General features: G+C 37.8%; 1 pseudogene; it reads right to left on the reverse strand.

Moving 5' to 3' along the window:
• Nucleotides 1–231,609: 231,609 nt before the first annotated feature.
• On the reverse strand, nt 231,610–232,781 carry LOC135227732 (dynein light chain 1, cytoplasmic-like; annotated as a pseudogene).
• Nucleotides 232,782–576,716: the final 343,935 nt, after the last annotated feature.

Genomic DNA, 576,716 nt, shown 5'->3' on the forward strand with positions numbered 1-576,716 from the left:
CCTGGAAAGAAAGGACTCAGAAGGGGTTGGTTGATCATGGCCCCAGGGACTTAAGCCTGATGTAAGATTGGCAAAAACCACTCTCACACTGGGACTCTCAGCATCCGCCTCCTGTTGCATCTTCTCAAATCCTGGGGAAATGTTGCTAGCTGAGGTGTTCAAGGGGAGAAACATTTTTCCCGCTAAGCAACTCAGCACTCATGTCACAGAATAGAACTTATCCGGAGCTTATCTAAATCCTATCAGGGTCAGAAAACTCATTGTAAGGTCTGGTCTCCAGGGATCCCAGTAATTGGAGACTTTGGCTAGATCTGAAACACAGTCAGAGAGGGCTCTTCTCCTTGAAACAGTTGCCTGTTATTAAATTCTTTATGCTACAGGCTCTCACTATCGAAATATTCTGTCCATTCAGAAAGAATTTGATTTTGGAAAGAAGTTGGAATTAGTGTAACAACGAGGGGTAGGAGACCTTGGCTTGGAAAAGGTGCTTCTATTGCTTAGATGACAAAAATCAGCATATCCTCTCTCCTCATAAGCTGTCACTTATATTGACAAATATTTTATCCAACATGTATAATAATCAGTGGTATGGGTTAGAAGGTTAGATAACCTATCTGTCCAAAGTAATAGCATTAGAGAAAGCAAAACAAACAAATGAAAAGAAAAATTGCTTTCCAATGGATTCTGAGTCACGGCAACCTCATATGTTTTAGATTATGTCTATACTCCGCAGGGTTTTCAATGGCTCTGACCCTATGGCAGTAGATTGCCAGACCTTTCTTTTGTAGCTCTGCTGGGTGTGTTTGAACAGCCAATCTTTTGGTTAATAGTCAAGCGCAAACTGTTTGCATCACCCAGGGACAGCATTAGAGAACAATACCTTTATCCAATAAAGGGATATTAATGAATGTTTTATAAGTACTTCAAATAGCTTTCTTATTAAATTCAGGCACCTTTGGGAAAAGATCAGCCTTGAATATTAACTAGGTAACAACAACTAATCATATGACTCTTCTTTGAATTCAGGATTCTCCTGGAATGGATCAAAACATCAATGGCTGGTATAGGGGCTTGGTGCTGTAGGAAGGAATGAGGTAGTGCTAAAATGAATTTTTCTTTTCTTTCATTTCTTTTTTAGTGCTTCTTTTTTCTTTGGGAGTGATCAGTTGGAAGTTTCCTCTAACAGTAAAATTCACACTAATGTATCAATTTCTTCTTAGTGGCCAAAACACTGGTTTTTATGACATCCTTTCCAAATGGCTTACTCAGGTGTTCATAGCCGTCTCTTATCCTTCTATGGAGATTATCATTGCAAGAACTCCAAGCACTCTGCAAACATTAATTAACAAAGTCTATATGTATTTTATATGTATAATTAAGGGTTACTACATCCCAATTCTCTTGTAAGGAAAAAGTAACTGTCCCCAGATTTTATTGACAATTTTCTTTTTAACTGCAGACATTGGTATTCATTGAAAATATACATATATATGTATAATTCCTTACTTTATTTGAATGTTATCTCTTTAACATAAACTTAAATTGTTCTTTTCAAGCAGTTCACTTTTAGGGTGGTGAACTCATTTAAAATTAGTTATATCTCTTCATGTAAAATTTTAACTTTTCTGCAGTAATTTGTTTAGTTAAATCACATATCCCTCCTCTTAGGCACATGTCATGGGTCATTTTAATTAAATTCCTTTTAGGTTACTTCAAGGTAGCAGCTTCTGGGCATTTTGTCCAATGTCCAGGTAGAATACATAAGGAGATAAGTATCAAAGACTTTCCCTTCAGCCAGGTCAGCTATGCTATAAAGGGTATACTGCTTTTGTCATTTGGGGGTGAGAGACAGGCTGAAAAACAGACCAAACATATGATAAATCGTCTTCAAACAGACCTTTTGTGTCAGGTGATAGAGAATTTAGCTTTATGAATTATCAGATCTTGGAAAACCTTAACTTAATAAATACGATGTGCAAGGCCCTGAGATGGCCTGGCAAGACGGTTGGTTGTGCTTAGTTACCATCAACAATGGGATGAAATCCCGAAGTTTGACTAAGAAAATAAAATCCCTAAGCTAATCTAAAGCAGGTAGAGGTGTTTGAGTAAGCATGCTGGGAAGTTAGTTTCCTTCCCTGTTTTTTAGCAACTTCTCTGAGGCAGGATAATTTACTCAAGTTCCCAGATGAGACAATCGGAGCAAGTGATTCATTTCCAAAATGCCACCGTGAGCTTGCATCCTATTGTGGAAGAGAATATTGCACGATTTTTTTTTTTTTTTTTATGGTGTTTCTAAGTAATAACGCTTCTTCTCAGACTTGTTCTATTCAGATTTGGCCTAAAGATGTCGCACAGCTGAAGATTATCACTAGGTGTGCTAATAAAAGTGCCAAATATTCAAATATGTTTTACCCTTTGTGAGATAAGGAAGATGAGGGTAGAATGCAGTGGGTCTGTGGTGATTTGGTCAAATAGTGATTTTTTGAATATTCTTAGTAAAACCTTGACAAAATATTTTGTTGCTTTCCTTTGAGTTTTTCTGGGGTCAACTTTTTAACTTTTAACAAAGTCTCTAGGTGATAGAGACTGAGTGGAAATCTTTCAGGAAAAGAAAAAAGAATTAGAAAATCAAAATTTGTCTTTAAGAATAACTCAGGGAACCACCTTAAGATAGTATTGATAAAAGCGTGGTTTCGGTCCATCTACACAAGTGGAATCTGCAGCCATTGCCAGCCTAATTCTCTCCTAGGAAGAAGACGCTGGTAAGTAAATTCTAGAAGGAGCCCTTCTATTCCTGCCCAGTGGGGTCACCTGCAGCATCAGAGAGCATTTATCAAATAAGCTACCGTGGCACACTCCTCAGAAGGGAATTCATCCAGGAGTTGCAGGAAGAACATAGTCTAAGGAGCAACACCTGAATTCATGTTCTGATTCTGCCATTTATTGGCTGTGTGGTCTTGGGAAATAACCGACCCTGTCTTAGCCTCAGTTGTTACTTTTGTAAAATGGGACTCTTTAGGGTGCTTGCTGGAGTAGGTGCTATTGATGCCTTTCCCAGATCATTTTACCTGGCTCTACACCCCCGCCCAGCTGCTGCGAGGTTTATCTGTGGCTCACAACTGTACCTTCTCCAGAGAATTGCCCTTGGCAGATGGGAGTCACCTCACCCCAAAAATGCCTGGAAGGTTACATCCCCTGCTCCCGGTGGCAGACAGGTGGCCAATAACTGGCTGATGTACGGGCACAAAAGCCTAGCCCATTGTTGAGATGTGAGACCACCCTGTGACGTTATTTTTACTCTAGAGCTCCCTGTGGGATCAGGCAGAGGCAAATGTCTTTGCTTGGTTTCTTCGCCACCCCGTCTTACTTCTCTCACTTCTTCAGAACCGCCCCTCAATAAATCACTTGTTCAAGATTCCTACCTTATCCTCTGCCTTACCTCAGGAGATGCTTGTGAGGGTCAAAGAGATGATATATGTAAAGCCACATTGGAAATTATAAACTTACATAGAATAGCATTGCTATACGAAAGTGGAGATTTATTCTATGATTTTCCTGTGTTTATAAGATTTTGCCCAATTTGGGGAATTTATAGTGTACAAGTAATCAGAATTTCTGATCTTGTAGAAACCTTATGAGGGCTTGCAAAGGAAATATCACTACATATATAAAATCAGTTTTCCAAGAGATTTTTCATAGCTATGCTAGAAACCACAGCATGCGGCTACAATGTCTATAAACTATCATTACCCCTTCTCTGTTGCCCAGGCATTTCCATAATCACTGTTATCATGAAAATAGAAGTGGCAATGAGTTGTACTAGAAAGGACACAGCCCATAACTACAGTTAAAAACCATCTTCTCTCACACTTGGCTTGTGCTTATTGCTGTATTCCAGAACAAGGTATATTCTGACTTGGACTCTTGACAAAAGTCAGGAAGATCAAATTTAACAGATGATGTTTTGTGTGGTGAATCTACCAGGTAATTAAACATGAGGAAACTAAGTCTCAAAAATTCTTATTTTTCAGAGACACTTATTGGTTGCCTAGGTTCTAGGCTAGTTCCTGGGGTTGTTTCATTCTTTGCTTCAAGGAGCTTACATGCTTATTGAGAAAGACAGGCTTGAAAATGATTAATCATAATAAAACGAAAGAAGTTAAATTATTGAAGTCAGGAAATGTATTATGAGCCCAACATGCCAATGTTAGTGTTGCTGTTTTTAGGTGCCGTCAAGTCGGTTCCAACTCAAACCCGCCCTCAGTACAACAGAATGAAATAATGCCTGGTCTTGCAGCATTCTCACCGCAGTAGATGTGCTTGAGCGTTGCTATGTTGTAGCCACTGTGTCAGTCCATCTTGTTGAGGGTCTTCCTCTCTTTCACTGACCCTCTACTTTACCAAGCATGATGTCCTTCTCCAAGGACTGAGCCTTCCTGATAACATATACAAAGTACATGGGACAAAGTCTCATCATTCTTGCTTCTAAGGAGCTTTCTGGCTGTACTTCTTCCAGGACAGATGTGTTTGTTCTCATGGCAGTCCATGGTATATACAATATTCTTTGCCAAGACCATCAATTCTTCTTTGAACTTCTTTATTCATTGTCCAGCTTTTGCATGCATGTGAGGTGACTGAAAATACCATGGCTTGGGTCACACGCACCCTAGTCCTCAAAGTGACATCTTTGCTTTTTAACACTTTAAAGATGTCTTTTACGGCAGATTTTCTCAGTGGAACAGTTTCATTTCTTTTTTTACTTTCAAGGGTGATGATTGTGGATCCATGTAAAATGAAATCCTTAACAACTTCGATCTTTTCTCCATTTATCATAGTGTTACTTGTTGGTCCAGTTGTGAGGATTTGTGTTTTCTTTATATTGAGGTGTAATCCATCCTGAAAGCTGTAGTCTTTGGTCTTCATCATTAAGTGCTTCAAGTTCACTTTGATTACTGCAAGCAAGGTTGTGTCATCTGCATATTGCAGGTTGTTAATGAATCTTCCTCCAGTCCTGATGCCCCGTTCTTCTTCATATAGTCTAATCTCTCTGATTATTTGTTCAGCATACAGATTGAATAAATGGGGTGAAATGATACAACCAATCTTGTTCAAGATTCATGATGCACCTGACAACCCTAATGCACACCTTTCTTGACTTTAAACCACTCATTATCCCCTTGTTCTGTTCAAATGACTACCTCTTGGTTTATATACAGTTTCTGCACGAGCAGTTAAGTGTTCTGGAATTCCCATTTTTCACAATGTTATCCATAATTCGTTATGATCCACACAGTCAAATGCCTTTGCATAGTCAATGAAACACAGATAAGCCTTTTTCTCGTATTCTCTGCTTTCAGCCAAGATCCATCTGACATCCCACGTTCCATATCTTCTTCTGAATATGACTTGAATTTCTAGCAGTTCCCTGTTGATGTACTGCTGTAACCACTTTTGAATGATTTTCAGCAAAATTTACTTGTATGATATTAATGATATTGTTCAATAATTTCCACATTCTATTCAATCACCTTCCTTTGGAATGGACACAGATATGGATCTTTTTTTTAGTCCGTTGGCCAGGTAGCTGTCTTTCAAATTTCTTGGCATAGATGAGTGAGCACCTCCAGTGCCAGGTCCATTTACTGAAACATCTCTCTGGTCAAGGGAATCTCAGCAGTGAAGGGCTAAAGGGAGACCACCAAGAGTGGGAGCTGAGAGATGGTTGTTGGAGAGGTTGCATTGTAGTTGAATGCCCCAGTTCAGGGGACTGTGCAGCAGGGGCATCCTGCAGGGCCTCTGAGTGACCAAGATAGCATTTGGATGCCTGCGCACAACGAGCATTAATGCCCGTCCAGTGCTGTCCAGACACAGGGACAGCCAGCAGAGAGAGGCCAAACAGCAATCAAGGCATTGCCCTTCTCCCTCCTCCCTGTCTCAGAGCAGCAGAGAAGCCAGCCATTGCAGAGGAGGGAAAGGAGATTTCTCAAGCTTGACCCTTATCAGCCTTGCTGTGGGGGAAGAGTGGAGATTTAACTCAATTTGAGATTGAAGTTGGGAGCTAAACTGGACTAGTTATAACTGAAAGAGACTAGGAAATTGTGGATTTTCCCAAGATTTAAAGATGAGAAAGAGTGATTAAACAGAGCAAGATTGAAAGTAAGAACTGGAGAAAAAGAAAACCATTTCATGCTTATACTTCACAGAATTGAGCCTTTCTAATAAATCAGTTATAGGAGAAAACAACAGCCCCAAGCCTGTGGATTATAGGCCCTTGGGGACGGGTACTGGAGACTGCAGGTTACTGCAAGTTATTGCAATGGGTCTGTAAAGCAGTACATCAAATAAACATGGCCTGTTTATACAATAAATAATGTCTCACACAGGTAGGTAAAATCCTTGTTCACAGTGTATTCATTCAGTTTTGGCTGTTAAGTACAAATTTATTTACAAATGTGTAACTGGATTGTTAGTCCATTTTTATTATAAATACTCTAAGTAACAGCCTACTCAAGTGTTCAAGCTCTCACAAGTATTTTGAATATGAGAAAGGAACCATAGTTAGCCATAATAATTCTTAACCACAAGAGAATGGGGTATGATTCAGTGGCCTCCAATATCCTAACCAACTTGGAGTTTCTATGAGACTATCCCCACGCTATGGCTGTTAGTCACCTTTTGGCAACACAGCACCCCAGCACCTTCGTATTTGTGCAGTTCACAGTCAGCCATCTTGGAAGAAGATAAGGTTTTGCCTCCATTTCCAGGAGCTGAAAGGGTTAGATATTTTTTATCCAAGCTCCCAGGAAGCAGAGCTTCCTCATGTGCCCTAGGCTTGCTGAGTTGGGTTTTTCTCCCTGGGACTTTGAATTTTGAATGACGAGCACAGGAGCAAGGACTATTAGACTGTTCGCAGTGGTGCAGTAAGGGGAAAGGAAGCAGTAGGGAAGAGGAGTTCAGAGAAAACTGCAGAGGAGCAGCAGTCTCATCAGATAGTTCCAATGGCCTGACTGGGGTTGTTCCCAGCATTCCCAGTCTCCTTTGGTTTCTGCTTATGTCTTATGCCTGGTTCTCCAGCCTTCCTTTTGATTACCATTTCTGGTTAATCTAGGTAGAAGGCTTTCTCTTGCTCATCATTAACAACTTTCATTGAAACACTGAACTCAGCCAAAGTAGCCTCCACATTAAACATATATATATATATACATAAAAAAAAATATATATATATATATAAAATGATATGATATTTCTCTAAGGCTCCAAACAGTGTATTATAGTATAACTCTTCTTGTTTTTCAAATAAAAAAGCATGGGGACATTTATATTTTCTTTCCCTAAAGAATAAAAGGATAGGATATAATGTAGCTTAGTATGCCTATTTAAATCAAGATAATAAAACCATTTAGTTTTAAAATATAAAAATTTTATTTTTGAATCATTTGTTTTGGAGAAATATTTGAGCATTATGTAAAGCAATTAAAAAGAAATGTTTTGAAACAACAAATGTTTTTATCAGAGGCAATGTGATAAAGTTTGTAGTTCTAAAGGAAATCATTGGATGAATTTTTAATATTTTTTTTGTACAAGACTCTGGAAGATATAAAAAAGGCAAAAGAGGCCATTTTAGTTATTTCCCATACAAAGAATAATGTCACAGATACTTAAGCTTGAGGAAGTAATAGAAATTCATGGAAGTGTTGTTGTTATGTGTTGCTGAATCAATTCTAACTCATAGTGACCCTGTATGAAAGAGTAGAACTGCTCTGTAGGGTTTTCTAGGCTGTATATATATATTTTTTTAATCTTTACAGAAGCAAATGAGTTAGAAGCAAATTGCTTTTTTATTTTTATTTTTTATCCCTATACAATTACTGCATGAGAGGACTTGGATGTCAGAAGCTGTCATTCAGCTTCCCTAGTGATTTTAATCAACAGTAAGTTTGACGTGACCATCCACATTGCAACATGCTGTGAGCCTTCATTGATGGAAATAGAATTACAGTCTAGAACAATGGATGCAGTCTTCTCATTCAGACCACATCGGATGGGGAGGGGGGAAAAGTGTTATCAGTGATTCTGGTTCCAAGTTAAAAAATATCACAGAAGTACTTCTTAGGTTAATAGTATTTGGCAGTCAGAGCCAACTCTTTGTAGTACTTAAATTCGGCTATCTACTCTTATTTCCTTTGTTAACTTTGTCCCACCAGAGGTAAATAATTGGACATGCTATATTGAATGGTTATATTTTAAGAAAAAGAAAATGGGATTTGTGTTTCCTGAAGGTTTTACTTCCAAACTTGCAACAGGTCCAGACAATTCAAAAATGTTTGTTCTGACTGGTGAGTACAGTGTTTCATGGGCATCAGACTGGGGCACTCCACAGGTCCCCACCCTCAGAAGTGCCCCACACTTGGTTTAATGCTCTGCTGTCCAATTATTGGTTTGGAGCTCATCCAGTTTTTACTCCTGGTGGAACAAAGGTAACAAACAAGGAAGAGTAGATAGCAGAATTGAAATACCATAAAGGATTGATTCTCAACACTAAACACTTTCTTGAAATTATATATAATTTTTGAACAAAGGGCCACACACTTCCAGTTTGCACTGGACCCTACTACTTACGTAGCCATTTGGTAGCAGTGTTAAAGAAGAACGACAATTGGACTTATCCTTATCTGAAAACAGGAGTGTGCCATGATGGGCCAATCCAGGATCAAACATCCAAAGGGGATTGCTTGGCGAGAAGGCACATTTCTCATGTCAGGAGCCACTTCCTTTTTCAGCTCAAGAAGCTTCTACTTCTTTCTCCCCAACTTTGGTGTGAACAGGACTTCTGCATTATGTTTTATATCCTGCACTGGGTTTGGGTGGGTTATTTTCCCTAGCAACACGCCATCTACATACCCATCTATTGAAAATACTTGGAGAATGGCCAGCACTTACAGACAGCCTGTATTTGCCAGCTCCTATTCTAGTCACTTTCATAGAAAATAATAACATTTAATTGATTCTGATTGAATTACAATTTGTGTGCCTTGCTTAAATACACAAATGGTGCATAAATTTAAAAAAAAAAGGAGGGGGGAAAAGGGATATAAATGAAGTGATGTAGCAGACAGAATGGAGAGGAGAAATATTGTTGTTAGTTGCTGTCAAGTCGACTCTGACTCATGGTGACCCCATATGTGCAGAGTAGAACTTCTCTATAGTGAGGAGGATATTGAATGTGCCATGGACTGCCAAAAGAATGAACAAATCTGTCTTGGGAGAAGTACAACCAGGATGCTCCTTAGAAGCAAGGATGACAAGACTACATCTCACATACTTTGGACTTGTTGTCAGGAGGGACCGGTCCCTGGAGAAGGACATCAAGCTTGGTAAAGTAGAGGGTCAGTGAAAAGGGGAAGACCTTCAATGAGATAGATTGACACAGTGGTTGCAACAATGGTCGTAGGCATAACAAGAATTGTGAGGATGGCACAAGACTGGGCAGTGTTTGGTTCTATTGTACACATAGGGTCACTATGAGTCAGAACCATTTGGATGGCACTTAACAACAACAACAACATAGTAGTTTCAAGGCTGTGACCTTTCAGAAGCAGATCACAAGTCCTGTCTTTCAAGGTGCCTCTGGGTAGGTTTGAACTGCCAACATTTCCACTCATAATCGAGTGCTTAACCATTTGTGCCACCTAGGAACTCCTAGAGGAGAAATAGGGGCAGCATTATAGCTAAGAGAAAGAAAGAGAAGCTTATTGGATGGCTGGATGGATGGCTGGATAGTTGGATGGCTGGATGGATGGCTGGATAGTTGGATGGCTGGATGGATGGCTGTATGGTTGGCTGTATGGTTGGCTGGCTGGCTGGCTGGCTGGCTGGATGGATGGACGGATGGACGGATGGACAGACGGACGGATGGATGGATGGATGAGCTGATAGATGAAATATAGCCTAGCATCTTGGCTACTCTCAAACATGAAAGATAGACTGATGCATCTGGCATAACACAATTACTGGCAGTGATTTTTTTTTTTCCATAAAAAAGAATTAAGCTGATAACGGAAAGTCACAGAAAGTGACAGACTCTGTAAATAACCTCAGCAGCCACAAACCAGACAGTGTTTAAATAAGTAAATGGAGGACAGCTGGTCATGATTTGGTTGTAATAAGGGCTCACATCAGTGAGCATGCCAGATCTTTTCAGCTGAAGTCGTGCATAGACAGGACAATTATGCTTAGCATTTAAGGGGAAAAATCAATATTTTTCTTTTGTTTTTGAGCTTAAAGAAACCTTAGATATTATCCAACCATTTTCAAATTTAAAGAACAGGGTAGGAAAAGAGATCAGATTTAGGAACGCTTGAAGTTCTAATGCCCATTTTCATTTGGCTATCCCTTTATTTAAACATCCTACTCTTCAACTGTCTGTGAACACAGATTTAATTGTATTACTATTTTCACCTGCATCTTAATCATTCTAAGTTTTCATCTTTATGAAGTCTCTTTCCTAAAAGAGTTTCTTATCCCCAAGTACTATTAGAATCCCCAAGGCATCTGAAATATGTACACAAGCCAGTCCTGTCCTCTGTCTGTGTGAAGTATAGAGTTCGTTCCTGATCCCGAGCCACCCACCTACCCAGTGGTCTCCTTGATGCTAGTTGCTAAAGGCACTTGCTACAGTTATTAAAGACTTGGTACTAGTTGTTCAGAAGACACATTGTAACCTTCAACTCAGAATTAGTGCTTCCTGAAATAAACCACTACCTCTAATGCTTTAGACCAAAGCCAAAAAAAAAAAAAAAAAACAAAAAAACAAACCTTTGCCATAGAGTCGATTCCAACTCATAGTGACCCTATAGGACTGAGTAGAACTGCCCCATAGAGTTTCCAAAGAGTGCCTGGTGGATTTGAACTGCCAACCTTTGGTTAGCAGCTATAGCACTTAATTAGTATACCACCAGGGTTTACAGTGAGTCCTAAACTTCAATTTACATATGCGCCATCTCGAACTGTAATTTGCACATGTCTTATTCAGATTCTGATTCAGCTGGTCTGGAATCGGGCATGAAAGTCTGCCTTTCTTATAAATCCCTGAGTGTTGCTGATGCTGCTGGTCCATAGAATGACAAGTTACCAGATGACAGTTCCCCAAACATGTGGTCTTTGCACTACTTGACATTCAATCACCACACAAGTTTTTTAACCTAGACTCCTGGGTCTCTGCTCTTATTGAATCAAAATTTGGGGGGCTGAGGTCCCAGAAATTTTTAGTTTTTACAAACTTCTTTAGGTGATTCCTGTGTGATCAGCAGCCTGGTATACAGCCTGAGAACATGGTATCACTGACCATCAGAGTTTATAGTCACATTGAGATTACCAAAACAAAAACAAAAAACCTGTTGCTGTTGAGTTGATTCCGACTCATAGCGATGCTACAGGACAGAGTAGAACTGCTCCGTAGGATTTCCAAGGAGCAGCTGGTGGATTTGAACTGCTGACCCTTTGGTTAGAAACTGACCTCTTAACCACTGTGCAACCAGGGCTCCTCATTGAAGTCAGCACCCTTATTTTACAAATGAGAAACATCTCAAGCACGGAAGGGGCATAGTAACTCCAATAGTGATGTACTAGGACCTACATCCAAGACTTTCAAAATCAAGAGATTTTTGAAAGATTTGTGGAATTACCAGTGGGGAGGGAAAGAATTTTCTTTAACCTTAAATACTAACATACATTTTAATTACCCTGTATACCAAGCTCCTTTGTCTTATGGTCCTGTCCCCCAAATTTACCTTCATACCTACCTGAAGTCTAGTGATATCAGTACCATTCAGTCCCCTGATAGTATCTGCCAATGGCAATTTCTTCTTGCTCTCTTATCCTTATCATTTTACTTAGCACTTCCGAACTTGACTCTGCTCATATTAGTATTATTTTAAGCATAACCACATACAGATTGTAAGTTGAGATGTAAATCCTATTTACTCAACATATAGTTATGAAGTATCTTCTGTTAGTTATTTTATTAGGCCCTGGGAATATAGCAGTGAGCAAGACAGAGATAAGTCTTTTTTTCCCATAGACTGAGCATTCTAGTGGATTTAAATTTCAACTTTTTGGCAATGCTGTGTAAGGCCAGGCTAAGTAGAATAGGAAAAGGCAGTTGGCAGTTCCCAATACCTGGACAAATATCTTCCCAATGGGACGGGACACATAGCTCTAGAGTGAGAAGGAAAGTGAGTCTAGAACACAGAGAGCTGGTAGATGTACAGGCAAGCAAGTAGCAACTGGGGTCTCAATATGAAGACATGGAGAAAACTCTACCTGGCATGTGGGGCACCAGGAGAGAAAACACAGGGGCCCTGGCTATTTAAACATACAACTGGTCAGCATGCAATTGTAATCAGGAAAGATGATGGCATGAAGCAGGGGTGCAACCGCTTGGCTGGGTTCCAGAACATGGCTCCTACATGACAGGTAGAATGTCTAGATGCAATGATGTTGGGCTGGTGTCCTGAAACAATGGTGGGATTAGGCCAGTAATGAAGTCAATAATCAGAACTTTTATAAGGTTCAAAATTATATCCCAGTTTTAAAATAAAGACAAAAGACGAGACAACAGAACTAAGACTCAATTCAGAGCAGGAATATCAGTTAGGATGTCATCTCTTATGGTATCAAAGTGTATTGGAAATAGAACTCCATTTTAAGTAGGTTTTGGCAAGTTAAGAATTAGGCTAGAAGCATGAGCTACTTGCATTAGCTAGCACTTAGGGAACAATACTTACTAATAGCATTTAAAACAGGCATCTATCTTATTTCTCACTTCAGTAATTTTTTAAAATGTTTTTACTTTTCACAAGTATGATGTCCACTGCTTTTTTGAGGTTAATGAGCCTTACCATATCACGAAAAAATCCTTTGGGTGAAAGTTTTGCTGAACACAAATTATTACTGTTTTTTTTAAACCAGGAATGAATCCCAAAACATTTTTAAATGTCCTTTAGGAGCATCTATCAAGATCCCATCAAACCATACTCTCATTTCTTAGATAAATCCTATTTGAGCATAATTTATTATTATTATAGCACAAGGCCAGGTTATATATTTCTATATTTTATTTAATATTTGGCTACTGTATTCATAAATGAGATTGGTTTGTAATTTCCTTGTTCTTTCCAGTCTCAATAGAACTCACCATTAAAATTTTCTTAGTTCAATGCAAGGTTTGTGGGGTGGGGGGAGATGTCAACTTCCCCCCCCATGCTAAATATTGTCATAATTTTCTTTTTTTTCCTATGCTTTGTTGATTCAATTTTGGTAATTTATGTATTTTTAGAAAATCAACATTAAAATGGTAAAATCGTTAGTAAAATTGTGAAGAGCCGTTTGATGGATTCCGTAATGAGCTGCTCTGATCTCATTTCAGGACGGAAGGACTTCCTCCCTCAGCTGCAGGGAGTGTTGCCAGGTGCAGCTCTTAGCTCTCAGCCCTCTTTGCCTTGGCTGAAGAGAGCTGTTTCATGCCCTATTCCTCGGGTGTCCCATGTCCAATTTCTCATCAATGTGGGATATAAAGTCTCAGCCTCCTCATCCCAAAGAGTGACAAACCTGAGTGGTCATCCTAGTTTCAGAACATGCTATAGGATCAGCTGAGGTCTTCACAGAGACTACCTCAGAGCTCTACTTCTTTCTTTGCTCAATCTTACTTTTTTCCCCCTTCCTTGATTGTTGACTCAAGAGTATTTCTAAATGATCTTTCTGTAGACCCATCTCCACAGGAGAATCAGAAGCTCAATCTTCAACAGGAATGTATTTTGATTTTTAAAAATTTTCTCCTTATTTTCTTTTAATTTCTACTTTTTTTTTCTTTTAATTTACTTTCAGAGCCTTGTTAAAGTAGTTAAAATTAACTAAGATTTACTGGGTTGATTACTTACTCTCACAAAATCTAAGCCATGACACCCTAAAATTTTTAATGTCTTGATTTCTTTCTAAAAATATTTGTTCATTCCTTTGTTACTTTGAAGTCACTAAATCTTCTCTGAGGGAAGTATCCTGAGAACATTTATGTCCATATTCTTGTGGGTTGTCTGTACTAGAACCAGACTCAATTCCCAAGGATTTCTTGGGGCACAGGGGCTCTGAGGACTAAAAAGTACTCTGAAATGAAACAGATTCTTCTAGCAAGGCCAGAACATTTTTTTAATCACATGTACGGCACATACTCAGATCAGGTTTTGTTTTGTCAGAACTGGTTCAGGGTTTATTTCTTCCTGTCCTGGAGCAACAAAAGACTGTTATGAAATTCCAGTGACATACTTTATAGAGCACTTTGTCCTCAGTAAGAGTTATGTTTGGTATAGAGAGGTCGCTTAGATGGTTTTGGTGGCTCTTCCAGAGACACACAGGCCTCATTTCTTCAGAATGTGCTAGTCACTCTTCAGGAAGCTAGATAGGAAAACATTGTGCTCACCACACTTCTCACACTTTCCACCCCAGCACAGGAAGGGGGTAAGATGAGAGAGAGATTGAGAAAGACAGGGAGAGAGAAAGACAGAGAGAGAAAGAGGAACTTCCAGTGAAAGTAGCAGAAGGCGCATGTGATAGCTAGCTTCCACACTAAGGTGATGCACCTTCTCCTTCTCTGGCTACCCAGCTAAGGTCTGTCTTGAAAGACCAGGAGAAGAAACTGATCAAATTCCAGAACCTTGGCAATGGGTCATTTTGGGGTTTCTGATGGCCAGGATTTATGTAGAAGGAGCAGGCTCAGGCCAAGTCTTTCCTAAGTCGTGAGTCTCTGGCTGGCCATGTTGGATGGCCCCACTTGAAGACATGGCAGATACAAATTTGAAGTTAATTAACAATGCAATGCAGCATAAGGTAAGTACCAAATAAACAACATGGATAGCAAGTATTAAAGGAGTTCAAGGGGGTTTAATAACTATTTGTTGATTTCAGTTGCATGTAGACAATTTCCCACGGTACTTACATCTAGCAATTACTTTTCTACTAACCTTGTCTGTGGGATAGCCAAGTACCTAATACTGTTCCCACATCACCTCATCACCTCTGATTATCTTACTATTTCTTTTCTCAGCATATGGTAATTGATGAATTTTGGAGACCAGCTTATTCAAAAGATTTTTTCTTTAATAATCAGGAAACTGCTTTTATCATTATTCCTGTAATCGTGGCCCACTGCTTAACTTAGCTCTTGTAATTATGACAAAGAAATTTCAATAACCAACACAGGAGGAGGAGGAGGAGGAGGAGGAGGACTAAGAGAGAAGTATAATAAGCTGACATAAGGCAAGCCTCATAATCTGTCTGGATTTCAGTGTTTTTTTTTTTTTCTTCACCATGAAGATATTAATAATCTTATAGTATTTTTCTGAACCTTAAACAAGATAAAGTTTATTGACTTGTCTTGTTTGTACAAATGTTCAGTAACAGATAGTTGTTTCTGATTTTAGTTAAACTAATTAGTGAAATGTTAGCTTCAAATATGCACATTGGATGAAATATTCTTTAACTTCCTGTATATAAAGCACTTGGCACAGAGTGGAAAATGGGTATTCCTTTTGCTCCCTCACCCCTCATGGAGGCAGCACGCCATTTACATTTACGCTGACCTACTATTGATATGACATATTGCTATAGGAATACAAAGTAGCAACTTTATCTACGTATTTTGCTTTACAAGGTTTGTGTGTTTAATGCTTGAAGTACCACATTATGTAATTAAAATGATCTTGAGAATATAATGCCACTCCCATTTTACAGATAAGAAAAATAAGACTTTGCAAGGTTAAGTGACTTTTCCAAGGTCACACAGACAGGAAGGTAGTAGAAGAGCTGCGATGAAGCATGGCCTGGTTATTTGGTTATAGCACCGTTACCCTGTGCTGCCTGAGGGATCAGGGAAAGGTGATATTAAACAAAAACTCAAATGAAGCCAGAATTTTATGTAGCCCTCACTCAATGAGTATTTATCAGTGTCACAGAGTTTCTAGTCCTGTACAACTCCAGGCTATTAATGTGAGAGGGGACACAGCTCTTTTTTCTCTGAATGCATCAGACTTGAGTGTTGAGGTAAATTTATCACGGTGCCTGAATAGGAAATTAGAGTGGGTATTTCTGGGAACAGTGACCATTAGCTTTGAACAGGTACTTTCCAGCCCAGAAAGGAAGTCTTAGCTTTATAAAGGTAAATGACAATACAGATACAAGGTAAGGTAAATGAGCAAAGATGTCTCAGTGTCCAAAGTGAGAAAGAGGGGCAAGTGGATGTCTGGCTTTGCACAGGTGATATTGTTGTTGTTGGGTGTCATCCAGTTGGTTCCAACTCATATCCTGTCCTGTGCCATCCTCAAAATTGTGGTTATGCTTGAGCCCATTTTGCAGCCACTGTGTCAATCCATCTCACTGAGAGTCTTCCTCTTTTTTGCTGACCCTCTACTTTACCAAGCATGATGTCCTTCTTCAGGGACTGGTCCCTCCTGATAACATGTCCCAAGTACATGAGACAAAGTCTTACCATCCTTGTTTCCAAGGAGTATTCTGGCTGTACTTCTTCCAAGACAGATTTGTCCACTCTTCTGGCAGTCCATGGTATATTCAAAATTCTTTGCCAATGCCATAATTCAAAGACATCAATTCTTCTTAGGGTTTCTTTATTCATTGTCCAATTTTCATATGCATATGAGATCAAAAAAACCATGGTTTAGATCAACTGCACCTTAGTCCTTAAAGTGACATCTTTGCTTTTTAACACTCTAAAGAGGTCTTTTGCAGCACATTTGCCCAATACAAGGCATCATTTGATTTGTTGACTACTGCTGCCATGGCTGTTGATTCTGGATCCAAGTAAAAAAGAAATCCTTGACAACTTCAGGTTTTTCTCCACTTATCATGATGTTGCTTATTGGTCCAGTTGTGAGAATTTTTCTTTTCATTATGTTGAAATGTAATCCATACCTAAGGCTGTAGTCTTTGATCTTCACCACTAAGTGCTTCAAGTCCTCTTCACTTTCAGCAAGCAAGGTTGTGTCATCTACATATTGCAGGTTGTTAATGAGTCTTTCTCCAATCCTGAAGAACCATTCTTCATATAGTCCAGCTTCTCAAATTATGAATTAGCTCAGCATACAGATTGAATAAGGATGGTGAAATGATACAACCCTGACATACACTTTTTCTGATTTTAAACCTGCAGTATTCCCTTGTTCTGTTCGAATGACTGCCTCTTGGTCTATGTACACGTTCCTTATGAGCACAATTGAGTGTTCTGGAATTCCCATTCTTCATAATGTTATCCATAATTTGTTACGATTCACAAAGTCAAATGCCTTTGCATAGTCAATAAAACACAGGTGAACATATTTCTAGTATTCTCCATTTTCAGCCAAGATCCATCTGACATTAGCAATGATATCCCTCATTCCACATCCTCTTTTTAATCTGGCCTGAATTTCTGGCAGTTCCCTGTCAGTATACTGCTGCAGCCACTTTTGAATGATCTTCGGCCAGATTTTACTTGTGTTCATAAAAAAAAAAGTTTGTTTTTTTTTTTTAATGATATTAATGACATTGTTCGATAATTTCTGCATTCTGTTGGATCACCTTTCTTTGGAATGGGCACTGGTGATGTAGTATATGATATTCTTCTGACAGAAACATATGAAAGGTTCTCTTCAAAAGATCTAGAAGTTGAATCTAATCCAACTTCTAGATCTAACCTCCAGTTTATTAAAAAACACAGAAGATAGAGAAATATGTTAAAAGATGACACGGGAATGGGAATCTGTACAGGGTGTATGAATTGTGTTTCCCCCACAAATAAATTGCAAGGGGAAGAAATGGGGGAGGGATGCTATAGATTAACAGAAACTTGAGAGACATAGTAACTAATGCAATGCATAAAATCATTTATATTTTGTATCAAACTTTTCAAATATAAACAACACATTTATGAAAGCATGAGGTTATTTTTAAATTGACTGGATATTTGATAAAAAAAAAAAACCCGATTGTTAATTTCTGAATAGAAAAAGGAGATATCAATCTTGCCTCCATGTGAATATGTGGTGAGGCAGGTGTATTGGTGTATATGCACTGAAAATGATTTCAAAAATCTCTGATGGGGCCTAACGCAAGCGTGAATGCAAGATAAGCGTCGCACCCTCTAGGAGGGTGAGCAAGCAGAAATAACCCTGTGTATGTATGAAAAGTATGATTGATTCAATAGAGACCTCCAAGCCAATGTTGTTCAACAAACAGACTTATTCAAAGCAACTGAAGAAATCAGAAAAAATTCGTTAAAGGCCTTGCATCTGCCATGAAATAAAATCAGGAAAAATTGTTGAATGATACAGCTGACTTTTAGAAAACAAAACGAAGACACTAAGCAATATATCAAATACAGTAGAAAACCGAATGAGTAGAGAAAATATGCCATGGTTGAGAGAAACAGAGTTAAAAGTTAAAAAACACAAAGGATAGATACTGACGTAGTCGTAATAAAAGAGCATAGAAAGTATATTAAAAAAAGGAAGAAAAATGAGTTTTATAGATAAAACAGAAGATCTTTTTCCTGAGCTAAAGATGGACTCTAGGTGTTAGGATGGAGAATCACGTCTGTTGGGTTACCATTGTGCGCTCAGTAGCGAGGATAGCAACGTGTACATATTCCAAGCCCAATATTTGTTAATACATGAATGAAACACCTACTTTTTTTAATTGAAAAGAACCAACTAAAATTTAGCAAAATTGATACAGGGTTATTTTCAGTCAGTTCATCATGAAATCTTTGAATTGAAAGAAAAGAAAAAGTCTAAAATCCAGGTTCCTGGGGGTGAAAGAATGAGAAAAATAAGATGAATTCTAAATGCTTCTCTGCAACGCTTAGTACCAAAACTGAAACCTAAGCCAAACCAGCAAACAGATTAGTGACTTAGTTTTGGAAAAAAAAAAAAGATTAGTATTCAAACCTTTGATACACTGACAATGTCTCATTCATGAGTGAAAGCAACAGAGACATTTTCAGCTGTTCATTTCTGAAGGTGGACAACTAACTCATGTACTAGCTCTGAAAAGAAAAAATAATCATAAAAATTGAAGTAGCACTCGGCGGGGGAGGGGGAAGTGTTGAGGAGATTTAAGAAACGAGATCTCTAAAATGTTGATTTACTAACTAAAATACCCTTGGTTAATAAAATACCCATAAATCAATACAAGTTCCAAAGATGCCTTTTGTAATTAAAAATATAAATGTAAACTGTCATCAAGATGGCCGCGATCAAAAATAGCTGCTTCATTTGGCCTTTGGAGAGCAACTTACGCAGATAGGAATGACAGATTTTAGAAACATTACCTGCAGAAGATTGATGACCGAGAAGAGTAGATGCTGTTTGAATGATTGTAGATTTGGAGTAGGTGATTCTCTTGATTTATTTGTGTCTAGTCACAGCTAAGAAAAGTGTGTATTTGGCATCAAGATCAACAGTGCATAATGAAATCTTCCAGTAAATAAGATGGCAGCTGAGCGCTAAAGCCTTACCTACTCCCCACCCCTCGCCCTGATCAAAGTCTGAGCTAGGAAACATGAAAATGGGGAAGAGTTTGCATCATTTCTGGAATCTGAGGAGACTGCTATACAAATAAAAAACCACTTGGGAATTTCTGCTTGACAGAGTACAAATGAGCCCTGTTCATCAATAAGGACAACGGCATAGTGGACTCAGGAGCCGGAGGATTCCAATCCTTCATCCATTGCTAATTAATATAGCCTGGGGTGAATGTCAGCTTCGTTAGCACTGTTGTTATTGTCATTATTATTACTAACTCATGTCCCAAGAAGAGTTTATCCTCTTGGGAAGTATGTAAAATAGATTAGACATTAGATGAATAAACAGTAGTTTGAACGAGGCCATGGCAGGCAAGTAGAAAAAAAGGTGCGTAAAGAAGTGGAGTCTCTGATGATTGCCGATGATTCTGGAGAGATCTCTGCCCTAAGACAAATATCTCTCCTAGCATAGCAGAAAGATATACCTGGAAGGGAGCCAGGGTGAATTGAATGGAACCTGTGCTGGAAGACTCAAGGCAAAGAAAGTGACACAAATCAGGGAGCAGCTGTGGCAGAACTGGAGAGTTTTCAAACATCAGCAGACATTCCTTGATACATCAACAGTAGCATTTAGGAGGTCAGGTCAGGTAGAACTAGGAAGCTCTATGTATATGTGTGCATCTGTATGGGGATAAGGGAGGGAGTTCCTGGGTGGCCTCTAGATGGTACAAACTGTTAAGCGCTTGCCTACTAACTGAAAGGTTGCAAGTTTGAACCCACCCAGAGGTCCTTCAGAAGAAAGACCTTGCAATCTGCTTCCAAAAGGGCACAGCCATGAAAACCCTATATAGCAGTTCTACTCTGCACATATGGGGTCCTCATGAGTCAGAACCTACTCAACCACAACTGTCTACTGGTTTGAAGGTAGGTGTTTGGTGTTCAAGAATTTAAGAAGCTACAACAAGCAGAGCGTTGGACTCACAACTGGCCATAGCTTGGGGGTCCGGCAGGTCCAATACTTCATGCAGAGGCTTCACTGGACAAAGACCATGTTCCCTTCCTTCTTCTGTAATATGGGTGGTGGCCATTCCTTAGTTTCATCAGTTTCAGTATTCTCTCTTTTAATCCTTTTGTTAACTTCAGCATGTTACAGAGGACTTATGCAAATTTGTATGCCCTCTGCCATCTCTCCAGAAGTTTTCACGTCTCTCTTTTGAGATCAAACCAATGATAAAATGTATCCTGAATTTTCAACATGTTCATCCATTCTGTTGTTTTCCTTCACAGTTGAACACACAGATGGTTGGCTTAAATTCAACGGTCCAATTTGCTTCCAGTTGAGAATGCAGATTTAATGATTTGCTACACCTAATGATTTGCGTATTTTTTCTTAATTGTATTAAATTCATATGTTTCCTGTTACTTAAAAAGAAAAAAAAAAAAAAACAGTTTGCAATGGAGTCAACTCTACCTCCTGGCAACTCTGTGTGTCAGAGTAAAACTGTGCTCCGTAGGGTTTTCAGTGACTGATTTTTTAGAAGTGGATCCCCAGGCCTTTCTTCTGAGATGCCTGTGATTGACTATAACTGGCAACCTTTCGGGTAACAGTGGAGAGTTTGTACCACCTAGGGACTCCTGCTATCAGCATATTTCTATTTATCTTATTAAATTAGTAAAGAAGGGCAAAATGTTATTAAACAGAATAACTAAAACAATTTTAAACATAGAATATCTTTTCAAGTGAATATTACTCTAATAAATTATTACCTCAAACTATCTTGGGAAGTAGTATGGATATCCCAGTGGTTAAGCTTACAGATCCAGGGGCCAGTTAGAATTTTTCACTAGCTGGCTGTGTGACTTTGGGTAATTTATTTAACCTTCCTGTTTTTCAGTTTCCTTATATGTGAAACAGGAATTACAATAGTGACAAATCAATTCATAGAGTTGTTTTTGGGGTTCATGGATTGATATATGCCAGGCACTGAGAACATTATTCAGCTCCTAGTAAGGACTGTATCATTGTTTATTATTAACATTGTCCACATTTTCATGTTTAACAGAAATTAAAATGAAACTGTCTCGGTTGATGTCAGGACATCAAGAAATTTTTTTTGTGTGTGTATGTCATAGGTGAAGTTGAAACTTTTTTTTTTTTAAATCATTAGCTATAATCCCAATACTATACTTTGAATAATTTATTTCTACAATCTTTTAATATTCATGTTAGTTCTAAATTATTTTATATTTAACGCTGTTATAAAAGTAATAATTTTAAACCTTGTATTACTTTATTACATTAATAATCCATGCTCATTTTAGAAGAATCAAAAAATGCATATGAGGAAAAGAGCAAATATCCCACATTCCAACTTTAAGGAATATTTGTGTGTATTTCTCGATCCTGGAGCCCTGGTGGTACAGTGGTTAAGAGCTTGACTGCTAACCAAAAGGTCAGCATTTCAAACCCACCAGCCGCTCCTTGGAAACCCTACAGGGCAGTTCTACTCTGTCCTGTAGGGTTGCTATGAGTCAGAATGAGCTAGTTTATTATATGGTTAAAAAAAATTAAATAACTCTGGGATTTAGAATCTGAAGAGTTTGTTTTATGTTTGCACTACATACCCATCTCAGGTCGACTAGGGGGTCTCTGCTTTTCTATATCGTACTCTGTTACACCAAGGGATAGGACTCAAAAGTTCTATCCACTGGCATCATCTACTTCAAAGTTTAGAATCTCTGGCTAATGTGGACTAGTCTGTACCTCACATGCAGAGGTGGTTCCTTTTGATCCAGAGACTCTACAGGTACCCAAAGTTTTTTTCTAAACATACACCTGATATGTTTGTGATACATCTTTGCATTCTCACTTGATCTTCCATCTCTTTTGTGAGCTAACTGTGGGTACCTTGAATTTACTGTGGAGTCCCCGGGTGTTATAGGTGGTTAAAACACTTGGCTGCTAATCAAAAGGTTGGATGTCTGAGTCTACCCAAAGGTGCTTCAGAAAAAAGGTCTTGCAATCCCATTAATCTCTGATTACAACTTATTATTTTTTGAAATCATCTCCTTCTCATATTATCTTTCCCAATAGACCTTGGATCAAGCAGCACATAAACTGCCAGCGTTTTGTTTTCCATCCTTCCCTCCTTGAACCACAAGTGTGTTAGGAACATGTTCTGCCTTCCAAGAAACTGCAAGAAATAGTTGATCACATGTTCTGCGGTGCATAACACGGACCACCATTTTTTAGCTTCTGACGCCAGTTTCCTCACTTCCCATGCCATGAGCCCAATGCAATGTCATAAATGTAAAGGCTTTTGGATGCACTTGTCCCACACTATTGTTACACACTTATATTAGGTAAGTACAGGCTGGCATATGCTGTAGTAACAGACGGTTTCACTGGTTTAAGCTAAAAAAGTTTTATTTCTTGCTCATACCACATGTTCACCATGGGTCAGCCAGGGGCTCTACTTTGCATTGTCCTCACTCGTGCACCCAGGTGGCTGCAGCAACCCTCATCTGGGATGTTCCTAGTTACCATGAAGGAGAAGGAAAGAGATCAGGGCATATTCCCACTTGCTCTCAAACTTTCTTCCAGATTAACACCAAGAAAAATAGCCACCCATCATTCTACTGGTCAAAGTAAGTTACGTAATCGTACTTAACTTCAAGAGAGTGAAAAGTGAAACAAATCTGTCTGAGAATGGAACGAAAATTCTTGAATTTATTTTCTTTTTCCTCCTCTCTCTGATCTGTATGCCATTTACCTATATATAACAATACGAATATTTTATTTCAGTGTTTTCCCCTTTGTAATTTGACTAACCATTGAGGTTCCTCAGAAATCAGGATGGAGTGGGGGAAAAGGGAACCCCCAGGTATGCAGGGTGTCAGGCCCCCAATTCCAGCTCAAATAGACCAGGCATGGCTTCTTTTCTTTTAAACAAAATCCTCAAAAATATGTTCCAAACATTTCAAGTGTGTTTATTCATGTCGGCCTTTTTGTCTTAATGGACTTCAGTCTCCTGGTGTAAGTCCAGTGAACTACAGACGACCAACCCACCAAAATATTACCAATGGTTACTTCTGGGCACTGGAGTGATGGGTGAATATTTTTCTTTGTTTTCAGTTTATCTGCATTTCCTGGGAAAACTGGGGCCCTAGGTTGAGGAACCAGGAATGTGCTACATAACAAACCTTGACAACCTAGTGATGAAAACATGTTAATGAACACAGTATAAAATACTTGGAAATGCAATCACTGTACGTTCTTTTCTATACCTGAAAATCAGAAAATAATAGCTTTGCGAATAGGCTTAAAGGAAGGAAAGAGGAAAAACATTTAGACCATTAGAAACAATTTCCAGAATAAGCTTGAGATATAAATACTGGGGCAGGAATGCACAAACGGGTGAGGGGTAGGGGTCTAATGTCATCGGCTACTTTCAGTGGACTAGCTATGGCAATGCTTTGTGTAAGTAGAAGTTGAATTCTTGCAGCAGGCAGGTCACTGTATTTGCTGATGCATGATGAGGGTGCTCAGACTTAGACTGTTTTCCCCCTAGAGCCTCATTAAACTAAATATACTTGCCTTAAGCCACCTGCCTTTGGGCAGTCTCAATAGAAATAAAATCAGATTCATTTCCCATCTTGATAAATTGGCATTAACGACTACTTTATTTGAAATAGACTTGATAATTAGTGTCTCTGATTACATGGAGAAAACCGTTGGATCTATTAGAATGCTATAAAAAAAAAAATCTGGATTTCTAAATTTGCCGCAGTTGAGGGAGGAGATTTGGAAGCCCGGAGCCAGTTATGACTGTGATGAGCATCATTAAAATAGCAATCTTTTTTTGGTAGCTCATCTTGTCCCGAGTAAGTGTGATTTAAGAGTATGGAAACACCTGTTTCAGGGTGGCAATTTTTAACCTCACTGCTCTAATATCCATGAAGGTTGTGAGCAGGGGAGAAAAGACATGGATATTCTGAGTGAATCATCTAATTCAAGAATTATGAGAAAGGATGCCTATGAAATAGACTGCCACACCACCGTGGTCTAGTTCAGCAAATAACTCACTTCAGCTCTATTGAGTCAACCATTATTAACCATGGCCAATGAGCTAAGCACTGGGTGGGGCTCTGGGGGTGCTTGTCTCCTTCATGCTGCATGCAGCCCTTTCCATTTGGGTCTTGCTAGCTTCTTAGGAGGCAGGCAGAGAGCAATGCCATGTTCTGCTGCCATAAGAACCAACAGAACTCCCTCTCTTGGCCTCCCCTTCAGTAGCCCAAATGGAATTTATTTTTACAATGGAGGGAATACTTCTTCCAGTTCCTTGATGCTTCTTTTTATGCCACATAACCCCCCCTGAGACCTTAGACTTATGTCTGTGAGACTGCCCAGAGAGTTCTGCTTTCTTGCCCACCATATACCTGCCTTGAGGAAATAAGCACAGAGCTAGGACCACAGGGGAGGCATTGGCAGGCTGGAAAGAAGAAATCGTGGTCAAATCCTTGAATAGGGAAGAAAGAAAAGAAAAAAATACCAGTGGGGAAAAACAAGAGCAAAACCATCATGGCTTGTTTTATCAAAACAGTGTTAATAATAATGATAATACTAATATTGGCTAATATGTCTTGAAAGTTTACTATGTTTCTGGCTACTGTGAAAAGTATTTGATTAAACCTTCATATCAATCCAATGAGATACAGACTGCCTATTCTATCTGGGCTAACAAAACCCATTGCCCAGTAGGGTTTCCGAGGTTGTAATCTCCACAGAAGCTGTCTGCCACATCTGCAGAGCGGCTGGTGGGTTCGATCTGCCTACTTCAGTTAACAGTTGAGTGCTTAACCACTGAGCCACCAGGGCTCCTTCTACCTGGACTAGGAGAGATTAAGTATCTTCCTCAAGTGAGTGGCAGAGCAGGGATAGGAATGTAAGACTCTCCGACTAGAGAGTCCCTGCCTGTGTCCCAGGGTTAGCTTTGGTCTCTGTACTTGTGGTTATACCACGATGAGGCATTCGTAGGATTTAAGTGTGTCTGCCTGGGTGGTATGAGTTGGAATCGAATCGAGGGCACTGGGTTTTGGGGCCTGGGTGGTACAAATGGTTAAGCACTTGATTATTGGAAGATTGGCCGTTCAAATCCAACCAGAGGCACCTTGGAAGAATGGACAGCTGATCTGCTTCTGAAAGGTCACAGCCTTGAAAATGCTGTGGAGCACAGCTCTGCCTTACACACATGGGGTCATCAGGAGTCAGAATCGACTTGATGGTAACTGATTTGGTTTTCTGGTGGTTCAGTAATACGGTGACAGTGTACTCTGGCGATCATATGGCCAGGGCTTTATGGGAAGAGGTGGTAACCTTAACTATGTTGAAGTGAGACATGCTAGCCTTTATCTCAATAGCCAGGGCCATGATCAGAGCCTGAACAAGGATGAAGATAAAGGTGCCTAGAGGAGTGAATTGATTTAAGATATGGTTATAATGCAAACAAACCCTGGTGGCATAGTGGTTAAGTGCTATGGCTGCTAACGAAAGGGTCGGCAGTTCGGATCCACCAGGCGTTTCTTGGAAACTCTGTGGGGCAGTTCTACTCTGTCCTATAGGGTCGCTATGAGTCGGAATCAACGTGGTGGCACTGGGTTTTTTTTTGTTTTTTTTGGTTTTATAATGCAAAAGATACCAGGTTTGGTGATTCACTGGATTTGAAAATTCAGGGGAGGGATACTGAATATTTCCCAGGCCATGGTCTTCTTGGAAAAATATAGATAGGAACTATGATTTAATTCAAAATGGCAGAGACTTGAAAGTATTCATATTTGGCCTTCTAGATTAGAGCAGTGTGCCTGAAGTTTCTTTAAACTCTTTTTTAGATGAAGGATCATGCTATCACAAGAGTAGGCCATGTGGTCTGATGGGCCGGGAGACTCTCATAGAATCCTACAGAAACAGGGCTAATTTATTTTTCTCCGATTTACTCTGTCACAATGCTTCCATTATTTGGAATCATACAGATTTGTATTAATGAGAAAGCAAAGTTTAGACCACTCTTTTCCAAGTGATCTATCTCTCTGAACTACAACAAAGGAAGAGATCAAGAAAGCGATAGTCTTTAGTCTAAATTTTGTAGTCAGTGAGGAGCATTTTTATTTGCTCTTGGCTTGCTTCTTCATAATTCTTCTGTTAGCAAAGAGTGAAAAACAATCTCTCAGGGTCCCAAACAGGAAGGGAAAAGTCATGATTGGATGTCATCCCTGTCAGTCATCTGGGTATAAAAGAGGAACAAAAGCAGTGAACCAAGTCAGGTTCATAGAACTTGACTGGACATAGAACTCTTTTTGTAGGTCTGAAGTGGGGATGGAGGACACAGTTTTCTTAGAGGATTACCTGGACCTCAACAGCAGGGCTACTACATAATATTATTTTAAGGAATACTAAATAGACATTACTTAATTTTTTTTTTTTAACTATATAACTTAGGTCTATATTTACGGTTGTGAACTTTTCACTCAATGCCTGATAAAAATAATCTACTAATTAAATTGAAAAAGACAGACTTATAGTCTATTTAGCAACATGAGACAGTACTAGAAAAGATGGACTAAAGGCAAAAAAAAAAGATGACTTAAGAACTGTCTAATAAAATGACCATTCAGAATGCAATGGAGAACATGATATCACCCAAAGAATATACTTCATTTTTTTTTTGCCATCTGAAGACTGAATAAATCCCACTTCTGCTATTTTATTAAGAGGTAACCAGGGCTGTGAGAACTATGTAAGTACCCTGTGTTATGTGTTTATGATGGAGTGTTTTATTCTATAAACTAAAGTAAGAGGTAAATAGGTTTGTATATTCTGCTTTTTCCATCATGTGAGCTAAAACAAGAGTTATGAAGTGGGTGTGATAATGAAAATGGAGTCTGAAGTGTCCTCAGGAGAAAACTGTGGAATCATCATATACAAACCAGAGCACTAGGTAGCATATCTCCCTACTTTACATATCTGTATAATGGTGAACTGAAAATGTTTATGAAAACCTCCTCCGTTTAAAAAACCAGGGTAAGAAAAGCCCATGGGAATAGAACTCTTTTACTGTATTGTTTTCACCAGTTTCCTATTTATAAAAATAATAAGACTAGTCTTAATTCTAGGAATGTAAGATTTTGTGATAAAGGAGGAAACGCCTTCACCTATTATTCTTCCATTTTGTTCAAAGAGTAGTTTTTTTTTTTTTTTTTTAATTGTACTTTAGATGAAGGTTTGCAGAACAAACTAGCTTCTCATTAAACAGTTAGGGCATGTATTGTTTTGTGATATTGGTTAACAACGCCACGACGTGTCAACACTCTCTCTTCTTGATCGTGGGTTCCCTATTACCAGCTTTCCTGTCCCATCCTGCCTTCCAGTTCTTGTCCTGGGCTGGTGTTACCCTTTAGTCTTGTTTTGTTTTATGGGCCTGTCTAATCTTTGGCTGAAGCGTAACCCTGAAGTGAATTCATTACTGAGCTAAAAGGGTGCCCAGTGTCTATCAGGCCAGTAAGTCTGCTCTTATTTTGTGAGTTAGAATTTTGTTCTATGTTTTTCTCCAGCTCTGTCCGGGACCCTCTATTGTGGTCCCTGTCAGAGCAGTCGGAAACCCTGCTGGTATAGTGGTTAAGTGCTACGACTGCTAACCAAAGGGTCGACAGTTCGAATCCACCAGGCACTCCTTGGAAACTCTATGGAGCAGTTCTACTCTGTCCTATAGGGTTGCTATGAGTCGGAATTGACTCAACAGCACTGGGTGGGTCTGGTCAGAGCAGTCAGTGGTGGTAGCTGGGCACCATCTAGTTGTACTGAACTCAGTCTGGTGGGGTCCATGGTAGTTGTGGTCCATTAGTCCTTTGGACTAATCTTTCCATTGTATCTTTAGTTTTCTTCATTCTCCCTTGCTCCTAAAGGGGTGAGGCCAGTGGAGTATCTTAGATAGCTGCTCACAGGCTTTAAAGACCCTGTATGCTACTCAACAAAGTAGAATGTAGGACATTTTCTTCATAAGCTTTATAAACTATGAGCTAGATGTTTCCCAAGACCATGGTCCCCATAGTCCTCAGCGCAGGAATTCAGTCCCTCAGGGAGTTTGGATGTGTCAATGAAGCTTCCATGACCTTGCCTTGTATCAGCTGTGCTGGCTTCTCTAGTATTGTGTACTGCCTTACCCTTCATTAAAGTTACCACTTACCTATTGTCTATTTAGTGTCTTTCCATCCCTGTCCCTCCTCTCCTTTGCAACCATCAAAGATTGTTTGTGTGTGTGTAAACATTTTCATGAGTTTTTACAGTAATGGTCTCATGCAATATTTGTCCTTTTGTGATTTACTTAATTCACTCAGCATAATGCTGTCCAGATCAATCCATGTTATGAGATTCTTTGCAGATTCATCATTGTTCTTTATCATTGAGTAATATTCCATTGTGTATATGTTCTATAGTTTGTTTATCCGTTCATCTGTTGATGGGCATCTAGGTTGTTTCCATCTTTTTGCTATTGTAAATGATGCTACAATGAACATGGATGTGCATATGTCTTTTGGTGTGATGACTCTTATTTTTCTAGCGTATATTCCTAGGAGTGGGATTGCTGGATCATATGGCATTTCTATTTCTAGATTTCTAAGGAAGCACCATATTGTTTTCCAAAATGGTTGTATCATTTTGCATTCCCACCAGTAGTGCACAAGAGTTCTGATCTCCTCGCTGCCTCTCCAACGTTTGTTATTTTTTGATTTGTGCCAGTAATGCAGGGGTGAGATGGCATCTCATTGTGGTTTTTATTTGCCTTTCTCTAATGGCTAGTGATTGTGAGCATTTCCTCACGTGTCTGTTAGCTGCTTTAATGTCTTCTTTGGTGAAGTGTCTATTCATTTCCTTTGCCCATTTTTTAATTGAATTATTTGTCTTTTGGTTGTAGAGGTGTTGGATTTACTGTAGGTCTTAGAGATTAGACTTCAGGGGATTTTTAATAGCCAAATTTTTTATCCAGTCTGTAGGTTCTATTTTTACTCTTTTGCTGAAGTCTTTTAATGCACATAAGTGTTTAATTTTTAAAAGATTCCAGTTATCTACCTTATCATCTAGAGTTTGTGTGTTGTTAGTTATGGTTTTTATCCTATTAATGCTGTGTATTAGGGCTCTAGCGTTGATCTTATGTTTTCTTCTATGATCTTTATAGTTTTTGGCTTTGTATTTAGGTCTTTGATCTGTTTTAAATTAGTTTTTGTATATGGTGTGAGGTATGAGTCCTGTTTCATTTTTTTGCAGATGGACATACAGTTTTGACAGCACCATTTGTTAAAAAGATTGTCTTTTTCCCATTCCATGGACTTTGGCCCTTGTCAAAGGAAAGGTGAACATACATGAATGGATTTACATCTAGGTTCTCAATTCTGTTCCATTGGTCAGTGTATCTGTCATTGCACCAGCACCAGGCTGTTTTGACTACCGTAGCCGTACAGCAGGTCCTGAGGTCAGGTAGTGCAAGCCCTCCTACTTTATTCTTCTTCTTCAATAGTGCTTTACTTATCCAGGGCCTCTTCCCTTTCCATGCAAAGTTAATGATAAGTTTTTCCATTTCTTTAAAGAATGTTGTGGGTATTTAGATCAGAATTACATTGTATTTGTAGATTGCTTTTGGCAGAATTGTCATTTTCACAATATCGAGTCTACCTATCCATTAGCATGGTGTATTTTTCCATTTATGTAGACGTATTTTGGTTTCTTGCAGTAGTGTTTCATAGTTTTCCTTGTATAGGTCCTTTACATCTCTATATATTCCTAAGTATTTTATTTTTTTAAGGGCTATAATAAATGTCATTGTTTTCCTGATTTCCCTTTCATCGTTCTCTACATTGGTGTATAGGAATCCCAATGTTTTTTTTTATGTTTATCTTGTATCATGCTACTCTACTGAATCTTTCTATCAGTTCCAGTAGTTTTCTCATGCAATCTTTTGGGTTTTCTATGTATCATATCATATCCTCTGCAAATAGGGAGAGTTTTACTTCTTCATTACCAATTTGGATGCCCTTTATTTCTTTTGTGTGTGTGTGTGTGTGTGTGTTATGGCTCTAGCTATGACTTCCAGCACAATGTTAAATAGGAGTAGTAATAAAAGGCATCCTTGCCTTGTTCCTGTTCTCAAGGGGAATGTTTTCAGCCTCTCTCCATTAAGAATGATTTTGGAGAGGTCTAAGAATTCCATAACTCAAAATAAAAACCAAGAAAAATATAACAACTCAGCAAACATAAATTCAAGTACTATGAAAATAAGGAACACACAATTTACAAAGAAAAACATCTCAGCACAAAAATGCAAGTGGAAAAATGAAATTGTCAACAACACACACAAAAAGGCATCAAAATGACAGCATTAAACACATACTTATCTATAACTATGCTGAATGTAATTGGACTAAATGCACCAATAAAGAGACAGAGAGTCTCAGACTGGATAAAGAAACATGATCCATCTATATGCTGCCTACAAGAGACACACCTTAGACTTACAGACACAAACAAACTAAAACTCAAAGGATGGAAAAAAATAAATCAAGCAAACACCAATTAAAAAAGAGCAGGAGTAGCAATATTAATTTCTGACAAAATAGACTTTAAAGTTAAATCCACCACAAAGGATAAAGAAGGACACTACATAATGATTAAAGAGACAATTTATCAGGAAGATACAACCATATTAAATATTTATGCACCCAATGACAGGGCTGCAAGATACATAAAACAAACTTTAACAGAATTGAAAAGTGAGATAGACACCTCCACAATTATAGTAGGAGACTTCAACACACCACTTTCGGAGAAGGATAAGACTTCCCATAAGAAGCTCAATAGAGAGACGGAAGACCTAATTGCTACAATCAATCAACTTGACCTCATAGACTTATACAGAACACTCCACCCAACAGCTGCAAAATATACTTTTTTTTCTAGTGCACATGGAACATTCTCTAGAATAGATCACATAAATAAAAAAAAAGAATAGATCACATATTACGTCATAAAACAAACCTTTGCAGAATCCGAAACATCGAAATATTACAAAGCATCTTCTCAGAGCACAAGGCCATAAAAGTGGAAATCAATAGCAGAAAAATTAAGGAAAAGAAATCAATACTTGGAAAGTGAACAATACCCTGCTTAAAAAAGACTGGGTTATAGAAGACATTAAGGAGGGAATAAAGAAATTCATAGAATGCAATGAGAATGAAAACACTTCCCATTAAAACCTCTGGGACACAGCAAAAGCAGTGCTCAGAGGTCAATTTATATCAATAAATGCACACATACATAAAGAAGAAAGAGCCAAAATCAGAGAACTGTCCCTACGACTTGAACAAATAGAAAGCGAGCAACAAAAGAATCTATCAGGCACCAGAAGAAAACAAATAATAAAAATTAGAGCTGAACTAAATGAATTAAGAACAGAAAAACAATTGAAAGATTAACAAAGCCAAAAGCTGGTTCTTTGAAAAAATTAACAAAACTGATAAACCATTGGCTAGACTGACTAAAGAAATACAGGAAAGGAAACAAATAACCCGAATAAGAAACGAGATGGGCCGTATCACAACAGACCCAACTGAAATTAAAAGAATCATATCAGATTATTAAGAAAAATTGTACTCTAACAAATTTGCAAACCTAGAAGAAATGGATGAATTCCTAGAAAAACACTACCTAACTAAACTAACACAATCAGAAGTAGAACAAATAAATAGACCCATAACAAAAAAAGAGATTGAAAAGGTAATCAAAAAACTCCCAACGAAAAAAAGCCCTGTCCTGGACAGCTTCACTGCAGAGTTCTACCAAACTTTCAGAGAATAGTTAACACCGCTACTACGAAAGCTATTCCAAAGCATAGAAAAAGACAGAATACTACCTAACTGAAGCCAGCATATCCCTGATACCAAAACCAGGTAAAGACACCACAAAAAAATAAAATTACAGACCTATATCCCTCATGAACATAGATGCGAAAATCCTCAACAAAATTCTGGCCAATAGAATTCAACAGCATATCAAAATATAATCCACCATGACCAAGTGTGATTTATACCAGGTATGCAAGGCTGGTTTAATATTAGAAAAACCATTAATGTAATCCACCATATAAATAAAACAAAAGACAAGAACCACATGATCTTATCAATTGATGCAGAAAAGGCATTTGACAAAGTCCAACACCCATTCATGATAAAAACTCTCTCCAAAATTGGAATTGAAGGAAAATTTCTCAGCATTATAAAGGGCATCTATACAAAGCCAACAGCCAACATCATTCTAAATGGAGAGAGCCTGAAAGCATTTCCCTTGAGAACGGGAACCAGACAAGGATGCCCTTTATCACCGCTCTTATTCAACATTGTGCTAGAGGTCCTAGCCAGAGCAATTAGGCTAGACAAAGAAATAAAAGGCATTCGGATTGGCAAGGAAGAAGTAAAATTATCTCTATTTGCAGATGACATGATCTTATACATAGAAAACCCTAAGGAATCCTCCAGAAAACTACTGAAACTAACAGAAGAGTTTGGCAGAGTCTCAGGTTGCAAGATAAACATACAAAAGTCACTTGGATTCCTCTACATGAACAAAAAGAACATCGAAGAGGAAATCACCAAATCAATACCATTCACAGTAGCCCCCAGGAAGATAAAATACTTAGGAATAAATCTTACCAAACATGTAAAAGACCTATACAAAGAAAACTACAAAGTACTAGTGCAAGAAACTAAAAGGGACCTACATAAGTGGAAAAACATACCTTGCTCATGGATAGGTAGACTTAACATAGTAAAAACGTCTATTCTACCAAAAGCCATCTATACATACAATGCACTTCCAATCCAAATTCCAATGACATTTTTTAATGTGGTGGAGAAACAAATCACCAACTTCATATGGAAGGGAAAGAAGCCCTGGATAAGTAAAGCATTACTGAAAAAGAAGAAGAAAGTGGGAGGCCACACTCTACCTGATTTTAGAACCTATTGTACAACCACAGTAGTCAAAACAGCCTGGTACTGGTACAACAACAGGCACATAGATCAATGGAACAGAATTGAGAACCCAGATATAAATTCATCCACGTATGAGCAGCTGATATTTGACAAAGGCCCAGTGTCACTTAATTGGGGAAAAGATAGCCTTTTTAACAAATGGTGCTGGCAAAACTGGATATCCATTTGCAAAAAAATGAAACAGGACCCATACCTCACATCATGCACAAAAACTAACTCCAAATGGATCAAAGACCTAAACATAAAGACCAAAATGATAAAGATCATGGAAGAAAAAGTAGGGACAACATTAGGAGCCCTAACACAAAGCATAAACAGAATACAAAACATTACTAAAAATGATGAAGAGAAACCAGATAACTGGGAGCTGCTAAAAATCAAACACCTATGCTCATCTAAAGACTACACCAAAAGAGTAAAAAGACAACCTACAGATTGGGGAAAAATTTTCAGCTATGACATCTCTGACCAGCACCTGATCTCTAAAAAAACTCAACCACAAAAAGACAAATAGCCCAATCAAAAAGTGGGCAAAGGATATGAACACGCACTTCACTAAAGAAGAAATTCAGGCAGCTAACAGATACATGAGAAAATGCTCTCAATCATTAGCCATCAGAGAAGTGCAAATTAAAACCACGATGAGATTCCATCTCACTCCAACGAGGCTGACATTAATCCAAAACACACAAAATAATAAATGTTGGAGAGGCTGCGGAGAGATTGGAACTCTTATACACTGCTGGTGGGAATGTCAAATGGTACAACCACTTTGGAAATCTATCTGGCGTTTTCTTAAACAGTTAGAAATAGAACTACCATACAACCCAGAAATCCCACTCCTTGGAATATACCCTAGAGAAATAAGAGCCTTCACACGAACAGATATATGCACTCCCATGTTTATTGCAGCTATGTTTACAATAGCAAAAAGCTGGAAGCAACCAAGGTGTCCATCAATGGATGAATGGTTAAATAAATTGTGGTATATTCACACAATGGAATACTACGCATCGATGAAGAACAGTGAGGAATCTGTGAGACATTTCATAACATGGAGGAACCTGGAAGGCATTATGCTGAGTGAAATTAGTCAGATGCAAAAGGACAGATATTGTATAAGACCACTATTACAAGATCTTGAGAAATAGTATAAACTGAGAAGAACACATGCTTTTGTGGTTACGAGAGGCAGGAGGGAGGGAGGATGGGAAAGGGGCATCCACTAATTAGATAGTAGATAAGAAATACTTTAGTTGAAGGGAAGGACAATACTCAATACAGGGAAGGTCAGCTCAACTGGACTGGACCAAAAGCAAAGAAGTTTTGGGATAAACTGAATGCTTCGATGGGCAGCGGAGCAAGGGCGAGGTTTTGGGGACTATGGCTTAAGGGGACTGCTAAGTCAATTGGCAAAATAAATTCCATTATGAAAACATTCTGCATCCCACTTTGAAGTGTGGCGTCTGGGGTCCTAAATGCTAACAAGTGGCCATCTAAGATGCATCAATTGGTCTCAACCCACCTGGATCAAAGGAGAATGAAGAACACCAAGGTCACACAATAACTATGAGCCCAAGAGACAGAAAGGGCCACATGACCTAGATACTTGCATCATCCTGAGACCAGAAGAATTAGATGTGCCTGGCCATAACCGATGACTGCCCTGACAGGGAGCACAACAGAGAACCCCTCAGGGAGCAGGAGAACAGTGTGATGCAGATCCCAAATTCTTATAAAAAGACCAGACTTAATGGTCTGACTGAGACTAGAAGAATCCCGGTGGTCATGGTCCCCAAACCTTCTGTTGGCATAGGACAGGAACCATTCCCGAAGACAACTCATCGGACATGGAAGGGACTGGACAATGGGTTGGAGAGAGATGCTGATGAAGAGTGAGCCACTTGTATCAGGTGGACACTTGAGACTGTGTTGGCATCTCCTGTCTGGAGGGGAGATGGGAGGGTAAAGAGGGTTAGCAACTGGCAAAATGGTCATGAAAGGAGAGACTGGAAGAAGGGAGTGGACTGACTCATTAGAGGGAGACTAAATGGGAGTATGTAGTAAGGTGTATATAAGCTTGTATGTGACAGACTGGATTTGTAAACTTTCACTTAAAGCAGAATAAAAATTATTTTAAAAAAAGAATGATTTTGGCTGTTGGTTTTGTATATAAAAAAATTTAGATGTCTTTTATTATGTTGAGAAATACCGTTTCTATACTTATTTGTTGAGAGTTATCAGGAATGGGCGTTGGACTTCACTGAATCCCTTTTCTGCACTGATTGAGATGATCATGTGATTCTTTTCTTTCCTTTTATTTATGTAGTGGATTACATTGATTGTTTTTCTAGTGTCCAACCATTTTTGCATATCTGATATGAATTCTACTTGATTGTGCTGTATTATTTCTTTGATCAGCATCATAAAAAAAAATTTTTGTGTGATGCTGGATTCTATTGTCTAGGAGTTTGTTGAGAATTTTTGCCTCTATATTCATGAGAGATATTGGTCTGTAATTTTTTTTTTTTTTTTTTTTTGGTAGTGTCTTTGCCTGGTTTTGGTATCAGGGTTATGCTGGCTTTACCGAATGAATTCAGAAGTATCACTTCCTTTTCTATGTTCTGAATTAGTTTGAGGAGTACTGGTGTAAGCTCTTCTCAGAATTTTTGGTAGAATTCTCCAGCGAAGCCCTCTGGACCAGGGCTTTTTTTTTGTTTGGAGTTTTTTTCAAACACCTCTTCAATCTCTTCTCTTGTTATGTGTCTGTTCAGATTTTCAACATCACTTTGTATTAGTTTGGGTAGGTAGTCTATTTCTAGAAATTTGTCCATTTCCTCTGGGTTTTCAAATTTGTTGGAGTGTATTTCTTCATAGTACTCTGTTATGGTCCTTTCTATTTCAGTTGAATCTGTTGTAATTTCCCCCATTTCAATTCTTTTTTAGGTTTTTTTTTTTTTCTCTTCTGTTTTTCATTTGTCAGTTTGGCCAGTAGTTTGTTGATTTTATTGATCCTTTCAAAGAACCAGCTTTTGGTTTTGTTGATTCTATTTTTTTCTGGTCTCTATTTCATTTATTTCTGCTCTGATCTTTATTATTTCTTTTCTTCTGGTGGCTGTGGGCTTCTTTTGCTCTTCTCTTTCTATTTGTTTGAGTTCTATAGCTAATGTTTTGATTTTGTCTCCTGTTTTTTTGATGTGTGCATCTATTGCTACAAATTGACCTCTGAGGACTGACTGCTGTGTCCCAAAGGTTTTGGTATGATGAGTTTTCATTCTTGTTTGATTTTAAGAATGTTTTGATTCCATCTCTGAATTCTTCTATTATTCAGTGTTTTTTTTTTTTTTTTTTAAGCAGGGTGTTACTCATTTTCCATGTAATTGATTTTTTTTTTTCCCTTGCTTTTCCTCTTGCTAATTTCTACTTCAATGGCGTTGCGGTCAGAGAAGATACTTTGTATTATCTCAGTGTTTTGGATTTTGTTGAAGGTTGCTCTGTGGCCTAAGATGTGGTCTATTCTGGAGAGTGTTCCATGTGCATTGGAAAAGAATGTGTACTTTGCAGCTGTTGGGTGGAGTGTTCTGTATATGAATATATATCTATGAGGTCAAGTGGCTAATTGTGCCCTTTAGATGTTCTGTTTCTTTGTTAAGATTCTTTCTAGATGTTCCATCCATTATGGAGAGTGGTGTGTTGACGTCTCCAATTATTGTGGGAATACCAATTTCTCTTTTCAGTGCTGTTAGAATTTATTTCATTTATTTTGGAGCCCTTCCATTGGGTGCATAGATATTTATTATGGTTATGTCTTCATGATGGATGGTTCTTTAATCATTATACAGTGCCCTTCTTTGTCTCTTATGGTGGATTTCTTTTTTTGAGTCTTTTTTATTTGAGGTTAGTATTGCCACTCCTGCTCCTTTTTGGTAGCTGTTTTCTTGATATATTTTTCCATCCTTTGATTTTTAATAAATTTAGGTCTTTTTTTCTAAGGTGTGTCTCTTGTAGACGGAATATTGATGAATCCTGTTTTTTTTTTTTTTAATCCATTCTGTCACTCTCTGTCTCTTTATGGGTACATTTAGTCCATTTATGTTCATTGTAATTATTGATAGGTGTGAGTTTATTGCTGTCATTTTGTAGTGTTTTTTTGTGGTGTAGATGTTTTCTTTGAACCTTTTACTCTTCTGTGCTGAATTCTCTTTGTGGATTTTTTTCATTTCTTTTGTTTTTGTAGATTTTGTTTTTTTCTGAGATTTTATGTTTTTCCTCTTTATTTTATGAGTAGATTTGTTAAGTTTCTTTGAGTTATCTTGAAATTTACCCATATCTTTGTAGGTTTGAACCAGTCTATTATTACATGGTATTGCCTTGTTTTCCTCTCCATTAAAAATTCTATACCTACACTGTTTATTCCCTCTTTTATTGTTCTGATGTAGCTGTCATTTATAGGTTAACCTCTCTGGTTCCCTGTTGTAAATCTGTTGGTTTTCAATAGTCCTTGGGAGTTCATTTCCTGTATTGGTATCTGGCTGGTGCAATCTTGTATCCTAGATTCAAACTGTGGTCTAATGTTGTTTGCTCTCAGCCTGAAGGATACCCTTTAAAAATTCTTGTAATTTTGGTTTGGTTTTTACATATTTCCTTAATTTCTGTTTATCTGGAAATGTCCTAATTTCACCATGATATTTGAACGAAAGTTTTGCAGGATATATTATTCTTGGTTGGCAATCTTTTTTTCTTTCAAAGTTTTATATGTACCTTCCCTTTGCCTTCTTGCCTGCATGGTTTCTGCTGAGTCGTCAGAGCTTAGTCTTACTGTCTGTTCTGTATGTTACTTTTTTTAATTTTCTCAAGCTTCTCTCAGGATTCTTTCTTTGTCTTTGGTTTTAGGAGTGTGATTATGATATGCTTTGGTAATTTTCTTTTAGTGTCTATCCTATATGAGGTTGGTTGAGCTTCTCGTATGGTCAGCTTTTCATCTCTCATTAGTGAAGTTTTCTGTCAGCAATTCTTCAATGATCTCCTCTGTGTTTTCCCTTTTCTCCCCCTGTTCTGGAGCTCCAATCACTCACAAATTTTTGCTTTCAATTGTATCCCACATAATTCTCAGAGTTTCTTTGTTATTTTTTTCTGATTTTTCCCCTCAAATACAGTTGTATCCAAGTGTTTGTCTTCAATTTCACTGATCCTGTCTTTCATTGCTTCAAACCTCCTCCTCAGCCTTCCTATAACACTGTCCATTTCTGAAATATTGTTATCTTTTGGTTTTCTAATTGTTGTTTTTGTATTATTTCTAGTCATCAGTGTATTTTAATCTGCACTATTTTCCTGAATTCTTCAATTTTTTATCTGTATTTTTGATGAGTTTTTCTGACTTTTCCATGAATTTTTTGATTTTTTCCTCTTTTTTGTTTGCTTTTTGCTTCAACTCTTGGGCAGCTCTGAATATTAGAGATTTGAATTCTCTAGTAGGTAATTCTAGTGCCTTTTCTTCTACTGGAAAATCACCTGATGTTTTATTTTGGATGCCTACTGCAACTATCCTGTCCTTTTTTTTTTTTTTTAATATGTTTTGATATTGCCAGCTGTCTTTGGAACATTCAGTAGCTATTTTCTTCATTTATTGATTGTAGATTTGTTTGTTTCATCCTGCTTTTTTGTTTTATTTGGTTATATCTGAGGAGGTGGGCTGTACCTTCAGAGTTGTTTGCTCATTTATGGGTACCATGTTTTTCACTTCCATGTTCAATGGGCAGGGCCAATTGCTCAGCTATGGTGTAGCAGGGCAGGTCCAGCTGGAAGGGAAGGGCTGGGATGGGCTGTTTGTGGCACATACTAGGGCCAATAGGATGGGCTGAGAGTCAGTGCAGAGCAGATTCTGGTAGGCTGTACCCATGCTTCTCGGAGGGGAGGGTGTGATGTTCAGCATATGGTACAGGTATTCAGGGAGGAGGGGGGAGGTTGTGATGTGTGGAGCTACAATGGTCATGGGAAAGAAGAGAGAGAGGAGAGAGAAACAGGAGCCAAAAAGACAACAACAAAAAAAATGCTGACGGAACTTGCCATTGGAGTGGAGAGAAAAGAAACCGAGAAATGGAGAAACACAAAAAGGAAAAAAGAAAAAGAGAAAAAAAAAAAAAAAACGAATAAACAAAAATCAAAAAGAAAAGAAAGAAAGAATTGCCCCTGGGATCCCACCAGTGACCAAAGAAGTGTCTCCCAGGCCTCGGGGCACAGTCCACCCAGAAGGGGTGGAGAAGGCATACATTGGCAGGTATTCAGGAGACAGTAAAGGATGAAAAACAGAGATGTGAAACTGAGAAATGAAGATAAACAAAAAGGAAAAGAGAAAAGAAAAAGAAATAATAAATAATAAAAAAAGAAAGGCCCCCGGGGAACTCACTGGCATGGCTGCACAGAACAGTAAAGTGGCTCACAAGCTGCACAGTACAGCCCAGCTAGAAGTGGCAGAAATGGCACTGGCACATAGCACCAGGTATTCAGAAGACGGGAAAAGAAAGTAATTGGAGAGAAACAAGAAACTGAGAAATGAAGAAGGACAAAAAGGAAAAAACAAAAAGAAAAAAATAAAAAAAAAGGAAAGAAAAGCCCCCAGGAATCCCACTGGTGCAGCTGTGCAGACCAGGGAAGTGGCTCCTGAGCCATACGGTACAGCCTGGCTAGAAGGGGCTCCCAAGCTGCGAAAAGAAAAAGAAAACAAACAAACAAAACAAAAAAAGGCCCTGAGGATTCCACCAGCATGGCTGAGTGGACCGGGGAAACAGTTCTCCAGCCAAGTGGCCTTTTACAGCCTGTTAAGAAGAAGCAAATATGGGACATGGAGCCAGGTGTTCAAGAGAAAGGAGGGGGAGGAAGTAATAGGCAGGGAAGAAACCAAAAGAAGTGCAGAAAAGCAACACCAGCAACAAAAAAAGGGAACCGAGGCAGCTGGCTGCTGTGGGTGGGGCCGAGAGACTGCGGCTGGTGGGAAGCGGCAGAGGCTAAGCAGTGGGAAGAAGAGTGGGGTGTGGGAAAGTGTATATCACTGGTTATCAGGTGCTCTGTCTCCTGCTGGGAGCTCTGTGAAGCTGCTTTCCCATACTCCCTGTCCACAAATCTCCGACAGGAGTCCAAGATGGTGAATCTGTACCGCATTAGGTGATAGGGTACCTCCACTTGTATCTCTCCTTGCTCTCTGTTGTCTGTCAGTTTCTTATTTCATTCAGTGCTTGTCTGAGTTCTTTATCTCTTCATTTGATACTTAGGGTTCCAGGATTAACATATATCCCTGTTTTACCTAGTTTTTTAGGTCTTTGCTGTGGAGGGATGAAGTGGTGCTTCTGTGTATAGTGCCATGTTGGCTCTGCCTCTCAAATAGTAGTTTTGTTTATTTTTTAATATCTTAATAATCTTTTTAAGTGCTCATATTTACACTCCAGTTTTCTATCATTCCAAGGATATCTGAGAAAGATATTTTTGTACTGTTTTTGGATGGAAAAACTGAGCTGTAGGAAAAAAATACAATGTCTTGCTCCAAATATATATGTATATTTAATTAGGACTAACTGAATGGTGAAAATGGTTAAATGCTCAACTACTACCTGAAAGATTGGTGGTTCATACTCACCCAGAGGTATCTCAGAAGACAGTACCAGCAATCTGCATCCAAAAGGTCATAGTCTTAAAACTCTATTGAGCAGTTCTCATGTGCACACATGGGGTCACCATGAGTCTAAATTGACTTGACAGGCAATTAACAATAACAACTTATATTTTTATTGTTGCATATGGTATAGATGTATCAAAAATCACAATTTGAACATTTAGATTGTTTTCAGTTTCTCACTAAATGCTGAAGTATAAATTTTTAAGAACAAATAATCTTAGAAGCTGGAATATATGAAGAAGAATGTGGCATGAGGAGGGGAGGAAGACTCATGAAAAACCTGTAATATGCAGATGACACAACGTTGCTTGCTGAAAGTGTAGAGGACTTGAAGCACTTACTGATGAAGGTAAAAGACTGTGGCCTTTGGTATGGATTACACCTGAATGTGAAGAAAATGAAAATCTTCACAACTGGACCTATAAACAACATCATGGTAAATGGTGAAGAAATTGATGTTGTCAAGGATTTCATTCTGCTTGGATCAACAATCAAGGACCATGGAAGCAGCAGTAAAGAAAGTGAAAGCTTTGCATTGGGCAAATCTGCAGCAAAAGACCTCTTTAAAATCTTAAGGAGCTGTGATGTTACTTTGATGAATAAGGTGCACCTGACCTAAGCCATGGTATTTTCAACTGCCTCGTAGTCATATGGCAGCTGGATACTGAAAAAGAAGAGAGAAAAAGAATTGACATATTTGAATTGCAGTGCTGATGAAGAAGATCAAATATACCATGGACTGCTGGAAGAATGAACAAATCTGTCTGAGAGGAAATACAGCCAGAATGCTCCTTAGAAGTGATAATGGCAAGACTTTGTCTCGCTTACTTTGGATGCATTATCAGGAAGGACCATTCCCTGGAGAACATCATGCTTGGTAAAGTAGAATGTGAGGGAAAACGAGGGAGACTATTAACGAGATGGATTGACACAGTGGCTGCAACAATGGACTCAAACATAGGAGCGATTGTGAGGATGGCCCAGGACTGGACAACATATTGTTGTGTTATACGTAAGGTTGCTATGAGCTGGATATGACCAGAGGGCACTTAATGACAGTAGTGAATATTTCTGAGGCTTTTTTCTTGGTCCCATTTGATGTCTTTCTAGAAGAATTTCTGAAAAAAAAAAAAAAAGCCTTTCTACAATAGTTTGAATACAGATCTATTAAAATGTTTACATTATTTGTAATATATATATCCATGTCTGGCTCTGTCCCTAGGTTGTGGTTTTACTATTTTCACCTTTGCATAGTTTTTTTTTTTGGTCTTTGTTCAGACACTGCACAGTACCAGAAATATGGTGGATGTTCAATAACTGTTCACTGAATGGTAATTAATATTTATTCCTACTTGAGAGTATCATTATGCTAGCTCTTGAAAAAAGAAATCAATCTACCTTCTTTCTACCTTTGTGGACAAGAAATGCCAAATTTTCTCAATTCTAAGTTGTTTTGTTAAATATTATAAATGCTAAATATGAAAGCAGAGATTTTTGGCTAATAGAAGTGGTAATCAAATGAGTTATGTTTATAGAAAGCATTCCACACAATATCTTACTCTCATCACTATAATTAAGATCACATCATTACTTCTATTCAAATTTTCCATTCTCTTTGCCCTCATGGCTTTTCACTTTTTGAAATAAATATTTCCTCCAGCTAGATATTTGAAAAATAATTCATTTGTTGCCAAGATTTAGCTTTGAAGTGTTTTAAAACTAATTAAACAGTTAAAGATGTAATTTTTTTTTCACTTTAGAAGCAAAAATAAAGAAAAAGAAAAAAAACAAAAACGAGACTCAGTAGCTTGACACATACAGAAGAAAAAGAATTGAATGCCTTGGATTACTTTGCTATGAGTCCAATATTTACCTATACTTCCAGAATTATCTTTGGCTACATTGAAATCCCCCCCCCAAGAGATGAATCTATTAGCATTTTTATTGTCATATTTTTCAATTGCCAGTGCTTCAAACTTAAGCACTAAGAATTATCTGAATATTTTTATCATACTAATTGTCCCCTTTAAATATTCCTGAGTGGTGCGAATGGTTTGTTCTCCATTACTAACCTAAAGGTTGATGGTTCAAACCCACCCAGTGGCACTGCAGAAGAAAGGCCTGCAATCTGCTCTCACAAAGATTACAGCCAAAAAAGAATTGTATGGAGAGAAGTTCTACTCTGTAACACATGAGGCCGTCATGAGTCAGAATTGACTCGACAGAAATGGGTCATTTTGTGTGTGTGTTTTGTTTTGCTTTTATTAAGAAAAAACTTATTCACATTGAAATGCATGAGTCTTATGTGATAAGTTTTGACAAAAACATGCACCTATGTAACTGATGTTCCAATCAAGATACAGAACATTTTAATCACTCCAAAAAGTTTCCCCCTACCTGTTTTTGGATAATCTTTTTTCCACTACCCTAAGGCAGAGGTATTTGATTTCTTTAACTATAAAATGTGTATATATATATATTTCCAATTTAGGATTTCAAATAAATGAGATCATACAGTATATATTATTTTGTGTCTGTATTCTTTTGCTTAACATAATGTTTTTGATATTTATCTTTGTTGTTACATATATTATTAATTCTTTCTTTTGATGGATATGTATAGTCAATTGTTTTCTCCTATTGCTGAGTATATACTACAATTTATTTATCCATTCTCCTCTTAATGATCATTCGGGCTGCTTCCAGTTTTTTGGCCATTATGAATAAGGTTACAATAAATATTCTTTTTTAAGTTCTGTTTGTAGACATATGTTTTTATTTGTCTTTCCTATAAACCTGGGGTAAGAATTGCTGGTCATAGAATAAATGTGTTTATAAGAAACTGCCAAAGAGTTTTCCAATGTGGTTGTACCATTTTATACTTCTTGCAGCAAAGTACAGGAGTTTCAGTTGCTCCATAATCCGGTCATCATTTGATATTATCAGCCTTAAAAAAAATCTTAGCCGTTTTACTGATTGTGAGCTGTTATTTTGTTTCAGTTTTAATTTGTATTTTCCTGATAACTGATGATGCTGAGTATCTTTTCATGTGCTTCTTGGCCATCCAAATATCTTCTTTTTTGGAAGTGTATTTTCAAGTCTTTTGTCTATCCTTTAATTGGTTTATTTTTCTTCATAAGAGTTTAATATATATTGTGGAGACAAGATAAATCAAATACATAAATACATACACACATATATATGCATGTATGTATTACAAATCTTTTCTCTCAGTCTGTGTATTAATTTTCTTAACATTATCTTTGAGGAACAGAGTATTATAATTTTTATGAAATCCAATTTACTATTCTTTTCTATAGTTAGTATGATTTACATCCTCTTTAAGAAAATTCTATCTACTTCAAGGTCAGAAAGTCATTCTCCCAATATTTTCTTCTAGAAGCATTATGGTTCTGGGTTTTTATTATGTTTGTAATTCATATTAAATTATTTCCTGTGTATGAGGAAAGGTCTGAGTTGAGACTTATTATTTCACTATATGGTTGCCCAGTTGCTACATTATTTGTTAAAAGTACTGTTTTTTCGCTGTTACATTCCCTTGGTGCCTTTGTTGAAAATCAGTTGAAGATTTATAATAAATCTTGAATTCAGATGGTATGGATTCTTCAACTATGTTTCACTTTCTAAAGATTAGCTTTCTGTATTCTTTGGATTTCCATATAAATTTTAGAATAAGCTTGTCTTTTACTAAGAAAAAAAAAACCTGCTGGAATTTTGAGAGTGATTGCATTGAGCCTATATATCAATTTAGGGATAACAGACGTTTTAACAATACTGAGTCTTCCAATCCATGAGCACGGTTTTAGGTGTTCTTCAGTTTCTCTCAACCATATTTTTTCATTTTCAGCATAGAAATTTCACATATATTTTGTTAGACTTATTTCTGGGATGTGATGTTTTTGATGCTATTATATGGAGACTTATTTTTTAAAATTCATGTTCCAATTGTTTTGTTGCTTTATATGGAAACCCCACTGATTTTATATATTGACATTGTATCCTGTGGTCTTGCTAAATCCACATATCAGTTCTAATAATTTTTTTGCAGATTTCTTAGGGTTTTCTATGCAAATGATCATGTTACTTGCAAATAATGACAGTTTTATTTCTTCTTTTTCAATCTTTATACCTTGTGGTTTTTTTTTTTTTTCTCATATTTATTGAGCTGCGTAGAGCTTTCAGAACAATGTTTACCAGAATTTGTGAGAGTGGACATAACTGGCTTTGTTCCTAATATTAATAAAAAAAAGTCTTCAGTCACTATCAAATATGATATTAGTTATAGGGTTTTTATTGATGCCTCCAAAGATGTCAAGAAAATTTCCTTAAAATTCTAGTTGACTGAGATCCTTTATCATTAACTGAAATTTTCATATGGTTTTTCTGTTTTTATTTCTTTATTTTATTCCAAAATACCCCAACACTGAACAATCTTGGGTATCACTTTTCCACTCAGCCCCTTAGCACCCGTTTCTATTACACCCTGTGCAGTCTTGCCCTCCAAATATCCAGCCCAGCCCCTAGCTAAGTAACTGCAGTGAATACCCACACATCCTTCTGTCCCTACTCCCACGGCTCTTTCTCTTCAGTGTCCTGCCTAGCAAACTTCAGCCCCTGCAGTATCTTGGAATGCTCTGGGAGACTCTGGCTCTGCCAGGGCCTGTGGCAGTAAAATGCCCTTAAGCCAAAGGCTGGAGCAATCTTGGAGTTTACTTTGTGTTTTCTTTCTCTCCGGGATCACAGTCCTGTCAAGAATATGACTCTTAGTGCAAGGGAAGATGGTATAGAAGAACAAGTGGCTCCACAGATCAAAAGACACATGTTGAAAAATTCAATGTTCAGTTGACTTTTTATAGCATGAAGCACCCAGTTAGGAGCGTGTTAAGTTTATGGAAGTTGAACTTGATCATCTCTGTGCTATCTAGTAACTTTAAAATTGGTGATTTTAATGGTACATGGTTTATGTCAGTGATGTTACTATTATGGAAACAGATCAGTGTACGAAAAATTGTTACTGGTTTTGGAACCACATAAACATGATTCTAAGGAATTGAATATATAAATTATACTTTGAATTTTAATTTCTTCGTCTGTTCAATGAAGGCATCTTTACCTTTCAAGACTGATGCAAGTATTCAATAATGTTTATAAAACACTCAGCATCATACTTTGCCTAGAAGTTAGCATGAATCATTGGATGATGATGATAATGATAATAATAATAAACACTGTTGTAGCGTTGATTCTGACTCATGGCAACCCTATAGGACAGAGTAGAGCTGTCCCATAGGGTTTTCGAGGCTATAAATCTTTACAGAAGCAGACTGCCACGTCTTTCTCCCACAGAGTGGTTGGTGGATTCAAGCCATCCACCTTTTAGTAGCCGAGAGCTTTAACCGTTACGTCACCAGGGCTCCTTCAATGATGGTGATGATGGTGAAATATAAATGTTTTACCTATAAGTTAAAAAGCAGTGAGCTTTCTGGGAGTATTTGCTCTAAGGAGGGTTCAGTAACTTATTTCCAGTTTTCCTGGCACTGCATAAACAGGCTGGTAAAAATGAGATCCATGGAAATCTGTTTAACTCTGCTCCTGGGCTAGTCAATCAATTCATCATGGAATGCACTTTATGGAAAACAGTGAACATTATCATCACCCCACATGCACAATCCTTCATTCATATTTTGATTCTCTAAATTTTGCATCTTTGATGACTTTAAATAATCTTTAGGGGAAGTTCATTGTTTAATACATAGTACTGAAGAAGTACACCCCCCCCGACCGTACATTTATGATGAAGGAAAAAGAGAATATTTTTTCTCTCTAACAATAAGACAGCAAAATCAAAGCTGAGAAATGAATATTTCTAGAGATGTGAGGCATTTAGAACAATTAGAAGCAAATGCAGAGTAATTACAGTACATTTTTCTTTTAGCTATTTATACAGTGAAAGTTCTGGGGCAGGAACTATGCTTTACATGTGCTGGTTTCAGCACTGGGTGCACTACTGGTCTTTAAAATAAAAGAGTTGCAAGTAATTTTTGTTAATATTTCTCAGGAAAACTTGCTAGGGAAAGGAGATTGCATTTATATAGCTTAATGAGGATTGCGATTTCTAGAACACTGAAATGGTGGTTTTTTAATCTTTAGATTATGCTACTGAAATCATAAATTACTTTTGTGAAGATAATTGTATCTTCTTTGCAATCCACATGTTCATCAGAATTTTGATGTGTGATATATTAAACAATAGGAAAATAAATGATGATAAAACATCTCTCTCACTCACACGCACATATATACATATAAAACCAAAAACCCTGTTACTAACAAGTCAATTCTGACTCATAGTGACCCTGTAGGACAGGGTAGAACTGCCCCACAGAGTTTCCAAGGAGCTGCTGGTGGATTCGAACTGCTGACCTTTTGGTTAGCAGCCAAGCTCTTAACCACTGTGCCACGAGGGCTCCATATATACATATATATATGTGTGTATATATATATATATATACACATATATATGTGTGTGTGTATATATGTATATATTTATTGTTTTTGTTAGATGTAGCCCTGACCTTTTTGTTAGCAGCTGGAGCTCTTAAACATTGCACCACCAGGGCTCCTCTCTCTATTTATATATAAATACATAAACTATAAATATAGTTTACATAACACTCTCTCAAAGGAATTTCGAGTAGATCAAAAAAAAAAAATCATAAGTAGACTAAATAAAACTAAGTGGCTAAATTAGGGCAAAGAGAAAATGAAGATAATGCATTTTGTTTTTGCATTGCTGAAATTATGCACATAAGGTAAACTACTTTTATTATTTTGGAAAATATGTAAACTAAACTTTTGGTTATGAAAGTGTATTTAAGAAACTCATCTGAACACAAGATAAGTGAAAACCGAAGAGTTATATTGTGCTTTGTGGGGTCACTATGAATCACAATCAACTGAAGGGCAGCTAGCTGGCTTACAGGTTTTGATGATTGCTTTTATGTTTCAACTTGGCTAGGCTATGGGGTCCAGTGTTTGGTAAAACACTCGTCTAGTTGCTGTTATGAAGTAGTTACACGTGATTAAATCAGTTGTCATTAAGCAAAGCAAGTGATCTTCCATAAGGTAGGTGGGCCTCGACCAAACACTTAAAGGCTTTAAGGGCAAAAGAGGAGTTTCCCTAGAGTGTATTCTGTCTTCAGAACATAAACAGACATTTTGCAAGAAAAATATTATTCCTGTTGTGTTTGGAAAGCAAGCCTGCAGGAGTCTCCAGCCTGTTTCACCTAATCTGAAGATTTTGGACTTGCCCGTTTCCCTGAATCTTGTGAGCCAATTCCTTGCAGTAAATCTTTCTCTCTCTCTTCATATATATGATATTACTGGCTTTGTTTCCCTAGAGAACCCTGACTAAGACAAGGCTCTACCTGAGAAATATGGAGCAATTGTCAGGAGGTACAGTGTGGGAGAAGCCTAAATGTGGGTGAAGAGGAAAGCTGGCCATGTGGTCAGGACAGAAAGGCTCAAAAGAAATGGTTCAAGCTTAAGTGAAAGGAGAAAGATAAGCTGTGAGAAATTCCCTGTGGAGGCATAGCCAAGTGACTTAAAGAACTGGGGAATATAAATTTTATTTTATGATTATTTTCTGCTTTGGGCAGTAGAGTGGCTCCTACTTTATTCCTAAACCCTAAGAAAAAGTCCATTAAATGACACAGCATTGCATGATTGTGGCTTTGCTTGAAAAATTAAGAGTCAAGGACAGTGTTCCTTCAAAGGGTGGAGCCAGGTAAGCTCAGAATAAACATGACTGGAGAAAACCCAATCAGCTGCTAAGAGAAAGGTAGAGGTTCCAACTTACCAGCCGCTCTGCAGGAGAAAGATGGGGCAGTCTGCTTCCATAAAAATTCCATAAAGATTACATCCTTGGAAACCCTATAGGGCAGTTATATTTTGTCCTGTAGACTCTCTATGAATTGGAATAGACTCAAAGACAAAGAGTTTTTTGTTTGTTTGTTTGTTTTTCAAGGCAAATGAGTAAGGAAGACAAGTTTTATTAGGTTAGTAAACCCAAAACCTACTGCTGTCCAGTTGATTCTAACTCATAGTGATCCTGTAGGAGAGAGTAGAACTGCCCCATAGGGTTTCCAAGGCTGCAATATTTAGGGAAGCAGAATGCCACACATCTTTCTCCTACGGAGCAGTTGGTGGGTTCAAATCACTGAGATTTCAGTTAGCAGCCAAGAATTTTAACCATTGTGCCACCAGGGCTCCTTTTCAGGTTTAGTAGTTGTTTATATATAAATAATATAAATAGAGATATAAGAAGTGTTTAAGGTAAGTTATTTCTATCAGGTTGTTTATAGATTCTTCCTACAATGCTATTTATACTATTAATTTTTTTTTTCTTTTGACGAAGAGAAGAAAAATAATTCTGTTGCTAGTTGTTTACACGGTTTTACACGTGTAATTGAAGGGGAAATACCATTGGATATAAATCAGTTTCATAGAAAAATAATACTGACTGATTCGCTTTGGAAAATCCAAGTCAGTGGTGATAGACCAGCTAAATAGGTTACAACACAAGCTTCCTTTATGTCCTAGCTGTCAAATTAGCCCAAAATGTTTTTCAAACAATAGTTACTATGCAGGTGCCGCAGGCATTGTCTTCCACGGGAAAAAAAAAAAAAAAAAAAAAAACTTCAATATTTCAAATATCTTGAAAATGCCAAATGGCAATTAGGCCATGTTATGAGCTAATCCCTTGCCAAATTAAAATTTTAACTTTGGCATGTCCCATGAGAGAAATAACCCAAGCCAGTAAATATCAGTTTTAATATTTATGAAAAAGAATCTGGCCAAAGCAATCATTGTGAATTACAAAACAAAACAAACACACACAAAAAAATGCCCTTTTCACATTGATACTTCACTGTATCAGCCAAATCCCATCTCAGCTTGTGTATTAGTCAAAGTTTTAATCTATGATCCAAATATTAAAAAATATACCAACTGTCTCAAATTGATTTTTTAGGTTTTTAAGTAAAACAAATAAATTCTAAGCTTCCTCTTAAAATAAGAAATGCCAAATTCATACATATATATATATATATATATACATAGGAAACCCAGGTGGCGTAGTGGTTAAGAGGTACAGCTACTAACCAAAAAGTTGGCAGTTCAAATCCACTAGCCACTTCTTGGAAGCCCCACGGGACAGTTCTACTGCTGTAATACAAATACCACACGTGGGTAGCTTTAAAGAACAGAAATTTATTTTCTCATGGTTCGGGAGAATAGAAGGCCAAATTCAGGACACCGGCTCTAGGGAAGGCTTTGTCTGCTTTCAGCATCTGTATCCCTGGTGTTCCTTGGTTCCTTGGGAATCCTCATATGGCATACACCTTCCCGCTGTTTATGTTTGAGTTGGAACTGACTCATCAGCAATGGGTTTGGTTTTCTGGTTTGTGTTTGCTTACCTATGTCTAGGCTACTTCTCAAAACTAGAAGTGATTAGGTTTAGGACACACCCTATGCTGATATAGCCTCATAAACTTTATAAAGAAAACCCTATTTCCAAATGGGTTACATCACAGATATGTTGTTGTATTCCATCAGGTCAATTCTGACTCATAGCACTCTATAGCACAGAGTACTAAACAACCAAGCCCATTGCCATTAAGTCAATTCCGACTCAAGCAACCCAATAGGCCAGAGTAGAACTGCCGCATAGAATATCCAAGGGGCATCTGGTGGATTTGAACTGCTGACCATTTGGTTAGCAGCCATAGCACTTAAAACCACTACATCACCAGGGCTTCCACAGGACAGAATAGAACTGCCCAATAAGGTTTCTTAGGCTGTAATCTTTACAGGAGCAAATCATCATATCTTTTCTCTCACAGTTAGGATTACTACACATATTTTGGGGGGACACAATTCAATCCATAACAATAGATTCAGGTAAACTTTGCTTTATTTGCTATTTTCTGTTTTTTAAAAGAAAGGAAGGAAAGAAGGGAGGGAGGGATGGAGACAAACCTGTGCATTTATGTATTACCTATGTTTTTGTTTAAGTTAGCAACACACAATCACACACATACAAACAGACTTAGTGAATTTGCCAAAAAACTAACTTGTTAATTTCGAGTGTTAAGTTGTGAATTAAAAAAAAAAAAAAAACAAACCCAAAATAAGAAGTCAAAAGTTCTATAGTGTTTAGTTTTGTCTGGATGTCTTTTATCACTATCCTTAACCTACAGTTTTAGAAGGTATCTCTGGAAGATTGGAGGTTCTTATACTTAATGGGAGTGCTATAGAATTATATTAAGATAAATCTATGTTGAAATTAAGAAATTAATTAGATTAGCAAATTTGCCTCTGAGAAAGTAAGACAAAGCAAATAATGTTTACTGAAGAGTTAGAGGCAGATACATACATATACAAAGGCATTTGACTGTGTGGATCATAACAAATTATGGATAACACAGAATGGGGATCCTAAGACACTTAATCGTGTTAATGTGGAACTTGTACATAGACTAAGAGACAGTCTTTCAAACAGAACAAGGGTACACTGCATGGTTTAAAATTAGGATAGGTGTGTGCCAGGGTTGTATCCTTTCATCATAGTTATTCAGTCTTTGTGTTGAGCAAATGATTCGAGAACCTGGATTATATGAAGAAGAATTTGGCATCAGGACTGGTGGAAAACTCATTAGCCACCTGCAATATGGATATGTAGATCAGTCTTGCTTAGGTATGCAGAACAACCTTGCTTAGCAAAAGTAAAGAGGACTTAAATCACCTACTGATGAAGATCAAAAACTACAGCCTTCAGTATGGATTACATCTCAACATAAACAGAAAAAAAAAAAAATCCCCACAACTGGGTCAATAAGCAACATCATGATAAATGGAGAAAAGATTAAAGTTGTCAAGGATTTCGTTCTACTTGGATTCACAATCGATGCCCATGGAAACAAAAGTCAAGAAACCAAATGACATATTGCATTGGGCAAATCTGCTGCAGAAGACTTCTTTAAAATATTGAAAAGCAGAGATGTCACTTAGAGAACCAAGGTGCATCTGACCCAAGCCATGATATTTTTAATTGCCTCATATGTATGCAAAAGCTGGACAATGAATAAGAAGAGCGAAGAAGAATTGATGCCTTTGAATTATGGTGTTGGTAAAGAATATTGCATATTCCATGGACTGCCAGAAGAATGAACAAGTCTGTGCTCCTTGGAATCAAGGATGGCTAAACCTTGTCTCACATATTTTGGACATGTTATCAGAAGGGAGGAGGGATCATTCCCTGGGAAAGGACATCATGCTTGATAAGGTTGAGTGTCAGTGAAAAAGAGGAAGACCTTTGACGAGATGGATTGACACAGTGGCTGCAGCAGTAGGCTCAAACATAGCAATGATTGTGAGGATGGAGCAGGACCGGGCAGTGATTTGTTCTATTGTGCATAGGGTCACTATGAGTAGAGCCGACTTGATGGCACCTAAAAACAACGACGTATATTTGGACACTGCTTTGTGAAGGAATAAGAGGGCGTACCAGACTACTGGATCACTGGGGAGAGCAGGGAACCCTGGCTATGTGTACGGTCTGGAGCAGGCAGGGTGGGAAGACTAACACAGAATTCATTCTTATCGATTTTGCAGGAGGTGCTCTGCTTGATATTCTCCTCACCCACTATCTCCAAGTGCTGGACAAGCAAGAAAAGCTTATCCAATTGAAGGTGATCTGTAGGATATAAGAAAGCAAAGGAATAAAATCTTAGATCCTCAGGAGTCTTGGTACCAACCGTAAATTCAAATGTGAGTTCTGATTTTAACTTACTGTAACACATCTGCATACAAATACAGAATTATGTAAGTACATGTGGAAAAACCAAAATATAAAAATGTGGTATCAGTTATTTAGTCCAGCACCAAAGTTTTTAATTAAGGGACGAAGGAAAAGTACTTAATTTCTACATAACCATAATAACCTAGACAAAAAAAATTGACACATGAAAGAAGTGAAAAATGGAGCTGGAATTTCTATCTAGTTAACCACAGATATTCGATACAATGTTTCGTGGAAGGTTTGTGGCTTTAATTAAGAAATCTTTTAAAATGCAGCATGAACCCTAAAAAGTTACCCATCTCTGAGAGCTTCGATAGAGATACCCAGTCAGAGATAGGTTCTGGTTATTATTTTCGGTTCCACAGTCTATCTTTTTTATTATCAAAAACTCCATGAGACTCTCTGAGAGCTTTCAAAAGCTAGCAAAGTGAAAATGTATAACACCGACATATATCTTTTTTTTTTTTTAATAATTTTTATTCTGCTTCAAGTGAAAGTTTACAAATCAAGTCAGTCTCTCACACAAAAACCCATATACACCTTGCTACACACTCCCTATTACTCTCCCCCTAATGAGACAGCCTGCTCTCTCCCTCCACTCTCTCTTTTCGTGTCCTTTTTGCCAGCTTCTAACCCCCTCCACCCTCTCATCTCCCCTCCAGGCAGGAGATGGCAACATAGTCTCAAGTGTCCACCTGATCCTAGAAACTCATTCCTCACCAGCACCCCTGCAATCCATTGCCCAGTCCAATCCATGTGTGAAGAGTTGGCTTGGGGAATGATTCCTATCCTGGGCCAACAGAAGGTCTGGGGGCCATGACCACCAGGGTCCTTCCAGTCTCAGTCAGACCATTAAGTCTGGTCTCATGAGAATTTGGGGTCTGCATCCCACTGCTCTCCTGCTCCTTCAGGGGTTCCCTGTTGTGTTCCCTGTCAGGGCAGTCATCGGTTGTGGCCGGGCACCATCTAGTTCTTCTGGCCTCAGGCTGATGTAGTCTCTGGTTCATGTGGCCATTTCTGTCTCTTGGGCTCATAATCACCTTGTGTCCTTGGTGTTCTTCATTCTCCTTTGATCCAGGTGGGTTAAGACCAATTGTTGCATCTTAGATGGCTGCTTGCTAGCATGACATATATCTTTAATGTAAGAAAAAATCAAGTTAAGCCAATTGTGTAATTGATTTCCAATTCAATTTATTTCATGGATCTATGATTATTGAGACTCTGATTTGAATATAACAAAAAAAAAAATTTGCTATGAAAGATTTGGGAAAACTCCAAGAAAGCATTGGGCAAATACTATTTTCATTTAATTGGGATGGATTTGCTTCCTTATTGTTTCAAGCTGATTACTAATCCACAGGCACATTTCAATTTAGCTCCTTTTCTCTGGATGCACTCCTTTATTATACACAAGAAATCATTGACCTTAGAGCACAAAATATTTTTAAATGTGACTTCTGCTGACATTTAACAATACTCTGCAAAGGTGTTTTTTGTTTTCTTCTCTCTTCTTTTCGAGAAATTGGACTAGCAATTTAATTTTTATTACTTTCAATCTGTAGGGAAATACAACAAGGTCATTGTATTTTTTATTTCCCTGATTGATTACCCTGAATAAAATGCAAAGATTTCACATACAGAAATTAATACATAGATAGACACAGGTTTATGCATGTTGTTTTCATGCTACTGGATATCAAAGAAGCTACACTGATTACTGTCAGCATAAATCAGTGGAAACATCCAGGAAGTAACATGTTTTCCTTAATTACCTAAGAGGTTCCTATGCATTCAACATATGCCAGCACCAACAGATGAATGGCAGGACATTCTCCTTGCCCTTATCTGCAATCTGACTGCACTCAGCCTTAATCCTTTTGAACACAACACATCTGTAAAGAAACAAAGCTGGTTCTGAATAGAAAAACTCACACATATCTGGACACCATGTTTATCCCAAGTCTGGCAGTGGAAAAAATTCAGGAGAATATTCTGGGGTCTGACATTGACTGTGCCAAATGTGGCTTTGACAGCAAAGAAAGAGAGAAGTGTAAAAATAATAAGGCAACTAGCACTTCATCCTCGACTCTTTAGTGAAGCTGCTTTCCCTGAACATAAGCCCAATATTGTGAATTGTCCAACTCACCAATCTCTACGTCGTCAGTTTACATAGCATCTTTGAATATACCCAGTTTCTTAAGACTGTGCTTTTCTGTAAATTTCTATCTCATCAATCTTCCCCTGGACTAGGAGCTTCTCCGCAAAGGAACCCTGGGTCCAAACAATGTGCTCTGCTCCCAGGGCTGCTTTCTTGGTGGTATGAGGTCCCACTGACTCTCTGCTCAATTCTGTTTTATATCTCAAAAGAGATTGGCTCAAGACACAATCCAATCTTGTAGATTGAGTCCTGCCTCATTGACATAACTTCTGATTATCCCACCTCATTTAACATCATAGACACAGGATTTACAACACATAGGAAAATCACATCAGATGACAAAATGGAGGACAATCACACAATACTGGAAATCATGGCCTAGCCAAATTGATACACATATTTTTTGGAGGACACAATTCAATCCATGGCAGCATCTAAAGAGCAAAATTTAAGTTCAGTTGAGCACAAGATGCCTGAAGAAAAGGTGAAGCATGACCATGCACTCTAACAGTTTTACAAGTACTTTCCAATGTTTCTAAAATATTCTTCTTGACCACGGAATAGAAATTGGCGATACCCACCTTTCTAGATCAACCACTTTCTATTCAGGCTTAAATCTTTCTTAGCTCTTTCCTATTTTTATAGAGGCAAATTGCGGATAGAACAACAGAAAAACAACGAAACAAATCTAAAATAAAAATAAGCACTCCATTTTGTCAACAAAAAAACAAACACGCTGAAATTATTTTTATAGAATTTACCTTTTAGACAAAACGATTTATTGAAACATCTGATTTTATTCTTTGCTATTGTAGTTGGTACCCACTGCTGTCTAGACGATTTCAACTCATAGCAACCTTGGTAGTGAAGCAGTTAAGAGCTCGGCTACTAACCAAAAGATTGGCAATTCAAATCCACCAGCCACTTCTTGGAAACCCTATGGGGCAGTCTACTCTGTCCTACAGTTGCTATGAGTTGGAATCAACTCAATGGCAATGGGTCTTTTTCTTTTTGGTTGTAGTTGATGTTTGACTTTAAATCAATTCCAACTCACAGTAACCCTATGTGTGTCAGAGTAGAATTGCTCCATAGGGTTTTCAAGGCCGTGACCTTAGGAAGCAGATCAATCAGCCTTTTCTCAAGGTTTCTCCGTGTGAGTTCCAACCGCCAACCTTTTGGTTAGTAGTCAAGTGCTTAACTGTTTTTCTCACTTGGGGAGCTCTATTCTTGCCTAGATATTAACTAATTCTCATTATGCTCTTGGATGAGAATTAAACTTTGCCCCTTCCTAAGTATATTTGTAGTCTAGTAAGTAATTATTAAACATACAATATCCTTTAAACTCGTTGCTTTCGAGTCTGTTCTGACTCATAGTGACCCTATAGGACTGAGTAGAACTGCCCCATACAGTTTCAAATGAGCACCTGGTGGATTCCAACTGCCGAATTTTTGGTTAGCAGCCAGGCACTTAACCACTGTGCCACCGGGGTTATAATGTCCTTTAAGCTCCCCGCTCCTCCACCCCCAAATAGGTAGAATGACAGCTAAGACAGTGGTTCTCACTTGGAGAGGTAGGTAGTTGGTGAGAGCCTGGTGTTCAGTTCCATAACCAGGCACACCCAGGCAGCTTTTCAAAATATACTCATCTAGCAATACCCTTCTATACATCACTCTAATCCTGTAAACAAGCACCTAAGATGCATCAAAGTCATCAGTAAGGGAGAGAAAAGTGGTTAGGAGATGAATATTTTGAAAAAAAATCTTGTAAATAAAAAAATAAAAACAAACAAACAAAAAACAAAAACCCAGTGCCGTCCAGTCAATTCCGACTCATAGTGGCCCTATGGGACAAAGTAGAACTGCCCCATAGAGTTTCCAAGGAGCGCCTGGCAGATTCGAACTACGGACACTTTGGATAACAGCCGTTTCACTTAACCACTATGCCACCGCGATAAACCTGAAAAAGCTCCCTCTGGTTTGTGATTTGGATTTATTCCACTTTCACTCTCTGATTCTGTCTTGCTTGAGGTGCACTGCTTAGATGGATCCTAGGCAGGATGGGAAGAGCCGAAGAACATGGAGACTTCAGTCCGTCCCTCATTCTTCATCCTCTTGAAATAACATTCTTAGCAATTGCTATGAGGCTTATAAGGCAACAGGCAGTGAGTTGGATGCTTTCTAAATACTGTCTCACTGAGTGTTCACACACATACTGAGATGAGTGTTTTCAGCCTCTTGTTTTACAGATAACGAATCTGAAGTTGAGACGGGTAACAAATCTAAGACCACAAAGCTCATAGGGGCACAAAAATCTACCTTCTTCACAACAATTACTCAACGACACGTCAACTGTTGTTGTTAGGTGCCATCAAGTCAGTTCTGACTCTGTATCGATCCTACTACACACAACAGAATGAAACACTGCCTGGTCCTACACCATCCTCACAATTGTTGCTATCAACAGTTGTTGCTATCATCAACTAAGCCCTACATATTCCTCAAAAAAATATTTTGTGGAGTCAAAAAAATTCTCATCAGCTCACAAACAGAAGCTGTGTAAATGCTAAAAACCAATTGCTTTCCCGTCAATTCTGACTCATGGCAACCCCCTGTGTGTCAGAGTAGAACTGTGCTCTCTAGGGTTTTCAGTAGCTGATATTTTTTGTTTGGAAATAGATTTCCTGGTTTCTCTTTCAAGGTCCCTCGGGACGGACCCAAGCTTCCCACCTTCCAATCAGCAGCCGAGCGTTTTAACTGTTTATTTTCACCACCCAGGGACTCCATGTGAATATTAATAGATATCAGTTCATACCTGAGGGCAGTGAGTTGTGGCATGTACTAGGTTAGGCACAGCAGCTCACAGCCTGAATTACCAGTAGAATATATTCCACTTAAGTTGTTAGATTTCATAGTATACTATTATTATCCCATTCCTTGCAATGATATACTGGATAGATATTGGAAATTAAGCTATCATTATTTCTCTTGAACTCTTGAATTATGCATTATTGTTTGCATATCAATTCTGTAAGATGAAATTTCTTAATGCATTTAAACAGCATGTGATATTCATCATTGCTCGTCCTTTACTTCAAACCTATTTCCTTTTTCTTGTAATCATTTTTTATTTATTCCACAAATATTGATTGTGTGACTACCATATGTAAGGCCCTGGGCTAGATACAGGGAATCCCTTTATGAAGAAAACATAGCCACTGACTTCAAATAACTTGGCATGCTCATGGGCACTGTTGGAAATGTAAAATGGCTTTTGGAGGCAGCTGAATACATGTTTTGCTTGCATTCCTCTAATAAACTGTTTTCATTTTTGGATCATAAGTTTAACTGGTACATTGAGTTCATATTGAAATAGGTTAAGTAGACAGGGGATTTTTAATTTGTCTTTAAAATATATTTCTATGTTGTAAGCTTTTGTATAGAAATGACTCAAGTTACCAGTTTCCATGATTCTCCCATTATTTATTGTATATTTAGTATCTATTTAATTTATGTCTTGTTCAGGAGATTCGTAAAGATGTTTACAGGTTAATGTGGTCAGGAGCACTTTCTTTACAGCCAGACAGAAGGATACTGTTCATTCCCTGAGATGTGCGAGATTGCATGAAAAGTATATGGGAGCAAAAATCAGCAGTTTGTTTTTGGAAATGTTAGATTCATAATTACTGTTAGACATTCAGATGGGCTAACCAAGAGAAGCTGGATAAATTAGTCTGATGTTCCTGAGGGACCACTGGGCCGAAATTTAGAAGCATATAGTATTTAGTATCATGGGAGCAAGTGTTGATAGAGCAGAGAAGGCTAGCAGTCTGAGGACTGAGTAACGGAATCAGGGTGGGGGAAGGGGAAGAGGGACCAGAAAAGAACATGTAGAAGGAGCAGCCAGTAAGGCAAGGGAAGAGCCAAGACAGTGACATACCAGAAACCAAGTGAAGAAATCACTCCAAAATGGAGACAATGAGAAACCAGGTCAAGTGCTGATGGTTGAATAATATGGGGGCTTTACCACTGGATTTATGAGCGAGATTGACAAGTGCAGTTTCTGTGCAGGGGTGAGGTGAGAGCCTGACTGGAGTGAGTTCAAGATGGGAGGCAAGAAATTGAAGCAGAGAATATTGACAACACTTTTGAGTTCCATGAGTTCACCCATTAAAAGTTCAATGAGTACAGTTAGAATTATTTTAGTGGGTTTATGCTAATGTGCAATAAAAACACAGGCATCTTAGAAATGGAAACAGACCAGATGGATGCTGTCTACCCATTTCGAGATCCGCTTTAGTTCCATTGAGCTCAATTATGACTCCCTAGTAACATCTCTCAAAATACACATTTCATGAAAGTCTTTTCAAAGTAAAAAATATGGTTTATTAACTTTAATACATATGAGGGAAAAGTTACATATCCAGTTACAGCATATTTTTATCTTTATTTTATTATTACTTATACTACAACAATACATTCTCTTGAAAGACAGCATAGTTTCATAGTGGTTAATAGCACAGATTGTAGAGCTGGACTGCCAATGTTCAAATCCATGAGCTCTGAGACATTGAGCAGGCTTGTGCCACAGATTTATCACAGGTCAATAAAGATGATTGCAGTACTTCCTTATCCAGTTGTCTCAGGGGTTACATGCTGTAATAATATTAACACATATAATACAGGGATGTAGTAAATGCTCAAAAGATGTTCAGTAGGTGGTGCAAAGAGTTAACATGTTCAATTGTTAAATGAATGTTGGCACTTTCAGTCCATCCAGAGGCACCTTGGAAGAAAGGCCTGGTAATCTGAATTCTGAGAATGCAGGCATTGAAACCTTTATGGAGCACAGTTCTATTCTGACGTGCATGGGGTCGCCGTGAGTCGGAATTAGCTCCACAGTAACTGGTATTATTAGTATCAATCAGTAAGATATTTAAAGTGATGACACTTACACAGAATAAATTAGTAAATGAAGAACGTGTAAGCTAGGCACTGAGAAGTTTGAAATAGAACCAAACTAATTTAAAATATTTTGCTTTAGAAGTTGGAAATTTCTTTTCCCCTTTTAATGTACATTTTGGGATTGTCAGACTAATTTCAGAATCAAATACATAAGAGACTTGCAGTAATACATTAGTACTCATCCCTGTGAAGTAGGGGGATGAAGAGCATTGTATGACTTACCTCATAAAACACTTATGAAAAATAAGGGATATATCATATATAAAGTGTTTAGCACAGACCTTTGATTAGAATAAGCACTCAAGTCTTGGCTATTATAATTATAATTATTATTGTCATGCTCTTCTCTGGATCAGTTTCCCCTTGGTCTTAACGATTCTATAACATTAGCTATGGTATTGTGGCAGAGCCTGCTAATGTACTCCCGGTATTGATATTTCTTTTCTTCCTTTGGTAATAGACCCTCTTGAGTTTTGGTTGGGTACACATTTACCCAGCTAGTGATTACATTTACCATTTTCTCTTCAATTAAATATGCTAAGAAAGAGCCCTAGTCGTGCAATGGTTAAGCGCTTGGCTGCTGACTGAAAGGTCAGGGTTCAAACCTACCAGCCACTCCTTGGGAGAAAGGACCTGGCAGCTTGTTCTTATAGATTTCTGCCTAGGAAACCCTATGGGGCAGTTCTGTTCTTCTACAGGGTCGCTATGAATATGAATCAACTTTAAGGCACACAACAACTACATGTAACTGAGTTCTCGAATAAGAGATATGAATATATATGTGTATATATATTCATATATTTCCAGTCATTTACCTTGAGCAGATGCATTTTTCTTTCTCTTTGTCCTTTTCCCAACACTGAGCATGATGGACCATGCTAGTGAGCACCTTGGACCAAGCAGGATAGGCCAAGGCCCTAGGACAGTGGTTCCAAAAGTGCGGTCCCCAAACCAGCAATATCAGCAACCCCTGGAAACTTGTTAGACATGCAAATTCCCAGGTTCCATCCTAGCTTGTTAAATCAGAAGCTCTGGGGGTAGGGCTCAGCAATCTGTTTTGACAAGCCCTCCAGGGGGTTCTGATAGAAGCTTAAGTTTGAGAGCTATTGCCTTAGAGGATAAAAAAGCAAAAAAAGGAGAAGGACCCTCGGTCTCTGGATGAGTTCACAGAGCAGAGATGCTTGCCCTTCATGGACTCCCCATTCTTAAAGGAGAGAAAAATGCATTTCTATTTTGTTTGAGCCACTAAATTTTTGTAAGCCTTTGTTGCAGCTGCTTAGCAGGTACTCTAATTAAACTATAAAGCACTTTTTTGGCTTTTCAGTTTATAACTGGACAACTTTAATAAGGAAATAGTAAGAAAAATTCTACTCAAATGGATATTAATAATCAAATGCTATTTGCAGAAGAGTAGGGGAAATTGATTGAATTTCAACTTGCTGTACTTACTAATCAAAAATATATATAAACACCCTCATAAACTCACTTACAGACACATATTACACATAAATTTTTTTAGCTATAGAAATATACTTCCCAGAAGTAAAATAATCCAGAAATAAATTGCATACAATCAGAATGATATTCACCTGTATTTCAATATTTTGATAATTAATCACATCTTAGAACAGGGATTCACATTCATTTTTAATTTGTTTGATTCAATGCAATTTAATAAAATGCAATAAATATTTCATAAGAGTATATTATGTTCCAGAGAGTGTTAAGAGGTAGTAGAGAAACAAAGATGATTAAGACATGAAGACTGCCCTAAAGGAGCTTACAGTCTCATGAGATAATAGCAATTTCATTCCCAGAAGCAGATTATGAGATATATGCTTCATGACACCCTCCCTAGATTGTTCTTTTTTAATCTTTGTCAAAGTAATATATAAAAAGATAAATTCTACTTAATGTTTCTATTAACTTTTCTTTGATACTAGTGAGGTTATATTTTTGCATGTTTATTTTAATATCTTATTGTTCATATTAATTCAAAAAAAATCAAAGCAAATCCATTGTCACTGAGTCAATTCTGACTCATAGCAACCCTACAGAACAGAGTAGAATTGCCCTATAAGGCTTCCAAGGAGTGGTTGATGGATTAGAATTACCAAAATTTTGATTGGCAGCCAAGGTCAACCACTGTGCCACCAGGGCTCCTTATTTTAATTTAGAAAAAATTTTATTGAGGTATAATTTACATGTGATAAAATGCCCTCATATTCAGTGTACCTTTGGAGCCAAAGTTATGTATGAGGATGGGCAGTAATGGGCTTAGGTGAATTTAGGACAGACTTTGGAGGAAGACAGGCCTATGTTTGAATCCCAGCTCTAAAATGGGCTTAGGTGAATTTAGCACAGACTTTGGAGGGAGACAGGCCTATGTTTGAATCCCAGCTCTAAAATTTACTACGTAGTTTTGAACAAATTACTTAGGCTTAGTTTTCCCATCTCTAAAATGGTAACCAAAACACTTACTTCCTTTGTTTTTTTGGGAACTAAACCCCTCAGCCAGGTTCCTTAAATCAGTTGCTAACCCTGATGTCTACATTTCCTTATCTCTCACCCAATTCAGTCACACTGGCCTCCAGGTTTTTAGACTAAATGGTTTTGTTTCAGTCTTTGTTTCTCAGAGGGCCCCCAGCAGGATGGAACAGGGTTACCTATCATAGCTACCAGCTCAGTACCACTCCCTTTCATGGACAGATTAGCCAGTAAGCAGGGTATGAACCCTTTTATGGCAAGCAAGTTACTCACAGGCTTAATTGTGCTTACTTACTAATCCATAGGGCACAATTTCGCCTAGTTGGTGTGGTGAAAACCAGGTGAAATTGTTCACTACAGGTTAGAAAGAAAGCACAGTTAAGCACTTATGTACCTTGCTTATTGGATAATCAGTCCCTGCTCCCTTTCTTGGCTTCTATTCTTTCCCTGTCGTATTCACCCCACTTACTCTGCTTCCTGAGATCAACTCCCAAATAAAACTCCAGCGTCCAAGAACAAAAGCTTTGCTTTTGGGAAATGCAAAATAAGACACTTCCTTTGTTCTCTCTTGTTTCTCTACAACTTTTCTCTCAGGTCTTCCCCTATCTTCCAGAAAAAAAGAAAGGAAGGAAGAAAGAAAGAAAGGAAGGAAGGGAAGAAGGAAGAGAGAGATAACCCAACCTTCTCCCTCTCTCAGGTAGAGGGGAACTATGAACACCTTTGCTTTCAGTGACACCAATTGGCTAATCAAGTGTCTTTTCTAAACAAAGAGAGTTCCTTTACACGTTGTTGACAAGCCAGTTTGTAATTTTGCTTTGCCTCTTAGGTTAATATAATGCCTTCTTGCAGCATTTGTTCTGCTCCTGACAGATGTATTCATTTTGTTTAGTTTCTTAAAGGCATTAGTCTGTCTCAGCTGTTGTTGCAGAAGCCTCTATACCTTCCTACCTGGCTAATTCCTACATAAATGTATTCTTCAAATCACAGTTTAAATATTACTTTCCCAGGAAGTAATCCCTTGACCTCCTTACCACATGCTTCCATATTAGATAACCTTTCATAACCCTCATCCAACTGATAATTATGTATTTTCTGATGAGGTGCAAGCTCCATGAGGACAAAACACATGTGCACTCTAGAACCATGTCTGGCACATAGCCAACATCCAGTAAACACTGTTGAATGGTAATGAACTAATCAGTTTGAATCAAAAGAGAAAGGATTAGGATTAAGATCAGGTTTGATGACTGCAAAGGAAGTCTTAATAATTTCTGGTGAAATGTTTTTGAAGTAATATTTCAAAGAAAATAATAAAAAAATTGAAATGAAGGAGTGGTTATGTTTGTAAGAGTAAACTAGCAAACTGAATACTGTTAGCAAAGTAGGGTGAAGAGTTTTGTTAGATCTCCCAATAGCAACAATTCTCTGCTTCAAGTGAGAACACTTTATTTTGATTGCATGAAAACCTGTTTCTCTTTAAGTATTAGCCTTGTTTCATATCCTTATTTATTTATTTTTTCCTTTCTACCAATTGTTATCTTGCAACTTAAAGACTATGGGGCCCCTAGAACAATTACCCCAAATTGTTAGACTCATGCGATGGCTGGCTACTTGGGCAGAAAAGAGGAAGAAAACATGGAACCTTCATACTATTCAAAGTTCTGTGAATCTAACTTTACTTCCTAAGTGATTTTTCTCTACTAGAAGTAGTCGTTCTTGCCAGAGTAGTAGTTAATGAAAACTATGCCTTGGGCAAATTATTCAGGGAATTTGGGAACTGTAGTAAATAGTCGAAATGAAAGGACAATGAGTAGAACATTTGTTTCCACTGGATTTATAATGAGTGAGCAGTCATGGTAAATAATAGCCTCTCTTAACCAAATATCTCTTTCATCTAACACATTATATTTATTGCTACTGATACTTTGGATTTTGCCAGTTGGGTTTAAGCATTAACATCACACAGTACAAAACATGGCCATTTCACTTCTTCAAGGTTATTAGCTAGCTTGAGCTTCAATTTACACACTTTGCATCCTTCAAAACAACATTTAACTTCTTGTTAATTATAGATTGGAGCATAGAAAATGACCCAAAGGAATATAAGAACAAGAAATTTTATCCTGACTAAGAAATATGCTGTTGGTGTGCCAGAAATTGTCAGTAAAACTCATGCAAGGTATATTGTAGGAAAGGCACGAGTTAACTAAGGGGCTTTTAATTAGTGCTATTCCACACAAAGAATGCCATGTAACGGTCAGAAAAAAGTCTGTAACTATTTTTAAGGATTCTACTGGAAATGGTCAGGGTTGTATTCTTTCACCATACTTATTCAGTCTGTATGCTGTGCAAATAATATGAGAAGCTGGACTATGTGGAGGAAGAATTATTAACAACTCATGTTAAGCAGATGACACAACCTTGCTTGCTGAAAGTGAAGAGGACTTGAAGCACTTACTGATGAAGATCAAAGACCACAGCCTTCAGTATGGGTTGCACCTCAACATAAAGAAAACAAAATTCCTCACAACTGGACCAATGAGCAACAACATGCTAAACAGAGGAAAGATTGAAGTTGTCAAGGATTTCATTTTACTTGGATCCACAATCAACAGCCGTGGAAGCAGCAGTCAAGAAATCAAAAGACGCATTGAATTGGGTAAATCTTCTGCAAAGGACCTCTTTAAAGTGTTGAAGAGCAAAGATGTCACCTTGAAGACTGTGTGCCTGACTCAAGCCATGGTATTTTCAATCTCATCATATGCGTGTGACAGCTGGACTGTGAATAAGGAAGGCAAAAGAAGAATTGACACCTTTGAATTGTGGTGTTGGCGAAGAATATTGAATATACCCTGGACTGCCAAAAGAATGAATAAATCTGTCTATCCATGGATAGAAGAAGTACAACCGGAATGCTCCTTAGAAGCAAGGACGGCAAGACTGTGTATTACATACTTGGGACATGTTGTCAGGAGGGATCAGTCCCTGGAGAAGGACATCATGTTTGGCAGAGTACAGGGTCAGCAGAAAAGAGGAAGACCTTCAACAAGGTGGATTGACACAGTGGCTGCAACAATGAGCTCAAGCATTACAATGATCATAAGGATGGCTCAGGACTGGGCAGAGTTTCATTCTGTTGTACATTGGGTCGCTATGAGTCAGAACCGACTCGACAGCACCTAACAACACAACAACAACTGGAAATGGTATTAGAGGAAATGGGTCGTAGTGGAAGGATAAAATGGGGTCAAAAGAGGGAATAAAGTTGCAGTAGGAGGATAAAGTACGGTCAAAAAGGGTCATTTAAGATATGAGATATGAAAGCATATTCGTATAAAGATGATACAGCGCTGAGGGGGAAAAATGACAATGCAAAAGACAAAGGAAAAAGTAATGGGACAAGTGTTATTGGTAAAGAAAAATGGGTAGAATCTAATGTTTATGTGCAGGGGCCAGTCTTTGATGGGCTTGTGGATAGTCAATTCATTGTACAAGAAAAAAGGCAGAGCATTAAAAAAAAAAAAAAAAAAATTTTTTTTTTTTATAGCTACAGATGAAGGTAGGTAGGAAACCCTGGTGGTGTAGTGGTTAAGAGCTATGGCTGCTAACCAAATGCTTGGCAGTTCAAATCCACCAGGCCGTCCTTGGAAACTGCATGGGGCCGTTCTACTCTGTCCTGTGGGGTCACTATGAGTCAGAATTGACTTAATGGCAACGGGTTTGGTTTGGTTGGTTTTGGTAGATAGGTAGGTAGTTGTGATGTTGAAAGCTTATGGAGGTGCTTGTCTCATTGTTTCAATTTTTAGTAAATAAGCCTAAGAGAAAAAGTGTTGGATGCTTGTGAAAGAAGTGATGTGAGACAACTAAGTATGAGAGTGGGAAGGGGAAAAAAAAAAAAAACTTACGAAATGTTACCCACCTACTAAACCCACTGCCATTAAGTGGATTCTGACTCATAGTGACCTTATCAGAGAGAGTAGAACTTCTCCATAGGGTTTACAAGTCTGTAATCTTAATAGAAGCAGCCTGTCACATCTTTTTCCCATGGAGCAGCTGGCGGATTTGAACCATCCACCTTTTGGTTAGCAGCCGAGCACTTTAACGACTGTGTTACCAGGGCTCCTTGGGAAATGTTACAGGTACTCAAAACAATAATGAGAATTATATATATTAAGAGATGAATATAACTCACAAATATAAGATTAGGTAAATAAATCAATGTACAGAATTATGCATAGAGTATTGTAGCATTTATGTAAATGTAGAACAGTCATCTAGGTTTACAGAAAGATACCATGTTTGCAAAAATATTTTTAAAATGGACTGGAAGCATACATACCAAAATGTTGACAGTGGTTGACTGGCTAAAGGAGAGAAGCAGGGGAAGGGACCAAGCAGGTGGTGGGAGACTGGAAGCAGAAGTGTGTGGCTAAAGGGGTTTTAGCTTTTTCTGAAATGTTTTATTTCTTTTAAAACAAACTTGCAGCAAAGATGTCAAAATGTGAGCAACTAATTACTCAGAAGGATGACAAATATATTAGTATTGCTCTCTACTCCATTTTATGTATAGTTGCCATTTTTCAAAAACAAAATGCACGTAAAATGTAGAGTTGATAGACACAAGAAAAACTGCCAAGTTTTACACTGAACCCTCAGTCTGAAAAAATCCCATAAAAAGTAAGTGAAGATTTTGTTATTCAAAATAATATAATTAATACTATGAATATGTAAAATATTCTTTTTTTCATGTTCATAGTTTACTTATAAAAAATACTATGTATTTACTTAAAAAAAACCCATTACTGTGGAGTCAATTCCCACTCATAACAAGCCGATAGGATAGATCTGCCCCATAGGGTTTCCAAGGAGTGGCTGATGGGTTTTTGAACTGCTGACCTTTTAGTGAGCAGCTGAGCTCTTAACCACTGTACCGCCAGAGCTCCACATATTTACCAACTTTCATTAATTATAATCATAAAAGCAGATCACATGCTTTTGGAAAAATGCAAATAAGATGAAATATAAAAGAATGACACTGCTATGAATGCAAACATTTAGAAAAGTTTAAATACTCTTCCCAGGATAACAAAACAAAACAAAATATTCTTGGATAAAGGAAGAAAGGAGCCTTGGTAGCACAGTGCTTATGTACTCAGGAGAAAGATGTGGCAGTCAGCTTCCATAAAGAGTACAGCCTTGGAAACCCCATGGGGCAGTTCTACTTTGTCCTGTAGGGTCACTATGAGTCAGAATCAACTCAACAGCAATGGGTTTGGTTTTTGTTAAAGGAAGAAAACAAATTGTAAATGGTGAACTGTATAGAAAACCATACTGATGGAGATTTCTGTGTGTCAAAATGTTTGTAATGCAGTCGTATTTGCACCTGAAAGCATACAAATGCCTTACCTTCTTTTCCCTGCTTTCTTTTTAAGTAAGGAATGGGAAAAAAAAAAAAAAAGAGAGAGAGAAAGAGGAAGAAAAGAAGGAAAGGAGGACAGAAGAAAGAACTGGCTGTCTATATCAGCTCAGAAGACAAGGAACAATGAAACAATACCAAGGATGCAGGGAAATATGTTAATATCAGTAATAATCCTTGGTGAATTAGAAACAAAGAAAAACCCTATTAAGTAATACACTTCCCAAGGTTTGTTAAATCAATATATTAAGAAAATTGACAAATATTTGTTAAAACCAATTCAAAATAAAATAGGTAAATCTCAAATATTTGAAATGAGACAATTTTGGTTTAAAATTTGTTCTCTGTGACTGCAAGGATTTTTCTTTGTTTCACTTGCTGACCTCAGATCTGTATTGATACATAATAATCCTCAATAAATAGCTGGATTACTGTAGGTTAGATCTAAAACACGTAAGAGAAAACTAATATCAACTCTTTACTAATAACCTAAAATCTAGATGTAAAAGGTAATGTTCTACAAGAATATAAATTACCAAAACAAGTAGAAGCATAAAAAAGACAGAAAACTATATATTAAAAAAAAAAATCACCTCCATAATAGGAAGAAGAACTGATAGCAACTGCATGTTAGAGAGTAGAATTGCCTCATAAAATTTTCTAAGATCATTCAAAAGCGTGTGTTGGGCTGCGTTCTCTAGACGAGCAAACAAGCAAAGTGTATAAATACCTACATAGAAAGATTTCTGTGAAGGAAATGGCTCACATGGCTATAGAGAATGGAACGTCCCAAATCTGTGGATCAGGCTGGAGGCTCCTTTTGATTCACATAACCACAGGAACCGGCAAACTCAAGATCAGCAGGTCAGGCACCAGGTAAGCTGCTAGCTCAAATTCCAGGAATCGGAGGTCAGGTGAACAGAAGCCATCTGCAGGATCCAGAGCAAGCAAAAGCCCGTGAGCCTTGACAGAGAGTTCCCCTATATTGGATGTAGGCCACACCCCCAAGGAGATTTCCTTTCAATTGATTGGTTACTCATAGCAGATATCATCATCGAGGTGATCACATCATGTAAGTGATCACATCAAATCTCATCATGGAAATGATCATATCATCACAGGACTGCCAAAGTACCTCATAATTGCCAAGCCACTGAGAATCATGGCCCAGCCAAGATGACAGGCAACCTTAACTATCACAAAGCAGTTTCAGCAATACATGGACTGGGAACTGCCAGAAATTAAAGCAGGATTCAGAAGGGGATGAGAAACTACGGATATCATTGCTGATGTCTGATGCACCTTGGCTGAAAGCAGAGAATATCAAAAAGTTGTTTACCTGTGTTTTATTGACTATGCAAAGGCACTTGACTGTGGATCAAAACAAATTACAGGTAACATTGTGAAGAATGGGAATTCCAGAACACTTAATTGTGTTTGTTCAGAACCTGCACATAGACCAAGAAGCAGTCATTCAAATGGAAAGGGGATACTGTGTGGTTTAAAATCAGGAAAGGTGTGTGTTACAGAGTAGAACCCTTTTACCATATCCTTTTACCATATGTATTCTATCTGTATGCTGAGCAAACAATCAAAGAATCTGGACTATGTAGGGGGGCAGTGGTTAACTTCTCAGCTGCTAACTAAAAGGTCAGCATTTTGAATCCACCAGCCACTCCTTGGAAACCGTATGGGACAGTTCTACTCAGTCCTATAGGGCCACTATGAGTCAGAATCTACTGGATGGAAATGGGTTTGGTTTTCTTGGTTTGGCTGGACTATATGAAGAATATAGCAACAGGATTGGAGGAAGGCTTATTAACAACCTGCAATATGCAGATGACACAACCATGCTTGCTGAAAGTGAAGAGGACTTGAAGCTCTATTGATGAAGATCAAAGACTACAGCCTTCAGCATGGATTACACTTAACATAAAGAAAACAATAATCCCCCCAACTGGACCAATAAGCAACATTATAGCAAATATTGACTGGACTGCCAAAAGAATGAACGAATATGTCTTGGAAGAAGGATAGCCAGAATGCTCCTTAGAAGAAAGGATGACAAAACTTCAACTCACATACTTAGGACATGTTATCAGGAGGTACCAGTCCCTGGAGAAGGACATCATGCTTAGCAAAGTAGAGGGTCAGCAAAAAAGAGAAAAACTCTGAACGAGATGAATTGACACATAGGCTGCAATAATGGGCTGAAGCATAACAATTGTGAGGATGGAAAAGATCCATACTTATGCCTATTCCCAAGAAAGGTGATCCCACCAAATGCAGAAATTATTCAGTAATATCATTAATACCACACGCAAGCAAAATTTTGCTGAAGATCATTCAAAAGTGGCTGCAGCTGTATATTGACAGGGATCTACCAGACACTCAAACCAGATTAGGAAGAGGATGCCGAACCAGGGATATAGTTGCTGATGTCAGATGGATCCTGGTTGAAAAGATGTTTACCTGTGTTTTATTGACTGTGCGAAGGCATTCAACTGTACGGATCATAACAAATTATGGATAATGTTGTGAAGAATGAGAATTCCAGAACACTTAATTGTGCTCATGAGGAACCTGAACATAGATCAAGAGGCAGTCATTTGAACAGAACAAGCAGATACTATGTGGTTGAAAGTCAGGAATGGTGTGCGGCTGGGTTGCGCCCTTTCATCATACCTATTCAATGTGTATTCTGAGAAAATAATCCAAGAAGCTGAACTATATGAAGAAGAGCGGGGCATCAGGATTGGAGGAAGACTCATTAACAACCTACGTTATGCAGATGACTCAACCTTGCTTGCTGAAAGTGAAGAGGACTTGAGGTACTTATTGATGAAGATCAAAGACCACAGCCTCTAGTATGGATTACACCTCAGCATAAAGAAAACAAAAATTCTCACAACTGGACCAATAAGCAACATCATGGTAAACAGGGAAAAGATTGAAGTTGTCAAGGATTTCGTTTTACTTGGAGCCACAATCAACACCCATGGAAGCAGTAGTCAGGAAATCAAAAGGTACATTGCATTGGGCTAATCTGCTGCAGAAGACCTCTTTCAAGTGTTGAAAAGCAAAGATGTCACCTTGAAGACCTAGATAGACATGACCTAAGCCATGGTGTTTTCAATCGCCTCCTATGCATGTGAAATCTGGATGATAAATAAGAAAGACTGAAGAAATGAGACCTTTGAATTGTGGTGTTGAAGAAGAATATTGAATATACCATGGATTGCCAAAATAGTGAACAAATATGTCTTGAAAGAAGTACAACCAGAGTGCTCCTGAGAAGCAAGGACTGCGAGGCTAAGTCTCACATACTTTGCACATGTTGTTAGCGGGGATCAGTCCCTGGAGAAGGACATCATGCTTAGTAAAGTAGAGGGTCAGTGAAAAAGAGGAAGACCCTCAATGAGATGTATTGACACAATGGCTTCAACAATGGGCCCAAGCATAACAATGATTGTGAGGATGGTGCAGGACCAGGCAATATCTCATTCTGTTGTACATAGGGTGCCTACTCGATGGCACCTAAACAACAACAACAACAATATGCAAAGTTCTCTCAATGACTTTATTTTTCCTTTAGATTCTGGCTATACATTTCTTTCTGAATGGTTACGATGTAGATATGGAAGAGGTAATTTACAAATAGTTTTTACTTTTCCTTGTATGCATGTCTCTCCTTTTTAGCCTGTATTTCTCAGTGGTGTTATTGGGTTTCTGCCAGAATATTTAAGAAATTCTACTTTCTAAGAAAATTCTTCCCACCTGTCTGAGGAGAATTTGAAGTTGCTCTTTGGTTCTTTTCTTCACCTCGGTTGAATCCACAGAAATTCCTCAAAGATTTTTGAAATATCACGTCATTTATTTAAGATGTATTTACTAATTATCTACTATATGGCAGGTACCAGGGAACTAATAAAAACATGTTTCTTTTCCCCATGGAGCTTGCACAGCAGTATTGGAGGTAAACAATCTTCCTATGATGGAGGATAGAAAGATACCAATGTACAGGGCTGGAATTTCTTAATTGGGATAACAATATCAGAGAAAGTCTCAATGATGAGGTGAAATTTCGTCTGACAACTAAAGTCAGGAGAGGTTTCCAGATTTCCAGAGCTGATCATCAGCAGGAGCACATTGTCAGAAGGGGTAAAGAGCTTGGCATGCTGCAGGATCTAACACTGGTGTGCATGGAGCACAGGAAGCAGACAGGAGGATGGCTCCACCTGAGGTTAGAGTGTTAGGTGAGTCACATCACACAAGGTACTCACCCAATGATCTTCAAAATGAATTTGACATCATTAATTTGTATTTCAGAGAGCAGCAATATTATATGGTAAATGGGTTATAGAGAGAAATTTTAAAAAAAAAATTTTTTTTTTTTTTTTTACAGTAGTAGTCCTGAGAGAGAAGAAATGGTTATTTGGGGCAATATGATGGCAATGGTAAAGAAGAAAATTGGATTTTTTGGCATGTTTGTAGAAAGAGTAAGATTTGATGTTGCTTTGAATGATGGGCAGAGGAAAAGGAAGAAATCAATGTTGCTTCTTTGGTTCCTTGCTGGGTCAGATGGATGGATGGAGACACTATTTGGTGAAATGGAGGAGAACTGGAGAAAATGATATCTTCAGGAGAGAGAGAAATAAATATTTAAGTTTTGGACACGTTAACTTTGAGATTCTGATCAGACATTTGTTCTAGACTGCACTATTATTATCAACTATTTGTTGGCCCTCCCTGTGGGAAAAATTATGTCCCCTGTCCCATTGATACTAGGCTTGACCATATGATTGGATTTGGCCAATGAAATGTGAGTAGAGGTGATATATGCCACCCTTGATAAAAAGCTTTAAGAAACATTGTGTTGTTTTCTCATTATTCTTTTGCCTCTGCCATAAAAGTAGTATATCCACATAGAGGCTGCTCCTTCAGCCTGGATTCAAGGATGAAAAACACATGAATCAGACCTCTTTGGCAGGCAGAAAGGCTACATCTAGTAAGATCTTTGCTGTAATATGTTCACATTTGGGACTTGTCACTGTAATCATAATTTAGCTTAAGTTGACTACTGCACTATCCCAGTGGATATGTTGGTTAGGTGGTTGGAGATACAAATCTGAGCCTTAATGGAGAGGTAAGATTTGGAGATATGAATTTTGAATTCATCGTCAAACAGATTTTATGTTAAACCAAAGGATGGGATGAAATCACCTTGGAGGTTTGTGCAGATGGTGAAGAGATGTGGTTAGAAACTAAGTCCAGTGACACCCCAATATTGAAGTTTTAAAGAAGAGAAATGGCTGGCGATAAAGACCAAGAAGAAACACATAGATGAAGAAGCAAGAGCAAAGAGAGAAATCTATCTGTGTCCAAAGCTACTAAGTAGTTGAGTTAGAAAAGAAAGCTGTTTTTGGTTTAGTTTCATGGAAGTCTTTTGTGACCTTGACAATGTCAATTTCATTGGAGAGGCCGAAGCAGATTTAGACTGGAGTTGACTGAGTTTGTGACGCAGATTACCTCTGTTTTTATATCCGTTTTGGCCATTTCTGTTTGGATTAAGGAAATGGATAGATATCTATGCTCAAGTCTCCATTTACAAGAAAGAAGGAATTTAAAATGCCTTAGTAGATTAGCATTATAACATTTGGAAAGCTCTGTTTGCCAATATCCTGTGTATATATTTTTCTAAATAAAAATGGCTATTAGTTTGCCATTTCATTTTTTCTTTTAAAAATGTTGTTACCTACTGGGATGCTAAAGGTTAAATGAGTCTCCATTAATTCCCTTAGGTTCACTCCTTTTGTCTGGAAATATTGCTCTGGGTATTTACAGACTTTTACTTAAAGTAAAAACCACAATTTCAGAAAAATCTCATTATGTGGAATATGTCCATCAAACAATTTTCTTGTCACTAGGTACTCCATAAATACACTTAATGGACAACATTGTAATAGCTGTAGAAAACCTAGCTCAAAACTGGTTATTTATGCACTTATCTTACAAAAATGTTTTCTATTACACGTCTCCCATCTTGAAGAAATAGCTAATAAAAACTCCCTATTGCTAGTTGCAGTGCAGTCTTTGCTGATAATATTGTCCCTAACTTCAATATCTCTCTCAATTGATAAATAAGTCCAAATGGAATTCTCACATTTCCTATGCGACATATCCTTCTAAGACATTCCTGACAAAAGCTTTGCAGGATTTTGTATTACGGATTCCTAGTTGAGAAGACAATAGAGGCACAGAAAGCAATAAAAAAAAACATACCTCCAGTAGGAGATAATGGTCTAAAAAGCGTGTTATATCCTTTTGAACAGAGATTATGTGTGTAAATACCGCAGTGCAGAAGTCAGAATCAGAAATAACCACAACTGAGGACAACAGAAGTACCATGACTGCTGCAAACAAACAAAAATGTTAACAAGAAATGATTTTTCCCATGGGAGATGGGCATCACAGCAGATAAAACTTCTCACGTAAACACTGAAGGTGCTGGCTGAAATAATTCCTTCATATCCTTTCTTCCAAATGTTTCCCAGGGAATTGCAAATTTTATAGGTCAGAAAAATTGTTGAAACCAACACCTCAATTATTAAGCAATCTCAGCTCTATAGGACAGAGTCAGGAACCCAGGAAGATGGCAGAAAACCTCCAAACAGACAAATATCATAAGCATCACATATTCTTCCTAAAGGATTGATTGCATACCTACTGGGTGAGCATAAGTGTGGTAGGTGTTGGAATAAACAACAAGTCAAAGATGATTTTTGTCAAGGATCCCACAACCTAGTAGGATAAAAAAAAAAAAAAATATATAAATATTGACTCAAGAATGGCTGGTAATCTTAAATAGACAATATCCATGTAAGCCTGTTACTCTAAGGCTATTCCCCCCCAAAAAAAATTTTATGTGGTGCTTTTAAGTGATAATTTATATTGTAGATGGGATTGCAGACTTACGCAATTTCAAAGGATAGAGTTAAACAAACAGACATCTGGAACACTTAGAGATGTCCTTCATAGGAATGATGGCATGCACCATACAAGTAAGACAGAGAAGGGGATTCTTTCACTCTTTTTTTCCCCCCACAAGGAGGTATAATTGAACTACATGAAGTTGCACATGTTTCAAGTCTCCAGTTTGGTCAGTTTTGATATATTTGTGTCACCACCTTAAAGAAAATGAGCATTTCCATCACCCCCAAATGTTTTTCTTGCAATTCGTTTTTCCTTCTGTATTCACCCACAGGCAATGACTGACTGACTCCTTTTCTGCTACTAGGGATGAGCCTACGTTTTCTACAGTTTCCTATAAATGGCCTCATACAGTATGTATTCATTTTTGCCTTGCTTCTTTTCTTTTCTTTTTTTCTTTTACCCAGCATAATGCTTTGGATAACTTACCTGTTGTCTTAGTCATCTAGTGCTACTGCAACAGAAATACCACAAGATGACTTTAACAAAGAGAAATTTATTTCTTCACAGTAAAGTAGGCTAAAAGTCCAAATTCAGGGAGTCAGCTTCAGGGGAAGTCTTTCTCTCTCTGTCGGCCTTCTCATCAATCTTCCCCTGGACTAGGAGCTTCTCTGTGCAGGGACCCCAAGTCCAAAGGACATGCTCTGCTCTCTGCCCTGCTTTCTTGGTAGTATGAGGTCCACCACTCTCTGCTTGCTTCCCTTTCCTTTTATTTCTCGTAAGATAAAAGGTGGTGCAGGCCACACCCCAGGGAAACTCCCTTTACATTGAATCAGGGATGTGACCTGAGCAAGGGTGTTACATCCCACCCTAACTCTCTTTAACCTCAGGCAGAGATTATGATTTATAACACATAGGAAAATCACAAAATGGAGGACAACCACACAATACTGGGAATCGTGGCCTAACCAAGTTGATATACACATTTTTTGGAGGACATAATTCAATATGTGACACCTGTGTTATTGCATATATCAATCCCTTGGCCCTTTTTGTCACTAAGTAGCATTCTATTGTATGGAATCCCACAGTTTGCTTATCTATTCACTCATTGGAGGACATTTAGGTTATTTTCAGGTTTTATTTAAACTGCTATAAACACTGAGTACAAATATTTCTGTAGACATATTGCTTCTTTTCTCTTGGGTAAATACCTAAGAATGGAATGGCTGGGTATTACAGAATATATTTGTTTAACTTATTATGAAACTGAGGAATTATTACCCCAAAGTGGGTGTACCATTTTTCATACTCACAAGCAATGTATAGGCATTCCAGCTACTTCATATCTTCACCAACACTTGGTCAGTTTTCTTCATTCTAATGGTTGCATAGTTGTATTTCATTGTAGTCTTAATTTGCATTTCCCTAAAGATTAACAATGTTTAGCATCTTTTCAGGGGCTTAGTGACCATTTGCCTTTGAGTCGATTCCAACTTATAATGACTCCAGAGAACAGAGTAGAACTGCCCAATAGCATTTCCAAGAAGCACCTGGTGGATTAAAACTGCTGACCTTTTCATTATATGCCAAAGCTCTTAACCACTATGCCACCAGGGTTTCAAATATATACTTGGTACCTATAAATAATGCTATAAAGTTTCTGTCTTCAATCATCTTACATTCTAGTGAAAGAAGACAGAAAATACATTAAAATATAAATAAATTATTTCAGTTAGTAGTAAGTTACTTTAAGGAATCAAATAAGATAAAGATCAAGAATCATGGGAAGGAAGACATAAATTAGCTAGAGAGTCAGGAACTTACTGTCTACATTTCTAGAATATTGTTACAAATAGTGTTGCCTCTATCCTTTTAATCTTTTCAAAAAGTATCTGGCCTTAATTTTTAAAGAAATAGTATGTCTTAAGGCAAATAAAAATAAACAGTTCAGCAAATCATTGTTTTACTTCGGATATACCTTAGTTGGTTTTTTGTTGTTGTTAAATTCAACTCAAATTATAATAAATACTGTTAAAAATATCATACAAAGAATGGTACTAATAAAATAGTTCTATCCAATTATGTATCTCTGAGTGCCTCTATCTAGCCTTCTAATTGTATGTATTCACAGAGAGATATCAGAAATATTGATTATCTATTTTAACAATTGTGTCTTATGGACTGTGCTAGAATTCTTTAAAGTAAGCAAGTTTATGAAACAAAAGATTTATTTTTGTTACCCTTTCTGTCCATAAAGACTTTTTTATAACTCTTTCCTTTCTGCTAAATGTGCTACACTGCTACTGAGAGCCTTAAGTCCAAATGACTGATTTTGTCTTGTACTTTTCTATCTCTATTCAGCACGGTTTGTTTGTGAGAGGAAAAGGATTTTTTTTAGGTATAAAATGTTTTGTTTTGTTTTGGTCAGGAAAACCGGTTTGAAGCCTGCAATTGACAAGTCTTTGAGCTCAATTGTTCTATACCTGAACCAGTTTCATAGTCATAAAAGATCGAGTTCTAACTTAAAATAAAAAGTGGCAAACAGAAGCAGAATGGTAGAGAAAATGCTCATCTTCAGATGTGCTCTAAATAGCAAAACAATCACGTTAGAGTAAAAACCTACTTCAGCCATTATGTTTTATCTTTTTCTTTGCTAAACAACTTAGAGTTGATGCCTCATGTATAGGGTCACTCAGGGAAATTGGTGTTGAATAAAAATCCCGGGTCTTTTCATATAATTTGTATTCTCCATTTGTGTCCTGGGCAAAACCAGGTAACTGTTTCTAACTAAAGAAAAAATAAATAAATAAATGGAGTATAGACTCTGAGATAAACTTGGGTTTAGGGATAAAGTCATCCCTAAGTCTTAAGCCATTAGAAGTTAACATTATCCTATTAAAAACCTTAAAATCAAAATAAAATATGACTTTACAGGTAAAAATAATTTTGTTGTTCCTGGATACCATTGCAGGAAAATTAAAAAAAAAGCACAGTATGCTAAGAATTAATTTTGGTGAAGAAGGCACTAATCAAAAAATAGTCCGAAGTAAGTGGGACAAGGAAAGCTTGAGGAAAAAATTCTGAGCAACTTAATTAGTCCCTCTGGCTTCCAGAAGTGGTGAGGAAGCCGAATATTTATAGATATCATTTCCATTCCGTCTGGACGGATTTTTTATGGACGTTATACAGGACTGGTCCTACAAACAACCAGAAATTATTTGCACCAGTTGGTAAGGAAATGAGTGGTCAAAAATAATTTGTTAACACTGTTGACAGAGAGTCAATAAATACTGCCTCTATTTTCTGTCCAAGTTTGGAACCAAGTGATAGAAAGATGGAAGTAGACTAATGGGAATCAACCAATGGGCTTGTTAATACTTTCTGCTCCAGTTCCATCCTCTTCACTCAGTCCAGAACTTGGGCCCTCACACCTGAGAGAAAGTTTGGATTTCAGAAGAGATGCATTGACCCCAGGACCTGAGTGAAAAAGAGCGGGAAGGAGACTGAATCACTAGTGCTTAAGGCCTTTTAATGGATTGGATTTAACGAATTGAGAAGGAAATGGATGTTACCTCTCAGTCAGGTAACTGGCTTATTTTCTGTGAGTAGGAGTAAGGGGTATGAAAGGCAAAGAGGCCATCTTAACCTCCACTAGGCGGGTTTAGTGGGTTAGGCAACATGCAGTTAGTAAGTGATTCCCCTCATAACAAATATCTTTCCCATATATTTTACAGTCTAATAATTTTAATTTAAAAACATTATTTGAAAACATTGGTGGTATAGTGGTTAAGAACTATGGGTGCTAACCAAAAGGTCTACAGTTTGAATCCACTAGGTGCTCCTTGGAAACCATATGGGGCAGTTCTGCTCTGTCCTATAGGATTGCTATGTGTTGGAATCAACTTGATGGCAACGGGATTTTTATTTATTTATTTTTGGTACGTATTTATATTAATATCTTGATTGGTAAAATACACACACATACACACATACATTTTCTTACTAAAATTAAAATTGTAAGAGAAATCTTTTTTTTTAATTGTGATTTAGGTGAAATTTTACAGAGCAAATTAGTTTCTCATTCAGAAATTTATATACAAATTTTTTCATGGCATTGGGTGCAATCCCATATTGTTTCACCATTCTTCCCCTTTCCCTTTCCACCCTGGGTTCACTGTGTCCATTCATCCAGTTTTCCTGTCCCCTCCCACCTTCTCGCCTTTGTTCCTAGGCAGGTGCTGTCATTTGATCTCATATACTTGATTGATCTAAGAAGCATGTTCCTCACGTGTGTTATTGTTTGTCTCATGCTCCTGTCTAATCTTTGACTGAAAGATAAGCTTAGGGAGTGGCTTCAAGTCTGAGTTAGAAGGGTGTCAGGGACCATAGTCTTGGGGGTTTCTCCAGTCTGTCAGACCAGTAATTCTAGTCTTTTTGTGAATTTTATCATTTGTTCTACATTTTTCTCCCGCTGCCTGGCACCCTGTATTGTAATCTCAGCCAGAGTGGTCAGGAGTGGTAGCTGGGCACCATCTAGTTCTTCTGGTCTCAGGGTCATTTGGGCTGTGGTTTGTGTGGTGAAAAATCTATCTTAACTGGAAACATTTAAAGAAAAATTTATATAGAAATGTGTAGATGAAAACAAGAAACCAACAAGAATAGCTACTCAATGTGGGTACATCAGATATTCCAGCAGAATCTTGGTCAAATTTTATTTTCTCTCTGGGTGTGTTTCAGTTGAGAACAATACATTTTTCTTAATGTGACAAATTTTTTCTATGGTAACCACCACTATTCTGTCTGTCTGTGGGGATTTGCATGTTTCTGTAATGCTGTTGTGCCGCTGATATTTCAAATCCCAGCAGGGTCACCAGTGGTGGACAGGCAGCCAGACAGATGAAGAAACTTAAAAGTTTTACCAACTTCTACATTTCAAATTGATCAAATATGCAATCAAGATGCAGTGACAATTACTGGTGATTGGAATTCAAAAGTTGGAAACAAAGAAGAAGGAGCGGTAGCTGGGAAATATGGCCTTGGTGATAGAAATTATGCTGGAGATAGCATGATAAAATTTTACAAGACCAATGACTTCTTCATTGCAAATACCATTTCAACAACATAAATGGTGACCCATGGGCCTCCCTAAATGAACTACACAGGAGTCAGATCAGCTACATCTGTGGAATGAGACAATGGAGAAGCTCAGCCTCATCAGTCAGAATAAGGCTAGTGGCCGATGACAGAATGAACAAATCTATCTTGGAAGAAGTACAGCCAGAATGCTCCTTAGAAGCAAGGATGGTGAGACTTCATTTCACATACTATAGACATGTTACCAGGCGGGAGCAGTCCCTGAATAAGGACATTAGGCTTGGTAAAGCAGAGGGTCGGAGAAAAAGAAGAACGTAAGGAGATGGATTGACATAGTGGCTGCAACAATGGGCTCAAACACAGTCAAGAGCCGAGCAGTGTTTCGTTCTGTTGTAGGTAGGGTCGCTAAGAGTTGGTATCAGCTTGAAGGCACCTAGCAACAGCAACAGTACATAATAATTAAATATCTTGTGAAGAGAAAATCATAAACAAGAAATGACAGTTCATTCTGATGTTATTAGTATATGAGCTGCTGAGTTAGACGACACTGCAATTTTTTTAAGACTAAGCAACGTAATTGACTGGATCTACTCAGTTTTTGGAATGTGTTAAATTGATTGTTTAAAAACTGAACTTAGTATGTCTTCCAGCCACAGCTTTTTTTTTTTTCCCCCATAGAGGCATTTGTTGAACTAGACTTTGTCAACTCCCAGAGATGGTATTGGCACTAGTTCAGCACATTGTTTTAGAGGTTGGGTTTGCTTAAGGAATCACAAGTGGCTGGAGGGTAGAGGGTACTAAAGTCATTACCTGAAGTCAGAGACAAGTGCCGGGCAACTAATATCACAAGGTAGTGGGAGACAAAATGTGGCAACAGTCACAAGGACTGTTTGACCAAAAGGTGTCTTTCTTGCCTGAGGCTGAATTTAATGGGTTCAACTGCATTTATATTTGCACTGCATTGTTTCAAGAGACATAAAAGGAATCCAAAGTGCTAACTGAACCCTTCAGAGTAGGGAACATCTGTATAAGATCAGGAATGAAATTTGATAAAAATAAATGATCAGTAATGAAAGTTGACAAAATAACATTGAGTCACGTTTTTGGTTTCCAAAAGTAATATGCTTATGTACCGAACCAAAACCCACTGCTGTCAGATTGATTCCACCTCATAGTGACCCCGTAGGACAGAGTAGAACTGCCTCATAGAGTTTTCAAGGAGCAGCTGATGGATTCAAACTGCCGGCCTTTTGATTAGCAGCTGGACTCTTAACCACTGTGCCACCAAGGCTCTATCTGTATGTAGGTACACACACGCACATACTTAAGAAAAACAATATTGCATTTGAGTTCACTCCAACTCACAGCGACTGTATATGACAAAACAGAACTGTCTCATAGACTTTCCAAGGCTGTAATCTTTTTGGAAGCAGACTGCCACACCTTTCTCCGTTGGAGTGGCTGGTGGGTTAGAACCACTAACCATTCAGTTGCCATCTGAGTGCTTATCCAGTGTACCACCAGGGCTGCTTATATCCATACATGAATGTATATATATGTTTATATATATATTTAATATTTTCATGGTTACTGGACCTGTTTTTGCTACTTAGTCCATCCTTTGCACATAGGTAATGGAAAAATATATGAACAGTAAATGAATAAATACTAAATAATGTCAGTATCCTCCCATGGTATACCATACGGGGAAGAATGAAGTAAGGATTAAAAAAAAAATGAATATACATTTTGTCTAAATGTTCAATTAATTTTTTATTTTCAGTGGATACATGAATGAACAACTCCAACCAAAAGTGGCCCCATCTGTTCTTGAAAATTCTGGACAAATGCACTCTCTCCCTGCTGGTTCATTAACTATAGTCTCTTCTCTCATAGGTCCCCAAACCATTTGGTCATGTCCAGCTAGTTAAGTCTTTTGTCACACGGTGGCTCATTTACATCTCGTTGCTAAAACATCTATTATTTACAATGCTCAGCAGTGTGCTTAGTTCAATTCCCAAGTTCCGTAGAAGTAGGACTGCTTATTTTGTCCAGGTGCTTCCCTTGCAAACAAAGTCTTTTATCATCTTTTACTGCTCTCTCTTCACTGGAGATTGTGGCACAGTTCTGAGCAATAACCTGACCAGCCATCGTCGGGTGATGAGGGACGCTTACTGACAGTACTGTGATTTCAAAGCTTGGGAATGAGTTCTGAGGATTCTGATCATTGCTTTGGAGTGCAGTCATCAAATCAAAAATGCAAGGGCACATTCAACCTCAGTTTCAATTTTATATTTTCCTGGGAACTGGGCACCTTTTGTTTTCTTTTCATTAAACTAAACCAAACCAAACTCAGTGCTGTCGAATCGATTCTGACTCATAGTGACCCTAGAGGACAGAGTAGAACTGCCCCATAGAGTTTCCAAGGAGCGCCTGGTGGATTCGAACTGCCGACCTTTTGGTTAGCAGCCGTAGCACTTAACCACTATGCCACCAGGGCTTCCCCTTCTTTTTATTACACAATTAATAACATTTATTGTAGAAATTATTATAAATACAGTTAAGCCTGAAATTTTAGAATTGGGTACAAATGGTTGCGATAATGATAATAGGACATCATGAAAGCTCATTAAAAGTCTTTTTGTATGTAGACATTTTAATTTGTTTCCTAGGGTGGTGATAACAAAGTAAAACAAACGGTGTGGCCGAAAACAACAAGAATTTATTGTCTCAGGGTTCTGGAGCATAGAAGCCTGAAATTAAGTGCCAACAGGGCTGTGCTCTTATGAAGTCTCTAGGGGAAGATACTTCTTTGCATTTACTCAGCTTCTAGTGGTTCCTGGCAACCCTTGGCACTCCTTAGCCTGTAGATGCATCACTCGAATTTTGCTTCCATCTTCACATGGCCGTCTTCTCTCTGTGTCTGTGTTTCTTCTTTTTTTCTAAGAACGCCATTCATATTGGGTTAGGGCCAGCTCTACTCCAGTATGAGTTCAAGTTAGCTGACAAAATCTTCAAAAGTCCTTTTTTTAGATAAGGTGAAGTTCATGGGAACCGTGGTATAGGACACATCTTTTGGGGGTACACAACTGAATCCATTGTATATGGACATAGACAGGCAGATACAGATTTAAAGATAAAGGTAGAAATATACAGATATCTCTATGCAGATATGCATAGATACATGGCTAAGTTATTCTCTCATCTCCTCAGTGCTGGATTTGATTTTTTTTTTTTTTTTGATTATTTGTCAAAGTAAAAGACTAGAATGTCATCTTTATTTTTAAAATGTGTATTTCTATGATTGCTAATTGAACATTTGCAGTATTTGTAACATCCATTTCTGTTTTGTGTTTGTGAATTGCCTTTCTTATCTCTAGCTTTTTTGTTTTATTAAGATATTTGTTTTTCAAATCATTTCTAAATAATTGTATATTAATCATATTAACAATTTATAGATACTACTTTTTTTGGTTTGTTTTAAGGCGATATTGATATATAAATGTTTTAAATTTTTATGTAAGAAAATCCATTACTATTTTGTTTGTGGTTTATACCTTTTTATCTGTAATTACAAAACCTTACCTGTCCCCAAAAGGAACACAACATTAAATTATGTGTTTTTTCAGTGTTTTGTCTCTGTCATTGTGGTGTGTCATCGAGTCGATTCTGACTCATAGCAACCCTATGTACAACAGAACGAAACACTACCTGGTCCTGCACCATGCCCACAATTGTTGTAATACTTGTGTTCGTTGTTGCAGCCACTATGCCAATCCATCTCATTGAGGGTCTTCCTCTTTTTCGTTGACCCTGTACTTTACCAAGCACGATGTCCTTCTGCAGGGACTGATCCCTCCTGACAACATGTCCAAAGTTTATAAGATGTAGTCTGGCCATCCATGCTTCTAAGGAACATTCTGGTTGTACTTCTTCCAAGACAGATTTGTTCATTCTTTTGGCAGTCCATGGTATATTCAATATTCTTCGCCAACAGCACAATTCAAAGGCATCAATTCTTCTTCTGACTTCCTCGTTCATTGTCCAGCTTTAGCATGCATATGATGCTATTGAAAACATCATGGTTTGGTTTGGGCGCGCCTTAGTCCACAAAGTGACATCTTTGCTTTTCAACACTTTAAAGAGGCCTTTTGCAGCAGATTTGTCCAGAGCAATGCATCTTTTGATTTCTTGACTCCTGCTCCCATGCCTGTTGGTTGTGGATCCAAGTAAAATGAAATCCTTGACAACTTCAATCTTTTCTCTGTTTATCATGATGTTGCTTATTCGTTTAGTTGTGAGGAGTTTTGTTTTCTTTATGTTGAAGTGCAGCCCATACTGAAGGCTGTGGTCTTTGATCTTCATCAATAAGTGTTTCAAATCCTCTTCACTTTCAGCAAGCAATGAGCTTTCCACCCATCCTGACGCCAAATTCTTCTTCATATAGTCCAGCTTCTTGGATTATTTGCTCAGCATACAGATTGAATAGGTCCTGTCTCTAGATTATTTTATTTATATGTTTATCCCTATGGGATTTATTTTGGGCTAATATGTGATAAAAGAATCCAAATGTGCATTTTGCCACTTCATTTGTTGAATAACACCTTTGACAAAGATTCATTTTGCCAATAAAAATGTTTGTACATATTTAGATCTGTTTATTGACTTTCTATTCTATTTAATTGATTTCTTATATATTCTGTAAAAATTATCTTCTAACATCTCTAATTTTTTGAAACATTTTAATATCTAGTAGGACAAATACTACTTCATTATTCTCCTACATAACTTTTCTATTATAAAGTCAAAATCACTGTACCAAGTTCCCAAACAATCCCTTCAATGTAGTCACTTCAATTATTATAGTTATAAACTAATTTGAAGGCTATGATCGAAAATATGTCCCTTTCATTTATGCAACTCTGATCGTAGTCATTCGACAGAATTTTTGTTTTCTTCTTTATAATTGTTATTAAATAATAGGAATTACATTTTCGAACATTTGCGTTGTCATACACAAAACAATAATTTTCTATATTTAGTTGATAATTGGCAAAAAAACAAAAATAAAAACACCAAACTCATTGCTCCTTAGTCAGTTCAGACTCATAGCAACCCTACAGAACAGAGTAAAACTGCCCTCATAGGGTTTCCAAGGAGTGGCTGGTGGATTTGAAATGCCAACCTTTTGGTTAATAGTCAAGCTCTTAACCGCTATACCACTAGGGCTCTGATAATTGGCCAACTCACTGAAGTGACTAACTCAAATTGTTTTTTAGATGATTCTCTTGAGGCTCTCATATCTTTTACAATAATGATAATTTTTCCTCTTTCTCGCCAAAATGTATTCTGATCATTCAATTGTTTCTGTCTGTTTATTTTTTTGTGTTGTTGAAGCGTTGTATTGCCACAGTTCCAGAATAGTGCTGACTATTGGCCATGGTGAGGAGCATCTTTGTCTTGAAAGTGAATATGTTACAAAGCCCCCCAATGCAGTAACAAATAAAGTAAGATAACGCTACTCTGCAACACCTGGAATCACCATGATTCAGGATCGACTGGACAGCAGCTGGTTTTTTGGTTTTAGTTTAGTTCAGGAATGCAAAAATAGTCTAGTATTAGAAAAATCTATTCATTTAAGCAACCATATTAATAGGTCAAATGAGAAAATCTCAGTAAATTGTAAAAAAGTCCTCAGAAAATTCAACATCCTTTAGCAAACTCGTAGTAAACAATAGAGCATTAGCCAAAGACAATAGCCAGCAGGAAGCTTAATGATAAACACTAGAATCGGAGTAGACTCCTGCTAGAGGAGTTTCCACATGGGTATCTCAAGTCCATGAATGACTCTGTGCACTAGTGAAAGTGTGTATATGAAATTTCAGATTCTGTAACAGATGCAAGGTCAAATGTGTTTAAAAATGAAAGAAAAAAAAGATGATGGGATATCTTCTCTTCTGTTACTACTTCTTAAATATTATTGTTGCTATGAAAGGCCTATATGGTCGTTATGAGTCAGGATTGACTTGATGGCAGTGGATTTGGTTTGGTTTATAAAAGGCCAGTGTATATAATTTGACAAGAAAATCAAGTAGCATGACCCATGCACATTGCCCATAGAGAGCTCAGCTTCATTTAAGAATAAAATGCTATCCACCTGCCTGTACCTTGTTAGTCCTCACCATATCCTGAAATGACTGCTCTGTGTTTATGGACTAAGCAAGCCTTAGGAGTGACTGTATCAGGAATGACCAGGTTATACCAGGTCACATGGCACTTCATTCTCAATGACTAGTGGTGAATTATACTTTAGTATTCTCATCTCAATCCAAAACAGGTGTACCTGTACTAATTCTCCATTCTGTCTTTACACGGGAGGAATTCCTGGGATCCAGTTCAATGTAAGACTTCCTGGGTGGTTTAAATGGTCAATGCACTTGGCTGCAAACCAAAAGTTTAGAAATTTGAATACATGCAGCAGTGCCTTGGAAAAAAGGCCCAGTGATCTGCTTCTGAAATATAGCCCACTGAAAACCCTATGAAGTACAGTCCTCCTTTGACACACATAGAGCTGCCATGAGTCAGTCAACTCCGTGGCAACCGGTTAGTTCAATTCAAGAAATACTTCGAGTGTTTCAGACTTCAGATGATTCTAGAATTGGATAAAACGCAAACTCCTTCAAGGTCTTTACAAGATCATCTCTAGTGTGTTGTTTCTCTGACAGTAAGGAAATAAGTTGGCTGGTGTTTTAGATTGGTTGATAGTCCTACATCATTTTTATTTCAGACTTTAAATTACCATCTGTATGGAGAGGTCCTCAGTGACCACGTCTGACCTCTTGGTACTCTCCTGTACTTAGGAACCTTTCTGTGTATGCCAATAATATTTGCTGCCTTAAATTTACCATAGCAAAGGAATGAAATAATTCTAGTTTTGACTTGCTTTTTAAATTTTAAGTATTATTATTTACTGCTTCTTCCATCACACAACATTGCCACAACTCTTATCATTATTGTCACCCTTTAAGTGCCACAAATCTTAACAGAATGCTACTTTTGTAGCCACTCTTTCAGGTGCAGCTGTATAATCTATATGCTGCACAGCTAACAGCCAGCACTGAAGTGCTCGTTTGGAAAGGTTTATCATCCAAACTATCATTCAAATGAGGTGAAATACCAGCAAGGCATTTGTGACAAGTTCTCTGGAAAGAAGACTCTGAGCTGGCATTTAGTGGCTAACTGTTCAGGGAGAAGAAAGGAAGAGGAAAAATTGGGCAGAGGGAGAAGCTGAGCTGTGATACAGGCCAGACAACAGCCTAGGCTTATCCTACACAGCATGCTGGCGCAAAAATGGTCCATCCATGTTATGAGACTTTGGGCCAAAATGGCCAGGCCTTTATACCCCTGCCTCAATCAATCACTGGATGTGTACTACCCTAGAATGAGTATGATCTTGGGCTAGGTGGTTCTCTATAGCTAAGACAATCCTGGAAGGGGCTGAGAGGTCTCCTGGTAGCTGAGGCAACGAGTACTTCCTACAAGTGGGATCTCGGTAGCCCATGTCTATGCCCTTCCATCACAACACTGTCCTAGGCAAATACATATTTCATGGTGTCAGTAATCTATAGGCAGGGGAGAGGTATGGGAGGACAAGAGATGGGAGGAATAAAACATATACAAGTGAAAACGTAGTTAATATTTTAAAAGAGTCCATGCCTTTGCATCCCCAGTGCGCTGCATTGCACTTCCTAATTAGCTGATGCTGAATTAATGTTTTATTTTGCCTAAGAACTGTCTTTATTTCAATCTAGTACAGTTTTCATAAAAGAGTCTGAAGAAAGATACATTAAAATTAATTTAAGAAACATGTTGTTACAAGGGTGACCAGTGGTTCAATACTCTTATTTCTGAATCAATAAAGAATTGATGACACAGATAACTATGAGAACACCATGGCCCTAAAGCCACAGCTCCAAAAAGTGCCAATAATACAGACGCTAAAGGCAGCGGAGGTCCAGAATTAAAAAAAAAAAAAAAAACAGTGAAAGATAAATTACACTAATCATAACAGCAGCACCAATAAGCTTATGTCATGAATATCTGGTCAATATAAAAATGTCTAAATATATGTAACAGGGTGCCTTTTGGAGTAAAATTTGATCGTAGAATAAGTAATGTGTACCAATCATTTTTCCTAATATTTAAGGCACTAGAATTCAGATCTGCTCCTGGGGAAATACTTTCTGCATTTATCTTGTGTATTTCACTCAGGCAAATCATAGCCTTAGCTTTTCACTCAGAACTCCCATTGGGATCAGTGTGCTTCATAGAAGAAAAAAAAAAAATCTGGGTGGATTCAGAGACGAAGAGAGATGAAAACAAGAGCTGACAGCACAGAGAGCAGAATTCCACCTTCACAGGCTTTGCAAGACCAGCAGCATCAATGGAACCCACTCAATAGCCCTTCCTCAGGCAAAGCTCCCACTGAGGACCATCTCTGAGGGAGGTTTGGGGAGTCTGCCCATTGCTCCGAGGGAGGCTAGAGCATTCAAAAAGTCTTCTTTGTTCAATCTGAATACAGCCAAGACTATCTAATTATGTAGTCAAATGTTTTGGTTAAATGCCTCATTCCTTGTTCTAATTATCACCTATCTCAAAGGGGAGTGGTTCACTTTACAAAGAGCTGGGAGAACAAGGTTAACATCCTCTCCCAAACTTCTTCGTAGATGAGAAAACACACAGCTGGAGTCCTCACCACGGATGCTGGCACTTAACTGCACTGTTTATCAATGAAATTGGTTGTTTTTTCTTAACAGAAATTCACTGAAAACTAACAAACATGCTCTGAGAATAAAAGAAAAATACCTCGTTGCAAAAACTTAGATGCCTTGTATACAAGACGTTTGAGCTAAAGGATTTGAGCTACCAAAAGAGAAATTGTTAGTATATCTCAAAATGGTCAGAGATTAACAACAACAACAACAACAACAACAACAAACCTTGAAAAACTATTTAATCCCTAATTAAAGAATTTCTTATGTGTCCTGATACAGATGAAGGCAGTAACACCTTAATGGCTGTCTCTCACATGCTAATAAACATTATAGCTTCTATGAATAGATTCAAGGGCAGCCTGTACTTTTAATTCCAACCTTCAGCTAAGTAGCAGCTTAAATGCTTTCCTGCACTGTAATGATCTTTGATTCTTAAAAGTATTCACTTGACCCCCAACACGATTTTCAAGAAGGCTCTGTCATATTCCATCTTGGCCAGGTGCAGTAGGTTTCTTGTTTGTCTGAATTCCCCTAGCTCATCCCCATTTATTTATTTATTTGCATAAAACTTCTGCAATTTTGAATTCGTTAAAAGCCTGTTTTTGTGCGATATTCCCTCCCACCCTGCTTTATGAGTCCCTCTGGCATCTCCTGTCCCGATGTACTGTCAGCTTGGTTAAATTTTTATCTTTCCTGAAAGTAGAATATTATATCAATGTGCAAGTTTGCATATGTAATTATATGCTGTTAATGTCTCTTATCTCACCCAAGAGCCTATCTATTCTCCAGGCTTCCACAAATTCAGTTCTTTTAACAGCCTTTACTCACATGCTTCCAAATGCCTGCTAAATAAAGTCATCTTCATGTCCTCTCACCGCCAACTCGACATAGAATCATTGTCAGATTTCATATCTTTAAAGGTTAGTGATCATAATCATAGATTTTTTTTTTTTATCTCTTCCTACTTCCACATCTAGCCCTATGCCAAATCATGTCTGCTTTGCTAGAATTGAATTTCAATGACAAGATAACAATTGAAAGCAGAGAGAAACAGCACATGCAAAGCAGAACGGTCCATCAGGACGGGGCAGACACTTGGACACAAAAAATTAGTGGTGAGGCAGAGGCTACGAGATGATAGTGCATGGTATCCAGAGTGTCTGGGGACAGAAAATAAGCATGGATCCATGCAGGCATCTGCAAAAACGGGATGGGGAACAATATGGAGGTGTCATAGCAAGAAGATGGTACTTGGCTATGTTGTTGTTGTTGTTAGGTGCCATCAAGTCGGTTCTGACTCACAGTGACTCTATTTACAGGAGAACAAAACACTGCCCATCCTGCGTTGTCCTCACAATCGTTGTTATGTTTGAGCCCATCGTTGTAGCTAGTGTGTCAATCCATCTGTCGAGGGTTTTCCTCTTTTTCACTGACTCTACTTTAGCAAGCACTTGGCTATAGAGAGGCTGATATAAATGTGAAGGAGAGTGCACAGTGACTTCCTTCTAAAGGTGGCAATGTGGGAAGGGCAGAGTGGGGAGAGTAATTTTGCAGTGGAGAAATCTGACAAACACTGCCTCAGCCAGGTAATGACGGCCAACTTCAACAGTAGTAAGTTATATTGATAGCACAGAAGCTTGATATGATGTGATGAAAACAGTGCTTTATCTCTGTAGCCATCCTCCTCAGAACTCATAACCCCTGTCTAAATGTGAGAAAAGCATCAGAAAAATCCACATTGAGGGCCATTCTGCAAAATTCCTGACCAATAATCTTATACATCGTCAAGGTCATCAACATATTAAAAAACAAGAGAAGTCTGAGAAGTTGTCATGGTCTAGAGCCTAAGGAGACATGCCAACTAAATGCAACATGGTATCCAGATGGGATCCTAGAACAACAACAAACATTATGTAAAAAATAAGGAAACCCAAATAAAGAGTATGGACTTTAGTTAATAATAATGTGTCCACATTGCTTCGTTAGTTCTGGCGACTGTGTCATATTACTGCCAATAATAGGAGAAACAGAGTATATGGGGGGTCTCTGTAATAGTCTTGCAACTTTTCTATAAATCTAAGACCATTCTAAAAGAAAAAAAAAATTAAATATACCAATAAGAAAAACAAGCAAAGGAGATTCATAAAAATATTCAGATAGTCACCAGAGAGATGTAAACACAGAAACCAAACTAAAACCACTGCCATCGAGTCGAGTGGTTTTGAGTCAAAATAGCGACCCTGTAGGAAAGAGTAGGACTGTCCCACAGGGCTTCCAAATCTTTACGAAAGCAGACTGCCACATTTTTCTCCCGTGGAGTGGCTGGTGAGTTCTAATTGCCTAACTTTTGGTTAGCAGCTGAATGCTTTAAACAGTGTTTGACAGATTCCTTTATAACCACAGAGTAAAGATAAAAACATTGGGCTGGATGCTGGGGGAACTGGCAAGATCTCTAACCAGGGTCTAGGTCAGGCATCAGCAAACTTTGTCTATAACAGGCAAACCAAAAAAAACAAACCTGTTTTTGTCGAGTTGATTCCAACTTACAATGACCTTGTAGTGCAGAGTAGAACTGCCCCATAGTGTTTCCAAGGAGCAAATGGTGGATTGAAACTTCTGACCTTTTGATTAGCAGTGGTAATCCTTAACTACTGTGCCACCAGGGCTCCAAAAGTAGAACTGTCCTATAGGGTTTCCAAGGAGCCACTGGTGGATTTGAACTGCCAACATTTTGGTTGGCAGCCAAGCTCTTAACCAATGTGCCACCAGATCTCCTACAACGGGTTAGATTGTAAATATTTTTGGCTTTGCAGGCCATATGGCCTCTGTCACAATGATATAACTCTTTCATTATAGCTCAGTAGTAACCACAGACAATTTATAAAAAATGGTCATGACCCCATTCAATAAAACTTTATTTACAGAAACAAGTTGTGGGCCAGATTCGGCCCCTAGGTTGTAGTTTGTGGATCCCTTGTCCAGAGTGAACCAAAGTTACTGCAAACAGAATGCAGACATTCAAAACAGAAACATGCAAAACAAGACAAGGACTAAGTCACTAGAACTGGAATTTAAAACAGGGCTCAATTAAAGGAACAAGCCATGAACCCAATTACCTGAACAGAAGTACAAATCAAACTACCTTTATTGTGAGCTGTCAGAGTTACTGAAAAGACTCTTTAAGGTCCCTTGACTGAAGACATGATCTGCTTCAGAGGCTGTGCTAAGAGAACTGAAAGGCACAGAGCTGAGACCATTTTCCCTGACCAGTACATAGAGAGCAGAGTGTTCTATACCGCTGATAGAGCTCAGTCATCCATTCAGTCTGTACAGACTGTATTCCACCACACTGATAAAACACCCTCTTCTTCTACTGGATCCTCATGGTTTATTGGTCGGAAATCACAATCAGTACATTCCTGAGAAATCCAAGGCAGACAATTATTTGTTCTGTTTTGCTTTACGATTTAAGAATCTAAGAGTAGGTCAGTGTAAGTCTATTGTCCATTTTGTCTAAAAATAGAGGGTGTTGATTATTTAGTATGCGTATGGAGTGGACAAAACCATACAGACACTTGGTTCAGTAAAGGCTACCACCCTCTTATTATATGTCAGACCCTGGTCAGGATACCCCTCATTCCCACAATGTTTTCCAGAACCATAGCAGGTGACCAGAGGAAAGAAGCAAGAACTGTGAGCCTAGTTTTGGCCTGTGGGAGACCAAAGATGAAAACACCTCAATCACTACTTGATTTGAAGCAATGAAGCTGGGAAATACCTGTTTAAGTTGACATTCCATAGGAGCTGGGTTGGTTAAGACATTTAGTCTAGAAATCAAACAATGTATTGCATTGGGAAAATCTGCTGCAAAGGACCTCTTTAAAGTGTTAAAAAGTAAAGATATCTCTTTGATGACTAAGGTGAACCTGGCCCAAACCATGGTCTTTTTTAAGCTTCTCATTTGCATGTGAAAACTGGACAATGAAAAAGGGGAATTGATGCATTCAAATTGTGGTATTGGTGAAGAATATTGAATATACTATGGGCTGCCAGAAGAACAAACAAATCGTCATGCAGGAAGTGCAGCCAGAGTGCTCCTTAGAAACGAGAATGGCAAAATTTTGTTTTGTTTACTTTGGACTCATCATCAGGAGAGACCAATCGCTAGAAAATGACATCATGTTTGGTAAAAGAGAGGGTCAGTGAAAATAAGGGAAATCTTCTATGAGATGGATTGACATAGCGGCTGCAATAATGGCTCAAACATACGAACGGTTGTGAGGATGGCACAGGAGCAGACAATGTTTTCTTCTGTTAAATATAAGGTTGCCATGAGTTAGAGCTGACTTGATGGCAATTAACAACAGTAACAAATAACACATTAGCGTGGAGATCTGGTGGCACAGTGGTTAAGATCTCAGGTTCTAATCAAAAGGTCAGCAGGTCAAATCCACCAGCTGCTCTTTAGAAACCCTATGGGGCAGTTCTACTCTGTCCTCTAGGGTCGCTATGAATCAGAACCGACTTGATGGCACTTAAAAACAAGAAGAATGGAGTTTTTTGGCAGTTTAGTTTCAACCCAACTTTTATTAGTGACCTAAAGAAATGACAATAATAAGAGGAGAGTGAGGAAAAAAATGCTGAATTTAGGATATTGTATAGTTATAGGGTCTCTATAAGTAGGAATCGACTTGACAGCAATGGATTTGGTTTTTGGTTTGGTATAGCTATAACTGTGAGTAGTGAGGTGTTTAAAGGTGAACCATAAGACACAAGGCGGAGAGGATGTATATGCTGAAAACAGAAGGGAAAGCTAACTAGAGACTAACCGGTACTGACTCACAACTGGAAGCAACATTGGCCCTATACAATCTGGATGACAGTGCTTGTCACATGGGACATCAGTCCTCCTGACTCACTCATGCCTATTACAGAAAGTTAAATACTACTTGAAATCATTAAAGTGTTTTATACATAAACTGTTTTCTCGATGATTCTTATTGCTTTTTAAGTATATTTACTATATTTTCTTTTTTTCCCCATATTCCAAATAATTACTTTTGTGGGTTGACGTGTCAAAAATAGGTCATGTTGTTATTTTTAAGACACTTTATAAGTGCTAGGTAGGAAAGGGTCTTATGGATTAAGAGCATCAACTTTTCTTTGGATTCCACAATCTAGAAAATAATAGAAATATACATTCTTACCACATTCCCTAAAATTCCATATACTTCAAGGCCAAAGTGAATAGAATTGAATGAGACCTGACAAAGAACAGAGGCTGTTATTTCAAGGAAATAAAACAAATCGATTGAAAGACAGCATGTTGTCAGAATCCAGATAAATTCAGGAATGAACCCAAAGTGTAGAGTCTTAATTTTTACTGATAATTTCTACTAAGCTTTTTATTTTATTTTTATTTCCATGGTTTGTTTTTTGTCCCCCTTTTTTGTTGCATTACAATCTCCTTTAAGGGTGTTTTCAAACTTCTCTCGTGACTATATATAAGCAAGCAACTGTACTGTAAGGGAGGGCACCCATATGGTTTATGATCAGGGACTTTTTTATTTCTCAGATGTCTTAAGGTTAAAATGGGAAAAGCTTATAGTGGTTGGAAGCTTGGCAATCTCACAATAAAATCTCTCTAGTAGAAGAAAAAGAGGTTACCGAATCCCAGAAAATGTCAGGAAAAGGGTCATAGCACTTTCAATTGGATCAGCAATCTCCCAGGGTGTCTACAAAACATTGGTAGAAACTTTCTAAAGAAGAAATATAAAATAGATCTTTAGCTCTGTTGCCAAACATTCAAAATTGCTTCTATCTCCAAAAATCATTGCCTAGAGATAGGAAGCATAGGTTCTAACTGGAGTTTAGTTTCTAAGATGCTGAGTGACCTTGTATAAATGAATTTACACTTTCTAGAAATCGTTTTCTCCATTAATAAATTTAAAAGTTTGAACTATCTCAGTGATTTCCAGTCTGCCCACGTACTTATATCAGTTAATCTATGTCAGGTTGCAAGTAAGAGGAAGCAAATAACTTTAGCAAGAAATAGGATTTACTGGGTGAGTATAAGAGTTTGTCACAACGTTGATGGGATAGCTACACAACCAAACCATAGCAAGGATGTGAATAATGGCATCTTTTTTTGAGATCTTTACACTTAGAGTTTATGGATCTTTTTCTCTAGCATACTGAAAATAAGATGACAGCCCCAGGTATCTTTAGTCTTTGGTTTACTCCATTCAGACTTCAAATTCTGGAGAGACAGTATCTGCATAGGCCTTATTGGGCCAATAATCTAAGTGTTTCAGTTTGTCCAATGGTACAAAATTGTGTAGCACAGATATGATTGTGGGGTTCTATCCCTGAGTGAACTCAAATAAACTATTTTTAACCACACTCAAAGGTATGTGATTCTAGGGTAATCTATTCATTTTCATTATGTTATGGGCTGAATTGTGTCCTCGCAAAAATATATGTTTGAGTCCTAACGCCTGTTCCAGCGTATGTGAACTTGTTTGGGGAAATAGCGTTATTTGCAGATGTTATTATTTAAGTTAATCATTCCAGAGCAGGGTGGGTTCTAATTCTAATCCCTTGTAAGTACCAAAACCAAACCAAACCCAGTGCTGCTGAGTCGATTCCGACTCATAGCGACCCTATAGGACAGAGTAGAACTGCCCCATAGAGTTTCCAAGGAATGCCTGGCAGATTCAAACTGCCAAACCTTTGGTTAGCAGCTGTACTTCTTAACCACCACACCACCAGGGCTTCCTCCCTTGTAAGTAGTGACTTATAAAAGAGAAAGACAGGCAGGAAACAGGATAACACACAGAGGGAAAAGACCATGTGAAGATCAGTATACAAGCCAAGGACCATCAAGAAATGCCCAGGGCTACCAGGAAGGCTCTTTCCTAGGGCCTGTGAAGATAGCACAGCCTTGCTAACACCTTGAATACAGACTTCTAGCCTCCAAAACTCTGAGAAACTTAATTTCTGTTCTTTAAAGCCACCTACTTTGTGGTATTTTATCATGGTGGCACTGGGAAAGAAAGAAAATATACAATCATAAATGGATTCACATCCTTTCCAATGGGAGACAAGCCATTTTACTCCCAGTTCCTCCATACATTCAAATGTTATTTTATGTGTCCTTATGTGGACTTTACTGATAGTCTACCTAGTATCTGTATCCCTTTAGCCCTTTTAAACATCACTCCAATTTTCATTCTTGAATTTTATCTCTCTACACCAACACATATTCTTCAGAAATAACCATATTTCCTCCTTCACTGGTTTGTGTTGTATTAGTGTGTCCCTTCTCGGAGATTTTTCAGGATTGGATATCAGTTCTGGCTACTGAACTATGAGAAAAATATTCTAGAAGTGTCTTAGAAAAAATTCTAACTTTTAAAAGAGATAGGGAATAAATACCACATTTAAATACCTGTTGCTGTGAAAAAAAATTAACATAGTGCACTTAGGAAAATACCTCGAGATGGGAAGGCATGGTTGGCAAACCAGTGTAGATGGCACACATTATTTGCATAAGAATACAGTAACAGTTTCTGTTCTCATGGATGTCTTTGTTCCAGAATTCTGGCTAATAAACTATGAGGAGAAAAGTTTTAGAAGTTTCTTTAAAAAAAATACTAGATTGTAAGAGAGATAGAGAGTAAATAATGGTTTTTGTTCCCTTGGATGTTTTTTGTGCCAGATGTAAGGTCCAAACTGCTGAAGGCCATTGACTTCCACTCGACTAGGAAGGTGAAGAGGTGGGAAGAGCAATATAAACAGAAATGGAGCAAAGATATTTCTACTCCTGAACTTTCATTTATGAGACTTACTAAAAATTGGTTTGAGTTTTAAGTTACTTGCAACCCAAAGGACCCTATTTATACTCTATTTTCTGACTTAAAATATCTTGGTGATGTTTATTTTTCCTGTATATCTGTAGTGATCATATTTCCATTTTCTGTATTACGGGGGAAATAGTATCTTCCCCCTTACAATTATACCCTATATACAATAGAGGGGTAAAAGAAATACAAGTATTTAAAAAACTGTGGGATTGCAGAAAGAGACCAGTGCACCAGGGTTTTGCACCTGCAGTGTTGTCGTGACTTACTATTTTCACAACCCTTCTCATAGTCTCATGAATTCACTTGCAACTTTACTTGCATAAGTGGAAAAATCTCAATCTTAAGAAAATGAAGTCTTGACAACTAAGATGGTAGAACAGAAGGCAGCCAACTGAAACCATTCTTCTGAATATAATTGTGTGATATTTATCATATTTCTTCTGAACAGTCAGATTTAATAACTCAAGAAAATACTTCTTTTTAAATGATTTTTCCATTTGCATTAGGTTTCCATAAAGCCAGGTCATATTTTTAACTTCCAGTTCAGTGAAACTATGATTTGGGGGCCCATTCCCTTGCATAATAAGACATCTAGGCTGGTACAACTCAAGGAATTAAAACTTTCAATCTGGGCTATTACCTCTAATCCTGACACACTTTCACCTCTTCTACCACCTCTATACCTTGTTTCATGACACTAAGTTTATCTCTGTGGGATAAACAGCATCCTATCTTTGAAATCTATTGCCGCCCAGCTTTCAATAGGATTTTCTATCATTTTGAGAACCAGTTGTTACGGCTGATGGAAAGAAAATAAACCAGTGAATATCACAAGCAACAGTCCCTTGTTTACTTATTTCATTTTGAATTATTTTCTTGGTTGGAAGGAGAGTATAAAGCATTAAGTAATTTCATGGATGAATGACTTTGACAGCAGCAGCAGGGCAAGTAACTTCAAATCCAGACTAGGTATCTATTTGTTGAGGGCAGATCTTTGTCCCCTTCATGATAGAAGGGGGTTACATGTAATCAACCTACTACCAGAGAGCTGGTTTTATCCTAACGCCTGGTGTCATATCCACGATTTGAGTTGGTCTCAGTAAAAGACATAGCCAGGCAAGCCTGGTGAGGGGTGATTCCACATGGTTAAACCCAGGGATCTATCCCATCCCAGCTCCTTTGACCACTTTGTTTCTTGAACTTATTGTACAAACACCGTCATGGCTGGAAAAGGGAGCTAATGACATCCACAGAGGCTTATCTGGTCCTTCTGATTATGGAGAGGCTTTTTTGCAGTGGTGACCTCTGATGAATATTCATACAGGATACACATACTTTCAGACTCTAGACCAGCACATTTCAAAAGAATCTGTAATGAAAAACCGATTTTTAAAAAAATTTCTTATTTGTCACATACCAGCAAATTTGTAGCACTGCTGTAAGTCCCTTCCTAAACCTTCAGGCATATGCTGTTTCCCCAAAATTCTTTCACCAAATCCTCTAATATTGCTATTCAAAGTCTTTTATTAAATCTGTGACTAGACCATTAGTCATTGTCTAAGAATAAGTGTATATCTTGACCTGAGGCCATCTCTCCCTTCCAGACAAAGTGAAAAACAAGGTGTAGCTTTTGAAGATCTGCCAAATGGAAAGACTTTTTTTTTCTCCATGATCTGATAATGCTTTCCCTGAAAGGGGTTTAGCACTGCTGCTGGCCAGTGCTACCACATTGTGCAATGCCGTTGCTCCTTAGAAACCCTACGGAACAGTTCTCCTCTTCCTGAAGGGTCACTATGAGTCAGGATCGGCTCGATGGCAACAGGTTTTTTGGCCTATTGCCACTATCTTATAGGTGTTTTCACCAGATGCCACATAACACCAGTCTGCTGCAGATATAGTGAACCTCAACTTTGTAATAAAGGACTTGGGGAAACAGCACCAGATATTTCCCCCATCTTAGTTGGTGAATTAGTTATAAATTTCTGTGTAAAAATATTAACTTAAGTGTTAATATATGAAAACAAGCATGTATTATCTCACTGTTTCTGTGGGTCAGGAAACTGGGAACAGCTTACCTGGCTCAACAGCTTTCACAAGGCTGAAATCGAGGGTTTGATTGGGCCTTCAGTCTCATCTGAAGGTTGCTCTAGGGGAGAGTCTGCTTCCGGTTTTACCTGTGGCTGTTGCAAGACTCATTTCCTTGAAAGCTGTTAGACTGGGGCCTCAGTTTCTTGCTGACTATTGGCCAGAGGCCTCCTTCAGTTCCTTGCCACTTGGACCTTATCATAGGGTTACTTACAACTTGGCAGCTGGCTTCATCAGAGTAAGCAAATGGTAGGACAAGACGGAAGCCAGAGTCTTTTTTGGAACCCAATCAATCATAAGAATGATACCCAATCACTTTTGCCACGTTCCAGTCATTAGATAGAGCACTGGTCATAAAGTGGTTAAGAGATTGGCTGCTAAACAAAAGGTTCACAGTTTGAATCTACCAGCTACTTCTTGGAAACCCTATGGGGCAGTTCTACTCTGTCCTGTAAGGTCACTATGAGTCAGAATCGACTTGACAGCAATGTGTTAGTCATTAAAAAAGGGAACCCTAGTGGCACAATGGTTAAGTACTTGGCTGCTAACTGAAAGGTTGGTGGTTCAAACGCATCAACCACTCTGTGGGAGAAAGATGTACAGGCTGCTTCTATAAAGATTTACAGCCTTGTAAGCCCTATGAGACAGTTCTACACTGTCCAATAGGGTTGCTATGAGTCAGAATCAACTTGTCAGTAATGGGTTTGGAGTCATTAAAAACAGGCCCCTGGATCTAGTCCATACCCAATGGGACAGAGCTAACAAGAGCTTGAGTACCATCAGGCAGAGGTCACTGGGAGACACCTTGGAAGCTGTCTACCAGAGATATGGTCTCCACTAAAAGCACAAAATATTTCTGTGCATCTGATAAATAGAAAAAGAGCATCTAAATATGATACATGTTACCTAAATACTCCAAAAACAATAGAAATAGGCTGAGTCCTCACTTTAGAGTGCATTTCTTAAGATAGTCCAGACCAATGTATTCTCAGGAATAGCACTGAGGTAGCAGCGTCCTGGATTTGTTGTGAGATTTATCTACTGTCTATCATCATCCATATATATATATTTTTTTTTTTTCAACAAACAGAAATTTATTCTCTCACAGCCTAGTAGGCTAGAAGTCCAAATTCAGACCATTAGCTCCAGGGGAAGGCTTTCTGTCTCTGTCAGGTCCGAAGGAAGGTCCTTGTCATCAATTTTCCCCTGGACTAGGAGCTTTTCAGCACAGGAACCTCAGGTCCAAAGGACATGCTCTGCTTCTGGTGCTGCTTTCTTTTTTTTTTTTTTATTAACTTTTATTAAGCTTCAAGTGAATGTTTACAAATCCAATCAGTCTGTCACATATAAGTTTACATACATCTCTCTCCCTACTCCCACTTGCTCTCCCCCTCTTGAGTCAGCCCTTTCAGTCTCTCCTTTCGTGACAATTTTGCCGGCTTCCCTCTCTCTCTATCCTCCCATCCCCCCTCCAGACAAGAGTAGCCAACACAATTTCAAGTGTCCACCTGATATAATTAGCTCACTCTTTATCAGCGTCTCTCTCCCACCCGCTGACCAGTCCCTTTCATGTCTGATGAGTTGTCTTCGAGGATGGTTCCTGTCCTGTGCCAACAGAAGGTCTGCGGAGCATGGCCGCCGGAATTCCTCTAGTCTCAGTAAGACCATTAAGTTTGGTCATTTTATGAGAATTTGGGGTCTGTATCCTACTGATCTCCTGCTCCCTCAGGGGTCCTCTGCTGTGCTCCCTGTCAGGGCAGTCATCGATTGTGGCCGGGCACCAACTAGTTCTTCTGGTCTCAGGATGATGTAGGTCTCTGGTTCATGTGGCCCTTTCCGTCTCTTGGGCTCTTAGTTGTCGTGTGGCCTTGGTGTTCTTCATTTTCCTTTGCTCCAGGTGGGTTGAGACCAATTGCTGCATCTTAGATGGCCGCTTGTTAGCATTTAAGACCCCAGACGCCACATTTCAAAGTGGGATGCAGAATGATTTCATAATAGAATTATTTTGCCAATTGACTTAGAAGTCCCCACAAACCATGTTCCCCAGACCCCCGCCCTTGCTCCGCTGACCTTTGAAGCATTCATTTTATCCCGGAAACTTCTTTGCTTTTGGTCCAGTCCAATTGAGCTGACCTTCCATGTATTGAGTGTTGTCTTTCCCTTCACCTAAAGCAGTTCTTATCTACTGATTAATCAATAAAAAACCCTCACCCACCCTCCCTCCTTCCCTCCCTCGTAACCACAAAAGTATGTGTTCTTCTCAGGTTTACTATTTCTCAAGATCTTATAATAGTGGTCTTATACAATATTTGTCCTTTTGCCTCTGACTGATTTCGCTCAGCATAATGCCTTCCAGGTTCCTCCATGTTATGAAATGTTTCACAGATTCGTCACTGTTCTTTATCGATGTGTAGTATTCCATTGTGTGAATATACCACAATTTATTTACCCATTCATCCGTTGATGGACACCTTGGTTGCTTCCAAATTTTTGCTATTGTAAACAGAGCTGCAATAAACATGGGTGTGCACATATCTGTTTGTGTGAAGGCTCTTGTATCTCTAGGGTATATTCCGGGGAGTGGGATTTCTGGGTTGTATGGTAGTTCTATTTCTAACTCTTTAAGATAACGCCAGATAGATTTCCAAAGTGGTTGTACCATTTTACATTCCCACCAGCAGTGTATAAGAGTTCCAATCTCTCCACAACCTCTCCAACATTTATTATTTTGTGTTCTTTGGATTAATGCCAGCCTTGCTGGTGTGAGATGGAATCTCATCATAGTTTTAATTTGCATTTCTCTAATGGCTAATGATCGAGAGCATTTTCTCATGTATCTGTTGGCTGCCTGAATATCTTCTTTAGTGAAATGTGTGTTCATATCCTTTGCCCCTTTTTGATTGGGTTGTTTGTCTTTTTGTGGTTGAGTTTTGACAGAATCATGTAGATTTTAGAGATCAAGCGTTGGTCGGAGATGTCATAGCTGAAAATTCTTTCCCAGTCTGTAGGTGGTCTTTTTACTCTTTTGGTGAAGTCTTTAGATGAGCATAGGTGTTTGATTTTTAGGAGCTCCCAGTTATCGGGTTTCTCTTCATCATTTTTGGTAATGTTTTGTATTCTGTTTATGCCTTGTATTAGGGGTCCTAGGGTTGTCCCTATTTTTTCTTCCATGATCTTTATCGTTTTAGTCTTTATGTTTAGGTCTTTGATCCACTTGGAGTTAGTTTTTGTGCATGGTGTAAGGTATGGGTCCTGTTTCATTTTTTTGCAAATGGATTTCCAGTTATGCCAGCACCATTTGTTAAAAAGGCTATCTTTTCCCCAGTTAATTGACACTAGTCCTTTGTCAAATATCAGCTGCTCATACGTGGATGGATCTATGTTTGGGGTCTCAATTCTGTTCCATTGGTCTATGTGCCTGTTGTTGTACCAGTACCAGGCTGTTTTGACTACTGTGGCTGTATAATAGGTTCTGAAATCAGGTAGAGTGAGGTCTCCCACTTTCTTCTTCTTTTTCAGTAGTGCTTTCCTTATCCGGGGCTTCTTTCCCTTCCATATGAAATTGGTGATTTGTTTCTCTATCCCCTTAAAATATGACATTGGAATTTGGATCGGAAGTGCGTTAAATGTATAGATGGCTTTTGGTAGAATAGACATTTTTACTATGTTAAGTCTCCCTATCCATGAGCAAGGTATGTTTTTCCACTTAAGTATGTCCTTTTTAAATTCTTGTAGTAGAGCTTTGTAGTTTTCTTTGTATAGGTCTTTTACATCCTTGGTAAGATTTATTCCTAAGTATCTTATCTTCTTGGGGGCTACTGTGAATGGTATTGATTTGGTTATTTCCTCTTCAGTGTTCTTTTTGTTGATCTAGAGGAATCCAAGTGATTTTTGTATGTTTATTTTATAACCTGAGACTCTGCCAAACTCTTCTATTAGTTTCAGTAGTTTTCTGGAGGATTCCTTAGGGTTTTCTGTGTATATAATCATGTCATCTGCAAATAGTGATAACTTTACTTCTTCCTTGCCAATCCGGATACCTTTTATTTCTTTGTCTAGCCTAATTGCCCTGGCTAGGACTTCCAGCACGATGTTGAATAAGAGCGGTGATAAAGGGCATCCTTGTCTGGTTCCCGTTCTCAAGGGAAATGCTTTCAGGTTCTCTCCATTTAGAGTGATATTGGCTGTTGGCTTTGCATAAAAAAAATGCCCTTTATTATGTTGAGGAATTTTCCTTCAATTCCTATTTTGGTAAGAGTTTTTATCATAAATGGGTGTTGAACTTTGTCAAATGCCTTTTCTGCATCAATTGATAAGATCATGTGGTTTTTGTCTTTTGTTTTATTTATGTGATGGATTACATTAATGGTTTTTCTGATATTAAACCAGCCTTGCATACCTGGTCTAAATCCCACTGGATCAGGGTGAATTATTTTTTTGATGTGTTGTTGGATTCTATTGGCTAGAATTTTGTTGAGGATTTTTGCATCTATGTTCATGAGGGATATAGGTCTATAATTTTCTTTTTTTGTAATGTCTTTACCTGGTTTTGGTATCAGGGAGATGGTGGCTTCATAGAATGAGTTGGGTAGTATTCCGTCATTTTCTATGCTTTGGAATACCTTCGGAAGTAGTGGTGTTAACTCCTCTCTGAAAGTTTGGTAGAACTCTGCAGTGAAGCCGTCCGGGCCAGGGCTCTTTTTTGTTGGGAGTTTTTTGATTACCGTTTCAATCTCTTTTTTTGTTATGGGTCTATTTAGTTGTTCTACTTCTGAATGTGTTAGTTTAGGTAGCTAGTGTTTTTCCAGGAATTCATCCATTTCTTCTAGGTTTTCAAATTTGTTAGAGTACAATTTTTCATAATAATCTGAAATGATTTTTTAATTTCATTTGGTTCTGTTGTGATGTGGTCCTTCTCGTTTCTTATTCGGGTTATTTGTTTCCTTTCCTGTATTTCTTTAGTCAGTCTAGCCAATGGTTTATCAATTTTGTTAATTTTTTCAAAGAACCAGCTTTTGGCTTTGTTAATTCTTTCAATTGTTTTTCTGTTCTCTAATTCATTTAGTTCAGCTCTAATTTTTATTATTTGTTTTCTTCTGGTGCCTGATGGATTCTTTTGTTGCTCAGTTTCTATTTGTTCAAGTTGTCGGGACAGTTCTCTGATTTTGGCTCTTTCTTCTTTTTGTATGTGTGCATTTATCGATATAAATTGGCATCTGAGCACGGCTTTTGCTGTGTCCCAGAGGTTTTGATAGGAAGTATTTTCATTCTCGTTGCTTTCCATGAATTTCCTTATTCCCTCCTTGATGTCTTCTATAACCCAGTCTTTTTTCAGGAGGGTATTGTTCATTTTCCAAGTATTTAATTTCTTTTCCCTAGTTTTTCTGTTATTGATCTCTAGTTTTATTGCCTTGTGGTCTGAGAAGATGCTTTGTAATATTTCGATGTTTTGGACTCTGCAAAGGTTTGTTTTATGACCTAATATGTGGTCTATTCTAGAGAATGTTCCATGTGCGCTAGAAAAAAAAGTATATTTTGCAGCAGTTGGGTGGAGAGTTCTGTATAAGTCAATGAGGTCAAGTTGGTTGATTGTTGTAATTAGATCTTCCGTGTCTCTATTGAGCTTCTTACTGGATGTCCTGTCCTTCTCCGAAAGTGGTGTGTTGAAGTCTCCTACTATAATTGTGGAGGTATCTATCTCACTTTTCAATTCTGTTAAAATTTGATTTATGTATCTTGCAGCCCTGTCATTGGGTGCATAAATATTTAATATGGTTATGTCTTCCTGATCAATTGTCCCTTTTATCATTATGTAGTGTCCTTCTTTATCCTTTGTGGCGGATTTAAGTCTAAAGTCTATTTTGTCAGAAATTAATATTGCTACTCCTCTTCTTTTTTGCCTATTATTCGCTTGATATATTTTTTTCCATCCTTTGAGTTTTAGTTTGTTTGTGTCTCTAAGTCTAAGGTGTGTCTCTTGTAGGCAGCATATAGATGGATCGTGTTTCTTTATCCAGTCCGTGACTCTCTGTCTCTTTATTGGTGCATTTAGTCCATTTACATTCACGGTAATTATAGATAAACAAATTTTTAGTGCTGTCATTTTGATGCCTTTTCATGTGTGTTGTTGTCAATTTCATTTTTCCACATACTTTTTTGTGCTGAGACGTTTTTCTTAGTAAATTGTGAGATCCTCATTTTCATAGTGTTTGACTTTATGTTAGTTGAGTCGTTACGTTTTTCTTGGCTTTTATCTTGAGTTATAGAGTTGTTATACCTTTTTGTGGTTACCTTATTATTTACCCCTATTTTTCTAAGTAAAAACCTAACTTGTATTGATCTATATCGCCTTGTATCACTCTCCATATGGCAGTTCAATGCCTCGTGTATTTAGTTCCTCTTTTTGATTATTGTGATCTTTTACCTATTGACTTCCATGATTCCCTGTTATGTGTATTTTTTTTTTTCAATTAATCTTAATTTGTTTGTTTTTGTGGTTTCCCTATTTGAGTTGATATCAGGACGTTCTGTTTTGTGACCTTGTGTTGTGCTGATATCTGATGTTATTGGTTCTCTGACCAAACAATATCCTTTAGTATTTCTTGTAGCTTTGGTTTGGTTTTTGCAAATTCTCTAAACTTGTGTTTATCTCTAAATATCTTAATTTCGCCTTCATATTTCAAGAGAGTTTTGCTGGATATATGATCCTTGGCTGGCAGTTTTTCTCCTCCAGTGTTCTGTATATGTCGTCCCATTCCCTTCTTGCCTGCATGGTTTCTGCTGAGTAGTCTGAACTTATTCTTATTGATTCTCCCTTGAAGGAAACCTTTCTTTTCTCCCTGGCTGCTTTTAAAATTTTCTGTTTATCTTTGGTTTTGGCGAGTTTGATGATAATATGTCTTGGTGTTTTTCTTTTTGGATCAATCTTAAATGGGGTTCGATGAGCATCTTGGATAGATATCCTTTCGTCTTTCATGATGTCAGGGAAGTTTTCTGTCAGGAGTTCTTCAACTATTTTCTCTGTGTTTTCTGTCCCCCCTCCCTGTTCTGGGACTCCAATCACCCGCAGGTTATCCTTCTTGATAGAGTCCCACATGATTCTTAGGGTTTCTTCATTTTTTTTAATTCTTTTATCTGATTTTTTTTCAGCTATGTTGGTGTTGATTCCCTGGTCCTCCAGATGTCCCAGTCTGCATTCTAATTGCTCGAGTCTGCTCCTCTGACTTCCTATTGCGTTGTCTAATTCTGTAATTTTATTGTTAATCTTTTGGATTTCTACATGCTGTCTCTCTATGGATTCTTGCAACTTATTCATTTTTCCACTATGTTCTTGAATAATCTTTTTGAGTTCTTCAACAGTTTTATCAGCGTGTTCCTTGGCTTTTTCTGCAGTTTGCCTTATTTCATTTGTGATATCTTTAAGCATTCTGTAAATTAGTTTTTTATATTCTGTATCTGATAATTCCAGGATTGTATCTTCATTTGGGAAAGATTTTGATTCTTTTGTTTGAGGGGTTGGAGAAGCTGTCATGGTCTGCTTCTTTAAGTGGTTTGATATGGATTGTTGTCTCCGAGCCATCACTGGGAAACTAGTTTTTCCAGAAAATCTGCTAAAAAAAAATGCAGTCAGATCCCTATCAGAGTTCTCCCTCTGGCTCAGGCTATTCGGATGTTAATGAAGCCACCTGGGGAGGGTGGGGGAGGGAACAGAGAGATAGGAGAGTAGCTATAGCCAGAGTTGCTTGTCTTGCTTGGAATGACTATTATATCTGAGATTCCCGCGGGGCCCGTCGCCTATGTGTGCTGGCTGTGTGGAGATTGCCCCCGGGGGATCTGGCCCGCTGGAGTCACGGTCAGATCCTCCGCTTCCAGTCCCATGCCCAGCGTCAAGGCTCCCCTGCTGGGACAGTGCACTCTCGACTCCAAAATCAGTCGCTGACTCCCGGGGACTTCTCGTCCCTACAGCCGTGTTGCCGCGCCGGCCCCGCGAGCCGTTTGGGCCCCCTCCCGGGGTTTGTTCAGGTGAGTGGAGCAGCTCCCCGTTCTTGTGCCATGACCGAGTGTCCCGGCTGGGACGCTGCTCTCACTGCTCCAATACCAGTCGCTGCCTCCCAGGGACTTCTCCTACCGGCTGTGTCCCACGCCGCCCGTGGAACCGGCTGGTCCCCCTCCCGGGGTTAGTTCAGGGGGGTGGAGCAGCTCTCCGTGTTTATGCTGTACCTGCGTCCAGTCCAAATCCCGGTGGGACGGTTCCCCGGCTGGGATGCTGCTCTCCCCGTTCCAAGACCAGTCACTGCCTCCCGGGGACTTCTCCTACCGGCTGAGTCCCACGCCGCCCGTGGAACCGGCTGGTCCCCCTCCCGGGGTTAGTTCAGGGGGGTGGAGCAGCTCTCTGTGCTTGTGCTGTACCTGACTGGTACGCTGGCTCCAGGCTCTGGAAACAATCGCTGCTTCCCCGTATTAGTTTTTTCTCCGTCTCTAAATCTGTGTTTGTTGTTCAGGTTTCGTAGATTGTTATGTATGTGATCGATTCACTTGTTTTTCCGTGTCTTTGTTGTAAGAGGGATTCGAGGTAGCGTCTGCCTAGTCCGCCATCTTGGCTCCGCCCTCCACCCATATATTTTTGAAGTTTGATAGGACACTTACTACTTGTACTTACCAGGTCCTCTCAGAATTTTATCATTAATATAATAGATAAGTCTGATGTCTTATAAAGCTCCAAGTTTCTACAGCTTAAATCATCCTTTCCAACCGCACATTTAGGAACTGGTGACATAACCACAGGGTGGGATTAGGTTCCAGCTAGGTGATATCTGAGGCAAACTTCAGTAAGAACTACATTTATCACCTGGCTGGCAGGTGGGATCCTCAGGAGTGGTGTTAGCTAGAGCCTCATTCAATAATTCTTGTTGTGGAGACTCTTTTTCTTGTGAATTGGCAACCGCAGAAGATTTTCAATTTGTATCTGCAGTATCTTGGCAAGAACTTCTCAAAATTCCCTGGCCTCTTCCCTAGAGGGCACAGGATCTATTTTGAAGTGACATGGAAGAGGCTTTCACTACCTAATGTTTTAGCTTCAATCAGACTTCTCCAGATATAGACTACAGCTTTTTCCTTATTTATTTGCTTGCTTGATTTTTGTTAAAATCAAGATTCAAGTGAATCTTTGGTGAACTTCTCAATGTTTTCATTCTATAGGACCTAATAATTACATAACTATAAAAAAAATATAGTCAGAGAAAATTTTCTAATTGCTGATTATCACCTGTCTGCTTGTATCCCCCCTTTTTTTTTTGTTAAAAGACTACACTTCACTACTATTGTTTAATTTACACCAGATGAACTTTGCTGTCCCAAGCTCTTCTGATCTTCCTTTAGATCAGACATCCCTCTAACCATAATTGCTGACAAAGAAAGGAGAAACAGTAAAACACTTTTGGAAGATTACAGCATATTCTCTTGACAAGAGAAAAAAGTCTACTGGATTGTTACCGTGTATGAGAATGAGACAGTATTAGGCAAAATATCATATTTGTGGCAAAGGATTCACAGAATTCATGGATCCTATTGTTTTTAAATTCCTTCCCCTGCATTATGTCAAAAGCATTTTGGCCTTTGCCCATTTAGCCTATCAGTGTCACCTAGCCTTGCCATGGCTCATCCATGTTATACATAGTCAACCCAGCATGTAACTATAGCTGATTGTTGAACTAGCACCTGGATTATGGTATCTCAGGTGATTTATTGCACCCATTGCAATAATTCAGCCTGATAGAGATTTCTGTTTTGTTTTTCTTTGTTAAACACTCTCTAATTGTCTGCAGAGGGGGTAGTGGAAGTTTAGTATTAAAATTCTATCCTTCCATGAGGGAGACCGGAGGTCAATTCCCAGCCAATGCATTTCATGGGCAGTCAGCCGCCAATCATTTGTCAGTGGAGGCTTGCATATTGGTGTGATGCTGAACAGATTTCAGGAGAGCTTCCAGAATAAGGCAGGCTAAGAAAAAAGACCTGATGATCTACTTTTGGAAAGCAGCCAGTGAAATCTGTATGGATCACAATGGTTCCGTTCCATCTGCAACTGGTCATGGGCATGGTGCAGGACCAGATAGCATTTCATTCTCTTGTCAATGGGGTCACCATGAATCCAGGGACCAACTAATAGGCAGCTAACAACAACAACACCTTCCCTCTTAACTTCCTTTGTTGATTTCAGTCAGCATCTATAATGATAGGAGATGCTCCAGTTTCATCTTTTACAGAGCTTTTCTGTATTTCATTTTCACTGCCTCTCTACATAGTAGCTAATTCTCACAGGAATAAAAAAAAAAAGAGAGAGAGAGAGGGAGACACAGAGTTTGTAAGGTTTGCTTGTGGCTATCATGTTAGAGCAAGGAACCAGATCTAATCTTCGTAATTTGTAGCCGACATTCCCCTTGAGGCTTACTTAGTCTTTGGAACAAGCCCACATGTTCAGAGATTTATTCTTAAATCCACAATCTTATGTCCCATTTCCCCTAACCATCTCTTTTAGGAGTAAGCAACCACACCAAAGTGCTACTATAAGAAGCATTTAGTTTTATAGAAGGCAGTTAAGTTTTAAATGACAAATGAAGTAAATCTTAAATTATTTAAAAAGTATTAAAAAAATGCAAGTATGAAAAAAATAAGAAAATCAATGTATTGTGACATGCACACGGATTTTCAACACAAATGACTTAAATGCCTAAAAAAAAAAAAAAGATGATGGCTCTATCCCAAATTGAAAGCTTGGGAATTATAGAGGGCCTATGAGGCAGTTCTACTCTGCCCTGTTGGGTCACTATGAGTCGGAATTGACTTGATGGCAACAGGTTTGGTTTTGGTTTGGTATAGAGGCCCTCTAGCTTTTTAACTTGTGTCTCTTTTCCTACTTTGGTAGGGTCTGTTTTCCTTTCTCAAGTGCTTTCCTGTTCTCTAGTTTTACTCTATAAAAACTCTGTAAAAAGTAGCTTTTGGTTTGAGGTATGAAAATTACATTGGCAAATAACTTTTTAGGAGTCTCTGTAGGATACAAACTGTGAATGCGTCCGAGTTGACTCAATGACATCTATCTATCTATCTCTACATATATCAAAGGCTTGCTTTGCCGACTAATGAGTTATTATAATTAAAATATTTAGAAAGGACATTAGGTCAGAGTATAGACTCAATATATTCTAGATTTTTTATTTATTTTTGAATAAAGGGCAGGAAATATATATGTGGCATATAAAGATATGATGGCTAATTTAGGCAAACAACTGGTAGGCTAGTGATTATTTTGTATACCTTTAAAATTCATTTTGACAAAAATAATCATTTAAAAAAGATATAAACATTGTAAGCAGAGCTATACTAAAAAGATGTTAGACAAATAGGAAGTATTTGAAGTTCACTAAAGAATGTTTTGTGATTAACTATAAATCTAAAGATTGGCAGTTTGAACTTACCCAGTGCTGCCACAGAAGAAAGACCTGGTGATCTACTTTAGTAAAGATTACAGCCAAGAAACCCTATAAAGCAGTTTTCTCTGTAACACGTAGGGTTGCCATGAGTTGGAATCAACTAGACAGCAATGGGCTTTTAAAACAGGTTCTGGTTCCAGGTAAAGATAGTGCACTTTCTTTCACTGCCTACAGGTATAAACCTAAACAGAATGCATGGAAAAGCTACTGGAGGACTCTGAAAAGTAACTAGTAGCTATCAGAAAGATTGGGAAAGACTAGACCTGAAAGTACCACCATATATGCCATATACGTGGTGATTTTACTTTGTTCTACCTCTTTAGTTTTCCCCTGCCTTGATTTAAGGTAGCCCAACACCTGGAAGTGCATTTTGGTGCAGACAGAGAGGACTCTAGGAGAAGCCATCTAGTTCTGGTGACGGGTCTCCTAACATTCAGAAACAGTGGGAGAAATCCACTGAATTTATTTTTCTTTCTCCCTCCCGTCCTTTTTCTATTCTCTCTCACACCAGCCCCCAAGGAAATCTATTTGCAGAGATGGTGGTGACTACAACAGTGGAGGCAAAGCAGCCTGCAGGCACCTAGAACTCAAAAGGAGGACAACTTTCCCATTGGGGGAGTTGTGTTCTCAAGGGGCTGTTGCTGACTGATACTGCTTGTATTTTCTATTTGTCCTTGCTCTGCTTAGTCCCAGGGTGAACCCAGAGCATACTAGTGGGAGTGTGTGGCAGAGCAGGGTAATAAGACCTCAGATTTCTGGCCAGAGAACTTTTCTAGGGAACCAAAGAGTATGGGGAGATCCTAGAAACTTGGGAAAGTGACTCCATAAAGTTGTGTATGAACTCTCGGTTTCACCCCTGAATTGCATGTACAGGGATCTAATCCTAAACACCATACTAAAATTTTTGAGAACTGAACTAAGGGATAGGCCACTGCCCAAGTTCCAAGTTGGTCAGTGGCTGGTGCACACACAGGACGTATCTGAATAGTAAAGGTAATGAAAACAGAACAGATAATGAAACCACAATCAATAGAAGACAGATTGGAACTTGTGGTCTGAACCCAACTGCGTCTATTGCTTTCTAAAACAAAAATATCAGTACTAAATAACATTTCAAAGAGTCACAAAGTCTCATAATATAATATTCAAAATGTCCAGGATACAATCCAAAATTATGTGGCATATAAAGAACCAAGAAAATCTCAAGTTGCATGAGAAAACATCATCAACTGCTAGCAATGCTGAAACAACACAGATGTTTTAATCATCTGACAAAGACTAAAACAGTCATTGTAAAATGCTCTGGCAATCAATTTTAGGAAATTGGCTGAGGTTATGAGTTGACACAAACTTAATTGATGAAAGCAAAGAGGACTTGAAGCACTTACTGATGAACATCAAACCCTATAGTCTTCAGTTTGGAGTACACCTCAACAAAAAGAAAACAAAAATCCTTACAAATGCACCAATAAGCAACATCATGATAAACAGAGAAAGTATTGAAGTTGTCAAGGATTTCATTTTATTTGGATCCACAATCAATGCCCATGGAAGCAGGAGTCAAGAAATCAAATGATGTATTGCATTTGGCAAATCTGCTGCAAACGACCTTTTTAAAGTATTAAGGAGCAAAGATGTCACCTTGAGAACTAAGATGCACCTGACCCAGGCCATGATATTTTTAACAGTCTTTTATATATGTGAAAACTGGACAAAGATAAGGAAGACTGAAGAAAAATCAACACCATCGAATTATGGTGTTGGAGAAGAATATTGAATATACTATGGACCTCCAGAAGAACGAACAAATCTATCTTGGAAGGAGGACAGCCAGAATGTTCCTTAGAAGTAAAGACGTGGAACTTTGTCTTATATACATTGGGCATGTTATCAGGAGGCACCAATTCTTGGAGAAGGACATCATGCTTGGTGTCATGGATTGAATTGTGTCCCTCAAAAATATCTGTCAGCTTGGCTAGGTCATGATTCCCTTGTATGATTGTATGACTGTGTACCATTTTATTTTCTGATGTAGTTTCTCTATATGTTGTAAATCCTATCACTATGATGTAATAAAACGGATTAGTGGCAATTATACTGATGAGATCCACAAGATTAGGTAGTGCATTAAGCCAATCTCTTTTGAGATATAAAAGAGAGAAGCGCGCAGAGAGACATGGGAACTTCATACCACAAAGAAAGCAGTGCTGAGAGCAGAGTACGTCCTTTGGACCTGAGGTCCTACACCGAGATCCTCCCAAACGAAGTGAAGACTGATGACGAGGACCTTCCTCCAGAGCTGACAGAGAGAGAAAGCCTTCCCCTAGAGCTGATGCCCTGAATTTGGACTTGTAGCCTATTAGACAGTGAGAGAGTAAATTTCTCTATGTTAAAGCCATCCACTTGTGGTATTTCTGTTATAGCAGCATTAGATGACTAGGACACATTGTTAAAACAGAGTTAGCAAAAAAGAGGAAGATACTCAATGAAATGGATTGACACAGTGGCTGCAACAATGGGCTCAAACATAGCAACAATTGTGAGTATGGCACAGGACTGGGCAGTGTTTAGTTTTGTTGTACATAAGGTCACTATAAGTCAGAACCAACTTGATGGCACCTAACGACAATAGCAGCAAAGAAGGTAATAATACATCTAAAATTATTGCACAGAGGTCTTATAAAAATCAATATGTTTTTATGAGGTTTTCTAGCTGGTAAAATAAAGGTGCTACTGGGGCTCTTGTTTGGAACTATGATCACTTGTGGGAAAGAAGATGTGATTCCAAGAAAGAAGTCTTTATCCTCCTCTTCATGAAAATGATAATGATGTGATTTTAGAGAGCATCTATTAGGGTTCTCAATGATCACATCTGGCTGGGCTGACTAAGTATGTCTAACCTCAATAGCATGTTGAAATCAAGGAATAAAGGGAACAGAGGTAAAGTTACATTGTTAACTGGTTATTTAGAATGTCAGATACCAGTTTATAATTTCAGTTAAGGGAGCAAATTCAGAGAATTCCTATTCAGGTGGGAAATAAGAATATATTCCGTGGAGGGTACAATAAATAATGTACTCTAGTAATAGATAAGATCAATCCTAACAAATTAATAGAGGAAGAAGAACTTGTAGAAACATATACTGTAATGAAATAAAAGCTGAAGAAAACTTCTTAAACATAAGAGTCAGGATGAACTATAATCTGCTTAGGAGCTGTTGGGCTTAACCAACCTCAGAGAACAGAGAAGTGTTGAGGAATTTTGAGACTGAATTATGGAGCGGCTAAAATCTTTGTCAAAAAGTCATTGGAGACCAGTGTCATTTAATGTGCAATAAATGTAAGGATACTAAGGATTATAAGTCTAATGACAACTACAAAGCAGAGATAATGTCATAATTCATCAAACCTACAGTAGGCAATAGGGGTAGTAATTGGACAAATAGAAGAGACTGCGAAATTTGAGAGTATTTTAGTTAATCTGGAAACCCTGGTGGCGTAGTGGTTAAGTGCTACGGCTGCTAACCAAAGGGTCGGCAGTTCAAATCCACCAGGCACTCCTTGGAAACTCTATGGGGCAGTTCTACTCTGTCCTATAGGGTTGCTATGAGTCAGAATTGACTCGACGGCACTGGGTTTGGTTTGGTTAGTTAATTTGTGTATATGATTTTCCAATGATCTTTCTTGCAACCCTTAATTGTATATAATTTATTTAAAACAAAAAAGCCTCTAAGACCAAAGTTTATAAGGAGTAGGAAGGAGAGGAAAAGGGGAATCACTTTTTGGGAAGCAAGAAGTTTCTGTTTATGGTGATGAAAAACTTGGCAATGATTTCTTTGTGATGGTTGTACAATATGATTAGTGTAATAGGTTTCTATAAATTCTATCAGTTAGACACATGAAAAACATTTAATGGACAAATAATGCATTACACATATTTTTACAACAATAAAAAGCCTTTAGTGGCAAAGACAACAAGCCAAACATATTCAGAATTATCGGGGATGTAGAGAAACCTAAGACACAGAAAGTGATGAGCCTTTACTAGGCTTTTTTCAGCCCTGGAAGAGGAGAAGAATGCTCCTCTGATGGAGATACAGAGAAATCAGCCAAGTTTTTGTTAATGTACTTTTGAATGTCTCACCTGGGCTGGTGTGATGCTTTAGGATCCTGGGGAATCCCCAGCTGCAGAAGTCTGCACCTATCTTCCAAACCTTTTCCATTGGCCTTCACAAAGTTCATGAAGTGCTATTCTAGTTTCCTATGACTACTGTAACAAATTACCACAAACTTGAAGGCCTAAAACAACAGAAATATATTCTCTCACAGCTCCAGAGTACAGAATTATGAAATCAACATGCCCTCAAGGCTGCACTCCACTGAGGCTTTAGGGAAGAATCCTTCCTTGCCCCTTACAACTTCTCGTGACTACAGGCTGCAAAAACTCTAATACCTGCACCTGTCTTCACATGGATTTCACCTTTTCTGTCTGTGTCTTCTGCTTTTCTGTTTCTCCTAAACACAACTGTCACTGGATTTAAGAATCATTTGGATAATCCAGGATGGTTTCATCTTGAGATTCTTAATTACATCTTTAAAGATTCCTTTTCAGATAAGGTCACATTCAAGTTTATAGAGGTTATGACATGAACAAATCTCCTGGGGGCCACTCTTCAACCTGCAAAAAAATAATATGCCAAGTTTAGGAGCAGGGCAGAAGAACTAAGTGAAATCCCTTCTAGATATGTCAGTCCTTCAGGGACTGTAAGGTAGTGACTTGAAAAGGCTGAGAGAAGTTCAGGAGAGCTGATGAAAACCAAAAGTTGGTTCTTTCAAAAAATCATTAAAATTTATAAACTCCTAGACTGAAGCTGTCAAGGATTTCATTTTACTTGGATTCACAATCAACACCTGTGGAAGCAGCAGTCAAGAAATCAGAAAACTCATTGCGTTGGGCAAATCTGCTGCAAGGGATCTCTTTAAAGTGTTAAAAAACAAAGAGGTCAACTTGAAGATTAAGGTGCACCTGATTCAAGCCATGGTGTTTTCAGTTGCTTCATATACATGTGAAAGCTGGACAATGAATAAGGAAGACCGAAGAAGAACTGACACCTTTGAATTGTGCTCTTGGCAAAGAATAATATTGAGTATACCATGGACTGCCAAAAGAATGAACATATCTGTCTGGGAAGAAGTACAACCAGAATGCTCATTAGAAGTAAGATTGGTGAGACTATGTCTCACATGCTTTGGACATGTTATCAGGTGGGATCAGTCCCTGGAGAACGACATGGTGCTTGGTAAAGTAAAGGGTCACTGGAGAAGAGAAAAACCCTCAACGAGATGGATTGACACAGTGGCTGCAACAATGGGTTCAAGCATAAAAACAATTGTGTGGCTGGTGCAGGACCGGGCAGTGTTTTGTTCTGTTGTACATAGGGTCACTATGAGTTGGAGCCAACTAGATGGCACCTAACAATAACAAACCTGTCTAATCAGAAAAAGAGAGAAGACACAAATTACCAATATTAGGAATAAGAGAGGGGACTTCACTCTAAAGCTTATAAACATTAGAGGCTAATAGGGAATGTTAGGAAAAACATTATGGCAATAAATTCAACAACTTACATGAAATGGACGGATTTTTTGGAAGTCATAGATTACCGAAAAGTTCTCAAAAAGAAATAGAAAAGCTAAATAGTCCTATATCAATTCAAAAAGATGAGTTCATAGTAAAAATTCTTCCCAAAGTTTTTGAAAACTGCATGCCAATATAGCTGCAAAAGTGAATTCTATCAATGGTCAGGACAAAAAAAAAAAAAAAAAAAAAATCAGTTATCCATGTACGCTTTTAGAAAATAAGGTAGGAGAGATTACTTCCTTATTCATTTTTATGAGGTTATAATTACCCTCATAACAAAACCAGGAAAAGACTTAACAAGAAGAGCAAAATACATACAAGTGTCTCTTATAAGTGTAGATAAAAAAAATAATAAAGTATTAAAAATAGTATACCTAAAAGGAAAATATATTATGACAAAGGTGGGGTTTACTCCAGAAATGTAAGTTTTAAACTTTTGGTAGTCAATCAATACAATTAATCACATTAATAGACAAAGGAGAAATACCAAAGAATCATTTTAATAGAAGCAGAAAATGCATTTAAAAATTAATTTTTATCCAGTTATGGTAGGAATTATCAGCAACTACAAATAGAAGGAAATCTACTCTATGAAGGACTTCTACAAAAAGTGTAGAAATAATATCATAATTAATGATAAAATATTGATTTTTTTTTTTTCCCAGAGCAAGAAGGTCTACTTTCATTACTCCTGTTTAGCATTGCTCTGTATATCCTAGCCATTGCAATAAGGGAAGGCAAAAAAAAAAAAAGGCATGAAGATTATAAGATAATAAAATAAAATGTTAAACTATAATTACTTGCAGACACCATGATCATGTGTATAGAAAACCCTATATAATCTACAGTGAATTAAGAGAATAAAATAAATCAGCAATTACACAGAATTCAACATCGATATATAATAATTTGATGTATTTCTATAAAATAGGTGTCAATTTTTCCCATACTGTTTTATATATTTAAACCAATTTCAGTAAAAATCCCAGCAGAGATTTTCATTAAAAATTGCCAAGGTGTTTCTAAATTTCTATGGAATGGAAAGAATCGAGAGTAGACAAAGCAATTTTGTAAAAGGAGAATAAAATTGGAAATCTTGCATTAACTGAATTAAATAATTGCTATGAATCTACAGTAAGCAAGATGTAATTTTTCCATAAGGATAGAAATATAGATCAGTGGAAGGCAATAAAGTCCAGAATTAGTTCTACACATAAATTTTTCAATAGATTTTTGACAAATATGCCAAGAATTCAGTGAAGAATTTCAAAAAGTGATACTCTATAACTGTATCATACTTGTAGAAAAGTAATAGTGATAAACTTCAACTCCTATTTCAATAACATCCACAAAAGGTGAACTTAAATGGATAAAAAAGTTAAATATAATACTGAAACAATACAACTTTTAAAAGACGTTGTATTAAGAATTATTTTTAAAACATGAGAAATTAACACAAAATTCATCATAGACCTAAGCATCAAAACAGTAAAATTTTTAGAAAAAAACTTAGGAGAAAATCTTTTCCACTTAACATAGTCAATGATTTCATAGATAAGATGCAAAACTCATGAATTATTTAAAAAAATGATAAATTGTAATTTATCAAAATTAAATGTTAGCTCTTTGAAAGACAACGTTAAGAAAATGAAAGTGTAAGCCACAGACGATGACAAAGTATAAGTGACACATACAAGTGTATTGTATCCAGATTTTATCTGGAAAACTTCTTCAATAATTAGAAGAAAACATGATGCAAAAAATGAGCAAAACGTGAACAGACATATAAAAAGAAGATAGGCCTATAAAAAAGTAAAAAAATTATCAACATAGTCATCAGGCAACTGCAAATTAAAATACTAAAAGATATCTCCACCAGCACACTAGGAAAAAAATAAAGACTGATTATACCAAATGTTGGTCAGGACATGGAACAACTAGAATTCTCATACATTCCTGATGGGATTGCTAAATAGTATAAATATATTATGGACAGCAACTTGAAAGTTTTTTATAAAATTCAACATACATATCCCATAAAACCCAGTGATCCCATTAATTTACTCAAGAAAAGAAAAATAAAAACATACATCCATACGAAGAGTTTTACTGAGATGTTCATAAACAAACCCATTGCCGTCAAGTCGATTCTGACTCATAGCTACCCTATAGGACAGAGTAGAACTGCCCCATAGAGTTTCCAAGGAGCACCTGGTGGATTTGAACTGCCGATCTTTAGGTTAGCAGCCGTAGCACTTAACCACTACACCACCAGGGTTTTCGAGATGTTCATAGCAGCTTTATATACAAGAGCCCTGAAATGAAAAAAAAAAAAAAAAAGCAAGTGGTCATCAAGACTGATGGTATATCTACACAGTGGAATGCTACTCAGCAATTAAAGGGAACCAGCTACTGGTACATGAAACAATGTCGTTTTTTTGGGTACATGAAATAACACAGATGCATTTCAAAATATTATGCAGAGAGAAAAAGCTGTACCCAGAAGTGTACAATACTGTTCCATTTATGTGACATTTTAGAAGAGGTATAGCTAAGCAAACTGATGGTTGCTTGGGGCCAGGGTTGAGTATTGACCACAAAGGAGCACGAAGGAACTTTGTGGGGTGATGAAAATATCCTATATAGTGATTGTGTTTTGGATTACACGGTTGCATACATTTGTCCAAACTCACTGAAACCCACACTTACATACAAGCCTCCCAAGTGATTTGAATCCACATGTTTTTTTCTGATCATAGTTTTAAAAAAGACAAGTTTATTGGAAAGAATTTAACTTGATGTGTTTTGGGGTAGAAAGTATATATGGGTGTGTGGTGGTCATGAAGGTTAGGGGATATTGTCTCACTGAACTCATATTCCAGATCTTCCGTTTTCAAGTTGCGATACACTGGCGAGTCACTTCAACTCTTCTTTTCCTTGTTCATGAGCGGAAAATGATCATATGTGTTCCTCAGGTTTATCGTACTGATGAAAGTTGTGATGTTTATTTGACATCCAGAGCTGCGGAAGCATATAAGGCACATTAAATATTACTTACCTCCCTTCTCCACATTGTTTTGAAGACAGCAATTCTATTCTTAAATGTCATTCAGGTGTTTAAGGTAGGATGGTGTATATGTTAAAGATTTCTGGGTAATAAGTCATAAATTTCAAATAGGGAAAAAGTAATAATTTGTCCTTAGCTATCTGCATTATCATTTACCTGTTTCACAGTGACATATATTTTTGTGACATAAATGGCTAAGATTCAGGGTATGGCATGGCTAAGGAAGAGTTTTTCATTTCTGTCCTCTCCCTCCCTCCCTTCCTTCCTTCCTTCCTTCCTCCCTCCCTCCCTCCCTCCCTTCCTCCCTTCCTTCCTTCCTTCCTTCCTTTTGTCCTTCTTCTCTCTCCCTCTCCCTCCTTTTCTCTCTCTCTGTCACCTTTTTTACTGACTGGTTTGAGTAAAGCTTTAAACTGCGATCTAAGTTTTCCACTTCTTAGCATAAATACAGAGGTGATTGAATGACAGTGCCACTTCTCTATTTTGCTGGCATAAGACCACCCAGCTAAGGACCACCCTCTAGATATGGGTCAAGCCCTAAATGCAATTCATATAGATTATTTTATCTATGTGGCATAGTGTAGTATATTGAAACTCACTAAAGTGATTCTTCATTGTTATGAGTTTATAGTAAAGAATTCATCCTAAATTTCTCAATTCAGACTTTCTATTGACTTGTGAACTTTTTTTTTTTTTAAATACAGAGGGGGGAATATTGTTGCCATTACTAAATTCAAATTTCATTTCAGTCACCTCAGGTGTTTGTTTATTGCCTATTTATTATTATTTGCTTTTATTTATTCATTATTTTTTCATTATCCTACAATCTGCATCTATTATAGCAGTCAAGTGTATCTCTCATCAATCTCTCTGCAAACAACTTTTCTTCCCACCTCTCTGCTTTGAGTCATGTAGTTTCTTCAACCTGGGACATTCTTTTTTGCCAGTTTAAATGCTTCCCTTTATCCAAGACCCCTTTCAGTCTCCACGTTTCTTGTAGGAAAAGTTCTTCAGTTACTCTAACCTTCTCTGAGCTCCTGCTGTATTTATAGACGGAACCACAGTGCAGCACTCACATTATATACAGAATGTCAGAGTTGGAAGGGAGCTAAGAATCATTGAGCCCAATGCCTTTATTCACTGAGAAGGAAAATGAGTCCAGGGTGCAATCTGGGAGAGAGGCAGGACATGCTCTTAGAGAGTGGGTTTGCGCAAGGTCTCAATATGGCGGTGATGTTAGCTGGGATGCTAATGGTCTACTGTAAGAGGGAAGAACCAGATGTAGTTTAGCATTGAGAAGAGTAATCAAGTTTAGGCTCATATACAGTGGGAGAGAGAGAATGGGATTGGCCACTAACAAAAGGTGAACTGGCAGATTGGAGTGGAACATTGACATTTTGATGCTGGTCTGTATACACCACCAGCCACAGCAACTCTAGAGTGCAGGTGGTAGAATCATGCAGGTGCAGAAGGGCAATGAGGTACAGGTTCACTGGACATGTTTATTCTTTTTAAAAGGCATATTGGAGCAGGATTTAAAAAAATAAATTGTTCTAATATGTCAATAGGTATTTATTGAAGGGTAATTAAAATGTAACCAAATTTTAAAAGCTGTAGAGATGGAAATTCAAGTAGAAGAAACAATATAAGGAAAATAACATGTGATACGAAGTAGGAAGGTGAGGGTGGCTTGGATTTAGAAAGAAATCTCAACCTCATGGTATTAAGGAGAAAGAAAAGGGACTTGGAATGAGTTTTTAGGTCAACAGAGGTGCATTGAGCAGAATTTTGCAGAAGAGTGATAAAGTCAAGTATCACTTTTACTCTGCACGGATTGTGTATGTATTAAAGGTGGACAAACTGAGGAAATTGTTGACCCACTACCAGTGAAGCAATGTCTGTCTCAATGTACTCAAACCACTTTCCTTCTGGTGCCCGTGACATCATTTTGGTGGGTTTATTCCCACCTCACCAGTGCCACCTTCTTCTCAATGTCTTTCCTGAGTCGGCCTCCTGTACTAATTCTCTGTCCAAAATCATTTTATATTCTCTAGTTCCACTCTTTCTCTAGATGACACCATTCATTCTATAATTTTAAATATTAGATATTCTATATGCTAAAGACTCACTATTTTATATCTTTATACTTCTATTCACCTCTCAACTGCAGATTTATATGTACAAAAATACAATGTATTTATATATACAACTGTGCCCTGAATGTATCCAGTTACAAATCTCTATGGACTTAGCAAACCTTGATGTCCCTTTCTCTAAAATCTTGCTGTACCCTAATCATTTTAGCAACAACACCAATATCCATCATAAACCAAAAACCAACAAATTATCTTTGATTCCTCCTAATTCTCGATTCCTCACATCCAGTTAACAGCAATCCTGTCTCACTCTAAAATGTACCATCAGTTGGTTCGTTTGTTTCTATCTTCTGTAATACCCACTTAATCCAAGGTCCTCTCATATTTCTTCTTCAGTGCTTCAAGAGCTTCATGCCTGTTCCTGCTGCTTCTAGTCCAGTCCATCTCCAACCCATTCTCCACATGGCCTTCATTATATCTCACAACCCTGCATAAGACTCTTCAACAGCTTCCCATTGAACAAGATCAAATCTAGACTCATTACATAGCCTGCAAGTCCTACAAGATCTGACCTATTCTGTCTCTTTCCATTCTCATTGAATTCCATGCACAACAGGCCTCCTTTTCAACCCTTGGACAATCTAGCTCTTTACTGCCTTAGAACTTTGACACATGCTGTTTCCTCCACCTAGGATGCTCATTGCCTGGTGCTCCTCATGGCTGACTTCTTCTCACACTTTGCGTCTCAGTGAAAACCTCATCTCTTTAGAGAAGACATTTGTGAGTGACCAACCTCCATGCATTCATGCATGCATAGTTTTTCACAATCACATCTCTCTGCTTTTGTCTTTCTGGGCATTTGTGAAAATTTGCTTGAATGTCTCTCCTGACTATGGTATAAAGTTCATGAAGGCAGAGGTCCTTTTATTCTGTTCACTGGGACATAAAACAGACACACAAAGGAAATGCTCAACAAATACTTATTAAATGAATCAGTAAGCACAGACTTAGAAGGAATTATGCCAAGAAAACTTCCCCAGATAAAATAACAGCTTTTAGCTAGAAACACTGAGCTAAACACAAAAACAACAAAAGTGATTTTGAACTTATGTTGTTTATTTTAATATGAATCCAATAACTTAGAGTTTAATACCACAGGCAAAACATGTACCATGTAATACTGAGGGCTTCAGCTAAATGAAAGAGCATGGAAGGAGGGAGTGCTATTATTGCAATGCCAAGGCTTAAAAAAAAAAAAATCAAGATTTTTTTTTTCAGAAGCTATTTTCCAAATGCCAAACTGGAAAGTATTTTCTAGAGAGTACCATGGTTAATCTGAAGGGATCCCAAAACCAGAAAAAAAAAACCAGTTACTGTTGACTTTGACTCATGGTGACCCCATGTGTGTTAGAGTAGAACTGTGCTCCAAGACCTCTTTTGCTCTCTCAAATGGTTAATGTGTGTGACTGCTAACCAAATACTGGAAACAAAATTTGCATGTTGTAGACATTTGTTTAAATATTTTAAATCCAGGTCTTTGAAAAGAGTCGTTGCCAAAACTATCGATTCGAATTGAATGGGGTTAGAGTGAGGGTCACAGAAGAGCATGGAAATAGAACCCATGAAAGGAAGGGCCATACAAATTCACTTGTTGCCAATAAGTCAGCAAACTGGCTAAGTCTCTGGGTTTTCAAAAAAGACAAAAATTAAAAACAAATTAAAAAGGTAAGAATTTTGAATTGTGGTAAGAAGCTAAAGTTATAAACATGACATTACAAATACTCAAGGGGAGGGGAAAAAAAAAAGTGCCCAAAGAGATCACCATTTTTTTTTTAATCTAAAAGAATGCTTATCACACAGTAAAAGTACAGTAATATTAATAGAATGATACATTGAAACTAGGATTAAAAGAACATAAAATACTTTGGGAAATCACAAGATATTGTTGCCAGAGGATGAGTCAGTAATGAACTGAGAACTGTCTGAAAAGAAGTAAGAAGATTTTACATGAGCATTTTTTTTTTACTTTATTTTGAGTGTGTGTGTATGTACAGTTCTATGTATTTGAACACACGGATAGACTTGTGTAACCAACAGAACAATCACAATACAGGATAGTTCCATCACCCTCAAAAACTCCCTATGGGCATTTCTCTATACTCATACCCTCCCCCTAGCCCTAACCCCAGGATCCACTGACGTGTTTCCCTCCACTTTAGTTTTGTATTTTTAGGCCTGTTATGTACATGGAATTGTACAGTGTACAACTTTTTGGTACTGGTTTCTTATATTTAGATTAATGTATCTAGATCCATGTTGGGTGTACTAATCATTTGTTCCTTTTCATTGCTGAGCAGTATTTAATTCTACGGATGTATCACTGTCTATCCATTAACCCACTGAGGGCAATTGAACTATCCCAATTTGAACAATTGTGAATAGAGTTACAATAAACATTCATATACAGACATTTTGTGTGAATATAAATTTTCATTTATCTGGGGTATACAACCAGAAGTGGAATTGGTCAGTCATTTGGGAAGTGCATGTTTAATGTTATAAGAAACTGCCCAACTCCTTTCCTGAATTGCCGTGACGTATTGCAATCCCATCAGCCGTGTATGAGCGTTCCAGTTGCTCCTTCTCACCAATACTTAGTAATTTTTATTTTTGGATTTTCTAATAAGTATGTGGTTGTACCTTATTATGGTTTTACTATGTATTTACTTAATAACTGCTGATGTTGAGCATCTTTTTTATGTACTTATTTGCCTTCCCTATTTTCTCTTTAGTGAAGTGACTGCTCAAGTCTTTTCCCCATTTTTGGGCAGATTTTGTTGTATCTTTCTTACTGTTGAGTTTTCAGAGCTCTTTATATATTCTGAATGCAAGTCCTTTGTCAGAGGTGTGACTTGAATATATTCTTTACCATCCTCTGTCTTACCTTTTTATTGTCTTAACTGTGTACTTTGAAGAGCAAAAGCTTGTATTTTGATAATATCCAATTAATTACTTTTTTTTGTTTGTTTTTATGGATCATGCTTTTAGTGTTATGTTTAAGATTTTTTTGCCTATACCCAGGTCAAGAAGATTTTCTCATAACTTCTCAGTTTTTATTTTAAGTGTTTTATAGTTTGACCTTTTACGTTTCTATTCAGAATCCATTTTTAATTTGTGTCTAAGATGTGAGGTTTAGTTTAAGGCTGTTATTCATTTATCGTTTTTTTTTTTTTTTTTTGCATATGGATGTCCAATTGCTCCAACAACACTTCTCAAAAATACTGTTCTTTCTCCATTTTGTCACAATAAATTGGCCATATTCACATCGGTCTACTTCTGGATCTCTGTGTTTATCTTTTCAGGAATATCACATTCTTTCAATTATTGTAGGCTTTAGGTAATTATTATAATTGGGTAATTATTATAATTGGGTAGTGTGATTACTGAAACGTCATTTTCTTTTTCAAAATTGTTTCATCAATTCTAGCTCATTTGCTTTGCCATGTAAATTTTAGCATCAGCTTATCAATATCTATAAACTCCCTTCTGGGATCTTGATTGTAATTACATTACACCTATTAATCAGTTTCAGGAAAATTGACATCTTAAGTTGTTGAATATTATAATCCATGATCAGAGCATGTCTTTTGATCTGTTTGGGTCTTCTTTGATTTCTTTCATCAGGATTTTGTAGTCTTCAGCATACAGATTTTGCATGTGTTTTAATTAGATTTGGAAGCCCTGGTGGCATAGTGGTTAAGGGCTACGGCTGCTAACCAAAGGGTCAGCAGTTCAAGTCCACCAGGTGCTCCTTCAAAACTCTATGGGGCAGTTTTACCCTATAGGGTCGCTATGAGTTGGAATTGATTCAATGGCAACGGGGTTGTTTTTAGTAGATTTTTTTAAATCTAAATACTTCTTTTTGGTATATGTTATTTTTTGGGTATGTTATTTTAAATAGTATTGTTTTGTTTTAGATTTTGTTCCCCAACCATGCACTGCAAGTTTATAGATTTTTGAGAGTTGACCTTTTATCCTATCACCTTAAAAATTCACTTATTAATTCTACATGCTTTTCTTGTAAATTACTTGGGAATTTCTATATTTACAATCATGTTGTCTATGAGCAGGGACAGTTTTTTTTTTTTTTTTTTTTCCAATCTGTTTGCTTTTTACTGTTTGAATTGCCTATTGCACTGGGTAAGATTTCCAAAATGATGTCCCATAGTAGTGGTGAGAGTGGACATCCTTGCTTAGTCTCAATTGTAGGAAGAAAGCATTCAGTCTTTCACCACTAAATATTGTATTAGCTGTAAATTTTTAAGAGACTCCCTTTATCAAGTTGAGGAAATTACTTTCTATTTCTAGTTTGCTGAGAGTTCTTTTTTTTATTATTATAAATGGAAATTGAATTTTGTCAAATGCTCTTTCTGCATCAATTGATATGATCATATACTTTTTCTTTTTTAAACTGGTAATATGATGGATTCTATTGCTTGATTTCTGTATGTATTGAACAAGCCTTGCATTTCTAAGAGAAACTACACTTAGTTATGGTGTTATTTTTTTTATATATATTGCCAGATTTGATTTTCTACTCCTTTCTTGAAGATTTGTGTGCCTGTGATCATGAAGAATAGTGGCCTGTAGTTTTGTGAGGTATAGAGATTGTATTTTTGTGTTTCTGTAGAGTTGAAACTTTCTGAATAATTTTCCTGAAAACTTGGGATCCTGGGATAAGCACAAATCTTGTGGAGTTAATTTACAACTGTATAGATAGAGAACTCCAGAGTGATTTACCCACTTAGAAAAAGTATGTATTTACTTTTCAAGGAAAAATGAGACTTGGGACTGGATAGATTTCTCTGGGTTGTAAAAGTTGGAGGTGCTAGAGTTTATCCGATCCTTGGAGAGATATATTTACATTGCAAAAGATTAGATTCTTTCTATTCCATCTCCCCTCTTTCAGAAAGTGAAAGGGAGAGACAGATTCTTCTTTTTTTCTTCTGTATTTTATCAGAAAAAAAAATCATTTTCCTCTGTTCCTCATCTATGATATATCTTTGTAAGCATAGATTTTACCTCTTTTCCCTAGTATTGCTCCAAGGGTAAGAATTGAATGTAGGAAGCCATGCAGTCATTATTTGCTTTTAAAGAGAAAATTGTTCATCTCTCTTTGATTCTAAACACTTCCTGTGCACGTTCTGTACAATGTTAATAGAGATAAATATTAAAAACCCAACACTCTGCCAAGGTAAATTCCATTATTTAAAGTGGTGGTTGCTCTGACATCTTAGGTTCCAGTTTACAGAGGTGAGGAAAAACGCCATTATTGAACATCAGGGAGATGTGTTTTAAGAATGAAAAGTAAATATTTGTTTTTATAAAAACTCTACTGAGATGTGGTTATTGTTGGTACCGCAGTATATCTTGCCTGTCTTCCTTACAAAAAGGTCTTCGAAAAAAGGAAGGGAAAATAAGAAAGGAAGTAAAGAAGAGAAGGAGGAGAAAATGGAAAGAAAGGAGAGGGAGAAACAAATAAAAAGAAATAAAGCAAAGGATGGAAGGACAGGGGGAAAAATTCGTATATATAAATACATCTCTCTCCTAAGTGTTCTATAATTGGACTACACTTTCTATATTAGGAAACCCTGGTGGTGCTTACAGCTGCTAACCAAAAGGTCAGCAGTTCAAATCCACCAGGCACTCCTTAGAAACCCTATGGGGCAGTTCTACGCTATCCTATGGGTCTCTATGAGTAAGAATTGACTCAACAGCAATGGGTTGGGTCTTGGCTTTTTCTTTATCAAGCCCCTTTTCCTTTAAGTCAGATAATTGAGATAGAATTTATATACAATAAAATTCGCCCTTTTAAAATGCATAGCTCAATGAATTTGGGCAAATATATATACCATATTTTTACGCAAATAACACATGCCTTCTATGTTTGTTTGCCAACCTCACCTTCCCCCCTCAAGGTATTTTTATAAGCATATTATGCTAATTTTTTACAACAAGGTATAAAAAATGGCATAGTGGTGCTTATGAAAATACTTTGCAGGGGGTTTTCCATGTAGTATGCTAATGTTTCTTAGCATAAGCATACTATGCTAATTTTTTTTACAGCAACATGTAAAAAATTTGGCATAGTGGCGCTTATAAAAATACCTCTCAGGGGGAGCACACTGTCGGCAAACAAACGTAGAAGGTGCACATTTGCTTAAAAATATGATAACCGCTAAAATAATGAAGATATAAAACATTTTGATCACCCTAAAACATTTCTCCATGCCTTTTGTCAAATAATCTTTTCTCCCTACCTCAGTTCCTAGCAACTACTGATATATTTCTCTCCATATAGTTTTGCCTATTCTAAAGCATCATATAAATGGAATCATATAATATGTCCTATAGGGTCGCTGTGAGTCGGAATAGACTCGACAGCACTGGGTTTGGTTTTTTGTATAGTTTTGCCTATTCTAAAGCATCATATAAATGGAATCATATAATACGTAGCATTTTTTCTGGTTCCTCTCACTTAACATAATGCTTCAGTGATTCATCCATGTTGTACGTATCCACTGTTCATTCCTATTTATTTCTGAGTAGAATTCCAGCTTGTGGATGTACCAAAATATGTTTATCCTTTCACCAGTAGATGGGTATTTGAGTTACCTTCTGTCTGGGATTGTTATGAATAACTCTTTCTTCTTTATAGTTAATTACTTAACCTGACTCCTTTTGAAATGCGGCTCATGTCATTCATCCATAGGAGTGGTTGCCTTATAACGTTCGCTGAGAGGACACATCACATTGGATCTAGAGTAATTTCATCTACCCTCCTGACCTTGAATAAGAAATAACCACCTTCCTCATTCCATTTCCAGCTCAAGTTTCGTGTTACATTTTTTGCTGTGGTGTTCACTTTTTTCAGTCTTGAGACCATGAAAGTCACAAGACATCTCTCTAATTTGCTTGAAACATGTGCCTATTCGGGACATGCTGGGGTAGGTGGGATGTTCTTAGATCATTCTGCTGAGACACCTTATCCAGCAGGGCTTGGACTCTCAGGTACCTTGCTAGATACCCTGTGGGCTACACACCAGAAAGCATGAAACTGATCTGGGAGCTCCCAAGCCTTCTCTGGATAACATTGCCTCTTGCCTCCCCAAATCATTAAGTAGGTATGGGGTAGGGTGGGTAATGTTTAGATACTTTCTGCAATCCACATTAATACTTAAACTCAATTGGCCTTCATACACTACCCTTGAACCTATATCAGAAGAGCTACACACACATGTTTATCTAGAATGTGATTAAGTTATGGGAAATAAATCAAGATTTCTATTTTGTATTTTGGCCTATAGTTTTGGACTTTGGAAGCTAAGAATTTAATTGGTGACTGCTCACCATGTAGCAAAGCCAGATTCCCATCTCTGATGTTAAATGAGAGAAGGCCACAAAAGCAAATATGCGAAAACATATAATATTCTAATGATCATGCTGCCAAAGATAAATAAAGAACTGATGATCATATATATAACCAAACATCTCATGAGATTTGTTTTCTTGGTTTTGCAGGCTTATGGTCATTGTTTCATGGGTCATCCCAGTCAATTAACCTAATATTGTTTTTATTGTGTCTGCTTCACTTTCTATTTTGTTGTGTAGTGCCTGAACTCTTAAAAACTTGTAAGTGGCCATTCAAAGTATAATAACTGGTGTCTATTCTGGAGCAGCAGAATAGGAGGAGGTAAAGTAATGTATGTCTAAGTGCCACAATGAGAAACTGCCTCTTTTACTATGAGGCCAGAAGAACTAGATGGTGCCCAGCTGCCATTTCTGAACATTTTGATCAAAGATTCTATAGACAGATGCTGATCAAAAGGGGAAAAATGTCAAACAGAATTTCAAAGTCTCATGGAATCCAGAATTTCTGGATTCATTGAGGCTGGATGACCCTCTGAAATATTCCCCTGAGATAATCTTTAAACCTTAAACCTAAACTATTTTATAAATTCATCAAATAATAGTTTAGCTTAATTAGTAAGGAATGTCTGCCTTGAGCATCATGCTCTTTTAAAGAATTACCTATATGTGATCAAATTGGCAACAGCAACTTGAAAGGTTAGATTATAAGCTTAGAGGTCAGTGAGTTTATATTACTGGTGGTAGAATAATTTGGAAAAGAATAGTAAGAATTCTTGCAGAACTTAAAGAATATAATCAATATCACTGGATTGCACATGTAGAAATGTTCAATTGGTATATGTTTTACTGTATGTATTTTCAACAAAAAACAATTTTTAAAAAATGGTGATAATATAGCTAAGATGTGTTGCTTACAAAGTCCAAGAGTTTCAACATCTACAAATTCATTTGATCTATGCTGTGATACTAAGGATTGGGTAATGTTTTTATTGCCATTTTACACAGCAAGGTGATTGTTTGTTAATGATGCAGCTGGATTCAAACTTTGGCAATGTGGTTCCAAAGTCTGAGCTCTTAACCCTTAACCATTAAGCTCTATTGCATATATAGATGAAGCCATGCATGTATATACATATTTCATTATTGTTTTTAATATACATTATCAACATTCAGAAATCTCAATGAAGATATGGATTTCAGGCAACGTTTAGCTTCTTTTCTTTACTCTTCAGCCTCAGAAAGTGACAGACAGAATATTTTTTATTCTGAAGAAATAGAATGATTCTTCTATCTGATAATGTGTTATGCATAACAGAAAGAATTTGGAGGTAAAAAAGAAGACGAGTCATTGGAATTGGAATATTTAGTCATGTAAAAAAGAGAAGGAAAGAGATGTCATCTTAGGACCAATAAAATAAATGTCAGACTTGAAGTGGCTCAGGTTTTCTATGTCCGGGATTACTTGTTTACTGAGAAAACATTAGGCAGGCTTGCAAATAGATTAACTGTGTGTTCTTGCTTGTGAAAACACAGAAATATCATGATAACTTAGAGAGGGGGAGAGAGAGGGAGAAGATATATACTCTAGAGTCTTGCATTTGGGCCTGAGATTTTAGAATTTTTAGGCTAAGAAAATTGAGAGAAGATTGATATTTGAGTAGATTTTTTGCATGCATGCCTGCTTGATTTCTTCAGTGCGAATGCTTTTTTCCTAAAATCATCCACTTATCTAGAACTCAATTTGCACAGTGTTAAGATGCTTATCCCCCATGTATCTGTCAGTTTGTCATACTGTGGGGGTTTGTGTGTTGCTGTGATGCTGGAAGCTATGCCACCGGTATTCAGAAACCAGCAGGGTTACCCACGGAGGACAAGTTTCAGCTGAGCTTCCAGACTAAGAGAGACTAAGAAGGAAGGACTTGGCAGTCTACTTCTGAAAACCATTAGCTGGTGAAAACCTAATGAATAGCAGCAGAACATCATCTGATATAGTGCCGGAAGATGAGCCTCCCAGGTTGGAAGGCACACAAGATATGACTGGGGAAGAGCTGCCTCCTCAAAGTAGAGTCGACCTTAATGATGTGGATGGAGTCAAGCTTTTGAGACCTTCATGCGCTGATGTGGCGCAACTCAAAATGAGAAGAAACAGCTGCAAACATCCATTAATAATCGGAACCTGGAATGTACGAAGTGTGAATCTAGGAAAACTGGAAATCGTCAAAAATGAAATAGAGCACATAAACATCCATATCCTAGGCATTAGTGAGCTGAAATGGACTGCTATTGGCCATTTTGAATCAGACAATCATGTAGTCTACTATGCTGCCAATGACAACTTGAAGAGGAATGGTGTTGCATTCATCGTCAAAAGAACATTTCAAGATCTGTCCTGAAATACAATGCTGTCAGTGATAGGATATTATCCATACTCCTACAAGGAAGACCAGTTAATATGACTATTATTCAAATTTATGCACCAGCCACTAGGGCCAAAGATGAAGAAATAGAAGATTTCTATCAGCTGCTACAGTCTGAAATTGATCGAACATGCAATCAAGATGCATTGATAATTACTGGTGATTGGAATGCAAAAGTTGGAAACAAAGAAGGATCAGTAGTTGGAAAATATGCCCTTGGTGATAGAAACAATGCCAGAGATCGAATGATAGACTTTTGCAAGACCGATGAATTCTTCATTGCAAATACCTTCTTTCACCAACATAAACGGTGACTATACACATGGACCTTGCCAGATGGAACATACAGAAATCAAATTGACTACATCTGTGGAAAGAGATGATGGAAAAGCTCAATATCTTCAGTCAAAACAAGGACAGGGGCTGACTGTGGAACAGTCCATCAGTTGCTCATAGGCAAGTTCAAGCTGAAACTGAAGAAAAACAGAGCAAGTCCACGAGAGCCAAAATATGACCGTAAGTATATCCCAGCTGAATTTAGAGACCACCTGAAGAATAGATTTGATGCATTGAACACTAGTGACCGAGGACCAGGTGAGTTGTGGAATGACATCAAGGGCATTATACATGAAGAAAGCAAGAGGTCATTGAAAAGACAGGAAAGAAAGAAAAGAACAAGATGGATGTCAGAGGAGACTCTGCAACTTGCTTTCAAACGTCGAGCAGCTAAAGCAAAAGGAAGAATTGATGAAGTAAAAGAACTGAACAGAAGATTTCAAAGGGTGGCTCTAGAAGACAAAGTAAAGTATTATAATGACATTTGCAAAGAGCTGGAGATGGAAAACCAAAAGGGAAGAACACACTCAGCGTTTCTCAAGCTGAAAGAATTGAAGAAAAAATTCAAGCTTCGAGTTGCAACAGTGAAGGATTCCATGGGGAAAATATTAAATGACGGAGGAAGCATCAAAAGAAGACGGAAGGAATACACCGTGTCATTATACCAAAAAGAATTAGTCAATGTTCAAACATTTTAAGAGGTGGCATATGATTGGGAAACAATGGTACTGAAAGAAGAAGTCCAAGCTGCTCTGAAGGCATTGGTGAAAAACAAGCCTCCAGGAATTGATGGAGTATCAGTTCAGATGTATCAACAAACAGATGCAGTGCTGGAGGTGCCCACTTGTCTATGCCAAGAAATATGGAAGACAGCTTCCTGGCCAACTGACTGGAAGAGACTCATATTTATGCCCATTCCCAAGAAAGGTGATCCAACAGAATGTGGAAATTGTAAGACAATATTATTAATATCACACTCAAGCAAAATTTTGCTGAAGATCATTCAAAAACAGCTGCAGTCATACGTCAACAGGGAACTACCAGAAATTCAGACCGGTTTCAGAAGAGGACGTGGAGCCACGGATATCATTGCTGATGTCAGATGGTTCCTGGCTGAGAGCAGAGAATACCAGAAGGATGTTTACCTGTGTTTTATTGACTATGCAAAGGCATTCGACCGTGTGGATCATAACAAATTATGGATAACATTGCAAAGAATGGGAGTTCCAGAACACTTAATTGTGCTCAAGAGGAACCTTTACATAGATCAAGAGGCAGTTGTTCAGACAGAACAAGGGGATACTGATTGGTTTAAAGTCAGGAAAGGTGTGCATCAGGGTTGTATCCTTTCACCACACCTCTTCAATCTGTATGCTGAGCAAACAATACAAGAAGCTGGACTATATGAAGAGGAATGGGGCATCAAGATTGGAGGAAGACTCATTAACTACCTGCATTATGCAGATGACACAACCTTGCTTGCTGAAAGTGAAGAGAACCTGAAGCACTTACTAATGAAGATCAAAGACCACAGCCTTCAGTATGGATTACACCTCAACATAAAGGAAACAAAAATCCTCACAACTGGACCAATGAGCAACAACATGATAAACGGAGAAAAGATTAAAGTTGTCAAGGATTTCATTTTATTTGGATCCACAATCAACAGCCATGGAAGCAGCAGTCAAGAAATCAAAAGACACATTGCATCAGGTAAATCTGCTGCAAAGGACCTCTTTAAAGTGTTGAAGAGCAAAGATGTCACCCTGAAGACTAAGGTGCCATGGTATTTCCAATTGCATCATATGTGTGTGAAAGCTGGACAATGAATAAAGAAGAATTGATGCCTTTGAATTGTGGTGTTGGTGAAGAACATTGAATATACCATGGACTGCCAAAAGAATGAACAAATCTGTCTTAGAAGTACAACCAGAACGCTCCTTAGGGGCAAGGATGGTGAGACTGTGTCTTACATACTTTGGACATGTTGTCAGGAGGGATCAGTCCCTGGAGAAGGATATCATGCTTGGCAGAGTACAGGGTCAGCGGAAAAGAGGAAGACCCTCAACGAGGTGGATTGACACAGTGGCTGCAACAATGAGCTCAAGCATTACAATGATTGTGAGGATGGCTCAGAACCGGTCAGTGTTTAGTTCTGTTGTGCATAGGGTCGCTATGAGTCGGAATCAACTTGATGGCACCCAACAACAATAATAACAAGATGCTTGTACCAGAAAAACAATTGACAATGCATGATCTTATTTACATTCACAGCATGTTTCAAGGCATAAAGGAAGAAGGAGAAAGTGTGAAATGACCATCACATTTAAAAAGGTCTATGCCAGTGTGTCATGGATTGAATTGTGTCCCCCAAAATTATCTGTCAACTTAGCTGGGCCATGAGTCCTAGTATTGTGTGATGGTCCACCATTTTATGTGATTTCCCTATGTGTTGTAATTCCTATCACTATGATGAAATGAGATGGAGTAGTGGCAGTTATAGTGATGAGATGTACAAGATTAGATAGCATCTTAAGCCAATCTCTTTGAGATATAGAAGAGAGAAGTGAGCGGAGAGACAGGGAGACCTCATACCATCAAGAAAGTGGCCTCAGGAGCAGAGAGTGTCCTTTGGATCTGAGGTACCTGTGCTGAGATGCTCCCAGACCAAGGGAAGACTGATGACAAGGACTTTCCTTCAGAGTCGACAGAGAAAGTCTTCCCCTGGAGCCAGTGCTCTGAATTCGGACTTCTAGCCTATTGGACTGTGAGAGAATGAATTTCTCTTTGTTAAAGCCATCCACTTGTGGTATTTCTGTTATAGCACCACTAGATGACTAAGACACAGTGTGATAACAGGAAAAAGTGTAAGAGTTTGTAAAGGGAGCCAAAAAACTGTTCTTAAACTTTCAGAGATTGAATCTCACCGACGGTGTAAATATATACATGCATGCCAGGTCACCAGTCAACCACAGTGTCAACTCTGTGAAAACATTGTGCCAGGATTTGTAAAATGATACCAAACTTCATTTATATGCCTTGTAGGTAATTTTACAAAAAGTTTTTTTTTTTTTTTAATAAGAGCAAAAATACAACAGATCTCAACTTCTTTTTAATTAAAAATACTTTTCCAGACAGTGTTCGATTACCTTCCTTATTTTGTATCTCCGTCTTATTCCCCATTTTTCCTTCATGTAGTTCAATGCAGTTATTGTCCCCTAAACTGAAGTGCGGAAAGCACTTGACCAGGCTGGAGCTGATCAGAAGATGTGTTGTTCCTGGTCTCTCATTGGACAAGTGCTCTTGCCAGGAGCAAGGAGGTCAATGGGACTGGCAGTGATAACTCTTGTTAAAACTATCTGAAACTATCTGCTAAAACTCTTGAATAAAAGACACCATTTATAAACAATGGCAATGAATAATTACACATCAATTCTTATGGGCTGTCATCAAACTTACAGTCTGAATTAAGAGCTCTATGAAAAGTAATCTATGGTGCTGAGATAGAAATGGTTGGGATGGCGACGCTTTAGCTAAGGTAGTGAGGGAAGGAGGCTCTGAAGAGGTGATATTGGAGTTGAGATCTAGTGGGCAGAAGAAGGTAGTCACGTGAATGTCTGAGGGTGGAATGTCCCAAGCAGGAGTGGCAACAAGGGCAGAGGTGCCGAAATGGAATCAAATACTCTGTGCTGAATGGACAGCAGGGCTTTCAGTGTGGCTGGAGTGTGGAGACTGAGGGGGAGAGTGAGGTAGATGAAATTATAGCTCCCTTGACACTGAGTTCTCACTGCTAAGCCGTTGTGTTCTCCTGTAGGGTCAGGTTGAAAAATATGTAAAGATATCTTTCATTTCAGAAAGATTAGTGGAATAGTTAATATTCCAATTCAGAAAAGTGGGCCTAGGATATAAATATAAACAATCACAAAGGGAACAAATGACATCATTCATTTATTCAACAAGTCTTATTAAATGTTCACCACAGCTTGATGCTATGTTAGATATTGGAGTGGATAGCTGTGTAAGACTCAAGTTCTGTTACCTCATGATGTTTACTAATAGTCATTAACACATGGATCAAAGTTGAACCATACTTAAATTCAATGATATCCAAATTATAGCATTAATTATATGTCTTTTAATTCCAAATGAAATTTTTTAAAAAAGGAAAAAGAAAAAAATAGATCATATGTACAAAATTGACTTCTCAGTGGTAGTATATTTTGGGAAAATCTTTCTGGAATGAAATTTGATAGTATTACTTAAAAATAGTTTAGAGGCTTTTTATTTTTAGAAGTGTATCCTAAGGAAATAATTTAAACATAAAATGAATTATATTACAACTCTACAATATAGTAATTAAATATATATATGTTTTTAATTATATTATTGTGTTTACCCAAATAAAGAGGAAAAGCAGTTTATGAAGCTAGGTTCAGTATGGCCTTAGTACCCTCTCAGCCACCCACTCACCCACACACCCACACCCACACCCACATCCACACCCACACCCACACCCACACCCACACCCACATCCACACCCACACCCACACCCATACCCACACCCACACACACAGAGTCAGAGACCCAGAACCAGGAGATAATCTGGAAGAATATATACTAAAGGACAATATGTGGTTGCCTACCACTAGTAGGTTTATCATTTTTTTTCTTAACTGTGTATTTTTTTTCTTACAGTATTGTACAATAAATGAGCAAAATCAAAAAACATATTTCCTTCATTTTTTCTTAATTTACTGTTTATGTTTGGAAAAGATCATCACATATATTCAGGTAAGCAAGGTCAGTATTCATTAATAGTCTATCATTATCTAGGCAGTGATTTTATTTTATACAAAAACCTTGATTTTTTTTCCTCTGATATGCCAATTTTATGGAAGAGTGATGATGACAGTGCTAAAACTAGTTTGTCATTCAATAGTGTAGTTATGAATTATTAAACTAATGTAATTAGTTACAATGATTCTAAGTAAAGTAAGTCTTCCAATGTCAAAAGAAAAAAAAAAAGACATATTGTACTCTGGTGGTATAATATGCAGAAATCTCTCAAACTATTTAATGATTTGTCTGACCTTGAATTCCACAAGGATAAACGAATTCCACATAAGTCTACGTTTTTGGAGTCTTTCGGTATAATACCAAAAGTTAAAGGGTGGTATGGCGCCTTGTTGACACGGTGGTTAAGAGCTCAGTGGCTAACCAAAAGGTCAGCAGTTCAAATCCACCAGCTTCTCCTTGAAAACCCTACGGGGCAGTTCTACTGTGTCCTATAAGTTCTCTGTAAGTTTGAATCAACTGTACAGCAACGAGTTTGATTTGGTTTATGTGTTCAGTATAGACAGGGTAAGAGTGAATTGGTATGTTGTTTTTAAAACCAGATAGAATAATTTGATTCTGTCATAATAAGTAAACCTTGTGGTTATAAACTGTGAGATGATTTAAAATTATAACTATTACCTAATACTCAGTGGCTCAATTTGTCTGTGTCAAATGAGAAATGGTATAGGTGCCAGAGCAAAAAGGAATTATCAAGTTTGATGAAAGCCCAGCACACATTATGTGGTATATTTGCTATTTACTGTTTCATTTATTTTCTTTTTATTTTCATGGAAACTTGTTATCCCATCTGTATGGTTCACCATTTCCACATATTCATGTTACTGGATATAAAAGGGGTTGGAATAGTTTCCAGGATGATTTGTCTTTTAGCAAAGTTAGCAGGTTTGATACTGTTGTGAGTGTAAGTTAATGTTGTGTGCTGTTGAGTTCATTCTCATGAAACCACCAATAAGCACTTACTAAACTTACAATAAGTCCACATTAATGTATAGAAATCTATGTTTTGGGCTTTGTAGAGACAAGGTTTAGTGGTTAACCTGAAAGCCATTCCCAATTCTTATGTCCCTTGTCCACCTCCCACTATTTAGTATGAAAGTGTGACATACTGATTTTCTCATACCGTTTTACACTTAGGGTAGTAATGTGACCCTGTTCTGGGCAATGATATTTTATGGAATTTTTGGAAACATTTTTCTTCCTGGTTCTATGCACCCTTTGTCAAGCCTAAGAAGTGGTATGATGTTTTGAACTGTGGCAGCCATTTTGAAACCATGAAGGAACACAGATGATGAATAAAATCTATCAGGCTGAGGATGGCAGAGAAGAAAGACAGTGAAAGCCAGGACCCTTGATAACCTCGCAGAGCCACTGGCTGAGTGCCTGCACTGCCTAGCTCCAAATATTTTTATGCAAGAATAGTAAACTATTAGTTTAAACCACTATTTGTCAGTTTTCGTTACTTTTATAAAACACTCTCCTAATTGATAGCTTTCCTTAACATTAATTTATTCAATGAGTATTTGAGCATCTACAAGTAGCAAGGTATTTGCCATACCTAATGTTTGTGATGATCATCTAAGGATTTGATCTCTCATTTCAGGAATAACACAATCTTTGGAGAGTACATGTTAGTATGAAAATTATGCTAAGAAAATCAGGACGCAAAGAGAACATATCACAGAGAGATACAACACATAAAGTTGACAAATACAAGTTGACAAATGCCCGCTAGGCAAAGAGGAGGGTGGAACGTTCCAGGCAGAGGGCAGCTCTGCTTAGGCAAGAAGGCCCCAGGCAGGAAAGAGCTTGACATATTTTCAGAAGTGAAAAAGAAAGACAGAGTTGTTAACCTGGAAACACTTATAATCTAGTTTACACTGTAAAACCATATTCATTAAGTAATAGGAAACAATTCAAACAAATGAATATATTCTCAATATAAGTAACTTAGAGAATTAGAGAATTTTGATTCTAAGTTGTGCCCTAGATTGAGGTAAACACATATATTGACCTTCCTTTCTTAACAAGAATCCCATAAAATCAGAGCAAAGAAGGTAAAAAAGAAACACATTCTTAAAAGCCCTGCCAATAGTAGTGGTACCATGTACAGACAATAGAATATAGATGTTACAGTCTTATCCACATAACTCTGCTGTATATTAAAATGGTAGTTTATTTGTTTTTGTATTACTTCAAAAATTTTATACATCTCTTCATAGGCTTTTATTCCGGTAGACTGGAGATGGGATTAACCTGCCAGCTAATACTCTCTTGACTGTAACGTAAACACAGAAAAGTGCACTAATCATAAGTATACAGCTCAGAAAATTATCACAAAGTGTACATACTCATTTTTATCACAAAATAAACCACAACCTTGGTGGTGCGGTGGTTAAGCATTTGGCTGCTAACTGAAAGGTTGGCAGTTCAAGCCTACCAGCCCCTCTGGGGGAGAAAGATGTGGCAACCTCCTTCCATTCCATAAATGTTACAGCCCTGGAAATCCTATGGGGCAGCTGTGCTCTGTCCTATATATAGGGTCGCTATGAGTCGGAATCGACTTGACGACAGTGGGTTTGATTTGTTTGGTTAACCATGACCCAGGTAGAAAAAAACAGAGTGATAGAAACACCCTTGTACTGCTTTCCAGTTACTACTTCTACTCCTGCCTTGCAAACCTCTCAACCTCTTAATTGTCCTTGCTTTTGAACTTGAAGAAAATCATACAGCACATATGTGTGTATATATATATGTATATTTTGCATCTGGGTTTTTTCCCTCATCACGTTGTAGGTAGTAGTAACTTACTGATTTCCATTGCTTTATGTAGGGTTGCTATGAGTCAGAATTGACTCGAAGGCACTGGGTTTGGTTTTTGGTTTTGGTACATTATTCTAGAATATGAATAAGTAGCATTTATTTATCCTACCATTGATAGGCATTTCAATTGTTTCCAGTAATCAACTATTACAAACATGACTACTATTACTATTACTGTAAATAGCTTTCGTGCATGGATGTATGCATATTTGTCGGGTCATTGTACCAGGATTGCTGGGTTATAGTGACTGAATGAATACCTTCGACTTAGTACTATAAGCTATCAGTTTTCTGAAGTGCTTTTATAAATTTACCTCCAACTAGGAGGATCTGAGAATACTGATTAATCTATATCTTTGTCAATATTAGTATTGTCACTCATTTTAATTTTAGGTACTCAGATGACTGCTTAGTAGTATCTCAATGTGGTTTTAATTTGCATTTCCGTGATGACTGAAAATGTTGAGCAGCTTTCTGTTTGGCTATTGCGATAGGGGTATATTCTTGTGTGAGGTTCCTGTTCAAATAATTGGCCTATCTTCCTGCAGCGTGGTTTGTCATTTACTTATAAATTTAGAATTTTTATTTTTATTATGATAACAACTTATTTTTGGCTACATATATATTATAAACATTTTCTTATCTTTTTATTCTTAATCGTGCATTTTGAAGAACATTTGTATTCATTTTTAGGGTGGTCTAATTTACAGCCTTTTTAAGGTTAGTGTTTATTGGGTATTGTTTAATAAAGTTTCCTTATGCTAACAATAGAAAGGTATTCTTTGATATCTTCTATGAGCTTTATTTTTATGGTAATCTAAATCATTCCGTCATTATTGAAAATACAGTCCCTTTCCCGATGCTTCTATCCTGACGCCTTTGTCATAATTTTTGTCCTCCCTAAGTAAGTCTGTTTTCAAAGTAGCTATGTTGTTTTATTGGTCTATATGCCCATCCTTGTGCCAGTGCCACAATGTCTTAATTGCTCTACCTTTTAAAGTCCTGGTACTCATTATTGTAAATCCTTTAACTTTGCTTTTCTCCAAAAGAAGTCTTGACTATTCTTGGGATTTTACATTCCATTTAAATATTGTTATTGTTGTTAGCTGTTGGCAAGTCAGCCCCTGACTCATGGTAACCTCACATGTTAAATAGTAGAACTGCTCCATAAGGTTTTCTTTACAGAAGCAGATTGCCAAGCCTTTCTTTTGTGAAGCCACTGGGTGGGTTCTAATGACTATCTTTGGGGCACAAACAGCTTGCTCCACCCAAGTGCTTTCATTTAAATATTAGAATTACTCTATTATTTCTACAACAGTAAAGAACAAACAATCAAACCGCAGTAACAAAATTTTGCTGAGATTTTGATTAGGATTACATTGAGTATAAACCAATTTGGAAATAGGTTGGTATGAGTCGGAATCGACTTGACAGCACTGGGTTTTTGGGTATACAATATTGAGTTATCCATTTTATGGACATACTATATCCTTCCATTTATTTAAGTACTGTTTAATTTACCTCACTCATGTTTTATGTTTTTATTGGGGGGGTAGAAATTTTATGTGTTAAATTTAGCTATTTGAATTGTTGATACTACCATAAATGATATCTAGGTTTAAATTTCATAATCTAATTCGTTGATTATGAAAGTCTTGTTAAATGTATTTATTAAGTCTACTACTTTTATCTAGATTCTTCTTAATTTTGTATGAATGTAATCATCTTATCTGAACATAATGACAGTTTTATTATTTCCTTTCCAACCTTATACCATTTATTTCTTTTCCTGCATTTTTGCATTAGTTAAAATTTTCAATATAATATTGAATGGAAGTAGCAACAGCCAACACCCTTGTCTCTTTCCTGATCTCAGTTGAAATCTTTTAATATTGTTTGTTGTTTTATTTGTAGATAGTCTTCCTCATATTAAGGATCTTCCCTTCTATCCTTAGTTTATTAGGGATTTTATATTGAATGGATTAGTTTCTAAGAATTTTGTTTAAATTTATATAAATTTTGACAGATGCTTTTTTATGCATCTTTGTAGGTAATCATATGAATTTTCTCTTTCATGCTGTGAATGTGATAAAGTACATTATTATTCAAATGTTGAACACATCTTGAATCAAAGGTACTTTTTTATATATCCTAAAATTTGACACATACCAGTTTTTTGCATCTATGGTTTATACAGAAATTAACCCCTTTAATTTTAATTTTTGTTTATACCAATGTCATATTCCAGCATCAATGTTACGCCGAATTTATAAAAACATTTGTGGAGTATTTTCTCCTTTGTTTTTTTCACTGGGAGAACTGATATTAATTTGATATTGTATCTTTCCTAATGTTTGGAATTCATTGGCCACATAGACCTTGAATTTTCTGTTTGGGAATTTTTCTAGCTATAGATTCCTTTTTTCTGGTGGCTTTTTTTTTTTTTTTAGTGGTTAAGTGCTACGGCTGCTAACCAAAAGGTCAACAGTTTGAATCCACCAGGCACTGCTTGGAAACTCTATGGGGAAGCTCTATTCTGTTCTATAGAGTTGCTATGAGTCAGAATTGACTCGAAGGCAACAGGTTTTTGTTTTGTTTTGTTTTCTCAAGTGAGTTAGACTTAGTAGGATTTTTTTTTCCCTTGTGTCAATGTTGGTATGTAATGTCCATTTATTTAAATTTTTAGATTTACTGATATAATTTATAATATCCCCTTGCTAGCTTTTTAATATTGTGGAATTTGTAGTGATGTCACCTTTATTTGGATCTGATACTGGGTATTTGTGCTATCTCTCTTTTTTTCTTGATTGCTTTTACCAGGGGTTTATCAATTATATTTGTCTTTTCAAAGACTATTACTTTACTTTGCTGATATTTTCTTATATACATTTATTTTCACTCCCATTAATTTTTGCTCGGGTCTTTATTATTTGCTTTCCTCTATTTACTTTGTATTTGTTTTTCTTCTAAAGTATTGAAATGATGCCTATTTATTTTCCAGTCTGTCTTCTTTTGAAATATGACCATTTAAGACTTCAAATTTTCTTCTGAGCATTACTTTAACTATGTGCCACCCATTTTAGTATGTAGTATTTTCATTAGGCAGTAATTCAAAATATTTTCTAATTCATCTGAGGATATTCACAGTTTTATATGATTCAACCCTAAAAGTGTATTGTTCAAATTCCAGAAGTGAAAATTTTCTTCTTATCTTTATGCTACTGATTTCTAGGTTAATCCTACCATGGTCAGAGATCATGCTCTAAAAAATCTGAATTTTTTGAAATTTATTGAGACTTGCTATATGGGCCAGCACTCAGTCAATTTTGGTAAATGTACTATGTACATTGGAAAAGAGTGATATTCCTCAGTTTTGGGAGACTCTCTCTTTCTCTTTATATATGTATAATCTCTCAATCAATCAGGGTACATTTCTTAAACAAGTGGTTCAAATCTTCTATCTTTCCTGATTTTGTTTTCTTGTTCTATTACTGAGTCAAGTTTGTATAACATATTTCACTGAGATTGTGACTTCTTCTGATTTTCCTTTTAATTATATTGGTTTTGTATTCCTCGGGCAGTGCTTGCTTTGCATGATAGCGCATGATTGTAAAATTATCCACGCAAGCTGAAACCATGCAAATCAATCTTAACAATCAAAGATAAAAATGATGTTTGTTTTACAGCATTTAAAACTTTTTGTCAAAATATTAAAACTGTCTTACTCTCAATTATAAATGTATAGGGGAATGAAGAAAACGGTAACACTACCATTATTTTACGCACTATAATTTGAAACAATAGAGAAGTTACAAACTTAAGTGTTTTATTTCTTTGTAAGAAACTTAACGAGTAGTTTGAACAGTACTTGCTTTCTTCTGACCGCATACAATATATGGTGAGCATCTTTTCTTTGCCTTGGTGAATTGTCATACTTCTTTTTAAGTTTAGATCAGTTCCCAAAAACTATCCTTTGAACTTCTAATGTATTAGAACATTTCCAAGGGTTCCATTAATGTAAAGTTTTTTTTTTTTCCAGCACCATCTCTTCTGGGACACCGTCATCCTTCTTGACCTCTTTCCTCATTTATGTTAAGAAGTTGGCCTTCACTAAGTTCCTTTGGCCGAATACCTAGACTCAAACAGCAGCAGTGCCAACATTTCCACAGTCAGCTATTTCTTTTTTTTTTCTTGAAACTCTACTTAGGCTTCATTCAAATTTCTCTTTCAGTGGGATCACTTTTTTTTGTTTTGTTTTGTTTTGTACGTTCATCCTTGATGGCCAATTTCCTCCATCAGTGATTTTTGTAAAGTGTCCCAGTGGTTTACCACTGGGGGACAAGGAGGTAACACAAACACACACTTTACTGTCTGTGAATACATTGAAAAACAGATGCCCACTGACCAATCGTCAACAGACTTTGAAAGAAGTATTGTGATGTCACTGATCATGACATACTTGTTATTTAAGGAATGATTTGGACTGAAAAGCTACCTAGACAAGGTCTGTACTTCACATAATTACTCACAGCTATCATTCTGTGGTAATGAAAATTTGAACCATTATGTTCAGATCAGAGTTGTTATGTGCCATCAAGTCCGTTCCAACTCATAGTGATCTTATAGGACAGAGTAGAACTGCCCCATAGGATTTCCAAGAAGTGGCTGTGGATTGGAACTGCTGGCCTTTTGGTTAGCAGCCCAACGCTTAACTACTGCACTACCAGGGCTCCCTATGCTGATGGAACTGGTGTTAATTAACTAAACTATGGTAACTGAAACTTATGCATATGAAAACCAGCAAAATCAGGACTGTTTGAATATTTTCAGGCCATGTTATTAGATAAATCCATTTTGATATTGTCATTATGAAATAGTCCTTTTTATTCTGTAATGTCTAGTTTAGGTGAGATTAGTTAAACCACTGTTCTTATATTATTCTTTGCAGGGTTTATCATTTGTCATCTTTTTATTTTCAACCTTTCTAAGTTCTTATATTTAAAATGTTGGAAGCAGCATGTAGTAGATTTCTTTTTACACATAGCATAACAATATTTATTTTAATTGGAATATTTAGTTCATTTATATGTAATACAATTAATGATCTATTTGAATTTAATTTTTTTCCATTTTATGCCTATTTTTCTGTCCCTATTTTTCTTTCTTTTTTGTTTAATTAAAATTTTTGAATATTCTAATTGCTCCCTTTATTGGGTTATCATATTCTTTTATCATTTATTCTAGAGGTTACATAATACGTTCTTGTCTTATCAAAGTGCAATATAGAATTGAGTTCTTATCATTTTACAATCAATAAAAGGACTTTTAACTTCTTTGACACTATTTACTCAAATCTTGACTTTTGTGCTATTTTTTGTTGTATATTTTTAGCCTCTATATTTTAAATCTCACAGAGCATTACTGTGAGTATCTTATGTAATTAATATTCTTTTAGATTTACCCACACATTTGCCTTTTTTATTACTCTTTTTTATTCCATCACCATAGATTTGTCAGAGGTGATTTTCCTTTGGCCTGAAAAACTTTTTAGTATATCATTTGATAATATCTTCTGATTTCTTTCAGCTTTTGTTTAGCTGAAAATGCCTTTATTTCATTTTAATTTTCAAAGGCTATTTTCACTGGGCAATAGAATTCTAGGGTAGTGGTTATTTTCTTTAAGCTATTTGATGATTTCATTCTATTATTTTTTGGTTAAAATTGGTTTATCACAAAATCAGCTCTCAATCTTAATGTTTTCTCTCCCTGAGAGAATGACTATTTCTGTAGTTGAGTTAAAATGTTCTCTTTGTTTTTAGAAGTTTTTTTACAAGGTAAGTAGTTAAGGTTCCTTTCTTTCTTTTTATTTTCCTCCTTACAGTTTGTAGTGCTTATTTAAAATGTGACAATGTCCTTTATCAGTTTTGGAAATTCCAGGTCACTATCTTTTCAAACATTGATTCTGACCCATTTTATCTGTCCTTTCTCTATGAAATTTTAATTGCATATTTGTAAGGCCTTTTCTCCATATACGAAACTCCTTTGTTTTTTTGTTTGCTTCTTTATTTTCTTTTCCTTTTTGTCTGTCCTTTGTTCTAAATGTATTTTATTTCTTTCTTTTTCTGGCCTATATTCCAATTCACTAATGTTATCTTCAACTGTGATTAATCATCTGTTAAAGACATCCGTTGCATTAATAACTTTACCTACTGTGTTTTTAAGAAACATAATTTTCATTTGTGCTTCTTATAGTTTCTAGTATTTGTCAAAATTCCCCATATGGTTGATTAATTTTTTTGAACATATTTTCTTAGTTATTTTAATGCTCACGTTTGTAATTTGAGTAACTCGATTTCCTGTAGTTCTCTTCCTATGTGATCATGTTATCTTTCTCAAAAGAGGACTTATTTTTGCTCTTTATATGCAGTTGGGTGAGGGGCAGGTTATCTTAATTCAGTCATTTGAAGGTGGATTCCAAATTTGTAGTGGTTGATGTCTTTCTGGTTGTCTTAAACCTAGGTTTATCTCCTTAGAGTACTAGGAGTCTGCAGCATTGGTCAGGGCCTCTCTTCCTTGTAAAGAACTCTGATTTTTGTCCCTAAAGTCACAGAAATCAGCATAGAGAGACAAAGAATGTAAAGTACAAAAATAAATGAAGAAATATGAGACATAATGAGAAGGTATAACACATCTCTTGAAAAATAAATTACAAAGAAGGAAAGGAAATTATTTTAATGGATAATGCTTGATAATTTCTAGATTTGATAAGAAACATACCAGCACTACATAATCTCATTTTTATACAAAATCTAATAGATGAGGAAAATTGAATGAACCCTACGTATTGCAATGTATGAGGAGACCAGAAGCAGAAAGTGACATTCAAATAAAATTACAGGTTTATATCACACATGAACATTAAACATACAAATCATAAATAAAATATTAGGAGAGCTATTTCAGCAGTGACATGTTTATTTTACCCTTAACCCATTGCCATCAAGTTGATTCCAGCTCATGGTGACCCTATAGGACAGGGTAGAGCTGCCCCATGGGGTTTTCATGGAACGGCTTCTGGATTTGAACTGCTGACCTTTTGGTTAGCAGCCAAGTTCTTAACCACTGCAGTACCAGGAATACAAAAATTCGTTTAGCACTGGTTAGTCAGTTAGTATAATTCACCACATTTACAAGTTAAAGGAGAAAAATCATTGCAGAAAAAAGAACTGATAGAATTTGAAGAAGATCCAAAGTAGAGCTTTAATGGTTTTGGCATTTGGTGAGGAACCCATGCACTCCAAGTTACGCACCTTTACATTAAATTTGCCAATCAACGTGGGTGCCTTCACCTACATACACACACAAACTTATTCACAAATCAATTGTATTAAGACCATTTTGGAATTTGTTGGGACAGGCATGTCCCTTGATGATGGCTCTTGAAACTGAAAGTGAAGGCTATTTGGTGACTTAACTTTTGTCCCTGCATTTGTTGTATAGCTGTAAGTTGCCATTGAGTCAGGCCTGACTCTTAACAACCTTATGTGTAACAGAGCGAATCATCGCCCGGCCCTATGGCAACTGTAGGATTGTTGGTACATTTGAGTCCATTGTCTTGGCTATTGTGTCACTCTATCTCGTTGAGAATTTTGCTTATTTTTGTGGGCCCTCTACCAGCATGGTATCCTATTATAAACCAAAAAAGCCAAACCCCCTGTTGTTGAGTCGATTCTGACTCATAGCAACCCTATAGGACAGAGTAGAACTACCCCATAGGGTTTTCAAGGAGCGCCTGGTAGATTTGAACTGCTGACATTTATGGTTAGCAGCCAAACTCTTAACTACTGCTTCACATTCTTTTCTAGCCTGTCATATTTCCTAGTTACGTGTACAAGGTAAACAAGTTAAAGTCTCACCATATTCACTTCTAAGGAGGATTCCGTTGTATTTCTAATAAGTCTGATATTTTCATTCTCCTGGCAGTCCACCATGTAGTCAATATTCCTTGCCAACACCACAATTCAAATGTGCCAATTCTCTGTTGATCTTTCTTTTTCATTGCCTAACTTTCACATGCATATGAGGCAATTGAAAAGAGCATGGCTTGGGGTGAGGCACACCTTAGTTATCCCTGCCACTAGGATACCCCATATACATCTAAGATACTCTGAGTTTATGATCACCCTTCTCATTCAGAAGAGACAAAGAAGCCAGAGGAAAGTCCTGCTCACTATGTAAATTAAGTAGTCCAGTATCCTCATCCACAAATACAAAAAAAAATGATAATCATCATGGATTACGAGGAAAATCAGCAACACAAAAGCAAAGGAAGATAAGAAAAAGTAAGTTATGGGATTCTGAAGGAAATTTATGATTCGGAACGTAGAAGTATATTGAAAAACTCTAAAAGCAAACACACTGAGAGAAATTTGAAAAGATTTTCATTCGTAGAAGGATAGATATCTGTAATAATCAGATCATTTTTAAGTTATAAAAATTAAAGATATGATTGCTGAAATAAAAATTTTCAGTAGAAGGCTAAAATAAGATGTTGATAAGCTCTTTTAGAATGTAAAGTTAAAAACTGTCATAGAGAATGTTAGAAAAAGTTGCAATACACAGAATTACTCAGAGAATGTCAACGTTTTTCAAAAAAAAATTCTAGAAAAAGATTATATGACTTGGGAAAAATAACTGAAGAAATGAGAAAATAAAATATCAGAGAACTGAGGAAAGACGCTGAGGGTCTATCGTGATGAATTAGAAGACACAAACCTAGACATGTTATAAATATTTCAGAAAAGAATATCAAGTGTAAAGAAAAGATCATAAAACCTTCTGAAGATTAAAAGCCAATTATCTACAAAGAAACAAGGATCAGACTGCCTTTAGACAGGAATGCTGGAATTTGGAATTAAATGAAGCAAACAAAGCCTTTCAAGTTTGAGAGTACTGCACCTAGAATTAGGTAACAATTCAAATTACAAAGGCAAAATAAACACTTTTTCAGACATTCAGAATTAGAGGTTTTAGTTCTCTATATTCTTACTATTGGAGCCTTGGTGGCCCAGTGGTTAAGAGCTCAGCTGCTAACCAAAAGTCTGCAGTTTGAATCCACCAGCTGCTCCTTGGAAACCCTATGGGGCAGTTCTGCTCTGTCATATAGGGTTGCTATGAGTCGGAATCGACTCCACGGAAAAGGGTTTTAACAGGTCAGCCGTCTTATTGGGAAGACAAAAATAAAAGGACTATATGAAGCTGGATCACAGCAAAAGTAAAAAGTAATTTCACTGAAGAGGAAATCAGGAAATCTAAGTACAAATGGAGCTAATCCAGAAGGATAAAGGAAAGGAATCCAAGGATAAAGGAGTCCTTGGGTAGTGAAAATGGTTAAATGCTCAACTACTAGCCAAAAGATTGGAGGTTCAAACCCACCCAGAGGGGCCTTAGAAGACAGGCCTGGTGATCTGCTTTCAAAAAGGTCACAGCCTTGAAAACCATTTGGAGCATTTTTACCCTATACACTTGGGGTCTCTGAGTCAGAATCAGCTCAATGGTAACCAACAACAACAAGAGCAACAGTTGTGTAAATAGCTTATGAAGAAGTTTCCACATATTAAAATGTTCAACAAATAATATAATTAAACATCTGACTGGAAAAGGACGTGTATATTTCTTTGGTGAATACATGACAGAAAGATCACAGTCCAAATACTTAGCAAGCAAAATGTGATTTGATTCTGAGTATTTGATGGATTGTATTTGATCTTGAAGCTTGGCATATTCTCCATTTAGTGGCGTAAGTTTGGTGATTTAATATAATAACATCTTGTCTATAAATTCACTCATGCTTCCTGGTTTTAAAGAAATATTTTATTATCATAAGATTGTAAATTTTAGAATCAAGGAGAGCACAGAAGAGGAAAAAAAAAAAAAAATTACAGTTACACAATAAAAGCCCTGGTGGTGCACTAGTTAAGAGCTATGACTGCTAACCAAAAGGTCAGCAGTTCGAATCTGCCATCTGCTCCTTGGAAACCCTATGCGACAGTTTTACTGTTTTTTTTTTTTTTTTTTTTTTATAGGGTCAGTATGACTTGGAATCGACTTGATGTCAAAGGGTTTGATTTTGGGTTTTGCAATAAATGCTAGTCTAAAGCTAGACAATAGAAAAACAAGCCTATTTGAGAGATAGAGGGATCTCGAGCAATTCTGAGAGAGAGAGGACTTGGAGGAAAGTATAGTACTGCTACTTTCCTTTTTGTACATAGTAAAATAAATGATATCTAAAATTGTTGGATCACGAAATAGAGGTTTAAGTAAATGCTTAAGCAATAAGGTAACTAAAAACAAAAATTAAGAAATAGATAAAATTTGAGATGAGGAAAGGAAAGGGAAGGGAGTAGTGTATAAGACAGACAGCTCATCTGGTTAAGCAATTGACTACTAGCCAAAAGGTCGGCAGTTTGAACCCACAGAGAGGCACCTTGGAAGACAGGCCTGGTGATCTGTTTCCAAAAGATCACAGCCTTGAAAATCCTATGGAACAGTTCTACTCTGTCACATGGGGTGGACATGAGTCTCAACCAACTTAACAGTAATCAGCAACAACATAGCATCAGTTGAGGTGGGGTCATTTCTTTGTAAGGAACCAAGCTCTATGGCTAAGCATATTGTAGAAACAAAAGTAAGCCTTAGGATATCAGAAAGAAAGGAGTCCAAAGTGTTAATCTCTAAAAAGTGTGAATGGGTGGACTTGATTGGGGATAATTTTATCATCTGATGTACCAATGTGATATAAAATTATCTTGACACTCGAATACAGTTTACTCTTTAAAAAGTAAAAGGAAACAATTATGAAGAAAAAAAAGTCGAGAAGTAAGTGAAAAAGAAAGAAATTAGGTCCAAAGTTCTATTATCGTTTGCAGTAATTGCTTGTGATAACAGAAAACAACACTTATGCTTAAGGTGATATTTTCAGTGAAGGAGGAACTATTTGAAATACATTTATTCTCTTCTCATTAATTCTGCCTCCCAATTAACTTATAATTTTGTTTTCAAAAAAGGTAGTGAAGTCAAGTCTTTTTAAAACATATCGGTAGCTTGCAAAACCACAAAAGACAGAAACTATGTGTGAGTTCTCTTCATTTCACTTTCTTCTCTTGGCGCGGAAAGTAAACTAGCCAAAAAAAGAAAAAAAAATCCTTCATACGGAATAAACCAAAAAAAAGGAAAGAAAACCAAACCTGTTGCAGTCGAGTCAATTCTGACTCATAGTGACCCTATAGGACAGAGTAGAACTGCCTCACGGGGTTTCCAAGGAGCAGCTGGTGGTTCGAACTGCTGATCTTTTGGTTGGCAGTCAAGGTTTTAACCACTAAGCTACCAGGGCTTCTCATATGGAATAGAAGGCAAAATTGAGTTTCATAGTTAAAAGTGAAAAAGCATTTTTCATTTAGATCCATAAAAGTGAATTCTGTTTCTGTCAAAATCACTTCTTTTCTGAAATTTTCAAATTTTCCAAAGTAATATACCTAAAAAATGTTGAAAAGCCAAGATGTCACTTTGAGGACTAAGGTGCGCCTGACCCAAGCCATGATATTTTCAATTACCTAATATGCATGTGAAAGCTGGACAATGAACAAGGAAGACTGAAGAAGAATCAATGCTTTTGAATGATGGTGTTGGCGAAGAACATTGAATGCCAGAAGAATGAACAAATCTCTCTTAGAAGAAGTGCAGCCAGAGTGCTTCTTGGCAATGAGGATGGTGAGACTTCTCTCACTTACTTTGGACATGCTATCAGGAGGTACAGTCCCTGGAGAAGGGCGTCATGCTTGGTAAAGTTGAGGGTCAACAAAAAAGAGGCAGACACTCAACAGATAAACTGACACAGTGGCTGTAACAATGGGCTCAACCATAGCAACAACTGTGATGATGGCTCAGGACCTGGCAGTGTTTCATTCTGTTGTACACAGGGGCACTATGAGCTGGAACATACTTGATGGCACCTAAAAATACCAACATACCTAAGGTGTTTGGAGAAGCACTCTCCTTATGACATAAACTGATATTTAATAATAAAAATCTTTAACTTACAAAGAATTCTTTGGGTAGGAGTTGGGGAGTAAAAATTATTTTTTAAATAAAATTGTTGTTGTTAGGTGCCATTGAGTCAGTTTCGACTCATAGCAACCCTATGTACAACAGAACGAAACACTGCCTGGTCCTGTGCCATCCTCACAATGATTGTTTTTCTTGAGCCTGTTGTTGCAGCCACTGTGTCAATTCATCTTGCTGAGGGTCTTCCTCTTTTTTTGCTGACCCTCTGCTTTACCAAGTATGATGTCTTTCTTCAGGGACTGATTCCTCTTGATAACATGTCCAAAGTATGCGAGACGAAGTCTCTGCATCCTTGCTTCTAAGGATCGTTCTGGTTGTACTTCTTCCAAGACAGATTTGTTCGTTCTCTTGGCAGTCCATGGTATAGGCAATATTTTTCGTCAACACCACAATTCAAAGGAATCAATTCTTCGGTCTTCCGTATTCATTGTCCAGCTTTTGCATGCATATGATGCATTGAAGATACCATGGCTTGGGTCAGGTGCACCTTAGTCTTCAAAGTGACACCTTTGCTTTTCAACACTTTAAAGAGGTCTTTTGCAGCAGATTTGCCCAATGCAACTTGTCTTTTGATTTCTTGACTGCTGCTTCCATGGGTGTTGATTGTGGATCCAAGTAAAATGAAATCCTTGACAATGTCAATCTTATGTGTTATCATGCTATTGCTTATTGGTCCAGTTGTGAGAATTTTTGTTTTCTTTACGTTGAGGTGTAATCCATACTGAAGGCTGTGGTCTCTGATCTTCGTCAGTAAGTGCTTCAAGTCCTCTTTACTTTCAGCAAGCAAGGTTGTGTCATCTGCATAATACAGGTTATTAATGAGTCTTCCTCCAATCTTGATGTCCAGTTCTTCTTCATATAGTTCAGCTTCTATTTATAAATATCAACCTATATTGTTTTCTGGCACATAAAATACGTTACTATGGAATTATGTATTTAAGGAAGAATATTGCACATTTCTTTATAATATTGTCTTAAACAAAATCATTGAAAAATACCATGTGCTGCAAAATGGGATTGACTTCGTTTTCTATGATCATGCAGAATTTTGTTTTAGTCTTCTCTGGAACCTTTTAATTCAACTTTCTCATACAGTAAGACCTTCGAAAGTTGAAACTGTTAAGGCAGAAACCTATTAGAGAAGGAAAACACAAATATTTTCCATCAAAATGAATGATAGAAAAGTGATAAAACTGCACCACCCTGCAAAAGGTGAAAAACTCAAAACCCAGTAAGACGAGGCAGTTCTGCTGAATTCTAGCTCCCACGGCTTTCACTGTATTGTCCATTCACCTCAAAAAAAAAAAAAAGCTTAAAAATTTTGATCCCTCAATTTTATATCAATTTTTAAAATACCATTTTTTATAAAACTTTCTGCATTTGCAGTAAACAAATTATTACTAGTACCAGTTGCCAAGTGGATAATTACAAAGGTTTAAAAAAAAAAAGAAAACTATCCTCTGTAACCGCCATTGAGGCCGTTAATATTTCCATCCGATAAGATAGCCATCTTACTGAAGTAAAAAACTGAGCATTTACTGTGGGAGTCCCTGGGTGGACAAATGGTTAAGGGATCAACTAATAACAGAAGGTAACTGTAGGGTTAAGAGTTCAAATCTGCCCGGATGTGTCTTGGAAGAAAAGCCTACCTATTTCTGAAAAGTCACAGCTTTGAAAACCTTATGAAGCACAGTTTTACTCCACAACACATAGGGTCGCCATGAGTTAGGGTTGGCTTGATGGTATATATATATATATTTTTTTTTAATTTACTATAGTATGTTTTTGGTGCCGTTGTTTTTTATTTTCAGTTTTGACTCATGGTGACCCCATGTGCGCAAATTAGAACTGATCCATAGGGTTTTCAAGGCTGTGGCCTTCCAAAAGCAGATCACTAGGCCTGTGTTTTGAAGTGCCTCTGGATAGGTTCAAACTGTCAACCTTCCATCTAGTAAACCAAAAAGCAAACAAACCTGTTGTTGTCTAGTCGAATCCAACTTATAGTGACTGTATAGAACAGAGGAGAACTGCCCCATAGGGCTTCCAATGAGCAGCTGGAGGATTTGAACTGCCAACCTTTTGGTTAGCAGCCCATAACTTGCCATAGCTGTTAACCCCTGCAGCACCAGGGTTCCTTCGCTAGTAATGGAGGGCTTAACTGTTTGAGCCACAAGAATCTACGTACTCTGCCTCCCCTGTTCCTGTCATTGTCTGAGCTCATATCCTGCTTCTCTCTCTCTTTTGCTTCCTCTACTCTACTTACCATGGCCTCCTTGAAGTTTTTTGAACAAACCAAAAAAAAAAAAAAAACCAATCATGTTACCATCAAGTTAATTTTGACTCATGGCGATCCCGTAGGACAGGGTAGAACAGCCTGTTTTTGAACAGATCAAGCAAAATTCTTTGTATTTCCATTGCCTATGCTTTGACATTCTGCCCCATATAACCATTTGACTCACTCCCAACTCCCTTCCTTTTGTTTTCTTACTACAGAGGCTTTTAGGATTACCTTCCTCACACTACTGCTACCCCACCACAGACTCAGCCTTGCTATTCCCTGTCTTCCTCAGCCTTCTTTAATGTTCTTCACAACACTTAATCCCCTCACATTATATATTTATTTGTTTAATTTATCATCCGTTTCCTCTTATCACCATGTTTATTTCATGAGGGCCAATGTTATATTTGGCTCACTGCTCTGTGAAGTGACTAAAACAGACGTACTAGAACATTTCTAGTTTCCCCCTTGTCCCTTATGATATTGGTTGCTCTCTCTCTCTCTTCCTCCCTCCATCCCTCCATCCTATATCCCTCCCTTCTTCTTTCTTTCCTTTCTTCTTCTTCCAGTCTTTTCTTTCTGTAACGTCTCAGGATTGCATCAATGATCACAGGAAGAGGCTTGAAAACAGGAACAATCACAGTTTAGTTTAAGGGCAAGAATTACTTCCTGATGCAAAGCTGCAGACACGTAATCGACCTTCCCCTAGTTTATAAAAACATCCAAACAAACAAACAAACAAAAAAACTAAACCAGCTGCTGTCGAGTTGATTCTGACTCATGATGACCCTATGTGCTACAAAGTAGAATTGTGCCCCATAGAATTTCAAGGCTGTGATCTTTGGAAAGCAAATTGACAGGTTTTTCTCTAGAAATACATTGGGGTGGGTTCAAGTTGCCAACCTTTTAGATAGCAGCCGAGGAATTAACCGTTTGCACCACCCAGGGATGCTATCAGGAAGTCACCTGGTTGTCAGATGCCCTCTGATGTGTATTAGCCAAATAAAGTTTTTAAACCTGCATTTGAGTCACATCCTTTTGTTTTCATAACATTATCTCCTGTGCCTTCAACAGTGCCAGACACAGAATAAAGGCTCAGTAAATATTTACTGAAGAAATATTTGTTCATATCCTTAGTGATGTGATCATAGTGTCCATACAATTGGAAGCAACATTTTTATGGCTTATATCATATTATTTTATAAACATCCTTGTGCATCTGTAAGTTTTCTCTCTCCTACCAGCCAACCAGTTGCCTTTGAGTCAGTTCCAACTCATGGCAACCCCACGTGTATCAGACTAGAACTGTGCTCCATAGGGTTTTCAATGGTTGATTTTTCAGAAGTAGATCTTCAGGCCTTTCTTCTGAAGTGCCTCTGGGTGAACTCAACCTCCAATATTTCTGTTAGCATCTGAGTGTGTTAACCATTTGCGCCACCCCAGGACTCCTTTCTCTCCTATAAAACCAAAAAAAAAAAAAACAAACCTGTTGCCGTTGAGTTGATTCCAATTCATAGAGACCCTAAAGGACAGGGTAGAACTGCCCCCATAGAGTTTCCAAGGAGTGCCTGGTGGGTAAATAGTTATATATCCTTCCATTTATGAACATATCAAAATTTCTTTAACCAGTTCCTTATATATTTTGGCTATTATCAACAATGCTATATTAAACATGCATATAGCTGACTTCTTCGTACACTCACTGGGTAATCCCTGTTTTGAGGCCTAAACCCCCATATTATGTCATTCTGTGTGTGTGTGTGAAAGTGTGAGTGTGTCTGTGTCCGTACTATCTCCTACAGCATTTGAGGCTAGTTGTTTTCTTTGTTGTTGTTAGGTGCTGTTGAATTGATTCCAACTCATAGCCACCCAAGGTAAATTAGAACGAAACACTGCCCGGTCCTGTTCCATCCTCACAATCGTTGCTAAGTTTGGCCCATTGCCTTAGTGATAAAGCTGTATAACACAACTTGTTTTAAATAGCAATTTGAATTTAACTGGTGTAGAATGTTACTACCTATTTTAAACACAATTACTGGGTTAATTGTTTATGAGTAGTGCAGTGAATCTCTGAGAACATTCAAATTTTATGAAAGTCAAAATTAAACCCAGCTAGCCCCATAAAGACAAGTCCAGTGGCTGTCTCTTTGGGAGAGCTAGAGGCAACAGTACACATACTAGATCCATCCTGTGATGTTATGATTGTGCTTGCTGAGACTTACTGGCCAAAAGGCTTTTTCTCTCCCCACTCCCACCCCACTCCAGGCTGGACAAGGAGGGATGTAGCTTTCTTGGTGAATTTGGAGCTGGTGAACATTTTCACAAACTCTTCTCTGCCTTTAGACTGCTCCAAGGCTTGACTCGTATTGTAAAAACCTCTAACATATAAACTTATGACTTCCATCCTTGGCTTTTGATCTTACCCTTTCCTTTACATACTTTTTTTCCCATAACTTATAAATCTGTTTCTTTCATAGTTAAAAAAAAACTGCTTTTAGTTCACTTCTTGAGTTAAAATGTTAACTCTTAAAAAATTTAAAAAAATGCTTATTTAAAAGGATGAATTTCTAGGAGTATAGGCTGGATTAAAGAGTATAATTCAGATAAATGTGGACAAACTGACTTCTCAACTGATTGTCTGAATTTATTTCCTCACGCGTATGTTATAAAAAAAAATAGAACCCCCATTATCACTTACTTTCAAAGAACAATTTATTATCATTGTTTTAAACATTTTCTAAAGGCATTTCAAGAGCCCTCATGGAAAAGTTGTTAAGAACTTAGGCTACTAACCAAAAGATCAGCAGTTTGAATCTACCAGCTACTCCTTGGAAACCCTATGGGACGGTTCTACTCTGTTCCATAGGGTCAGTATGAGTCGGAATCAACTGGATGTCACCCTACAAAGAATTTCTCTCTTAATTTTATTCATCTGATTACTTTTGAGGTGGTATGCTTTTATACATGCCAGTTGGAGTTTAGTCAATTTTTCAAAAATTATTCAGCCTGTATTTGCATAGTTAATCTTTTTTTTTAATTAGAAAATATTACTTACAGAAGGTGTTGCAAATATTTTGTACTGTGATGGTTACCTTTTAATACAGCATCTTTGTTTTTCTTTTCCCTTTTGTTTATAGTTGTAATAATAGAGATAACACTATGTTTGCGAATTTAATGTTTTTCACATACACAATCCAGTGAGATCAAATACCTCAGTCATGTACAGCCATCACCAATATCCTTTGTCCAATCTTCTGTTCCCATGAACAAAAATTCAGTTCTTCCCAAAAAGTAATTCCCCACTCTCCTCCCACCCCTAGTAAGCCTACTCAGTAGTTAACTTTTCATGAAATCATATCTATTTTTATTTTGTGATTTCTCCCCCATTTCACATATGCTTGTGCTAGGCAAGTTTCTTCCAGCTTTTGCTTGAACATGTATCCATCTATATTTTCTAATGCCATTTTTGCCTTCAATGGCTTGCATTTCAATATTATTCTATTTGGGAAGTTTTTTTTTTTTTTTTGTAATGCCTTACTTCGGGAGGTAATTTTCTTTTGTCCTAGTGTTTATAAAATAACTCAGAATTTTTCATGGTTATAAAATCCATCTACATCACTAACTGAATTCTCTCTTTTGCATACACACACACTCACACTCACACACACACTGGTATTTCTTTTATTTAATTTATCTTCTGTTTTCTGCAAAACTACTAATTTGTTTTAATTATAATTGCTGTATAACTCTTAAGAGTCCTTCTCATTATTTTTCAAAAATTTGACTTGTCTCACTCCTTTTTTGTTCCAGATGAATACTTGAATTTAATTAGGTTTCTGTAATCCAATTAAAATTAAAAATAACTTTTGTTTTATAAAAGCAGTACATTTTTATTATAGAAATATAGGTAAGCAAAATAAATATATAAATAATAAAAGAAAATATACACTCAATTCTGCTATTCAGAAGTCATTATTGATAACTTTGTGTATATCTATTAAAACTTTAAAATATATATACACATATAAGTTTTATATATATAAATATATACAACTTATGAAGATATAAATTCTTCCTATAAATATCTCTTTTATATCTTTTTATATATTTAATGAGATAATTTTATTGAAATTACAACCTGGTTTTCATTTACAACAACTTATCATAAACAATTTCAGATGTTAATAAATATTTGCACACAATATTCTCACTTATAACACTTTATGTCTACACACATCTCATGTACTTTGGGCATGTTATTAGAAGCAATCAGTCCCTGGAGAAGAACATCATGCTTGGTAAAGTAGAGGATCAGTGAAAAAGAGGAAGATTCTCAATGAGATGGCTTGACACAGGGGCTGCAACAACGGGCTTTAGCATAATAACTATCATAAGGATGGTACAGGACTAAGCAGTGTTTCATTCTGTTGTACATAGATCACTATGAGTTGGAACCAACTAGATGGCACCTAACAACAACAACAACACATCTACATACTATTCCATCTTATTGATATAGTTTATCTTTAAAGTTCTTCTGTCAGGCAACTAGATCATTTCCATTTTTTCATACTAAAAACAATACTGTCATAAATAATATTGCACATATATCTTTTTTGCACCTGTCCAGTTATTTTATAAAACAAATTTTAAAGAATGAATACAAAATACTAAAAGGAGTTTAAACCTTTTTAAAGATTTTCTGTATGTAGTGACAGGTGCCTTTTTAAGCACCCACCCACCCACTGCCGTCCAACCGATTCTGACTCATTTTTAAGCACAGTATTTATGAAATGGAGCCCTGGTGGTGCAGTGGTTAAGCATTCGGCTGCTAACGAAAAGGTCAGCTGTTTGAATCCATCAGCCACGCCTTGGAAGCCCTATGGGGTAGTTCTACTTTGTCCTATACGGTTGCTATGAGTCAGAATTGACTCAATGACATTTTTTTGTAATGAAATGTCAAATGTATGTATAAGAGTCAGCTTTGCTACATTTTGCCGACAATGGTTAAAAAAATGTTTAAAAATTTAATTACTATGTCTTCAAACACTAATGAGGTTCAAAGTACACGTTTTTGACATTTCTTTTTTTCTTTTATTTTTGTATGAAAGATCAATTCTGGACCTGTACCAATTTTTTTTTATAACCTTCACTTCTTAAATTTTATACCCAGTGATGTGGAAAATTTTTATTGCTTTAAATATTTAATTTAGTTACTGGGAAAATGCTATCTTTCTCTCTTTTTCCCATTACATTTGGCAACTTAATTTGGTAAAAAAAAGTTTTTGTTTTTGTATATATATTTTGTAATCAGACAAATTAGTACATCTGTTAGTTTCATTTTCAAGTTAATTCTACTGAATTTACTCCAATAAAAATAAAAAAATAAAAGTAATACCTGTGAATAATTAGACCTCTAGCTTTTCCTTCTCACATTGATATTCCATACTGATTTTTACTTAAAAAAAAATTCTGTTGGCTATAATTTTCTAGTGTGGCCAAGATGGAGTTCAGGCCACTAAATTTTTAACTCTTCCGTTGATGGTATTAAACAATTTCTGGAGAGTACAACAGCAACTACTTGAGTCTATGGGAATTAAACACAGACAGATGGATTGGAGAGGAGAGTCAAAAAAGTGTAACTAACAAACTATAAGACGGTGAGTGTTCCATATTTTATTTTATTTTGTTTTTCACATTTGACCAAAGGGTGGGTCCTAGTAGAGATTCTCCAGTGGTGACTTAGCTAAAATTTTTGAAAGAAAGTCCATATTTGTAGACGCACAAAAGACCCCTGAGAACTGGAGAATGTACAGGAAGTAACTTTTTTTTTCTTTCTCTCCTTTCTCTCACAACTGACCAAGAGTGATCCTACACTGAGCTTTGGCAGCAGGTGGTACAAACAACTAAAACTACAATAGTAACCCTATCTTTATGGCCAGAGGAAATAGGAAAAGGAACCTCTTAGTCTAAAGAGTCCAGGGAGAATCTGGTTTTTTCAGTTCCCCTTTTTCATTCCCTGATTTGCCTCGAGGTGGGCGCTAATTACTGGAAGTGCACAGCAGCAGTGCAGGCAGTAAAACTCAGAGAGAGAGAAATCTCACCTTCCTGCATCCAGGATAAGGAAAAAGATAGGTGATAGTTAGAAAGTATTAGGGGAATTCACAAAGACGAGAGAGCTGGAGAAAGGGATCTCCTAATTCTGTCCACTAGCTACACATGTCTAGGACAAACCCAAATCAGCACAGCAAATGCTTTGAGAGATAAACTACCATATAATCCAGCACCCAGTTTTCAGTATAAGCCATGGGTGGTGCATGCTAAGAAAAGACTCAAAGCAGCAGAGAAAGGCTTAAAAGTTTAACTGACTTTGGAAGTGCCACTTAAGAAAAAAAGAGGCAGAATTATGAATTGAATCAAACTAGACTTATTTTCTGCCAAAATGAGACAGTCAATAGTCTTCAAAGCCTTTTTTTTTTTAATTAATTTTTATTAAGCTTCAAGTGAACATTTACCATTCCAATCAGTCTGTCACATGTAGGTTTACATACATCTTACTCCCTTCTCCCACTTGCTCTCCCCCTATTGAGTCAGCCCTTTCAGTCTCTCGCTTGGTGCCAATTTTGCCATCTTCCCTCTCTCTCTATCTTCCCATCCCCCCTCCAGTCAAGAGTTGCCTACACACTCTCCAGTGTCCACCTGATTTAAGTAGCTCACTCTTCATCAGCATCTCTCTCCCCCACCGCTGACCAGTCCTTTTCATGCCTGATGAGTTGTCTTCGGAGATGGTTCCTGTCCTGTGCCATCAGAAGTTCTGGGGAGCATTGTCTCTGGGATTCCTCTAGTCGCAGTAATACCATTAGGTATGGTCTTTTTTTATGAGAATTTGGGGTCTGTATCCCACTGGTCTCCTGCTCCCTCAGGAGTTCTCTGTTGTGCTCCCTGACAGCGCAGACATCGATTGTGGCCGGGTACCAACTAGTTCTTCTGGTCTCAGGATAATGTAGGTCTCTGGTTCATGTGGCCCTTTCTGTCTCTTGAGTTCTTAGTTGTCGTGTGACCTTGGTGTTCTTCCTTTGCCTTTGCTCCAGGTGGGTTGAGACCAATTGATGCATCTTAGATGGCCACTTGTTGGCATTTAGGACCCCAGGCGCCACAATTCAAAGTGGGATGCAGAATGTTTTCATAATAGAATTATTTTGCCCATTGACTTAGAAGTCCCCTCAAACCAAGTTCCCCAGACCCCAGCCCCTGCTCCGCTGACCTTTGAAGCTTTCATTTTATCCCGGAAACCTCTTTGCTTTTAGTCCAGTCCAATTAGGCTGACCTTCCTTATATTGAGTGTTGTCTTTCCCTTCACCCAAAGCAGTTCTTATCTACTGATTGATCAATAAAAAGCCCTCTCCCTCCCTCCCTCCCTCCCCCCTTTGTAACCACAAAAGTATGTGTTCTTCTCCGTTTTTTCTATTTCTCAAGATCTTATAATAGTGGTCTTATACAATATTTATCCTTTTGCCACTGACTCATTTCGCTCAGTATAATGCCTTCCAGATTCCTCCATGTTATGAAATGTTTCAGAGATTCATCACTGTTCTTTATCGATGCGTAGTATTCCATTGTGTGAATATACCACAATTTATTTACCCATTCATCCGTTGACGGACATCTTGGTTGCTTCCAGCTTTTTGCTATTGTAAACAGAGCTGCAATAAACATGGGTGTGCATATATCTGTTTGTGTGAAGGCTCTTGTATCTCTAGGGTATATTCCGAGGAGTGGGATTTCTGGGTTGTATGGTAGTTCTATTTCTAATTGTTTAAGATAACGCCAGATAGATTTCCAAAGTGGTTGTACCATTTTACAATCCCACCAGCAGTGTATGAGAGTTCCAATCTCTCCGCAGCCTCTCCAACATTTATTATTTTGTGTTTTTTGGATTAATGCCAGTCTAGTTGGTGTGTGAGATGGAATCTCATCGTTGTTTTAATTTGCATTTTTCTAATGGCTAATGATCGAGAGCATTTTCTCATGTATCTGTTGGCTGCCTGAATATCTTCTTTAGTGAAATGTGTGTTCATATCCTTTGCCCACTTCTTGATTGGGTTGTTTGTCTTTTTGTGGTTGAGTTTTGACAGAATCATGTAGATTTTAGAGATCAGGCGCTGGTCGGAGATGTCATAGCTGAATATTCTTTCCCAGTCTGTAGGTGGTCTTTTTACTCTTTTGGTGAAGTCTTTAGATGAGCATAGGTGTTTGATTTTTAGGAGCTCCCAGTTATCTGGTTTCTCTTCATCATTTTTGGTAATGTTTTGTATTCTGTTTATGCCCTGTATTAGGTCTCCTAGGGTTGTCCCTATTTTTTCTTCCATGATCTTTATCGTTTTAGTCTTTATGTTTAGGTCTTTGATCCACTTGGAGTTAGTTTTTGTGCATGGTGTGAGGTATGGGTCCTGTTTCATTCTTTTGCAAATGGATATCCAGTTATGCCAGCACCATTTGTTAAAAAGACTATCATTTCCCCAATTAACTGACACTGGTCCTTTGTCAAATATCAGCTGCTCATACGTGGATGGATTTATATCTGGGTTCTCCATTCTGTTCCATTGGTTTATGTGCCTATTGTTGTACCAGTACCAGGCTGTTTTGACTACTGTCGCTGTATAATAGCTTCTGAAATCAGGTAGAGTGAGGCCTCCCACTTTCTTCTTCTTTTTCAGTAATGCTTTGCTTATCTGGGGGTTCTTTCCCTTCCATATGAAATTAGTGATTTGTTTCTCTATCCCCTTAAAATATGACATTGGTATTTGGATCGGAAGTGCGTTAAATGTATAGATGGCTTTTGGCAGAATAGACATTTTTACTATGTTAAGTCTTCCTATCCATGAGCAGGGTATGTTCTTCCGCTTAAGTATGTCCTTTTGAATTTCTTGTAGCAGAGTTTTATAGTTTTCTTTGTATAGGTCTTTTACATCCTTGGTAAGATTTATTCCTAAGTATTTTATCTTCTTGGGGGCTACTGTGAATGGTATTGATTTGGTTATTTCCTCTTCGGTGTTCTTTTTGTTGATGTAGAGGAATCCAAGTGATTTTTCTATGTTTATTTTATAACCTGAGACTCTGCCAAACTCTTCTATTAGTTTCAGTAGTTTTCTGGAGGATTCCTTAGGGTTTTCCATGTATACGATCATGTCATCTGCAAATAGTGATAGCTTTACTTCCTCCTTGCCAATCTGGATACCCTTTATTTCTTTGTCTAGCCTAATTGCCCTGGCTAGGACTTCAAGTACGATGTCGAATAAGAGCGGTGATAAAGGGCATCCTTGTCTGGTTCCCGTTCTCAAGGGAAATGCTTTCAGGTTCTCTCCATTTAGAGTGGTATTGGCTGTTGGCTTTGCATAAAAATGCCGTTTATTATGTTGAGGAATTTTCCTTCCATTCCTATTTTGGTAAGAGTTTTTATCATAAATGGGTGTTGAACTTTGTCAAATGCCTTTTCTGCATCTATTGATAAGATCATGTGGTTTTTATCTTTTGTTTTATTTATGTGATGGATTACATTAATGGTTTTTCTGATATTAAACCAGCCTTGCATACCTAGTATAAATCCCACTTGATCAGGGTGAATTATTTTTTTGATGTGTTGTTGGATTCTATTGGCTAGAATTTTGTTGAGGATTTTTGTATCTATGTTCATGAGGGATATAGGTCTAAAATTTTCTTTTTTTGTAATGTCTTTACCTGGTTTTGGTATCAGGGAGATGGTAGCTTCATAGAATGAGTTGGGTAGTATTCCGTCTTTTTCTATACTTTGAAATACCTACGATAGTAATGGTGTTAAGTCTTCTCTGAAGGTTTGGTAGAACTCTGCAGTGAAGCCGTCTGGGCCAGGACTTTTTTTTGTTGGAAGTTTTTTGATTATCGTTTCAGTCTCTTTTTTTGTTATGGGTCTATTTAGTTGTTCTACTTCTAAATGTGTTAGTTTAGGTAGGTAGTATTGTTCCAAGAATTTATCCATTTGTTCTAGGTTTTCAAATTTGTTAGAGTACAATTTTACGTAGTAATCTGAAATGATTCTTTTAATTTCATTTGGCTCAGTTGTGATGTGGTCCTTCTCGTTTCTTCTTCGGGTTATTTGTTTCCTTTCCTGTTTTTCTTTAGTCAGTCTAGCCAATGGTTTATCAATTTTGTTAATTTTTTCAAAGAACCAGCTTTTGGCTTTGTTAATTCTTTCAATTGTTTTTCTGTTCTCTATTTCATTTAGTTCAGCTCTAATTTTTATTATTTGTTTTCTTCTGGTGCCTGATGGATTCTTTTGTTGCTCAGTTTCTATTTGTTCAAGTTGTAGGGACAGTTCTCTGATTTTGGCTCTTTCTTCTTTTTGTATGTGTGCATTTATCGATATAAATTGGCCTCTGAGCACTGCTTTTGCTGTGTCCCAGAGGTTTTGATAGGAAGTATTTTCATTCTCGTTGCTTTCTAAGAATTTCCTTATTCCCTCCTTGATGTCTTCTATAACCCAGTCTTTTTTCAGGAGGGTATTGTTCATTTTCCAAGTATTTGATTTCTTTTCCCTAGTTTTTCTGTTATTGATCTCTAGCTTCATTGCCTTGTGGTCTGAGAAGATGCTTTGTAATATTTCGATGTTTTGGATTCTACCAAGATTTGTTTTATGACCTAATATGTGGTCTATTCTAGAGAATGTTCCATGTGCACTAGAAAAAAAAAGTATATTTTGTAGCAGTTGGGTGGAGAGTTCTGTATAAGTCAATGAGGTCAAGTTGGTTGATTGTTGTAAGTAGGTCTTCCGTGTCTCTATTGAGCTTCTTACTGGATGTCCTGTCCTTCTCCGAAAGTGGTGTGTTGAAGTCTCCTACTATAAATGTGGAGGTGTCTATCTCACTTTTCAATTCTGTTAAAATTTGATTTATGTATCTTGCAGCCCTGTCATTGGGTGCATAAATATTTAATATGGTTATGTCTTCCCGATCAATTGTCCCTTTTATCATTATATAGTGTCCTTCTTTATCCTTTGTGGCGGATTTAAGTCTAAAGTCTATTTTGTCAGAAAGTAATATTGCTACTCCTCTTCTTTTTTGCTTATTATTCGCTTGATATATTTTTTTCCATCCTTTGAGTTTTAGTTTGTTTGTGTCTCTAAGTCTAAGGTGTGTCTCTTGTAGGCAGCATACAGATGGATCGTGTTTCTTTATCCAGTCCGTGACTCTCTGTCTCTTTATTGGTGCATTTAGTCCATTTACATTCAGCGTAATTATAGATAAATAAGTTTTTAGTGCTGTCATTTTGATGCCTTTTCATGTGAGTTGTTGGCCATTTCATTTTTCCACATGCTTTTTTGTGCTGAGACGTTTTTCTTAGTAGCTTGTGAGATCCTCATTTTCATAATGTTTAACTTTATGTTTGTTGAGTCTTTACGTTTTTCTTGGCTTTTTTCTTGAGTTATGAAATTGATACTCCTTTTTGTGGTTACCTTATTATTTACCCTTATTTCTCTAGGTAAAAACCTAACTTGTATCATTCTATATCGCCTTGTATCACTCTCCATCTGGCAGTTGAATGCCTCCTATATTTAGTCCCTCTTTTTGATTATTGTGATCGTTTATCTATTGATTTCCATGATTTCCTGTTATGTGAATTATTTTGTTTATTTATTTATTTTTTAGAATTAATCTTAATTTGTTTGTTTTTGTGGTTTCCCTATTTGAGTTGCGTTGATATCAGGACGTTCTGTTTTGTGACCTTGTATTGTGCTGGTACTTGATATTATTGGTCATCAGGCCAAACAATCTCCTTTAGCATTTCTTGCAGTCTTGGATTAGTTTTTGCAAATTCTCTAAACTTGTGTTTATCTGTAAATATCTTAATTTCGCCTTCATATTTCAGAGAGAGTTTTGCTGGATATATGATCCTTGGCTGGCAGTTTTTCTCCTTCAGTGCTCTGTATACGTCATCCCATTCCCTTCTTGCCTGCATGGTTTCTGCTGAGTAGTCTGAACTTATTCTTACTGATTCTCCCTTGAAGGAAACCTTTCTTTTCTCCCTGGCTGCTTTTAAAATTTTCTGTTTGTCTTTGGTTTGGGCAAGTTTGATGATAATATGTCTTGGTGTTTTTCTTTTTGGATCAGTCTTAAATGGGGTTCGATGAGCATCTTGGATAGATATCCTTTCATCTTTCATGATGTCAGGGAAGTTTTGTGTCAGGAGTTCCTCAACTATTTTCTCTGTGTTTTCTGTCCCCCCTCCCTGTTCTGGGACTCCAATCACTCGCAAGTTATCCATCTTGATAGAGTCCCACATGATTCTTAGGGTTTCTTCATTTTTTTTAATTCTTTTATCTGATTTTTTTTCAGCTATGTTGGTGTTGATTCCCTGGTCCACCAGAAGTCCCAGTCTACATTCTAATTGCTCTAGTCTGCTCCTCTGACTTTCTCTTGCGTTGTCTAATTCTGTAATTTTATTGTTAATCTTTTGGATTTCTACATGCTGTCTCTCTATGGATTCTTGCAACTTATTCATTTTTCCACTATGTTCTTGAATAATCTTTTTGAGTTCTTCAACAGTTTTATCAGTGTGTTCCTTGGCTTTTTCTGCATTTATCCTAATTTCATTTGTGATATCTTTAAGCATTCTGTAAATTAGTTTTTTATATTCTGTATCTGATAATTCCAGGATTGTATCTTCATTTGGGAAAGATTTTGATTCTTTTGTTTGGGGGGTTGGAGAAGCTATCATGGTCTGTTTCTTTATGTGGTTTGATATGGACTGCTGTCTCCGAGCCATCACTGGAAAACTAGATTTTCCAGGTAATCAGCTAAAAAAAAAATGCAGTCAGATCCCTATCTGAATTCTCCCTCTGGCTCAAGGTATTCGGATGTTAATGGAGCCGCCTGGCGAGGGTGGGGGAGGGATCAGAGAGCTAGGATTGTAGCTCCACAGAATATAGAGCTGATCCCCGCATTCACGCTCCGCCCCCGCCCGCCAAAATCCGGGCGGGACGGCTCCCTGGCTGGGACGCTACTCTCCCCACTCCGAGACCCGTCACTTCCTCCCGGGGACTTCTCCCTTCGGTGCACCGCACCGCTCCCGCGAACTGGGTGGGCGTCTCCCGCACGAACCGGTGGGCCCGCCCCCAGGGTCTATTCAGGGGAATATAATTGGACCCCGCGCTCACGCCCCACCCGCGTGCGCCCAAATCCCAGCAGGACGGCTCCGGCTGGGATACTGCTTTCCCCGCTCCAAGACCAGTCACTTCCTCCCGGGGACTTCTCCCTCCGGTGCGCCGTGCCGCACGTGCGAACTGGGTGTGCGTCCCCCGCACGAACATGTGGGCCCCATCCTGGGGTCGCTTTAGGGAAATATAGCTGATCCCCTCCGCTCACGCCACGCCCGATTCCCGCCAAATGCTAGACTTCCTCCCGGGATGGGTTGGGGGGGTAGGGCTGGGCCCCTTGTCTGTGCCGTCTGTCCCCCTCGGCTCTGCCCCAGATTGGGCTCCGAAGGTCACCTGCCTGGTACGCTGGCTCCTAGTTTTGAAAACAGTTGCTGTCTGCCCGTATTTGTTCGTTTTCCATCTCTAAGTCTGTATTTGTTGTTCAGAGTTCATAGATTATTATGTATGTGATTGATTCACTTGTTTTTCCGAGTCTTTGTTGCAAGAGGGATCCGTGGTAGTGTCCACCTAGTCCACCATCTTGGCCCCGCCCCCCAAAGCCTTTTTTATTTAGAGACTAAGCAACATAAAATTCAAAATGCGTGGATATAATCCAAAATTACTTGGCATACAAAAAGCCAGAAAAATCTGACCAATAACAAATGTCAACCATGCAATGATGTAGATTTAGAATTATCTGACAAACTTTAAAGCAGCTATTACACTATATTTTATGAGGTAAATTTAAACACTCTTGGAGTGAATGGAAAAGATAGGCATTCTCAGCATAGAAACAGAAACAATAGAAAAGAAATGAAAATTATTTCAAAATTGAAATTTTTATAAACTAAGAATATAATATCTGAGATTGAAAATAGGTGCAATAAAGAATGAAGATGGCAGAAAAAAGACAGTATAGTTGAAGATAAATCAATAAAAAATCAATAGAAAGTATTAAATCTGAGCAACACAAAGAAAAAAGATAGAAATAAAATTAGCCAGTTTCTCAGCATTTAACATCCATGTCATTGAGTTCCAGAAAGAGAGGAAAATGAGATTGGTAGAGTAAAAATATTTGAAAAACTAATGGCCAAAAAATTCCTAAATTTAGTAAGAACCAATATTTGAATATTCAGTAAGATCAGTGAACCCCCCGCCAAAAAAAAACTCCAGAAAAACCTCACTGAACACATCATATTCAAACTCCAGGAAGTTGAAGATAAACAATATAGTTTAAAAACACCTAGAGAAAAATAGTACATTACATTCATAGTAACATAGTTTCAAATAACCACAATTTTTTCTAACCAAAATCTATGAAGTTCAGAAGACATTGAAACAACATCTTTAAAATTATGAAATAAAATAATTGTTGACATACAAGTCTATCTCCAGCAAAAAAATGTCCTTCCAGGATTAAAAGCATTTTCAAGTGAAGGAAAATCTTTGCTCTATCTCCTCAGCAGATATACTCTAAAAAAATGCTAACGAAATTTCTTCAGGCTGAAGAAAAATGACACCAAAGGAAACTTGGAACTTCAGGAAAAAAGCAATAACAAACACAATGGTAAATATCTGGGTAAATGAAAAAGATTACTTTTATTTCCTTATGTTAAAAATAAAGGTAAGAGTGTTGAAAGCAATAAAAATAAAAAGCAATAATGGGGGGGATCTTCAAGGTATATAGAGGTAAGACGTATGGACACTATAACATTAAGTGAGAATGGTAAGATTCTTTATGGACCTTTTATGTGAGGGAGTAAAATAATAGTCGTAATTGTGACAGGTTAAGTTTGTATTTTGTACTCCCTAGAGCGAACACTAAAAATCTAATGCAAAGAGATACAGTAGAAAAAACCAATAGCTAAATTAAAATAAAATTAAAAAAAAAAAATCCAAAGGAAACAGAAAGGAAGTGAAGAAGATATGGCAAAAAAACAAATTACAACATCGGAGACCTAAATCCAGAGCACTGGTGGCACAGTGGTTAAGAGTTCACCTGATGACCAAAGGTCAGCAGTTCAAGTCCTCCAGCTACTCCTTGGAAACCCTACGGGGCAGTTCTACTCTGTCCTAGAGGATCATTATGAGTTACTGTAAGCAAACTGACATAGTGCACTTACAAATATACCTTGTAGGGGGAAGTCACAATAGGCAAACAATTGTAGAAGGAGCTCATTTAATGTGTAAAAATACAGTAAGTGTTGAGAAGGCAGAGGGGGACAAAAGCTGGCTGAATGGACATGAAAATAGAGGATGGAGAGAAGGAGTGTGCTGTCTCACTAGGGGGAGAGCAACTAGGAGTATATAGCAAGATGTATATAAATTTTTGTATGAGAGACTCACGTGTTGTAAACTTTCACTTAAAGCAAAATAAAAATTAAAAAAAATATGGTAAGTGTTTATAGTAGAAAATTTGAAAGGTTCAAAAAGAATCTAAGCTTCCACATTAAGGAACTAGAAGATAAAGAGAAAAATAAACTCAAAACAAGCAGAAAGATAAAAATAATAAAGATAAAAGCAGAAATGAATGAAATGAAAACAGAAAAATAATTTTAAAAAATGAAACCAAAGATGGTTCTTTGAGATTAATAACCTTGATAAACCTTTAGCTAGACTGACCAAGAAAAAAGAGAGAAGACACAGATTACTAATGTCAAGATAAAGAGGGGAAATCACAACAGACAACATTAAATGAGGGAAAGAGTATATTATAAACATGTTTATACCCATAAATTTGACAAATGCAATAAAAACGAACAATTCCTTGAAAGGAGCAAACTATCAAAGCACATACAGAAAGAAAGAGAATATTCCTCTATTTATTAGAGAAAATGAATTTTTATCAAAAAACAAAAACCCTCCAGGTCTAGATGGCTTTACTGGTAAAATGTACAAATATTTAATGAAGAAGTAATACCAATTTAACACAAACTTTTCCAGACATTATAAATATTTTGAAAGAAATGTAGGAAAAACAAAAGTAGTTTCCCACAAGAGACGAGAATCAGACAAGGATTATTTATTTATTTATTTATTTATACCAGATGCACAATATGTGCTAGGAAAACTAGAGCCAAGTCTTCAAGACTTGTGAGAAAGCTACATCCAAAAAGAATCCCACCCTTGGCCAATAAATTTCTTAATCAATTGTAAAAACATTCAGGACAGCAAGAATTGTGGAAAACATATTTTCCGTGTGCTTCATAAGAAGTTTTTTAAGCCTGCGTTCTAGTAAAACAAAGGAGAATACTAAGAAAGAAATAAAAGTGAACTAAAGAAATATGGAGGCAGTTTTGGAGAGTAATGAAGGATAATAGCTGTGCAGTAGACCTGAAGAGCACTGAGACCAGGTGAGGGCAGCTCTTTTGTTTATACTGTGTTAGCTAGAATTTAAGCAGGGAGGATATGAGTTTGATATTGCAAAACCATATTTGCAACACCAGACACAATGGAGGGAAAATGCTCATGCTTTTTTAGGTTGTTTTATTGGTTCAGAACACTAAACTGTGCTGATGAGAAACCAGTACATAGATCAAGAGGCGGTTGTTCAAACAGAACAAGAGGATGTTGCCTGGTTTAATGTCGGGAAAGGTGTGCATCAGAGTTGTATCCTTTCACCATAACTATTCAATCTGTATGCTGAGCAAATAATACTAGAAGCTGGACTATATGAAGAAGAATGGGGCATCAGGATTGGAGGAAGACTCAGTAATAACCTGTGTTATGCAGATGACACAACCTTGCTTACTGAAAGTGAAGAATGCTTGAAGCACTTACTAGTGAAAATCAAAGACCACAGCCTTCAGTATGGATTTCACCTCAACATAAAACAAAAATTCTCACAGCTGAACCAATAAACAACATCACGATAAATGGAAAAAAGATTGAAGTTGTCAAGGATTTCATTTTACTTGGGTCCACAATCAACAGCCATGGAAGCAGCAGTCAAGAAATCAAAAGACGCATTGCATTGGGCAAATCTGCTGCAAACGACCTCTTTAAAGTGTGAAAAAGCAAAGACGTCACCTTGAAGATTAAGGTGTGCCTGACCAAGTCATGGTGTTTTCAACTGCCTCGTATGTATGTGAAAACTGAATGATGGATAAGGAAGACCGAAGAATTCATGCCTTTGAACTGTGGTGTTGGTGAAGAATATTGAATATACCATGGACTGCCAAAAGAATGAACAAATCTCTCTTGGAAGAAGTACAGCCAGAATGCTCCTTAGAAGCAAGGAGGGCAAGACTATGTCTCATGTACCTTGGACATGTTGTCAGGAAGGATCAGTTCCTGGAGAAGGACATCATGCTTGGTAGAGGGTCAGCAAATAAAAGGAAAACCCTCAACAAGATGGATTGACACAGTGGCTGCAGTGATGGGCTCAAGCATAACAAAGATTGAGAGGATGGCGAAGGACCAGGCAGTGATCCCTTCTGTTGTTCATAGGGTTGCTATGAGATGGAACCAACTCAATGGCAACTGACAACAACAACATTGGTCCAAGTTGTGTGTGGAATTGGGATTCCTGACCTTCACATGCGCATTCCCTTTACTGCCTCATGGTTACCCTTTCCCATAAGTCTGAGAAGTAGTTGTGTCACATGGAGGAATCTGCCCGTTAATCTCCCGGAAAGTTTTTTTTTTTTTTTTTTTACAGTAGTTCCCTCAATGTGGTCTCATAAACATTGTATGTAGCAGAAAATCCTCAACTTCTTGATGACAGCCTTTTCTTATTTCCAAGGTTGCGAGAGACATTCCCCACTCCCACTTCATTAGTGAATTTAATAGAATATTTACAGGAAGTGTAGTTAAACAAATGGACTCAAATCATCACCTTAAAAAAAGGAACTTAGTGATAGGGAGACATTAAAAGTGCTCAAAGCTAATTGATAAACCTATGCTTTAATTCGTTCAATGCCCATGAGAGCAGCAGTCAATAAATCAAACAACCTATTACATTAGACTAATCTGCTGCAAAAGACCTCTGTAAAGTGTTAAATAGCCAAGATTTCACTTTGACGACCAAAGTGCACCTGACCGAAGCCATGGTATTTTCAATTGCCTCATAAGCATACAGAAGTTTGACAACGAATAAGAAAGACAGAAGAAGAATTGATGCCTTTGAATTACGGGGTTGGCAAAGAATATTGACTATGCCAGAAGAACAAATTTGTCTTGGAAGAATTACAGCCAGAAAGCTCCTTAGGAGGAGGATGGTAAGACTTTATCTTACTTTGGGCATGTTATCAGGATGCAGCAGTCCCTAGAGAAGGACGTCATGTTTGGTAGAGTCAGCGAAAAAGAGGAAGACCCTCAAGGAGATGGATTAACATAGTGGTTGCAAAAAGGACGCAAATACAGCAAGGATTGTGAGGATTGCACAGGACCATGAGGCATTAAACGGACTGTGCCTTTTTTTCCCTTTGTTTCACATGGGGTCACTAAGTTGGAACGGACTCTACAGCGCTTAACAACTACAACAACAATGCTTTAATTATTGGTTACTTTTCTTGAGCTCTCTTACTCGCGGGATAGTTGTCCTCTCATAACAAGGTATGGATTAAAGAAAAAATGTTCAGCTGCCTTTATGGTGACCTCAGTACTTTTGGCAAAATATATCAGCTGGATAGCTTTCCACAGTGATGCTGAAAATACCCTCCGCCCATTCTCATTCAGTGGAGTCACTGGTATATTTTGTATGTCATTTTTGTTTTCAATTTTTTTTTCTCTTAGTTAGGACAAAGTGATTTATTTCTGCTGGCTAACTTTTTTTTTTTTTTTCTTGTGCTGCAAGTTAGACATGTAAAATACTGTTCTTAGTTTTTAAAGAAAAGACTCATAAAACCAGATGGTAAGAACCAAAATCTAAGGGAAAAAAAAAAAAAGTGATTTTTAAATTAAGCACACATTTTGTATAATGAACCATGTAATTAATCTAGGAACAAAATGATGAAGTCCCTAATCTTACATATATTCAACTGGTTCTTTGTCGATTTGGTTACTAACTCAAGTGTTTCATTTAATACTCAGAGTTAATGAGGGGTCTCATAGTCTAACAAGATGAACATTACAGGATTTCTGCCCTAAGTCCAAGGTTCTCATAGCCTCGAGAGCAAATACAAGTAGTGGTTAGAGGAGAAGAGAAGAGTATGTGTGTGTGTGTGTGTGTATACATATCTATATATGGAAACCCTGGTGGCATAATGTTTAAAAGCTATGTCTGCTAACCAAAAGGTCGGCATTTTGAATCCACCAGGTGCTTCCTGGAAACTCTACTCTGTAGATTTGTACTGTCTCCTATAGGATCACTATGAGTTCCAATCAACTCGAAGGCAGTGGGCTTTATATATATATAACAGAGATGAGCAATGATACGGTCATTTGTACATTTATATGAATATCTACTAAATAATAGTTACAAAAATACTATGTAAAGGGCAAAGAATTACATTCTTAATTCTAAGAGGAAGAAAACACAATTTATGTAATTGCAGCCAAGATAAGCAGACAAGTTAAGTGCAGTACAGCTATTACAGAAATATTAAAAGTTTGCTTAAGTTAGCGGTCTTAGATGGTTTCCCAGGTAGAGGCTAAGAGTAGGATATTCTTGGCATAAGGTATGGAAGAAATAATGGTGTAATGATATTTCCAGAGAATAGTGAATATAACAGCTTGCAAGGTTTATGGAACAGTTATATAGAAGACTAGAAACCTAACCATAAACCAGGGTCACAGTTGATTCACCTTAAATGTGAAATGGTGAGAGGGTCATTAGGAGAATCAAAGTACTTGAAGATCCAGGGTGCCAGGGAGAATGGGCAAGAGACTGGTAGTGAGGAAGCCTTTGGCAATATCACAATAGTCTAGATAGCCAAAAATGAGAGTTTAATTTTTAGATATGCTAGCGTACTCTGGGGGCTTGTGTGTTGCTGTGATGCTGGAAGCTATGCCACTGGTATTCAGATACCAGCAGGGTCACCCATGGAGGACAGGTTTCAACTGAGCTTCCAGGCTAAGACAGACTAGGAAGAAGGATCTGGCAGTCTACTTCTGAAAAGCATTAGCAGGTGAAAACCTTATAAATAGCAGTGGGACATTGTCTGATATAGTGCTGGAAGATGAGCCCCCCAGGTTGGAGGAAGGCACTCAAAAGATGACTGAGGAAGAGCTGCCTCCTCAAAGTAGAGTCGACCTTAATGAAGTAGATGGAATAAAGCTTTCGGGACCTTCATTTGCTGATGTTGCACAACTCAAAATGAGAACAAACAGCTGCAAACATCCATTAATAATTGGAACCTGGAATATACGAAGTATGAATCTAGGAAAATTGGAAAATGTCAAAAATGAAATGGAACGCATAAACATCTATATCCTTGGCATTAGTGAGCTGAAATGGACTGGTATTGGCCATTTTGAATCAGACAGTCATATAGTTGTCATGCTGGGAATGACAACTTGAAGAGGAATGGTGTTGCATTCATCGTCAAAAAGAACATTTCAAGATCTATTCCAAAGTACAACGCTGTCAGTGATGGGGTAATATCCATACGCCTACAAGGAAGACCAGTTAATGCCACTATTATTCAAATTTACGCACCAACCACTAGGGCCAAAGATGAAGAAATAGATTTTTATCTGCTGCTGCAGTCTGAAATTGATCGAACATGCAATCAAGATGCATTGATAATTACTGGTGATTGGAATATGAAAGTTGGAAACAAAGAAGAAGAATCAGTAGTTGGAAAATATGGCCTTCGTGATAGAAACAATGCCAGAGATCGAATGATAGAATTTTGCAAGACCAACAACTTCTTCATTGCAAATACCTTCTTTTGCCAACATAAACAGCAACTATACAGATGGACCTCGCCAGATGTAATCGAAGTGATTACATCTGTGGAAAGAAATGATGGAAAAGCTGAATATCATCAGTCAGAACAAGGCCAGGGGCCAAGTGTGGAACAGATCGTCAATTGCTCATATGCAAGTTCAAGCTGAAACTGAAGAAAAACAGAGCGAGTCCACAAGAGCCAAAATATGACCCCGAGTATATCCCACCTGAATTTAGAGACCATCTCAATAACAGATTTGACGCATTGAACACTAGTGACCGAAGACTAGATGAGTTGTGGAATGACATCAAGGACATCATCTATGAAGAAAGCAAGAGGTCAATGAAAAGGCAGAAAAGAAAGACCAAGATGGATGTCAGAGGAGACTCTGAAACTTGCTCTCAAACGTTAAGCAGCTAAAGCAAAAGGAAGAATTGATGAAGTAAAAGAACTGAACAGAAGATTTCAAAGGGCCTCTCAAGAAGACAAAGTAAAGTATTATAATGACATGTGCAAAGAGCTGGAGATGGAAAACCAAAAGGGAAGAACACTCTCGGCATTTCTCAACCTGAAAGAACTGAAGAAAAATTCAAGCCTTGAGTTGCAATAGTAAAAGGTTCCATAAGGAAAATATTAAATGAGGCAGAAAGCATCAAAAGAAGATGGAAGGAATACACAGAGTCATTATACTAAAAAGAATTAGTCAATATTCAACCATTTCAAGAGGTGGCATATGATCAGGAACTGATGGTACTGAAGTGAAGGAAGAATTTCAAGCTTCTCTGAAGGCACTGGCGAAAAACAAGGCTCCAGGAATTGATGGAATATCAATTGAGATGTTTTAACAAACGGATGCAGCACTGGAGGTGCTCACTTGTCTATGTCAAGAAATGTGGAAGACAGCTTCCTGGACAACTGACTGGAAGAGATCCATATTTATGCCTATTCCCAAGAAAGGTGATCCAACTGAATGTGGAAATTATAGAACAATATCATTAATATCACATGCAAGCAAAATTTTGCTGAAGATCATTCAAAACTGGCTGCAGCAGTATATAGACAGGGAACTGCCAGGAATTCAGGCTGGTTTCAGAAGAGGACGTGGAACCAGGGATATCAGCGCTGATGTCAGATGGATCCTGGCTGAAAGCAGAGAATACCAGAAGGATGTTTACCTGTGTTTTATTGACTATGCAAAGGCATTCGACTGTGTGGATCATAACGAACTATGGATAACGCTGCAAAGAATGGGAATTCCAGAACACATGAGGAAACTTTAGGTAGATCAAGAGGCAGTTGTTCAGACAGAACAAGGGGATACTGATTGGTTTAAAGTCAGGAAAGGTGTGTGTCAGGGTTGTATTCTTTCACCATACCGATTTAAGCTGTACGCTGAACAAGTAACCTGAGAAGGTGGAGTATATGAAGAAGAACGGGGCATGAGGATAGGTGGAAGACTCATTAACAACCTGCATTATGCAGATGACACAACCTTGCTTGCTCAAAGTGAAGAGGACTTGAAGCACTTACTAATGAAGATCAAAGACCACACCCTTCAGTATGGATCACACCTCAACATAAAGAAAACAAAAATCCTCACAACTGGACCAATGAGCAACATCATAATAAATGGAGAAAAGATTGAAGTTGTCAAGGATTTCATTTTACTTGGATCCACAATCAACAGCCATGGAAGCAGCAGTCAAGAAATCAAAAGACACATTGCATCGGGTAAATCTGCTGCAAAGGACCTCTTTAAAGTGTTGAAGAGCAAAGATGTCGCCCTGAAGACTAAGGTGCTCCTGACCCAAGCCGTGGTATTTTCAATCACATCATATGCATGTGAAAGCTGGACAATGAATAAGGAAGACCGAAGAATTGACGCCTTTGAATTGTGGTGTTGGCGAAGAATATTGAATATACCATGGACTGCCAAAAGAATGAACAAATCTGTCTGGAGGAAGTGCGGCCAGAATGCTCCTTAGAGGCAAGGGTGGTGAAACTGCATCTTACATACTTTGGACATGTTGTCAGGAGGGATCAGTCCCTGGAGAAGGACATCATGCTTGGCAGAGTACAGAGTCAGCGGAAAAGAGGAAGACCCTCAGCGAGGTGGGTTGACACAGTGGCTGCAACAATGAGCTCAAGCATAACAATGATTGTAAGGATGGCTCAGGGCAGGGCAGTGTTTCATTCTATAGTGCATAGGGTCGCTACAAGTCAGAACCAACTCAACGGCACCTAACAACAACAACAACAGCAACTAGAAATAGTGGGAAAGGATGTTTGTAGGAGATTTAAAAAAAGAAAAAACTGACAAAAATTGTTGACATGTTTATAGTGGGATATGAAGAAGAGAGAGGAAGGAACAGAAGATATCATCAGCCTTTGAGGCCAGGTAGAGGGAAGAGTGGTGTATCATTAAGAAAATGTAGAAATCAGGAATAGGAACCGGTTTTGTTCAGGATGGAAGAGAGAAATGATGAGTTATCAAACTAAATCATTGTATGCCATATTTTCAAAGAGACTTTACACAAATTATCATTTGGTTTTCTACCCTTATTTCCTGATTCCGGAAGTTGTGCCAAATTACCCTGCCATTGTTTCCAATCACCTAAATATCAATGAGAATGTTTATATGTGAGAAATGAATCAGAGTGGAATGCTATTGACAGCTGTCTCTGTAGCTTATTATTTGACAATGTTCTACAACTTTATTAGTTCAACTGAATAGATATTTTGAAATGAAGCCATTTAATGGTTCAGCTGAATACATAGCAATTTGCATAAATTACACAAAATCCATTCATGTAACAGCATACTGGAAAGAGTACAATAGTGTCATTGTTAATTAATCTATTAGTGCCAACAAAATGTATTTCTGTGTTATGAGTCATGAAGGATTCAGTTTGGCTTGAAATATTTTGTATCATTCTTATTTTTTCTTTGGGACACACTCTCTCCTAAATACCTTCGCTCATATCCAGCTGACAGTAGGGGGGATTCTGAGTTGGCTTCAAAGGAAAAATTTGGTCTATAACATTGTATAAGTAGATTGTTTTGTCACTTTGTAAAAGGGAGAGTTATGGTCAGGGACAGATGAACCAGTAAGCACCAGCAAGGAACTCACGGGCTTAATTGTATTTACTTACTAATCTGTCGTGAACTATTTTACATGGGTGAAAGCAGGTGGTATACATACTCAGAATTTATTTTTAATTTCTGCAACTGAATTGAAATTAATTTGTATTGTTTTAGAAATGCCAGATAAAGTATTAGAAGGAAAAGGGGGATTAAGCTTTTTGAGCACATGTAATGAAATGTGTTAAATATTTTAAATGTGCTCATTTATCTAATCCTTCCAAAACTTGCAAGGCAGGATTTTTTTTTTTTTTTCATTATCATCTAATAAATAACCCAGTGCCATCGAGTTGATTCCGACTCATAGTGACCCTATAGGACAGAGTAGAACTGCCCCATAGAGTTTCCAAGGAGTGCATGGTGGATTCAAACTGCCAACCCTTTGGTTAGCAGCCGTAGCACTTAACCTCTATACCACCATGGTATCCTATCATCTAATAGATGAGAAAAATGTAAGTAACTTTTAACAGAGCTGAGATTCTCCTGTGGGTCGAACTACATTCTAATCAAAGAAGGTTTTATTAAATATACTCTGCTGCCCCTGTATGTAAAGTTCCTCCTATCTTCTCCCACTCTCAATTGTGAGCATGATATGTGGAACATGGATAACTCTCTGGGACATGTTCACAAAGACACCACAATTCTTACACCACTTACTTTGTGTTCCCATCAAAAAGTATATCTTAACCAGGCTGTTACTTCTCAAACACTACTTTCTCCAGAGAATAGTTGTTGGGACACTGGATTCAGTTTTCATCACTCATCTGGTCACATTGTCTCCACACTGCAGTGGAGTAATTAGGCTCAGTACCCACCAAACTGGCCAAGCACACAATCCATAGGACCTTAACCCTCTTACAAAATACGATTCCTTAGGATCTCATAGGCCAGGAACATGCATACATCTTTTCTGTTGCTTGATTTTTGCAATGAAAGGTGCTCATTGTCATCAGACATTAGATAAAACACTATCACTGAAGAAAATAATCCTGTTAATTTTATTATACAAAACATCACATATGTGATATTATTTGCTTGTTTATTTATTTATTTTTAGATGATTTATTCAGAAAGGTAAATACAAGTAGAGGACCAACTCCACATTTCTAAGCAGGTCAAGAGGATACATTTAAGAGAAATGTAGTTTCTTTTTAAAAAAAACAAATAAAACCCATTGTCGTGGAGTCAATTCCGACACACAGCCGTCTCTTCTAACACTTCCAAAATGCCTTCTGGCTGTTTGGAGAGAGATGCGAGAATCCAGGATGCAGTAACCAGTGGCTGTGCAGATGATTCCTGTTGTCTTTAATATGAGTCTGCAATAGCACGTGGGGTGGGGGGGGAATAATATGGGCAGTATTATTAGTATTGAATCTGTAGTTTAGTCAGCACATCAACATGGAAATATCCAACAATCATGGAATTTGGAAGAGAGGCCCTGATTATACATTAAAATACATAGTTATCCTCATATACTTCATAATTGAAAGAATTAAAGAATATACAGTGAGAAGTGAAAACCCTGAGTAAAATTTCTAATCTGATCATTTTTCCTCCAGTTACACAAAAGTCATATTAAGCCTATAATAGAAATTGATAGATGTTTATTTAATACACAATTTGCAAATTGAGGTAACGTCCAATAGCTACCCTATAGGACAAAGTAGAACTGGCCCACAGGTTTTTCAAGGAGCCCCTGGTGGGTTTGAACTGCTGACCTTTTGGTTAGCAGCCAAACTCTTAGCCACTATACCACCACGGTTTCTACATTTTGACTAACCCAGTGCCGTCAAGTTGATTCCGACTCATAATGTTCCAAAGATGAGAGAACTTTCAAAAATTCTTGTACCCAGTCTTATAGACATTGCCATGGAAAAGGGCAGAAGAATAGTATTTACATAATAACAATTTACCCGTAAACCACAACTTTCAGTTCCACCCTGGAATTTAATTTCTGGAAACTGACTGCACATATACAATTCTTCAAAAGAACCCAATGCCTAAGGAAAAATGGTCTTACTAAGCTAATTACTAGGCTGTTGTTTGACTTGAAGGTGACTTTAGGTAACCAGTTTGCTCAGGGCTCAAGGTTCAAAAGATCACCTTTGGGGCAATGGCCTGGGTGGGTCACTCCAATTCCAGTGGCCCCAGAAATCTGGATTCCAGGAGAATTAAAAACTGTTTGTCACTCCCCATTGCATACAAGATAACCACAAATGTCAAAATTCCTTTGCATGATACATAAGGACTCTGCTTAACTGCTTATCTTCATCCATATATCTTGTTGCTCTCCTCCCTACAATTAAATTCCCGTTAAAGAATTGCTGCTTAAACCAAAAAAACAAACCTTTTGCCATCGAGTCGATTCCGACTCATGGTGACCCTATAGGGTAGAGTAGAACTGCCCCATAGAGTTTCCAAGGAGCGCCTGGTGGATTCAACTTCGTTCCCTAAAAAAGCCATGGATTTCCATATGATATTTCTTTTACTTTTAGTGGCTTTTTCATTTATTTACAGTTGGAATAAGTCACTCCTCTTTCAAGATGCAGATCAAGCACCATCTTTTCTAAACTTTCTTCCTAGACCCATCAATTACTCACAAAGCAAGTGAACTGTGGTGCTATTGTGACCACATCCTGGAGATTTATCAAAGAGTTTTTCATTTCTTATACTTCTGTAGGAACATATTTCATATCGTAAGTACTTATTTACACATAATACCTTATACTATTAAAGCACGAACCTCCCCAGATCAAACTTCGTAACCTACACTTCTTTGTTGTTCAAGGATCTTATACATAACTAAAATAAGAGCTGGTAATTGATGAAGCAAGAGTCAATCAAGTAGAAGAGAATGATTCCCTTAGCTCGCGTCACCTTGTAACACAACCTGCCTTCCCAGATCTGATCAAGTCACTTCAACTCTTGGAATTGCAATTAATTCAATTTTGAAATAAAAGGATTGATATAACTGCTCTTGATGGTCTCTTTAATATTTAAAATTCTGGACTTCTACTGAGTTTTTCTTCTTAGAATTATTAACTCCCAGTAAACAGGAGTTATTTCTTATGTAGAAGCATGAGATAAGGCAAATAAACTCTCAGAATTCTTCCTTCTTCAGGAAAGAACCTTGAAAAAATTGACCCATGTTGTTGAAAGTACAGTTTTGTAATAAAAGCATCAAAAGGAGATAAATATGTCTAGTGCATCAATAAAACTCTAAGTAGGAACTGCCATCATATGAAATAAAATAGGGTTGATATCTGTATAAGAGGAATTAGATGAAATAATAGTTTCATAATTTTGCCCTAAACAAAAAGGAATATTTGCTAAAAATTCATGGAACCCCTTTGCATTGAATCTTATGATTCCAGAGAAATGTCTTAAAAAATTCACATTTGTATTTCACCTCTCCCTTCAACTGTGGGCTAATTTTATTTTTATATGATGCTAGGTCTGAATAGAGACTTTAAAAAAGGCAAGGAAAGGGTTAGAATAGTGGGAATAGCCCTGATTGGACTAGAAAGGAGAATAATCTCTGAAGATTGTTGAAAAAGTAGTTTTCAGTTGGGTTCTCTGGCTAAAGATGCTTGTAAATAAGATTTAAAAAAATGAAAAGCTTAATGATTTATTGTTTTCGAAATACATACTTCATTTACCTGCTTGTTTTCCCTTTCACAGTAGCAGGTTTTACTTAGATACTAATTATTATTTATTTTCAGAGATGGTTTGGAGGTTTGAGACTAATCTGTCATCATAAAAATTTCAGCACATCCCAAAGACAGTTGCTTTCCCTATATTCCAAAGAGAAGTACAAGTTTTGAACCAGTCACTAAAAGAAACCTTCAAAACTTAGACCCTTAAATAAATAAATAAATAAAACCCATAGGAATATTGAAAACTATTCCAAGAGCTTTAAAACAAGTAGATTCTCATTAGGTATTTGACAGTGTATATAAAATTATTACTTCTCGGCAACCAAATTAAGGAATTTAGAAAGTGAGTTATAAACTGTTGTATTACCCGAGGGGACAGAAAGTAAAAAATTTAACTTAATGATCCCCCAAAGGGAACTCTGTATTTTATGCTACTTCAAAAGGCATCGCTCCTTAAATATCTGGAAACAGTAAGAGACAATTTTATAAAGGTTTAACAAAAGATTCTTGCAATTTTTCAACCATGAATACAAAAACCCAGTGGGAATGGAAGTGGGGTAGAGGAGGAAGTCAGTTTTGAAAACCCGAATAAAAGTTCACAGTGTGAGGAGTTACAGGCAGGTTCACATACATTTTGCCTTGGCTTATTTCAAGCTGGTGGGTTCAAGCTTCATATTAACACAGCTGCAACACTAACGGTGTGTCTATTAATACTGTCTGCTGACCTCAAAGACTGCGGTTGCCAGCTTGAGCTGATACCTATAATGCAGGAAAATTGAAACCATAGAATTCGCGCATTAAATTTCTGGGAAGGTAGCTTTCTAAGCAAAGTATTAGAGGTCAGAATCCTCTCAACTCTCTCCATATGCTGATAATGCCTCAGTGTTGTAGGCCAGGAGATATTTTCTAACTCATGGTCCAAACAATTTAATGAAAAATTTATCTCTTTCCGAAAAAATTTTGAGGGAGAGTGACATGGACAAATTCCAATCTATTGGCTTATATCTGAAACTCAGAAAAAAAAAAAAAAAAGCAGAATATACCTTATTTATATAGAGCAATGAAGTACAGGTTAGTATATTATCCCAGGGTAGATTGATGCTTAGAAAAATGGTTGTCAATCATTAGCTTATCCTGGTAAGTATTGCTACCATATCCATTTAGTTCATAAAGAAATAAAAATGAATATTTCATGCATATAATTGCTTTGTCATATGTGGCTTATGTGGCTGTCATGGTGATTTTTAGTTGTATTGTTTTTGGTCCACTAAAGAAATTTATTGAAATTCCATACTAGCAAATGGCATAGTCTAAACCAGTAGTTCTCAAGCTTGAGTATACATCAGAATCACTTGGGAGGCTTATTTAATCATAGATTGCTAGGCCCCACCTCCGAAATTTCTGATTTAGCTGTTTGGTATAGGGCATGAAAATTTGCATTTCTAGCACATTCTCAGGAGATGCTGTTGCTATTGGTCCATGGCCACAGTTTGAGGAGCATGCTATAAATGAAGGAGTATTTGAAGGAAAGCTAATAATAATAGCCCCCAAAACCCATTGCTGTCCAGTCGATTCCAACTCACTGTGACCCTATAGGACAGGGTAGAACCGCTAGATTCAAACTGCTAACCTTTTGGTTAGCAGCCATAGCACTTAACCACTATGCCACCAAGGCTTCCATAATAATAACAAAAACCAAACCAAACTCATTGCCATCGAGTCGATTCCGACCCATAGTGACCCTACAGGACAGAGTAGAACTGCCCCACAGAGTTTTCAAGGAGCACCTGGTGGATTTGAAATGCTGACCTTTTGGTTAGCAGGCTTAGCACTTAACCACTACGCCACCAGGGTTTCCGTATTAATAACTGTAATTCCCAATTGTTGGGCACATATTCTATGTCTCGTTTACCTTCACAAATGGCTGGCTGAAACTCAGAAGAACTAAGACTTTCCCAAAGTCAGATCAACAGCAAGGGGTCAAGCCAGGATTCCAACACAGCTTCATGCCATTCCAAAATTTCGAAATTGAACAAAAGACCCATAATAATCATTCTATGTTCTATATCAGTTTGTCAACACAGATGCCTTTTTCTTCTCTAAAGACAGATTTGATAAACATTGAAAATACATAACACTGAATGTCTGTAAACATAGCAAACACTATTCCATTATATATCTGCTGTTACTCAACCCTCAACAAGTGAATCCAGAAATTATAGAATACTGAATCAAAATTATAAAGAGTAAGGAGACATTAATGTAATTTTACTCAAATTCTTAGTATAACATTAAAAGTGATTGTGGGGAAGGATAGAAAGTGAAGAAAACCGGCATTAAAATTAAGTCTAATTGACTATTCCAAATCTACACCACGGCAACTGATTTTTTAGTTGATTTTTAAATAATGAGAGCCCTGGTGGAGCAGTAGTGAAGAGGTACAGCTGCTGACCAAAACATCGGCAGTTCGATTCTACCAGGCAGTCCTTGGAAATCCTATGGGACAGTCCTTCTCTGTCCTACAGGGTTGCTATGAGTCAGAATTGACTTGACAGCAGTGGGTATTCACTAATGGTATCTGGGAGGAAGATATATGAACAAGAAGGCAGACCTAGAGTGTTTCAGACCACTCTGCCCAAACTGACAACAGGAAATAGGAGAGTGGCAAAAAGAACGCAGCGTTTTCCTTTATGATTCCTTAGCATTCTTTCCATTGATTCACTGACACTGAGGAAAAAGAACTTGAAAACTGGCAATCATCATTCTTCAGCCCCTTGATACTATGCAGTCATCATTCTTCACCCAGTGGATACTATCTAGTGAAAGAAACACAGTTATTTTTATCTTTTTTTTTAGCAACTCCGGGGAGAATGTTGAAAACGGTACCTTCCAGGTATTTTGGTTTTCATAAAATCTATGTATTCAGATGTCAGCAAATCAAGAAGTTAGACATAAGTGAAGCCTTTTAGAGCCGGACATTGTGTGGATGTCACCCACATTGACCTGTTAGATATCTGAGAAAGCATATACAGTCACCACATTAGGGGGACAGTAACCCGCACCAAGGACCTCCCCCCATTTTCCACAGCTATTAAAAAACACTGAACATGGTCCAATGTCGCCTTATTCAAGGACGAAGAACCCCCTCCCCCCTACACACATCAAAGGCACAAGCAAAATTAAAGAGAATAACTGCCATCCCCTCTATATGATTCATAATATGGTTGGCAGTTCAAGTAAGTGCATACAACCTACATTATTCCATCAACAGTTTGGGGACTGACTAAATATTAAACCAAAATATTTAGATACTTGTTCATATTCCACCAATATAGATGGTAGGGGAATTAAATATTTAAATTTTACCAAAGAAAAGATACTATAAGAAAATAAAGGTGACAGTTACATAGTTTGAGATGGACAATGTAAGCATGATTCTAATAGAAATAAAACAAAGGAATAATTTAATAGTTTTTTTTTCTGTAACTTTTAGATCAATGTCCACAATCAACAGAAATATTAAGGGGGAAATAACAAATTTGGAAAACTATTAAAATATAAAAAATAAGCGTTACTGATATCTTTTTTTTTTTTTTTTTTAGTACAGAGACCTGTATATGAAATCAATTAGAAACAAGAGAACGAGCCAATAGAAATATGGACAAAGAATGTAGACAGACAATTCAAGTTCACCAGCAAAAGTGACAAATGCTTAATAAACATAAAACAACTCCAATCTGTGCAGTCATCAAAGAAATGCAAATTCAAATGATATGCTCTATTTAATGACGGTATTTGGCTCAGCTCAAAAAGAATAAAACCCAGAAAATGGGTACTCTTCCATTTGTTGTGGAAATATAAATTGACACAGCTTTTTCTATGGCAATTTGGCAACACATCAATATTTTAGTACGCATATCTATTCACTCAGGAATTTAACTTCTAGGGATTTAGTCTAAGAGTTCAATTATGGCCAGGGACAAAGATATAGCTCTAAGGAAATGTACTGATAATTTTTAAAATGGTAAAATATAATTTATTCCAAATACATACACTAATTTTAGTGTGATTTTATTTTATTTTGTTCTTTTTTGTTTGTTTGTTTTGGTAAATATATATGTAACTAAACATTTGTCATTTCAACATTCTTCAGTGATATTAATTATGTTTATCATGTTGGTGCAATGTTTCAGTCATTAAAATATTGTTATAGAAAAGATTTAATAAATAGAAACATGTTTTTGATATCCATTTAACTGAAAAGAAAAATTTCAAGCAATATGTGCAATATTGCTCCATATGTATACAAATATGCAGCTGATTCAAGATGACAGTCTTAATATATAAATTCATCATCTCAACCTCTTAAACTTCCTTAAAATGCTAATAAAGAGGCAAAACGCCTGCATGAACAACCAACAATCAACATTAGTGGAAGAAAGAAAGGGAGGAGATCAGTCTAGCACCGTATAGAAACATGAGTGAGCGTATCATGTGCCAGGATTGGGATGTCATAGAGGAGAGGTTGAACAGCTTAGAATAAGAACCTTAGAACTCGGAGGGGCTTATAGGAAAGAGATTCAGAATAAGAAATAGGACTCAGCATGGGGGTAATAAAGAGTCTACATGGTATAAGTAATCCTCCACTTTCTCCTGCCTCCACACACTAAGCGGCCCATAGCCAGGCTTTTTTTCCTAAGTAAAAGCTAGAACTATCTTCTGTAAACCTCGAATACATGGTTTAGAGTTTGTGTTGGCACACACAAGTAGAACTGCTACTCCTGTTGGCCTTTACCCAGAAACCCAGTGCTGCCAGTTGGCCTTTAGGCAATGCCAAATGGAATGTCCAGTTTTCCAGGGCTCACCCTAAGCCAATACCTGCAGGCACCAAATCCCCCCAAAGTGTCCCCCTGGCCATTTGTCTATCCTCTCATTCTTAGATTGTTGTTGTTGTTAGGTGCCATCAAGTTGGTTCTGACTCATAGCAGCCTTATGCACAAAAGAAAGAAACACTGCCTGGTCCTGAGCCATCCTTACAATCGTTGTTACGCTTGGCCTCATTGTTGCACCCACTGTGTCAATCCACCTCATTGATGGTCTTCCTCTTTCCCACGGACCCTGTACTCTGCCAACCTTGATGTCCTTCTCCAGGGACTGATGCCTCCTGACAACATGTCCAAAGTAGGTAAGATGCAGTCTCGCCATTCTTGCCTCTAAGGAGCATTCTTTTGGCAGTCCACGGCATATTCAATATTCTTCGCCAACACCACAATTCAAAGGCATCAACTCTTCTTCTTCGGTCTTCCTTAATCACTGTCCAGCTTTCACATGCATGTGATGTGATTGAAAATACCATGGCTTGGGTCAGGTGCACCTTAGTCTTCAGTGTGACATCTTTGCTCTTCAACACTTTAAAGAGGTCCCTTGAGCAGATTTACCCAATGCAATGCGTCTTTTGACTTCTTGACTGCTGCTTCCATGGCTGTTGATTGTGGATACAAGTAAAATGAAATCCTTGACAACTTCAACCTTTTCTCCATTTATCATGATGTTGCTTATTGGTCCAGTTGTGAGGATTTTTGTTTTCTTTATGTTGAGGTGCAATCCATACTGAAGGCTGTGGTCTTTGATCTTCATTAGTAAGTGCTTCAAGTCCTCTCCACTTTCAGCAAGCAAAGTTGTGTCATCTGCATAACGCAGGTAGTTAATGAGTCTTCCTCCAGTCCTGGTGCCCCATTCTTCTTCATATAGTCCAGCTTCTGGGATTATTTGCTCAGCATACAGATTGAATAGGTATGGTGAAAGAATACAACCCTGACGCACACCTTTCCTGGCTTTAAACCAATCAGTATCCCCTTGTTCTGTCCGAACAACTGCCTCTTGATCTATGTAAAGTTTCCTCATGAGCACAATTAAGTGTTCTGGAATTCCCATTCTTCGCAATGTTAGCCATAGTTTGTTACGATCCACACAGTCGAATGCCTTTGCATAGTCAATAAAACACAAATAAACACCCTTTCAGCCAGGATCCATCTGACATCAGCAATGATATCCCTAATTCCACATCCTCTTCTGAAACTGGCTTGAATTTCTGTCAGTTCCCTGTTGATATATTGCTGCAGCCATTTTTGAATGATCTTCAGCAAAATTTTGCTTGTGTGTGATATTAATGATATTGTTCTATAATTTCTGCATTCGGTTGGATCACCTTTCTTGGGAATAGGCATAAATATGGATCTCTTCCAGTCAGTTGACCAGAAGGCTGTCTTCCATATTTCTTGGCATAGACAAGTGACACCTCCAGTGCTGCGTCCGTTTGTTCAAACATCTCAATTGATATTACATCAATTCCTGGAGCCTTGTTTTCCGCCAATGCCTTCAGAGCAGCTTGGACTTCTTATTCAGTACCGTTGGTTCCTGATCATATGCCACCTCTTGAAATGGTTGAACATTGACTAATTCTTTTTGGTATAATGACACTGTATATTCCTTCCATCTTCTTTTGATGTTTTCTGCGTTGCTTAATATTTTCCCCATGAATTCCTTCACTGCTGCAACTCGAGCCTTGAGTTTTTTCTTCAGTTCCTTCAGCTTGAGAAATGCCAAGCGTGTTCTTCCCTTTTGGTTTCCCATCTCCAGCTCTTTACACATGTCATTATAATACTTTGTCTTCTCGAGCCTCCCTTTGAAATCTTCTGTTTTGTTCTTTTACTTCATCAATTCTTCCTTTTGCTTTAGCTGCTCAACATTTGAGAGCAAGTTTCAGAGTATCCTCCAACATCCATCTTGGTCTTTTCTTTCATTCATGTCTTTTCAGTGATCTCTTGCTTTCTTCACGTATAATGTCCTTGATGTCATTCCACAACTTGTCTGGTCTTCGGTCCATAGTGTTCAATGCGTCAAATCTATTTTTCAGATGGCCTCTAAATTCAGGAGGGATATACTCAAGGTCACATTTTGGCTTTCATGGACTTACTCTGATTTTCTTCAGTTTCGGCTTGAACTTGCTTATGAGCAATTGATGGTCTGTTCCATGGTCAGCCCCTGACCTTGCTCTGACTGATGATATTGAGCTTTTCCATCATCTCTTTCCACAGATGTAGTCAATTTGATTTCTGTGTGTTCCATCTGGCGAGGTCCATGTGCATAGTCACCGTTTATGTTGGTGAAAGAAGGTATTTGCAATGAAGAAGTCATTGGTCTTGTAAAATTCGTCATTTGATCTCCAGCATTGTTTCTATCACCAAGACCATATTTTCCATCTACTGATCCTTTTTCTTTGTTTCCAACTTTTGCATTTCAATCACCAGTAATTATCAATTCATCTTGATTTCATGTTCGAGCAGTTTCAGACTGTAGGAGCTGATAAAAATTCTCTGTTTTCTCATCTTTGGCTTAGTGGTTGTTACATAAATTTGAATAATATTCTTATTAACTATTCTTCCTTGTACGCGTATGGGTATTATCCTATCACTGACAGCATTGCACTTCAGGATAGATCTTGAAACGTTCTTTTTGACGATGAATGCAACACCATTCCTCTTTGAGTTGTCATTCCCAGCATAGTAGACTATATGATTGTCCTATTCAAAATGGCCAATACCAGTCCATTTCAGGTCACCAATGCCTAGGATATCGATGTTTATGTGTTCCATTTCATTTTTGATGATTTCCAACTTTCCTAGATTCATACTTCATGTGTTCTAGGTTCTGATTATTAATGGATGATTGCAGCTGTTTCTTCTAATTTTGAGTCACGCCACATCAGCAAATGAAGGTCCCAAAACCTTTACTCCATCCACGTCATTAAGGTCGACTCTACTTTGGAGACGCAGCTCTTCCCCAGTCATCTTTTGAGTGCCTTCCAACTTGGGGGGCTCATCTTCCAGCAGTATATCAGACAGTGTTCCACTGCTATTCATAAGGTTTTCACTGGCTAATCCTTTTCAGAAGTAGACTGCCAGGTCCTCCTTCATAGTCTGTCTTAGTCTGGAAGGTCAGCTGAAACCTGCCCTCCATGGGTGACCCTGCTGGTATCTGAATACCGGTGGTATAGCTTCCAGCATCACAGCATCACGTATACCCTCACAGTACGACAAACTGACAGACAAGTGGGGGCATTCTTAGATAGAAATGGAAAATCAATAACAAGATAACAGGGATAATCAAACTTTCAAGGAAAGGAAAAGCTTACAGCATTAAAAAGGTGGTGGGTGGGGAGAAAAAAGAAACCAAGATGAGGAAATAAAAATAAAGATTCTTGTATGTATAAAATAATAAAGGAAACAGAAGGAAACTTTTAAGCCTCTAAACAGTATCTTCAGATACATCGAAGAAGCTATTTCACCCATCTAACATTGTCAGAATGCATTAAAGAGGAACAATTGGGAAAAAAGAAAAATCTCTAGGATATCAAAAAAAAAAAAAAAGACCTGTTGCCGTGAAGTTGATTCCAGCACATGGCAGTTCTAACTCATGGTGGTTCCATGAATCGATTGCAATTCAGAATAGAACTGCTCCCTAGGATCTTAAATGCCGTGATCTTTCAAAAGTAGATTGCCAGGCCTTTTTTCTGTTGGATGAGTTTGAACCACCAACCTTGAAGTTAACAGTCGATCATAAATTGTTTACAACAGTAAAACACTGACTTTTGTAGGCACTTGGTCTCCTAAAGAGTTGCCTTTTACAGACATTCGATTTGATGTAGAGAAAGAGTGGATTTAAATTACAGGAAACAAACTGTAGTCATTAAAATGACTTTCTTCAGTGAACAATAATTATATAGGGTGGCAGTGCTGTTGATTGATCGCTAAAATCCATGCTCCTTTCTTCCATAGTAATAGAGTTGTGGCTAAACATAGGACTGCATAAAGAAGCTACAAAATACATTGCCCGGTTGTACTTCCACCTACTCAGATCCATGAGTCTAAGTTCTCACTAATGGACTGGAAGTGCAAGTACTGCTTGTTACCTTCAGATCTGGGCCTTATTCGCTGGTGAGCACTGCTCTGTATTCCCTGTTGAAAGCCTATCATTGGTGGCTGAACGTCTTCTCCTGTCCTTGTTTTGTTTTTTTAGACTTTCCTTATGTTTTCTGGAATATACATGCCAGCCATCACCAGATTCCAGTGATAAAAAATGTTCTTCTCCAGTATAACCTTTCTTTGTTCATTTCAGTGGGGAAATATAAAAGGAAAGTATTGAAAAGCACGGACATAAATATTTTTCAACCATAGTAAACTTTTAGGAACATACCAAACAGAGATGTGCCCCCATACGGACTGTAAGTATTCTAAGAGCTTAATTAAAAAAAAAAAAAAAAAACCTGTTGCCATCGAGTCGATTCCAACTCATGGAGACCGTATGGGACACAATAGAATTGCCACATAGGGTTTCTAAGGAGTGTCTGGTGGATTTGAACTGCCAACCTTTTGGTTAGCAATAGTAGCTCTTAACCACTATGCCATCAGGGTTTCCACGAGTTTAATTACAAGACTTATTTATGCACGAGTATCATATGATACATTAAATTTACTTAAAATCTTATGTTGAAAATAATACAAACTATTGTATATGTGGCCTATTTCAGAGTTCCTGGATGTAGCCCTGGTGGTACAGTGGTTAAGAGTCTGGCTGCTAAACAAAAGGTCAGCAGTTTGAATCTACCAGCCACTCCTTGGAAACCCTATGGGAAGTTCTACTCTGTCCTATAATGTCTCTATGAGTCAGGATCGGCTCATCAGCAATGGGTGTGTTGTATGCGTTTGATGGCAAAAATGGTTTGTGCTTGACTAAAATACTAACCTAAAAGTTGGTGGTTTAAACCCAACCTGGGCAGCACAAAAGAAAACCCCAATGATCTGCTTCATTACAGATTCTAAAACTAACCAAACGCACTGCCATTTAGTCAATTTTGACTCATAGTGACTTTATAGGACAGAGTGGAACAGCCCCATAGGACTTCCGAGGAGTGGCTGGTGGACTCAAACTGCTGACTTTTGTTAGTGGCTGACCTCTTAACCACTGCACCACGAGGGTTCCCCTTACAGATTATAGCCAAGAAAACCCTATGGATCAGTTCAATCCTGTAAAACATGGAGTTGTTGTGAATCAGAATTGACTGGATGACAATGAGTTTGGTTTGCATTTGCTTGGGGTGGTACAAATAGTTAACAAGCTCAGCTGCTAACCTAAATGTTGGAGGTTCACAACAGACGCCTCCAAAGAAAGGCCTGGCAATCTACTTATGAAAAATCAGCCACTGAAAGCATTAAGGAGCGCAGCCCTACTGTGACATACATGGTTCGCCATGAGTCAGAATCTACTCGATTACTCAGCGGTAACTGGTGATGGTAACGGATATATGTATGCTTACGTATTTGCGTATATGTTTGTGGGGTGTGTGTGTGTGTGTACAGACACACAAACTCTGAAAGAAACTACATAAAATTAATATTATATAAAAATAATTATACTCACTAACATTGAGTAGGTTCCGCCTCATAGCGACCCTATAGAGCAGAGCAGAAGTGCCCCATAGAGTTTCCAAAGAGCCGGTGGTGGATTTGAACTGCTGACCTTTTGGTTAGCAGCAGTAGCTCTCAAGCACTACGCAACCAGGGTTTCCAAAAATAATTATAGGCAATGTTTATACTTAGCTTTATTTTCCAAAATGTTTTCAATTCTTATTTATGAAAACTTGAAAAAAAGAAAAAAATGTAACTTAGATGTTATTAGCCTGTCTCTGTGGTTATTAAGAAAATTATTTGTGAAGCATCAATAACCATACATTTGCTTCTCTTTCAAAGAACTTTGTTTTAGCAAAGATAAAAACCAATTAAATTAAATCAATTTAGACTAACAGGTTGACTAACCTTTTGAAAATTAAAACTCTTCTTAAATGAAGGTATATCACAGGTAACGCAAAACAAAGCAAAACAAAGGAACCTGAAGGGAGGGGCGAATAGTTTTCAAGGTCACAGTTAAAACAATGTCAATATTATTGAACTTAAACTCAGAAATTACTTGAATTATGCTTGATTTTTATTTGTTCAGTAATCTTCAGAGTCTTACAAACAGACACTATCAATTTGTTTTTCTTGATACACAGTTCATATACAGGAAGCGTGGTCTTGTCTGTTTTAGGCAAATTTAACCAACCAAGCAAAGGCACTAAACCCTGAAGAGCAAATTATAATGAATGACCTACTAATCAGGAATAATGATTGAGTCACACACCTTGCCTTATGAGAGGAGTCAATTAAAACATCTAAATATAGCAACCAGCACATAAAATCCAGATGCAAGTAGCCCATGTAATGAAGGACACAATGGCTGAAAAAGAGATGAAAATGCTCAGGTAGCTAACATGGAACAAATTTGAAAAGACATTTTATTCAACAAGTATCTCCCCCACCCCATACATACTGTTCTATCTGCTTTGAAAAGGGAAACTTATTTGTTTCTCCTAACAACTCCATGTGATAACATGCAAAGTTTCTAGCAAAGTTCCTGACATATACAGGCAGTCAAGGAATGTGCTCATTAGTGCTATGTGCCCTGTCACTTCTCAAAGTCTTTATCAGCTCCATTCAGTCCCAGCTGTCTCTCCTGACCTCAGATGACCTGGCTTGTCTTCACTGCCCCATCCTGGATCCACATAAAAAGCTAGCTTGCAACATTAGCAGCTTTTATTCTCACAACACTTGGTCTGAAACTGTCATTCACAATTGTCTATGTCTGATGTTTCACAACAAAATGGGTGGAATATGCCTTGGATTTGGTGATAGCGTTATTTGTCTCCCTCTGACCCAAACTCTCCACAGGTTGTCAGTATGTTTAGCTAGCCCTGCTGACCAGATGCCCAAGACCATGTTTCTACTCTTGTCTCTTCCCTGGCGTGGTTAGAGAGGAGACCTCCACACCACACTCCTATCAGATTCTATTTCCATGGGGAGCCCTGGCGGCTCAGGGGTTAAGTGTTTGGCTGCTAACCAAATGGTGGGCGGTTCAAACCCATCAGTCACTCCACAAGAGAAAGATGTTTACAGCCTTGGAAGCCCTATGGGGCAGTTCTACCCTGTCCCTATAGGGTCCTTACGGGTCAGAACTAACTAGACGATAATGGTTTGGGCATCTGCTTTATAAGTGGATCCATCCTGACAGTACGCACAAAACATTGAAAAGCCCATTCTAAGGTATGTGCTTACTCAAATTCCCTTCAGTTACCACCTATTTTTTTTTTATTCTTTCCGGATTTTCTGACCCCCTGACCTTACATGTCAGCTCCGGATATATAGCTCAGGCCTTCAATTAATTGACAATTCATTTAGACTTGAGTCTGCTTCTCACCCCTAACCTTGTCTGTCTGTCTGTCTCTCTCTAGGACATATCTTGTTCTAACAGGCTGCTCCATGCATTCTCAGCTGCAAGTAAAAGATGCTTCATCAGTTAGACCAGCCCTCTTAGCTTCCCTTTCAGGGAAGAGAATAAGATGATCTCCTAATCTCAGGTTTTCCTTCTTTATTAATAAATTGGTCATTATCCAATACCAGAAATGATTACTGCCAGCTTCTTGACACAGAAATACATACAGTTCTCTTCCAGAAATCTTCTCTGAGATACAGGCAATGGCCCAGAATATAGTTAATTTTGATACGACCATGTGGTCTTTTTTTGTGACTCCCCAACCTCCCTATGAATACTGGTTTATTCTCACTTGGCCTCTCATTTCTTTTTTGGAAATTGCTGTAAAGTCAGCTTCATGGCTTTTAGTTTAAGCTTCAAGTCACACGATTGATCTGTTTTTTACACTGCCACCAAGTAGTTGTAGTAATCCAAATTCCAAAATTTTTGGCTCTCCTGAGATCTTTGTCTTCAATGGTCTTATCCCATCCCTCTTCAATATCCTGCACAATCTCACAGAACAGCTGCATGTGTTTCTTAGGATGTAGCAACAAAGCGCCACACACTATGGGGCTTAAAACAACAGACTTGTTTCTCTCATAGTTCTGGAAGCTAGATGTCCAAAATCAAGGTGTCTGCAGGGCCATCCTCTCTTCAGACTCTAGTGGAAGATCGTTTCTTGTCTTTTCCAGTTTCTGGTAGCCCCAGACATTTCTTGGCTTGTGGCAGCATCACTCCAATCTCTGTCTTCTTTGTCACATGGCTGTCTTCCTTCTGTCTCTCTCTCTCTCTCTGTTTTCCTCTTTTATAGTACATCATTCAGATTGCATTAGGCTCTAGCCTACTTCAATATAATATCATGTTAACTGATAACATCTTCAAAGACACTATTTCCAAACAAGGTCACATTCACAGGTACTAGGAGCTAGGACTTCAGCGTATCTTTTTGGGAGCATATTTCAATTCAGAATAGCAGGCCCTCCCCTTTTTTGGCTATTCCATGTAAAAAGTGGAGTCTCTGGATGTTGCAAATGTTTAATGCGCTCGGCTGCTAACAAAATGTTTGGTGCTTTGAGTACACACAGAGGCACCCAGAAAGAAAGGCCATTGAAAGCACTGAATCAGCCATTGAAAATCTTATGGAGTACAGTTCTACCCTGACACACAAGAGGTCTCCATGAGTCGGAATTAACTCAACAGCAATTGGTTTTTATATATATAAGGTAAGCTCTTCTTTGCTTTGAACCAAAATTTGTCTCACTTTTACTTAGACATGAGAGAGAAAGTAACAGTGTTTAGAGGCAGAAAGGACATGGCTGCAAATTATTTAACACTCCTTCCCTCAAGAGGTGAGATAGTCCCTTCCCTTGAATCAGAGCGGGCTCACCGACAGCTTCAAACAATAGAGTATGCAGAAGTGACATCATGTGTCTTCCAAGGTTGGTCATAAAAGGCCATGATGCTTCTGCCTTCTTTGCTGGAGCACTCACTCTATTATTATTATTTATTGTGCTTTAAGTAAGAGTTTATAAATCAAGTCAGTCTCTCATACAAAACTTTATACACACCTTGCTATGTACTCCTAGCTGCTCTCCCCTTAATGAGACAGCATACTCCTCCTTTCCACCCTGTATTCCTCATGTGCATTTAACCAGCTCCTGTCCCCTTCTGACTTCTCATCTCACCTCCAGACAGCAGCTGCCCATACAGTCTCATGTCTCTACTCGAGCCAATAAGCTCACTGCTCATCACTATCATTTTCTGCCTTATTGTCCAGTCCAATCCTTGTCTGAAGAGTTGGCTTTGGGAATGGGTCCAGTTTTGGGCTAACAGAGGGTCCAGGGACCATGACCTCCGGGGTCCCTCTAGTCTCATTCAGACCATTAAGTCTGGTCTTTTTATGAGAATTTGAGGTCTGCATCCCACTGTTCTCCTGCTCTATTAGAGCTTCTCTGTTATGTTCCCTGTCAAGGAAGTTATCAGTGGTAGCTGGGTACCATCTAGTTCTTCCAGTCTCAGGCTGATGTACGTTTATGTGGCCTTTTCTCTCTCTTGGGCTTATATTTCCCTGTATCTTTGGTGTTCTTCATTCTCCTTTGCTCCAGGTGGGTTGAGAGCAATTAATTGAACACTCACTCTTGAAGCTCAGAGTTGTTGTGTTAGAAGTTTGGCTACCCTGAGGCCACCATCCTGAAGTGGGCGCATGTAAGTGCTGTGGTCAACAGTACAGCTGAGCCAGTCCTGCCATCTCAGCTCAGGATCAGACCTTTAGCAAAGAAGCTTTCTCTGAAGTGGCTCCTCCAGTGCTAGCTGTTCTATGTCCACCCAGTTTGAGTCACCCTGAGTCATACAATGGAGCCCTGGTGGCTCAGTGGTTGACAGCGTGGCTGCTAACCAAAAGGTCAGCAATTCAAATCCACCATCTGCTCCTTGGAAGCCCTGTGGGGTAGTTCTACTCTGTCCTGTTGCATTATTATGAGTCAGGATCGACAAGACAGCAATTTTTTTTTTTTTTGAGCCATTCATGTCATCACAGATGAAATTGTAGAGAAAGGAAAAGCCATGCCTGCTATGCTTTTTGTGAATTCCTGACCCATAGAATGCATCAGCAAAATAAAATATTGTTTTGTACCACTAAGTTTGGAGGTGACTTCTTATGCTGCAATAGAAAATGTTCCCCCATCTAATTTAGCAAAAGGTGAAATAGACATTTTCCCAAAGCCTCCACGATTCATTTTCTATCCCTCATATGTCTGTAGAGGTGTAACTAAAGCATGGTAGGTAGGGTGCATGCCCTGGGAACCACTTGAAGGTGGGTACTAATGAGCAGTCTCTAATGGCCATTGCCATTTCCATTGCCAGCTGTGAGAGATCATTCAGCAATTTAAAACTAATTGCCATAGGCACTATTTCTGTAGATAGGCCCCTGTATGTTTGGTTATGAAACCCTTCTTTGTGCTAATCCTCTCTTTCTATCTGCATTATTCTAGATGATGTCTGATGAATGACAAGTACAATGTCACCTACTTAGTCCTGTACCCTGCACCTCTACTGATGCAGTCTAGGACTCATTTTCTTTTTGTTGTTGTTGTGTTGTATGCCGTTGAGTTGATTCCGATTCTCTACAGGACAGAGTAGAACTACCCCATAGGATTTCTCAGGCCGTTCTCTCCTGAGGAGCCACTGGATGGGATTGAACCTCTGACCTTTCAATTAGCAGCTGAGGGCTTCGGTTAACAGCCATTACCAAGGCTCCTTAATAATAATAAAATAATTTTTCCTTTTTAGACAGTCATACTGCTGTTCAGCTGGGAAATCAACTCACAGTCCCTAGACCTCTTACAACCCCTGGCAACACCACTTTTTACCCTGGTAATATTTTATTAGTTTCAATTCACTCTTTCATCCTGTTGAAATAATTTTGAATTCTGCATCTTTTATAAAATGCATTTGACATTTCACAAGCTTAGTGCTACCTGCACACGAAAAAATAATTTCCCAGTGTTTTCCATCTTTTCATTTTAGTGGCTTCCTGTTTAGTCTTCATAGTCAGTCATGAATTCTACCTCTTATTTATATAGGAAAAAAAAAAAAAGCCTTTGAACACAAACCTAAGTAACAACTGAATCGGCGTGAAAGCAGATAATTGGAAATATGTGACTGAAACTTCCTCTTAGATTATTCCATTTCTTCCTCGCAACATGATGAGAAGGTACTGTTGCAGATAAAGAAACTGAGGCTCGGGGAGATTAAGTCAATGCTGGGAGGTTGGGCTTTAAACACAGATGTGTCTCGCTTCCGTAGCTCTGCCATTTTCTTTGTACCACAGCCCTAGAAACCAGAAACTTAGGGGAGAGCTGTGTTGACTCCCCCAGCTCTGAAAACACCAAGTCATCAAGCTCACCAAAGGTGACTGACTGACACACTCTCTGCAATTCGGCTCTACAATTTTCTTTGGAAAACTGCTAAGAGGGCTGTGAACAAGAGTTATTTTCAGCCATGGCAACAAAGCTAAATGCATTGTACATAAATAACCCAGAAGGACTTGCTCCAGGAAAATATATTTGGCAAGGAAAAGAACTCATCCTAAAGAATAAAATACTACTTAGTTAATTATGAAAGCCAGGCTTTGAAAAGAGGTAAGGCTATGAAGTTCATGCAAAAACTCCTTGAGTCCTGTTGGTGATGTGCTGCAGTGTGTGGTGAGGCAGAAATGCTACCCAGGCCGGGAATGCTTATCTGCTCCTGGAAGGAACACGTGAAACCATTAAGTGTTGAAAGTCAGTATCCCTATTTTCCAAATATGCTTCTTCCTTTGCATCCCTGATGTTGACTAATTGTACCCCCTACTCTCACAGTCACTTAGAAAGAAACTCAGGCATAAGCTTCACTTTTTCCCTCTTCCCACTTTAATACCTAGTCACTTTGCAATTTTTATTCTATTTTCTAAAAAAACTCAAAACCACTGCCTATTTCTACTTTCACTGCCATGGCCTTATCCCAGACCAGCAGAGTCTCCCCCTTCCTCAACAGTAATAACTCCAAACGTTCTTCTTGTTTCCAAATTCACTCCACTTCAATCCAGGTTTCAAGCTGCCATCACAATTTTCTGAAACAAAAACTCAGTCACTCATTCAACTGACATTTATGGAGACTTCACAAAGTGGTACACGCCATACCACGCCCTGTGCTGGTACAAATGTGAACAAGACTCAGTCCACATTCTCAGAAAGCTAACAGTCTAGTGGCTGTGTTGTTGTTGTTATTAAAAAAATAAATAAGTAACCTGTTGCCATCGAGTCAATTCCAACTCATAGTGACCGTATAGGACAGAGTAGAACTGTCTCATAGGGTTTCCAAGGACCGGCTGGTGGATTCAAACTGCCAAACTTTTGATTAGCAGATGAACTCTTAACCACTGTGCCACCTGCCATCAAATCTATTCTGACTCATAGTGACCCCATGTGTGAAGAGTAGAATTGCCCCATAGTGTTTCAGTTACCGTGATCTTTCGGATGCAGGTGGCCAGGCCTTACTTTCGAGGCAACTCTGGGTGGGTTTGAACCAGCAGCCTTTTGGTTAATAGTCCAGCACTTAACCAGGTGCACCACTCAGGGAGTCCTAGAGGCTATATAGAGAAGTCAGTTTCTACAATACAATGTAGATATGAATTTAAATGGAGACAAGGACAGGATGATATGGAAGGACATAGAGTGGAATAGGAGGTGTTCTTAGGAGATTTGCCCTCTGTTTAACTTATGAGTGACTCACTCACCCCAGCTTTAACCTACAGGAGGGAGTCCAGACTCTTTATTTGTATTCGCATTTTCATGAACAAGGTATAGACTGTCAAAACTATATTTGAGATCTATTTCAAGCCAATAAAAAACAGTGCTGAGTTTTCTCTGTATATCCTTCCAGTAGCAGTGATTTTAAACTAAAGGCATCGATTCTACTAAAAACAACATGCAGCTATTCCATTTAATTTTATAACTTCTGAATTTTGATTGCTAGAGGTGAAGTCTTAGGTTGGTCTCACAATTTTTGAAAATGGCAACTTAAAGTTCCCATGTTGCTTGACTCACTTTCCCAAGGCGAATGATCTGAGTGTGGTACAATTTATTGTGCATAGCATTTACAGACAAGACCTTTAATGTTCCCAAGACAGGGAAATGCTTCCATTTTTAAGGTTCTATGGCATTTCTCTTCATTCTGAATTTTCCCTTAGGTCTTCATTAATCCATTTCCACACTGGAATTGTCTTTCTGCTCCTATCTGACAATTTTGTCATCAAGTAAATCTCCTAATTTTTTTTTTTTTAAAGGGTGTCACACAAGAGGCCCTTGGAAGGACAGATTGTTTCTAACCCATCTCCAACTCAGCTAAAGATCCTAGCAGCACAGCAGAAAGGGCATGGATTGTGGAGGCAGATTTCTTGCCTTTACTTGCTAGCCATGTTGTCAAAATGTTCCCCAATTGTCCTGTCTATGCTTCTGTTTCCTCATCTGGAAAATTAGAGTAAAAATGCAGGAAGGCTTTGATAATCATGGATAGTCTTTCTTTTTTCTTTCTTTTTACTGTCATAAAACTATATACAACACATTTGCCAATTCAGTGTTTTTCATATGTACAGTTGTTGTTGTTAGGTTGTTAGGTGCCGTTGAGTCGATTCCGACTCATAGTGACCCCACGCACAACAGAACGAAACACTGCCTGGTCCTGTGCCATCCTTACAATCGTTGTTATGCTTGAGCTCATCGTTGCAGCCACTGTGTCAACCCACCTTGTTGAGGGTCTTCCTCTTTTCCTCTGACCCCGTACTTTTCCAAGCATGATGTCCTTCTCCAGGGACTGATCCCTCCTGACAACATGTCCAAAGTATGTAAGACGCAGTCTCACCATCCTTGCCTCTAAGGAACATTCTGGCTGTATTTCTTCTAAGACAGATTTGTTTGTTCTTTTGGCAGTGCATGGTATATTCGATATTCTTTGCCAATGCCACAATTCAAAGGCATCAATTCTTCTTCTGTCTCCTTATCCATTGTCCAGCTTTCACCTTCATATGATGCGATTGAAAATACCATGGCTTGGGTCAGGCACATCTTAGTCGTCAAGGTGACATCTTTGCTCTTCAACACTTTAAAGACGTCCTTTGCAGCAGATTTACCCAGCTGCAATGAATCTTTTGATTTCTTGACTGCTGCTTCCATGGGCATTGAGTGTTGATCCAAGTAAAATGAAATCCTTGGCAACTTCAATCTTTTCTCCATTTATCATGATGTTGCTCTTTGGTCCAGTTGTGAGGATTTTTGTTTTCTTTACGTTGAGGTGCAATCCATACTGAAGGTTGTGGTCTTTGATCTTCATTAGTAAGCGCTTCAAGTCCTCTTCACTTTCAGCAAGCAAGGTTGTGTCCTCTGCATAACACAGGTTGTTAATGAGTTTTCCTCCAACCCTGATGCCCTGTTCTCCTTCATATAGTCCAGCTTCTCGTATTATTTGCTCAGCATACAGATTGAATAGGTATGGTGAAAGAATACAACCCTGACGCACACCTTTCCTGACTTTAAACCAATCAGTTAAGTGACACCAATTGCATTAATTCATGTTTTACAGCCATCACGAAAATCCATTGCCAAACTTTTCATCTCTGTGGGTAGTCTTTCTTTAATTCTAAAATTTTCTTACACCACTATGGTATATACTGTCCAACACAAAATGGCATCAAACTTCAAAAAGCATATATAAGTACCACTTTCTAATTTTAATATTTCTGTACATAAATGACCAATGGCCTATTAGATATTTTTCAAAGCCAAATTTTAAACAGAAATAATGTTTCTGTTGTGTTTCCTTTTGTCTTAGGCTGGGTTCTCCATTTCCTTGATATAAACAGAGATTTATATCAAGGAAATGGCTCACACAGCCCGTGGAGGCTGTGCATCCCAAGTCTGTAAAACAGGAAAGGGAATTCTCCTGATCCATGCAGCTGTAGGGGCTGGCAAATCCAAGATTGGAAGGTCAGAGAGCAGTGCCACTGCAGGCAGTGAAGGTCAGTGAGTTTCAGGATTGGCAGGCAAGACCGCTGGCAAGCCACCAATCTAAATCCCAAGAACCAGAGGCCAGATGAACAGGAGCAAGCTTCAAGATCTGCAACAAGTCAAAGCCCTGGCAAGCTGAGCAGAAGGGAAGCAGGCGGAAGAGGGTGGAGAGATGAAGGCTGAGGGGACAGTGAGCTGCCCGAGGTCCTACCTCTGCCAGTACCACTTAGCAGATTCCATCATGGGGGAGATCACATATCAAATTTCAACAAGGAAGTAATCAGAACATTATACAACTGCCAAAACACTGAGAATCATGGCCCAGACAACTTGACACACAGTCTTAGCCATCACACCTTTGATTTTAGTTGTTATCACTTCCTGTGAGCTCTTATGAAAAGGAGAGGTAAGCAGTGAAACAGGGTGGGATGCTGATGCTAGGCCGTTAACCAGCCAAGCTCTCTTACTGAAGAAACCATTATATTAAGAATACTGACCCCAAAGAACACTCGAATCAGAATACGCCACAGTAAAATTAAGCATTATTATAACTTGTGGGTATTTCCCACAGATGGTTAAATTCTCTAGTGGTTAATCAGTTAATGATAAGGGAATGAATTGCTATCTCATATGATTGTTGTGAAAATTAAAGGAGACACCATATTGGAACCATCTAACATAGTATCTTGCCCACGATAGACACTCAGTGAATGATGTTCTTGGCCCTTTGTTGGCCAGAAGAATCTCATTTGTCTCTTTAACACCAATGTTGTCCCAGGCTAATAGGGATTGTTTTAGACACCGTTAGAATCTATTTGTATTTCAAGAAGATATTCACATATAATAGCCACAGAACTAGTTTCAGGTTTATGAAAACAAGCTTCTCAAATCTCCCTCAGACTTTTTTTTTTTTTCTTTCCATTTTTGTTGTGATTGTTTTGCCTCAGGCTGGCCCTGGGTGGAGGCCCATCATAGATTTAAATCTCAAATGGGCATTATGTGCATAACTTCAGCATTTTGCCAGTATGTTTGGCTGTTGTGTCACAAATATATATATATATATAGTTTGCCACAGTGTTCTATTAATGGAATTGTACAGATAGCATAGTCTTGGCTTAAACAAAATAGTTCCACAGATCTTGATTGAATAAATATAAGAATGAATAAATGAAATAATGCATGTTGAAACCTTCATATATGCTTAAATAAATGGGAATACAGAAAGGAGAATAATACTGCATATAGTGATACAATTCTGAAGATTAAACTTTTAATAGGACACTGAGAGTAAGACACGGAGGTACATAGTTTGCTGATCTCACCTGTCATGTTCAATATGTCTCAGGTTGCTATACTCTCTGGTGGCCCTAGGCCACACCTGGATGTACATTGGGAAATAGATGCACCTTGTATTCTCTACTATAAGAGGCCCTTAGACCTAACTCATACTCCTGTATATTCTTCCTCTGGTTTTCCTTTTGAAATGGATTTGAAACCCAATCATTAGATCAGAGACTGATCTCTTAGTCTAGTTGTTCCCAGCCTTTTTTTCTTGCTTTATAGAATTTCTCTTCTCCCTCAGCTGTCTCTAGTCAATGACCAAAGAATCCCTTAACATCTTCACGCCTGTTCATTTTGATACCCTACTCTCATATCACACCTGATCCTTTCTCTTGCCACAAACCATGAGTCTGGAACAAATGTAGGTTTATCATTCTTCCTTGTGTCTGGTCTTAACATCATTGTTATAATTGTTTTTTCTTGGGTTCCACTGCTGTCTCATATCTGCTCCTGTCTCACTAGTGGGAACTGCCAGTGTGATGCAAAGCAACAGCTGCCCCATTTCTGGCAGTTGTGGATTATTCCCATATCTAGAGGTTTTGTAAAAATAAGGCTAACACAGAATGGTGAAGCATTCCAAGGATATTGGCAAATTGTGCATGTGGCAATCTAGCTGATAAATTATGTTCAGTTATGCTTGTTTTAAATACAACTATGAATGCTCATGTTATCCATGAGCTCATGTTGGCCATTTACTTGTCAATTATATACCATCACTGCAGGGAAATGTTATGTTGTTGTCCTTTATTATTATTTAAATGTTTATTGGCTTGTGCTTATTTCCCTCAATTAATATGTCCAAATTCAACATTCAAACATTCACTGAGTATTTACAATATGAAAAGAAAGCACTGTACTCTGTACTATTCTTTTAGCACATGGTCCAAAGGAGGAAGACCCTCAATGAGATGAGTTGACACAGTGGCTGCAACAATTGACTCGTACATAGCAAAGATTGTGAAGATGCAGGATCAGGCAACATTTCATTCTGTCATGCATAGGGTTGCTATGAATCAGGGACTACTCAAAGGCACCTAGTAACAACAACATAGAGCTGGCTTCAGGTTTATAAAAACAAACTTGCTCAAATCTCCCTTTAGAGTCTATTTGTATTCTAATTTCTATTATTAAATTTATCATCATCTGTATTGCTAACTGAATGGTTGGTGGTCCAAACCCACTAGCTGCTCCTAGGGAGAAAGATACTGGCAGTCTGCTTCCCTAAAGATTATAGCCTTGGAAACCCTACAGGGCAGTTTTACTCTGACCCCTAGGATCTCTGAGTCAGAATGGACTCAGTGGCACCAGGTTTGGTTTTTGACAGTTTTGCTTGACTTCCTTAACTAACTACTTAAATAAAAGGGCAGTGATCTTGATTATGTTGTTTACTTAAGCATCCTCAGGTGCTAGAACAGTGTTAGGAATGTGGTAGGCATTCAGAAAATTGTTCCACAAATGAATATGATATAGAGACAAGGGTACTGAGTTCAGAGAGTGGGCAAACTACCAGGTATAAATTAATTAATTCCCATGTCTGAAAGTTCTGAAACCTCAGAACCACTTAGGGCTTGCAAAGGAGGTTTTCCAGATAGGCCTCCAGGCATCACCATCATGTTGAGGGCAGCTTGCTGGTGCAGGAGAGATACTGGAGGTTTTACAGATTTCAGAGAGCAGAAAATCATGAAAACTGAGTCTATTATCACGGAGATGGGCAAGTAGAATAAGGTCCCAGTTAAAAAAGACTTAGTCTAGTGAAGAAGAGACAGTTTTTTTTTTTAAATAGACTTCCAAATAACATATGAAGATACCACCACCAGGAGTTGAAGCTTAACTCTCTCCCCCTCTACTTTGTGTCAATTCCATTTAGTGACTTACTGCCAAAGAACAGAGTACATAATGAGAACAAATAATAATTTACCATGTAGAAAACTGGATACCATTACTTTAAACAAGTAACAAGGTTGAAATGACCAGTGATAAGTCATGTTATTATGCACCATCTGATACGATGTCATGAGAAGACCACTTCTTATCTGTATTCATCTCAAAAGCTTACAACCCCAGTCTCATCATGAAAAAAAAAAAAAAATCAGAAAAACCCAAATTGAGGGATATTCTGAAGAATACTTGGCCAATACTCCTCAAAATTGTCCAGGTAATCGAAAACAAGGAAGTCTGAGAAGTTGTCACGGTTTTTTTATTTCATGACTTGTGTGCTGTCGAGTTCATTCCAACTCATAGCGACCCTATAGGACAGAGTAGAACTGCTCCATATGGTTTCCTAGGCTGTAATTTTTATGGGAGCAGATCGATCGCTGGGTCTTTTCTCTCTCAGACACAGTGGGTGAGTTTGAATTGATGACCTTTTGGTTAGCAGCTGAGCGCTTAACTACTGCACCACCAGGGCTCCCTATTTCATAACTAGAGAGTACTAATTTAATTTTTTTCAACATTGAATATTCACAATAGGCCAAACAAACAGAAAAAAAAAAAAAGTTGCCATCAGGTCGATTCCAACTCAAAGTGACCCTATAGAACAGAGTCAAACTGCCCCGTAGGGTTTCCAAGAAGCACCTGGTGAATCTGAACTGCTGCCTTTTTAGTTAAGGGTTGGGTGGGACGTAGCTGTTAACCACTACACTACCAGGGTTTCCATAGGTCAAAGAGGAGCTTCTAATACATGGATTGTTTCTCTGAAAGTCTGATGGAGATACTGATGATATTGTTCCAATGGGCATATTTTCTTCTGGGGAGACATAAAAGTTGCCAACTAACTGTCACATTTGGTACAATTATATAAACTTGGGAGGATTTCTCTTTACTTCTGTTCCATCATGATATACACCAATAAAAACTGTTTCTAGGAGTAGTATAGAGAGTAAGAGCTATTCCGGGGATCAAAATAAATTTTTATTTTTGCTTGAGATTGTTTCAAAATGTTTCATATAACATTTTCCCTCAAACTCATACACTTCCCCATCCCTCATGCTCAAAAGCAGTTAAGGCAGACTTGAGAATAAAAAGCTATTTTCTGTCTACTCTAAGTAAATAAGCCTGCTGAGGGGGTAAAAATAAAACAGCTGCATGGTGAGCTGTTAAGCAGAGTTTCTTCCACCTTGTTAAGACTGGTGGAATGTTACTGTGGCTATGGCTTCATTAGACAGCAAACTCATCTTGTTGGCTGTATATTACCTTTTGATTTCTCCTGTGGATTTTTTTAAACTTTATTTTCTTCCAGATGACATCTGACATTGAGGCTAAGAAAGAACCAAAAAAAAGATGAGATTTTGACATGCAATTAACTTATACTCCTAAAAGTCAAAAACCCAGAGAGAAATATTCTTCCATATTGCAACAAAAGCCATGCTAGTAAAATCTGACTTAAAAATTAGCCTCTACAGAATTCTCTTGCCACTTAGAGAAAATAGTCTCTGCAAGTCCTTATAAGTAGGGAAGTCTTCAAATATTTCTTGTTTTTATCCCCCAAATGATTAAGACAATATTAGTTCTCATCAAATATTTTTTAATTAATAGTCTTTCAATTATTTGATTACTTGGGAGAGGTTATCTGAATTAAGTACTACCTAAAAAAAAAAAAAAGTATGTAAAAAAGTAATGAAAAATTCAGTGTTGTAAAAAAGAAACGAAAAATTCTTAAAACACTTAAATGATGGGAAATTATTCCATGAGAAAATAAATTATTCCATAGCTTACCAAAATTATCAACCATAAAATCACTTTAATTAAATGATACTGTTGACTATCTTGATTTCTACCAAATTGCTTTTAGCTAAATGATATAACATCAAACAATAAGCAGTGGATAATTAAAAAAAAAAAACAAAGAACGAACAATATAAGGACTTCATTTTATGAAAATTTATAAAATTTGATTTTTAATAGAAGCCATATCTCACAAGTTGGATATTTAAAAACACACCAAAGTGATCAATTTGAAATCAAAATACTTTATCCCAAATGTCAGAGTAAAAATAAAGTTTATTAAAGAAAAGACTTTGGAAATAGATCTATGCAATTATTATGTCCTGGTTTATTGTAACAGCCTTCACGCTGGTCCTCCTGGTGCTACCTTGATCCCCTATTATCCACCCTCTAATCTATTCTCAGTCCAGTATCCAGAATGGTCCTTTTAAAACTTAAGTTCATGTCACACTCTGTTCAAATTCTCCAATGGGTTTCCACCTCTCTCAGTGCAAAAGATGAAGTCCCCTGGCCCCTTGATACCTCTGAGGCCTCCTCTCCTTTTACTCTCCCTGTCTCTCATGCCATTCCAACTGGTCGGATCTCCGTGTGCTTCCTCGGATTCTTCAAGAAAACTTGTAACTCAGGGACTTTGCCTTTACTGTTCCTCTTCTTGGAGCATATTGCCCCTAGATACAAATGATTTGCTGCTTTACCTCACTTAAGACTCTGCTCAAATGTCACCTCACTGAAGACTTCTTTGACCACATGCTTAAAACCACCCCCTTTGAAACTCACTGACTTTCTTCTGCTTTATTTGTATGGCCAGTCAAGAGGATATAAGGCAGGACATAAAAGATGGTTAGCAAAATCTTCTATCCCCATCAGCTACTCCTCTCTTTCTTACTAATGTGTAACAGCAGTGACCCCTCTTATCCTTCAGATATTTCAAGCTTATCTGTGTCTCAGGGTTTCTGTGCTTGCAGGTTTATTCTTCTTCATTGGTCAGGAATCTGCTCAAAAGTGCCTCCTCAGAGATGTCTTTTCACCTAAATAAACCAAAAAAAAAAAAAAAAAAAAACCCTAACCCATTGCCATCGAGTCAATTCCAACTCATAGCGACGCTATAGGACAGAGAAGAACTGCCCCTGGTGGATTCATATTGCAGACCTTTTGGTTAATAGCTGTAGCACTTAACCACTACGCCACCAGAGTTTCATCTAAATAAGAATGCCTTACCACTATCTTCACCATCATTCTTGGTCACCTTATGGATTGAATTGTGTCCCCTCAAAATATCTATCAACTTGGCTAGGCCATGATTCCCAGTTTTGTAAGATTGTCTACCATTTTGCCATCTGATGTGATTTCCCTATGTGTTGTAAACCCTATCACTATGATGTGATGAGGTGGATTAGTGGTAGTTATATTGATGGGATCTACAAGATTAGATAGTGTCTTAAGCCAATCTCTTTTGAGATATAAAATAGAAAAGCCTTCAGAGAGACTTAGGGACCTCATACCACCAGGAAGTAAGAGTCAGGAGAATAGCACATCCTTTGGACCCAGGGTTCCTGTGCTAAGAAGCTCCTAGTCTGGGGGAAGGTTGATGATAAGGACTTTCCTCCAGAGCTGACAGAGAGAAGGCTTTGCCTAGAACCAATGCCCTGAATTTGGCCTTTTTGCCTAGTAGACTTTGAGAGAATAAATTTTTCTTTCTTAAAGCCATCCAGTTGTGGTATTTCTGTTATAGCAGCTCTAGATGACTAAGGCAGTCGCTTTGCTCAGATGTATTATCTTCACAGTCCTCAACACCATTTGATCAGTATTATGGAATTTTTTCACTCATTTATGATCTGCCTCCCCATGAGAAAGTAAGCTCTGTGAAAATAGGACACTTATTTTCTCATAATTGTCACAGGATAATACCTGACTGTGACTGAATGAACATTTACAGAAGGAAAGAGAAGATATCTTGAGAATAATTATTAGAATATGATTTCCCTGGAATTAAAAAAGACTTACATCATCAGTTTCTTATAATATAAATCTGACTGTAGTAGCTTAATGCAGTAAGAGGTTTATTTATTTATTTATTTATGGTGACATGAATTTCAGAAGTAGGCAACCACAGTTTGCTGTAGCTGCTAAAGTAAAGCATTAGGGCTCTGTCCATTTCCTGCTCTGTCATCTTTAGCATGAGGCTTTTGTGTTCACGGTCCCTAGATGGCTGCTGTACCCCCAGGCATCAAGTCTGTATTCCAGGTAGAAAGAATGAGAAAACCCAAGGTGAAGAAGGTTAAGAGCACACACAAGATGCTTCTTCTCTGTTTATAAGGAAGATGTTAGCATTCCTGAAGGTTCTACTCTGAATACTTCTATTGAGAAGATTTGGAAACTGAATTTTTGAGTTTAAACCCTGCCTCAAATAAAATTTGGGTTGTATTCATAATAAAGACTGAGAGGTAAGATACTGGGTAGAAAAAAGCAATGTTGTCCATAAGAGTCTAGGCTTTATTTTAAAATAACCTCAAAAATCAGCAAATATAGAATAAGTTAATGAGGCATAGATAAGCATATTCTGAAAGCCTAAGGTTAAAGTGATGTGGCTTCTGAGCTAACTTCTAGTAATTATTTATTCTGGTACCTTCAGCAAGTCACCTAACATTTCTGAATCACGATGGTTTCATCTGTCAAATGGTGACAATAAGTATTTTTATGCCTTTCAAGAAAAACAAACCCACTGATGTTGAGTCAAATCTGACTCATAGCAACCCTATATGACACTATAGGACAGAGTAGAACTGCCCTGTAAGGTTTCCAAGGCTGTAAATCTTTACGAAAGCAGACTGCCACATCTTTCTGATGGTGGGTTTGAACCGCTGACTTTTCAGTTAGCAGCTGAATGCTTAACCACTGTACCACTGAGCTTAAAAGACTTGCTGTAAGAATCAACTGGGTTAAGTATGAAGGCACTTGGAAATGCATTAGGAGGGTTATAAGTATATTTATTTTCTCTTCTGATATGGAATAAACACATCTTTTTTTTTTTTTTTTTTTTAGCTCTTACATTGTCCAGGGACAAGTGTCAGTATATAGGTGAAATCTGCTTATATTTTTTTGGTGTTGTTGTTCTTTAATAACTACCTCTTTGGAATCCAGAAATACTCTAATTTTATATTAAATGTCATTCAATATAGCATAGCATTTCAATTGAGGTTACATAGTTACATATCAAGTAGGCTAGCATCTTAAAACTCTTAAGCTCATGCTCTAATGGTCCTCAGTTTTATATATGTCAAAGCAAAATTCTTGATTACATAGCAAAATGAGACAAAATGTCTTCACCAACTTCTATGCAATGATCGATGATATACTGGTACTGTCAGCGGCAGGATTAATATATTTTGCCTAATTAAGATAAGATGTTGGTTCTTTGCAGATGTTACTGATAGGGGATTTATTGATGCTGTACCAGAAATCCATGCCAAAGGCCGCCTGTGCAAAAATTTGGAAGGTTCACTAATAAAAATAGATCTACAAGCTCTGACTTTATGTCCAAACAGGAGTTCTTTGCCCCAAGAGAACATTATCTCCTCCAAGTTATGATTCTTAGCAATAAAATAATCACTCCCTGATTATAGCTGGACTTACCCCTCAATGGCGTTTTTTTCCAAAAATCATTCTATGTGCGTTGTTCTCTTTGTCTCATTTAGTACTCTGGCTACATCAGTTGCAATGGCCCACTTCAACCAGTATGCCTTCTTATAGTGAAGGACACCACCCTCCATAGCATATTAGGTAGCATTTGTGACTGTACAATTTTACTTCTTCTCATTTTTTTCTTGAGTTCGTCATATCTCTACAGCCATTTTGTAAGCATCTGAAGAGGCTGCCTGCCTGTAATTGATGCTTATTCGTGGTAAAAGTTTTCATATTACTTTATGTATCTCTTCTCACCATAAACCATGCATGCATGACCTTTGCATGTGTAAGCATCATAAAGTACCTCGCTATTCATGAGATTGTAAAAATTGCCTCGTGAAGACTACCTTCCTACCCTGCGTAAAGTTCAGTTGTTTTCCAGGGAGATCCTGGCTGAACAATACATCAGTTTTTCTGTTTTCACTGAGATAAAAATAATAGTGCTTCAACAAATAAAAAGATTTATTTGGGGTTTACATGTGTGTAATTAGAAGACCAAACTGACTTTTCAGGCTTATCTTCTCAATTAGGACATGTAGAATCCCAGATCCCTTCTCTCTATTGCTCTGCCATTTCTGAGGCTGTTTCCCTCACTCACATGGTTGGATCTGGTCCGTGGGTGTACCATCAGCATACCACCCCACGGGCAGAAAGAGAGTGAATAATGAATGAAGGGCAAGCTGCTTCCTTTTAAGGGTGTGACCCATAAATTGCCCACATTATTTCAGTTCTTTCATCCCAACTTGGTAACAATGTCATACTTACCTACAAGGGAGGCTAAGAAGTGATGTCTATAGCTCGGAAGCCATGTGTCCAGTTAAAATTGGGGGTTCTATGACCAAAAGAAAGCAGGGAGAGTAGTTATTCAGTTAGCAGCCTTTGTCAAAGAGGGGTTGCTCACAACTCATAATTAGTACTTTGACTGTAAATGGCAGTCTTCCTGTTTCAGCTACCCATGTTTAACAATATTTAAAAAGGGGCTTTTATTTGAAGACTTTATAAAGGTCAGAAAATGATGAATTGAAAGAGAAGTAATGTAGAATAATTAAGTATATACAGTTTATAAAGTAATTAACCCTAGCAAAAGTTTGCAACAATATACTCAAACAACATATGGGTCTAATTATAGTATATTCCAGATGTTAACTATCAATTTCTCCTCAGAAGCTTATCATCTGAACAGAAAAGGATAAGAGGCATCTATCTGCCCTTGTCTCTCCATCATCCTCCAAGTTGTGTTAGCTTAATGCATCTCAGAGTTGCAGTGATGCAGCCACTTCTTTGTCCTGCGTGATACTAACTCAAGCCAGACTTTCCATTTTCTGAAATCAAGGTTGATGTATCACTGAAAAGAATTTTACTCATTCTGACTTTATTAATGAAAGAACTTATTTTGAAATATGGAATCAATATCAAGCATGTATCCATATTTATTTTACTTGCTTCAAATAGCTACCAAAGATATGAATACAAATCCAAGGAGTACTAGAAGTATGGCTGGCTCCTGTTGCTTGTTACAACGGTGGCTACAGAAAGCTCTCTTCTCTGTGTTGTTTCTGGGACATACCAATACTCCCACCAGTAGTCATCACGTTACTCCAATTCATGGGAACCCATGTGTGTCAGAGTAGAACTGTGCTCATAAGGTTTGCAGTGCCTGATTTTTCAGAAGTAGGTCACCTCTGGTGGACTTGAACCTCCAACTTTTGGGTTAGGAACCAAGTGCATTAACCATTTGTACCATCCAAGGACCCTCAGGCAAACACAGTTCTGATAAATTTAGAATCATCGAGAAAAACTTCAGGCTTGAGAGCTATTTGGAAATACTTCTCTGCTACTTCGGTGGTGTTCCAGCTGTTTCCTGTGACTCAGCAGCAGTGTGTGGAAAATTTAATTTGCTATTAACGCGTTTATGGTGACTAACACGTATTACATTCTGGAAGAACTCATTGAAGAGGTATAATGATTCTAGCAGAAAATGAATCATCGTTAACATACAGAGATAGTCGCACATACACTATGCAATATAACTTTGTCGTGGTGTAAATGAAAGATGAGGGAATGATGAACATCAAATATTTTTAAAAATTTGATGTGAGGCAAAATATATTCTCTGTACTCTGAATTTCTGGGAAAGTTTCAGAAATAGAATAAGAAGAAAGCAGGAAAGCAAAGTCAAAGTGTTTTGAGTGTTCCTTCATTATAGAGAACTACTTACTGGTAATAAGATATACACACAGGGACTGAACCTTGGAAAGTTTTGGGTAATTGTCTTCCAGCCTGGATGATATTGCATTAGCTTCCCCTGGGACTTTTGATCACCCCCTGAGGGAATACGCAATACCCTACCTAAAGAAAATAGCACATCGAGAAAGCAGTCTAAGAACCAGGTAGCACAGTTGGTGCATTCTCAAAAGTCAGAAGGAGGCTTAACTATTTAAAGTAGAAGGAACCATGGCAAGAACATGGGTAGAATTTGTACCAGACCTATCAGGTGTCTGTAGAAATACTGAGAAGTGAGCAAATCTAGGGTCACATTCTTCCTGAGTGATCAGTGAGTATCAGGTCAGAAGCACACTTGTCAGAAACGTTATTTGGATCACATCTCATTATGTCATCGTGTGTTCTACCCCCTCAAAAGTCAAGGCATTCTGGCATCACAGGTTATGTATCTCAGAGAACAACACTCTCATATTTAATCCATTTTTCTACGTATTTACTACAGCTACTGATTATCTTCTCCAGATTTAGAAAAAAAAAACAGCTGTGATACTTTTTTTTGACAAAACAAGATCAAAATCCCTGGAGGTCTTTATCATTACCACTGACTTCTGTGCCCTTAAACTGGCTTATTTGTCACATCAACTAAAATTCCCTGCCGTTTGTTGAACCTTTGAGTACTATTTCATTGTTTCGATTATTTTTAAATGAGAATGTTTTCACTGCTTACAGATTATACACTTCCATGTTTCATATTCAATGCTGCACATTTCTTTATAAAGTTGATAAACAATTTTGAACTCCAAATTATGCCCTGCTTGTCACAAAGCTGCAGCTGTAAGCTGCAGCATTAAAATACAAGCTGAGAGCCTACAGCAGAACAAACAAGGTCATCATCAAATAACTGCTAAGATTAGGTTCGTTTTTATCACTTGGTAATTGCTGTATCTGTTGTGTTGAAGGGAAAATCCAATATGCCATTTTTAGAGAGCTTCACAGCCTATGCGTTATTGCAGCTAGTGTTAGCATTTTGGTCTCTGCAGCTTTCTATACGAAATGAGTGTAGATGAATCTATTCATTCTTTCAACAAGCGTGTATTGAGAGCTTATTATTCACTTGCTTCGCGTTGTTCTATGTATTAGTGACATAGACATTAATAAACCACAACCCCTGCTTGCAAAGATGTTACAGTTAAATTAGGGACAGACAAGTCATGCATAAGTAGTTGAATGAATGAGAACACATTTATGAATATCAACCTAGAAAAGGAAAGGAAAATGTAATGATTTTGATTGTCATTAGTTATCTATAAGCTGAAAAATCTGCCACTGGCATCACGTTAGACATTTCCATTGTCTGTCATTTGTAACGCTCAGTATGGAGTTAGGGAATAGAAAGAATGAAATGTTTTATGCAACAACAACAATAAAAGTAACCAAAAACGTATATTTAAGACTACTGGACACTCGACGTTCACCCGTTGATGAACTGCCTTCCGCTTTCCATTACAGTTAATTTTTACAGGTTTCTGAATTGTAAACAGTCACTGAGGAGCTAGGAAGAGAGAAAGAGGAAAGTGTTTTGAGCAGGCCGTGACCATGTAAAGCCTGAGAGGATCATACTTTCACTTTCACTCTGAGTTTCTTTTCCCTTTTGCATTATAGCCCACTTTTACAGTAGCTTGAATGTATATAATAAAATATTGGAAATCAGATCATATTAAAATTGACACATGTGTAATGAACTTAAAAAACAAAAAAACAAAAAACCCGTTGCTGTCGAGTCGATTCCAACTCCTAGTGACCCTACAGGACAGAGTAGAACTGCCCCATAGAGTTTCCAAAAAGCGCCTGGCGCATTCGGGACATTTAAATCAAACGATATTTGATTTAATACATTTTCCATTGGATAGTCTTCCTGGTGTTTGTTACACAGGATTTTTGAATTATAAATGAGAAATAGCATTTAATTACTCTTTCACACCTGAATTTCCTTTAAGCTGTTTCTTAACATGGACAATATACTACTTTGTTCCCTGTGCTCATCTAGGAGCAAAAACTTACCTTTTGTTAGAGTGTGAGGAGGTAGTGTGATTCCCTTCATTAAACCAGAAAGCTTGGTGTTAATCAGCATAGCTGGGGAATAGAGCTCTGTCACTAAGCACAATGCCATCTTCTGTAAGGAAAACTAAAAAAAACCAAACCCATTGAGTTGATTCTGACTCATAGTGACCCTATAAGACAGAGTAGAACTGCTCCATAGGGTTTCCAAGGAGTGGCTGGTAGATTCAAACTACTTATCTTTTGGTTAGCAGCCATAGCTCTGAACCACTGTGCCACCAGGGCTCCTTTGTAAGGAAGGCACCACAAAGAAGAATGGGCAATCCCAATGAAATCAGGTCCCTACTGAGAGAGTAGCCCTTTACTGCCACTGCTCCAAACATAACTCATTCTTAAATGCATACAATTATGTTTAATCTACAGGGTTAATCTACAGGATTTTACTTAAATGGGACAAAGCATCTACTCATCATTATCATCATTATCCAATTGATTGATCTTAAAAAATGCATAAATACTTAGGATATAAGACAAAAATGTAGATATTACAAATATGTAGCATAGTATTCTGCTCATTGCCAAATATTTTGTATTTTAAAGTTATGACATTTGAACCTCACATATTACTTAACACATTCATTTTATCACATCTCTGGGTGTGTTTTACTTGTTCATCCATAATCTTAACTGCCACAATATATTAGGATAATTTGCTTTCGAGTAACAATGCCATTCTGATATGAATTCCATCCATTTTTTCCCGTTACTTCTACAGGTGATGAAGCTGTCAGACAAGAATAAGCCAGATGGAGGAGACTATGGTTTCATGTAGTCTTTCCTTGATCATATATTATTATCATAATAATTATCAAAGAAGCCTATTTCAGATTTGGCCTATAGTAGAAGGGAATGATAAAAACTTCATTGCCATGGGCCTCAACACTACCAGTTACCTGGTCCTGTGGACTTCATTCCCCCTTTATTTATTGCCTCTATCCCTGTTTTCCATTCTCACCTTCTCTCAGGCTGCAATCATTAGATTCTTCTTCATAATAATTAGGCCTATAAGATCATCTTTTTCTTCTCTCCATTTAACTCTCTTCCACATATTCTTGTTTTTTCTTTTCTCTTTCAACCTTTTTTTTTTTTTTTTTTTTGCTTGATTCTCATTGGTTATCAATCTTAGTAAAATCTCTTCACAATGGTGTTAAGGTCCTTCACAAAATGTCCAGCCAAACCTCATCATTCATAGGCTGCCAAAAGAGGAATACAGTTTGGTTCCCAGGTACTAAACTATTTTCTCCTCATTTTGACTAATTTATTTTCTCTCTGCTCTCTGAAATGTCTGCATAAAATGCCAATTTCACCTATTAAAAATATCAATTGGCAACTCATTTTGTATTTGTGGACTGCCATTGACCAACTGGATGTTATCTTTCATTTATCTATATCTTTCTGTCATGCCTGTGGCTTTAATAACTATAAGTTTTTTTCTATTCTACCACTATGTGGCATAGTAGTTAAGTGCTACAGCTGTTAACCAAAAGGTCGGCAGGTTGAATCCACCAGACTCTCCTTGGAAATTCTATGGGGTAGTTCTACTCTGTCCTATAGGGTTACTATGAGTCAGGATTGGCTCAAAGACAACAGGTTTGGTTTTTTACTATATTATATACTTCTTGAGGTTGGCTTAAGTATCTTACTTTTGTTTTAACCTTGCAAATATCTAGTATTTGCTCAATAAGTTCTTACATCTTGAACTGTTCTATTGTGGAGATAGTCTTGTTATTGGCATATGTAGGCCATTTTTTTGTTACTTTCCTTTTTTTTAAGGATAAAATCATCTATTTCCTGACTGTAGGTTAAGGAAGAATATAAAGATGTAATAAGCCTACTATATGTAAGCATGACGTTGCAAGTGAAGGAACTAGGGGAAGATATGAATACACATGCTATAGCTGCTACTTTCTAGAAGAAAGCAATTTTATTATTCAATATGGTCCTTCTTTATTAGGCTGTATTCACCAAGAGGGCAGGAAATCCTGCTCACAGCTTTCTCCCTAGCACCTAGCACAGTGCTGTGCACACTGGCTTTTTTTGAGCATTACTGTTGGAATAATCAATAGGCCATTCCTAACATACAGTAACTGTGACACTCTCCTTACCTATTAAAAAACGAGCATGTATAAATGTAAGAGTTAAAATTAATTCAGTTTGAAAGGACTTGTTAAGATAATCTAGGAATCAAATATTCAATCAAATTGTAATCAAATCATTGTTTTATTTTTCTCCTAATATCAAAACTTTTGAAGTTATTACTATGGAAACTAGCAAAACAAGAAACATGCCTCTGAGCAAAAGCAAATATTCAGTGAGTTTTAATAATCACAACATTTATAATTGCAACAGGTATCTGCTTTCAATTCATTGAGTCACTAAGGCTATGGTGACAAACTTCATTTATTTAGAAAATGGTTTTGTAGAAACTGGTCAAGAGGTGTTAGAGCTGGGAGTCTGGCTAGACTATTGTAAAATATCAGACAGATAAAATTAGATAGAAGTAGGAGAGTCTTGTGTGTCTATGCCAGTAGGAAAACCAGTTGTCCTTGAGTCAGGGTAGAACTGTACTTTGTAGAGATTTCAGTGCCTGATTTTTTAGAAATAGATCACCAGGTCTTTCTCACAGGGTGTCTCCAGGTGGATTCAAATCACTAACCTTTAAGTTGGAAGTCAAGTACATTAATCTTTTGTACCACTAAGCAGCTTCTATGGGTTCAAATCAAAGGTGTTTAGGGCCCAGTGTTCAGTGATGGACATTCAGGAACGTAGAGGTAGGTAAGGATTGCACGAGCAGAACTTGTTGGAATTCAGGCTTGGACTCTGAGGGTAGGTGATAGGAGGATGAGGAAACAGGTCTCAGCAACAAGCAGAATCAACCAAGGCATCTGAGTGACAAGGATAAAGTTGCAAGAAGAGTTGTAGAATTCAAGAGTAGAGTCTCTCTTTCAGCCTTCTCTGTACTGCCTTAGAGTCACCATTGCCTTGAAGTCTAGATGCCCCAGAGCCTCTGACTGCAGCATGGTAAGGGGGCTGGAGAGCAACCAGGCCTCCCACACAAGAGCAGCACTTCAAAGGAAACTGTGACTTCTGATGTTCAAGATTAGAAAGAAAACAACTGAGTCAACAGTTTTTCCCCCTATATAAAGATGTGGAAAAATATGTTGATAATCTTGACAGGCATTATTTTCTTGTATCCTCATCATTGTATTTCAATTGCATGGCTTTTTTGATGATATATTGCTTTTAATTTTACATTAAAGTTAAAGCTAACTCTTTGCCCTTAGGCATGAAAGACTGAAAAAAAAATCCAATTAGCATTTTAGTGTCAGGTGCCTCTGAGCAGGGGTCTAGTCTGATGCTCATCTGGTAGCCCAGCAAGCACTTGGCTGAGGTGATGGAGAGAGATTACAATTGGTTGCACCTTCACTCCAGGTAGGGTAGCAGGTGTCTATCCAAAGGGCAGGCTGATTGCAAAGACCCTAAACACAATCCATGTATGCAGAACTAACAAAACAACATCTCTCAGAAAAACACCTGTGTCCTCTCTTCTTTGGTTTCTGCTAAGATGACTATATCTTTTTTTTTGACAGACAAAATAGCCAAAGAAAGGAAAAAGAAAGAGAGAGGTCTAGTCTTGTTCTTTTTGGAAATGGCATGTATTTTAAATTTAGTCTAATAGATCATTGTGTTAATGATATCAAGATGGCTCAAAACAGGTGAATCATCAAGGACAATGGTCATAGGCATAGCAGGCAAAATTAAAGATGGATAAGTAAATATCTATGCACCCCCATTAGGCCACCCTCAGAATTCATAGACCAATAATTATTGACTTGTAAAACCACCCACTGCCATTGAGTCGATTCCGACTCATAGCGACCCTATAGGGCAGAGTAAAATGACCCCGCAGAGTTTCCAAGGAACACCTGGTAGATTCGAACTGCCGACCTTTTGGTTAGCAGCCATAGCATTTAACCACTATGCCACCACGGTTTCCTTATTGACTTGTAGATTTATATTTTTCTGTGGAAGAAAGTACATATAGCATAGTTACACAAGACCATGCATTATTGGCAAGATCAACATTTTACCATATCATCATTTGTGTCTATAGTCTATTTGTACGGACAATGAGCTATTTTGCCCATGAAAGATTCACCAGATAAAAGATACTTCTAATCTTATAATTAAAGCAGCATTAGGCAAGTAGAAGAAATAATGCATACACCAATACCTACATATTATATCCATCATATTGGTGATTTTTTGAGAAACTTACAACATGGTTTGCAAAAGCTCCTTTCAAGAAAAGAAGAGATTAATATTTGTTTGGAACAGCATGATTACAAGGATTTCTGTTTAAAGACCATGCACATCTCTGTTGTAGTGAATGGTTCAATTAATTGAAGCCTTGCTTTTTGTGTGAAAGTTTAAAAAAATTATTCCCTCCATGTGCATATTTCTTGCCATCACCTCACCCACGTATCAAACAGTAGACGTTGCTTGGGCAACTTCACAGGATAAACCTGCTGTGTATGAAATATATTCATAGGGAATTTTCATTTATTTGTGTATAATCCATAGGCCACCAGTTTTCATTTGTTCAAGCATCTGTATTACAAATGACTCTTCTTTTATTAGCATAATTTCTAATGAGTAAGCCCTTTTGTCCCTTATCACATAATTAAATTTTGCAAGAGTTGTTGAATGTATACTATATTTACTCATCAGTGGGAGAGGGAAGGACGAGCTATAGAGGTAATTACGTGTAATCTCATTTCTCTGAGTTGTCTGGGAATAGAGTTGTTGAGCACATAATGTGCTTTAACTTTCTGGAGTTAAGTCAGATACCACGTCTGAATGCATCAGCCCAACAGATGCTAAACTACTGGGTTACAAAACAAGGAAACCTGTACATCCATATGTGAAAACTAAAACAGTTTATTTCTAATGCAAATTTAAGCATTCAATATTTTTAAATTAATGGTTTTTATGGGATATATTAGAAAAATAAGGCAATCTACTAAGGATTTTTGATACTTAGTCAAGAACAATGAAGAGTCTGAGATTTTACCCTATTTACAAGCCAAAAAGTTAACTTGCCACAGTTTCATGGATGGTAGAGGAAGTCACAAGACTCGTGGGTCAGAGACAAAGGACTTCATTACTTATGGTATAGGAAGCAGCAGGAGCCATATGTTTGCATTGCTTTCCCTTGTCCTCAAGTATACAGTGGTAGTAGAGATGAAGAGTAGCCCAAGGGAAAGCTGCTTATGCAGTGGGTTTGCATCACTACTGGGGAACCCCAAATGCAGGAAACGCTAATCTTTTATAATAAGCTGCAAGGAAGCCTACCCAAACTTTGCTGTGAAGGGAGACATTATTTTTGATACCCTGGTGGCATAGTGGTTAAGAGCTACGGTTGCTAACAAAAAGGTCAGCAGTTCCAATCCACCAGGCACTCCTTGGAAACTCTATGGAGCAGTTCTACTCTGTCCTCTAGGGTTGCTATGAGTCAGAGTCAACTCGATGGCAATGGATCTGGTTTTTTAGTTTTCTGGCCAAGAAATAACTCTGTTCTCTTCCTGGAGGGAGACACCATTTCTATCTTCTTTAGTTATTAGCTATACAAACATCCTGGAAAAGATATTCTGGAACAAAAGTGTTACAAGTCATTGCAGAAATGTGAAAGACTCATGGAGAATTGTCTCTCAACAGTCTTTTCTGTGTTAAAGTCTTTGCTCTAGGAACTCTGCAAGATACATATATGACTTTCCAATGTAAAAGTGAGTTTACACTGTAATAGTTAGAGAAACAAAAGGTATAAATATCAAAGTATAACTTTTAAGGAAAAGTAAAGTAACCAGGCATTTTTCTTGAATGAGCTGAAATTGAGAAGCTGCTCATGAATATGACACTCTGTGTCCCTCCCACATACAGACTCTCACCATATGTATATCCACGTCAATATTTGCTTCCAATAATTTATAAATATGCATGAGAAGGTTAGTTTTATGAGCTCTTAACCACTGCATCACCAGGGCTCCAATAATTTAGGAAGGAGATAGAAATGTTATGGAGGAAGTAAGGAAAGGGGTAAGAAGAACAAGAGAGGGCTGATAAGAGTAATAAGTTAAATCCTATGTCCTCCTGGACTCTGGTGGAGGTGTAGCCACAATGAGAGATGTTTCAGGACTGAGGAGGCAGAGGTGGAACTGGGCAGTACAGAAGACGCTCTCCCCATCTACACAGAACCCAGCTCTGTGCCGGCAGCCCACCAAGTGGAACCAATGGGGGCATCTGGAGGTAGCATCCTTCAGATGGATATCACTCTTCCAATAATAAACATTCAAGTTGTAGGGGTTCTTTATGCTACTTCATTCACAGTGGGAGCCAGAGCAGAAAAGGAAAGAAAAGAAAGGGTGCTTCATGCGTTGTTTCTCATGTGTGTATGTTTATTTGTGTGTTTCAATAACTAAAATTGAGGGGCTGCTTACTATGGACTAGCTCCTGTTCTGATCACTTCACGTGTATTATTTTATTCATTACGTGTGATGTCAGTATTATAACCGTCTTTTTTTTTTTTTTTTTACAGAGAAGGAACATTGAGTGGATAAAGGTTAAGCAAGTAGTCCCAGACTCGTGTTTGGGAAATTAAAATACTTGTGTTACAATGGACAGAAGGGGTTATTAGGTTAGCAGACTATTGAGTTATAATCATATAAATGAGTGAGATAAGTCACAGGAATAATAGTTAAGAGAATGGTTAGATGATCAGAGAGACACAGCAGTGACTGAAGATTGGTCAAAAAGGTAGAATGTAACACAAGCCTTGTAAAATGAATGACCTGAACAAAGGCACAGAGGTGGGAAGGTTCATGGCAGGTAGGGAATAAACAGTGACCAGATGAATATGATTGCGATGAAAGGAGCGTTAATTTATTCAACATTTTTTGTTGTTGTTCGAAACCTATTATGTGTCAGCCACTAAGGAGCACTAGAGATAATGCTGGAGGTCAGCTAAAGGAAACCTGCTAGATGCAAAACATGACTTGTTTAGTATTACATTTGTTAATATTCCTGTTACATTTGTTAGCGATCTTATTATGTTAATTTCTTTCTAGATTATACATTTTGAGCTTTTCAGGCCTGCTTTTTTCTCTTATTTCTAGCTTTTGGGATTCCAGGACTCCGTCTTAAAAACTGAAGTTTCTTCAAACTGCTCGACTGAAAAATAATAAGCTCAGGGAGGATATTTTGTCTCTCATCCAAGCTACAGATCCAGTTTTATGTCATAATGCCTTCATTGCAACTGTTATCCCTATAAAAGGTATTTTCAAGGTTCTGGGACATCAGAAAAAGTGTCTATAGCTTTTGATCCTAGAAATTAAAGCTTCTAAAAGATTTGCAATATTGATTTGATATCATTAAATACCTGTGTTGTACTCATAATAAAATTTAAAGTCTCTGTTTTCCAGTTTCTTGGACTTGTAGACTCTGGTGCAACTAGGGAAAGACCAGGTCCTTTGGGGGATGGCTGCTGAAGGCTTTTGCTGATGACCCTCCTGAGACAGGGGCAAGATAACTCCACCTTCCAACTCGTCCACCTTGAGGCTCACAGATGGAGTAGGAGTAGTAGCAGGAGAAATTAGTACTCTAAACCGTTCTCACTCTGGACCTTTCCCTCTTTGAGTGCTGCTAGCACCTCTTATCCATGTTCTCAGCCTCAGCCTTGGACCAGAATCTGCTGGTGGAAAGTGCCTGCGGTGACTAGTGGCTTTGATTCTCATCTGTCCAGAAACCTGAGATGCCTCCTCCTCAAAAACACTTTTTTGAGTTTTCTTTCTGAAGCCAATTGAACATCAATATTAATTACTTCTTCTACATTCATGGAGAAAGAATATATATTAAATCTATCACTCTTAGATTTCTTATTTCAGTAAAGAATCTCTGCCACATTTAAGTTGATAACATTAGACGCCTGCAAGAGGAGTTTAAATGCTACCTAAAAGCAAAATACTGAGGGTTTTGCATATGTGTGTGTGTTTGGGTGTATTTGTTTTCAATATGTACTGAAAGTTTTCTTTCAGGAGATTTAATAAAAGTTGAGTTGAGAAGGAGAGAGCTGGTAATCACTTGGAAAGCTTTCCAAGTGGACCAACAATGTTGGTGGTGGCAATGAAGATGAAGGGGTAGACTTAGGAAATAATATTACGTGATTATCACTCGGACTTGAAAACCTATTTCTTCAGTGGTAGGAGGCAGAGGAAGCAAGAGGAACATCAGAAGACTTGCCTTTAAAATGTTTATATCAAAAACAGAGTAAAGGTGAGTGCAGTAGAACTTTGGTGAACAGTCTGAAAAGAACTTTGAACACACCAACACCTTGTCTTCCACTTAACAGCTTACAATTTCTAGATGCAAGCATCTAAATGTGTTACTACTCTTGGTTCTTCTACAGAAATGCTCTAGAGAATATGTATTCTAATGTCCTTTCTCTTCTAACATTAGACTTAGGTAAAGGGTACTTTAAGGAACAAAAGGCTCAAAATATATAGATTTGGATTAAAACAATTCCAATCAAGCATCTTGACTTTGTGCCAACATCAGTAACTTTTTCTGCTTCTTGCAAAACCCTATCAGAGATGTAGAAAATTGCAGAACCGTGCACATATTTACAAATATTTTAGTAATTAAATAATCTGTCAATGCATTTCATTGTGTAATACTGAAAATATTTCAATATATTTCAGGTTTTAGCGATTCGATGTGCTTCCAAAAAGATAATGTCTGTTTTTTCTTTCACTACTTTGGTAAAGCAATCACATACTCTAGATCTATTGGACAGAAATGCACTTTTAGTTAAATAGTTGTAGCTATAAAATGCTAATTGTGTTCATATGCATGGGTTACTCCAAAAAGACATACACGGCTTTACATTTGTGAGAAGCAGAGTCTAAAATTGGATGGTAGTTAAAAGTTTCGCTATAAAAACCGGATTAGTTATTCACACATAAGGGCATGAAGCAACTTCTAAAAGCGTGATGCTAGTTTGTTAAAATTATACAGTTATATTTTTTGTGCGTAATAGAATAAAAGCTCCATGACAACAGGGCTTATGTGTGAGTTTTATTTTATTTTTATTATTTTTTTTAATCTCTATCCTCAGTGCTTAGGGCAAAGCCTGACATAAAATAATATGTCAAATAAATCAGTCCTGCTTTGGAGCTGACAGCATCCTTCGCCTCTCCTTCCTGCCAGGCCAGCAGACCAGCTGGCTCTGCCCTTCTTCTATTCCTCTTCCAGCCTTCCTTGCAGAGCTGCTTCTTAACAGTGTTGTTGTGGTCCTTTAGAAAGCCCTGCTCAGGCCTTTGTTTGGAGTGTTCTAGGCCAAACTATGGGGTAAGCGTGATGAAGGAGGGAAAGGGTGGATTGAGAGTTGTGTGTCTTTAGGGGCTGATGAAGAGTCTAAAGTAAAGAAAGGATTTTAAAGCAACAAGACAGAAGACCAGAGAAATTATTGACAATTGTATAGCATCTCCCAGGTTAAAACGACAACAACAAAAATAAAATGAAATAAAATAGCTTTTATTTTAAATGTTAAAAAAAAGAAACTTCATATGTCTACATCAGGAATCTCTGGGTAGCGCAAATGGTTAAATGTTCTACTACTAGTCAAAGGGGTAGCGGTTTGAACCCATCCAGAGACAGGTCCAGCAGTCTGTTTCCAATAGGCCACTGTCATGGATTGAATTGTGTCCCCCAAAAATATGTGTATCAATTTGGCTAGGCCATGATTCCAGTATTTGTATGATTGTTGACCATTTCGTCATCTGATATGATTTTCCTATGTGTTATAAATCTTCCCACTATGATGTTAATGAGATGGATTAGTGGCAGTTATATTGAAGAGATCTACAAGATTAGATAGTGTCTTAAGCCAATCACTTTAGAGATATAAAAGAGAAGCAAGCAGAGAAACGGGGAACTCATACCACCAAGAAAGCAGCACTGGGAGCAGAGCACATCCTTTGGACCTGGGGTCCCTGTGCCTGAAAAACTCTTCGACCGGGGAAAGATTGATGACAAGGACCTTTCTCCAGAACCAACAGAGGAAGAAAGTCTTCCTATGGAACTGACACCCTGAATTTGGACTTCTAACCTACTAGACTGTAAGAGAATAAATTTCTCTTTGTTAAAGCTAAAAAATAAATAAGTAAATAAATCAGCAGGTCTGTACATATATGTGTATATGTATATATCAACAAGTGTATTGCTGTTGTTGTTAGGTGCCGTCAAGTCGGTTCTGACTCATAGCGACCCTATGCACAACAGAACGAAACACTGCCTGGTCCTGTGCCATCCTTACAATCGTTATTATGCTTGAGCTCACTGTTCCAGCCACTGTGTCAATCCACCTCGTTGAGGGTCTTCCTCTTTTCCACTGACCCTGTACTCTGCCAAGCATGATGTCCTTCTCCAGGGACTGATCCCTCCTGACAATATGTCCAAAGTATGTAAGACAGTTTCGCCATCCTTATCTCTGAGGAGCAGTCTGGCCGCACTTCTTCCAAGACAGATTTGTTCGTTCTTCTGGCAGTCCATGATATATTCAATATTCTTCGCCAACACCACAATTCAAAAGCATCAACTCTTCTTCAGTCTTCCTTTTTCATTGTCCAACTTTCACATGCATATGATGTGATTGAAAATATCATGGCTTGGTTCAGGCACACCTTAGTCTTCAGGGTGACATCTTTGTTCTTCAACACTTTGAAGAGGTCCTTTGTGGCAATTTACCCAATGCAATGCGTCTTTTGATTTCTTGACTGCTGCTTCCATGGCTGTTGATTGTGGATCCAAGTAAAATGAAATCCTTGACAACTTCAATTTTTTTCTCCATTTGTTATGATGTTGCTCATTGGTCCAGTTGGGAGGATTTTTGCTTTCTTTATGTTGAGGTGTAATCCATACTGAAGGGTGTGGTCTTTGATCTTCATTAGTAAGTGCTTCAAGTCCTCTCCACTTTCAGCAAGCAAGGTTGTGTCATCTGCATAATGCAGGTTGTTAATGAGTTTTCCCCCGATCCTGATGCCCCGTTCTTCTTCATATAGTCCAGCTTCTCGTATTATTTGTTCAGCATACAGATTAAACATGTATGGTGAAAGAATACAACCCTGACACACACCTTTCCTGACTTTAAACCAATCAGTATCCCCTTGTTCTGTCCGAACAACTGCCTCTTGATCTATGTAAAGGTTCCTCATGAGCACAATTAAGTGTTCTGGAATTCCCATTCTTCACAATGTTAGCCATAATTTGTTATGATCCACACAGTTGAATGCCTTGGCATAGTCAATAAAACACAGATAAACATCCTTCTGGTATTCTCTGCTTTCAGCCAGGATCCATCTGACATCAGCAATGATATCCCTGGTTCCACGTCCTCTTCTGAAACCAGCCTGAATTTCTGGGAGTTCCCTGTAGATATACTGCTGCAGCCACTTTTGAATGATCTTCAGCAAAATTTTGCTTGCGTGTGATATTAATGATATTGTTCTATAATTTCCACATTTGGTTGGATCACCTTTCTTGGGAATAGGCATAAATACGGATCTCTTCCAGTCAGTTGGCCAGGAAGCTGTCTTTCATATTTCTTGGCATAGACAAGTGAGCACCCCCAGTGCTGCATCTGTGTGTACACATATATAAACACAGATACACACTCGTTGATCTGTAAGTATACACAGGCTCTGTTGTCATGAAGCTTTTATTCTAGTACATACAAAGTGTAGAAACCCTGGTGGCATAGTGATTAAGAGCCATGGCTGCTAACCAAAATGTTGGCAGTTCGAATCCACCTACTGCCTCTTGGAAACCGTATGGGGCAGTTCTACTCCATCCTATAGGGTCATTAAGAGTCAGGATTGGCTTGATGGCAACAGGTTTGTTTTTTATTTTCTAAATTTTATTTATTTGTTGCTTGTTGTTAAGAATATACGCAGCAAAACATATACCAACTCTGCTTTTTTTCTACATTTTTGTTTTTAATATATTGCATCTACATACTGAAATAAAAATACCTTAAACTATTTTTCTTTGGATTTAAGATTGTAGCTACATAATAAAAAGGTTTGATTTTTCTTCTTTATACTTTTCTGAAGTTTCCAAATTTTCTACAATAAGAGATGATTGATTTTAAAATTAGGTAAAAATTCTAAGTACTATGAAAAAGAATATGGACATTAAGAAAATCATATGTATAATAGAAAAAAAAAGTTATGTCTTCTTTGATATATGTAAAATACTTTTAGTCTTTTGGAAAATATCTACAATTAAAATTCATTGGAATTCTTTTCTATGTAATATGAAAACTGCATGGACCATTATGCAGTTTAATAGTCATTTTATAATTTCTCCAAGATCTTCTGGGGGGATTAATTTATGAAAAACTGTTTAAAGGATATTTTGTGGGCCATTTTCCTGTGCCTGGTATCATTTGAGAGCCAGTGAGCTTTAAATTGGCAATAAGGTCTTAATTTTTGATGGAGACAATCAGTGATCTTGAGACCTCTAAATGTTATTATGATCTATACAAGGAATGACCTAGAAAAGTTGAATTTCAAAAGAATCCCCATTACATTTTTAGAGGCAAATTTAAAAGGAATGAGAAGCCTGAGGACAACAGCCTTGCAGAGACTCTGCAGCCAGCTCCCACATTTGCATAAGGTCAAATCCCTCTGACAAATTCCTTACAAACCTCTACGTCTATATATTTATTATTTATCTATCTATCATCTATCTTTGCTGAAGCATGGATCAAACGGTGGCCTACACTAAATCAAGCTGAAGTACCAGACTTGCATTGGTATACTGTATACTGTAGAAGAAGAAGGCATAGGGAAATTGGCATGCTAGAGTGGATTTATCAGGTTAGACTCACGGACCCACACATGGAGAGTCCAGAGGACACATCTTTTACTACAATGGTGAGGAATGAATTTGTGAAGGAAACCCCAGCATCCTTGATGGCTGCTGTGATTGCTATTTTATGCAAGTCAGATTGACAATGGGAACTACTGCCAATTAAGAAACCTGACTGCAGTGGACCCCATAGTGGTAGGGGCCAAGTGGTGGCCACTCAATCAACAAAGACAAGGTGGGCATGGTTACAGTGATAGACAGTGGAGTCAAAGAAGTAAGCCAAATAGTCTGACTCTTACGGACTTATGGCCTTGATTACTTAGTCATCACATTCCTAGGAGTGAAATAGGAAATCTGCTAAATATTTACTTGATCTGTACAAGCAGGAGAATTCTAGGTCAAATGTACAGCAGTCTAACTCTAATCACCAGAATAGAGAGTCAGGGCCCCTCAATCAATTCCAGACTTGATCCACCTACCTACCTATCTCTCTCTTCCTACCTATCTATCTAACTATATGTCAATCGGTCAGTCTGTCTATCTATCTATTATCTATCTGTCTATTCATCTGTCTGTCTCTCGGTCTATTGCAGTGGTTCTTCTTCTTGTATTGAGCCCTGGTTGATACACTGTTTAACTGTAACACTTATGACAATCAATGGAAAATTCTCCTGGACTTAAATAGTCCAAGAAAGTGACTAGTCTCAAGGAAAATACGTTGAGGAACAATAGATATTTCAATTGCCAGTTTCCATTTACCAAGAGATAAAAGAAAAAATAAGGACAATGACTGCACTTGAAGTATGAACAAAAGCACAAATCATCTAGAACATGTGAGGCACAGAAAGGGCTAGAATAAATGAGAGATGCCATGTTTATAGATAGAAAAAAAGATATTGCAATGCTTTCAATTACTGCTACACAAATTTAAAAAAGTACCAAAATTTCTATTGAATACAACCTAAGAAAATGAGACTAGAAATAATTAGGAAAAATAAAAATGATTAGTCAAGAACATTTTACAAGAATGACAATAGTGAGGCTTTTAAACTACTAGATTATTTTAATATAATTAATGCTACTGCATTCTAGGCTCAAAATAAACCACTGAGTAAATGAAGAAGAGTAATATTCCAGAAATAATTGAAAACATACAAATAAATTAGCATGTAATAAAGGTCAATTCTGAAATGAGTAAGGAAAATTGCATTATTATTATTGTTTATTCAAAAGGATAGACATAATCTCACACTGTATATGAGAATATGGTCAAGTAAATTAAATATGTTTCTATAAAAAATAAAAAATTAAGTGATCGTTTGGTGAATGCAAGTCACATTTTATGTCAATTGGGGGAAGAATCTTTCTAAGCATATTCACAAAATCAAAACCCTACATATAAGTGTAATATAAAATGGAAAAATGCTTATATTAAAAATGAATCTTAAGCACTACTAACTATTTAAAAATTAATGGGAAAATCATTTGTAATAAATGTGGCATTCATGTCTGATGAGCTCTCACATACCCAAAAGAAAAAATGAGACATGTCATTAGAAACTAGAATGAGCCATGCATAAATAAATGACAAAATCTGAAAGACACAAGGCCAGCAGAAAAGGCTCAGCTTCACTGTTAAGTATGAAAATTGATACAATGGCGATCTGTCTTTTGATCCTATTGCACCAGTAGAAATTTAAAAACAAAAAATGAAAAACCAATTGTTGGCGATGAATCAGAGATACATTAACTCAAAGTATACAAATCAGCAGCTGAGAAACAGATATTAAGACTGAGAAGCTGACTTTACCTTTGACCAAGCAATCTATTTCTTGAAATATGTGTTGGAGTAGCAACCATTAACATGCAAGAAGAGTGCTATTTTTTTTCCATTGGCTTTAAAGAGTAAACCATTGAAGATAACTCAAATGTCCAATATTAAGTGATTTGTTAAATTAACTAGGATTCATCTAAAGATGGAAGTCACTTAGATATCTGTTTAACTGATGGCATAAAAGATGTATTGAAGAGGGAAGCTTTTAATGATTCATTTTTATAGAAACAAATGGCAAAATATCCTAAGAGTTTTACACATTTTAATCAGTTACTATATGAGGTAGGTATTAGCACTCCTGTTTTATAGATCAGAGACCCGAGAAACAACGAGGTTAAGTGACTTGCCCATGTGCACACAGCAAGCAAGTCTTGGAACTGGGACTCAAACAAAGGAGGCAGTGGAGTTTCAGATTCTGCCTTGCCTATAATTTTATTCTGATATCTTTTTTTCAGCGTTAGGTACCAGGGTTATGTAGATATCTCAGATTAAGACATTGAACCTTTTCTAATCTCTGGAAAGTGTCGTGCTAGTATCCCTGATTTGTGTTATCTGTTTAGGATATGTAGAATGAACACCTTTTTTTTTGTTTTTCCTATTATTTATATACATGATTTTAACTTCTTTTTAGTCAATACTAGCAATTTATATTTCTTAATAAAATTTTGAGTGTATCATCTGATAATTGTTTAAATTCTTCATGCTTTAGAATCCTAAAAGCCCTTTTTAAAAAGCACATTTTAAAATTTTTTCTTGATTGAAAGATACATTATACAGCAAGTTATACATTATTTTTTTTTCAAATAAATCTCATCAAGATCTGCATGTACCTTTCTCAGAAAGATATTTTCCACATTTTTGCAACAAATTAAATACATAATGCATGCAGAATTCCTTTACATTTCTTTCATCCAAAAAATTGTGCCAGCTTGCTGCTGTTGTTCCTAATACATTTATTAGTACACCTGAGGGTTCTCCACGGAGGGACTGGTACTGCCAGCACGGCCAGGTCCATCTTATTCCTAAGGAGAGGACTTATGCAGTCTAGAAGCCCTTCTGCATATTGAGGAAGAGAGACCCACCTGAAAGCAAAATTCTCTGGGTACAAATTTTACCCTAAAATATATATTTGGAAACTTATCTGTTCAGTATATCAATCAATCAATAAATAATAATCTTACAAACTGAGGATCAAAACTTCAAAAGTCAGGACCAAAACCTCTAAAGATGTATCTGAATATTGTGCAATGGTGTTACGGCTGTGGATCTGGGCTGGCCTTGGTGACTCACTCGTGAGGAATAGTACACAGCAGAAGTGATGGGGTGTGACTTCTGATTCTGGTTCAGAAAATAACAAGCAGCTTCTGCCTGGTTACCTGGAGGTGCTGACTCTGGGGCAAAGCAGCTATTGTGTAAGTTGAACGAGGCTGACACCTCCATGTTTGAAAGGCCAGGACCCATTGCCATCAAGTTGATTCTGACTCATATAGGGTAGAGTAGAACTGTCCCATAGGGTTCTCAAGGCTGTAATCTTTATGGAAATGACTCCCACATCTTGCTCCTGCAGAGGAGGTGATAGGTTCCGACAACTGACCTTTGGGTTAGCAGCTCAGCAATTAATTACTGGACCATCAGGGCTCCTGGGGCATCTCCTGCTGAGCTCCCAGCCAACAGTCAGCATCAGCTGTCAGTCATGTGATGGTGCCATCTTGGACATTCAGCCTCTGGAGCTTTCTATTAACTAAACCATCGGGAGACATCTGACAGCCACCCAGGAGAGGCTCCAGAGAAAGACTGCCTGGCCAAACCCTTCCCAAATTCCTGATGTGGTTCCAAAACTATGATGAAAATAATATGGTTACTTCAAGTGGCTAAGTTTTGAATAATTTGTCATGGAGACATAATAACTGGAACGATTGCTTTTGATAAAGAATGGAAGGATAGCAAAATGACCTTTGACTATTTTCTATGCCTCTTGGAGCAATAGAATTTCTGCTTCATTACTTTATGCTGAAATAACAAAAGATTATCCTTAAGAGATTTTAATTTTTTTTTTTTTTGGAATGCATCTAAACAGACAAATTTTAAAATTTAACATTTTGCTGCACAAATAAGATAGCTCTTATAATTTCCTAATTTCCATATCTACAGTTTAATCACACTTATCATTTCTACTATATACTTATCATTCTCATCCTTTATACTTGCTTAGACAGTTGAATGCTTCTCTTTTTTATTTAATTTTTGGTAAAGTACTTGGATTTATTATGAATTTTTTTCACTTCTACTTCAGTTTTTGATTTTGTCCATATTGCTGTGATTTACACATATTAATACATTTGTCCCACTTTCTTTGCCTTTGCTTTGTTTTCATTTATGTATCTTTTTAAGTTAAATGCTTAAATAATCAAATTTTTCTTTTAAATTAAATTCTATAAATTCATCTATTAATGAGTAGAGGTTAAAGTCTGTTAGAAAAAAAAAATTAAATATCTATTTCTTCCTTGATTCCAAAGTTATTTAAGAGAGTACTTTTTGCTTTATTTTGGAAAGAATAGTGTCATAGTTTGTACATTTTTTTTTTCACTTCTCCAAATTTATTGTTTTTTTGAAAGGAATGGATTGAGAAGAAAGAACAAAACATGAGCCAGGGGAAAATATGTAATAGAAAATAAATGCAAATGTAGGCTGTTTTACTAATTGTTTTATAACCACAACAAACTAGTACAAAGAAGGTCCTGTACAAAACAACAAAATAAAGGTTCAGAGATGAAGGTATTCCCATAACAAGGCTGAAGGTTTCAGTCTCAGCTGTTTGGAATTTAGGCTGCAATCCTTGTTTTCAGATGTGTGTGGGCATAGTCCCTGCTTTGACTAGATTTGAACAGAAGCACGGCCACTTGGCCCAGGTAGAAGTAGATGAAGTGCTTAGTTCCGTGTGTCACATAACTACTGAAGTTTCTCCCCACAATGCAGTGCCACGTGGGGTTGTACTTCTTGTCAAACTCCTTCTTGATATGGGCCACAGTGTCCTCCTCTGTTAAATTTCTCAAATGCCTTGGTAGCACACTACACCAAGTCCTGTTGCATCTCCTCCAACATGTCGGCATTTTTGATCATGGCCTTTTGGTCGCACATGGTTACCATGGAGCAAGGCTATACATTTCTTATAAATCTTTTTGCTATCTTTATTTTAACATGGACAATATTTTTTTTTTAAATGACTGTGGTTTTTCATTATGGCTTAACATATAATTTCTTCTTGTTGTGATTTCATAGTATTGAAAGAAAATAAAACAATGCTCTCTATTTGTAGAACATGGACATAATTGGCCTATTAATATTGTTACTAAGATTCTATACATTTGTATTTATTTGCCATGGTTTGTCCTAAAAAACTTTTTTAATATCTGTTAAATTCTTCCATTACTACGTTCTCCTTTCAATTTATTTCTAAAGTTTTCTATGTATTTCTAAGCTAGTTCTATTACAAAATATCTGTAGCTGATATATCTTCCTTGTAAATCACATCCTTATGAGCATGCTTACTTGAAGCACTTACTGATGCAGATCAAAGATTAAAACCTTCAACATAAAGAAAATAAAAATCTTCACAACTGGACCAACAAGCAACATCATGATAAATGGAGAAAATATTGAAATTGTCCAGGGTTCCATTTTACTTGGATCTGCAGCAAACATCCATGGAAGCAGCAGTCAAGAAATCAAACGACATATTGCATTGAACAAATCTGTTGCAAAAAACCTCATTACAGTGTTAAAAAAGCAAAGATGTCACTTTGAGGGCTAAGGTGCCCCTGACCATGGTGTTTTCAATCACTTCATATGCATTCGAAAGCTGGACAATGAATAAGGAAGATCGAAGAAGAATTGATGCCTTTGAATTACAGTGTTGGTGAAGAATATTGACTATACACTGGACTACCAGAAGAACAAACAAATCCGTCTTGGAAGAAGTATGCTCCTTAGAAGCAAGAATGGTGAGACTTCCTGTCAGGTACTTTGGACATGTTATCTGGAGGGACCAGTCCCTAGAGAAGGATATAGTGCTTGGTAAAACAGAGAGTCACTGAAAAAGAGAAGATCCTCAATAAGATGGACTGACACAGTGACTGCAACAATGAGCTCAAGCATAACAATTGCGAGGATGGCACAAAGCTGGGCACTGTTTCATTCTGTTTGACATAGGGTGGTTACGAATCAGAACTGACTCAACAGTGCCTAACAACAACAACAAATCACATCAATATCACACTACAATCGTATTTTATCCTTGTTCTTGTCCTTTTCTTAAAGTGATTTTTTGACCTTTCTCATTGGATGAGAGTATTTGATTTTATCCAAGTAGTAGTCAACTCGACGGCAGTGGTTGTGTTTTTTAGTAGTTTCTAAAGTATCATTCTTGATAGCATTGATTTTCCTTTTCCATTTCTTGAACTCCACCAATTTGCTTTTCATTTTTTTATTATCATGTACATTTTGAACTTGTGTTTTATCTTTTTTAGGAATTGTTTATAGATTTTGTTTATTTTAAAAGCTCATGTTCTGTGATGATATCTCTGAAAGAATGAAGAACAAATTTGTGAACTCTTCTTTCACCCAAAGTAAAACTTAGGTGTATGTTTTTAATTTCCCTTTTATGTTCCTTCCCCTCCTTTTTTTTAATTTTTAAATTTCTCATTGAAGATAAATGCATGTAGTATAAAGTGTCAAACAGTAAAAAAAAAAAAAGTAAAGACAATAAACCCCTGAGCCACCAGCACTCCAAATCACTCTCACTAGTGGCAACCTCGCTCAATACTCATAGCTGTTCCTGCTGGTATTTGCTTCCAGATTTCTCTATAACATCTTTTGACTATTTCTTGTTATTTTTTTGTATTTCAGAGATAATTTATTATATGCTATGTTGACATCCTACTATCTGCCTTATGACAAACTACTCCCTTTTGCTTCCCTTTCTTAACTATTACCAAACACTATTCCCCTCCCTCAGTATATTTATTTTTAGCACAATTTTGGTTAAATCAGTATACGATGTCAACATTATTATGACTATGATAGCACTTTAATACCTGAGTTACAAAATCTGCTTTGGCTACATTGCCTTTCTTGTACAGCAACCCCTTGCCCTCGCCTCAGGATAAATAATTGCCACTTTTTTTTCCTTAGTATTTATGCATTTATTATTAATTCAGCCTTTAACTTTCCAAAATAACTAAAAAATAAAACAAAACAAAAAATCTTTCAATATGGCCAAGAACATCATGGGTCTTTCAGATTCATTCCCTTACTCCTATCCACAGAGACATCCTTCCCAGAACCTTCCTTACTCCCAGTTCAAAATAATTCCCAGTGATTTTTCTAGGTCTTCCTTGCACTAGCATCCTGAGAATTTTCTTTATTTTCTGTGTGCATTTTTTCTTTTGTGGATGCTATGCTTATGCTTTAAGAGGCCAGCAGTTCAAACCCGCCATGCAGTGGGTTCGGATGCTTATGTTTTATAGTTTATTCTCGTATCAGTAGGATCTAGAAAGGGTGAAAAGAACAACAAAAAAAAAAACCCATCGCCATTGAGTCGGTCCTGACTCATAGTGACCCAATAAGACAGAGAACTGCCCCATAGGGGTTCCAAGGAGCAGCTGGTGGATTTGAACTGTCGACCTTATATTTTGAGATCTTACATGTCTGAAAATGACGTAATTCTAACTTTACATGTAATTGTTATTTTGCTTTCCATAGAAATCTAGATAGGAAACTGTTTCCCCACAAAATTCTGAAGGTGTTTCTCCGTTGACTTCTTACCATCGTCATTCTGTGATGATTGTGTTCCTATCTTTAGAAACTTTTACTTACAGCTCCTTTTATTCCTGGTGTTTAAAAATTTCGCAATTATATTTTTTTGGAGAGGGTCTTTTTCACTCAAAGTGCAGGGAACTTGTAGCCTTTTCAATCTGGAAACTCACGTTCTTCAATTCTGACAAAATTTCTGGCAGCTTTTTTTTTTTTTTTTTTGATAACTTCTCTCAGCCTTCTCTGTTCTCTTCTTTTGGAACAACTGTTACTCATATGTTGATCATCTAGCACTGTCCTCTAATTTTATTATGTTTTCTTTCTTCTATTTTTTATTTCCTTGTCTTTTTATACTTTGAGTTGGAAAAATATCAAATCTCACTTATCACTTCTCTGCTACTTCTTTTAGACACCAGATGCCCGTGTAGCACTTCTTTCTCTGACCCTAACCACCAGGGCTAGGTCAGACCTCAAAAGTTAAAGGGTGCAGTCCCCCAGGCTGCCAAGACTGCCCAAGGCCTAAAAGGCCAGCTGCAAGCTTTGGGAGTCCCTCACTTCTTACCTGCTGGCAACGAATTCAGAGTTTTCCCACTACCCCTTCAGGATACCAGCTGCAAATTCAGTTCCCCCTGACACCCCAAGTTCCCTCATGTCTGACCTGCTGGCTTCAAGTTTTGGGGTTCCTTCTTCCCCCTCAAGATAGAAGCCATAAGCTCAGGGAGGCCATGCTGGCTGCCACTATTCCCTTGGTTTTGATAATTTGGTGGAACAACTCATAGAACTCACAGATAGCGCTGTGCTTATAAGTACAATTTTATTACAGCAAAAAGAATACAACTGAAGAGATACATAGTGGGAGGTCTGGAACTATTCCCAATGTGATGGTTCCATGTCCCCAGAAAAGGACACACTACCCTCCCACGTGTACCAATGCCTTTTACCAACCAGGAAGCCCATGGAGCTTCTGTGTCTAGAGCCTTTATTGAGACTTTCATTAAATAATTCAAACTCCAGGCCCTCTCCCTTGATGCCAGTTGATAACATGCCATGGGTCTTTCTGGCCTGACCAGCCCTCACTCAAGAGTTAGATGTGGCCTAGAACCCTTATCAAAGACATTTACAATTACCGAGAAAATCCCAAAGTGTTAGAGGTTATCTCTCAGGAACCAAGGACAAAGGTAAAGTTGTTTGGGCAAAATTAATGCAAACCTCACATACTTCTTCCTGGGAGAGTTATTGCATTTTTTTTTTTTTTGGTCATATTTTGTCCTCATATTTAACTGGAAATGATAAGTCCTTGTTTTCTTTTAATTTTTGTTGTTTTTATTTTTTATTTGTATATTTTGAAAAAAATTAATTAATTTAACTTATTTGTCATAATAACTGGGAATAATGTTTAAAATAGTTAATAATTAGTACCAGACAAGCACCTGGCATCATTTTATTTTTCTTTCTCTTTCCTTTTTTTTCCCTACCTTTGAAAACACATTCTTGTCCATTATTATTTTTAATCTAACTGTGATGGTGGTAAACATCTAATTTAAACTTAATTGAGCTTATATTTTTGGAATTATTAATGACAATATAAAATACTGTCTGTTGTCTTGTTTATATTTAAAATGCAAAAGTTAGCTCAATTAAAATGTTCCAAAATTTTTTTTAAACTTATAGGTTTTGTTGGTATAATGTTATATATGTGGTTATTTTGTTTTATTTTTCAAATGATTAATTATAAATTAATCATTTAAATAATCTTAAGTTTAACATTTAAAAAATTTAACATTATTTAAAATCATTTAAATAATTTATAATTGATTTAAATAGTCAATTTAAAAACATTGGATCTAATCTTTCAATAATTAAATAAGTGCCTTGATTTGTAAATAATGTAGTTTTAGTTGGCTTTTTAGATGTAGTTTATTTCTGTGTAGATAGAGTCTAAAGTAGATAGAATCTAAAATATACTTGCCTCCTGCTATAAGCTGTTTTAAAAATTATGTTTTTCCTCTACCTCCCACCCTTGCCTCATGAGAGTCTTCTCCACACCAAAATTGAGATATTAAATTGTGTAAGTGATTCCCCCTTTTCCACTTTTATGTCATTCGAGTCATTGGATCTTAAGCTGTGTGCTTGATACTAGCTTAGTGATTTAGAAGTCTAAAGAGAACTGACAAGCCAAATGTTCAGAAAGATTAAACCATCCAATCATGAAATCATCATCTCTGTATGGTTTCTTTTCTATGCTTGATGAAACCTCTTTACCTGGAGCCAGAGACCATGTCCTGAGCAAAGATAAATCAGGACCATTCCTTGGTAATTGTGTATTATAGGTCATATTTTATCTACATAAAGAAAATTACTAGAGAGAGGTGGAGCCAACATGGCACCATGGACAGAAGCACCATGCCTGTCCCTCCAGAGCAAAGACACAAAAAAATAAGTAAAACAGAGACAAACGTCAACCTGGAACCCTACGAGTTAAATGAAGAGATAAAGAACTCAACCAATCACTTAATGGAATAAGAAACTGACAGAGAGCAGAGAGAGAGGAAAGATATGGAGTGGGGGCCTCCTATTAGCTAACACAGCACAGTTTCACCGTCTTGGCCTCCTGTTGGAGATCAACAGACAGAGTGTAAGGGAAAGCAACTTACGGAGCTCCCAGCAGGAGACAGAACACCCAGTAATCAGGGATACAAGCTTTCCTACCCCTCACCCTTCTTCCCCCTACTTGGCCTCTGCTGCCTCCTAGTGGGCCACGATTGCTCGGCCCTGGAGACACTGGCTCCAAGCCACTTGGATTTGTCCCTCCTACACTGGCTGGCTCCTTTAGCACCATTTATTTGTTGCTGTTGTTGCAATTTTCAACTTCTTGTAGTTCCTTCTCTCTCACCTCCTTCCTTTCCTTTCTCTCGAATGCCTGGCTCTGTGTGCCCTCTCTGCTCCTTCTTCACAGGCTATAAAGTGCTACTTGGCTGGGGAACCACTTTCCTGGTCCATGTCACCACATCGATGGGATCCCAGGGGCCTTTTCTTTTTTCTTTTTCATTTTCTTTTGACCCATTTTGTTTTCCTTCATTTCTCAGTTGCTCCTCTCTCCCTACTTACCTTCTTTCCCTGTCTATGTGCCATCTTCACCCCTTTTAGATGGGGTGTACCATGTGGTTTGGGAGCCACTTCCCTGGTCTGTGCCACTGCACTGGTGGAATTCCTGGGGTACTTCTGTTTTTTTTTTTTTTTATTATTTTATCTTTTTTCTTTTTGTTTTTCTTCATTTCTTGGTTTCTCGTCTCTCTCTACTTCCCTGTCTTCTGAACACCTGACACCATGTGCCATCTCTAGCCCTTCTAGACAGGCTGTGCCCTGAGATTGGGAGCCACTTCTCTGGCCCCTAGTGGGATCCATGGGGGCATTTCTTCCTTTTTTTTTATTTTTTCTTTTTGTTTTTCTTCATTTCTTGGTTTCTTGTCACTCTTTACTCTCTCTACTTCCCTTCCTTTGCTTCCTACCAACCATCTGGCATCCCCCCCCCCCCCCGTTTCTTGTCTCTCTGTATGTTCCTTCCATCCCTTTCCACTGAACACCTAGCCACGGGTGACTTTCTCTTTTTTAAAATCTAGTTTCTCATCTCTGTCTTCCTTCCTTTCCCTTCACCTGCCCACATAGCTGCGTGTGTCCCATCTGTCTCTTTTTGATGGGCTGTGCCTCTCTGCCTAGCTAGAAAGCTACGAGCACATGACTTCCCTGGGTCTGTGCCACTCCAACAGCAGGCTCCCTGAGCATTTTTTTTTTTTTTTTTGGCTCCTGTTTCCCTCTCCTCTTTCTCTTCTTTCCCATACCTACTTAGCTGCACACATCATAGCCTCCTTCCTCTCTCATGCCTATCCACACTGTGAGCTGAACAACACAAAACACTAGTGCAAGAAACCAAAAGAGATCTACATAAATGGAAAAACATGCCATGCTCATGGATAGGTAGACTCAACATTGTGAAAATGATAATTCTGCCCAAAGCAATCCCAATCCAAATACCAATGACATTCTTTAAAGAGATAGAAAAACTAATCATTAACTTTATATGGAAAAGAAAGAGTTCCCAGAGAAGTTAAGCACTATTGAGGAAGAACGAAGTAGGAGGACTCACTTACCTGAGCTCAGAACATACTGTACAGCTTCAGTAGTCAAAACAGTCTGGTACTGGTACAACAAAAGATACATTGACCAACGGAACAGAATTGAGAACCCAGATGCAAATCCATCTACCTATGGTCACCTGATATTTGACAAGGGCCCAAAGTCCATCAAATGGGGAAAAGACAGTCTTTTTAACAAATAGTGCTGGCAAAACTGGAAGTCCATCTGCAAAAAAATGAAACAGGACCCATACCTCACACCATACACAAAAAAGAATTCAAAATGGATCAAAGACCTAAGTATAAAACCAAAAACTATAAAGATCGTAGGAGACAAAATAGGTTCAACACTAGAGGCCCTAATACATGTCATGAATAGGATGCAAACCATAACTAACAACACACAAACTCCAGAAGATAATCTAGGTAACTGGGATCTTCAAAAAATTAAACACTTACGCCCACCAAAAGACTTCAGCAAAAGAGTAAAATGAGAACCTATAGACTGGGAAAAAATGTTTGGCTATGACAAATCTGACAAAAGTCTGATCTCTAAAATCTACAGGGAAATCCAACACTTCTACAACAAAAAGATAAATAATCCAATTAAAAAATGGGCAAAGGAAATGAACAGACACTTCACCAAAGAAGACATTCAAACTGCTAATGTGATCACTAGCAAATCAAAACCACAATGAGATACCATCTCACCCTGGCATTACTGGCACAAATCAAAGAAAACAGAAAATAACTAATGTTGGAGAGGCTTTGGGAGATTGTAACTCTTACCCGCTGCTGATAGGAATGCCAAATGATACAACTGTTTTCAAAAATGATATGGTGCTTAAAAAGCTAGAAATAGAAATACCATATGATCCAGCAATCCCACTCCTAGGAATATATCATACAGAAATAAGGATCATCACACAAGTAGACATGTGCACACCTATATTCATTGCAATACTGTTCACAAGAGCAAAAAGATGGAAACAACCCTACATGCCCATCAACAGATGAAAGGGTAAATAAACTACGGTACATACACATAATGTTGTAGTCTACAACGATAAAGAACAATGATGAACCTGCAAAGCATCTCACGACACGGATGAATCTGGAGGGCATTTTTCTGAGTGAAATAAGTCAAACACAGAAGGACAAATATTATATGAGATCACTACTATAAAAACTAATGAAAAGGTTTACACACAAAAGAAATAATCCTTGATGGCTAAGCAGGAAGGGAGGGGTGGGGATGGAAAAACACTAAATAGACAATAGGTAAGTGATAACTTTGATGGAAACCTGGGGACGTAGTGGTTAAGTGTTGGGCAGCTAACCAAAAGGTCGGCAGTTCAAATCCACCAGGTGCTCCTTGGAAACCTTATGGGACCATTCTACTCCGTCTTACAGTGCGGCTATGTGTTGGAATCAACACGACGGTAATGGTTTTTTTGTTTTTTTTTTCTGGGGTTTTGGTAAAGCATGAGACAGTACTCAGTACTGCGGAAACTGGCGCAACTTGTACAAAGCAAGGTCATGGAAGCTCCGTAGACATATCCATACTCCCCAAGGGCCTGAACTACTGGGCTGAAGGCTGTGGAGACCATGGTTTACAGGAACATCTAGCTCAATTGGCATAACATAGTTTATAAAGAAAATGTTCTACATTCTGCTTTGGGGGTAGCGTCTGGGGTCTTAAAGTCTTGTGAGCAGCCATCTAAGACTTTGATGGTCTCACCTCCTCGGGAGCAAGGGAGAATGAAGAAAACTAAAGATACAAGGAAAAGATTAGTCCAAAGGACTAATGGACCACAACTACCACAGCTTCCATCAGATTGAGTCCAGCACAACTAGATGGTGCTGGCTACTACCACCACTGACTACTCTGTCAGGGATCACAACAGTGGGTCTTGGACAGAGCTGGAGAAAATGTAGAACAAAAGTCTAACTCACAAAGAAATACCAGACTTACCAGCCTGACAAAGACTGGAGAAAACCTGAGAGTGTGGCCCCCGGACACCCTTTTAGCTTAGTACTGAAGTTACTCCTGAAGTTCACCCTTCATCCAAAGATTAGACTGGTCCATAAAACAAAACAAAACTAAAGGGGCACAATAGCCCAGGGGCAAGGACTAGAAGGCAGGAGGGAATAGGAAAGCTGTTAACAGGGAATCCAAGGTCTAGAATGGGAGAGTGTTGACAGGTTGTGAGGTTGGTAACCAATGTCACAAAACAGTATGTGTGCTAGCTGTTTAATGAGAAGTTAGTTTGTTGTGTAAACTTCTACCTAAAGTACAATAATAATAAATTATAATAATAAAATAGCTGCAGTTAGAATCTTAGCAAAGATTGGCAGGGATTGGGGTCATATAGGTGCTTCACTAGGTAGGGTAGGAGATATACTGAGTGGTTAGGTCTACTTTTCAATTTGGTTTAGAACCAGCCCCAAAGAAATCTTGGGAAAGATTAGAAAATAGCCTGACTCAAGAGGGGTTCGAATAACCAAATAAAATGAATGAGATTTTTGAGTTGTTACTGGAGACAGGCTAACTGATCTCACTCTGGGGCCAGATGTTTCTCTGGCCTCCAATAAGAATGAAGTAGGTTGCATGTGTATGTGAGCAAATAGGGGGGAGTGAGGTGGAGAGGGGCATGCATACACACCTTTCCAATTTAAAGCCTTGGATTTAAAAAGATAACCACTGTGGTTTGCTGTGACTTGCTGCTCAGGTTGATATATCATAAAGAACACACGATTCAACCAGAAAGATAACCTTAAGGTTCTTTGAGGCATATTTTTCTCAGGAATGCTGGGCTCTGGGCTGATCACACTGTGTGCTCCCGTGTGACATTTTTTATTCAGGTGAAATAAAGTTTAAATGACTGTAGGTGTCAACTGTGAAGAAATCACATAAGTATAGCTGTTATGGATTGAATTGTGTCTTCCCAAAATGTGTATCAACTTGGGTAGGCCATGATTCCCAGTATTGTGTGGATGTCCTCTTTTTTGTGATCTGAAGTTATTATCCTATGTGTTGTAGTCCTAATCTCTGCCTGTGGTCAATGAGGCAAGTTTACGTTATGTTAAAGGGGATTAGGGTGGGATGTAATACCTTTAGTCAGTTCGCAGCCCTGATCCAATGCAAGGGAAGTTTTCCTGGGGTGTGGCCTTCATCACCTTTTATCTTACAAGAGATAAAAGGAGAATTGAGAAGAGAGAAGAGGACCTCATGCCACCAAGAAAAAAGCACCAGGAGAAGAGCTCATCCTTTGGACCCGGGGTCCCTGGACTGAGAAGCTCCTAGACTGGAGGAAGATTGATAACAAGGAACTTCCCCCTGAAACAACACAGACAGAAAGCCTTCCGTGGGAGCTGGCACCCTGAATTAGAACTTCTAGCCTCCTAGGCTGAGAGAATAAATTCCCACTTGTTAAAAAAAAAAAAAAAAGAAAATTACTAGACAACAAATATGTAGTCTAGAGGATCTTTATTTTCAACACAAAATAATCACATTTCTACATTATTTTTCTTATTAAGCTGTTGCTACATTAAGATATCTTATTGCCTACTCATAGAGCCAAAGACTGTAGAACATATCCAGCTGGCTACTTAAAGGTAAGCTCACTTTGAGGATGCACAAAGGAAAACCTGAAGAGAAATTCCCAGCAGGCATATTTAATTTCAGCCTAATATTCAAGTTGCTTTAACGAAATTAAAATTTAGTAGGAAATTTACCTAAATATATTTTAGGCTACCATTTCTTTTAAAAGCACTAATTAATTAACCTAAAAAAAATAATTATGTGCTTTGCAGAAGGAAAGCAAGATGAAAATCTAAGTAACCAAAACAGGCTTAAAAAATACAAGCTTACTTTGAAAGGGAGTTGTATTTCTTAATTAGCAGGTAAAAAAAAAAAAAATGCATTTTATTTCCATTTTAAATTACCAATAGCCAAAGCGTTACTATTGATGCTATGTGGCTGTGTTCTCTTCTATAACCTGGAGGCAGTATGCATAAATGGTTGGTAATATTTTGTGTTTTGTTTTTTGAAAGATGAAGCAAATCTTTTTGTCAATTGAAATAAGAAATTCAAGTCATTGAAATGAGGGCACTATTACAAAATTAACCAGTAAATTCTAGGGGCTGTTCTGAAAACCAATGCAAAATGTCCATTAGTGCACATTTATTTCACACCATCTGAGGCAACCAGGAAGATGCCTTGGGCCCCGTCTGAAATGTTGGTGATATTTCTCTCTCTGTATACTTAATTTACAGATTTGTTTGGATTTTTTTTTTTATTAGACTCCATTAATTTCCAGATGAAGCATATAATATATAGACGGCATACTTGATAGCCTAAATTCATTGCATGGCAACATTAATTAGTCTAGTATAGAGATTATTCTAATGTGTACATTAATATACATGTAGTCCCCAACTTACAATGTATTCAAGTTATGACAAACCCCACTTATGACCATTGTTTTTGTTGTACACCTTATCATCAGTAATATGTACTACATATATATATATATATATATTTATAATGTTGCAGCACATAGTTCGCTAATATTATCATCCTCACGTGTCATGGATTAAATTATGTCCCCCCAAAATGTGTGTATCGGTTGGGCTGGGCCATGATTCGCAGCACTGTGTGATTTTTCCATATGCTGTAAATCCTGCCTCTCTGATGTTATTGAGGGAGGATGGGCAGCTGTGTCAGTGAGGCAGGACTCAACCTACAAGATTGGATTGTGTTGAGGCAATCTCTTGAGATACAAAAGAAAGAATCGTGTGGAGAGACGGGAGACAACATACTGCCAAGAAAGCAGCACCAGAAGCAGAGCACATCCTTTGGACCTGGGGTCCCTGCACCTGAGAAGCTGCTTGACCAGAGGAAGATTGAGGACAAGGGCCTTCCTCCAGAGCTGACAGAGAGAGAAAGCCTTCCCCTGGAACCAACACCCTGAATTTGGACTTGTAGCCTACCAGACAGTGAAAGAATAAATTTCTCTTTGTTAAAGCCAGCCACTTGTGGTATTTCTGTTATAGCGGCACTAGATGACTAAGACATCATGCCAACTGCCAAAGATAAAAAAAGATCGGATTTATAATGACACTAATAATAAAATAATAAAAGGCAATAATAATGAAAGCTTAAAAAAAAGAAACAAAAATGAGGTGTTCCTAAACTTACCTTAGTCCCCATCCTAAATTGGGGGACTACCTGTAGTTTGATCTAGTAGATTAATCTGATCTGTGTCTAATCATTCAATACAATCTAATGTGTGTCTCCACACACACACAGACACACACACACATATACACACAGTTTATTTCAAAAAGCCTGGATGGAACTATACAATTAGAGATAAGGAACATAAGGTTCGGAATCAGACAGAAGTGCATTTTAAAGCCGAGCAATTCAACTTCAAACACATGCCTATTCTACAGAAGTTCCACTTCAGTCAGCCTCAGTTTCCTCATCAATAAAAACTGGGTAGTGATACTCATTTACAGATTGATATACGTTTAAAAGAGAAGTCACGCACGCGTTAACATCCGTATTTCTATTTCTACACCTTTATTTTATCCATGGAAAACTTAGATGGCAGCTCGAATCCACCAGGAGCGCCTTGGAAACTGTATGGGGTGGGAGTGGGGCACTTCTACTCTGTCCTACAGGGTTGCTGTGAGTTGGAATCAACTCCACAGGAACTGGTGATGCAATAGTTAAGTGCATAGCTGCTAACCGAAAGATCAGTGGTTGGAAACTACCAGCCGCTCAGCAGAAAAATACCTGGCCATCTGCTCCTATAAAGATTAAAAAACAAAAACAACAAAAAACCATTGCCGACCATGGATTCCAACTCAAAGCAACCCTGTAGGACACAGTAAAACTGCTCCATAGTGTTTCCAAGGAGCAGCTGGTGAATTCAAACTGTTGACCTTTTAGTTAGCAGCCAAGCTCTTAACCACTGCTTCACCAGGGCTCCAACCATAAAGATTACAACCGAGGAAACCCTATATGGCAATTCTACTCTGTCCTATAGGGAATCTATGACTCAGAGTGGATTTGACAATTCAGAACAACAACAACAATAGCTGTGTTGTTAATTGTTGTTGGTAGTTACTATCCAGTCACTTCTGACTCATGGTGATCCCTGTGTGCAGAGAACTTCTCCGTTGAGTTTTCAAGGCTGTCACTTTTCAGAAGCAGATCTCCAGGCCTGTCTTCCAAGGCACTTCTGGGTAGATTTGAACTGCTAGCCTTTCAGTTAGTTGTGGAGCTAGTAGTCGAGTGCTTAAACATTTATACCAATCAGAAAGTCCATATTATAGTTACATCCATCTCTCTTTTTCTTCCTATCCATATTTCTTTGTACCCAGTACCTTTCACACAAGGAATGGGCAATATCTCAGGAAAGGAAAACGAATGTAGAAAGCTGAGAAAATAAGAGTCTTTTTCTGTCTTTTGAGTTTTAGAGGCCTAGGACCAAAGTAGTGCGGAAACAACTTGAGGCAGAGACTAGATTTGGGTTGAGGGAAAACAAGCATTCCAGTACCAACCCCCTTTGTTGTTGTTATGTGCCATCAAGTTGGTTCCAAATCATAGGGACCTCATGTATAACAGAACGAAACACTGCCCAGTCCCGTGCAGTCCTCACAATCGTTGTTATGATTGAGCCCATTGTTGCAGCCACCGTGTCAACCCATATCGTCCAGGGTCTTCCTCTTTTAAGCTGGCCCTGTACTTTGCCAACATGATGTCCTTCTCCAGGTACTGTTCCCTATTGATAACATGTCCAGAGTATGTGAGATGAAGTCTCGCCATCCTTGCTTCTAAGGGGCATTCTGGTTGTACTTCTTCCAAGATAGATTTGTTCATTTTTTTGGTTGTACTTCTTCCAAGACAAATTTGTTCATTTTTTTGGTAGCCCATGGTATATTCAATATTCTTCACCAACACCATAACTCAAAGGCATCAATTCTTTGGTCTTCCTTATTCGTTGTCCAGCTTTCAAATGCATACGAGGCGATTGAAAACATATGGATTGGGTCCTTACAGCTTTGCTCTTCAACACTTTAAAAAGGCCTTTTGCAGCAGATTTGCCCGATGCAATGAGTCATTTGATCTCTTGACTGCTGCTTCCATGGGTGTTGATTGTGGATCCAAGTAAAATGAAATCCCTGACAACTTCAGTCTTTTCTCCATTTATCACGATGTTGCCTATTGGTCCAGTTGTGAGGATTTTTGTTTTCTTTCTGTTGAGATGTAATTGATAGTGAAGGCTATAGTCTTTGATCTTCATCAACAAGTACTTCGAGTCCTCTTCACTTTCAGGAAGCAAGGTTGAATCGGCTGCATAACGCAGGTTGTTACTGAGTCTTCCTCCAATCCTGATGCCAAGTTCTTCTTCTTCATATAGTCCAAATTCTTGGCTTATTTGATCAGCATACAGATTGAATAGGTATGGTGAAAGGATACAACCCTAATGCACACTTTTCCTGACTTAAACCACGTAGTATCCCCTTGTTCTGTTCAAACAGCTGCCTCTTGTTCTATGCACAGGTTCCTCCTGAGCATAATTAAGCGTTCCAGAATTCTCATTCTTCACAATGTTAGCCATAATTTGTTATGATCCACACAGCCTAATGCCTTTGCATAATCAGTGAAACACTGGTAAACATCTTTCCGGTATTCTCTGCTTTCAGCCAGGATCCATCTCACATTAGCAGTGATATCCTTTACTCCCCACCCTCTTCTGAATCTGGCTTGAATTTCTGGTAGTTCCCTATCAATGGACTGCTTCAACGGCTTTTGAATAATCTTCAGCAAAATTTTACTTACATGTGATATTAATGATATTATTCAATAATTTCTGCATTCGGTTGGATCATCTTTCTTCTGAATAGGCGTAAATATGGATCTCTTTCAGTTGGTCAGGTAGCTGTCTTCCAAATTTCTCAGCATAGATGAGCATGCACTTTCAGTGCCACGTCCGTTTGTTGAAACATCTCAGTTGGTATTTCATCAATCCCTGGAGCCTTGTTTTTTGCCAATGCCCTCAGTGCACCTTGGACTTCTTCATTCAGTACTGTCGGTTCTTGATCATATGCTTCCTCCTGAAATGACTGACCACCAATTCTTTTTGGTACTGTGACTCTGTATATTCCTTCCATCTTCTTTTGATGCTTCTTGCATCATTCCATACTTTTCCCACAGAATCGTTCAATATTGCAACTGAGGCTTGAGTTTTTTCTTCAGCTCTTTCACTAGAGAAATGCCAAGCATATTCTTCCATTTCTGTTTGACCACCCTCAAAATAGAAAATGGTTTTCAAGATTATGGAGAGAGGGAACATCAGATGAGAAGTAAGGAGAGTTTGGGTCCTTCAAAGGGGGCTCTGAACCTTGCTTCCTGTGTCAAGCTCTGTGGTCAAGCTCTGTGGACGTGGCAGGGATGACTTTATGAGAATGAAAAGAGAGGGAACCTGGTTTCTATCTCAGCTTGTGCATGAAGAAGAAAGTTAGTCAACAGAAAATAAATGATTGCATCAAGTATTTGAGGGAGAGAGGATCTTAAAGAGCTTCAAAAGTTTTCTTTAACATTACGTGGTCATGAGTTTTATTGGTGTAAGATAGGCACAGAATTTATAGTCTCTGTACCTGAAGGGGAAACCCTGGTGGCGTAGTACTTAAGTGTTACGACTGCTAACCAAAAGTTCAGCAGTTTGAATCCACCAGGCACTCTTGGAAACTCTGTGGGGCAGTTCTACCCTGTCCTATAGGGTCGCTATGAGTTGGAATATACTTGATGGTAACGGGTTTGGTTTGGTACCTGAAGGGGTATTGTAGACTGGAATTATGGAAAAAAAATCCATGCTTTACATGTGTTGACTCAAATAAAATACCAACAGATGCCAAGATAGAAGGTTTTATTAACAACCAGATCCCCAGTAATTTGGCTCTATTCCATGCCCCCAACATATTGGCATTATTTAAGGTCCCTTGGGAGTTTTGCAAAATGCTGGGGAAAAGGCATTGGTGGGATCTGGGGGGGGGGGGAACCAAACTAACTGAAATTAAACCTTTGTCATCCCTTAAGAATGGATATTTGAAATTAGGTTAAATTTTAGATAAACAAACAAAAAATTCCATGTACATCTGAGTTTAATTAAAAGTTTCACTAAGGGTTACTAATCAGATGCTAAGGAGCCCTGGTGAAGCAGTGGTTAAGTGCTCGACTGCTAACCAAAATGTTGGTGGTTCAAAGCTACTAGCTGCTCCATGGGACAAAGATGTCGCAACCAACTTCCATAAAGATTTATAGCCCTAGAAACCCTACAAGGCAGTTCTACTTTGAGTTGCTATGAGTTGGAATCGACTCTAAAGCAATGAGCTTTTAATCAGATGCTATTTCTAACCAGGCCTGGTTGTCATCACTTCCAATATATCTGGGCTACTCTTTCGGAAATATTTTACTTGCATTGAACTAGCCCATCAATCCTCTTATCATCTATAAACAACAAAGACAACCTGTCACATTTTTCAGTCAATATGTTTTTAAACCACCTTCAAAGAGGGAGTGGTTAGCTATGCTTCAAATGCAGCTTTCCTCCCTCTTTTTATTGTGTCAGTATCATTTTCTTTATTGAACATTTCATAAAGGAGTTCTGTTGTAGCAGCCACTCCTATTTATCAGTTAGCACTTTCAAAGGAGTTGGAGGAGGAGTGGCCCAGTGTAATTACCAAATAGTTCTAGCCTGGTGAAGTGGATAATGAGAAGCACAGTGAACATGGATTTGGGGCTTGTGTGTGTGTGTGTGCGCACGTGTTTGTGTGTGTGTGCATCAGCATTTCAATTCTATTTTTTATCCCTGTGTTTCACAAACAGTCTATGTTTTTTTAACACTACTGCAGAGAAGAGCTCTGATTTTAGGTAAGTGGAGAGGAGGCTCCCTCTTGAACTGAATACTGCGAGAGCCTCTCAAAACAAACAAACAAACCTAAGGCAGACATTGAGTCATGTTAGTCTTCAGGATTTTTTTTTTCAGTCAGATTTACCTAATAACCCAGGGATAGTCAGTGTCTTGTCATATTGCAGGGACATTGGATTTCAAATCTCTGCATATCAACCAGAAATAAAACCAAACAAAAACAAACCTTGTGTCATCTAGTTGATTCTGATTCATGGCGACTTCACGTGTGTCAGAGTAGAACTGTGCCCCACAGCATTTCCAATGACTGTAATCTTATAGATCTCCAGGCCTTGCTTCTGTGGTGCCACTGGGCAGTTTCAAACCGTTAACCATTTGATTACTAGTTGAGTGCAAAACATTTGTTCTATCCAGGGACCTCTGCATTCCAACAGTGCTTCTGAATCCTGAAGAAAGGGCCTGATCCTGTATTTTACACACTTACTTTGGGTAAAAGAAATTTCCTTTAGCCTGTCATTAATTTACACCTTTCAATAGAAGAAATAAAGGCAAAATATGACAGGATCTTGCTTAGCTTAATGGCATTAATAATGTGTTACACTTTCTTCTCTGAATTCTTCGTTAGTTCTAAGGATTTAATCAACAAATTGAAAAGTTGAAATATTTCAAAAGGACATGAGGAAATACACTTATACTAGTTTGCCTTATTTATAATTGTCTCTAGACACTTGGCTTATTTACAATAATTAAGCTTTATTACACATTGGAAGGTGAGATTATGCAAAATTTCCTTGATCACTGGCACATCCTTGCATTGCCCAACTCAGAGGTACAAATCATGTTTCACAGAAGCCCAGAGGCTGTTGAGTGTTTCATAAGAGAAGCTGAGTTGAGTGAACCACTCCTCCCATCAAACACCAAGACATATACTTCTCAAAGACGGCAAGTATGTGCTGGGGATGCTTCTACTCAGGCTGGCTTGTGTCTTGATCTGGGTTCTCTAGAGGGGGAAACCAGTGAAATGTATATAGATATATAGAGAGAGTTTTACTTCAGGGAAATGGTTCAAGCAATTGTGAGGAAATGGCTCATGCAATTGTGGGGGCTAGCAAGTCCCAAATCTGTGGGTCAGACAATAGGATGATGATGACCTCCATTGGATATGCGGTTGCAGGGACTGACGAATCCAAAACTTGCAGGTCAGGCAACAGGCTAGAGGCCTCTTCTGCCTTCTGGGTTGTGGGAGTTGATGAATCTAAAATCTTCAGTTGAAGCAATAAGCTGGAGACCACTGCTGGCTTACATCTCAGGAACGAGGGTCAGACACTGAGAAGATTGCGGGATCGGAAAGAGAGAGAGTTTTTCCAGAACATTTGTTATATCATGGGTGCGAGCCTTACCCCCAAGGAAACTTCTCTTCCAACAGATTGGCTGCTCACATCAGATCGCAAAAGATGAGATGGAAGATGAAACATAGTGTCTGCTACACCACTGAGAATCATAGCCAAGCCAAGCTAACACGTAACTAACCATCACAACTTGATACCTGTTGATAAAGAGCAACTTCTCCAGCAGCACATCTTGGTGACTGAGTCCCCTCATGCTCCAAGTCCTCTTACACAGTCTGACCACCCTGTCCCAATCTGGTAATTGGAAGCTTGCAGACTGTTGATGCAATGACAAGGAACACCACTGACGTATTTCTGACACATGTAGTCTTCTCTTTTCTTCCATTAATTATAATCTAAGAAGTTTGAATATGCATTTCCTTGTAGATATTTAAAGGTTTTAAACAACTTCTGTTCAGTGTACATTATGTTTAAGAATTTTATATACACATTTTTCTGTGGGAGTAAGTACAGAAGGAGGGTAAAGGGAACTTTGAGTAATCTAAATAGATATGTAAAATATAAGAACTCTACCAAAAGACAGAAGGCAATGGTCAACAGTGGTGAAGCAGCAGAAATGACCAACAATGTTTTGCAAAGATACATTAACTAAGGGTCCCCAAAGAGAGATGAATTTTACAGCACGATTGCATGCCCATAGGGAGGTGGATAGGGTCTATTAATTGCAATTACATTTTTTTTTTATAAGGTGTAATGGAGTCAATTGTAAATTGAAGTAGCACACACTTGGACCAAGATGTAGTAACTATGGTTAATATGGAGTGTGTACTTTGTGCTGCTATCATGATCGTTATTTCACAGATGAGGTAACCAAGTCAGAGAAAGTTTATCAAAAATTATATAACAAAATAGCAGGTGAAGAGAGGATTTGAACCCAGGCAATATGACCCCTGAGCCTACCAGCTCTAAAGTACATTGCTTTCTGGAAGAAATAATAGAGATTGGAGATAGAAAAGTGCAGTAGAGACGAAGGAAACTCCAGTTGTGACTGCATCATTAGTAAATGAATATCAGCCAGGCTATAGTGGTTATTGCCTCTCTAGAGAACAAATTCTTTCAGGTGGGAATAAAATGAAAGTTATTACTACTGTGTGACTTTAACATGGTATCAGGAAGAACACGGACTGACAGGTAAACCAAAGTACTATGGTTGAACTTGATTTGGTGCTTGTTATCTGGGAACTTGTAGAGGACACTCTGCTTGTCTTCCTATAACCAACCTGGGTGAAAATCAGGAGCAAGTCAACAACATGCTGTATTCAGTGGTAAATCAAACTCAATGAGAATTAGTGAAAATCATAGTCGATCTCTATTTTTTCTAAGGGACAAAGCAGATCTTGAAACTCGGGTATCTCAATTTGGAGACAACCCTCGCTGTGTCTGTGCTGTCTTATAAAGGCCATCTCTAAGCCAAGAATAATTGTGGGAAAGGAAAGACCTTGGAGGCTCCTTAGGTGATGTATAGGGCTAAGAGGCTCAGGGAAGAAAAGGTACAAGAAATGCCTTCTATCTTAAGTTAGCTTCATGGAGCTGGTATCCTCAATAGCTAGTCCCTTTCCCCCCTTCCTATTCTTGAGTGGGTGCGGAAAAGCTGAGCTGAGGGAAATTTGTTCCACAAGGCTGGAGACAGCTTCTTTAAGGGTGTGAGTCTGAAACACATTGACTGGGTGTTATGAACCTGAGTGCTAGCAAGAAATTCCTTCCTCACCTCAGGACATTGCTGTCTTTGAACCTCATTCCTAAATCCAGGGGCAGAATTTTAGTAAGTTCTCTAAAGTACAAAAGGAGCTGGAAGGTGGAGCTCATCCCTCTACTGACTCAGAGATCCTTCCTTCTCTACACTGACTCAATTTTGAACGGCTTAACCATTATGGACTGTCCAAGCATCACGGATGTATGGAACAAATTGGACACATTAACTGACTCTCCCTAGCCCAGCCTGACCTTAAGGGAACTCTTGAAGTTCCCATATGGCCAGCCTTACTCACTCACACCAGAGAATGCGCCAGGTAGAGGCTTTTTGGAACCCCTCTGACCAGCTTATATCTAATGGATCTGTATCAAACACTTGAGCACATTTTATTTTTTTTTAATTTGGCTTGTTGGGTTTCATGTCATTACTCCAACTAAAAAACCTGGAAGTATCCTGTGACCTGTGATCACGTTGCATCCATGTACACGAATCATATTCATTTGTATTTATTCATCTCATTATTTTAAAAATCCACCAAAAATTTTTAATGTGTAATATGAAACCAATGTTTGACAAATTTAAATCATGCAGAATTAATTGTTGCTCTCTTAAGAGTTGGATAATTAAACTTCTTAGAAACAAAATAAATTATATTACTTAGTGATGTCAGTATTTTATTGATAATTTAACATCACTTGCAAGTAGTATTGGGAGTTATATCTTATTGTACATTATTTTAATGTTTAAGTGGTTTTGTCACAAGTGTTACATTCCATCATTCTTGCAAAAATCATCACATATTTGTACATGAAGGATACCTAGACTGAACATAATATTTTTGGGTAACAGTAATGTTATTTTAGAGCCTTTAAACATATTCCTCCAATTACGTTTGACATTTAGGGTGAAGAAGAAAAGTTTGAGGTCAATTTATTATTTGTTTATTATAGTCATTTTTTCAACTTAGACATTTGTAGTTTTTATTTTTCTCTACACTTTCAGTTAAAAGTTTTTGAAAATATGTATCTAGGTATACATTTTTTAATTGACATTTTTTTACTTTGATACAGAGTGATTTTTTTATTACCTGTGTGTATAAACTCAGTTCAAAAACAGTTTTCTTCTATTGTATCTTTACTTTTATATGTTCTTGTTCTCCTATAAGAATGATTTTTATTTTGATTCTGACTTTGTACTGTATATTATCATTTTATTCATTATCTACATTTTTTGTGCTTTTAGTTTTTCAGATATTCTCATTCATGGTCATCCATATTCAATTCTTCATAGCAAATTTTATGTTGCTTTTATGCTCCTCCCTAAATTATCATTGCATTTTATAAGTTACTCTCAGGGTTGTATTAGCAATATCATCTCTATTTTTGTAGAAGGCATTTTTTTAATTTGTTTCTTTTTCATCTCATTTTTGTATTCTATTTTAAGTTCTCTTTTTCCATTGCTATCTTCTCACACTCTTATCTGAGATTCCATACAGCTTCCTGAAATTTTCTTCTATCCTGTTCCTTAAATTATTTTCAGCAGTACACTTTTCTTCTGATTCTTTGCAATATCTTTTCACCTATCTTATTTGAAGCTTTTTTTTTTTTTTAATGGGCCTCATATTGCTTTCATGCTTTTAACTAATTCGAACAAGATACGGTCTTAATGACATTGAAATTTGCCAACAACAGTATGGCTGAATTGTCTTTGAGTTTACTTTTTTCCTTCCTGTTCAATAGCAGGACCTCCTGTACCTACCTACAACTGAAAGCAGGTCAATGTGCATAACTCTTGCTCCAATTTTGGATTACTAGCATATTCTCGCCAAATGAAACTCTAACTGCAGTGTAATTAACCCTCTCTTCTCACTGTCCAGCTTTTGTCTGGCAAGGTGATATGAACCAATGTAGAACCAAATTATATTTCTCAGCATGGGCTGCTACTAGGATTTTTACTCTACCTCGGCAACTTTTATAATTTATTATCTCATCATTCCTTCTATTTAAAATCAACATGGGCTCAGGCAAGAGCATGTGTGCATGAACACACACAAAAAGAGGAATGGGATGGGAGTATTTATCTACTCAGTTTACAGAGATACACTGGAAGTTTAAACAGAGACTACTGCTCGATGTTCAAATTGTCAGAGGTCTTATAACACCAAGTAGTCTGACAATCTTAGTTTTCAGTATTCTTGAAAGCTTTCTTTTTTTTTTTTTTAATGTGTTTCAAAATAGGGCTACATTTGGGGCAGCTCACCAGACCCAAGTGTGAGCTTTTACCTTTATAATCCTTATTCTCTTCAGATCTCTCAACCAGAGGCAAACAGGATTTACTCTCTGAAGCTAAGAAAATTTATGCCTCAATGTCCCTTGCTTGCACGTATCTCTCTGGGGAGCCTAAAATCTGCTCATGTCATCATTTCAAAATATGGTATTTTAAGTGTGATTCACTAAGACCACTGTCTTTCTCCACTCTGACTTGTGCTGTATAACAAATACTCTCCTTAGGATAAATGGGAATAGCTGTGAGCAATTTGGGGTCTGGCTATGGTAAGTTGACTGGGGATACAGTTACTCAGAATTTGTCAGTATACTTGTATATGGGTTACATACACTTCTTCGTAAAAGAAGTATCACTATCCTGGTGCAGAAATGGTTTCTGGGAATACTCCCACCATTCTCAGGACCAAATCTCCCTTGATCTATGACCATGGACATTAGTATTAATGAGTGTAGTCATTTGAAAGAGTATTTAGGTTTAGTCACCACCCAAGAAAATTTGGAATGCCTTGAAATCTTACAACTCACATAAAAGAACTTTGATAGAGGTTTTCCTAAATTTGACATCAATCCTAAAAATTTACATAACATTACCATAATGAATGCGAAGCTGAAATAAGTAGTTTTATACTCTGAGATTTTGATCAATCATGCTAGAGAAAAGATTAATTTATCTTTTTTTATTTCTAAAAAATATAAATTATGATTGTATGAAAAAGTGATCATAGAGTAGGTAGCCAAAAATGTCAAAAAAACATGTTATTTGAGCGTACCAGGTAATAAAAGATGAAATTATTATCTAAATTCTTTTTCTGGATTTGTGAATTGGTGACATTTGTCAGATTTTTATAAATTTGTAACTTCTTTTTTCCCGATCCCAGGTACATAACCACTTACCCCGTTACTGTCCAGTCAATTCCCACGCATAGTAACGCTATAGGACAGAGTAGAATGGCCCCATAGGGTTTCCAAGGCTGTAATAATGACTTAAAAACAGAACAAAACAAAAAACTACTTAAAAAAAAACCCTTAAAGCCATTGTCTTCAAGTAGATTCGAACTCATTAGCAACTATGGGACAGAGCAGAACTTCCCTATAGGGTTTCCAAGAAGAAGCTGTTGGATTTCAACTGCTGATCTTTTGGTTAGCCGCTGAGCTCTTAACCACTGTGCCACCAGGTACCTAATACTTTATACATACATTTGTATTCTCTTTCTTAAAGGGTTTCCTTAATGTCAAATTGAATAAGCTTCAGGCCACACAAGATCTGTACCCACCACATGTCCAAACCAAATTCAGAAAAAAAAAAACTAGCAATATGTCGAGATAATTAAAAAAAAAAAAAATGCACACAGAACGCGTGTGTTTCATAGCTGGCCCTTATCAGAAGACGACAAAGTGTAAGACAAATATGAATAGTCTTATTTTAATAGTAGTATATTTTCTTTTAAATTGAAGTGAATTATGATTTTATTTCTTTATCATAGATTCTGTTGATTTTATCCTTCCTTTCCACTGCAACGCCAATGCATCAGTAACTGAACTGAAACAATTAGCTGTAGGTGTCCCACTTCTAGAGGAAGAGATATAGCATGATCCAGAACAAACCAACCAGTAGATCACACAAAATAGGGCTTTATCAGACTAGGTTTCCAGGCAAGGTAACATAAGGTACCTTGCTTCAAGTAAAGAAGACAATTTCTTCTCCCCCTGTCTTATTTTTAACAGCATTGCTTTCTGTGGTGAATCAGATAATGTTGTACCTATTATAACTTTTATTTTTATCAGGTCGTTAGAATAAAACAAAAGCCTAAAGCAGCCACGATTCTAATTTTCATGCAAATCTTCTTAGTAATAAAAGATGAGCAAAGAGAAATTAAAGAACATTATCTGTAAGGCTGCCTCCAAATTAAATAGCATTTAAACAATTCTCATCAATGCTGAGATCTCTTTTGTGTTTGTTCTTAATTGTTCCAAGCAGAAATTTTCTGAAATCTATGCGGGGGCTCTCTTTCAGCTTCTCTCCCTTTTTGGGTCTTATTTCATTTTTTAAGTCAAAGAAATATATTAAAATTGCAAACCAAGCTGGTTTTTTATTAGGATGTTGGCAATTAACTCACTCATTTATTTCTCATTTCCTGTCTTAGCTGGTTTTAAGTTGTGTTTATCTTCAAATTACCTTCCTAAGGCGAAATTCCATTCTTTTCCACTCCCTTATACTATTTTTTCTCACATAATGATGTTAGTACAGTGAAATAATTTTCATTATAATTGAACAGAAATCTTAGTCATATCACACAAGGAGAACTCATTTTTCGTTGTGAAGATCACTGAATAAACTATTACCATGGACTGACTTTATGTGCTCAGTTGACACAAATTAATATTTACTTCATGTCTTATTTGTTTTAGAAGTGGAACATCTTAGTGGTTACTTGCACCTCCTTTCATTCTTTAAATTAATTATTAGAACCAGTAAACCAATTGCCACCAAGTCAACTCCAACTCATGGGGACCGTATGTGTCAGCGTAGAACTGTGCTCCGTAGGGTTTTCAGTAGCTGATTTTTCAGAAGTAGATGGTCAGGTCTTTCTGAACGGGTGCCTCTGGGTGGACTCAGCCTCCAACCTTTGGTTACCAGCTGAGCGCAGTAACTGTTTGTACCACTCAGGTACTCCTTAAATTAGAAAGTAAGTGTTAAGTTACACTCCTAAAAAGAGCCCTTCAGCAAAGCAGCCCAACAGCACCAGCAGCAGCATAATGGGTTCTCACCAGGAACTTTGGTGTGTTCCTTGGTCCCTGGCTCTGGTGTCTGGCCAGCTTATCTCCGTGGAGAACAGCTGGCTCCCTGCCTTTGCACAGGAAACCTCAGAATGGACCTTGAACACAATGGAGATTCCAGAAGCAAGAATAATTCCAAGAGTTTTTTAGAGAGTGGTGAAGAACAAAAGATGAGCTTGAGGGCAGTCCTGTGGCCATGCTCTGACAACCTTATTGTTGTAGTGTGCCATTGAGTCTATTCCAACTCATAACGACCCTATAGGACAGAACAGAATTGCCCCATAGGGTTTTCAAGGAGCTGCTGGAAAGCTGGTGGATTTCGACTGCTGACTTTTTGGTTAGCAGCTGAGCTGTGCCACCAGGGCTCATCTGACAACTTTAGTAGCATATTATTATTGAAAATGTGAAGAATTTAAATCTCTGAAAGGCTGTAATGGTACTCCAAAAAGAAGAGTGAAAATAAAAGTGTACAAAATGATAAGCTGTTTTGCTGAGACTTAAACTGTCAAGTGTTTGTTTTTGTTTGTTTTCTTTTTTTCCTACTGATTACATTTTCAGTGATATTTTGGTTCCCTGGACATATTTCAACATGTCTTATAGAAAGGCTGCTCAGGCAACTGCATCGTTGGCAATTCCTTCCTTCTATTGTGCTTTGTTTATCAAATAAAGTCTTACATTAACTAGATATTAAATGCAATTTGAATCCAGGTGCAACCAGATAATACACTTGACACACATGAACAACTACCCATGTCATCCCACGAGATAATATACAAAATGCCTCTCAACATCCTTATTTTCATAGTATTCATAGTTTACAAAGCACTTTTGCATGCATTATAGGATTTGGCTCTGTGACACTCTGGCAAAGGGAGTAGAAATAATAGACTAATTATCCCTATTTATAGCTGAATAAAATAAGAATCAAAGGATTTAAATATTTAATCTCAGGAGGTCACATAACTTGAGAGTGTTAGAGCAGAGATTTAAATTTCTCCACACATGCAAAAGAGTAAATGATTTTCAACAAATACATATTCTGGAATCAGTGAGAGACCTGGGATTACAAATAAATAAATAAAATCTTGGGTTTTCTTAATTCAGAAAAAACTGGTAGCATGGTTGCCTAGACACAAGCCTAGCACAAAATTACTGAAAGACTTGGAGGTCACCTGTTTACCTCTCTCTGTTTCCTCTCCTACCCTGTCACATTAGTGGAACAGAATACATGGATATGAAAATTTCATCCAGCACTATAAGAAGTTCTATCCCACTATAGCATAATGGTTAAGAACTATGGCTGCTAACTAAAAGACTGGCAGTTCGAATCTACTAGGCGCTCCTTGGAAACCCCGTGGGACAGTTCATCTCTGCCCTACGGGGTTGCTATGAGTTGGAATGGACTTGACAGCTACAGGTTCGTTTGTTTGCTTGTTTTTAAGTAGTTTATGTACTAGACAATTGACATTTATTCACCGATGTCATCTAGAACAGTATTGTGACTATCTAATTGGGAAATGGAAGAAGAAAATATAACATAAGTTCTCCATAAAGACAGCTTTTTGTTCTAACATGATGTCTTTTCCAAACTTATTAGCCTTTATTTTATGTAATGACGGTGCTAATTAAAGTGTTTTTTTAATATATCCTTACTTAATGATGAAAACCCATTTTTAATCTCCCATTTTAATAATATATGAAATTCAAAGAAGCCTGTGATGATGAAAACCCATTTTTAATCTCCCATTTTAATAATATATGAAATTCAAAGAAGCCTGTGAACTCCTCTCCTATGTCATACTAGCTCCTTTGAGTCATGAAGCTGTTGATGATTGTATACGTTAAAATGATCATTTCATAGTGCCAAGGTCTCTTGACTCTAGGAAAAGATCTAAAGAAAGCGATGCAAGTACCTGTCCTCTATACAAAGAGTGCTATGGAGATACTCTTATAACTGAGAATAAACCAAAAAAACAAAAAACAAAAAACCTGTTGCTTTGGAGTCAATTCTGACTCATAATGACCCTATAGGAAAGAGTAGAACTGCCCCATAGGGTTTCCAAGGAGTGTCTGATGAATTCAGCCTGCTGACCTTTTGGTTAGCAGCCGAGTGCTTAACCACTGTGCCGCCTGGGATCCATATATAAACAATATCAGGCAGCTTAGATGAAGAGAAAATTTGCCCGAAGAGAAAATTTTTGCCCGAAGAAGAGTCAGTGATGAAGCTTGCTTGTCACAAGAGTGCCCCACTTCCAAAGAATCAGATCGTATCTTCTTTGTTGTTATTATTAGCTGGCGTCGAGTCAGCCCCCAACTCATGGTGACTCCATGTGTGTCAGAGTGGAACTGTGCTCCATAGGGTTTATAGCGACTGATTTTCAGAAATAGGCCTTTCTTCCTAGTCTATCTTATTCGAGCAGCTCTGCTGAAGCCTATTCAACATCATAGCCAATGCCCTTCATATTCTGTTTATCAACTCCAAAAATGTTAATTTTCACCAGAGTTCTGGCTTTCCCTAGCTGTCTTCTCAGTTGACATATAATCCCTGGGAGATCTGCAAGGTCATAATTGTACCTTTAAGAAAATTAACTGAGTCATTATTTCTTACTTTGACATCTCCCTAGAGCTTCAGAGTATAAACCCTACTGCTCTCTAAATAGGTAACTTACTTAACAGGTTCAAAAGTAAAATCATAATACCTCCCCAAACAAGTTAATTTACATGTATTTACTTTCCCATTTGGTGACAATTCCATGTGTATAGCTGCTGTGTTGAGAAGCCTGAGCTTTTTTGTCATTGTTGTTTACTTGTTTTGACTTTTCTGTACTCTTCTGACTCCCACTCCTGACAACTGTCCATATCCCATTTTAATAGCTGTCAGTGTCAAACTTTCATTATATATCAAGTCACCCTCCTACTTTCTACCTGACCACTGCCCAATGTGAGGTTTCACCTTAACTATTTCAATTTCTTCTACCAGATTTTCTGTCAGAATAGAATTAATGGAAGCAGGTTTTAATCTCATGTGTTTAAAATATATCTTCTGCATTCTGCCACAGTATTTAATCCAAAAAGAAAAACTGTATTATAACATTCGGTTTCTTAAAATACACTTAATTCTAGTTGTTATCCTCTCTTCCTTTACGTTCTCAATTATTGGCATAGCACATAAGACCCTCTAAGAACTTGCCGTTACTTACCATTCCAACATGTGCTGAGTTCCTTAGTGTTATCTCTTCTGTTTTCATTTTAGTTCCCAGACACTTCTCAGGCAATTCTCTTTGTTAGTATGTACTCCATAATTTTTTCTTCTTTGAATAATCAATTCATCTATTACTTCTTCTGAGGGATATTGTGAAATCAAACTTGGATAGCTACTGTTCTTCTCTATCCTTATAGTACCTTGTACATATCTCTGCTGCAGTAAATTGTGTGTAGGGGTGTAATACTAAGAAATATGTGAAATATTTAGAGTCTTAAAAGAAAAAAAATTGTTTTAAAATTGTGAAGACTTGTGTCAACTGTCTAAATGTACTGACATTATGTTACTCCACTGGTTGGTGAGGTACTTATGAGTAAAGACAGTATTTTACATGTTCTGAACCAACACTTGATACCATAGGTCTTAATATTATAGCGGAGGTTCAAAAACTGGTGTTCAACTAGAATGAACAGACTTGTGCTGTGACCCATATCTACACCTAGTCCACATTTGTTAACTGAATTTATGAGTCGGAATTGACTTGACGGCAACAAGTCTGGTTTCTTGTTTTTTTTATGGTCAGTAGTTAAGAGTTCAACTGTTGACCAAAAGAGTGGCAGCTTGAATCTACCAGCTGCTTCTTGGAAACCCTATGGGACAGTTCTACTCTGTTCCATAAGGTCACTATGAGTCAGAATCAACTCAATGGTAATGGGTTTTAGTTTTTGGATGGCCAGTTTTAGGAGTTGTTGAGTGTCTTAATAAAATAATTATTACGGGCTCCCAGATTCTTGTACCATAACATCTTTTTACTAAAGAGGGCAATTAAGTGTTCCCAGAAAGAATAATGGCATTCACAGAAAAAAAATCAGAAAAAAAAATCCTACTTTTTAAATTTTTATTAATAAAATAAACAATAACTATCACAGGGAAAGAGAAGGAACAAAAACTAAGAAAAAAAAAAAACTCCTAAAACCTATTGCTGTGGAGTTGATTCCAACTCATAGTGACTCCATGTGACAAAGTAGAACTGCCCCCATAGGGATTCCGAGACCATAATCTTTACAGAAGCTGGCTGCCACATCTTTCTCCCGAGGCTAGTGGGTTCAAACTGCTGATGTTTCAGTTAGCAGCTGAGTGGTTAGCCACTGCACCACCAGGTACCCTTCGAAAAGTAAGAAAGACACTATTATAAAGAAACAGAGATTGTTCACACCTGGAGGAAAAAAAAAAATTTCTGTTATAGTTAGCAGGGATATGGGGAGGGAGGGAAAATTACCAAATAGAAAATACATGTTAATATTGGTGAAGGGAAAGGCAATACACAATATGGAGGAAGTCAGCAAAACATGGCCAAGGCATGGGAGGTCAAAGAGAAGAATATAAAAACAAAGAGCAGCAACAAAAATTACTGTAGCATAGACAATCTTGCCACAATAGTATTAACAAACAATAATTTGCAAATGGGTACATAGTAGACAGTTATGCCAAGAGGTAAGGGTGAGGGAGTGTGTGGGAACATACCCAGCTGCAGATATGGGTTTTGTGCTGGATATTTCTACATATATAGCTGTAGGTGCTGTCTATTAATAGATAGTAGAGCACACAAGGGCTATAGTCAGGGCAACTTCTTAGACATAACCAAACACCTCACAGACTGAAGCTCCTAGGCTCAAAGGTGAAGGACCATAGACTTGGGAGACACCTATATCAATTGGCACAACTTAGTCCATAAAGACAAAGTAGCATCTGAGGTCTTAAAAGCTTGCAAGCAGCTATCTAAGATACAACTATTGGTCTTTTATTGTTCAGACCAAAGGACAATGAAGAAAACCAAAAACCCAAAGGAACAATTAGTCCAATGGATTAAAGGATCATATAAACCACACCCTACACAATCTTGAGACCAGAAGAACTAGATGGTGCCTGGCTATCACCACCCACCAGTGACTGGAATCACAAGAGAGGGGCCTGGGCAGAGCAGGAGAAAAATTGCAGAACAAAAAATCAAATTCACCAAAAAAAGACCATACTTACTGGTCTGTCAGAGACTGGAGAAACCCCAGAAACTATAGCCCTAAGACAGACATCCTTCTGAACTGGAACTGAAGCCATTCCCAGAGACCACCTTCAGCCAAACCATAAATGGGCCCATAAAATAAACAATGACACCCAAGAGGAACGTGCTCCTGAGAGCAATCAATTATATGAGATCAAACAGACAACATTCACCCAAAAGCAAAGATGAGAAGGCAAAAAAGGTTAGAAAATCAGGACAAAAGGAAATTAAGAAACTAGGACAGAAATGGTGGAGTGCTGGTATATTGTAAGGAATGAAGCTAATGTCAAGGATCACTTCATGTACACACTATCAAATGGGAAACTAATTTGCTCTGTAAACTTTCACCTAATAAATAATAAAAAATTAAAAAAAAAAGTCCTTCATCATGTGGTTTAAGGTGAGAAGGTTGTTACTCCCTCCCCATGGAGTGGTGGTAGACACACAGTAAACAGACAACTCTGTACAAAAATCACCCCTCCTCTTACCCTAGAGCATTTCAAAGTCTATTCTTTTTACCTCTGAATTGGGTGATGAGTGAAGGTGCTCAAAGCTGGATTTTAGCAGTCCCTCCTTGCTTGTAAGTCCTAGATGGATGGTTAAGCATGTTGAATTGGACTATGAGAGTGCTTGGCATCCTATTTTCTTGCTGTAGAGATAGATGTCCTCTATAGACTCAGAGCAGTCAACAACCAAGTAAGATTATCATGTTCAAGGGAATGGTCCTCAGCTTTGTGGAGCCAGAAAATCAATTTTGTCAGTGCCCCATAGCTGAACAATTTCCTCAGGACTGATTTACAGTAACTAAGCCCACAGAAGACCAAAGCACAAAGCAGACTCCTTCTCAGTGACTAAAACGTTCAGGTTTTCTATTCAGGCCAACCTGATTCTCAACATGGAGGTACTTGGCAAGCTGGGAAGCTGACATAGACTTCACAGTGTGGAGTGATTCCTGATTTGTCATCTGCTTCCTCTTTAGATTGTGAGATCATGAGGGCAGGGATTGTGTTTGGTATACGACTGTATTCTCAGCTCCTTAAACTGCAATTTGACATTCAATTGGTGTGGTAGGCAGCATAATAGCACCATAAAAGTGGTCCTAACCCTTAGAATCTGTAAGTATGTTAGATTACATGGCAAAGGGGAATTAAGGTTGCGGATAGAATCAAGGTTTCTAATTAGCTGACCTTGAGATGGTGATATTATCCTGGATTATCCAGTGGGTCCAATGTAATCACAAGAGTCTTTATAAGTGGAAGAGAAAGGCAGATGATCAGAAACTGAACAATATTTGAAGATAGTACACTGCCGGCTTTGAAGATGGAAGGAGGCCACAAACCTAGGAATGTGAGCAGCCCCCTGAAGCTAGAAAAGGCAAGAAAATGGATTCTCCTCTAGAGCTTCCAAAAAGAAATATAGCCCTGCCAACATCTAAATTTTAGCCCAGTGAGATCCATTTCAGGCTTCTGACCTCCAGAATTATAAGATAAAAATTTTGTGTTGTTTGGGCCATAAAACAAAGGTAGACTAAGGGGCACACTAGCCCTGGGGCAAGGAGTAGAAGGCAAGAGAGGAAAGGAAACTGGTAATAAGGAATCCAAGTTTGAGAAGGGAGGGTGTTGACATGTAATGGGGTTGTTAACCAATGTCATAAAATAGTGTATGTTCTAACTGTTTAATGAAAAAGTAGTTTGTTCTGTAAACCTTCATTTAAAGTACAGTAAAAAAGAAAAAAAATTGTATTAAATCACTAAACTTGTGATAATTTGTTACAGCAGCCAGCAAAAACTAGTACAGATCTTCTGGAGCTATTGAGGCTGAATGAAACCCCAAGACTATTCTTCTGAGGTAATCTTTAAACTTTAGAAATAGTCTTTGAAGTCTTGTTTCATCCAAACAATCATTTAGCTTAATTGGCAAAGAATGTCTGACTTGAGCATCATACACTTAAGAACTAAGCATATGGGATCAAATTGAAAACAGCAATTCAAAAGATTGGATGGGAAGCTTGGGGCAGTGAGCTTATGTTAATGGGGGAGGAATAATTTGGAAAAGTAGGATGAGAATGGTTGCACAACTTGAAGAATGTAATCAATGTCACTGAATTATACATGTAGAAATTGTTGAATTGGTGTATGTTCTGCTGTGTATATTCTCAACAACAACAAATAAAATAAATTAAATTTTAAAAAAGTAAGAAAGAACTATAAAAAGCAAAAAAAAAAAAAAATAAATGTCAATATCACTAGCAACCACAACTATGATATTAGCAGGGAAATATACAAGATGATAACTAAAAGGAGAGATGCATCATGTCTTTGATTGAGAAGGGTCAATATTTTAACAATATAAATGCTCTATAAATCATAGGATAATCAAAATCACAAGATGTTTTTTAATTTGTGATAAATTAGTCTAAGTGAGTCTAAATTTAATGTGGAGGATTAAATAAAAAAAAAATAGCAGAGAAACATTTGTAAAAGAAATTTTAGTTTTGAGGAGTGCCATGATATTAAAATATGTTATCAAGCTTCAAAATTAAACATTTTTATCATAACCAAGTATTAACCATACAGTTATGAGAAGCAGAAACTAGATCCCAGAAATAGACCAATTTCAAATTAGCTAGGAAAGAATGAATACTATTAGAAACAAATTGAGGCAGGTGATATTTTGCAGTTATAGTCAAACCTCACACCATATAATATGCTATATTCCTGAAGGAACACAAAAGTTAAGAAAGATACATAAATTTTAGAAGTAATTAATTTTAGAAGTAATTTAATTTCTTCAATAACTATAAAACGGCTACCTCAAAATGCCATCCTTTTGGAAGAAGAAATTTTTTGAGGTTGTTTGCACAAGAAAATATAAGATACATCTTCTGTGGTATTAGGCAAACACTTTGGGTATTGCTTTTACTGACTTACATGACTATGGATATCTTGCCAAGCATCATACCTTCAGTGGATAAATTGTATTTCAAGAAATTCAAGACATTTTTTGGGGTTGACTCAAAGGTAATGTACCTTCAGAAAGCCCTCAATTTCTTAGAATAAATATAATTTCTGAAGTTGGGTCTGGAGGTATAAATAACAATTTCAAAGTAGACCTCCAATTCTCTATCCAGAAGGCCAAATAAGATAGTTTTTTGAAGCATGGAAAGGCATCCAGTCTATCGCACAGACAGGAGGTCAACATAGCCACCGATGATCTCACCTGCCCCGCCACTTGTCTCCCACTGTTAATGGTGAATAATAGCTTCTCCTCTTCCATCTTCCAAATCTCTGGGAATGACTCTCACAGGCTTGCCTGAACTCTTATCCATAAGATGAATGGGCTTCTGGGAAAGGTAGTGCTAGACTTCTCTCCTATGATTTAGGGGAGAATGCATATGGTGGTAGGAGTGATGCTGAGTTGAAAGCACACAACCCAGCACACATGGATTTTAGAACATAGCCAGGAATTTTCTTTTAGATCTGCCCAAGTCTTTCGTATGCAGACACACTAACTCTCCCTTAATACTTGGGTCACAATGTAAACTTTTTTTTTGGAATCTTGACCACGAAAGTTACATATAGCTTCTCCTGTGTTAGAAACATACATTTCACGAGAAGAAGTGTTGTGGGAAATTCCTCTGACACCTGTGGGAAGGAAGAGATGCATAAACCTTATTATTTATCTCTGGTATGCCCCGATCTCCCCTTGTTGGTCAGAAGAGACACTTCCACGGTCTCTTTTAGTTGCCTCTCTTCTCCTTAATTTTCTAATTTTTCCTACAGTATGTATAACAGACTTTGTACCTTTAATAAGACATTATCATATAAAACACATTACGGCAATACTTTCACAAAATAAAAGCTCTTTAAACCTATCTGTAACCTAAATCACTGCCTGTATAAGAAATACTGTTTTCTAGAATGATTAATTCTCTGATGAATCCACATGACAGAAGATGCCTGTAGACTTAACTTCTTTACTGAAGGAATAATTAAAAATTCCTTGAATAAATGGCCCATATTTATACAATTTTCTTGTCAGTAAAATGAGGGTAAGTTACTAAATAACGTCCAAGGTTACTCTCTACGATTCAAAAGCTGTGACTCCTCAAAAGGCACTACTTCTATTCTAGTTCCTTATGTTCAATATAAAAGTGAAGATTATTGGCTCCCATCCATGTATCATTTATTGAATACTTCCACTTTGTTAGGCACTGGGCTGTAATCCCCACACTCTGCCAGTTGTATATATGAGAATCTCCATTTTATATATGTGTCAAAGTCCAGGGAAGTTAAGGAAATGACCCGGAGTCCACAGTTTGCAAGTTGCTCTCAAATTCAAACCTGGGTCTGACTCAATTTATGTACATACTTTCCACTACATTAATTTTTGCCTCTAGAGGGTGACAAAGTATCCTCTCTGCTACCATATCTAACTTCACCCTGCTCCCAAGGCTGAGATAGAGCCCTTTCAAACACATGTATTGGGCTTTTGCTTAGGATTTACTTCTCTGTGTTCTTCTAAAAAGGTGACATGGCAAAGATGGACGAGGGGCTCACATTTTCTGAGGTACCACCTCATTGAGGAGAATGCATATGGTGGTAGGAGTGATGCTGAGTTGAAAGCACACAACTCAGCACACATGGATTTTAGAACATAGCCAGGAATTGTTGAGGAGCACTGAGCTTTGTGAAGGTTTATTTTTCACTTGTAGCTTTTAAATTTGCGTTTTCTTATTACCAATGACGGTGTCTAGAAATATGCTGCTCAATACACTAATCACTAGCCATATGTGACCATCAAGCACTTAAGTGTGGCTACTCCAAATTGAGTTGTGCCGTAACTATAAAATACAGATAAGATTTCAATGACTTAGTGCAATAAATAAATTAATGTAAAGTGTCTCTAGTAATTATATAATGAAGTATTTTGGATATATTATGTTAAGTAAATATACAAAAACAAAACCAAACCTACTGCTGTCGAGTCAATTCCAACTCATAGCAATACTATAGGACAGAGTAGAACTGCCCCACAGAGTTTCCATGGAGCGCCTGGTGAATTCAAACTGCCGACCTTTTGGTTAGCAGCAGTAGCTCTTAACTATTCCACCAAGGTTTCCAAGCAAATATATATTATGTATAAAAAAAAAAGAAAATTTTTGTATGTATATATAAATGTTTCTGACAGCCATACTTTAAAAGGTTATATATAAGCAAATATATATAATCAAAATCAATTTTATTTTCAACCTTTTAGAGTATGGCTATCAGAACATTTAAAATTATATATGAGGTTCGTGCAATATTATATTGGATAGTGTTGATCTAGAGGTTCAAGCTTAAAGTATCATACTAGGAGAAAAAGACATGTACTACTAAGCTTGTAAGAATCCCTGGTAATGCAGTGGTTAAGCCCTCAGCTGCCAACCAAAACACCGGCAGTTAAAACCCACCAGCCACTCTTCAGGAGAAAGATGTGGCAGTCTGTTTCCGTAAAGATTATAGCCTTGGAAATCCTATGGTACAGTTCTACTCTGTCTTATAGGGTCATGATGAGTCAGAATCAATTTGACAATAATGGGTTTGCTTTTGGTTTACAAAGCATGTTTTGATTTTAGGCATTCAGCCCACTAGTAGAATATACAATAAATCATTCTACTCCAACTATACCAGCTTAACTAAACAGAAGACTAGCTTAGAGTTGTGGAGTCAAATTGTAGGATTATAAAAACTTGCATGACCCTGAAGACTCCTTCTGTGGTGGTTAAAGTTGTATGTCAACTCTACTGGTCTGTGGCTCTCAGTGGTTTCCCAGTTATGTAATGATGTAATCTGGCAGTTACATAACAATGTAGTCATCCTCCAATTTGTGATATGAAGTAATCACCTCCATGATGTGATCTGATGTGATCATCCAATCAGTTGTAAGGGGAATTTCTTCAGGGGTGTGGCCTCCATCCAATATACGTGGACACTCTGGCAAAGCTCACTGGCATTTGCTGTCTCTGGATCCTGCATTCAACTCATCATCATCTGACTTCCAGTTCCTGGGGCTTAGGCCAGAGCCCTACCATATTGCCTGATCATCTGGAGATTCGTCAGCCTCTGCAGCCTATGAGACAAAAGCTTGATGTCTGACCTATCAATCTTGGGTTCATCAGCCCTTGCATCTATGTGAATCTTGACCCATGGACTTGGGACTTGCCAACCTCTACAACTACGGGAGCCATTTCCTTGAGATAAATCTCTCTCTCTTTCATTTTATATATATATATATATATATATATATATATACACACACATTAAAAAAAAAAAAAATCTGTTGCCATTTAGTCAATTCCTGCTAGTAGCAACCCTATAGGGCAGAGTAGAACTGCCCCATAGAGTTTCTAAGGTGCCCCTGTGGGCCTTTTGGTTAGCAGCTATAGCACTTAACCACTAAGTCACCAGGGTTTTAGTATGTATTTGAATATATATATTTATGTATTTAAAAAAACCCATTGCCGTCAAGTTGGTTCTGACTCATAGTGACCCCAGAGGACAGAGTAGAACTTCCCCATAGGGTTTCCAAGGAGCACCTGGTAGATTTGAACTGCTGACCTTTTGGTTAGCAGCCATAGCACTTAACCACTATGCCACCAGGGTTTCCGTATATATGTATATAATTATTATATTTATATATATGCATATATATATATATATATATATATATATATATATATATATATATGGAATCACTGAAAGCATAGTGGTTAAGCTCTACAGCTGATAACCACGAGGCCAGTGGCTTGAATCCACCAGGCGCTCCTTGGAAACTCTATGGGGCAGTTCTACTCTGTCCTATAGGGTCGCTATGAGTTGGAATAGACTCAATGGCAATGGATTTTTTTTTCCTTTGGTATATATATATGCTTCACTGGTTTTATTTCTTTAAAGAATCCAGGCTAAGATATTTGGTACAAACAATGGTTCTAGGGAAACAGAATTGTAAGGATGAGTTTTCTCAACTGATTCTCAAGTCTGGTTATTATTAAAGATGTTGATGACTCTGCTTCCAGTTATAAAGAGGGGCACTGCTATGCTGTGACATGAGATGGTAATAGAAATACACTAAATATCGCCACCAACAGATCAAGTATTGGTGAGAGACAAGGCTCTAGGTGATCCCATGTTTGATAGTTTTCTACAACTTTGTCAGAATAAGAACTATAAGGAACCTGGTTGATTGGCTATACGTTTGCTGGACGAAGTGGTGAAAGAAAAAGATGAGCTCAGGTCTTCAGAGGCACAGATCCAGTGCTGCATAAATGACCTCAAAGTTACCACATGTGACCTGAAAGAAAGTCTTATTTGTTGTAGTAACAGAGCTGATATTGCTGAAAACCAAAGCCAGAGTCTTACCATAAGAGTGGCTGAATTACAATGGCAATTGCATTCCCAACTTCAAGTCATGTCTGAAGTTAAAGTGAGGGCATTGATTGGGAAGAAATAGGATCCTGAAATTTGGGATAGGGACATATGGGCAGATACTCAGGAAATTGGGGTCACTGAGCCCCTAAAATCCATTGAATTACTCCTGGTAACAGAACTAGTCCTATCACTTCCATCTAAAGAGATTACTCCATCTTTGTCTGCTAAGCTACCCTCCCCAGCAAAACCATTTGCCCCTCCACCACCATCTGATGACATTAACCCAGCCGTGTATGAAGAATCTTTGACTGAAATATCTACTGGAGTGGTGTCTGAGTCATAACCTGGGGAGGCATCTGAGTCATTGCCTAGGTCATCGCCTGAGATAGATGCCTTCCAAGACATTGCTGAATGTTCTTCGAACACACACTCACCATCTTTTTTTGATTATAGATCTATAACTAGACTTAAGTTCCAGCCAACTCAAAAAGGTGAAGTACAAAGTATGACTCAGGAGGTAGTATGCTACACTCCAAAAGAATTGCATGATCTTTCTAATATGTACAGACAGAAAACTGGGGAATATATATGGGAATGGCTATTAAAGACATGGGATAATGGTGCAAGGAATATAAAATTGGATCAGTCTGAGATAATTGACATGGGCCCACTAAACACAGATACGTCATTCAATATTTCAGCTTGAGAGATTAGGAAAGGATCTAATTATTTATTTGGTTGGTTCACTGAATCGTGGATTATGCAGTGGCCTATGCTAAATGAAGTTTAAGTACCAGACTTGCCTTGGTATACTGTAGAAGAAAGTTTCCAAAGTCTTAGGGAAATTGGCAAGTTAGAGTGGATTTATCAGGTTAAACTCACAGACCTACACATGGAGTGCCCAGAGGACATTCCTTTTACCACAACGGTGAGGAACAAATTTGTGAAGACAGCCCCAGTATCCTTGAGACTACTGTAATTGCTATATTATGTAAGGCAGATTTGACAGGGACACTGCCCTAACTAAAGACACCTAAATACAGTGGGGCTGGTGGACCCTGTGATGGCAGCATTCAGTCAACAAAGACAAGGTGGCATGGTTACAGTAATGGATAACCAAGTCAGAACAGTAATCAGAATAGTCTAACTCTTGTTGATTTATGGCATTGGCTACTTAGTCATGGTGTCCCTAGGAATGAAATAGATAGGAAATCTACTAAATATTTACTAGATTGGTGTAAGCAAGAGAATTCGAGGTCAGGTGAACAGCAGTCGAACTCAAATCACCAGAATAGAGACAGTCACATCTCCTCAATCAGTTCACAGACTCAAGCAAGTTTAAAGACCCACAGCCCATTGAATGAAGGGGAGGCCAGGTCCCCTAGAGGAAGGATTCCATTACAGTGCCAAATATTTATACTAATAATCTTTCTCCCAGTCTTCCCTAAAGGGGGTTATGATTTTATAGGAGAGTGTTCACTGGGGAAAAGAAAATAATCAGACTTTTGAAGCATTACTGCACACTGGCTCTGAAATGACACTAATTCCAGGATACCCAAAACTTCGCTGTGGTCCATCAGTCAGAAAAGGGGTTTGTGGGGGTCAGGTTATTAATGGGATCTTACTTCAGGTTCATCTTTCAGTGGGTCCAGCATGTTTCTGAACACATCCTGTGATTTCCCCAGTTCCAGAATGCATAATTGCAATGGATATACTCAGCAACTGGCAGAACTCTCACACTGGGTCTCTGACAAGTGGAGTAAGGACTATTAAGGTAGGAAAAGCCAAGTGGGAGCTATTAGAACTGCTCCTACCTAGGAAAATAGTAAACCAAAAGTAATACAACATTCCTGGAGAGAGTACAGAGATTACTGCCACCATTGAGGACTTGGAGAATGCAGGGGTGGTGATTCTCACAACACCCTCATTCAATTTGTCTTCTCAGCCTGTGCAAAAAAAAAAAAAAAGATGGATCTTAGAGAATGATAGTGGATTATCATAAACTTAACCAGGTGGCGACTTCTATTGCAGCTGCTGTTCCAGATATGATTTCATTGCTTGAGCAAATTAATACATATCCTGGTACCTGGTACACAGCTACTGATCTAACCAATGCCTTTTTCTTGATTCTGGCTTTGAAAGAACACCAGAAGCAGCTTTCCTTCAGCTAGCAAAGCCAGGAATACACCTTCACTGTCCTACCCAGAGCTAAATTAACTCTCCAGCCCTATGTCAAAATTTAGTCCCAAGGGACCCTGATCGCCTTTCCCTTCCACAAGACATCATACTGGTCCATTATATTGTTAACATTATAGTGACTGGAACTAGTAAGGAAGAAGTGTTAATAACTCTGGATTTATTGGTAAAACATTTACATGCTAGTGGGTTTGAAATTAATCTGACAAAACATCAGGTACTTCAGACTATAGAGAAATTTCTAAGAGTGTCCAGTGGTGTGGGGCATTGGGAATTCCTTCTAAAGTGTAGGGTAAGTTATTGCATTTGGCCCCCCCCCCACAACCAAAAAGGAGGCACAATGCCTGGTGGACCTTTTTGGGTTTTGTAGGCAACATATACCTCGTTTGGGTGTACTACTCTGGCTTGTTTATCAAGTGACTCGAAAATCTGCTAGTTTTGTGTGGGGCTCAGAACAAGAGAATACCCTACAAGAGGTTCAGGCTGCCATGCAAGCCATTCTGCCACTTGGACCATATGATCTGGCTGATCCAATGGTGCTTGAAATGTCAGTGATAGACAGGGATGCTGTTTGGAGTCTTTGGAGGCCCGTACTGGCGAACCACAGTCCAGACCCTTAGGATTTTAGAGCAAAGCCCTACCATCCTCTGCAGATAACTACTCTCCTTTTGAGAAACAGTTTTTGGCTTGTTATTGGGCCTTAGTAGAGACTGTACACTTAACCATGGGACACCAAGTCACCATGAGGCCTGAGCTGCTCATCATGAACTGGGTATTGTCTGACACACAGAGCCATAAATTTGGATGTGCATGGCAGCACTCCATCATTAAATGGAAGTGGTATATACAAGACTGGGTCCAAGCAGGACCTGAAGGTACAAGTAAGCTGCATGAGGAAGTGGCCTAAATGTCCATGGTCTCTACTCCTGTCGCGTTACATGCTCTCTCCCAGTCTGCACCCATGGACTCATGGGGAGTACTTTATGATCAGTTGACTGAGGAAGAGGAAACTTGTCTCTGGTTTATAGATGGTTCTGTGTGATAAGAAGACACCACCTGAAAGCGGGAAGCCCCTTTCTGGACCTCCCTCAACAACAGCGGTGAAGGGAAATCCTCCCGTGGGCAGAACTTTTAGCAGCCGATGTGGTTGTTCACTTTGCTTGGAAAAAGAAATGGATAGATGTGTGATTGTATACTGATTCATGGGCTGTGGCCAATGGTTTGACTGGATGCCCAGGGACTTGGAAGGAACATGACTGGAAAAATAGGGACAAAGAGGTATAAGGAAGAGGTATATGGACAGGCTTCTTTGACTGAGTCAAAGAAGTGAAGATATTTGTGTCTCACGTGAATGCTTAAGAAAGGGTGACCTCAGCAGAGGAAGATTTTAATAAATCAAGTGGATAGGATGATGCATTCTGTGAAAAACAGTCATCGTCTTGCTACCTGTTCCTATGACCCTATGTTCTGTGGGTCTAGAGGTCTTAATTCTAAAGGGTGGAATGCTCTCACCAGGATACTCAACTCTGATAGCATTGAACTGGAAGTTAAGAATGCCACCCGGCCACTTTGGGCTCCTCATGCCTCTGGATCAACAGGCAAAGAAGGGAGATATTGTATTCTGTGGTGAGATCAATCCTGATTACCAAGTGGAAATTGGATAGATATTACATAACAGAGGTAAAGAAGAATATGCCTGAAATATAAGAGATCTCTTAGAGTGTCTTTGATACCACGCCCTGTGATTAAGGTAAATGGAAAACTATAGTAATCCAAGTACAACATAACTAAAAATTGCCCAGGCCCTTTAAGAATGATGGTTTGAGTCACCCACAAGAACCATGACCGCTGAGGTCATTCCTAAGGGCAAATTTAATATGGAGTGGGTGGTGGAAGAAGGTAGTTCTAAATACCAGGTGTAATCAGGTGACCAGTTGCAGAAATGAGGATTGTAATTCTTGTAAGTTTTCTTCCTTATATGGTACATCAAGTATTTTTGTTTGCTTCACTTATAAGATATAAGATGTAAATGAGACTAGTGTGTTTTCTGTTGTACACATGTTGGCTGTATCATGTTAGGTGCAAATATGACTTTGTAATTGTCTTAATTTAGAGATTGTGTATGGTTTAAGGAGATGTGTACAGATGCTGAGTTGACTAGGGATGGACTGTGATGGTTAAGATTGTATGTCAACTTGACTGGGCCATGATTCTCAGCAGTTTGGCAGTAATGTAATGATGTAGTTTGGCAGTTATGTAACGATGTAACCTGGAAATTATATAATGATATATTTATCCTCCATTTAGTGATATAATGTAATCATCTCTATGATGTGATATGATATGATCAGCTAGTGAGTTGTAAGGGGAGTTTTCTTGAGGATGTCACCTGCATCCAATATGTATGGATGTTCTGACAAGACTCAATGGCTCTTGTTTGCTGGGGATCCCGCGTCCAGCTCATCATCATCTGAGATCTGGTTCTTGGGGCTTGAGCCTGTTGCCTGCTGTATTGCTTACCCATCTTGGGATTCATCAGTCTCTGCAGCCTGTGAGACAGCAACCTGCCATCTGACCTGCCAACCTTGAATTTGTCACCCCCTGAAGTTATATGAGTCAGGAGTAGCCTCCAGCCTGATGCCTGACTGACTGACTTGGGAGTTGCTAGCCTCTGCAAAAGCATAAACCATTTCCTTAAGATAAATCTCTCTATATATGTTTTATATGTAAATATATGTGTAAAAAAAATTTTTTTATATGTATCTATATATATAATATATGTATATGCTTCACTGGTTTTGCTTCTCTAGAAAAGCTAACCTGAGATACCTTCAATAAATATCCCTCATGAACAGTAGAAAATCTAAACAACAATGTCATATTTCACTTGGGGAAGTAAAACCCAAGGTAGATTGTGAGTACTGTGTCTGGTATTTCCCTTTCAAAGTAAATATCACTCTGAACTATATATCTTATTGGAAAAAAGGGGAAACCAGTAACTTTTTTTAGTATTGAAAGCAAAAGGTCTTCTATTTTGTGGTCAGGTGGCACTCCCTAAGAAAATATAAACTGCTGGTTGGGCAGCAAATTTTCACAGACTGATATCCAAGTTGTAAGGGCATAGCTCTTCCCCAGATCTGTGTCTTGGAGCGTGTTACCAGCATGCACTTCTAGACCCTGAGTAGGTGTCCATCAGAACAGGCTGAGTTCCAATGTGTTCAGTATTTTCGCTTTTGGTACAAAATTTCCATTTCCTGTTTACCCTGTATTGTACACAGAGCTGAAAGATTGGCAAGGGGCTACATATTTATAGCCATCATGAATTTTGAGAACTTAGAATACTGTTTCTGTTCTAGTTGGTTTTTTAATGGAAAGATAAAAAGGAATAAGGTAACTTCTTTTCTGATAGGGGGAGGAGGACGAGGGGAGAACTTTCTTCTTCAAGTGCTTATGAAAGAAATCTCAATGGAAGCAAGGCAACCCCAAGGATAAGAGAGAAATAACCAAGACTTTGGATAATTTGGGAATATTTGTATTTTAGGAATTTGGAAGCATTATGGGTAAGAGGCAGAGAAAAAATTGCACTGAGAAGATGAGAAGGTTTCAGAAGTAGGTATGTTGTGGCAGTTGTCGCTTTGACTTTGAACATCAAAAACTCAGAGAAATTGGATTGGATCAAGAATGAGTTCTGATGCTGTAATTTAAACAAGACTTATTAGAAATAGATAGGTAGAGAAAAACAATTAGATTGAGCAAAGTGAATACCTATATACAGTAGAAAAGAAATGTGACCAATTTGAACTAGCTTGAAAGGGGTTGGAGGACATTAAAGTGAAATGGAAATGGGCCCCAGATAAATAAGGAGAAGAATGGAGGGACTTTCATTGTCTCAGGAATTAAAAAGCTGGAAAAAGATGAAGTTTGAGAAAAAAGGACAGGACAAAGGATATAGTGCTTCTTAAACCTCCTCAAGAATGCAATATCCAGCACTACCAATGATTCTGAGCTGGTCACCTACTCAGAGAAGTTTTCTAACAGGAACAACTGGAAGAATAACATGACGATTGGCCTAAAAGAAGGATTCCTAGATAAAAAGAAATTCCAGAGTCAGAGAGAAGTAATAACCTCCAAAGCAGAAACAGCACCACAGAACTCAAAAAGCCTTGAGATATTTCTGGGGATTAAAAAACAAACAAACAAAAAACAAGATGGCAGAGAACAGGGACTGTGGGGGTACTTAACATTATGACTTTTGCTTGGAGAATTGTCTGTGATTGGCATCAGGAACCCTGCACAAATAGGGTTTGGGTGCTGTCTCTTAATCAAGGCTCATTATTCACCACTCAGGTGGAAAAACAGAGGTCAACTGGGAATTTTAAAAGAAAATAGGGATTTTGAATATTTGACACAGACTCTGAAATGAAGGAGGTGATTTATATGAAGACTTAGGAAGTGGAAGAGAAAGCTTTTTTAGTTTCTAAATTTTACCAAGAAAGCAAGCGTTTTTTCAAATGTTCGCTTATAGAAAAGAAACAATCTGAGAGGTATATTTTTCCTTTAGCAGTTTGGAATCATAGTGTCCAATCAGTCTTTTGGTAGATTTCTCTCAACTGAGTGTTAAAATCACAGGTATTGATCTCTGGCTAAACCAGCATGGATTCACTTACCCTTGGTCAAGCTAAAAACAGAAAATCTGTTTTTTGGGGTTTTTTTTTCCCTTATTTTTCTTTCTATCCTCATGTGTTCTCAGTCTACCATCTTTGCTCCAAATAACACTAATCTCTCCTCTAGTCTGGTGATGTTAGTGTACCTCTAGGTTTATAGGGTTGGTTCCTGGGAACATAAATTTGGTTAGAAAAGTGATGTTTAAGAGCTGGATGCTTGGATGTTTCTTGTTACTTCCCTGGAACTTCAGAAAACTGGGGCACATGTGAGACTGGTGTGATTCTTAAAGATCTCTATCAGTCCTGAAGAACAATTCGTCACCCCTCTGTGATCTAAGTGACTTCCCTCTCAGTGGGGTTAAGTTTAATTAGAAAATAATGAGGGAGATGGGAATGCTTTGTCAATATTCTGCTCCTAAATTTATCTCTGGGAAGAAAGGAGGGAAATTAATTTTGTTTTGGATTTAATTTATCTGTGGGAGATGAGTAGACTTGTTGAAAAGAGGAGCTGACATATTAAATTTTTATAGGGTGCTTTGCAGGCATTTTATATATTCAGCACTTTATTATCTAAGCTTATGTTCTCATCCAGTGCACTTTGTATAACTCTGTCTGCAGAGTTTATTTGGGCAGCAGAGCTGATCATAATTTGACACTGGAGGGGCTCCCTTTAGAATAGAGTGTGTGCTTTGGGGTAGGCTTAATTATATAACTTGATTGATTTCAGAGGCAAAAAAATGGTATTTATAAAAGGCCTTGAAGGATCAGAAGGTTTATATCCTGTTTCCTGGATTATCAGAGCAGTTGAAAGTGGACTCACAAAGTTTTGACAGAACATTTATTTTATACATTGCTGATTTTTTTTTTTTTCTTCATGGAGAGATTCATACTGCTGATTGAACAATATTGTCTATAGTTTCATTGCTTTTGTTCCAAGTGAGAACTCACTGTTTCTCTACCTTGTCCATCACCTCTAAAAGTAAGTGTGGATTGGAGATGAGGATGTATATTTGACCAAAATGCTAGAGAGTGATTTCTTGGCATCCTTTCCTTTTTTGGTTATTTCTGCCTAGTCTTCTAAGCAGGTAATATGGTGAGATGTATTTATAGTCGGTTCTTACTTAGGAGGCAAGATGCAGGATGAATTAATTTGATTGGCTGTAGAGTTGTCAGATTTAATTAAAAAAAAATACAGGACATGGAATCCTGCTACCAGGAATATAAAGTTAATGTATTTTCCCTAGTCCTCCTGTTAAGTATAATTAAAAAGCTTGGACATAATGTATTAAATAAACATAAGAAGACTTAGAAACATGCAGTGACAGGGGACCTTGGAACCTAAAGAACAGCACTGTGGTAAATCCCTTGCATTTCCTTTTTGACTTATGTACCTCAGACTTATAGCTGAAAAAGATGATGATCTGGAAATGTCAATGAGAATAGACAAGAAAAATCCCAAACAAAACACTTTTATCTCTAGACGAAAAACCAGGAAAGAGGTAGCTAGAAGGGAGTTCCTGGGTGGCCCAAATAGTTAAGTGCTTAAATACTAGTCAAAAGGTTGGTGGTTCAAACTCACCCAGAGGTGCCTCAGAGGACAGGCCTGGCTATCTTTTCCCCAAAGGTGACAGCCTTGAAAACTCTATGGAGCAGCTCTACTCTGCATACATGGATGGAGTTACTATAAATCTGAATCTACTCAATGACAACTAACCACAACAATAAGCAAGACAGAAAACAATTTACTTAGGCAATGCCACTCTACTCCCGCTAAACATCACAGAAAATGCTGTACTCCACTCCCTCTCTCACCAATAACAAGACACTTCAATATTCCTCCTGTGGTTTCAGCGAAGGGTATGTAGGGACCCTTATTCCTGCTGGCTGTTAAAACGGTTCCTCATCACTGTGATGTCAGTGGAGATGATATGGGAATCCTAGATTTCCACCCTCACCTAATAGTAACAAGGCACCCACCCCCCTCCCTGATGGTGTGTTGTCAGAAGAGGACTAGCAGGGAGTCAAAACTTTCCACATTGCCCAGGAATAACAAGAGCACTTTCATGATGGTATCCCATGGATGTCAGTGGAAACAACATGGGGAGCTGGAACTCCAAGGCACTCCCATCCAGTAATAATGAAGAACTACTCCATCTGAGGTGTCAGAGGATGTCAAGTGTGGAAACTGGACTTCTGCTTCCACCTGCAAATAATTAAGCGTTCCCCTTTTCTTGCTAGAAATCGTGTCATAAATAGCCAACTAAAACAGAATGTTTAAATAAGATGGAGATTCTCATAACATAATACAAAAATGTCCATGTTTCCATTAAAAATCATTCATCATGTCAAAACCCAGCAAAATCATAAGGTGAATGAAAAAATGCAATCAATTGATGACAGAGATGTTAGAATTATCTGACAAAGATTTTAAAGCATCCATGATAAAAACACTTTAATGAATAATTACGAACACATTTAAAAGAAATGAAAAATAGAAAGCCTCGACAAAGAAATAGAAAATTTCAGCAAAGAGAAGAAATAAAGAAGAAACAATAGAAGTTACAGACTGAAAAATACAATAACTGAAATGAAAATGGGTACATGAACTGAAAAGCAGAATGGAGGAGAAGGGACAGAGTAACAAATTGGTGAACTAGGGACTGATCCCTCCTGAAAACATGTCCAAAGTATGTAAGATGCATTCTTGCCATCCTTGCTTCTAAGGAGCATTCTGGTTGTACTTCTTCTAAGAGAGATTTCTTCATTCTTTTGGCAGTCCATGGTATATTCAATATTCTTTGTCAGCATCACAATTCAAAGGCATCAGTTCTTCTTCGGTCTTCCTTATTGTACAGCTTTTACATACATATGATGCGATTGAAAATATCATGGCTTGGGTCAGGCACACCTTAGTCTTCAAGGTGACATCTTTGCTCCTCAACACTTTGACGAGGTCCTTTGCTGCAGATTTACCCAATGCATTGCATCTTTTGATTTCTTGACTGCTGCTTCCACGGCTATTGATTGTGCATCCAAGTAAAATGAAATCTTTGACAACTTCAGTCTTTTCTCCATTTATTATGATGTTACTCATTGGTCCAGTTATGAGGATTTTTGCTTTCTTTATGTTGAGGTGTAATCCATACTGAAGGCTGTGGTCAAGTCCTCTTCACTTTCAGCCAGCAAGGTTGTGTCATCTGCATAACGCAGATTGTTAATGAGTCTTCCTCCAATCTTGATGCCCCATTATGCTTCTTATAACCCAGCTTCTCGTATTATTTGCTTAGCATACAGATTGAATAGGTATGATGAAAGAATACAACCCTGATGCACACCTTTCCTGACTTTAAACCAATCAGTATCCCCTTGTTGTGTCCGAACAATTGCCTCTTGATCTATGTAAAGTTCCCTCATGAGCACAATTAAATGTCCTGGAATTCCCATTCTTCGTAATGTTATCCATAATTTGTTATGATCCACACAGTTGAATGCCTTTACATAGTCAATAAAATGCAGATAAACCTCCTCCTGGTATTCTCTGCTTTCAGCCAAAATCCATTTGACTTCAGCAATGATATCACTGGTTCCACGTCCTCTTCTGGGACTGGCCTGAATTTCTAGCAGTTCCCTGTCAATATACTGCTGCAGCCACTTTTGACTTATCTTCTGCAAAATTTTGCTTGGATGTGATATTAATGATATTGTTCTATAATTTCTACATTAGGTTGGATCACCTTTCTTGGGAATAGGCATAAATATGGACCTCTTCCAGTCAGTTGGCCAGGAAGCTGTCTTCCAAATTTCTTGGCATAGACTAGTGAGCACCTCCAGTGCTACATCTGTTTGCTGAAACATCTCAATGATATTTCATCTATTCCTGAAGCCTTGTTTTTTGCCAGTGCCTTCAGAGCATCTTGGACTTCTTCCTTTAGTACCATCAGTTCCTGATCATATGCCACCTCTTGAAATGGTTGAACATCGACTAATTCCTTTTGGTATAATGACTCTGTATATTCCTTCCATCTTCTTTTGATGCTTCCTGCTTCATTTAATACTTTCCACATAGAACCCTTCACTATTGCAACTCGAGGGTTGAAAATTTTCTTCAATTCTTTCAGCTTGAGAAACGTCGAGTGTGTTCTCCCCTTTTGGTTTTCCATCTCCAGCTCTTTGCGCATGTTATTATACTTTGTCTTCTTGAGATTTCCTTTGAAGTCTTCTGTTCAGTTATTTTATTTCATCAATTCTTTCTTTTTCTTTAGCTGCTGAATGTTCAAGAGCAAGTTTCAGAGTCTCCTCTGACATCCATCTTGGTCTTTTCTTTCTTTCCTGTCTTTTCAATGACCTTTTGTTTTCTTCATGGATGATGTCTTTGACATCACTCCACAACTTGTCTGGTCTTCACTCACTAGTGTTCAATGCCTCAAATCTATTCTTCAGATGGTCTCTAAATTCAGGTAGGATACACTCAAGGTCATATTTTGGCTCTTGTGGACTTGCTCTGATTTTCTTCAGTTTCACCTTGAACTTGCATATGAGCAATTGATGGTCTGTTCCACAGTTGGCCCCTGGCCTTGTTGTGACTGATGATAATGAGCTTTTCCGTTGTCTCTTTCCACAGATGTAGTCAATTTGATTTCTGTGTGCTCCATCTGGCGAGGTCCATGTGTATAGTGGCAGTTTATGTTGGTAAAAGAAGGTATTTGCAGAAGTTGTTGGTCTTGCAAAATTCTATCATTCAATCTCTGGCATTGTGTTTTATCACAAAAGCCATATTTTCCAACTACTGATCCTTCTTCTTTGTTTCCAACTTTTGCAGAAGATACAGTAATACAAATTACCCAATTATCCATGCCAAGGCACAACATAATAAAACTTCTGAAAACTAAAGAGAAAGAAAAAAATCTTGAAAGAAGCCAGAGAAAAATGACTATGAACTATGGGGGAGGGGGAGATCAAATTACAGGCTATTTCTCATGAAGAAAATCATAGCAGCCAGAAGGATGTGACACAATATTTTCAGGAGCTGGAAGGAAATAATTCTCAACCTAGACTCCTATAGCTGGCAAAAACACCTTTGAGGAATGAAGTAGAAATTAAAAAAAAAAAAACCTCAGATGAAAGAAAAATAAGAGAATTTGTAACTAGTATACCTATGGTAGTTATACTACCATGCAGCTCTGGTGGCCCAGTGGTTAAGAACTTGTGGAGCCCCTGTTTGTGGAAATCATTAACATGCTTGGCTGATAATTGAAAGGTTTGAGATCACCCAGAGACACCTCAAAAGAAAGGCCTACCAACCTACTTCCAAAAATCAGCCTTTGAAAACCCTATGGAGCACAGTTCTACTCTGACACACATGGGGTCACTCTAAGTTGGAATCTACTTGATGGCAACTGGTACTGATAGAGCTATTAAGGAAATTTGGTGTGTAATTAAATCCCCTCCAAAAAGAAATTTTCAAGCCCAGGTGGCTTCATTAAACAATTTTATCAAACATTTAAAGAAAAATTACCACTAATTAAATATAATCTCTTCCAGAAAACAAAATTATTTTATGAAGCTACTATTTTCCTGATTCCAAAACTAGACAAAGGCAGTTCAAAACAAAGACAAAAAAAATTATATAGTAACATCCTTCTTGAATATAGATACACAAAAGTCCTTAACAAAACATTATCAAATAGAATTCAGCAATATTAAAGAACGTACATACACCATGGCCAACTGGGATTTGTAACAAGGATGCAAGAGTATTTCAATATTTAAAAATTAATTCATTACTTCCAACAATATTAATGGGATTAAAGGAGAAAAATCACATGATCATACTAATCAGTGTAGAAAAAGCATTTGGCAAATTGCAACAACCATTCATGATAAAAATTTTTGAAAAATAGGAATAGAAGGGCATTTCCTCAATTTCCTAAAAAGTTTTTACCACAAGACTACAGCTAACATTAAACTTAATGGTGAAAGAAAATAGGATGCTTTCCCCTAAGGTTGGAAACAGTGCATGGTTAGCTACTCTTTCCATTCTTATTCAAATTAATGCTAAAAATCTATCAGTGCAGTAATTCAACAAAAGAAAATAAAAGTCATACAGATTGAAAAGGAAACAAAGCTCTCTCTATTTGCAGATGGTATAATTATCTATATAGAACATCCCCAAAATATGCAAAAACTCCCAGAACTAATAAATCAGTTCAGCAATGTCACTGGTTAGGAGATAAGTAAACAAAAATAAATTGTATATCTATATACTACCAATGAACAGTGAAATCAGAAATGCAATCTTCCAAAAGGAATAATTAGGTATAAACTTATAAAGAAATTTATAGTACTTGCATGCTGAAAACTACAAAATGCAGACAAAATATTTTTAAAAGATCTGTATAAATGGAAAGATATACCATGTTCATGGATATAATACCCAAAATTGATACCCAAGTTTAATACAGCATTTATCAAAATTCAAGCAAGGTTTTATTTATTTGTTTATTTATTTCCAGATGTAGATACAGTGGCTTCAACAATAGACTCAAAAATAACAATGATTGTGAAGATGGCACAGGGCTGGGCAGTTTTTAATTTTGTTGTATGTGTGCTCTCTATGAGTCAGAACTGACTCCATGACACCTAACAACAACAACAGACAAGATTAATTTAAAATTTATTTTGAAAGGCAAAAGAACTACAATAGTTAAAAAAAAAATTAGAATAAACTGTGAATAAGTCTGATTTCAAGACAGTATATAGCAGAAATAATTAAGACTGTATGGTATTATCAGAGGGATACACACAGAGATCAATGTAATACAATACAGAACCCAGAAATATACCCACACAAATATTTCCAAGTGACTTTTTGACAAAGTTACAAAAGTAGTTATATGGAGGAAATGGAGGAAGAATAATCTTTTCATCAATGTCAATGGTGCTGGAGTAATTGGGCACGCATAGGCAAAAAAAAAAAAAAAAAAAACCTTGACATTATACTTATGTAAAAATTAACTCAAAATACATCATGAACTAAATTAAATGTAAAATTATGAAATTTTTAGGAAAGACACATAGGAGGAAATCATCATTATCTAGGACTAAGAAAAGAGTCCTTAGTCTTGACACCAAGAGCACGATCCACGAGAGAAAAGAGTTGGAAAATTGGACTTCATCAAAATTAAAAACTTTTGCTCTGTGAAAGACCCTGTTAAGATGAGAATGAGACAAGCTACAGAATGGGGGGAAATATTTGTGACCACATCTGACAAAAGACTGACAGAGTTCTTCACAGACTCTCAAAACTTAACAATAAAAATAATAATAATCCAATTAGGACTTCAGGTTTTTTCTTTTTTCAATTTTTTTGAGTAGTTCTGAAAATCTATTAGTGTATTTATCTGTGTGTATGTTGGGGGTGAGGAAGAAGGGAATGTATATGTGTGCCTGCCTTGTGTGGGCTAATAACATACTCTGGTGATTCTGTATTACCCCTAGGTAATACAAAACAAAAAACTAAAGGTCCGTATTTACAGGGCAGTCTTTAGGATAGCAGTTTATCAGCCCACTCAGTCTGACCTTTTTCTAGGTCTTTATAATCTATTCTGTAGCCCTGGTAGCATAGTGGCTAAGAGCTTGGCTGCTAATCAAAAGGTCAGCAGTTCGACTCCACCAGCTGCTTCTTGGAAACCCTAAGGGGTAGTTCTACTCTGTCCTATAGGGTCACTATGAGGTCTGTAGAAGGTCACTATGAGTCAGAATCGATTCAAAGGCAATGGATTTGTTTTTGCCTTTTTTTTTTTAATAGCCTATTCCAAACGAGAAGATTATCCTGTCTCTATAGAAGGCATTTTCAATGGTGATGTATCACCCCCTAAAACCAAAAAGAAAAAAGAAAAAAAAAACCTACTGCTGCTGAGTAGATTCCAACTCACGGCAACCCTATAAGACAGAGTAGACCTGCCCCATAGGTTTCCAAGGCTGCAAATCTTTACAGAAGCAGACTGTCAAGTCTTTTTCGCCAAGAGCTGCTGGTGTGTTTGAACCATTCTCCTTTATGTTAGTAGCTGAGCGCTTAACCACTATGCCATAGTGTTCCTATATTACCCTCTAAGGGGCAAAAATTGGCCTTTGGAGATCAAAAAATCTTCCTTGTTTTATGTGTACCAAAAACCAAACCCGTTGCTCTGGAGTCAAATTTGACTCATAGCGACACTGCGAGCCAGAGTAGAACTGGTCCACAGGGTTTCCAAGGCTGTAATCTTTACTGAAGGAGGCTACCACGTATTTCCCCTGCAGTGTGGCTGGTAGTTTCAAATCTTGGACCTTTTGATTTGCAGCCAAGCTACTTCACCACTAAGGCTCTTTGTTTTACGTATGAAACACAGATATGTATATAGTACATGAACAGGTACACAGTAACCATGATATTAAAATTTAATGGAAGTTCCATAGATGAGAAGACTCCTTGAGGGATGTGATAATTAAAAAAAAAAAAAAGATGAAGAAACACTGCTCTATAGTAATAAACAGAATGAATTGAATCCTCTGCCAACCTGCCTTTGACTCTATTTTGGCAATAGGTGATTGCTTGAAGATTTGTGAATATGATATGCAGACCTAATAAAATTTCCTGTAATCCTAACTAACAACTGGCCCAATGTTTGCAAATTATGCAGCAAGTAATGACTAACATAGGGCCAAATAACCTTTTCAAAATCCATGGCCATAGTGATTAACCTCATGATTTAGAACAGTAAGTCTTAGGTCTTCAGTGAGAGGCAGGGAGGGAGGGAGGAAAAGAGAATGAGAGCAAGAAAAAGACAGAAGAGAAAATCTATATTACTTTTCCAAACTTGAAAATTTCAGTGGTAACAAAACTGTAAAAAAAAACATTCAGCTTTTAACAGCACCATAATCAACCATCACATAGACTGTAAGACTGTTCTTCTTTTTTAACATCGGATTTACAGAAACCAGAAATCAAAAATCTTTGTGACTGGAATGCAAACAAGCAGATAACCAGTGAAACAGATTATTTTTTGGAGGGTGAGGAAAGAAATATCATGAAAGTTTCTTTAATCTTCTATGTTTTACCTCAACCAAGCATTTGATGACAACCCTTCCCCAGAAAGTACAGTTGTTTTTGTTTGCTTTGTTTTGTGTTCTCTTTTAATGGAGAATTTCAAGCAGATAAGAGGAGTCTGAAATAATAAATCTTGTGGTAAGCTTAGTAGGATGGCACACAGTCTTTAAAGACAGGAAGGAGCTAACAATAACAAGTATGTGGGAACACGCTGGTTTATACAGAGCCTTGGTGGCACAAAGGTTAAGAGCTCAGCTGCTAATCAAAAGGTTGGTGGTTTAAACCCACCCAGCAAGTCCATGGGAAAAAGACCTGACAATCTGCTCCCTTAAAGGTTACAGCCTAGGAAACCCTATGGGGCATTTCTACTCTGTTCAGTAGTGTCTTTTTGAGTTGGAATCGACTCAATGGCACATGAATTGGTTTATACAGGTGAGGTTTTCTGGCTCACCATGGACATGATTACCTAATGACTGATATTATAGGATCGTGCTGCCTTTCACTCCTTGGCAAGCCCATAAAGAATCTTACACGTAACTCATTAACTTAGACTACTAATGTCACAGACTGTAATTACTTTAAATGCTCATAAAAAAGAAGATTAAAAAAACGAGGTTGGTCTCAAATCAAATGGGCTTTAATGTTCTACAAGGCAAATGCTTGTCTCTCACTTGAGTAACGCTAGGAATTCCATCTAAGTAATCTGTAGCTCAGTACAAACGGCAGCCTATTTCACATGGAAGGTATTTATACATCAGGATAATAGGCAATCAGGGCTTCGAGAGAAATGAATGTCAACATGCCTTGCCACAAATTCAAGGAACCCTAATTACATTTACATTAAACAATCAAGTAAAGGAAATCCCAACAGGGAGGCAAACACACAGGAACAGCCTTATACGTAGTCAGAATGAATGAGGAGTAAAATTATTTCAAAATGTAAGGAAGACTCTTCTCCCTCAAAATAATTTCTGGTTGTGTTAAACAGAAAAGGATGACAAATTATGGTGCCTTTAGAGGAGATGATATGTGGGTAAAAGTCAAAATGTGATAAACTAGTCACAAGGAATAATCATAACCTAGTTTTCAGAGTTGAAATGAAAGTCATGAGCCTAGTAGGAAAGAGAATGTGATGATAAATCACCGAAGGTTCAACCAGAGTTTGGTTTAACAGATGTTTTTTGGTTTCTAAACTCTAGGAACTTACTGTATAGAGTGGGGAAGGTGAAATATGACAATACGGACCATAATAATGAAAAAGTATTGAGTAATGATCAAGGTCATGCACTTTATAGTCAAAAAACTCAAATTCAAAGTTCAGGGCAATTTCTTCCAGGCTTTGCTAAGACAGCATCAGCAAACTTTTATTACGAAGGGCCAGCCAGTAAATATTTCAGGCTTTGTAGGCCTCCTGGAGCCCTGGTAGCCAATGGTTAGGAGCTCAGCTGCTAAGGCAGTTTGAATCCACCAGCTGCTCCTTGGAAAACCTATAGGGCAGTTCTCCGTCCTGTAAGGTGGCTATGAGTCAGAAAGGACTTGAAAGCAATGGATTTTGGTGGTCTATTAAGGCCTATGGGCTGTATTTGCCATTCCTTGTTTAAGGCAAGTTACTTAGCATTAATGTACCTCAGTCCCCTTATCTTTAAAATGTGGATAATATATACCTTAAAAAGCTGTGTTAACTATTAACTAAGACGGTGCTTGTAAAGCATTAGAAATATGATATCTGTTCAATAAATGGTGGTAGTTCTCATAGTCAGGGTAATTTAGTTTTTATATAATTAATACTGTTGTTTTCCTCCAGTGTATTGTGAATGTTCCACTGAGAAAGACTATGCCCATTTTGGAGGAGGGAGAAATCTTTGAGAAGAAAATCCTTCTTCTCTGTTTAGTAGGTTGATAAGTAGAAACATAAAGAAACATGGCAAAGTCATGTGATAGGCAAATATGATATAGCAAGAGCAAAAGCATTAAGTCATTTACCGGAGTCTTGAGGATCACATGCAGTATGGGTTTGTAGCTCAGACACACAGTGGGGCACCATATGCAGGGTAAGGAAAGATCAAATCATAGAGCAATTTTTCAACACAATAGAGTAGTGGACACAATCCTCTGGGAAATAGGAATTTGAAAAAGAATTTGAAGTGTGGGAGTGACATGGGCCTGACCAAAGTCACTGCAGCTAGGAAGTAGACAATGACATAGTGTTTGAACTGAAACCAGTTGTTTAGTCTAACAACTAAGAATGATAAATTACAGTATTAATTACTGAAAAATTATATTACTCTGACCAGTGGTTAAGAGTTCTGCAGCTAACCAAATGTGCGCAGTTCAAATTCACCAGCTCTCCTTAGAAACCCTATGCAGCAGTTCCTGTAGAGTTGCTATGAGTCAGAATCAACTCAATGGCAAAAGGTTTGGTTTTGGTTTGGTATGATAACTGCCATTATTAGTTGTTTAGTCTAATAACTGGTTAGGGTAAAACCAGTGAGAAAGTGTTCAGATCAAAGATTAGCAGGGTCTGAACTCGTCAGAGGAATGGAGGGGATAGCACTGGAGAACAGGATTTAGAAATATTTTTAAGAAATCCCAGTCCCAGTGCCATTTTTTAAGAAATAGTGCTAGATTTTATCCAGTGAGACATCTAGAATGGGTCTTGAGTTTCTGGTTTAATGCTGTTTGAATGGGAGCACATTAATAAGGATTATAACAACAGGAGCAGTTACAGATTTAGCAGAGGAAATACTTGAGTTTGGACATGTTGAACATAATGACCCCCATCACTTACGTAGACATAACACAGGAGGTTTTATATTCAGATTTGAAAATTAGGGTTTAAGATATATATTTTTAATTCAGTTCATAAAGATGAGTATTCAAACCATGAAAATGAATTAAAGGTAAACAAAAAAGGAATGTGGGCAGAAGATGGAATTCTGAGTAATATTTAATGGGTGGATCGTTGCTGTTGTTCGGTGCCCTGCGGTTGGTTCCAACTCACAGGAATCCTATCTTCAGCAGAACAAAGCACCGCCCAGTCCTGCACCATTCTCACAGTCTTGCTGCGTTAGCCTATTGCAGCAGCCACTGTGTCAATTCATCTTGTTGAAGGGTCTTCCTTTTTTTCACTGACGCTCTACTTTACCAACCATGATGTCCTGCAAACACGTCCAAACTACGTAAGGCAAAGTCTTGCCATCCTTGCGTCTAAGGAATATTCTCACTGTTCCTCTTCCAAGACAGATTTGTTCATTCTTCTGGCAGTCAATGGTGTATTCACTATTCTTCGCCAACACCACAGTTCAAACGCATCAATTCTTCTTCAGCCTTTCTTATTCATTATTCAGCTTTCACGTGCTTATAAAGCAACTGAAACACCCAAGGCTTCAGTCAGGAGCACCTTGTTCTTCAAAGTGACGTCTTTACTTTTTTACACTTTAAAGAGATCTTTTGCAGCAGATTTGACTAATGCGATATGTCATTTGATTTCTCGACTGAGGCTTCTGTGGGTGTTGACTATCGATTAAAGTAAAATGAAACCTTTACACCTTCAATATTTTCTCCATTGGTCCAGTTGCAAGGATTTTTTTTTTTTTTTAATGTTGAGGTGTAATCCATACTGAAGGCTATATAGTCTTTGACTGTCATCACTAAATGCTTCAAGTTTTCTTCGCTTTCAGCAAACCAGGCTGTGTCATCTGCATGTAGCAGGATCCTGATGCTGCATTCTTCTTCATATAGTCCAGCTTCTTAGATTATTTGCTCAGCATACAGATTGAATAAGTATGGTGAAAGAATACAACCCTAACGCATACCTTTCCTGATTTTAAACCAGGTAGTATTCCCTGATTATGTGCGAACCACTGCCTCTGGGTTTATGTCCGGGTTCCACATGAGCACAATTAAGTGTTCTAGAATGTCCATTCATTGCAATGCTATCCATAATTTGTTATGATTCACACAGTCAGATGCCTTCATGTAAGGAATAAAACACAGGTAAACACCTTTCTGGTATTCTCTGCTTTCAGCCCAAATCCATCTGACATCGGCAGTGAAATCCCTGGTTCCAGGTCCTCTTCTGAACCTGGCTTGAATTTCTGGAAGTTCCTTGTCGATGTACTGCTGCAACCACTTTTGAATTGTCTTTGGCAAGATTTTACTTATGTGTGATATTAATAATATTATTTGATAATTTCCACATTCTGTTGGATCATCTTTCTTTGGCATGGTTACAAATATGTATCTCTTTCAGTGGGATGGCCAGAAAGCTGTTCTCCAAATTTCTTGGCATAGACAAGTGAACACCTCCAGTACTGCATTCATTTGTTGAAACATCTCAATTGGTATTCCATCAATCCCAAAGCCTTATTTTTCACCAATGGCTTCAGTGCAGCTCGGACCTCTTCCTTCAGTACTGTCAGTTCCTGATCATATGCTACCTACTGAAATGGTTGAATATTGACTAATTCTTTTTGGTTCAGTGGCTCTGTGTATTCCTTCTGTCTTCTTTTGATGCTTCCTGAGTCATTCAATATTTTGCCCATACAATTCTTCAAAATTGCATCTCGAGGATGACCTTTTTTCTTCAGTTTTCTTAGCTTGAGAAATCCTGAGCGTGTTCTTCCCTTTTGGTTTTCTAACTCCAGGCCTTTGCACATTTCACTTCACTTGTCTTCTCAAGCTGCCCTTGGAAATCTGCTCAGCTCTTTTACTTCAGCATTTCATCCATTCGCTTTAGCTATTCTATGTTCAAGAGAAAATTTCAGAGTCTCTTCTGACATCCATTATAGTCCTTTCTTTCTTCCCTGACTTTTTAATGACTTCCTCATTTATGATATCATTTATGTCATCCTACAACTCAGCTGGTGTTCAGTCATTAGTGTTCAATCCCTCATATCAACATGTCCAAAGTATGTGAGATGAAGTCTCACCATCCTTACTTCTAATGAGTATTCTGTCTGTACTTCTTCCAAGACAGATTTGTTCTTTTCTCTGAAGTCCCTGGTGTATGCCATATTCTTTGGCAATACCACAATTCAAAGGCATCAATTCTTCTTCGGCCTTCCTTATTCATTGTCCAGGTTTCCCGTGCATTTGAGGAGACTGAAAACACCATGGCTTGAGTCAGGCACTCTTTAGCTCTAAAAGTGACACCTTTGCTTTTTAATACTTTTAAGAGGCCCTTTGCAGCACATCTGCACAGCACAGTGCTTCATTTGATTTGTTCACTGCTGCTTCCATGGGCACTGATTGATGATCCAAGTAAAATTAAATTCTTGACAACTTCAATATTTCTCTATTTATCATGATGTTGCTTATGGGCCCACTTGTGAAGTTTTTTTTTTTTTTTATGTTGATGTGTAATCAACACATCCTGAAGGCTGTGGTCTTTGATTTCTTTCAGTAAGTGCTTCAAGTCCTCTTCAACTTTCTGGTATTCTCTGCCTTCAGCCATGATCCATCTGACATCAGCAGTGATATCCCTTGTTCCATGTCCTCTTCTGAACTTGGCTTGAATTTCTGACAGTTCCCTGTGGATGTATTATCATAACTGCTTTTGAATGATCTTTAACAAAAATTTACTTATGTGTGATATTAATGATATTGTTAGATAGTTTCTGCATTCTGTTGTATCACCTTTCTTTGGAATGGGTACAAATACACCTCTCTTCCAGTCGGTTGGTCAGGTAGCTGTTTTCCAAGTTTCTGAGCATAGAAGAGTGAGCACTTCCAGTGCTGCATCCGTTTGTTGAAACAGCTCAATGGATGTTCCGTCAATTCCTGGAGACTTGTTTTTCACCAATGCATTCAGTGCAGCTTGGATCTCTTCCTTCAGTACCATCAGTTCTTAATCATATATTACCTCCTGAAATGATTGAACTTGGACCAACTCTGTGTTTTTCTTCCATCTTCTTTTAATGCTTCCTGTGTCACTTAATATTGCCTCCATAGAATCCTTCAACATTGCGTCTTGAAGCTTGAATTTTTTCTTCGGTTTTTTCAGCATGAGAAGTGCCAAGCATGTTTTTCCCTTTCGGTTTTCTATCTCCAGCTCTTCGCACATTTCATTATGATACTCTGTCTTCTTGAGCCACCTTTCAAAATCTTCTGTTCAGCTCTTTTACTTCATTATTTCTTCCTTTGGCTTTAGCTGCTCTATGTTCAGGAGCAAGTTTTGCAGTCTCTTCTGACATCCATTTTGGTCTTTTTTTTTTTTTTTCTTTCCTGTCATTTTAATTGCTTCTTACTTTCTTCATACATGATGTCCTCAATGTCATCCCACAACTTGCCTATTCTTTGGTCATCAGTGTTCAATGCATCAAATTTATTCTTGAGATGGTATCTAAATTCAGGTGGGATGTATTCAAGGTTGTACTTTGGCTCTCGTGGACTTGTTCTAATTTCCTTCAGCTTCAACTTGCATATGTGCAATTCATGGTCATTTCCACAGTTGACCCTTGAGCTTGTTCTGACCGAAGATATTGAGCTTTTTCATTATCTTTTCACAGATGGTCAATTTGATTCCTGTATATTACATCTGGTGAGGTCCAAGTCTATAATCGCAGTTAGTGTTATTGAAAAAAGGTGTTTGCAATGAAGAAGTCATTGGTCTTGCAAAATTCTATCACAGGATCTCTGGTGTCATTTCTATTACTAAAGCCATATTTTTCAACTACCAATTCTTCTTTGTTTCCAACTTTGGCATTACAATCCCCAGTAATCATCCATGTGGCTAGATTACATGTTTGATCAATTTCACACTTCAGAAGTTGGTAAAAATCTTGAATTTCTTCACTTTTGGCCTTAGTACTTGGTGCATAAATTTGAATAGTAGTCATGTTAACTGGTCTTATTTGTAGTAGTACGGATACTATGCTATCGCTGACAGCATTGTACTTCAGGATAGATCTTGAGATGTTCTTTCTGAAGATGAACTTTATGCTATTCCTCTTCAATTTCTGGCATAGTAGACTATATGATTCTGTAATTCAAAACTGCCAATACCAGTCCATTTCAGCTCACTAATGCCTAGGACATTGATATTTACGTATTCCATTCATTTCTGACCACTTCCAATTTTCCTAGATTCATACTTCATACCTTCCACATTCTAATTATTAATGAATATTTGCAGCTGTTTCTTCTCATTTTGAGTTCTGCCATGTCAGCAAATGAAGGTTCAGAAAGCTTGTCTCCATGTACATCATAAGGTTGACTCTATTTTGATGAGGCAGCTCATCAACCTGAGGGCTCATCTTCTGGCACTATATCAGATAAAGTTCAACTGCTATTCATAAGGTTTTCACCAGCTGATTTTTCAGAAGTAGCCTGCCTTTTCCTTCTTCCTATTCTTTGTTAGTGTGGAAGCTCAGCCAAAACCTGTCTACCAATGGTGACTCTGATGGTATTTGAAATACTAGGAGCAAAGCTTCCAGTATCACAGCAATATGCAAGCCACCACAGTATGACAAACTGACAGAAATATGGTGCCTGTCATATATAAATATACACACATATATAAGTATGTACATATATATAACCCAGTACCCACACACACACATATGTATGTATAGAGTTCCTGGGTGGTGCAAAGGATTAAGTACTCTGCTACTAACCAAAAAGTTGAAGGTTCGAATCCACCTACAGTCTCGTTGAAAGAAAAGCCTGGCAACCTACTTCCAAAAGATCATAGCCATTGGAAATCCTTGTGCAGCACAGTTCTGCTCTGACACACATGGGGTTGCCATGAGTCAGAACAAACTCAACAACAACTGTGATTTGTGTGTACGTATGTATGAGAGGGGAACCCTGGTGGCATAGTGGTTAAGTGTTACAGGCTGCTAACCAAAAGGCTGGCAGTTCGAATCCACCAGGTGCTCCTTGGAAACTCTGTAGGGCAGTTCTACTCTGCTCTATAGGGTCACTACTAGTTGTAATCAACTCAAAGGCAATAGATTTTTGGGGGGTATGTATGAGAGACAGAAAGAGATCTAGAGAAGTTTTGTCTGAAAGCCTAAAAAAAAAGATTTGTTTTCAAGTGTGGTTCAAATTGAACCATGCAAAGCAATAAAGGATAGTGCAAAGATAAGGAATCATGTAGAAGCTGGCAGGTTAACCTATTATCAGTCTCTCAAAATACTACAATGTATTATCAATACATTGAAGAATTTCCCAAAGTACAGTTTCAACAAGCATTAAAGTTAATTTGCTATGCCTCTTGCAACTATAACCCGCATCTGAACATGACCCAAGGAGAAATTAGACGGGGTTAGTATGACAGGTGCATTTTCTATTCTACATTGTGCTAAGTAAGGCTACCCTCCTTTCTTTATCTACTCATTATCTCACATTGTTTAAAAACCATTAGTCCAGTTAAATACAGATCTTTCTGCTAAAGCAAACAGAAAGATAAGTATTGTCCTTTTTGTTAATCACATGATTGCACTGTCCTTTGAATTGGTATGGAGAAAAAGAAGCAGTTGGATTTGTTCTCCAGTGTCAAAATCAATTCTGTCAAAACCAAAAGGACTGTATTCACCATCAGAAATTGATCCTTCTTCAATAATTCTGCACAGCAGGACAATACACTCAGCAAATGATAATGGTATAGGAGCCACATGCAGCCTTTTCTGTGTATGCAGCATACTGCTGGTATCTTTCCTCATATTTTGCAGAACAATAACACTCACATGTCACAAAAACTAGGGGTCACATATAATGCATATTGAGGTCAACTGACAAAGATACCATGCTTCTCTTTCTGTCTGAATTGTTCTAGATTGCAGTAATCAGACAATGTTGGCTGGGATGGGATACTTCAAATATAATTAACAATGGCCAAAAAAAAAAAAAAATATATCATCAACATTTTTTTGAGAATTTATTACAACAAGCAGTCTTCATAAATCTTTGCATGGATCTACTCACTTTATCGTCACAATGACTCTATGCTTTAGATGCAATTTTTATCACCATTTCTGAAGATGAGGATGCATAGAAAACATAAGTGATCTGCCCACTTATTTGGTCAATGTCAAGTAGTAAAAAGCAAAGGTGGGTTTTATACATAGCTGGCCAGGTTCCACAGTTTGTGCATTTAATTACTGCTTCTCATCTTACTAACTGCCTGTTCAGGAAGATGTAGAATCAGGGGTCTGAGGACAGTACAGCTGGGGTGTGCCAGGGACAAGAGAAGTTGTCAGACCAGCAAGAATTGTGTTCTGACATAACAAGATCTTTATTTACTAAGATAAAATAATTAATCCCCTTCTCCTTTTGGAGAGTATCCGGTATCAGGAAAATCGAGGCAGTTCATTTAATCCTTGCCTCTAAGTGAAGAGGCAAAATTCAGTGTAATGATTGGATTTCAATGCTGGCCATTTCAAAAGTCTGTGAATAATGCTAAGGAGTGCTTTGGAGCAGGTGAGCTTAGCAGTGATATGGCCCAGAGTTGTAAGGAAGATAACCTAGTCTTCAAATAACACGACTTCTAGTTTTATGTGAATTTTCTAGGCTGGAAACCAGTTACATAACTCAGTTACAGATATGGAGCTTGGTTGTTGTTTATTCAGATATGGAAATAAGTAAAGCCCACCTATTTTGGGTTGGGAAACCCTGGTGGCATAGTGGTTAAGTGCTATGGCTGCTAACCAAGAGGTCAGCAGTTCAAATCCACCAGGGACTCCTTGGAAACTCTATGGAGCAGTTCTACTCTGTCCTATAGGGTTGCTATGATTCGGAATTGACTCAACGGCAGTGGGTTTTGTTTTTATTTTTGGTTGAATTATGTCCTCCCAGAAGATACGTAGGAGTACTAACCAGTGAATGTGACCCCATTTGGAAATAAGATCACTGAAGATGCTATCAATTATGTTAACATGATGTCATACTGGTGTAGCATGGGTCGTAATCCTATATGACTGGTGTCCTTATAAAAAAGGAAAAGATACACAGAGACAGGGAGAGAGAGGAAGGACTCCGTGTGATTCTGCTGTCACAAACTAAGGAATGCCTGGAGCTACAAGAAGCCAAGAGAAAGAAAGGCATGAAACAGTTTCTCTCTCAGAAGCCTCAGAAGGAGTTAACATGGCCAGCACCCTGAACTCAGAATCCCAGCCTCCAGATTGGTGAGACAATAAATTTCTGTTCTTATAAACCACCCAAAAATAAAAACAAACAACCTGTTGCCATAAAGTCTAGTCGATTTCGACTGGTGAATCCAAATAACTGACCTTTTGGTTAGCAGCTGAGCACTTAACCACTGCACTACCAGGGCCACGATAAGCCACCCAGTTTGTAGTATTTTGTTACAGCAGCCATAAGGGGGAAAAAAAATACATCATCTAAATGAGAACAAACAGAGACTATCTATTCAGAGCTTGCTATCTTTTTTTTTTTTTTGCTATGTCAAGGGAGTCAGTCACCATCATTTGCATTTGACAGAAACTCAAAGGCAGGCAGGGGAGTGGGAAAGATTTATAGTGGGAAAAAAAAAAAAAAGGCTTTAGGTATGCTCTGATAGGAGGCTATTGACCAGAGACAGAATAAATAGAAGCAGACCATCTCTTATGATTGGTTTGGGCAGCATATTTTACTTCCTCTGGTCGGTCCTGAATTAGAGACTGGAGTGATAGGGTGAGAGGAAGTGAAATGGAGAAGCTGGAAGTCATTGATCAAGTCCTGACTGTCTAAACAGGTTGCTGCAGAGGCTGTGGGTCAGAGCTCCATACCATACATGGGCTGGCCATTGCTCATTTGTATATTCAGTCTCTCATAGACATATTTTAAGGAGAAAATAGACAGTCTTCAGGCCTGTTTAGGTGAAATCTACGGAGGTAAGAATGGCTGCCATGGAGGTATAAGAATGGCTGCAGTAGAACTAATTATTCAGAAACACAAAGCTAGAAGTCAAGATTTTTCTAACTCTTTAGCTTATTCAAACAACCAAGCCCTGATTGGAGCTGCCATTTCAGCTGCTACCACATATTGCTCATCATGGTGGAGTACCAGGTTCTGGTTAGTCTCAGGAGGGCTTCCATATCCCCCTTCCATGTGAAATTAGTACTGGATTCAACTTTCTTCTGGAAAGAACCCAAAGGATAGAGTGTAGTGGTAGGAGTGGCTCTTCACAGGATTTCCGAGAAGTCAAAGATTAAATAGAGGTTGACCAAGATGAAGGTGAGTGGATAAGTGTGAAAGAGGGATAACACTCTTGCTGTTAGGCAAACAAGGGTGGTGTGTAGTAGAGTTGTTTGGGGTAGTAGTGATGTTTGGACAGTTAGGGTTTCCAAGAACTACAACAAGCAAAGTAGACAGTAGATGGGAAGAAATTTTGGAGAATCTATCCAGGGCTCTCCTTAGCTCATTAAGAGCCCAAATATTGTGCTTGCATATAACTGAAGAGATCATTTAAAGAGACCAGAACCAGACACAGCCACACTTTGTGGCACATCATCCATTGAAAAACATAGACTTGTCATTAAAATTGTTCTCAACAGATAGTTATTAAACATGCAAAGAAAATCTTATAGATATTACCCCTATCTTTAAGAAGCTAGGGAGCTGTTTAAATCTAATGTTGATCAAAGGTATAATAAATAATTAAAACACTGATCATTCACAAATTCATTCATTATTTCTTTTAAAGTAGGACACTAATAATATCCACTTCATAGGGTGGCTGTGATTTTTAATGCATGAATTCATGTGAAGTTCTGAAAAATAGAACCTGTCAGAGTAATTACTGTAAAAAACCAAAAACTAAACCTGTTGCTGTCAAGTCAATTCTAACTTGTGGTGACCCCAAGTGTTATGGAGTAGGACCACTCCATGTGGTTTTCTTGGCTATAATCTTTATGGAAGAAGATAGCCAGGTCTTTCTTCCACAGAGCTGCTGGGTGGGTTTTACCTGCCAACATCTATGTTAGTAGTTGAGCTCAAACCATTTGTACCACCCACCTACCTTAAGTATTATATAACCAGTAGATATTATCATTGTTGTTGTTAGGTACCGTCAAGTCAGTTCCGATTCATAGTGACCCTATGCACAACAGAATGAAACACTGCCGGGTCCTGAGCCATGCCTACAATCATTGTTATGCTGGAGCTCATTGTTGCAGCCACTGTGTCAATCCACCTCTTTGAGGGTCTTCCTCTTTTCCGCTGACCCTGTACTATGCCGAGCATGATGTCCTCCTCCAGGGACTGATCTCTCCTGACAACATGTCCAAAGTATGTAAGACACAGTTCCGCCATCCTTGCCTCTAAGGAGCATTCTGACTGTACTTCTTCTAAGACAGGTTTGTTTGTTCTTTCGGCAGTCCTTGGCATATTCAATATTCTTTGTCAACACCACAACTCAAAGGTGTCAACTCTTTTTTGGTCTTCCTTGATCACTGTCCAGCTTTCACATGCATATGATGTGATTGAAAATACCATGGCTCGGATCAGGCGCACCTTAGTCTTCAGGGTAACATCTTTGCTCTTCAACACTTTGAAGAGGTCCTTTGCAGCAGATTTACCCAATGCAATGGGTCTTTTAATTTCTTGATTGCTCTTTCATGGCTGTTGATTTTGGATGCAAGTAAAACGAAATCCTTGGCAACTTCAATCTTTTCTCCATTTATCATGATGTTGCTCATTGGTCCAGTTGTGATGATTTTTGTTTTCTTTATGTTGAGGTGCAATCCATACTGAAGGCTGTGGTCTTTGATCTTCATTAGTAAGTACTCCAAGTCCTCTTCACTTTCAGCAAGCAAGGTCCTGTCATTTGCATAACGCAGGTTGTTAATGAATCTTCCTCCAATTCCGATGCCCCGTTCTTCTTCATATAGTCCAGCTTCTCGTATTATTTGCTCAGCATACAAATTGAATTGGTATGGTGAAAGAATACATCCCTGATGCACACCTTTCCTGACTTTAAACCAATCAGTATCCCCTTGTTGTGTCCGAGCAACTGCCTCTTGATCTATGTAAAGTTTCCTCATGAGCACAATTAAGTGTTCTGGAATTTCCATTTTTCTCAGTATTATCCATAGTTTGTTATGATTCACACAGTCAAATGCCTTTGCATAATCGATAAAACACAGGTAAACATCCTTCCGGCATTCTCTGCTTTCAGCCAGGATCCAACTTACATCAGCAATGATATTCTTGGTTCCACATCCTCTTCTGAAACTGGCCTGAATTTCTGGCAGTTTCCTGTCTATATACTGCTACAGCCAGTTTTGAATGATCTTCAGCAAAATTTTGCTTGTGTGTGATATTCTATAATTTCCACATTCGGTTGGATCACCTTTCTTGGGAATAGGCATAAATATGGATCTCTTCCAGTCAGTCAGCCAGAAAGCTGTCTTCCATATTTCTTGGCATAGACAAGTGAGCACCTCCCGGGGCTGCGTCTGTTTGTTGAAACATTTCAATTGATATTCCATCAGTTCCTGGAGCCTTGTTTTTTGCCAATGTCTTCAGAGCAGCTTGGACTTCATCCTTCAGTACCTTTGGTTCCTGATCATATGCCACCTCTTGAAATGGTTGAACATCAAGTAATTCTTTTTGGTATAATGACTCTGTGTATTCCTTCCATCTTCTTTTGATGCTTCCTGCCTCCTTTAATATTTTCCCCATGGAATCCTTCACTATTGCAACTCGAGGCTTGAACTTTTCCTTCAGTTCTTTCAGCTTGAGAAACACTGAGCTTGTTCTTCCCTTTTGGTTTTCCATCTCCAGCTCTTTGCACATGACATTATAATAATTTCCTTTGTCTTCTCGAGACACCCTTTGAAATCTTCTGTTCAGTTCTTTTACTTCATCAGTTCTTCATTTTGCTTTAGCTGCTCGATGTTCAAGAGCAAGTTTCAGAGTCTCTTCTGACATCGATCTTGGTCTTTTCTTTCTTTCCCGTCTTTTCAATGACCTCTTGCTTTCTTCATGTATGATGTCCCCAACATGTGTTGCTGTGATGCTGGAAGCTATATTACTGGTATTCAGATACCAGCAGGGTTACCCATGGAGGACAGGTTTCAGCTGAGCTTCCAGACTAAGACAAACTAGGAAGAAGTACCTGGAAGTATACTTCTGAAAAGCATTAGCCAGTGAAAACCTTATGAATAGCAGCAGAACGTTGTCTGATATACTGCAGGAAAATGAGTCCCCCAGGTTGGAAGGCACTCAAAAGATGACTGGGGAAGAGCTGTCTCCTCAAAGTAGAGCTGACCTTAAAGACGTGGATGGAGTAAAGCTTTCCAGAATTCGTTTACTGATGTGGCATGACTCAAAATGAGAAGAAACACCTGCAAACATTGATTAATATTTGGGACCTGGAATGTATGAAGTATGAATCCAGGAAAGTTGGAAATCGTCAAAAATGAAATGGAACACATAATCATCGATAGCCTAGGCATTAGTGAGCTGAAATGGACTGGTATTGGCCATTTTGAATCAGACAACATATAGTCTACTATGCTGGAAATGAGAACTCAAAGAGGATTGGTGTTGCAATTATTATCAAAAAGAACCTTTCAAGATGTGTCCTGAACTACAGTGCTGTCAATGATAGGATAATATCCATAGTCCTACAAGGAAGACCGGTTAATATGACTATTATTCAAATTTACTCACCAAACACTAGGGCCAAAGATGAAGAAATAGAAGATTTTTATCAGCTGCTACAGTCTGAAATTGATCGAACATGGAATCAAGATGCATTTATAATTACTGGTGATTGGAATGTGAAAGTTGGAAGCAAAGAAGAAGGATCAGTAGTTGGAAAATATGGCCTTAGTGATAGAAAAAATGCTGGCAATCGAATGAAAGAATCTTGCAAGACCAATGACTTCTTTATTGCAAATACCTTCTTTCACCAACATAAACGGTGACTATACACATGGACCTCGCCAGATGGAACACACAGAAATCAAATTGACTACGTCTGTGGAAAGAGATGATGGAAAAGCTCAATATCATCAGTCGGAACAAGGCCAGGGGCCGACTGTGGAACAGACCATCAATTGCTCATATGCAAGTTCAAGCTGAAACTGAAGAAAATCAGAACAAGTCCACAAGAGCCAAAATATGACCTTGAGTGTGTCCCACCTGAATTTAGAGACCATCTGAAGAATAGATTTGATTTGATATTATCATCAGCATTATTATCATTATTCAACAAAATTTAAGAACTGCACAAAGCCCAAGGAAACAAAGATGAGAAGACGTAGCCCCAGCTAAATAAGTTTGTAGATAAGAGAGGGAATGAGGGTGTCATGGATTGAATTGTGTCCCCCAAAAATATGTGTATCAATTTGACTATGCCCCGATTCCCAGTGTTGTTGATTGTCCACCATTTTGTCAACTGACATGATTTTTCTATGTCTTGTAAATTCTACCTCTATGATGTTAATGAGACAGAATAAAACAAAAAAACCCAGTGCCGTCGAGTCGATTCCGACCTATAGTTACCCTATGTGATGAGGTAGGATAGGCAGCAGTTATGTTAATATTGTAGGACTCAATCTGCAAGATTAGATTTCTTCTGAAGTCAAACTCTTTTGAGAGTTAAAGGAGAGAATCAATCAGAGAGATGGGGGACCTGATACCAAAAGGAAAGCAGCACCGGGAACATACCACCAAGAAAGCAGTGTGTCCTTTGGACCTGGGGTTCCTGCATGGAGAAGCTCCCAGTCCAGGGGAAGATTAATGACAAGGAACTTCCTCCAGAGCTGACAGAGAGAAAGGCTTCCCCTGGAGCTGTTGTTCTGAATTTGCACTTTTAGCACACTAGGCTGTAAGAAAATAAATTTCTCTTTGTTAAAACCATCCGCTTGTGGTATTTCTGTTATAGCAGCACTAGATAACTAAGACAGAGGGATATAAACAAATAATTGCCATATGAGATAAGTGCCTTGATGAGAGTTAAGCACAAGGTGCCATGGGGACATGGAGGAAAAACTCACAACTGGCAACATTAACCCTGGAGCTCAGATCTCATATCAGTGCAATCCCACAATCATTAGAACTGCAAGACTGCTTTTCATTATAATCTAAGCATCCCAGATGGCAACTGATTAAACTTGACCTGAGTGAACTTTCAAAAGGATTAATTCTGACATAAGAGATGACTGAAGGGTTTGCTTTTTAAAAATTCTAATTTACAAGCTCTTTAATTTCGTACTAATTTAAGTCAAACTACTTTAAATTGAGTCCATGTCTCCGTAGTGTTGGTCTGTATTAATTGAGTGTTCACATATTCAATTCAGATTTGTTGCCAAGGTTTTAAAGTTATTTGTCTCAGCCATCACTTCTGGAGATGTAGTTAAGGAAAGATGAAAAGGTATTACTATTTATTAAATGCAAATATACCATTCTCTCCTCAAAATACTATTACCATACAGGTATCACTAACTCCATTTTACAAAAGAAGATATTTTATATCAAGGGGTTGAGTAATTTCCTCAAAAAGATTTATCAATAATTTATTTAGACCCAAATATGTCCAATACTGATGACAGAAGTTACCATTCTTTTTCAAATCCATGCTGCTTTCTGTGGCCTTATATTAACAATTATCATCTAGATTAATACACCTGAATAATAATGATTCTTTTGTATAAATAGCTAATCATTGGGCCATGATACAAGATTCTATACTTTTACACATATATACATGCATATATATATCACCCAAGCTAACAAAAATTTAAGAAAATATATTTGGTTTTATCAACATTTTTGTTAAATTTTGTTGAGCAAAATTAAGCACCAATTCTTGATAAAAATATAATCAAGCTAAGAATACAGCAGAAGTTCATTTTTCTGATTAAAATATTTTTTATCCACATTATAGCAAATATCATATCCAATGAAAATATGAGAAACAATCTCTTTAAAATAAGGAATAAGACAAGTGTGTTGGTTAATTTTATATACCAACTTAGCTAGGCTATGTTTCTCAATTGTTTGATCTAACACTAGTCTGAATGCTGGTGTAAAGTAGTTAAAAAAAAAAATGTGTTTAAATCAGTTTACTCAAGGCCTTAAGAAAAGAAGAATATCCTCCATATTGTGAATGGGCCTCATCTGATCAGCTGAAAGCCTGAAGAGTAAAATAGGAGTTTTCCCTAGGATGTATTCTGCCTCCAGGCTAAAAACAGACATTTTTCCAGAACTCCTCTACTCTTCACACCTCCCACTGCCTGACCTATAGATACTGGGACACAAGACTCCAGGAATCTCCAGCCTTTTGACTGACCTACAGATTTTGGAATTTCTGACCTCCCATAATTTAATGAGCCAGGTCCTTAAAATCTCTCTCTCTCTATATATATACGTGTGTGTGTGTGTGTGTGTGTGTGTATTTATTTGTTTATTTTACTGATTCTGCTTCTCTAGAGAACCCTAAGACAAGAACAATGGTGTTGTCACTGCTTTTTTAAAACATTTTACTGGACATCTAGTAGTTATTAACTTAGCACTTACTATGATGAGAGTTAAAAAGAAATGATACCATGATAAATAAGAAGTGGTCATCAATATTTTAAATATGCTGGCTTTCACCAAATTCTTACTCCTATCAAAATTCCAATAAAATTTTTCATAGAACTTGACCAGCTAACTCTAAATTTATATTGATAAGCAAAACTTTTAGGAGTCTTATGGTTAAAAACACACACACACACACACACAGAAAAATGTACCTTATGAGAGATCAAATACATCTATAGCAATTGAACACAGTACAGTACTTAGTACAGGGATCAAAAACTGGACCAGAATAGAGTACTGAGTCCAGAAGCCTACTCAGGCACGTTAAAAAGCTTGACATGTAGTAGAGGTGATGACACATTGTGTTAGAAAAAAAAAAAGAAGGCTCCCTCACCCAAAATTTAAATGATTAAATCCAGGTGCAATCAAGGGGTGAAAAAAACAGGCTAATGTTCTGATAAAATGGGCAGGAAGGAATTTTTATGTAAGAGACACATTGTAAGACAAAAGGTGCTATATTTGGCTAATGTCCAAAAAAAAAAAGTTGACCTATATATCAAAGGACACCTTGAGAACTTTTATGTACAACCACAAGCTGGAGTAAGAATATGAGACCTATATAACTTAAAAGAGTTAACACCCATAATGTATTTTTTAAAAATCTCTATGAATTTAATGACCACGAAAAGGAAAGTTCAAACAGTTCAGTAGAAAATGAGTGAAAGACATAAACAGGCATTTCACAGAAGAGGATGTAGATATGGCCAAAAACCATAAAAATAGGTAAAGCAGTATTTATTGTTGTTGTGTGCTGTCAAGTCAATTCCAATCCATGGTGACCCTGAAGTACAGAGTAGAACTGCCCCATATGGTTTCCAAGGAGCACCCAGTGGATTTGAACTGCCGGCCTTTTGGCTAGCAGCCATAGCTCTTAACCACAATACAACCAGGGTCTCCATAATGTTTCCTGTTGTTAGGTGCTGTCGAGTCAGTTCCAACTCATAGCGACCCTATGCACAACAGAACGAAACCCTGCCCTGTCCTGCGCCATCCTTACAACCATTGTTATGCTTGAGCTTATTGTTGCAGCCACTGTGTCAATCCACCTCGTTGAGGGTCTTCCTCTTTTCCGCTGACCTGTACTCTGCCAAGCATGATGTCCTTCTCCAGGGACTCATCCCTCCTGACAACATGTCCAAATTATGTAAGACGCAGTCTCACCATCCTTGCCTCTAAGGCACATTCTGGCTGTACTTCTTGCAAGACAGATTTGTTCGTTCTTTTGGCAGTCCGTGGTATATTCAATATTCTTCGCCAAAACCACAATTCAAAGGCATCAGTTCGTCTTCAGTCTTCTGTGTTCCTTGTTCAGCTTTCACATGCATATGAGAGGATTGAAAACTCCATGGCTTGGGTCAGTCACACCTTGGTCCTGAAAGCAACATCTTTGGTTTTAAATACTTTAAAGAGATCTCTTGCAGCTGATTTGCCCAATGTGATGTGTCTTTTGGTTTCTTGATTGCTGCTTCCACAGGTGTTGATTGTGGATACAAGTAAATTAAAATACTTGACAACTTCAATCTTCACTCCGTTTTTCATGACATTGCTTATCGGTCCAATTGTGAGGATTTTTGTTTTCTTTATGTTGAGGTTTAATCTATACTGAAGGCTGTGGTCTCTGGTCTTCATCACTAAGTACTTCAAGTCTTCTTCACTTTCAGCAAGCAATGCTGCATCAGCTGGATAATGCAGGTTGTTAATGAGTCTTCCTTCAATCCTGATGCCCCCTTCTTTGTATAGTCCAGCTTTTTGGATTATTTGCTCAGCATACAGATTGAATAGACATTGTGAAAGGATACAACCCTAATACACATCTTTAATACTTTAAACCATGCAGTATTCCCTTGTTCTGTTCAAAGGACTGTCTCTTGATCTATGCACACGTTCCTCACAAGCACAATTAAGTGTTCCAGAATTCCCATTCTCCACAATATTGTCCGTAATTTGTTGTGATCCATACAGTTGAATACCTTTGTATACTAAATAAAACACAGGAAAACGTTTTTCTGGTATTCTCTGCTTTCAGCCAAGATCCATCTGACATCAGTGATGATATCCCTGGTTCCATGTCTTCTTCTAAATATGGCTTGAATTTCTGGCTGTTCCCTGTTGATGTACTGCTACAGCCACTTTTGAATGATTTTCAGCAAAATTTTGCTTGCATGTGATATTGATATTGTTCAATAATTTCTGCATTCAGTCGATTCACATTTCTTGGGAATAGGAATATGGATCTCTTCCAGTTTGTTGGCCAGGTAGCTGTCTTCAAATTTGTTGGCATAGATGAATGAGCACTTCCAGTGCTGCATCTATTTGTTGAAACATCTCAATTGGTATTCCGCCAATTCCCAGAGCCTTGTTTTTCACCAATGCCTTCAGTGCAGTTTGTTCTTCCTTCAGTATCATTGGTTCCTAATCATAGGTTACCTCCCGAAATGGTTGAACATCGGCCAATACTTTTTGGTATACTGACTCTGTGTGTTCCTTCCATCTTCTTTTGATGCTTCCTGCCTCCTTTAATATTTTCCTTGTAGAATTCTTCAGTATTGCAACTCGAGGCTTGAATTTCTCCTTCAGTTCTTTCAGCTTGAGAAATGCTGAGAGTGTTCTTCCTTTTTGGTTTTCTATCTCCAGGTCTTTGCACATGTCATTATACTTCACTTTGTCTTCTCGAGCCACCCTTTGAAGTCTTCTGTTCAGCTCTTTTACTTCATCATTTTTTCTTTTTGCTTTAGCTACTCGACACTCAAGAGCAAGTTTTAGAATCTCTTCTGACATCCATTTTGGTCTTTTCTTTCTCTCCTGTCTTTTTAATAACCTCTTGCTTTCTTCATGGATGATGGCCTTGATGTCCTTTCACAATTTGTCTGGTCTTCATTCATTAGTGTTCAATGTGTCAAATCTATTTTTGAGATGGCCTCTAAATTCAGGTGGGATATACTCAAGGTCTTACTTTGGGTCTTGTCAACTTGTTCTAATTTTCTTCAGTTTTAACTTGAACTTGCATAGTAGTAATTGATTTCCGATTCGCAGTTGGCCCCTGGCCTTGTTCTGACTGAGGATGTTGAGCTTTTACATGGTCTCTTTTCACAGATGTAGTTGATTTGATTTCTGTGTATTCTGTCTGGCCAGGTTCAGGTGAACATTGTTTATGTTGATGAAAAACGGTATTTACAATGAAGATGTCATTGGTCTTGCAAAATTCAATCATGCAATTTCTGGCATGGTTACTATCACTAAGTTTTCCAACTACCAATCCTTCTTCTTTGTTTCCAACTTTTGCATTCCAATTACCAGTAATTATTAGTGTGTCCTGACTGCATGTGTGATCAATTTCAGACTGCAGAAGCTAATAAAAATCTTCTAGTTCTTCATCTTTGGCCTTAGTGGTTGGTGGGTAGATTTGAATAATAGCTGTATTAACTGGTGTGCCTTGTAGGTGTATGCATATAATCCTATCACTGACAGCTTTGTACCTCAGGATAGATCTTGAAATGTTCTTTTTGACAATGAATGCAACACCATTCCTCTTCAAGCTATCATTCCCGGCATATTAGATCATAGGATTGCCTGATTTGAAATGACCAATACCAGTCCATTTCAGCCCACAAATGCCTAGGATATTGACCTTTATGTGTTCCGTTTCTTTTTTGATGATTTCCAATTTTCCTAGATTCTTACCTCATACATTCCAGGTTTTGATTAGTAATGGATGTTTGAAGCTGTTTCTTCTCATTTTGAGTGGTGCCACATCAGAAATGAAGATCCCAAAAGCTTGACTCCATCTACATCATTAAAGTCAACTCTACTTTGAGGACGCAACTCTTTCCTAGTCGTCTTTTGAGTGCCTTTCATCCTGAGGGGCTCATCTTCTGTTAATATATCATACTATGTTCCACTGCTATTCTTAAGATTTTCACTGGTTAATACTTTTCAGAAGTAGACCACTGGGTCTTTCTTCCTAGTCTGTGTTAGTCTGGAAGCTCAGCTGAATCCTGTCCTACATAGGTGACCCTGCTTATATTTGAACACTGGCATCATAGCTTTCAGCACCACAGCAACACACAAGCCCCCACAGTATGACAAACTGACACTATGCATGGGGGCCTATCATCTTAGAGAAGACATATGGCCCCAGAAACAGAATGTTGGCAGAAATGAGTAAGATAATGTGCTTCTGGTAAGGTTTTAAAAGAAAATTATGAACATATGATTGGACAAGGGGGGAAGGGCAATGCTTTTAATTCTGTGGCAAAGAACTTACCTGAATTATGTTCAAATGTGTAGTGGAAGGTAGAACTTGTAAGTGATGAACTTGGATATCTGGCTGATGAGATTTCTAAGCAAGATCTTAAAAGGGCTGTGTAGTTTCTCTTTGCTGCTTACAGTAAAATGCAGGAGGAAAGAGATGGACTTAAAATGAAAATGAAAACAATACTTGAAGATTTGGAAAATTCTCTTGTACAAACTAAGGACACGTGCCCTAGAATGTTCACCAAGGACGTGGCTATACAACCTTTTGTTAAAGAGATTAAGCCTGTGGCTGATGGATCTAACCAACCAACACACCAGAAAACCCATAAGCTTAGACTGAAGGGGACAGAAAAAGAACAAAAGGCAAGAACACTGTCTGTCTCTTGGAATCTACAGACAGAAAACAGGCCAAAGGAGCTACATCTATTGTCCTCCAAGAAAAGAAAAGGACTATCCCTGGAGCAGCTTGGAGATCAGCAGAACTGTTGTAAGGAGTACAGGAAGCAGAGCTTTCTGGCTTCAGAAGATGGGGTCACAGTCTCCTGGATATTGAAGGGTGGGGCTAAAGCCTCCTAGATTTCAGAGTCAGATCTCCACCGAGAGTCAGTTCTGGAGTGTGGGGCTGCCCATTAAGGTATGCCAGAGGGATGGGACCACCTCCCAAAGCTAAGGTAGCAGGACTATCATGCCCAAGGGATGAAATTATGGGGCCGGCCTAGGCCAAAGAGATGAGGTCACCGCCCAGATGGGCTAGGAGAATGGGGCTGCCTGAAGCGGAGGGAGCAGAGTTGCCATCCCCGTGGTCCTGAAAAGTGGAGCTGAAGCCCAGGGCCAAGGGTGTTCTACTCAAAATCCAGAGGATGTGGCCAACTCCCAGAGCCTGGAGTGCTGGAACATTGTCCAGATGGTCTCAGAAAACAGAGGACTATTTTCAAGACTTGAAGGCTAATATATTTTTTTCTGCCGTGCTTTGGACTTTCTTGGTGCCTGTTTTCCCTTCTTTACCTCCTGTTTCTCCCATTTGTAATGTTCATGTCCCATCATTGTACTTTGGAAACAGATAACTTATATTCTAGGTTCCACAGGTTCACAGATGAAGAGGAATTTTGCACCAGGACGGAACACACCTCAAGTCTCACACACACGTGATTTAGAGGATTCATAAGATGAGATTTTTGACTTGAAGTTGATTTAAGACTTTTGAGATGATGTGATGGGGTGAATTTGTTTTGCATGTAGCAAGGACATGACTTTTTGGGGGGTCGAAGTGTAGGATGTTATAGATTGAATTGTGTCCCCCTAAATTATGCGTTGTAAATCCTAACCTCTATGCCTGTGGTTATAATTCCATTGGGGAGTGGGTTGTCTGTTTATGTTAATGAGGCAGGATTAATGTTGGATGTGTCTTGAGTCAATCTCTTACAAGATATAAAATAAGCAGATTAAGCAAGAAGAGTTGAGGGAAGAGCGATGCCAAGCCACTTGAAGGCTGCCCAGGAGCAGAAGCTCAGAAGAAGCAAGGACCTTCCTCCACAGCCAGCAGAGACAAAACCTTCCTCTATAGTCAGCAACCTGAATTTAGACTTCTAACCTTCTAAACTGTAAGAAAATAAATTTCTGTTTGTTAAAGCCATCCACCTATTGGTATTTCTGTTACAGCAGCACTGGATAACTAAAACAGGCACTCAGAACTCAGGGGATCTAAATTTTATTGGTAATATTCAATTTCTTAAGATGTGTGGTAAGTCTTAGGTATGCATTTTATTAATCTTTGAACACATACTCCTCACTTATCATCTGTCTCATTATCTGACATTTATGACAATTGTAAGAAAATCTACTATCTGACTATTTTGCCCATTAATGGTGGATGTCTGACAGTAACCCTTTCATAACCAGTGGGACGTATAACATCCACATACATTTTCCACCTCTTGGGACCGTAGGGGCATATGTGTCCCACATAATATGTTGTGATCTGATATAGTCAACCTCTCTTTTCTCATAATGCCAATTTTCACATAATGACTTAGTCTTTGAAACCTAATCATATGGATAAGTGAGAAGTAGGCATACTTTATATATGCTACATGATTTTTTCTTTTTATATATTAAATACTTTATAATATATGGAGAAGCTCTTTAAGCATCTGTACTAAATGATCTCTGAGATATATAATGTCCAAAAAAAGACAAAAATAACAATTCAGGCTTAGGTAAATAAAATGTCATTTTGGTGCATATGGAAAAATACTACATAGGTTTATGTCTTCATAGATTAAAGTAAATTAGTTCTAGAACTAATTTCCAAAAACTAATTTTTATGTCTCTAGAGGGGTCACTTTGAGTCAGAATCAACTCCACGGCAATGGGTCTGGTTTAGGTTTTAGAGGGGAACTGGACAGAAAAAAGACAAGAGGAAGGGGAAGAATTTCCACTGTATACCTTTTGGTGCCTGAGTCATGTAAATACATTACATATTCAAATATAAATTAACAAAAAGAAAAATATAATGTTTATGTTGTTGTGCTTTGCTGATTGCCACACTTAATCCTACTATCAACCATAGGATGTAGGTAATTCCACTTTACATCTGAAGAAATTTAGAATCAGAGGGACTAAAACAACTTGCTCAAAGTCACAAAATAGTGGCAGAGCCAGATTCAAAGGCATTCCATCCTTTAGCAAATATTGATTGAGTTCAGCTCCATGCCAGAAAGTGGTCAGGTGTTTTGGGTGTATGAGTCACCAAAATGGGGAACTTCACCCTTATAGAATTTAAATTCGTACTGGAGTAGATGAAAATAAAAAATAAACATTATAAATAAACAAATAATAATAGACACGCTAAAAAAAAAAAGTCTATTCAGAGACTCATCACTGTCATCACTATGCCCTATCTCCTACCCTGCCTGAGAGTTTCACTGCTGCTCACCCTGGCCTGGATTATTAGGGGCAAGTTGTGTGAATGGAAACAACATAATTTTCAACTTGGAAATGTCAACTAATTTATGATTCAATGTTTTTTATGTCAGTGGTGTACAGCCTGAAAATAAGGATAAATTGGGGTCACACCATCAACCCATAGAAACATCACAAAAGACCCACTCAGGGATGCTGTGCGGAGTATTAAAGCTACTCTCATCTTTCTTGTCATTCACATCTCCAATGTGGTCCAAGCTCATGGGGCACATATGAAATGCACTTGTTCCTAAAGGTTGAATACATTTATTTAGGAAGAAAGGAAACAGAATATATATATATATATATATATATATATATATATATATATATATATGTATATATATATATATACCTCCTAGAACTAGATCACTTTCTTTTCTTGCAGATTTTGAAAGCAATGGTGGGTGGGTTTCTCCTAAATTCTCTCTTACAGGGAGGTTGCTCAAGGAAAACCGTGTTTCCAGTTTGTTTGTTTTTTTCTACATATGGACATATAAAGAGTAAATAAGGTAGTCAATATTAAAAATGAAAATTTGATGGTACAGGGGAAGAAAGATCAGTCCACACTGTATCTAGAGGATATGCAGAGGAAAAAGGAAAAAGAACCAGGCTTGCAACTTTTATCCTCATAAAATATGCTGTTGTAAGGACTAAAGTTGTTTTAATCTTCTCTGTACATACCGATGGCTTTCTTGACCTTGAAAAAGTCATTTGGTCTCTGTTCATGTATCTGTGAGAACAAGGGTAATGATCTCTTCTCTCTAAGGATCCTTCGTGATAATTTAGTGACTTTAATATCTAATACTAACTACTATTATGTCCATTGCCTTTGTTCTCAAAACTCACACCACTGACCTAATAATGGACAAAATGATAGCCGCGTCTATAGCCACTTGCAACAAAAGACTCTCCATAGCCTCATATCACAGTATAATGAAGAGAAATTACAAGTGAGTAGAGAGCGACAACTACCCTGAGAGAATCCGGAGATGGAATGAAAGGAACAGTCTCGACGATGTCCTTATAAATGTGCCACTGGCCTAATGGGAGAAGAAGCATGCTTCCTAGTTAATTTCCCATATTAGTGTAATGAGAAGAAATAGACAAACTGCCAGTGCGTTCATTTGGCTAATGTTTCAGCCAGCAAACACAGTCTAACTCCCACTAAAAGGGGTTAAAGGTGAGCAAAAATATATATAATTTTAAGCTGCTTCTTTTGGCCTTACAAAATAACAGCGTAGAGCCACTATGGATAGTGGCTTGGGCTGACACCAATCATTTATAGTTCATTTCTGCTACCAGGTTCTGATTTTTTTTTTGAAAAAGATGTCATTTTAATAAAAGTCTGCAGGCGGAGTTATACCTAGAGCATCAAGCCAGCCTTTTACTTCCTGTTGCTGTGAATAGCTCCCCAAGCAGTTGAATAAATATCCGTTTTCGTGAATGCTCATTTTGCCTGCTTCCAAAATGTAATAGTGAGTATTCATTATTCAAACTAAATAGCAACTATTCAACCTAAAGACCAACTTCCGTTACAATTTTGACAAGGAACAAATGAACATAATATAAACCATGCAGTAAATACTTGTCTTTGCTTATAGACTGGAGAGAAAAAAAAAAAAAAAACTGCTGACTCTGCACAAATGCCCCATAGTGTAGCCACAGAATGACTGGTTAAAGGCTTCAGCCTATTAGAGGTCTAAATATTGCAGATCCACTGGGGATATAAGATTGTTTATGAAGTATTTACATGATTCTTTAAAGTTTTTAAAAATGGTTTAGAATCATTAGCTATCCTGACAAGAGCTCTGAGAGATTTGTGAGGTGGGTTACTATCAACATGGTGCTACAATGAGAAGGCAGGTATGGAAACTATCTGCCTGAAAATGACCCAGGGGTTTCATTCACTGCCAAGAGTAGGGCTGAGATAAAGACATGTAGTTACTAGCTCCATTGCCAATTCATGGATCAAGCTCCCTGTTTGAGAAAATGCTTAATGCTTGTTGCCTATTTTTTTCCTTTCAAAGATTGAAATCCCAGGGCTATTTCTGGCAGCTCTCTATTTGTAATAATTTCAAGAATTTAAAGATACTGATTATCCATAAATGGCTTACCTTTTGCTGATTATCCACCATGACTGTGAATAATAAGCATGTTGTAATGGAAAGAGGGCCTGGTTTATAGTAAAGCCTAGCTCTGCCATTAGTAAGGAGCTTTGGGCAAGTAACGTCACTATTTTTGATTTGTCTAAAAAATAACAGAGCATGAACAACTAATTTCTAAGGTTCTTTCTGGTGTCAAAAGTCAGTAATTTTATATCCCTCATATTCATATAATGGCAAGTTCAAGAATTATATCCTTTGTTTTTTTTCCTCATTAACTTCTAGAAGAACTGACCCTAATACTTAAACTTGTATTTCCATGACTGTCTTTTTGGCAACATGATTATGTGTAGGCTGACAAAGTCCCTAGTACACTAATAAATCCTAATCAGTAGGAGAGAATAAGACAAAGACACAGGTAGCTGGCAAGGAACTGCGAGTAAATAAATGACTCATTGTGCATGTTATTGAAATCCACCAAATTCATCCTTAGTGGAAGACAGCTGGAGAAATATCCTACACTAATTCCATTTCAAGGCCATATGTAAATAGTTCAAAATTGTTTTCAGTTCACTGAAAACACTTAGCAGAAACTTTCAGAAACTTTTGGAATCTATTGGAAACTACTGGAATCTGTATGCTGGCAAATAATCTGAGCAGCTGGGCTATATGAAGAAGAACGGGGCATCAGGATTGGTGGAAGACTCATTAACAACCTGCAATAAGCAGATGACAAAACATTGCTTGCTGAAAAGGAAGAGGACTTGAAGCACTTACTGATGAAGATCAAAGACTATAGCCTTCAGTATGGATTGCACCTCAACATAAAGGCAACAAAAAGTCTCACAATGGAACCAATAAGCAACATGATAAATGGAAAAAATATTGTAGTTATCAAAGATGTTGTTTTACTTGTATCCACAATCGACACGCATGGAAGTAGCAGTCAGGAAATAAAATAACATATTGCATTAGGAAATCTGCTGCAGAAGACCTCTTTAGAGTGTTGATAAACCAAACATTATGTGGGAAATTGAATTATTTGTCCCAATTTTTTACTCTCCTGTTTGAAAATCGTACATCTACATCCTGTCACATCCTCATGGTGAACTTGCACGACCTTTTACTTTGGGCTAGGCTATTTGCCTTGCTTTGATCAGTGGATGTTATGCAAGTGGAGACTTGAATTGCAACTACCTGGATTAGTTTACCCCTTACATTTGATAATTGGTCACCAGGTAGCTGCCAACCAGAAGTCCTAGGGTGGTCCAGATGTTTAAGTGCTGGGCTACTAATTGCGAGATTGACAGTTCGAACCCACCCAGTACTACCTCAGAATAAAGGCTGGAAATCTGCTTCTGTAAGGTCACAGCCATGAAAACTCTTTTGAGCACAGTTCTGCTCTGACACTCTGAGACCGTAAGGTGCAGAGGCATGTTGACCCAAGCTGTAGTGTGAAGCCATGCCCAACCAACCTGCATCCTGAAGCAAGACCATAAATCTGCCCAACTGAACGCAGACTAGACTAGGAGGTCTACAATTGGTCTGCAAACCCACAGGCATGAAAATACTTAACGTTGTGAAAACACTGAGTTTTGGGGTCTCTTGTTACACAGTGCTATTATATTGGACAATGGAAAAAAACATGCTTTAGTAGTGACTTCTCACTTTTTAGGAAAATGGTATTGGCTTGCTTCTTGAATAGCAAAATATACATATTGCAGAAAATTTAGAAAGCTAAGTAATTTTGTATATTCTATTTAAATGAATCTATGAACACATTTAAGCACATATTTTGACCTTAATTGTATACCAAAAATAGATAATATGGATATTATGTCTATGAAAAATAAATCAATATTAAATAATTTTATCTTCACTAAATTTTTTTTTTAATAGTTGTATTTTATAAGGATTATAAAGGATCTGCAAAGAGATATCAGAATGAAGGTTAAGCTTGAGAAGGGAGAGAAATTTTATTAAATGTGGGCTAATTTCAAACAAGTGATGTATGAAAGTTATTTCATTGTTCTGGAGTTTTAAACTGAAGTACGTTATCAAACTACTTAACGAAAATTAAACTAAATGTTGACAGGCTGTAAATCTGGAAATAGAAATCTGTGGAAAAATTCTGATAGAAGGAAGAACAGCTAAGTATTAAATCCTTTCAGAAAGGGGACCCAATAGTTATAAATAAATATGTTTCCTAATTTAAGTAGTAATTGTATTTAAAATGGTAATTCTTATTGATTCTTTACTACATTTAAATTTTGCTTAGGTATGCAGGAATAATTTATTTAAAATTTATAAATAGGATATAATGTGAACTATTGTTTGCATCAGGGTTGTATTCTTTCACCACACATATTTAATTTGTATGCTGAACAGATAATACGAGAAGTTGGACTATATGAAGAAAAATGGGGCATCAGGATCGGAGGAAGATTCATTAACAACCTGCGTTATGCAGATGACACAAACTTGTTTGCTGAAAGTGAAGAGGACTTGAAGCACTTACTGATAAAGGTCAATGAAGGTAATAGCCTTCAATATGGATTACGCCTCAACATAAAGAAAACAAAAATCCTCACAAGTGGACCAATGAGCAACATCATGATAAACAGAGAAAAGATTGAAGTTGCCAAGGATTTCATTTTACTTGGATCCACAATCAACAGCCATGGAAGCAGCAGTCAAGAAATCAAAAGACCCATTGCATTGGGCAAATCTGCTGCAAAGGACCTCTTCAAAGTGCTGAAGAGCAAAGATGTCACCCTGAAGCCTAAGGTGCACCTGATCCAAGCCATGGTATTTTCAATCACATCATATGCATGTGAAAGCTAGACAATGAATAAGGAAGACAGAAAAAGAGTTGACGCCTTTGAATTGTGGTGTTGGCGAAGAATATTGAATATACCACAGACTGCCGAAAGAACAAACAAACCTGTCTTAGAAGAAGTACAGCCAGAATGCTCCTTAGAGGCAAGGATGGCGAGACTGCATCTTACATACTTTGGACATGTTGTCAGGAGGGATGAGTCCCTGGAGGAGGACATCATGCTTGGCAGAGTACAGGGTCAGTGGAAAAGAAGAAAACCCTCAACGAGGTAGATTGACACAGTGGCTGCAACAATGAGCTCAAGCATAACAACGATTGTAAGAATGGTGCAGGACCAGGCAGTGTTTCATTCTGTTTTGCATAGGGTCGCTATGAGCTAGAACCAACTTGAAGGCACCTAACAACAACAACAACAATTGTTTGTAATGCATTTATGTTGAGTAATTCCTGCTCCCTGAGTTTGCCAGACCACACAAAATCAAACTATCTCACATCACGTGGCTGGTGAAGGAGGTATGAAAATATGCCACACAATATCTAGAAGCTAAATTTCAGGTTTCAAAACATCAAAGTTATGCACCGATATTAGTGATATTAACATTAATTAGAGAACATATCAGTTATTGAACTGCACTGTGATGAGCAGTCTATAAAGATTAATCTCATTTAATTATTATAGCAAATCTTTATGTAGTAAGTCCTCACTCTGCAGCTGAGGAATATCCTCATAGCTGAGTAAATAATGGTAAAATTCTTCCATTTAAAAAAAAAAAATTGTAAGGCCACATTTAAGCAAAATGTTCTGGTATCTTCCATCAACGTAAGGTGAATATAATCTATCGGAAAACAAAGGATTTACATAAATGATTGCTGCTTCATGTTGGACCACTGTAGAAATGGGTAAAGGCTTGGTGTGACCCCAACTCCCATCCCTGGCACCATTGACAGTATGTCAAAAAAAAAAATTTTTTTTTTTTTTTTTTAAATGTCAAAGGCTTTCCAAATATCTGTCAACCTATCTAATAAGTGCAGACTTGGCCACATTTTTCCTCGTTTGCTAATGATTGATGGCATTAAATGAAACAGCATTGAAAATCTTGTTAACATCAACATATATTTAATCTATTGCTTCTCCTTGATCGCCTAAGTCACTCTGACATATAAGGAAATTAGATTAATCTGACATGATTCATTCTTTATAAAGCCTTGTTTATTACTCCCCAGTACAAGATAGCTCGTGTCCATCTAGCTGTTGCCGATTGATTTTTGATGATGAATTCTATCTTCTTCTTTTTTGCATTGAAATTTAGCTAAAATGTCTCATTACTTTGTGATTTCTATTGTAGGTTGAAGGTTATGTGTATATATATATATGTATATACATTATTGTATTGGTCCATTTTATTAAGACTTCTTCCAGTTAATTCCTTGATGCTGTAAGTTTAGAAATTTAAAAATAAAGTATTATGTTTTCATGCAAAATAATGTATACCTTCTACGTTTGTTTGCCAGTCTCACCCTCCCCCTGTGAAGTATTTTCAGAAGCACTACTACGTCAATTCTTTTTTACATGTTGCTACAAAAAATTAGTACAGTGCGCTTATGAAAATACCTTGTGGGGGGAGGGCACAATTGGCAAACAAACATAGAAGGTGTTCGTTATTTGTGTAAAAATATGGAGTATCCTGAGTCTATTAATGTCTTCATTATCAGAGGCTGTTGGTCACTAGGGTCAAAAGTTATGAACATGTAAAATTTAGTCCCTATTTTTAACTAATTCAACTTAACTTCCTACCACTCTGACTCAACTGCAGCATAGTTTTTCTTTCTTTTTTAATTTTTTTTTTCAGATTACTATAAAGGAGCTTTTAAAATAAAACTGAAGGCAAAGAATAGCTTATCAAAAGTTTTGTTGTTTTGAATGTTCTCTGGTCTTGCTATGTGTAGACTTTTTAGTTTTGCTAAATTAGCCAATTACGGATTGTCTTTGAGAAGCCATCGAGTTGTTCTTTGCCCTGTGGGCAGTCAGGGAAGAATGAAGATGTATGTGTAAGGCATTCTCTTTGCTTGTTAAGAACTTACAGTACTATTTGCTGAAATAAACCATGTAACTGGAGGGTAGGTTAATATATAATGAAACAGAGTAGGTTATCAAAGGAGCATACTAAGAAAACTTTGGTGGAAAACTTTAGCTTTATCACTTAAAAATCACCTGACTATGAGGAAATCCCCTCTGACTTCAAACTCTTGTTTTCCTATCTGCCAGGCAGGAATAAGGACACCCACTTGTCTAAGGGATAGTACAGCATGTATTAAATTCTTGCAATCATTTCAAATCTTGCCTACTTAACAAAACCTAAATAGAACAAAGAATTTTGTTGCTTAAGGTAGCATCCCAACACTAGGTGCCTCCTTGTTATTCCCTCCACCATCCATCTGTCACTTTGTTGTACTCTTGTGGCTTATTTATTACCATGATGCTGGAAGCTAGGCCACTAGGATTTCAAATACCAGCAGGGTCACCAATGGTAGACAGGTTTTAGAGGACCTTCCAGACTAATACAGACCAGAAAAAAAGGCCTAGTGATCTAGTCCAGAAAATCAACTGACGAAAGCTCTAAGAATCACAACAGAGTACTGTCTGCTATAGTGCAGGAAGATGAACCCCTTAGGTAGGAGGCACTGCACAATAATTGCAAGAATGGACTCAAACCCCCCAATGACCATGTAGGTGGCACATGACCAATGTTTCATTATATTGTACATAGTGTTGCTGCGAGTCAGAGCCAACTCGACAGCAACTAACAACACCATCAACATCATCCATTCCCTGTCCCAGTTGTCCATTAACGGACCAGATATTGGGCCACTTGGTTAATAGGCTACACCACTCTTTCTATGAAGCTGCTTTCTGAATATTACTTATATTGGAAAAGTCTCTGTATAAGCCTTTCTATATGTCAAAAGTTCATAAGGTTCAAACAGTTTTGGAACTCCCCCTCAAAAAGAATAACAACAACAAAAAACATGTTACCATCAAGTTGATTCCAATTCACAGAGAGACTATAAGACAGAATAGAACTGCCCCATAGGGTTTCCAAGGCTGTAAATCTTTACAGGAGCAGACTGCCACATCTTTCTCCCACGGAGCAGCTGGTAGGTTGAACAGCCAATCTTTCAGTTAACAGCCAAGCACTTAACCACTATGCCAATAATGTTTAGATATTCAAAAAATGAGAACAGATGGCAGAGAGCAATCATGCCTCAGAAAAAGTACAGTAGAGGTAAGGGGGTAAGGTTCTGGAGTATCAACATAGAGGTCCCTAAAGATTTTGCCCTCACTTTCATTCCCTTCCAGAAACACTCTTCTAGACAATCTCTTGTCAATCTTCTTTGGAGGCTTCATCCTGTCAGCCAGTACTCTCAGTTAAAATTCTCCAAATTTGCCAGGCCTTAAAAAGTATTAAAGCAAATTATATAATACATGTTAAAAATATTTGACACAATATTAGTTGGAGATAACTATTATATATCATTCATTATATTTCTAAAAAGTCTCTTGTTTGTATTTTCTGTTTGTATCTTAACCTAATTATTATTATTTTTTTTGGATTCTTTCATCTTTTAAGGAAAAATTCTTTTTTGTCTGTCTAGACATATAGTTCTTACTTTTTTTTCCTGCCTTGGTGTAAGTGCTGGAAGGTTTTCTTCTCCAGCTATCGATAGTTTTTTTAACGTTTGTCCCAGAATCCTTTGATACTTAAACTTCATTTTCCTGGATCATCTCCTATGATCCCCATTAAGTCCTCTGAAATTCATTCTTCACCACAGCATATTGGAAATTTCTAATAGTTTGAAAAGTGCACAGAATGGCATCAAGTTGAAGCAGCAGAGAGGATCTTCAACAACAACAAAAAAATCCAGCTCCACAAGTTCAAAGCCCTTTTATACATTCAGCTGACTATTCATAGGGATCGTTTCTTCTACTCGGGTGCTGGAAGCAGCTTCCGAAGAATGTGCAGAGGTAGTCTCATTACATCTAGCAAAAGGAGCAACGCACAATGAAAACACAAAAATGAGGTTTTATCATCACATGCTACATTTGTGCCTGATAACATTAACCCTGGATGAAAACACATAGCTAAGCCATGTGGGGACAATGAAACCTCTCTGGTTTAAAGAGGTCAGATAATAAAAGTATACATGTTTCTTGAATATTATCTTTTCACTCTCACGATGAAAGTAGCTTAGAACCATTAGACTTTATTTCTTGAGATCAAAAATAGGACACTTCATAAAGCGTTACTGTTATATACACCTTTTGAGAAAGAAAAGGGACAAATAGTCATATTTATAATACTATTTTTTTCTGAATCTCACAACTATAATTTTTGCTATTTTGCTTGTTTTCTATGTGTTATTTTCATCAGTTTATTAGTTTACATTTCCCCTTTATTGGAATTATTAAGATTTTTGACCAATTTTATGCATTGTTTTCCTGGATACGTTAATTAGGAATGAGATGTTAAACTTGATTGGAAATTTCAAGAGTTTGAACCCAATTGGATCTAAATAACCTAGTATTAAACTTACTCACATCTTAGCCTTTAGTGTTATTCAGTATAGTGCTCAATAGGATTTAAAGGTAACAAATAATAATAATAATAAATAGGGCTTTAGATTTACTATTGATAGAAATAAACTAGTCAAAATATAGAGCATAAATAGGAATTAACATTTGTTCAACATCATTTCTATCAATAGATAGAAGAACAATAGATGGATGTAAACCAAAACCAACCATTGCCATGAGTCAATTCCAACTCCCAGCAACCCTATAAGATAGAATAGAGTTACCCCATAGGGTTTCCAAGGAGTGGCTGGTGGATTCAACTTGCAAACCTTTGGTTAGCAGCCAAACTCCCAACTACTGTACCACCAGGGCTCCAGTAGATGGGTGGGTGGATAGATAAAGCATATTTTAGGATTTTACGTTATTTTTAGTTAAAAGTATTAAAATTCTATGTGAAGGTAAAAGGAGAAAGTGAACCTGGAATGAAAGAAAAACTGTTGCTGAACTTAAGGTCAATAGTTCTTCAGAGATAATAATAAAAATAATTCCTCTTAATATAAGGGGGGAGGGAGGACTCATACACTTCAAAGACCGGAGTCATTGTAGTTTGTCTGTTATCCAAATGTTTCTAACTTGAGCCTTAGTAGCAACTCCATGAATTAAAGTACAGAAAATTGGGATACGGATACTTCCTTCACTTCCCCTTCTCCAACCATCTGATATTGTATGTTTATTAGTTTTTGCACTTTTAAAGTTCTGTAACTTACAGAGTTTTCTTTGTCATGTAAGTGATTCATCTTTCCCAACACTCCTCCTTTTCCCCCATTGCAGCCGTCTTAATTTTGATATTCGGGAATCTGTGTCATACAGTAAGTGCTCAATAAGTGTGGCTCCCTTTCTCTTCCCACTAGTACTACAGAGTGATTTGTTCTATCAGAGCTCAGCTTTCTTTCCCTTTTTCTTTTTTAGCTAAGGTTGACTCTTGCGATGATTTCTCTGTGAGTCAATACTATAGATTAGACAAACTGTTGTGGGCATTTTTATCTCTCCAAATGTATTGGATGGATCATTAGAATTCTTTCTTCTCTGTGTCATTTGTAAGATTTGTGTGCACAACAAAAGCACAAATCATTACTATTTATTTGTTACTGAAATAAAATGCATTTCAAAGGAGGCGGGAGAAAATTTAAATTGAGATGATTTAAAAGAGAGTCCACTTCCCAGTCAACATAGCAGGAGGATTATTTCATTGTAGCATAAAAACAACTGATAGCTACTACAGAAATAGATGATCTATTTTTACCTTGGCAAGACCCATATTAATATGATTAGTAAGCATTTGGAAATTATATTATGTTTGATAAAGCATTGTAAAAATAAAACACATAGCTGATCTTCATTTTAAAAATGAATGAAAGTAATAAAACTAATAAAATAGAGAAGATTCTCCAAGACATATTTTTTCAGAGTTTAGAATAATTTCATCTAAGAGCAGTACTGTTGGAAGGAGAATTTCATCCACACAGAAGTAGTTCCTCTTTTGTTGATTATGATATCTCTCAATGCCAATTTTAGTAGCATCCATAATAAGAAGACTACCAACATATAATCTGCCTTTCTCTTTTTGGCGCATACGGCATTTTCATAATTGTGATTTTACCGTTCGTGATGTTGTTCACCTTTGCAATAACCACACAAAGCAAATAAATGGCAGGAATTAGAATTAAAGTGATTGTAGTTTTCTTTAAAAGTTTTTGACATGATCTAAGATTTTTATTCTAATTAGAAATACAGAAGCCTAGGAAAAAAGCAAAGTAGGAACAAAATTCCTATGAAAAGAAAAGATAAAACATGCACACCTACCCAAGGACATTTTTAGGTTTTCATCTAAAACTAAAAAAACATCATTTATATCTTTTTCCAGTTTCCTATATTAGAATGTGTCCTACATGATAATATCAATAGTAAATCAGGAAATCACAATGCATTTACATGTTTAAACTATCTGAGAATCTTAGACATATAAAGGTGAGTAACAGCAATAATGCTACTCTGTAATGAATTTTCCTAAATGCTCATTCTTGGAAACTCATTATTTTTAATGGCTTCAAAATTTGAAGCTCTGCATTTCTATTGGTCCTGTGAACTTCCTTTTCTGAAACTTTCATTTGCGAAAAATTACGCTTTTTTCCTTAGTCAGAGAATAGGAGCCACCATTTGTTTTATCAAATGTTTAATGTTTAGTGTGCATTCACAAAACAAGACAAGATTGTGTACATTTTAGAAATAGTTTATAACGACTTATCAATCTTTGTCATAGGAGCCTTAGAAGAACATTTGTTTTTGTTTGTTTGAACATTTTATTGTGCTTTAGGTGAAAGCTTACGGAGCATAATAGTTTTCCATTCAAAAAATCTGGTTTTCCTCTCTCTCAGTGGCTTCCTTTGCCTTAGTCAAGTTGTGCTGACTTCCCTTATATTGTGTATTGTCTTTCCCTTCACCAAAGTTTGCACTATCTCGTTAGTAATTTTCCCCTCCCCACAGTTTCACTCCCTGGTAACCCTCAAAGATTGTTTCTTTCTGCACGCAAACCTTTTCTTGAGATTTTATAGTAGTGGCCTTATACAATATTTATCTTCTTGTGATTGACTTATTTCACTCAGCATAATGCCTTCCAGGTTCATCCATGTTGTGAGATGTTTCAGGATTCATCATTGTTCTTTATCATTGCGCAGTATTCCGTTGTGTGTATGTACCGCAGTTTGTTTATCCATGCATCTGTTGATGGGCACTTAGGTTGTTTCCATCATTTTGCTGTTGTGAATAATGCTGCAGTGAACATGGGTGTACATGTATCTAGTCGTGTGACGGCTCTTATTTCTCTAGGATATATTCTTACTGATGGGATAGCTGGATCATGTGATATTTCTATTTCTAGCTTTTTGAGGAAGCACCATATCATTTTCTGTAGTGGTTGTACCATTTTACATTCCCACCAGCAGTTTTCTGTTTTTTTGAACAGTGCCATTCTTGCAGGAGTGAGATGGTATCTCATCGTGGTTTTGATTTGTATCTCTGTAATGGCTAATGATTGTGAGCATCTTTTCCTGTATTTGTTGGTAGCCTAATGTCCTCTTGGGTAAAGTGTCTGTTCATGACTATGATGGTTAAGGTTATGTGTCAACTTGCCTGGGCCATGATTCTCAGTGGTTTGGCAGTTATGATGTAGTTTGGCCGTCATATAATGATGCAATCACTTCCATGATGAGACCTAATATAATGTGATCACCTCCAGGATGGGATCTGCTATGACTAGCCAATCAGTTGAAAAGGGGTTTCTTTGGTGGTTTGGCCTGCATCCAATATAGGTGGACTTCCTGACAAGGCTCATTGGCTTTTGCTCTCTCTATATCCTGCAGCTGACTCCTGTTCATCTTACCTTTGGTTCTTGGGACTTGAGCTATTAGCTTACCTGCAGTCTTGCCCGTCGGTTTTCATAGCCTGTAAGCAAGAGCCCTGCTGTCTGACCTGCCAATCTTGGGTTTGCCAGCCCCGTGGGTATGTGACTCAGCAGAAACCTCCAGCCTGACCCAAAGACTTGGGATGTTCTAGGCTCTACAACCAAATGAGCCATTTCCTTGATATAAATCGCTCTCTCTATATATATATGTATATTTATATACTTTACTGGTTTTGCTTCTCTAGAGTACCCGGCCTAAGACAATGTCCTTTGCCCATTTTATGATTGGGTTGTTGGTCTTTTTGTTGTTGAGTTGTTGAAGCTTTCTGCATATTTTAGAGATTAGAACTTTATCCATATGTCATTGCCAAAGATTTTTTTTCCCAGTCTGTAGGATCTGTTTTTACTCTCTTGATAAAGTCTTTTGATGAGCATACATATTTCATTTTTTGTAGGTCTCAGTCACTTAGCTTATCTTTTGGAGATTGTTCATCTTTAGTTATGCTTGGTACCTATTTATGCCATAAATTAGGTCCCCTTGTTTTATCCCTACATTTTCTTTCATGAGCTTTAGAGTTTTTGGTTTTACATTCAGGTCTTAGATCCATTTTGAATTAGTTTTTGTGTGTGGATATTCAGTTTTGCCAGCCCCATTTGTTGAAGAGACTATCTCATCCCCCATTTAATGGACTTTGACCCTTTGTCCATAACCAAAAAAAAAAACAAACCCATTGCTGTCAAGTTGATTCTAACTCATACAGACCATATAGGACAGAGTAGAACTGCCCCATAAGCTTTCCAAGGAGCAACTGGTAGATTCAAACTGCTGACTATTTGGTTAGCAGCCAAGCTCTTAACCATTGTGCCGCCAGACCTCCTTGTCCATTTATGGAAGGATTTACTTCTAAGTTCTCAGCTCTGTTCCGTTGGTCTATGTGTCTGCTATTACGCCAGTGCCAGGCTATTTTGACTACTATAGCTGTATAGTAAGTTTTGAGCTTGGGTAGTGTGAGGTCTCCTGTTTTGTTCTTCTTTTTCAGTAATGCTTTATTTATCTGGGAGTTCTTTCCTTTCCATATAAAGTTGGTGGTTAGTTCTTCCATCTCATTAAAGAATGTTGTTGAAATTTGGGTCAGGATTGCATTGTATCTGTAGATGTCTTTGGGTAGTATTGACATATTCACAATGTTAGGTCTTCCTGTCTATGAGCACGGTATGTATGAAGGCCTCTTCTGGTTTCTTGCTGCAGTGTTTTGTCATTTCATTGTATAAATCTCTTACATCCCTAGTTAGATTTGTTCCTAAGTATTTTATCTTTCTGAGGGTTATTGTAAATGGTATTGTTTTCTTGATTTCTCTTTCGGAGTCCTCTTTGTTAGTGTAGTGAAATTCAACTGATTTTTGTATGTTGATCTTGTACCCTGCCACTTTGATGAATACTTCTATTAGTTCCAATAGCTTTTTTGAGGATTCTCTGGGATTTTCTATGTATAGGATCATATCATCTGTGGGTACGGACAGTTTTACCTCTCTCTTACCAAGCCAGGTGCCCTTTTATTTCCCCATCGTGTCTTATTGCTCTAGCTGGGACTTCCAGTACAATGTTGAATAAGAGTGGCTGGCGATAAAGAACACCCTTTTCCAGTTTCCATTCTCAGGAGGGATTCTTTCAGTCTCTCTCCAGTGAGAATAATATTGGCTGTTAGTTTTGGGTATATGCGCTTAATTATGTTGAGGACTTGCCCATCTATTTCTATTTTTGGTGAGTTTTTTTTTTTTTTTTTAAATCAGGAAGGCATTGGACTTTATCAAATGCTTTTCTGAATCAATTAAGATGCTCATGTGGTTCTTTTCACTTTTCTCTTTGTGTGGTGGTTTACATTGATTGATTTTCTAATGTTGAGCCATCCTTACATACCTTGTATGAATCCCACTTGGCTGTGGTGTATTATTATTATTATTTTAATATGCCGTTTCATTCTATTGGCTAGAATTTTGTTGAGAATTTTTGTGCTAAGAAGAACTTTTTTATGTTCTGTCTGTAATTACCTTTGGTTGGGTTGAAAATGTGAAAGCCTATATTTTGGATATTTACTCAGCAAATATGACTTTTACAACATAAATAATTTAATAGTGTGACATGTTTAGGGTTCAGATATTACACTAGTATAAAATATACTCTTGATCAAAAATCTTTTGTGTTGGTTAACACAATCTAAACGTGAAAATCTTTAGATTTCTTGTATTGCTAACATTTGCCAACATCTATCATTGGGCCAAGCCCCTCTCTTTTTCAGTTGAGTATTAACAGAAAAGAAGATTTTAAAGAATAGAACCACACTTTTAATTTGATGGCCCTGAGTCAGTCGTGTGGAAAAATAGCATTGCTCTGAGGAACAGGGTTGTCTTAGGCTGGGTTCTCTAGAGAAGCAAATCCAGTAAAACATATATATATTGAGTGAGATTTATATCAAGGAAATGGATCATGTGGTTGTAGAGCCTGGAATCCCAAATCAGGCTGGAGGCTTCTCCAGATTCATATAGCCACAGAGGCTGGAGGACTCAGCAGGTCAGACAGCAGGGCTCTTGCTCATAGCTGTTAAGATTGACAAATCCCAAGACCGGCAGGCAAGACTACAGGTAAGCTACTAGCCGAAGTCTCAAGAACCAGAGGTCAGGCGAACCGGAGATAGTTGCAAGATCCAGAACAAGCAATTGGATGCAGGCCACACCCTCAAGGAAACTCCCTTTCAACTGATTGGCTGCTCACAGTGGATTCCATCATGGAGCTGATGACATTATGTCAAATCTCATTGAGGAAGTGATTACATCATCATATGACTGCCAAACTACATCATAACTGCCAAACCACTGAGAATCATGGCCCAGCCAAGTTGACACACAACCCTAACGAGCACAAGAAGTATCAGGAGTTCTGAGAGAAGGTACCATCAGCCAAGGACTGGTGATGCTGAAAACCACATCTCCCTTGTTAAAGATGGCTAAAGAACAACCAAGAACCCTTGGCACTTTCCAATAGCAATAATCAAAGAATGAAGCAATGGAAGTTCAGCACAGCAAAGATCTATAGAGGGTGTCAGTGCTGTTGTGACTGAGAAAGAACATCCAGCTTATGAGAATCTTTACCTTGGAACTTAGTATGTGTGTTATAGGAAATAATAATTGATGCCATTCTTATAATTTCCTTTATCCCTCATACTTCCTTTAAAACGGTTGTTATTTATTTATTTGTTTATTTTAGCTACTACATTGAGCTATGGGGTGAGTGTTTGTAATTTAAACCCACCTAGAATTCATTCTTCAATCAAGGTCATATTCAGGAGTTATCAATTACAAATATCAACAGATATAATTTTAAGTAGATTTCCCTGCAAAATACAAAATGTGTGAAATACAAATGCACCACTGAGAATTCAAACATACTTTTATTAGCCAAGGCAAGCTCTGACACAGCATAATTAACCTTGATGTTGCAATTATAAGTAGTTTGATATGTCTTGCTACAAATATAAACTAACATTTTATATTCTGCCCGCAACTATAGACTTTATGACCAATGCCATCTAAATGTTTACATGTTGAGAACATGTACTGAAGACAGTTTTTATTATTTCTTATTATTTAAGTTTTCTTATCTAGATCCCCCTGATTTTGCTATACTTTAACCTGCAGCAGACTACTCTGAAAGACAGAAATACCAGGTTTGGGTTATGGGGTTTCATCCTCCTTCCTCTGAGCTTCCACAGTGTCTTATACAACACTGTGGCTTCTATTTATTATATCCTAAGTATTTACTCTAATGCTTGTTTTTGCCTCACTGGTCCTGTTGACAGAGGTCCAGGGTGTTTCTTATTCATCATCAGATGAATCCTAGAAACTAACTCAATACATAGCAAATTTTGGCCTTCAATCTGGGGCATAAACACTAGCAAACACCCATCTAAGATGTGTCAATTGGTCTCAACCCAGCTGGGTCAAAGGAGAATGAAGAACACCAAGGACACAAGGCGATTACGAGCCCAAGAAACAGAAAGAGAAACAGAGACTACATCATCCTGAGACCAGAAGAACTAGATGGTGCCCAGCTACAACTGATGACTGCTCTGGCAGGGAACACAACAGAGAAACCCTGAGGGAGCAGGACAGCAGTGGGATGCAGACCCCAAATTCTCATAAGACCAGACTTAATGGTCTGACTGAGACTGGAAGGACTCCGGTGGTCATGGCCCCCAGGACAGGAGCCATTCTCGAAGCCAACTCTTCAGACATGGATTGGACTGGGCAATGCGTTGGAGAGGGATGCTGGTGAGGAGTGAGCTTCTTGGATCAGGTGAACACTTGAGACTATGTTGGCATCTCCTGCCTGGAGGGGAGATGAGAGGGTGGAGGGGGTTAGAAGCTGGCGAAAAGGACACAAAAAAAGAGAGTGGAGGGGGAGAGTGGGCTGTCTCATTAGGGGGAGAGTAACCGGGAGTGTGTAGCAAGGTGTATATGGGCTTTTGTATGAGAGACTGACTTGTAAAGTTTCACTTAAAGCACAATAAAAATTATAAAAAAAAATCTGAAGAACAGATAAATTAGTCTAGCAAGATCTTGAAATGCCTAACTAACACCTATGTAAGGCACATTCAAGTCATCACTGACAAGCAAAGACACTTAATTAATGAAATATGAGGTACAGGCCTAGTTTATGTACCTCCAGTGATTTTCTTTCAGCAGTAATACTAAAAATCATTTTCTATGTCATTTTTCTCAGATACCATTAAATATAAATCTCTACAATAGAAGAATGGGCATAAAGATGCAGCACAGAGATGGACATTTGTTCGAGCAGCAGACTAGTAAACATGCTTGCTCATAATTAAAGCATCCATTTTATATTTTATTTCACTGGCCTCTCCAAAACCCATGCCTCTCATTTTTGTTTTGCCTTTTATGAAAAAGGCAGGATGATACCTTATTGTTGCATTTTTTTCTTGCATAATATAGTTATACCATTGGCATTTTTTACATTTTCCTAGTGAGTTATTGAAAATGGTAAAATTCTTGTGAGACCAGGAAGCAGGTATATTCTTACAGTGTTCTTCTATAGTATTCTTTCCAAATGCCCACAATTTGGAGTTCAACCTGACAGAAATTAAATATGCTTTATTTCCTGTGACAAATGAAATTCTCCTGACAATCTCCTCCAACCATAGGAAGGAACACAAAGTAAGTATAAAAGTCAAAGTTTTTGCTTCCCCTGGAAATCTTACCTCCCCAAGGGCAAAAACAGATTTCTGAAGAAACACCCAAGGGAATGATGTTTTTCTTGCTGCCGTGAACTCAAAATAAATGTATATTGATGGTCAATATTTGTTTATATTTATACTGTTTATAAATATAATGGGAACTACGGACTCCATTCTAAAATATTTCATTGCTCACCAAGTTGAAATTTACTCAGGTTTACCACTGCAGAGGGAAATTTGAACATTTTCGAGGGTATTATTTTCACAAAATCAGAATTATTTTTACTTGACACATGCATCATCCTATCTGTGAAATGGTTAAATAATGCCTTCTTCGTATTTGTGAAGACTACCTGGGAAAATAAGCATAAATTGAACGTGATATATAGATGAAAAAAATCCTTAGAACAGCTCTTCATAAGAGAAAGCACTCTACAAATATTAGTTTCATTATTACACCATTTTTGAGATAATTGTTTTCACTTTCTTCTTTTAGAAGACTTAAAAAAATGAGTGAAACCGAGCTCAAAGTCCTCAATGGTAAATTTGAATGAGAGGGAAAAGAAACACCTACTAGTGTCAACTAGATGTTGAGGTGGTCAATCAGGACAACAAATCAAAGCGAAATTAGCAATCAAGGCTTTATTCACTTACTACAATAGTGTAAGCGAGAGGCAAAAATAGGCCCTGGCTCCCTAGTGTTCCATGTTCTCCATGGAACTGCACTGGGAAAGAATCAGAGGACAAGCCAGGCAGATGGAAGCCATCTTCTCACTGCCTAGGAGCCCCAAAGGCAGGCATCTGTCATGTTAGGATCCAGGGGGCTGGGAAGAAGGAGAAAAGGAAGGGCAGAGAGTAGAAAAGTACTGAGACAGAGTGGACGAAAGTGTCTCCAAACCTCCCCTGCTATAAAACTTGGAAATTTCCTCAGCTGAGGCCCTGATAAGGAGGTCTCCAAATAGTGGTGCGTGGTCTAGGAATGTAGATATGTCAAGGAACTTGAGTGGCCCAGAGATGCCTGAGTCCTTGAGTACAGCTCCCTCCAGACAACTCTAATGCACAGGCTCCACATCAAGTCTGTTGTGGGCAGGGCAGCCTTCCCCCAGCCGCCCACCACCGCCATGAGGCTGGTCAGGCAAAGCTTTGCCCTTGACATTGATTGGGCCTGAAAACTCGCACATAGGATTTTGGCGTGAAGCCAGACTTTTCAATCATTTTCGAGAATATAAAATTGGAAAGCTGTTGTTGATGCCTGCTATCCAGTCAACCGGAACTCATGGTGAACCTTTGTACAACAGAATGAAGCACTACCTGGTCCTGCATTATCCTCACCATCACAGGCATGTCTGAGTCCACCTTTATCGTCACTGTGCCAATCATTTCACTGAGGACCACCCTTGTCCTTTTGGCTCTCTATTTTACCAAACATGATGTATTGCTCCAGTGATTGATCCTTTCTGATGACGTGCCCAAAGTAAGTAAATGAGGCAATATTCTGTGTTCCGTTGTGATTCATAAGGTTTTCATTAGGTAATTTTTGTAAGTAGATTGCTAGGTCTTTTTTCCTGTTCTGTCTTAGTCTGAAAGCTCCACTGAAATCTGTCTACCATAGGTGACCCTACTGGTATTTGAAATAGCTTCCAGCATCATAGCAACATGCAAGCTACCACAACTGACAGATTCATGGTAGAAAATTGGAAAGCACCTCATCTATATTACAGAGAAAATTATATATAAAGCGTCCTTGCAATTCTAAATTATAAAGTAGACACAAGAAATGGCCTTAGAAAAAATGGACATGTTCCTTATTGGAGCAATTGCCAGATAGATTGTGGTAATATAATGATATGTTAAATATCAGCTGTAAGTGGTGTTATTGAGAAATATTTAACGTTGCAAGAAAATATTTACAGTATCACATGAAGTGAAGAATACACAGTACCACATTTTATATTCAGTATGTCTTAGTTACCTAGTGCTGCTATAATAAAATTATTCCAAGGGGAGGCTTTAAAGAATAGAAATTTATTTTCTCACAGCTCTGGAGGCCAAAATTCCAAATCAGGGTCTTGGCAATGTCAATTCCTTCTGGGAGCCTCTCTCTTAGTTTCTGGCGCCTGGTGTCATCCCATTGCTTGTAGACCATCCTCACATGTCCTTTGTCTTCCTCTGTGTGTGTTTCTGTTTCTACCGTGATCTGTGTATAACTCAGAAGTGATTAGGTTTAGGATTTACCCTATATTTATGACCTCATTACAAAAGAAGAACCCTATTTCCAAACAGGGTCACATCCACAAGTACAAGAGCCAGGAACAGGCACATATTTTGGGAGAACACAATTCAATCCATTCAATCCATAACAGAATGAGATATATACACAGACACATATGTGTGTGTGTGTGTGTGTGTGTATATATACATAAACAAAGCCCAGTGCTGCAAAGTTGATTCCTACTCATAGCAACCCTGTAGGATACAATTGAACTGCCCCATAGAGTTTCCAAGGCTGTAATCTTTACAGAAGCAGATTGCCACATCTTTCTCCAATCGAGCAGCTGTTGGGTTCAAACCACAGACAGTTTGGCTATCAGCGGAGCACTTAATGACTTCACCACCTAGGTTCCTAGCATACATATTATGTATTTATATATATACATGTATATACACACACACACATATGGCTCCTACATATATATGTATATTTGTATGTATATACATACATGTATGTGTTTGGTTTTATATATATATAAAAAATTTTTATATATATATATATATAAAACCAAACACATTACTGTGGAGTCAATTCCAACTCATAGTGACCCTATAGGACAGAGTAGAATTGCCCCACAGAATTTCCAAGTAGCGACTGGTGGATTTGAATCATTGACCTTTTGGTTAACAGCCAATCTCTTAACCACTGTGTAACCAGGGCTCCATATATATCCAAAAAATTCCGTTACTATTCAGTGCATTCCAACTCATAAAAACTCATAGTGACCTATATATATATATATATATTATGTGTGTGTGTGTGCGTGTGTGGTGTGTGTGCGTGTGTGGTGTGTGTGTGTAACCTTAAGGAAACAGATCTAATGTTAACAGTAACTATTTTGGGACAATTGGCTCATGAAAAAAATCTTTGTAATTTTATGAAATTTGACAAATTCTCAATAATGAGCATGTATGCCTTTTATAATTTTTTACATATTATACATGCAACTAAAATAACCTTAAAGGTGTGATATCTGCACAAAGGGAAAAAGGATTCTGTTAGAAGTCTGCTCAGGTGCCCTTGTTACTACACTCAGCACAGAGAGATGGTGTAGATGAAAGGAAAAGAAGTCCTGGAGGTGGAAACGAGAATTAATGGAGCCAGTCTCTCTGTGAAACCTAAGTTTGCTTCTATATCAGGTTTAAAAAAAAAAAAAAAAAAAAACTATTTTCATCTCATTGATTCTGACTCACAGCGACCCCATGTGTGTTACAGTAGAACTGTGCTTCAGAGAGTTTTCAACGGCTGTGATCTTTCAGAGGTGCCTCTGGGTGGACTCGAAATACCAACCTTTCAGCTAGTAGCTGAGGACTTAACTGTGCTACCCGGGCACTCTTTGATGGGCTTGAAAAAAATTATGCGTACAAAAGTAATTCAGTAAATCTAGTATTAATTATTTGATAAGAAATGAAGTGTTGTTTGTAAGGACCTGGGAAGAGAAAACATATTTTGAAATAAAAGGCAGGATTATGACTTTCAGGAATGAATCACTTCTTTACCCCCCTCATTTTCTCCTGAACCTTTAGCCATGGGTGCCCCATTGGGTGACTTCCTGTTTCTCTGGGTGCATAACTGAGATGCTTACTTGTACTCTCTCTCTTTGCAAATGTCACCTCTGCCATTTAAGTTTTGATACATGCTACTGACAAGCAAGGGGATTGGAGAACATCACTGCACTCTTCTCTATTTTACATCATCTTGACAACTTAAAACCTCCCCAAATGGTACAATCCTTCCAGAATTCTTGGTTACTTTTTTTTAAATAGGGATTTGTGTGGTTACTTTTTTTATTTTATAGGGATTTGTTTTAGAGGATTAAGGGCTTTTCACCATAGTCTAACCTCTTCTTAATCGCCAGTCTTTATCCTAGCATTCAAACTTTATTTTCCTCAGGAAACCCAAAGGCTGAATTACTGCCATTTAGCAAAGCAAAAAGAGCATAACCAGGAATAACAGAGGAGGACCAAGCAGATTTTTCCTGACAAACTGATGTAGAACTAATGCCATTAATTCTTGTACTTCTTTCCAGAATGATTCTTTGTGTACAAGGCTGCTTCCTTTCTGTTCAAAATAATCCAAAACAGAAGCAAGCGAGTCTCAGATTTACTGGAAAGCTCAGCCTGCAATCACTGAGAAAGTTAATCAAGAGAACACAGTTATATCAATAAGAATATAAATTAAAAAAAAATTCTGTGTATAATGAATATAGACATCCACGTACTCATGACAAAGGCCAGAGGGTTGGATATTTTATTTGCTTTGCTTTTTTTTTTGTTTGTGTAATTAAATTGCCTCTTTCCTTATTAGCCATTGTGTTCTTATTGAGGTAAATACACAATAATAGGAATTTTAATAGTTTAATAGTTTTGAGTCCATATTTCATTTTAGTTAGCCAAGAGTACAAATTGGTTCTCCACCTCCAAGACATATTAAAGGAATAGGCCATCTAATAGATATCAAGGATAAAATACAGTTCAGTTGAGTATAATGTTTTCAGTAAAAGGAATAAAAGGTTTATACGTGGAGTTAGCAATCTGTGTGTTTTGATTTCTCTCGAACCTCATTATCTCCCATAGACTGTGGTGGGACGTATTTGGAGTACAATTCTACTGTGGTTGAAGTATCCTTATTGTTGCAAAGTCAGCCTGGATAGAGGCTGATGGAGATCCAAATCTGCCCACCTGTCCTGACTCCCCTCTAAGCTCTGAAGGAAGATGATTTCTTAAACTCACAGGTAAATGATCAAACCAGCTCATGTAGAAAGAAGATGAGGTGGAATTTAGGTTTGAAATTTTATTCATTTTATTTTTAGTGACTCACATACATGTATATTTTTACATACACTTACCTGTATTTTTTTCCCATCTCTTTTTTAAGGACATTAATATTCATTTCTTGTTTCCCTCTGTTCTTTATCTGCTTAACCCCCAGCTTCATCAAAACTTTCTTTTCTGTCCTTTCTTTTTCTTAGCTTGAGAACATTGCTCGTTTAGACCACTACAAAACTTTGTGGATTTTTTTTTTTTTTAATGTTAACTCTCATCGTATTTCTTCCTGAATCTCTTTTATTTATGTTCTAGACTACCTCCAAGAATGTTTTCAAAAGCAGTTCTGAAGAGTAAATTTTGTAAAGCTTTATATGCCAGAAAATAATGTTTTATCCTCACATTTAAAATACAGTTTTACTGGATAAAAATGTATGTTCACATTTCTTTTCCATCAACACGTAAATATTATTCTATTACCTTCTGCGATGCGGTATGGTTGCTGAAAATCTGATTTTAATCCAGTGGTTGTACTTTTTGTAGGTTATCTGCATTTTTCTCTTTGGAGGTTTTTAGAATGTTCTCTGTATTGGATGACCTCAAATATTATAATAATATGAACAACTTTCACCGCTCACCTATCAGTTTATCATATTGTGGTGGCTTTCATGTTGCTGTGATGTTGGAAGCTATGCCACCAGTATTTCAAATTACAGCATGTGGATAGGCTTCAGCAGAGCTTGCAGACTAAGACAGACTAGGAAGAAAGAGCTGGCAGTCTACGTCTGAAAATTGACCAAAGAAAACCTTATGAAAGCAGTGGAACGTTGTCTGACATAGTGCTGGAAAAATGAGCCCCTCAGACTGGAAAGCACTCAAGATACAGCTGAGGAAGAGCTGTCTCCAAACCAGAACTCTGAAACTGAATTGACAACTGATTTGTTTTTATATCAGGTCCAAATTTATAGCTAAAGGTGTGAGATTCTCCAGCATCATTCAATGTTTTCATTCTCTTCTTTTTTATGTGCAGAGTGTTTTATAATTTGGAAGCTATTCAGGTGAAACTTCAGAGGTATGGTGAACTGTTCCTCATAATTTAATGATCATAGTTCAATGACTGTGAGTGGTAGCAGAGGAGAGTACACTGAGATATCCTGACATGCCAAAAATAACTAATATTTGTTTAGCATTTTGCAAGGCATTATCTTAGTGACTGATAAAACTGTAAAACAAGCTTTATCATAATTCTCATTTTATGGGTGAGGAAGCCAGGACTGAGGAAGTTTCTTTGACTTTTTCAGAATCACTCAACCAAAAATTAAAGTCAGGTAGATTGTAAAAAGAAAATCACAGAAGCTACAATGTCCCGAATGCAGGAATGAACAGGCACAAATACCAAGTATGCTGATAGTAAACCAAGGCAGCAAAAGAGAGCAAACGGAAGGAATAGATACATACTTATAGATGCAAAAGAAGAGGCTGGAAGGAGAAAGGTATACTCTTTTGACCTGAAAGAACTATAGTGGTCTTGCTGCCATAATTTAGCCCCAGGTATACATTTGTTAGGAGTCCTAGTGACACAGTGTAAGTGCTTGGCTGCGAACCAAAAGGTCAACTGTTCAAACCTACCAACCACTCTGCAGGAGAAAGAAGTGGTGGTCTGCTTCCGTAATGATTATGGTCTTGGAAATCCTATGGGGCAGTTTTACTTTGTCACTATGTCAGAATCAACTCAACAGTAACAGTAATTTTTGTTTGTTTTGTATATTTCTTAGGGAGTCCATGGGTGGTACAAACCATTAAAGTAGTCAACTACTAACCAAAATTGGCTGTTCAAAGCCACCCAGAGGCACCTTAGAAGAAAGTCCTGAAAGTAATAATGTTATTTTAGGTTCTGTTGAGTCACCTCTGACTCACAGCAACCCTATGTACAACAGAGCTAAACACAGCCTGGTTCTGCTCCATCTTCACAATCATTATTATGCTTGAGCCCATTGTTGCAGCCACTGTGTCAATCCATCTCATGGAGAGTCTTCCTCTTTTTCGCTGACCATCTATTTTACCAAACCTGATGTTCTTCTTCAGGCACTAGCCCCTCCTGATGACATGTCCAAAGTACAAGAGAAAAGTTTTGCCATACTCTCTTCTAAGGAGCATTCTGATTGCACTTCTTCCAAAACAGAATTGTTCTTCTGGTGGCCCATAGTATATTCAGTATTCTTCACCAACACCCTAATTCCTAGGTCTTCCTTATTCATTGTCCTGCTTGCCCATGCATTAAAAAAAAAAACCTAACCATTCCGACTCATAGCAACTCTATAGGACAGAGTAGAACTGACCCATAGAGTTTCAAAGGAACGCCTGGTGGATTTGAACTGCTGACCTCCTGGTTAGCAACCATAGCACTTAACCACAATGCCACCAGAGTTTCCCCATGCATATGAGCCAATTGAAAATACCATGGCTTGGGTCAGGCACACGTTAGTTCCCAAAGTGACATCTTTGTTTTTCAATACTTTAAAGAGGTCTTTTGCAGTAGATTGGTCCAATGCAACATGTTGTTTGATTTCCTGACTTCTGCTGTCATGGGAGTAGATTAGGGACCCAAGAATAATGAAACCCTTGGCAACATCAATTTTTTTCCCCATTTATCATGATATCACTTATGGGTCCACTTGAGAGGAATTTTGTTTTGTTTATATTGCGATGCAATCCATACTGAAGGCTGTAGTTTTTGATCTTCATCGGTAAGTGCTTCAAATTCTCTTTAGTTTCTGCAAACAAGGTTGTGTCATCTGCATATTACAGGTTGTTAATAAGTCTTCCTCCAATCCCGATGTCATATTATCCTTCATATAGTCCAGCTTCTTAGATTATTTGCTCAGCATACAGATTGAGTAAGTATGGTGAAAGGATACAACCCTGACACACACGTTTTCCTGACTTTAAACCACAAAGTATTCCCTTGTTCTCTTCTAATGACTGCCTCTTGATCTATGTACATGTTCTTCATGAGCACAATTAAGTATTCTGGAATTCCCATTCTTCACAATGTTATCCATAATTTGTTATGCTCCACATAGTTGAATGCCTTTGCATGGTCAATAAAACACAGGTGAACATTTCTGTTTCAGCCAACATCTATCTAAAAGCAGCCATGATATCCCTCATTCCACGTCTTCTTCTGAATCTGACTTGAATATATGGCAGTTCCCTGTTGATGTACTGCTGCAACCAATTTTGAATGATCTTCAGCAAAATTTTACTTGCGTGTGGTATTAATGATACTGTTTGATGATTTCTGCATTCTGTTGAATCACCAGTCTTTGGAATGGGCACAAATATGGTTCTCTTCCAGTTGGTTGGCCGGGAAGCTCTCTTCCAAATTTCTTGACATTGACAAGCGAGCACCTCCAGCATTTGATCTGTTTGTTGAAATACCTCAACTGGTATTCCATCAATCCTGGAGTCTTGTTTTTGCCATTCCCTTCAGTGCAGCTTGGACTTCTACTTTTAGCACCATTGTTTCTTGATCGTATGCTACTTCCTGACTGGTTGAGTATCTACCTATTCTTTTTGTTACAGTGACTCTGTGTGTTTCTTCCATCTTCTTTTGATGCTTCCTGTGTCGCTCAATATTTTCCTCCTGGAATCCTTCGATATTGCCACTTGAGGCTTGAATTTTTCTTCAGTTCTTTCAGCTTGAGAAATGCCGAGCATGTTCTTCTCTTTTGGTTTTCTAACTCCAGGTCTTTGCACATTTCATTGTAATACTTTACTTTGTCTTCTCGAGATGCCCTTTGAAATCTTCTGTTCAACTCTTTTACTTCATCATTTCTTCCATTTGCTTTAGCTACTCTAAGTTGAGGAGCAAGTTTCAGAGTCTTTTCTGACATCCGTTTTGGTCTATTATTTCCTTCCTCTCTTTAATGAACTTTTGCTTTCTTCATGTATGATGTCTTTGGTGTTATCCCACAACTCATCTGGCCTTTGGTCACTAGAGTTCAATGCATCAATTCTATCCTTGAGATGTCTCCAAATTCAGGTGGGGTATGTTCACAGTCATATTTTGGCTCTTGTGGACTTGTTCTAATTTTCTCCAGCTTCAACTTGAATTTGTGGATGAGCAGCTGATGGTCTGTCTGTTCTGCAGTCAGCCCCTGGTATTGTTTTGACTGATGCTATTGAGATTTTCGGTTATCTCTTTCCACAGATGTAGTTGATCTGATTTCTGTGTATTCCATCTGGCGAGGTCCAAGTGTGTAGCCATTTTGCATGTTGTTGAAAAAAGGCATTTGTGATGTATAACTAGTAGGTCTTGCAAATTCTATCATACAACCTTCAGCCTGGTTTCTGTCACCAAGGTCATATTTTCCAACTGCCGATCCTTCTTTATTTCCAGCTTTCTCATTCCAATCACCATTAATTATCAATGCATCTTGATTGCATGTCTGATCAATTTCAGAATGCTGAAGTTGTTAAAAATCTTCAATTTCCTAGTCTTTGGCATCAGTGGTTGGTGAGTAAATTTGAATAATAATCATATTAACTGGTCTTCCTTGAAGCTGTATGAATGTTATATTGCTGATATAATAATATCAGCATTGTACTTCAGAATCGATCTTGAAATGTTCTTTTTGTCAAGGAATGTGACGCCATTCCTCTTCAATTTGTCATTACCTGCATAGTAGATGATAAGATTGTCTGATTCAAAATGGCCATTACAGTCAATTTCAGCTAACTAATGCCTAGGGCATTGATCTTTATGTGTTCCATTTCATTTTCGATGACTTGCAGCTTTCCTAGATTCATACTTAATACGTTCTATGTTCTGATTACTGATCAGGTTGCAGCTCTTTCTTATCATTTTAAGTTGTGCCACATCAGCAAAGGAAGGTCTAGAAAGCTTGACTTTATCCATGTCATTAAGGTTGTGCCTATTTTGAGGAGGCATCTCTTCCCCAGTCCTATTTTGAATGCCTTCCAACCTGAGAGGCTCACCTTCCAGCACTATACCAGACAATGTTCCACCACTATTCATACATTTCACTGACCACTTTTTTTCAGAAGAAGACCACCAGTCCTTCTTCCTAGTCTGTCTTAGTCTGGAAGCTCAACTAAAACCTTTTCACCATAGGTTAGCCTGTTGATATTTGAAATACTGGTGGCATAGTTTCCATTTATATCACAGCAATATAAAAACCACCACAAGATGACAAACTGACAGACCAGTGGGGGGATGTAATAATAATGACTTATTATTATCATAAATCTTGAAAAATTGAACATTTCATCAATGCTAGATAATAATAATGATGATATATAACATTGATTTTTCAGGCAGTTTTTTCTTCATTAGGCAAATATTATCATTGTAGTTATTATTATTCCCAGTTAGAGAAGAAGCTCCTACTTAAAAAAAAAAAAAAATACCCAAAGTCACCCATTTAGCTAGTATGCAAAGGAGCTGTCTGGACTCAAACCCACACACTCTGGCTCCAGAGTCATGCTCTATAACTACCAGACCATGTGGCTCATCATCCATACCACTCATATTTTGTTATTTCCTTGAATTCTATTTTTGTCTTCTCTTTTTATAGCGTTTATCTGGTTTTTGTCTGGTTTATATTTTCCACTCATTTGTTTCCAACTGTTGTTTTTGTTATGTCCCATTGAGTCAGTTCTGACTCATAGGCATCCTAGGTACAACAGAAGGAAATACTGCCCAGTCCTGTTCCATCCTCACAATTACTGCTATGTTTGAGTTCACCATTGCAGTTGCTATGTCAAGCCATCTCATTGAGGGTCTTCTTTTTTTCGCCGTTTTATTTTAGAGTCAATGCTTGTAAAAACCATATAGCTAATTTTTTTTTTAAATGTATTTGAGAGTCTTTCCATTAGTAAAGTGCAAACTCTTACACACATATTTCAATTACGGATATATTTTGAATTAATAATGTTATGTTAGTTTTCTATTTACTATATTTTTATTGATTTTTAACTTATTTTTTCTTGTCTTAATTTTCTAATTTTTATTACGCATGTTTCCTAATTTTCTTCCACCTTATTTTCTCTTTAATGGCTTGGTAGTAATAAATTCTATTCCCACTGTTATAATAGTTAGGCTTAATGTGTCATCGTGTATATTAATCACGTATTTCTCTGAAAAGTCTGAAGAGAATCAGCTTCAATTTCTTCCCTTGGAACAAGGTAAGGTTTTTAAAACGCTCTACCCCTGATTAGGGAATTTTGTGCCAAAGAGCTTTGATATTTTTTAACATGGAATATTATCGAATATTTGCACTTAACTAAAAAATATTACTTTTTTCTCACCAAGGTTTCTTGTATTTTAAATGTATTTTATTGGCTTTGTTTCTGTACTGTTAGCTTAAAAACTAAAAAAAAAAAATAAAATCGTACATGGTAAACTTTCTAATCTTTAATTATGAAGTTCAATTTTCTTTCTACCTGTAAAATTTTTAAATGATATTTTCACCTGAAGTTTCAAACTTTCACAAAGGTATGTGTATCTGTACTCCCGTGAAAGTTTGATTGGAAGACTGGATAGCCCAATATAGTTACCTCCTTCAGGAGAATAAAATCTTCTTTAGTAGTTTCTTTGATTACTTTTTCATTTGGATTTGTCCTGTTCTTTTCTGGAATTTCTATTTTATAAATACTGCATTATTAATATTAGTGCTTTAAGTTGTTCATATTAAGAGTATCATTTCTTATTTGTATTCAATTCTTTTTAATTTCAGAAAAAAAATATTGAGTTGATCCCATAATATCTATATTTCTGAATTGTGTGTTCAGTTTCTCCATGCCATTTTTAATTTGTTTCTTTAATATCCAAGTAAGCAGTTCATTCTTTCATGATTTCTAGAATTTAGATAAACCTTCTTTATACTATTAATTAGGGACTTTCTAAATTTTCGTGTGTTTCTCTGAGTAAGCCTTAATTTTAAGGGAAGAGTTTTTCTAATTTATTCCTCCAATTGCCCTCCTCTAAGTTGAGCTCAGGAAACCCTGGGGGTGTAGTGGTTAAGTATTATAGCTGCTTACCAAAAGTCAGCAATTTGAATCCACCAGGTGCCCCTTGGAAACCCTGTGGGGCAGTTCTACTCTGTCTATAGGGTTTTAAGTTGAGCCCTGGTTGCGCAGTGGTTAAGAGCTTGGTTGCTACCCAAAAGGTCAGCAGTTTGAATCCACCAGCCACTCCTTGGAAACCCTATTGGGCAGTTCTACTGCGTCCTACAGGGTCGTTATGAGTCGGAATCGACTCCACAACAATAGTCTTGATCAATAGTTTTGATTTTGTTTTTGGTTTAAGTTGGTGTGAAAATGTCCAATAATTTTTGTACGTTTGCTTATATCTTGTATTTTCTTCCATATGTCATTGCATATATATCTATGTATGTTTCTGTGTGTGTATGTGGAGCCCTGGTGGTGCAGTGGTTAAGAGCTTGGCTGCTAACCAAAAGGTCAGAAGTCCAAATCCACCAGCCACTCCTTGGAAACCCTATAAGGCAGTTCTACTCTGCTCTGTAGGGTCACTATGAGTCAGAATCGACTCCAAGGCAATGTTTTTTTTTTTTTTTTTCTTTTTTGGTATATGCATATGCGTATATGTATGTGTGTGTATATATATATATATGTGTATATATATATATATATATCCCATTGCTGTCGAGTCGATTCTGACTCATAGTGATACTATAGGACACAGTAGAACTGCCCCACAGGGTTTCCAAGGAGCTTCTGGCAGATTCAAACTGCTGAGCTTTTGGTTAGCAGCTGTAGCACTTAACCACTACACCACCAGGGTTTCCATATATATATTTATATATATACCCAACCAATTGCCTTTGAGTTAATTCTGACTCATAGCACCCTTATATAATTCTGTAATAATGAAGACTAAGCTGATTCCTCTTCTAGATTGTGTGAGCCTTTGATTCTTTCGTGCCAGATCAGACACATGCTCTGTGAAAGCGAGTTCCTTTGTTGGTGATTAGGAACGCAAATCGCAAATCAGAGAATGATGAGAGATGGTCTGCATAATAATTGGGGGAAGGGGAGTGATTTCGTGACCGAGGACAATTGTGGCAATGTCTGGGGATATTTTTATTATCACGATTGTGGATGGGAGGAGTGCCACTGGCATCTAGTGGGTAGAATCCAGGGATGCTTCTAAACATCCTACAAGGCTGTCCTTCACAACAAGGAATTATCTGATCTAAAATGTCAGTTGTGTTAAGAAAACTTGGTGTACAGAAATGAAAGAGAGCTTTCATTTGAGTAGAAACAGGTAGTAGTTGAGTAGAAAGCAGTAGTAGTTAAATAATGGGCATTAGGAGAGAACAGAGAGAATATAATTGCTACATAAAAAGTAAATACGGAGCATAGTTATCACAGGCGATTTTAAAGAAGTTCTCTATATAAAGCACAATACGACCCTCCTTCCATCTCCTCACACACTTCTAGCAGCAATCCATGGTATTGAACATGACTTTGAGTGTTACTTTTCTATTTGGATTTTCAAAGTAATAATATGTTAAGAACGACTCCCCAGCTGAAACTACCAAGGATTCCCTGTAACACTGTGGATACATTTCGAATTATTGTCGTTTTACTTCCACTAGCAGCCACTGAGTCGATTCTGACTCATGGAGACCTCACATGTGTCAGAGTAAAACTGTGCTACGTAGGGTTTTCAAGGCCGTGACCTTTTGGAAGCAGATCACCAAGTCTGTCTCCTGAATCACCTCTGGATGGGTTTGAGCCATCAACATTTTAGTTAGTAGTTAGCACATAACCATTTGTGCCACTCAGGGACTCCTTGGTTTACTTAACCATGCCAAACATTTCCTAGCCTTTGAGGAATAGCTGGGTAGTAAGGGGGTTTGTTGTTATAACCCATAAATCCTACAATTTACATGTCTTAAAACAAAATAAGTGAATTTCTATTCAGGGCCAATACAAGCATTCTTTGTCAGGCAGAGGCTTGCCTTTGATTGTAATTTAGAGACCCTGAATCTGTTCATTTTTTGGTTCTGTCACACAGGTTCTCCTGCATATAGTTAGCAGGTGAAGGACAAGAGAGTGAAGAAGGCACACACACTTCTTAAATACCTAGAGCCCAAATCGAGTCATAATATAATTGTTCACATTTCATTGGAGAACACCAGTCACATCCTGATACAAGGAATTGAGGGGAATGTTGTTCTGGACTGTTCAGCCATACACCAGCAACAAATCTATGTATTCAATAGGAAGTATAGATTTTGGTGAACACTGTCTTTGATACACATCGCACGATTTTCCATGTGTCTGAGCTTATTTACTTATGTTTATATTAGCTGTGATAACCAGATACTTCTCTGGAGAAATCCAGTTGTCCTGCTGACATAACTTCTGGTTATATTGGGAGCGAAACTTATCTCTATCTATATATTTTACTTACAAGTTTTATTCTTAACAATAAGAACATGACCTGGGTGCTGAAAACAATTCTCTCCTGTCTGTATCAGGTCTCTGTTGCTTCATTCCCTTTACAGGAGAGGAAGGTTGAGAATTTTTAATTGGAGAAGGATTTTTTTTTTTTAATCACTACACTGCACACATTTACAACATATTTGTACGTATTAAACTGTGAGGTTTTTTGTTTGTTTTGTTTTTTATCCTGATCTCAATCTTATCTTGCTTACATTATATTTTGCAGAAACTCAAATATATGTGTGGTATGTAAATGGTATCCTTCTTTAGTTTCTATGCAACATAAACAATATTCTTTATTTTCATTACTTATTTCAAGGAGAATTTAGAAGAGGATGACATAAATGATGGTCTTCAGCAGCACTGCTTCCTCCACTTCCCTCTTGTCAGCTCCAAATATGAGACACTGAAAGTTTCAGTCACATTTTCACGTGTAATCACAGAGATTCTTAAGTTAAAGCTGGAGTGTTCCTGGTCCCATTAAGATATGTGCTATGTCCAACAGCTTCTACTGGAAAGGAAATGAATTCAGTTCCAGCCTTCATGAAATTGATTCTAGTTGTGAGAATCAATTTTAAGTTGTGACAAGAAAGAGCAGTGGTGATTGTGTGATGAGCAAGATATTTAAACGCAGTTTGAGTTTTTCTATTTTTGTAATTGCTGCTGTGTGTGTTCTGATAGAAGTGTTTTACACAGAAAGTGCATGAAAAAAATGCATGTACATGACATTATCAAAAAGAAAAATCAACTAAAGCAAATAGCTATCACCTGCCTTTTAAAACTGCAGAGCTTCCCTTTGAACTAAAAGTCCTTTATTTAAAGGTCATTACAAACAACAACAAAAAAAAAACCAGTGCCATTGAGTCGATTCTGACTCATAGTGACCCTATAGGACAGAGTAGACCTGCCCCATAGAGTTTCCAAGGAGCACCTGGCAGATTTGAACTGCCAACCCTTGGTTAGCAGCCATAGCACTTAACCACTACGCCACCAGGGTCTCCTTAAAGGTCATTAGATCACGCAAAAAAAAAAAAATCATAAGAAAAATACTTCAAGTTTCCTCGCTTAGGACACAGAGTATTTGAAGATCTACTAGGCCACTGTAACAACTCATGGGGTATAGACAGAATGGGGTGGCTAGGCCTAGAGGTCCAGCTAAGCACAGTTCTGAGATTTATTGGTCTAAGCTGATGCCCGTTAGGTTTAGAATAGCTGTTGTTGTTAGTTGCCATCAATTCCGACTCATGGTGATCCTGTGTGTGGAGTAGAACTACTCTATCGGGTTTTTAAGGATGAGACCTTTCAAAAGTAGATCTCCAGGCCTGTCTTCTGAGGCACCTCTAGGGGAGTTTGAACTGCCAAACTTTCAGCTAGTAGTTGAGTGTTTAAACATTTGCACCAATCAAGGACTAACAGGGTATAATTTTAAGAAGAAAAGGGGCAGATTCTTGGATATCACAAAGTAAGAAAATGGCATTGTCAATGGGATTTGATCCATTTTAAGATAGTGAGGTTTCCTCTGCCTTAAACTCTGCTGGCTTTTGACTTCTTTAGGCTCTGGGGTAGTAGCTTGACTGTTAACCAAGAGGTCAGCCGTTTGAATCCACTAGCTGCTCTTTGGAAACCCTATGGGGCAGTTCTACTCTGTCCTATGGGGTCTATATAAGTCGGAACCAACTCAATAGCAACGGGTTTGGTTTGTTTGTTTGTTTGTTTTAAATGAAGTGCAAGATAATTCTACTCATGATTAAGGGAAAGATATGCTGATTTGATTTCACAAAAATGAATCTTAAGATCATAAGATGTATCGGGGGGCCTAGATCTAGATTTTGCTAATTGAACATATATTTATTCAGCACCTACTATGGAGAAGCTGGAAGGAAACAACAACCTACAATTATGTGTAACTTTCCAGAAATTTACAAACTAAAGCAGAGTATATATGGAATCTACACCAATAACTACCCTCTAAAAAAAAAAAAAACCCTCTAAGGTAGAAGTTAATAACTGCCACAAGGTAAGTGATGATGAAATGATTCCAGAAATCCAGAAAAGAGGGGCACTGCTTGCATGTGGTGGGAGGCATCAGTAGCATCATGGAAAAGGGGATATTTGAATAGGGCTTAAGGTAATTTTTTATGTGCTCAACTACTGAGAAGTTGGAAGTTCAAATCCACCCAGAGGTGCTTAGGAAGAAAAATCAGCCGTTGAAAAGCCTATAGAGTGCAGTTCTGCTCTAACACATACGGAGCCACCATGAGTCAGAATCCAGTAGACGGCAACTGGTTTGTTTTTGGTTTTAAGATAAGTGAAGGATTTGGATATGAAGCAGTGATATGAGAGCATTTTAGGTAAAGAGATTTATTTGGTGATAAGATATGGAAATGGGAAAGTAAGTAAATCTGTTTGGCTTTATCATGGAGCCAGTGAAGAGGAAATAAGTTTGTAGAACCAGGCCCAGGATGTGGTCACAGAGACCCTCAAAAACGGGGCTAAAGTGTTGCAACTTTACTGAGTTCACAACTGAGGGTTACTACTGATATTCTAAGAAGAGGGCTAAGGAGGCCTGCTTTAGGGGAGTGAATTTTGCAATAATGTAGGATAACCAGAAGGGAGAAAATGAAAGTGAGAAGGGCTGTTAGTGGGTTATTGAAGTAATTATGGTGGTGAATGTCTGAGAGTATTAGCTCTGGTGGAAAGGGTAAGAGATGTGAGTATCAGCCAAAATACTCTTGACTGCTGCTTCCATGAGCCAAAGTTGGAAAGGATAGGAGAAGAGAAGACACACTCAACAGAATTTCATCATCGTTGTGGTGAGTACCAGAGAATGGCAGGACTGATATTTCAAATCTGCATATCTAGGAGGATAGGAATATCTTATTTTGAATGAGGGCTATATAAGGAAAACATGGTTAGGAATAGAAAAAGTATAAATATTAAGTATGTACCCTAAATACTAAATAGAGCTCCGTTGATATTTTAACATGTAAAAACAAGTATTTAACATGAATTCTTAAGGATTAAAATATAAAGATTAAAATGATTTAGTAATGACATAATCAGATTTCCAAAGGAAAACGAAGACTGATTGATACAACCCTCGATTCCATCCATTATCTACCTCAGCACCTGCTAACATTCAGATTAATCATTTCATTGCTTTCTTATGCATTTTATTTGATTCTGAAGATTTATTCTTAAGAAGGCCAAAGGACTATAGTTATGTGAATATTAATGGCCAAGCTGGCTTGTTAAATTATTTTTGCCAAGTCACCTTTGGCTTTTAATAATCATTAACAGTAAAAACAATGGCCGTGAACTTTGCAGATAGAGTTTTTCATGACCTTCTCCTGGGGAATAAGAATAAAGTGAACTGATGGAAGCTTAGCACATGTGATTAGTAAAGCTTCTCGAGGGCAAAGGAAGGAGGTCGCGTAGTCTGTGTCAGTCGGAGAGAAAATTTTCCGCCAAAGTATCCTTGAAGCCAGAGAGGAGTTAAACATAAATTGGAGAAACTTGGCAATGGGGGGCAAAAGGGATTCCAAGACTTAACTGGCAATTTTTTCTTGTAAAAGTAATAAAAAGGCCCTGAAATGTAATTCAAAGTGCAAAAAAGCACACACACAAAAATAATCTTTCCACAATTAATATTTAAGTGCCTGTCATTCCAGTCTTTTCTCTGTGCATATATTTTGCTGATTTTCTTTGCCATTAAGTTGATTCCAACTCATAGCACTGCTACAGACAGACTAGAACTAACCCGTATGGTTTCCTAGGATTTTATTTTTACAGGAACTGATTGTTAGGCCTTTTCTCCTCCTGAAACACTGATGGATTCAAAGCACTGACCTTTCAGTTACCAACTGAATGCTTAACCATTATGCAACCTGGGCTCCTTCTCCTCTTATACACAGATCTTTAAGTCATTCATTCATCATTAAGATAAAAACTCTGCTTGATGTAATGATCTAGACCAGGGCTTCCCAACCAGGGACAATTTTGCCACACTGGGAACCTCTAGCATTGTCTGGAGGTATTTTAGATTGTCACAATTTAGGGTTGCGGGGGTGCTGGCATCTCGTGGGTAGAAATCAGAGATGCAGCTGACATCTCACAGTACACAGAACAGCCCCTCATAATAAAGGATTATATACCCCAAAATGTTAATATTGTTGAGGTTGATGCTAGGAATCCAGTAGTTTATAAAACAAATATTGTGTTTTCATAAAGGTTTCTTCTAATCATAGGAGTTACATAATAAATAAATATGAGCATACGCATATATATTCTTGTTCTTCTCTCTATATATGTATGCGTGTGTGTATATATGTATATATGTTGTTCTTGTTGTTAGTGGATGCCAAAAAGTCATTTCCAACTCATACCAACCCTATGTACAAGAGAACGAAATTCAGCCCGATCCTGCTCCAGCCTCACAATCATTGCTATACATGATGTCCTTCTTCAGGTATTGGACTCTCCTGATAATATGTCAGAAGTGAGACAAAGCCTCACCATCCTCACTTATAAGGACCATTCTGGCTGTACTTCAGAGACAAATTTGTTCATTCTTCTGGTGGTCCATGGTATATTCAATATTATTTGCCAACACCATAACTCAAATGAGTCAATTCTTCTTCACTCTTCCTTATTCATTGTTCAGCCTTCGCATGCACATGAGGCCATTGAAAATACCATGGCTCGAGTCAGGCACATTTTAGTTGTCAAAGTGACATCTTTGCTTTTTAAAACTTTAAAGAGGTCTTTTACAGCAGATTTGACCAATGTAATAGGTCATTTGATTTCTTGACTGCGGCTACCATGAGGCTTGACTGTAGATCCAAGTAAAGTGAAATCCTTGAGAACTTCAATATTTTCTCCATTTATGAGGATGTTGCTTATTGGTCCACTTACGGGGATTTTTGTTTTCTTTATGTTGAGGTATAATCCATAATGAAGGCTATAGTCTATGATCTTCATCAGTAAATGCTTCAAGTTCTCTTCAATTTCAGAAAGCAAGGTTGCAAAATCTGCATTTGCAGGTTGCTAATGATTCTTCCTCCAATCCTAATGCCATGTTCTTCTACATATAGTCCAGCTTCTCAGATTATTTGAACAGAATACGTAGTGAATAAATATGGTGAAAGTATACAACACTGACATGCAACTCTTTTGATCGTAAACCGTGCGATATCCCCTTGTTCTGTTCAAACAACTGTCGCTTGGTTTATGTACAGGTTCCTCATGAGCACAATTAAGCATTCTGGAATTCCCATTCTTGGTAAAGTTATCCATAATTTGTTATGACCCACACAGTTGAATGCCTTTGCATGATCAATAAAACACAGGTGCAAATCTTTCTAGTATTCTCTGCGTTCAACCAAGATCCATCTGACATCAGCAATGACTTCCCTCTTTCCACCTCTTCTTTTGAAATCTGGCTTGAATTTCTGGAATTTCCCTCTCAATGCACTGTTGAAACCACTTTTGAATGATCTTCAGCAAAATTCTACTTGTATGTGATATTAATGATATTGTGCAATAATTTCCACATTCTGTTGGACCACCTTTCTTTGGAATGGACGCAAATAAGGATCTCTTCCAGTCAGTTGGTCAGATAGCTAGCTGTCTTCTGAATTTCTTGGCGTACATGAGTGAGCACTTCCAGTACTGCGTTCATTTGTTGAAACATCTCAATTGGTATTTTGTCAACTCCTGGAGCCTTGTTTTTCAGCAATGCCTTCAGTGAAGCTTGGTTTTCTTCTTTCGATACCATCGGTTTCTGATCATATTCTACCTCCTGAAATGATTGAACATTGACCAGTTCTTACTTGTAAAGTTACTCTGTGTATTCCTTCCACTTTCTTTTGATGGCTGCTGCATCGTTCAATATTTTGCCCATTAAATCCTTCAATACTGCAATTTGAGGCTTCAAATTTTTCTTCAGTTCTTTCATTTTGGAAATGCCAACTGTGTTCCCCTCTTTTGGTTTTCTAATTCTAAGTCTTTTCACATTTCATTTATAATACTTTACCTTATGCTGGTAGATTCATACTGCCAACCTTTTGACTGGCAACCATAACTTGGCATAGATCTTAACCACTGAGTCAAACATTTTGCCCTCAGGGGCTAAGGCCTTCAAATCAGCAAAGTTTAATTTTGCTAGGAAACGCTGGCGGCATAGTGGTTAAGTGGTTAAGTGCTGTGGCTGCTAACCAAAGGATCCACAGTTCAAATCCACCAGAAGTTGCTTGGAAACTCTACTGGGCAGTTCTACCGTGTCCTATAAGATTGCTATGAGTCAGCATCGACTCAACAGCAAAGGGTTTTACGGTTGCTGGGATAGGAGGCAAATATTCTGTGACTTGGTTATAAAGTTTACCAGTGAGAGGATCCACTTCCACCCACTGACTCCTGGATCCATGTATTCTGGCTATTGGAGGGAAAGTATCATATAATGAATCTGATTCAAAGTGTATATTGCATTATGCAAGAAGTAAGCCCATCTTTTCAGGGTGTAGTCTCCCAGTTCCACTGTAACTAAGTCTCTGTAAGCCATTTCATCTTTTAAATATTCTAGCTGTTTCTTGGTGGTGGAGTATGTGGTAGACCATCTATCATATTCAGCTTGCTGGAAATCTGGACTTTCAGGTACCTGGGAGGCAGTTGACCACTGGGTGCTGCTAACCACCCTGCACTATGTGTACCTTGAAAGAGGAACACACCAGAACCAGAGAGAAAAATCTCTTCCTCCTCAAGTGTCCTTCTAGTGCCCTCTAGGTGATAAAGCTTAACATTAAGCTGTGTTGTTAGGTGCCATCCAGTCGGTTCCGACTCATAGCAACTCTACATACAACGGAATGAAACACTGTCCTGTCCTGTGCCATCTTACAATTGTTGTTATGCTTGAGCTTATAGTTGTAGTCACTGTATCAATCCACTCAGTTGAAGGTCTTTCTCTTTTCCGCTGACCCTGTGCTTTGCCGAGCACGAATGTCCATCTCCAGGGACTGATCCCTCCCGACGATTTGTCCAAAGTACTTAAGACTCAGTCTCGCCATCCTTGCTTCTCAGGAGCTTTCTGGTTGCGCTTCTTCCAAGACAGATTTGTTCCTTCTTTTGGCAGTCCATGGTATAGTCAATATTCTTTGCCAACACCACAACTCAAAGGTGTCAGTTCTTCTACCGTCTTCCTTATTCGTTGTCCAGCTTTCACATGCATATGATGCAGTTGAAAATACCATGGCTTGGGTCAGGCCAAGGTGACATTTTTGCCTTTCAACACTCTAAAGATGTCTTTTGCAGCAAATTTACCCAATGCAATGCATCGTTTGACTTCTTGACTGCTGCTTCCATGGCTGTTGATTGTGGATCCAAGTAAAATGAAATCCTTGACAACTTCAACCTTTTCTCCATTTATCATGATGTTGCTTATTGGTCCAGTTGTGAGGATTTTTGTTTTCTTTATGTTGAGGTGCAATCCATACTGAAGGTCTTTGATCTTCATTAGTAACTGCTTCAAGTACTCTTCACCTTCAGCAAGCAAGATTGTGTCATCTGCATAATGCAAATTGTTAATGAGTCTTCCTCCAATCCTGGTGCCCCATTCTGCTTCATATAGTCCAGCTTCTCAGATTATTTGCTCAGCATACAGATTGAATAGGTATGCTGAAAGGGTAAAACCCTGATGCACACCTTCCCTGAGTTTAAACCAATTAGTATAACCTTGTTCTATTCGAACAACTGCCTCTTGATCTATATAAAGTTTCCTTATGAGCACAATTAAGTGTTCTGGAATTCCCATTCTTCACAATGTTAGCCATAATTTGTTATGCTCCACACAGTTGAATGCCTTTGCATAGGCAATAGAACACAGGTAAACATCCTTCTGGTATCCTCTGTTTCAGCCAGGATGCATCTGACATCAGCGATGATATCCCTGGTTCCACGTCCTCTTCTGAAACCAGACAATTTCTGGCAGTTCCCTGTCGATATACTGCTAAAGCTGTTTTTGAATGATCTTCAGCAAAATTTTGCTTGAGTATGATATTAATGATATTGTTCTATAATTTCCACATTCAGTTGGATCACCCTTCTTGGGAATACACATAAATATGGATCTCTTGCAGTCAGTTGGCCAGGAAGCTGTCCTCCATATTTCTTGGCATAGACGAGTGAGCACCTCCAGCGCTGCATCTGTTTGTTGAAACATCTCAATTTATAGTCCATCAATTCCCGGAGCCTTGTTTTTCACCAATGCCTTCAGAGCAGCTTGGACTTCTTCCTTCAGTACCATCGGTTCCTGATCATATGCCACCTCTCAAAATGGTTGAACATTAATTCTTTTCGGTATAATGACTCTGTGTATTCCTTCCATCTTCTTTTGATGCTTCCTGCATAGTTTAATATTTTTCCCATAGAATCCTTCACTATTGCAACTCAAGGCTTGAATGTTTTCTTCAGTTCTTTCAGCGTGAGAAGCACCAAATGTGTTCTTCCCTTTTGATTTTCCATCTCCAGCTTTTTGCACATGTCATTATAATACTTTGTCTTCTCGAGCCACCCTTTGAAATTTTCTGTTCAGTTCTTTTACTTCATCATTTCTTCCTTTTGCTTTAGCTGCTTGAAGTTCGAGAGCAAGTTTCAGAGTCTCCTCTGACATCCATCTTGGTGTTTTCTTTCTTTCCTGTCTTTTCAATGACCTCTTGCTTTCTTCATGTATGATGTCCTTCCACAACTCGTCTGGTCTTCCATCACTAGTGTTCAATGCATCAAATCTATTCTTCAGATGGTCTCTAAATTCAGGTGGGACACACTCAAGGTCATATTTTGGCCTCATGGACTTGCTCTGATTTTCTTCAGTTTCAGCTTGAGCTTACATATGAGCAATTGATGGTCTGTTCCACAGCTGGCCCTGGGCTTTTTCTGACTGATGATATTGAGCTTTTAATCGTCTCTTTCCAGAGGTGTAGTCAATTTGATTCCTGTGTATTTCACCTGGTGAGGTCCATGTGTATAGTCACCATTTATGTTGGTGAAAGAAGGTATTTTTAATGAAGAAGTCATTGGTTTTTGCAAAATTCTGTCATTCGATCTCCGGCACTGTTTCTATCACCAAGGCCATATTTTCCAACTACTGACTCTTCTTCTTTGTTTCCAACTTTTGCATTTCAATCATCAGTAATTATCATTGCATCCTGGATACATGTTTGATCAATTTCAGACTACAGCAGCTGATAAAAATCTCCTATTTCTTCATCTTTGGCCTTAGTGGTTGGTGCCTAAATTTGAATAATAGTCATATTAACTGGTCTTCCTTGTAGGTGTATTGGATATTTTCCTATTATTGACAGTGTTATACTTCAGGATAGATCTTGAAATGTTGTTTTTGACAATGAATGCAACACTATTCCTCTTCAAATTGTCATTCCCATTGAGCTATCTGGCAAATAAGAAACATTACAGGGTCCAAACCCTTGGAAACTCTATGGGTCAGTTCTACTCTGTCCTATGGGGTTACTATAAGTTGGAATCAACTGGAATGCAACTGGTTTGGTTTGTTTTTAATCCGTTATGGCAGAAGGGTAGATTTAAAGCTAAGATTAGGTGATGCACTAAAAACTAGTGAACTTTATACTGTAAAAGTCCAAGTATGAAGAATTTTGTGGCTTATATGAAAGGTCCACAATATTGGAGAACCAGAATTCATATATCCTTGGTTATGACCTCCACCTGGTTGAATGGTTCAAGACCATATCCCTGTACCAGGAAGCAGTATGAAGGAAGAAAGAGAAACCTGTTCTTTTTCTTCCAAGCTGTGGCTTGGAATTTGTATACATTGCTTCCACATGCATCCCAGTGTCCAGAACTTGGTTAAAGAGGCGCACCTGGTTACAACAGAAGATGGATTTTGCAATCATTACCTGGGGAGCCTGTGGCCAGCTAAAATTCAGGGATTCTATCACTGTAGAAAGAAAGAAAAGTGGATATTGAGAGTGAACTAGAATTTACTCCCTCAATGGCAGTAAATTTGGAATGCCTATTAAAAAAACCACCCACTGCCGTTGAGTCGATTCCAACTCATAGTGACCGTACAGGACAGAGTAGAACTGCCCGATAGAGTTTCCAAGGAGTGCCTGGAGGATTCAAACTGCTGACCTCTTGGTTAGCAGCCATAGCACTTAACCACTGTACCACCAGTGTTTCTGGAATGCCTATTAGATATTCAAATATGTGCTCATATGATGACATTCTTTGAACTAAAATCACACTCTACCTTTTTAATCTAATTTTTCAACTTAAAATATTTCCATAACAATAAGTATCTTACTGCAATCTGAGATTTAATGCTGTATCCTGCTTCATTTTATTATAAACCCTATGATGCATTTTGATCAGTCCCTGACTCCAAGACACTTTTGCTGCTTCAAAATTCCCAGCAATAAATAAAACTCCACATTGATAAGTTCCTGCACACATCCTTATTTTTTTTGTTTAAGATATATTATCCAGTCAATAAGCACAATAATTTTTTTAAATTAATTTTTATTAAGCTTCAAGTGAACATTTACCATTCCAATCAGTCTGTCACATGTAGGTTTACATACATCTTACTCCCTTCTCCCACTTGCTCTCCCCCTATTGAGTCAGCCCTTTCAGTCTCTCGTTTCGTGCCAATTTTGCCATCTTCCCTCTCTATCTTCCCATCCCCCTCCAGTCAAGAGTTGCCAACACTCTCTCCAGTGTCCACCTAATTTAATTGGCTCACTCTTCATCAGCATCTCTCTCCCCCCCGCTGACCAGTCCTTTTCATGCCTGATGAGTTGTCTTCCGGGATGGTTCCTGTCCTGTGCCATCAGAAGTTCTGAGGAGCATTGTCTCTGGGATTCCTCTAGTCGCATTCATATCATTAGGTATGGTCTTTTTATGAGAATTTGGGGTCTGTATCCCACTGGCCTCCTGCTCCCTCAGGAGTTGTCTGTTGTGCTCCCTAGCAGGGCAGACATCGATTGTGGCCGGGCACCAACTAGTTCTTCTGGTCTCAGGATAATGTAGGTCTCTGGTTCATGTGGCCCTTTCTGTCTCTTGGGTTCTTAGTTGTCGTGTGGCCTTGGTGTTCTTCCTTTGCCTTTGCTCCAGGTGGGTTGAGACCAATTGATGTATCTTAGAAGGCCGCTTGTTGGCATTTAGGACCCCAGGCGCCACAATTCAAAGTGGGATGCAGAATGTTTTCATAATAGAATTATTTTGCCCGTTGACTTAGAAGTCTCTTCAAACCATGTTCCCCAGACCCCAGCCCCTGCTCCGCTGACCTTTGAAGCTTTCATTTTATCCCAGAAACCTCTTTACTTTTAGTCCAGTCCAATTAGGCTGACCTTCCTTGTATTGTGTGTTGTCTTTCCCTTCACCCAAAGCAGTTCTTATCTACTGATTGATCAATAAAAAACCCTCTCCCTCCCTCTCTCCCTCCCTCCCTCCCCTCTTTGTAACCACAAAAGTATGTGTTCTTCTCCGTTTTTTCTGTTTCTCAAGATCTTATAATAGAGGTCTTATACAATATTTGTCCTTTTGCCTCTGACTCATTTCGCTCAGCATAATGCCTTCCAGATTCCTCCATGTTATGAAATGTTTCAGAGATTCGTCACTGTTCTTTATTGATGCCTAGCGTTCCATTGTGTGAATATACCACAATTTATTTACCCATTCATCCGTTGACAGACACCTTGGTTGCTTCCAGCTTTTTGCTATTGTAAACAGAGCTGCAATAAACATGGGTGTGCATATATCTGTTTGTGTGAAGGCTCTTGTATCTCTAGGGTATATTCCAAGGAGTGGGATTTCTGGGTTGTATGGTAGTTCTATTTCTAACTGTTTAAGATAACGCCAGATGGATTTCCAAAGTGGTTGTACCATTTTACAACCCCACCAGCAGTGTATGAGAGTTCCAATCTCTCCGCAGCCTCTCCAACATTTATTATTTTGTGTTTTTTGGATTAATGCCAGTCTAGTTGGTGTGAGATGAAATCTCATCGTAGTTTTAATTTGCATTTCTCTAATGGCTAATGATCGGGAGCATTTTCTCATGTATCTGTTGGCTGCCTGAATATCTTCTTTAGTGAAATGTGTGTTCATATCCTTTGCCCACTTCTTGATTGGGTTGCTTGTCTTTTTGTGGTTGAGTTTTGACAGAATCATGTAGATTTTAGAGATCAGGCGCTGGTCTGAGATGTCATAGGTGAATATTCTTTCCCAGTCTGTAGGTGGTCTTTTTACTCTTTTGGTGAAGCCTTCAGATGAGCATAGGTGTTTGATTTTTAGGAGCTCCCAGTTATCTGGTTTCTCTTCATCATTTTTGGTAATGTTTTGTATTCTGTTTATGCCCTGTATTAGGGCTCCTAGGGTTGTCCCAATTTTTTCTTCCATGATCTTTATCGTTTTAGTCTTTATGTTTAGGTCTTTGATCCACTTGGAGTTAGTTTTTGTGCATGGTGTGAGGTATGGGTCCTGTTTCATTCTTTTGCAAATGGATATCCAGTTATGCCAGCACCATTTGTTAAAAAGACTATCCTTTCCCCAATTAACTGACACTGGTCCTTTGTCAAATATCAGCTGCTCATACATGGATGGATTTATATCTGCGTTCTCAATTCTGTTCCATTGGTCTATGTGCCTGTTGTTGTACCAGTACCAGGCTGTTTTGACTACTGTAGCTGTACAATAGCTTCTGAAATCAGGTAGAGTGAGGCCTCCCACTTTCTTCTTCTTTTTCAGTAATGCTTTCCTTATCCGGGGGTTCTTTCCCTTCCATATGAAATTAGTGATTTGTTTTTCTATCCCCTTAAAATATGACATTGGTATTTGGATTGGAAGTGCGTTATATGTATAGATGGCTTTTGGTAGAATAGACATTTTTACTATGTTAAGTCTTCCTATCCATGAGCAGGGTATGTTCTTCCACTTAAGTATGTCCTTTTGAATTTCTTGTAGCAGAGTTTTATAGTTTTCTTTGTATAGGTCTTTTACATCCTTGGTAAGATTTATTCCTAAGTATTTTATCTTCTTGGGGGCTACTGTGAATGGTATTGATTTGGTTATTTCCTCTTCGGTGTTCTTTTTGTTGATGTAGAGGAATCCAAGTGATTTTTGTATGTTTATTTTATATCCTGAGACTCTTCCAAACTCTTCTATTAGTTTCAGTAGTTTTCTGGAGGATTCCTTAGGGTTTTCCATGTATACGATCATGTCATCTGCAAATAGTGATAGCTTTACTTCCTCCTTGCCAATCTGGATACCCTTTATTTCTTTGTCTAGCCTAATTGCCCTGGCTAGGACTTCCAGCACGATGTTGAATAAGAGCGGTGATAAAGGGCATCCTTGTCTGGTTCCTGTTCTCAAGGGAAATGCTTTCAGGTTCTCTCCATTTAGAGTGATATTGGCTGTTGGCTTTGCATAAAAAAAAAAAAAAAAAATGCCCTTTATTATGTTGAGGAATTTTCCTTCAATTCCTATTTTGGTAAGAGTTTTTATCATAAATGGGTGTTGAACTTTGTCAAATGCCTTTTCTGCATCTATTGATAAGACCATGTGGTTTTTGTCTTTTGTTTTATTTATGTGATGGATTACATTAATGGTTTTTCTGATATTAAACCAGCCTTGCATACCTGGTATAAATCCCACTTGATCAGGGTGAATTATTTTTTTGATGTGTTGTTGGATTCTATTGGCTAGAATTTTGTTGAGGATTTTTGCATCTATGTTCATGAGGGATATAGGTCTAAAATTTTCTTTTTTTGTAATGTCTTTACCTGGTTTTGGTATCAGGGAGATGGTAGCTTCATAGAATGAGTTGGGTAGTATTCCGTCTTTTTCTATGCTTTGAAATACCTTCAGTAGTAGTGGTGTTAAGTCTTCTCTGAAGGTTTGGTAGAACTCTGCAGTGAAGCCGTCTGGGCCAGGACTTTTTTTTGTTGGAAGTTTTTTGATTACCGTTTCAATCTCTTTTTTTGTTATGGGTCTATTTAGTTGTTCTACTTCTGAATGTGTTAGTTTAGGTAGGTAGTATTGTTCCAAGAATTTATCCATTTCTTCTAGGTTTTCAAATTTGTTAGAGTACAATTTTTCATAGTAATCTGAAATGATTTTTTTAATTTCATTTGGCTCTGTTGTGATGTGGTCCTTCTCATTTCTTATTTGGGTTATTTGTTTCCTTTCCTGTTTTTCTTTAGTCAGTCTAGCCAATGGTTTATCAATTTTGTTAATTTTTTGAAAAAACCAGCTTTTGGCTTTGTTAATTCTTTCAATTGTTTTCTGTTCTCTAATTCATTTAGTTCAGCTCTAATTTGTATTATTTGTTTTCTCCTGGTGCCTGATGGGTTCTTTTGTTGCTCACTTTCTATTTGTTCAAGTTGTCGGGAGAGTTCTCTGATTTTGGCTCTTTCTTCTTTTTGTATGTGTGCATTTATCAATATAAATTGGCCTCTGAGCACTGCTTTTGCTGTGTCCCAGAGGTTTTGATAGGAAGTATTTTCATTCTCGTTGCTTTCTAAGAATTTCCTTATTCCCTCCTTGATGTCTTCTATAACCCAGTCTTTTTTCCGGAGGGTATTGTTCATTTTCCAAGTATTTGATTTCTTTTCCCTAGTTTTTCTGTTATTGATTTCTAGCTTCATTGCCTTGTGGTCTGAGAAGATGCTTTGTAATATTTCGATGTTTTGAATTCCACCAAGATTTGTTTTGTGACCTAATATGTGGTCTATTCTAGAGAATGTTCCATGCACACTAGAAAAAAAAGTATATTTTGCAGCAGTTGGGTGGAGAGTTCTGTATAAGTCTATGAGGTCAAGTTGGTTGGTTGTTGTAAGTAGGTCTTCCGTGTCTCTATTGAGCTTCTTACTGGATGTCCTGTCCTTCTCCAAAAGTGGTGTGTTGAAGTCTCCTACTATAAATGTGGAGGTGTCTATCTTGCTTTTCAATTCTGTTAAAATTTGATTTATGTATCTTGAAGCCCTGTCATTAGGTGCGTAAATATTTAATATGGTTATGTCTTCAATTGTCCCTTTTATCATTATATAGTGTCCTTCTTTATCCTTTGTGGTGGATTTAAGTTTAAAGTCTATTTTGTCAGAAATTAATATTGCTACTCCTCTTCTTTTTTGCTTATTATTTGCTTGATATATTTTTTTCCATCCTTTGAGTTTTAGTTTGTTTGTGTCTCTAAGTCTAAGGTGTGTCTCTTGTAGGCAGCATATAGATGGATCGTGTTTCTTTATCCAGTCCGTGACTCTCTGTCTCTTTATTGGTGCATTTAGTCCATTTACATTCAGCGTAATTATAGATAAATAAGTTTTTAGTGCTGTCATTTTGATGCCTTTTCATGTGTGTTGTTGGCCATTTCATTTTTCCACATACTTTTTTGTGCTGAGACATTTTTCTTAGTAGATTGTGAGATCCTCATTTTCATAATGTTTAAGTTTATGTTTGTTGAGTCGTTGCGTTTTTCTTGAGTTATGGAATTGTTATTCCTTTTTGTGGTTACCTTATTATTTACCCCTATTTTTCTAAGTAAAACCCTAACTTGTATCATTCTATATCGCCTTGTATCCCTATCCATCTGGCAGTTCAATGCCTCCTATATTTAGTCCCTGTTTTGATTATTGTGATCGTTTATCTATTGATTTCCATGATTTCCTGTTATGTGTATTATTTTGTTTATTTATTTATTTTTTAGAATTAATCTTACTTTGTTTGTTTTTGTGCTTTCCCTATTTGAGTTGCGTTGATATCAGGACGTTCTGTTTTGTGACCTTGTATTGTGCTGGTACCTGATATTATTGGTCATCAGGCCAAACAATCTCCTTAAGCATTTCTTGCAGTCTTGGTTTAGTTTTTGCAAATTCTCTAAACTTGTGTTTATCTGTAAATATCTTAATTTCTCCTTCATATTTCAGAGAGAGTTTTGCTGGATATATGATCCTTGGTTGGCAGTTTTTCTCCTTCAGTGCTCTGTATACGTCGTCCCATTTTCTTCTTGCTTACATGGTTTCTGCTGAGTAGTCTGAGCTTATTCTTATTGATTCTCCCTTGAAGGAAACCTTTCTTTTCTCCCTGGCTGCTTTTAAAATTTTCTGTTTGTCTTTGGTTTTGGCCAGTTTGATGATAATATGTCTTGGTGTTTTTGTTTTTGGATCAATCTTAAATGGGGTTCGATGAGCATCTTGGATAGATATCCTTTCATCTTTCATGATATCAGGGAAGTTTTGTGTCAGGAGTTCTTCAACTATTTTCTCTGTGTTTTCTGTCCCCCCTCCCTGTTCTGGGACTCCAATCACTCGCAAGTTATCTTTCTTGATAGAGTCCCACATGATTCTTAGGGTTTCTTCATTTCTTTCAATTCTTTTATCTGATTTTTTTTTCAGCTATGTTGGTGTTGATTCCCTGGTCCACCAGAAGTCCCAGTCTACATTCTAATTGCTCGAGTCTGCTCCTCTGACTTTCTATTGCGTTGTCTAATTCTGTAATTTTATTGTTAATCTTTTGGATTTCTACATGCTGTCTCTCTATGGATTCTTGCAACTTATTAATTTTTCCACTATGTTCTTGAATAACCTTTTTGAGTTCTTCAACAGTTTTATCCGTGTGTTCCTTGTCTTTTTCTGCATTTATCCTAATTTCATTTGTGATATCTTTAAGCATTCTGTAAATTAGTTTTTTATATTCTGTATCTGATAATTCCAGGATTGTATCTTCATTTGGGAAAGATTTTGATTCTTTTGTTTGGGGGGTTGGAGAAGCTGTCGTGGTCTGTTTCTTTATGTGGTTTGATATGGACTGCTGTCTCCGAGCCACCACTGGGAAACTAGATTTTCCAGGTAATCAGCTTAAAAAAAATGCAGTCAGATCCCTATCTGAATTCTCCTTCTGGCTCAGGGTATTCGGATGTTAATGGAGCCGCCTGGGGAGGGTGGGGAGGGGTCAGAGAGCTAGGCGTGTAGCATCACAGAATATAGAGCTGATCCCCGCGTTCACGCTCCGCCCCCATCCACCAGAATCCCGGTAGGACGGCTCCCCGGCTGGGACGCTACTCTCCCCGCTCCAAGATCAGTCACTTCCTCCCGGGGATTTCTCCCTCCGGTGCGCCGCACTGCTCTCACGAAATGAGTGGGCGTGGCCCTCAAGAACAGCTGGGCCCGCCCCCGGGATCTATTCAGGGGAATGAGCTCACACCCCGCCCGCTCTCGCCAAGATCCCAGCGGGACGGCTCCCCGGCTGGTATGCTGCTCTCCCCGCTCCAAGACCTGTCACTTCCTCTCGGGGATTTCTCCCTCCGGTGCGTCGCACCGCTCGGGCGAACTGGCTGGTCGTGGCCCTTACGAACATCTGGGCGCCCCCCCCCGGGGTCGCTTTAGGGAAATATAGCTGATCCCCACGCTCGCGTCTCACCTGCTTCCCGCCAAACTCCCGGCGGGACGGCTCCCCGGCTGGGATGCTGCTCTCCCCGCTCCAAGATCAGTCACTGCCTCCCGGGTGCTTCTCCCGCCGGCTGCGCCGCTACGCAGCCCACACCAACCAGCTAGACTCCCTCCCGGGATGGGTTCGGGGGGGTAGGGCTGGGCCCCTTTTCTGTGCCATCTGCCCCCCTGGGCTCTGCCCCAGCCCGGGCTCCGAAGGTCACCTGCCTGGTACGCTGGCTCTTAGTTCTGAAAACAATCGCTGTCTGCCCGTATTTGTTTGTTCTCCGTCTCTAAGTCTGTGTTTGTTGTTCAGAGTTCGTAGACTGTTATGTATGTGATCGATTCACTTGTTTTTCCGAGTCTTTGTTGCAAGAGGGATCTGTGGTAGTGTCCACCTAGTCCGCCATCTTGGCCCCACCTCCAAGCACAGTAATTTTTTAATGAATTTTTGTATGTAGTGAAAAGCAACTCTTCAGAACACTATGAACAGCCTGAAATGATATATGAGAATGCCCATTTAGTCACTCCTTCGCCACACTATTTTTATTGCTCTTCTCTTTATTTACATTGTTTATGGTTCTTCCTATCTATATCTTCTTAAAGTGCTTAATAAAATATAATTGCCTCTATCAGAGATTTAGACATGTAAGTACAGTATATCTCAATTTTATTTTCAAATGGGCTATTTTTAGTAAATGGGAAATAGTGTTTTTATGTATTCACTTTTTTATCTGTACAAATTTTCTCCTATATGATTCTCTTTGATTTTCTAGGTATAAATTCATATCACCTGAAAATAATGATCAGGTTTTCATGACTGTAATACTTCAATTTTTTTTATTCCTCATCAAAAAATGTCTAAAACTTATTAAATAATAGTGATGATACCAGTTGACCTTGTTTAGTTTCTCACTATAATTAGAATGTCCATATGATTTCACCATTAAGCATAATCGTATTATTTGTTAAAATTCTTAGTGTTTGTCATAATTGAGAAGCTTCTTTTTATTACCAGTCTATCAACATCTCATTGCCCAAGATCTTAGGTATTTTCTCCTAATTAGGACTGTGATACTAGATATATAAGGCAGTAGTGCTCCAACTATCTTCAGGCTGCCTACGTAGCACAGTTACTATAAAGTGGGGGAGATGATGAGGTGGGCCAGTAAACCTCACTGATGACTGGCAGAATTACAAGTAGCTCCTTACCTGCTTTTGGGGGGTTTGGGAGTTCTGTTCTGACAAGAATGAAGATAGTCCTGAAATTATAAGCCCCCAAAAAGCCAATCTTAACCACATGAACTATTCAAAAAACTTCACAGTCCATTATAATTCCTAGGAGAGAACTTTTCACATAATAGGTCCTCACTAACCCATTGCCATCGAGCCGATTCTGACCCATAGCAACCCTATAGGAAGAGTAGAACTGCCCCTTAGGATTTCCAAGAGGCACCTGGTGGGTTCGAACTGCCGAAATTTGGTTAGCAGCTGAGCTCTTATCCACTGCGCCAAGGGCTCCTAGGTACTCACTACACATTGCTAAATGAATTTGGAGGTTACATTGTTAAGAATGTTCTGTAATGGAAAGCATAGAACTTATTCATAACATTTATTAGAGAGATACTTGAGATGGAATTTTTCTTACATTAGCATGATTAGGGAAAAAAAAAAAAAAAAGCCTAGCTTTTCCTGTCTTTAAAATGAACCCAGAGTAGAAGAAAAGAGTAAAGCACTCAAAGAAAATACAAGAAGGAAATACTTTCCAGATAAGTTATTTTTCTTTACCAGAGCCAGGCCACTGTTCCAAGTATCACTTAGGTCTTTGACCATTTAAATAATTTTTTATTTGATGATAAAATCTTTTCTGGGTTGCTCCTTTGTGCCACAATTTCAATTTTTATGTATTAGAAAGATTCTTTTTTATCAAATTTAGAGAAAGCAAAATTCATATTCTTTTTAATAGTTGTCTCTACAACATGAGCACTGTTTTTTTATTTTAAAGACTTGATGTGCTCATACTTACAGGGTAAGTGACCTGCCCTACTTAAGGGTAGTAATTGCAGGTAGAATGTCAAAGGAAGATATCACCCACCATGAAGCTTTCAACAGTCACCCTGCCTGCCAGAGCAAGTTTCCTTTGAGAGACAGCCTTTTTGAGCAAAGAGTCAAAAAGCTTGATGCATCACAGGCATGTTGCCATCTCTACCATCTGTGACCAGAGAGAAAGTCCATGCCCTTATCCCTTAATAATCTGCTGACATTGACGACTATCACTAAAGAGAAACAGACTTCACATGTAAGGCACATCTTGCTAGAGCTTAAATTAGCTGAACTAAGTTTAGAATACTTTAACTTATACCTGATGGTACCAATAAGCGATAATAAGTAGTTCCTGTGGCAGTGGGATGGTAGATAAAGCTTGATGTCTGAACTGAAGTTGTATAAGTTCCAGATATTATAAAATTGTAAATGATTTCAACTGTGGGCACAGTCCAAACCACAGCATGGGAGCAATCTAGAGGACATTAGCACAGATATAAATATAATATTCAGCAAAAGATCCATTTTTGGCAATGCTGTGAACAATTTCTTTTATAAAAAAAGAAATAAAAATATACTCATGCCATATTGCTGTTCAAATTTATATCATTTATAATTATGTTTTCTTGAATATTACAAGGATCTTAATACAAGCAGTAAAGGAGAAAATAGTAAACCAGGAAAAAACAGATTTAGAGCATTTATGAGACAGAAAATTACTATTCTTGCTGTGTAGAATGTGGGATATAGAATAAATTTTCAAATCAAAGAGAAAAAAAAATTGTACATCCCAATAGAAAAGTGAGGCCCCACCTAGAATATTGACTCACAAAAGAAGAAATACAAATAATAGGCATTTTGAAAAGGAAATTCAACCTTAAGGGAAGAAGTACTTTTTTTTTTTTAATGCCATTTTTCTCATTAAAAAAAAAAAGTTTTAAAAACAATCATCTTCAATAAACTGAGAACTCTCACATGATGCAGCTGGGAACATAAGTTTGTATATTATTTTTGGAAGATAAGACAGATAAGCATTGACATATTTTGTCTAGTAATTGTCCTTTTTAAAATCGACAATCAACTATTAATACTGATATACACATAATTATCTACAGTGACAATCATTATGGAATGTTCACATCACCATTAAATTGAAGATTACCTACATGTCTACAAATAGAGGAATACTTTATTCATTCATTTAATACATATTTGATTTGCCAATATGTTCCAGACACTGTCTTAGGGGTTTTAAGAAGTTTAACATTTGTTAGTAATTACTCTATGTAGACATGCTAAATGAATTATATGTGTATGTATGTTTTCTTTTTCTCCTTTAAGTCTCACCAAATGATATGCATGAGGCACAATTGTTTCATTTTTACTTATGAGAAATCTGAAGTATGATAGTTTAAGAAATGTGTCCAAAAGTTTATAGCAAGTAACTTACCCAAGACCCCATCTAGGAGGGGGAAACCAGGATTAAAAATAAGCAGTCTGATGTCAAAGAAATAAGCTCTTAATAAATTCTTAACTCAGATAATGTTTAATCAAAACTTCAATATTGAAAATGATTTTTAAAACTTATTCAATTATTACTTAATTGATGAATTGTACTATGCACAATGGATGTATAATTGGCAATATAATACATGTAATATGATGTAACATGGCATATCCTTTTTTCACCAAATCATGTAGTAACAAATGACTGTAATATATAAATTACTATAGAAATTTATAAAAGTGGAGTCCTGCAAATGTGAAAAAAAGACAGCATAAAATAATAAAATGAGTATATTAGAAGAAAAAGTCTTTGGAAAGATCAGTGTCTTCAACTTAAAGGAGGGCCTTAAATACCAGGTAAAATTAATTAAAAGATACACTGGCCAAGATATTATATAATCATAGATTTTTTTAATTTCAACAATGAAGATAAATAAAAATAAAGAACTCAATTAAGTTCTTTATTTCATATCCTCTTGGTGTGAGTGTGTGGCATCATCAGTCTTGATAGACATGTGACTCAACACTTGCCTGGGGCCCCTGCCTCTGCAGATGAACATAACAACTGGTGCTGAGAACAGGATGTCTAGACACACCACTGGGGTGCTTTCTTCTCCTGCTTTGGCTTGCTAACTGATTCCACTGCTGAATGGAAAGCATGCTCTCTGTGCTGTTGTCTGCTGAATATCTTGTGCTTTGAGCTGCGCTGCTTTGTGTTACTTTGTTGAGTCCTACGGAGCCTCTGTCACAGATTTAGCCAACCTAAGTCAGCAGTTTTGATAATTATCATGGCATTTAGAAATAGAATCATGGTGTCAGGACTCTCCATCTCCCCAGTCTACAAACTTATAAAAAGGACTATACTTTGTGCTAGGAAAGTGCTCACTGGGCAGTCACTTACCAAAGAACTGTCATTAGGAAATTTGTGACTGATGCTAGGCTGAAGACAAAGACTCTACCCTGAATGGCTATGTGTCTCAACCCTGATCTATAGAGCATTCAGGGGGAAGACCACACCCTGAGCAAGATGAAGGCCCATTGGGTGGTTGTCCCTGAAAGAGCAGCCATTAAAAAAAAAAAAAAAAGAGGGGGAAGCAGCCATTAGGTGGTGCTGAGGTCTACCCTCTTAATAGCATATGTTTCACTGGAATGCAGATGACACAGCCTTGCTTGCTGAGAGTGAAGAGGACTTGAAGCACTTACTGAAAAAGATCAAAGACTACGGCCTTCAGTATGAATGTCATAGATTGAATTATGTCCCCCTCCAAAATGTGTGTACCAACTTGGTTAACACATGATTCCCAGTATTGTGTGGTTGTCCTCCATTTTGTGATTGTAATTTTGTGTTGAGAGGATTAGGGTGGAATTGTAACACCACACTTACTCAGGTCACCTCCTGACCCAAGGGAAAGGTATCTCCTGACTCAAGAGATAAAAGGAAAGGGAAGCAAACAGAAAGCTGGGAACCTCATACCATCAAGAAAGCAGCACCGGGTCCACAGCACGTTCTTTGGGCCTGGGGTCCCTGCGCCTGAGAGCCTCCTCAACCACGGGAAGATTGAGGACAAGGACCTTTCTCCTGAGCAGAGAGAGAGAGACAGCCTTCCCCTGGAGCTGACTCCCTGAATTTGGACTTGTAACCTATTAGACTGTGAGAGAATAAATTTCTCTTTGTTAAAGCCATCCACTTGTGGTATTTCTGTTATAGCAGCACTACATGATCAAGGCAATGGATTACACCTCATCATAAAGAAAACAAAAATCCTCACAACTGGACCAATAAGCAGCATTATGATAAACGGAGAAAAGTTTGAAGTTGTCAATGATTTCATTTTTCTTGGATCCACAATCAATGCCCATGGAAGCAGCAGTAAAGAAATCAAATAAGGCATTGCACTGGGCAAATCTACTGCAAAAGACCTCTTTAAAGTGTTAAAAGGCAAAGATGTCACCTCGAGGTCTAAGGTACACCTGACCCAAGCCATTAGATTATCAATTGCCTCATATGTGTGCAAAAGCTGGACAATGAATAGGGAAGGTCAAAGAAGGACTGATGCCTTTGGATTATGATATTGGGGAAGAATGTTGAGTATACCGTGGACTGCCAGAAGAACGAACAAATTTGTCTTGGAAGAAGCAAAGCCAGGATACTCACTGGAAAAGAAAATGGTGAGGCTGCATCACTTTTACTTTGAATATGTTATCAGGATGGTCCAGTCCCTGGAGAAAGGTATAATGCATGGTAAGGCAGACAGTCAGCAAAAAAAAAGGAACACCCTCAAGGATATGGATTGACACTGTGGTTGCCACAATGGGCTGTAACATAGAAACCATTGAAGGATGGTACAGGACTGGGCAGTGTTTCATGCTGTTGTACATGGGGTCACTATGAGTTGGAACCAACTTGACAACACCTAACAACAACAATGCTTCTCCATGTAATGGTGCAGTTTGGCCTTTTCTTAAAACCTGGAAAGAAGGAATGGTGACTCTCAGTGAATTACTGCAACCATAATGTGGTAGTGGTCCCGTCCACTAAGGCCCCACTGTCCAACATTTTTGAAATTACTGACTCCATATAACCAACAACTGTTACATATTTTGATATTATAGATTTGGGTAATATATTCTATTTGGTGTCCATTTCAACAGCCTCTCAGCCACAACTTGCCTTCACCCCTGAAGGGACATAATACACCTTTACCCAGCACTCTTGGGTATTTTAACAGCCTTGCCATGGCATACAATCTTTGTAGACAAAGTCTTTACAGTATCCACCTGTCTCTAGGACATAGGTATGGCATTATATTGATGGTAACTTCCTCTAAAGAGATTCATTTGAAACATTTATTCAGGACATACGAATGCTCCCAATAAGACAATGGGACAATGCCCAACATGTAGTGTAAGGCCCGCCACCTCAGTTAAATTCCTGAAAATTATTTGATAAACCAAGGGCTTCTCCAGCCTTGAGACTGTCAAGAAACAGCTATTGATAGTACCACGGCATCGTTTAGCCCTCTTCAGACAGTATACTCCTCATTTACAAATTTTGTTTAATCTTACTGATGCTGTTTCTTGCAAATTCATCCACCTTGAATGGACTCCCTTCCTCCACCAAAAGTCCCTAGAATCTGTCCAAATTACCATATGAATAACACTGTTGATAGTGCCCACCAGAGACTCCTTCATTGTAGAGGCTTTAGCAGTCTCCTCTCATGCATGCGTCATGATGCCCATATGTTGCCTATGGGGTTCTGATGCATGAAACAGCTCTCCTCAGCCCTTGGAATACATCATTAGAGAGTCAAATCCTGGCTACACACTGGGAGAGATCTCCTGGCAACAAAGGCATTCACAGGCCCTCAGCTTGTGTACCAGTTTTTTATTAGGGCTTGGTTCGTAAAAGCTGCACCTGCAAGTTTAGCTACTAAGACTTCCTTGCTATGGCATAGAGATGTACCTGGGCTCTCTGGCATGTTCCATCTATAGGAGAGGGTGGCCTCTCTTGTCCTCGGTCCCTTGCTGGATGCCATAGTGCTGACAGGGATCACTCCTCTCTCCTTGGCTACCTGAAGAGCTCCTTGGGAGAAATTGAGTGAACTTCAATGGGAGTTCAAAGATTTACAAAGAAAAATGGCCCTATAACTTGCGGTGGATTTCAGCAGAATGCTGCTGTTTTTCATCCGCCTGCAAGCTCCCTCCTTTGGTGCTGATGGGAGATTCAAATCACACAAGCCCCTGACCATGTGCAGAAACCATCACTCCAGTCCCAACTCTTGACCACAATAAAACATCAAGCCAGTCCCTTTTCTTGCTTTCTCAAGCCATTTTGAACCTTCTACCCAGTGACCTCAGTTATGCAAATAATAAACTTCTTGATGTGTATGTGGTGTCATCAGTGTCAACATCCAAAACAAACCTGGGCTGGGATCTATCTGCCTCTGCCGGTGACCATAACACACCCATATAGATATAGGTACCTAGATGATAGGTAAGTAGGTAGGTAGATGATAGATAGATAGGTAGATAGACAGACAGACAGATGACAGATAGATAGATGGAAAATTTAATTATGATAAAAGATTTAATGACATTCATGTCTGATATACATACATACATTTATATAACAAGGAGCCTGGAGGCACAGTAGTTAAGTGCTCAGATGCTAACCAAAAGGTCAACGGTTTGAGCCCACAAGCCACTCTGTGGGAAAAACACGTAGCAGTCTACTCCCATAAAGATTACACACTAAGAAACCCTATAAGATAGTACTTCTTTATGTATAGGGTCACTATGAGTAAGAATGAACTCTACAACAACAGGTTTTGAAGCATATATAAGCCTATTTATATCAAACTTTTACCCTATAAATAATGAACATATGTTTACTTCATAAATGTCCTTGGAAGAAAAATAAGCCTTGTTAGACTATTATACACCAAGACATTCTCAGGACAGTCCCAAATCAGAAATTCTGTCAACCATATTCTTCAACTTCATTAAGTAGAGGTATACCTTAACTGAAATAATTACTTATTGAGCATATATTATCTTCTAGGAAATGTGTTTACTCAGAAACTGATGTTCTTGTTGTTAGGTGCCATGGAGTCACTTCTGACTCATAATGATCCTACGAACAACAGAACAAAACACCGCCCAGTCCTCTGCCATCCTCACAATCATTGTTGTGTTTGAGCTCATTATTGCAGCCATTGTGTCAATCCATCTCATTGAGGGCCTTTCTCTTTTAAGCTGACCTTCTACCTTACAAAACATGATTTCCTTCTCCAAGGACTGGTGCCTCCTGATAACATGTCCTAAGTACTTGAGAAGTCTCACCATCCTCTCTTACGTGGAGTACTCTGGATGTATTTCTTCCAATACAGGCTTGTTCCTTCTTCTTGTGGTCCATGGTATATTCAGTATTCTTCACCAATGCCATAATTCAAAGGTCTCGATTCTTTACTCTTCCTTATTAATTGTCCAAACTTTGCATGTATAAGAGCCGATTGAAAATACCATGGTTTGGGTCAGGAGCACCTTAGACATCAAAGTGACATCTTTGCTATTCAACACTTTAAAGAGGTCTTTGTTGCAGATTTTCCAGTGCAGTACATCATTTGATTTCCTGACTGCTGCTTTCATGGGCATTGATTGTGGATCTAAGGAAAATGAAATCCTTGACAAGTTCAATATTTTCTCCATTTATCATGCTGCTCATAGGCTCCATTGTGAGGTTTTTTGTTTTCTTTATGTTGAGGTATAATCTATTCTGAAGACTGTAGTCTTGGATATTCATCAGTAAGTGCTTCAAGTTCTTTTCACGTTCAGCAAGCAAGGTTATGTCATCTGCACAGTGCAAATTGTTAGTGAGTCTTCCCCCACTCCTGATGTTGCATTCTTTTTCATATAGTCCAACTTCTAGGATGATTTGTTCAGCATGGAAGGTGAATAAGTACAGTGAAAGGATCCAACCCTGACACACACCTCTCCTGATTTTAAACCATGGCAGTAGCCCCTTGCTCTGTTCTATGTACAGGTTCCATATGAGCACAATTCAGTGTTTTGGGATTCCCATTCTTTGCAGTGTTATCATAAGTTGTTATGATCCACAGAGTTGAATGCCTTTGCATAGTCAATAAAATACAGTTAAACATCTTTCTGGTATTCTCTGCTTTCAGCCAGGACCCATCTGATATTAGCGGTAATATCTCTACTTCCATGTCCTCTTCTGACTCTGGCTTGAATTTCTGGCAATTCCTTGTCAATGTACTGCTGCAACCACTTTTGAATTATCTTCAGAAAAATTTTACTCAATGAGATATTAATGATATTGTTGGATAATTTCCACATTCTGTTGTAACACCTTTCTTTGGAATGGGCACAAATATGCTTCTCTTTCAGTCGACTGGCCAGGTAGCTGTTGTCCAAATTTCTTGGCATAGACTATTGAGCACCTCCAGTGCTGCATCTGTTTGTTGAAACATCCTGTCACTTCCTGGAGTCTTGTTTTTCACCAATGCCTTCAGTGCGGCTTGGACTTTTTCCTTCAATACCATCAGCTCTTGATCATATGCTACCTCCTGAAATGGGTGTACATTGACCAATTCTTTTTGGTATAGTGACTCTGTATTCCTTCTGTCTTTTTTGGATGCTTCCTGCCTCATTCAATGTTCTGCCCATAGAACCCTTCAAAATTGCAACTCGAGTCTTGAATTTTTTTCTTCAGTTCTTTCAGCCTGAGAAATCCTGAGTGTGTTCTTCCCTTTTGGTTTTGTAACTACAGGTCTTTGTACCTTTCATTGTAATATCTTACTTTGGCTTCTTGAGCTGCCCTTTGAAATCTTGTGTTCAATTCTTTTATTTCATCATTTCTTCCATTTACTTTAGCTGCTCTGTGTTCAAGAGCAAGTCCCAGAGTCTCTTCTGACATCCATTTTGGACTTTTCTTTCTTTACTGTGTTTTTCATGACCTTTTGCTTTCTTTATGTATGATGCCCTTGATGTCATCCCACAAGTCAGCTGATTTTCTTTTATTAGTGTCCAATGTGTCAAATCTGTTCTTGAGATGGTCTCTAAATTCAGGTGGGATATACTTATGGGTGTATTTTGATTCTCTTGGACTTGTTATAATTTTCCTCAGCTTTGACTTAAGCTCGCACATGATAAATTGATGATCTGCTCCACAGTCTGCCCCAGCCTTGTTCTGACTGATGATATTGAGCCTTTCCCTCGAGAAGCACCCTTACAAGTGCCACCATGTCAATCCATTTTTACATATTGCTGCAAAAGAAAAAAAAAATTAGTATGGCAGGCTTATGAAAATATCTTGCTGTGGGAGGATATGACCAGCAAGCCAATGTAGAAGGTGCACATTATTTGTGTGAAAATCCAGTGATAATATAATTGAAAATATAATTGAAATAAGAGTATGAAGAAGTAATTAATAATGATGATAAATACAAAATTTGCATGTAATTTGTTCTACAACAACAGTAGTAACAAAAAAGCAGTGATAGAGTTAAGGCTTAATTTTGCTAATTAACATCAATGAAAGAAACAAACTCAAGTTCATTTAGGCAAAGAAGGAAGGTACAATTTCAAAATACTATGATGAGAAAAGGGGTATGTAAACATTGATTTGGAGGTGATTTAAGACAAAAATCTAAAGTGCTGATTTGAAAACCACAATGAAGTAGACTATCTTCAAGGAAATTATAATTTAGAAATATTTAAGAACAGGTAGAATAACTGAGTAACTAATAATAATATTTAAATAATAATGTAAGAAATGAAAAGAGATGTCAAAGTACTAAGCAGAAAAGAGGTATCTCACGCAAATGGTTTTAATATTAGGTTTTATGAAAATTCACTTATATCTTCTTTTAACTACTCAGACCATTTTTTAAAAAAACAGCTCTTGATAATTTTACAAAGCTTGAATAACATGATAAAAAAGTACAGATGCACAAAGAAATTTACAATGTGTTATGCATATGCAGTAAAAAATTCTAAATCAAATATATTAACAAGCCATAGCCAACTGTATAATCAAGATTTATACTGGGAATAGAAAGATGATCCTATATTAAGAAATATATTAATAGAATTTATTACATAAAGTAATATGCAAAAAACAGATAGGCCTCTCTGTCTAGGAAAAGAGAGGCCTATCTTTTTATGTACTACTTCATCCCCAATGACCAGAACCATGCCTACTTTACATAAATTATTCTATAATTTTTTTCAAAATAATTCTATATCATCAATAAGGGATAGGAGAAAAGTAAATGTGTACTAATGTTGTTGTTGTTGTTGTTGTTAAAAACCCAAAACCCAGTTGTTGTTGTTAGGTGCTGCCAAATTGATTCTGACTCATAGGTACCCTATGTACAACAGAATGAAACGTTACCTGTTCCTGTGGCATACTCACAATTGTTGGTATACATCAGCCCATTGTTGCAGCCACTATGTCAATCCATTTCATGGAGGGTCTTTCTGTCTTTTGCTGACCATCTACTTTACAGAACATGATGTCCTTATTCAGAGACTGGTTCCTCCTGAAAGCATGTCAAAAGTATGTGAGACGAAGTCTTGCCATCCTTGCTTGCAAGGAGAATTCTGGCTGTACTTCTTCCGACACAGATTTGTCCTTTCTTTTGTCAGTCCATGGTTTATTCAGTGTTCTTCGCCAACACTACAATTTAAAGGCATCAATTCTTCTTTGGTCTTCCTTATTCAATGTTCAGCTTTTGCATGCATATGAGGCAATTGAAAATATAATGGTTTGAGTCAGGCACAACTTAGACCTCAAAGTGAAATCTTTGCTTTTTTTTTTTTTTTTTAACACTTTATAGAGGTCTTTGCAGTAGACTTGCCCAATAAAATGCCTCATTTGATTTCTTGACTGTTGGCTTCCATGGGTGTTGATTGTGGATCCAAGTAAAATGAAATCCTTGACCACTTCAATCTTTTCTCCATCTATCATGATGTTGCTTATTGGTCCAGTTGTGAGGATTTCTGTTTTCTTTATGCTGAGGTGTAATACAAGCTGAAGGTTTTGATATCCATACACGTACAAGGAAGACCAGTTAATATGACTATTATTCAAATTTCTGCACCAAACACTAAGGCCAAAGAAGAAGAAATTGAAGATTTTTACCAACTTTGGCAGTCTGAAATTGATGGAACACGCAATCAGGATGCGTTGATAATTACTAGCAATTGAAATGTGAAAGTTGAAAACAAAGGATTGGTAGCTGGAAAATATTCCCTTGGTGATAGAAATGATGACAGATACCATATGATAGAAGTTTGCAAGTCCGATAATTTCTTCACTGCAAATACCTTTTTCAACAGCATAAGCAGTACTAACAATAGCTACTACTTTATATGTTGCTTATTATTTATCAGGTGCTCTTTTTTCTTCCAGGTGCTTTACTTATTTAACCTAGCTGATTCCCATAGGTACCTCTGAGGTGAGTGCAAAAAATACATGAGCAAACTGAGACAAAAACAAATAAGTCACAAAGTAAAGTTGTAGAGCTGGATTCGCCCCAGCTGGGTCCATACCCCCAAAAACTACACTTGCATTGCTTATATGATCAATGCTCCAAAATTGCAATTGATGGGATTCAATATTCATTACTGAAAAAAAAAATCAAACAAAACCCATTTACTAGTACAATACCATAAGCAGGATTCTCTTAAGAAAAATATAAGGAAATATAGATGTATAATATAGCCAGCCAGCAATATGTTAAACCAAAATACTGACCAAGAAACTTCAGAATCATTCTCATTAAAAGTGGGGGATAATACATTTTACTACACCATTATTTAGGAGGGTTTTGGAGTTTTTAATGCAGCAATAATTAAGACTTTCAAACATTGTAAAGGAGTAAACAAATGTTGCTATTTGGAGATAACCGTGTTTTTTATGTACCTGTAATTATAAAATATTCAAAACATTTAAATAATAATATGACACCATCATATCCACAGTCAGAACAAACTTGACTGCTAACTGAAAGGTTGGAGGTTCCAGTCCACCCAGAGGCACTTCAGAAAAAAGCCTTGATGATCTACTTCCGGAAAGTCAACCACTGAAAACCCTAGAGACCACAGTTTTACTATGATACACATGAGGTTACCATGAGTTGAAAACTGACTCAACAACAACCGCTATCAGTATATCCACTGCCCCCCCCAAAAAAATATAAATTTTTTTCCATATATTTATCTGATCTCTTTTTTAATTAAAGAAAATGCAATATTAGAAATAAAATAAAGCTGTACACCTGAAATACACTGAACCCCGTCTTTCTCCCACTTCCAAGTTATTATTGTTGTTGCTAGTTGTTGTCGATTCAATACCTGCTCAAGGCAACCCTACATGTACATAGCGGAACTACACCGCATAGGATTTTCAAGGCTGTGACCTTTCAGAAGCAGATTACCAGGCTTTACCTCCAAAGCTCCTCTGGGTGGTTTCAACAGCCAACTTTTTGGTTAATAGTCCTATTCTTTACCATTAGTGCCATCTGTGGGTTTCTAAGTTACTATTACCATCTTGATATTGGTATGAGCATTTCCCATACCTGCTTTAAGTATTTTCCTACATACATGTGTGTCTATCAACAATAATATGGTTTACAATTTTCTTATAATTTAAATCAATTGATTTATTAAGTTTTCTTATGTAAATTTCTTTTCTCAATGTAATATATTTTGGAGATTTTTTTATATTGTTACATAGAGAAATGATTCATTCATTTTCAAGTCTTATAACTATTTTATCATGTTATTATATCACAAATGATTTAGCACCCTAAAAAGAACCATAAACTATAAACATCACTGCACAGGTCTCCTTGTGCTCATGCCCAAGAGTTTCTCTAGAATAGTCACTTAGAGATGGAATGTCAGAATCGCATAATATGTGTATCTTTAATACAGCTATATATTGCCAAAATGGTTATGCAAATTCACTTTTCTGCCAGCAAAGCATAAGAGTTCTATTATCTATATATCCCTCCACCAGCCGTTAGTTTCCCATCTGGTAGATGTGGAATGTTATCTCACTGACTTTTAAATTTGTATCTCTGGTTACAAGTGAGAGTGATCATTTTTTCATATGCTGTTTGTCCTTCTATTTTCCTCCTTTGAGCATTTACTGTTTATTTTGAATGAAATATTTTCTCTTTTTAAGTAATTTGTAGATGTTCTTTTACTTTTAGATACCAATTCTTTATTGGTTATATCGGTATAAACATATAAATCATAGTTCGGAGCTTGTAATCTTACTTTTTTATGGTATCTTTCATGAAGAAAAGAATTTCAAATTTTAATATAGTCCAATTATATAGTATTTTCACTATGATTTGGATTCTTTATGTATTTCTTAATACATCCTTCCCTTCCTGTTTCCTATGAAGATTTTTTTCTCTTTCTTATTTTTCCTTCTGAAAGTTTTATGATTATTTTTTCTTCACATTTAACGATTTAGTAGGTCACATCAGCTTCTGGCCAAGGTGAGTAACAAGAACAGGATTCACCATCATATCCAAAACAACTCCCCCAAAATAGACAAAATATACGTAACAACACCTTTTAAGACCCTGGACATCAAGCAACAAAGAACAGTGATCACTGAGAAATGAGAAAGAAATAAATGAGATGAATGCCATGATTGCCCCAGCTTACTGACAGAAGTTTCCAGGCTGCGATATAGGGAGAGTGAGACCATATAGAGACCTGTTGATCCCCTGAGGTGAGAATGAGAGTCCAGAAAGATCATGGGAATTAGAATTCACAGTACAAAATATTGGAGAGTAAAGAGCTAAACAGAAAATTCTGGAAATATTCACAGCCCATACCAATTGCCATCGAGTCAATTCCAACTCATTGTGGCTGTATAATGACCTTATAGGGCAGAATAGAACTGCCTCATAGGGTTTCCAAGGCTTTAAACCTTTATGGTACCAGTCTTTCTCTCACAGAGCAGCCGGTGGGTTCAAACTACCAACCTTTAGGTTAATATCCTAGTTCTTAATCAAACTGCCAATGGGGTTCCTCCCTTCACAGTATACTCCTCAATAGAGCTAGGAGTAGGGTCAGGCAAGAGAAGTACACAGGGTGCAACATTTAAGGTGGCCATCAAATTAAGCTACTTCTGCACTTGTATGAAGCTGAGGGCGTTTCCTTAAATTTTGTATCCTGTTTGTCTTTCTTGCCACACCATAGTCCACCTGGTCTGCTCCTTATTTATTCAGCAGATTACTGCTAGGTACCTGTTAGTGGAGCCCTGGTGGTGCAATGGTAATGAGAAAACTACCTGAGACTGGGGGACGGGAGGAAAAAAATGCAAAAGTATGAGAGGGAACAGTGTCCCTCGCTCACACAGGGCCAAAATAGTGGCTGTTTCTCTCCCTTGACTAGAAAATCTCATGATTCACAGACTGTTGGGAAAAGAACACAGAAAGGTTTTGCCTTATCCCACCCAAAATCAAACCCACTGCTGCACCCAAAACCAAACCTACTGCCATCATGTTGATTCCAACTAATGGTGACCCTATAGGACAGAGTGGAACTGCCTCATAGGGTTTCCAAGGCTGTAAATCTTTATGGAAGCAGACTGCCACATCTTTCTACCATGGAGCAGCTAGGAGCTAGCAGCTATAATGCAATTGATAGGATAGTGAAGCTCTAACTATAAAGTACTGAAAAAGAAGAAAAAAAAAAGCCTAAAATTTGAAACCCAGCAAAATTATTTTTCCAAAATGAGTGGAAAATAAGGACATTTTCAGGCATACAAAAATTGAAAGAATTCGTTAGCAGCAGACCCACATTGCATGAAATGCTAAAAGTAGAGTAAAACTAATACCAGACCAAATGGAAACAGGGATCTACAAAATGAATAAAAAGCAAAGATAGTTCAGTAAAGAAAGGGTTGCCTTTCAACATATGATGATGAGGCAATTAGGTAGGTATCTCTTTCCTCCCAAAATGAACTTTCATCCAACTCTCCAACCATAGACAAAATTAACTTAAAATGGATCGTAGACGTAAATATAAAACATAAATCTGCAAAACTTCTAGAAGAGAACTTGAGAAAACCTTTGGGAACTTGTATTAATCAAAAATTTCTTAATTATGATACTAATAGCCTTTGAGAAAAGTATATCACCTTTGATAGGTGAGAAAATGGATTTTCAGAGGTGGCCTGGGTGCCTTTGGCAAACCCAGAGGCAGGAACCTAGACCTGTCTGACCATGGAGCAGTGTGTTTGGCTCAAAACCACGTGAGATTCTGGCTATTCGTGTGGTGCTTACCCCTCATTTACTGATTGAACATAATTTCAAGGAGAACACATTTATTTTCTAATCATTGTGCTGGTAGCTAGAATTGCAGAAAGCAATGAGACAATGTCCGTGACAAGGAGAATCTCTGAGCCAGATGGAGGATAGAGACTAGACATGCAATCACACAATTGCACCCCCATGAGATGATCTACTGACCACGGAGGGACCCAGTGGTATAAGGAGGTGGGGGAGCCCAGCATTGCTTAGCATTTTGGAAAGGCTTTCCTGAGGAGGTGGTAGAGATTTAAGGCATAGCAGACAGTTGTCTATGAGTAGATGTTGAAGGCTTCCTGCCTGGTAAATTACTAAAAGCAGGTCCTCATCACATTCTTCTTTGCCAGACCCTTTTCTAAAGCTTGCAGGGGTTCCCACATGGGAATAATATAAATTGAAAGTAGTTTATTTGATTTTCAGAATCTTTTGTCTCCCTTGGAAATTTCAAAATTACCATTATTCAGGTAATCACAAGGCCTTGAAGAAAGAGGAAATACATTTTATATTATGCTTCCTTCTTACTCCTGAGCTGATACAGGACCTTATTAAATAAATCTTTCTTTTATAACCTGATTCTTTATTCAGCACTCAAAAAATGAAAACCTGGATAGTCACTGATCCTAAAAAATACGTCTAACAGAGTTTCCACTTAGAAACTGAAGAAGATATTTAAAATAATTCAGAAATATCTATCTACTCCCCCTCAGGATATAGCATATCCAGCTATTTGTTATTGAACTTCAAATTTGTGTTTCCAAATAAGACCTATCTTTGTAAGTCCAAACTCACATATGAACAAAACTAAATTCAACATTTTTTCTCCTTTTGTACTCCAACTGGTTATTTGCATTTATTGAAGCCCTATTTTTTTTTTCTAGAACTGGTGGAATGCTGGACACCTTCTTCAATCCCACCCAATGGGTCACCTACTGTAGTCCATTTTATTTTTTCCTTTATGTTTCCATAACCATTACCTTAGTTGAAATACTCGCCATTTATTTTATTTATTTGCCCACTAATTGGTCACTAAGACTCATTCTACATATCAGTACCTTAGGAGTCCCTGGGAGGTGCAAACTGTTAAAATGCTACATGGCTAACCAAAAAAGTTAGAGGTTTGAGTCCACTTAGGGGCACCTCAGAAGAAAGCCCCAGTGATCTACTTCTAAAAAATCAGCCATTGAAAATCCTATGGAGCACAGTTCTACCCAAATGCACATGGGATCATCAAGTCAGAGTCAACTCAACAGCAATTCCATAACTTAGTTCAAATTCTCGCATTCCCCGCCAGAATTTTTATAGTCACTTTCTAATTGAGATCCATGCTCAGCCCCACCCAGGCAACCAAGGCAAATCTAATAACATGAGTTACCTACTAAAAACAGTCTTATATGTAGCCCTATTTATGGAATTAATTCTATGTGACCCAGCACAACATGCAAAGCCTTCCATGACCTATCCCACTTCCAACCTTTTCAGCTGCGTTTTCCTTCCATCGAGCATCCCTCCCTTGCTTCCAAACTCTGACATATTCTGAATTTCCCAATATTTGAAGGGGTTATTCTCTCTTTCATGTCTTCACATCTTTTCCTTTAAACACAGTATTTCTACCCTTGGAATTCTCTTCCCATTTTTCAAGTATTTGACAGTTTAAACATTACCTCCAGGGTTTTCTCTGGTCAAACCTCCTTGACTTCTCCGGGTAAATTTGGAGAGTTCTTATTCTTCCTGCCTAAAGCTCTATTGAGGTGCACTGTATTTGTTTGTGTTAAGCCCTGCTTCCCCGCCCCCACCCACAGCAGGTCAGAGTTTTAAACAGGGCCACATTAATAATAATACTTACTGTTTTTTATTCTGACCTTCTATTTCAGGACCTCCATCCTATTGTCTCCCCATTATTACTTCTGGTTCTCTTTGATTATGTCATGTTTGCTTTGACAAATAAGGCTGGGCTGCTAAAATAACAAACTCCTATGACCTGTGTGATTTCCTGAGGCTGATAGCAGAGGCGGAATTACTGTCAGTGTCTACCTTTGCACAGCTGGGTCCACTGATGCTTTTCATTCCAGCTTACTACCTCAGTTTCTAAGTAAATTTTTACTCAAGTGGCCAGCACAAAAGACATCCAGGAGAGCTTAAAACTAAGCTTTCCCACCAGATGGGGATTAATGGTAGGCTCATTCATTGCTCCCAAGAGCCCAGTTGCTTTATAGTTAAATCTTGGACACTGCGTACCCAGGAAAATCTTCCTCAGGGCCATGCTCATTAAACAAACATCATTACACACCAACTGTGGGTCCACAAGTTACAGGTCTTCCTTTCCTGACCTAAGTTGCTGAGATACAAGAACAAGCACAAATAAATGTTTGTTGAAAGATAAGTGAATAAATAAAGCAATCTGTTTGAAGAGAGCAATGTGTCCAGCCACATCAATAAGCTCTGCCTCACTTTTGTGGTTTCTCATCTATGGCCTGCTGGGCTGTTACCCTGGTTCCTGATCCTCCTCTGTCTCCCACTCGCAGCTTTCTTCTATACCCGGTTTTATGACATCTCTTGTTTACTTTTGGATAATTGAACTCATGGCCCATTCAAAGACTTACTTCCAGCATCACAAACTGCACCAATCATCTGCTTCTTGTTGCCTAGTACTGACCACGAACAACCCTCCTCCAAATTTCACTCTCAGACTTCCGTACATGCATTCTCAATTTCAACAAACTCAGAGACAAACTAGATAATTTTATCGATAGGAAATAGATTGCTTTATTAACGGAAGACATAATTGGCCATTGTAAAAGAATAGGCACCCTACAGATTGTCCCAGTCTTAACTGATTACAAGCAAAGCTCCACTAATTGTTAGAAACTACCTAGATATTATAACAATCAGTGGGAAAAGAGACTTACACTATAAAAATGATCTTTGAGTTTATTTCATGTATAAATGAATATTGACTTTTGACTTAGTTTAGTTTTAGTATATTTGATTCATAAAGGAAGGTACATATTCACTGCATTAAAAAAAACCCTTTGTGCTTCATATAATTAAGAATTCTGAGCCTAAATACAGTGTCCAGAAATTAACCCTCTACTGCTTTCTAGTAGCTTATATATTGCCATATATTAGTATTACAATATATCATATTTTTTATGTTTGTCATTTATGAAAATTAGCACTAGACTTTACATACATATATATATGAAGATTGAACTCTACATGTAGAGGAAAACTTAAATTTCCTCATCCATCACTACCTCGAAATCACTTCCCTTCTTCTAAGCCATCAAGTTGACCTTCAAATCCTGGGATATCTTCAGTGGATATCTTCAGTGCCCCCCCCCCCCAAAGAACTTGAAATACCACTGAACACACTATTCAACCTTTGAATACAGCATGGTTTCAAAACAGAGAAAATACATAAATTGCTAGCATGGTATAAAACATTTGTTCTAATACTAAATATTCCCCTTAGCTCAGGTGTTCTTTTTTTCTTTGAACTCATCTCCAGAAAGAGACTCTTACTTTAATCATGAACTCCAACATCTAAAGCAGAGGCAGAAAAAATATTTCACATCCTTATTGCCATCGCTACTTGGCTGTCTTGTCAGCTACTCATTTTAAAGTATGGGAATTTTATTAGCAAACTTCCCAGTCTTTCTCTATTTATCAAGCTGTGCTTGGTAAAATGCGGTAGAAGCTTGCCAGTTTGTAGGATTCTTGTGACACATTCCATTGCCTAACAGTTACATTAAATTAAAAATAACTATTGCTACCTTATGGAACCTCTGGTAAGGTGAAAATAAGTTAATCTGATTTTATTAACTTGTTTTCTTGAATCCAGCTTCCAAGGTTATTTTTGTACTAAACTCATATTTTAGATTTACTAACAATCTACAAAATTTGTCTTAAATTTTGACTCTTATGGGTCAAACCAAGGCTATTTTGGACTTTTACACTGCACCGTATTTTACAGGACACTGAAACATTGTCATATCAGAGAGGTTTAAAGTAAATTATGTCTTAGACTCAAGGAAGATTTAATCAATAACTTTCAAAGTGTTACTAGAATAAAGAATGCAAAGAAGCATATCCTCGTTTGCTTATTTTCCCCTTTACATCCAAATGGAAACTTTGTCACACGCAGGCCTAGTAATTAATCGAATGGTTGCTTATTTGGGGGTCATTTCAGTGCTGAAAACTGTTGATGATCAAGGTGTCAGGCTGGTTCCCGATCTCAGTAACTTCACAATCTAGTCAGAGATGTAAACCAATGCTTCAAACGTTAATAAATAATGGAAGCTAAGTACTGACTTATGTGGATGTGACCATGATAAGTAAACATTTTAGAAATGCAGGAGATCAGAGCAGTTTCTTGAAAAATCTGAAAATTAAGGAGATCCATGATGACCAAACAAAAAGAAGAGCTCAACCAATGGCAGCATGGTGGGTGATTCCCATTCCCAAAGTCAAGATGTCACAGAGACTCTAAACACCACCCAAGACCTTGGTATGTCATTGCTATGCCACAGTGCAACGTTTTGTGTTAGGATCGAAGCTGTGAGAGACCCGAACTTGCATGATTGCTTCCTATCTAGACCTGGTGGCACTGTGGTTAAGAGCTACGGCTGTTAACCAAAAGGTCAACAGTTCAAATCCACCAGCTACTCTTTAGAAATCCTAGGCAGCAGATCTACTCTGTCCTATAGGGCTGCTATGAATTGGAATCAACTCAACAGCAATGGGTTCCTGTCTGAATAGTTATGTCTTTTAATAGAGTTTTTTTTAAATAAATATAAATGAAACAGTTAACATTTATTTTACTATTTTCCCTTTATACACACACACACACACACACACACACAGAGTGTTTAAAAATATGTATACTTTTCTTTCCCCTTTGTTTTCTGTCATTTACTATTCAGATCTTATTTCTCTTGCTATTGTCTCCAGTGATTTGGTAGGTGTGTATTTGTTAGCTTGGCTCCAGTAGTAATCTACAGACAGATGTGTTTTCTTTGACCTTTTCATCTTGATCTTTTTAGGAATTGGGTTTAATCCTTTTAAGCAGAGCCCCTCTCCCGAGCTAGTGGAGTCCCTACTCAATCCTAATATTTTCCAGCACCACTCTGGTGTCTTAAGGAACACTTATCACTCTTGGTTTATATTTCTCTTAAATCTTAATGGAAATTAACATTAAGAGTTTTAAAATATAATGGGACTTAGGGTTATATAATTAAAAAAAAAGATGAAATAGTATTTACAAAAGTGCTCTTCGGATAATGAGTAAAAATTTATTACTGCCATTACCTTTCTTTCAAACGTGTAGTTTTTTTTTTTTAATAACCTAGAATATTTTCCTAATTTATTGTTAATTTTTTAATAAAGTGTATTTTCATCTAAGAGGTACTTATATATTCTTACAGGTCTATATTTAGAAGTTATTTGGTCTATGCTGTGGCTAACGATTATCGCCTGTTTTTTTTAAAACCATAATTTTTCCATCCTTCATTTTTACTTATCTGTTGCTTGATTGTCATATTAATATGAATATAAATATAGGTGCTTGTTTTTATTTCAGTTGCCTTGGCCTCTCCTTTGTCTCCATCATTGATATGTTCCATGTCCATTATCTGTTCTCCTTGACAATTATATTTTGATGATAATTCTTTTTTTCTTTTTTCTTTTTCCTCTACCATCCTGTGGAGATTCTATCATTCGTCCTCCCTGTCATTCTTTCAGTCCTCGTATTTGTTAATTTTCTCCTTACTGCTTCTAATAAGATGTTTCATTCTGTTCACCTAGTTTTGTTGTTGTCAGCAGCCATCAAGTCTATTCCAACTCATGGTCACCCCATGTTTGCAGAGCAAAACCACTCCAAAGGGTTTTCTAGGCTGTAAGCTTTTGGAAGCCGATTGCCAGGCCTGTCTTCCTAGACTACTGTGTGTGGGTTTGCACCGACCACAAACCTTTCTTATAGTTGTTGAGCACATAACCTGGAGACATTAGCTAACTTAAACTCTTTCTTCATTTAATATAAACAAAACAAAAACCAAGCCAGTTGCCATCAAATTGATTCTGACTCATATAAAGCTTATGTACAAGTGAACAAGCACCGCCCAGTCCTGAGCCATCCTTGCAACATTTGCTATGTTTGAGCCCCTTGTTGCAGCCACTGTGCCAATCCCTCTCATTGAGTGTCTTCTTCTTTTTCACTGACCTTCTACTTTACTAAGCATGATGTCCTTCTTCAGGGTCTAATCCCCCCTGATAACCTGCCCAAAGCATGTGAGATGAAGCCTCGCCATCCTGGCTTCTAATGAGCTTTCTGGCTATACTTCTTCCAAGTCAGATTTGTTCCTTTTTCTGGCAGCCCATGGCATATTCAATATTCTTTGCCAAAGCCATAATTCAAAAGCATCAATCCTTCTTTGGTCTTCCTTATTCATTGTCCAGCTTTGTCATACGAGGCTACTGAAAACACCATGACTTGGGTCAGACTCACTTTAGTCCTTAAAGTGACATCTTTGCTTTCAAGCGCTTTAAATGAATCTTTTGCAGCATGTTTGCCCAATGTAATGTGTCATTTGATTTCTTGACTGTTGCTTTCATGGGCTTTGATTGTAGATACAAGTAAAATGATATCCTTGACAACTTCAATCTTTTCTCCATTTATCATGATACTGCTTATCTGTCCAGTTGTGAGGATTTTTGTTTTCTTTATGTTGAAGTGTAATCCATACTGAAGACTGTAGTTTGATCTTCATCAATAAGTGCTTTAAGTCCTCTTTGCTTTCAGCAAGCAAGGCTGTGCCATTCGCATAATGCAGGTTGTTAATGAGTCTTCCTCCAAATGTGATGCCCTGTTTTTCTTCATATAGTCCAGCTTCTCAGATTATTTGCTCAGCATACAGATTGAATAAGTATGGTGAAAGGACACAACCCTGACACACAACATTCCTGACTATAAATCATGCAGTACCCCTTGTTCTGTTCGAACTGCCTCTTGGTCTAAATACAGGTTCGTTATAAGCACAATTAAGCATTCTGGAATTCCCGTTCTTTGCAATGTTATCCATAATTCGTTATGATCCACACAGTCGAATGCCTTTTCATAGCCAATGAAACAAGTAAATCTCTTTCTGCTATTCTTTGCTTTCAGCCATGATCCATCTGACATCAGCGAAGATATTCCTCATTCTATTTCCTCTTCTGAATCTGGCTTGAATTTCTGGCAGTTTCCTATCAATGTACTGCTGTAACTTGTTCGGAATGATCTCTAGCATAATATAAATATATATAAAAAGATTTAATTCCAGGAAATGGCTCACCCAGTTGTGGAAGCTGGCAAGTCCCAAATTTGCTGCTCACACTCAGGCTAGAGGCTTCTCATGACTCACGTGGTTGCAGGAGCTGACAAATCTCAAAATCCGTAGGTCAAGCAGTGGGTGTCTAGCTCACGTTCCAAGAACCATAGCCCAAATGAAGAGTTAGATGCAGGATCCAAAGAGAATGTGAGCCTTGTTGAAACATCCATTTATATACTGGAGGCAGGCCACACCCCCAAGGAAACTTACCTTTCAAATCATTGACTGCTCATACCAGATCTCCTCATCGAGGTGATTATATTATACTAGATCTCATCTTAGAGGTGATCTCATTATATCAGATCTCATCATGGAGATGATTACATTACATCGTGGAAAAGCAACCAGTCCAGTGTCTGCCAAACCACTGAGAACTATAGCCTAGGCAATCTGGCATGCAACATTAACCATTACAACAAGATAGGCTTTTTTTCTCCCTCTCAGATAAAATGTTTCGTAGGCTTGGTGTTTAGTTCTGTTTTGGGGCCCTTAATTCTCGTTAATTGAGGGGAGATGTTTATTATGACTTCTTTTATGGCACAGAATACTGCAGTGCATTTTGCATTGGTTTTTAGCACTGTTTCCCAGATGGTAGTAGAGCTCTCCTCATATATATTAAACTGGAGAAATCGTTGATAGAATTTAATATTTATTTGGTAATTAAGCAGGAGTAATCCAAGGAAAATAAACCCGTTCACATAAGTCTACTCCTCAGGGTTTAGCGAAGCTGTTCCCTCAACACTCACAGCATTGTTGTTGTTAGGTGCCATCGAGTCGGTTCCAACTCATGGCGACCCTATGCACAACAGAACGAAACACTGCCCGGTCCTGAGCCATCCTTACAATTGTTCTTATGCTTGAGCTCATTGTTGCAGCCACTGTGTCAATCCACCTCACTGAAGGTCTTCCTCTTTTTCACTGAGCCTGTACTCTACCAAGCATGATGTCCTTCTCCAGACACTGATCCCTCCTGACAACATGTCCAAAGTATGTAAGACAAAGTTCCGCCATCCTTGCCTCTAAGAAGCATTCTGACTGTACTTCCTCTAAGACAGATTTGTTTGTTCTTTCAGCAGTCCTTGGTATATTCAATATTCTTTGTCAGCACCACAATTCCAAGGTGTCAACTCTTTTTCGGTCTTCCTTGATCACTGTCCAGCTTTCACATGCATATGCTGTGATTGAAAATACTATGGCTTGGGTCAGGTGCACCTTAGTCTTCAGGGTGACATTTTTGCTCTTCAACACTTTGAAGAGGTCCTTTGCAGAAGATTTACCCAATGCAATGTATCTTTTGATTTTTTGACTGCTGCTTCCATAGCTGTTGATTGTGGATCCAAGTAAAATGAAATCCTTGAGAACTTCAATCTTTTTCCTGTTTATCATGATGTTGCTCATTGGTCCAGTTGTGAGGATTTTTGTTTTCTTTATGTTGAGGTGCAATCCATACTGAAAGCTGTGGTCTTTGATCTTCATTAGTAAGTGCTTCAAGTCCTCTTCACATTCAGGAAGAAAGGTTGTGTCATCTGCATAACACAGGTTGTTAATGAGTCTTCCTCCAATCTTGATGCCCTGTTCTCCTTCATATAGTCCAGCTTCTCCTATTATTTGTTCAGCATATGGATTGAATAGGTATGGTGAAAGAATACAACCCTGACGCACATCTTTCCTGACTTTAAACCAATCAGTATCCCCTTGTTCTGTCTGAACAACTGCCTCTGGATCTATGTAAAGTTTCCTCATGAGCACAATTAAGTGTTCTGGAATTTCCATTCTTCGCAAGGCTACCCATAGTTTGTTATGATCCACACAGTCAAATGCCTTTGCATAGTCAATAAAACACAGGTAAACATCCTTCTGGCATTCTCTGCTTTCAGCCAGGATCCATCTGACTTCAGCAATGTTATCTCTGGTTGCACAACCTCTTCTGAAATCAGCCTGAATTTCTGGCAGTTCCCTGTCGATACACTGCTGCAGCCAGTTTTGAATGATCTTCAGCAAAATTTTGCTTGCATGTGATATTAATGATATTGTTCTATAATTTCCACATTTGGTTGGATCACCTTTCTTGGGAATAGGCATAAACTTGGATCTCTTGCAGTCAGTTGGCCAGGAAGCTGTCTTCCAAATTTCTTGGCATAGATGAGTGAGCACTTCCAGTGCTGCATCTGTTTGTTGAAATTTCTCAATTCACATTCATTCCATCAATTCCTGGAGCCTTGTTTTTCACCAATGCCTTCAGAGCAGCTTGGACTTCTTCCTTCGGTACCATTAGTTCCTCATTATATGCCACTTCTTGAAATGGTTGAACATCGACTAATTCTTTTTAGTATAATGACTCTGTATTCCTTCCATCTTGTTTTGATGTTTCCTGTGTCGTTTAATATTTTCCCCATAGAATCCTTCACTATTGCAACTCGAGGCTTCAATTTTTTCTTCAGTTCTTTCAGCTTGAGAAACGCCAACCGTGTTCTTCCCTCTTGGTTTTCCTTCTCCAGCTCTTTGCACATGTCATTTCAATACTTTACGTTGTCTTCTCGAGCCGCCATTTGAAATCTTCTGTTCAGGTATTTCACTTCATCAATTCTTCCTTTTGCTTTAGCTGCTCAACGTTCAAGAGCAAGTTTCAGAGTCTCCTCTGACATCCATCTTGGTCTTTTCTTTCTTTCCTGTCTTTTTAATGACCTCTTGCTTTCTTCATGGATGATGTCCTTGATGTCATTCCACAGCTCGTCTGGTCTTCAGTCACTAGTGTTCAGTCTGTCAAACCTATTCTTCAGATGGTCTCTAAATTCAGGTGGGATATACTCAAGGTCATATTTTGGCTCTTGTGGACTTGTTCTGATTTTCTTCAGTTGGAGCTCAAACTTGCATATGAGCAATTGATGATCCATTCCACAGTCGGCCCCTGGCCTTGTTCTGACTGATGATATCGAGCTTTTCCATGGTCTCTTTCCACAGATGTAGTCAATTTGATTTCTGTGTGTTCCTTCTGGCGAAGTCCATGTATACAGTCGCCGTTTATGTTGGTGAAAGAAGGTATTTGCAACGAGGAAGTCATTGGTCTTGCAAAATTCTATCATTCAATCACTGGCATTTTTTTCTATCACCAAGGACATATTTTCCAACTACTGATCCTTCTTTGTTTTCAACTTTTGCATTCCAATCACCAGTAATTATCAATGCATCTTGATTGCATGTTCGATCAATTTCAGACTGTAGCAGCTGACAAAAATCTTCTATTTCTTCATCTTTGGCCCTAGCGGTTGCTGTGTAAATTTGAGTAATAGTCATATTAACTAGTCTTCCTTGTAGGTGTATGGATATTATCCTATTGCTGACAGCATTGTACTTCAGGATAGATTTTGAAAGGTTCTTTTTGACGATGAATGCAACACCATTCCTCTTTCAGTTGTCATTCCCAGCATAGTAGACTATGTGATTGACTAATTCAAAATGGCCAATACCAGTCCATTTCAGCTCATTGAGGCCTAGGATATCAACATTTATGTGTTCCATTTCATTTTTGATGATTTCCAATTTTCCTAGATTCATACTTCGTACGTTCCAGGCTCGGATTATTAATGGATGTTTACAGCTGTTTCTTCTAATTTTGAGTCATGCCACATCAGCAAATGAATTCTGGAAAGCTTTACTCCGTCCACGTCATTAAGGTCGACTCTACTTTGAGGAGGCAACTCTTCCCCAGTCATCTTTTGAGTGTTTTCCAACCTGGGGAGCTCATCTTCCACCAGTATATCAGATAATGTTCCACTGCTATTCATAAGGTTTAGAAGTAGATTGCCAGGTCCTTCTTCCTAGTCTGTCTTAGTCAGTCTGGAAGTTCAGCTGAAACCTGTCCTGCATGGGTGACCCTACTGGTATCTGAATACTGGTGGCATAGCTTCCAGCATCACAACAACACGAAAACCCCCACAGTACGAGAAACTGACAGACACGTGGGGGACTTTTACAGTATGGTGCATTTAAATTCACCCCAGGGGTGTTAAACACCACATCAGGAACAACCTTCCCACTGGAGCTATTTTTGTTTTATGGTATTCTTTTACATGCCTTTGAGCTTCCTAGGTTAACTGCTTCTGAACATTGTTTAATCTCAGCCAACTTGATGATAAGTTGGGTGCACCTTTGTATCACCTTAAGCAATGATTCAAGTTATAGTGTATGAGTGCTATTCTGCCAGGATTTCCTCTAATGATTTTATATAACTCTGTACAGCTTTCTTGGGTAGGGGGTTGTAAGGGAACCTTCATTTTTTTTTTTTTTCTTACTGTTACTACATTAAATCTCATTAAAACTATTTGGTTTGGAATCATTCTATTAGCACCATTCCTGAGTTTTCATTGCTAAGGAATTCCATCCTATCAACAGACCACTGACTACACACATGCAGACACATATTTCCATAAATTTCAGTTAAATAATGGAAAGCAGTGTGTGTGTGTGTGTGTGTGTATGTGTGTAAACACCTGTGCTCAAGTCAGCATCTCTTCTAGGTGACCTCAAGTCATTCCACAGAGTTAAGCAGCCAGCTGTAAGTCTTCACAATACTTGGAGAAAATTAGCCCCATAGAACAAGAACTTCAACAAGACAACATGTACTAGGGGATAGCCTGACCTTTATGGACAATGCCTTAAGTAGGGAAATCATGGGGTCAGGCACATTTTGACTCATGAAACCTCTGTTAATCAGTAGAAAAAAAGAATTGACAGCAGGTTTGTTTAGAGTCCTCTAAGGCTCCTGGTCCATAACACAACATGGCACATCCACATGGTGTAAATTATTGCACTAAATGCTGGCATGGGAATACGGTTTGCCAGGTGAGTTATGTTTTCTCACCAGCAGGGAGAATGTATTGCCAAATAGGTTTAAAATAATAAGTTTACATGCAAAGGAAGAAAGATAATATTTACTTGAGATGTAACAGTAACCACTATGCTCAAACCCAAGAAAAAAGGAAGAATCACACAGACTGTGGCGGTAAGCCTGCAATCACTTTTATGACCGTAATCTCCCAAGGGACTCAAAGCTATCATAACACGGTGCAAACAGATTCTTGTCATCTGGTGTGAACACAGGCCCATAATCATTAAGTGATCTAACATTTTTTCAGACAGGTTGAAGTAATGCTTAACAGACATTCGTTAGCAGCCCAAGCTCTTAAATTCTGAACAATGGGAATTTTGGACAAGACTGGCATTTGCACACTTGAGTCCATGGTGTGATATTTTTGGGGCTTCTCACATTTGTCTGATTATATAAATAGTTGTTGTTATTCTGATTATAACCACTTCTGCTGTTTCTAAGGCTTTATTAACTCTTATAGTCATCTTTTTTTTTTTAGTGTGGCTGAGCAGCACTAGGTGGTAGCATATGGTTCCAATGCTTATTGACCCTCCAGAATGAATGAACTTAATCTGTTATGTTTTACAAGGAGACACATATTAATTTTTACTGAATTATTAGAATAAAGTAACTAAGACGAGGCAACAAATAGAAAGTACACTGCCCTGAGTAAGAAGCTCTATGCTCTGCTTCTGCCTCTTAGCTGGGTCTCGTATTCTCCACTTAGCTGGGTCTCGTGTTCTCACATGAAAGTAAGAAGTTGAGCTACATAACCTATTGAAATTATTCTCAGCCAAGGCAACACATCAAAACCATTAAGAATGCTTTTGGGGAAAAAAAAAAAAAGGATACTTAAGTCCTGTTCTGACCAACTGAAACAGGATATCTGTAGGAATTGGGTCCATTCATGCATATATTATTATTATATTTTTTTCATTTCTTTCTTTTTATTCTTTCATTTATTTTTCACTTTTCTTTCTTTCATTTGCTCCTTTCTTCCTTTTTTATATTCTACACGTGATTATGATGTGTGACCAATGTTTAGAGCCTCTCCTTTAAGATCATTTCTAAATCCTAAATGGATATTGTTAGTGTCCAACAGAGCATTAACGTCAATCATAAGTTCCAAGCCATATGCTGTACTTCAAGAGAATAAGGACTGAACACAGGAGGAACCTGAAGCAATTAACCCAGGACACATGTGGTGACAAAGAGTCAACAACCAAAACTTAAGTAGGAAAAAAAAAAAAGGGGTATGGAAAAGTTAAGGCAATTTTTTACATCTTAACTGCCCAAGGAAGGTTTCGTATCTGAGGAATTAGGATTGGGGTGCACATCAGAGTATTAAAATCAGAATTTTTTTAAGTTTTGATGAAATCAGTTCATTAACCAAGATGATCAATTTGTACAAGATCAAAGAAATCAATGACAAGCATAAAACTCTGGAACAGAGCTAGAAAAAAAAAAAAAAAAGAACAGGATAGGTTCTAATCAGATGGGTTGTTGACCAGGCTTGACATCTCTGGAGGGTGGATGGTAACCCTCTATCAGAGCTTCGCAACTTTGAGGCCCCTACAGTTATGGGAGTATGTGTGAAGTGGTGAGGTGGAATAAGTGATTTAAGAAAACAGTCTAAGTTAGGTATTAAAAGCCAGAGGGAGGACATTAATTATATTCAGGTCTTTCAGCCCTAGAGTAAGAATAAGAAAGTTTCTGTACTCCGTTGTTTAATTAACACAACTTACTTCTTTTGAACCTCTTATACCAGTAAAGGCTGGTTAACTATTTTTCAATTACGTCTCATCATCTCAAACCCTCACTCTCTTGCCCAGTTCAGACACTTATTATAACCAGGCTGAATTAGTTTTCTAGCTTCCCCATTGGGTCCCCTCTGTCCATCTTCCCTTTCCTCACAGTCTAGTTTAGCCTCCACACCCCACAGTGTATTTTTCCTGAATGAAAATATGAGATACTGCCTAACACTTTCGGTTACTCCCTGTCACCTCCAAGATGAAGACCTATAGTCTCCACCATGTCTGGTCCTTCATTAGCTCTCTGCTTCTCAAAATTCTTTTTCCTCTGCCCTCAATATGCACTCAATCCCAGTCAGACATTTCCAAATGGAAATGAGGAAACTCAGGCTTCTTAGGGATTGAGAACAGGGATGCCAGACGCTACTGACGCAGCCTTTTCCCTGTGTCCCTGCAGAAGGCCTTTCCCAGTCACCCAGGATCCCCTCAGGGCCAGGGAGGGCTAGTAGCTCTTCAGGTCCCTGTCTGGTCGAGTTTTAGTGGGTCGTTGCAGCATCTCTGATGCAGCCTCCTTCCTTTCAAGGATGTAGAGAGGAGCCATTATGATTTAACCCCCTCTAGCATTGATTAATGAGCCCAGCTGTGCTCCACGCTGGATCTGCAACTACTTTCCTGAAGAGAAAATCTCATTTCCAAACCCTATTTCATAAAAGGCTGATTATTTGTTGTTGAACTGAGGGGAAAGGCAGGATTCTCTTAGTTACTGAAGAGAAGAGGTGGCTCTCATTTGGTACTGACTCATAAAGAGGTCACAAAAAATTCACTCTCTTGTAGTGAGACACTAGGGAAAAGTCAATACCATGTTGTCCCACTAGAAGTTGGTAGTTCCCAAGTGCAGATACACGGAGTAAGGAAATAGAAAGGTATGGAAATATAATTTTTTTTTTTTGTAAATTCAAAAATATTTAATAAAATATTTTTATATTAATCCCAGCTTAATTTAATGATATGTTCCTCTAGTGTTTTTTTTTCCACCACACAGGCCTTAGGAAACCAATAACCAGTTGCCGTCAAGTTGACTCCAGCTCATGGCAGCCACATGTGTATCAGAGTAAAACTGAACTCCATAGGGTTTCCGTGGCTGATTTTTTTTGGAAGTAGATTGTCAGGCCTTTCTTTCAAGGTGCCTCTGGGGTGCACTCAAACTTCCAATCTGTCAGTTACCAGCTGAGCACGTTACCACCATATGCACTACCCAGGGCCTCAGGCAACTACAAATTTGACAACTATGCAAACAGTTACCCTTCCTCCTCATTTTATGGTTCTCCAATGTTTGCATCACCATCTATGTCACACCACTGGATAGTTCTTCTTGACTCAAAACTCAGAAGCAGGAACAGAGATGTAATTTTTGGTCCCCCAAACCCAGATATCTCGGAAAAACTTACAAAGTGTATTAGAATTTGCACATTGACATTTTGTTTCTAAATGTAAAACAAGAACTCCCTATTGATCGCATCATCTTTTCTTTCAACCTGTCTATGGAGAAAGGTAAATACACTGACCTGAGATCCCAGTATATATTCTTATTCAGTTTTTTTGTACAAATGAACAGATTGACATTTTGGTTGTACTCATCATTTTCTATATATGTTCACATAGTTCCACCTCTAATGTCTACTGTAACCATCTTTCAGATTTCCCCTAAAATTTCCTTATGTTTTGAACAGTGTTATGAAAATCTAATAGTGCAATAAAGATGAAAACTAAATCAATACCTTTTTTTACTCCAAAAATGACATTGTCTAGATGCTGTAACACCTTCTATTATTTGAAAATCAGAGTGCCAGACCTGTGTTACTTTCCTACGATAATAGTTTATTTATGTGTAGAACTCCAATATATATTCCCACTTTTGATCCTCAAAACAACCCTCTGAAAGTAGCAAAGCAGATGTTATTTCCATTTTACAGATCAGCAAACTAAGGCCTAGAGCAATTTGAAGATTTCCTTAAAGTCACTGTAAATGGTAAGAGTCAGTGAAAACCAACTTTATAAGGCCAAGGCTAGGCTACCAGAGTAACTGGGTGTACTAGCTGAGACTGTGTTTGCAAGCCCTTAACAGGATTTTGCAGGCAATTTAAATGACTCAGGCATTTAATCCGGATGAACTGGGAGGCTTCACAGGGCTTTCAGAAGAGAAGCCCCATGTTTCTGTATTTTAAAAGTGTTACTCTGGTTGTTTTCATGAGAATAATGGACACAGATGAATATAAAGGGACCAGTTAGGAAACTGTTGCCATAACCCAGGTGAGAGATGATGAGCGCTTGGACCAGGGAAGTAGCATTACAGATGTTTAGAAACGATCTGATTCTGAATATATTTTGAAGAGTCCACAGAACTCACTGATAACAGAGGTAAAAAAATATAACAGGTATATGAGATAAAAGAGAAGGAAAAGACAGCCTGTGTGTGCGTGTGCATGTGTGTGTGTTTGTGAGTGTGTGTGAAGATGCTCAAAGAACATAGCTGCATGAAACAAAGTGGGGAAATAGGTAGGTGGAAAAATTTTGGAAAAGATTAGGAGTTCAGGTGTTAGACACATTGTGCTAGAAACATTTTTGGACAGCTAAAAAGGGATGTTGGCTGTATAAACTGGAGTTCAAAGGAGAGGTCTAGGATGGAAATATAAACTCATGAATCATATCTGTTTTGTTTTTCTCATCCTACTTTCTCCGCCCTTCGGTTGAAGGATGGGACTATGCACCTGTGCTACTCAAAAGTCAGCCTAGACCGAGATGAATCATCCAGTACCAATTGCAATCTGTTGAACAGAAAACATAATTGGCCCAACATTAGTCAAAAATTTACACCTTAATGTACTTGCTACAGTCAGGGAGTGGAATTTTGAAGCAGAGACACAGCTAGCCCTGCAGAAGTGGGAAGGAGTTCTTGGACAAGAATTAAATAGACCATCTCAGAGGCAAACACAATACACAATAGATTTTCATAGAAGGGAAATTAATATATTCCTGAGACATAAGAAACCTGAATGCAACCACACTTGGTAAGGTAGGGAGAAATGTGGATTAAAGAACTACAGCAGCACACAGGTGTGCACATTGCTCTTGATATAAAATAGAAAGAAAAACTGCAGAGAAAACCAATCAGCCACCATTAATATCAGCGCAAGTGAAATGATATCCTGCTTTTTTTTTTATCCTGATAGAAGATATATATTACATTCAAATTTGATAGTCAAATTTGATGTGATAGCCACATTTGAATATAGCAGCCGTTAATAAGTCTCAAAATGATCACCAGGTCACTAAATTCTCATTAAATTTTACATAAAATCAACTTATTGTACACTTAATAGGAGCCCTAGTGGTGCAATGGTTAAGCACTAGACTGCTCACTGATAGGTTGGCTGTTCAAACCCTCCAGCTGCTCCGCAGGAGAAAGATGTGGCATTCTGCTTCTGTAAAGATTTACAGCCTTGGAAACTCTATGGGGCAGTTCTACTCTGCCCTACAAGGTCTCTATGAGTCAGAATCCAGAATCAATGACGGCAATGGGTTTGGATTTCTGGGTACACTTATTATAGTAAGTTATAAAAAATGTTTTTTCCCACTTCTACAATATCCCACCCCTGTTTTTCCTGATTTGTGATAAACTTTTTGTGGAAAAGATAAATTTATAATTTCTAATACAAATAAAATGATGAATGACTATGTGTGTAAAATTCATTTTAAAAGTCCCTCTTTTCTTCTGTTAAAGTGTCTACTATTCATTCCACATAAATGATGGCCAAGGCAGATTATTATCATTGACATGAACCCAACAACTCTTTCTTTGGTCACAGCATCAGCAGGGCAATGTCATAACTGAGGAATAAAACCAGCTGATGGTGTTGGTCATCATCAAAGCTCGTTAGTTTAATGATAAAATGTGTGTTAAAATTGATATGAAAAAAGGATAGTATACTTTATTGGAGTATGCATTACCAACAATGTGCTCATACTCATCCCGTTTTCAGACCAAATAATCAGAAAGATTTCTCTACAGTATCCTTACTTGTAGTGTGTTCCTGACCGTGCCCAGGAGTGTGCTTTTTAGAAGTGCTTGTTTCTGATCTCTGAGGAAGAACCAATCAGGAAATTTGCATTTTTAATAAGCTCCCCAAGGGGACTCTTGACACGTACTATACTTGAAAAACCATTTTCTGAGAGCCAATATAACGAATTTATTTACAAATTCAGTATAAGAAAAAAAAAAAAAACCCGAATGGAGAATGAGATGACAGGTTGTGTTTCACAGCCTTAAACATTAGTGGGGAAAGAAGGGCACGCGTTAGGATAGGAGTGGGCAGAAAGCCAAACTCGTGAAAATCCTGCCTGGCTCACTGCCTGATTTCCCAGTCACCTGGTCATATTTTAACCAACCTATCAATCAAAAATAAATATGTAGTGAGAATCTGCAGCATGCTCAAGCTGTGGTGTGAGTTCTTTCGGCCCCTGGGCATATGGACATATGTTATATTTGAATGATGGGTTATACAGGCTCTCTTGGTATTTCTCCTCTCTGTTGGCAGAATGATACTCCTACTACACCCAAACTGCCCTCAACTGGCTACTTATGAAGAAGAAAAAAAAGTAAACTAAATAAGTGAGGCCTGTTTACATACCAGGCAGATTCAGTAGGACCATGATGAATGTGTCTGAGGCTTTAAACGGTTTGGGAATATTTAGAGAATGCTGTAAAGGTTGAGGACATAGACACTAAACCTTTACTGCATTTTCTAAATATTGTTATCACAGTCATTAAACCATCTATTTGAAACTAAATTGGTGAAAAAAAATACTACATAGATTCACTGAAGTTTAAAGAACAAAATATTTGGAATACGGCAAACTGGCTTCAAGTTAGACTGAACTCCTCTGAGTCCTCATCTTTAAATGTGGATAATATCGGGTACCTTACAGGACTGCTAGAACAATGGGGATGAAATGAATTAATATAGCAAAAGGCGAAAGGACCTTGACACTGTGAAGTGCTATAATTTGAAAGAATCAACTATTTATTTCAGATAGACCCATGACAAGACTGAAGTTTAAAACTTACCATCACACTAGGGTTTTGAGAACAGGCCCATGAAGACCATGGGAAGTGAGAAACTGGCAGCCTTTCTGGCACAACAGAAGAAGCCCTGGTTGTCCAATGGTTAAGCGCTGGCCTGCTAACTGAAAGGTAGAGAGTTCAACCCACCAGCTGCTCCCCAGGAGAAAGATGTGGCAGACTACTTCCATAAAGATTTACAGCCTTGGAAACTCTGGGGGGCAGTCTACTCTTTCCTATAGGGTTGCTATGAGTCAGAATTAACTTGACAGCAATTGGTTTTCTTGGGTTAGCTCAATGAGTATGAATTTTCTGGGGAGAAGTATAGGGCTGAGATCCAAGTAGGGTAGAAAATACCCAGCAAGCAACAGGCAAGTGTAGTACTAGGAATATCTTATGGAGCTTCACCACCCTTGGTTACAATCATCACAACCACCATCATTCAGTGTAGCCATTTCATCAGTTTTTCTTGGTGTATTCTCTTGGTTTCTTCATGTTTATTTATTGTTCTCCACCATGTACTTCATTGAGTGATTTACCTACAATTGCATGTTTAATCCTCATAGCACTTATCTGAGAAAGACACTAAACTGGCCCCATTTTCATTTAAGAAGTAACTTGTCCATGGTTACACAGAAGGGAAAAGACGAAACTTGGATTCAACACAAAACCATCTTAACTCCAGAACTTACACTGTGAAGTACCTTATTATAAGTCCCCCTAGGCATTTTAATGATTTTGAATGACATATATTAAAAGACACCTGTTGATTATATTCTGTGTTTATATTTTCATAAATATGCATTTTCTCAACTTTCTATTGAAATTTTTAAAAATAATTTAATCAGATACTTTACATATTGTGTCCTGTGCTCTAGAATTGGTGCTCTTCAGAAACAATTCATTCTACTTTTAATAAAGAACAAATGGATGATACACTTTGCATGTAGTAGTATTGTTATTCTTAACTATATATATTTAATCTCAATAATATGCCAGCATCTACATCCACGGTTTAAATCCCCAGAGTTTAACTTTACCTAGTAAGCCTTATTTTTGCCCTCCTGTTACCACAATTTTACAAGTTAGAGCCACCTGCCACAAAGAGCCAATTTCTGAGACAGGAGTGAAGTGGGTAGCAAGAGCACATACCGGTTTATGGAGAGAGAAGGGAATGATCTCCTCCTAAACCTGTCTGTCTCAAGAAACTGGAGGCCAGCTGGGGTTTTATAGGGAAAAGAGGACATGGATTTTAGGAACTTGTGGAATGTCCATTCTCTTTCTGTGAGGTTTCAATGGTCATGTCTCAAACATGTTGATCTTTTCCTGCCATTATCCCATCGGCCCAGGGGGTGACTGGCACCATCCTGGTGAGCATCGTCCTGTTTGACAGGCTTAGATTGATATCACTTGTTTTTCCATGGTCCTAGGGAAACACTGGATAACTTTTAACTTTTAGAGGAGCTACAGCAAAACCATACTTGGAGACAGAGACAGGCTAGGGAAAGGGAAAAAAAAATGGCTTAGGTACTGTTCAAGTTCTGGCTAAGCAGCTTATTCCACTCCCACCTGAAATAGGCAGGCACAAAGTATAAAGTTGTGAGGTGTGTGCTTGACTGAGCGAAGGGGAGAAAGAGATCCAGGAGAGGGGGACCGGAAAACAATTAGAGGAGCCCAGTCAGCCATGGCTGGATTTAACACATGGACCGGTGGGCTAGAGCTCAGCCTATCCTCTTGGATGTAGGCATGCATGCCCCAGCTTCTGAGTTTCAGCCACTCCTTCACTGCCAGTGGTTCAGATGGCTGAATATGATAGGGTATTCTGGGAAAGAAGCAGTGTAACATCCTCAATACTTCAGACAATGCATTCTGAATATTCTCTTTACAATGTAGTTGTGAAGGCTATAGTTTGAGTCCTGTTTCTGGTATTTACTTATTGAGTCACCTTGGGGAGGATAATTAAGTCCTTTGTATCTAAGGTTCATCATGAGTAAAACGGAGGAGCATGATAAAGCCTGCTTCATTAAGTTGTTTTGAACAGGAAATGAGTTAATACAAGCAAAAATATGTAACTAAACAGAAAGATGCTTGATTCATGCTGTTGTTGTTGTTAGGTGCCATCGAGTCAGTTCCAACTCATAGCGAGTCTATGCACAACAGAACGAAACACTGCCAGGTCCTGAGCCATCCTTACAATCGTTTTTATGCTTGAGCTCATTGTTGCACTCACTGTGTCAATCCACCTCGTTGAGGGTCTTCCTCTTTTCCGCTGACCCTGTACTCTGCCAAGCACGATGTCCTCCTCCAGGGACTGATCCCTTTTGACAACATGTCCAAAGTATGTAAGACGCAATCTTGCCATCCTTGTTTCTAAGGAGCATTCTGGTTGTACTTCTTCCAAGACAGATTTGTTCGTTCTTTCGGCAGTCCATGGTATATTCAATATTCTTCGCCAACACCACAATTGAACGGTGTCAATTCTTCTTCAGCCTTCCTTATTCATTGTCCAGCTTTCATATGCATGTGATGCGATTGAAAATACCATGGCTTGGGTCAGGCACACCTTAGTCTTCAAGGTGACATCTTTGCTCTTCAACACATTGAAGAGGTCCTTTGCAGAAGATTTACCCAAATGCAACGCGTCTTTTGATTTCTTGACTGCTGCTTCCATGGCTATTGATTGTGGATCCAAGTAAAATGAAATCCTTGACACCTTCAATTTTTCCTCCGTTTATCATGATGTTGCTCATTGGTCCAGTTGTGAGGATTTTTGTTTTCTTTATGTTGAGGTGCAATCCATACTGAAGGCTGTGGTCTTTGATCTTCATTAGTAAGTGCTTCAAGTCCTCTTCACTTTCAGCAAGCGAGGTTGTGTCCTCTGCATAACACAGGTTGTTAATGAGTCTTCCTCCAATCCTGCCGCCCTGTTATTCTTCATACAGTCCAGCTTCTCGTATTAGTTGTTCAGCATACAGATTGAATAGGTATGGTGAAAGAATACAACCCTGATGCACGCCTTTCCTGACTTTAAACCAATCACTATCCCCTTGCTCTGTCTGAACAACTGCCTCTGGATCTATGTAAAGTTTTCTCATGAGCACAATTAAGTGTTCTGGAATTCCCATTCTTTGCAATGTTATCCATAGTTTGTTATGATCCACACAGCCGAGTGCCTTTGCATAGTCAATAAAACACAGGTAAACACCCTTCTGGTATTCTTTGCTTTCAGCCAGGATCCATCTGACATCAGCAATGATAAACCTGGTTCCATGTCCACTTCTGAAACCAGCCTGAATTTCTGGCAGTTCCCTGTTGATATACCGTTGCAGCCGGTTTTTAATGATCTTCAGCAAAATTTTGCTTGTGTTGATATTAATGATATTGTTCTACAATTTCCACATTTGGTTGGATCACCTTTCTTGGGAATAGGCATAAACATGGATCTCTTCCAATCAGTTGGCCAGGAAGCTGTCTTCCATATTTCTTGGCATAGACAAGTGAGCACCTCCAGCGCTGCATCTGTTTGTTGAAAACATTTCAATTGATATTCCATCAATTCCTGGAGCCTTGTTTTTTGCCAGTGCCTCAGAACAGCTTGGACTTCTTTCTTCAGTACCATCAGTTCCTGATCATATGCTACCTCTTGAAATGGTTGAACATCTACTAATTCTTTTTGGTACAATGACTCTGTGTATTCCCTCCATCTTCTTTTGATGCTTCCTGGGTCGTTAAATATTTTCCCCATGGAATCCTTCACTATTGCAACTCAAGGGTTGAATTTTTTCTTCAGTTCTTTCAGCTTGAGAAATGCTGAGCATGTTCTTCCCTTTTGGTTTTCCATCTCCAGCTCTTTGCACATGTCATTATAATACTTCACTTTGTCTTCTCGAGCCGCCATCTGAACGGATCCATAATAAACCAAAAAAAACCAAACCCAGTGCCGTAGAGTAGATTCCGGCTCATAGCAACTGTATAGGACAGAGTAGAACTGCCCCATAGAAATTCCAAGGAGCACCTGGTGGATTCGAACTGCCAGCTCTTTGGTTAGCAGCCATAGGACTTAACCCTACACCACCAGGGTTTCTGATCCTGCATTCAATAATGTTAGTTATTATTATCATCTTTTTGTCTATTCTAGTGTGTCCATACTGTATGGATGAACCTGGCACAAGGCTCAGTATAAAGAGTGTGTTCAGCAAATGTTCATTGAATTGTATAATATATTTAAGCTTTCCTCCACGAAATTATTTAATTTCTCATAAAACAATAAATTATCCATATAAGAAATTCATGCAGTTAAAATGATTCACATATAATCTTGTCTTTATTGCATAATGTTTGAAATGTTTCAATTGTTAAAGTCAAATCTAACAACTGACTATTATATATTTTCAGGAAGATAACACATCTGATGGCCTCCAAGATATATGAATCTTCAGATTTCCAATAAAAAGCTCTGATGAGAAGGGGAGATTTGGCTCTTGTCTGTTCCCTTCTAAAAGAAATTCTGAGCTCCTTGAAGAACAAATCATTTCTAACAGAAGTACGTGGCTGAGACATGATTTGTTGTCAGTAATAGGACTATTTTTCAAATTGGGCCTTGCAACTTTTAAGCCACAGAATCAAGCTGAAGAAAAATATTGCCTTTAATTGCATCCTCTCTCTCCCTCTCATAATTGGCACCCTCCTGCACTACTGGGGTCGCCATGAGTAGAAATCAACTCAAGAGCAACTGGTTGACATTGTTGTCTTTAGAGAGATACAAAATATAATTTTCAAGAGCTAAGAGCACAACCAAGCTTAGAATCATCATATTCATTCTAGTTTCCCAGAAGTTTAGACAGGTGTGATACATTTGGAATAGGCCCTACCTCACACTCCAAATCTTGGAAAACCCACCCAGCACTTCTCTTTGTTATGTAAATATCTTCCCCTTCTACCTGAAAGAGACAGCTTGAGTTTATTTGGATCCATCAGCTCTCCTCTGTGTGAGGAGGAATGGTGCAAGGCTGGCATATGTTCCCTACTACCATTCACTAGAGCTGTGAATGCTGACAAGTTCTACGGCCTCCTCTTTTCCCACGGTTGCCAGCACAGTTGCTGCTGCCAGTGTCTGTTGCTGTTTCACAAGTCTTCCTTACAATGGTTCTTTTGCCAGGAAGGTGTTATATTTCATGAGAGAAGCCTGGTCTGGCAGCCAGGGAGAAGAAAGTGAAAGAAGAAAGTGTTCCAGCTTTATTAGAAATAAACTCATAATACTGGTGTAGCAATGATGGTGGAAATCATTCTGTAGCCCAGAACTGAAAGATGGAACATCCTCTGCTACCAAATTCACAGTCCTTGGGTCAAGGCCTGACCTCTTCCCTAAAGTTAGGACTTTAGATTAGGTGACCCTGTAAGTCTTTTCCCATTCAAAAGTCACACTAATTTAGAAATTAAATCAAACACTAGTGTTCAGTGAGAAAAAAAGTTTGATGTATCTAGAGTCCTACATGGAATTGCAAGAGAGACCGGCATTTGAACATTTTTGTCAAATAACTACTTTACAAAGAAGAAAACTAAAATCCTGAAAGGTTAAATGTAGCAGAGCCAGGATTGGAACTTAGATCATCAAATTACCAACCTAGTATTTTTTTTCCATAAAATCTCATCAAAATTTCCAATGCAGTATCTTTCCAGGCTTTTGGAGGGAATAGTTTAAAAAAAAAGAAAAAAAGAATACTTTCAGACACCACTGGAATCAGTTTGTACTGACTTCCTGTTTGTGGGACTCATCCTGTGTTCAACTACCTGTGTTCAACCACAACTGTAGGGCTGGTTTACATTTCTTAATATAAGAGTGCCTGTATGACAAGGCACAGAGAGGAGATGTCTAATTCCCACAGGTTACAGAAATAATACATGTACCTTAAGACAAAGTATGGATAAAATTTCCCTCCAAAAAGTATTTTAAGTAAGGTAAGTGTTGGGAATTATATATTTTTTGCCGTATTTCCAACCTTTGAATCTTCAACTTTTAAGAACCTACTAAAGGTGTATGTTCTCCATTATTTTTACCTCATTATGTATTTCTTCTGCAATTCTTACTTTCAGAGATTTTTGTCTAGCTTCTTAAATTTAGGAAATTTAGAATGAAAGTTTTCTTCAAAACTCCTATCCTGGGTATCTGGGCTGAGCTGAAATCCATGATCCGAGTGGAAACACTAGAGATAATTGCTATGGTCTCCAGGGGAAATCAGGACATCCTTGTTCATTTTTTCCCATGTGCAGGTCATGAAGTCCAGAAAGGAAGCAAGTATTTATGAACTGTACCCAGTTTAGAGTAATAGATCATGGATCATTAACGAGCATGATATTTTCTCTGATCCGTGCATCTATGAAGAAAGAAAATGAGAGGGATAATTGAAATAGATCTGGTAGAAAGTAATGAAGTATCAGGTAAGAATAAGATAAAGCAAAATCAATGAAAAAATTTTCAAATGAGGGATTCTATTTGACTCTATTTTTATATTCTTTGCATGAGTTAAAGCCATTCCCTTAGTTGACTGGCTGTTATCAGTCAGTTTAGGTTACATTATGATGCTGTAACAAACAATTACAAAATCTCATTGATTTACTGTAACAAAGACATGCTTCTCACTCAAATCGCATATTCATCATGAAGTGACTCTGACTCTGCTTGAGATTTTCTTACTCTGGTACTTGTTCTGACTGAGAAGCCATTATCAAAGACATTACCAGTTTCATGCAGCGAAAAATGAAAGATGATATTTGTGTACTGGCTCTTAAATAGCACTGGTAACTTATTGACAAAAGGAAATCATGAGTTCGTAGTTGAGACCAATAGAACTGGGATTATACATCCCAAAAGGATGGATATAACACAGGAAGAGTATCACAGAAAGGGCAGTAAATATGTAGAAACAGGATGCAACTTAGCACAATGACATATAAGTCAGAGAATGAATGACTTACTGTTGAAAGTGTCATGTGGCCTTTCATCAGCTTTCAACAAAAATAATCATGAAAGTGCATCCCATCTGGAAAAAAAAAATCAAAACTAACTGCCACAGAATACCAGAGTCTTGACTGAGGGAGTTGAACTGGGGAAACAGCCCAACAAGTAATAGGTTGTGTGGAGGGTAACCATGTGTCCTGGCTTGCCATGGACAATCTCCTTTCACTTTCAAAAATGTCCCAAAATACATTTCAAAAAAAATATTTCAAAAATTATAAGAAAATGCTGGCCAAAAAAAATGTCCTGGATTGATGGTCATCTGTATGTTCACCCCAAGGGGTATGTAATACCTCCATTTACATGCTTATGTATCAAAAATGCAGCTTATAAATCCTTCAGGAATTAGGTACTCACTGGTCTATCTTAGGAAACCCTGGTGGCACAGTGATTAAGTGCTACATCTGCTAACCAAAAGGTCAGCAGTTCAAATCCACCAGGTGCTACTTGGAAACTCTACGGGGCAGTTCTACTCTGACCTATAGGTTTGCTATGAGTTGAAATCTGCTCAGCGGCAACAGGTTTGACTTTTTTTTGGTTTGGCCTAGCTTAGGGTGATACATGGGAGGGTCTGGTAGGGCTCTTTTTCCAATGATCTAGTGTCTTTCTAGAAACAAACAAAACCAAACCACCATTGCCAAACCATGCAGATGTATGAAAGTGGTCTAAAATTATAAGCCAGAGCTAGTACAGGAAGGCTCTGTGGGAATTGTCATTTTATACGTCCTCCCTCAAGAACAAATACCACATTGCCAGATGATGGGCTGGTGAGATAGCAGGAAAGAAAACATACTTACAAAATTGACTGAAGTGTCATAATCCTTCATGAAGGACAATTAGTTGACATTAATTCAAGTCTTAAAAAAGGCATATACCTATTATTTCAGCAATTTTTTTTTCTAGAAAGTTATACTAAAGAAATGATCATAGCTATAAGCAAAAAAAAAATCAAGGTTGATTATTTTTCGTATCAGTTTTAGAGCACTTATAATACACTAAGCATAGCACTATGCATTTGTACATTTTTAATCCACACAGCAATGTTAACAAGCCTAAATTATGATCCACTTTTTCCAGGTGAGAAAATTATGGTCTAAAGGTGTTTAATGTAACTTATCCCATACCCAGAATAGGAGAGTAAGAATTTGAATTCAGGTTTGTCAGGCTTTAAAGTCATTCTGTAATAGTTTCTGTATGCTATTTTCAGAGAATTGAAAACTGCTTTTGTACAAGAGACCCACTATAGATTCAAAGAACAAAATTGGTTGAAAGTAAAAGGAATATATCTATATCTATATATCTATATATATATGGAAACTCTGGTGGCACAGTAGTTAAGAGCTAAAGCTGCTAACCAAAAAGTCAGCAGTTCAAATTCACCAGGTGATCCTTTGAAACTCTATGGGGCAGTTCTACTCTGTCCTATAAGGTCGCTATGAGTTGAAATCTACACAATGGCAGTGGGTGGGTCTTATATATATAGCTTGCAAATAGTAACCAAAATAAAGTTTGAGTGGCTATATTAATATAACATCTGGCAAAATAACCTATGAGTCAAAACTTGTTACGAGAGGCGATGGAGAATATTATATATCAATAAAAGGGTCAGTTTATCAAAAAGATCTAACAATTATAAATGTGTAAGTACCAAACAACAGAGTCCTCAAATATATAAAGGAAACATTGCCAGAATCAAAGGAAGAAATAGACAATTCTATAGTACTACTTGAAGACTTCAATACCTTGTTTTCAGAAATGGCTAGAACATCTAAACAGAAGATCAATAAGGGAATGGAAAACTTGAACAAAACCACACATCAACTAGATCTAATAGACATATATGTATATAGAACACTCCATTCAGCAAAACAGAATAAACATTCTTCTCAACAGCATGGAGGACATTCACCAGAATAGATCATAAGTTTGAATATATTATAAAAGGTTGAAATTATACAAATTATCTTCTGTGACTACAGTGGAATGAAGTTAGAAATCTGTATTGGAATAAAAATTGGAAAATTCAAATACATGAAAATTACACAACACAGCCTTACACAATGTATTATTCAAAGAAGGAAAAATTCTTAAAAATAAATGAAAATGAAAACATAGCGTACTAAAACTTACAGAATACAGCAAAAGCAGTGTTCATAAGGAAATTTACAGCAGAGAACACATTCAAAGAGAAGAACAATCTTGAATCAATAACCTAATGTTAAGAACTAGAAAAAGAAGAATAAATTATACCCAAAGTTAGTAGAAGAAAGGAAATACAATAAATATTGGAACAGAGATTAAAAATAAATAAATAAGCACAGTATATTAAAAAAAAATAGAGAACTAATCCCAAAAGTTGTTTCTTTGAAAAGATCAGCAAAATTAAAAACAATTAGCTAGACTGGAAAAGCTGGTGGTGTAGTGGTTAAATGCTACGGCTGCTAACCAAAAGATAGGCATTTCGAATCCACCAGGCATTCCTTGGGAACTCTACAGGGCAGTTCTACTCTGTCCTATAGGGTTACTATGAGTGGGAATCGACTTGACAGCAGTGGGTTTTAGCTAGACTAAGAAAAAAAGAAGACTCAAACCTCTAAATTCAGAATCGAAGTGGAGACAGTACTACCAACCACACAGAAAAAAAAAAACCCAAAAAACTATAAGACAATACTGTGGATATGTTTATGCCAACAAATCAGAAAACCTAAATGAAATGGACATATTTCTAAAAAGACACAATTACCAAAACTGATTCAAGAAGAAATAGAAAGCCTGAACAAACTTATTACAAATAAAAAAATTGAATCACTAATCAAAAAACTCCCAACGAGCAGGGTACAGGATCAACATATAAAAATCAGTTGCATTTCTATACACCAGCAGTGAACAACCTGAAAAGGAAATAAGGAAAGCAATCCCATTTACAATAGCATCTAAGGAATAAAATACCTGGGAATAAATTTAACCAAGGAGGTAAAATACTTATGCACTGAAAACTATAAAACATTGCTGAAAGAAATTGAAGGAGAGCCCTGGTGGCACAATGATTAAGAGCTCAGCTGCTAGCCAAAAGATCAGCAGTTCAAATCTACCAGCAGCTCCTTGGAAGCCCTATGGGACAGTTCTCCTCTGTCCTATAGGGTTGCTACGATTTGGAATTGACTCGATGACAACAGGTTTTTTTTTTTTTTTTAAGTAAATGAAAAAAATTCCTTTTTAATGGATTGTAAGACTTAATTTTTTTTTAAGTCTTAATAAAAAGTCATTATTATCCAAAAAAAAAATCTACAGGTTCAATGCAATCTCTATCAAAATTCCAACAGTCTTCTTTGCAGAAATGAAAACGCCAATCTTCAAATTCATATGGAATTGTGAAGGGTCCTTAATAGCCAAAACGATCTTCAGCAAAAGAAGACTGAAGTTGGAGGACTCACACTTCCTGATTTCAAAACATGCAAAGCAATGTGGTACTTATGTATGATACCAAAAGCATGAGAAATCAAAGAAAAAATAGGTAAATTAGACTTTATCAAAATTAAAAACTTCTGTGCATCAAGAAACTTCATAAAGAAAGTGAAGAGATAACCTACAGAATGGGCAAAAATATTTGGTAACCATATATCTGACAAAAAACCAAAACCGAACTCGTTGCCATCGAGTCAGTTCTGACTCATAGCGACCCTATAGGACAGAGTGGAACTGCCCCATAGGGTTTCCAAGGAGTGCCTTGTGGGTTCGAACTGCCAACCTTTTTGTTAACATGGGGTTTAATATTCAAAATACATAAAGAACCCTTACTACTCAGCAAGAAAAAAGACAACTCAGGTAAAATCTTAGGTGAGAGGGACATAAATAAGCATTTTCATCACAAATAACAAGTGCATGAAAAAATGCTTGACACCATTGATCATTAGGGACATGCATTTCAAAACCACAATGAGATACCACTTCATACAAGGGTGGCTAAAATTAAGAGGAAAAAAAAATAATAATTTGCAAATATGTATTAGTGACGATGTGGAGAAATTGGAATTCTAATAGCTTGCAGGGGGGAATGTAAAATAGTGCAGCCACATGGAAAGCAGGTTGGTGGTTCCCCCAAAAGTTAAATATTTATACAACCCAGTAAATCCACTCCTAGGTGCATACCCAAAAGAATTGAAAAACAGATACTTAAACAAATATGTGTACACAAGTATTCATGGCAGCACTATCCATAGTAGCCAAAATGTGGAAACAACCCAAATATCCGTCAACCGACAAATGGATAAACAAAATGTGCTATATGTATCTATACATATATTATGGAATATTTTCAGAAAAGAAGTACATGCTACATGAACTACAAACATATACCAAATCCAAGTAGTCAGACACAAAAAGTCACATATTGCTTGCTCCCATTTGTAAGAAGTATTCAGAATAGTAAATCCATAAACATAGAAACAGTTTAGTGGCTGCCCTGGTGGCACAGTGGCTAAGAGATTGGCTGCTAACCAAAAGTCGGCAGTTCAAATCCAACAGCCCCTCCTTGGAGACCCTACGAGACAGTTCCTCTCTGCCCTATAGAGTCCCTATGAGTTGGAATAGACCTGATAGCAATTTTTTTTTTTTTTTTTAGGGTCTTGGGAGGAGGGGAAGAGGAGCGTGACTGCCTAATGGAAACAAGGTGTTACTGGGAATTGTGGGTGATTTTTATCTTATATATGCTTATTTTCATTTTTCCAAGATTTATTTTTTTAAGTAAATATGTATAATTTTGCAATAAAAACTGTTTAACAATAACAAAAGTCTTTAAAAAGAATCAGCTGGTTGTTTAATTGGCAATCCACAGACTTGACCTCTTTCCTAATCCAGTTAAAAATGGGACCCAAACTGGCAGATTCCAGGTAAACATTTTGTCAGAGTGTGATACAAGCTAGCCACTGAAAAGCATTAAAAAATAATTTTCTTAGGACATTACTAAAAATGTTTTAGTGCTCTGAATATGCAGCAGCCATTACTTTTAGAACAATGGAAAAATCTAGTGACGAAGAACAAATATTTTCTTGTAAATACGTTTCTGAATCAAGATAATAACAGAATTGGACTACCATGTCGTCATTATGGATGTGACTTGCTGAAAATGTACAACAGGAAAAGAAAGTCAATAGAAATTACATACAATATTTCAGAGTCCCAAGCAGGCAGATTAATGGGCTACTTAACAAATTACAAGCCTTTCAGAGGTGGCCGTGAAGTGAACAATTACAGAGCCTCCTATGTTAGAGAAAGAGTTGAAGACAGAACAGTATTTTGCAACTCATAATGAGCCTGGATATGATGAAATCTACTTGGATAATGAGAGAACAATAGACCTGAAACATGGAACCCTGAAGCAGCAATGAGTTAACATTGAACAAAAAGCCTTGTGAGATCTAGTTAAGAGAAAGAAGTAAAGGCCCAGATTCTTTCAACTCATTAGTTGAAAACTTCCTCCGTGTACACTAAAGATCAGGTTCGTTGTAACTGGAGGCCTCAACTATATAGACATAAACACTGTTTTCACCAGGATGTTATTTGAAACTAAGAGGGAAAGAGTCTTAAACATTCATAGCCACTGAGGAAAAAAATAAATAAAGCAACAGCCTGAGCTGGTTTCATTTTATCAGAATTTACTTTTTAACTTTAGCTGAAGGCTGTCAGATTTCTCTTGAGCTTTTTTGTTAATGATGCAGTTGGAGTCCCAATTAAAAATTCAAAGTAAGAAAATAACAGTAGTTCCCTGTCCATGAGAAAATCAGAATCCATGTGTTTCACTTCCAGTCATCTCGACACATCTATGCTGAAATGACAAAATAAATACAATAGGAAAATCTGATGTATCATTGATTAGAGTTTCTAGTTGAAAGCAATAGAAAAACCTGGAAGTAATTGAAAGGCTATTAAGTGATTCAGGATTGCCAGGCATCCTTGAGATCAGACTTGGGAAGCAACTGGAATCACGGTAAATAGATGCCATGAGATCTGTCCACTGCCTGTGTCAATGAATGCTAAGGTTCTTGTTGGTCTCACTGATGCTGATGAACAGGGCACAGAATTTCACTGTTTCCCTGGAACACCAATATTGTTGCCACCACCACAATTGCCAAAATTCCATCTACGAAGTTCCTGCTTCTCTGTATCATTAACTCTTATTTCAAGGTCAGAACGTGTATCTAAACGTTAAGATCTAGATCCTTTGTCTGTCTTTTTGCTGCAAAGACAGCTAGCTGGCTTCTCAGTTTCTATAGGGGGAGGAGGATTCTTGTTTCTTTGAAGACAAACACAGAAGAATTTCCCAAACATAGAAGATGAGTGTGATGATGAACAGACAAAAGTGGTTAATACTATCCACAACTATAACTTTGGTTGTTCAGTGTTAATATACTTGCTTCTTACCTACAATTCAAAGAGTTTTACCCACCATAATGCAACTATCTCATAAACCCAATACCCAACTATCTCATATCATAGGCAAAATGTCTCACTAAAAAGAGACATCCAAAGTAGGATAATTTACTGTCACCAAATCATGATCTAAAGGTGTAGTTGAGTGTTCCTTTACTTCTATTCGAATCAAATGCCATCTGTATAGTAGGCAAACTACTGACTAAATCATAAAGGCTAGCCCAATACCTTATATTTAAAATGGGAAAAATAAAAAGTATTCTTTCCCCTGACACATACAAACACATACACACACAGAAGAAAGAGAACAAATGTACATAGTACTGTCCTCAATTCATGACTGATATTGTTAGGTGACGTAGTTAGTTCCAACTCATAATGACCCTATGTACAACAGAACAAAACACTGCCCAGTCCTGAGCCATCCTCACAATCATTGTTATGCTTGAGCCCACTGTGTCAATCCATTTTGTTGAGGGTCTTCCTATTTTTCGCTGTCTACCAAGCATGATGTCCTTTCCCAGAGAGGTCCCTCCTGATAACACATTCAAAGTATGTGAGACTAAGTCTGGCCACCCTTGCTTCTAAGGAACATTCCAGCTGCACTTCTTCCAAGACAGATTTGTTCGTTCTTCTGGCAGTCCATGGTATATTCAATTTTCCTCAGCAAAACCGTAATTTAAAGGCATCAGTCCTTCTGTCTTCCTTATTCATTGCCCAACTTTGGCATATGAGACAATTGAAAACACCATAGCTTGAGTCAGGCACACTTTAGTCCTTAAAGTGACATCTTTGCTTTTTAAAACTTTAACTAGGTCTTTTGTAGCACATTTGCCCAAAGCAATGTGTTTTTTGATTTCTTCACTGCTGCTTCCATCGGGGTTGTTTGCAAATCCACATAAAATGAAATCCTTGACAACTTCATCATTTTCTCCATTTATCAGAATGTTGCTTATTGGTCTAGTTGTGAGGATTTTTGTTTTATGCTGAGGTATAATCCATACTGAAGGCTGTTGTGTTTGATCTTCATCAGTAAGTGCTTCAAGTTCTCTTCACTTTCAGCAAGTAAGATTGTGTCATCTGCACTTCATAGGTTATTAATGAGTCTTTCTTCAATCCTGATGCCTCGTTCTTCTTTATCTAGTCCAGCTTCTCAGATTATTTGTTCAGCACACAGATTGAATAATTATGGTGAAAGGATACAACCCTGAGGAACACTTTCCTGCCTTTAAACCATGCCGTTGTTTGGCGTATTAGTTGGCCTGTATACATGAGCACAATTAAGTGTTCTGGAATCTCCATTCTCCTCAATGATATCCATAATTTGTTATGATTCACACAGTCAAATGCCTTGCTTTTATATAGTCAATAAAACGTAGGTAAATATCTTTCTGGTATTCTCTTCTTTCAGACAAGATTCATCTGACATCAGCAATGATATCCTTCACTCCATGACCTCTTCCAAATTGGGCTTGAATTTCTGGTAGTTCTCTATAGATGTACTGGGGCAAAAGCTTTTGAACGATCTTCAGCAAAATTTTACTTGTGTGTGATATTAATGATATTGTTCTATAATTTCTGCATTCTGTTGGATCACATTTCTTTGCAATAGGCATAACTATAGATCTCTTCCAGTGGATTGACCAGGTAGTTGTCTTCCAAATTTCTTGGCATAGATGAGTGAGCACCTCCGGTACTGCATTTGTTTGTTGAAACATCTCAAATGGTATTTTGTCAATTCCTGGGGTCTTGTTTTTCACCCACATCTTCAGTGCAGGTTGGATTTCATCCTTCAGTACCATCGGTTCTTGATCACTTGCTATCTCCTGAAACAGTTGAACATTGGCCAATTCTTTTTGGTAGAGTGACTGTATATTCCTTCCATCTTCTTTTGATGCTTCTTGCATCATTTAATATTTTCCTTGTAGAATCCTTCATTACTCAAGGCTTGAATTTTTTCTTCTTTTCTTTCAGCTTGAGAAATGCTGAGCATCTTCTTCCCTTTTGGTTTTCTAACTCCAGGTCTTTACACATTTTATTAAAATACTTTGTCTTCTAGACACCCTTTTGCTTCATCATTTCTTCCTTGCACTTTAGCTAATCTATGTTCAAGATCAAGTTTCAGAATCTCTTTGGGCATACTTTTTAATCTTTTCTTTCTTTCCTGTCTTTTTAGTGTCCTCTTTCTTTCCTCATGCATGATGTCCTCCCACAACTCATCTGGTCTTCTTCTGTCGTTAGTGTTCAATGTGTCCAATCTATTCTTGTGATGGTCTCTAAATTCAGGTGCAATATATTCAAGGTTGTACTTTGGCTTCTGTGGACATGTTCTAATTTTGTTCAGCTTCAACTTGAACTTGTGTATAAGCAATCGATGGTCTGCTCTGTAGTCTGCCGCTGGCCTTGTTCTGAATGATGATATTGAGCTTTTAAGTTCCTCTTTCTTCAGATGTAGTTGATTTGATTCTTGTGTATTCCATCCAGTGAGGCCTACATATATAAAAAAGCCAAACCCGTTGCTGTCGTGTTGATTCCAACTGGTAGTGACCCTAAAAGACAGAGTAGAACTGCCCCATAGAGTTTCCAAGGAGCGCCTGGTGGATTTGAGCTGCTGACCTTTTGGTTAGCAGCCATAGCACTTAACCACTACACCACCAGGGTTTCCTCCATGTGTATAGTTGCCATTTATATTGTTGAAAAAAGTATTTGCAATGAAGAAGTCATGGGTCTTGGAAAATTCTTTCATGTGATCCCTGTCATTGTTTCCATCAACAAGATCATATTTTACAACTGCTTTTTCTTCTTTTTTTGTTTTCTACTTTCTCATTCCAATACAGTAACTATCAATGCACCTTGATTGCATGTTTGATCAATTTCGACTGCAGAAGTTGGTAAAAATCTCCAATTTCTTCATCTTTGGCCTTAGTGGTTGGTGTGTAAATTTGAATAACAGTTGTATTAACAGATCATCCTTGTAAGCATATGGATATTATCCTATTGCTGACTGTATCGTAGTTTAGGATAGATCTTGAAATGTTCTTTTTGATGGTGAATGCAATATCATTCCTCTTCAATTAGTTATTCCCCACATAGTAGACCATATGATTGTCCAATTCAAAATGTCCAATATCAGCTCACTAATGCCTAGGATATCAATCTTTATGCATTCCAATTTATTTTTGATGATTTCTAGTTTTCCTAGATTCATACTTGGTACATTCCACATTACTATTATTAATGGAAGTTTGCAATTGTTTCTTCTCATTTTGAGTCGTGCCACATTAGCAAATGAAGGTCCCCAGAGCTCGACTCCATCCATGCCCTTAAGGTAGACTCTACTTTGAGGAGACAGCTCTTCCCCAGTTGTATTTCGAGTGTCTTCCAACCTGAAGGGCTCATCTTCTGGCACTATATCAGACAGTGTTTTGCTGCTATTCATAAGATTTTTACTGGCTAATTTTTCAGAAGTAGACTGCCTGGTCCTTCTTCCTAGTCTGCTGTAGTCTGGAAGCTTAGCTGAAACCTGTCCTCCATGAGTGACCTTGCTGGTAATTGAAATATGGTGGTATAACTTCCAATATCACAGCAACATGCAAGCCCCCACATACAGCAAACTGACAGATGCATGGGAAATTCTATGACTAGTCACAAAAAATGGATTTATGAAAATAACTTTTAGTTGTGACTAGAGAAGGGAAGTCATAAATCCATTTCTATGACTAGTCATAAGAAATGACTTTATGTCATAAGAAATGGATTTATGACTTCCCTACTCTAGTCACAACTAAAAGTTACTTTTATCTTCACCCAGAACTTCTGGTGGTCAATGATCAGTCCATAGTGGAGTGGCATAAGACTTCAGTTCTAACAGATCTGAGCCCTCGGTAGTTCTGCCTGTCTAAGATTGTTGTCATATTATATTATTTGTTACTCTTGAATGTAATAGTGATAACAAACACCCCATGGAATCCCTTGAGTTCCATCTATGTTCCTCCATGACTCCATAGCATAGCAACAATTCAATTGCTCCTTTATGCTCAAGGTTTTTTACCTGGATACCACCATAATAATGTTTTTTTTTTTTTTTTCTCTCTGTTTACCTACTAGCATAAAAATCAAAAAATTTCTTGGTGATAGTCTCAGCTTCCAATTCAGGGGAATTATTCTTGTTTCTGTAGTGGAAACAGTTCTCCACTAAGTTTTAAAATCTTTAAATAATCAATACACAACTTAAAGCTAATATTTTGCTAATAGACTTTGAGAACAGCTTATGGGAGCACCTGCTGCCACCCTAGAAAGTGGAAATGTTCCTTCTTGAGGATATCAGTTGTCCCCAGAAAGTCTCTCCCAAATATAGTAGATTTCTGGCTGGTAAAATTATTTTGTTTCTCCTTTTATCTCAACTTATATGGAGCAGTTCTATTCTGCACATATGGAGTCACCATGAGTTGGAATTGATGGCAACTAATAACAACAACAAAAGATTTGGAAAAGGATCTATACATTCACCAAAAGTACCCACATAACTCCCAATACCAAGAAGCACAGAGCCCTAGTTAACACCATAGGCACTGGAGTCAGACAGTGATGGGTTTATTCTAACCAAGCCAGTTATTGGAAGTGTGATCTTGGGCAAGACACTTAATATCCATTTAACTTCAGTTTTCCCACCTGTAAAGTGGAGATAACACCAACTACACAGGGATATTGTTTTCTTCTCTTCTTTAATAAGATAATAGAGTGAAAATGCTTAGCACATAGCCTACCAATGTGAGTACTTGATTCATTGAATCAAGGGTAATAGTTAAAACATTTTGAAACCAGTCCATCATGGTCACAGATCAATCAGAGCTGATTCAGGCCATAATGCAGGAGCAGGGTACTGGTATTGACTTCTAATGGTTCATACAGGAAGTTCAGAGGAGGGGCTGGGACAATCCAGAGGAGAGCTCCAGGGCAATCCTCTTTCACCAAACCAGTCAGGAGTTTTTCAGAGGTTTAGCAACTTGCACAGCTGGAGGTAGCAATGGAGGTTGTGATAATAGCATAGTCATTGAGTAAGGATAAGCAGAAAGAGATAAATCACTGAACATGTGAAAAGAGTGTGAGTATGAGAAGTTATGCAAAAAAAAAAAAAAATACACTACCCATAAAGAAGCAGTAAAAAAAAAAAAAAAAAAAAAGCCATAAATTGAATGCAAATGATGTCCTTGAAATTTCAAAGCACTACAGTTGTTCGATAGCTTTTAACGGAGTAAAAATGTGACTCATTATTCTTGGAAATAGGAACACTCCATAATGTTTGGGTTTTCCTTTATGAAACAATTAATTTTCAAGGGAAGTTTAATTTTGTTTGTCAATGTTTTCTTCTAACTAAATGGAAAACTCTTATCGAGAGTTAATTATATTTCATTTTCTAGAATTTGTAAGAAAAGAGGAAAAAACTCAGTTTCTGAGCCATATGTTTTTCTACACAGAAGAAAATAATATTCATCTTTCTGTTTTAGTTTGTTATTGCTTCTATTTTAAAGCCAACAGCTATGATTACAGGATTATTCCTTTTGAGATTATATTTATTTCAAGTAACATTTATTAAGCATTCATTACCTATTAAGTGCTGAGGTAGGCAAGAGGATACAATAATTGATCAGAGTGCAGTATTTGTGAGTGAGGTCAAACTGTAAGCTCAGTGCTATCCTACATGGTGGGCAAGGCCCTGCCTAGCAATCTCACTTTACTCAAACCAAAGCTCACTGCTGTTGAGTTTATTTCAACTCATAGTGACCCTATAGGACAGAGTAGAACTGCACCATAGAGTTTCCAAGGAGCACCTGGTGGATTTGAACTGCCAGCCTCTTGGTCAGCTTGGCTCCTATCAATTCCTCCCTTTCCAACTGACTCTGGAAATACAAGCCCCTTTTCCAGTCACTGAAGGAGGCCAAGCTTAGGCCTGCCTTAGGTTCTTTAGGTTATCTCTCTGAGACATTCTTTGCATGATTATCTTCTTTCCAAAATCAAGCTTAAATACTGCCTTCTCAGAGAGGCCTCACATGACAATTTTAGCTAAAGTAGCAACAATGTCCCACCTGTCACTCTCTAACTCATTGTTTTATTATCTTGGACACTCATTATCCAAAAATATGTATATGTTTATAAATTTATCATTCATACCCCAAATATAAACTCCCTTAGGACAAAATTTTAGTGCAGTCACCACTGTCCTTAGTAATATGGAAGGACAGAAAAATACTTGTTTAATAAAAGCAATAACAGAAAGCAAAACCAAATCACTTGATTTCCAGCTACATAGGGTATAGAATTGTTAGAAAGTTACACTATTTTGAAAAAGGCTAACTGTTATTGTATATATATATATATATATATATATATATATATATATATATATATATAATAAACAAAGAGGTATCCTTGGGCTTTGTGTACAAACCTAATCCCTGTGAGTCTTTGGCTATGTGACAATGTCCCAATAATAGCTGAGGCTTTTATTAAAACAATGAAGTTTAAGCATCAATTATATTTTCTAAATTTAAACATTTTGGAGACCTCTTTTATGGCCTTGAACTAATTTGTACTAATCTGTTAAATGCTATGGTGCCACCCATCCAGTCCCATGCCCTGGGGTGGTGCTAATAATGGTTTATCTGATTTTAAAGCCACTTCTCAAAAGGGAAACAAGAATGTTTTCTCTGGCTCCTTGCAGAGAGATAAAATGGCTCTAGGAATGAAAGAACAATAGATCAAATGCAAAACCACACATCTAAAATTAAGAGGAAAAGAACAGAAAAGAAGATAGCCAGATAGTGACTTTTAAGGAAAAAGAAGTTCATATTAGAGAAAGATAAAGAAATGGAGAAAGGATTTTGTTATATAAATATTTCCAGAGCTTAGATAAATGTGAAAAATACACCCATTTCAATATTTGCTTTCATATTATTGTAATCCAATCCTGGCAGATAATTTTAAAATAGCATTCACAGAACAGCAGCAGACATTTATACATTCTATCACTGATAGAAAAATATCCCAAGCACAATGACAAGAAATGTAAAGTACGTAGGGACATCACAATAATAAACGTGTGCAGCCTACAGAGAGAATAAGGATATTTTATAAATTTCAATGGGGTGAAAACAAACAAAAAAACCTAACCCACTGCTGTCGAGTCAATTCTGACTCATAGTGACCCTTAGAGTAGAACTGTCCCATCGAATTTCCAAGAAGCACCTGGGGGATTTGAAATGCCAACCTTTTTGTTAGCAGCCAGAGCTCTTAACTGCTATGTCACCAGAGTTTCCAATAGATTGAAAGTACTATTTAATCATACTATTGAATAGAAAGATTGAATAATACAAATATGAAAATGATTCTCGAATTGGTTGGGATTTCATTGAAGTCAAAATCCTAATGATGCATTTTTGTGGTAAAATTTTATATTTCTAAAATTCTTCCAAATTCAGTAAAAAATATCATATCTCTTCTCCAAATAATTTATTTCATAAGAAAATCCATGCTGAATTTGAAAAAAAGAAGATGCTTGAATCAAAATAAATTCCAAAATGATTAAAGAATAATAAAACATGAAATCAAACATATAGGTAGAATGTAGATATTAATATAGTATATAATGTGGAGAAAGTCTTTCTACACATGACACCAAAGGTAGAAATCATAAAAGAAAATATTGATAAATTAAGTTTCCATCTTCAAAAATACAAAACAACAAATTTTCAGAAAAAATATTCCTTTCATAATGGAATATATTCCATTCAAAATTTACCTTTATTCATTTTTGTAGAACTCATAAAGATTACTGAAAAATAGTAATACAATTTGGAAAAGTACAAAGAAAAAAGAAAAATGACACCCATGCTTTCCTACACAGATTATTACATAGCTAATATTTTGGTGAATTTCTTTCCAAATACTGTCTCTGCATTGATACATTTAAAAATCCAAAAACATACTTTTACTTTTTATATTCATGTCATATGTTTTATGACCTGCTTTTCCCCAAGCAATGTGTTCTGGAAATATTTTCATGCCAAAAAAAGGTAGGTTTATGGCATCATGCTAAATGAGGTTACCGTATTTTACACAAATAACGCGCACCTTCAATGTTTGTTTGCTAACTGAACCCTCCTCCTAAGAGGTGTTTTTGTAAGCACCATATGCCAGTTTTTTCTACATATTGCTGTTAAAAAGTTAGCATAATGCACTCACAAAAATACCTCTTGGGGGGGAAGGGCATGGTTGACAAACACACAGAGGTGTGGTATGCTATTTCTATAAAAACATGGTATATTATCCAATTGCATGGCTATACTAAAATTCACTTAATCATCCTCTTTTCCTCTATTAGTTATTCTATAATAATGCCTGTAATTATTTCTAAACATTTTTCTGCCCTGCTAGAGAGTGCCCTGACCTCAGAGCTAGTGTTTGCCATGACTCCTGCTGTAATCCCAGGGCTGGCATGGTGCCCAGTTCATGAAAAATTCTCTAAAATTAGCTGTTGTGTAAAACGTAAAGGTGAATTGGATACTTTAGGATACCTAAAATTTGAAAACAAAGTAAAGACTTATACATAGCCTGTGTGGGCTAGTATTAGGATTTGAAACCCACATTTGTTAAGAACATTAGTGGTAAACATAAAAAGTGACACTTAAATTATAGGAACCGCTTCTCATTAAACCCTATGACCATGAACCTGACATCATTGCACCAATGATTAAACTAATGGTCAAAGTAAGTTTTGTGAATTGCTTTCTATCACCAATATAAAGAAATTACATACTGGTTCTTCAACTGGGCTCAACTGTGCATGTAAGGAAAATTATAGACTAGGACTTCATGTTTTTGGCAAAATGATCTCCTTTTTTAATTTCCCAGAATGAAACTGGAGAAAGAAGGAGAGAGGCTCATGTTGGAGTCCACTTGGTGAATCATGGGAATTTTTCTATAGAAATTTAGAGGCACAAAACATGCATGCACAATGGTTTTATAACAGTTACATACAATAGAAAACAATTAAAAAACAACATCTAGATGCACAATGATATGGGAATGGTTGAATCAGTCTGTGATCAATTAGCAATGTCTGCATGGGTGGTAGGGAAAGAAATGGTGATGAGTTTGCCATCTCTAGAGCTGGTGCTTTTCAAATTATCTGTAGTATGGAGTTTTTTTTTTTTTTTTTTTTTTTCAATTTCCAATCTATTGGAATCAATTCCAATCTATTTCATAAAACGTAATAAATTTTTTTCACCAATATCAAATAGCTAAATATTTTTTTTACTAACCGAGTCCTGTGATTTTCTATACTTACTTCTTTGTGGACAGATGACAAACAGTGTGCAAACCAGCACCAACCCATGGCCCATACTTTGTGTGGCAGTTTTACACAGTTTTGGCAAACTGGCTCATTGATTCAAAATTGAAATGTCTTTTTAAAAAAATCTCTAAGGCCAAGTATTCCAAATATATGAATGGGCTTATTTGGAGAGTTTTTCAGTATGCTATGTTTTATTAAAGTCCCTATGTGTAATACCGATTATTCTACAGAGCATTCCAGTTACTTATCTTTAACTCGTTTTGTGCCACAAATCAAAACCGGGAATATAGTTGTTACTGCAGGTCTTGTACAGAAAGCACTAAATTGATATTTAGTGCATTTTATAATATACTAACTACTTTGATGTAAACAAAATATTTTGAATTTTACTTTTAGGTGTCCCTTCCCCCTTTATTTAAAAAAAAAACAAAAAACTATCCTTCAAGTCTATTCTTGGGAAAATGTTAGCTAGGGTTTATGTACGTCAGGAAACAAATAACTAAAATAATCCTAGCCAGGAATCTTTTCCAAAGAGCTAATTAACTTTAAGTACTTGAAGGCAGCCGAATTGCCCACCCTCACCCTGGAGAGGGCAAATAGGCCTTATTTCCCTGTAATACACTCACAGGCTCTGTTAGTAGTTAAAGTCTGGCAGTAGAAACCCAGAGGTTGAGTTTTTAGTGCTGTTAGATTATCCCAGGGCAGCGTCAATTTCTGGCAGTGATAACACACGCAATAGCTTTCCGGCAGGGCACAGCCACAGGGTTCCTGGCAGAGCCACTGAGCAAGGTTTTTGTAAGCAGATCCATATCATTTTTGACAGGACTAACATATGGCTTTGAATTTCTGGCCAAAGACTCCTTCATGGTTCCTCTCAGAAGAGACCCTACACGCTCTCTGGCAGCATTGCCACACAATGTAAAGGATTTAATTCCTGGAAGTCTATTGCTATGATGATTTGCTATAGAACAAATTTCAAAGTTGGTTTCCTGCCAACATAAAATTCTATAGGTCATGTCAAGGCCAACCCAGCAGTTAATTTTCTGCAAGAAGATATCGAGCTGATCTTTTAATAGCTTTCATATTCACACTTTGGCCACGTTCCTCAGTGTTTCCATGTACATTGAGAGTAAATGAAATATTCTCTACATTAAAGAATGCTGCCATCATGTAATGCACTTTGTGCCGACCCATATGTCACCATTTGCAGAAGCATCTCGAACTTGCCTATCTAATACAACGAATTATAATTATTTAAAAATTTCATCATTATCTCTCAAAGAGCCACTGTCTTTTCCTGCCAACAGTGAATATGGAAAGAACAATATCTTTCCACAGTTCAAAAGACAATTTAATTCTTTCATCCTTTTATTCTGACCACAGACTAAATCAGCAGCTAAAATGACTGCACATATCCGAAGGGAGGAAGCTCTGACTCTTGAAAGGTGATTAAATTCATGATATAGAACAGGAAGTAGCAAGGTATCCTTCACTGGGGGTGATGCACCACTATAAATTGCTAAAAGAGTACCATGTATACAGCGTGTATTTAAAATACTGTCTACTACTGCTTTCACACACTGAAATTGACAGTCACATCACGTTACCCTAATACTCCTACCACAACTGGGGTCACCCTGTCCAGGGTTAACTCACTAAATGCTGAGTCAGATTTCTCAAACTAAGGATCACAGAATCACTACAATTCATTTGACTTATGTAAAGTATGGAGACCCTGGTGGCCTAGTGGTTAAGAGCTATGGCTGCTAACCAAAAGATCAGCAGTTTGAATCCACCAGGCTCTCCTTGGAAACCCTATGGGGCGGTTCTACTCTGTCCTATTGGGTCCCTGTGAGTCAGACAGAATTGACTCGATGGCAATGGGTTTGTTTTTTTGGTTTATATAAAATATAAACAGACAACACAAAAGCAAGTACTTTTTTACTTAAAAGGAAAAAAGGTAAAATGCATTTTTAAAAATGCTTATTACAGGCAGAGTCCAGGTTAGGAACTTAGAACTTACGGACAATTCATACTTTGCCCTTGAAGGTTGTGTAACTTTGCTCTCACTTTGAAACAATTGAAACAGCCCCTGATGGCAACAAATTCTTCATCGCGATCGCCTTCGCTTGCTGCACACGCAGCTTTAAAATCACTGAAAAGGCTTCAAGCCTTTTCTTGCATGAAACCAAACCACCAAACCCATTGGTGGAGTGGATTATGACTCTTGGAGCTCCTATAGGACACGGTAGAACCGCCCCCTAGGGCTTCCGAGGAGGAGCTGATGGATTCCAACTGCCAATCTTTTGGTTAGCAGACTGAGCTCTGAACCATTGCACCACCAGGGTCCCTTCTTGCACTAAAAAAAACAAAAAACCATTGCCATTGAGTCAATTCCAACTCATAGCGACCCTAAGGACAGGGTAGAACTGCCCCATACGGCTTCCAAGGAGTGCCTGGTGGATTTGAACTGCCAATCTTTTGATTAGCACTGTAGTTCTTAACCATTACACCACCAGGGTTTCCGCTCTTTTGCACTGAAGTGAGGCTAAATAAGAACCATATGCACATGTTCCGACTTACCTACACGTTCTTAAAGACCGACTCAGGAATTTATCTCGTTCATGACCCAGGGACTGCCTGTATTCAACAAAAGAAAACAAAACAATGATGATGGGTCACCCCCTGTTTTATGGTGCCTTCAGGATTTATTATAATTAATTCAGCCTAGCTTCTTAAATTTATTTGTTATCTGCCTTAGGAAACACTGTCTCTAAACCGAAGGTTATTTATACTTGAGTAACCTCAGCGATATACACAGATTAATCCTACCATGTAAAACGATATGGTGAAAAAAGTCTAGGTCAGATGCAAAGCTAGCAAAAGTTACTGGCAATAAAGATTCAATTCTTAGTTGTTCATTTTGGTATGGCTAAGAGATAGAAGATAAAGTAAAGGTTAGAAACAATCGGTGAGAACAATTTCTGAGTGCCTTTTGGGACTACAGCACTGTATTGATGGATGTACTATAGTTGTAATTCCACATCAGCTCTTACTTCACTAGAATCTCTTGCCCAAAGTCTGAACAGTGTTAGAAAAAAGCCTGAAGCTGATTTCTTTAACAGCTGCAAATGCATCCTGAATGGGATAAAATTCTGGCTGTCCATCCATAATCATTCTAATAATTTTGGAATTCTCTTACTGAATCCGTTTTGAAGTTGAAGACACGTGATGGTCACAGATGCTCAATATTTCAGGCATTTATTTGTTCAATCTATAAATAGCAACTGAGTACCAAATATGTGCCAGGTACTTAGATACAGTATTTGGAAGAACACTGTACTTACATGGTTCAAAAACCATGAACCTCATCTTTGACCCATAAAGAGGGAAACCCTATCAATTACAATTCACGTTTGCCTTGCCAAAAGAAATGGGCTAAAGGAAGAAGAATGAAAAGATGTAAGAATTACAGTCCAACATAGTTACAAGGTCTCAAACGTTTCCAAATTTATTCGGGTAGTAAGTGTTTGACAGTCATCATTTAATTTGGAAAATTATATGTTATGCTGATCAATTAAATATGTGTATATTGCAATTTGGTGTCAATCAGATATAGGAATGTGGCACTAGGAAAAAACGATGACAATTCTAACTAATCAACACTTTGTTTTCAAATTCTATGATAATGCAGGACCATCTCACAACTAACTCACTAAATACCAACGTTTCAATGTTTCAAGTCACCATTGAGCTTACTGTTCCAGACAAACCATGGCTAAAACTCTAGAGGCAGTAAAACATAAAGGAGCAATAAATCTGAAATGTTAGACTAGTGAGAATGACCCTTAAGTGGTAGAAAAGGATTCTTGTTTCTTTGGCCTTTATTTGAGTATGTATGCTGTAACTTCAAGGCCTGGGTTCTTGGATGATAACTACAACAGAAATAGGGCAAGGCCAAAACATCCTTCCGAAGGGAGAGATATCAAAAGACAAATAATACTCTTGGCCAACTTAGGGCAACAGGAAGAGACCCCTGGGTACCTTGACCAGAGGTGGGTGAATTACCTTAAGAGTGATACATATGTTTCCAAGCAAGAATAATTAAAGAATTTTTGGCATATCAAGCAGTGATATGCCCCATATTCCCCTAGGAAAAGGTAATTACTACAATTTTCAAAGCACCTGTTGTTGTTAGGTGCCATCAAGTCGATTCCCATAGAGTTTCCAAGCAGCAGCTGGTGGAGTTGAATGGTTGGCCTTTTGGTTAGCAGCTGAGCTCTTGACTACTACACCACCAGGTTCCTCAAAGCACTAGTAGGCATCAAAGAAAGTTTTCAGGTAATGTGAACATTGTTAACCCATTTTAAAAGAAAAATTAAGAATGAGCAAATCATCCTCAGGAGTTCAGTAAATAAATTAACAGCACAGAGCTAGTGCCAAGCACCAGGCAGAAGCAGGGTTGGTGCACGGGCTTGTCTCCCCACAGTCAGCTGTCCCCCACCCATGCTCTCCCTAGACCTGTGGCTCCTGCCAAGACATCATTTTTCCCATGATTTCAGAGAAAACACTTTGCTAATTACACCTCTAATTTCCATCCTCCCAAAGCACCCATGGTGACTTTGTATGCAATTCCAGGGAGAACATACATATGGAAAAAGTGATATCAACCTCTATGATGGTTTACTAAGAATAAATTAATGGAAAAGGGCAAAGAACATGGATTATTAAATTATTTCTCCTAGAATGTTATACCAGTTGAAACACCTTCCAGCCGTGAGATAAAACTGTTTGTATTTTCACCATTGTCGAGGGTGGCTGCTATCAAGACTGTTCAAGGCCTAATAGGTTAAAGGTTTTATCTCATTTTTGCTTAACTGCAAGTTTTTTGGTTATTAGTTAAGTGCAATTTTTTTTTTTAATATAGTCACTGGTTGCTTGTAATGAATGATCTTTTAGCTTTTACTGTAGTCATTTCTTCATTCATTCATTCAGCATGTTCCTATTGTACTGTAGGCGGGACCACTCCAGTCACTGGAAACACAGTAGTAAACAAGACAGACAAGCTTCCGCTCTCATGGGATGAACACGCTCATAAAGGGAGACAGATAATAAGCAGAGCATCAAAAATAAGTCAATTTCAGACCATGACAATCACTAGGAGAAAAACAAAGCAGTTTCAATATGAACTTCAGCGATAGAGCATGACCAGGGATGGGTTGGAGGCAGGGGTGGATTACTCAGTACTCAAGGGTACTCACGGGCTTACTTGTGCTAACTTACAAACCTGTATTGGACAAGTTCACCTGTTTTTCACCACATCAAAGATGCAGTGTGCTACAGACTAGTAAATAAACACAAGTAAGCCCGTGTGTATCTTGCTGGCTGTAAACTTGCGTGTATCTTTCTTACTGGTTAACCCATCCCTGGTTGGAGGCTTGCCTTAAATGGCTTCTCTGGGAGAGTCACTATTGAATTGAGGCCTGAATAGCTACAAGGAGCCAGACTTACAGAGATCTGGGAGATGAGGGCTCCTGGTAGATAGAACAGCTAGTACATTTTCCAGGGGTGAAGCATCAGGGGATAGTCAGACAGGGGCTGGATTATATATGACTGGATAGACAAGGTAAAGACATTATGATCAACTAGGATATAAAATAAAATTTTTAAATAACAAACCAACAAAAAAAAACCAAACCCATTGCCATCGAATGGATTCCGACTCATAGTGACCCTACAGGGCAGATTAGAACTGCCCCATAGAGTTTCCGAGGAGAGCCTGTTGGGTTTGAACTGCCGACCTTTTGGTTAGCAGCCATAACTCTTAACCTCTACACCACCAGGGTTTCCACGTTTTTAAATAGTTATTACTAAATGTTTACTGTACGTTGGGCAATATTAAAACAAGTTTTTCATATCTAAGGTGCCCAGTACTTAAACAGCAAGATTGAAGTGGTTTTATTAACCTTCTTTTAAATATAAGAAAATAAAGGCTCAGAAATTCTAAATAAGATTTTTTAAAGATTATGAAAATACTTAGGAGTTTTTCGAATTGAATTATAATGGTTACTTTTTTTTTTTTTAATCTCTTAAGTATGTTAAGCCATATATCCTATCACATTCCTTTCTTCCACTGTGTACTTTCCTTTTTAGTTAGTCCTAGGAGATACTACTCGATGGCACTGGGTTTTTGGGTAGGAGATATTCACCCAATAGGTACGCATATACTCCTGCCTATCTACTTTCATGGAGCCCTGGTGGCACAGCAGTTAAGAGCGCAACTGCTAACCAAAATATCAGCAGCTTGAATCCACCAGCCACTCCATGGAAATCCTATGGTACAGTTCTACCTTGTTCTATAGGGTTGCTATGAGTTGGAATTTACTCGATGGCAATGAGGGTCTACTTCCACGAGGTTGATATGAGTTGAAAACTGACTCAGTGGCACACAACAACAACATTTACTTTCCAAAATGAGCCAATGAAAACCCTATGGATCACAGTGGGTTACATCAGCAACTGATCAAGGGGATAGTGTAGCATTTAGTTGTGCACGGGGTTGACTTAAACCAGAGGCTAACAGCAACAGAAATCAAGCTAGCTACCTATCTATATAGTTTTTTTTTTTATCTACACTGGCGGCACAGCGGTTAAGGGCTCGGTTGCTAACCAAAGGGTAGGCAGTTGGAATCCACCAGCTACTCCTTGGAAATCCTTGTGGGTCAGTTCTTTTCTGTCCTACAAGGTCACTATGAGTCAGAAGCAACTCGACAACAGTGGGTTTTTGGTTTTGGAACTATCATTTTATAACATGTATTTTTTCTTGTATGATTAGAAAAAATTCTTCACCATCAGGTATTAAAATTCTTTATCACCTATATATAATTTTTGTAATTGTCTTGTGCTTTCTTCTCTTTCCTTTTTCCCTTCGTGTTGTTGTTGTTGTTGTTCCATTTATTTCGTCTGTAATTCTTTCAAACACGTGGAAAATACTTTTTAAGTAGGAAGCCATTTGGTTCTTCTAACTTACGTTAGAGAAGTGTGCTGCCACAATGAAGGCCTTCTCTCTCCATTTGCTTTAAGCTCCTGTACATAACTGCCCCCAAACCTAAGCCCACGGTGGCAAAACACATTTCGTACCAGGACATGGTATCACCTTTAGCTCTTAACTTTTCAAATTAATGAACATTAATGTGATCTTGTGATATTCTTTTCAGCTAGCTTCCTGCAATACATTTTTATCCCAGTTGTGAGTCAGCTCTTGGTATTTCCTTTTATTTATTTTATTTTTTCCCAGATTATTATATGGTCCAGAATTATTCCAAATCTGATCACTTTTTACTTGGTTTCCAAGAGTCATTCAGGCCTTTTCCCTCTTTTTCTTTATCTTTACAGTAAGGGTCAGAGGAACTGTGGAGATAAGGCGTAAGCACTTGAGATCTTATGGTGATTTTATTAGATGTTTAAAATTAAAAATGTCGGTATTTTTACATAAATCAAAAACATTGTTTTTAATGTCCTGATTTTTCATCAGAATGTGACCATTTCACTTAGTTTTCACTTGATGTTGAGGGTTAAACTTTTACCTTGATTTTACACTGACTTCCATAGAGTGCTCTGTTTATATTTTAAATCATTTACTACATTTTCACAAATGTCAGATCTTCTAATTGTAAATTCTTGGTTGAATTGCTAATATTTCTGACAGACTAAAATATGAGAAAATATCAAAAAGAAGGTCCAATAACACGTGAAACAGCTTGGTTGGTTTGGTAACTGACTTGACACAGAATTATAATTTAAAATCTCTATGCTATGGTTTTTTATGCTATACATTACTTTAAAGAATTGGATTATATGTAAACTGTTCGCATAAAATAGTGAAACACTTGACACTGGGTCAATAAGAACATCAAAAATCATAAACCCTTAAAAGAAAAATAACATGTTCTCTTCAGTTACCTGATTCTCAGTTACTTATATGTGTGACAAAGTAGCTATAGCTCAGTTTGGTAGATTTAAAATCCCCTAACAATGCTAACCCAAGAAGAAGAATAAGAAAAAAAAAAGAAAGAGGTGGTTATTGGTGTAAAATTCAGCAAGAAAATCATATGGAGTATCGAGAAAATTCTACCAGTTTTCTCACATAGAAGCAACTCTGTTGAAGCAGCTACACCAGATCCATTTATATAATTGTAAAATTTAGATGGTTCACTTTAAGTTAGAAATTCTGAAAGCTGTGCTTAGAATGTTATAGGAGCTCAATTATTTATTTTGTGCTGTTGTGGTACTATTTTTTTCCCCTAAACAGTACACACACAAATTCCATAAAACATGATAAATAAAATTAAAATGGCTCTATTATATTCACCAGTATAAATAAATTCATCAGCATAAATAAGGAGGCTAAATGATTTGTTTTTGTGGGTTATTCCCATTCCTTTTCATGATCAGAACAGTTTCGAAGCTGGAACCTTTTTTTTTGTTGTTGTTCTTTTCTTATTTATTTATTTATTTATTTATTCCTTCTATGCCATCTGGATAGGCAAACCCAATTAGCACATGCTGAAAGCAACATCTTTTCCAACATTTCAAAGTTTTGGCAAGCTTTAAAAGTTACTGTGTCACATAAAAGCACATTTGGCACATTACGGGGGTTTGCAGTATGAATTTATCATATGGAATGAGCCTTTTCCAAATGCATCAAGAACATACAGCACAATTGAATTTGGAAAGAGCAGTAGAAATAAACTTCATTACCGTGGTTCTAGGATCAATCTACTCAATTTCTTCAATGGCATTCTTCACCTTCTTCATTTATGCAAAAGAAGAAAGCGTATGCTCCAGGATTGTCCTAACCTTGGTCTGAGATGGTGTTATTTCTGGCTCTGTATCAACTCATTAAGGGAATCTTGGAAAAAGATGCAGGTGAAACCTCCAGGTTTACAATACAGGCTTTACAAAATTCCCTAGTTTCTATGTCTTTGTCATTACACTAATGGTTTCCAAGGCTGCTCAGAACTCCAGAGTCATTGCTTTCTTCAACGATTATGTACCTGAACCCAGATCCCTGTTGCCCACCAGTTTCTCCCTTTTACCTCCGTAACATGAATTGGAAAAATTCTCCAATGCATTATGTTTCTCTGTTGTGGTTATATCCGATTTACTGCCTTGCTCAATGTAGGTTCCACACTCCTTTAATGTTGATTTCCTTTACTGAAGAGGCTGGGCAACTAAATATATTTCCCAGGCTCCCTTACAACTGGTTTTCCAGACATATCTTAGGATGAACCATTTAGAATCACTTACCTGAGTGTTGACTCTGTTATTAAGTTAAGTAGGGAAAAAGGCAATACCCCTCAAACCATGTAGTTTCCGTGGACTATAAGAAGCTACACAGTGCTCTGGGGTCCACATTCTGGCAGCAGCTCCTTGATCCCCATAGCTCCACATGAGTCAACAGCTACCCCATTTTCAAGATTTTGGATTCTGGCAAAATTTGCATCTCTCTTGGTGAGCCTTGGTGAGCCAGTTCTACAGAATTCCTTTGGAGGTCCAATGAATCTGGGCACAGAACATGCTTTGTCAATCCTTACAGTGAATTTTTAAGCCCTAATTCCCAGGATTAAATACCTTCATATTTAAAAGAAGTAGTGTTATCTGCAACTGAATTCTGACTGATAACAGCCATGCTGTACTCCAATGGGATTATAATGTCCTTGATATGAAACTATATTGATGAAAGGATTTGAGTGAACCCATATATTCTCTTTTATCGCCTTCTTGCACACACAGAGATGAGAGCATGAGAAATTGTTTCCAAACTAAAAATATCACAGGAGTTCAAGAATATGGTTTATTCTAAAACTCCCGGCATCAAGTAGATCAATCTAAAACTATTTTTGGTACCTACTAGTATAAAGGGAAACCCTGGTGGCTAGTGGTTAAGTGCCAAGACTGCTAACCAAAGGGTTGACAGTTCGGATCCACCAGCCGCTCTTTGGAAACCCTATGGGGCAGCTCTATTCTGTCTTATAGAGTTGCTATGAGCCAGAATCCACTGGACTGCAATGGGGGGCGGGTTTACGGGTAGTATAAAGAACTGTGTTATAGGGTACACAACACATGCCCATATACACATGTACATATTTTAATGTTTATCTGCCCAGGACATGTATGTGTGTGAATGGTCCAATGTAAAACCATTCTCCTTCCCTCCCCTCCCCACAAAAAAATCTAAACCCAGAAGCCTGCTATAAACAAAACCAAAATTGAAAGTGAAACTAGTATTGACATTTCTCTATTTAGGGTCATGTGTTATTCTTATTTTTAAATACTCCATAATATCTAAACAGTATCTTTGTCTTGTTTGTTTTTTCATCACAACCAAATTTCAAGAGAAGCATTATGCAGAACGCCAAACAGATCCTACCCAACCCATACCAGCTCTGCTGTGAGCGACAACCTCTCATTGTCTTTAGTTTCCTCATCTGAATAATGGGCACAGTAATGTCTACTGTATAATGTTGGGATGTAGTTAATGAGAACATTCACATGTCTAATGGTGACTGGCACATAGCAGGTATCCAGTAAACTGTGGCTCCCTGTCTCCCATCCTTGTTGTTATTCTGGCTCTTATTACTTTAAACCTTTGCATTTGAATGATCTCCTAACTTCCTGGGGGAGACCTGGTTGTGCAGTGGTTAAGAGCTCAACTGCCCACCCAGAGGACAGCAGTTGAAATCCACCAGCCGCTCCTTGGAAACTCTATGGGGCAGTGTAATTCTGTCCCATAGGGTCGCTATGAGTGTGAATTGACTCAACAGCAATGAGTTTAGTTTTGGTTTTAACTTCCTGGTGGGGGCAAAAGATTTTTAGGTAGAGAGAACACCATACAAATGACCTTTAGGAGGGAAGAACACAGCATCTTAGAACACATGAAACTGAGGTTTTCTCCATAAACTCTTCCTATGTTACTATAAAAAAAAAAAAAAAATTTTTTTTTTTTTTTTAATATCAAGGCAATATTAAACCTTCACTGATGAGAGAATCCATTGGCAACCCCTTCGTCTTTCAAACATTTACAATCTCAATCTCTTATTCAGTTCCTACATTTTTCACATTTGTAGTTTCCTGATTACATTATAAGCTAGGGCAGAGCTCAGGCTACAGTCCCAGGGCTTATGCCCCATGCCTTGCTTCATATCACACTGCAGGTACCTAAATTTTTTGATTGGTTCAACTTGGTACGTGGAGTTTCAAAATAAACCACTTAGTTGAGTTACCGTGATATTTTAAATTCCAAAATAATTCCTCACACCCCTATCTCTTTTTGTTTTATTATTTTATTTTATATTTTGGTACACTCTTAAAATATGACTTTTTTCTTATTTCCTAAATAGGTAACTTGTTTCTCAGAGCTTTTGCTACCAGAATTGAAATCTTTCAGCTCTTACAAAAATAGCTATTTCTGAAATGACGCTCTACCTCAAAACAGCTGATTTATTGGTGCTGAAAAGCTACTCCTAGAGTTGTCACCTTATCAGAGGTAACCAAAGGGCATACTGAATGGAATCAGCTTATCATGAACATATATCAGGCTGTCCCAAAGTGATCTTTTAAGTGACTGACACATCTCAAGTGTCTTACTATTTTTTTTTTTTAAATAAATGAGATGAAGATTTTTAAAAGTGCAGGGCTTTGATAGGGAAAACTTTATACTGTTCTTTAAAAATAGATTACAGGATAGAAGCAATTGTAGTTCAATATCTTTAAAGCAAATATCATTTCTTCTAATTTTTAGTGCACTTTCTTATAAGTTTATTCATAAATATTACTGTTTTTCACTGCTAAAATATTATAAAATACTATACTGCATTAAATGGTATACATTACTCTGAAAAGGCATATATATATATTTATATACATATATAAAACAAAACCTACTGCCTTGGAGTCAATTTCGACTCATAGGAACCCCATAAGATTTCCAAGGCTGTAAATCTGTACAGAAGCTGACTGCCACATCTTTCTCTCGCTAAGTGGTTGGTGGTTTCTAACCACCAACCTTTTGGTTAGCAGTGGATGATTTAATCACTGCACCACTAAGGCTGCACACACACACACACACACACACACACACACACACATTTATGTATTGGAAACCCTTGGAGCACGGTGGTTAAGACCTATGGCTGCTAACCAAAAGGTCAGCAGTTTGAATCCACCAGGCGCTTGTTGGAAACCATATGGGGCAGTACTACTCTGGCCTATAGGTTGGCTATGAGTCAGGATTGACCCGACAGCAATGGGTTTGATTTTACATATATATGTGTGTGTATGTGTATATATATATATATATACATAAGTACATGCACCTACATACCTATGTCTGATGTGTACAGCTAGCCTAACTGGAATTAGCCAGCTGTTGGGAGAAATGACTACTTAACAATTCTGCTAGTGGCTTCTTAAATGGTTGGAAATGTCAACAGGCGATGGTCTTTCAAAGCGTGTCTTTTTCTTACACATCTTGCAAATACTTACGTAACATGGACCCTATTCAAAAGACTCAATTCTACAGGGAAAAGAAAGCCAAAATTTGAGTTCCCAAACTGAATGAAAATGTGCTCATTCCTCCCACTTCAGGGAGGTGTCAGAAAAGACTGTCAGTTTCATAATTATGCCTATTGAGCAGATGGGCGGTAAGACATTCTGTGACATTTCAGAAGGAAATAATTTTAACCCCCTAAAAATAATAATAAAGTAACTTCTAAATAAAGTGTATGCTTCAACACACAAGTACAATATCTTAAAGTAGAAATGCGTTTTTAAAAATGACTAGAGACCCGTTTGTTAGCTAGACCTTTCTATGTTTACAGTACACACACCATCAAGTTTTGCAGCAGGTCATAACAAAAGACAACCCTGCAGGAGGTTCGGCAACAGCTACAGAAGTTTGGAGACTATGAATTTATGTAGTATGAATCCACAGTTAGCCCCCGCTTTGGACCGACCTTAGGAAATAGCTGATGCAGTGAACCAGGTTAAAATCACCACAGGAAGCGGGGTTCGGGGAGAAGTGGATAATGCTCAGCTTTTGTTCCATTTGTTTGAAAAGAGCAAACAACACATCACACAGGAAGGAAACTCACAGCTTAAATTCCTATCACAGCCTGAAGGCTACCTGGCCTTCTGAACTGCCAATCTATTGATAGATGATAAAAATTTCCATTCCCAGAATCATCACACCTTTTCAGAGCGCTGTATTTTCCTGACAGTGTTTCCTTGGGTCCACTAGGTAGATAAACACTACAGCTTTAGGTGTGAACAGGCTGAGAAGCACGAGAAAGAATATTGACAAGTCATTTGTTCCTTCTGTCTTCTGTAACAGATTCAGAAAACCCGGGAAGAGAACAAAACAAAAACATTATAAGCCCACATCAAGTTTTGGCTGATTTTGCAACACAACCACCTGAGTCCTGCAACTACTGAGATTATTCTAATATGCAAATAACCCCACAATTAATAAATATAATACATTTTATAAATAATATGTTATACAGTCTTGTAGTTGAAAGAGTAGAAAATAAAGCTAAGCAAAAAAGAATGAAATAAAAATTGCCCCTAATTCTAGTACTCAGACTTCAGGACTATAAAGCATTTTGTGCTGGTTCTTCCTGGTATTTTTCTATACATAAACTAAAAACCAAACCCGCTGCTGTTGGGTCAATCCTGACTCACAGAGACCATATAGGACAGAGTAGAACTGCCCCACAGGGTTTCCACAGAGAGGCTGGTGGATTTGAACTGCCAACTTTTTGGCTAGAGGCCAAGTTCTTAACCACTGCGCCACCAGGGCTACACATACATAACTATATTTAGAAAAATAAATATTTTTTTCCTACTCTTTTGTAAGTTGTTTTTCCATATAAATTTCTTGACAACATTCAGTGTTGTTGTTGTTGTTAGTAGCTGCTTTGGAATTGACTCCAATCCATGGCAGTCGTACGGTTACGTACTTCACCAAACATGACATCCTCCTCTAGGGATTGATCCACCCAGTTGACATGTGCAGAGCAAGTCAGTCAGACAACGTTCTGTTGTGATCCTTAACGTTTTCCTTGGCTAATTTTTGGAAACAGATCAGTAGGCCTTTATTCCTAGTCTGTCTTTGTCTGGAAGCTCTGCTGAAACCTGTCCACCATGGATGACTCTGTTCTATTTGAAATACTGGTAGCATAGCTTCCAGCATTACAGCAATATGCAAGCCACTAAAGTATAACAAGAAGTCCTAGTAGCACAATGGTGAAAGCACTTGGTTGCTAACCAAAATGTTGGCAGTCCAAACCTACCAGCTGCTCCGTGGGGGAAAGATGTGACAGTCTGCTTCAGTAAAGATTTACATGCTTGGAAATCTATGGGGCAGTTCTACTCAGTCCTATAAAGGTGGCTATGAGTTGGAATGGACTCTATAGCACTGGATTTGCTTTGGGTTGACAGTACCACAAACTGACAGATGAGTTATTGGACTTCCATTATTTCAATGGCTATGTATTATTTATAACCATTTATACACATATATTTCATGCTGTGTTCCAGATACCATTAAGTATTTAACTTACCACCTACTATTATTGAGCATTAGGTCATTTCTAAAGCTTTGTTATTAAAAATAAGGCTGTAAGGAATTTTCTAGTATGTACAACTTTTTGGTAAATTTTCTGAATAGTTGAAATTATTTCCTAAGGATTCTAAGAAGTTTCTTAGTCAAAAAGTATGTAGACACATTTTTAAGAATTTTGACACATATGTTACTCAGTTGTTTTTTTTTTCCATTAAAGCTATATCAACTTCAGTTACACTAGCAATTATTAAAACGTCCAACTCCCTACAACTTGTGAAATCTAAGCTATATCTTTTTAACATTTCCTAAACAGAGAAAAATGGCATTCATCAGATTTCCTTTGTTTATACTATTTGATTACTAGTGAGGCCAGACCAAAATATGTTGTTGTAGTTGTTGATGTTGTTAGGTGCCATCGAGTCACTTCCGACTCATAGCCACCCTATGCACAACAGAACGAAACACCGCCCGATCCTGCGCCAACCTTACAATTGTTGTTATGCTTGAGCTCATTGTTGCAGCCACTGTGTCAACCCACCTCGTTGAGAGTCTTCCTCTTTTCCGCTGACCCTGTACTCTGCCAAGCATGATGTCCTTCTCCAGGGATTGATCCCTCCTGACAACATGTCCAAAGTATATAAGATGCAGTCTCGCCACCCTTTCCTCTAAAGAGCATTCTGGCCGCACTTCTTCCCAGGCAGATTTGTTCATTCTTTTGGCAGTCCACGGTATATTCAATATTCTTCGCCGACACCACAATTCAAAGGCGTCAACTCTTCTTTGGTCTTCCTTTTTCATTGCACAGCTTTCACATGCATATGATGCGATTGAAAATGCCATGGCTTGGGTCAGTCGCATCTTAGTCTTCAGGGTGACATCTTTGCTCTTCAACACTTTGAAGAGGTCCTTTGCAGCAATTTACCCAATGCAATGCGTCTTTTGATTTCTTGACTGCTGCTTCCATGGCTGTTGATTGTGGATCCAAGTAAAACGAAATCCTTGACACCTTCAATCTTTTCTCCATTTATCATGATGTTGCTCATTGGTCCAGTTGTGAGGATTTTTGTTTTCTTTATGTTGAGGTGTAATCCATACTGAAGGCTGTGGTCTTTGATCTTCATTAGTAAGTGCTTCAAGTCCTCTTCACTTTCAGCAAGCAAGGTTGTATCATCTGCATAACACACATGTCTGGGAGTTTGTCATACTTCGGGGGCTTGTGTGTTGCTGTGATGCTGGAAGCTATGCCACCGGTATTCAGACACTAGCAGGGTCACCCACGGAGGACAGGTTTCAGCTGAGCTTCCAGACTAAGACAGACTAGGAAGAAGGGCCCGACAGTCTACTTCTGAAAAGCATTAACCAGTGAAAACCTCAAAAGATGAATGGGGAAGAGCTGCCTCCTCAAAGTAGAGCCGACCTTAAAGATGTAGATGGAGTGAAGCTTTCCAGACATTCACTTGCTGTTGTGGCACTACTCACAATGAGAAAAAAATAGCTGCAAACATCCATTAATAATCGGAACCTGGAATGTACGAAGTATGAATCCAGGAAAATTGGAAATCATCAAAAATGAAATGGAACACATAAACATTGATATCCTAGGCATTAGTGAGCTGAAATAGACTGGTATTGGCCATTTTGAATCTGACAATCACATAGTCTACTATGCTGGGAATGACAACTTGAAGAGAAATGGTGTTGCATTCATCATCAAAAAGAACGTTTCAAGATCTATCCTGAAGTACAATGCTGTCAGTGATAGGATAATATCCATACTCCTACAAGGAAGACCAGTTAATATGACTATTACTCAAATTTACACACCAGCCACTAGGGCCAAAGTTGAAGAAATAGAGGGTTTTTATCAGCTGCTACAGTCTGAAATTGATCAAACATGCAATCAAGATGCATTGATAATTACTGGTAATTGGAATGCAAAAGTTGGAAACAAAGAAGAATGATCAGTAGTTGGAAAATATGGCCTTATTGATAGAAAAAATGCCGGAGATCTAATGACAGAATTTTGCAAGACCAACGACTTCTTCATTGCAAATATCTTCTTTCACCAACATGAACGGTGACTATTTACACATGGACCTCGCCAGATGGAACACACAGAAATCAAATTGACTACATCTGTGTAAAGAGACCATGGAAAAGCTTAATATCATCAGTCAGAACAAGGCCAGGGGCCGACTGTGGAACAGGCCATCAATTGCTCATATGCAAATTCAAGGTGAAACTGAAGAAAATCAGAGCAAGTCCACAAGAGCCAAAATATGACCTTGAGTATATCCCACCTGAATTTAGAGACCATCTCAAGAACAGATTTGACGCATTGTACACTAGTGACCGCAGACCAGAGGAGTTGTGTAATGACATCAAGGACATCATCCATGAAGAAAGCAAGAGGTCACTGAAAAGACAGGAAAGAAATTAAAGACCAAGACGGATGTCAGAGGAGACTCTGAAACTTGGTCTTGAGCATCGAGCAGCCAGAACAAAAGGAAGAATTGATGAAGTGAAAGAACTGAATAGAAGATTTCAAAGGGCCCTTTGAGAAGACAAAGTAAAGTATTATAATGACATGTGCAAAGAGCTGGATTTGGAAAACCAAAAGGGAAGAATATGTTTGGCGTTTCTCAAGGTGAAAGAACTGAAGAAAAAAATTCAAGCCTTGAGTTGCAATAGTGAAGAGTTCCATGGGGAAAATATTAAACGAGGCAGGAAGCATCAAAAGAAGATGGAAGGAATACACACAGTCATTATACCAAAAAGAATTAGTTGATATTCAACCATTTCAAGAGGTGGCATATGATCAGGAACCAATGGTACTGAAGGAAGAAGTCCAAGCTGCTCTGAAGGCATTGGCGAAAAACAAGGCTCCAGGAATTGATGGAATATCAATTGAGAGGTTTCAACAAACAGATTCAGCACTGGAGGTGCTCACTCATCTATGCCAAGAAACATGGAAGACAGCTTCCTGGCCAGCTGACTGGAAGAGATCCATATTTTTGCTTATTCCCAAGAAAGGTGATCCGCCTGAATGTGGAAATTATAGAACGATATCATTAACATCACATGGAAGAAAAATTTTGCTGAAGATCATTCAAAACAGGCTGCAGCAGTATATCGACAGGGAACTGCCAGAAATTCAGGCCGGTTTCAGAAGAGGACGTGGAACCAGAGATATCATTGCTGATGTCAGATGGATCCTGGCTGAAAGCAGAGAATACCAGAAGGATGTCTACCTGTGTTTTATTGACTTTGCAAAGGCATTTGACTGTGTGGATCATAACAAACTATGGATAACACTGTGAAGAATGGCGATTCCAGGACACTTAATTGTGCTCATGAGGAACCTTTACGTAGATCAAGAGACAGTTGTTCAGACAGAGCAAGGGGATACTGATTGGTTTAGTCAGGAAAGGTGTGCGTCAGGTTTGTATTCTTTTACCATATCTATTTAATCTGTATGCTGAACAAATAATCCAAGAAGCTGGACTATGTGAAGAAGAACGAGGCATCAAGATTGGAGACCACTATATATATACAGATATATAGATGATAGATATAGATATAGATGATAGAGATAGAGGTAGAGATAGAGATAGAGACAGATAGAGAGATAGATAGATATAGATGATATAGATATAGATAGATATACATTTCTTTTTTTTGCAATTTCTATTTCTTATTTCATGAATTCTTGTTCATAATTCTCTTAGTTAGGGTTTAGTTGCACGTAACAGAAACCACTCTAGCTATTTCAAGTATTAGGAATATAACACAGGGTTCCACAAACTTATAAAATATTTCAAAGGCCTGAAAAACCTGGCTTCAGGCTGAACATTTATAATATAGTACCTGATGTTGGTAATCTACCAGATTCCTTTATTCAGCTGGTACACCACCACCCAGCTGCTCTCAGTGTGGGTTTACACCTGCCCAATTCTCCCAAGAATTTTCTGAATGAAATCCGCTTCATCCTTGAAATTAGGCCACCCTCCTCTGAGAAGAAGCTTGAAGCCGATAGCTGACTGACATGAGGTGCAAACACCACATCCCTCACCTCAAAGTGGTGCAATTCATGCCCCATTGCTCCCTACCAGGTCAAGCTAAGACTCCCTCATGCTCAGGCTACATCCTTGCTTCATCTCTCCCACCCTGGTCCTGATCCCTCCCTCCTCTTTTTCTAAAAGCATTCCCTCATATCACACAAAAGTCTCCATCTCTGGCTCTGCATCTAGGGAAACTTAATGAACATAATGACTATGAAAACAATGCTGCAAAACTAAACCACCGTGAGAGATGATGGACGATTTGAAAACTGGGGAGTGAGGAAGGCTGCTGTCCCAGAGAGGCTCCAGTTCCAATCCATACGACCATAACAGATGCCCTCAATCCAGCCCTCTAAAGTCTAGAAACCCAGGCACAGGGAACTGGGCACCCAGTACTGATACACAAACTAATCACCTCCACAACTAAACTCGCCAGCAGAAGTGGCAGGAACTGCAAAAGCAGCCTCCACTGCCCTTGTCTCCTTTAAATTTTGTACTGTTCAGTCTTCTTGGCTGGAGCTTGGACTCCAGGCTCTGAGGGAGTCTGATGAAGATGATGTCTGGTTTCCTGGCTCTTATCAAGCTTCAGGAAACCCTGGTGGTGTAGTGGTTAAGTGCTACGGCTGCTAACCAGAGGGTCGGCAGTTCAAATCTGCCAGGTGCTCCTTGGAAACTCTGTGGAGCAGTTCTACTCTGTCCTATAGGGTCGCTATGAGTCGGAATCGACTCATCGGCGCTGGGTTTATTTTTGTTTTTGTTTTTTTGGTATCAAGTTTTAAGTCTGGCTTCAAGGATTTGGAAGGATCTGAGTGGTCAACCTGCTGCCTTCACTACAAGATTCTATGCTCATTTTTCTGTGAGGGATTCATTTCCCCCTCTCCAGGGCTTAACCCCCCACTGCTATTCCCATCTAACCCTCCCACTTTTCTCAGCTTCCAGTGTGTGTCTTAATATTACTTGTGGTGTTTTTTGATATTCAGAATTTTTTTTTTTTAAGTCTGCTTTTCCCTTATGACAATCTCTTTCAGTATTGCTTTTTGAAAAGCTTTTCCTATAAAAGTTATAAACTAAAAAACTTCCTATATTTTATTCTAGTCTTTTCATGGCTTCATTTTTTGTACATTTAACTATCTGAAATTAGTTTGTGAAATATGTTGTGAGGTAAAAATTCTATTTAATTTTTTTTTTCAATATAGGCACTAAATATATGAGGACAAATGATCAAATAAAGAATTCTTTAAAGCCTAACTTGAGTGTGATCCTTTCAGATAGTCTGAGATTTGTGCTCTGCTTCCTTGCCTGTCTGTTCTCACTCTGGTGCTGCCTGGTGTAAATTGCTCTTGCTGTGGAATGCATTGTAATAGCTGGCAGTACAAGGCACCCTAATTCATCTCTTTTCAAAATTTCCTTCAGTGTTCTTTTAGATGAACTCAAGAAGCACTTTTCCAAATCCTAGAACAAAACATTTGGGGATTTTAAATGCAATTGCATTACATGTATAAATTAAATAAAAGAAGTAACACTACGGTAATACTGGATCTTATATTCAAGATAATTGGTATTTCTTTAGTCAAAATTTATTTTCTGTACATTGGTCAAGTTTGGGAGCCATGGTGGTGCAGTGGTTAAACATTCAGCTTCTAATCAAAAGGTCAGCAGTTCAAATCCACCAGCTGCTCCTTAGAAACTATTTGGGGAAGTTCTATTCTGCCCTATAAGGTCACTATGAGTCAGAATTGACTCAATGGGAATAAATTTGGTTTTTTGGTTTGGTCAAATTTTGAAGTTGTCTTAACATAGCTACCAAAACTTTTCTTTTTTGGTATGTAAATTTTATCTGCATAAATTACTTTTTGTTAGTATTTAGAATGGAATCTTTATTTCCCTAGTTATTTTAGTAATTGGATATTCTAGGGATGGGGAAACCTATTTATTTTTACATATTTATATTTTTTTAGGCCTCCTTAGATGACATCTAGTTGGGTCCAACTTATAGCAACCTTATGTAGAACAGAACAAAACTGCCCAGTCCTGCACCATCCTCATAATCATTGCTATGCTTGAGCCCATTGTTGCACTCACTGTGTCAGTTGATCTCACTGAGGGTCTTCCTCTCTTTTGATGACTTTACCAGCATGACATCCTTCTCCAGGGGCTGGTCCCTCCTGATAACATGTCCAAAAATCTCACCATTCTCACATCTGAGGTGTACTCTGGCTGTACTTCTTCCAAGACAAATTAGGTCTCCTGCATTCTGTCTGCTTTTTCCACACGGTTCTTAGAATTTCTGTGTTTATGTTTCAACTTTTTTAAAATAAAACTTCATAACAGCTCTAACTGTCATATGCAGATTATAAATGTCATAAATGAATTCATTTTCATGGTTCAAATATAGGTTTTGAATTTTGATTATACTTTGAATTTTAATTTGTGGACCCTACTTCGATTTTGCTTGCTTATCTCTTTTGTATTTTTCTACAGCCTTTCATTTTTAAACTTTCTGAATACTTGATTTTTGGTTTTCATTATTTGTGACTTTAATTATCAATAGCTTTAAAATCCAATCTGTATTTGTTGTTCAGGGTTGGAAACATTACACATAAACTTGCAGATATATTTTAATACATACATACATGCATAAAAATACACAGTTCATAAAAATTTACTCTGACAATGAAGAAGATTTGGACTTAGATGGCATTTTGTGAGGAGCAGTAATAACACCACTTATGGAACGTTCTGGATCATCTGGGTTATCTCTGGGAATGGGGATGATGTTTTGAGTCAGAAAATTAGTAAGAGTTGTCTGTGGTCCTTTTCTTTTTTTGTTCATTTATTTCACACTATCATCTCACTCCTTCTGAAATCTGCCTATCAACTGTAGCAAACATTTGAAGAATACAGTTAAAATGAAAAGCAGAGACCAAACCATATAAATGGGTATAAGATGTTTAGATGAAACAGAGAATGCAGGGATGTAGAAGAAAACTATAATTGCTATCTTCTGAAAGATAGAGAAGTTGGCACATATGCAAAACAAGGGCAGGATGCTAATAAAAGGAACATTCAAAGAAAAAGAAAGAGCTTATGGAAAATAAAAATACATATAAATAAATAGATGTTTTACAATATAAAGTCATGGAAAATATTTCTCAGGACTAGGAGAAACTAGGTTTAGTCTTGAAAGAGAGCATTAAGTTATCATGATGGTGAAGGGCTAAAAAAAATTACAGGTATATTGTCATAAACTTTAAGAACACCAGGAAGGAAGAAAAAATATTCTAAAAGCTTAGGTAGGAAAATAAAACTACATTCATATAACACCAACAATTAAAAAAGGAAATCTCCAGACTTCCCATTAAGAACAGTGAAAGTTTAATGACAATTATATGAAACTTTCACAGTTCTGAGAGAAAAATGAATTTCAGTACAGAATTGTATACTAATTTAAAGTATAAATGAAGTATAGCAATAAAATAAAGGCATTTTTAGGTATTCAAAATGCACTTTCTATATGCTCTTTCTCCAAAGTCTATTGTAGTTTTCGTTCTGTCAAAATGAAGAAGTGTGCCAAGGAAGACAGAGAAGGTTGGGTGTGTGTAACAGAGGTAAGGAGGGGAAGAAGATAAAAGGAGGTCACATTTTTGACAGTTGTATGGCTGAGCTCTAGATGAGTCTATCCAACCAGCAGAAGGAAAATCCTGAGAGTATGGCCCCTGGATACCCTTTAGGCTCAGTAATGAAGTCACTCTTGAGGTTCACCCTTCAGCCAAAGATTAGACAGACCCATAAAACAAAACGTGACTAAATAGGCACACCAGCCCAGGGGCAGGGACGAGAAGGCAGGAGGGGAAAGAAAAGCTGGTAATGGCGAACCCAAGTTCAAGAAAGGGAGATTATTGACATGTCGTGGGGTTGGCAACCAATGTCTGAACGATATGAGTATTAACTGTTTAAAGAGAAACTAGTTTGCTCTGTAAACCTTCATTTAAAGTACAATGAAAAAAAAAAAAGGTCTGCAAGTGGACCCTGTGGCTGAACCAAATGCCACAGAACAGTAGGCATTAATCCTGAGAGGTACCGTTGAATGGGGACGGCACACAGCCTGAGAGCCTGACTCCTGCTCATTGGGCACCAGTCCCCAGGAGGAACCACAGAGCTGCTACTGGAGGCCAAATTACCCAGCAGGCCAGTGGGACCACCATTCCGTGTTGTTGATTTCAAATCAATAGGTCCACCTGTGTGTTTTCAGAGGATTTTTTTTTTTTTTAAAGTAGCTCTGTTACTTGAAAATGCAGAGCTGTGGTATACCAGATTGAGGGATTCCCTCTCCTTTCCCCCTAAAGTACAGGGCTGATATCTTCACTCAGCTAAGAGGAATTTCACATGGATGGGCCTGGGTATGAGAAAAACAAAACAAACAAACAAAAAACAAAGAGCAAACAGACAGCTAGACAGAGAGGGCTATAGAAAGGAACAAAGCAAAGAAAAAGTGAAACTGATAAGTTGTCTCATATTTTAAACTTTTGAAAAGAATTTTGCAGTTCTGTACAAAAGTCTAGAGAAGATTTGATGACCATTGAGTAAAGGAGGTTAAAAAAAAAAAGGCAACTATTAACTTCTTAAAAAAACGGTTTTAAAATTGTAATCTTATTGCAGTAAAAAAAAAAAAAAAAACTAAGATAGCTTAAATGTGAACAGTGCTTACATAGTCATACTATTGTAAATCTAAATATTAATTCAATTAAAATAGCATCATGTACCTACCTGGGGAAAACGGTAGGAAACAAAGTATCTTGGAGAGCAGAATTCTCATTTTCCACAAAAGGAAGTCAATAGATACATAGTAAATGAATTTGGAAAATCAAGAAAGAGCTGTGTAGAATCACATTGTCTGGAAACCCAGAAATGAATTGCTAGAAAAATCAGCTGATGCATTTTAAAATGGTTACTTCCAGGATGGGGATGAAAAGGGCAATACACTTAAGCCTTGTAAATAATTTGACTTAAAATATGCAAATACATTACCTTGATCAATATAAATTTTAAAAATAGCACAACAAAAGAAAAATAAATTGATTAATACATAGATAATAGAAATGCCACATTGTCTAAGACTATAATGGTTACCTCTTGAAGATCTAAAAACAGAAATTATTAACAGTGTTTGCCTGTGGGGAAAGGAACTGGGTGGGGGTAGGAAAATTTGTATTGTATAATTACCTCTACTATTGGATTTTTTTTACACCAAGGACATATATTACTTCTGTAATGAATACACTAGATTTTTTTTTTTTTTGTATTTAAAAAAATAAATAAAACATAGACAAATATTTTTAAATGGAATAAAGGGATTTTGCTGGCCTAGAGAAAATATGTCTCTTAGAGAGTCATACTTCAATTTATGCTGTGGATGTACTAGTAGAAGCTGTTCATGAGTTGAGCTGTTATAAACAAGTTAAGGGATCTGATTTTTTTTCTTTTCAAAATCCTATAGTAAAAATAAACAAAAAATAAATACCTTCTAATTTGTGTGATATTTTAGAACAAAAAAATTATAAGTGACTACATAAATTTTATATATCTCTATCTATACTAAAAAAAAAAAAACAAACAAAACATTGCCATCGAGTGGACTCGGACTCATAGTGACCCTATAGGACAGAGTAGAACTGCCCCATAGAGCTTCCAAGGAGTGCCTGGTGGATTCGAACTGCTGAACTTTTGGTTAGCAGCTGTAGCTCTTAACCAGTACGCCACTAGGGATTCCATCTAAAAAAATATATGGATATATGTATATAATTGTTTTTTTTTTTTTCGGTATATAACTGTATTTATAATACCAATCTCTGTTCTTGGGATCTTCTTTTACAGTTATGTTTAGCTTAGCTATTATACTTCTTCAAATACTGTAATGTATTAAGGAAGATTACACATAGTGGGAAATATCCTGATGATGTGCACATTGGAGAAGATTTTTTTTTTTCTTGTTATCTTTATACTTGAATTAAACCTTGGCATCCAGAATCTGTTCCCTCAGCTTCTGTAGAGTGAAAGGGAGGTGGAGATGGGGCTGGTGTGTAGTTTCCTGATCAGTAGCTCTTTTAGAAAGACTGGGGCCTAAGGTCATCCCAGCAGGACAACCTCATTGCTGGAAGATTTAGTCTATGCATTTACTATACTTGTTGCACGACTGTCATTTTTTTGGTGCTGGAAGAGAGCTGCCCTCTCAGGAAGCACCTCAGCCTCCCTCCACGGCCCACCCCACCCCCCATCTATCCCTTGCAGGCATTGGGCATTGTTTTAGCTATAAGCCTAATGACTGAGGCTGCTGCTGCCCTCAGGTTTCTCCATATAGAACGTTCACCTTGGGTCTCGCTCACCATGGGTTACCATTCTTGCCTCTAGTCTTTGATTATCTAAAACTAGGAGCATGAAAAAAAATCCCTGTGTATCCTCTATTGAATTCTGCACATTCATGCCGTATTTTGAAGTGATGAGCTCTATATTAACCCTGAGTTTTCTTTGTATTGCTGTTCCACCTACAGGGCATCTAGCAAGTATTTGAAAAGTGTTTGGCACTTGGATGGAACTAAGTCAAAAACCAACACAGGCATTTTCACCCTCTGTTTTTTTTTTTCCCCCTTAATGATTTATTTTAGAATTAAATTTTTTTTCCCAAGATTTTCCCTCCAAATATTTAAGAGCTACATTTAATGTATATTTGGTGAAATTTCTTCTGCAATTTCAGAATGCAGAAGGACACTTACTAGCCTTTACTATTTAGCTAAGCAGTCTTTTTTATTTATCAGTTATTAATTTTCATTTATCATTCTGTGGACATTTTATTTAATATGAGGGCAAAACTTCCATGTAAGGAGTTAGACGAGTTCATGAGATGGTTTGAAAAAGGTACCTAGAATGGCCTAATTGTGTACCTGAAAACATTTTACCTAAATAAATGGTTAGAATACTGTATTTGTTTTCTATTGCTACTGTAACAAATCACCACAAGTATAGTAGCTTAAATGATACACACTGATGATCTTACAATTTTTTAGGTCATAAGTTCAACATGGGTTTCACTGAACTAAGATCAAAGTGTTGGCAAGGGTACGCTCCTTCCTGGAGACTCTTATAGAGAATCTGTTTTCTTGCGTCATGGATTGAATTGTGTCCCCCAAAAAATGTGTGTATCAGTTTGGCTGGGCCATGATTCAGGGTATCGTGTGATATTTCTCTTTTTTTTTTTTTTAATTCTGCCTCTATGATGTTAATGAGGGAGGATGGGTGGCAGTTGTGTTAGTGAGGCAGGTCACAATCTACAAGACTGGATCATGTCTTGAGGCAATCTCTTGAAATATAAAAGAAAGAAGCGAGCAGTGAGACGGGGGACCTCATACCATCAAGAAAGCTGTGCTGGGAGCAGAGTGCATCCTTTGGACCTGGGGTCCCTGCATGAAGAAGCGTGTCTGGGGGAACATTGATGAGAAGGTCTACAGAGAAAGTCTTCCCCTGGAGCTGACACCCTGAATTTGGACTTATAGCCTACTTTACTGTGAAGAAATAAGCTTCTCTTTTTTAAAGTCCTCCACTTATATTTCTGTTATAGCGACACTAGATAACAAAGACATCTTGCCTTTTCCAGCTTCTAGAGGTCACATGGAAACACTGGTAGCATAGTAGTTAAGACCTATGTCTGCTAACCAACAAGTCGGGAGTTTGAATCTGCCAGGTGCTCCCTGGGACCCATATGGGGCAGTTCTACTCTGTCCTATAGGGTCGCTATGAGTCAGAGCCGACTCGACAGCAATGGATTTTTTGGTTTAGAGGCCACATGTATTCTTTCGCTCATGCCCACTTCCTTCATCTTCAAAACCAGCAATGTGATAGCTCTCTGATCCTGCTTCCATCATCATGTCTCTTTCTCTGAGCACAACCAGAAAAAGTTCTTGAATTTTAAGGACCGCTGTGATTGATGGAGCCTTAGTGGCTAAAGTGTTCAACTGGTAACCAAAAGTTTGGCAGTTCGAATCCACCAGCCTCTCCAAGAGGGAAAGATGAGGCAGTCTGCTTCTGTAATATTTCCAGCCTTGGAAACCCTTTAAGATTGCTATGAATAGGAATTGACTAGATGGCAGTGGGTTTGATTTGGCTTGGGTGGTTAGCTGAGCTTACCTGGATAATTCAGAATAATCTCATCTCAAGATCCTTAATTTAATCACATCTGCAAAGCCCCTTTTGTCATGTGATGAAACACATTCACAGGTTCTAGGGATTAGGACACGGACAACCATGCAATTCTGCAGTAGCTATCAAGACTACAACAACTGGCAAGGAAAATACTCACACATATCTTTATCAATCTGCCATTTAGACCTTAATATGAAGGCATCTCAGACCATTTTCTGAAAGGAACTTTACCTTGGTGCTTATGAGATGCTACAGTCTCCCCAGCCAGAAGGCAGCGCCTTTGGTCACAGGTAACATGTTGCCCAGGAAACTCATAGTGAGCCTCCAGGGTGATTTTGCAGATAATCCTGCCCTTTGACAGGGTTCCCAGTGTATTGCTCAGTTTGAGAAACAGTGGTATTTACAGTTCTTTTCAATGTTTATTCTATGATGCTCAGTCATGTTGTGTGGACGCTGATCGGGTTGGGCAGCCATGTCATGGCTCTTTAGACAGGTTTATTCTCTTAGGCAAAAGAAGTTCAGGAGTTTCACCAGCTCCTATATTTGATACAGTGATTTCCATGATGATCAGCCTCTGCAGTCGGCTGTTACCTTCCGCTGCTGTGATTATATTTCCTACCCAGGCAGCTTCCCATTTGGTAGCCAGATTGAGAGGAGTGTCTCTCTATCTTAAAGCACCCTCTGGATGATTAACCATTCTTCAATTCTCCATGCAAAGCTCTGGGGGAAATCTGAAGGACACACGTGCCCTTAAAGCCCTTTCTTGTTATGCTTCATCATTGCTGCTCTCATCCCACAGCCCCACTGAACGTGCTAAAGGCTGGGCAGATGTGCTCATTCTGCCGCCTGCTTATTTTTCTTGAAGTGGCTTGCACAGCAGATGTTCCCGTAAGTGTTTTCTCCTTCATGTCTTTATAGTTCTGCTTCAAAATAAGGACTGTACATGTCCTATTGCCCTTCAGTTTCTCAAAGAGAAAACCTTCCTCAGCCCCCTTTCCACCTCAGTAGAAATTGCACCCCCTCCAGGCCACAGATGTAATTGATTTGAGAATGTATCCTACCATGCTTTTTCATACCTGTGTTTTATTGTCTATGCAAAGGCACTTGACTGTGTGAATCATAACAAATTATGGGTAACTTTGCAAAGAACGAGAATTCCAGAACACTTAATTGTGCTCATGAGGAACCTGTATACAGGTCAAGAGGCAGTCGTTCGAACAGGACAAGGGGACATTGTGTGGTTTAAAGTCAGGAAAGGTGTGTGTTAGGGTTGCATCCTTTCACCATACCTATTCAATCTGTATGCTGAACAAATGATCCAAGAAGCTGTACTATATGAAGAAGGAGGAGGCATCAGGATTGAAGGAAGACTCATTAACAACCTGAGATATGCAGATGACACAATCTTGCTTGCTGAAAGTGAAGAGGACTTGAAGCACTTACTAATGAAGATCAAAGACTACAGCCTTCAGTATGGATTGCACCTCAATATAGAGAAAACAAAAATCCTCACAACTGGACCAATGAGCAACATCATGATAAACAGAGAAAAGATTGAAGTTGTCAAGGATTTCATTTTTCTTGGATCCACAATCAACGCCCGTGGAAGCAATAGTCAAGAAATCAAAAGACAAATTGCATTGGGCAAATCAGCTGCGAAAGACCTCTTTAAAGTGTTGAAAAACAAAGATGTCACTTTGAGGATTAAGGTGTGCCTGACCCAAGCCATAGTGTTTTCAATCGCCTCATATGCATGTGAAACCTGGATGATGAATATGGAAGACCAAGGAAGAATAGATGCCTTTGAATTGAAGTGTTAGCGAATAGTATTGAATATACCATGGACTGCCAGAAGAAGGAACAAATCTGTCTCAGAAGAAGTACCATCAGAATGCTCCTTAGAAGCAAGAATGGCGAGGCTACGTCTCACATAATTTGGACATGTTAGGGACATCATGCTTGGTAAAGTAGAGGGTCACTGAAAAAGAGGAAGATACTCAACAAGATGGATTGACACAGTGACTGCAACAAAGGGCTCAAGCATATCAAAGATTGTGAGGATGGCGCAGGACTGGGCACTGTTTTCTTCTGTTGTACATAGGGTCATACATTGAATCGGAATTGATTCAATGACACCAAACTACAACATACTATTGTCTTCATTCTCCACTTCCAGGTGCCTTTCTCTACACCCTTATTACTGCATAGTCCTTTTCTAATTTCAGGCTTCTTGTTTCCTCTAACCCAGAAGCACTGCTAACAGAATGGTGTTGTCCAGCCTTTCTTTTTGCACTGATACTAACTTTAGTCCTGGAATCTTATTACCCAGCATTTCATAATTCTATTACAAGGTCAAAACTATCATAAAATATTTTTTTTTCATTAAGTGAGCATCTCTGTAAATTCTATTAAAGTAATGTCTGCAGTAAGTATAGTTTAAATTATCGTGAATGCATTTCATAAGCCCAATACACTATCTTAATGATTGCAAATCCATTAAATGTTAAGTTATTGAAACACATTCACTTGTTCATTAGACTAATATTTCATGAGCAGCTAATACATGCCAGCTTTGTGCTAGGCATGGAGGGCAGACACCACAATGTTTTATTTATCTTGTGTTTATAGGACCAACACCCTGCCTGGCATAAGGAGAGCATTCATTAAATGTGTGTGGAATGTCCTTAGAAGACCAAAGCAAAAGCTAAATAATGCAGCCTCTTTTCCTTGCCATTGAAGGGCAATGTACTACATCAGGGGATTCCCTGGGTGGCACAAACGGTTAAGTGCTCTACTACTAGTCAAAGGGTAAGTAGGTCAAACATAACTGGGGGATCTCCAAAGACAGGCCTGGAGATCTGCTTCTGAAAGGTCACAGCCTTGAAAACCCTATGGAGCCGTTCTACTCTGCACACATGGGTTCACCAGGAGTCAGAAGTGGCCATATAGCAACTAACAACAACGACAACGTACTATGTCAGTGAACGTTATGATTTCTAAATTCAGACAAATCTGAGATCAAACACAGATTCTGATACTCAATGGCTGTGTGCCTCTGGGGAAAATTATTTAACATTTCTAAGACTTAGTTTTCTCATCTATTAGTTTTTTTATAAGATAAAATAGAGCCATGTTTGCAAATTCCTTCTTATCGTATCTGGCCCAGAGGGCAGCTGGCATATGTTTCAGCTATCAAGCTGCTAGTTTTATTATCACTCTCATGGCAGACATGAGGCTAAGGTGTTGAGGGACAGTGGAGGCAGGCTGCTCCACAAAAGGTCACTTTTTCTGGATATCAAATCGTGATTACATGCAGCCTGGGGACTACAATCCAGTGGAAAGATTGAAAGAATGAACCAGACGCTTAAAAGACACATAGCAAATGTGTGTCAAGAAGCAAAATTAACATGGACACAGGCTATCCCTATAGCCTTGCTTAGGGTTAGGGTGGCTCCCAGAAGCAAGTTCAAATTAAGCTCAAATTAGTCTACAAGAAGCCTCTCCTGAAAAATCATGGGCTGACAAATGGTGACCATTTAATTGTATTAGGTGAAAAAGCTGTAGAAGAGTATTTGTGTTCTTTGCCTGCTCTCCTTTATTCTCTCCACAGATATACCCTTGCCAGACAAGAACATCCTCCTGAGGTCCACCCATTTCAACCTAGAGATTGGTTCCTGCTGCATGCTTCAAAAGATGAGCTTCTGCAGCCCAAGGGGAAAGGACCCATCAAGGTGCTTCTCATCACCATTCAGTGGTCAAACTGAAAGGAGTCAAACCTTGAGTTCACCACACCAGGCTGAAAGCCCCGCCTGCCCCAGACCCTGACCCTACAATGACAGCTCTTTAAGACAACTGGAACTGTGAGTCATTACAAGACCTGAAGTACCTGTTGAAGAGGCTCTGAGTTTTTAAAGCATGAAGTTTGTTAACTGTGCTTTTTTTTTTTTCCTTCCTGTTCATATTTCACCTGTTTAAGATAGTAGGTCTCTTAAGCTACATCCTGTTTCATAAGAATATGAAATTGTGTTATCTCACCTTCACTCTTCTCCTAATTCTGTGCCTTACATGGTCTTTACATAGTGATATTTTTGTCAAATTAGCACAATTAGTAGCAAGTGTGATCAACATGACTAAATGCTGGATTTGCCAATAAGTCAGAAAGCTACTTGGCTTCATGTTTCTAAGCAAGATAGGTCAAATGTCTTTGACTGGCTCACCTCCTGGTTAAAAAAAAAAAAAAAACCTGGTTACTTAACTATAATTCGGCTAAAGAATTTGTTTGCTATTTTTACTTTCTTTAATTGTAACAGGAATTTTTGCTTGATCTTCTATAAAACACTTTCCTTTTTGTCTATCTTGGTGCAAAGTAAAAAAATAAAAAAAGAAAGAACCAGACAGACACTTATTTCAATATAATCACCTACATCGAGGAGCCATTGCCCAATTTAGAAGATAGTCTTCACAACCCAAGGAATTTGGCTTATCGCCATATTCCCAAAGAGAAGTAGTGATTGATAGCCAAAGCAACTAGGAGCTGCTTAGCAAGTATCAAACAAAGCCTTAAATGATAGCACTGGCTGTGGCTCAATTAGCCCCTGCTCAGGCCAAGTGGAATCCACCCTTTCGTGGTGTGTATTGTCCTGAAAGCTCTGCCTATGGCTCAAGCCAGTCAAACCCAGTTTACTAACCTATATGCCAAAGAAAAGAAAATGCAATTTGTCTTACTGCACCTGTATGTTATGACAAACTATGTAGTCCGCAATGTTTATACATACTTCCTTGTGAGAGATGGTATAAAAGGCTCTGCCTCCCTTTGTTCGGGGAGCTTGATTTGAGGTATATACCTCCTTGCTCCTCGTCTGCACACTTGCAATAAATGCTCTTCCTCCCTCCTCACCTCAGTGTGTGTTATTGACGAGAAGCCTCACTGAGCAGGACCTGCTTTGGGTAGCATTATCACGATTAATCTTCACAAGAAACCTATGGGATAGGTACAATTATTATTGCCATTATGCAGGTAGAAGTTACTTTAAATCATTTGAATTCCCCAGGACTGTGATTTAAGCCCAAGTTTTACTGAGTGGAGTGTGTATTCATAACTAGTATGCTATTCTGTCTTCAGCTAACGTCACTTAAGAAATAATAGCCAAAATGATATTCAAGGACAAGAAATCTCACCTTTGTTAAACCCCACCTCAAGAAATGATTGGCTAAATTATGTACACTCACCCACCGATATGAACCAGATTATACCATATCTCAAATATTATAATAAAAACACTGGAAAATGTTTCAAGTCAGCCTTATCAAGTAAACCTTTTGCTTCCTCAGGTAAACTAAAGTCATAAATTATGTACAAATTAATCCTCTCAATTTCTTCTTCCACTGTCAATTTCTGTACAGAGGGCGTGGACTTATCTTATTAGACAGTCTCCAGTGGAACCATTGTGGTAGGATCACTCTGATTCAAAACCGATCATGTTCCCCACATTTCTGAAGTTCCAGTGAATCAACAAGACACATATTATATACAAACGTGGTTCGAACCCACCCAGCAACACCGCAGAAGAAAGGCCTCGTAACCTGTTTCCGTGAATACTATAGCCAAAAAAACCCTATGGCATGGTTCTACTCTGTAACACAGGAGTCAGAATTGACTCAACAGCAACAGGTTTGATTTTTTTTTTTTTTAATCTGAGGCTCTGGAATTTTACTGCTACAAAGACAGCACAAGTATATTACTCCAATCTCCTGTTTCTACTGTAGCATACCACTCTATTTTTTTCTTTTTTGGGCAGCGGGGGCAGGGGGTGGCTTAAATGGCAGCCACTTACCCCAAGAGGAAAAGGCAACTTTGAATTCTAATCATTATGCCACCTACTGGTGCCTAAGCCAGATCCAAGCCAGATTTTTTTTATGTTCAGGCAATGCTTCCCTGTTGCTGGAAATAAAGTGCTAACTCCACCAAAGTTTTATTTCCTTGTAGGACTCTGTCCATATAGGTTCAGTTGCCTTGCCATTTGAAACCCTATAGAAGCCTGTCCCAAATTCTAAAATGAAATCTTGCCCATATCAGATCCTATCTTCTAATTTCTTCCCCTCCATATTAGACTATCAGCAAGAAATGTAGTTAGTTGCAATGGTAGTCTGAGTTCTTACAGAAACTCTCCCAGCTCCAGAAGCAAGCATCTTATCCTAATCAAATCAAGAATCTCTCAGGTAATGTAGAATATTTACTAGGGGAATGCTATGTCAGTAGATCGAGATGTTAGTACCAGCTATCCAGGTAGGGCTTGGTCCCTCAATTCCCCGTCCACTGCATATATTCTTGATCTGTTGAACCATGCAAGACCATATTTGGTTGAAGAGATAACCTTATTACAATTGAAGCTGAAAATGCAATTAATTATGATAGAGGGAAGTCAGATAAGAATTAGGGAGTTTAGGTTGAAGGTTTTTGGTTGGCAGTGAAAAGTACATTAAAATTTTTTTTTGAAAAGCAAGATAAGAATTGGCCAGTGAAAACACAAAATTGTATAGGGCAAGAAATAAAGCCCTGACTATGAACAAACCAAAACTGTGACACCTTGGGAAAATGGTGGAGGATAGGAAGAGTTTGTGTGTGTGTGAATGTAACTATGTGTGAAATAGATGAGGAGCTGGTGTTGGTAAATGGAAGCCAAATTCTCAACTTCCACAGTGGGGAATCAGTTAACAACATGAGAGTTAACAATATAAGAAAAGATAGAGTTAACAATATAAGTAGGTGTTGATTTTTAGATATATGGGGAAAAATCTGTTAAAATATATAGTCTGTAGGAAAATGGAAGCAAATATTCCAAATATATATCATTTAAAAAAAAAAAAAAAAACCTAAATGTAGGAGTTATTTTTAGAAAAGAAAATAAGAATGACAAATGGAAAATTGCCATGAAGAACGGGTATATGGCAATCAAATTTAGTGCTTAATCCTATTACAAAAAAAAAAAAAAGCCTATTACAGGGATTCTGAATTAGTCAAAAAAAAAAAAAAGCCTATTACAGGGATTCTGAATTAGTTGTGTTCCAACTTCTTCCCACTTTTAATCCTTGTTCAAGGTTGACAGAATCAATTTCTTCTCTAGGTCTCTTATTTGTAACACAAGAACGGTAGAAAGTACCTCTTATTGTTGCTTTGTGGATTAAATAAGAAATGAATGTTAAAGTTTGAGTACCACACTTACCACATATGAGATACTCACTCTCAGTAACTATTATTATTATCACTATTAGTTTGTATATAAAGTGAAAGAAAAGATTATTAACTTATTGATACCTATGTAAAAATTCATTCTGCCTACACAGACATGGGTATTTCTTTTTTATTAATTTTATTTTTATTGTGCTTTAAGTGGAAGTTTACAAACCAAGTCAGTGTCTCATACAAAAATTTATATACACCTTGCTATGTACTTCTAGTTGTTCCCCCCCTAATGAGACAGCACACTCCTTCTTTCCACTCTCTATTTTCGCATCCATTGAGCCAGCTTTGGACCCCCTCTGCCCTCTCATCTCCCATCCAGACAGGAGCTGCCCATACAGTCTCATGTGTCTACTTGATCCAAGAAGCTCAATCCTCACCAGTATAATTTTCTATCCCATAGTCCAGTCCAATCCCTGTCTGAAGAGTTGGCTTTGGGAATGGTTCCTGTCTTGGGCTAGAAGAAGATCAGGGGACCATGACCTCCGGAGTCCTTCTAAGTCCTTCTAGTCTCAGTCAAACCATTAAGTCTGGTCTTTTTACAAGAATTCAAGGTCTATATCCCACTGCTCTCCTTCTAACTCAGGGGTTCTCAGCTGTGTTCCCTGTCAGGGCAGTCACCAGTTGTGGCTAGACACCATCTAGTTCTTCTGGTCTCAGGCTGATGTAGCCTCTGGTTTATGTGGCCCTTTCTGTCTCTTGGGTTCATAATTACCTTGTATTTTTGGTGTTCTTCATTCTCCTTTGGTCCAGGTGGGTTGAGACCAACTGCTGCATCTTAGATGGCTGCTTTCTAGCCTTTAAGATCCCAGATGCCACTCTCCAAATTGGAATGCAAAATGTTTTTTTTAAAGATTTTGTTATGCCAATTGACTTAGGTGTCCCCTAAAACCATGGTCCCAAACCCCTGCCCCTACTATACTGGCCTTCGAAGCATTCAGTTTATTCAGGAAACTTCTTTGCTTTTGGTTTAATCCAGTTGTGCTGACCTCTTCTGTATTGTGTGTTCAGACATGGATATTTCTGACATGGATATTTCAGTCAAGAAATCACGGACTGTCCTAGAAGACTTGTGGTGCATTTTATCCAAGACCAGAAAGAGTTCTACTCACTGTCATCCCTCCATTGTTAAATGGATGTTATAGGAATGAATTCGTAGATTTTCGGAGTAGGAAGGACTGGAGAACACAAAGAATGTATGTTCAAGGTCTCAAGAGTGGAGCTAGGGCAGGAAGCAGGACTACATCTGCAAAGACTACCCCTTTGTCCTCAGTAACCCTGCTTTCACTCCACACCCATCTTCTTCAGGGCAGAGTGAACTCATGGAGGGATGTGCTCATGTGATGTTCAGGGGCTTGCCGATGTCTTCTATTCCACCATCCCTTCCTCAGGTCCTCTATGCCACAATCAGAAATTAAACTGAAATATGTGACATGGATGAAGCACAACAAATCTCATCAGTATTCAGTGTAAAACAAAAGGCCCAAGCAAAAAATAAAACCCAAAGGAAATGTTCCAATCCAGCAGATTCAGAAATCACAACCTACAACACAGCTATAACTACAGCTAAATGAATTCTCCTTGAGTTGAGGTGCATTTTTTCCCTGCTGGCATTGTTATCAGGTTTGGCTGACCCTGTGCTTTTTTCATGCTGTTTCTGGGCATCACCCTGCTGCTACTGTCTCCTACACACCAGAGGGAGCAGCCTTTGAGAAGGAGAGCTACTTGACACAATTTGATAAAACAAAGCAAACTGTTGTTTCCTTTCTCAATGTTTGAGAATGTCAAACCAGGGAGGCTTTAAACAAGCCAGTCCATTCTATTATGTGTTCTCTTGCCTTTTCTTTCTATTCATTTTGTAAAGGATAGAGATATACATTGCTCATAAACTTTTACATAAATAAACTCATGTCAATAAAATTGTGCGTTGGTATCCATATACTCGAACAGAGGAAAGCTTCCCTATTTTAGAATATAGTTAAAACAGAGGCACATTTTCTCACAAGGAAACAAATAGCGTATGTAGGTGGATCTTTAACATTTCAAACATAAGCAAGAGTTTTGGTTCAGTTTTCTCTGAATAGAAGTGTCCACAGTAAGAGTTGCTGTTTTGTTAAAGAGAAAGCTTTTCAGCACTGCAGGAAAAGACAGAGATATTATGGAGAAAAACGGTGCATTAGAAGAGTTTAGACACTGTATTCTCTTTCCATTCTAAATTTTCCTTGTTCTGTAAATATACCCAACTTGAGAAATAAAAGCCATACTGTAATTTCAAGTATGATTGGCACTCATGTAAGATATTGCTATAATTTGCTTGCCAGGTGAATTATACTTTAAACTTACGTGGTTCCTTCTTCCACTGCTCTGTGGAACAAATGTGTAACATACTCTTGAATTCTAAAGGAAAAAAAAAGAAAAAAGCTTTATTCTCTCCAGATTGCCAAATCATTCTTCCGAAGGCACTGATTTGGTCTTACTACCTTCCAAAATTTGTTGTTTTTGGGTGCCATCAAGCCCATTCTGATTCATAGCGACCCTATGCACAAAAGAACAAAACACTTAGCGATCCTGTGCCATCTTCATAATTGTTGTTATGCTTGAGTCCTTTGTTGTAGCCACTGTGTCAACCCATCTCATTGAGGGCCTTCCTCTTTTTTACTGACCCTCTACTTTATCAAGCATGATGTCCTTCTCCAGGGACTGATCTCTCCTGAAAACATGTCCAAATTATATAAGACAAAGTCTTGACATCCTTGCTTCCAAGGATGTCTTCTTCCAAGAGAGATTTGTTCATCCTTTTGGCAGTTTATGGTATATTCAATATTCTTCACCAACACCATAATTCAAAGACATCAATTCTTCTTTGGTCTTCCTTATTCATTGTCCAGGTTTCGCATGCCTATGAGGCCATTGAAAACACCACGATTTGGGTCAACCACACCTTAGTCCGCAGGGTGACATCTTTGCTTTTTAACACTATAAAGAGATCTCTTGCAGCCGATTTGCCCAGTGCAATATATCTTTTAATTTCTTGGCTGCTGCTTCTATGGATGTTGATTGTGGATCCAAGTAGAACTAAATCCTTGATAACCTCAATCTTCTCTCCTTTTATCATGATGTTGCTTATTGGTCTAATTGTGAGGTTTTTTTTTTTTTCTTTATGTCAGGGTGTAATTCATACTGAAACCTATGGTCTTTGATCTTCATCATAAGTGCTTCAAGTCCTCTTCACTTTCAGCAAGCAAGGTTGTGTCATCTGCATAACAAAGTTTGTTAATGAGTCCTATTCCAATCCTGGTGCCCCATTCTTCTTCATATAGTCCAGTTTCTCGGATTATTTGCTCAGCATACATATTGAATAGGTATGGTGAAAGGATATAACCCTGGCACACACCTTTCCTGACTTTAAACCACTCAGTATCCCTTTGTTCTGTTCGAACGGCTGCCTCTTGACCTGTATACAGGTTCCTCATGGGCACAATTAAGTGTTCCGGAATTCCCATTATCTGCAATGCTATCCATAATTTGTTATGATCCACACATTCAAATTCCTTAGCATAGTCAACAAAATACAACTAAACATTTTTCTGGTATTCTCTGTTTTCAGCCAGGATCCATCTGACATCAGCAATGATATCCCTGGTTCCACGTCCTCTTCTGAATCCAGCTTGAATTTCTGGCAGTTCCCTGTTGACATACTGCTGCAACCACTTTTGGACTATCTTCAGCAAAATTTTGCTTGCATGTGATATTAATGATAGAAATTGTCCTATAATTTCCACATTCAGTTAAATCACCTTTCTTGTGAATAGGCATAATTATGAATCTCTTTCAGTCAGTTGGCCAGGTAAGTGTCTTTCAAATTTCTTAGCATAGACAAGTGAGAACTTCCAGTGCTGCATCCATCTGGTGAAACATCTAATTGGTGTTCTGTCAATTCCTGGAGCCTTGTTTTTTGCCAATGCCTTCAGTGCAGCTTAGATTTTTCCTTCAGTGCCCTCGGTTCCTCATCATATGTTTCCTTCTGAAATGGCTGAATATTGACCAATTTTTTTGGTATAATGACTCTGTATTCCTTCCATCTTCTTTTGATGTTTCCTGCATTGTTTAATATTTTCCCCCAGAGAATCCTTCAATATTGCAACTCGAGGCTTGGGTTTTTTCTTCAGTTCTTTCAGCTTAAGAAATGCTTAGTGTCTTATTCCCTTTTGGTTTTCTGTCTCCAGGTCTTTGCACATGTCATCAAAACACTTTGTCTTCTTGAGCTCCCCTTTGAAATCTTCTGTTCAGCTCTTTTACTTCATCATTTTTTCCTTTTTTAGCTATTCAAAGTTCAAGAGCAAGTTTCAGAGTCTCTTCTGATATTCATTTAGGTCTTTTCTTTGTCTCCTGTCTTTTTAGTGATCTCTTGCTTTCTTTATGTATGATGTCCTTGCTATCATTCCACAACTCGCTTGGTCTTCAGTCATTAGTGTTTGACATTTGAAATCTATTCCTCAGACAGTCTATAAATTCAGGTGGTATATACTCAAGGTCCAACTTTGGCTGTCATGGACTTATTCTAATTTTCTTAAGTTTTAACTTGAACTTGCATATGAGTAATTGATGGTCTGATCCACAGTTGGCCCCTGAACTTGTTCTGATGGATGATATTGAGCTTTTCTATGGTCTCTATCCACAGATGTAATTGATTTGACTCCCATGTATTCCATCTGGTGATGTCCATGTGTATAGTCGCCATTTATGTTGGTGAGAAAAGGTATTTGCAATGAAGAAGTCATTGGTCTTGCAAAATTCCTTAGCCAGGGGGACTTTTCAGGATCTGATCAAGTCTTCTCATCCAGCCTTATCTACCTCTCTTCCCCAACAGACCTCTGCAGTCCCCTTTTCTTGTCTTGTCTCTCTATCTTGTGAACCTTGAGCTAGGTATTTTATAGACACAATCATAATGCAAAGTCTTACAAGGTAGACATTTTAATCTTAGAGCTGTCTGTTTTTTATGTACTATAATGTATGTTTTATAGTTCACAAATTATAAGGTACTCTGGCAATTTTAGATTTTGCGTTTTTCCATTTTTATGTGGTTAGTACATAAGGTGAAGATATTAAAAGCCAAAGAAAATGTATTATAGAAAACTACAGCTATTGTAATTATTGGCACCATTTAATGTAATAGGTTCCCATTCGGAACTGAAAAAGAAAAGGTACAGGATAATTTAAAGGCTATTAATAATCTGGTCCCACATGACATCACCCACAGCCTCGTGGCAGCCCATAATGATAAAGAACTTTAAAAGCTCTTTGCTAGGCGTTTACACATCACCTAGCATCCTAGAGCCAAAGCCTTCAAGGTTTTTATATTAACGGACAACCGCAATTCAGTGTTGAGATAAAGTTAGGCCTGGTGGGGGCTAATGGAGTATTTTTAGGAATAACCCTGCAAATCCCTTGGCCGTAGATCTTTGCATTGCTCCAGGGTCCACGCAGAGAGAGACAGGAAAACAACCAGACTGCAGGTCCAGACACATTCTACACTTGTGCCCATTAACTCTTGGAGAGAATACAGACACTCCACCTAATGACAGCAATTTCCAGTCAATCTAGTGAAGGACATGACCTGTTCTGGGCTTCCTGGAGGTTATAAGAACATGGACTAATTTACTGAGCCACTATAATAAGATAACCAGATGGAGAAGCTAATGGACTGAGACAACAACAGTTAAACATTATTTGCTAACACCAGTAGAGTGGAGAGTGGAGTGCATTATAGGCCACTACTTACCTTTTAATTAAAATAATACTGTTTTCAGCGTTATTTTAATACAGCAGCTGGGCAGCATTGACTCAGAATATCAGCCTTACTTTTTTTTTTTTTAAGCCTCTTTTGGAATGACCACTTAAGCAAAGTCAGATAACATGAATATCACAGTATTTTTATTTATCTAGGTGCTTGGAAAGCCTATTTGCTTGTTGGAGGCTATCAAGTTAATATTAAAAAGAACTTTTAAAATAGGATATCAATAGTTACAAAATCAGAAATCTTAAAATTGAGAATAAAATGTCTAGAGTTCATTCAGTACAATCTCTTCATCCCATTTCTGAATTCAAATTCTTTCTGCTATCCTAATGCATTGCCTTGAGCAAACCCAATTCAGTATCCTAAGAATATTCTACACACAATTCTATGACTAATATTACCAACAACACTAAAAAAAAGTTCTCATTGCCAGACCTAGCACCCAGTATCTGATCAAATAGTACTTCCCACATGTGTCTTAGAGATTTTCTTGCACTGCAAAGTCTTTGTGGTATTCTTTCTACCTCCCTCCCCTTATATGGTCTTGCTTTCATCTTTATCTATGATCTTGGTTCAAACTTTCAATCTGAACAAATGAAACATGCTATCCCAATATTGCTTTTGCCTACTTCTCCCCAAAACAAAAACACCCCATTGCTGTCGAATTGATTCCGAATCATAGCGACCATATAGGACAGAATAGATCTGCTCCATAGAGTTTCCAAGCAGTGGCTGGTGGATTCGAACTGCCAGTCTTTAGATTAGCAGCTGTAGCTCTCCATAGTTCTTAACCACAGTGCCACCAGGGCTCTCTTACTTACCCCAGTCCTCATTATTTTTTCTTTGTCTGCTCCATGCACATGTATTTTTAACTCATTCTGTCTCTCTGAAGCCCCCCCCTTTTTTAATACTGTTTTCCCCTCTTTTACCCCTCCATTAGCATTTTATTTCTCCCTTGCCTAATCTCTCTTCCTTTTTCAGCTTTTCTCCTTTTACTCTTCTGAATTTACCTTTTTGTCACTTTTATTTCAATACTTTTGCTTGGTTTGAGTCATAGAATTGATCTTAATTTTATTTTTCTGGCTCTAAGCTTTGAAAAACACACACACATGCAAAAGCAGTGACAATAAACACACACACACACATACACACACACACGAAAACTCATCATTCTATTCAGAGGTGGATAGAAAGTGCTAACAGCCAGTCTGCATTAACTAGAACTTTGTAAACTGTATAGTATTTGTAAAATAAAGTTGTATTTGAAGAAAGGTGCTTTTAGAGACTTATTTTAAATGGACTATTTTCTTGGTTCACTCACTCAGCATGGGAGAGAATATTTCACTACAGGTAGTTTAAACAACAAAACTATACCCACCTCTTGTGTGTGGCCTATGTTGCGACTACTTTATTGATTTGCTCGCAAAAAATTCTCTCCTAGGAATCTGTAAAATACCCACTTCCTCAGGTTCTGGACCATGAAGCATTCATTCTCCTTAAGGAGAAAGTCATCTAAAACTACCAAGTGCTTTGCATCCACTGGAGAGTTTTAAAACTGAGTTGAAATTTTTCATCTCTACCCCCAGTTTTACTGGCCATTCATTAATGCTATATTTGGAGAAGATAGTAATTCTCTCTGTGACTCAGTTTCTTCAAAAAAAAGAGGAGAAAATAAGAGCACTTACTCCATAGGCTTATTGTAAACATTACACAAAACTATTGCTTTGCTTCCACCGATAGAAGCAAAGACAATGTGGAACTAGATTTCTGATGAGGACAACTATAAAAGCTTTTCAATTTTTTTTTTTTAATCTGCAAGAGAACATCAGAAAGCTAACAAGCTGGTGAATAATTATTGGGTCAAGATCCAGGTGGTGGGGGGTAGAGGTCCAGGGAATGAATCCCATCAGGCCAGCACTTCCCCAGAGTCATTAAAAGCAGGTGGTAGAGAGAGTTAGATGCTTATAAACACTTTTGAGGCTCTCAGGTGCCAAGGGAGACAGGAACTGGAATTCAGAGTCAACTAAGGCAGAGACATAAGGAGCCCCGGTGGCACAGCAGTTAAAGCAATCGACTGCTAATGGGTGGTTCAAAACCACCTGCAGCTCAGCAGGAGAAAGATGTGCAGGTCTGCTTCTGTAGAGATTTACAGCCTTGGAAACCCTATGAAATCACTATGAGCCAGAATCAACTCCATGGCACTGGTTTTTTTTTTTTTTTTTTTTTTAAAGGTAGAGACGTAGCCCTGGGGAACACTCCTTCATTTACATTGTGACCTGTGGGTGTTCACAACAGAAATAACAGTAAGTTGGAAATTAGCATGCCATTGCAGGATACAGCTCAAAATTATTTCTTACAATAAAAAATAACAAAGCTCAATAAATCAAAACAACATGAAAGAAAACCAACAAAAGCATTGCGCAATGAAAACAAGCTTAGAGAAGGTCCAACTATTGTAGTTACAAAACACAGGCTTTAAAAGAATTAGTACTACTATGCTTGAGGAACAAAACTGGAAATAAATGAAAAATCTAGAAATGAAAAAATAAAATAACCATAATTAAAAACCAAATGGGACTTCTTGTTTTAGCTCCAACATGAAAAGAACTTAAAAATCCTCGCTCTCATCCTTAGAACAGGAAAAAAAAAAAAATAGTCTGAACAAACTGAGAATCAATGATTTTTCTTAAATCTATCAGAGAATTTAGGTCACAGGACAAACCACTACGCCCAAAACAGGTGAGAAAGGCAAATATAGAGAATCGAAGCCATAGTCAGCTAAATAGAATTAGAAGCCACAGGAGCAAGTAACTGGTAAGAACACTCAAACGTAATTGCTGAATTGCTGGAGGCTGAGTGTGGACTTGCTTGTCAGTTAAAACCTCCTGGGGTGCAGAATTAGGGGTCCCCTACATTTTCTTGAGTTTTACTTCCGGAAGCCCCACTAAGGCCTCACAGTGAAGATTAGAGAACTTTCTCCTCTTGCTTTAGGGGCAAAGGACAGTAAACATTTCAAAATAAGGCCACAGCATTCTTACAGGCCTGTCCTCAAGGAAAACTAGGTTGGCAGTTTCTAATTTACCTGACCTGAAGGAAAGGCAATTAGACAATCCCTCCCTTCTAGCCTTGCTGTCTCTCATTGTTTCTGTTGATGTGGGTGATGGTTAATGTCCTGTCAACTTGGCTAGGCTACAATTTTCAGTGCTGAACAGGTTTCAGCAGAGCTTCCAGACTAAGACAAACTAGGAAGAAAAGCCTGGCAATTCACTTCCAAAAATCAAACAATAAGCATAATATTCTTTTAAGAACTATCTATATGGAGTCAAAATGACAACAAAATCAAGAAAGATTAGATAGGAAACTTAGGGGGCAGTGAGTTTATGTTAATGGGGGAGGAACAACTTAGAAAGAGGGTGAGAATGGATGTTCAGCTTTAATGTGATCAGTGTCACTGAATTGTATGCGTAGAAATGGTTGAATTGGTGTATGTTTTGGTGTTTGTATTCTGAACAGCAACAACTGAAAAAAAAAAAACAGGTCACAATGGTCTGATCCTCAACCAATCATGGGGATGGTATACGACTGGACAGCATTTTATTCTGTTGTGCATGAGGTTATCCTGAGTGGAAGACTAACTCAATAGCAGTTAACAACAACAGCTCTTAAACAAATTAATATAACACTTTACACTAAAAGACTGATTATCTCAGTTTCGTATTACCATTCACATTATGTCTAGCTTTCAAAAACAACAACAAATTGCAAGTCATACTAATAGGAAAGGAAAGGAAAGAAAAAAAAAAGAAAAACAATTTGAAGAGACAGGGCAAGCATCAGAATCAGAGTCAGGTATAGAAAAAACATTGGGATTATTAGACTGGGGATTTCAAATAATGATGATTAATAATTTAAGGACTCAAAACTCTATGAGGCAGTTCTGCTCTGTCCTGTAGGGTTGCTATGAGTCAGAATCAACTCGACAGCAACAGGGTACAGACAATTCATGGCAATAGGTTTGGTAATAAAAATAGCAGACAACATGCAAGAGCAGAAAGATAAGGTAAGCAGAGACATGGAAATTCTAAGAAACACTCAAAAGGAAAATTAGAAATCAAACACAGTATATTAATTTCCTAGGACTATTGAAACAAATTAGCACAAACTGGGTGGGTTAAAACAGCAGAAAATGACTCTCTCAATTCTGGAGTTTAGTAGAAGGAAATCCAAGTGTCAGCAGGACTGCACTCCCTTTGGAGGCTCTCAGGTGGGATCTATTTTTTGCCTCTTACAACTTCCAGTGGCTATAGATATTTCTTGGCTTGTGGCTGCATCATTTCAATCACTGCCTCCAAGTTCTCATTGTCTTCTTCTCATTTATGTGTTTCAAATTTCTCTCTGCCTTTCTCTTATAAGAACACTTAGGAATGGCATTCCATTCATGGTCAAAAAGAATATTTCAAGAACTATCCTGCAGTACAACACTTTCTGTGATAGCATAGTATCCATATGCCTAGAAGGACGACCAGTTAATATGACTATTATTCAAATTTACACACCAACCACTGAAGCTAAAGATGAAGAAATTGAAGATTTTTACCAATATCTGCAGTTTGATATTGAACAACATGCAGTCAAGATGCATTGATAATTACCGGTGATAGGAATGCAAAAGTTGGAAACAAAGAAGAAGGATTGGTTATTGGAAAATATGGGCTTGGTGACAGAAATGACACCAGCGATCCCATGACAGAATTTTATAAGACCAACAACTTCTTCATTGCAAATACCTTTTTTCACCAACATAAATGTTGACTATACGTGAGAACCTCACTGGATGGAATACACTGGAGTGAAACCTACTACATCTGTAGAAAGAGATGATAGAAAAGCTCAATATCATCAGTTGGAACAAGACCAGGGGCCAACTGCAGAGTAGACAACCAGTTGATCATATGTAAGTTCAAGTTTAAGCTGAAGAAAATTAAAACAAGTCCAGGAGAGCCAAAGTACAATCTTGAGTGTATATCCCTCAATTTAGAAACCATCTTAAGAATAGATTTGATGCATTGAACACTAATGCATAAAGACCAGACGAGTTATGGAATGACATCAAGGACATTATACATGAAGAAAGCAAGCGTCATTAAAAAGATAGAAAAGATCAAAATGGATGTCAGAAGAGACTCTGAAACTTGTTCTTGAACGTCAAGTAGCTACAGTGAACAGGAGGTAAGGTGAAGTAAAAGAACTGAACAGAAGATTTCAAAGGGTGTCTCAAGAATGCAAAGTAAAGTATTAAAGTAAAATGTGCAATGACTTAGAGTTAGAAAACCAAAAGGGAAGAACGCACTCAGCATTTCTCAAGCTGAAAGCACTGAAGAAAAATTTCAAGCCTTGAGCTGCACTTTTAAAGGATTCAATGGGCAAAATACTGAACTACCCAGGAAGCATCAAAAGAAGATGGAAGGAATACACAGAGTCACTGTATCAAAAATATCTGGTCAATGTTCAACCATTTCAGGATGTAGCATATGATTAAGAACCAATGGTACTAAAGGAAGAAGCCCAAGCTACACTGAAGACATTGGAGAAGAACAAGGATCCAAGAATTGATGGGAAACCAACTGAGATGTTTCAACAAACAGATGTAGCCCTGGAGAGGCTCAGTTGTTTATGCCAAGAAATTTGGAAGACAGCTACCTGGCTAACCGACTGGAAGAGATCCATATTTGTGCCCATTCCAAATAAAAGTGATCTGACTGAATGCAGAAATTATTGAACAACATCATTAATATCACACACAATTAAAATTTTGCTGAAGAACATTCAAAAGCAGTTGCAGCAGTACATCGACAGGGAACTGCCAGAAATTCAAGCCTGTTCAGAAAAAAAATGTTCAGAAGAGGACACAAAATGAGGAATATCATTGCTGATGTCAAATGAATCCTGACTGAAAGCAGAAAAATTTTTGCCTATGTTTTCTTGACTTTGCAAAATCATTAGACTGTGTGGATCATAACAAATTATGGATAAAATTGCAAATAATTGGAATTCCAGAATACTTAATTGTGCTCACGAGGAACCTGTACTTAGGCCAAGAAGCAGTTGTTCGAATAGAACAAAGGGATGCTGCACGGTTTAAGATCAGGTAAGATTTGCATCAGGGTTGTATCATTTCACCATACATATTCAATCTACATCATGAACAAAGAAAGAAACTGGACTATATGAAGAAGATAGGGCATCAGGATTGGAGGAAGAATTATTAACAAGCTGTGTTATGCAGATGACAAAACCTTGTTGCTGAAAGTGAAGGGGACTTGAAACATGATGGAGATCAAAGAACACAGCCTTCAGTATGAATTATACCTCAACATCAAGAAAACAAAAATTCTCACAATTGGACCAATAAGCAGCACCATGAAAAATGGAAAAAATATTGAAGGTTGTTAAGGATTTCATTTTACTTGTATCCACGGTCAACACCCATGGAAGCAGCAGTCAAGAAATCAAAGGAAGCAAATCTGCTGCAAAGAATCTTTTAAAGTGTTAAAAACCAAATATGTCACTTTAAGGAGTAAGGTCACCTGAATCAAGCCATTGTGTTGTCAATCGCCTCATATGCATGCAAATTCTGGACAATGAATAAGGAAGATCGAAGAACTGACACCTTTGAACTATGGTGTTGACGACCAACATTCAATATACTATGGACTACCAGCAGAACAAACAAATCTGTCTCGTGAGAAGTGCCACCAGAACGCTCCTTAGAAGCAAGGATTGCAAGACTTTGTCTCACATACTTTGTACATTGTATCAGGAGGAACCAGACCCTGGAGAAGGTCATCATGCTTGGTACAGTAAAGGGTCATGGAAAAAGAGGAAAACCTTTAATGAGATGGATTGACACAGTGGTTGCAACAATGGGCTCAACCATAACAATGACTATGAGGATGGTGCACGGCCAGACAGCGCTTCTTTTTGTTGTACATAGGGTCACTATGAGCTGGAACTGACTTGAGAGCATGTAACAACAACAACAATCATTGGATTTAGGGTCCACCCAGATAAGCCAGGATAATTTCATTTCATGATCTTTAATTTAATTTTATCAGCAAATAATTTTTTCCAAGTAAGGTGAGATTCACAGATTTGGGGGATTAGACTGTGGGTTTATTTCTTTTGGTGTCAATATTCAACCCATTGAAAGCATGAACAGAAATAATGTTTTTGATGGGATCATTAATATATTGGACTCAGAACAGGAAAAAAATTGTGATCTTGAAGACGTGTCAATAGAAACCTCCCAAATTTAAATGCAAAGAGAAAAAATAATTAAATAATGGAACAGAATATCCAAGAACTGTGGAAAAGTTACAGAAGATGTAACATATGCATGATGGGATAACAAAGAAGAAAGAGAGAAAGTAGTAAAAGAAATACTTGAAGCAATAATGGCTGAGAATTTTCAAAATTAATAACAGACCTCAAACCACATATCCAGGAAGCTCAGAAAACAAGCAGTATAAACAAACAAAAAGCAAAACAAACAAACAAACAAAAAAACCCTGTTGCCATTGAATTGATTCCAATTATAGTGATCTTATAGAAAAGAGTAGAGCTGCCCCATAGAGTTTCAAGAAGAAGCTGGTGGATTTGAACTGCCAACCTTTTGGTTAGCAGCCTAAGATCTTAACCACTGTGCCACTAGGGTTGCACCAAGCAGTATAAACACCAAAAAAATCTACACCTATGCATATTATATCAAAGTGGAGTAAACCAAAGACAAAGAAAATTTGAAAGAAGCAAGGGGTGGTGGTGAAAAACTACCTTATCTATAGAGGAGTCAAGTAAGAATTGCAGTGTACTTCTCATCAGAAATCATGCAAGCGAGAAATGATTAGAGTGAAATATTTAAAGTGTTGAAAGAAAAAAAACAGCAAATACCAAATTCAACAATCAAAAATTCTGTATCCCACAAAATTTTCCTTCAAAACTGAAAGAGAAAAAAAGATTTTCTCAAACAAACAAAAAACTGTGAGAATTCTTTGTCAGTAGACCTGCCTTGCAAGAAATGGTAAAAGAAGTTCTCTAGAGAGAAGGAAAACAATACAGATCAGAAACTTGGATCTAAATAAAGGGAAAGCAGCAGAGAAGGAATAAATAAGGGTAAAGTGGAATTTTTTTTTTTTTTGTATTTTTGATTAATCTGTTAAATAACTGCTCCCTCAAAGCAATAACAGAAACCAAGTATTGAATGATTATATTTTGTGGATAAGTGAAATGCATGACCCCAATGTTACAAGACTGTTTAAACTTAGAAAAGGTGTGCATCAAGGTTGTATCCTTTTGCCATGCTTATTCTGTCTGTATGCTGGACTGTACGAAGGAAGACTAATATAAAAATGATATGAATATGACACAACCTTGCTTACTGAAAGTAAAAAGGACTTGCTGCACTTACTAATGAAGATCAAAGACTACGGTCTTCAGTATGGATTACGCCTCAATATAAAGAAAACAAAAATCCTCACAACTGAACCAATAAGCAACATCATGATAAACACATGTTTTCACTGTGCTTGGATCCACAATCAACACTCATGGAAGCAGTAGTCAAGAAATCCAAAGGTGTATTGCACTGGGCAAATCTGCTTCCAAAGACCTCTTTAAAATGTTAAAAAGCAAGATCTCACTTTGAGGACTAAGGTGCCCCAGCCCAAGCCATGATGTTTTCAGTCACCTTATATGCATGGAAAAGCTGGACAATGAATGAGGAAGACCTGAGAAGAATTGAATGCGTTTGAATTATGGTGTTGGCAAAGAATACTGAATATAGAATGGACTGCCAGAAGAACAAACACATCTGTCTTGGAAGAAGTATAGCCAAAGTGCTCCTTAGAAGCAAGGATGGCAAAATTTCATCTCAAATACTTTGGATATGGTATCAGGAGAGCCAATCCCTATAGAAGAACATCATGCTTGGTAAAGCAAAGGGTTATAGGAAAAAAGGAAGACTCTCAAGGAGATGAAGGGATTGGTGATAATGTGTTATATCTGCACTACCCATGAAGCAGATATTTGATATTTTAGCAGTTGTCAACTCTAGGGAAATTTGTAAAAAAAATTGAGAAAAGAAATATAATTATAAGGAATTATATAAAATCCTCGATTAATTAGAAAAGTTACAAATGTGATAAGTATAAATCCAATATATGAATAATTATTTTAAATGAATAGTCTAATACATCAATTAAGAGAGAGACTATCAGAAGGGATTAAAAAAAAAAAGACCCAATTATACAATGACTATAAGAAACAGACTTTAAATATAAAGACACAGATAGTTTAAAAGTAAAGGAATGGAGAGATGTATACCATGATAAAAAAAAAAAAAAGATAACACCAATCAAAAGAAAGTTGGAGTAGCTATAGCAATATTAAGCAAAGCCAACTTCAGTGTAAGAAAAATTATCACATGTAAAGAGGAGTGCCACATAAATATAAAGCCACCAATTCTCCAGAAGAAATAACAATCTTGAATCTATATACACCTAATAACAGAACACCAAAATATGTGAAAACTCAAAGACAAATAGAAGAGCATACTATTACAGTTGGAGACCACAATATACCTCTTCAGTAATTGACAGATACAGTAGGTAGACAATCAGTGTAAGAATATAATTGAAATAAACAAAACCATCAATCCATTGAATCTCATTGAGACTTACGGAAAACTTCATCCAACAATAGCAGAATACACATTCTTCTCAAGCTCACATGGGACATTTACCAAACAGACCACATTCTCAGCTATGAAATACAACTTCACAAGTTTAAAAGGATAGAAATCATACAAAGTATGCTCTCAGACCACAATGGAATTAAAATAGAAATCAGTAACAGAAAAATAGAAAATTACATGACACACTTCTAAAAAAACAAGTGGGTTAAAGAAGTCTTAAAATAAATTACAAAATATTTTAAACTAAACGAGATACAACTTCTCAATATTTGTATGATGCAGCAAAAACAGTACTTAATGAGAATTTATAACATATGTTAGAAAAGAAGAAAGATCTAAACCAGTAATCCAAGCTTTCACCTACAGAAACCAGAGAAAGAAGAACGATATAAAACTAAAGCAAGGTGAAGAAAAAAAGAATAAAAAAAAATTGAAATAAAAAATTAATAGAGCCAATCAATGAAAATGAAAGCTAGTTTTTTGAAAATACCAATAAAATTGATATCTGACAAAGCAGCCCAAGATAAAAGAGAAGATACCCAAATTATTAATCTTAGAAATAAACTAGGGGTCATCATTACTGATTCCAAGGACCCTGAAAGGATGATAAAGGACTATTATGAACAACTGTATGCCCACAAATTTGATAATTAGATGAAATCAATCTAATACTTGAGAGACACAAACTACCAAAATTTACACAAGAAGAAATAATAATGAGAATAGGTATTGTTATGAATTGTATTGTGTCTCTCAAAAATATGTGTTGTAAATCCTAACCTGTATGCCTGTATTATAATTCCATTTGGTAATGGACTGTCTTTGTTATGTTAATGAGGTAGGATTAATGTAGAGTGTGTCTTGAGACAATAAAAGAGATTAAACAAGGGAGACAGCAAGAAGAAATGGGGAGAGATAGATGCCAAACCACAAGAAGATCTGCAAGGGACCAGACAGCAGAAACTGAAGAGTCAAAGATCTTCCTCTAAAGCCCACAGAGAAAGTCTTTCACCTCAAGCCAGAGCTCTGAATTCAAACTTCTAACCTCCTAAACTGTGAAAAAGTAAATTTCTGTTTGTGAAAGCCAACCACTTACGGTATTTCTGTTATAGCAGTACTAGATAACTAAGACAGATACATATCTATTAAAGAAACTGAACCAATAATCATACCATTCTACGAAAGAAAGCATTAAGTCCAGACCTTTTCACTGGTGTATGTTACCAAACATTAGAGGAAGACATGATTCCAATTCTCTACAATCTTTTCAGAAGACAGAAGCACAGGGAACACTCCCTAACTCATTCTATGGGCAGCTTTATTTTAATATTAAAATGAGATAAAGACATTACACTAAAAGAAAATTACAGAGCAACATCTTTTATGAACGCATATGCAAAAAGTCAAGAAATATTAGCAATAACATATTATTAACCACAACCAAGTGGGATTTTTTTTCCTGGTGTTCAAGGCTGGTTCAACATTCAAAAATTAGTTAATGAAACCCATAGCATCAACAGGCTAAATAATAAAAATCATAAGATCACATTAGAAGATACAGAAAAGCATTTGACCACATCCAACACATATTAATGATAAAAACCCTCAGGAATAACTATCTCAATGAGATAAAGAATATCTACCAAAAGAAATCCTACAGCTAGTGTAATACTTAATGGTGAGAAGCTAGAATATTTGCCTCTAAGATTGGGAACAAGGCAAATATATCCCCTCTTGCCACTTCTGTTCAAAATAGTAATGATAGTTCTAGCTAAAGCAATAGAGCAAGAAAAGGAAATAACAGGTATAAAGTTTGTAAACAAAAAATAAAATTGCCCTTGTTCATAAGTGACAGGGTGATCTATTAGAATATTCAAAGAATTGACACAAACTAAAACTTGTTGAATATGATAACCAATTAGAGCAAGATTGTGAATACAAGGTTAATACAGAGAAAAGTTAATGCTTTTCTATATACCAGCAATGAGCATTTGGAACTTGAAATTAAAAATACAATGCCATTTCCATTAGTACAAAAAAAAAATAAAAAGAACTTAGGTGCAAATCTAACAAAATGTGAACAGGATCTATGTGAGGAAGACTACAAAAGTTTTTGATTGGAAAAAAAAAAGATACAAATAAAAGGAGAGATATTTCATATTCTCTGGTAGAAAGATTTAGTATCATTAAGATGCCAATTCAATGCAATTCCAATTAAAATCATAAAAAGTTATATGGTAGGTATTGACAAACTAATTTTAAAGTTTATGTGAAAATCTGAAAGACCTAAAATAGTAAAACACTGATAAAAGCCCCAGAACAGCACAGTACTAAAAAAGAGCAAAGTCAGAGAACACTACATAATTTCAAGACTTACTAAACCTACTTACAGTAATATAGACAGCATGCTGTTGGTGCAAGAATAGACAGATATGATCAATGGAACAGAAAAGCGAGCCCAGAAACATACTCTCACAAATATAGTCAACTGAGTTTTGACAAAAGATCAAGGCAATTAAATGGAGAAAGGGTAGCATTTTCAACAAATGATGCTGGGGTGTTTGGATATCCACATTAAAAAAAAAAAATGAGTGTAGACAGAGGCTTTAAACATTTCATAAAACTTGAGTCAAAATGGATTATATAGCTAAAGGTAAAACACAATACTATAAAACTTCTAGAAGATAAAATAGGAGAAAATTAGGTGACCTTGAATTTGGTGGTTTTTTAGACACAACATCAAAGCATGAAAGAATAATTTGACAAGTAAAATTTAGACAATTCTGATCTTCAAAAGACCATGTTATGAGAAATGAAGGGCAAGCCACAGACTGGGAGAAAAATATTTTCAAAACACATTTCTGATAAAGGACTTGTATATAAAACACACAGAAAATGCCTAAAACTCAGCAATAAGAAAACAAACAAAAAATTAAAAATAGGCAAAAAATCTGGAAAGTTACCTCACCAAAGAAGTTGTACAAATGGCAAATAAGCATATTAAAAGGTGTTCAATGTCATGTCTTGTTATTGTTGTTAGTTGCCGTTCAGTCAATTCTGACTCATGGTGACCACAAACATACAGAGAGAAACTGCTGCATAAGGTTTTCAAGGCTGTGACTTTTTAGAAGTAGATTGCCAAGCCTGTCTTCTGAAGTGCCTCTGAGTGAGTTGGAACCATCAAACTTTCAACTAGTCATTGAGCCCTTAGATGTTCACACCACCCAAGGACTCCTCATATGTCATTAAGTCTGTTGCTGACTCACAGCAAAGCTATACAGCAGGGTAGAACCGCCCCCATAGGGTTTCCAAGGCTGTAATCTTTACAGAAACATACCACCACATCTTTGTCCAGCAGAGCAGCTGGTGAGTTAGAATGCTGACGTTACGGTTAGCAGTCAAGCGCTTTCAGCACTGTACCATTGTGACTTCTCATATGTCATTAGAAAATTGCAAATTAAAACAACAATAATATATCACTACATACCTATTACAATGGCTAAAATCCTAAACACTGAGATCTAAAAATTCTGGCAAGGATGTGGAGGAACAGGAACACTCACTGGTTATTGGTGGGAATGTAAATTGGTATAGCCACTTTGAAGACACTCTGCCAGTCTCTTACAAAGCTAAACATAATCTTACCATATGATGCATCAATAACTCTCCTAGGTGTCTGCCTAACTGAATTGCGAATTATGTCTACAGAAAAATGTGCTCAAAGATATTTATAGTAGATTTACTCATAATTGGCAAAACTGAAAGGCAACAAAGATATTCTTCCACAGATGAATGGATACACAAACTGGTACATCCATACAATGAAATACTATTCAATAATAAAAAGAATGAGCTATCAAGCCACAAAAAGACACCAAGTAACCTTAAATTCATAATTGCAAAGTGAAAGAGGCTGTCTGAAAAGGCTACTGTGCTGTATTATCCCCACTATAAGACATCCTGGAAAAGTCAAAACTACAGAGACAGTGAAAATATCAGTGGTTTCCAGGATTTCAGAGGGAGGGGGAAAGAATGAATAGATGGGACATAGGGTTGTTACAGCGATGAAACAATTCTGTATGATACTATAATAGTGTGTACATGATATTAAGCATTTGAGAAACTCCATAGAATTGTACACCACAAAAAGAGAATCTTAGTGTAAATTATGTTGTTGTAAGGTGCCTTCCAGTCCGCTCTGAGTCATAGTGACCCTATGTACAACAGAACGGAACACAGCCTGGTCCTGTACCATCCTCACAATTGTTGTTATGCTTGAGCCCATTGTTGCAGCCACTGTATCAATCCATCTCATTGAGGGTCTTCTTTTTCACTGACCCTCTAGTCTACCAAACATGATGTCCTTCTCCAGAGATTGATCCATCCTGATAACACGTCCAAAATATGTAAGACCTAGTCTTGCCATCTTTGCTTCTAAGGAGCATTCTTGCATGTACTTCTTCAAGACAGATTTGTTCATTCTTTTGGCAGTCCATGGTATATTCAATATTCTTCACCAACACCACAATTCAAAGGCTTCAATTCTTCTTTGGTCTTCCTTATTCATTGTCCAGCTTTCGTATGCATATGAGGTGATTGAAAACACTATGGCTTGGGTCAGATGCACCTTAGTCTTCGAGGTAACATCTTTGCTTTTCAACACTTGAGGTCTTTTGCAGCAGATTTGCTCAAAGCCATGTGTTTTCTTTTTTTCTTTGTTTTTTCTTGACTGCTGCTTCCATGGGCACTGATTCAAGTAAAATAAAATCTTTGACAACTTCAATCTTTTCTCCGTTTATCACAATGTCGCTTATTGGTCCAGTTGTGAGGATTTTGGTTTTCTTTATGTTGAGATGTAATCCATACTGAAGGCTGTGGTCTTTGATCTTCATCAGTCCACTTCACTTTCAGCAAGCAAGGCTGTGTCGTCTGCATAACACAGGTTGTTAATGAGTCTTCTTTCAGTCCTGATGTCACACTCTTCTTCATGTAGTCCAAGTTCTAGGATTATTTGCTCAGGCCACAGATTGAAAAGGTATGGTGAAAAGATACCCTGACGCACACCTTTCCTGACTTTAAACCACGCATTATCCCCTTGTTCTGTTTGAATGACTGCTTCTTGATCTATATATAGATTCCTTATGGACACATTTAAGTGTTCTGGAATTCCCATTCTTTGCAATGTTATCCATAACTTGTTATGATTCACACAGCTGAACATCTTTGCATAGTCAATAAAATAAAAGTAAACATCTTTCTGGTATTCCATATTTTCAGCCAGAATCCATCCAACATCAGCAATGATGTCTCTGGTTCCAAGCCCTCTTCTGAATCTGGTTTGTATTTCTGGCAGTTCCCTGTCAATGTACTGCCACAGATGCTTTTAAATAATCTTCAGCAAATTTTACTTGCATGCGATATTAATGATATTGTTCAATAACTTCTGCAATAGGTTGGATCACCTTTCTTGGGAATAGGTGTAAATATGGATCTCTTTCAGTCAGTTGGCCAGGTAGCTGTCTTCCAAATACCTTGGCATTGATGAGTGAGCACTTCTAGCGCTGCATCAGTTTGTTGACATCTCTACTGGTTTCTTCTCAATTCCTGGGGCCTTGTTTATCCCCAGTGCCTTCAATGCAACTTAAATTTCTTCCTTCAGTGCCATGGGCTAGTGATCATATGCTATCTCCTGAAAGGGTTGAATGGCCATCAATTCTTTTTGGTATAGTGACTCCGTGTGTTCCTTCTATCTTCTTTTGATGCTTCCCGAGTTAATATTTTCCCCATAGAAACCTTCACTATTGCAACTCAAGGCTTGAATTTTTTATTCAGTTCTTTCAGCTTGAGAAATGTTGAGGGTGTTCTTTCTTTTTAGTTTTCTATCTCCAGGTCTTTGCACATGTCATCATAATACTTTTCCTCTCTAGTCACTCTTGGAAATCTTCTGTTTCGCTCTTTTACTTCATCATTTCTTCCTTTTGCTTTAGCTACTTGACATTCAAAAGCCAGTTTCAGAGTCTCCTCTGACATCCATTTTGGTCTTTTCTTTCTTTCCCATCTTTGTAAGGACTTCTTGGCTTTTTTCATGTATGATGTTCTTGATGTCAATGTCATTTCACAACTCATCTGGGTTTGGTCATTAGTGGTAAAAAATGTGTCAAATTTATTCTTGGGATGGTCTCTAAATTCAGGTGGATATCCTCAAGGTTGTACTTTGGCTCTCATGAACTTGTTCTACTTTTCTTCAGTTGCAACGTGAACTTGTATATGAGCAATTGATGATCTGTTCCACAGTTGGCCCCTGGCTTGGTTCTGAGTGATGATATTGAGATTTTCCATTGTCTCTTTCTACATGTGTAGTCAATTTAATTCCTGTGTATTTCATTTGGTGAGGTCTGCGTGTATAGCCTCCATTTATGTTGTTGAATAAAACTATTTACAATGAAGAACGTTGATCTTGCAAATTCTATCATGAGATATTCAGCATCATTTCTATCACCAAGACCACATTTTCCAACTACTAATCCTTCTTCTTTGTTTCCAACTTTGGCATTCTAATCACCAGTAATTATCAGTGCATCTTGATTGCATGTAAACTATAGAGTTTAATAATAACACAACATTATGGATTGAATGTGTCTCCCAAAAAGATATGCTAAAGTCTTAACCCCTGTACCTATGAATGTGATCATGCTTGGAGTTAGTGTCTTTCTCTGAAGATGTCATCAGCTAATAATTTCACACTAGAGTAGGATGGGTCCTATTCCTCTCAGAATGGTGTCTTTTAAAAGTGGAGAAAAAACAAGAAGAAGGAGTCACTCAGGGGAAAGACAGATGCCATGTGAAAGTGCATCTAAAAGCCAAGGAATGCCAAGAAATACCTGAGGATACCAAAGGCTGTAATAGAGAAGGAAGGATCTCCTAGAACAGATAGAGAGACTATGATCGCATCTGATTTTCAGACTCATAGCCTTCAGAACTGTGAGACAATAAATTTTTGTTCTTTAAAGCTATCCACTTAGTGGTATTTTGTAACAGTAGCCCTGAGAAGCTGAGAAGAAGGTTCACTAGTTGTAGCAGTTGTAGCACACTAATGCAAAATGATAATAATAGAGGAAATTCTGGCTGGGTAAGAGAGAATACGGGAACCCTCTGCACTCTCTGTTATATTTTTCTATAAATCTATCTCTCTTATAAAAATAAAGTCTACCAATTAAAACAAATAAATAAATAAATAACCTGAATTGGTGAGTTTGTCACATATTAGACCAAAGTGCATAGTGAAATGAAAGATAAGTAAGAATGTAAGGGGCAGAATAAAGCATAAGGAGACAAGGTAATGGAAAATAAGGTAAGAAACAAATGATATAGTGAGAAGTTCTAATATATATAATTGCAGTCCTAGAAAAAGAGGTGAGAGAAATTGGACAGAGCTAATATAAATGGTATAATGGCTGAGAAATTTCCAAAATTGTGACTGTTTTGTATATTTTTCTGAATATGTTATTACAAGTTTGCCTAACTGCAAACTCTGAAGACAGAGTCCTCTACAAGACTATCCTTCCTCACTTCAGACATTAACCACAAGATTGGTGGTCCCCAGTGACAACCTCACTTCTGACCAGTTGGCTAAAATGTTAGCAGTTTCCATGACCACTATCAGGTTTGATAATTTTCTAGAATGACTCACACAACTAAAGAAATCACTATAGTCATGATTACAGTTTTATTATAGCACAGGATACAAATTAGAGCCAGCCAAGGACAGAGATCCATAGGATGAGGTCTGGGAAGCTTCAAAACATAAAGTTTCTATTGTTCTCAGGAACATATTACCCTTTTTTTTTAGGTATCAAAGTGTGATGATACTCAAAGTATTGCTAACCAGGGAAGCTCACTAAAGTTTCATTGTCCAGAATTTTTATTGGGGTTTTATTGCTTAGTCATGGTTCATTGAATCATTGCTTTCATGGTTGAAATCAATCTCCAGCTTTCTCTCCTCCTAGGAGGTCAGCTTGATATTATACAGCCCATAGTTTCAAACCTCTAATCACATGGTTAGTCTTTCTGGTAGGGTCAACACCCATCTTAAAACTGTTGGGGTGTTCAGCCCCATCCCAAAATATCTCATTAGCATAAACCATCAGATATGGTCCAGGGACCCACCATGAATAACAAAAACACTTTTACCACTCAGAAAATCCTAAGAATCTAGAAGTTATCTTCTGGTAACTTGGTCAAAGACCATACCTATCTTTGAGTAAAGCTAGTTCTTTGCTAGATTTTTACACTTTCCAATAAGTTGGAGTTTAAAGAAAAAATTTACCAGAGACAACATTTATACCTGTTCATATAACAGACTCTTAATGACCCTTCTGATTTAAATAATTTAAGGGTAAAATGTTAAAAGATGTTTTAATTATTTTAAAACACATTGAAGATGTGATAAAGAAAAAATTCCTCAGAGGTAAAAAATGAATTGAAAACAGACATTCTGATAGATAATCAAGAGCCAGATGTCAATTTCACCCTTAGGATTTTGTTGGGAGGCAATGGTTCATGGTGTTTCTTATGTCTCTCACAACCTTTGTAAAGCAAACAATCTTGGGAGATAAAAACAGCGTCTCACTTCACGGCAGAGGGAATGAAGGTAATGTCTGCCTTCAGGGAAGAGGACAGAATTTTTCCTGACCCTTCAGAGCAAGTGTTGGAGGTATTTTCTTATAGCCTTTTGAATAATATTGGTGGTTCCCTAAATTCAGGGTTCCTCACTTGTGACACAAGCCATCGTATACATGGCATGCACCTGGGCCCACTTTGCAGTGCATCCATAGATCTTGGGAGGAAGGGGAAACAACTGTTAATACAAAGTTCATGCTGCCTGTTGTGCCATGAATAATAAAACACTTTGCCTCTGACCTACGAGTCCCCAGCCTTCTGACAGCTTCTATGGTACATGTGGCCAGCTAACATATAGTTTGCTAGTAGGGTAATTCTCAGACCTTTCGCAGTTCTTGATATATCTCTGCCAAATTCTAGTGATATAAAAGGTTCTCTTTGGAATGCTTTGTAGAACATAAGAAAAAGAGAGAAAGCCAAAGGTTTACCCTATTTACAGGCTGAACACACAAAAAACTGGAATCCCAAAGGGCTATGCATTCAGTTTAAACAGAAACCAAGCAATCGATTAATAAACCTATCATTTAGAAAATAACAGCAAGGAAATTTGTTTCAACTTTTGCACTGGGTGGATAAGGAAAAGAAAAAAAATCCTGGCATATAATGAGCATAAGCTAACCCTCATATAGGTTTTTATTCTAAATACACAGCAGTTTTATGGGGTAAGAATAACTTCAAATGAAAAATATATTTTAAGGGATCCTGACTTGGTAGTATCCTCAGCTTCTGATAGAAACAAACACATGTTATTTCTGGAGGAGTACAGCTTCAGATTTCAAGTTATTCACATAGAATAAAGTTTCCAGAAAAATGAGGTCTCAGAGTTAAAACACACGCACACATAGAGGAAAACAAAACAAAAATAAATACATAAACACACAATGTAACATGTCAGAATGAACAAAAGCAAAAGAGTAGATAATTAGACCCACAAATATTTCACATATGAAGTTAAAAAGACAAAGAATATAAAAAAGCTAAGCTTAATGTGCATGATTTGAAAAAAAAAAATTTTTTTAATTTTCAGGAAGAAAAATATAAAATGGAATGTTAAATTTTAGTAGATGAATTCATCAGTTTTTAATACATAGTTCGAGTTGCAATAGTGAAGGATTCCATGGGAAAAATATTAAATGACTCAGGAAGCATCAAAGAAGATGGAACGAATAGAGTCATTATACGAAAAAGAATTAGTTGATATTCAACCATTTCAAGAGATGGCGTAAGATCAGGAACCAATGGTACTGAAGGAAGAAGTCCAAGCTGCTCTGAAGACATTGGCAAAAAACAAGGCTCCAGGAATTGTTGGAATATCAATTGAGATGTCTCAACAAACAGATGCAGCACTGGAGGTGCTCACTCGTCTATGCCAAGAAATACGGAAGACAGTTTCCTGGCCAACTGACTGGAAGAGATCCATATTTATGCCTATTCCCAAGAAAGGTGATCCAACCGAATATGGAAATTATAGAACAATATCATTAATATCACACGCAAGCAAAATTTTGCTGAAGATCATTCAAAAGCGGCTACAGCAGTATATTGACAGAGAACTGCCAGAAATTCAGGCCAGTTTCAGAAGAGGACGTGGAACCAGGGATATCATTGGTTGATGTCAGATGGATGCTGGCTGAAAGCAGAGAATACCAGAAGGATTTTTACCTGTATTTTATTGACTATAAAAAGGCATTCAACTGTGTGGACCATAACAAATTATGGATAACATTGCAAAGAATCGGAATTCCAGAACACTTAATTGTGCTCATGAGGAACCTTTACATAGATCAAGAGGCAGTTGTTCGGACAGAACAAAAGGATACTGATTGGTTTATATTCAGGAAAGGTGTGCATCAGGGTTGTCTTCTTTCACCATACCTATTCAATCTCTATGCTGAACAAATAATCCAAGAAGCTGGACTACATGAAGAAGAACGGGGCATCAGGATTGGAGGAAGACTCATTAACAACCTACATCATCCAGATGACACAACCTTGCTTGCTGAAAGTGAAGAGGACTTGAAGCACTTACTAATGAAGTTCAAAGACTACAGCCTTCAGTATGGATTGCACCTCAACATAAAGAAAACAAAAATCCTCACAACTGGACCAATGAGCAACATCATGATAAACAGGGAAAAAATTGATGTTGTCAAGGATTTCATTTTCTTGGATCCACAATCAACAGCCATAGAAGCAGCAGTCAAGAAATCAAAAGATGCATTGCATTGGGTAAATCTTCTGCAAAGAAACTCTTTAAAGTGCTGAAGAGAAAAGATGTCACCTTGAAAACTAAGGTGCTCCTGACCCAAGCCATGGTATTTTCAATGACATCATATGCATGTGAAAGCTGGACAATGACTAAGCAAGACCGAAGAAGAATTGACGCCTTTGAATTGTGGTGTTGATGAGGAATATTGAACATACTGTGGACTGCCAAAAGAAGGAACAAATTTGTCTTAGAAGAAGTACAGCCAGAATGCTCCTTAGAAGCAAGGATCACGAGACTGTGTCTTATATACTTTGGACATGTTGTCAGGAGGGATCAGTCCCTGGAGAAGGACATCATGCTTGGCATAGTACAGGGTCAGCAGAAAAGAGGAGGCCCCTCAACGAGGTGGATTGACACAGTGGCTGCAACAATGAGCTCAAGTATAACAATGATTGTATGGATGGCTTAGGACCAGGCGGTATTTCATTCTGCTGTGCGTAGGGTCGCTATGAGTTGGAAACAACTGGACAGCACCTAACAACAACAACAAGAAAATAGCTATTGAAAAGGAAATTTAATTGATGTAAATTATCCAGGACGTGCCCAGAGAGCCAAAGAGGTGAACAAAATAGTAACATAAAAGACATGGTTTATAAAGTGAGAGCATCTAACTTAACATCTAATTGGAACTGGAGGGAAAGGATATCTCTATTGTGAAATAAGTAATATTGAAAGAGATAATGTCTAAGAATTTTCTCAACTTATTGAAAGATACCAAACCTCAGATCCAGAAGGCTAAATTAATCTAAAGAAGGATAACTAAAAAGAAATTTTCAGCAGAGTGAATAATAATAAATGTGTACTTCAAATTACAAGACACTATCTTTAAAGGAACCAGAGAGAAAAAAGAGATAGCCTACAAAGTGAATGGTAATTAGATTGGTGGTTGACTTTTCAACAGCAACAGTGGAAGGCAGAAGGTTTTGTTAACAAGCACAAAGCATTTCCAAATCAGATTTGTATGATAAAGCAGTGTTTCTCAACATTAAAAAAAAAAATCATAGCCCCTTTAAGGAGCCTTTCTTTTTAAAACATTTCTTTTTATAAGAATTTTAGACTTACAGTGAAATTGAGAAGAGAGTGCAGAGTTTCTGTATGCCCCTGTTTCTAGGTCCCTCTTTTATTAACAACTATAGGATTTCATTTTACTTGGATGTATAATCACTGTCCATAGAAGCAGCAGTCAAGAAATCAAATGACATACTGCACTGGGGAAATCTGCTGCAAAGACCTCTTTAAAGTGTTAAAAAGCAAAGATGTCACTTTGAAGACTAAGATGCCCGTGACCCAAGCCAATATATTTTCAATTGCCTCATATGCATGCGAAAGCCAGACAATGAATAAGGAAGACTAAAGAAAAATTGATGCCTTTGAAATATGGTGTTGGTGAAGAATACTGAATGGACTGACAGATGAACAAGCCTGTCTTGGAAGAAGTAAAGCCACAGTGCTCCTTAGAAGCAAGGATGGCGAGACTTGTCTCGCATACTTTGGACGTGTTATTAGAAGGGACCGGTCCCTAGAGAAGCACATCATGCTTGGTAAGTTACAGCGTCACCAAAAAAGAGGAAAACCCTCAAGAAATTGATTGACACAGTGGCTGCAACAATGGGATCAATGGTTGTGAGGATGGTGCTAGAATGGGCAATGCTTTGTTCTGTTGTACCTAGGGTCACTATGAGTTGGAATTGACTCGACGGCACCTAACAAAAACAATGACATCATTCATATGGTACATTTATTGAAATTAATGAACTGGTATCTATAAACTATTACTCTTCAAAGTCCGTAGTTTATTCATATTGCCTTAGCTTTTATCTAATGTACATTTTCTATCCTAGGGCCTCGTCCATGATACCACATTATATTCAGTTGTCAAGTCTCCTTACTCTTCTCTAGGCTGTATGGTTTCTCAGAATTTCCTTGCTTTTGATGCCTTTGATAGTTTTGAGGAGTACTTATGAGTTATTGTGCAGACTGTTCCTTTATTGGGACTTCTCTATTTTTTTTTTTCATATTTAGACCGGAATTATGAGGTTTTGGGAGGAAGATCACAGAACTGAATGCCATTTTCATCACATCGTATTAAGGGTACATATTCTCAACATATTTATCACTGTTGAGGTTGACTTTATTCGCTTAGCTGAGGTGGTATATGTGAGGTTCCTACACTGTGAAGTCACTCTTTCTCCCCCTCCCTCTCCCCCCACTTTTCATACTGTACTCTTTGGAAGGAAGTCACTAAGTGCAGCCCCCATTTAAGGAGTGGGATATTATGCTCACCTCCCTGAGGAAGGAGAATTTACATAATTTATTTGGAATTCTTTTGCATGGCAGATTTGTCTCTTCTTCCCATTTTTAAAAATTTATCTAATCAGTTATTTATATCAATATATACTCACAGATCTATGAAAAAGGAAAATGGATTACCGTATTTTTACACAAATAACTCATGCCCTCTACGTTTGTTTGCCAACTGGGCCCTCCCCCTAGTGGAGGTAATTTCATTAGTACCGCTATGCCGATGTTTTTCACATGCTGTTGTTAAAAAAAAAAAAAAAAATTAGCACAGTGCACTTATGGAAATACCTCACCAGGCAAGGCACAATTGGTAAACAAATGTAGAAGATGCGTGTTATTTGTGTAAAAATACGGTAATCCATTTTCCTTTTTCATGGATCATGCTTTTGGTGTGGTCCCTAAAAAGACATTGCCAAACCCAAGATCATTTAGATTTTTTTTTTTCTATGTTTTTGTACAGGAGTTTTATAGGTTTGCATTTTACATTTTAATAATTTTGAGTTAATTTTTGTAAAATTGCAAGATTTTTTTTTTTTTTTTTTAACATATGGGAGTCCAATTTTTCCAGCGTCATTTGCTGTAAAAACTACCTTTTCTCCACTGACTTCCCTTAACTCTCAAAGATCAGTTGACTATATTTGTGTGGGCCTATCGGGCCCTCTTGTTTTTCAATTCTGATCTCTCCGTCTATTACTTCAGTACTGCACTGTCTTTTGTTACTGTAGCTTTGTCTTAAGTCTAGACATCAAGTAGCTTGACTCTTCTAACTTTTCTTTTCAGCATGTGCTGCCTATTTCAGGTCATTTTTGTTTTCACATAAACTTTAGATTCAGTTTATTAATATCTGCAAAATAGCTTGATGAGATTTTGATGGTGATTGTTTTGGGCCTATCTATCAATTTGGGTAGGACTGACATGGTGACAAAGTTGAGTCCTCCAATCTGTAAACACAGAATACCTCTCCATTTCTTTCGATCTTCTTTGATTCTTTCGCTAGGTTTCCTTTTTTTTTTCCTCGCATATAGATTTTGTACATATTTTCTTAGGTTTGTATCTAAGTATTTTATTTTTTTCATCCTGTTATAAATGATATTGTTTTTATATTTTTAATTCCAATTGTCCACTTCTTGTATAGAGAAATCACCTTTGTTTATTAAACTTTTATACAGAAAATTTGCTACATTCTTATGTAAGGCCTAGGAGGTTTTGTTGTTATTGTTGACTCTTTGGTATTTTCTTTATAGAGATCATGCTATCAGTGACTAAAGGCAATTATATTTCTTCCTTCTTAATGTATATATCTTTTATTTTCCTTTCTTGTCTTATTGTACAAGCTAAGACTTCCAGTACAATGTTGAGTAGTGGTGGTGAGGGAAGACATCTTTACCTTGTTCTTTATCTTCAGAGTTTCTTTTTTAATTTATTTGATGACTGTGATACTTATACACAAAAGAAAAACCCTCAAATTGGATAAAAAACAAAGCCCAAACCTGTAGCTTGTAAGAGTTAAACTTAAAAATAAGAATGTATAGAAATTTGAAAAATAAAAGATGACTACCTAGCGAACAAGTGGTAAGTCATTAGTCATTAGGGGAGGACGCTACCTTCTTCTACACAGAAAACATTCTGAAGTCACTATCAGGTCTTGGAGAGACTGAATGATCCTCCTACCAACTTTTCTGGGGTACTACGTTCACAGCTGTTAACCAAGAGATTGGCAGTTCAAATCCGCCAGGAGCTCCTTGGAAACTCTATGGGGCAGTTCTACTCTGTCCTATAGGGTTGCTATGAGTCGGAATCGACTCGACAGCAGTGGGTTTGGTTTTTTGGGATGTTCACTCTAAATGAAGAAGAAGAAAAAATAATAATAATCCAACCATAAAAGAGTTGAAAGCTGCCTCCAACTCTCAAAAAACCTCATTGATTTCCCTTTGAGCTTTCTCTCTGGCCTGGTTTTATAAGGACATTTCTAGAAAAGGTGATAATTTCTATTGGAATAAGTGAATCATGGTGGAGAAATAGCCATGTTATTAAAATATTTTATACTTGAATATGAAAGCAGACCATGCTCATTTATTTCATAAGTAAATTACCAGTAATTTTTACACCTGCCATCATTCATGAGGTTAAATCACTTATTGGGAAAGCCTAAAAAGAGTAATTTGTTATACTTAGAAAAAATACCTTATAAAAAACCTCCCTTCTTTTCCCAATTTTGCATTTTCTTGAAGATAAGCAAGTGCAAATTTTAAAAGAAACATCATGACATTTTGTCTGAGTGACTATATTAAGCATTTTATGTTTAATGCTAAACATGAGGGCTGCTTCTTAAATTGTTTTGAAAGACCAATATCCTGATGTTTCAGTGGGTGAAACAGAGAAAATCTCTGTGTTGTTAAGTTCCTGCTTGCCTGAAAAGACTGCATTTTTGTTGTTGTTTTAAAGAGCAGTTCAAGAGAGAAACGAAGAATTTTGGAAAAGATGAAGTACATCAAAACTACAACAATGAGAATAAAGTCTATTTCTATGCCTATAAGTGTTTTATATATTTGCGTTGATGTGTTATAGAGTCCTTTTTAAATAAGAGTCTGATTAATTAATGTTTCATGTGTCATCTTTTTGTTTCTTTATCAGAATTGTTTAGGAGGGCAGAACTCAATTTTCTTTTGTTTTAAAATGCTCAGGCTCCGAATGAGAATTACGGTTTAAAATGACATGAGATTTGCACTCCTATTGTCCTCTTCCCTACCTTCTCCTTAACATTCTGTGGGCATAAGCGGAGGGGCAACTACAACATCAAGGACTAAGGCTAGCTGGCAGCCCAATTTCAACTTCTGAGAAGCAACTGACGGTAATTATAAAACTGATGAATTTGTATTGAGATTGTACTTACCAGACTGCTGTGCCGTAAATCTCTTCAAGAAACAAGGTAGGTAGGGAGGCATTTGTCATCTTCCCACCATCTGCTGTCAGTCTCAAAGATACAGGGTGTGTGTCAGTCAAAATACAAGCAGCTCTCTCTCTCTTTTTTTTTTTTTTTAAGATATTTTGTGATGAAGTGTTCAGAATATTATTCCTACATAATTAGGACCTAATTTTTGCTTTTTAACTATCTACCTATAAACTACCAGGGCTCCTGTCAAGAAGTAAAAAAAAACTACCAGGGCTCCTGTCAAGAAGTAAGAACTTCAAATTTCACAAAGCATTGGATAGGACGTGACTAAGGTGGAGTTGGAAGAAAGGCTATGGGGGAGATGTGGGGGGGAGGGAGGGAAGCAAGGCTATCTATAGTGCAACGAGTGTTTGTAAAAGTACTATAGAAATGCAAGTGTATGCTTTAGAAATGCATGCCAGTATTATAAATATTAATATACTACATTTGTTTAAGATATCAGACATTTAGGCGGTATGTAGAGGACACCAGACTTGTATTCAGTGAATTCATAGCTAGGTGTAAATGTGTTAGAAACCAGAACTTGAGCACTGAATTATGCATGTCAATCTGAGGTTTCCGATCATAAATCCTGGGGCAGAGCCGTACACCGAATTTATCTTTAGGATCGAGAGGAAAATTTCATGAGATCGATGTCTTGGAAAAAATTCAAGGAAAAAAAACACGATTCAAAGAAAGATATGACTAGCTTTTCTTATAACATGTCAAAGGTGATCATAAAATTTATTCTGAAGGATAAATGCCTAAGGCTAGTGCTTTTTTTTTGGGGGGGGCAGCGTTATTAGCACCTCTTGGAACTTCTTAGGAATGCAGATTCTCAGACCCAGTCCAAATCTGCTATATCAGAGACTCTGGGTTTGTAGCCCAGCAATCAGTGTATTGGCAAACCCTCTAGAGAATTCTGACACATGTTCAAGTTTTGGAGCCACTGGTTTAGATTATCTAATACATCAGGAGTAAAAAAGTACAAAGTGAAAAGTACTGCATATCCATAAAAATGTGTGTGTGTGTGTGTGTGCGCATCCATACATGTGGTAAGTTATACTAACTAAACTCAAAAAACCAAACACCAAACCTGTTGCCATGCAATTGATTTTGACTCACATGGAAATGGTACTGAAATAGACATTACTAGAAAGGGAGAAAGTCCAAGAAAAGATTCAAGAACACAGGCAAAGTTAGTACACAACAAAGGTGGCACTTTGAATCAGTAAAAATTGTTTACCATATTGAAAAAAAAAAAAGACTCCCCATTTTGAAAACAAAGTTACATTTCTAATTCAATGTAACCTCCACAATAAACACATTGATATATTAAAGCATGAAATACGGGGGGGAAAAAAACATAAAAAATGCTAGAAGAAAAGCTAGTGGATAAGAAACAACTGAAGAATAAACTACAAAGAAAAAGAAAACGTGTCAAGAGTGGGCAAATATAATAAATTTAAAAAGTAGGAAAAAATAAATGCCATCCCACAGAGGTCTGGGTAGCTGGCTGTGGACTCTTCTCCAAGAGGCTGAGTAGCCAAACCTGGATCTACGGTGCCCTCTCCTAAGGGGCGGGAATTTCAATTCCATGGAATCTCTCCTCTAAACTCACAGGATCTGATAACCACAAGCTCCTTCCTTTTGTTTCCCTGGCCTTATAGGTGGAAGGTAATTCCTGCAGTCATTGTCTCTACAAATTCAATATCCCTTTTTTCTTTTTTAATTCATCAATACCTGCTTAATAAAGTCCTTATATTAAGTTCTCTGTTAAATGATCTGGTGTGCTTTGTTTTCCTAATGGACAGAAATTTTAAACACTCTTTTATATTTATAAGGCACTTCATAATAATTTTTGAAAATTAAATTTCAAAACTGTAGGAGAGGAAGAGATAAAAAGACTTGTTCTGCAAGACGGATCCTTCTGTAGTTGCCTCTCTTACCCACCAGGACTTGGAACAGATTCCATAACATCATATTGCGTGAGCTAAGAAACAAACTTTGTTTAGGAAACTTTCAAATCTGAATTCAGAAAGAAGAGAAAGCAAGAATTTCAGAAAGCCACCATATTCTTCAGAGGGAACAATGCCCGAGCTAGGTCTTTCTTCTCTTTGATGAAAGATTGGATAACAATTGTAGAGAAGTTACAGAGGAGGTCAGGAGTGTGCTGCCTTTGTTCTTATAACCTTGAGCTGAAAGGGAAAGGAAATTTCAGTCGGAGAAGTTGGTGAGGCCATATCTACCTAGCTCTGTTGATAAAAACGTCTAGGAAAAATCGGAGGTGAAGGAAATTTTTTTTTTTTCATCTCTCCTCGTGGCCAATGCTTGATTTATTTTAAAATCCATTATCTGCCAGACATATCAGGTTGTTCTTAGTAGTCTGGGATATGGCTCAAAATCATATTTCAATGAATACTTTTTGAATATAATGCTGATTCATAGATATTTCATTGGCATAATTATAAACATGGAGCCCTGGTGGACCAGTGGTTAACAGCTCAGCTGCTAACCAAACAAAAAGTTGGCAGTTTGAATCCACCTGCTGCTCTTTGGAAACCCTATGGAGCAGTTCTACTCTGTTCTATAGGGTTGCTGTGAGTCAAAATCGACTAGACGGCAACAGGTTTGGTTTTGTTTCAGGAAATAGAAACACATTCTCACAGTAAAGGCAATAATGCTTAGGACTCATCATCAAGGTGCCACTTAGCATGCCTTAGGCAATTTAGGCAAAATTTGAAGTTGATGCCATGTGCTTCCCATATGGATTTTCTTACCATTGCATCTTGGTACACTCGTGTACACAATTCGAAATCAACAAATTTCACTTATGTATTGCAAAAAAGAATAAACACATTAATTTTTTTTTACTTGTCTACTTTATCATCATAGTTATGTTGTAGATGCAACTGATTAAACTGTTTTTTACTTTTGTCTTATCTATTAATTGGCTATAATAACTGAACTTAGGAAATGTCAAGGTTAAGCCTCTCACCTAGATATAGAAACAGGATGACAAAGTATGACAGCAGGAATTGTATATGATATGCCCTTCTACTCAATCATGTGTAGCATGTCACTTCTCATCCTACTTACCAAGAGAGTCATTTAATGTATTTGACAAGGTATGTATTTGACTGCTGGAATGATGGACACCTCTGAGTGTTTAGACCTGGCTTGATGGGAGAAGATTATGAATGTATGGCATCGAGGGCAGGATCCCAGCAGTGAAAACTGAATTTCTGCCTGACGCCGCATCAAGGTTCTGGGTATGTGCCCTGCTAGATGGCTGACAGTTCACATGTGTTTTAGCTCTGGCAATCAGTCATCCTGCTCTTGATGGGTAATTGCTAGCAGGAACCTAATTTTTTCACTTCAATTTTCCCACATGTCTCTAATATTCTTATTCACCATTAACTATATTGACGATGTTGTTTCAGACGAGGATAGGAGACAGAAAGGCTTCACTTCTTCTTAGAAAGAAGGCTTCACTTCCTTCTTCGAAAGACCGAAGAGTTCAGCTAAATCATATAAGTAAAATGACAATAGATCTTTGGAGCAAATACTTAAGGCTAAAATAACTGATAACACCCAATGCCACATGCATTTATTAATCAGTATAAAATTGCTATTAACATATTATGTAGACATACCCAAATCAAGGCAAGTTATTTTAACTGGTGAAACAGAGAAAGTCATGAATGCATTTTGAAAGTAGAGGCTTTTGTTAACCACTTGATGTGGATATATTCTCTTTCTCGAAATTCTAAACATATATGAAACCAAACTAAAATACTTATTTTTGTAATTACAGAAATAATATATATCACTTAAGATATCTGGAAACAAGGTTTGATATAATGAAGAACATACAAACTACTAATAATTATATCACCAAATAACTTTTCATATGTGTTTGTGGATATATATATATATTTCTTTTTTACACCTCTAGATAATACCATTCAGTAATTTGCTTTTAAAAAAAAAATGAACCATTGGCATTTATAAAACTTATTATATATTATCACTGTAAGGAATGTTGAGTATTCATTCACCAAATTCTCGTTTTTGCACATTTGGGTTTTTTGTAATTTTTAGCTTTTTTAAGTTCACTTTAAAATAAAACCTTGAGGTTGCATATATGAAGACTACATTGTTTCTCCATGAAAAATTATTTATAAAAAGGAATTGCCGAAATGAAAGATATGCAATTTTAGATGTGTTTTTACATCAAATGTTTAACTTCTCACAGAATTGAAAAATTTCAGTTACACTGTAGAGTATTTTTTCTTTATCAATTTAATAAATTAATTAAAAAAAAAACTGCCTTGCTGTTTTCACTGGATTCTATTTGATCAATGATGGATTAAACATGTGATTACCAGACAATTTTATTTCTTATGTATACATATATGTGTGAATGTGTGAATGAAGTGGTTGTTGATAAAACTTTGACCATTTGCCTCTTACATTTTTCTATGTCATTTATTTATTTAAAGCTAATTATAGATTCACAGAAAGTTTGAGAAATAACATAGAGGGCTCCCTTGTATACATCACTCAGTTTTCCAAATATTTATATCTTCCATAACCAAAAAAATAAAATAAACCAAACTCATTGCCATTGAGTCGATTCTGACTCATAGCAACCCTAAAGGACAGAGTAGAACTGCCCCATAGACTTCCCGAGGAGTACCTGGTGGATTTGAACTGCCCAACTTTTGGTTAGCAGCTGTAGCGCTTAACCATTATACCACCAGGGTTTCTTCTTCCATAACAATAGCACAATATTAAAACTACAAAATTAACATTGGTTCAATTAGTGTGTATATTTTACGCCATTGTCTCATTTCGGCAACCATGACTACAGTCAAGATGTAGAACTATTCAGAAAGTCCCCTTTTGTACTATCCCTTTACAGTCATGCTCACCTTTCTCCCCTCACAATTTCTGACCCCTGGACACCACTAATCTGCCATTCTCCTGTAATATTTTTTTATTTCAATGATGTTATATAAAAGGCATTATTAATTTTCTTTTCAGAATTCTTTGTAAATAAAATACATTGTGGTTGTTGTTAGGTGCCATTGAGTCAGTTCTGACTCATAACCCTATGTACAAGGAACTAAACACTGACCAGTCCTGCACCATCTTCACAATTGTTGTTATGCTTGAGCCCATTGTTACAGCCACTGTGTCAATCCATCTCGTTGAGGGTCTTCCTCTTTTTCACTGACCCTCTATTTAACCAAGCGTTATGTCCTTCTCCAGGACTGATTCCTCCTGTAAACATGTCCAAAGTATGTGAGACTTATTCCCCCCATTCTTGCTTCTGAGGAGCATTCCGGTTGTACTTCTTCCAAGACAGATTTTTTCATTCTTTTGGCAGTCCATGGCATATTCAGTATTCTTCACCAACACTACAACTCAAAGATGTCAATTCTTCTTTGGTCTTCTTCACTCATTGTCCAGCTTTCGCATGCATATAAGGTGATTGAAAACACCATGGCTTGGGTCAGGTGCACCTTAGTCTTCAAGGTGACATCTTTGCTTTTCAACACTTTAAAGAGATCTTTTGCAGCAGATATGCCCAATGCAATGCGTTTTTTGATTTCTTCACTGCTACTTCCATGGGTGTTGATTGTGGATTCAAATAAAATGGAATCCTTGACTTCAATCTTTTCTCTGTTTATCATGGCGGTACTTATTAGTCCAGTTGTGAGGATTTTTGTTTTCTTTGTGTTGAAGCATAATCCATACTGAAGGCTGTGGCCTTCGATCTTCCTCAGTAAGTTCCTCAAGTCCTTAAAAAATACTAGATATTTTAAAAAAATGAAAATAAAAGATATTATAAGCTTGCAATTTTTCTTATTGCAAATTATTTTTAAGGACCATCTGAATTTTACAGTTTCAAATTTTGTTTATTAAATATGTCATTTTTATGGTTCCTGCCATTAACATTTTCCTAATATCATCAGTCCACACTATATTATTCTTGTGCATTTAAAGTGTATAATTTTACATTTCTGGAATTCACAACTTTACATTTAAATTTTTCACTTTGGTTTTATTCTTATATATATGTTGTAAAATAAATACTCCATTTTGTTATTGTTGTAGTGGTTCAAACAATCTTCCCAATATAAGTAGTTAAATGATATATGCTTCTTTAACTTGAAAAAGCCAATTTTATAGAATATTAAATTATATATACATAAATATACACATAATATACAAATATAGTTATATACACACATGATATATTGTTGGGGTGGGTTTGATTCTGGAATTATTAGGCTTTATGTAAATTTTTCACGTTCTGACAATAATATAGACCTCTTTTAACTATGTAGCTTTAGAGAATTTTTAATTTCTGAAAATATATTTTTTCTTCGTTATGTTTCCTTTTCAAAATATTATTGTCTATTCTCAATTTTGCATCTTTGTGTGTTGTTCAGAAATACAGTCACCTTGGAATTTTATATTAAATTTATAGCTTATCACCTTTTCTTTGTAACTTTACCACCACAGTATTAATTCTTCTTTAGTAACCCTGAGCCCTCCTTCTTTTACTCAGGTCTCCTGTTGTGCAAGACATATGTGGACTAGTTTCATACAAGGCTTGCAAGGTTACTGTTGAGTAAATTCCTAGGTATTTTATAAGTTGTGTCCTCTCACTTCGTATTTATTATTAGTCTCTTACCAGTTAGTACCATTCTAAAACCAGTTGCTGTTGAATTGACTTCAACGCACGGTGACTCCCTGTGTGTCAGAGTAGAGGTGCATTCTATAGGGTTTTCAGTGGCTGATTTTTCAGAAGTAGATCACCAGGATTTTCTTCCAAGGCATCTCTGGGTGGACGCAAATCTTCTGCCTTTCAGTTAGCAGCCATGCATATTAACTGTTTGCACCATCTGGGAACTCGAGTACCATTCTAATGGGTTGCTATCAAGTCAATTTCAGCTCATGACAATTCCATGTATTAGAGAGTAGAATTGTTCCGTAGGGTTTTCTTGGCTGTAATGTTCATGGAAGCTGATCTCTAGTCCTTTTTTCTGAGGTGGGTTCAAATTGCCAACTTTTCTATTAATAGTCAAAGTGCTTAACTGCCTGTGCCATTCAGGGACTCCAGTACCATTGTAAGACCCACTAATCACTTGCACCACATCAAATCTGATGGGAAGGAGTGTTTCACAGTCTTCGCAGGTGGGAATTGGGCATTTTTCAGGTGGCAGGCATTAGAGGGACACAGCAGGAATGACTTGTCCTTTGCTTCCACGTACCTCCTGCCTCTCAAGGGAGACTTACTAGTGTCAGCCTGGCCAGGACAATTGCTCAGTGGAGATTCCAGCTCTTATAGAACACTAGGGTGCTATCTACTGCTTCTCTGGACACGGTCCAGAAATTAGGTGGTGTTTCCCTAGAAAGCCCTCCATTCAAGCTCTTCACAATGGGTATTTATAGCCTCTGTTTCTAATCTGAAATCTCAGGGGTATTTATAATCTCCACTTCTATTCTGAAACCTCATATCCCAACACTGCTCCTCTTACTCTCAGAAGATGACCTCCTCTCCAATTCCACAAAGAAAAGAGAAGTTATTATACTCTTAACTCCTTAACTTCCCACCATATCACCTACCAATTTACCTGTCTCTGCACCCACCCCTTGTTCTTTCTTCCTGTTATAATAGAAGAGTTATCTCTCCTACTTATAGCTTATTTTTCCACCTGTGCTTCTGCTTTCTTGGGCACTTTGCTCTATCGATTTCCTCTTTTGTGTTTCTTCAGTAAATTTCTACCTACTGACTTCTCTCCCTCCAAATTAGAAATACTCAAGCTTCTCCTATACTAAAAAAAAAAAAAAAAAATTCACATGTCATCTCAAGTTACAGTTTTCTGTGGGTATATTCCATCTCTAATTATTCATCTGGTCTATTGATGCTTTCTAATTAGCCTTGTTAGAAGATTGTCCGTTTTATTGACCTTTTCAAATAATCAGTGCCTGCATTTCTTCATCAGCTCTTGCATTTTTATATTTTCTGATTCATTCATTTTTCTTGAAACTTCCTCTTATTTTCACGTTTTCCTATATTTTGAGTTACAGTCATTATGAATACCTGCCTCATTATTTTTTCTCAGTTGTTTAATTGGATGCTGATTTCATTAGTTATTCTTTCTTCCTTCATATTGAAAGTATTTGTTGTTACTATTTTTCATCTTATTTTAACTTTAGTTGCAAGTCGTATGCTATGACAGTCTTGTCATTTTTATATTTTCTATAAAGCTGTAATTGTAGTTTTGATTTCCCTTTGACCCAAAAGTTATTAAGGATAGTTTTTTGGTTTCCAAGTAGTTCAATTTGTTGTTGTTGTTGTTATTAGTTACTGAAATCATCTAGTGGAAGTCAGATAATGTCATCTTCATAAAGTCTCTTTGTTATCCCATTTTTTAAAAGCAAAGACTTTCACAAACAGTATGTATCCTCTATAGTGTACAACATTTAATATGAAACTATTAAATCAACAGTGTTATTAATCATAATATTCCTTTCCTGGTTTTTCGTATTTATATTTTTCTTTTAAATTTACATTTGGATACTATGGCTTAACTGTATAACTGCTTATGAAAAAACAGTTTTCACTGTAGAGAGAAATTTTAACCGAAATATAATCCTCTTTACCTAATGTCTTCACCTGAACTACTAATATTCTTACTTTTGTATTTGTCTGATAATTTTGTCTCTTACAATTACCATTTTGTACTTTCGCTCTTTCTTTGAGGATTATGTTTTAATGAAAAAGGTATTTATACGTGTATCTACTGAATACCTAACACTTGAGAATGTTGCAAAATTTAGAATATTCACAATGGTATAAGTGAAACAATTAATGTGTCTACTACCTCTTCTGTCTCCCAGATACTCAGTTACTGTTCTCAGAAGTGACTCTATTACCTGAGAGTTGTGTGTCACAGGTGAGATGATCCATACTTTTACACACACATATATATATATATGGAGACCCTGTTGGTGTAGTGGTTAAGTGCTACTGCTGGTAACCAAAATGTTGGTAGTTCGAATCCACCAGGCACTCCCTGGAAACTCTATGGGGCAGTTCTACTCTGTCCGATAGGGTCGCTATGGGTCAGGATCGACTTGATGGCAATGGGTTTCATTTTTTTTGTTTTATATCTATGCTTTTTCTTTTAAGTAATACAAATTGTACCTTATTTTCCACACATTTTTATTTTTATATTTTACCTAGCAGTATGAATATACATAATCCCTATCTGTTCATGTAGAAATACTCTATTGTTTCCAATGGCCATAAGATACTCTATTGCTTACCTTATTGTAATTTCTTCCAGTCTTTCAGCTCTCATGTTCAGTCTCTGTTGTATATGAATTATGGTATGATTAATAACTCTGAAGATAATAATTAAAATTAATCTAAAACTAACACTGCACAGGAACAGTGGGAACACCTTGTAAAATTGGTGCTCTGTTGTATTGAACTACGTAACTGTGTAATCAAATTACTCTTAGCCAACAAACAAGGACTATATTGACTTATCGATGAAAGTATGTCAGAGATTTATCACAGAAACACTTGTTTCTTCAGGCTCCTTTGCTGCTCAGGTGGAGCTTCAGCATTTATTAGGACAAAATGCATGGAAGATGTAATCTCATATCACTGGGATACAACAACGTGCATCTCCACATTCAGACATAAGCTCTGTTTGTGCTACTACTACAAAACCGTGCTCTGAGGATACAATATTTATAATCAATTTAATTTTGCTTAATTTCCATTAAATAGAAAAGTAATTGTATTTAAAATAATATTGCATTTTCAAGTATATTCTGGTAAAAGCAAACTTCTGTTTTAATTAAGCTTCGTGAGAGTTGGATCCTCTGTAGAGATTTACAGATCTGATGACTGGAAGAATTTCTCGCAGGTGAAATTCTGATCCATATATTTCGAAACTCACTTCTTCTCCACTACCTACATGGGACTCTAATGTCAGGTGACATAAGGCACATTCATTTTGTGATTCCACCACTAGCTCCATACTTTCAACTCTGAGTGAGTCATCAGAGTGATGGGAGGGGTATTACTGAAAGCCACTCCTACTGTGGGGCAGGAGCTATGTCTTAATTATACACAAAAGTGACTGTCAAACAAATAAATGTATCCTTTTAAGCCCAAACTAAGTGTATTCCCTACCCAACTTCCTCTTTGCTTAAGGATTCTTAACCTTTTCGGTGCCATGGGCCTTTTGGCAATCTGAAGTCTACGAAGTCCTCAGAGTAACAAGTCCCTAAAATAATGTGATACCATTATAAAACAAATCAATACAAATACCAAAATAATAAAGTTGTAATATGTTAATATCCTTGCTTCTTTAGTATTACATCAAATTACAAGGCCTAACCCATGCAATTTCAAAGCACTGTTAAATATACATGCTATTTCGAGATAGCTGCTAACTCTGTAAGGATATAAATTATCAGTTGTTAGATTCCCTTGAGTTGGTTCCAACTCATAGGGACGCTATGTACCATAGAATGCACAACGTTCACAATCATTGTTATGCCTGAGCACATTGTCGAAGCCACTGTGTCAATCCATCTGACTGAGGGTCATCCTCTTTTCTGCTGGCCCTGTTCTTTCCAAGCGTGATGCCCTTCTCCAGATAACATGTCCAAAGTAGGTAAGACATAGTCTCGCCATTCTTGCCTCTAAGGCGCATTCTGGCTGTACTTCGTCCAAGACATATTTGTTTGGTCTTTTGGTAGCCCATGGTATATTCAATATTCTTCACCAAGACCACAATTCAAAGGCATCAAGTCTTTGGTCTTCCTTATTCATTGTCTAGCTTTTGCATGCATATGATGTGATTGAAAATACCGTGGCTTTGGTCAGGTGCACCTTAGTTTTCAAGGTGGCATCTTTACTTTTCAACACTTTAAAAATGTCTTTTGATTTCTTGACTGCTGCTTCCATGGGTGTTGATTGAGGATCCAAGACAAATGAAATCTTTAACAACTTCAGTCTTTTCTCTTTTTATCATGATGTTGCTTATTGGTCCATTTGCGAGGACTTTTGTTTTCTCTATGTTGAGGTGTAATCCATACTGAAGGCTGTGGTCTTTGATCTTCATCAGTAAGTGCTTTCAATCCCCTTCACTTTCAGCATGCAAGGTTGTGTCGTCTGCATAACACAGGTTGTTAGTGAGTCTTCCTCCAATCCTGATGCCTCATTCTTCTTCATACAGTCCAGCTTCTCAGATTATTTGCTTGGCATATAGATTAAATGGTATGGTGAAAAGATACAACCCTGAAGCACACCTTTCCTTACTTTAAACCAAGTAGCATCCCCTTGCTCTGTTAGAACAACTGTCTCTTGATCTATATACAGGTTCCTCACGAGCTCAATTAAGTGCTCTGGAATTCCACCCCCCTTTTTTTTAATAATTTTTATTTTGCTTTAAGTGAAAGTTTACAAATCAAGTCAGTCTCTCACACAAAAACTTATGTACACCTTGCTACATACTCCCAATTGCTCTCCCCCTAATGAGACAGCCCGCTCCCTCCCTCCACTCTCTATTCGTATCCATTTCTCCAGCTTCTAACCCCCTCTACTCTCTCATCTCCCCTCCAGGGAGGAGACGCCAACATAGTCTCAAGCGTCCACCTGACAAGAAACTCTCCTCACCAGAATCCCTGTCCAACCTATTGTCCAGACCAATCCATGTCTGAAGATTTGGCTTCGGGAATGGTTCCTGCCCTGGGCCAACGGAAGGTCTGGGGACCATGACCACTGGAGTCCGTCTAGTCTCAGTCAGACCATTAAGTCTGGTCTTTTTATGAGAATTTGGGCTCTGCATCACACTGCTCTCCTGTTCTCTCAGGGGTTCTCTGTTATGTTCCCTGTAAGGGCAGTCATCGGCTGTAGCTGGGTAACATCTAGTTCTTCTGGTCTCAGGCTGATGTACTGTCTGGTTTATGTGGTCCTTTTGTCTCTTGGGGTCATAATTACCTTGTGTCCTTGGTGTTCTTCATTCTCCTTTGCTCCAGGTAGGTTGACACGATTCGATGCATCTTAGATGGCCACTTGCTAGTGCTTAAGAACCCAGATGCCACTCTCCAAAGTGGGATGCAGAATGTTTTCTTAATAGATTTTATTACGCCAATTGACTTAGACGCCCACGGAAACTATGGTCCCCAAACCCCTGCCCCTGCTACACCATCCTTCAAAGCATTCAGTATATTCAGAAAACTTCTTTGCTTTTGGTTTAGTCCAATTGTGCTAACCTCGCCTGTATTGAATATTGTCTTTCCCTTCACCTTTTTTTTTTTTTTAAAGTAGTTCTCATCTACTAATTAGTGAATACCCATCTTCCACCTTCCCTCCCCCTCTCATAACCATCAAAGAATATTTTCTTCTTTGTTTAAACTATTTCTCGAGTTCTTATTATAGTGGTCTTACACAATATTTTTCCTTTTGCAACTGACTAATTTCACTCAGCATAATGCCATCCAGATTCCTCCACGTTATGAAATGTTTCACAGATTCATCACTGTTCTTTATTGATGCATAGTATTCCATTGTGTGAATATACAGTAATGTATGTATCCATTCATCCATTGATGGGCACCTTGGTTGCTTCCACCTTTTTGCTATCGTAAACAGTGCTGCAATGAATATGGGTGTGCATATATCTGTTCGTGTAAAGGCTCTTATTTCTCTAGGATATATTCCAAGGAGTGGGATTGCTAGATCTTACGGTAGTTCTATTTCTAGCTTTTTAAGCAAGTGCCAAATCAATTTCAAAAGTGGTTGTACCATTTTACATTCCCACCAGCAGCGTAAAAGTGTTTCAATCTCTCCACAGCCTCTCTAACATTTATTATTTTGTGTTTTTTGGATTAATGCCAGCCTCATTGGAGTGAGATGAAATCTCATTGTAGTTTTGATCTGCATTTCTCTAATGGCTAACGATCGTGAGCATTTCCTCATGTATCTGTTAGCTACTTGAATGTCTTCTTTAGTAAATTGTCTGTCCATATACCTTACCCATTTTTTAATTTGGTTATTTGTCTTTTTGTAATTGAGTTTTTGCGGTATCATGTAGATTTTAGAGATCAGGCACTGATCGGAAACGTCATAGCTAAAAACTTTTTACAAGTCTATAGGTAATCTTTTTATTCTTTTGGAAAGTCTTCGAATGAGCATAGGTGTTTGATTTTTAGGAGCTCCCAGTTATGTAGTTTTTCTTCTGCATTGCTAGTAATGTTTTATATACTGTTTATGCCATGTATTAGGGCTCCTAACGTTGTCCCTAATTTTTCTTCCATGATCTTTATCGTTTTAGATATTATATTTAGGTCTTTGATCCATTTTGAGCTCATTTTTGTGCATGGAGTGAGGTATGGGTCTTGTTTAATGTTTTTGCAGATGGATATCCAGTTATGCCACCACCATTTGTTAAAAATACTGTCTTTACCCCATTTAACTGTTTTGGGGACTATCAACTGCTCATATGTGGATGGGTTTATGTCTGGATTCTCAATTCTGTTCCATTGGTCTATGTATCTGTTCTTGTACCAGTGCCAGGCTGTTTTGACTATCGTAGTGATATAATAGGTTCTACAATCAGGTAGAGTGAGGCCTCCCACTTTCTTCTTTTTCAGTAATGCTACTTGTCCGAGGCTTCTTTCCCTTCCAAGTGAAGTTGGTGATTTGTTTCTCCATCTCATTAAAAAATGTCCTTGGAATCTGGATGGGAACTGCATTAAATTTATAGGTCGCTTTTGGTAGAACAGACATTTCTATAACGTTATGTCTTCCCATCCATGAAAAAGGTATGTTTTTCCACTTACGTAGGTCTCTTTTGGTTTCTTGAGAAGTGTTTTGTAGTTTTCTTTGTACAGGCCTTTTACATCTCTGGTAAGATTTATTCCTAAGTATTTTATCTTCTTGGGGGCTACTGTAAATGGTATTGGTTTGGTGATTTCCTCTTCTATGTTCTTTTTGTTGGTGTAGAGGAATCCAGCCAATCTTTATATGTTTATCTTATATCCTGATACTCTGCTGAACTCTTCTATTAGTTTCAGTAGTTTTCCTGAGGATTCCTTAGGGTTTTCTGTGTATAAGATCATATCATCCGCAAATAGGGGTACTTTTACTTCTTCCTTGCCAACCTGGATGCCCTTCATTTTTTTTTCTAGCCTAATTGCTCTGGCTAGGACCTCCAGCACAATGTTGAATAAGAGTGGTGATAAAGGGCATCGTTATCCGTTTCCCAGTCTCAAGGGGAATACTTTCAGGCTCTCTCTATTTAGGATGATGTTGCCCATTGGCTTTGTCTAAATGCCTTTTATTATGTTGAGGATTTTTCCTTCTATTCCTATTTTGCTGAGAGTTTTTATCATGAATGGGTGTTGAACTTTGTCAAATACCTTTTCTGCATCAATTGATAAAATCGTGTGATTCTTGTCTTTTGTTTTATTTATACAATGGATTACATTAATTGTTTTTCTAATGTACCATCCCTGCAAACCTGGTATGAATCCCACTAGGTCATGGTGAATTTTTTTTTTTGATATGTTGTTGAATTCTGTTGGCTAGAAATTTGTTGGGGATTTTTGCATCCAATTTCATGAGGGATATAAATCTATAACGTTCTTTTTTTGTGATGTCTTTACCTGGTTTTGGTATCAGGGAGATGCTGGCTTCATAGAATGAATTTGGGAGTATTCTGTCCTTTTCCATACTCTGAGATACCTTTAGTAGTAGTGGTGTTAACTCTTCTCTGAAAGTTTGGTAGAACTCTGCAGTGAAGTCATCTGGGCAGGACTTTTTATTGTTGGGAGTTTTTTGGTTACCTTTTCAAATTCTTCTTTGTTATGGGTCTATTTAGTTGTTCTACCTCTGTTTGTGTCATTTTAGGTAGGTAGTGTGTTTCTAGGAATTCATCCATTTCTTCTAGGTTTTCATATTTCTTAAGTGCAATTTTTCATAGTAATCTTATATGATTCTTTTAATTTCAGTTGGGTCTGTTGTAATATCTCCCAACTCATTTCTTTTTCAGGTTATTTACTTCCTTTCCTATTTTTCTTCTGTCAGTTTGGCCAATGGTTTATTAATTTTGCTGGTCTTTTCAAAGAACCAGCTTTTGGTCTTGTTAATTCTATCAATTGTTTTTCTGTTTTCTATTTCATTTATTTCTGCTCTAATTTTTATTATTTGTTTTCTTCTGGTGGCCGAGTGTTTCTTTTGTTGTTCTCTTTCTATTTGTTCAAGTTGTAGGGATAATTCTTTGATTTTTGCTCTTTCTTCTTTTTGTATGTGTGCATTTATTGTTATAAATTGACCTCTCAGCACTGCTTTTGCTGTGTCTGAAAGGTTCTGATAGGAAGTGTTTTCATTCTCATTGGATTCTATGAATGTCTTTATTCCATCCTTCATGTCTTCTATAATGCAGTCTTTTTTGAGCAGGATATTGTTCAGTTTCCAAAAGTTTGATTTTTTTTCCCTGCTTTTTCTGCTATTGATTTCTATTTTTATGATCTTATGGTCAGAGAAGATGTTTTGTAATATTTAAATGTTTTGGATTCTGCTAAGGCTTGCTTTATGACCTAATATGTGGCCTATTCTAGAGGATGTTCCATGGGCACTAGAAAAGAAAGCATACTTGGTTGCTGTTGGGTGGAGTGTTCTCTGTATGTCTACAAGGTCAAGTTGGTTGATTGTGGCATTTAGATGTTCTGTGTCTTTTTTGAGCTTCTTTCTGGATGTCCTGTCCTTCACCAAAAGTGGTGTGTTGAAGTCTCCTATTATTGTGAAGTTGTCTATCTCACTTTTCAATGCTGATAGAGTTTGTTTTATGTATCTTGCAGCTCTATCATTGGGTGCATAAATATTTAATATGGTAATATCTTCTTGGTTTACTGTCCCTTTAATCATTATATAGTGTCTTTCCTTATCCTTTCTGATGGATTTAACTTTAAAGTCTATTTTGTCAGAAATTTATATTGCCACCCCCGCTCTTTTTTGATTGTTGTTTGCCTGATATATTTTTTTCCATCCTTTGAGTTTTAGTTTGTTTGTGTCTTTAAATCTAAGGTGTGTCTTTTGTAGCCAGAATATAGACGGATCATGTTTTTTAATCATTCTGCTGGTCTCTGTGTCTTTGAGAAGAAGTGCCTTTATTAGTGCATTTAGTCCATTTACATTCAGGGTAATTATGGATTTAGTGCTATCGTTTTGATGTCTTTTTGTGTGTTGTTGACAGTTTCTTTTTCCCATTTAATTTTACGTGTTGAGTAGATTATCTTTATATATTGTCCTTTCCTCATGTTCATTGTTGTTGATTTTATTTATTCTTGGTTTTTTTTTTTTTTTTTTGATGTGTAGGATAGTTTGTCTCTTTTGTGGTTACCTTATTATTTATCCCTATTTTTCTAAATTTAAACTTAGCTTTTATTTCTTTGTATCATCTTATAATCCTCTCCATATGGAAGATTTATGACTACATGTCTTAGTCCCTCTTTATTGTTTTAACTTTGTCTTCTTTTACATTATAGCATCGCTGTTACTCTGTTTTGAGTGTTTTTCTTTAATCTTGATTTATTTTTTTGATTTTCCCATCTGGGTTGACTCCTGATTGCTCTGCCCTGTGTTCCAGTCTTGGGTAGATACCTGATATTATTGATTTTCTAACTAAAAAACTCTCTTTAGTATTTCTTGCAGTTTTGATTTGGTTTTTATGAATTCCTTAAACTTCTGTTTATCTGGAAATGTCCTAATTTCACCTTCACATTTGAGAGACAGTTTTGCTGAATGTATGATTATTGGCTGGCAATTTTTTTTCCTTCAATTTTTTATATAAATCATCCCATTGCCTTCTTGCCTGCATGGTTTCTGCTGAGTAGTCTGAGCTTATTCTTATTGGCTCTCTTTTGTAGATGACTTTTCACTTATCCTTAGCTGCTCTTAAAATTTTCTCTATCTTTAGTTTTGGCAAGTTGGATTATATGTCTTGATGACTTTCTTTGAACATCTACCTTACATGGAGTTCAATGAAATCTTGGATAGATATCTTCTCACTTTTCATGATATCAGGGAAGTTTTCTGCCAACAGATCTTCAACAATTCTCTCTCTATTTTGTGTTATCCCTCCCTGTTCTGGCTTTCCAATCACTAGTAGGTTATTTCTCTTGATAGAGTCCCAGATGATTCTTAAGGTTTCTTCATTTTTTTTTTTTTTAATTCTTTTATTTGATTTTTCTTCAAATATATTAGTGCCAAGTACTTTGTCTTCAAGTTCAGAATTTCTGCCTTCCACTTGCTCAAGTCTGCTTCTCTGACTTTCTATTGAGTTGTCTACTTCTGTAATTTTATTGTTAATCTTCTGAATTTCTGATTGCTGTCCGTCTATGGATTTTTCCAGCTTATTAAATTTTTCATTATTTCCTGAATAACCTTTTTAATTTCTTCAATTTCTTTATCTGTGTGTTCCTTGGTTTGTTCTGCATATTGCCTCATTTCCTTCCTGATGTGTTGAAGGGTTGTTCATATTAATCTTTTGTCTTCTGCCTCTGGTAATTCCTGGAATACACTTTCATGTAGAAGATCCCTGGATTCTTTGTTTTGAGAGCTCGTTGAGGCGATCATGGTCTGTTTCTTTATGTGACTTGATATTGACTGTTGTCTCCTGGCCATCTATAAGTTATTGTATTCGTTTATTTTATGTTTGCTTACTATGTTGTAGCTTCTTGCTTTGTTTTATTTTGGTAAGCCCAGATGGGTTGCTTGAGTGAGCTAGCTTGATTATTTTCACCTTTGGAGCTCGGATGTCCTGTCCCCAGATGGCTAGAGCAGTTATCAGGTATATCAGTCTAGGAGTCCATTCACTTTTCTTGTATGAATTCAACTCAGGTGTCCGGGTAGGTGACCAACAAGTATGTGGTTCAGGCTCTGTCCTACAGTCTTAGAGGGGCAGGGGTGATTGGTGTAGGTACTGGTATCTGGTTGTATCAGGGGGTTACACTCTGAACAAGGCAGGGGGCTGAGAATCATCCCCCATGTGTCTCTGAGAAAAGCATGTCCCTGTTGCCCAGAGTGTACTTGTGAGTGGGTTCTGCAGATGGACCATGGCCACCCAATGTTTTTGGTTGTAAGGACTGGGAGGTACCAGTTATCCTTGGACCCCTTTTGTGGGTGGCTGGGTGACTTGAGTGGAGCTACCAGTCTTAGGCCCCTTATATGTGTAGGTAAGGACCCAGTTTAATAGGCAAAGCAATGTCAAACATCAAACACCCACTGCTCCATGGCACAGCTGAAACAGTTGGAGTCTGCCAACAAGGGCCTATTCTCCCAAAATTGCCCCACAGAAGTCCATGCAGAGAGGAAAGGTACTCAAAATCCACAGGCCATTTATTCTTGAACAGAAGCCACTTCTGTTCTGAGCTCCCCAGGTTAGTGGAGCTGCCAGTTATCTTTTCCCCTAATTGTAAATTTATTCCTTCATCAAGGCTGGGAGAATGGCTCTAGGTGCTCAGCACAGCCTATCTCAGGCCCAGGGAATTCAGCTGCTGAAGCTGGCTTGGGGGTGGGGGATATGTGGTAAAATATACGCAAGTACTTAGCTTTTGCCGAGAGCCCCGTTCTTCTCTGTTTCCAGAGGAGTGAGTAGGCTGTGTGTCTGACTGCTTCTCCCTGAGGAAACTACGGGTGGACGCTAGTACCAGCCCGCTGCTGCCACAGCTCCAGGAATGGTGCCTGAGGGCTCCCCACAACTCAAGTCCAGTAACTCCTTTCTACTTCTGAACACTCTCCTCCTCTCCCTGCCCCTCTGTTCATTTTCTAAGCTTGCCTTTGATGTTCAGAGCTCCTAGCTTGTCATAAATATACTTGTTTCACTTGTTCTTTTGGGTCTTTGTTGTAAAGATGGCTTGCTGGAAGTGCCTGTCTATTCTGCCGTCTTGGCTCCGCCTCCTGGAATTCACATTCTTCCCAATGTTATCCGTAATTTGTTACGATCCACACAGTTGAATACTTTTGCATAGTCAATAAAACGCAGATGAACATCTTTCTGGTATTCTCTGCTTTCAGCCAGGGTCCGTTTGACATCAGCAGTGATATCTCTTCTTCCACGTTCTCTTCTGAATTACGCCTCAATTTCTGGCCTTTCTCTATAGATACACTGCTGCAGCTGCTTTTGAATGATCTTCAGCCAAATTTTGCTTGTTTGTGATATTAACGATTTTGTTCTGTAATTTCCACATTTTTAATTGAATCATCTTTCTTGGGAATAGGCATAAACATGGATCTCTTCCAGTCAGTTGGCCAGGTAGCTGTCTTCCAAATTTGTTGGTGTAGATGAGTGAGTGCTTCTAGTGCTGCATCCTTTTGTTGAAACATCTCAATTGATATTCCATCAATTCCTGGAGCCTTGTTTTTTGCCAATGCCTTTAATGCAGCTTGGACTTCTTCCTTCAGTATTATCAGTTCCTGATCATATGCCACCTCTTGAAATTGTTGATTGTTAACCAATTCTTTTGGTTTAATGACTCTGTGTATTTCTCCCATGATTTGAAATATACATGATGTCTATTTATGAACAATAATCACAGGTATTGCTACTTTACTGTTGTTTATTGCCTCCATTCACAGGTGAAGGAAATGCTTTGTCACTGAGCATAAAGATGTACTTTTATCAATCAACTTTACAAATATATCCTTAGTTTTATCCATCGTTCTAATGTAGTACCATAGATCAATTTGTGTGGCCCTTCTAGCCATGGTCTTGTAACTTCCACCCAAGAGATTGGATGGGACTGTGTGACAGGGTAATTGTGGCCCATCGAAGAATTAGTCAGTATTGCCATCCTGCTGGGCTTGAAATGAGTCACACCAGGGGTGGGAAATAAGAAAATCCTACCACTGCCAAGGAAGAACAGCCAGGAGCCAGCATGTCCTTTGAACCCAGGATCCCTGTGCTAAGAATATCCTGGACCCTGGAGAGAGTGAGTGAGCTGAAACTTTGAAGATGGTGAGAAGCAGTTGCAGCAAAGACACGGAAGCAAAGACACAAAAGTGGAGATGGAGACTGTATGGTGAGCTTCCCAGCCCAGAGAGAGAGAAAGTTGAATGCCTTTGGGCAGAGGCCTAGGGCCAGGGAGAGATGTGCCTATAAGCATTACTGGGAAGAGTCTGTCCTGATGGAAGAGCTGTGTCCTGAGTGTTCCTAAGCCTGAATTATAACTGTTACTTCCCTAATAAACCCTATAATCACGAGTATGATCTGTGAGTTCTGTGTGGCCATTGCAGCGAATTATCAAACCCAGTAAAGGGTGCTATGGGAAGGATGGTCAGTGTCAGAGTTGGTAAAAATGGTGGAAAGAGAAGACATGTCTGACCTCTACCTCATAGGAATCAACCTTAGGCTGTTGATCTTGATTCTCCTTGTGAAGTTAGAGAAGGTCAGACACTCCCCTCATGCTGCTTTTGCACCTGTATATTAAGACCCCATGACAATTCAAATTGCCCATGGCCACTCCAATGAGATCAAACCCTGAAGAAAGACATCATGCTTGGAAGAATAGAAGATTGGTGAAAAAGAGGAAGACCCTCAAAGAGATGGATTGACACAGTGACTGCAACAATGGGCTGAAGCATAACAACGACTGTGAGGATGGCACAGGACCATGCAGTGTTTCATTCTGTTGTACATAGGGTTGCTATGAGTTGGAACCAACTTGATGGCACCTAACAACAACAACACAACAATTCCAATGCTATTGGCAGGAAAGGAAGTATGAGTGAGGGGAAATAGAATGGAATGACATAGTAATCTTAACCAATTGCAGTTAAAATATTTTAAGATTGCAGCTTTTACAGAAACCAGTGACTATGTAGACATGTAGACACTTTGTTAGGGGTCTTCCCTCGAACCAGCTCATAAAAATTTGGGTCCTTGAAGCTCAAACTTCATTTTAGCTTCATGATAAATTTGATCTCCATTTAGTGTCATAGTAATTCTACCTGTGCATTATATTTTTATGTGATTTCCAGAGATTTTTCTCCCTGACTCTTATTTTTTTATTGTGTATTTTGTCTTTCATTTTGGGAAAATGGTTTTAATTCCTGAAATTGTTCCATTTCATTGACCTCCATGATTTTTTTTTTTCTTCATCCTCAATGAAGAATTTATATGCCTTCCACACAACTAGACATTGAGGTGATTCCTATCAAAAGATGGCACCACAACAAAGAATTCTCCAGCCCAAAATGTCAATAGGACCAAGGTTAACTCTGCTTTAGACAGTAAATGTGAGAGAAAATGTTTGCCCCTACCAAGTAGAAGATTTAAGAGTAATTTTATTACTCATTAAGTTCTCTGATTAGGTGTCAAAGAAAGGCAGTCCATCAACCTGTTTACTGGTGTGAAAAAAATACGGAACTGTTAAGAACTGTGAAGCGTCTGAGATTTTATCCTACTTTCAAGCTAACAATTTTGCTTGCTATTGTCTTATGGCAGAAAGCATGCGACTCCCTGGTCATGGACAAAGAACTTCATGTTCATGCAGGTTCACTCCACGTGGGAGTGACATAGAAGAGACACAATGAAGAAGCACATATTTTTCTGGAGAAAGGCACTATTTTTATTATGGTAGACAGTAATTGGAAACCCTTGTGGCTTAGTGGTTAAGTGCTACGGCTGCTATCTAAAAGGTTGGCAGTTCAAATCCACCAGGCGCTCCTTGGAAACTCTATGGGGCAGTTCTACTCTGTCCTATAGGGTTACTACGAGTTGGAAATGACTCTATGGCAATAGGTTTGGTTTGGTTTTGGTTTAGACAGTAAACAAGTCCAAGATAGGAGGCACTATCCCTATTTCACAATGTTGTTCACTACACAAACATCTCTAAAAAGAGCAAAGGCCAGCAGTGGTCCTGCTCAAAAGATGTGCATATATGTGAGAGATTCATGAAGAATTGTCTACCGAACCAAGCAGATCTCTAGCAGAGCTGCATTCAACGTATGACAGGAACTAGAAATAAGTGATTTGGAAGTTTATTACTCTCATGTGATTTAGCCCATTCTGGTTCATCAACCCCTTCTTGCTTGGTGCAACCATTTTTGACTAAATAAAATTAAGGTGGATCTCCTTAATGTCTTATTGTCACACCTAGTGAGCTTTTTGGAAACCTTCCAAAGATTGATGTTTTACTGACTGCCTTACAGGACTCTTGCCTTCCACCCTCAGTGAAACTCTGCTGGACTTCATTCCCCTGACTTCACTATTCTTTTGTGGGAGGTTCCATGTGGGTTGATCTATTCTTCTGCCATTGTGATTCTGTTTTCAATATAAATAATACAAGTGTATCTATTTACATTTCCAGCATGTAAATTGCACCCTTTTTTAAATCATAAAGGAACGTGGAAATTCTATTTCTACATTCCTTTGTGCATTTCAATTGTAAGCGGGGAGGAGGGAATCATTAAATCTCACTACCTCTACTGGAAATTTTATGACTTAAGTCTACTCACTACCTTTACTGGAAATTTTATGACTTCTTAATTTTGATCATCAGCTAACGAATTCCCAGGAGCCTTGGTGGTGAAGTGGTTAAAGTGTTCAGCTGCTAACCAAAAGGTTGGAGGTTCAAACTCACCAGCTGCTCTGCAGGAGAAAGAGGCAGTCTGCTTCTGTAAAGATTTAAAGCCTTGGAAATCCTATGGGGCAATTCTACTCTGTCCTAGAGGGTCACTATGAGTTGGAATCAACTTGACAGCAATGAGTTTGGCTTATTTTAGTAACTAATTCCCACAAATTCATGATCCTTCTGCTATCCAAATTTATAATAGTAATACTCAACATTCAACAGGAATACTAAATAAGGAAATCTGCAAAGTGGATCCCCTAACACTCTCTTAGGATACATTTGAGTCAAGCCTAAAGCCTCATCTGCCTGAATGACAACTAACTGGTAAATATTTCCCCAATTACTTGAAGTAATGAGTAGACTAATTAATATTAGGGCAACTGATACATTGTAAATATTTTACAAGGGATTTATTTGTTACTCCACCATAATTTTATGTAGTCTGGTACATGATAAATCATTCCAAAAGGTTAGTTTGCCTTGTGAATAATATATTAATATCTGCAAACAATTTATCTCATATAATGGTCCATAAATAATCTGTGGTTTGTACATTACCACATGCTTATGCTCTGCTGTTTACCATAAATATTTGAATTCTTGGGAATTCATTTAAACCTACTGAGCTCCAAAAGGATCTGTTGTAGTTTGTTGTGACTGGGCAGAATAGCAATAAGACTTGGTGTTATTTGTTTTTGCTTGTTTTCATTTTAGCAACTCTATATATTGTCATGCTTTTGGGGAGTAAGATGATTTGATTATTAATGGCGAGATTGCTAATTTTAAATAATAATGAATAATTTACATGATTAAATAAACATCAATTTTCAAAATAATGTTTTTGGAAACCTATGTTCTTTACTAAGAAATTTGCCTGTTTCAAAAATCACTTCGGGAACTGTCTTTTTGAGTTGTAGTCTCTATAAGCTTGAACTTTACCTGGCTTTAATTTATAAACCTACGAATAGAGTTTGTGTAAAAACAAAGAAACACAATCTCGTTTCTCCTCTATGCGCTATTTCTTTCCCTTTCAAATAACTAACTTCCTTATTACTTCATTCATTCTTGATCCTACTTTCCCAAAGGATAGAAAGATTTCTTGCTCATGTGTGCGTTCCTTGCATGTGACTTAGAAAAGTAACATAAATTCACTAAAGAACTTTTAAACAATGATCACACACACAGAGATAAGCAAATGTAAACGTCCTCTAAAGTTACCATCAAAAACATGTACCATTAGCATATGGGTGGTGACCTCCATTCTTGTGGTCTTTTTATTTTTTTTAAGTACATATTCTCATTTAAGTTTTTAGAAGGCACCAAATTTTAATTTTACTTTTAGGGTATGAAGGACAAATGTTGACTCAGAAATGAAACGTTTCTGAGGTAACTAGTAAACCATGATCAGTGCTTTCTGAGCATTTTTAGCTGTGGTCTGTATTAAGAAATCCCTTTTTTTTTTTTTTTTTATTGTGAGTAGCTATATATTCATATATTTCTGAAAAGTTTCATAAAATAATTCCAGTAATAATTACACGTCTTTTAATATTTTCTATTCTTTTTTTGTTCTTCTATTTTATTTATTTATTTTTTAATGTGACAGTTGGTTTCATTAGTGTGTCATAAGCAACGGGTCCTAATTTGCTATTTGAAAAAACACTGATCTAGGATGGGTCTTTATTGCCAGATCTGATAACACATCTGTAAGAACTAATTCAGTTAGCTCTGGGAGCTCATGACTGCTTTCAGTCCATTTGCTATAGAAGTCTTCAGATCTCTCTATCACCATCCTGGGGTGAATTACCATTGATTCAGTCTCTGTCTAAGAGCAGAGCTTCCCAGCATTTGTTTCACCTTTAATTAATTTATGTATAAAGCTTATTAATTCACTGGGTTTGATCAGTTCAAAACACTCTACATCAGGTTTCTCAACGGTGGCATTATTGATAATTGGGGCTGGATACTTCTTTGTTGTGGAAGGATGTCCTGTACATTGTGGGATATTTCGTACCATCCCTGACCGCTACCCCCTAGATGCCAGTAATAACCTCAAGAGTACCAGACATTGGGAGGGCAGCACCAGTATTGTGTTCCCCAGTCATTACTACATAGTGCCACTTGGCTCATGCTGCAGTACCACCCCAGTCCTAAGATCATCACCTTGCCCAGCAAGGAGGCAAAAAATTTGAATGGAAAGTGCTTGTAGAGTCTCCAAAGGTTAGTATTCTTCAATTCTCATTGCTCTTAAAAAAAAAAAAAGCCCATTCTGATTCCCAGGATTCCAGAAGTATCTAATTAGACCATCAACATTGACCCTGTAATCCTGGTGTGAAAAAGAATAGCATCTGCTCTAAGTGCTTTACCTAACAACTCACGGTTTGAAAAGGCAGAGGCATTTAAATGCCTTGTTAAGGACATGCAGATCTATGAAAGGGTGGAGCTAAGATTTGAATCCAGGCAGCGTGAGGGCAGAGTTCACACATTTACCCACATTGCTGAATTTCTTCTCAAGAAGGTAACACTTACTAAGACACTATTATTGGTCTCTATTTGTCTGGAGTGAAAGAGAAAGAAGGAGATACAAGAAACAGAAAAGGAATAAGACTACAGGATTGATTATCTCCATGAACCTCCGCTACCTTGAGACCAGAAGAACAAGATGGTACCTGGCTACCATTACCAAATATTCAGATCCTGGATACAATAGATGGATCCTGATTGAAAGGGAGAAAATGCGAAACAGAACTTCAAATTCTTAAAGAATACAGATGGACTAGACCCATTGAGACTGGACGAATCCACAAGACTATTGCTCTAAGATACTCTTTAAACCTTGAAGCAAAATTATCCCCTAAAGTCACCTCTAGGGGCCGTTTAGCCCCCAAAGTAAAGAACGTCACACTTGAGTATTGTGCTCTTTAAAAAAAATATCTATCAGAGACCAAATGGACAATAGTTACTCTAAAGCATAGATTAGAAGTTTGGGGGGCAATGAGGCTAAGGTAATGGGAGTAAAACAACCAGAACAGAAACGATAAGAATGTCGGCACAATGTGAAGGGTGTAATCAATGTCACTGAATATTATGGGTATAAATTGTTGAACAGGACTGTGTTTTGCTGTACATATTTTCACTAAAAATACAAATAATTTTTTTTTTTTTTTTTTTTTTACTACAGAAGAATGTAGTACCTAAAATGTAATTTTTGTCAGGTTCGCATCCAGATATTTGTTCTCTCAAAGCATTCATCCTTTCAGAGGAGGATTCCTGCCAAAAGGAGAAACAATTCTTGCACTGTTCCATTTTTACTATCATCTGGCTCTACCTGACCTGTCGCTTTTCAGCAATTGTTCACTGAGGCTTTAGGGAGTAATCAACTCAGTGCACTCTCCCCTCATTTTACTGAAAATTTCACCCTCAGTGAACCCAGTTCTGTAAATGATATACACACTACTAATTTAGCTCCTGAGATGATGGACTCACCTTGTTAGCTCCATTCACCCCTCATTCCAGTGTGTATAACCTTACAGATCACCTACAAACCACTCACTGGTTATGATCTTAAGAGAAGTGTCTGATGGGTTCTTGGCAGAAAAATAAACTGGCTGATCTTGGGTGACGTTATCACATGTTTTATCCATTAAATCTGTGGGGGATGGGTTAGTTAGTGTAAGAGGGTTTAAATGAAATGTGACATATCTTCCAGTGTTTATGAGCACAGTAGCTATATAGAAGGAGTTGATTGGCACTTTAATTGTAACATGCAATTCAGACCTCCATTTCATTATTTATTGTTGTTGTTAGGTGCCAACTCATAGCAACACCCTGTGTACAACAGAAGGAAACACTGCCCGGACCTATCCCATCCTCACAACGGTTGCTATGTTTAAGCCCATTGTTGCAGCCACTGTGTCAATCCATCTTGTTGAGGGTCTTCCTTTTTTTCACTGACCCTTTACTTTACCAAGCCTGATGTCCTTCTCCAGGGATTTATCCCTCCTGATAACATGTCCAAAGTATGTGAGAAGCAGTCTTAGCATCCTTGCTTCTAAGAAAAATTCTGGCTATACAGTACTTCTTCCAGTACAGATTTGTTCTTTTGGCAGTCCATGGTACATTCAATATTCATCAGCAACACCATAATTCAAATGCATCAACTCTTCTTCAGTCTGCCTTATTTATTGTCCGGCTTTTGCATGCATATGAGGTGATTGAAAATATCATGGCTTGGGTCAGATATTCCTTAGTCTTCAAGGTGAGATCTTTGCTTTTTAACATTTTACGATTCTTTACTCCCTTCTGAATTAAGTTTAGTTCCAATCTTGTGGATCTAAGTTAATTTTTGTGGCCTCAGAGAAAAATATCGTTTGGTTAGAAGGCAAGAAACATGTTTGGGCCTCTATTCCCCAACCCATTCCTTACCCTAGGCTAGGTTCCAACTGTCTTCATGCCACTGGCATATCTCTTGCCTAATTTTTTTTTTTGCCCCCTTCCGATTTGAGGAGCATACAATTCTATTCTGGAGTTTCTGTTTTATGAGCCTCCCAAAGAATAAGAACAGTCTGAAGTATTGATAACTTCATTAGTTTTAGGTTCAAACACAATGTAAAAATATAATTTTCAAAAAGGTAAATTATCACTCTAAGTGAAATATCAATTGAATATGTGAAAAGATTTCACCTAGCTCATTAGTGAGAGACTCAGTTAATCAGTCCAACAGCATTTGGTGAGTTCAAACAGTATTTAAGGAGCTAGGTTATTTATAGACAATTTGACAAAAAAATCTTGGAGTTATTTAGAAATCTCTTTAGTGCCCAACATGCCATAAATTGTTGGGTTACCTCTTCCACTTGACAGAAATTTTGTCTCTACCAGACAAAATCTACAAGTTAATTGGTAACTTCAATAAAAGTTAAATAATGAGATGAAGTACATTCTCTTAAGTACTGGCTGGTCTTTTCCATCATATAATATTGAAAGAACGTGCGACTCACTGTTTTTGCCTTATTTTCATTTTGTGGACAATTTTGCTGTAATTTCAAAGTCACCTTTATTTATTATGAAATTTCCTACTGAATTAAAAACTTTTGGAAAGAAACTGAAAATGATTCAAGATTCAGGCTTAAGACACAGAATCAGAGTGTTAATTAAAGTTTCTCTCTTTGCCTTTAATTTTCTCTTTACAGTACTTACAGGTACATTTCCTTCAAGTATGTAAACTTCCCTTTAAACATAGGCCTTACCTTCAAATGACTACCTGTCTCATCTTGTTTTCCCCATCTCAACCCCCACTTTCATTTAGTGTTTCATACAGACAGAATACACAGAAGCTGACCGTGGAATTGTGCATGACATTTGATGAACTTATGCCAGATAAAAACAAAACAAAAAACCCATTGCCATCAAGTCAATTCCAACTTATAGTGACCCTATAGGAGAGAGTAGAACTGCCCCATGAGGCTTCCAAGGAGCAGCTAGTGGATTCAAATTGTCAGTCTTTTGGTTAGCAGCCAAGCTCTTAACCACTGCGCCACTAGGTGAGGTACTACACTGAAATCTTTGGAGTATATGTGCATGTGTGGGTGTGTGTGTGCATATTTCATCACTGGAAGGAAATGATCGATAAGATTCAAAATATATATAGTTCTTACCACACCCTTTTATCCTGGGCCAGAGTTTTACGTCATATTAGAAACTGATGCCAAATGGATCTAACGTTGCTAAAGATGCAATGGATGGCCGGGTCTTGGCCATTTTATTTATATTGACAGGGAGGTTATAAAACTCTCTAGTAACTAATTCTTCTGTAGTAGCATGTCTATAAATGTACATGCTGAAAAGTGGGAAATATGGTTAAATGTGATTTTTTAGGGCCAAAAGCAATAAATCTGCTGTAACACTTCTTATTGAGAGTCGTGATGCTTCACTGATGAATCTGTGATAAACAAAACTTGGAACCATAATACTATATTGGGTTTCTGTAGATACTCATACAGTTGAACAGAAGGTAGCTGTGAGCTGCACTCCAAGTAGAAAGGCAGTACCTTATTTTCTCTGAGAGCTCTATCCGTACTTTATTACTCTGCTGTCCTGTATGACTTTTTTTCTTGATTTCCTTTTATTCTAGGGAGTTAAAAAACTAAACATTATGTCCAGTTGATTTTGACTCATAGCTACCCCATAGGACAGAATAGAACTGCTGACTATGGTTTCTAAGGCTGTAAATCTTTATGTAAGCAGACTGCCACATCTTTCTTCCACGGAGAGGCTGGTGGGTTTGAATTGCCAAACTTTTAGTTAAGAGCTGAGCACTTAACTAGTGCTCCACCAGGGCTGGTCAAAACACATATTGCTGGGCTCTACCCCCACCCCCACATACCCCCACCAAAAAAAAACAAACCCGTTGCCATCAAGTTGATTCCAAATCATAGCAACCCTATAGGAAAGAGTAAAACTGCCCCATAGGGCTTCCAAGGAGTCTCTGGAAAATTCAAACTGCTGACCTTTTGGTTAGCAGCCGTAACTCTTAACTACTATGCCACCAGGGATTCTGGGCTCTACCCTCAGAGTTTTTATTTCAGCAGGTTTGAGGTGGAGTCCAAGAATTTGCATTCTTGACATATTACCAGGTGATGCTGACTCCGCTGATCTGGAAACAACACCCTGAAGACCACTGGCCTGAAAGATCTCTTAAAAGAATATTAATGATGGTGAGATTGTGCACAGGTAATCATACAATAAAGCTACAAGAGTCAAGTAGACTGGTACTCTGGTACCAAATGAAGAGATCATTTAATGAAGTTGACTTAGAAGGCCCATGACCAGATGTGATAAATATGTATATGTTTTATTATTGTGGTCAAAATATGGAAGAATTTTGTTTTTCCAAAACTGTTAACAACAGAAAGCCTGTTTCGTCTTGAGCAGTTGACTCTTTTACTGATTTCCTGGGCCAATCCCATGATTATACTTGTGGTTCTTAAAAGAAAATCCAGTCCATTAAAAAGCTGAGTTGCATATATAATTCAAAGTTTTCCCTCTTGCCCACAACTCTCTTATCCCCAATCTCAAGTTAAACTTCTAGAGCGGAGGGTGAGAGTTGTGTGCCATTTTCCCATCAATAACCTCCTTTCTGGTGTGCGTTTCTCAGGAATTAGGGTAGGAACTGAGGTGTTTTTTCCTGTGACAGCATGGCATGTTATCTGACCTATTCTTGTTTAGTTATAATAGTTATATGAGCAATTGCACATGTGTGGTATATTTGCTGAATGTGAAAAGGACTTAAAGCACTTACTAAAAAAGATCAAAGACCACAGCCTTCAGTACGGATTACACCGCAACATAAAGGAAAACAAAAATCATCGCAACTGAACCAATAAGCAACATCATGATAAACTGTTGCTGTTATTGGTACCTGCCATAGAGTTGGTTCTGACTCATAGCGACCCTGTGTACAACCGAATAAAACATTTCCAGGTCCTGTACCATCTTCATAATTGTTGCTATGCTTGAGCCTTTTTTTTACTTTTTTTTTTTTTGAGCCTATTGTTGCAGTCACTGTGTCAATCCATCTTGTTGACAGTCATCCTCTTTTTCTGATCCTCTACTTTACCAGCGATCCTAAAGGGTGGCTATGAGTTGGAATTGACTCGATGGCAGTGGGTTTGTTTTTTTTGTTTCTACTTTACCAAGGGTGATACTCTTCTCCTGATAACATGTCCAAGGTATGTGAGACGTACTCTTGCCATCCTTTCTTCTAAGGAGCATTCTGGTTGTACTTCTTCCAAGACAGATTTGTTCATTCTTTTGGCAGTCCATGGTATATTCAATATTGTTCGCCAACACCACAATTCAAGGGTGTCAATTCCTCTTTGGTCTTCCTTGTTCATTGCCCAGCTTTTGCATGCATATGAGGTAATTGAAAACACTTTGCCTTGGATCAGGTGAACCTTAGTCCTCAAGGTGACTCTGCTTTTTAACGCTTTAAAGAGATCTCTTGCAGCCAATTCACACAAAGCAATGTGTCTTTTGATTTCTTGACTGCTGCTTGCAAGGGTATTGATTGTGGATCCAAGCAAAATGAAATCTTTGACAACTTCAATATTTTCTCCGTTTATCATGATGTTGCTTATGGGTCCAGTTGTGAGGATTTTTGTTTTCTTTATGCTGAGGTGTAATCCATACTGAAGGTTGTGGTCTTTGATCTTCTTTAGTAAGTGCTTCAAGTCCTCTTCAATTTCAGGAAGCAAGGTTGTATCATCTGCAAACACTGGTTGCTAATGAATCTTCCTCCAAATCCTGATGCCCCCTTCTTCTTCATATAGTCCAGCTTCTTGGATTATATGCTAAGCATACAGATTAAATAGGTTTGGTGAGGGATTCAGCCCTGACACAAACCTTTCTTGACTTTAAACCATGCTGTATCCCCTTGTTCTGTTCAAATGACTGCCTCTTGACCTATGCACAGATTCCTCATGAGCACAATTAATTGTTCTGAAACTCCCATTTTCTGCAATGTTATCCATAATTTGTTATGACCGCACAGTTGAATGGCTTAGCATGGACAATAAAACACAGGTAAACATCTTTCTGGCTGTCTTAGTCATTTAATGCTGCCATAACAGAAATAGCACAAGTGGATGGCTTTAACAAGGAGAAATTTATTTCCTCACAGTAAAGCAGGTTACAAGTCCAAATGCAAGGCCTCAGCTCCAAGGGAAGACTTTCTCTGTTGGCTCTGGAGGAAGGTCCTCATCCTCAATCTTCCCATGGTCAAGGAGCTTCTCAGGTGCATGGACCCCAGTTCCAAAGGACGTGCTATGCTCCTGGTGCTGATTTCTTGGTGGTATGAAGTCCCCAGCTCTCTGCTTGCTTTCCTTCCCTTTTATCTCTTGAGAGATAAAAGGTGGTGTAGGCCACCCGCCAGGGAAACTCCCTTTACCTTGGATCAGGGAGGTGACCTGAGCAAGTGTGGTGTTATAACCCCACCGTAATACTCTCAACATAAAATTATAGTCATAAAATGGAGGAAAACCACACAATACTGGGAATAATAGCCTAACCAAGTTGACACATATTTTTGGAGGGGACATAATTCCATCCATGACACTGGTATTCTCTGCTTTCAGCCAGGATTCATCTGACATCAGCAATGATATCCCCTCTTCTAAATCTGGCTTGAATTTCTGGAAGTTCCATTTCTACATACTGCTGCAGCCCCCTTTGAATGATCTTGAGCAAAGTTTTGCTTGCATATGATATGAATGATATTGTTCAATAATTTCTGTGTTAGGTTGGGTCACCTTCTTGGGAATAGGCATAAATATAGATCTCTTCCAATTAGTTGGCCAGGTCTTCCAAATTTCTTGGTATAGACCAGTGAGCATTTCCAGCACTGCATTCCTTTGTTGAAATACCTCAGTTGGTATTATATCAATTCCTGGAGACTTGTTTTTTGCAATGTCTTCCATACAGCTTGGACTTCTTCCTACAGTACCATCAGTTCCTGATCACATTACCTCCTGAAATGGTTGAACATCAACCAATTCTTTCCGGTATAGTGACTCTGTATTCCTTCCATCTTTTTTTGATACTTCCTGCATTGTTTAATATTTTTCCTTAGAATCCTTCACTATTGCAACACGAGGCTTGAATTTTTTCTTCAGTTCTTTCAGCTTGAGAAATGCTGAGCATGTTCTTCCTATTTGGTTTTCTATCTCCAGCTCTTTACACATGTCATGATAATACTTTACTTTGTCTTCTCGAGCAGCCCTTTGAAATCTTCTGTTCAGCTCTTTTACTTCATCATTTTGTCCTTTTGCTTTAGCTATTCAACATTCAAAAACAAATTTTCAGAGTCTCTTCTGATATCCATTTAGGTCTTTTCTTTCTCTCCTGCCTTTTTAATAGCCTCTTGATTTCTTCATGTATCATATCCTTGATGTTTTTCCACAACTCATCTGGACTTCAGTCATTAGTGTTCAACACGCCAAATCTATTCTTGAGATGGTCTCTAATTCAGGTGGGGTATACTCAGGGTAGTACTTTGGCTGTCATAGGCTTGTTCTAATTTTCTTCAGTTTCAACTTGAACATGCATATGAGTAATTGATGGCCTGATCTTAGTCGGCCCCTGGTCTCGTTCCAAATGATGATTTTGAGCTTTTCCATCATTTCTTTCCACAGATGTAGTTGATTTGATTCCAAGAACTCCATCTGGTGAAGTCCTTGTGTATAGTTGCATCTGTCATTTTTGTCATACTGTGGGGTTTGTGTGTTGCTGTGATGCTGAAGCTATGCCACCAGTATTCAAATACCAGCAGGGTCACCCATGGTGGACAGGTTTCACTGAGTTTCCAGACTAAGACAGAATGAGAAGGACCCAGCAGTCTACTTCTGAAAAGAATTAGCCTATGAAAACCTAATGAATAGCTGCAGAACTTTGTCTGACATAGTGCTGGAAGATGATCCCTTCAGGTTGGAAGGCACTCAAAATATGACTGGGGAAGAGCTTCTTCCTTAAAGTAGAATTGACCTTGACGACGTGGATAGAGTCAAGCTTTTGGGACCATCATTTGCTAATGTGGCACTCAAAATACAGAAGAAACAGCTGCAAACATCCATTAATAATTGGAACCTGGAATGTACAAGGTATGAATCTAGGAAAATTGGAAAACATCAAAAATGAAATGGAACATATAAAGATCTATATCCTAGGCATTAGTGAGCTGAAATGGACTAGTATTGGTACTGGTCATTTTGAACTGGACAATCATATAGTCTATTATTCTGGGAATGAAAACTTGAACAGGAATGGTGTTGCATTCATCATAAAGAACATTTCACGATCTATTCTGAAGTTCAATGCTCTCAGTGCTAGGGTGATATCCATACACCTACAAGGAAGATCAGTTAATATGACTGTTATTCAAATTTACCCTCCAACCACTAAGGCCAAAGATGAAGAAATTCAAGATTTTTACCAACTTCTGCAGTCTGAAATTGATCAAATATGCAATCAGGGTGCACTGGTAATTACTGGAGATTGGAATGTGAAAGTTGGAAACAAAGAAGGAGAGGTAGTTAGAAAATATGGCTTTAGTGATAGAAACGATGCCAGAGATAGTTGAATTTTGCAAGACCAGTGACTTCTTCACTGCAAATACCTTTTTCACCAACATAAATGGCAACTATACATGTGTACCTCACCAGAAGATAAATGGAGAAAAGATTAAAGTTGTCAAGGATTTAATTTTACTTGCACCCATAAACAATACCCATGGATGCAGCAGTCCAGAAATCAGAAGGCATATTGCGTTGGGTAAATCTGCTGTAAAAGACCTCTTTCAAGTGTTAAAATGCAAAGATTGTCACCTTGAAGACTAAGATTTGCCTGACCCAAGCCATTGTGTTTTCAATGATTTCATATGCATGTGAAAGCTGGGCAATGAATAAATAAGGAAAAAGAATTGATACCTTTGTATTATGGTGTTGGTGAAGAATATTGAATATATCATGGACTCCCAAAAGAACGAACAAATCTATCTTAAAAGAATTACAATCAGAATGCTCCTTAGAAGCAAGAATGGCAAGACAACGTCTCACATACTTTGGATATGTTATCAGGAGGGGTCAATCCCTGGAGAAGGACGTCATGCTTGGTGAAGTAGAGGGTCAGCGAAAAAGAGGAACACCCTTAATGAGATGGATTGACACAGCAGCTGCAACAATGGGCTCAAGTTTAACAAAGATTGTAAGGATGGAGAAGGACTGGGCAGTGTTTTCTGTTGTACATAGGGTCGCTACGAGTTGGAACCAACTCAATGGCACCTAACGCCAACAACAAGATCCATGTGAAGAGATGATCATTTTCTCCCCCTTAAGTAAAGGTCTTGGAATACCCGGGTGGTGTAAATGATTAACGTGATTGGCTGTTGATTGAAAGGTTGAGGATTTGAGCTTACCCAGTGGCACCTCAGAAAAAAGATCTGGTGATCTACTTCCAAAAAATTGACCACTGCAAACTCTAGGGAGCACAATTCTACTTTGACACACGAGTTTGTCATGAATGGGATTTAACTCCATGGAAGCTAGTAAGTAAAGGTCTTACTTAATTACGCTTTTTGGGGGAATCCTACAAAATAATGTAGCTAAAAGTAGGAATTATTTTTCCTTCTGAGGGTTGTTGCTTGAGGGAGACACTCCATGACACTTTATGACTTCGGAAATATTAAAAAAGGAGAGAGTAGGAATCTCAATGCTCACATGCAGGTGACATTCAGAGAGCATGTGCTCAGCATATATGTTCATCCCTCTGGCATGAAGAAGGGGAAAGAGTGCCGTGGAGGATAATAAAGCAACCTCCGATGTGAAATTTTTAGTTATAATATTCTTTCTGTACTTTCCCTATTTTAATGACTCCCTTTTGTACTTTCCTGTAGGGAAGGCTGACAAATCAGGCCCCGTCTTCTGTGCCTGAGGTATATAGGGAGTCACTTGTCAAGGAGGAGACACTTTGACCTTGGCCTTGAAGAATTTGATAACTTCATTTCCAACAGGCTAGTTTTATCCAGGATGATCCCTATCTTATTTTGTAAACACCCAGGACAAGAAAAGACCTTAGTCAGTACTTCATGCCATCATGTTACATAACTGTACATTACATGATAAGTGTGGTGCTTTGATCAAATAAGTGAGGAAGTGACCAATTATTTCATAGATTTTGCTGGGATAATTTATTAACACTTCAAGAAAAAAAAAATATAGAGAGAGGGTTATTGTTAGTTGCTGTCCAGTTGGTTCTGATTCATGGCCACCCCATGTACAACAGAACAAAACACTGCCTAGTCCTGAGCCATCTTCATGGTGATTGTTGGTATGCTCGAGTCCACTGTCACAGTCACTGTGTGTTTTGAATAGCTTCCGCCTAGGAGGTTCCTCTTCCAGCACTATATCAGACAATAGTCTGTTATTATCTGTAGGGGTTTTTTGTTAGCTGATTTTTAAGAAGTAGATAGCCAGCTCTTTCCTCCTAGTCTGTTTTTAGTCTGGAAGCTCAGCTGAAACCTGTCCACCACGGGTGACCCAGCTGGTATTTGAAAGACCTGTGGCATAACTTCCAGCATTATAACAAAACACAAGCCACCGTAGTACCACAAACTGACAGGCAGGTGGTGAATATTAAGACTAGCTAACATTTATTGTATGTTTATTGGGCTTTGTGCTAACTTGGTACCTTCAATATCTCATTAATTCCTCACAGTAATCACAAGAGTTGAGTCGAATAACCATCCCCACTTTGTAAATGAGGAAACAGAGGTTTGTAGAGATTAAGAAAATCATGAAACTTTTCTGATTGCAGAGCCAGAGCCCTTAACCAGGACTTTGTAAGCCAAAGTGAATTTTAGATGAATGTTGGACATAAAAGGTAAAACCCTAATAAAAACAGATGTGGTTATATGTGAAGATGATTACAGTGCTTATATATGCATAAAACCATATCAAAATGACTACATAAAAATTTAATATTAACAAAAACAAAAATATTTGTGTGTTTCTGTTGTGGCCTAGATTTGGCTGCATCTGAATAGAGATTGAACAAAGAAAACACTCTTTTGATTCTCAGTTTGTTGTCAGCAACTGTAGGCTTTAGGAAATGAATAGCTCTTGACATGTGGTCTTTGAAATAGCGATCAGAATGGTGTGGCAGGGCATCTCACTAACCATCAAAAAACATTTCAGAAGACTGTCTCTGACATGAGAAAAGTTAATAATATATTAGAAGCAAGCCAAAGTAAGAACGTAAAGAATTCTGAGATTTTTTTTTAAACCACTTACTTATTTTACATATGTACAAATCCTGAAATTATATAGTAGTTCCCCCCAGACAAGTGAGATCATAAAGCATTTTTTCTATGTATTTTTCCTTTTTTTGCACAAGTATTCAACATTTAAAGAATATTTTTTACTCATAGTTAGAAAAAAAAAGTTTTAAAATTGTCTTCAATATCTAATCCAATGTCTTAGATCTTAGTTAAATTTCTCAAAGTTCCTAAAAGATAACATGGATGGAGAGAAAACATGAGGAAGATGGACAGATACTGCATCCTTATGCCAGTTAAAATCTTTGTGGAGATTTTGGTGAAAGAACGCTCGGTTTCTAGTAATTTCTAGAGAGAAAGCAAGAAAGATCTTCATAAGCAAGGAACAGAATATCAAAAACTTACCTGTTGCTTGAAGTCAATCAGTAAATATTATTTCTATCTCAAATGTAAAAATGGGTAAAACTATGCTTCCTCAATACTAATTAGCCAGTCAATCACTATCAATTATGAGCATTTTGTTGTTGTTAGGTGCCGTAGAGTCAATTCTGACCCATAGCAACGGAATAGCCCCATAGAGTTTTCTAGGCGGTAATCATGAAGGGAGCAGATCTCCCTCAGGGCCCCTGAGTGGGTTCCAATGGCCAACCTTTCAGTTAGCAGCCAAATGCTTAACTGTTTGTGCCACCAAGGCTTCTTATGCCACATAGTAAGCACAACTTTGCGGTGGTTGCCACGGAAAACCATTCTTCTCTTATAAAGATATTCACCATTTCACCAGCCATTGACAGCTGACTGACCACTGAGGGTTACTGTGGTCACTGAATTACCTATTTTTACACTCTGTGAACCACACAGTGTTGGATGAGACAACCTAGTTCCACTGTGGCCAGACCCTCCTGGAGTAATTTCTCTCTCTCGGAAATTTGACATGTCTTCTTCATTTAGGAAAAGTCTTAAAACCCATTCAATGAATTGATGCTTCTGTGCAAGGATATCCTGAGCTTCACGAGACCAAGGAGTTATTTAAATACTGCCATCACTGCCTGCTTGGTCCACTAAAGTTTTAGATTTTGGATAATCTTGATATCACAGCCTACTTGTGATCAGTATATAGAGGAGTGTATGGGCATAAGCATTCTGGGTGCTTCTCTTAGTTTTTAGAGTTATACAAAATTGGGGGGGTGGCTTGCTCTATATTTTAGGAGGCGATTTTGCTGGACATTTTAGTATGTCCCAGACTTCAGTCTGTTCTCTAAGAACTTTACAGTTTAGAGAGAGAATCAACTGTAACACACAAACGATGCTAAATAATAAATATAGAATTAATAAAATGTAAGACAATTTTTAAGACAATAACAAAATATTTCCATAATTTGGTGTATGATTAAGTACCAAATGAACTGTACAAATAGATAGCAGAAGTTTAGAGGGAGAAAAGGACAATAAATGTGAATCTATTTTAGCGCTCAGAATCTCAATTTGATTAAGGTATAATCTTCATCAACAGAAAAACTGTCACTGATTTGTGATTCAATCTAAAAAGCTGTAGGAGAAGTCATATCTTTAAAAATTATTTCCAGACTTCCAAGACTCAAATGTGTCTCCCTCATCAATAAATATCACGATTTCTTACAGAAGGCATACACAAAAATGTCCATAATTCCAGTTTTCAAAGGTAACTATTTACAACCAAATTAAACTCAGTTTAAGCACCTCCCATGTATAACTTAGCAGAGCATTATATTTTATTTTTTGCTTGTCCACATATTAAAGAAATCATGTTAATATTTTGGTTGACATTTCAAATTTCGTGCTGTATTTGTACTGGTCTCTGTTAAAAAGAGATTGAAATTGAGGTGTTACAAAAGCCCAACAATGTATTTTCACTTGAAAAGGAAAATTACTTTATCCATAACAGCAGCTAGCCAACATTTCCTAAATTTCTACACAGAGAGAGGGATAAAGCCATGCTTAGCCAGTAATAGTACTTTAAATCCTGAGGGATGCAAAAGCACTGATTGTAAAGAAGAAATGATTTCAAATAGCTATTTCATTAGCAAACACACAGGTAATTTACCTTACTCTTTGAAATAAGAAATAGAATCTAGGCAACAGACCTATACAAATTAAAGACATACTCCAGGCAAACCAATTTATCTTACTTTTGAGGGTGCATTACTAAACATATTCTGTGATTGCTCTAGGGACAATTTCTAGTGCTACTGTATCTTACACTGGGTTCTTTAGAGAAGCAAAATGAGTGAAACATATACATATATATGTGTGTATGCGTGTGTGTGTGTGTGTACCGAGAGAGAGAATGGGAAGAAGTAGAGAGAGAGAGAGAGAAGGAACACTGATGGTGCAGTGGTTAAAGCAATCAACTGGTAATCAAAAGGTCTGCTGTTTGAAACTACCAGCAGATCTGCAGGACAAAGATGTGGCAATCTGCTTCTGCAGAAAGTTAGTCTTGGAAAACTTATGGGGTGACTATGAGTCGGAATCGACTCAGTGGCAGTGAGTTTGAGTTTGGGTACATATAGAGAGAGAGATTATCTCAAGGAAATGGCTCACATGGTTGTAAAGGCTGGCAAGTCCCAAGTCCATGGGTCAAGGGTCAGGCTGGAGGCTTCTCCTGACTCACATAGCTACAGGGGCTGACAAACTCATGATTGGGAGGTTAGATGGAAGGCTGCTGGCTCACAGACTGTGGAGGCCAATGAATCCCAAGATTGGGAGGCAATATGGAAGGCCACTAGCTCAAGTCCCAAGAACCAGAGATCAGATGATGATGAGTTGGATGCAAGATCCAGAGTGAGCAAAATCCATCAAACTTAGCCAGAATGTTCATATATATATTGGATGAAGGCCATGCCCTCGAGGAAACTCCCCTTACAACTGATGGGCTGATCACATCCTGAAAGTGATTACATTATATCACAAAGTGGAGGATAACTACTTCATTACATAACTGCCAAATTATATCATTACATAACTGCCAGACTACATTATTACATAACTGCCAAACCACTGAGAATCATGGTCTAGCCAAATTCACACTCAACATTAACCATCACACACTGCAAGGGTACCTGTGTCCTGCCCCTTTTGCTGTCCTCATTTTAAGATGATAGATTCCAAAAGACTGGGCAATTGTTTGAAAGGGATAAAAAGGACAAAGGGTTTAAAAATAACTGGACATTGAAATTGAGAAAAATAAGTGTGACCTTTGGGTAGGTGAAAGTAATAGAGATATTGAGGGTAGAAATTCAGGAAGGATTTTGTGAAAGAGAACGAACATTTAAAAAATGCTGCATTAGTGGATGCAAGTGTTTGAGATTGGTCTCATTTGATTCTGAAATAACTGGCTAACATCAGTTCAGGACCATTAAGGCCTCCTTTTACTTTATTGATAAATAATTTGCAGTTGATTTTGGTGTTGGTATTAGTCATACTGAGCTAAGTTTTGCAGCAGTAACAAAACCCATGAAATCTTGGTTGCTTCCTATAAAAAAAAAAAAAAAAAGCTTCCGATATCAGGGATTTATTTCTAATTTGAAACACAGTTGGATGTGTTTAGGTGGCTATGCTTGGAATCGTCCCCTTAATGGTAATTCAGGATGTCAGAATGTTTCCAACAGCTGTGTGGACAGGAAAGAGAGAGAACAGAGAACTCCTATCTGTGCTTAACCGTCTCAGACTGCAAATTACAAATCACTTCTATCACTATTGTACTGGTGAGAACTCGATCACATGGTTCAAACGTAACTTTCAGGGTTATTGGGAAATATAGACTTTCATCATCCCGTTAGCGGAGGAAAATGATGTGAAAACATAGCATAGCCTCTGCCACTGTACTCTGTACTCTGGGGAACATAAGAAAAGTTAGGGAGTTACCAAAGTTTTTTTAAAAAATGACTGAAAAATTATTATTTTTTGTTTTATTTTGTTTTTGGTAGTCAGAAGAGCTTTGCAAATTTACAAAACAGTCTTCCCTGGGCTATGTGTATGGTCATGCATCTTTTTTACTTATCAGGAAAAGGTATGGTTGAATATATAAGTTCAGACATATAAATTGACCAGTGAGGGAAATAAGGGAAGACATGTAAACCGTTCTTTAGAAAGAAGAGAAAATGTTGATTATGTATGTACTCTAGAAAAGGAACATCGCTGTTCCTAAGCACTTTTTTCACAGAAATTTGTGTTAAATATTAATTAGATAATTTATGACACAGGGAGTGGACCAGAGGTCTTAGTAACCCTAAAACCCCTAAGACAATACATATTCTGTTTGGGTTTTTGTGTAGTTGCCACTCTGAAGAGTCAGGATAAAATCCCCACCGAGGATTTGTTTCAGATGTTGAGAAGGATAATGCTTGACTTGTACCAAAAAGGTATGAAGAGATTTATAACTCAGATAATGAGGCTTTCTTGGGAGAATAGGGTAGACTGGGGTGAGGGCTCCTGTGCATGGCCTAGGGCTATGTGGTTCAAACTTTCTGTGGAGGCCAAAGAAAGGGGCACTCAGGCATTCTTATGAGATTGTCCAGATGAGGGGCTGAAGGAGAAAGGGGAGTGATGGAGCTTGACATGTGTCAGCAGTCAAACATCAAAATGGAGTCACAGTTATTCTGGACTTGATCTAGTTAGTTTTCAGTCTCATTATGTCAACAACACAGCTTATTTTACTCTTTCCCAACAGGATGGTGGTTATGCATATCAATCACAGATTGGCCAATTTCATTTTTTGTGCTTAGAAGAGTCCTTAGGCAAGCTTTGAAACTTGTTACACAAGTAGATATTTAATATTAAACAATAAAAATCCTGAGAATACTTAAGAAATATTTCTGTTCCCATCAGGCAAGGTCCTTGATGGTCCTTGGGGTAAAAACCCATAATGGAATAAAAATTCTAATGTGTTCTAGAGGTAGGGGGAAAAAAAAAGGCTATATTTAGAAACTGTATCCTCACACTAATTTCAAACATGGAAATTATACCATGGGTTTATTTTATCCATTCATTTTCTAACAAATGTTTATTGGACACAGAATGTGCACCTGTTCTAGCAGAAGAGTCTCCCTCTCTATTTCCACTCTGGGAGAAGGTCCTTGGAGATCAGGTAGCTTGTATCTTCCCTTCTGTTCCTGCTTGATTAGTTAATCTGCTCTTTTGTATATCAAAAGAGATTAACTTAAAATATCTACACTAATGCTGCCTCATTAACATAACAAAGAAAATCCATTCCCAATGGGATTATAACTAGAGGTATAGGGGTTAGGATATATAACACGGATTTTGGTGGAGATACAATTCAATCCATAACAGACACCTAATATATGCCAAACCTCGAACCTTGTTAAGTTTGAAAACTCTTGGGTAGTCCATAGACAATTTCACACAAGTGTATAGAAGCCCCACAGTCATTCAATATTTTAGTTAGGAATTGGAAAATTTGACAAATAACATGTGTCTCATTATAAATATTCTACCTATCCCACTTGCATATCAAATTAAAAATTAATAGAAATTGAAACTGAGGAAATGAACTTCAGGATGATTTTCATCTCAAGTACAAAAAGTCATCACACACTTTGAGGCTCTGGGGATATATGTCATTTCATATATAATGTGAAAAATGTACAAAATCAATATCTTGTACTTAGAAGGGATCAAGGTGTCATCTAGTTCAAACTCCTAACTAATGCACTTTGTACACTGCAGTTGGTCATTAGCTACCCATGTTAACACTTCTAGTAACAGGTTTTTCCTATTTGCCAAGATAAGCCTTTTTCGTGTTTGTCAGAGCAGGAAAATTCTTTCTTCCCTTGGCTTCAATGAAATTTATCTTTCTTGTTATCTTGACATTTTTCTGTATAATCCTTTTGGTTCTTTGATGGCACTTTAGCTGTTATCCAGGGTTTTGATATGGCCTCCCCGTTGGGTCTCAATCTACACATTTTCTGTGATTCATCTCTTCCCTTCCCATGTATTAAACTCAAATTCTAATATACATAGCTCCATTTCACTTTTGAGTTTCGAATCTATGTATTTCTCTGGCCTCTGAAAGGTGCCATTTTCAGGTTCTTGAGCATGTAAAAGTCAACACGTCCAAGGAGTATTCATCTATTGCTATCACAAACAAGATCCCTCTTGTGACTGCCATTTCAGAGAAGGGCATCAACGTGTTTTCAGTTGCTCAAGCCAGAAATATAAGCACTCTCTTCAACACTTCCTTTTTCCTCCATCCTTGTTCACTTTCAAAGAGTTGTTGTTTCTACTTCCTAAATAGCTCTCATGTGAAATCCTAAGAAGCCATGGAACACAGGGGTTAAGAGCCCCTGTCTCTGGAGGAGACTTCCTGATTTTGAATCACGGTTGAATCACTTACTATCTTAACCTCCCCATTTCTAGAATCCTCTTTGTGAAATGGGGTTGACAATAACAAGTACACCTGCTTCAAAGGGTTGTTGTGGGTTGCTAAATATAATGTTGTTGGGCAGTCCATGGTATATAATAAGCACTTTCTGAATCTTAACTGTTCTTTTTACCTTTTTTCTGCCCTCGATTCCCATTTACATTTTTTCTAGACAATTTGTCTCAAGTGCTTTGCTGCAGTACACTCTTAACTGGTCTACAAAATTTGGTCTGTCATCCTCCACCTAGTCTTCCTACCACAGTGAAAATGATGTTTTTCCACTTATTACCATCCTTCCGTGACACAAAAATTGCTGGTAATATAAATCCCAAGCTCCTTAGTTTAAAGTCCAAACTCCTTAGCATAGTTGCTTCCATATTGCGTGACCTGGCTTCTGATTACTTCTCCAGCTTTACCTTGTACCTCCTCCTCCCTCACTTGCTACATTCCAGTTCCTTGAAGCATTCGCGTTCTTCTTCATCCATCTGGCTTGATTTTTGTCCTTCTTAGAATAGTTTTTCCATCTTACCCACTCTCCATACGGTAGTTCCACTCTTGCTGATTATATCACACTAGTATGTGTTACAATTCTAACCACTTCTTATTATAGCAATTTTGGTATTGAATACAATTGTTAATTTTATTGTCTGTAAAATATCCTGGGAGATGCTCTAATCTCCAATAGGACCAAGACTCACGACTGGCACAGAGTAATGCTTATTAAATACTCATTTAATGAATGAACACATTTGGCTAAAAGCTTCCACCTGTGCTACCCATCTTGATGTTTTACTTCTGGAAAAGGAAACAAGTGCATTCTCACTTTTTACATATAATTCTCTAAATCTTTAAAGATAGGCATACGTTCCAACGGATCTGAACTTCTTCTTCAGGCCCAAAGTCTGCAGTTTATTCCACAGTTCTGTTATGATTTCCAACATTTCAATATTCTGTTTACCACGCTCTTGGTGCCTTTCAAAGTGCAATTAAACCCAGTATCCCAGTTTTGGTTCAAACCCAGTGCCATCGAGTCGATTCTGACTCACAGTTTTGGTTCAAACCATGATGAAATTTTGAGAAATGAGATACTCCACTTATAGGAATTAATAATCTATTCTTTGCTTACATAATATATTCTGATCAAAAGCTCTGAACATTTACTTTTCTAGAAGAATTAAATATGCCTTTCTTAGAGAACATCTTTCAGAAAGTTACATTTGTAGATTAGAGTCCTCCATCTACAATAAATATGCCCCTTTCTCTTCCTCTGATTAGCCCTTCAGCAATGTGTTCTGGTGAAAATTTACTCTATAGGTTCTCAGTAGCTGTTACTTCAGTGAAGAAAATTCCATAATCTGCTAAATGCTGAATTAAAAAGGCTTCTTTACTACAGGAATTCTCAAAGGTTTTAATACATTAATGAGCACTGAGAATGCCTGAAAGAGTGGATGGAATATACAACTTTCCCTTTGGGTTACTTGACCTTGAAAACCTTTCTGTGCAGAGGACATCATCAAATATGATGGGACTAGTTGAAAGCCAGTTTGAGATATGTTTTCTGTAAGAAATGGATCTCTTCAAAAACATTAAAATACTGTATAAAATGTAGTTAATTAACTTCCTCGATGACCTTATTAAGAAATATTTTAACACTCCATGTGACTGAAATAGAAAGTAAGCCATATAATCTCACTTATGAATATATTTAGAGTTCAGACCCACTCAGAGTCCCAACTAATCTGTCTTTCTCTCAAGCATTCTTCTGCTAAAATAAACTGGCACACTATTTTCCTTATGTGTGTATATATATATATATTTTTTTCTCTGTAAAGTCAGTTGAATTGTTGCAATATGTATCCCACAGCTGTTTATTTGTTTTCCTGTTTGATTAATCCCCACCTCGGCTGGATTCCTCTATCATCTAAAACCAAGTAAATACTAAGGGTACACTCAAGCTCAAGAATTTGGATAATAGGAATATTTTGATCTCAGAGAATAGTCACCAAGTAGCTTTTCCATTATCTCCAATAAGGTAACTCTCTTAACTCATGCGAAATCTGAGTATGTCTGATCTGATTTTTGTGCAGTCATTTATACAACTTTCAAAAAACAAAACAAACAATAATGAGTCTACTGGTACCAGCTGCCGTGGAGACGACTCCAACTCGTAGCAACTCTATAGGACAGAGTAGAACTGCCCCATATGGTTTCCAAGGAGCACCTGGTGGATTCGGACTGCTGACCTTCTGGTTAGCAGCCGTAGCTCTTAACCACTACTCCACCAGGTTTTCCAATAATGAGTCTAGGAAGTCCAAAATAAAATCTAACATAGTAATCAATTAAATAGAATGAGACAAGCTCCATGTATAGTCCTCCCATTTCTCCTAAAGTTGATTCTGACTCATTTTGACCCCATGTGTTACAGAGTAGAACTGATCCATAGGGCTTTCTTGACTGTAATCTTTATGGAAGCAGGTCACCGGGACTTTCTTCCTTGGCCAGGCTGGATGAGTTCAAACCACCAAGCCTTTCAGTTAGTAGCTGATTGCAAACGATGTATGCTACCCAGGGGCCACCAGCATTCTTAATTTCCTAGCTGAATAAATACAGATGAATGACATGCTTGCACCGAGTGACTGATCAAGAACTTATCTACTCAGATAATAAGGGCTGCCCACGTTTCTGTGCTCTTTGATGGTTTATTATAATTTTGCAGTGTGTTACACAGTAGAAACAATGGATGTAATCTCCTCCAAGAGAAAAGGGATGTCTTATACAGAGTTATTTTTCCCATTCCTGATACCAAGTTTTCATCATTTTAGTTTTCTTTCTCACCTAATCCAGATGAATTTGACATTTGCTTTATTAGTAGAGAGATCAAAAACAATATTGAGTTCTTGATTTAAAACTGAAATGTCTCTCTGCATCTCAAAAGCAAGAGTACATTTTGTCATTTGAAAATGTACAGACAGCTACCTGCGAAGCTTCATGCTTTCTTTGATGGTCAAAGGAAGGGCGATCCTTAAATCAATATATCCTAAGTGAGTTGTGGAAACCCTGGTTGTGTAGTGGTTAAGAGCTATGACTGCTAACCAAAATGTTGGCAGTTCAAATTCACCAGGCGTTCCTTGGAAACCCCGTGGGGCAGTTCTACTCTGTCCTATAGGGTCACTATAAGTCAGAATCGACTCGATGGCAATGGATTTTAAGTGAGTTCTATAGAACGTTAGTTCTGCAGGCTTTTACAGGGTATTAAATTAAGGAAGGGTACTAGGGGAGTACATTTAGAAAATGAAGGGTTAAACAAAGTTAAATGTGTTTCTTGACTGCAAGATTCTGATGTTCTTTAAGTGCTAAAGTGCCTTGTGAATTTCCAAAGGGGACTAACATATGCAAAATTTCCCAAGTTTAATATGATCATAGAAATCTCTTTTGTTGTTGCTGTTGCTGTTTACTTCTTTGCCTTCACAGAGAACATCCTCTCTTAGTGTTACATAAAACACATTTTAGAAAAGGGTCTTTATATAAGGTATGGGACCCTCATTTGGCCAGATCCTATAATGCTATTATTTGTTTTTTTTTAATGAATTCTTATTTTTAAGGCCCATTTAATATTAAATTATATAAAAAACAAATACCAAATTTGAGTCCACATGCAGAGTCGTAAACCTACACAGCAATAGTCTCTACACTCTATGGCAGTGGTTCTCACGGTACAGACCAGCAGCATCAACATTCACAGGAACTTACTAGAAATGCACATTCTCAGACTTCATCCCAGATCTACTGAATCAGAAGCTCCAGGGATGGGACCCAACCATCTGTGTTTTAGAATGCATTCCAAGTGATTGTGATGTATCCTAACATTTGAGAACTACTGTTCTCATCTATTAGAATCAGAATGGAAACTCGGATCTCAGTAAAGTAGGATGTGCAATTTTTTGAAACTGCGGTATACTTCTGGAGTGGTACAAGCTCAATGGTAGGAAGGTGTGTAGCTAGCCAGCAGGGCAAGGACTCAATCGAACCACTATATTAGGCAGGTGGTACAGTGGTTAATCTTTTGGAAGCTAACCAAAAGGTCAGTAGTTCGAATCTACCAATCCTTCCTTGGAAACCCTGTGGGACAGTTCTACTCAGTCTATAGGCTAGCTCTAGGGTCTCTATAGGGCTGCTACGAGTCAGAATTGACTCCATGGCAAAGTTTTTCTTTTTCTTTTTTTATTAGGCAGGTAGTTCCAGTCCCAAGAGATATGCCAAACAGAAACAAAGGCCAGCTCAGCAGGGCACACTGGGTGTTTGACGAGCAGACATCATTTAGAGATCAGCAGGGCACATTTGGTAACAAATAACTGGGATTGAAAGGCAGAAATCAGGTGGGTGGTGATATGGGCAAGAGAAAGGCAATGCCCCAGCGGTGAGGCAACTGGTATTCTAGACACTCATCAAGGCAGGGTAAGTCAGACCTTCAGAGAACAAACTGAGATACAGTTCCAGAATTGTGTTACCGGAACAATGCAGAGACCATGTCGCCATAGGTGGGCACAAGGACCGAGTAAAATTAAAGCTGTTTCAAAGATGGATAACCCGAGTTTCTGAACTTGAACTGTTTATACTCCTCTGAATTAAAGGGAATGAAAGGTTTATAACCCAGGGTGTGAGTAATATGGAAACTCTGGTGGCATAGTGGTTAAATGCTACGGCTGCTAACGAAAGGGTTGGCAGTTCAAATCCGCCAGGTGCTCCTTGGAAACTCTATGGGGGCAGTTCTACTCTGTCCTACAGGGTCGCTATGAGAAGGCACTGGGTTTTGTTTTTTTTTTTTAATGGTACAGGGGTGGGAAGCTTGGCAAGGACCCAAGCAGATTACTGCTGAAAGAGCCTTGGGTTCCTCAGTTAAATAACCAAATACCAACATCACTTGCCTATCATGGGCCCATAGAGTCTAATTCTCTTTTCCTCTCTCTACTGCTTGATTATCTGTAATGCTTTGATAGCTTTACCCAGTGAATGAATGATCCTGCTTTCACTGCTTCATTATGTAGGGACATATGCTATTGATTGCATAATTTATTGTATAATTTTCATTATTCTGGTTGCTATGCTTGTAGATGTCCCCCTTGGAAGTGTGACGTCAACACTAAATTCCACAGAAGATTTGATCAGCAAATCCTAGATTGAATAATAACATTCTTTAATTTGAACGTGTCTATATATACCCATGGAAACTCTGGTGGCGTAGTGGTTAAGTGCTACAGCTGTTAACCAAGAGATTGGCAGTTCAAATCTGCCAGGTGCTCCTTGGAAACTCTATGGTGTAGTTTTACTCTGTCCTATAGGGTCACTATGAGTTGGAATCGACTCGATAGCAGTTGGTTTGGCTTTTTGGTGTATATATATATATATAAATATGTATATTTACACTATTGAGTAATGTTAAGTTATCTTGTAGTATGATTTTCATATATTCCTTTCTTGACACTGTTTTGAGGCAATGGTTGGAGGCTGGCCCATTCCCCTTCTTGAGCGACTAATTCCATTCTCTAATCACTCTCCTTATCAGGATCTCAAACACCTGTCCTAATCACTCAGGGGTCAGGTACCCAATAACTAAGGACCATCCCTATACCTCCTGAACCTGCAGAATTATTCAAAATTCCCAACCCCCAGAAAGCCAGCCAAACCTAGCTCACCTCGCCCTGCCTGCCATACATAAGTCCTCTTCCATAATTTCAGTTTTTTATTACTTTGTCACCAGGTGCAAACCCCTGTGTAGCCTTGTGTCATGTGCCTCCCTGTCTCTGGGAACTGTAAGTATATTGGATCTGGTTATTTTTCATGACCTTACTTCTCTTTCGCAGTTTGCGTCTGACTCACCATCCCACGCATCTGTTAAAGCGCATCTGTCAAAATTTCCAAATGTTATTCACATATACTGATTGTTCATAAAATGGAAAGGTATACATATTGCGATGCTACATTTTCTACTTCTCAATTTTTCAACACTGATTATCTTGTCGTGTAAACCTACTGTATCGGCACTCAATCCACAGATAAAAGTGTAGAATAAAGGCCCGTGAGAGATGCTGGTGGCCTTCTCCTAGACTTCTTCTTCCACTAACAGTGCTTCACTATTGACTTTTGAGTATAGAAAACACCCAGGTTTTTGACATCCTGATGACTCTGATTATTTATATTCTCAGTCTCAGAAGGTCATATATGTATTTTGTGAGTAGAGCCAGAAGCAGATGAAAATGTAAACAGTTACATAAATACACTTGTCCTCAAGCATCTGATCTTCAGTTTTTTGGTTATTGCATAATGCGATAGGTAAAAGCAAACTCAGCGTTATGAAGAATATTTTATGAAAGAAGTAAATCAGAATGTTTGAATAATCAAGGGCTCCAATCTACATATGTGTACGATTATATCCATTGCAGGCATGACTTTAACTTCCATGCCCTATAGGCACTCCATGATACCCCTCAAATTTGAAATTAGACACCTGGATAGGCTTCAGAGAATCAATTAAAAATATGGTATAAAATCAAATTACTAAGTAGGATAGTCTGGAAATAAAGCCCAGCCTTCTTTGAGAAGGCTCTTAACAATTGAACATGAAAAATGAGTAGAGTCAACATAATTCCCGACTTTTAGGGACAGTGGAGACTCTTTATATTAGCTAGAACCAGAGAAAATAAACATTCAAAATGCTTATAGAGATGTGATGTACTTCCTGCCCTACCCACTGGGGAGATACCATGTGTGCCATTTCTCTCACTGGATGGAACACTCTAAGAAGGCCACAATTCAAAAATCACAAACACTACTCCATGTTGAAGGAGAAGTGGGGCTCTGGGGGTAATGAACTTGGCTAGCAAAGCTATAGAAACCAGCCAGATATTGTGATAAAAATGACCTGCATGGCCAAGTTGTCTCTCTACCACTTAGAGACTGAAAGGATTTACTGTAAGTGATGACTCACAGAAGCCTTGCATTCCATTTGGCCATACCAGGCTTTCAGCAAAGACACAATCGAATTTTGGGTTTAAAAGATCAAAAATCTAATATTTGCTTTGTAAGTACGTTGTTAAAATATCGAAGGAGCCCTGCTGCCGCAGTGGTTAAAAGCACTGGGTTGCTACCAACAAGTTGGCAGTTCGAACTCACCAACCTCTCCACCGGACAAAGATGTGACAGTCTGTTTCTGTAACAAATACAGCCTTGGAAACTCTACGCAGCAATACTGTTCTGTCCTTAGGATTGCTGTGAGTCAGAATCGACTCCACAACAATGGGTTTCAACATTTTTTCCAAATGCTGTTTTCTACAAAAACCTACTCTGCCCCTCACATAAAATCAAGCCAGATATTTCAATTAAAGACTTTTTAAGCTTACTCAAGCAAAGGTTATTAGTTTTTGTTGTTGTTATTATTTTTTATCATCAGTAAACTTCCTAAGAGCATAGCATAAACTTGTTCTGGCATATGAAAATGATCTTTTAAATCAGTTTTTGAAAGGTTTTATATTAAAAGGGCACAGCATTTTCATAACGCAACACATTTTGCTAGCAATTCACTTAACTACTTCCTATTAGAATTGAAGCAACTCTTGGTTACTTATGACAGCTTTAAATAACATGAAGGTTCTTATTATCTATTTAGGACTGCTTTGGTTGTAAGGAACAGAAATAAGTCAGAAATGATTTAAGCCAATTTCGACTAAGATTATTCTGGTGTGACCTCTTGTAAATCAACTATCCTAGTGGTAGAGTGGTGGATGAGGGATATGAGTGATGCTAGATAGATGGAGAAGGTGGGGAGAGTTAAGAGAATTCTTGTAATTTGGCCAGATAGCCCAAAGAAATCAAATGATATAATGCATTGGGCAAATTCGCAAAAGACCTCTTTAGTGTGTTAAAAAGCAAAGATATCACTTTGAGGACTAAGGTGTGCCTGACTAAAGCCACAGTATTTTCAATCACCTCATATGCGTGTGGAAGCTGGACAATGAATAAGGAAGACTGAAGAAGAATTGATGCCTTTGAATTATGGCGTTGTCAAAGAATATTGAATATACCATGGAATGCCAGAATAACAAACAAATCTGTCATGGAAGAAGTATAGTCAGAACGTTCCTTAGAAGGAAGGTTGGCAAGACTTCGTCTCACTTATTTTGGACATGTTATCAGGAAAGACCAGCTCCTGGAGAAGGTCATCATTCTTGATAAAGCAGAAGGTCAGTGAAAAAGAGGAAGACCCTCAAGGAGATGGATTGACATGGATTGACTGTAACAATGGACTCAAACAGCAACAATTGTGAGGATGGCACAGAACTGGGCATTCTTTTGTCCTTTATGAGTTGGAATTGACTCAGTGGCACCTAACACCAACACAACAAATCCAAAAGGTCCTGCTACAACTCCACTGAACAATTCTTAAAAGGAAAATCTCAATGCCAAAAAATTACCTTTACCTTCTAAATTCATAGTTAATTAACTCATAGTTAATTCATTCTACTGGAATTATTAGGGAAATAGAAGTAATCCAGATCATAAATATTAACAAGAAAGTTAACAGAATTTGACAGCAATGACCCTGTGTTCCAATGTGAGAAAATTGTCTTTGACTTATTTCATTTTTAATATGACATAATGTCTTTTCTTTATCAATTAAGATAGAGCGTAACTTCGAGTCTAATATAAAATGGTAGTAAGACAGGATGACTTTGGGGAAAAATGCTCAGTACTCTGTTAGTAGTACTACTACTAACTAATATAGCGTACCCTTCAGAATGCAAAATATGTCCTAATAAAAGATAACATAAATTTTATAATTTCATTTTGGTTTAAAAATAGAATTAGCCAAAACAGTAGACCACTGCTTAGATCAAGAGTATGCCCATAGAGACCAGAGAACTGCTAAGAAGACTTGCAGCATCACAGCCCAAAGGAAGCCAGAAGAGAACAGATCAACTGATGTAGGCACAGTTATCTCCTCTGTAAAAAAAATAGGTGATTAGCATGCTTCTTTCCAGACTGTAGTCTAGAAAGTTCTTCCCTCCTACGAGAGAAGTTCCTGCTCTCTTATGAGATAGTATAGCTTCAAACCCTTGCATGGATACTTACTTCTTATATTATTATATAATTTTCTTAGATTTAGGCTATATGCCTCTAAAAATGTTGAGAAATTTTTTAGTGCAACAGCCACATCTCATACTTATTTGTAGGGCCTCCCTGATGAAGTCCAGAGCACACAGAAGGTGCTTGAGAGGCACTAATTGATTCATATTGAATTGCCCTGAGAGAGGCTAGAAAGAATCCCTAATACAGAGTTAAAGCACTCAACATTAGGTAGGCTGTGGTGTACCAGCCACAAAATAATATATTTATTTATCCAACTTTTTTTTTCTTTTATTGATAAAAACTACACAAAAGCTAATTGATAATTAATCTTTAAAGCAATGTTACATATCATCTTGTATTTAGAAATTTGTTCAGCTTGTCAGTTTCACTCATTGACCACATGGCTGTTGTTCTTCTGATCCCCCTGGTCCACATGGGAGTAACTATTGGTCTTCTCCATCCAAGGTCTTCACAGAGGCCTCCACTGGACCCCTGACAAATGAAAGCTCAGAGTGAGGGGCAGCCAAGGGAACACAATCAAAACCCCTCACACCATGAACAGTGTGTGTCTTGAAGAAACTTTCACCCAGTTTTTGTCGGATTTTCATTCCAGTTGTTTTGTCAGACTTCGTGGTCAGCTCTTTCCTTGGTGGTTTGTTGTAAAGCAAATTTTCTTTTGGTACAACATAAGCTTTAATGCTCATGTTTAGAGTTAGAAACAATATCACTTGACCAGGAAAAAAAAAAAAAATTAAAACTAAGACAAACCAAACAAGAACAAACAACATTGCTTCAAAGAAAAATAAAGGAAAACAATTGAAAAAAAAAGTTTGTGAAAGTTACACACACCTGACAAGGAAAACTGTATTGTTTCCCATTCTCCCCCCTCCCCCCACCCTTCCCCTTGTGGTTCTCCAGCCCTGGAACCATGCAGTGTAGAAAAATCAAATATACAAACAAACTTATATGTAGCTAGAGTGAAATCTATTTTTATAAGAACTTGACACTCTTACTATTTACATCCAGGAGCATTTTTTGTTTGCTTGTTTGTTTTAAAGCAAAGAAAGTTTTGTAGTTCTCCCGGTTATACTGCAGGTGCATCAGCTGCCCTCAAAAAGCAGTTTTTGTTTTGTTTTTCTCTAATTTACAAATGTTTTAACAGGAATGATGAGCTTGCTTGATTGTGCGAGACACTCATTCTTCTTTAAGATGCAGGCCTTTACTCCCAGGTCGAGTTCTCCAAAGAGGTGTTGGCTTCTTTGCATTAGTTTGTTATTCTCTCAAGGTAAATGGCTGGAGCAGCCGACCTGGCGATGGTGGCTATGAAGCTGTGGTCATGTCCTAGCTCCAGGCTGGGGGTTTCGTCCTGTTCCACAGACATGGTCTCATAGCCCTTGTTGACGTGCAGAGGCTGGTGAGCCTGGCAGTACCCGATCACTGGCTGGTCATAGCTGTAATATGGCAGGGGCTTCACGTGGTGTGGCATCTGGATAAGAAAGAGAAAGTGTATTGACTGATTATAAAAGTGCTTTGAAAGGCCAAGAAGATCACACTTCTCAGCTGGCATTTTTGTTCTCTTTCCTGCTGTTTTTAAGTCATCAATGCCGATGCAACTATTAATAAAGAAATTAACTTAAAATAATGACTTAAGACTTAACTCCAAAACATCATCTTTTTTTTTTTTCCACTAGCACATTTTGCTCAAGGCTCAGATTCAAAGGTTTTCGATTTTCTCTTTCTCATCAGTATAGCAGAAAATTGGGATAAATTCCCAACAGGGAATTTTAAGATAAATTATGTACACCCATACATTTGAATACCATAATGACATTACAAAGATTGAGGAAGGACTATCTGTTCTTAAGAATGTATAGTGTGATCCATTTTGTGTAAATAAAGCATGCATATATATATTACTTTTTGTTTAATGTCTTTATATATAGCTGAATTTTATTATGGGCATATGTATTATAATTTTTATTTAATTTTTAAAAACAACTTTTCACCATTTCTGATTATTTCTAGTAATTCATTAATTATAAATTCTGGGCAAAAAACTCTAGAACCATGAGAGTGTGTGTAGTAAATACAATTTTTGATCAAATGCACTATCTGCATGAAAATTACGTTTTTAACACCTTCATGCCTACTAAGGTAAAAGTTATCTCCTCATATTTTTTAAAAAATATAGATCAAAGCAATGATTTCTATGGCCAATCACAAGCCATTAGTAAGTAGGTTATCAAGTCTGTTTGCTGAATTCCTCCCCCCACCCCCCATCCCGCCGAAAACCCTGGAGGCTTAGTGGTTAAGTTCTACTGCTGCTAACCAAGAGGTCGGCAGTTAGAATCCACCAGGCGCTCCTCGGAAACCCTATGGGCCAGTTCTACTCTGCCCTACAGTGTCGCAACGGGTTTTTCTTTTTTTTTTGGAATCCCTCCAACTGCAGTCCACTTGATTCTGACTCATAGTGACCCCGTGGGACACGGTAAAACTGCCCTATACGGTTTCCAAGGTTGTAAATTTTTACAGAAGCAGACTGCCACATCTTTCTCCTGCAGAATGCCTTAACTACTTGCCACCCGGGCTCCTTTTAGTAATTCAGGTAAGCTTTTTTTTTTTTTTAAAGTTAAATTAAATCGAATAGAAGGTACCGGAGTGTATCATATGAGTAAGGGTAAGTTGTTTAATAAAAATTTGTTTCAAATTTGTGTGTATGTATATGAGTTTGTGTGCGTGTGTGTGTGTACTGGGTCACAGTGGGTTTTTTTTGTTTTTTTTTTTAAGTGGAATCACAGTAAAAGAACTATTTTGGATAATACTTGGTCGAAGCACGTATTCAGATTTCTGCTTATTGTGAAGTGATTGGCAAAAGCCTGGGTAAGTTTTCTATTTTTGCTATTCCCTTTTTCAACTTACATAATTGTTTTTCACGATGAGTTGGAAGTTTAAATATATATATATATATATTACATATATATGTCACAGAACATTGTTTTTTAATGGAAGTCAATATTATAATTTCAGCCAGCCTTTTATGTAATAGTAATGAAGTAATTTCTCATCAAAGTGGTGAAATACAACCTTGAACATACAATTTTATTCTCAAGAAAGATTTTTTAAAAAAAGTTACGTACTAGAGTTGTGATCGATACAGAGATTTTTTAGATTTTAGGTATGTTTTGTACCAGTTAGTGAGGGCAAGGAACAGACTACAAGACAACATGGCCAAATTACTGAATACCAAATACTAAGTTAGGTCTGTTCCACCTCACCCCAAATCAATAATTTTTTTTTAGCTTTATGGACCTGTCCCTGTAAATCAGTGCAGGTTTGCACATGAAATGTTTGCCAGCAAGTTCTGCTTTAAGAACTCTCGTAGGCTTTTGCAGTGTATGGGATAGCAGAGATGTTTGTGATTGGTGTCATGGGTCACGAAAACTCTGACAAAGCATAGCAATGGAACTAGACACTTGCACTGACATTTCAACAGAAAGAATTTTATAAAGAAGACCTTCCCAAGAGTAAAATAGTTCACTCTCACTTTTTTGTTGCTAATTGGTGCAGTAACATAACCTGGAAACAATATAAAAATCCACCAATTTATTCCCAAATGACAGCAACATTCACTGAGTATGGGACATTTGCTGCACACCTTCATTTAAAGGAATGACTTATTTTCTCCAAATTTGTCAAAATTTGAAAAGCATCAAGATAAACATGGTGGATGATCTTTATATCCAGTCATTGCAATATATGGTTATTTCAATCCACAGACATATATGAGCAGTGAATGGCAGAACCAGACAGGTCCTTACAGATCCTTTTGCACAACCAGGTGAGTTTACAGATGAAAACCAGTAGCTCATTTGTGTACATTGTTGGATTTACAATCTTTACTTAAAGCCCTTAAATTTAAGCTATAATGAGAGAAAACAATTTCGTATTTAAGAAGCCATAGTATTTGCCTTAAAATAAAGTTGATTCAAATTTCAAAGGACCTGCATTAATTTCAGAGCTCTACGTGTATATATTACATCATCTCTGAGCTCAGAAAATCTGTTTTTTCTGTTACAGTTGAGCTAGTTTATTTATTTTAGACTCTAATAAAAAAGGACTCATAGAATGTTCCCCGTTGTAATTGAGACAGGCTTAGAACCTCTTCCAGACTAGAAACCATGGTAAAGTTTCCTTCTACACAATGGCAAGCATTCAAAAGCCCAGTGAATTGGCAAGCTTTGAAAGGATATCTGAGATATTTGCTCATTTACTCTTCAAGACTATTCTGTAGGGCACTATGTAATCAACTGAATTTGCGGTTTCCGAGGAGCTAAGAGACGGAGATATTGTACTTTATGGTAATAATGTAGAGTACATTAACCTCATGGGTTCCTGTGTGTAGAATTGTTTCTTTCCAGTAGTCAAAATAAAGTATCCTTAAGTTCCGCTTAATGTCGATTTGCTATTTTTGTAAATGTGTACTCAGAGCTTTTCCAAATGGTCCCCCTGTTCCATCAGCTCAGTGATGGACTTCACTTCTGTAAGGCAACAGAAAAACATTCCTTAAGATGGCCTCATTAGCATGCTTGACTGGTCATTGACTGCATTGGAGGCCACCCTTTATTTACAGATAATGGCTGTGGTTCATAGCATGCAGTAATCATTGGGGGTGTATGTTATACTGTGCTGGAATTCTGCCATGTGTTCTACCATGAATATGAGCACTTGAACTCAAATTAAACGTAAACATTTCTTCTACAGAGGCATATTTCATGACTAAATCCGAGGTAAGTTGCAAGGGGGAGGAGCCATTTATATCACTTATTATAAGTTATCTGAATCCCCTTGAGTTTCATACGACTCCCCTGCAAATGGGGACAGTAATGGCATCTCATTTAGCTCTGTACATTTCAGATAACTCTGAAAGTTCTCCCTGAACCTCAAAAAAGAAGAAATACACAAAAAAGACCTACTTTCATTCTAGGTTTACTTCACACTGACAGGGTCTTCCCTGGAATTGTGCCCTGTCTTTTGTCTTCTATTTGCCATTCAGGAAGATGCGTGGACAGGAAGGATCACAGAGTGGCTCACTCATCAACAGAGGCTTTCAGTTCTACTTTGTACTCTCAGAACCTTAGAAATCCTACTGGAAGTTCAGGTTTTCTAAAAATAACACTTATCTTTGACCAAACTATGTTTTTCTCCTGACACATGGAAAGAAATATAAAAATTACACCCCTCTCAACGACAGTGGCCCATGGCCGTAATGATTCAAAGAGAAACATCAAGGAAAGGGACTATTTTAAAATCTTGGGAGGAAGGGAACAATTATAGAGGTGGCGTAGTGGTTTAAGAGCTATGGCTGCTAACCAAAAGGTTGGTATTTTTAATCTGCCAGGTGTTCCTTGGAAACCCTATGAGGCAGTTCTACTCTGTCCTATTGAGTTGCTATGACCTGGAATCCACTCCATGGCATGGATTTAGTTTGGTTTATGTGCAGTTTTAACACTTCTGTGAACCAATTATTTTATGCTTTAAATTTTTTTGTTGGTACTATGTGTTTTGCTTAATGGAAGCATGCTTAATCATTAAGTATGTCTGAATTTTTGGTAAGTAGTATGGACTTTTTTTCTTGCCCCTTCCCACAAGCTTACCCTTTACTGGTACATATAAAGTACCACTAATTATACCCCAGAGTCCCCACCAGGGTCTATTGGCACATAAAAAAAAAAAAAAAAAAAAACACATATTTGGTACATATGTGTAACAAATAGAAATTCTCAAAATTTCTGTTTTTCCTGATAATAATTCACATACCTCATTCAATGCCCTGTAGCACATGCTCATTTCTTTGGTTTCAAACAGTCATAAAGGCCTTTTGGCAGCATGACCTGTCAATGGTGTAGCATCTTCCCAATAAGCCTTCAGAGGCAGAAAATAATTGGTCCCTAGAGGTACCCGTGAGCACGAAAGTGTTAAAAGTCTGCAAATTGGTTCGGATCCATAATATTATACCCATAATCATTATATTTAATATCAGGAATGAATGAGTCTGTATAGTAAATGTGAGAGCAATGTGAAATGAACTCAATATATATAATCACGAAAGGCTTTTGAAGTTCAGTTTTGTTATGCGCGTGAAATTCCAATACTGTTACACTTTTTTCTCAAAGGTATTAGCATTAGTTGTAAGTAGTTTAAGAGGCTGATCATTCTAAAATTGCCATGACCTATCATTAGTCATATTTATTAACTTTTCATGAACATTGTTCACATTTCAGTATGAGTTCTTACAATTGAACTCATAAAAAGTTGATTTTCAATTTCCTAAGTGACATTTGGTCTCTAATTTTCCAGAATTAAAGTGAAGTGTCTGACTACTCAGACCATTTAAAAAGCACCATCATACAATCTGGATGAAGAATTCAATACATTTGAATTGCTTAATGAAGAAGGACACTTGTTTTAACAGAAGTTAAATGGATTAAAAAATGAAGGGCAATAACTAAATGAATACCTAACTTAGCCTTTATTCTACTCTATTAGTTTGCAAATAACCTGAGCAAAAAATAAGAAAATGTAAACGTGTTTCTGTAGTGTTTTTTGCAGGGCTTTTGGTTAAAACTGACCGACCTCAGCTTAAGTTAGTTGGGTAAAAGAGGAACTTCATGGGCTCATAGAACACAAGGTAAGATTTAACAGCAAAACTGAAGGAAGAGCAAGGGTGCCACTGGGTCTCAGGAACAACTGAAACTAGGAACATGAATGATAGGGGTTCTCTCAGACAACTATACCTCATACTCTCTGCAAGGTACTTTCATATTCTGAAGGTCAAAGAGCTTCCTCCACTTGAATGGACAAATGATGGCAACAGCTCCTAAGTTTTACATTTTACAGCCATAGTAGATTATACAAATGACCACAGTTTTTGTTAGCTTCTCTTCAAGAGGTGGAGTCTGCTTCCTTTCACCTTGAATACAGTCTGGTCAAGTGACTTCCCTTGGTAGAGTACAGTGGAATTTACTATGAATTCCAAGTTTCTTGAGAACCTAATGTATCAAGACACCACTATGTGAACACACTTGGGCTAGCCTGATAGAGAATGAAAGACCATGTGGAACAGCTGAGGCATCATAAGCTAGCCAGTCCCTATAACCAGGGAACTCATCACAGGCACACGACTGAGCCCAGGGACAGAAAACCTAGCAGTTCCCAGGTGAGAAGATTTGCCCACCTAAGATCAGCTCATATTGTCAGCCTCCACCGAACCAATGTTGTTGTCTTAAGCCACTAAGTTATGGGTGGTTTGTTATATAGAAAGAATACCGTAGCCATTTTTATTACCATCGAAGGATGGCCTTACAAGGCCTCCAGTACCATTTCAAAAGTGTAAAAAAAAAGGTCTTGGTTATTTCATCTTAGTTGTCTATCCTTGAAGCATTTTATTATACTAAGGAGGCTCAGATACTGTAATTAGGCCAATTTGAATAAACTTTGAAAAAATCAGCTGATGTCGTGGGATGAAGTTTTGTAAGAATAAGACAGCGAAAGATTAGAATGGAGGAGAGTTACAGTCCCAGAAAATGGTTGATTATTCTGATAACCAAAAAACAAAAGCAAAGAGCCTCACAAAAACAAAGACCAGAAGTATTCTTCATAGGTAGAAAATAATGCAAGAACTTCCCAAATCATTATGTTATTTTTATTATATTTTCTGTATTCCTTTTCATTCCAAAATAATATGAGTCATTGAACTGAACCACAAAATTGACAATTCCCCAAAATTGATTTCTTCCTTTACTTCTCTATTGAGAGAACTAAATTAACAGTTGCATTACAGTAAATTTTACCTTGTTGAGATTTGAATATCTGAGAACATTTTATAGCCAAAGAGGGAGAGAAAATAATAAATCTAAATCAACTTGTCAAACTACGTTATTTAATCCCATTCTACAAAGAATGCTTTTATCTGTTTTTTTTTTTTTTTAAATGCAGGCTTGTTTCTTAACAGAAAACAGCATTAACTTAACCACTGGTTTCTATTAGATGTAAAACAAAACTTTCAACGTCACTAGATATTATTTATAAAACTTTTGTTATAAAGTTTATTTTAAGATGCTATTTTGAAAATGTGCTCTGAACTCAAAAATTTAGTAACCGTATTTTTACACCAAGATGGAAATTTGAGTGCTGATATTTTATTACTGTCTTCAATTTACTTTTTTTAATAGGGAATCACTTTTCTTTCTTTCTTTTTTTTGTGCTATCACCAGACCAAAAACTCTAAAAAATTCCTGCAAGATATAACCGAGGTAGATTCAAAGAAAAACTTAGTAGCATTTAATTCAGTGCATCTGGAGGGTAAACTGGTTTGGGCTGTGGAAAAAGTCCTTTGCAGAACTATAAAATGTCCTCCAGCTTGGAGCACCCAGGACTGCCAAGGAGGGAGGAGAGGGCAGGGAGAAAAGAGCAAGCTTCACTCTCAAGCTTAGCACTATAGAATGCTAAGTATAAAGCAAGCGTGTGGCAGAAACATCAGGTTAGTGAGGTAGTTGCCAAACTGCACGTCTGCCTTCACCATAGAAGCAGGCTACATCGGGGCTTTGGATCAAAACTTTCTATGTTTAAGTACTTCTCTACTCTTTACATTGTTTTAACTTCAGCGTAATTCTGCACCTAAAAGTCATATACAAGGTCCAAGAAAAACCAGCACCAGACCACCAGACATGCAGATAAATCAGAAAAGTCCTGACAAGAAATGAAAAATCACTGGACTTCCATCATCTGTGGAAGCCGAGCACATTTCAGAAGCAAAGGGTCCGGCAGTGGCTTCCATGCCAATTCCTAGCCCTACCCTGCAATGAATAATCAGCAAAAATCATGGATATGTATAACTTCCTGATTCTGCTTACTATGATGACCTCATAAAAGCTGACCTCCACCCATTTTCCGGGCACTGCCTTGGTGACTGGAGTCCCAGCATCCTCCTTTTCTTGGCCAACTAAATAAACACTTTGACTTTGCCTTAACAGCCATGTCCATTTCTCTGTACAGACAGGCTGCCCCAAGCAGGGACCTTAACCTGATCCAGTCTCAGTCTAGTTTGGCCAGTTACAGTAGTCTTCCATTCAGAGAAGATGGTGCATTCTTCAAGTCCCTTCCAGGGGACACAATAATTTCTGAAACAAAATCTTTCTGGCTGGCATTTTTTGTGCTGTGCATCTGCCTTCACTAAGAGCTACTCCTTCTCAGTCCCACGACCAACTGGCTCATTAATCAAAAAACCTTACCTTCAGAGATAATGAGTATTTTCTTTTAAAAAAGAGACCCATGCAATCTCTGGCATCCTAACACTTGACTTACACATATACAAAGACCTCCGTCTTTAAGGAATAGCTATAACAGATTCTCCCTAAATAAGAATGAATCAAGAATTCAAGAGGTGGTGAAAAATTTCAGGGATCAGAGCAAATGGAAAGATTTACTAAGAGAGGATAACAATAGAAATAGCTTAAAATGTACCTTCATTGAGCTTCATCACTGAAAACAGTGCTTGGATACATAATAAATATACCAGTAGGGTTGCTATGAGTCAGAATCGGCTTGACAGCTGTGGCTTTTTTATTTGTTGAATGAAAGAACAATAACAATCTTATCCTTCTCCATTGTATTTTGAAAATTAAATGAGTAAGAAATGTGGGAAAAATGTAAAATAATTTACAAATATTTGTTAAATACATTCATTAAATTTATTGACTTTTGTTTTAGCAAAACAGTGCCTGCGTATCTTCAAAGGAAAACAAAAAGATATTAGTGCAAATTGAGAAGTGTCCCACTTTCATTTCCTTTGGGGCTAAAACATGTACCATAGAACTAATTCATAGAACGCACAATACTAAATACCCTAGATGTTGGCTTTTTATGCTAACCGGGCTATTCTGACCATTTTGAACTTAAGTTTTATCAGAAGTTTCTCAGTAGCATTTGTTTTCCTTGTTCTGTTCTCATGTACAGGTGGGAATGTATACTATTTGTGCACTCATGGTTGTCCAAATTTTAACTTTTTAATCAGTCATGGGATGATGGGAACAGAACCTGGACTTAAGTCTTTATTGCTCTCCTACCAGGACGCTTGTCTCTGAGGTGTCGGGAGAGTTGATTACGTTAATGAATGAGGCACTAGCCGGTCTTTGAAGTTCACTTTGACTCCATTAACTAGGAAGCTTATTACATTAGCAGCACTCTCAGCATTCAGCGAGGCTTTGGGCTAATGAGCTGGATTAATTAGCTGGTATTAACTTCTAAAGACTTTCCTTCCGTAGCTCTGGTCCATGAATTAGAAAGAGTAAGGTCTTCCCAGCAGTGCCTTGCAAGCAAACATTCTATTTAAGGAAAATTTACATAAATTTCCAAAGTATTAAATAAAAAAATAGAGATGATGCAATTTCAAAATCTACATCTTCCTTCCATACGGAAAAAAAAATTGCAGAAGTTTCAATGACATACAGAAGATAAGCTTTTTCTAAGAAGATAGTTATTGCTTGAGTCCAAATTTCCTTCTGGAAAACTTCAAAACAAAACAATACAAAAAGGAAACAAACAAAAAAAAAACTTAGGAGTACACAAGACATTCAGCTTAAGACTTTTTTGTTGTTGTTTTAATTCCTTCTCAGCAATCTACAAAATAATTTAAAAGCAGCCAAGAGCACCAAAACTAAGAAGGTGCTAGCAACAGGCATCAGAGCCATTTTTCCTCCTTGTCTTCTTTCCTCCGCAAAGTTCACAGTAGTCTATTAGTAGTATCAATCAGTTCGTATAGCATTCTGTATAGATTTATGTTGCCTGGCTTATGCTGGCCTTCATTTGCATGTAAGAACATGCATCTTGTCTAACCAGAATGCAACTGGATGTGTTTGCCATTTAAAGATACACTTTGTGAGCCTCCCACTACATCCAAACCAGTAGTACACTGGACATTCAGTAAAAGACAACAAAGTCAGTAGAAGCCAGTGAAGTCAGTAAAAGTAAAAAAAAAAAAATAATTGTAAAAAGGAAACATTTAAATTCACATATAGGGAAGGCGACTGGGTTTCTTGCAGTCATGTGCCTTTCTAAAGCAAAATTGAATATTCAGGATAAAAGTTTAGAACAAATTGACTGTCACAGAAGGAAGAAAACCCCAAAAGGACCTGTACATGCTTGGTAGATTGAGATAAGTAACCTGATCCCAACAATTCGAACAGGACTTCTTGGAATATTGGCTGTTCTTAATAAAAAGAGGCATTGAGATGTATATTTATTTAGTAACCAAAAAAAAAAAAAAAAGGAAACACCCACTTCGAAAATGCTATTCAATATGTGTTTTGATTGAATATATTTTAGAACAGCTTGGCAGAATGATATATAAATAATACTGGCGTCACATACTTAATAAAATGTGTTAAGGTCTAGGTTAACGACTGGATCTCTGACACGGCAGGTATACCACTAAGGAATAATTATGTAAGTGAATTTTCTGCCATAGTTCATTCATTTATGTATTCATTTATTCACATGGCTAATGTTTATCACCAGGCATCTTAGCCATCTAGTGCTGCTAGAACAGAAATACCACAAATTTCGACAAAGAGGAATTTATTCTCTCACAGCCTAGTCGTCAATCCTTCCTCAGTCTTTTTTTCTTCATCGTCCGGATTTCACATGCACAGGAGAAGATTGAAAACGCCATGGCTTGGGTCGGTTGCACCTTAGTCTTCAAGGTGACATCTTTGCTTTTTAACACTTTAAAGAAGTGTTTTGCAGCAGATTTGCTCAACGCGATGTCTTTTGATTTATTGACTGTCGCTTCTGTGGATGTTGATTGTGGATTCAAATAAAATGAAATCCTTGACCACTTCAATCTTTCCATTTATCATGATGTTGCCTTTTTTTTGCAGTTTGAGGATTTTTGTTTTCTTTATGTTGAGGAATAATCCATACTGAAGGCTGTGTAGGCATAGACAAAGGTAAACAGGCAAGCCTGGTTCTGTTTCGATAAAACTTTTTTTACAGACTTTGGAATTTGAATTTCATATAATTTTCACATGTCCCAAAATAATAATTAAAAAAAATTTTTTTTCAACCATTTAAAAATGTAAAGATCATTCCTACCTGGTGGATCCTACAAAAACAGGCAGTGGGCTGAATTTGTCTCTACAGTTATAATTGGCTGACCCCTGATATATATTGCCTGTGAGTTAGGTATTGTTTTAGGTTCTGGATACATTTAAAACAAAGACAAAACAAAACAAAAATAGTTACTGCCCAGTCTGTACCTACTCATGGCCACACCATGTGTGTCAGAGTAGGACTGTGCTCCATAGGGTTTTCAATGGTTGATTTTTTTCAAGTAGATTGCTAGCTCTTTCTTCTGAGGCACCTCCAGGTAGACTCAAATCTCCAACATTTAGGTTAGCAGTCAAACACATTAACTATTTGCACCACCCAGGAATGCTGGGTATATAAAGAAGACTAAAATGAAGTTCTCTTTGCTGAAGGAGCTTAGTAAGAACCGAAAGAAGCAGACAAACCTGATTCTGATTTGCTGTGTTTTAGACTGTACAATCCAAGTCAGTGAAAAAGCAGAGGGGGAAAACTTGCTTCCAGCAGTGGGCCTTGCAGATTTCCTTGTGAAGAGCTGGGTCTTCCACTTTAGGAAAAAAAACGTTCAGTGAATTCCAGAGAAAGAGTTGGACTCACATAGCCTCAGTACTTGGAAGTCAGACTCAAACCTCCAGGTGGAAGTGCTGGGGTCACCATTCAGGTGATGGAGATCAAACATGCTCTAGCAGGATAAAAGCCCAGTGACCTTTTAGTGAAGATCACATGCGACACTCTTAAGCTAGTGAGCCTGCCCCTGTGTGCATGGTGGCTCATAACACACAGCCGGAGAGAACTTTGGTGATTTTGTAAAAGAGGTGAGGTGGATGGGTCATCTAATCATAAGCAGATTTTGTGGAAAAGCTAAAAATAAGCCTCCTTTCTATTTCCCAGTCTCAGCAGCCCTTTTTCCATATCTGGTCCTTTGCCTGGGATATTCTTCTTCCAATTCTTTGCAACAGGTTTACTCTGAACTTTGGAGCGTCAGCTTAGAAATCATGCTTCTAGAGAGGCTTTTCTTAACCATTTTGTCTGAGATGCCACTCTGCCCCATTCACACTTGAAGTGTTCTGTATGTTACTATAATGATCTCAAATCCCAGAAGTGTTAAGTCACTATTATGCTTTCAAACTACATACGTATAAACCAAAACCAAACCAAACCCACTGCCATCGAGTGGATTCCAAGGCACAGCAACCCAGTAGGGTTTCCAAGGCTGTAAATCTCTACAGCAGCAGACGTTTCCATCAGCAGTCAAAAGCTTTAACCACTGTGCCATCAGGGCTTCTTAGATATGTATAAACACTTATAACATGAGCTGAGAAACAGGAATACGTATACTTTTTAAGACTCTCTAACATTAACTCTAAGTCATTAGTAATGACATATTGCTTTGGGCAAATATGCTGTAAAAGACCTCTTTAAAGCGTTAGAAAGCAAAGATGTTGCTTTGAGGACTAAGGTGCCCTGACCCAAGCCATGACATTTCCAATTGCCTCATATGTATGCAGAAGTTGGACAATGAATAAGGAAAACTGAAGAAGGATTGATGCCTTTGAATTATGGTGTTGGCAAAGAATATTGAATATACTGTGAACTGCCAGAAAAAAGAACACACCTGTCTTGGAAGAAGTACAGCCAGAATGCTCCTCAAAGTACTTCATCCCATGTACCTTGGACATGTTATCAGGAGAGACCAGTCCCTAGAAGACATCATGCTTGCTAAAGTAGAGGGTTAGTGAAAAATAGAAAGACCCTCAACAAAATGGATTGGCACAGAAGCTGCAATGATGTGCTCAAACATAGTAACAATTGTGAGGATCACACAGGACTGGGCATTTCTCGTTCTATTGTACATAGAGTTGCTATGAGTCAGAACTGACTCAATGGCACCTAACAACAAGTCATAAGAACGTTATTTTTTAAGCTTCTGAATTTAGACATAGAAACATAGACACATGTGAAGTACATAAAGGACGTAAACAACCATCATTTCACTTCAACCTGACATGTTGTGATAAAAAAGACATAGCATAGCTGATTTTTGTAAACTGGCATTGAAACGTGAGTCTAAACAACCCGTTAACCCGTTGCCTTCAATTGAATTCTGACTCATAGCAACTCTATAGGACAGAGTAGAGTCTAAACAAAGCCTTCTTAATTTCTAACCTTGAAGAGAAGATGTGTAATTTGGCTACTCTCCAACCCTGGAGAAAAACATAATAATACTAGTGTTTGACATCACACTGGCCCTTGTCGTGTGGAGTCAAGGTGACCAAATATGTATAAACCCTAAGCTTCTGCTCACTCACTGAGAGAAGGGAGAGACAGAACTGAGATTCTATCTTCTGCCACCATACTTGAACCGTAGAGACCTCTGCCGAGTTCGAACTCAGCCTTCATCTGGAGATCTCTTGATAAGGGTAAAAAACCTGTAGTCTAAAGATTTGGACTCTAACCATTGAAGTAATATTATAATTGTTAACTCTGATTCTCCGGTTCTAAAAGAATGTTACTGGTGTGCCTTGCCATGACTACCTTGCAATAAACTAAAGACGTTCAGGCATGTCAAACCCGAGTATCTCTCTGTTAATTTTCCATGGTGAAATCCTGCACAACAGTAAGCCATTCTCTATTTCAATTCCCTATTGCTTATCTCCACAGGATTGTCAAAATGTCAAATATCCTTAATTATGTATGTCTTTCATCTCTTACTGTCTGCTTTCTCTAAAGTAAGCTCCATAAAAAAAAAAAAAAATACAGAAAACTTGTTCTGACTGGTTTGCTACCATCTTAGGCCTGGGGTTCATGGAATCCTTCAATAAATATGTGCTGAAAGAACACATGGATTTATGAGAGATATTTGTTATAGAATTGGGCTTTTTTTTGGAAGAGGGTTACATCAAAAACTGAAAGCTCCTCCCTTTTCCTTTTTTTCTTTCTCTCCTGTCTTCCTTCCTACATCCTCACCTTTCAATTTAAGCAAGGGATCTAGTACCACACAAACAAACATTTTCAGTCTGCAAATATTTACATGTCTAGCATTGTGCCGAGAACTGCAGATATCAGAATGACTGAAGCTGTCCCTAACTTGTGCAAAGGGTTAAGCTTTTGGCTGCTACCCAAAGAACCCACCCAGAGACCCCTCAGAAGAAAGGGCTGGCGATCTACTTGACCCAACAACAACTGGTTACAGCTGTACAAGGCCTTAAGGCACCTATATCCTAATATGGAAGACCAATGTGAGCCATTTTTACAGTGTAACATACTTGATGGTAAAACACAGTAGTGGAGGCATGTGACATGGAAGCAGAGAGAAGAGTGAGATTATATTCAGGTGGTATCTGACCACAAGCATGAATGCTTATTAAGTCACCAAGAGTAAGTCTGGTGGCACCTTCTGCTACTGCTGTAGGGCACGTGCCTACATATGTGCCATAAAGTGTTTACTGTCCAGTGGCATATGGCAAAAAGCTACTCTGTTTCAGATGGTAACACTCTGCCCAACTCACCTGCAACTTGCCTTTGTAGAGACTTAATTCCTGTGCTGTGGATCTCTTCAGCCATAGCGAGCCAGTGGCGCATCTAGGGTCTTACACCATCCCTGGGTGTGTGACGCCACTGAACAGTTTCTATTAACCCGGTATGGCCCAATGTCCTTCCTCAAGCTCAGTAATGAATTAATGAAAAGATTAACAAGCTTGACTTGTATTTTCGAGCTGATATTATGGTAAAATTATCTAAAAGAGGGATGTCATATGTTTGGACAGGGGGCACAATTTCAGTGCTTGACCTAGGCGCCATTTTCCGCAGATACACTATTGGCCTTACCAGGTTAATAGAAACTCCTCAGTAGCACCCAGGGCTGGTGCGATACCAGCCATACCTGCCACACACGAGTACGTCTCTGCAGAAGGCTCCTTAGTGTCTTGTAAATGAATCATCCCTGTAATAGTGAGCAATAAAGGCTGACCAGAGCCTCAAGTTCTGCAGAGGGCAGAACTTTGCTACAGCTGCCCTCTTGGCTGCTGCTGAAAAACAAAGCCATCAACCTGTGCTGCTCTGAATTAGCTGAGAAATGGAGTGCCTCACCTTGCTTTCACTTGCCATTTGGGATTTCTTCAACCAAGCAAAGTGCCCTTAAAGCTATGGCCTCAGCCCTGGCTGCAACTTTGACACATCTGTGGCAATTTAAAAAATATTTCTGTCTGCTCCCTATCCCAGATCAATTAAATCAGAATCTTTCAGGTAGGTCCAGGCCTAGATATTTTAAAAATAGCCTCCCAGGTGATTAAAATTGCACCAGAGGTTGAGAACACTATCTTCATGTTAAATTTAGGTTGTTTTGCCTTAAAGGTGGGGCACTGCAGGAAGTAAAGGGGATGATTTATCTAATTTCCCACACCTGCCTGGAGACCTCCTAGCTCAAAACAGAGCAGACTATTTCCCAAAGAGAAGCCATCAAACAGTGTACATATGTGTATTTTTCACTTTGCAATTATGATTTCCTTTATTTTATTTTTAAGATCAATTCATTAGTAATTATTTGAGTGTCTTCACTTGGTCTTATTCATATTCTTGTCAGTTATCATCAATTTGGTTGTGTGTATATACATTCTACTCTTTTGTCTAAAGTTAGGTGTAATTCAGATAGGTAAGTGTAACAACCATCATTATACACAAGTTTTTTAAATAGCTACTTATAGGTGAATTTACCTTCCCTTCATAGCAAAGTGCCCATAAATGCTCACTCAGCTGGAGAGCTCCTTTGGCTAAACATTTTCACAATCTGTTTCTTTTATGTTTTTTTTAAAGTAATTTAATTTACTGCGATGGTAGTAAGAGCCCATTCCGCTTTGCACTATGGGGAAGAAAGGGTATTTTTATCCACTTAAAAGCTAATAAAGGCTCCTGGTGTAGAAAAATATTCAAACTTCTCAATTATTTCCATCAAGTGATAAATTTAAAAGAAAAACAAATTAAAAATCTAAAGGCTTGACAAGTAACCAAAAGGAGAAATTTAGGGAAGGATCATTAGATTCATCTTTGCTTTAAAGCAACCTGACGGTCATATACATAAACCAAAACCAAACCTGTTTCCATAGGGTTTCCAAGGAGAAGCTGGTGGATTTGAATAGGCGATCTTTTGGTTAGTAGCTATAGCTCTTAAGCACTGCGTCAAGAGGGCTCCAGTCATACACGTAGGGGGTTATAAAAGTGTGTCCTCTGACACTGAAAATAATAAGAGTAGACACGTAATTGATGAAATTAACCATCTGTGCAAGTAACTCATAGGAGGAAATGACCCATATGTGTGAGATTATAGAGAACAGCTTGAAGGAGCTATTCCCCCACCTTCTACCCACCACCCCCAACTCCAGTTACCACCTGCCTCAGAGATCACAGGGCTTACTTACTTCTTATTATTACTTTTCACCAAGGATCGCAATGTTCACATGCTTGTAGTTCCCCAACATTACAGAGCACTAAGTTTATGGACTACCTCCATTGGTCCTTTTTTCATAATGAAGCTAAGTTGGGTAGCTGGATTGTTGGAAATACTTCAGAGGAACTGGCTAAATCAGGGTCGCTATGAATTGGAATCAACTCAATGGCATGGGTTTTGGGACCTATTTCATTATAAACTTGTACCTCCCCTTGGAAGTCCTAGATGCTTGAAATGGAGTCTAGGAGTGGGAGTTTGATAGAGAAAGGGCTCATGACATTCTTGAATGGATTTAATTTTATATGGCTGCCAGATGACAACCAAAAATACCATTTGCCAGGATGGCAGGTAATTTGTATTTAACTAATTGAAAACATGAGAAGACCACATTATCTTTTTAACTAAATATTCAGTAAACCTCATTGATTTGGACTAAGTAGGGTACAATCACTCAGTGAGAACTATAATTCATATAGCATTAAGAAAAAAAAATTGGTTATTTCACTGGATGAAACAGAAAATGTGTTTATAACTAATCTAAGTTAAACGAGCTACTAGTATATGTAGACAATACTCTTTTCTATCTCAATCTCCTTGATAGGCAGGTAGCTTATGTGATGGGACTGATAGTAGAGGGAGATCTTGGTGTACAAGCAGGAACTGGAAAGGCTGAGGAGAATAAAAGACACAATGCAGCGTTATCCCTTTCCTGATCATTGCCTATAGTCAGCGGGTTGGGAATGTCAGAAGTTGATGAAAAAGTTCATCAAAGATTTTGTAACACTCTGAGCACTAAAGGTGGCATAGACTCCACCGACAGCCCATTTTCCCCACTTCTGTGAAAAAGCAGCACTCTTGGCATACTGGTATTCTCATGGTTGGGCACCATCACTATGGCACTGTGAGACCTTACAAGAAGACAGGTGGATGCTGTAACAGTGAAGGAAGGGATATGGCTGCAGCTGATGGAATATTTTGTGAGAAAATATTGTTATTTCTTCTGCAGGCCTCTAAAAATAATTTAGAGATCATTTCTTGAGGGGGAGATGAGTGAAGTCCTGCCACGTTAAAGTAGATATAGGGACTTTTGTGATATTTGTCTAATTTTAGAGCAAAGGAAAGCTGGATATGGAAAACCAAAAGGGAAGAACACGCTCGGTGTTTCTCAACCTGGAGAACTGAAGAAAAAATTCCAGCCTCGAGTTGCAATAGTGAAGGATTCTATGGGAAAAAATATTAAACGATGCAGGAAGCATCAAAAGAAGATGGAAGGAATGTACAGAGTCATTATACCAAAAAGAATTAGTCAATGTTCAACCATTTCAAGAGATGGCATATGATCAGGAACCGATAGCACTGAAGGAAGAAGTCCTAGCTGCTCTGAAGGCATTGGTGAAAAATAAGGCTCCAGGAATTGATGGAATATCAGTTGAGATGTTTCAACAAGCAGATGCAGCACTGGAGGTGCTCACTCGTCTATGCCAAGAAATATGGAAGACAGCTTCTTGGCCAACTGACTGGAAGAGATCCATATTTATGCCTATTCTCAAGAAAGGTGATCCAACCGAATGTGGAAATTATAGAACAATATCATTAATATCACATGCAAGCAAAATTTTTGCCAAAGATCATTCAAAAACAGCTGCAGCAGTATATTGACAAGGAGCTGCCAGAAATTCAGGCCGGTTTCAGAAGAGGATGTGGAACCAGGGATATCATTGCTGATGTCAGATGGATCCTGGCTGAAAGCAGACAATGCCAGAAGGATGTTTACCTGCGTTTTATTGACTATGCAAAGGCATTTGACTGTGTGGATCGTAACAAATTATGGATAACATTGCAAAGAACGGGAATTCCAGAACACTTAATTGTGCTCATGAGGAACCTTTACATAGATCAAGAGGCAGTTGTTTGGACAGAACAAGGGGATACTGATTGGTTTATATTCAGGAAAGGTGTGCATCAGGGTTGTCTTCTTTCACCATACCTATTCAATCTGTATGCTGAACAAATAATCTGAGAAGCTGGACTATATGAAGAAGAATGGGGCATCAGGATTAGAGGAAGACTCATTAACAACCTACGTTATGTATGCAGATGACACAACCTTGCTTGCTGAAAGTGAAGAGGGCTTGAAGCACTTACTAATGAAGATCAAAGACCACAGCCTTTGCACCTCAACATAAAGAAAACAAAAATCCTCACAACTGGACCAATGAGCAACATCATCATAAAAGGAGAAAAGATTGACGTTGTCAAGGATTTCATTTTACTTGGATCCACAATCAACAGCCATGGAAGCAGCAGTCAAGAAATCAAAAGACGCATTCCATTGAGTAAATCTTCTGCAAAGGACCTCTTTAAAGTGTTGAAAAGCAAAGATGTCACCTTGAAGACTAAGGTGTGCCTGACCCAAGCTATGGTATTTTCAATGGCATCATATGCATGTGAAAGCTGGAGAATGAATAAGGAAGACCAAAGAAGAATTGACACCTTTGAATTGTGGTTTTGGCGAAGAATATTGAATATACCATGGACTCTCAAAAGAAGGAACAAACCTGTCTTAGAAGAAGTACAACCAGAATGCTCATTAGAAGCAAGGATGGCAAGATTGTGTCTTACATACTTTTGACAGGTTGTCAGGAGGGATGAGTCCCTGGAGAAGGACATCATGCTTGGCAGAGTACAGGGCCTGCGGAAAAGAGGAAAACCCTCAAGGAGGTGGATTGACACAGTGGCTGCAACAATGAGCTCAAGCATAACAACGATTGTGGGGATGGCTCAGGACCAGGCAGTGTTTCGTTCTGTTGGGCAAAGAGTTGCTATGAGTCGGAACTGACTCGACAGCACCTAACAACAACAACAGAGCAAAGGAAGAAACCCAAGGGTCAACATGTTGGCTGTCCCAAGATGTCCAATCCTACCTCTGTATTTAAGGCATAGATTACAGGAAGTAGCGCCATGCTTTATATCTGTCTTTCCTAAACAGTTTCCCGCATTCTCTATTACACAATGTTCATCTTTATACCATTTAAATGAGGCTGGAATTTGGAGATTAGACATGAGGGAGTTTCCTTTTTCCATTTTTTGAGCCTTGTTTTTAATGTGCACTTGGAATTCAAGTTGGAGGCATGTGTATCTACGCATGCGGTAGTTCTCATGGTACCCAGCTGGATGGAGTCCATGACATTAATAGTTTCCTGTGATCCTATAAGCCATGGTGCTCCTTACCTGTTAATGTTACCCCAAAGAGTCATGAACACTGAGAACGGCCCAAGTGACTCCAGCTGAATGCCTATCTTTGTACTCTGTGCTGGTTATTCTTCTTTTGACCCTCAGATCTGTTTTCTACCCTCCAATGACCTGCCTGTGCCCAAGGGGTCTCATTCTATGACTGTACCCCTCTACAAACCTCCTTACTGTCTAGCTTTGATTACCGGTTACTGCAGAGTCAGTTCTGACTCATAGCAACCCCATGTGTGTCAGAGAAGATCTGAACTCCATAGAGTTTTCAACGACTGATTTTTCAGAAGTATATTACCAGGCCTTTCTTCCAAGGTGCCTCTGGGTTGATGTTAACCTCCAATCTTTTGGTTAGCAGTTGAGTATGTTAATCATTTGCACCACTTAGGGACTCCTTGGCTTTCATTAATTTTGGTAGAATACAGGCTCTAGGTAGTGGTAGGAGATGGAAGTCAGCGTGTTTCTTCCCTCCACTCCATTCTGGCCTTGCTACAGCTCTGACAGTGGCTCATTTTCTCTACAGAAGTGATTTTCAACCTGTGGCAATTGTACTCCTACAGTGTAGTGAATTACTTAATATGGCCCTCAAGCCATGCATGGTCTTCTACCTCCCACAAAATGATTGGGTGGTACTATGCAAATAAGGTGTGTGCAAGTATCCAATAGCCTGCTAATGCAAATAAGATTCATGGAAACCTTGTAGGGGATTGGTTAGTTCGTGGTCTTGTTGGGGATGGAAGAAGCCTTGAAATTGATAAGGAGCTTAGTATATAACCAGTTTTTCTGACAGAGGTTTAGAGGGAGACACGGAGAGAGGGAGAAGAGGAAGGAACTGTAAGACTGAAGACAGTGAGAAACTGCAGTACAGCAGCAACAAGAACAATAGTGGTGCAAGATGGCTGGAAGCAGGAGACTGGCATGAGATGGCTGTGGTGGGGCTTGCCGACCCATGGAGCTAAGAGCTATAACACTTGCTGAAGAGAGGCCTGGAGCAGGGCCCAGCAGCAGAGGGCAAGAAGAAGCTGTTCTGATTGAAAAACTACATCCTGAGTTGTTCCTTCCCAGTTGATCCTGATCCCGAGTTGCACCCTGTTACTTCCCTAACAAACCGCTTAACTGTAAGTGTGGTTTGTGAGTTCAGTGAGATATTGCAGCCACTTACAAAATCCAAGGACAGGAGGGAGAATACTGAGGGAAGCGGGAGTAGTTGATGTTAGAGATGATGGAGTGGTACAGCAGTTTGGAGAAGTTGGACGTGTGGAACATCGTTAACCTCCACTTCATAGGAACCAGCTTTGTGCTTATACTTATAAAAGAAATTATTCATTTAACTCCCCCAGGGAACATTTGGTGATGACTGGAGGCAGTTTTGGCTGTCATGACCGAGGTGTAACAAGCATCTAATGGGCAGAGGTCAAGAATGCTGCAAAATATCCTACAATGCAGAAAGTCCCTCTCTCCTCACAACAAAGAATTATGGGGTTCAAAATGCCAAAACTCTGCTGTGGAAAATCCTGTGCTGTAGCTACAGCTCCTATTCCAGAGGCCCTCTTGCATGGCTACAGCTCTTACCTGAGTCTTTCTACTGTGAAGTTCTCACCATCCCTTTTAAGTCCCAGACCCCTTACAACTGCTCCATTTTCATAAATTTCCTTCATGAAGCTATCCTTGTTTAAAACTTTTGAGTATGCAATGCTTTTTCCTGGGACTCTGACTGGCAGGGAGTATTAGACCCACATGAAACAATTGATATGGACCTTTCACATCATGTTCTTTCTGCTTACATAGCAAACTTCTTCTACCAATATTAATTGCTAAGATTTCTAAGTGCCTTATGTGAATTAACTCATCTAGTCTCCAGAAGAGTTCCTTTATCTGGGGACTAATATGATCCTCATTTGCAATATGATAAAGATGAGGCACGTGGTCACACATCGAATAAATGATTCTCACTCTTAGGTGCTTAATCAATACCTCTAGCAAGCACTCTGCCTTCAGAAATAAATAACTCTATACCACTTGCAACACAGAAAGCTGGAGATGACTCTCGTTAATCAAAGTTGAATCAAGAAGAAGTTTTCTGAGTGGCATCTAAGGCAACTGTTGATGGCATGCTATATTCCACCATGTGCTTCCCTGTTTTTCCTTTCTTTCCTTACCTCCTTCTCACCATCTCTTTCTTTCCTTTTTTCCATTTGTTTCTATTCTCCCTTTATTCTTGCATGCCTCTTCATTTCCACTCTTTCCTCCCTTTTCCTTGCCTCCTTTTGCAAAACTTAAGTTCTCTCTGGCACCAATAAGCCGGTGGCACTACATGTTACAATGGACTAAGTTCAGTTTTCAGCCAGAATGGTACAAACCATCAGGAAAGGAAAGAATGTATGAAATATTAATTAAGCCTATTCCTGGTACTTAATGAAATGTTAAACACAGAATCATTTCAGGTTCACTTTTTTGAAGTGCCTGTATCTTAAAATGGTGACACAAGCTAATTTCATAATGAATTTGTGACATATAATCAATTGATTTTTAAAGACTATATTCAGGAAACACAGAAAACTAAGATTTTAATTTACATAGAGATACAAACTTTTTAAAAAACAAAGTGATATATTTTACTGAAGTCCTTCGGTTTTAAAATCTGAAGTGTTGGTATTTGAAAATGATAGCTTCTCTGAAAATAATTTTGAAAATGGGGCAAATGGCCTCTTTCTGTAAGGAATTATGACAGCCAGGGAAAAGATAAAGGTGTTGCTTTACATGCAATAATCCTAAGGATGTAACCTATTCCATTTATTTTCACAACAAATATGTACAGTACTTAATATTAAAAGCTGAGACTCTAGCTGGCACTATAATAAATGGATGCGTTGGTGGTTGAGTGAAATAAAGATTTCGTCTTAGAGTAAATATTGGCTTTTCGTTAGGTCGATTGAGAATTTATGGCACACAAAAAAACTACTTAGAAATTGATGGTTTCTTTAGAGAGGCTTAAATACTCTTTCTAAAGGTACACAAGTTATCTTTGCTTACAGAAAACAAAACATATATTTTCAATTTTCATGACTAATTGAGAGCAATGTGCAGTGTATTAGTTCTAAACTTGCGTACATAGAGTTAAGACTGGAAATCTATGCTTGTAATTTCAAAATGCTCTTCTGTTTTGCCCTTTTATGGACAAAAGTAATGGGGGCAGTAGAGTTTAGTAGTAGAATTCTCGCCTTCCCAAACCTAAGTTTTGCAAAAGGAGGCAAGGAAAAGGGAGGAAAGAGTGGAAGTGAAGAGGCATGCAAGAATAAAGGGAGAAGAGAAACAAATGGAAAAAAGGAAAGGAAGAGGTGGTGAGAGATTTGATTCCCAGCCAATGCAAGTCATGTGCAGCCACAGCCTGTCAGTGGTGGCTAGCATGTTACTATGATGTTGAACAGATTTCAGCCAAGTTTCCAGACTATGATGGACTAGGAAGAAAGTCCTGGTGATCTATTTCTGAAAATCGGCCAGTGAAAACCTTGGGCCAATAAAAACCCCTATGGACATTCTGCATCCCACTGTGAAATGTGGTGTCTGGGGTCTTAAACGCTAACAAGCGGCCATCTAAGATGCATCAATTGGTCTCAACCCACCTGGAGCAAAGGAAAATGAAGAACACCAAGGTCACACGACAACTAAGAGCCCAAGAGACAGAAAGGGCCACATGAACCAGAGACCTACATCATCCTGAGACCAGAAGAACTAGTTGGTGCCCGGCCACAATCGATGACTGCCCTGACAGGGAGCACAACAGAGAACTCCTGAGGGAGCAGGAAATCAGTGGGATGCAGACCCCAAACTCTAATAAAAAGACCATACTTAATGGTCTGACTGAGACTAGAGGAATCCCGGCGGTCATGGTCCCCAAACCTTCTGTTGGCCCAGGACAGGAACCATCCCCAAGACAACTCATCAGACATGGAAGGGACTGGACGGTGGGTGGGAGAGAGATGCTGATGAAGAGTGAGCTAATTATATCAGGTGGACACTTGAGATTGTGTTGACATCTCTTGTCTGGAGGGGGGATGGGAGGATAGAGAGAGTTGGAAGCTGGCAAAATTGTCACAAAAGGAGAGACTGGAAGGGCTGACTCATTAGGGGGAGAGAAAGTGGGAGTATGGAGTAAGGTGTATATAAACTTATATGTGACAGTCTGACTTGATTTGTAAACGTTCACTTGAAGCTCAATAAAAGTTAATAAAAAAATAAAAAAAAATACCCTATGGACAACAGCAGCCCAATCCTGTTGTTCATGAGGTCTCCATAAACTGAGGGCCAAGTCAGTGAGAGCTTCCAACAATAACAACGGGGAAACCACAAAAATAAAGAAAATGAAAACCATCTGTTTCTCATGGTAATTTACTCTTAAATTTTCCTCTTGAAAGACAAGAACAAAAGAATTCTCACTTGGCATTTCAGAGACTTCACTAAAATCTGGATGTGATTCCTCCTGCCTAAGAGTGCTCAGCATTTTTAAAGAATTGAGAGAATTGTTCATTCTTTGTAGGGCATTTAATTTGCTGGGGACACACTTTATTAAAATTCACATGACAACAACACATGAGAGTGTCTTCTCTGGATATGTGCATCACTCCAATTAGTGTTACAGAGGGATTTGAGCCAACATATTATATGAAGCATGTTGCAGTGCTACTTAAGAAATGACTCAGGTTCCTCTGAGGGTCTCCTCATAAGCATCAACTAGTATAAGGAACAGTGGACAGTAAACGATGTATTTTATTTCATAGTCATAAGACGAGGCAGATGAAGGTCATTAACATCTCTATAGCACGCTTCTGCTACCTTGCTTTCATAGCCACTACTGCCTAAGGAAGTCCTCTTAATTCAGACTAAATCTACCCTGAAACACACAAAAGAAGAGGTCTCCAGTGTTGTTGTTTTTGTTAGGTGCCTTTGAATCAGTTCCTACTAATAGTGACCCTATGAACAACAGAAGAAAACACTGCCCAGTCCTGTGCCACTCTTACAATCATTGTTTTGCTTGAGCTCACTGTTGCAGCCACTGTGTCAATCCACCTTGTTGAGGGTCTTCCTCTTTTCCGCTGACCCTGTACTCTACCAAGCATATTGTCCATCTCCAGGGACTGATCCCTCCTGACAACATGTCCAAAGTATGTAAGATGTAGTCTCGCCATCCTTGCTTCTAAGGAGCATTCTGGTTGTAATTCTTCCAAGACAGATTTGTTCGTTTTTTGGCGGTTCATGATATATTCAATATTTTTCGCCAACACCACAATTCAAAGGTGTCAATTCTTCTTTGGTCTTCCTTATTCATTCTCCAGCTTTCACATGCATATGATGCCATTGAAAATACCATGGCTTGGGTCAGGTGCACCTTAGTCTTCAAGGTGACATCTTTTTTTTCAACACTTAAAGAGGCCCTTTGCAGCAGATTTACCCAATGTAATGTGTTGTTTGATTTCTTAACTGCTGCTTCCATGGGTATTGATTGTGGATCCAAGTAAAAATGAAATCCTTGACAACTTCAATCTTTTCTCCTTTTATCATGATGTTGCTCATTGGTCCAGTTGTGAGGATTTTTGTTTTCTTTATGTTGAGGTGCAATCCATACTGAAGGCTGTGGTCTTTGATCTTCATTAGTAAGTGCTTCAAGTCCTTTTCACTTTCAGCAAGCAAGGTTGTGTCATCTGGATGACGTAGGTTGTTAATGAATCTTCCTCCTATCCTGATGCCCTATTCTTCTTCATATAGTCCAGCTTCTTGGATTATTTGCTCAGCATACAGATTGAATAAATATGGTGAAAGGATACAACCCTCATGCACACCTTTCCTGACTTTAAACCACTCAGTATTCCCTTGTTCTGTCCGAACGACTGCCTCTTGATCTATGTAAAGGTTCCTCATGAGCACAATTAACTGTTCTGGAATTCCCATTCTTCGCAATGTTATCCATAATTTGTTATGATCCACAGAATCAAATGCCTTTGCATAGGCAATAAAAAGAGGTAAACATCCTTCTGGTATTCTCTGTTTTCAGCCAGGATCCATCTGACATCAGCAATGATATCCCGGATTCCACTTCCTCTTCTGAATCTGGCCTGAATTTCTGGCAGTTCCCTGTCGATATACTGCTGTAGCCATCTCCAGTAACTACAGCATATTCTTATTCCCAGTAAGATGTAGGACTAGATCAAATTTCCTTATTAGTAAAATGAAGGGATTCATTTAGAAGATATTTAAGAGATTCATTTAGAAGATATTTAAGGTCCTCTTTGCCCTGTACTGTGAATTCTGTTAATACAAAATGTCTTTTCTGTTGGGACCAGTTGACAGTGATGACATAACTGAAGCTGTGAAATCAGTGAGATGAATTTGGGATTTTGGAAGCCCCCAAAAGGAAATGAATTTGAAACTAGAAAATACTAATATGGTTGTTAAGATGTTATGTTTAATGGCATTTAACACCTTCCTTCTAGTGTGGTGGAGCCCTGGTAATGCAGTGGTTAAGAGCTATGACTGCCAACTAAAAGGTCAGCAGTTGAGATTCACCAGCCACTTCTTGGAAACCATATGGGACCGTTCTGCTTTGTCCTGTAGGGTTGCTATGAGTCGGAATCAACTCGATGGCAATGGGTTTGTTTTTTGTTGTTGTTGTTATTGTTGTTCTAGTGTAGTAGATAGACCAGCAACGCCTGCATCACCTAGGAGCTTGTTATAAATGCAGAATCTCAGGTTTTACCCCAGACCTATTACATCTGAATCAGCATTTTTCAAGACCCCTTGCATATTAAAATTTGGGAAGCACTGCGGTAGAAGATCAGTTGTTGCACAGTAATCATCAGGATGGCAATGGCATTAACGCTGACTCACATCCCTACATTTCCACCATAATGGGCAGAAAAATGTACTGAAAAGAGTGATTTTAGTTTATTTTAGAATCCAGAGAAGTGGTTCTTCCAGACCACCAGCAGCAACATCACCTGGGAACTTGTTCAAAATGTAAATCATCAGACTGCATCCCAAACCTTCTGAAGCTCCAGGGCTGGGGCCCAGGGATCAGTATTTTAACAGCCCTTTGGATGTTTCTGACACACAATGTGACTTTAGAGTAGAAGATGAAGAGATACCAGATACAGGTAATCAAGCTGAATGTACACTGACTGCTGGAATTATGAAGAAAACATAAGATCCAAAAAGGGCCTTAGAGGGGAAATAGACATATTTTGTAAATACGGCCATGTCTTAAAGGCAAATCAGCATAAATTATATAAAATGGACTATGGATGTTAGATATTTTTCCAGCTTCATAAATCATTGTCCTTTAAAACTCACAGGAAATATGAGCTCCTTCAGGAAACGCATTCCCCAACAAAAGTAACATTCTGCTATTCTGACCTACCTGCCATATTGAATGTGTGGTGACTTTCACTTTCCAGTAATTGCCACTAGGTAGACTCTCTTACATATAAAGTTTCTGGAGGGTAGCATTCACGTTATATCTATGTCAACCCAAGCTACCTAGCACTGTATCTGGGACACAGTTGATGACCAAAGTGTGCTTTCTATTTGCTTCTTTATGTTTTTGTTTTGGGATGAAAAGGTTTAATTTTGGGGGGGTGGGGGAGAGGTTTAGAGGTCAGTCTAAATTTCCAAACATAATAATTATCAGTAAAATGCATTGAAATTCTTTGATTAAAAGTAAACAACCAAACCAAACCCATTGCCATCAAGCTGATTTCAACTAATTGTGTCCCTGTAGGACAGAGTAGAAATGCCCCATAGGGTTTCCAAAAGTGTAATCTTTACAGAAGCAGACTGTCATATCTTTTTCCTGCAGAGTGGCTGGTGGGTTCAAACCACCAACCTTTTGGTTAGCTTAATCACTATGCCACCAGGGCTCCTGATTAAAAGTACCAAAACCAAAAACCCACTGCTGTCGAGTCGATTAAAAGTAAGCTATGTTAAATATGTCTCTTTTTAATACTGAGCAGTAAAAAAAAACAAAAACAACAAAAAAAGACTCTACCAACGAAGTCACAGAAGGACTTTTTCCCCCCAGTAGTACAATTGAAATATTTGACATAACTTAAAATATGTCACCATTTCATGCATTTAAATTCCTAATTGTTTCTTGGTCCCTTGGAGAGCTTTTCTAGGCCAGATAGGTACTCACAGTGTGCTACACGTTCTAATAGTTCAAGTTAGTCTTGTCTCTGTAATCCTCAAAAAATAGCATTCTAAGAAATGTGTTAAAATAGTAACAAATGCATTTCAAAAAAACAAACAAAACTTCTCACTTATGCAAAGATTAGAAAAGTTCCAAAGGAAAAATTGACTCTGTCAAGTGCAAGCCCTTGCAGCCATTAGATTTCTGGTGAACTGCATTCTTCCTAGCTCCTCTTTTCCCAGGTTAGCTTTTTAAGCCAGGTTTAACCCTGAGGAAAAAAAAAAAAAGTAACACAAAGAATTGTTGAAAATAAAGTGATGTGATCACAGATTCTTAACCCTCATCACATTTCACTCCCGAGTCAAAAGGTATGATTCAGCAATGAAAAAAAAACAGTGGAAGACAGGGGTTGCAATTGCTGCATTAGCTGTTTGGAAACAGGATAAGGTAATAAATTGCCATCCATTTGCCATGACCTTAGAAGATTTCTGTGGGATTGAATGCAGACTGAAAAAAAGAAAACAATGGCTGACTCAGAACTACTGAATCTGATTCAGGCAAAAGCCCACTAAAATGACCTTATTTATAAGAATGAGGAAGAGAGGTGAAGTGGGACAGCAGCAATGGCTCCATATGGAATCCATTTAACTACCGCACAGGCACAGCATTTTTAAGTAGCTGCCTGGAAGGCCCCGGGCCCAGCACTCTACTTCTAGCTTTGACTAGAACACCTCCCTAAAACAAAAAAGAAGGTAGTGTGCTGCCCCTTGATCCATTGCCAGGTAAACTGAAAACCAGTTCCTTTTAAGTCTGGCCTTGTCTCGAATGCACCTACTGGAGTAACGCATGCAGAGGTGAGTCTAGATCAGTATAGAGAGGCTCTCACTCTTGATAGATCCCTGGGATCTGATCCCTTCCTTTACCTCTAAGGCTGTGGGATCTTGAATTCAGAGTCTGGTTCACTAAGCAGCCCTTCGAGCTAATATTCAGAAGGATTCTGACTCTAAAGGAGTCTATGATGAAAGGTTTGAGGGAAACTCACCCAGGTAATTTAAAGTCACAGTCCATGATTCCTCTCATCTCACCAAAAAAAGAGAAAACAGGGGAGGCGGGGCCAAGATGGCTGACTAGGTAGACGCTACCTTGGATCCCTCTTGCAAAAAAGACTCAGAAAAACAAGTGAATCGATCACATACATGACAATTTATGAACCCTGACCATCAAACACAGATCTAAAGAGTTGACCTGAGTGACAGGTGAGTGAAAAGCTGCGCCCTGAACCATCAACCGCTTCTGAATCCCAAGACCCACTCCACAGCCTTGAGCCCTCACAGTTCCCTAGCGTCGAGTGGCGGGGCTGATAACGGCTTGCTGAAGTGAGGCAGGCATGGGACACAGCCCTAACCCCTAGCTCCCTGGGGTAACCTCCATAGAGACTCAGCCAGCGCAAGCAGGCTGTACACTGAGGCGGCTAAGGAGAGAACAAACGAGCAAACACGGGGAAGAAGCGACTGTTTTCGGAGCCTGGAGCCAGGGTCCCAGTCAGAAAATCTTGGAGCCAGGCTTTGGACTGGGCGCAGGGGAGTTGAACACAGCCTCCTGAGATGGTGCAAACGTGGGATGCAACCCTAGCCCCCAGAAGTGACCTTGGAGGAAGCACAGCCAGTGCACGCAGGCAGCGTAGTGAATCGGCTGACAGGAGAAGTCACTGGGAGGCACCAACTGGTTTTGGAGCTGGGAGTGTGGAATCCCAGCCAGGGAACCATGGCACTGGGCTTTGGACCGGAAGCAGAGGAACTGACCACAGCTTCTGAGACATCGCATGCGCAGGACATGGGCCTGACCTCCGTGGGCAATCTCGACCCAGCCAACACACACAGGCTACCCGCCCCTTGGGAATCTCAGATAAAATGGTTCTCACCAAGCAAGATAAGTAACTTTGTCTATATTCCTGGGTGCTACTCTCCTATCTATCTGATCCCTCCCCTCCCCTTCCCAGGCGGTTTCATTAACATTGGAATTTCCTGGGCCAGAGAGTGAAGTGCTCTGTGTTTTGTTTTGTTTTTGTCTTTTCCTAACCCATTCTCCTGGCCTGAGAGAAGCAGCTACAAAAAACCCAGGGCCCAAGAATCCTTCCCTGACTTCACAAAATTGGACTAAAAATACAGAACCAGCTCCAGCCAAGCATATGAGATCCACAGTCTTCGGCTTTCATCCCTACAGGGAACAAGGGGGCTATTATAATGCAAAGGCAATTCTGATAGTGATCTGACTATAATTGTTTTAGCGGATTACTGGAAAGACGAGTTTCCCAGGTCTGACATCTCTACCTATTAAACAGAGCCCTCACTGACCCACAACGGGGAACTGAGGGCTGAAGCTCCACCCAAACCACCTAACCTCCTGCCATAGGGGTCTGAGGATAGTGACATCTACCAATCTGTAGAGGTACTTGCATTGGGTGCCTAAGGTACAGCTGCAGAGCCCACCCACCAAAGCATTTTAGGAATAGAGACAAATCTACCTCACTGGCACTTGGGGGAAGTCTGTCAGCATCCTGCCCCCCCAGAGTGTGAAACCCTGCTGCTACTAGAGTCTGGTGCACACAACTATCACCATTACTCCTCTAAGCGAATAGGTGGCAGTATACCCCACACACTTGGTGAACCAAAATCAGATTCTACTCAGGAATAGTGAATGGACTCTTAGGCTTATATTTCTGGTAATGGCCCAAACCAGCTGGTAAGAGGACATAAGTGATTCAAAGGCTACAACAATCAAGACAGCGCAATAGTAGCCCATCTATGTATATTGAAAGAAAACAAAACAAGACTCAGTGAGCAAATATAAAATAAATCATTACAATGTCTTATAGAGGGCTCAGAGATAGCAGTCGATATCAAACTGCATAGAGAAGCAGACCATGATTCTTCTACAACTCCCCAAATTAAAGAATCAAAATCTTTCCCAAATGAAGATACAATCCTAGAATTGTCAGATGCAGAATATAAAAAACTAATTTACAGAATGCTTCAAGACATCAGGGATGACCTCAAAAATGAAATAAGGCAATCTACACAAAAAGCCAAGGAACACATTGATAAAGCAGTTGAAGAAATCAAAAAGATTATTCAAGAACATAGTGGAAAAATTAATAAGTTGCAAGAATCCATAGAGAGACAGCATTCAGAAATCCAAAAGATTAACAGTAAAATTAGAGAATTAGATAACTCAATAGGAAGTCTGAGGAGCAGAATTGAGGAATTGGAATACAGAGAGGGGGAGCTGGAGGATAAAGCTATTGACACCAATATAAATAGTTGAAGAAAAATCAGATAAAAAAAAAAAATGAAGAAACCCTAAGAATCATGTGGGACTCTATCAAGAAGAATAACTTGCGTGTGATTGGAGTTCCAGAACAGGGAGGGATAACAGCAAACACAGAGAGAATAGTTGAAGATCTGTTGGCAGAAAACTTCCCTGACATCATGAAAGATGAAAGATATCTATCCAAGATGCTCATCGAACCCCATATAAGTTTGATCCGAAAAGAAAATCACCAAGACATATTATCATCAAACTTGCAAAAACCAAAGATAAAGAGAAAATTTTAAAAGTAGCCAGAGATAAAAGAAAGGTCCCCTACAAAGGAGAATCAATAAGAATAAGTTCAGACTACTCAGCAGAAACCATGCAGGCAAGAAGGCAATGGGATGACATTTATAGAGCACTGAAGGAGAAAAACTGCCAGCCAAGGATCATATATCCAGCAAAACTCTCTCTAAAATATGAAGGCAAAATTAAAACATTTGCAGATAAGCACAAGCTCAGAGAATTTGCAAAAACCAAACCAAAGCTACAAGAAATACTAAAGGAAATTGGTCAGAAAATCAATAACATCAGATAACAACACAACACAAGGTCACAGAACAGAACATCCAGATATCAACTCAAATAAGGAAATCACAAAAACAAGTTAAGATTAATTTTAAAAAGAAAAAAAATGCTTAAAACAGGGAATCATTGAAGTCATTATGTAAAAGATCACAATAATCAAAAAGAGGGACTAAATACAGGAGGCATAGAACTGCCATATGGAGAGGAAAACAAGGCGATATAGGACAATACAAGTTAGGTTTTTACTTAGGAAAATAGTGGTAAATATTAAGGTAACCACAAAGAGGTCTAACAATTCCATAACTCAAAATAATAACCAAGAAAAACATAAAGACTCAGCAAACATAATTTCGACTACGATGAAAATGAGTAACACGCAATTTACATAGAAAAATGTCTCAGCCCAAAAAAGTAAGTGGAAAAATGAAATTGTCAACAACACACACAAAAAGGCATCAAAATGACAGAACTAAACACAGACTTATCTATAATTACACTGAATGTAAATGGACTAAATGCACCAATAAAGAGACAGAGAGTCTCAGACTGGATAAAGAAACACGATCCGTCTGTATGCTGCCTGCAAGAGACACACCTTAGACTTAGAGACACAAACTAAAACTTAAAGGATGGAAAAAATATATCAAGCAAACAACAATCAAAAAAGAGCAAGAGCAGCAATATTAATTTCTGACAAAATAGACTTCAAAGTTAAATTCACCACAAAGGATAAAGAAGGACACTACATAATGATTAAAGGGACAATTGATCAGGAAGACATAACCATGTTAAATATTTATGCACCCAATGACAGGGCTGCAAGATACGTAAAACAAACTTCAACACAACTGAAAAGTGAGATAGACACCTCCACAATTGTAGTAGGTGACTATAACACACCACTTTCAGAGAAGGACTGGACTTCCAGTAAGAAGCTCAAGAGAGACACGGAAGACCTAATTGCTACAATCAACCAACTTGACCTCATAGACCTATACAGAACACTCCACCCAACAACTTCAAAGTATACTTTTTTTTTCCTAGTGCACAAGGAACATTCTTTAGAATAGATCACATATTAGGTCATAAAACAAACCTTTGCAGAACCCAAAACATTGAAATATTACAAAGCATCTTCTCAGACCACAAGGCCATAAAAGTGGAAATCAATAACAGAAAATTCAGGGAAAAGAAATCAAATACTTAGAAACTGAACAATACCCTGCTCAAAAAAGACTGGGTTATAGAAGACATTAAGGAGGGAATAAAGAAATTCATAGAAAGCAACGAGAATGAAAATACTTCCTATCAAAACCTCTGGGACACAGCAAAAGCAGTGCTCAGAGGTCAATTTATATCAATAAATGCACACATACATAAAGAAGAAAGAGCCAAAATCAGAGAACTGTTCCTACAACTTGAACAAATAGAAAACGAGCAACAAAAGAATCCATCAGGCACCAGAAGAAAACAAATAATAAAAATTAGAGCTGAACTAAATCAAATAGAGAACAGAAAAATAATTGAAAGAATTAACAAAGCCAAAAGCTGGTTCTTTGAAAAAATTAACAAAATTGATAAACCATTGGATAGACTGACTAAAGAAATACAGGAAAGGAAACAACCAAAATAAGAGAAAAGATAGGCCATATCACAACAGACCCAACTGAAATTAAAAGAATCATATCAGATTATTAAGAAAAATTGTACTCTAACAAATTTGCAAACCTAGAAGAAATGGATGAATTCCTAGAAAAACACTACCTACCTAAACTAACACAATCAGAAGTAGAACAACTAAATAGACCCATAACAAAAAAAGAGATTGAAAAGGTAATCAAAAAACTATCAACAAAAAAAATGCCCTGGCCCGGATGGCTTCACTGCAGAGTTCTACGAAACTTTCAGAGAAAAGTTAACACCACTACTACTAAAGGTATTTCAAAGCCTAGAAAATGATGGAATAGTACCTAACCCATTCTATGAAACCACCATCTCCCTGATACCAAAACCAGGTAAAGACATCACAAAAAAAGAAAATTACAGACCTATATCTCTCATGAACATAGATGCCAAAATCCTCAACAAAATTCTAGCCAATAGAATCCAACAACATATTAAAAAAATAATCCACCACGACCAAGTGGGATTTATACCAGGTATGCAAGGTTGGTTTAATATTAGAAAAACCATTAATGTAATCCACCATATAAATGAAACAAAAGACAAAAACCACATGATCTTATCAATTGATGCAGAAAAGGTATTTGACAAAGTCCAACACCCATTCATGATAAAAAGTCTCAGCAAAATAGGAATTGAAGGAAAATTCCTCAACATAATAAAGGGCATCTATACATTTTTTTTTTTTATACAAAGCCAACAGCCAACATCACTCTAAATGGAGGGAGCCTGAAAGCATTTCCCTTAAGAACAGGAACCAGACAAGGATACCCTTTATGGTGCCTCTTATTCAACATTGTGCTAGAGGTCCAAGCCAGAGCAATTAGGCTAGACAAAGAAATAAAGGGCATCCGGATTGGCAAGGGAGAAGTCAAATTATCTCTATTTGCAGATGACATGATCTTATACACAGAAAACCCTAAGGAATCCTCCAGAAAACTACTGAAACTAATAGAAGAGTTTGGCAGAGTCTCAGGTTGCAAGATAAACATACAAAAGTCACTTGGATTCCTCTACATCAACAAAAAGAACATCGAAGAGGAAATCACCAAATCAATACCATTCACAGTAGCCCCCAAGAAGATAAAATACTTAGGAATAAATCTTACCAAAGATGTAAAAGACCTATACAAAGAAAACTACAAAGCTCTACTACAAGAAATTAAAAAGGACCTACCTAAGTGGAAAAACATACCTTGCTCATGGATAGGAAGACTTAACATAGTAAAAACATCTATTCTACCAAAAGCCATCCATACATACAATGCACTTCCGATCCAAATTCCGATGACATTTTTTAAAGTGACGGAGAAACAAATCACCAACTTCATATGGAAGGGAAAGAAGCCTTGGATAAGTAAAGCATTACTGAAAAAGAAGAAGAAAGTGGGAGGCCTCATTCTACCTGATTTTAGAACATATAATACAGCCACAGTAGTCAAAACAGCCTGGTATTGGTACAACAACAGGAACATAGACCAATGGAACAGAATTGAGAACCCAGATATAAATCCATCCACATATGAGCAGCTGTTATTTGACAAAGGACCAGTGTCAGTTAATTGGGGAAAAGATAGCCTTTTTAACAAATGGTGCTGGCATAACTGGATATCCATTTGCAAAAAAATGAAACAGGACCCATACTTCACACCATGCACAAAAACTAACTCCAAGTGGATCAAAGACCTAAACATAAAGACTAAAACGATAAAGATCATGGAAGGAAAAATAGGGACAACGTTAGGAGCCCTAATACAAGGCATAAACAGAATACAAAACATTGCTAAAAATGACAAAGAGAAACCAGATAACTGGGAGCTCCTAAAAATCAAACACCTATACTCATCAAAAGACTTCACCAAAAGACTAAAGGGTCCACCTACAGATTGGGAAAAAATTTTCAGCTATGACATCTCTGACCAGCACCTGATCTCTAAAATCTATATGGTTTTGTTAAAACTCAACCACAAAAAGACAAACAACCCAATCAAGAAGTGGGCAAAGGATATGAACACACACTTCACTAAAGAAGATATTCAGGCAGCTAACAGACACATGAGAAAATGCTCTTGATCATTGCCATTAGAGAAACGTAAATTAAAACTACAATGAGATTCCATCTCACTCCAACAAGGTTGGCATTAATCCAAAAAGCACAAAATAATAAATGTTGGAGGGGCTGCAGAGAGATTGGAACTCTTATATACTACTGGTAGGAATGTAAAATGGTACAACCACTTTGGTAATCTATCTGGCGTTTCCTTAAAAGTTAGAAATAAAACTACCATACCACCCAGAAATCCCACTCTCGGAATATACCCTAGAGAAACAAGAGCCTTCACACGAACAGATAAGTGCACACCCATGTTTATTGCAGCTCTGTTTACAATAGGAAAAAGCTGGAAGCAACCAAGGTGTCCATCAACGGATGAATGGTTAAATAAATTGTGGTATATTCACACAATGGAATACTACACATCGATAAAGAACAGTGACGAAGCTGTGAAACATTTCATAACATGGAGGAACCTGGACGGCATTATGCTGAGTGAAATTAGTCAGATGCAAAAGGCAAATACTGTATAAGACCACAAGTTCTTGAGAAATAGTACAAACTGAGAAGAACACATTCTTTTGTGGTTACGAGAGGGAGTAGGGAGGGAGGGTGGGAGAGGGTTATTTACTGATTAGTTAGTAGATAAGAACTACTTTAGGTGAAGGGAAGGACAATACTCAATACATGGAAGGTCAGCTCCACTGGACTGGACCAAAAGCAAAGAAGTTTCCGGGATAAACTGAATGCTTCGAAGGTCAGTGAAGCAAGGGTGGGGGTTTGGGGGACTAAGTCAATTGGCATAATAAACTCTATTATGAAAACATTCTGCATCCCACTTTGAACTGTGGCATCTGGGGTCTTAAAAGCTAACAAGCGGCCATCTAAGATGCATCAATTGGTCTCAACCCACCTGGATCAAAGGAGAAGGAAGAACACCAAGGTCACACAATAACTATGAGCCTGAGACAGAAAGGGCCACATGAACTGGAGACTCACGTCATCCTGAGACAAGAAGAACTAGATGGTGCCCAGTCACAACCGATTACTGCCCTGACAGCACAACAGAGAACTCCTGAGGGAGCAGGAGAACAGTGGGATGCAGACCCCAAATTCTCATATAAAGACCAGCCTTAATTGTCTGACTGAGACTAGAAAAATCCTGGCAGTCATGGTCCCCAAACCTTCTGTTGGCCCAGGACAGGAACCATTCCTGAAGACTACTCATCAGACATGGAAGGGACTGGACAATGGGTTGGAGAAAGATGCTGATGAACAGTGAGCTACTTGTTTCAGGTGGACACTTGAGGCTGTATTGGCATCTCCTGTCTGGAGGGGATATGGGAGGGTAGAGAGGGTTAGAAACTGGCGAAAGAGTCATGAAAGGAGAGACTGGAAGAAGGGAGCGGGCTGACTCATTAGGGAGAGAGTAAATGGGAGTATGTAGTAGGGTGTATATAAGCTTATATGTGACAGACTGACTTGATTTGTAAACTTTCACTTAAAGCACAATAAAAATTATTTTAAAAAAAAGAGAAAAGAGAACAAAATAAATGTCAAACATATGGGCAAGATGTGAAACAAATAGTTGAATGATAAAATTATTTGCCTGAGCCAGAGTCTCCTGAAATAATGCCAATTAAAACAATGGAATAATAAAGTCATGTTAATTTAGAGAGTAAACTGCTTGTGTATATAGTAGTGGTTGTTGTTGCTGTTGTTTGCTGCCTTCGTGTTGGCTCTGACTCATGGGGACCTTACCTATAACTAAATGAAACGGTGCCTGTCACTGTGCCATCTTCAGGATCATTGGTATGTTTGAGCCTATTGTCGTGGCTTTTGCATCAAACCATCTCACTGAGGGTTTCCCTCATATTTGTTGGTCTTCCACTCTGTCAAACATTCTGTCCTTTTCCAGTGAGGGTCTTTCCTGGTGACATGTCCTAGGTAATGGAGCCTAAGTCTTGCTATCCTTGTTTCTAAGGAGCATTCTTGCTGTATTTCTTTTAAGACTGATATATATATATATTTTTTTCTTCCTTTTTGGCAGTCCAAGGTATATTCAACATTCTTCAACAACACCACAGTTTAAACACATCAATTCCTCTTCTGCCTTTCTGTTTCACTATTCAACTTTCTCATGCATATGAGGCAATTGGAAATACCATGGCTTAGATCATCAAAGTGATCTCTTTGGGTAGTGGGATAGTACATTCTGTCCTCAATTTCAAGCTGTGTGTTAGAGTAGATGGTTGTGGTTCTCACCCCGTTTTCTTGAATTCTGCATTTATAAGGTAGAAAAAATAAATTTCAAGTTCAAGTCCAAATACCTGAGCCTTAAAAGTACTTCATTATCTGGTCAAGGGTGTCTTCCCTAGATTTAACATTCACTTTTTCTTTCATACATACACTGACACACACACACGCAGAGATAATGTCACATTGCATTCCTTCTAGTTCTTCAAAAATGCCATTGTGATCTCTTGCCTCCTGTCTTTGCATTTACGTTTCCTTTGCTGAAAACATGCTCTTTAGAGATTCATTGTAAGTATGAGCAGACATGGGCATAAATTCCAGTGCTTGGCACACAGTTGACACACAACTCAACCCTTTTATTTGGGCACCCAACATCACAGATTTGGATTAAGAAGTGAATGGAATGCAAAACTTGGAAACAAAGAAGAAGGATCAGTAGTTGGAAACTATGGCCTTGGTGATAGAAATGATGCCAGAGATCACATGATAGAATTTTGCAAGATGAACGACTTCTTCCTTTAAAATACCTTTTTTCACCAACAAACAGAGACCATACATGTGAACCGTGCCAGATGGAATACACAGAAATCAAATTGATTACATTTGTGGAAAGAAGTGATGAAAAAGCACAATATCATCAGTCAGAGCAAGGCCAGGGGCCAACTGAGGAATGGATCATCAATTGCTCATTTGCAAGTTCAAGTTGAAATTGAAGAAAATTAGAACAAGTCCACAAGAGCCTAAGTGCCACCTTGCGTATATCCCATCTGAATTTAGAGACCATCTCAGGAAGATTTGACTCACTGAACGCTAATGACAAAATACTAGACAAGTTGTAGAAGGACATCATACATGAAGAAAGTA

This window comes from Loxodonta africana, chromosome 15 (assembly GCF_030014295.1).
Source record: "Loxodonta africana isolate mLoxAfr1 chromosome 15, mLoxAfr1.hap2, whole genome shotgun sequence".
Classification (NCBI taxonomy): Eukaryota; Metazoa; Chordata; class Mammalia; order Proboscidea; family Elephantidae; genus Loxodonta; species Loxodonta africana.